This window comes from Sarcophilus harrisii, chromosome 1, assembly GCF_902635505.1.
Source record: "Sarcophilus harrisii chromosome 1, mSarHar1.11, whole genome shotgun sequence".
In the NCBI taxonomy this organism is placed as follows: Eukaryota; Metazoa; Chordata; class Mammalia; order Dasyuromorphia; family Dasyuridae; genus Sarcophilus; species Sarcophilus harrisii.
In genome coordinates this window covers 216113892-216690607 of record NC_045426.1, presented here as the reverse complement: position 1 = coordinate 216690607, position 576716 = coordinate 216113892, and the positions used below count along the sequence as shown (strand labels likewise).

At 35.9% G+C, this 576716-nt stretch overlaps 4 protein-coding genes across 12 annotated transcripts; 2 read left to right on the top strand and 2 right to left on the bottom strand.

The window, feature by feature from the left end:
* The first annotated feature begins 9010 nt into the window (after window positions 1-9010).
* Window positions 9011-54243, top strand: DCAF10 (DDB1 and CUL4 associated factor 10). Of its 2 annotated transcripts, XM_031936925.1 has the most exons (8): window positions 9011-9794; window positions 26814-26927; window positions 28250-28300; window positions 30016-30213; window positions 38124-38326; window positions 47628-47741; window positions 49431-49576; window positions 50481-54243. In XM_031936925.1, exons 1-8 carry the CDS (start codon window positions 9097-9099, stop codon window positions 50847-50849), a joined length of 1893 nt encoding a protein of 630 aa, XP_031792785.1. In that variant the 5' UTR covers window positions 9011-9096; the 3' UTR covers window positions 50850-54243. The 2 variants fall into 2 exon arrangements, with proteins under 2 accessions (XP_031792785.1, XP_023353103.1); XM_023497335.2 differs by lacking the exon at window positions 28250-28300.
* An 8914-nt stretch (window positions 54244-63157) lies between these two features.
* Window positions 63158-80732, bottom strand: SLC25A51 (solute carrier family 25 member 51). Of its 8 annotated transcripts, none has more exons than XM_031936887.1 (3): window positions 80003-80732; window positions 79025-79135; window positions 63158-67237 (listed from the first exon to the last, which is right to left on the bottom strand). In XM_031936887.1, exons 2-3 carry the CDS (start codon window positions 79026-79028, stop codon window positions 66312-66314), a joined length of 930 nt encoding a protein of 309 aa, XP_031792747.1. In that variant the 5' UTR covers window positions 79029-79135; window positions 80003-80732; the 3' UTR covers window positions 63158-66311. The 8 variants fall into 8 exon arrangements, with proteins under 8 accessions (XP_031792747.1, XP_012398145.1, XP_023353105.1 ...); XM_012542691.3 differs by lacking the exon at window positions 80003-80732 and adding an exon at window positions 79713-79798 and having other exon boundaries at window positions 79018-79135; XM_023497337.2 differs by lacking the exon at window positions 80003-80732 and adding an exon at window positions 79713-79798.
* A 55430-nt stretch (window positions 80733-136162) lies between these two features.
* On the bottom strand, window positions 136163-469012 carry SHB (SH2 domain containing adaptor protein B). Its single transcript, XM_003761370.4, has 6 exons — window positions 468221-469012; window positions 361481-361601; window positions 270716-270931; window positions 236923-237094; window positions 215028-215147; window positions 136163-136760 (listed from the first exon to the last, which is right to left on the bottom strand). Exons 1-6 carry the CDS (start codon window positions 468989-468991, stop codon window positions 136577-136579), a joined length of 1584 nt encoding a protein of 527 aa, XP_003761418.4. The 5' UTR covers window positions 468992-469012; the 3' UTR covers window positions 136163-136576.
* On the top strand, window positions 468993-470482 carry LOC116419556 (wiskott-Aldrich syndrome protein homolog 1-like). The gene is made up of 4 exons (XM_031940285.1): window positions 468993-469174; window positions 469267-469504; window positions 469569-470267; window positions 470354-470482. Exons 1-4 carry the CDS (start codon window positions 468993-468995, stop codon window positions 470480-470482), a joined length of 1248 nt encoding a protein of 415 aa, XP_031796145.1.
* The last annotated feature ends 106234 nt before the right edge of the window (window positions 470483-576716 follow it).

Below are 576716 nucleotides of genomic sequence, written 5' to 3'. Positions count from 1 at the left end.
AATTCCTGTCAAAAATAAATTACATGTAATTAAGTCTTTAACCAATTATAAAGGATCATAAGATTTGGAGTCATTTGGATGATAGGTGATGCCGTATAGGAACTACCCTTGTGCCTTGTTGAAGAAAATATGCTCCCCCATGTTTTGTGGGGCTGCATATGAAAATAATATGCTAATTTAAAGCCAATCATTTGAGTGACAATTGAATCCAGTGGGGTAGGATTCTTGAGAAATGAATTGTTCTTGGGGACCCTATTGATTACATGAAAATTTAGTTTTTGAAAGCTTGAAAGAGTTCATTGGCATCAGTAGCAGTATCCATGGAGCACAGTGACTAATGGCACTCTAGACTGGGAGATTCTTTGAGAAACACTGAGGAACAATCTTAGGCACACTGAGGAAGGACAACTTTAAAGGTCATGATTTGTTTGGAGTTTGAGAGATTCAGGTTATGGACTTTACAAAGGGACTGGCTCTTGGAGTTCAGAAGATCCCTACATTTAAGGGGAACCTTATATTTACAGAAGAAAAGACTCACAATAACTAGGGAATGTGAATTATCCCTGTGTGCCACATTTTTCTCTGAATAGTCTGATAATTTAAAAAAAATTAATAATGGCTTTTTAGTTCCAAAATACATGCAAAGATAGTTTTCAACATTCACCCCTGCAAACCTTGTTTTCCAAAATTTTCACTCTTTCCCCTAGACAGCAAGTAATCCAATATATGTTAAACATGTAATTCTTCTAAACGTACTTCCTTCCACATTTGTCATGCTGCACAAGAAAAATCAGATCAAAAAAGAAAAAAAAAAAAGAGAAAGCAACAACAATAAAGGTGAAATACTATGCTTTAATCCAAATTCAGTCCCCACAGTCCCCTCTCTGAATGTAGATGGCTCTCTCCATCACAAGTTATTGGAATTGGCCTGAATCATCTCGTTGAAAAGAGCGAAGTCCATCGGCTGATCGTCATATAATCTTGTGCCTGGGAACAGGTTTTCTCCTGGTTCTGCTTATTTCACTTAGCATCAGTTCCTGTAAGTATCTCTAGGCCTTATCCTGCTGATTGTTTCTTATAGAACAATAATATTCCATTACATTCTTATACTTATTCATCCATTCTCCAACTGATGGGCATCTATCAGTTTCCAGTTCCTGAGGCAACAATTGTCCTTGTTATAGCAGCTAAACTATTTCTAAAAACTAATAAAATCTGGCTGATAATTGGGGGGACCCCCACTGGTGCTTAATAAACAACTAGGGATCTCCCCCCCCCAGCACCCTGAAGGAATTCCTTTCTTCCAAGACCTAATAATCTGTTTGTGTGGGTGGGAATTGGAACTAGTCCTATAACAGGGGTGCTACATTCTAGCAAAGAAAAATATTTAAGCAAAACCAACAGACATAACTTTACCTGGGGGGGAAAAAAAAAAAAACTATTCCAAATGTATGATTCTAAAAGAGTTTCACCATAAATTTCTTCAGTATTGAGATTACCATTCAGTAAGACTTCAGCTGCTTTTTAGTGTTACTCATATATTTGTAATTAGATAAATTTTCTTTTCACCCTATATCACTACAAACAAGCCTTCCCAGGTTATCTTTGAATTTTTCTGGTTTATCATTTGTTACAGTGCAATAATGTTTCATTATGTTCATAGGCAACCATTTATTTAGCCATTTCCCAATTGATGCATACCCATTTTTGCCAAAAGTTTGTGGGTGAATAATTCTTGCAGCCACGAGGTGCAATTGTGAATATTCTGTTATATTAAAGAGCTTTGTTGACTACCTTAGACTTTATACCCATAAATAGGCTTGCTGGGTCAAAAAGCCCTTGACTTTTATGATTCTTGTCTCCAAAGCGGTTGGACCAATATATTGTGATACCAACAGTGCCTCTGTTTCTTTCCACATTGACTGCCCATTTGACTATTTCCATTTTTAATCCTCTTTGCCAATATGATAGGGAGATGAAACCTCCAAGTTGTTTAAATTTCTATTTCTAATTCATTCTTAGTGATTTGGGATATTTTTTTTTCATAGCTTGCTTTTCTTATGCCTATCTTTTGAACAATTATCTCTCAGATTAAAAATAAGTTCTTCCTTCCCCCTAACTTGCAGATAGAGCTTGAATATTTATAACTATGGGGAAAGAAAAAAGAGAGAGACATCTTGCAGGAGTTAATCTTTTTTCCTCCAATTCTAGCTAGCTATCCATTTCTTACGCCATTTTGTCAATATAAACCAGAGCCACATGAGTTGAGTAACTGATCTTCCTCAAGTTTCTGCTCTTTCTGGTCTCTGATTCTTCCTAGTGACCTCATTTGCGTTTTCATTCCACTCTAGTCCAAATCTCAGTTATTTTAACTCCAGACTCCTAAATCATATCCCAATCCCAAAATTGTTTGATCCCAATTTTAATTGATTTAATTGATCAATTAATCCCAATTTTGGGATTAAAATTGTTTGACCTAAAAATTGTTTAAGAGAGAGGTCTGAGCCCCACTGGCACTTTAAGGGTCCAGGGTTCCCACTGATGAAATGGGCCCCAGATTTTCCTCACGATCTAAGATCCTTCCAGAACCTTGTTTTTATGGGGCTTGATACCCAGATATGCAATAGAGGTATGGTATAACGCAAATTCTCATTGACATGTCTTCTTGAGGGCCAAAAAATCACATATTTAGCAGGGGGTGTCGGGTTGGGTGGAGTATAGTGCATCTCCATTGACTAATTCTTCATATAAAAAGGTCACAAGGTGGTCACCTGCTCATATTGGACAAGAGAGAATGGTCTGAAGGTACAAAAATAATTTGGACTTATCAAAGGATTAAGATATCCTTTGATATCTTGGTTTTGAACATGGAATTTGAGCAAAACAGGATGGAGATATCTTTGTCAGCATTTTTGCAGTTGCCCAAGTGCTCAAGGTGCCAAGAGCCTCATAAATTGGTAAAATGAGTAATGAGCATTACATTAAAGTTTGACATACACTATAAGAATCTCTGAGCTATCTAGTAATCCTTGTATGATTTATGTAAAATATCAAACAGGTTAATACTGGTTGGAATTGAGTAGGGGTCCAAATGATTATTTCTCATAAAAGGCATTTTCATACTGTGGCCATAGTAATTTTCCTAAAGCATAGGGCTCATGAAAGTAGCCTGGTTTAATAGTTTAAGAGAGTTGGCCTTGAAGTACGGAAAATAAGAGCTTTGAGTCCTGCTTTTGATTAATAATGGCTATGTGACCTTTGGCAAGACTCTTTACCTTAGTGTTTTAGGCAAATCTCAGACTGCAAACTGCATATCAGGTGCTGATTCACACTACTATATCAGAAATTTGTCTCCTGGGAGTTCCTTAAACCAGTGAAATAATAGATTGGGTCCTTATCCATATAATCAGTAATTCCTCACTACCTAATGAACAAAATTCAAACTCCTTAACTTGCCATTCAAGGCTATCTGTATTGTGACCTTTAAAGCTGTCTCCTACTACCCTTCATATATCCCATTTTTGCATCAAATCACGTTACTTCTCACTCAAAAATAGCTGCATTCCTCCAACTTTATGCCTTTGCCAGTACTGTTTCCTTTGTCTAGAATGCCTTTTTTTTCTAGACCCAGATCAAAAGCCACTATTGCATGAGGCAGATAGGAGCTCTCATTTGTTCCTGCCTTTCTCTTCTCTAATAGCTAATGGACACTGGAAAAACCTTCACAAACTCTAGGGTTTAAACTAGATGAGGAAACTGAAGAAAACAGGTTAAGGGAACATCCCACGCTTTACTATTTAATTGTTCTTGAGTTATCCCCTATTAGTTTTCCCCCCTCAATCCAAGACTAAGTTTCTTGAGGAGAGGGATGATGCCATCTTTATAAGAGGTATATTTCCCTCCCAAATTCTAGTACAGAATTGTCTATATAGTATCTATATCAATTTTACCTGTTAGTTCCTAGGAATGTATATAAAGTTTAAATTAAAGAAAGCAAACTAAAATGCAAAGAAGGGAAATAATAAGAAGCAAATTTGTGGCTTAAATGATTTTCTTCAGATTCCTTTTTGAAGAATGTCCCACACTGCCACACAAAATAATCCTCTTCCCCACTTCCCTATTCTCCCACTTCCTTTTCTCTTCTGGGAACTGAAAGCAACAAATACCTAATCTAATTAAACTTGTTGAATGCCTTTTATACTAATAATGGCTTGTAAGAGAAGTTATTAATTTATTTTTGAATTTAAATATCATGCATCTTTCATTGTATCCCCTGTGCTTACCATAGTACCAGGGAAATAGTAGGCACTTAATACATGGTAGTTAACTGACCAACATTTCCATATAGATGATATAACAGGGAGATTGTACATGAAATTGTGGCTCTTTTATGTACAGCTTTCTTTTTTAAAAATGTGAAAATTCAATATGTGACTTTTAAAGCTATCCTATTTGTCTCTGATTCTTTCTGGCCTTCTATTTTCTACTATACTTTTTTTTTTTTTTTTTTAATTGTAAGGGATGTTTTAATCATAGTGTCCAGAGAACATTCCTTTACTGTCTAACATAATTCTGTGGTGAGAATTTCAAGCCATAGAAGACTGGTAGGATTGATATTCTAGAAGTGGACAGTTCAGCCCATTAGAAGAGTGAAATCATATTGATTTGGTTGTCTCTTATGAACATATTTTCAGATTCAAAAAACTGAGATGTGTTCTGAAAAAGAATATAGCTTTCAGCCTCATTAGTAGACTAAGTTCCATGAAAGCAGAGACTTTTAAGTTTTTTATTTCTCTGATCACTAGCATACAAGAGGCAACTAATAAAGATTGTTGAATTTTAATTTATTTTCTCAACCTGAAATGTTTGGGAAAATTTGGAATGTGGGGCCATAGCACCTACATTTTCTTGACACCTAGAATGGGCCTTGGACTTAAAATGATCTAATAGAATCAATTTTAGAATCCACGACTTTTAGGCTACTTTAATAATAAAAGTATTTGTATAATTTAAATTACAAATATTGTATAATTAAGTACAAGTATAAATAAATAAATGTATAAATTAAATTACAAATTAAATATAAATTTAAATTAGGGGAAAATCTTGATTATAAAAAATGTTTAAAAGGAAATGGTTATGGTATGGGCAAAAATGTAATTTAGGGTCCAGTGAAGCAGTAAGTGAGCCTCCTAACTAATCTCTCCGTTTCCATTATCCATTTTTCCATTATCAGTATTTGGGTTTCTCCAGAAGCCCTCTTCCACTACTGAAATTATATTGTTTCTCTGCTTTAAGTTCAAAACCCTTAGTCTAGTAGTCAATGTTTTCCTTTCCCAGATATCAATCAATAATGCACCCTTGGATCCTAACCCCAACCTAAAAGTACTTTATTTTTCAGAAGGGATTGGCCAAAGGAGAGATACTACTTTGACACATGATCTACAGAAAAGTGAAACTTCTTTGGTAGAATGCAATAACCCTAACTGACATTGTGTACCCAGGAAGGGATCCTTGACCATACTCCAGATTTGGGGCACTAAAATGAATTTTTTTCCTTTCCATGCTATTGGAGGAGCTATATCACTTCCTAAATATGATTCTGAAGAGTAGTCCATGTGGGCTATAAATAATGAGTCTCCTCTCTAGACCAGAGCCAAGTTCAGTAATATTGTAAGTTTAACTTTTGCAAAATGTTTAACTTACAAGTAAGGCTGACTAGGAGTTATTGTTATGCAATTAAAAGCTCATTGACTGCTGAGACTATAATGGAATGTCACTCAGAAGGGACCTTAGTACTCATCAGGTTAAATCCCAAAAGTTCTTTTCAATTTTAAAATGCTGTGATTCTGTGAGATAACACTGAGTGGCTCAGCAGTCACACCCGTTTGTCCTTTGAGTACCCGAGAGTATATAGTTCATTCAGGTGGTTTGAATTCGTTACTTTACTTTATCTCCTCATCTGACTTGGATATCAATTTTCTTTTAGCCTGTCCTTTCCAGTCTAAAATTGTGAATTGGATTGGATAGAAACAAAGACTGTGTCTATTGAAAAGCTGTGCCTTTCTGTTGTCAGTTATTATCCTATCCTCCCCTTGTCCAGCAGCAGTTCTCTTTGATTTTTTTCCTCTTTATTTCCTCTTCAATATTGTTCCAAACCCTTTCCTGCTGTCTTCAGTGTCTTCTTTACCTTCAGTTCATTGATTTCAGCACTACTAATGCTATTCTCACGACTGTTCCAAATTTTTGTATTCATATTTTATGTTACACACTCTTGTTTCTAACTTCTGAACATGTCTTTAAAATTTCTTACTTGGTGAAATTGGCTTCAAACGGTACCTAATACCTATACTTCCCTATTCATTGTCCTCCAAACAAAACTTTCAATTTCCTGTTTTTGAATAGTTTCTGATATTATTCTTTTATTTCCTGGGCCCAGGTTAATTTTTACCACCCATTTGTATCCTTTTCTGAATGTCTTCTGCCTAGAGGATTATCTCCCTGAAATCTTAGAATACTTATTGTTTATGTCAGGATTTGATAGCATCATACATTTACAGATGGATGAGCTCATACAGATCACTAAATCCAATTACTCATTGTAAAGGTATAGAAACTGTAGATCACAGAGAGTAGGATTTAAATCCTGGATCTTTGAATAATTGCTAGCCCTCACTTCTAAATGTCTTTTTCTACAATTTGATTCTATAAACATTTCTGACATACATACTGGTATAAATGGCACTCATGGATAGTAAATATAGATAAAAATGAAAGTCCTTCAAGGAACTCACATTTTACTGGGCACATACAACATGAAATAAAAAAAAGCTAATACTAAACTGTTACCAAAGAGAATTCTTAACTTTGAAAATTGACTTCTTTCTGACTCTTGCTCCTTCCTCCAAGCTCTTCCTGATGCTTCTTGAAATGAGAACCATGGAAAGCCTCATGGAGGCAGTTGTGGTGTGACAGGCTCTATGAGCTAATTATTATATGCATTTAGATAATAATGCTAGGTAATATTTACATGACACTATGTACTCGGCACTGTGCTAAGTACAGTCATTTCATTTTATTCTCACAACAATCCTGGGAAGTAGGTGTTTTTATTGTTCCTATTTTACAGATGAGGAAACTGAGGCAGATAAAAATTGAGTGACTTCCCCAAAATCATACAGCTGATTGATGTCAGATTTTAACTCAGGTCTTCCTGAATTCTAGGCTTGTTACTCCATTCACCCTACCACCTTAAGCTGTTCTTTTAAGGTTTACAAAGCACTACATGTATATTACCTAATTTTATTTAGTGGACTTATAAATTTGGAGTCTGAAGACCTGAGTTCATATCCCAGCTTCTCTACTTACCGTGTGACATTGGTCAGGTCAATCAATTAACCTCTTGGAACTGTTGTTCTGTAACATGAAAGAACTGATGTGATCTTAGATCAGTCAGTAAGCACCTATTGGTCTCTCTAAAGTTCTGGAGAATCAGGCAAAACACAATCCCTGCCCTCAAGCATCTAATAGGGAGAACTACCTAAGCAATTACGCAAAAAAAGATATATTCAGTAAATGGGAGAAAATTGTAAAAGCCAAGCACTAGCATGAAGGAGAATCAGGTTGAGATTGTAGATAAAAGTGAAGGAAGCCTGGAAGCCCCGGGATGTGAGGAGCAGTCTTTACATCTGTGATCCTATCATTTGCTTGGGTTAAGGTTGCCAGACTGGAGCTGTCCATTGTAGAAAATTTAGAGCCCACAGTGATGATGCTCATCACAATAATAGGAAGCCTGGTCCTTATATTGTATTAGTGTTCAAAGGCCTTTCCAGATAGTACCTCATTTGATCTTTAAAAACACTCTGTAAAGCGTGTGTGAGGGGGGACAGAGAGGGTACCTCCTTTTTACAGGTGAGGATTCTGCGCAACATAAATGCCTCAGGGCCACAAAACTAGCAGCAGTTGGAAGTGACGTTTGAACCTCGGACTTCCTGAGCCCAAATCCAAGAGGGGAAACGTTGGTTTCTACGCTAGCTGACATTTATCGAAAACTGTGCTGAGCTCTCATTGGTACGGCTCTCCAAGGAGACTGCCCGAAGGCCGCCACTATTTTGTAGTCCTCTTCGCCGCAGCAGATAGCAAGCGTCCGGCGTATTGTTCAGAAATCCTAAGATTTTAAAACCGCAAAGGACCTCAGTCCAATTCAAGTCGATTTCATTGAGAAGCTTTTGTTTTTTTTTTTTTTTTTAAACAAAGAAGACTTAGTTAAGGCGCCGGGCTAGGTGCTGGTCCCTCCCGCTCAAGAGACGGGCAGGGACTTCTTAGACCCTTGCTGGTGAGAAGCGAAGGGCGAGAGGAGGGAAGGAAGCTGGGAAGGGAAATGGAGGAGAGGAGAAGGGAAAGGAGGGGAGGGAAGGGAGGAAGCTGAGAACTCAGGATGCTAGCTTCATAACGGGAAAAGGCTTTATGGGAGATGCTCATCCTTCCATTTTAACAGAGGAAGACACTGAGGCCCTGGGAGGGGGGAGACTCGGGATTCGAACCCAAATAGCTCTCTCGTCCCTGCATCCCGAGAGCCCAATCACTGTAAAAAGAAGGCAGCAGCATTTGAAGCCGCCCTAGTGCCTGCGGTGACAGAAATCGGGGCCATTGGGGCGGGGGTGGGATCACCTTGTGCGCGCACGCGCGGTCACGCGCACTCGGGGAAGAAGTCGCTCCCAGAGCTGAAGGAGACGTTCGGCGGGCGCTGTCCCTCCGACCTGGGGCTGAACTCCACTCCCACCTTCTCCCTTCCCCCCACCTGGGCGCGGGCAGCCAGCCGCCTCCAGAGCCCGGAGCAGCTGCGGTGGGGGTGGGGAGGGGGAGGCGTCGACCTGCGGCGCGATGGTGTTCACGCTTTCCGGGTCCCCGCCGGCTCCACATTCTCTTCGGCGTCAGTTTCCCCGCCGGCGCGCTTAGGCGGCGGCACGGGCGGAAGTGTCTTGCAGCGGTAGGGTGGCGGTGGTCGGCGGCGGCGGCGGCGGCGGCGGCTGAAGGGGCGGCCCGGGAGCTGGGGCTGGGACTGGCGGGGGTGGCGCGTCGGCGTTGCCGTCGGTCATGTTCCCCTTCGGGCCCAGCAGCCCCGTCGGGGTTGAGGAGGAACTAGCTGGGGATGACCTGGGCTTCGTGAGCCGAAGCGAGGGGCGGTCGCACGAGGGGAGCGGAGCGGCGGCGTCCGGGCCTGCCTCCTCTCCTTCCTCTCCGCAGCCCAGCGACCCCTCCTCTAGCCCTCCCCGAGAACCCCGCGAGCCGCGAGACCCCCGCGATCCTCGCACGCCTTTTCTGACAGTCACCGCCGGCCCGGCGACGGCGGCGACCTCGGCGGCGACTTCGCGCTCTGGGGAGCTCGCGACTGGAGCCAAGGGCGAGCCGAGCCCCGGGTCCCCGCGCGCCCCCCTCGTCCCTTCCTCCCCCCCCGATTCTCCCACGGCCCACTCCACGGCCGCCGCCGTCGCAGCCTGCCCATCCGCCTTCACCTTCTTCTCCAGTCGTGTCGCCGCCGCCGCCTCCGGCTCGGGCTCGGGCTCCCCGGAGCCCAAGCGCGGGGGGGCCGGGCCGACAGGACGCCCCGTGGGCATCCCGCTCTTCCGTTGGCTGAAGAGCCGCAGCCTGGGCCGGGGGCTCTACGTGGACCCAGCCCGAGACAACTTCCGCACGATGACCAGCTTGTACAGCTCCATCCACCCCGCGGATTCGGTGTACCTCAGCACCCGCACTCACGGCGCAGTCTTCAACCTGGAGTACTCCCCCGACGGGTAGGTCGTTGCGGGATTTGGGGGCCGGAGGGGGCTCAGGAGAGGAGGGCGTCCCCTTCCCATCCGGGGACCAGAGGGCTAAGGGGGCGACCAGGCCTCGGCGCATCGCCCGGTGCTCCGATGCCCCTCCTCTTTTATTCGTTTCATATTCCAGAAACCCGTGTCTCCAAATCGGTTCGTGATAGACCCCTAGGGGGTGATTCGCTTTTATTAATCTCGTAACGCCTAAGGCATTTTCGAAATGCCGGGGGATTCGAAGACTTGACTGAAAAATGGGTAGGCTTTCCTCCTGCAGCTCATTCTAACGGGGGAGACGGGAACATACAGCTTGTGTCCACGCCATTTTTGTCAGGCTTGTATTATGTGCCGATTCAGTTCATTCTCTGTTTATTAAGCGCCGACTGAGCGCCAGGCGCTGTGCTAAATATTAGGCCGGGGAGACAGTTAATAAAAAAGATAACAGGCCCATCCCCTCACAAGGAGTTCAGTCTAATGGGGGATATGAAGGTGTAAATAACCATGGACAGAGGAGAGTGTCCCAAAAGTCTTAGTGCCTTCTTTTTTTTTTTTTTAAATCATAAAGCGTCACCGAGACTTTTGGGACACATGTAAATACAATAGGTGGAAGGTAATCTCGGAGGAGAAGGAGATTGTAAGGTGGGCGTCAGGCAAAACGGGGACTGGGAAAACCGCCTGCAAAAAGGCGGGGTCTGAGTGTGTATTGGATCATTGGATCACCGTTGACATTACCTATTGTTAAACTGTTCCTTAGAAGAAGGTACCCTTTAGTTTACAGTTTTTGACTGCCTTGCGAAAAGCTGCTACCATTTTTGAATGTTGGAGGAAGACAGGAAAATTATGTGGCAGGGTTAGGTAGGAGAGCATTTTAGTCAGGGACAGACAGAGGAAAGGAACAGGAGAAGGGAGTACCGAGTAGGCCAAAGCAGGTCTAGAGTGTGTGTGTGCAAAGGAGTCAAGTATAAGACTGCATAAATATTAGGGGCCGAGTGAAAGCAAGGACTGTTTGACCTTAGAGGTAATGGGAGTTATATAAATGAATGTTCATGAGACACGGTCAGGGCTGTGATTTAGAATTATTACTTTGGCATCTGTAGAAGATGGTTTAGAATGGGATGAGATTGGAAACAGAGAGACAAATTAGATGTCATTAGATTTAAGTGCCTACTGTGTGCTAGGTAGGCATCATGCCAAGCTTTTCAAAGAAGTCTTTTTGCAGTAATCAAATGGGCATAAGATGCCAAGCCTAAAGTTAGGGTGTTGGCTTTACTGAATGGAGAGATGGGGCAATAATGATGTCATGACCAAAAGATAGGATGTGATTAACAAAATAGATATATGGGGAGACTGTGAATGAAGAGTAGAGGAAAGAAACCTGGATGACTGGAAGAGTGGTAGTACCGTAGACAATAATGGGAGAGTTGGCAAGAGGGGACACTCTGAAAGGAAAGGTAATGTGTTCTTTCTGTTTGGAGCATGTTGAATCTGAGGTGTCCAAAAGGAAATTGGCAATATAGGACTGAAGGTCAGAAGAAAATTTGAGGTTGGATATTTAAAACTGAAAATTATCTGCATAAAGATAACCTGTTTGTCATTTTTGATATAGTGTAGTAAAAAAGTGCTAAATATCACAGGCAGAGTACCTCTGCAAACAAATAAGATGTAATTAGGAAATTTTAGGAACATATATAAAAATACAAGAAAACATGGATAACATTACATTTTAAAACTATCGATATGTGTAACCTTATGTAGGTTCCCAATATACATATATCCTTAGGGATCCTTATATATCCATTAGTGGTCCTGATTTCTTTTGAGTTTGACATCACTGTTGTAGAAGCAGATGGAAATTGTAAGTATTAATTGCTATACTTTGTCTTGGTATTAATAATTTCAAGAATTTTGGTGCTATGCTACTAGATTCTCTAAAATAGATGTCAAATTGTGAAAAAAGGCATTGACTCTTACTTTTCAGTTCTGCATCTAATGATGTGAAGTAGAGGTATGAGAACAATTAGTACTGGTACCATACCACAAGACATATTTATCTTAGTTCCATACCTGTTGGAGGACTGATTCTGGATCAAGGAAGAAAGGAACTTGAGTTAGATGGTTGACTCTAGACCTGGGATTGTTCTCCCTGGTCTTTAAACTTCTCCTTCTAAAGACACTGAGGCTCTTTTGTTATTGTTATTTGTGTCTTTTTTGGGGGGGGAGGGCTGTTTTTGTGACCATCTTTGTAAGAAGGTGAAAAGTGAAACCTCTTTTGTTTTTGCTAGTAACAGGGTCAGAAAAGTTATGACATCAATAAGTAGACAGAAGCCACAGTACATTCCATTATCCCTCTCTGAGAGAACAAAGTGATTTATCTGTTATTTGGATCAGCCAGTAGGGGCAGGATTAGGAATACAGTTTTAGAAGTTGGAGAAGAAAGGATTATAATCAGGAGGAAAATGCTGAATGAGAAGAAAGAAGGGAAGAGTTGAAAAAGATTGCAAAAGGAAAAGAGAAAAAAAGGTTGGGCCAATTTCTGTCCTGTTTGGCTTGTTAAAGATTTTTGAAGACTAGCTTTAGGATGAACTCTCAAATTTAAGAAGACCAGACATTTATTAAGAACCTATGTGCTTCGAATGTTTGTGGCAGCCCTTTTTGTAGTGGCTAGAAACTGGAAACTGAATGGATGTCCATCAGTTGGAGAATGGCTGAATAAATTGTGGTATATGAAAATTATGGAATATTACTGTTCTGTAAGAAATGACCAACAGGATGATTTCAGAAAGGCCTGGAGAGACTTACACGAACTGATGCTGAGTGAAATGAGCAGGACCAGGAGATCATTATATACTTCAACAACAATACTAGATGATGACTAGTCCTGATGGATCAGGCCATCCTCAGCAACAAGATCAACCAAATCATTTCTAATGGAGCAGTAATGAACTGAACTAACTATACCCAGAAAAAGAACTCTGGGAGATGACTAGAAACCATTACATTGAATTCCCAGTCCCTATATTTGTGCACACCTGCATCTTTGATTTCCTTCACAAGCTAATTGTACAATAATTCAGAGTCTGATTCTTTTTGTACAGCAAAATGATGTTTTGGTCATGTATACTTATTGTGTATCTAGGTTATATTTTGATATATTTAACATCTACTGGTCATCCTGCCATTTGGGGGAGGGGGTGGGGGGGGGTAAGAGGTGAAAAATTGGAACAAGAGGTATGGCAATTGTTAATGCTGTAAAGTTACCCATGTATATATCCTGTAAATTAAAGGCTATTAAATTAAAAAAAAAATAAAAAAAAAAAAATAAGAACCTATGTGCTAGATATTGTGTTAGGTGCTGGAAATAGAAATACAAAGAAAGAAATATTTCCCTACTTTCAGGAGACAAAAAAAAAAAAAGCATTTTTGTAGGGATATGCAGAACAAATATGGAAAGAATATAAATACAAAGTGTTAAAGTCAAGCCTGGTAGAGAGGGAAGGTAGTAGTAATTGGGATCAAGAAAAGATTCCTGTAGATTGATGTTGTAGGGATAAAATGATTATTGAATGAAAAGTGTTTCAGAAAGTTGAGTGGTCTAAGAGTTTTGTAAATTTGTTTTTGTACTTTTGTATAATTTGATCTATTATATCATATTCATGTTCCTGTGTTAGAAATGTTATATATACATAAACTGTTTGCAAAGATGGAGGATAAAGGGATCCTACTAAACTTTTTCCAAGTAGATGTGGTCCCAAACTAGGGAGTATTTTTCCTGTGGATATTTCATAAAATACACTTTTTCTTTTTTTTTTTTTCTTTTTCTTTTTTTATTATTATAGTAGCTTTTTATTGACAGAATCCATGCCAGGGTAATTTTTTTACAACATTATCCCTTGCACTCACTTCTGTTCCGATTTTTCCCTCCCACCCTCCACCCCCTCCCCTAGATGACAAGCAGTCCTATATATGTTGAATATGTCCTAGTATATCCTAGATACAATGTATGTGTGCAGATCCAAACAGTTTTCTTGTTGCACAGGGAGAATTGGATTCAGAAGGTAGAAGTAACCTGGGAAGAAAAACAAAAATGCAAACAGTTTACATTCATTTCCCAGTGTTTTTTCTTTGGGTGTAGCTGCTTCTGTCCATCATTGATCAATTGAAACTGAATTAGGTCTCTTTGTCAAAGAAATCCACTTCCATTAGAGTACATCTTCATACAGTATTGTTGTTGACATATATAATGATCTCTTAGTTCTGCTCATTTCACTTAGCATCAGTTCATGTAAGTCTCTCCAAGCTTCTCTGTATTCATCTTGCTGGTCATTTCTTACAGAACAATAATATTCCATAACATTCATATACCACAATTTACCCAACCATTCTCCAATTGATGGGCATCCTCTCAGTTTCCAGCTTCTAGCCACTACAAACAGGGCTGCCACAAACATTTTGGCACATACAGGTTCCTTTCCCTTCTTTAGTATCTCCTTGGGGTATAAGCCCAGTAGAAACACTGCTGGATCAAAGGGTATGCACAGTTTGATAACTTTTAGGGCATAATTCCAGATTGCTCTCCAGAATGGTTGGATTCGTTCACAGCTCCACCAACAATGTATCAGTGTCCCAGTTTTCCCGCATCCCCTTAGGGAGAGACTTTAATGACAAATTATGACACTAAAGAACTAGGGCATTTTTTTGAGTTGCAGATTTTTTAAATATATGTAGCATGCATGTAGATTATATATATATATATATATGCAAGTGTCTATAACATATGTAAATTAATATAGCATGCATAATTTAGGAATATATACAAGTAAAATTTATGAATATACAAGAAAAAAGGATGTACTCAAATTTGTGTTTGTCTTTTTTTAAACTGATAAGGTTGCATGGTCAAATAAGTTAGGAGATCTTGGATATAGACAGGCAAACTCAAAAAAAGTTAGTACTGGAAGGGACTATAGAGGTCACTTTAACCAGTTTCTTTATTTTACAGATGAGGAAAACTAAAGTACTTAGACAGGTAGTCACTTGTCCAAGGTCACACAGTAAATTAATGGCAACACTAAAACTGGAACCTACATCTTGGTATTTGTATTGGCCATCTTTTCTCTGGAGATCATCAAGATTTGAACTTCTGAAAGTCAGATAAAACTAACATATACATCATCTCTGTCTTTAAATGTTTTATTCTGTACTTTTGTCTATCATTTCATTATCTGGAGTAGAGTTGTATGCTTCATTATTGGTTCTCCAGAATTGACTGATCATTTTATTGATCAGCATTCTGAAGTCTTTTCAATTATTTTTTCCATACATGGTTAGGAATTTTATGAAGTATTTTTATGATTCTGGTCATTTCATTCCATATTACAATTTATACAAGTTTTCCTGAATCCATTTCTTTTGTCCTTTCTCATAATACAATAAATAATATGCTATTTTATATCTTTTTGCCATAATTGATTTGGCCATTCCCCAGTTGATGAGTACCCCTCCTTAATTTCTAAGTCTTTTCTCTAACAAAAAATGTTATATTTATATGAGCCTTGTCTCATTTTAATCTTTTTGGGGACATAGACCTAGAAATCATATTATTTGGCCATAGGGTATACACAATTTATTACTTTTTTGGGTATAGTTCCAAATTGATTTCCAAGTTGGTTTGATTAGTTTATAGCTCCATCAACAGTACATTAGTAGATCCATTCTCCTTTATCTTCTCAAACAATTGCCTTTTTTTTTAGTCATCTTAGCTAATTTGATGGTTATGAGGCTAAATCTGAGCATAGTTTTTAATTTGCATATCTTATATTAATAAGCATTTTTTCATATAGTTGTTTATTGCTTGACTTTATTCCTTTGAGAAATATTCTTTGATCATAATATATTTAAATCTGATATATACACACATATCTTTATATTTGATATCATGCCATTATTACAGGGAATTATTTTCTTTCATAATTTTAAGCGCATCAATTTTATCTAAAATATATTATAATCAGAGTTAGTTGTTCATTAACTCACTTATGAGTCTCAGAATTCCTTATTGGGTTAAAATCTCTTTCCTTATTTGTAGTTGAGAAAGGTATCTTCTTCCCTGTTCTTCACATTTATGATGTGACCTTTTATTTTTTGGTCCCCTTTTCCAAAATGTGCAAATTTTGTCACATGATGAGACTATACCCTAAATCATTTTTTTTCCTTTTGGCTTTTTCAAGGACTATGCTACTATGTTAATTTACTTGTGTTGTGTATTTAATTTGTTATACTGATCAATTTTTCTATTTAAAATTTTAAAATCAGTTTCAATTTATTAGTTATCATTTTTTGATTGTGTGATTTGAGAAAAAGTATTTTTTCCTTCCTTTCCAATTTAAAAAAACATATTTTTTCCTTGAGATCCATGATCTTTTACTGTTCCAGATGGTGATTGAAAATTTAAAACATTGTGCTTGGAGAGGTAGGTGACCTGCCTTCCAGATTATGAGCCCTTGTATGTACAAGGGGGTCCAAATGTAGTCTCCAATCCACCAGTTGGGATCACTGATGACAATCCTTAATTGACATTTGGGAGATAACAAAGACAATTCTGAATGCTTTCTGGTTTCTGCGGCGCCCCAGACAGAATGCCTGTAGAAGAGACAGTCTGAATGTTAGTTCAAGAGCAATAAGTATAGCCAAGTGTGAGAATGGGTTTCTGTTGGGTTATATAACTTCTTGTTTAAAGATGGATATACTAAACTACTAATGGACTAGGACTTTTTGTCACACTGTCTTCTAACCTGTAATAATTTCAGGTTCTGTAATTCCTCATGGTAGGAACTATCACCATAAATGCCTGCATTTCCATTACTAAATCTGTATCACTGAGCAATTTTTTATTCATCATTTCTTTGTTAACTATTGAGTTTATGTGTATGTTGTACATGGAGTTCCTTTTGATTCTACTTGTGATAAACTACTTGATTACATTAAAAAAAAATTAATGGCATATAGCTGTTATTCGCCTTTACTATTGCTTTGTGAAGTCAGTTCTCTTTGTTTAAAAGTATTATTTTTTAAATTTCAGTTTATTCTGTGCATACCCTTTGATCCAGCAGTATTACTATTGAGCTTATATTCCAAAGAGATCTTAAAGAAGGGAAAGGGACCCACATGTGCAAAAATGTGGCAGCCCTTTTTGTAGTGCCTAGAAACTGGAAACTGAATGGATGCCCATCAATTGGAGAATGGTTGAATAAATTATGGTATATGAATGTTATGGAATATTATTATTCTGTAAGAAATGACCAGCATGATGATTTCAGAGAGGCCTGGAGAATCTCACATGAACTGATGCTAAGTGAAATGAGTAGAACCAGGAGATCATTATACACGGAAACAATATGATGATCATTTCTGATGGTCATGACTTTCTTCAACAATGAGATGATTCAAATCAGTTCCAATTGTTCAGTAATGAAGACAATCAGCTACACCCAGGGAGAGAAATATGAGAAATGAGTGTGGACCCCAACACAGCATTTCGACTCTTTCTGTTATTTGCTTGCATTTTTGTTTTCCTTCTCAGGTTTTTTTTTTAACCTTCTTTCTAGATCTGATTTTTCTTGTACAGCAATATAACTGTACTAATATGTGTACATATATTGTATTTGACATATACTTTAACATATTAACATATCTCCCAATAGGGGAGAGAGTGGGGGAAAGGGGAAAAGTTGAAACAGAAGGTTTTGCAAGGGTCAATGTTGAAAAATTACCCATGCATATGTTTTGTAAATAAAAAGATATAATAATAATAATAAAACATTCAGTTAAATTTAATGGTCCAGATTCTTTCTTTTCCTTCTCTCTCCCTCATCCATTGAGAAGGTAAGAAAAACAGAGCCTTTGCAAACATGTATAAAAACAAATTCTTTTATTTCATGTATGAAAGGGAGGAAAGAAGGAAATATTTATAAATATTTCAATAAGTTTTTAAGCTGTTGTATATTTTGAGAATATCCGTCTTTTTCCTCCTTTTTGATGAGGAACTGTTTATCTATGGGAAATGTGTTATATATATTTGTATTTCCTCCTTTGACCAGTTCAGATGATAGTAAACCTCATGTTACCTGTTCCCTTGACCTCTTCTTCCTTGTTTTTATAGAATTCTACTTCTAACCCATGTGGCAAAATGTGTTTTATTTTTATATTACGTTCATTTAAAGATTATTCCCCCTTTTTGCCAAATTGCTTTTCAGAATCATTGGTCCAAGTCACAATTCTAATAGGTCCTCAATGTTCCTCTTTTTCCACATGACTTCAACAGTGGTTATATGCTCCTGTCTTTGCCTGTTTGCTAGTTATAAGGTAACACCTCAAAGTTCTCTTATTTTGCATTTCTCTTATTAGTGATTTAGAAAAGTCTTTAATAATTTGTAGTTCTCTTAAGAACTGTTTCTTCATATTCTTTGACCAACTTATCAATTTCAATTGGGGGAAATGGTATAGGCATATATTTATGTTATCCTTATCAAAGATATTTAATGCAAAGATTTTTTTCAAGCAAACATTTTCCCTTCTTATTTTAGATGCGCTGATTTTATTTTGGCAAAGCTTTTTCATTTCATGTGATATTTTGTTTTTACAACCTACTCTTTCCCTTGTTTATATACTCAGAAATACAAACAAGTATTTAAATAATTCTGGACTAATGATTGGGCCAAATCAATATAATTAATAACTTACATTAATTTACAGATTTACTCTAATAATACTTAAATATATAAATAAATAAATAAATACTTAAACTACCAAAGAGATATTTTGCAGAGCTAGACAATAAAATAAAATTAATTCAGTGGAATAAGTGACCTAGAATCTTAAGATACATGAAAAAAAAGGAGAAATGAAGGGGGACAATGATACTTACAGAGCAAAAGTATATGGTGCCTGCTTAAAAAATAGAAAAGTAAATCAGTGGAACAGATTAATAATGCAGGAGTCAGAAACAATCTCAATACTCCAGTGTTTCATAAACGCACGGATATAAATCATTTTGGGAAAGAACTCCCTATATGACAAGAATTGCTGGAAAAACTAGAAACCAGTTTGGCAGAAATTAGATTTAGACCAAAATCTTTTTCACCAGATATGACACTAAGTTTAAAATGGATATGTGAGTTGAATTTTAAAGTTCATACTGTTTTGAAAAATTGAAATCAGATAAAGTACCTTTTTTTAAATGTTTATTTTTTCCCTCAAGAATATTTTATTTTTCCAAATACAGGTAAAGGTAATTTTCAACTTTAATTTTTGTAAGACTTTGTATTTCAAATTTTTTTCCCTTTCCCCTCCCCAAGACAGCAATCTGATATGGGTTAAATATATGCAATTCTTTTAAACATTTTCCATTTTTGTCGTGTTTAAAAGAGTCAATTCATTAAAATTGATTATAACATAATCTTGTTACTGTGTATCGTGATCTCCTGGGGTCTGCTCACTTCACTCAGCATCGGTTCTTGTCTTTCCATGCTTTTCTGAAATTAGTCTGCTCATCATTTCTTATAGAACAATAATATTCCATATACTATAACTTATTCAGCCATTCCCCAATTGATGGGCATCCACTCAATTTCCAGTTCCTTACTACTACCAAAAAGCTGCTACAAACACGTACATGTGAGTCCTTTTCTTTCTTTTATGGTCTCATTGGAATGCAGATCCAAGTAGTGAGACTGCAGGATCAAAAGATATACACAGATTTATAGCCTTTTGGGCATAGTTCCAAATTGTCCTTCAAAATGGTTGGATCATTTCACAACCCCTACCAATAATGAATTAATGTCCCAGTTTTCCCACATCCTCTCCAACATTTATCATCTTTGCTTGTCATTTTAGCCCATCTAAGAGATGTGTAGTGATACCTCAAAATTACCTTCATTTGCATTTCTCTAATCAGTAGTGATTTGGAGCATTTTTTCACATGACTAAAAATGAGTTTAATTTTTTTATTTGAAAATTGTTCATATCCTTTGACCATTAGATAAAGTACTTTTCATAGGTATAATTAGTAGGAAAATTAATAATAGGAGTAGCAGAACTAATAATATTATTGCTTGTGGCAGAAAAATACATGAAATTTGAAATCCTTTGCTTATATAAAATTAATGCAACTTGTGTAAGAAAGAAAACCATTGATTTGGGGAGAACATCCTCCATTGTACCCTTATTATAACATGCCCAACAAGTGTCATTCAGGCTCTTTTTTGAAGATCTCCAAGGAACAGGAGCCTCTTGCCTCTTGGGGCACTTTTAAACAGTAACTTTTTGCCTTTTTATACCTTCTACCACTTTGTTCCTGTCTTAATGGACCAAACAGAGCAAATTTCAAATAACAGTTCTTAAGAGTATAGTTTTCATGGTTCCTTGAGTCTTTTCTTCAAGGTAAACATTTTTTAATTTCTTCAGTGAATTCTCATATGACATGGACTTAAAGATCTTCGCTGGCCTAGTCATTCTTTTTTTTCATTTTTAATATGTATTTTGTTTTCTGTTTCTAAGTTACATTTCAGTACATTTTTAGCATTCATTTTTTAAAATTTTGAGTTCAGGTTTTCTCCCTACCTTCTGCTCCTACCCTATTTCTTGAGAAGGTAAGTAATATAACAGTTATATATATGAAATCAAACAAAGCATATTTCCATATTAACCATGTTGCAGAAGACAACATACATACACATTTAAAAGAAAAGGAAATAAAAAAGTATGCTTCAATCTGCACTCAAAAGTTCATCAGTTCTCTCTGTAGATGGATAGCATTTTTCATCATGATTTCTTTGGAATTGTTTTGAGCAGAAGTAGCCAAGTCTTTCACAGTTGCTTATTGTTAAAATATTGCAGTTAATGTATATAATTTTCTCCTGATTCTGTTCACTTCACTTTGCATTAATTCATTTAAAACTTAAGTTTTTCTGAAATCATCCTGCTTATCATTTCTTTTTCCCCCCCTCAATAGTATTTTACTTTTCCAATAATATATATGAAGTTTTCAACATTCATTTTCTCTTTTTTTAATAGTATTTTATTTTCCCAAATATATGCAAAGATAGTTTTCAACATTCACCTTTGCAACACCTTGTCTTCCAGTTTTTCTTTTCTCCAAGTCTTTTTCTCCTCCCTAAGAGAGCAAGCAATCCGATATAGACTAAACATATGCAATTCTTCTATTTCTATATTTGTCATGCTTTGCAAGAAAAATCAGATCAAAAAAGAGAAGAAAAAATTTTTAAAAATAGGCAAATGAGCAATAACAAAGAAAAGTGAAAATACTATGCTTTGATCCACATTCAGTCTCTCTAGTTCTCTCTGGATGGCACTTTCTATCACAGATGTATTGGAATTGCCTTGAATCACCTCATTAGCATTCATTTTTTTGTAAGATTTTATCTCTTCCCTCCCCAAGACAGCAAGCAATCTGATATGGGATATACTTGTACAATCATTTTAAACATATTTCCATATTTATCATGTTGTGAAAGAAAAATCAGAAGAAAAAGGAAAAACCATGAGAAAGCAAAAAAGCAAAAAAAAGGTTGAAAATGGTATCCTTCAATTCAAATTTATTCTCAATAGTTCTCCCCTTTGGATGGATTTTCCATCTCAAATCTGTTGGAATTGTCTTGGATCATTATATTACTGAGAAGAACTAAGTCTATCATAGTTGATCACATAATCCTTCTATTACTGTGTACAATGTTCTCCTGGCTTTACTCACTTCACTTAGCATCAGTTCATGTAAGTCTCTCCAAGCTTTTTTGAAATAAACCTGTTCATCATTTCTTATAGAACAGTATTTCATTACATTCACATATCATAACTTATTCAGCCATTCTTCAATTGATGGACATTCATTCAATTTCCAGTTCCTTGCCACTACAAAAAGAACTGCTTATAAATATTTTTGCCCATATGGGTCTCTTTCCCTCTTTTATGATTTCTTTGGGATACAGACCCAAAAATGAGACTACTGAATCAAAGGTTTTAGAGCCCTTTGGGCTTAATTCTAAACTGCTCTCTAAAATGGATAGGTCAGTTCACAACTCTACCAACAATGCATTAGTGTCCCAGTTTTCCCATAACCCCCTCCAGTCATTATCTTTTCCTGTCATCTTTCCCACACTAATAGGTATGAAGTGGTATCTCAGAGTTGTTTTAATTTGTATTTCTCTAATCAGTAGTGATTTAGCATTTTATCATTTCTTATGACATAATAATATTCTATCACAATCATCTACCACAACTTATTCAGCCATCCCCCAATTGATGGATATCTCCCCACTATCCAATTCTTTGTCACCACAAGAGTTTTTAGTACTTTGGGTTTTCAGTGATTTTTCAAATGTCATTGGCAGAGTGCCTCAGCAATCATATTTGCCAATTCTTTCAATGTCAAAAGGTTAAAGGATATGAGCAAAAAATTCTTAGAGAGAAAAGTTGTAAGCTTTTAACAACCATTTGAAAGATTGTTCCCAGTTACTAATATGAGAAATGAAAATCAAAACATCTATAAGGCTTCTCACTCCCAATATATTTGGAGATGGGAAAAAAGGGGGGAAAAAAATAAATGTTTTAGAGACTAAGAAAGAGCCATAATGATGTACTGCTGGTGAGGCTATATATTGAACTGAAAAACTATATGGGATTGTTCTAAGAAAGTGACTAAAATGTCCATTGCCCTTTAACCCAGAAATTCTACTACTAGACATATAATTCAATAAAATCCAAAGATAAAAAGTAAGTCCCAATATATATCAAAACTATTTTTAAAGCAGTACTTTTTGTAGTAGCAAAAAACTAGAAACAAAAGTAGATACCTAATGATTGGGAGATGGCTGGGCAGACTTATGTAAATGCAAGAGAATATTATTTCATCCAAAAAGATGATGAATATGAAAAATACAGGGAAACATGGGAAGACATAAATGAGCTGAATCCGATAAAACAATGAAATAAACAGAATTAGGAAAACAATCCTTTGCCATTTCCTATGCCCCAAACTTTCTCCATCCTTCTTTCAGCCACCTGTCCCATCTTTCTCAGGGAGGACTTCCATTTTGAGATTGCCTTCAATTTATCCTCTATTTTTATGTGTAAATACTTTCTATTGTTTCCTCCAGAATACTCTGAGCTCTTTTCAGGGTAGAGACTGTCTTTTCCTTTCTTTTTATACCCAGAGCTTACTTAGCACTGTGCCTATTACACAATAATAATAAATGGCTTCTTGACCAGACTTTACAATGATTATCACATTAAAAAATGGAAAACAAGTAAGTTAAAAAATAAACATGAACACATTTAAAAAAAAAAAAAAAAAGGAATGCTGTGTAATTATGATGACCAAGATTGCTTCTTTCTTCTTTTTCTTCTTCTTTTTTAAAAATGCTTTTTATTTACAAAACATGTGCATGGGTAAATTTTCAACATTGACCCTTGCAAAACCTTCTATTCCAACTTTTCCCCTCCTTTCTCCCACCCCCTCCCCTAGATGGAAGGTAGTCCAATACATGTTAAATATGTTAAAGTATATCTTAAATCCAATATATATACATATTTATACAGTTACAAGATTGCTTCTTTAGAAGAGATGAGAAAATTCATCTCCCCTACCTTCTTTGTGAAGGTTGGGGAAAAGAGGATCATATATTGCATATATTCTCAGAATTAGTTGTTGCATTGCTTGGTTTTATTGAACCACTTCCTCCCTTCCCATCCCCTTATCCCTGTTTTTTAAATTCTTTCTAACATGATAACTCTCTAGTATGTAAGGAAAGAGGACTGTTTTTGGAAGTGAAGATGATATGAAAATAAAAGACAAATAAAAATTTTAAACCATTTTGTTCTTAATTATAGTTATTATAGTTGTAAAAGTTATAACTGTTATACATTTTCTTCCATGTTTTTTTTTTTTTGTTTGTTTGTTTTTTTTTTGGTATCGATTTTAAAAGCCATCAAGTCAACACTTTGTCCCTGTTATTCATTTTGCATCTGTTAAGTTCTTCTTAGTACATTCCTAAAAATTTCCTTCTTCCCCCTTTTGCTTTAAATACCCTTCTCTTCTCTCTTGTGGGGTGTGGGATCGAGTCATTGTGAATTGGAATGAGACCTAAAATTCAAGCCTATGAAGATTGTTTGCATGGGCACTTGACATTGACTAGGGGTACAGATTCAAGTAGAAAGCTTTAAATATTTCTTTGTGCCTGTGTTATTTCATGATGCTTTTACCTTGTGAGGTGTTTCTATGTTCTTGAGTTGTAGCTTTGACATAGAGCCAGACGTAGAGCCATCTAGCTGCTGTCAGTAACTAATCCTTTCATCCTGTCTCCTTTGTCAAAGAGGTAGGCTAGTCTCTGAGACTGTCTTGATTAGCATATCTTCAGACAAGTCAGACCTGGTCAGTCACTAAACTCCACTTGGCTCCTTGATCCCTCCCCGACCTCTCCCTAGGTCCTCCCCAAATTCTCCCCAACTCTTCCCTTTATGCCCCAGACCCTGCCCTTGCTTCTCTTCTTCACTGAGTCTTTAAAGTTTCCTGAACCTTGGAAGAATATTGCTTAATTATCTATGATTCTGACTGTCTTAATCATATTTGGTTGAGCTTGGGAGCTCAATTCGCGTAATAAATGGCAACTCTTTGTGCTGTGATAAATATGATTTCTTCATGTCTTAAATCATTCTCCTAAAATTACTACTTACTAAACGGCCTTTTGTTCTGTCATTCTCTAATACTCTAAAACTATATACTTCAGGCCACTTCAACTTTAGCTGTGGTCATATTTAGTAAATATTTCTTTTTCTGAGACTGGGGCATTAGAGGATGTGGAAAACAATTATGAGTATTGTCTATATGCAATATACAATACATCTCAGGATTCATTATTTGTGTCCTTGCAGTTATGTTTTATTTTCATTTGAACCCATGATTTCTTAGGAAGAAAATCCTTCTGCCACTGCAGATCAGCAGTTCTGTAATTTGAAATTTTAGATTATTACCTAGGAGTGGAGACAAGTTGTGATTTTTCTCAAATGATATAGCCACTATGTCTTAGAGGTGGAAACCTATGTGCTCTGGATTTAGAGACCAACTCTATCTGATTACCTAATCTTGTGATTGCTAAAGAAATAAAATTTGATATAACACGAGAATATTCACTAGTGAACTATTTGTAAAACTTGTCCTTGTTTTGTCTCTTTAACACTGATGTTTCTTTGTACCTATTCTTGCTCCTTAAGAATTTCTTTGGTCTTTGTCTTGCCGAATATCTAGCTCCACTGTAAGGAAAAATGATTTGAATATTAAAGTAAATTGATAAAGCCCTTCTAAATATTTTTGCAGTGTCTCTGTTCTATAAATACCAAAAATGAGGTAAAGGATATATTATCATACTATTGTATAATTTTGTGAATAAATTATAACATGAATATCAATCCTTGTTATTCTTTATTTTAAGAATTAGCACATTGCAAAGGCATGGAGAAAGGAGTACTGTTTGAGGACCAAAGAGAAAGGCTTGGGGAAATTCCAAATTATGGAGGGGAACAATGAAGTTAGATAGGTTGGAGCCAGACTGTCCATAGCTTTAAAAGCTAAACAGAAGAAAGGCAATAGAAAGTCATTGGAATATATGAGTGGGACGGTGACATGGTCAGACTGACCCTCAAGGAAAATCACTTTGGCTTGATTGTAGATGTTGGACTGAAATTGGAAAGAGACGAGCTTTGGAACTAATTAGGAGGATATTGCAATCATATAAAGGGGCATTGAGGGCCTAAACTCAGGAGGTAGCTGTGTGAAGCAAAATAGGAGTGAGAGATGTTGTGGAGAACCGGTTAAGATTTGGCAACTGATTGGTTATATGAGATGATAGAATATGAGTTGAGGATAATGCCAAAGTTATGGACTTGTAAAAATAGTATTGCTTTCTATAGGAATAGGAACTTTGGAAGAAGGATAGGTTTGAAAGGAAAGCTACTGGATCTGGTTTTTTTATAAGTGAGTATGAAATGCCTGCAGAATATTCAGTTTGAAATATCTAAGAGGAAATTGATGATTTGGGATTGAAGCTCAGGGACAATACTGAGTTTTGGGTATTTAGATTTAGAATCAGTATAGAGATAATACTTAAGCCAGTGGGAGCTGATGAGGTTACCAAAGTGAGTAATGTGAGAAAAATTTGAGGAATTCCCATAGTTAGGGTTTATGATCTGGAGATGAACCAGAAAAAGAGACTAAGACAAAGCATTTAGATATGTTAAGAGGAGAATCAAAAAAAGAATAGTTTCAGAAAGGGCCAGAGAGAAGAAGAGACTTCAAAAAAAGAAGGTGGTTAACAATATCAAATGCAGCATTGGAAGAATAAAGTCTGAGAAAAGACCATCAAATCCTGCAGTTAAGAGATCATTGGTTGGTAACTTTGGAGAGAGCTGAGATGAAAAGTCATATTTTAAACAATTATTGTTTTAAACCTATGTAATTATTCACATAATTATTATTCTTTGAACACTTACATATATAGATGGGCAGCAAGTATATAAACTTTTTGCTCCAATTTAAATAAATAGACTTTGTGGATAGTATTTAAGATCTAGTTTATCAACTTAGCTTATCTAAAATGGTAGAAATATATGTTAAAAAGTGTATTTTTCCTAATATTTTAATGTGCTTAATGTAAAATAAAGCATACCTCTGAAAATACTGCATATTTTATAGTATCACTTATTTTCTTTTTAGCATTCTTCACATTGTAATCATTTGTGATGGAAGACTATAAAATAACTATTAATAAACATTTTTGTAAACTGTGAATATTGATATTTGGGTCTTGGTAAATGTTGAATTTAGGAATTGAATGGAAAATGCATATGAGTAAGCATAGTTTCACTGAAAAGAATAAGACTTTAGTAACTAAATGAAATGCTAGGAAGCTTAAAAAATGTTTATTTTCTTTTTAGGTCAGTGTTGACAGTTGCTTGTGAACAGACTGAAGTTCTTCTTTTTGACCCCATATCTTCGAAGCATATAAAAACACTTTCTGAAGCTCATGAAGACTGTGTAAATAATATCAGGTTAGTAATTTCTTTAATAGAAAATTGTAAAAACTCAGCATGACCTTAAAATGTTATATTTTGCATAGTGTTTAAAACATATACTGTCTCATTTTTGGATATCATTAAAAAATCTTTGAATTTTTCAGATAAACATCCTCTTGGGAATGAAAACTTTTAAATCCACATATCTGTCCACATATCCACATATCTGTCTATCTTAGTTATAACACATATCTGCATAATATATGTGTGTGTTTATAAATATATATATGATATATATTTATATTTATGTGTGTGTGTACCCATGCATCTCTGTCTCTATCTTTTGAGAATGTATTTTGTATTTCCTTACGAATTTAAGTGTTGTTGTTTTTTTGCTGAGGCAATTGGGGTTAAGTGATTTACCCAGGGTCACATAGCTAGGAAGCATTAAGTGTCTGAGGTCAGATTTGGACTCAGGTCCTCCTGACTTCAGGATTGGTGCTCTTATCCATTTTGCCCCCATACTTAAGTGTTTTAATGTGATTTAAAATTGTCTTTTTTTTTTTTTTGCCTCATTATGATTTACAGTTATATTGTTTTACAATATAATGATGATCTTTGGCATTTTCACATATGTATAAGAATGTGTGTGTGTGTGTGTGTGTGTGTGTGTAGCCCTATTCTGTATTTGTTTGGTTCCTTTTATTTGCTTTTAGTAGTTTTCTATCTATCTGATATCTGTGTCAATAAGCCTGTTGTAGCTTCATTTATTGTGCCTTTTCTAAAACTGGAAAAAACAGATAACCAAGTTATCTTTATTTAGCATTGAAAAGGATCTTTCCATTCTTCTTGTACAAATTCTTCATTTACAGATGTGAAAATTGAGCCCCATTGAATTGAAGCTACTTACCCAAAGTCACACAGCTAATTATTGATAGGCTCATATTGTATTGTATTTTTTTTCCTTAATGCTTTCTTGAAGAGTTCATATGAATTTTTACAGATTTCAGCATGTTAGGGATTCATGATTTGTGTTTTGAAGTAAATTATACTCTTGTTAAGGCTAGTATTTCTAGAATTTTAAATGTTTGATGTATTGTTTTTTCTTTTTTATATTTTTCTTTATGATTAAGCTCATGTTTAACTATGCAATATTTTTGTCACGAGTATTGAAACTAATACATCTCAGATATATTTTTTAAAGGATTCAGCTTTGCAGAAAAGATGAATTGAGAAAAAAAGCAAGGTATTTTATCTATTTAAGCTATTGAAGTTGCCAATTAATAGAATGTTCAAGACAATTTAAGATGTTGCCAAAGCTTTATAATATTGTAGGATCTTACATTGTTTGTACCTAGGTGTCTTTTGTGGATTTTTGATGTAATAGAACGGAGCTGGGGTTTCTCCAGGTATGTATGAGTGATTAAGGAGTGTTCAGAACTCTTTTTTTTTTTCCTAGTGAGTTACCTGACTTTAGTGGTTTCCCAATTGTCTTTTAAGATTTATCTTTTTTGGGAGGCGGGGGGGGGGGGGGGGGGGGGGGGGGGGGGGGGGGGGGGGGGGGGGGGGGGGTGTTGAGCTCTTCATTTCAAAGAGAGCTAACTTGGCAGAGAGAGAAGGGCTGATTGTCCGAACTTTTTGTATTTTTGTCTCCTACATTTTGTAGCTCATTAGGACTTCTAGTAGTAAAGAGAAGTTATCTTAGAGTCAGTGAACATGGCTGCTGTATATTTACTTATGGGCAGTTGTCAAAAAAAAAAATTACAGTAGAATAAAAGATAACTAGAGAAATACATTTTTGTAGCTTTTCTCTACCTGTCATCTTTAGTAAAATGGATGGATAAGGGAGAAAGGGAGTCTTATGATTCATCAGTAAGCATGGTTTGTTTGTGTTTTTTGATTTTAGGGTTTTTTTTATCCATATTATCTTTATTTTGCATTACCAGGAAGAATCTAATAATAGTTGGCTACAGAATCGGAGATTACAGTCATTATATACATGAAAAGTTATTTCTCATTCAGAGATTGTATTTTCCCAAAAATGAATTGTTGCAAATACTCAGTATGTATTTTGTAATTACAACTTTTATATCTGATATATGCTTTTTCCTTACATTGATTAATCATGTGAGAGAAGGAAAATTCTCCTGCTAGTATGTTTTATTGTTTTAGGGAAGGATAATGGAAAAGTTTTCATAGTTTGAATCTATATCATTGTTCAGTTCTAACATTTCTTGTTTGTAGGAGTTTTTCTGAAATCCTCTACTCCTCAAAGGTCTTTTGTGATTAAGTAGATATGGGAATGGTAGATTATAACTTTCAAATTCAGAGTTTCAGCTCATTTTAGGGGGAATCCTGATACTTGAATGCCCTTTTTGGGTTGCTCACTTCCTGTTATACTTTTGGAATATATTTTTAGGGAGGGAAAATAATAAACATATTGGTAAACATCAGAATACCTTATTTTAAAAATATTGTTTTGAATTAGATACTTCAATGATAAAATATTGCCAAATAGGAAAGAAGGAGATATATTTGGGATATATTTCCATTCAATAAAGTTTTATTAAAAATTAATTCAGTTTAAAAATCCATTTTATCAAAATTAAAGAAAAAAAATTAAAAATGAGTTATTGTATAGTAGTGGAGATCTTTTGGATTAGGAATCAGTATTGTAATCCAGGTGATGGGAATTGGGCTTTTGTAAATCTTAAAAGATCATTAAATGTGAATTTTTATTGTGATGATTATTATAAAATTCTAATTCTAAAATTCTCTTATTTAGTTGGTCAAAAATTATTTCCTACTATTCTTTGGCAAAATACATTGAATCTGTTGCTTGGTAACTTTTACTACTAGTGCTTATAAATCAATTTACTTCTACAAAAGAAAAGGCTTATTTACCATTGTAAATGTTTTTGTCTCTGGTTTGTTCTATATGTAAACTTGGGCAAATTAATTTCTCTAACATGTGAGAAAATATTTTGTGACATGATTTTTTTTTTTTTTTTTTTTTGCTATTCTTATGTGAGGTTGATGATGAGGTTGTTGTGATAATACTCCTGATTGCATTTTATTTATTAAGAAAGGGACTAAATTGATTTTCCCTTTTTCTTTTTGTTAGGTTTCTGGATAATAGACTGTTTGCAACATGCTCTGATGACACTACAATAGCCCTTTGGGATCTGAGAAAATTAAATTCAAAAGTGTGCACTTTACATGGTCATACTAGTTGGGTGAAGAACATTGAATATGACACTAATACAAGACTCTTAGTTACATCAGGATTCGATGGAAATGTCATCATTTGGGACACTAACAGGTTTGTGAGGAGGGGAACAGAGGAAGCTGTGAATAAATTTATCTCTTTGTTTATAAATTTTTAGAGCAGAGGGTAACTCAATAACAAGGTAAAAAATCTACATGATGAGACTATAATTTGTTTTCTCCTGGTCACTTCTTATATATGAAGAATTTTGAAAAACATAGCAAAACTTAAATAGATTAATAAATGACTACAAAATGAGTGATTAAAAGAAAATTTTAAATAATTCTCTATTTACATTTGAAGTGCATTACAGTAAATAGATTATTTCTCTAGTACTGTACAGGTGCCTTTTATCTGAAATAGACTTCTATGAAGAATGCTTTCTCTTGAGTTTTTCTAGTCTAACTTGGTATTTATAATGCAATTTTTAACTTGAATTTCCTTGCACTAAAATGTTAGTTGTCAATTGAAAATAATTTTTCATTTAAAAAACTTTATTTACAACATGCTGTTATTATAAAGAGAAATAGCATGGCATCGTGGATAGAGAACTGGCTTTTAAGCCAAAAAGATACTGCCTCTGACATATACTGCCAAGTTACTTATTCTCTTTGTTATGGGCAACTCTCTAAGATTCCTATTTGCAAATAAAGTGCCAGCCTGCATTAGTAGAGGGAGTTTTCTCATCAAGAAGGATTTCAAACTAGTGAAATCACAGGTGTACTCCTTAATCCCTATAATACTTGGCATGGCAAGGCCAGAGAACAAATGTTATAGTGAAATTTTGTAAATGTTTCATTGTCTAACCCATTTATAATGTGTGATTTAAAAAAAAAAAAAAATGATACTGCCCCTAGTATAATGATGCACACCAGTGATATCGAACTGATATAGAGATGGGATCCACTAAACTGTACTTAAGGATCCTTGCAGATCATATGTTGACATATGTTCTATTTTATTTCCATTTATTTTGTTAAATATTTCACATTTACATTTTAATCTGTTTTGGGGTATTAAACATTTGGGAGCATTTGAAAACATTTAGTATTGCATACTTTTCATCAGTACTGATCTTCCCCTTTAAGTAGGGGTCCTTAATTAACCTGACGTTTGCAGACCTTTTTAAAAAATATATTTTATAGAATATAATTGGTTTCTGTTTATAACTCAGTGTCTTTTATTTTATGCATCTAAAAAATTTATTCTGAGAGGGACTCATAGACTTCAAAAGGCTGCCAAAGGTGTATCAAATATAAAAAGTTAAGAAACTCTGCTTTCGTATGATGATACGAACCATTTTAACATATTAGATTGGATGTTTTCTGCAAGTCTATGATATATGTATGAATCAGTGTTAGCAGACTAGGAAATTGTCATTTCACTATTCTGATTTCCTAGATGTAGCTACCATATCCACTGGTATAGTTTACAGCCTGCTATCCTTAGTAAATAGTTTCATGAGTAGTTAATGGCTAATTAAAGAGTTGTCACAGTAGTGCACTGCTGTTTATTTTTTTTTATCAAGGCAGTATTCTGTAATGGAAAGAGCATTAAGCTAGTAGTCTAAAGATTTTAGTTTTGTCAAACAGGTAACCATAAGTACAATACCTAATTTTCTTGTAATTAATTTCTTCATTTGTAAATGGTAATGACAATGTAGAGTCACCATCTTCCTAAAAGGATCAAATGATAATATGTCAGTTTGTTGTATTTTCTATATATAAGATAATATCATCATCTTTCTTCTGTGGGTGCATCAAGTATTAAGAGGAAGGAATACAGTTTTATCCATTAACCAAAGAAAGTTATAAGTGCATTTAAAGTTTTTTGAAAAACTTATATTTTTTAAAGCATATGATTTTAGATAGAAATCTGATGTTTTTCGCTTTTGTTTTTAATTTAATAGTTTTGAATTAAAGCAAATCTTTGAGAAATAACCATTTTTAAAATTGTGTAAGGAATTAGCAGAATTTCTCAAGTTAATGAAAAATTAAAATTAAACTGACATTTTAAGAATATTATTATTGTTTTAGTCTCTGGATTGGTAGGAATGGTAACCCTACTCCCTGTATTGGTAGGAATGGTAACAATGTATATATTTCCATAAATCTTTCCTACAGGGTTCACACAGGGAAAGTTATTTCATGAATAGAATTGTTTAGATATTTCATGAATAGAAGATTATTTAGGAGTAGGATAAAGTATAGCAAAATCTTTCTATTCCCACACACTCCCTTTTTCCACACAGATCTAGAAAATTCACTAGATTGAGTCCTGATGAAAAATTCAAGGGAAAAAAAATCACAGTGAGTCATATTTCAGCCCAGATCTGCATAAGGAGACAGTGAGGTCTGCGGATATTTGAAGATAGGGTCTAACAAGGAGAATATCGCTTTGGAGCATTCCATTGTGGGGGAGAAGAAAGAGGCTGTGCACCAAGGCAAGAAGTCTCAGATTTAGGATAGAGGGACCTAAATTTGTGTAGGATGCAGGAACAGGTACCAGCTGACAGCTCAGTCACTCATTACTCAGTTATGGATCGCAGATCCCAGGATGATTAGAAAGGGACCTGTGCCTGGAGATGGCATTCCAAAGTGAGGAACAATTCTGTTATATAGAGAAAGGAACAAGTTTAGAAACAGACAATTGTTGTGTGGCTCTGAGCCAAGCAGTAGAGAAGAGATCTTACTTCCATCTTCCAGTCCAGTCTGATACCTACAATGGAATAACTAAGTCAAGAATCTGGCGCCAGACCAAAGGAAAGCCTGTAGTTTTATCATTCTTAAAACTAGCAGTGCTTTCCAACATGGCTTATGGTGACTAATTCCGGCAGTAGTCTGTAAGAACTCCAGCCAGGGACAAACCGAAATCTGTCCAACTAATGGACATTTACTCAGTTTCCAGTTTCTTGCCCCTGCAAAAAGGGCTGCCACAAATATTTTTGCACATGTGGGTCCGGGTCCTTTTCCCTTTTTTAAGATCTCTTTGGGATACAAGCCCAGTAGAAACACTGCTGGATCAAAGGGTATGCACAGTTTGATAATTTTATATAAAATATTTTTAAATAAAATGAGAGCGTTAGAGAAAAAATAAGAAATAAATGAAAGTTATGGAAGAAGAATTGAAAAATATTTAACAGCCACAAAACCTTCCCCAAGCAATATTTTATGAATACCACTGCAGCATTCAAGCTGTGCATGTATTTTTTTTTTTTTTTTTTTTTGATATTTTGCTCATCCTGGAATTTTCTTTTTTTTTATTTAATAGCCTTTTAATTACAGGATATATACATGGGTAACTTTACAGCATTAACAATTGCCAAACCTCTTGTTCCAATTTTTCACCTCTTACCCCCCCCACCCCCTCCCCTAGATGGCAGGATGACCAGTAGATGTTAAATATATTAAAATATAAATTAGATACACAATAAGTATACCTGACCAAAACGTTATTTTGCTGTAGAAAAAGAATCAGACTCTGAAATATTGTACAATTAGCTTGTGAAGGAAATCAAAAATGCAGGTGTGTATAAATATAGGGATTTGGAATTCAATGTAATGGTTTTTAGTCATCTCCCAGAGTTCTTTTTCTGGGCATAGCTAGTTCATTTCATTACTGCTCCATTAGAAATGATTTGGTTGATCTCGTTGTGGATGGCCTGATCCATCAGTACTGGTCATCATATAGTATTGTTGTTGAAGTATATAATGATCTCCTGGTCCTGCTCATTTCACTCAGCATCAGTTCATGTAAGTCTCTCCAGGCCTTTCTGAAATTATCCTGTTGGTCATTTCTTACAGAACAGTAATATTCCATAATTTTCATATACCACAATTTATTCAACCATTCTCCAACTGATGGAAATCCATTCAGTTTCCAGTTTTTAGCCACTACAAAAAGGGCTGCCACAAACATTCGTTGTGCATGTATTTCTCGTGCTTAATTCCCATCCTCTTTTCTAGTTATATATGATTTTTATTTTATTCCAATTTTATGTTCAAATCATCACTGACTAATAGGATAGTATACTCACTATGATTTTTGTCACTCAGTACCTTTTGGATCACTTGCAATTTTGATTTTACTGAGGTCACTGTGTTCCATGTTTTCATAGCCATAGAGTATTATGTAGAAAATATTGATGTTTAAAAAGATGGGCTTTAGCTACAGGGATAAAAATTGTGATTATTGAAAATGCTGCATAGTTCATCCAGCTTATTCTGTGTCAATTTTACTTTTTATCTACTGTACTTCCTCCCATCCCCACACAGACATGAACTAATAAAACTCAGGCTGTCTATTCTATTACATAAAAAATCCAAAATGTATTCTTAATCTTTTTGAATTTCTCAGTGTTCATTGTTAGATTAGTTTTTTTGAGTTGCAATGAATCTTATTGAAGAGACCCTATGGTGATTTAGGGCCTGATAAAATTATGAAACAAATTACAAATCAAAATTTACAAATAGAAGCATTAGGAGGACCTTATTATTTATATAGGGTTTTTTTCCTTTTGAATTTTATGCTGAATATCCAACATCAGAAGTGTTAAATATAGGGCTCTGCAACACTTTCTAGTGCAGCCTTGAACAAGATTAAAATACAATTTGAAAATATTTGACAAAATAAATAAAAATACGGTAGAACATATATGATGTTTATATTATGACCTGCAGAGGTCATTAGGTATGATGCAGTGGCCTCTGTTTCCATTTGTGTTTGATGCTACTACCTTATATGACATTGTCAATATCTTTGGTAATTCTCTCACTGTTTTATGTTTCACTTGTTTAAAAAAATTATCATGGATTAGAAAATCATTGATAAACATCAGTATTTATATATACCAAAAAAAAAAGTGGGTTATATGAAATTAAATTGGTAACAGAGCTGTTTTTTGAAAATATATGTTAAATGTTATAGGATATAAACAGCATTTCTCTCCTTGTTTTTATCCTCTAATGAACATTTTTCTGTTCTCTTTTGTATATTTCTGAGTTGCTTCATGGTTTTTTTTTTTTTAGCATTTTATTGCCTCACTATGCTATCTTTTCTTTCTCTCTTTTTGTCTTTCTCTTTTCCTCTCCTCCATTTCCCCTCCCCAATCTCTCTTGTATTAAATGAGCTTAAAATTAAGCAAAACAATTTGTGTTGCACTGGACAAATCTAAAAATCTATATCTTATTCATGTTTCATTTTATATCTACGTTCTACTATCCCTCTACCAAGAGGTGGATTGTATCGTCAGTCTTCTGGAGTTGTGATTTTTGTTTGCATTGCTCAAGAGTTCTTAAGTTTTTCCCAATTGTTTTCCTCCTTTTTTTCCCCCCTAAGTTTCTTTGAATCTCTTTTTCTGGGTGCAGTAATATTTTATTAAATTCATGCTATTTTTTTGGTTCAACCATTCCTCAATTTTCCCGTTATTTGTACAACAAAGTGATCCTTTTCCTTTGTCTTTGATTTGTTGGGACATGAACCTAGTTATAGTTAACAAAAAGGGTAGGCACAGCTTAGTTATTTTTTGGATATAGTTCCAAATTGTTTTCTAAGATAACTCGACCACTTCACAGCTCCTCCAATAGTGTATTAGTATGAAGACGTTTTGTTGTCTCCACACCAATCTGATTTGTGTGAGGTAAACTTTAGAATTGTCTGAACTTGTATTTTTCTTATTATTTAGTGATTTGGGGTATTTTTTTTTTTCATATTATTTATAGTTGCTTTTATTTACTTGAGGACTGTCTATTTGTTCCTCTGGACTTTTTTTCTACAGAGAAATGACAGTTTTTAAGTAGATATTTCCATTTTCTTTCCATCTTGCATATCAGACCTTTCTCAGAGAACTTTGTTGCTGACTTTTTTTCTCATTTAAGTCTTCCTCTCAAGATTGTAACTTTTGCATTTGTTATTGCAAAATTTTTTCAGTCATGTATATGTAATCAGAATTATCCATTGAGGAGCCCAGTGTCATTGATTTTATAGAGATGAGAAAGTCAGCTTATGTGTCAGTATTTGCTGCTCTTTTCTTAGTATTTGGTTGTTTTTGTTTTTGAGGGGAATGGAGGATGTTTGCATGTATGATATTTTTCATATTTTTTGGAATTTCTTCCTCTTGAATATTTTGAAAATAGCACCTTTTTCCACATGTACTTATAGCACAGATTTCTTGTGTATGTTATGTGGTTAGTTAGGCCTAGCAATTCCTTAAATTAATGTTTTTAAATGCCATTTCCATTTTCTCACACATTTGGATGCCATATGAATTTTATACTGTCATTGATGATAAAAATAGATGAATATAGAGACACTGACTAATATCTTCTAATTCTTTTCTATTGTTTCTTCCATGTAATTTTGAGATTAAATGTGCTTGGTATGTTTTGCCTATGCTAATCTTTTTTAACAGACTCATTTCCCCCCTTTATTATATTTTACTGTTTTTTTAAAAAATGATATGTCTTCTATTTTCTTCTAGTGTTTGACAAATCAGTTTGTTCTCGATTGCAGGCATTTTTTTTTTTTTTTTGGTAATTTATTTGATTTAACATTAATTTTTTTAAAATTTGAGTTCCTAGTTCTCTCCTCTCTTCAGGTTCTTCCCCATCCTTTGAGAAGGCAAACTATAATATCAATTATATGTGTGAAGTCATATAAAACATAATTATATGTTAGTCATAATTGCCTCTCAAAAAACACCAAGAAAATTTTAAGTGAAAAAAGTATATTTTAGTATGTACTCAGAATCCCTTAATTTTCTCTTTGGATGTAAATAACATTTTTCTTTGTGAGTCCTTTGAAACTATCTAGGATCATTGCATGGTTTAGAGTAGCTAAGAGTTTCACAATTGATCATTATACTACTGCTCTTACTTTCTATAATGTGCTTCTGTTTCTGTTCATTTCATTTTGTAATAGATATTCTTAACCTTTTTGTACCATTGATCTCTGTCAATCTGATGAAGTCTGTGGATCCCTTCTCAGAATAATGTTTTTAAATATATAAAATCTTTCAGTTTAGTCATTTTTCCATTGTGTTCAACTTTTTGTGACCCTCTTTGGAGTTTTCATGACAAAGATAATGGTTTGCCATTTCTTTCACCAATTCAAAGATTTTACAGATGAGGAAACTGAGGTGAGCAGAATTAAGTGATTTGTGCAGGGTCACATAGCTAATAAGTGTCTGAGGCTACATTTGAACTTAGGAAGATAAATCTCCTGATTTATCTCTCTATCCACTGTGCCATCTAACTGCCCCCCAAATAAAATGTATAGGATTACAAAGGAACCCAATTATGTTGAAATAAAGATATAATTTTTTCCTGAGTACAGAGATCTCCTGAATCCATGGTTAAGAACTTACTCTAAAGAGTTGTTGTTTTTTCCTGTCATCTTTCCACTTGTCAAAGAGATTAAGCTTTTGTTAGCTGAAGCAATTTCTAGGCTCTCTTGGTTTCTACTCTCCTTACTGCTTGTGCTATTTGAAGGTTGTTTTTCTTCATTGATGGGTATAGTTTGTATAGTTTATCATATGTCAATATTAGAAAACTGGTGATGTATATAGTGTGTCCTCCACTAAAGTCTTATCCCAGTGCCTCATTCTGGCAAGAAGGTGACCCTGAGTCCTCAAGGTCTGTACTAGTACTTTGGATACAAGTTAGCAACAATTTTTTTTGTCTCATGTGATATAGAGAAGCACATAAGAAAGAATTGGCCACCAGGCAACAGATCAGTTCTGGACACAGCAATTCATAAAACCATCATCTACTGCATGATGGTAGTCATGGATTTGAATGCCACATGTATACTCTGTTCTTCATTCTCCAGCTATTCTGGACAAAAGGAAATGTATTATAATTAGATTAGGTTTTTTTTTTTTTAAACTAAGTTAAGTGTTTTAAATGCAGTGCTTAGTAATTATTTGGAGAAATAATTATTAAATGACTACTGCTTCTTATCTGTAGGTGCACAGAAGATGGATGCCCACATAAGAAATTCTTTCATACACGCTTCCTTATGCGGATGAGGTTAACACCAGACTGTTCCAAAATGCTGATTTCAACCTCTTCTGGTTATCTTCTGATTTTACATGATCTTGACTTAACAAAATCTTTAGAGGTTGGAAGCTATCCAATTTTGAGGGCAAGAAGAACTACATCGAGTACAGGTAAGACTTGTGTTTTTAGTAAAAGGTTTCTTAAAATTTGAAAGACTGTTCTAAGATTATTAATGAGAAAAAGAGGAAAGAAAAAGATTCTAGCAATTCAGAAGATTCTGAATGAATAACATTGAATGAAGAACTTTCAGAACATAATTTTTGTATTATTGACATATGGTGTCCTTCATATATCTGGGTATTTTTTAGTCTATGGTTCTTTACAAAGAGATGTTATTAAATACACAAATGTTCTTTGGAATTTTCAAAGGAAGATTCAATATGTAATCATTATAGTTTTTTATTCCATATGTAGTATTTTATTTCACATGTAGCCTTTATCTTAGAAATACTTGATAAGTATCACATTGATTTCAATGAACAGCTGTTTATCAGTTTATCAGTCAATAAGCATTTATTAAGCACTTATGTGTCAGGCACTGTGCTAAGCTATGGAGATATAAAGCAAGTCAAATATATATTTCTACCTTCAAAGAGCTCATATTTTAATGCGTTTACTCACACATCCATCCACATATGGGCACATATGTTCTAACACTTATATTGCTGTGGAGACCTTTCCTTCTGCTAGCACCAGACTTATTTGTGCCCTCAGAAGGACTCCAGTGTGGTTAGTACTTTGTGGTTCAGTTATAATTCTAGAGATCCATGAATTCATTCATTTTGGATATTTTGCATACTTAAGCAGATTATAGTCTCTCCATATCTCATATGTTAAAAGTGGCCAAAATAATCATATAATAGCAAATTTTCTTATAAATTCCAAAGTTTAAACTAGACCTCAAATGATATATTGAAGTCCCTTTCTCATGGTAGTGAACACTTGCTAGAGTCTATGTAGCTTTTGAGAATCCAGGGGTAATTCCCATGCCACAAATAGGTATTTAGTAGGATTTGAGTGGAGAGTAGAGTTATTTAATGTGTTTAGTAGTGTTTTGTGGGAACCTGTTGTTTATATTATAGTTTCTTTGGGGAGAATGTGCTAAATTCCTATAAACTGAAACATTAATTTTTAAAACACATCATCTTTGGAAGTTGAGACAATCTTAATCTAATTCTTTGAGATTATTAATGTATATATAGACTCTATATAGCAACACTATTCATTAATCTTAACTGATTTAAGTGGAACACTCCTTTTGTCATTGATGATAGATAATTTGAGTTTTTTGTACTTGGACTTGCATAATCTTATCAGTGTGGGTATTCTCTTCTTCATTGTAGACTATAACCCATTTCTACTTGTTCTTGTGATTTTTGTCCATATTCTCCTACAGATCTTCCACAAAGGATTTATTCAGCAAGCTGCCTTCCCCTGGGTCTTTGAACATTTCAAGAGTACTGGTGCAGCTCTTAGGCTGTTTTATACATTTATTAACCATGTTCTTCATACCTGACTTTCCCCACCTTCATTTCCAATCATTCAGTTTTCTCAGTAGTATCTTATTCCACTTCTTAAGCATAACTCATCATAAGGAATGTTATAATCTACTTTTGTCTTCCGTGTGTCTCTGTTGCCCTTTGGATTACACCAACTTTTAGCCTTAAGAGAATTGTAGTATTTCAACATTTATAACTATGTGGCTTTGTCAGAAGAACATTTGTGTTTAAAAAAAAAAAAAAAAGACAGTATTTTTATTTTTATTATTATTATTTATTGTAGCTTTTTACATATAAAACATATGCATGGGTAATTTTTCAACATAGACCCTTGCAAAAACTTCTGTTTCAACTTTTCTCCTCCTTCTCTCCACCCCATCCCCTAGATGGCAGGTAATCCCATATATGTTAAATATGTTAAAGTATATGTTAAATCCAATATATGTAAACTTATTTATACAGTTATCTTGTTGCACAAGAGGCTTTAGAAAGAAGGTTAAAAATAACCTGAGAAGAAAAAACAAAAATGCAAGCAAATAATAACAGAAAGAGTGGAAATGTTATATTGTGGTCCATACTCATTTCCCAGTGTTCTTTCTCTGGATGTAGCTGGTTTTGTTCATTACAGATCAATTAGAACTGATTTGGATCCTCTCATTTTTGAAGAGAGCCATGTCCATCAGAATTGATCGTCATGTATTGTTGTTGAAGTGTATAATGATCTTCTGGTTCTGCTCATTTCACTTAGCATCTGTTCATGTATGTCTCTCCAAGCCTCTCTGTATTCATCCTGCTGGTCATTTCTTATACAATAATAATATTCCATAACAGTCATATACCACAATTTATTCAGCTATTCTCCAATTGGTGGGCATCTCTTCAATTTCCAGTTTCTAGCCACTACCAAAAGGGCTGAGACAAATATTTTTTGCAAATACGGGTCCCTTTCCTCCTTTAATATCTTTTTGGGATATAAGCCCAGTAGTAACACTGCTGGATCAAAGGGTATGCACAGTTTGATAACTTTTTGAGTATAGTTCCAAATTGCTCTCCAGAATGGTTGGATCCATTCACAACTCCATCAACAATGTATCAGTGTCCCAGTTTTCCCACATCCCCTCCAAATTCGTCATTATCTTTTCCTGTCATCTTAGCCAATCTGAGAGGTATGTAATGGTATCTCAGAGTTGTCTTAATTTGCATTTCTCTGATCAATAATGATTTGGAACATTTTTCATATGACTAGAAATAGTTTGAATTTCTTCATTTGAAAATTGTTTATATCCTTTGGCCATTTATCAATTGGAGAATGACTTGATTTCTTGTAAATTTGAGTCAATTCTCTCTATATTTTGGAGATAAAGCCTTTATCAGAACCTTTAGCTGTAAAAATGTTTCCCCAGTTTATTGAAAAGAGTATTTTGGGGTCATTAAAAGCACTATTTAATTTTTTAAATTCAGTCCATTTACCTCTTTTTTTCATGTTCAGTTCTAGAATTGATCCAATGTCCACCAGCAGGATATTTCTTAAGATATAAATATTGTTTTTATATTTAGAAGTTTAATCACTCTCACTAAATTGCCACAAGATAAAAAGAGCCCAGAAAGTACCTCAGTCAGGACCTCATACTGACCATATAGAATATATAGAGGAGATCTTGTTGGAGGTGATACAATTGTAAGAGCACATAAGGATGTAACTGAATAGGTATATAAGTTATCTAAAGGAAAAAAGGATAAAATAGAGGTAGGAAAAAATCTTGTATCCTGTTAATACTGGGGGGGTTGGGGGTGGGGGTGGGAGTGATCAAGAGAATGTAAATCAAGGGCATCTCTGATGAGGATATTAGTAGAGAAGTAAGCTTTCACAAGACATAATCAACCACCGACCACATCTTTTAACTTCTCACAATTAACTGAAAATATAGAAAATTATAAGATCTAATTGTGTTTGTTTGTTAATTATGAGAAAGCTTTTGATTCAGTAGAATCAAATGTCTCCTTACAGATTCTTTTATAGCAGGTTGTCTCTTTTCCATAGAACAAGTTCATTCAAAATTCCTTAGAAGACGTAACAACAGAAATTACCCTGTTCATTAATTCTCCAATAATAAATATCCAGCTACATTGAAAACAAAAACTTAAATTAGCCAAAGGATATTTCCCACCTTGGTGGTGGAGATTCACTGGGATTCCCTGTGAATGGTTAGATCCTCTAGATTAGTGATGTTGAACTCAAATAGAAACTCATGCCACATACAGTCTAAGAGAATCACAGATAAATATTATCTGTTATATTTTTATTTGTTTTGTTAAATATTTCCTAATTACATTTTAATTCATTTTGGAGCAGCAGGCAAGGAGTGAGTTGGTCATCTTTGCTCTAGATGCTTCTGTTTGTGGATGACAATGCCAATTGTGTCATTTTCGTAGCCTTCCAAAAGAGAGCTATAATCCTTTAGAGAAGTTTTGGCCTGTTTATCCAGTTGGTCATTTAACAAATATTTATAAGCACCTCCTTTGAACCTGGCAGTAAGCTAACCATCAGGGATACAAATAACTCCCCCCTCCCCCCCAAAAAAAGACACTCCCTCCCTCAAGGAGCTCACTATCTAATGGGGGAAGACAATATACAAAATGTTACTGAATGGGGTGTAGTCTGAGGGGGAGGAGAGAGAAACTCGTGGTAAATGAAGCTAATGGGGCGGGGGGAGTCTGAGCTCTAAAAAAAGGAGGACTTCGAAGAAGTTAGTTGCTTTGTTTGTTAATCCTCCAGTCAGAAAGAAAAGGCAGCTGGGGTTCTGAGAAGCTATTAAGCATCAAAGGTGAATCAGTTTCTAAGATGATGATATTTCAGGTAATGAGCATTTTTGTGGGAGAAGCATGTACAAGGAGTTGAAACCAAGCAGAATAGCTGAGGCAGAGAGACCAACAACAGGCTATTTTAGTAGTCAGGAAGGAATAAGGCCTAGGCTGAGTTGGTGGTGGTGTCAGAAGAGAGAAAGGAATATTTGCAAGAGATGTTGTGAAAGTACAGGTGACAGGACTTGGCTTACAGATAGAATATGAGATGAGATGGTGTAGAGTCAAGGATGAGTCTGAGTGATTGAGACAATAGTGGTACCCTCCACAGTAATAGGAAAGGTAAGGAGAGAGGAGAACTTGAGGGAAAGTTATCAATTCACTTTTGGACATGTTGAATTTAAGAAGTCTGTGATAACATCTAGTTAGTTCCAAAAAGCAGTTAGAAATAAAAATGGAAGTTTTGGCAAGATAAATAGATTTAAGAATCATCAGCATAGAGATAATAATTGAATCCATTAAAGCTGATGAGATCAGCAAGTACAGTATCACAGTGGGAGAAAACCTTGGAAGGGATGCCCACTGTTAATGGGAGGAACATGGCCAGAGTCACAGAAGTGATTAAAGAAAGGCAGTTACTGAAATTTGAACATGAAGTTGGATGAACATTTCAAAGAGCTTGTCTAATATCTGAAGCAAACATAATGATGAGTTGGTCCCAGAGCTTAAAAGGAGAATTTGGATTGCTTTTAGGAAATTGCAAAGCTTCCCTTGAAAGCAAAGGTCCATCTTTTCAGTGCTAACCTTTTACTATACTATACTCTGTATAGTAATGTAGAGTAGCAGATAGAGAGCTAGCCTTGGGCCCAGGAAGACGTGGCTTTAAGTTCAGGCTCTTACAAATATTAGTTATGTGATCCTGGTCAAGTCACTTAAACTCTCAGTCATCTAGGCACCTCTCTAAAACTTTTAAGGTAGAGAGGATAATTCAACATTAACCCTTGCAAAACCTTGTATTCTAATTTTCCCCTCTTCCCTCATCCCCTCCCCTAGAAGGCACAATGTATGTTAAACATGGTAGAAATATATTTTAAATACAATATTTTGCTGCACAAGAAAAATCAAATCAAGCCAGAAAAAAAAAAGAGAAAATAAAATGCAAGCAAACAACAACAAAAAAAGTGAAAATGCTATGTTATGAATTACACTCAGTTTCCAGTCTTCTCTCTGGGTGTAGATGGCTCTCTTCATCACAAAATCATTGAAACTGATCTGAATCATCTCATTGTTGAAAAGAGCTATATCTATCAGATCAGTTTAATTTTCTTAATAAATTTATTTTGCTATCACTGTTGGTAAGAATGAGTCATTAGAAAAACTGATATCTATGTCATTTTATATGTATTTTTCTTGTCATTTTATCTGTAGATGATTTTTGATAATCTAGCTTTACTTATTCAAAACATTGTTGCCATGTTTGTTAGCTATGGCAGTTTCTGGGCCTTTTGAATCTTGTTGCTGGCAAATGCTTCATTTTGATAAACTTTGGCAAAAAATAGTCAATAACTAATGTCATTATCTCTCTTTTTATTACTTTTCCAGTCTTTGCTATCTGTAATTTAATTGAATTGGCCTGGTTAAAGCTGTTGGAGTTGTATATGGTGTATTCTCGTTTTTATCTTTTCCTCTAATTTAATGTAGATTTTTTACCTTTGCTTGAACCTGTTGATGATTTGACTGCACATCAACATGTGGTTCTAAAGTTCTTTTACATTGGTAATTAGAGGGTGTTTCTTTTTAATTTTTTGGTAAGATTAATCATTTTTCCCTTTTTGGCAGGAAGGAGGATAAATTTTGGTGTTTGTCATATCCAATATCCTTCAACTCTTTTCTGGGAAAAAATAATAATGATAATATGTGAGGTATAAGGTTTCTGAATAGTCTGTAGCCATTTGGATTCTTTCATTTGAAACTTAAGCATGTTTTTCAATATTTTTTTCATCAGTCTTTGAATTCATTAATTCATCATTAAAACTTAACAGCTTTGAATTGAAATCAACTAGGTATCAAAATATATGATAATTTGGTTTGAAGGATGTTTTCAAATTTTTCAGTTTTTATTTAATATTTCGTCTTTTGCAATAATTATTGGCTATGTGCTTTAGTTGTCTTATACTTATGCTAACCATGAATACTGTAAGATATCTAGATGGTACAATAGACAAAGTACCAAGCCTTGAGTCAGGAAGATTCATCTTCCTGAATTCAAATCCGGCCTTGAACACTTACTGGCTATGTGACCTTGGACATTTATTTAACTGTTTGCCTCAGTTTCCTCATTTGTAAAATGACCTGGAGGAATACTCTAGATCAGGAGTCCTCAAAAAAAAAAACTATAGCTCGTGGGCCAGATGCAACAGCTGAGGACGTTTATCCCCCTCACCCAGGGTTGTGAAGTTTATTTAAAGGCCCACAAAACAAAGTTGTTGTTTTTACTGTAGTCCGGCCCTCCAACAGTCTGAGGGACAGTGAACTGGCCCCCTATTTTAAAAGTTTGAGGACTCCTGCTCTAGATGGTGTCCTGAAGAGTTGAATGATTAAATAACAAATGCCCCTCACATACCCAGTTTCTAAATGTAACATAACTCACTAAAATTATATTAATATTGAGAGTTGTTTGTAACTATAATCCTTTTTAGCTTTTTCTCTCTGTCTCTCTCTGTCTCTCTCTGTCTCTCTCTCTCTCTCTCTCTCTCTCTCTCTCTCTCTCTCTCTCTCTTTAGTGTGTGATTGCCAGAATTATTCATGATCAGCTATACTTTAAAGGGAGGTAATGATATGAGAGACCTGCTTGTATTTTCATTTACAATTAAAAAGACAACTTATTTGGGGGCATCCAGAATGGATCACATGATTAGAAGTCTGTGTGAGTGGGCTTTAAGATTTTTTTTTAACAGTTACTGATTATACAATTTACAAGCATCCTAACACCCTTTATAATTCTAACAATCCTTTACAATTAAAAGCATCCTAACGTAATTCTTAGTGGCATTTCCTAGTAAGGTGCTAGCTTCTGTTAAAGTTTTATTGCTAAATATCTCAGGCTTGCCATTCTTTTGGGGTCTGGTAAAGACATGTTGACTACTCAGAATAAAAGATTATAAGAATGGGTCTGATATTAAATGCTAGGCTTAGGATTAATGACAAAGATTATTAATGCAGGTTGATTGGTAGGCTGGAAAATAATGAAAGATGAAGAAAATTGAAGTTTTTAGGTGTTTTTTTGTTTGTTTTGTTGCCAGGAATTGAGTTGATCAGTTTAGGTGAACATTGGAAACTGGTCTCCAGGGAGGAAATGCCTACCAATGCAGATCTCCAACTGCTCTTCAATAATATTGTCTTCTAATTCCTGACTTGCCTAGGATGTGAGCTGTTATAGTTTGGAGGGCAGATTTTCTTGGGAGGCCAATTGTCTATTCACTGTGTCATGGTGCCTCACAATAGACTTTGTAGTTAGGGCTAGATGGGTGGGTGGAATATTTTGTAGAATCCCAGAAATGGAGGAGACCTCAGAGGACATCCTGAAACATAAATCCTCTCTGTGGCATCAGCTAATTTATAAGCAGTTATTAAACACTCACTATGTACCAGATATCCTGGATGTGAATACAAAGACAAAGAGTTTACTAGTTCCTATTCTCAAAGAGTACACACACACACACACACACACACATATATATATATATATATACACACACATATGAATGAATATATGTATATTGCAGACATACATGGATATACATAAACATATACACATGTGTGTCTGTATATGTGTGTGTATTTATGCACATACATACTTCACGAATATAATACATACTACTTGCATCAACTGTGATTGCAAGGAGCTTCTACTGAAGAAGTCTGGAAAAATCCTTTCCTATTAGCAGATAAGATATGGATCATTTTCTAGTAAAAGAAACTGAAAAGAAGCAGTTAGGTAAGAAGAGAACCAAGAGAAAGCTGCCATCACAAAAGCGCAGAGAAGAGACTGTATTCAAGAGGAAAGAGTATTCAATAGTGTCAAATGCTGTAGAAAGTTTTAAGAAGGATGAGGACTGAGAAAAGACCTTAGGATTTTTCATATAAAGTCACTGGTAATTTTGGAGAGGGCAGTTTCAGTTTAATAGTCAGGTTGAATGAAAAATGATATGATATCAGCTGGAGTGCTGATCTTGAAAGGAAGAAGATCTGGGTTCAAGTTCTACTTTTTTCACTCACTACCTTGATTTTGGAGAAGTCATTTTTTTTTTCTTACCCTCAGTTTCCTTGCAATAAATTGAGCAGACTGGATAAACTCTAAATCCATGATCCTATCTATAATTCTTTATAGTTTTTAAAATGGTACAGTGTTCTTGGTTTTAAGATGATTAATAATTTTTAAAAATTTTAATATGCTTTTGAAGTCAGATTTCATTGAATTGGTCCCAACAAGGAAATTCAAGTAATGAATCTATTCCTTTTTTATCATTAGAAAACAGTATGCATAATGCAACAAATTATTTTCATTGAGACATTGAGTATAGCTATGGTGGAAAATGTTCTGGATTTGGAATCAGGAAGACCTGAGTTCAGATTCTCTCTCCTATACTTACTACCATCATTACTATGAACAAGGCACTTAACCTCTTCAAGTTTGTGTTTCCTCATTTGTAAAATGGAGGTAATAATATCGTAAGTACCTAACTCATAGAGTTATGTGGTTCAAATGAAATAATATATATGATAAAGACTTTACATAAGTTTAAGTTGCTTAGACTCACATGTTTAATTTATTCAAATTCAGAAGCAATGATGCTTTAACCAAAAGTTTTTTGTTTTCCTTTTTTATTTCAATTAAATCTTTTAAGTTAAAAGAAGGAGATTTATGTAAGGAGGCCAGTGTTTGGGTTATGTTTGCTATATTTAATCTTAGTTGCAGTGTGACATGTATATTTATTATGATGTACTTTGAATGCTATTTTAAAAGAATGGTTCAGAAGTAGGAAAAAAACTCAATAGGTTACATCATCGATTTGTTACATTTACCTTGATGTTCTTTTGTATTTTCAAGATGCAGCTACTTCTCCAAGTTCATCTGCTCCTAGAACTTCTGGTTCACCTTGTCATCATAGTGATTCTGGTTCATTATCTGACAAAAATGTGTCAAGATCCTCTCAACGAGAAGGTAGGTAAAACAATAGGATTTTAATATCTTGGAAAAGTTGATTTCATTAAATAAACTGGTAGTTTTCTCTTTAGTTTTAATCCATAAAAATTATTAATCTCAGTAAATTCTAAAAAAAGTTTACATTATTATTGTTGAATTCTTTAGGCATAGTCATTTATTGGAATTTGTACTACTGTTTGATTATGAAGAGATTGTGTCATCTAATCTGAAAAAGAATGTTGACCCTGGAAACCAAGAGACTGAATTTAATCCTGGTTTTACTTCTAATTCTCATTTGGTTAGTTTGTGACTAGATGATTATCTGAACATATCATCTGACCTCTTCATGTCTGTTTTCTTATCTATAAAATCTAGTTCATATTTAGTTGCTTTACAAGATGATAGAATAAAATGAAATATAATCTAATCCTATCCTTTCTTTTCAGCTGCTTCTCAAAATGAACACAATATCTTTCCTATGCCACTTCTTCCTGTAATTTAGGTCCTCTCTACCTTTAAATTCTACCGATTTTATAAAACTTCCCAGCCTGCAGCACTGTCTTCTTCTGAACATCCCTAACACTTTGGACTTCAGGGTTGTTGTGAGTGTTGTGAGAGTCAGATGAGTCAACATATGTATAGTGCTTTGCAGACTTTGTCAGTTATAAACTTGGCATTTATTATTAATAAGCCCTTTATGTGCATTAACTTAAAAATGAAATATTTTATTAGAAAAATGATGAAATGTCAATAAAAGAACTATAGTTATTCTTCCCTCTCTCCCAAGTTGGTATTAGAATTCTTTGTCCATTCATTTTCATAAGTTTGTGGTCTTTCTTCTGGTTCTGCCTTTTTTTTTAAATTGTGTTTTGTTCTTGAAAAAAGTCTTTCTAGATTTATTTGCATTCATCTTATTTGTTCAGCAAATTGTTATATAACATTTCATTACACTAATATACCACAGTTTATTTAAGCATTTCCTATTGGATACTTAGGTTGATTTCAGATATTTACCTTCACACATAATAATGCTATGAAAATTTTTTCAACAGATAAGTTTTACAATTGTTAATATTAACAAACTATGTTTTTTGAAATATAGAATTTTTGAAAATAGAATTATTGGGACCAAAGACATGGCAATTTTAATAGCCTTTATTTTCTATTGCCAGATTCCTCCTCTCCAGAAAGATTTTGTGTAGCTCTTTCTCTATCATACTGTTAGCATTTTGATTAATTTATTTAATGCAGTACTGATCAGTTTTAAGAAGCTCTTTTAAGGAATAAAAAATGGTAATGAATTTTATGTGTAAAATATCAAGAACATTAATGAGTACACTGTAAAAAAAAAAAAACTAATTGTAATCTGAAATGGAATTCTAGATTCTAGCTAGATGAGAGACATAACATATAAAAAAAGAAACCGCTAGAAAATAAAATGAAATATTCATCTGAATCATAGGAGGGATGAATTAGTTTCAACTCAGCAAGTAGAATGAATTACTGCTTATTAACTTTTTATATTTAGCTGTCTTATCTTTTAAGTTGAATGTCTGAGAATGGAACCTGTAAAGGTTTATAACAGCAGTTGAACAACTGCAAACCCATGTTTTGATTCCTTCTATAGTATAGGTTCTAATATCAATTGTATTTACTGAATACTCTTGTGTTTACCATTACCAAAAAAGCCAAAAATTTTTTGTTTAGGTGTGTCACCTCGTAATAGTCTTGAAGTTTTAACACCAGAAGTTCCTGGTGAAAGGGATCGTGGTAACTGCATTACATCTTTACAACTACATCCTAAAGGTTGGGCTACTCTTTTACGGTGTTCTAGTAATACAGATGATCAGGAGGTAAGAAACTGAAGATTTCCATCTTATGAATGTTCTTGAAAAAGTGTAAGAAGCCTAAATGTCTGTGTTCAATCAGAAGAACATGGAAACAATAACTGATCAGTACAGGGCCAGTTTTCAGAAAAGGCATACATAACCATGTATCATCTTTTTAGTCTGACTGGATTTCTGATCAACCTAACATAATGGATCCTTAGAAGAGTCTTTAAACAAAGATAAGAGTTGGTTCATCTTTGTAGCTACGTAGGGATTGGTCAAATAATGCAATAAAGTTTTCTCAAAATTCCCTCAAGACAGATATTGAACTAGACCCATAATTGAATAAAGGGAGAACTGAGTTACAAGAATTGAGTCACAAGGTGGAGTCAGTGTGGTTTGCTCAATTCCCACTACCACTTGCTATTACAGTCTCCTCAAAAGGCATAGGGAAATAGGAATCGAGAGGACTGCCTTTTTCTTGATACTTTTTGAAATTAGAGGCTTGGGCAGTCTCTGTCTTCAGTGCTTTAAAGTGCTGTACATAATAAAATTTATTATGGTAGAGAACAGGCTAAAAAAATTCATAGAGAATGCAGTCACATTAGCCATTGTTCTTTAGATGAAAGTCAGGTGGGGATTCTGAGACATATATTGGGAAACTATCATTATGCATATCTGTTTTCTACAGTGATTTTATGAGTTCCATTGGTTAAAAACTTTTCATTTGTTTTATAGGATTCATAGGCTTTAGAGCTGAAAGAGACATAGAGATCATCTTATCCCACTAAGACTAGAAGCCAGGTCCTCTGACTACAAATCCCATGTTTTTTCCTCTACATGATGACGCTGAATGTGTTAAGTGAGTTTGTTATAAAAGAAACATTTGAGAGTCACTAATTTTCATTTCCTTTCTTCTTTTCTTTAGTGGACCTGTGTCTATGAATTCCAAGAAGGGGCTCCAGTACGACCCGTCTCACCTCGTTGTTCTCTAAGATTGACTCATTATATTGAGGAAGCTAATGTAGGCAGGGGATACATCAAAGAACTTTGTTTCAGCCCTGATGGTCGAATGATTTCTTCCCCACATGGCTATGGGATCCGCTTATTGGGATTTGACACTCAGTGCAATGAACTTGTTGACTGCTTACCCCAAGAAGCTAGTCCTTTGCAGGAAATTCGTTCTCTCTACTCTCACAATGATGTGGTTCTGACAACCAAGTTCTCTCCTACACATTGTCAGATTGCCTCAGGGTGCCTTAGTGGACGCGTATCTTTGTATCAGCCAAAGTTTTAGGCACAACTGACATCAAAAAAGGAATTCTTCTGGTGTTGGACTTCTAAATTACTTCAGTTTAGGTGAAGTATTTTCTTTATAGATCTTGTAAGTGTGGTTCAAGATCCTCATTCCTAGGGGTCCATGAACATCCTAACAATGACATAGGAGTACTCAGTCTAGCACTGGATGTTTGATACTACATCTCTAAGTCAGACTCTATGCATTGTCTTTCCTCTTCAGCATTCCTCTGCTCCTGCTGATCCTGTGCCATTGTTCCTCTGGTTATGTTGCACAGTAGCTCTTGTCAGGACTTTTCTTTGGGTGTGACTCTTTGTAGACATTGGGCAGGATTTTTGGTTGGGGTAGAAGAAAACTGGTCCTAGTACCGAATAAAACCTAGAACTTTGATGTTGGCATATTGGTTGTTACAAACGAAATTTTATCTTGTCCATTCATTTGGCCCTTTTAAATTGCCATTATTTCACTATAAAGACTAGATAATGAAAATGTTCTCATACGTATTAGATTAGATTTTATCATAATGACCTTTGGAGTTTATTAAAATTGCTATACTAGTTTTCACAACATGAGGGATTTTGTTTATTGTAAAATACTAGAAAAATGTTGTCATGTCTCTGTAATTTGTTTCCTTTGTGTGAAGTTAAATTGCTAGTTTCCTTACTGTGTATACTTGTTTTTATTGACAGCTCTGAGAAGTGAAGAAAGGGACTTTTTCCAGTGGTGCAAAAAAGGTTCTGCTGGCTTAGCAGAAAGCATTTATTATTGAGATGGGAGAAGCATTTAGACACTTCTGTCATCTTCTTTGCTGCAATCTATATAGTGTAGTAGAAATTGTTATACTACCTGGGGCAAATCAATGAGTAAAGATGCCCTCACTTACTCTGCTTTCTTCCCTTATTCCCATTGGGGAAAATTGTGTGTAAGAATACTGAGTTCTTTGAGAACTCTTAATTTGTTTCATTAGTGTTATATTTGTTAGTTGAGAACTCCAGCTCTATTTCCAAGCTAATTGTCTAGTTATCATAATGATATTATTGATATTGTGACTGTATTGAATGAAATGTAATATAAGAGCACATATTGAATAGGTTTCATATTTAAACAAGGGCTGGAAGTCCTTTCCCCCCTTTTCTTTTCCCTCCTTCCTTCCTTTTCCTCTTTTTTTTTTTTTATCATGGGCCTGAAAATCATTGGCCTATGAGCAACAATCAAGGGCCATCCTCAAGAAATGACAATTATTCACAGGTTGCCATGCCAATGCAAACATCCTCTCACCCACTGTTATTGCTAAGTAACTATCATTGGTACTTGCATGTATTAAAATATTACTTTAGTAGATCTATATTTGTAGAATACTTGTGAAGAGTTAGATTATAAATTAAGTAGTAGCTCAGGCCTAGCTCTTGGACCAGAGAACACATATCCCAGCTTAGGCAGTAAACTTCAGAACTACAAAAATATTGATATAGTTATACCAAATGAAGCCAGTTTCAAAACCTATTGAGCCAATCGGATTCTAAGAATTTCATTCATAAAGAAAAAAGGGTATTTTTTTTGTATCTTAGTATTTCAGTAATCAATATATATGACATTTCTTAATAAGCCCTCATAACCAATCATTCAAATGTACAAATGTGCCTCATTTTAGCCAGTAGATACATTCCTCGTATTTTGGGGAAATTTCTGTCCACTTAATCATTTTCTCACTGATTTGTATTATATAATTGGGAGATGCTTTTCTGTAGAAAAATGTTGCCACAAGAAATAATAAAAACCACTCTTGTGCATGCAGAGAATCTCTTTATGTAATATATTTAGAGAAAAATAATTTGGGGGGGAAGGGGAAGGTCCTTAGACAATGCTACTAGCCAAAATAAATGAAGTCACAAAATGCAGTTTATTACATGGAAACATACCACAAATTGCGTCCCCTTGGGACAAATTCATCTAGGATAAAGCTGTCAAGTCATGTTCCTTGGCATTTTACAATTCATTTATTGGCTCTCTCAGTAAAGATAATTATTGGTTTTTAAGAACTAAAGGTTTTTTGAGATTTGAAAGATTTTTGTCTTAGGGTGGATGGATAGTGACTGTTAGTGACTGTCATGCTATTTAGTATCCTTAGAAGTTCGTTGTGGAAAGTGTTGGCATAATTTTCTGCACAGGTGGGGTATCAGGTACCCACTAAAGACTCTTCTCATGTTTTATTACCTTGAGCATGAATTCCACTTGTGGCAAATTAAATCTTCTTTAATTGGGACACAATTTCCTAACAAATGTCTCAAGGAATAAGTAGATGTTATATAATGAAAGTGGAGATAAGCCCCAAATAAAAAATTAAAATTTTAAGACCTGCTTAGACTTTGTAGATCCTAAATTTTGTTAATAATGTTCTGTAATGACTGCACAGTAACCAGCATGTATTAAGTAGAAAAAGAAAACAGCATCCAAGGAGTGTTGTACTTTACCTAAAGCAATGAATTTTTTTTTTAATTTCTATTTTAAGTTAATTTTTTTCAAATTAGTTACATCTTATAGTAATAAAAATTCAATCTGTTGTTATTTCATGTTAAATCTATTCATTTTTTATTCATAATAGGTTATAAAACTTAAAGGTATATTGAGAGTATTCCACTTTTAAATATTTTCTAGTCCTCATCAGCTTACTTAAAAGTCATGATATATTGTACAGTCTATTAAGAGAACAGAACTTTTGGGCTTTGTTGAGGGTCCTGAGTATAAACAAATGTATACCTAACTGCCTACATTCAGGGATAGAGGAGTGGGTGGCAAATTCAGTTTTAATGTGTGTTTAATATATTTAACCTAAGGTGCTAAAGCATTTTTTTCATTTGTTCTCAAGCTATTCCTTGGAAAGGTATCAATATTACTTGATAACATTATACTATTAGGGGGACAAGTAGAAAAATGTTATTGAATTAGTCATTCATTGGTAGATTTTACTCTGGAAAAAAGATCTTTTTCCTCCCACTTGGTTTTATTTTCTAAAGCAGATAATAAAGGAGGTACAGAAACATTATAATAGTTGATGACAATCAAATATTTGTGAGCTAACAATAAATGATGTGTAAAATTATGTACCTTAATCTATCTGGTATATCTTTCCAAGAATGAATTATACACAAATGAATTTTCCAGGTAAAACTTATGTCTTTCAAACATCACTTTGGATTAAAAACTTCCTTATATTCAGGATCATTATGAATGTCAGTTATTGAACAGTAATGTTCTTAGAAGATGAATAGAACTGTAAGGCACTATGATAAATGACCATGGACTTAAGACTGTGGTTTTTTCAGTTGTCTTTTTCTAGCTGTCAGTGTTTGTCTTGATCATTTAAAAAAAAAAAAAAAAAAGTCCTGCTTCTAAACTACTGTGAGCTGAAAAAAAGACAACTAAGCTTACATTGTTAAAAAAGCAGCTACAGAATTAGACCTGGACTCTGTACATAATCTTTAACGTTAGTACATGCACTATATAAAGCTCTATTTTGACCAGAAGTAGTTACCTCCATATTTTTCATGGTTCTTAGTAATGAAAAGCTAAGTTTTTTGGGAAAGGTCCAGATCTGGCTAGTTTTCTCATGTATAAACCTAAATGTCCACATATGCAAGAATGAAGGCTAAATATATTCCAAAATAAAAATTATAAGACAAAATCAGAAAGAACTGGATTTGGAGTCAGCAACCTGAACTTGAATATCAGCTGTTATTACTATGTCACCTTGGCCAAGTCAATCTCTGGTCTTCAGATTCCTAATCTTTAAATGAGAAAATGAAGGCATTGAACAAGATGGTCCCTTCTAAGTCTAAATCTATGGTAAACTGAGTCTGAGACTGTATAAATGTATTTCATGATTTTATAAATATGGAAAAAAGAACAGAAAATACAAATAGAAATTAAATGTCTGATTAGAATAATATTGAAAACTTTCCACATGTATAATTGCATCCTTAAGACAAAGCTTTTTAAGTCATTATCTTACCACCTGTAGGTAGACTATTATACTAAACTACTGAACATTAGTAGAAGCTACACATTTAAATGCCATTGCAGTGCATCATGCAAATTTGTGACTTCATGTTTTTCCTTACATATAAAAATGTTGTGAATTTGAATGGTTCTTAATGCTTAAGACTTACTTAATGAAAGCATTTGGAAAAAAAATTCATTTTATTTACTTTTGTGCACAGCAGATATAAATATAAACAAAACCTGAAAATTTCATCCAAGAATAAGCGTGTGTGTGTGTGTGTGTGTGTGTGTTAATTTAGTCCCAAAATGCCTTTAGGAAAAGCAGAAAAAAAATGCTATTTCTTCATATTCTATAATTGACTTTCATTTTAAAGACAAAAAATTGTATAAGACTTAAACAGTTCACTTCCTTTGTGTGTTTATGTAATTATTTATCTGTTTATTTATTTATTTATCTATTTATTTGTCCTAACCTGCTTTAGGTAGGCTCCTTCCCTTCACAAAGCCAGACTTAATGTGGCTACCAGATAGCTTAACCCAGTCCAATTTACTTCTACAGATTATATTTACTGGTAATATTCTTATTTACTTTTTGGATCCATAATGATATTTAGTGCTTTAGGATTTTAAAATCAACAAAACCATTATCTGACGTCAGGTTCTCTTATAATTTGCAAAATGTTTACTAGAAAAATTAGTTTTGGTCATTTAAAAATAGTTCTTGAGGTTTTAGTAGATTTTATATGGGATTGATTGTTATTATAACTATGGAAAACATTAGGTATTTATATTAGAAGTTAGGAAGCAGCTGTACTTCCCTGGCATACTTTTTGAGTCTAGCTGGCACGTTCTGAGTTTGAGTTTGTTGTGTTCATATTCTCAGCTTGGAAATAAAAGGCAACTGAATATGTAGTTAAATTCTACCTCATACCAATTATATTCTACCTCTTTCTTAATTGAAAGAATAAAACTATAAAGCATGGTTTTTTAGTTTAAACAACCCAGGGGTACAATTTTAGTTCAGAAGAAACCAGTAGGCATTACGAACTAATAAGAGGCAGTATAGTTTAATTTTAGTGGATTGTTTATGTGGTGTTTCTAGGAAATATTTTATATTAAGATAAGTTATATCTTGATTTTCTGACCACTTACAGATTTACTTGCATAAATCATTCCTTCTATCATGTGATGTACTTGCTTTTTACAATAATTCACATTTCTATAGCACTTCAGGCTTACAAAACACTTCTCACAACACTGTGAGTTGGATTTGATTATAGAGTTCTATCAGCACATTACAAAAGTTTGAAACTCCCATTGTGAAATATGTGAAATAAGGATAAAGCAAGGGTGATTTTGTTTTGTTTTGTTTCGTTAAATAGCTCTAAGGCCTCATTTTTCACGGGATTTTTTTTTTTTTTTAATGGGGTAGTGTTGATTCTGGAGGATTAAAGAATGGTCAATAGAATGGAAGTTCATATGTTCATAACAGTATTATTTATTAGACTCCAAAAGAAAGAAGAATCAAGTGTGTGTATAGTTTTAAGTCTCCTCCCATATCTGTGCCAAGATGTGTGCCTTGCCACATCTCAACAACAAAAGAAATCTAGACACTGGCAATTAAAATATTAATTATTTAGAGAGGAACAACTATAACATTAGATGAGCAAGGCTGAAAATAACAATTCTACAACTGATTTAAACAGTTGGTGCTGGTTTGGGCATATTTAACTTTTAGAGGAAAATTCTTTAATTCCTCCTTATTGCTACTCAAGACAGGATATTAAGCTGCTGAATAGCTAACCAGTTGTTATGACTCTGTCCTTGAACACAAAATAATCTAGGAGACTATCATTTAAAATCCTAAAGCACTGCTAACACAAAAATGATTCTGAACCTAATGCTTTTCTTAAAAATCTTAACAGTGGTTTGAACAATACTAGTTTATTTTACAGAAAAATGGAAAAAGTTAAAATTATATCGGAGCATTAAAGAAAATAAAACATTAGAACTTTTAGTCATACAATTAATAAACACTAAAATTATATTCTATTCAATTAGTGCTTTTATTGGGAAGGAGGTAGACAAGATATCACGTTAAAACATAAATTTGTGCTTCAGGTTATATAGAAGAGTGACAAAATATTGGATTTGTTCTGAATATTTTTTTATCTATTTCTAAGCAATATGAAGTTTGTTCATTTTTTTAAAGCTAAAATTTAATGCTCAAAACAGTGCAATTAATCTGGGTATTTCATTAACACAGTTTTATTGTTTTAGGCATTGCTAGACTGATGGTTTGAGTAGGTATCTCTTCCTAGGCAATTTGGAATCACATCCAAAGCCCCTTTGAACAAAGCAGAAAATTACCTTTCTGTCATGTGACCTACCTTCAAATTTGGCAATCTTAAGGAATGAGGGAGACTTGTAGTCAGCTTTCCTTCTATAATCTGCTTTAATTAGTCATCAGTTTCGAAATGAATGATATTCTTTTGCAAGATTTGTGAAGTTATTAGAACTCATTAACCAATCTGCTAGAGACATTAATTTGGAACTAGGGAATACAACCTCCTTAACTGGGAAACTTTATTTTTACAAAATTTACTAAAATATTTTCTGATGCCAGCAACTACATACTTTATGTTTCAAGGATTCACTGGTATTTTACTAATATCTGTTTTATTGTCTTAAGGTTTGAAAAAAAATGCCAACCTCTGGTAATTAAACTCTTTGAACTTGGACCTTGATCAACACACATCAATGGGCTATGCACAAAATCTTTCTAATTGAATAGGACCTACCAGAGCCTTATGCTTACTTTTGCTCTGACTTTTAACACCATCATTTCCATATCACTATGAAGTATGTACCTATCAGTGGAATATTAATAATGGCTTATTTACTTGTTTTTCTGCAGACTTATGCATTCTTATAGCTAATTTAACTTAAGTCAGGTAGGTAGGTATGAAAAAAGTTAGTTCTTGAATTAAAAATTTCATCTTTTATATATATTACCTAATCAAGGCAGAGTATATTTCCTTTCATCGGTTTGTTGTATTGTTAACATCAGCTATGCTATTTGATCAAATTCTTAATAACTTTCCCTATCAGTGTGACTAAATGTTATATAAAGTCTCTTCAATTATGGTTTTAATTATTTTTCTTGAGCTAAAGTGTTTCTCAGGCACTTTTGCTTGTTTGAGGTCCTTGCCCAAATCAAGCATTTAAGTAGTGTATTTTGACAATACACTCTGTCAGAGTACCAATACAAATGACTTATTCTTGTATTGTTCAGTCAGCATCCATCTTCATTTCTGGTTAGAACTTCATTTCTTGGTTAGAACTACAAGGTAAAAAAAACAAAAACCAACAACCAGAAAGCAAAGGCAGTAACCTTATTGGATATGGATGAAAATATTCAATAAACAGGCTGTTTGTATCTAGACTTTTGTATATAAGACAACCAACTTGTTACTAAGTTTAAAACTACTTACTCAAGGTATCTAAGATCATATTAGAAATCTCATCTGCATCAAATGGTACCCTAAGTTTCAGTTTCTTTTCCACATTGAGTTTAAATCATTACTCATAGGAATCATTTCTTTTAAAATTATTTCACTATGTGGTGTCCTTCATAGTGCTACACCCCTGGCATCTATACTTCCCTGCCACTTAGTCTGCTTTGACCTTTACAGAGGAGAGGTAAAGAAATAGGGATTCAGCAAGGAGGGCTATAAATGAAGCTTGAAAACCTAAGTATATCCATACTTCACTGGTTCTTTGCTTATTTCTTTAAAAAGGGTTAAATACTTTTACTAATTAATTTTCAATAAAATCCTTTATAACAAATCAGTTCATCAATTTATATGTCAACATAAGTTAACTAGTTTATTAGTTTATTTTCTGCAGTTTGTAATAAGCAGAAGGACACAGGAAGGTTACAGAATCATCTTCCTTACAAGAATTGCCGAGTAGTAAATATTTTAAATGGCAGTCGTTTGCCTTTAATCATAGGAAATAAGAACCTAGAGAGGTGCTATGCTTCAAACTGAGTTTAAAATGAATGATCTTCATAGCATTGCTTAGAATACAAATGCTTACTTTAAAGAATATTCTCTCCCTTCACTTGAATTGGAAGAGGCATTGATGACAGCCTAAAAACGAATCTCCTTTTAAAACATCCTAGCTGAGTAGGTATGGGCCTGACTGCAGAACTCCATTATGGAAAATATCCTCTCAGGAGACTTGGGCTTGAATTCATTCTTCAAACTCTTACTTGTTGTTCTTGTACATAGTATTATAGTCTTCTGGGACCAAACAAAAACAAATCTCTTTTCCTTATAGCAGTCCTTTCATATGTTTGAAATTATCAGCTGACCCTCTTCCCCATCTTCTCTTTCCCATTATAATAAACATCTCCAGTAACAATCTCCTGTTTATTATTAACAGTTCTCTATCCTGATGTCTCTCTTTTGGATACATCATATTGTCAGTGTCCTAAAATCCAGTGTATAGACCCAAACACTAATGATCATCGCCCTTACTCTGGGATACCATATTCTTAACTAAATTTGATTGGAGTAGGTTTTTTTGGTTTGGGCTTCTACATGATACCGTCTATTCAAATTAGGTTTGCAGTCAATAACATCTCAAGGTGTTTTTCATATGAACTAACTGGTGCTTAGCTTTATCTTACCCAATTTGTGCAAATGATAAAAAATCCAATGTAGCACTTTACTGGATGGATCTATGATCTCATCTGTGTGGGTACTGCCTTACAGCAATGCAAATCCCAACTTAATCCCTGGCTGCATATTCTATGTGACTGGCCCATCTTTTCCCCTGTGGGCCTTAAACTTGATGTTGGCTTTGCTCTTCCTACATGACAGGCCTGTATTTTTCTTAGCCATGTTATTTGTCCAATGATATTTCTTTACATTCTTCTGCACAATTCACTTGATTTGTTGCTTGTTTATGCTTTGTCCCTTTTCATTACCCTTTCAGTGATCCTCAATTTCCTAATTCTTCAGAAATCAGCCATACAGTATCACCAGGAGAATACTGTCTTTAAAAATGGGCCTTTGTTTCGTCAAGAAGTTTGGCATCAGTGAAAAAAGCATCTTGCATTTCTCAATTCATTCTAGCCTGCTTTGCTCTTGTTCAATTATAGATGGGGTTCATGGTCCATTTGCAGTGTCTGTCCAAGATAAATGGATCAGTTCTATGGCTTGTCTAATCATCTGTACAATCATTCTTGATCCAGTTGTTTTTTTTCTTGCATTTTAAAAAAGTGGCATTTTCCTGTATTGAATCAAATGCATTTTTATAATCAATAAACAGTAAGCACAATGAGCTCAGTGTATTATTTGTACCTTTAAATCCTTTGTCTACAAAGATGTGGTCATTCTTTCTTCTAGAATAGTGTACAAAAGATTTCCGGTTCCTTTCTCAAATCTTAAAAATGTCAATATGGATATAGATTATCCTCATATAATTTTTGTAGTGATGGGAAAGTGGATTATGTGAGTAATTGCTGACATTCCTTTTTTTATCACATTTTTGTGATAACATCTTAGCATTTATAGGTGTTTAACTTTAAGGTCTGCAAAATGCTTCAGAAATATCTTCCCAACAATCTTGAGAGGTAGGTTCTATTATGAGTGAGTCCCATTTTATACAGGAGTAAATTGAGGCAGATTGGTTTGCCCAAATCTTCTTTTAGCTTAGTGTCTAGGGCTAAATTTTAACTCAGTTCTTTCTGAGTTTGGGCCCAGAATGCCACAACACCTAAATGTCTCTGGTCAGGACAGATATTTTTTTCCCCAAGATACTTTGATGTATCTTGAGATTTGAAACACCTTCAAATTGTCCTTAAGCACAGATCCCACTGCAAATTTGATCTAGCCGATCATTCTTGTTTTCTTCAGTGTCATTTTCAGTTTGTTTGCCCTATTAAGTTTCTCACGTTTCTTTCAACTCACTTTTACAGAATATGGTCACCTTTTTAGATCCTTAGTATAATAATTCACAATATTCCTCCCATTTTGAAGACATCTGCAAATTTGGTAAGAGTGCCTTCAGGCAATTGGATGGTGCAGTCTACTCCATCTTTTCTATCCATTTTGGTCAGATAGGAGTCTGAGGGATTAGCCTAGGAATATAAAAGAACCTAAGAAAAATAAAACACCTGTAAATTCTCATATTGGCTTTAGAACACTAAACTAATTTTTCTTTTGAGTCAGTACGTATTTAAGTCAATAGGTATTTTACAGCATAAAGATCAGTGATTCTTACAGAGACTAGAGAGAGAGATCCCATTAGAAGGCCCAAGTTAAACAAATTTCCTAAGGAACTTTGGCTCCTTACCAATAAGAGTCAGATATGAAGTGACTATTACAAGTAATTTTCTCGGGCATCTGTCTTTGTTTTTTACTAAGAGTGATGAAATCCTTTTATGCTATCTCCACTGCAAAATCAGATACATTTATTTGATTTTTTTTTTTTTTTTTTTTTTTTTTTACAATTTATTGATTTAAAATGTTGTACCATGTAATATTGATGGAAATGTATGAAATACCTTTTCAACTGTGGGACCTCTCTTATATCCCAATTATGAACAAAGGAGTCTTCTTCATGCCTAAGAAAATCTAGTTACAGAACTTACTTACTCTAATTACACTAAAGTCTTATAAACCTTGGCTATCCTGTATCTTTGACTAAGCCTTTATGACTGCTAAGATAGCCGAGTTAAAATATCTTTTCAGTAGGTGCTGCCATCTAACATTTTCCTGCCCTTAAAAAAAATGTCAAATTTTAGGTTTTTCATGACATAAAAATTTCCTACTTTATTTCTCTTTAAGTTTAATTAAAACAAGGAATAACTTGTTTTAAAAATTATTTTACTATGTAGAAATTATGTGGTATCTTCAAATATTAGCATTTAACTTAACACTCATAACAGACTTAGTTTGAGATACCTTTCTAGCATGATAAGGTTGGGCTATGTTAATATTACTATTATGATGATGTAATTTTTAAAAGTTGCAGACTTTCATTCTTTATGCAAGGATATTAAAATCTCTGGTTTAACCAATCACTGCATTTAGGAGGATACATATCCTTTAGAGACTTTGTGCAGATGTTAATCCCATCTATTGAGGCCTTAATTTTATGCCTACATTCACATATACTATTAAAATATTTGAATGGCAAGGGCAGGACATTTAGCAGTTCTATATCCATTTCATCATTCCTATAAAGAAGGAGCCAGTATATTTAGAACACAGAAAAAAAAGACTCGGTTAACGTCTGTTGTAGTTTGATCAGGCAATACATTAAAGCTTATGAATTTTGCTTTCTGAGAATTCCTTGGGAACTTGGACCTGACTTCTAATTTATCCAGAATTACAACAAACCTGGTTATATGGTTTCCCACATGCTCAAATTGTAGAATGCTCAAGTGACAGTTGAAAGCAGTGGAACAGTCAAAAACTACCAAAAGAGACAGGAGAACTCAAAAACATTTTGAGGGCTATAATGTAGGCTTGAATAATGGAATACACCTAAATGGGCAATAAGACCTATATAAGCACAGACTATGATGATGACTCAGTGCTCAAAAAAAAAAAAAAAAAAAAAAAATTCCATTTAGTATCTTCTAATTAAACTGGACACCCATATAATAGATTACAATAATTTTGAAAAAAATTTTAGTGCTTATAGTTCTAAGCTCCAGATATGTGGAAATTTAGGAACTAATCTCTAATGCTAACTAAAGAAGTTATTACTATAATTACATATCTTCAAGTAAAAATTTGGCATAGTGTACAAAAAATTGTATATGGATGAAGCAATTTTATCAGTTAACATAAGTGGAAAGTTCTATAAAGAATAGCATGGAAAATAGAAAATGGAAGAAAAGTATTATAGATGAGGCAATGAATAAATATATGATGATAAAAAATTGATTTAGATTGAGACCCAAGTAAAGTGGCAAAGGATCTTCAGCTTCCATGACCTCAAAATAATCTAATGGGTCAAAGAATAATGCACTAATGCACAATAATGTCCAAATAAGGACGACTGACAAATGTATTAACAAAGAAAAATCAGACATTTTAAAAGGATTCATTTATAAATTAATAAAATCACTAAATTGTACGTATCAAATGAAAATTGTTTTAACGCAATGCATAAGAAAACAAACAAGATGCTACTTGCCAGTTTCAGTCTGGAGTATTTTAAATAAAAGGATAAAATTTAAAAACAAGATAATTTTAAAGATTAGAGATTCTAGAGTATACAAAACACTTTTTTCATCAGAAAACAAATGGAGATACCTTTTATTGAAGTTAAAAAGCAAAATTGGATCCAAGTGCTTTCCCCATTCCCTTTTTACTGCAAATTTTACTTCATGACTGAATAACCACCCAGGTACATATAGTATTTCATCCATACTGAAGCAATCTACTTTTTAAACATGATTGGCTTACTATAAGCCCAGTTTTATTAATATGCCCTTTCTCCTTTTTACACTTTTCATCTTTTTTACTATGCTGCACTGTAATACAAGTATCACTACAGTAATTTAAACTTAGGAATTTCAGTTCTCCACAAGATCCCACTTTACAGCACTGTTCATAACATATATTACACAATATATACAACCTTAGCTAAGATGAATGCTGATTATATTTTTTTAAACCCATTTTTCTTGGCACCTTATCATAAATAAGTAGAGATGCAGTAGAAGTTGTTAATGTACAAAGGCTGTTATACTACATTGAGGGCACATAGAAACTTTTAAGACTCCATATACAAAACCATAACTTCTTCTGTAAGTCTTAGAAATTATGTAGCACAAAAAGGCAAAAAACAAAAGCACCCCCATGTTCACAAGTAGACAATGGAGTGATACAAAGAACACTTTTAAAGCTTTTCAGATAAAATCATCCAATCAACATTTACCTTGTCAAAAATTTGAAAGGAAGTCAGTTATGCTGAAGTTGACTAACACTTCTTGCCTAGCCCACTATTACTTCTTTAAAGTCCAGAACAAAGCAGATGGCTAAATGTTCCACACAGATATCATTCAATCTTGTCAAATTTAAGCTGTCTAGTGTGATGCAAAGTCAACTTCAAATATATGTGCATTCTGGCTTTCACATGCTGTAGAAAAGTGATAAAGAAATCCAAAATAGCATCAGAGTTAGGAGCATTAAAAATATTATTTCATGAGCCAAGTTGTTTATTTTTAAAAAAATAACGCAAACTAAACACATTTTTAGAGAAGGAAAACTAAGCATTCTCTCTGAATTCTAATTTCATTTGCAGTCTACAAAAGTGCATAAGAACACAATTTCTACCACCTGGAGTGTAAACACAGGACTAGGCCAAAATAAAGATAATACAGTCCCAATGTACAATGGAGGGGGAAATAATTTATAATGCATGCATACTTAAGTGCAAGTATTTAGTAATATTTCCAAAAGTTTTGTTTGAAAATATGGCCAAAGTCAAGGCCTACCTCAAACATTTTTTTAAAAATTTAAATTCTGAAAAGTTCCACTCCATTTGCTCAAATCATCTTCCATTTATTAAGCTTTAGGTTGCCATAACACGTATTTCGTGGTCTGAAATGGTAACATTTAACCCTTAATAGTGTTGATAATTAATATTGGTTTCATTTCCAGCATAACAAAAATAGATATGCTTTTTAAAGGATGTTAATGCTGTTATATAAAGCAATTTTAAAAAATGATGTTTGCTGGATTCTCATATAGTTGGAGAAATGTCAAATTCTCTAGTTCTGCCAGTCATATAACTGTATTTAGAAATATGTATCTTTTTTGGACCTTTTACTAACTACTCTCCTGCAACATTTAATAATAAACTATCATTTGTCAATGCCTTGATTTTAAGCACAGATTTTCATAGGTTATTAAAACATTTGAATGGCAAGGTCAGGACATTAAGTTGCTTTACAACATCATTCCCATAAAATAAGGAGGCAGCAGTACTCTCTTAAATTGAAAAGTCACTGATTTCAGAAACCAACTTAGTTAAATAACATTTAGTAGCTCTTTTAATAGGTAAGATAATTTTTCCAGGATGTTTTCATTGATAAAATTCTGATTTATGACAATCATTTCAATCAAGTTATTTATCTGGGAAAAAAATGTTTAAATCCCATTTCTACTATAAATGATATTTCCAACTTTTTTAGCTACTAGCTGTCAAGATATCTAGTTAGCCTCAACTGCTACAATTCTAAAGTCTTACCCAGGAGCTTAAGACTTGGTTGAGTTTTATGTTTCATCAAGAAAATCTAAAATTTGAGTCCCAACACAAATTTAATAAGTGAATGTCAAAATTAGCTAGTATTATAGAAAGCAAAAGTTTGGGTTTTTTTGATATATTTTGAAATCAGAAAAAGCATAGGCTACAAAATAATGAACTTTTGCAAAGCCAGGACACAACAAAGGTGGAGATAAAGTAATAACTAAATAAAGCTGCTCCTTAAAGAGGGAAAGAAGAATGGATATAGAGAAGAGTTAGTGGAATTTCAAGGAAACAAAACACCTGTGCTGATGAAGCATTAATTCAATGAAACAGTTCTATGCCACGTGAAAATGGAATGAAAATGTATCAAAGGACAAACTTAAGATTCAAGTCTCATTTTTTGTGATGAAATTTAACTTTAAAAAGGATAAATCAACATGTAAAGTTATTCAAGAAGGATTCAACATAAATTTTGGATCAATAAGAGAAATGTATCTAATGAAGAAAATTGGAGGCTATAATAATTAAATTTTGAATTTTTTAGAACAAAGTTTTGAATAAAAATTGCTCAATTACATCACCACAAATAAAATCCTAGGTTATTTAAAAGCAACACAATTTTGGTAACTATACATTTGGCTTTACAATGAAGGTAGGCAGTTTTTCATGAAAAGCCCATTCCTAATAGAGCTGCTTCTCTTCTTTATTTTGCTTTCCTCTCTGATCCTCTAAGTTCTGAAGCTTCACAAAACTAAAGACCATTTTATATAGCTTCAGAGGGTAAACAAGAAAGTGAAGCACAAAAAAGCCGGAGAAATCTCAGGATATTAGGACTCTTCTCCAGCTGTTCATGGCAGTTCAAGTTTTAATAAAGATAGTTCAAAGAATTTCCATTAAAAAAAAAAAATCACTTCTTGGACTTTGAACCTTTCCATCAACAGTGACGGTAATTAATAACAAAAATCTAAACCTAGCAAGTATTGATAAAAATAATTTAACTTTCCTGCCCATAAATCTTTATTTTCAATTTTTATCCCAAAGAAAATTTTGCTCATATTTCATCTTGCTCAGTTTGATTTATGACACTGTCTAATATTCAGCCAATGTTAATAACCAAGGTATAACTGAAGTCATCTTAGAAGTTCTACTGAACTTATTACTGGGAATTATAGATGACATCTTTCATACAAGCTTTAACAAGAATTCATAAGTTGCATTGATTATGCCCCAAGATAGGAGGGATCGATGGTAATTCAGATGGGCACCTCTGAAAAGATGTGTCAATTTCCCATTACGTTCTAGCCAGATTTTTCCAAAAACCTTGGGGAAAGACTGAAATTCCCCACCAATCTGAGACTGCATTCGAGTTTTGACAACATTCACTGGAAAAAACAAGAATCCCAACATGGCACCCAATAGACCTCCACTGATAAAATCATTAATCAAATGAGCACTCCAAGAATTTGCTTCAGGCAAATGTTCCTTGATGGGTCCTCGAAGACCAAAAAACAGTGCATTGCTGAGTCCATTACGGAAAAGAATAGGTATCAAACCTCGATAATATTCTCCAATTCCATAGGATCTCAGAGCCTTGAAAGCATGATAAGTATTTGTAAATTTATCCTGATGCTTGTTGTCTTGCAGCAATGTCTGTACACGTTCCAGTGGTGTAAGAAGGGCTTCTGTTGCTCCAGCCAGAACAGCTGCCGTACTTCGAGTCACAATTCCAGGAGAACTGATATGCCGGTGGAGAATGGAAGAGAAATCTTCATAGAGACCAAACATGAGTGCTAATGTTGCAGTCTTTTGCATTAATGGAGGCAGAATTCCTCTGTATAAGTTTCGCAATCCCTCTTTCTGTAACTGAATTAGGGCACCTCGGGTTTTAAGTCCATATAGCTGTTGGCGGAAAAGGATCTTCTGAATGGGATATGTGATTGCTACATTATTAAAGGCTGCACAGCAGCCACAAAAGTAATGCTTAAACTCATTAACAGCATGAGGTGATATATCTTGCTGTGAAGGTGACAGGATGTTTCCCCTCTTTTCATGAGCTTCTGAATCCATCATATTGAAGAATGTCTTCTTCATATGGGAGTATTTTTTACCTACAAAAGAGGTGGCATGTGAGAAAGCTTTTCCCAGAATTCAAAATATTTCCTAAAGTTGTGACTACAGTCAGTTTGCTCTCTTAGTCTATCATATGTTCTAATATATCAAATAAATTATCAGTGAAAAATACAATGCTTGGAACTATAGTCTTATCAAACATCAGCCTACTTTGCCCCATGTAGGATTTTTAAAAATTTGGATTAAAATCTCAAAAGATAATTTAGTATAACTGATTTCTGATCACATTCTAAAGACAAGAATATGAGATGCAATTTCGGGAACTAAATCAAACTCATCAAAATTTACTTTTCATTTCACAAACAGTAATTTACTTCAATAGCATTCAAGACGAAGAGGCAACCAAGCAAGCAGTTGGTGGGTAAGAGGGGAAAAGTGGTGGCTTTGTTATCTTCTTTTAAAAAAAATCTGGTATTTTCATTCCTAGATACCATCCCCAACATGATTTCTTTCTGGGTTCCTTGTTTGTCTTCTGTTTATTTTTATCTGTATTCACAGAATAAAAATTTTCACTTGAAGGATGATCAAACAGAATATAGGAAATAGTGAGATTTGTCCTAGGATGGACTGGACAACTAGCACTTATTAAAGATGCTTGTAAATCACTTCCATTTTGGAGCTTAAATACAAGTACATTAACACCAATGCATTAATAATAAAGCCCTTTAAAAATCATTCTATTTACAAAATTCCAAACAAATTTCAATGAGAGAAAAACCTTAGATTAGATGATTTAAAAACTGGATTAAAATCTAAAAAGATACTTCAGAAAAACTGATCAAAGAGATCACAATCTAAAGAAATAACGGGAAAGTTTTGTAACAAAATCAAAATCATCAAAATTTTCTTTCCACTTGACATTTGTTATTTACCTTAGCATTCAGGGCAAAAAGTTACTTTGCTAAAGAATAGCCTGAGCAGCAGAACTAAGTAATCAGGAAATCACAGTCCTAACTCTGTGATTTTGGACAATTAATCAAATAGATCAGTAGACATTAAAAGCCTGCTTTGTACTAGGCACTGTGCTAAAATGTGTGATTAAGTCCCTGCCTTTAAGGAACTTAAAATGCAATGAATAAGACAACATGTAAACAAATAACATACAAAGCAAACTAACGGATAAATGTATTTTGTTGAAATATATGCAACTCTTCATAACTCCATTGTGGTTTTCTTCATAAAGAATGGTTTGCCATTTCCTTCCCCACTTCATTTTGCAGATGAAGAACTAAGAAAATTGGGTTAAGTGACTTGCCTAGGATCACAATGCTACTTGAAATGCTAATTGAAGCCAGGTTTGAACTCATGAAGATGAGGCTTTCTGACTGACAGTTCTGTGCTCTATTCACTGTGTCACTTAGCTGCTACAGAGTAAAAAGTAAATAACAAGAAAGGCACTAGAATTAAAAGAGGTTGGAAAAATCTTCCTTAACAGGTGGATTTTAGCTGGAACTTCAAGGAAGCTAAAGAGATTGGTAATTGGGAACAGAAAATACTCCAGGTTTAGTTTACATTCTCTTTTTTAAAAGGAAAGCATTACATTAGATGTTAATCAAGGTCTCAGATGCTAATACATTCCTCTTCCAAAATGAAGATTTCTCTCCTCCAAAAAATTACTGTAGTTAGAGAAATATAATATTCACATGAAACTCATTTGGAAGACTCAGAAAACATTCTTAAGAATATGCACAAAATAGCATATCAAATATATAGAGAGAAGGTTCACAGTAAAAGTTTAGTTACTATCTCAGGATAAAGGATAGTTTTCTTTTCTGGAAGTGGACAGAAAAGGTGATAAATTAGTACTCAAGGTGAGAACCTATAGGAAATGAATCACATCAATAGTAACAATATACCAGGAAATACAAGGAAGCCACATTTGGACGAAGGATGGCTTACAGGTTCTCATAGGAGAGAAAAATAAAAATTGCTTCCAATAAGAAACATCAGTTAAATAACTTGCATTATCTCATTCGTGAGCACCACAAAAAAAAAAAAAAAAAAAAAAAAAAAAAAACCTGCTATCAAGTTAATTGTAGTTTATACACCAGCATTTATTCTGGAGAATGAAGAGGTAGAAGAATCTTAAGAACCTGATCAGATTCTCCAAAAACAGACACTAACTTTGAAGTGAAGATGGGCACAGAGAAGGGGTGAGCGGGAAGGCAAGGGTCTTAACAACTTAGAATTTTCACTCATTTCACACATTATGTATAATTTTTTTGTTTTGTTTTGGAGACATTCAGGGTTAAGTGATTTGCCCATGATCACAGAGCTGATAAGTGTCCAAGGTTATATTTGAACTCTGGTCCTCTTGATCCCAAGATCAGTGCAAATCCCAAGGTCAATATACTTCATTTACTAAGTCACCTAGCTGAGTCCACATAGTTTCTTTAAAAGAATGGGAAGGTGCTAGATACTGAAAGCATCAAACATCATCACATATAAAACTTACTATCTTACCAGAAAGCAAACAGATCCCTAACTTAGGAATTATGATTCAAATAACGTAAATATTTCAGAATCATTTCAGTATAAAAATGTCAGAACAAAAGTCAAAACAATAAAACAGGCCAATGGCTTTGAGTGGCTTCAGATTTCACTGAGGAGGCCCTAACATTATTATGGAATTCAAAAACTTCTGGCAAATCTCACTATTTATAGGAAATCTCTCTAATTTTACTTTATATGACATTCTCAAATAAGTTGTCTTATTTTATTCCTGGCTTGATAATCAACTACACAAAACTATCTAAAAGATTGTAGATGTAGGAATCTTGTATGACTTTAACAGAAATGGAAAGCATACTTATTTCCTCTAGCAAATATTCTTTTTACTGGGTAATTATGGATATTTTTATTTTGCCTTAAAATAGCTAAATTAATTTTTCTTGAAAATGTCTTAATTTTTTTTGCTAGTTCTCGATTTAGTAAAAAATTAAAATATTTGAACAGTTGAAAGTATTTTCAGATGGAAGATTAGTACAAATTTGAAAAAAGTTTTTTATAGTATACTTTCACATTGCAAAAATTTCTCCCAATATCTCTCCTAGTTCCTTCTCAAAGAGTCATTCCATAGGGGCAGTTAGGTGGTGTAGTTAATAGAGCACCAGCCCTCAAGTTAGGAGGATCTGAGTTCAAATTTGGTCTCAGACATGTAACACTTCCCAGCTGTGTGACCCTGGACAAGTCACTTAATCCCAATTGCCTCAGCAAAAAAAAAAAAAAAAAAAAAAAAAAAAAAAAAAGGTCATTCCATACAACAAGAATATTTAAAAAATAAAATCATCAAAAACTAGAAATATCTCAAAAAATTCTGAAAACGGTGTTACTTTTTTTCCAGTTTCCCTTTTTATATTTTGCAACTTTTATGACATTTTAGTTTTTCAATGTTTAGGTCTTTTTCTTCAGTAAAGTAGATGGTCCCAGATTTTAAACGGTTGAAATTCAAATGGAACTATCTGTGGGCTGTTACTTTAGCTCAGTGAGCTTGTAGCATGGCTATGGCTTCATCAATCTCAGAAGGGAGATCTAAGGTGACTCAAGCATATGAAAAAGCTCAGAATTGTCAGTTTCTAGCAACATCCCTGAGTTTTACTGCTCAGAGTAGGGTGCATGGCCTGAATGAATGAAGGTAGCTATTCACCCACCACCTGCTTTTACTCTTCAGGAGGGATGGATGTCAACACAGAAGCAGTAAAAAGTTCCTGACATTGCACATGAATAAGGGGCTGCTTCATGATTACCTCTGATTGTGCTTTAATATGCTGCTGAGGACTGTGAACACCTGCAGCACACTTATAAACTGTGGAATTGTGCAGACAAAAGGAGTAGCTGTAGCTGCAGCAGCAGCAGCAGCAGCAGCAGAGCAGCAGCCCGTAAAATGTAGTCCCATCATCTGAGCTGATGTTTGCAACCCTTGTGGAAACAGTAAAGAAATTGGGTCCATGATACAAAACAGTAGCTCAGGAGCTGTTGAATTGATAACACTAGGCATATTCTGGAATGCTCAGGGAGGACTTGTCCTGAGTTAAGCAATTTGGCTAGCAGGAAAGGATGCAGCACAGTGCTGAGTCTAAGGAATAGACTCATGAAATAATATGAAGAAGGCCAATGCAGGTTGATTACAGGGTTTGGCACAGCTCAGACAACTTGCCATTTGTGCCTATACAATGGCTTGGTGTTAACAATGCCATCACTTCTGCGACTGCTTTAATGTTGGCTTCCTGATGATACAAGGCCAAATCCTTTGATGTAGCCCCCTTCCACCACCTTTGTACTAGTGTTTCTACCAAATTATGAGTACTCTTTTTGAAGACACTGATCATCAATACCATCAAGATGTTTTCACACAGAGGTTAACATTCTGATATTTGGTAATCCTCTCCTGCTGAATTTGTTCAAATTTGTGCTTGAGTTCTGTGTTTTACTTTGTTTCTGAACTCAACTGGCATAAATCTGTCTTCTATTTAGTTCTTTTCCATTTATTTTGTCTATATCTTCATGTCTTTCAAACCAAAACTTTTGGATTTTTTCACTTTAATTAATCATTAATCATCACTTCTACAATTAAAACAAGTCCAAACTTATTAGAGAGGGAGGTCCTTAACTTTTTAAGTTTTTCATCATGCATGTTCTCACTAAAATTTCTGGTGAACTCTTTTGTTCTAGCTCCAATATGTTTGTTTTTCTTTATGGATTTAAACTGACAAACTTTGTGATAATTAAGAAACATTCTACTCATTTTCACAATAGTTCTCTGAACAGTTTCTTGTCTCTCAAAAGTATATAAATGCACAGCCCTTTGGCCCTTTGTTATCACACACTACCTTATAAGAAAGGATGTTTCCAGGGGCAGCTAGGTGGCACAGTGGATAGAGCACCAGCCTTGAAGTCAGGAGGACCTAAGTTCAAATTTGGCTTCAGACACTTAACACTTCCTGGCTGTGTGACCCTGGGCAAGTCACTAAACACAAATTGCCTCAGCAAAGGAAAAAAAAAAAAAAAAAAAGGATGTTTCCAAAAAGCATGTATCATAGTATCCTTTATTATCAATAGATTTATCAAAACTTTTAATGGCTATTTTGCCCACACAACTTTGTATCATAGTGAGACCACATGATGTGCATTGGCCTGCCCCTAATAATATCAAAATACATTGTACTTAATGAGCATTCAATGTCCATCAACTGCTGGAAGTTGACACAGAGTAGGGAGTGATAAGTAAACATATCCCTGCAGACCCAGATGAAAAAAGGAGGGCTTAGCTGGGCAGAACTTACTGTAAAGCATTGCCTTGGTCACCTTAGAGGGCAAATGCCTCACATAGAGTGAGACCATAGGGTAACTGGAAATGCTGGGATTTATTTTGGCATCTCTGATGAGTGTAGTTTTAAAATTCTTAAAACCATCACATTATTTGATCGTAGATACTTATTAAACTGACAATACTAAGAAATGGTGATGTGCCATAGTGAGAAAAACACTGTTTTCTAGAGTCAAGAGAACTTGAGTTTGAATCTTAGCTCTGCTATTTAATAGCTAGCTGTTTGGGACAGAGTGCTGGACCTAGTCAGGATGACTCATCTTCTTGAAATCAAATATGCCTCAGATACTATGTGAACTGGCCAAATCACGTCACCCTTTTTTGCCTCAGTTCATCTGTAAAAAAAAAAGCTGAAGAAGGAAATTCAAAATACTCTAATACCTTTGCCAAAAAAATCCTGAATGGAGTCATGGAGTCAAACACAACTGAAAATAACTGAACAACTTGTACAAATAATTTCATCTCTGTAGGCCTTAATTTTCTCAACCTGTAAAATGAAGTGGGGTAGAGGGGAGGGAAAACCACAGAATCTCTATGTTCTTTTTCAGTTTTAAACTCCTTTGGTTCTAAAATATTAAGGAAGCACTCTTCTTATAGTCCTTACAAGATGGCAAATTCAGTAGAATGATTTAACTAGATCTGGGATTCTTAAACTGAGGTCCAGTAAAAAAAAAAAAAAAAAAAAAATCTGATAACTGCATTTCAGTATAACTGTTTTTCCTTTGTATTCCTATGAATGCCTTTTTGTACATCTAAAAAACAAAATTTTAAGAAGTCCATACACTTCATTAGACTGGTCATAACACAAAAAGGCTAAGGAATACTTAGACTAGATGTTTTTGGAGATTCCTCTGAACTTAAAAATTATTTTATGAAATGTTCAGGGAAATGAAAAACTCTGACATCACTTAAAATAATCTATAATGGCATGTGTCAAATGTTAGCTGATATTTCTATTGCATTTTAAAGTTTACAAAGTACTTCAATTCACATAAATGATCTCATTTGAATTTCACAACAGTCCTGGGAAGTCAGTACAAAGATATTTCCTCCATTTTAGAATTGAGGAAACTGAGTCTCAGACATCAAGTGATTTATTTATGCTAACAAGAATACTAAGTGCCAGGATTTGAAACCAAGTATTCTTGACTTCTAGCCAAACAATCTCTGCTCTACAGCTTCTCTGAATCTCAAATGTGAAATATGGGCAATCCTATAGAAGAGCATTATATTGCTAACTGCGGACAACAAAAGGGAAAGAAATACAGCAGGTTTTTTACTTATCTAAAACGAACCCATTTCTTTACACATCTCCATTGTATCCAAGTTCTATAAGGACAGTCATTTTGCTTTTTTTCATCTCTCTTGTCCCTAGCACAAAGCCTAGCATATAGTAAGCACTAAGTAAATACTTCCTCATAAATGGAAAAAGGTAAATTACATATAACTGCAACAGGATGTCCATTCATCTTAATTTTGCTTCTTAATGACATGAAGCTAGATATTCTCAGAACTGATCTGTAAAAGAAAAAAAAAAACCAGTTCCTGCTGTCAAGGAACTTAAGACACATAAATAATCAATACAAATATAAAACAGTATAGGATGATCCATTAGATCTGGTTTCAAATTCTGCCTTTGTACTTATTGATACACAGCAAAGGACAGTTAAAAGAGCCCTGGCTTCAATGAATGGGGATTCAAATCACCCCTCTGAACATTTATTACCAAGATAGGGATTGAAAGTAAAGGTTTCTGCTTGGGCAAGTCATTTCCTATACCTTTCTTCTCATAAATTGGGAAATAGGGGACTACTGGACTTGGACACTGTTGCAAAGTTTCCCTAGCTGGCACAAATCAGGGATGATACAGAATTTTAAAAAGAAAATAGGATTTTACAGACCTTGCTTTTAAAAGAAAAACAGAATTTTTAACTTAGTCACGGGGTATATTTGCCTCAAATATAATCAGTCCTCTCCATAGCAGGGAGTATAGCCCTGAGGACAAAAGAAATATTTGCAAAGCATATTGAAAACCTGGAAATATATCAATGCTAGCTAGCTACTGTTATTATAATTGTTGCCACAGGCAAATCCTCTAACTTCCTTAAGCTTCAATTTTCTTATCTGTAAAATAATAATACTTGAAACATCATCTTTAGAGTTTTGGGAAATGCATTTTGCAAATCTTAAAACACTACACAACTGAGTTATTATTAACTGCATAACCCATATCCCAGAGTATATCTGTAAAGACATCAGAAATATTGTTTCCAACTATCATACTATTAGGAATCCAGGGAACACTTTAGGAGGATGCTTGAGTTCCACTAAATTCAACCCTGTGGTGCATTATTAAGAACAATTTCCCTGGGTTATAGAGTATATTTTTTACAATCCCTAATGAAACTAACTTGCTGTAGGTTAGCTTTTTAAGCCCTATCTTAGCACATTCTGACCTAGCACACCCCAAAAATTCGATTCTTTCTCTTTTTGTTATCAGTCCAATCCATATGGACTATAAAATGTTAACAATCTTGACATCCTCCTTTGACCTTTCTGCAACATTGGACACTGCCTACTATCCGATAAATAAAAATCCAAAATGCTAACTCTTTGCTACTTGCATAGAAGACATAGTGAAAGGATTATTTGTTGTGTGAGCAATGGTAAATATATGGGAACCAGAGGACACGAAATAATGGGTAAGAAGACTGAAAGCCTAGAAAAAGACCATATTGTAAAGTTTTATATGCCAAAAGAATATATATTTGACCCTAGAACTAACAGGGAATCACTGTAGTTTGGGCAGAATTCCATCTCCTTCTTTCCACTCTTACTGGCCATCACCATAATTCAGGCTCTCATTATTTCACTGCTTAGATTTCCCACTAAATCTTTACTGAACAATTTTTCCTTCAAGGCCCTGTTTAATAACACCTCCTCCATAAAGTCTTCTCTAAAACCCCTTAAAACTGCCCCCAAAAGCACTACTTGAAAAGATTTTATATAGATTAGTATTTTCCCTCATTTGCTGACATAATTTATAATTAGGAAAAATCAGGTTTAAGTTTCCCATTCCATGTGCTATCATAGATAGTTTAGGGGTGGAGGCAGGGTCAAGAATGAGAAGGGTACCTCTTGTTATTTCATAAAAGTAAGAAAGAACCTCAGAATTATTCTCTACAACTTACAGTAGAACTGGTACACAATAAACCCAGAGTCATAAAGAGCCGAGTTCAAATACAGCATCAGATACTTAAAAAGTTATGACCCTGGGAAAATCACAACATCTACTTGCCTCAGTTTGCTCAAATGTAAAGTAGGGATGATAATAGCACCAACCCCACTTCCCATTCCATGTGCTATCATAGATAGTTTAGGGGTGGAGGCAGGGTCAAGAATGAGAAGGGTACCTCTTGTTATTTCATAAAAGTAAGAAAGAACCTCAGAATTATTCTCTACAACTTACAGTAGAACTGGTACACAATAAACCCAGAGTCATAAAGAGCCGAGTTCAAATACAGCATCAGATACTTAAAAAGTTATGACCCTGGGAAAATCACTCAACATCTACTTGCCTCAGTTTGCTCAAATGTAAAGTAGGGATGATAATAGCACCAACCCCACTGATTTGTTTAAAAAAAAGAAAAAAAGTATTGTTTAGCACAGCACCTGACAGAAATTAGGGTTAATGTTAGAATTATAGCAGGCTCTTTATATTTTTTTCATCTATCCTCACCAACTTATAGTCTTAAAGAGTTGCCTAAACACACAAAGAAGTTAAGCCAGACTAGGCCAGGTCCAGATCATTAATTAATAGTAATGCAAATGCTGAAGTCTGAAATATCTTGTAAAATGACAAAGATGACAAAAGAAAGAAATACTGTGTTTGGAGGTGTGGAAAGATAAGTACATTAATATACTATTCATGAAGCTATGGATTGGTACAAATATATTGGAAAATAATTTGGAATTATGTAAATAAAATACCTAAAATACCTTTTTGGCCCAGAGATCCATTGCCAGGCACATACCCTATTGCTACAAAACATTTATAGCAATAATTCTTTGTGGTAACAGAACTGGAAACAAAATACATTGGATGCCCATCAATTGGGGAATGACAAACTGCAGGGCATAAATGTAATGGAATATTAACTATTATAAGAAACAACAATGAATGTAAATAACAGAATCATGGAAAGAACTTTCAAGAATTTATGCAAAGTGAAGTAAGCAGGAAGAGGAAAACAATACACATAATAATGATAACACTGTGAACAGAAATAATCTAAGATGAATGTTGCAAAATTAAAAGAACAAGCTAGGAGTCAGAAGTGTGAAGTCACTGCAACCCACTATTTTCCAGAGTTGGAGAGTCCACAAGTGTAGAACATTACATATATAGACAGATTTTTACCCCTAATAAATTGATTGGTTTTGCTGGGAGGGGGTTTCTTGTTCTTAAAAAAAAATTCTTTGTTATATGACATGGCTCCCTGAGGAGGTGTGGAAAGTGGAGTACTGGTGGTGGTGGTAGAACAGGGATACAGGAAGAAATTTAGATTATGTGAAAACAAAAGACATTAAGGACATTTTTTTTTTTAAAGAAAACTTTCTCCAGATTTGCATATAAAGTATGTGTTAGAGGAGAGACTTTAACCCCAAGAAGTAAAGATAAGGAGACTTACTACAGATATGTAGAAAAATTTTTTAAAAAAAAGATCTGAATTCTGAGAAAGGGGCTTTATTCAGTTCACCTTCCTAAGATCTCATAATGCTCCTTTCTCTCCTGATTCAGCCACCATTCTAGTACAGGCCCTCATCACTTCACATAGGAACCATTGCAATAGCTTACTGACAGGTCTGCTCGCTTCAAGTTTCTCTCTATTCCAATCCATTCTTCATTCAGCTACCAAAGACATTTTCCTAAGTTGAAGGTTCAACATGTCCCCCTTTACTCAATAAACTTCAGTGGCTCCCATTTACCTCCAGAGTCAAATTTGGTGTTTAAAGCCCTTCACCCAGCCTTCTCCTACCATTCCAGTAGTCTTATATGACTCTTCCAAAAGTGATACTGACCCTCCTTGCTGTTTCACCAACAAGGCATTCTGTTTCTTCATTTGAAACATTTTCTCTAGCTGTCATCTATGTCTGGAATGCTCTTCCTCACCTCTACCTATGGTCTTCCTTTCTTTGTGTCCCAATTAAAATCCCTTTTATTTCTCTCATTTCCCCATATGTAGCTTAATGTGTATGTGTATGTGAATGTGTATATGTTTGCTTGTTCTTTCCCCTGTTAGATTGTAAATTCCCTGAGGAACTTTTTGCCTCTTTTTGGGCCCTCAACTTTTGCCATAGTGTTTTTAATGTTTACTGACTGCCTGGGTTCTGTATGTCACACCCTCTAAATGAGGAAGATACAAAGGAGGGCAAAAGTAAAAAACAAGAAATATATATACTATTAGGAAAAATAATAAGTAACAGGTACATCTAAGATACAGAGTGGGAGATAGGTAAACCTAGAGGGAACCGTTCAAGTGATTATGAGAACAAAACTCCAGGAGGAAACCATATATACAAATAATTTGAGTGTCCTCTGGTGAGGTGAGGAAGTTAAATCACAGCAACTTCAAAATACATGTTTAAGTGGACATTCAAAAAAATGCCAACTTGCCCAGTTCCTCAGTGTGGCTCATTAGAAATAGTCAGCAGATTTAAGTTCTAGTCCTGACACTAACTAGCCGCGAAGCCTTGGAACTGGGTGCTGATCCCAGCCACTTACTACCTTTGTAACCCTGGGCAAAGCAGACCCCACTAAGCATCCATTAGACTAAATGACCTCCGAAGTTCCAGGCGGACTCCATTTTCTACATTTAAAATGAGAATTGAAGGGAATGATCCCTAAATTCCTCTTAGGATATCTAGAATTCTATCATTTCGTTATTCCTTTTGATCAACATCCAACAAATGTTGCTAGGTTAAAGTTAGGAGGATTGTAGAAGTTAAAGAGTGGGTGGGCTGCATCATCACCTGGGAAAACTAACTCACAACAATACTACAATCTTTTTCTGTATCTCACAAAATTTTATTTAAAGCTAAGCATTAGACTCTTTTTGGAAATCTCCTGGTTTTTCTAGGAGAACTTCAATGAGGAGTGCTATCACTGAGGACTGGGGGGGAGGCATCTCAGCAATGTACAGCTTTGGTGACTTGTAGGGAGCACTCGTACTCCACGGCATTAAGGACCGCTCCCCACTCACCCATCAGGTCAGCATGTGTTAGAAAAGAAATGGCGATTACTTTTCTAGGATTCTTTGTAGGGAAGAGGGGGATGTCCCGCCAAACGGGGACAACAGAAATTCTCAGTAAGGATTACATCCACCACCCACCCACCCCCATTCCCACACACACACACAGACACACACATACCACATACACATACAAAGACAGCTTGTCACCCTAAGAAAGGGGACCTAATTGTTGCGACCTTGAGGCAGGCACGTGACTTCAGGGCGATCCCCGCTTCCTGCTCCACAGGGCGAGACACCTGGGTAATAGTAACAATGAAGAGGATGAGGAGGAGAACAATAAGAGGAGGTGTAGTACCGTTAGGAATAACAGCATTTAGCATTTGCACCAAGGTGGTTTGCAACCTCGGCGCTCGGCTAGCCGGCATTGCGGGGTTCTGGGACCCCCACCTGCCGCCGCCGCCGCCGCCGCCCACGGCTGACGGCAACGCGCTCGGCCTTTAAGAGCGCGAACAGACACGCAAACGCACCCATTTTCGCTCGAGGTGGGGAGCGGCCTCCCAGCGGCAACCAGGCAGTACAGCGGAGGCCGCGCCACAAGTGGGGTTTCGGGGCGGCGCTCAGCCGTTCGCTGGTGGTTTACCACAGTCCTCGGGCCCAGGCTCCAGGCAGGGACTCGGCCCCGCCCGCCCAGCTGCCCGGGGGGGGGGGGATGGGGGAGGCGGGAAGAGGCCCACCCCTCCCCCCAGGTTCGCTACGATGCGGGTGGGGCATCCGGAAGGGTCGCTGGCCCGCACTCCCCAGCCTTGCGCCCACCCCCCCGAGGGTGACAGACTGTCCCCTCCAGCAGTCACCCAGCCAGGTCCTGGGACTCACCGGATGGCTAACCCCCATCGCAGCGGACTTCAGGGCCTAGGCTCCCCCCGCAGGAGGGCTGTCAGGCCAGCCACCTCCGAGGTGAGGGAGCAGGCAGGCGAGCCAGCGCGCAGGCGCAGAGCGCAGAAACCGAGCCGCCCAGACCGCCAGCCTCTCCCTACCCCCCCACCGGGGATCACGTGATGGCGCGGGGGCAGGCCCGGCTTCCCGGCCCAGCTAGAAGGAAGTCACGTGAGGCGGGGATCCCTCCTCTCCTCCTTCCCCTCTCCATTTTCCTTTACTATATTAACCTCTTTGCGGAACCGCTCTTCATTCCCCGCCTTTTCTCCCTCCGTTACGGCCTGCTTCTCTCTCCACATACGCTCCCAGGCGCTTTGGGCGAGCTTGTTCCCAGAGTTGAAAACTACATTAGCACGTGCGCTCGCTGCCTTCTGGAACTGCTGCGGAAGTACCCCTGGTTGGTGTGCCCGGGGGATGCCGGGGCAGTTAAAGCGGCTGTGGAAGCGTCCCTGCGGACGGGATCCCCCGGCACTCCTCGCCCTTCGGTGCTGATCAAGGGAAACGGGTCTGCGCCGTGATGTGACGCGGATGTTGGGGAGAGCTTCAGCCCACGGGCCCCAAAACCCTCCCCCCTGCGATCCCTCAGGCTCCAGGCCAGGGAGTCAGCAAACTGGCCGGGAGAGAAGAGTTAGCCCCTAGCAATGAGCCGTTGCCCGGTGGGTGGTGGGAGCCTCCGCAGGAATGTGTGTCTTAGGGCGCTGAGGGAAACTAAGGGACGGGTTCGCAGTCATTTTCCATTGGGACCATCGGAAGCAAGGACAAGTCACGGAGGTTAAGCTGTAAACCAGGGGGTATCTAGCCCTCTGTCTGTCATCCCTACCACACTTCTCCACCTCCCTTAGGGCAACGTCACCGGGAGATGGCGCAACTGTCTCTCTCCGTGCGGGCTCGGAGGGGGAACACAAAAGTCCCTCCCACGGCCTGCCTTTCCAGGGGGCGGAGACGCCAGCCGTCTCCCATCTACCACCACTGCTTGGTTTCTAGTCTATCAGCATCCTTCCGGTGCCCCTGCCTCGAGCACGCTGTGCACCTCCCCCAATTTCCCACTGCTCAGCTTCCTTTGGTGTAACTGGCCTTGCTGATCGATCGATCATGATTGATCCCATAAGAACGGGGACTGTTTCATTTATATCCCTAGCATTTCCCGGCACGAGGTAGGGGCTTAGTAAATGTGGATCATCTGGTACCATCACCTAGAGATTTAAGGAGTTGCCAAAGATCGGGCATCGTTCCTGTAAGATAATGCATTTCTCAGAGATTAGTCTTGTAACATCCTGTGGGGTAGGAAATATGTAAGATAGAGGAGTTCTTCAACTGCAGCTGGTGCCTGCTTGAGAAGGGTCTGTTTATACAATCTGATAGTTATGTTTTTTTGACCTCTCAGGTTACTTTTCCCTAGAGATATTCCTCCCCTAAATTGTATTCCTTTCCTTCAGAATGGATTCTGGAAAATATTAAAGATTTTTGTTCTGTCCTATCCTACTCTGTGATCCTGTGGACTATAATGTCCATGGGGTTTTCTTATCTAAGAGATAAATGTAAGAACTCTATAACTTCTGGGATAAAGATTTATTATTTGACAAAACCAGCTGGGAATATTGAAAAACAATAGCAGAAAGTAAGTTTAGGGCAGTAGCTTATACAGTATAATACAATAAGCTCCAAATGGACACGTAACAGTTAAAAATAAACTAAGATAACAAATTTCTGGGCATGATCAGTTTATTAGTAAAGCATGAATTTACCAATAAATAGAGTCTCCGTTTTTTCAACGAAGATAAGACCCCCAAATGAAAGAGACTTTTATAGGTTTTGGAGAGTATAGAACAAAGACCAGAACTGGGTAGATGACATGGAGTTGAGGATAATGTGACTAGGTATATAACTGAGGTGTAGGAAATAACATGGTTGTTTGTGTTATGCTATAGTCTCCTTGAGGTCCTCCTACCTCAGTTACTCTGTCGGTCCCAAAACCCCAGGCTATAATCATTCCCTCTTAAGGTTTGATGAGATAAAGGTATTATATCTTTTTGTTTGTTTTTATTATAGCTTTTTATTTATAAGTTATATGCATGGGTGATTTTACAGCCACCTTACACCAACACCTTTTCATTAACATCTATGTACCTAATAAGTAAAGTGTATTCTGGGGTCACTATTTAGTCTCTGGGTAATTTAGAACTTGCCAGCCAATGAGAGAAAGGGGGGATGCTTCTGGTTAGGGTCTATATGATCTTGTGTTTTGCAGTTTGCAGTTTGCACTTCTCTACTGAGATCTTGACTCTAGGGAGTTGCCCTTTCTGCATAAATTCCTTTTTGTGGTTCTGCACACATATATTGTATCCAAGATCTACTGTAATCTATTTAACATGTATAGGACTGCTTGCCATCTTTGGGGAGAGGGTGGAGGGAGGGAGGGGAAAAATCGGAACAGAAGTGAGTGCAAGGGATAATGTTGTAAAAAACTACCCCGGCCATGGGTTCTGTCAATAAAAAGTTATTTAATTAAAAACAAAAACAAAAACAAAAAATAAATAAATTCCTTTTTGCTTATTACCTTAAGAGTCTCCGATTTTAATTTTGGGTAAGGGTCTCTGTCCCACACATTTTGTACCAAGTTCTAGGGTTCATACATGATTGTATCTTCTCTCTTTTGTACCACTACTAGAGGTAATACATTCAAGTTGATAGACTCCAAACATTCCTTAATATGTTATCTGACATCTATCACTGATAGAAACAGAGGCAGCATGTAATAGAAAAAGGATAGAGAATTTGGACCTAGGGCCGGAGTGACGTAGATCCCACCCCTAACACATACTGGATTTCTTATCTTCAGCAAGTTGCTTAATCTCTTAGTGCATCTCTATAGGCATCTCTTGTGCCATCTGTAGGTCTTTAAATGCTATAAATTGTAGAAAAGGGGCAATGACTTGGATTGATGAAGATAATTTTCTCACAGAGAAGTCCATTATTATACCAGAATCACAAAGTCCAATCTCTTCTGACAAAGGAATTTTCAAGAGAATTTTTTACGGTTAGGATAGTCAGTAAATTGTATTCTGTAATACTCTACGTGGGCACATCCCAATCCCAGTCACAAAATGATGGTATGCTTCTTCTCTTTCAGAATTTCTCAATCTATTCTTCCATTCTTTTGGTGGTGAACAGTCATTAAATCCAAACTTCTTAAATCTTCTGAGTTTGAAATGCTAGTGCTTATATTGTATTGACTACTATCATTTGTTCTCCACATACTCTATAGTCCGAGCTTTTTGCATGCAACATTCTATTTTTAATAAGCTGGAATTTGTCCTGATACTGACACACCAGTAATAGTTGGTGGATATGAGCTTAGCAGAGTCAGCATTCACTTTTCCTATTAACATTAATAACATTTTTAAGGAAACTTCAAAGATACTTTAATATAACTCAAACATTCTGATCTTTATCACTCAGGACATCAAGTACTAATACTTTCGTAAGTTGTGAAATTATTTGTCTTAAATGTTACTTATAAAAGGATTAAATATTTTGGATCCACTATCTAATTCAGCAGTATATGATGCATTTTCACATTTTACCATTACTAATATAATGGAAATTTAAGAATCCATTCCTACATGTCGAGTGTTTGGTGAGCCTGCTTCCAGCCTGTGTAATAAAGGGCACTAGTAAAAAAAAATAAATGAAATGAATGAATGAATGAATAAAAGGCTCTGCTCTCCACTTTAGACATACACAAGTATTCTAATTTTTTTTTTTTGTCTGCTTACTGTGTGGGGTTTTTTTTTTTTAATTGGCTGATGATCTGGAACTTAATATGCATCCAAACAACTTCTGTGGGGGCAACTTGTGCTTTTTTTCTGATTTGTTGCATGAGTGAATTTGTTCTTCGTATTAGTACACTCTTTTTGATTGTCATATTCTTCTGTTTTGCAAAGATTTCAGGTCTTTATTGATTGATGCAGTTTTCTGTTTTTTTTGTTTTTTGTTTTTTTTGATCTCCTTGTGGTGGTTGATGTACATCTTTTAACTTCTATAGGAAATGGTAGTAATCTGTTTCCCATTCTTTAGTATCAATAGTTCAAATTGAAGTTGTATTAATTGTACAATGTATCTTCTCTTTATTTTTCCTCTAATTTTTGTTGGGGTGTCAGTATTAGGACAAATTCTAGCTTATTAAAGATGGAATATTGCATAAAAAATGATTGATCTTTGCTGTTATGAACCAGTATCAATCATTGCACACAGGTGATTCAGAACTCACTAATTATAGGTAATCTTTCATTTATTATTTCATACTCATTTTCATTTAAATGATCTTATTTGATATTTGCCATAAATAGTTAACACATCAAGATTCACTTCCAAATTCACTGCATAAAGAAATTATTCATGGTATGTAGGTATATGTAGTCTACAAGTCTTTCACATCTTCCCTTTTACACTTGAATCATGGTTTTCAACATGTTTTTCATTATTTTCCCCTATATCCATTTTTGCATTTATGTCACTGAATAAAAAAAGTAATGTGCATTTAATGTGGAGGATATGATTGAGTTTTTGTTCCAACCCTCTATCTCTATCTAGTTGTGCAACCTAGTATAAGTTATTTAAGCTCTAAATCTTGGAGTCCTCATCTATAAAAAGGAGACAATATTTCATTATCATGTCATAAGGCTCTTATGAATGTAAAGAGACCTAGGAGACAACAAGCTATGATACATAGGAGTCCAAGCAGTGATATTAGAGGAAATTGGGACAAAAGTCACCAGCCTTTTCAGCCCTCTTTAGCCAGCACAACTATTGCTGTTTACATAGAACAGAATGACTTGTTGGGGGAAGTCTAAAATAGTTTTATCATCATATCACTGAGCTTCTTTTCACTTTGTAGAAGAACCCTGAGGATATTTCCCTACCTAGGTTCTATGATATTAAGAACCAAAGTAGGGTTTTGACTATAATTAGGTGACAGTTGAACTGAGACTCAGGTGAGACTAGTAAAATATGTCAGTAGAAAAATTCAGAGAAACATAAAACAGAAAAGTCCTAAGAAGACCTCATGGAACAGACCGAATTTTACTCTTATTTTCTATTATCATTCAGTACAATTTGATGGTATTAAAAGAGCTTCACAACCATTGGTGAAATTTGTGAGAATAGGAGAAACCTCCATAGGATTAACTGTGGGAACCAACAAGAGAGAGCTTCATCATCTGAGATGGCCAGGTAAAAAGAACTGCAGGGCTTCCCTGTCTGAGAGAGACTTACAAATTTTAGCACCCCTAGTAGTCGGAACCAGAACTAAATAAATTTTTATTCAAAACTAAATAGTTTTGAATCTAGCACTTCAGTGGAGGGCTACAACTAAGACTTAATAGAGGCTGAAAAGGCTAGTTAACAGAGATGTAGCCCTCCATAAAGGGGGAAAGTGAATCAGAGCTTTCTCAATGGATGTTGGACAAGATATTACATGACCCCGAAGATAACAGCTAAAGAACATCTGGAAAAGAGATGAAATATCTGATAGGAAACAGTGAGGATGACCAATGGCAAGCAACTGAAACACAATCCTTGGTGCAGAGCAGGTTCAGTGGAGAGCTAGCAACTGAACAGTTATGTTATCAGAAGATTTTGGTCAGTTTTGCATTATCAAGGTATGAGTTTTCCTTCCAAACATGTCCGATGTATATATCCTATACATGATTGAATCAGGGCTACCCATTACAATAATTTGAATATGGCTATTTGTGTAAGTTCTAGATGTTATAAATAAGGAGATTTGATTAATTTCTCCAATTGATTTCTATTCCTGCATTTGGTGGCACTCCAAAAGACTAATTAAATCTTAATTCAGTATCTGCATTGGAGAAGGAAAAAGGAAGAAACTCATGTTTTAAAAAAAATTGTTCAAATGACATTTATTAAAACTTATTTTCTTTGGTGCTGGCTGGAATTTAGGTTGGGGGGAAGCAGCTCCAAAAATGGTTTTTAAACTTTCTTTTTGTATATTGTGTATAGGAAAAAAATTCACTTCTGACATGTGTTAGATGACATTCCTTCTAAATTTTTTTGTTGTTATTTCAAAATGGCAGGTGTAGGGAAAGCAAGATGTTACCTATTAACTCTACTTACAGATCTATGCTTTGGTGCCTTTTGAGAAATGTGATGGATTGAGGTGCCAAAGAAAGGTGAAAGAGAAGTGTGAAGAGATTCATTCTAGGGTTGACTCATAGACATAGGTACGGTCTTATAGAGATAGTAGCTTTTTCTTTACAGCCTTGGTTGGACTTTTGAGGAATTCTCCCTAGAACGGATGGTCATGAACTTATACAAAAACCCACAAGTGTCATGGTTTATTCATATCCTAAATTTCTGTTTTAACTCAAGGCACTTCTTCTAGTCTGTAGATTCTAAAATGTGTTATGGGTGCAGTGACTAGTTTAACATTCACTCAGAGTTTTTTGTTCAGCAATTTATATGTTGGGAAATCTTAGCTCTATGAGGAAGCCAACAGGCAGTTGAGCAGGACTGAAATGTTCCCTAACATAATGATTCTTATTGAAGTCTATTTTTGTGAAGACCGGGTATTTTTAAATCAGCAGGAGTCCGGAGTTCAGGTTAGGGGAAAATCGTCAGTCTTTATTCTCAGTGAAGAAGGATCGGAGGTGGAAGAGAATCGGCAATAGCAATGTGTGCAGCTGAGTCAAGAAGCTAGCTCGACCAGCAGCCACACGACCTGCAGCTAGGAGAGAATAGGAACCCAGCCCAATCTCTCCCAGCTTCTCTTCCTGTTCTTCTCTCTGCCTCCACCCACCAAAATCGTCATTTCCTGTACAACACATCAGGACTTGCACAGAGAGTGGGCAGGGACCATTCTTTATCCAAGCATGTATATTAATAGAGTATAGCCCAGTTACTATTTAGCCTCATGTACTTGGGACCTCAGTGCATCAACTCAAACTTCAGCCCATTACATATTTTTTCCGTGTGTGTGTGTGTATTTATGGGAGAGTGAACTCAAAATTAATGGAGAAATGTTTAGTTTTGATACTATCTCATGGCTTATTTTAAGTGCATCTGGAATTAAAAGGGAAAGTGTTGATTGAAAAAATATTTCTGATAAGAGTAGACAAAATCCAAGATATATAGAGGATTAGCAAGAAAATATGGCTAAGATCTATTCCCCATTGACAAAAAAAGTTCTCAAATAATTGCCAACTGTTAGTAACTATATGAAAGATTGCTCCTTATAACAGATGATAGAAATAGTGAATGTTGGAAGAAAAACAGACACTCTAATATACTCCTGGTAGACATGCAAATTGGTCCAATCATTCATTTGCCATGCAATTTGAAATTATGCTATAAAAATCATCCAAGGAACAGACAATTTTCAGATGAAATTAAAACCATTTCTAGTCATATGAAAAGGTGCTCTAAATCACTCTTGATCAGAGAAATACAAATTAAGACAACGCTGAGATACTATTACACACTTCTCAGATTGGCTAAGATAAAAGGAAAAGATAATGACAAATGTTGGAGGGGATGTGGGAGAACTGGGACATTGATACAATGTTGGAGGAACTATGAATGGATCCAGCCATTCTGGAGAGCAATTTAGAACTATTCCCAAGGAGCTGTCAAACTGCATACCCTTTGACCCAGCAGTGTTTCTACTAGGCTTATATCCCAAAAAGATCATAAAGGAAAGAATTGACCCACATGTGCAAAAATGTTTGTGGCAGCCCTTTTGTTGTAGCAAGAAATGGAAATTGAGTGGATGCCCATCAATTGGAGAATGGCTGAGTAACTTATAATATATGAATGATAAGGAATGTTATTGTTCTATAAGAAATAATCAAGAGGATGATTTTAGAGAGGCCTGGGGAGACTTACATGAACTGATGCTGAGCGAAATTAGTAGGACCAAGAGGTCATTGTACATGGCAACAGCAAGATTATATGAAGATCAATTCTCATGAATATGATTCTTTTCAATAATGAAATGATTCAGATCAGTTCTAATAATCTTGTGATGGAGAGAGCCATCTACACCCAGAGACAGGACTGTGGGAACTGAGTGTGGATCACAACATAGTATTTTCACTCTTTTTGCTGTTTGCTTGTATTTTTGTTTGCTTTCTCATTTTTTTTCTTTTTTATCTGATTTTTCTTGTGCAACATGATATTTGTGGAAATATGTATAAAAGAATTGCATATGTTTAACATATATTGGATTACATGCTGCCTAAGGGAGGGGGTCTGGGGAAGAGAGGGAAAAATTTGAAACACAAGGTTTTGCAAGGATGAATGTTGAAAATTATTTATGATATGTTTTGAAAATAAAAAGCTTTAATAAAGAAAAAAATCATTCAAAATTTTGATACTCATAAATCCCACTACTAGGTAGAAATAAGATCAAAGCCAGGCTCTACATATACAAAAATATTTATAGTAATGCCTTTTGCGATAGCAAAGAGCTAGAAACAAAGTAAATGCTCACATGTAGGGAATAACTAAAATTGTGGTAAATCAATATGGTATAGGGAATTATAAGTATAAAAAATTAAGAGAAGCATGGGAAGAACTTATATGAAATGATATAATATAAAGTAAGTAGATTCAGGAAAACAATCTGCAGAATGGTTGTTCAGTTGTGTCCAACTCTTCATGACCCCATCGACTGTACCATCCATGGAGTTTTCTTGTCAGAGATAATGCAGTGGTTTGTCATTTCTTTCTCTACTGGATTAAGGCAAATGGGGTTAAGTGACTTGCCCAGGGTCACATAGCTAGTAAGTATCTGAGGACAGCTTTGCACTCGGGTCTTACTGACCCCAGATTCAGTGTTCTATCTACTGAAATTAAATTATGTGCAATAATTATGGTAATATAAATGAAAAAAATGACAAAAAACATCTTTCAGCTGTGTAATTATAATGACCAAATTTAGTTCAGGAAAAAACTGAGAAAACACATCATTTATTTTTGTTGCACTAATATGTAGAATATGTACTGTCAGACCCAGTTGTATCAGTTGGTTTTGGTGAGCTGAATTTTCTTTTTTAAAAATTTTTCACTTTTTCTTACAAGAGCTGGCTCTAGGGAAGGGAGGATCGATGTATCTAAAATGAAGGTAATTCCAGAAAAAACATGTCAATAAAAATAAGGTTTAAAAGTTTTTGTTGTGAACCTTTTCTCTGGCAGGACAGGTGAAAGTAAACACATTGGCGGGCTCATGAGCAGTATTTTGGAGAGGATACTAAAGTACCTAACCTAAACTCTGTGCAACTAGGGTAGTTAAAGAGGAATCCATGGGTGAGAAGGGCCCCCGCCATTACATGAGGAAAATGTAAACTATCAAGTGCTGCATGAATATCAACTACTATTATTATTAATAGTAGCAGTCAAATTAGAACCATTCAGTAAAGTAGTAAGTCCAACTGCAAGGAGTTAACTTGAAGGGGAAGTAGTTTAATTATCAGGTTACCTTATCTCTTCCACATGGTAATTTTCCCCATCATGGTTCTGATATATCATGGGTCAACATAAGAAATTAAAGGGGGATTTTTAGGAGTTATTCAAAAATTGCAGATGACATGTGAAGGCCAGCAGAAAAAGTTCAGAATCTGAGAAATGTATAAAATACATGTTCAGTATTGTGTATTATAGCTATGACCAAATACTTAAATCAACATTTTACAATAAGATACTGTAAGCATCTTAAAGAAAAAAAATTAAGACTTCTTTGGTACAAATTTTACAGGGACTTCCTTTTTTTATTATTATAACTTTTTATTGACAGAACATATGCATGGGTAATTTTTTACAACATTATCCCTTGCACTCACTTTTGTTCTGACTTTTCCCTTCCCTCCCTCCACCCCCTCCCCAGATGGCAAGCAGTCTTATACATGTTAAATATGTTATAGTATATTCTGGATACAATATATGTGTGTAAAACCGTATGTTCTCTTGTTGCACAGGGAGAACTGGATTCAGAAGGTATAAATAACCTGGGAAGAAAAACAAAAATACAAACAGATCACACTCATTTCCCAGTGTTCCTTCTCTGGGTGTAGCTGATTCTATCATTGATCAATTGGAACTGAATTAGATCTTCTCTTTGTCAAAGAAATCCACTTCCATCAGAATACATCCTCATACAGTGTTGTTGTCGAAGTATATAATGATCTCCTGGTTCTGCTTGTTTCACTCAGCATCAGTTCATGTAAGTCTCTCCAAGCCTTTCTAAAATCATCCTGTTGGTCATTTCTTACAGAACAATAGTATTCCATAACATTCATATACCACAATTTACCCAATTGATGGGCATCCATTCTGCAGAGGGCTGAAACTATTCAATCAATGCACTGAGGTCAAGAATGCTGAGCTCTTGAGACTAACTACTGATTGGACAATATTCTATGGGCATATGCTTGGAAAATGGTCCTTCCCACTATCCTGTCCTGGCTCAATGATTGGTGTACAAAGGATTGTAGGAAGGTTTAGAGGGTGGAATAAAGCTAGCCAGGGACACACTCTTGTCAGTAGATGAGGGAGAAGGTGGTCAGGGAGATTCTGCTTCCATCCTGTTCAATCCTGTGTCTAAGACCAAGAATAAAGACTGAGGACTTTTGCTTATCCTGACTCCAGCTGATTCTGGAGTGTCCTGGGTGCTAGTGCGGTCGTTACACCATTCATTTTCCAGTTTCTAGCCACCACAAAAAAAGGCTGCCACATACATGAGGGACTTTCTAAACATCATAGGCACCATCCCCCTAATTCCCCTTAATGTGAAAGAGATAATAGTATAGCATTATTTCAAGAAATATAATCATGAAGGAGTGAAATGGGATAGTAGCTGGATAGAGTAGAAGAGTTGTAGAGTGCTTTTCTGTATTAGAGAAATCAAGGAATACCTGTAAAGATAGGAGAAGGAGCCTATTGAAAGGAATAGATTAAAGATTCATGAGAGAAAGGGAGTGATGGTTAGAGAAAGCTCCTGTAGAAGACAAGAATAGATGGGATCAAGATCACGGGTGATGAGTTTTAGCAAGATATCTCCTTGATGGGAGGGAAGGACCACTTAATTTGGTTCAGGCTGCATTAGAGAATATTGAGGCTGGTGTCTGACATGTATAGAGTAGATAATGGATGAGAAGTTTTTTTTTAATTAAAAACTTTTTTTTTTCAATTTGCTGAGGCAATTGGAATTAAATGACTTGCCCAGAGTCACACAGCTAGGAAGTGTTAAGTGTCTGAGGCCAGATTTGAACTCTGGTCCTCCTGACTTTAGGGTTGGTACTCTATCCACTGCACTACCTAGCTGCTCCCTAGGTGAGAAGTTTTGAGAGCAATTTAGCTCTGTTGAGGGACAAGTCCTCCACAGAGTGAACACTAGTTTTCTGTATCCAAGTAGCCAACGTTCAAATAGATTGGGTCTGTTGGTCCAACCAGAATGGTGAGAAGTAACTCTTGCTCCAAGAATAAATTGTTCCTTTTTATAGATGGGGAAAATGAGGCCCCAAAATAGAAAATGACCTAGTCAACATTAATTACTCAACTAGCTGTTATTTTTTTCCCATTTGCTCAATTGTTTTTCAGTCATATCTGCCTGTCATTTGGATTTGTTTGTTTGTTTTTAGCAAAGATACTAGAGTGGTTTGCAATTTCTTTTTCCATCTCGTTTTATAGATGAGGAAACTGAGGCAAATAGAGTTAAATGATTTTCCCAGGTTCATATAGCTAGATTTGAGGCCAGATTTGAACTCAGGAAAATGAGCCTTCTTGACTCCATCTATGGCACTGTGTCATACTCAAAATAGTAAATTATATCAAATTTGGGAGTGAAACCAAATTCTCCTAATTCCTAGTTTATTACTTTTCCTATTACACCAAAAGTGACAGATATACCACATTAAACAAATAACAATATGAATTAAAAATTTAAAGGTAGATAACATTACATTTAAAAATTAAGTCAACATGTGGCCAGCAGGCATCCTTATGTACTATTAGTCACCCCATATTTTTATTTGAATGACATTAACAATATCATGCATAAATCCTTTTCTTATGGACATCAAGGGAAAAATTAAATTGGAAGAGAATTGGGGGAGGGGAGTGACATAATGACGTGTTGTTTTAGAAAGATTAATTTGAAAGTGGTAAGAAAGATGAATTTACCAGAAAATTATATTTGCCCTGTTTTGTGCCCTTTTCTATTCTGTCCTATTATTCAAAAAATAAGTGAATCAGTTAAGCATCTAACAGAAGTCTTAAATATCAATAATTAATTTCAGACTAGAATGGAGCAATTATTCTTCTGTGGTAAAACCTGAAAAAGGAACTAATGGATTTAAAATTAAATGCTCAATCTAGGGATAACAAAGACAATAGAATGAGAAGATATCAGGTCATGAATAAAGTAGTCATTTTTGGAGTCAAGCCAGGTCCTTTTAATACTTGAAAACCATATAGCTGACATGTCCAGTTCTGTTAAGATCGTGTATTTTAAGATCATCACGAGACAGGAATTCAGGTTAGGGGAAAATCGTCAGTCTTTATTCTCAGTGAAGAAGGATCGGAGGTGGAAGAGAATCGGCGATAGCAATGTGTGCAGCTGAGTCAAGAAGCTAGCTCGACCAGCAGCCACACAACCAGCAGCTCGGAGTCTCGAACTCAGCCCAATCTCTCCCAGCTTGTCTTCTTCCCTCTCTGCCTCCACCCACCAAAATCGTCATTTCCTATACAACATATCAGGACTTGCAAGGAGAGTGGGCAGGGACCATTCTTAATCCAATCATGTATATTAATAGAGTATAGCCCAATTACTATCTAGCCTCATGTACTTGGGACCTCAGTGCATCAGCTCAAACCTCAGCCCATTACACAGTTCTTCTAGCTTACTTATGTGCAGTAAGCTCTTTGGTTACTTAATAAATATTATTTGTTAGTGATAATACTGATAGATTACAAGATTTTAAAAATTTATATAAAGTACTTCCTATAGGTTTTGGCATCTCTCTATACTGTATTTTATATTATCCCTAGTTCAAATAGATATTCAGCTCTGAGGCACAAGGACCTAAATTATGTATCTTGGAGGCATCTGACTGGGGTAAGGAATGTAAAGAATAAGGAAGGTAATTGTATCATATGGAAAGTCCCACTTTGGCCATGGCAACTAGTTAAGTAGATTATACTAATGATTAAAAGGAAGGGAGTAAGCATTTATTAAGATAATACTGTCCCAAATGCTTTACAATTATTATCTGAATCATCATAATGACCCTGAGATAGGTGCTATTTTAACCCCAATTTACAGTTGAGGAAACTGAGGTAGACAAAGGTTGCTGAGAATCAAGCAACTAGTACATGTTTGAGGATGGATTTGAACTTAAGTCTTTGTGGGTTTAATTAAATGGATTAATTAAAGAAGAGTGAGAAATACATCCCTGGGAAAAGATGTAGAATAATCACTCTGGGAAATTGTAGTTGTAGGAAAAAGGCCTGATAGTGTTTATTGGAAACAGAAGTCTAATCTTTAAGTCCTTGCACTAAGAATTGACTCTTTATGAGAACATATGTCATACACTACTGGGTTTATATCCCAAAAAGATACTAAAGAAGGGAAAGGGACCTGTATGTGCCAAAATGTTTGTGGCAGCCCTGTTTGTAGTGACAAGAAACTGGAAAATGAATGGATGCCCATCAATTGGAGAATGGTTGGGTAAACTGTGGTCTATGAATGTTATGGAATATTATTGTTCTGTAAGAAATGACCAGCAGGATGAATACAGAGAAGCTTGGAGAGAATTACATGAACTGATGCTGAGTGAAATGAGCAGAACCAGGAGATCATATACTTCAACAACAATACTGTATGAAGATGTATTCTGATGGAAGTGGATTTCTTTGACAGAAGATCCAATTCAGTTCCAATTGATCAATGATAGACAGAATCAGCTATACCCAAAGAAGGAACACTAGGAAATGAGTATAAACTGTTTCCATTTTTGTTTTTCTTCCTGGGTTATTTTTACCTTCTGAATCCAATTCTTCCTGTGCAATAAGAGAACTGTTCGGTTCTGCACACATATGTTGTATCTAAGATATACTATAATTTATTTAACATGTATAAGACTGCCTGCCATTTAGGGGAGGGGGTGGAGGGAGGGAAGGGAAAAGTCAGAACAGAAGTGAGTGCAAGGGATAATGTAAAAAATTACCCATGCATATGTTCTGTCAATTAAAAGTTATAATCATAGAAAAATTATACATTTTAACTAGAGACAAGGTCTAAAAAAAAACATATGACAAAACTGGAACTTCAGCTATTGGCAGATAGGCTATTGTAAGGAAGGTTGAAGAATGATATATCGATCAGGTAGCATTTTTAGCAATAAATTTTTTTATTTAAGTTATATATATTGTTTTTTAAACATAATACGATTGCTTACTCAATAGACTACAGCTTTATATATATTAGGAAATAAAAAAATTTATGTGAAGTGATTTATTGCAATATTTGCTTTATTGTAGTGGTATGTATTGATTTTCAGTATCTCTGAATATGGTTAGACTTAGTTGACATGTTCATTAATTTTGCTGCACCTTTTCCCTTTGACTTTCTTTTTATTGGTTTATTATATTGGGAAGGTGTAGAGATATTTTATGAAATGAATATGATATAAACCCAAAATATATCCATAAAAATGAACAGCCTCACCCAAGTCAGATTTCAGTGCATGGGATGAGGGGTTGGGCAGAAGAGAGTAAAACTGGATATGTGATTGCTATTAGCAAAAAGTTCAAACTAAGCCCAAGACCCACTTTAACCAAGTTATTTTTCCAGGCAGGGCTGGGCCAAATATTCGGCAGAGTTTTATGAGCAATCAGTTGTTGGATGTCCAGGTATATGTGTAGTAAGAAGCTGTGGAGGGAATTCAGCTTCAGATATTAGGGACTCTGTTATCAAGAAACTAATTGTTAGGAGAACATGGACAAGTCACCGAGGTAGGTGGGTGTAGTTGGGTTATGATTTAGGGAAGGGAATGTCAGGATCATCTCATTGCTGAGAAGAGTCAGTCACAGCTGATCATCATATATAATCTAGCTGATCCTGTGTTCCGTGTTCACTCAGAATCAATTCACATTAGTCTTTCCAGGCTTTTCTGAAATCATCCTGCGCATCATTAACATTCCATTATATCAATACACAACTTATTCAGCCATTCCCCAGTTGATGGGCATTCTCTCAATTTTCAATTCCTTTAGGCTTAAAAAAGTTAACAATGTAGTTTAAATTTAAGTGTGTGAGTATATCCTCCCCCCCCCCCCCCCCCAGCTTAGTTCTTAAACATTCACCAATACCTTCTGTTTTGCTTATTAAACATTACTGGATTCAGCAGGAGTGCAGGACAAGGCTCAGGGAATGAAGTCATCAGCAGACTAAAGGCATGGTGATTCTAGACTGATAGGGTTTGCAAAGAATTTTATATCCATTATCTCATTGCAGTCTCAAAATACTCTGGGTAATATCCACATTGGTGACATCACAGATTTGTTGGAGTATTTGCATATACAGGTCCACAGTTTAATCCTGTTTCCAAATGCCTCTCTTCCCAGTTCCTACCTATTTTTTTTTTTGGGGGGGGGTTGCCTCAATTTTAACATTTTTACCTTCATCCTATTGTTCAAGACCTGGGAAAGTCTATGTTGCCTCCCAAATTCCCAATGAGGCCTTTATCTATTCCCAAGACTACCTCCTCTGGGTTTCTCAAATACATATTCCAAGCTCTTCTTTATAATGGTGGTTGCTAAATTATGGGTAATCCTGATTATGGATGGCTCCTTGGTAGGTTTTTTGGAGGAGGGGGTGGGGCGTAGGAGGCTTATAGTATTGTTTTCTTTGACCTGGAAGCTCTGCATTTTGTTAATGATATTTTTTTCATTTTGTGATTTCTTTCAAGAGATGACTAGTGGATTCTATGTCCCTTTTGTCTTCTGGTTTCTCAAAACCAAAGCAGTAATCTGGGCATTTTTCTTTCACAGTTTTTTTCCCCTTAGGCAATTGGGGTTAAGTAACTTGCCCAGAGTCACACAGCTAGGAAGTGCTATGGGTTTGAAACTAAATTTGAACTCAGGTCCTCCTGATTTCAGGGCTAGTGCTCTATCCACTGTGCCGTCTAGCTGTCCCCCTTTCACAACTTTTTGAAATATGATATCATAGTTCTTTTTTTGTTCATGATATTCAGGTAGTCCAATAATTCTCAGAGTTTTCTCCTTAATTTTTTTTTCAAGCTCAGTTGTTTTTACCAAGAGATACCTTTCATTTTCTTGTTATTTTTTCAGTCTTTTGAGTAAAAACAACAACACAATTTCTGTTGTATTCTGGAATCATTGGCTTCTATTTGGCCCATTCTAATTTTCAGGGAGTAATTTTCCTAAGCAACAAGTTGTATTCCTTGTATCAAGCGGTTAATTCTTTTTCCAATTCTTTCCTACCACCTCCCTCTCCCCCCATGGTTCTCATTTCTTTTCTATTTTTTTTTTTACTCTAACATTCTTCATTTTATAAAGATTTTTAAATCTTTCAAATACACTTGTTTCATTTCTTCCAGAAATTCCTGTTGAATTCGTGCCTGAGGCATGTTTTTCTTTGATGTTTTGCTTTTAGATGTTTGGGAGTTATTATTTTCTTCTGGGTTTGTGTCTTGAGCATAATAACTTTTTGTGATAGGATTATTTTTGTTTATTTGCCTATTCCAGCCTATTTCCTGATCTTGGACTTGATATTAAAGCTGGGCTGTATGAATTTATGGTCTTGTTGCTATTTTCTTGAAAATATTAACAGCTGGGCAGTAGTGTTCTTTCCTCCCTCCCTCCCTCCCTCTTTCCTTCCTTCTTTCCTTCTCCCCTTCCTTCCTTCCTCTCTCCCACCCTCCTTTCCTGCCTTCCTTCCTTTCTCTTTCCCTCCTTTACTTCCTTCCTTGCTTCTTTCCCTCTCCCCTTCCTTCCTCTCTCCCATCTTCCTTCCTTTCTCCCTCCCTCCTTTCCTTCCGTAAAGATTGTTTCCCAATTTTCTGCTTTCCTTCTAATCTTGGTTGCATTGGTTTTGTTTGTACAAAAGCTTTTAAATTTAATATAATAATAATTATCTATTTTGTATTTTGTAAGACTCTCTTGTTTGGTCATGAATTCTTTCCCTCCCCATAGATAGGACAGGTAAACTATTCCTTGCTCTTCTAATTTGCTTATGTCTAAATCATACATCTACTTTGACTTTATCATGGTATGTAGTGTGAGATATTGATCTATACCTAGTTAGTGAATTATTGTTTTCCAAGTTTCCCAGCAGTCTTTCTCAAATAGTGAATTTTATTCCCCAAACTGGGGTCTTTGGGTTTATTTAACATCAAGTTACTATGGTAATTGATTATTGTGTCTTGTGTACTTAATCTAATAAATTGATTCAATACTAATTTCCCCCCTCAATAGTATTTTATTTTTCCAATTACATGTAAAGATAGTTTTCAATATTCATTTTTGTAAGATTTTGAGTTCCAAATTTTTTCTATTCCTCTTTTTTCTCCCCTCTCCCTAAGACAGCAAGCAGTCTGATATAGGTTATCCACATACAATCATTTTCAATATATTTCCATATTTGTCATGTTGTGAAAATAAAATCATAAAAAAGGGTAAAAAAAACACAAGAAAGAAAAAAGAGAAAAATGGGGTAGAAAGAGTATGCTTTGATCACCATTCAGTCTCCATAGTTCTCTCTCTGGATGCAGGTGGCATTTTCCATTCCATGTCTATTGGAATTATTTTGGATTATCACATAATCTTGCTTCTACTGTGCACTGTTTTTCTCTATTTACTTCATTCAGCATCAGTTCATGAAAATCTTTCCAAGCTTTTCCGAAATCAGTCTGCTGATCATTTCTTATAGAACAGTAACATGCCATTACATTCATATACCATAATTTATTCAGCCATTCCCGATTGAAGGGCATCAACTCATTTTCCAATTTTTTGCCACCACAAAAAGAGCTGCTGTAAACATTTTTGCACATGTGGGTCCTTTTCCCTCTTTTATGATTTCTTTGGTATAAACCCAAAGTGACTGCTGGATCGAAGTGTCCACAGTTTGATAACTCTTTAGACATAGTTCCAAATTGTTCTCTAGAATGGCTTGGATTAGTGCACACGTCCACCAACAATGCATTAGCCAACACTCTATTTCTTCACCAGTAGCACATAGTTTTGATGAATACTGCTTTATAATATTGTTTACTATCTAGTATTGTTAGGTCACCTTCCTTTGCATTTTTTTTTCATTAAGTCCCTTAATGTTCTTGACTTTCTGTTCTTCCAGATGAATTTTGTTACTTTGTCTAGCTCCATCAGATAATTTTTTTGGGTTGTTTGGTTGGTTTGGCATTGAATAAGTAAATTAGTTATGCAGAATTGTAATTTTTATTACATTGTCTTGGTCTACTCATGAACCACTGATATTTTTTCTGGCTGTTTAGATCTGACTTTATTTGTGTAAAAAGTGTTTTGTAATGATGTTCATATAGTTCTTACATTTGTCTTGGCAGATAGACTCATAAGTATTTTATATTATTTACAATTATTTTAAATGGAATTTTTCTTTTTATCTCTTGTGGCCAGGCTTTTTCGGTTTTATAAAAACTGCTAATAATTTATGTGATTTTATCTTATATCCTGTAACTGCTAAAGTTGTTAATTATTTAATAATATTATTTAATTTAATTAATTACACAATTTGTTAATTGTGCAAATAACAAGTTTTGTTTCTACATTGCCTATAACCTTTGATTTCTTTTTCTTCTCTTATTTTTAATATTAAATTAAATAATAGTGATGATAATGGGCATCCTTGCTTCACCCCAATCTTATTGGGAAGGCTTCTTGCCTTATCCCTTTTACAAATAATGCTTGCTGATGGCTTTAAATAGATATTGCTTATCATTTTAAGGAATGCTCCCTTTATTCCTATGCTCTCCAGTGGTTTTAATAGGAATGGGTACTATATTTTATTAAAAGTTTTTTCAACATCTATTGAGATAGTCATATTGTTTCTATTCATTTTATTATTGACATCGTTAGTTATGTTGATAGTTTTCTTAATACTGAACCAACTCTGCATTACTGCTATAAATTCCAATTGCTCATAGTATGTAATCGTTATAATATATTGTATAATTTGCCTTATTAGTATTTTGTCCAATATTTTTTGCATCAATATTTGTCAGGGAAATTGGTCTATGATTTTCTTTCTCTGTTTTAGAATGGCTCATTATCTTCCTGGTTTAGGTTTCAGCATGACTATTTATTTCTCAACTTGTTCTTGCTAGGGCCCAAGACTGTGATTGCTCCTCTCTTCTCTGCAGGTGCACTTACAGTCCTTTACATATATTAAGCATTTAATAAATACTTCATTTATTCACTCATTCAAGTGGTATAAGACAAATTGCTTCCAACTGGGGAATATCATTAACTGGAGGAGGGGATCCAGGACAGCATTCAAGTTGAGCTTGGAAGGAATTCTGTCTGAAGTCAGACAGTGCCTCGTGCTCAATAGTACTTTCCCTTTCTTGTTCTAGAGTCAGTCTCTTGCCCTTTAAGGACTATTCTAAATAGTCAGAAGAGTAAGAGGTTGGTTCTTCTAAGATCCTGCATTTAGAGACTAGGTCCAAGTTTCTTCCACCAAACCCATAACTGCTCCCAACCTGAACGTTGCCCCTTGTCAAGATTACAGGAACATGTCAGCATTTCTATGATAGAAATCACAATGACCAGCATGTTGCTTTCCCCACTAAATTATGAGTAGAGATAGGGATTGTCTTTTTCCTTTCTTTGTATCTCCTTAGAACAGTGCTAGGACACTGGGAACAAGATTAATGAATGTTTATCAACTGACTTAACTCACTCCTTTTCCAATCCAAACACTGCACCCCATGTGCAGGGACTTGGGGTGGCCATCGTCAGACGTATTTAATGTATATTTGTATAAAAAAATAAGTGACCATTCAAAAACAGTCCCCCCATGAGGCAAGGTCAGGCTCTGGATTTATTTTCTCCTCAGGGACTTTGACAGACCCTGGTTGGCTATGTTTGCAGTTTGATGGTACTTGGAATTAATGGGATGCTTGCTGTCCATATCCCTGCTTCTGATTGTAGTGGAGGAAGAAACAGAGGCAGGAGCCTCCCTCTGGTTGATAGCCAGCATCAGTCTCTACCAGTTTATTTGGTTGGCTTTTGGGTAGAACTTTCCTCCTCCTTTGAATTGCCGAGTATGTGCCCAGTGCAACTATGAACGAAAGAGCAGGCTGCCGCCAAAGCTTTTCTGGTGATTAATGAGAGCACAAGAGAGATCCGGGAAGATATTCTGGCTCCCGGGATAGGAGGCACATCCCTGTTCCAGCCCAGCTGGAGGGGAGGGAGAAACAGGAGACACTTCTCTTGTAAGGGTTTTCACACCGTAAAAAGAGATGGGCCTTTAAAAGTTCATAGCCCTGGGCAAGTGAAAGTTTCCATAAACAGAGAGACATCATTCAAACACTCTCCAGCTGCACTGAGATAGGACCTGAGGCACTCACCAGCCAAGCTGGGGAAGGACTATTCAGGCCCAAGTAAGGTGCCTATCAATCTCTTAGAGTGCTTGCTCTCTCCCATTCACACATCCTTTCCTCCAAAGGGGACATTGTCTGTAGCAAATGGAGCTCCATCCTACCTTTTTTATAAGGCAATTTCCCCCTACACATGCTCTACCCAGTTCACCTGGGGCGCTCATTACATGTCCTTTATACTTTTAAAGATAATGTTAACGTATTCTTTTTTATAACAGCAACACTTTCTAATATATCCTGCTTCCTCCTTTCCCAAACCCTTTCTTCTATCAAAGAAAAATAAGAAATTTAAAGGAAACTAAGCAACACAACATGAATAACCTTTTGTACCCACAGTTCTCTCATTACTTCTCTACCAAGAGAATGGAAGTGTATTTCATCATTTGAACTCTGGAATCAAGATTGGTCATTGAATTTAATGAGTTCAGATTGTGCTGAAGAAATGAATGTATGAAAACACAATGGGGCTCAATAGCTGAGGAGCAGGCAGGGTCATAATCCCAGGGTCAGAATCATATAAAATCAGATGAGCTTTAGGCTACTGTTGTTCTTCATTCCCCAAGAAGACCAGTGACATCCGACATCTTGACTTGGTGTGAATTGGATTTAAGGGAGCCCCAGCTGTGAATGTCAGAAGCAGCAGTATCTGTGAAGGGGGTGGGGGAAGTGGGGTGCAGGGTGAGGCTGTACAGTAGTGGGGTGAAGATCCTGCCTTGGGAAACAGCATCGAGGAGTCAAGCTTGCAGCACAGTGATGACCCATTGGATAGTTCTTTCCCCTTTTCCTCCTCTTCCATCAATTACTGCTACATTTTATTTTTGATACACCATGTAGTACCACATTTGAATCTACTCAATGTACAGTTTGTCCCCCCAACCAGTTAAGTAAGACAGCACAAGAGAGTTGTTTTGACTGATGGAACCTTACATTTTAGCAATTTTCTATTTGTTAAAAGATTTATTTAAACCATTTGCTGTCACAATTCCAATTAATATAAAAAGCTGCACCATTAAAAAGTTAGAGAAAAACAAAAAGTTAATATTGCTTATCTCTTTGGATAAGGAATAAATTTGTAACCAGCTACAATACAGAGAATATTAGGGAGAGGGACTTCTTCAATTACTACTCCCAGGTGAGGAAACTCTTTATCAGTGCAGGTTTTGGCATCTTCCCTTCCCTACTTTCTCCCTTATAGTGTTAGAAAATACGCAAGTCACTGAAAGGACAAGAGACTTATCCAACCATTATGTGTCAGAGGCAGGTTATTCTGCTATTGAGACATTATGCCACATTGCCTTCCAAGTTGAAGATTTTTGATCCTTTAAGTAGAACATATTATAAAGAATTATGTGACAACAAAACGTTTTTTTCCCAAATGGAATAAATGTAGGGAAAAAATTAGAAAAGATATGAACTAGAGGGAAAAAATTTGTATGAAATGTCACTGAACAAAAATCTAGAATCTATAAACGATTGACAACTACAGAATTAGAATAATTTCTCAGTAGATAAATATTTTGTTAAAGGATATGAACTTTTTTTTTTCCAAAGAAAAAATAGAAAATATCCCACTGAAATTTCAATGAAAATTAAAGCAGCTGGGAAGTATGATTTTTACCTATTACATTAGCAAAAATTCAATATTGATAGTTATGAAGAAAAAGGAAAACAGATTCACTTCTAGTAATATAAAGATACCCGACCTTTTGTTACCCCATATAAATTTTATTATGTTATCTAATTCTACAAAGTATTTTCTTGGTAATTTGATTTAGAAAGCATTAAATCTATAGACTAATATAGGTATTTTACCATATTAGAGCAGCTCATCCATGAAGACTGAATATCTCTTCAATTATTCCTTTTTAAAAATTGTTTTATAATTTTATTTATTCATATAAGTCCAGTGTTTGCCTTACAAGATTAATTCCCAGATACTTAAGGTATTTTGTTGCTCTTTGAAATGAGATTTCTCTATCTCTTCTTCCTAATTTTTGTAATATATTTATGAAGACTCAATATCTCTTCAATTATTCCTTCTTGGAGATTGTTTTGTAATTTTATTTATTCATTTAAGTTCAGTATTTGCCTTAGAATGTTACTTCCCAGATACTTAAGGTATTTTGTTACTATTTGAAATTAGATTTCTCTATCTCTTCTTCCTAATTTTTGTTAGTAATATACAAGACAGGTAGTGTAATAGAGAGAGTAGCAGGCTTGAAGTCAAGAAGACTGATCTTGATTTTAAATCTGCCCTCAAACATTAACTGTATGACCCTGGGCAAATCACTTCACCTGATTTGCTCAGTTTTCTCAGCTGTAAAATGAGAATCACCCCAGTATCTTTGCCAAAAAAACTCCAAATGGGGTCATAAAGAGTCAGATATGACCGAATGACTAAATAAAACAAATATACAGAAATAATGACAATTTTAATAGGTTTATTTTGTATCTTGCTTTACTGAAGCAATTATTATTATTAAGCAATTAATTATTATTAATTATTGATTCCTCAGGTTTTCAGAGTAAACTATCATGTTATTTCAAAACAGAGAAAACGTTTTTCTACTTTTTCCTTAATTATTTTTCTTATCTTATTGCTATGTTAATTAAAAGTTACAACAGTAGACATCTTTGTTTCACTTTTGATCTTATTAGGAAAATTTAAAATTTTTTTTCCTGTAACAATATTGTATTTTGGTTTTAGGTAAATACTTTTATTGAGAAAAAGTCTTTTTATTCCTAAGCCTTTTTTAAAGTAGTATTAATGTTTTGTTTCTGTATTACACTTAGAGATTTCTCTCATTTCATGAAAGGTCTTTGTTAAAATTAAGTAAAACTAAAAATACAGTGACTTCATCGGAAAGTACACATAACATTTCACATTTGTATCACCCTCTTTCCTCTCATAAAAAAATAACAGAAATCTATCCTCTTTTTCTCACCTCATTGTAATAATTTTTTTTCTTGTAACAAATATGCATGAGATTCTAGGGGTCCTCAAACTTTTTAAATAGGGGGCCAGTTCACTGTCCTTCAGACTGTAGGAGGGACGGACTATAGTAAAAACAAAAACTTTTTTGTGTGTGTGGGCCTTTAAATAAACTTCATAGCCCTGGGTGAGAGGGATAATAATCATCCTGAGCTGCCGCATCTGGCCCGCGGGCCGTAGTTTGAGGACCCCTGAGTAGTCAAAAGAATTTCTTTAATGGCTGCATCCAGCCTCAGACACTTTTTTTTTAGCTATCTTGATCCTTGACCACGTTATTTAACCCTGTTTCCTCATTTGTAAACTGAGCTGGAAAAGGAAATGGCAACCCCTCCAGTGTCTTTTCCAAGAAAATCCCAAATGGGGTCACAAAGAGCTGGACATGTGTGGTTCAGAAATGGTGAGGGGGTCACCATATAATAAAAAAAAAAGCTGGAGAGATCTCTAGAAGCAAAGCACAGTTTATTTTACCTTCTTGGGAGAAGGGTGTCCCACCTGCGCAGCAGACGATTTCCAAAGGAGGAAGCACCTTCTCGGGCAGGATTAACACTTTTAATCCCTAACACAAATACCCCCTCCCACCACTGACCATCATTGGCTGAGGGTCTTACATTCTAAACTCGGAAACTACCCAAGAAATTGAACTTCACCAATAAGTACATAGTTGCCCGTATTTGACTGAAATAGGGAGAAAATGATGTCATGGGAGGATAGTAGGAAGGGGACTGAAGTATGCCCTTGAGTCAATGCTCAGAGTCCCTCAGGCCTACTCCAGCTCTGAAGTAGGTGAAACCTTACTGGATTTTCACAACTGTCTAGAAAGATCTCACCTCATCTCGTTCAGTCCCCCCTCTTATTTGTACACCGAGAGCTCTTCAAATTTTGTAACATAACTTCACATTCCCTATCGAATTCCTCATCCTCCTTTTGACTCCTGTCGGTCTCCTTGGGCCACTGGCTCCCACCCTTGTCCTTTTAACACCATCAATCTAACAGACCCTTCAGGTTTCTCTTCTAACATTCTGGATAATGAGTTTTGGACTGTTCTAGTTATCAGTCGGATCAAACAAGGTATGCAGGTAGGGAGTAATAGCACCACTAAGAGCTGTAAGACCAAACCAAAGAAGCTGCTTCAGGCTGAGGGGGTGAAGAGAAGACTACCCACCCAATGGGGTCCGGACTGAGAAGGGAGAGGAGTGAGTTGTAGGCAGGGGCACTCGCAGCAGCAGCAGGTCCAAGCAGTTGCAATTTCCCGGCTCAGAGCCTGGAAGAAGCAACTCTCACAAGTATATTAAAATGCAAGGACTAAATATGAGTAAAAGAGAAAGAATAAACAGTATATAGAGTAATAGATAGTAGAGATAATATAGTAGTTAATAAAGGTTACTAAGGACAATAACCAGGAACCCCACCCAGACGAAGGCTGGGGGGAGAATGAGGCTATCACAAATGCCTCTCATACAAACAGCTTTCTTAGGATAGATACCAAGCAGTGTTTTCCCCAAAATTCTTCAAATTTTCCTCAAAGGAGTAGGTGCAATAGTTAGAACAGGTGTCCTTCAGTGAGTATGATCTCTCCCACAAAAACGCCAGAGCCTTACAAGGGAAGGTTTTTACCCAATTTTTTTTTACAGGTGTTAACAAAACAAAGCAGTTTGAAGTCCCTTCAAGGGGCACATATGCAGGCCCTTTTCAGAATTTACTTGCTTGGGAGCTATGTGAGGGAATGCAGGAGTCAGGGAATTAAAATTGCCATGGTCAGGGGCAAACAATCAGCAACATGGGCAGCTGATCTGTAAGCTGCTTCCCTTCACTTGGAGTGAATTCCCCTTCATTTCATTTCTCTGCATATTTGATGAGGAATTGTTTCAGTGTCAGAAGTTCTCTTTCCATATAGCCCCCATGATCATACAAAACATGAAAAAACCGCATTTGAAGACAGTATAGATCTTTGATAAGTCAGGGGTCTAGGATTGGGGTTCCAGAAATACCCCGTCTTCCATCAACAGAGTATAAAAGGCTCTAGGCAGATTAGTTTAACTTTTAGGGTCCAAAAAACAAAAAAACAAAAAACCTTACCAGGGCATGATGAAATTCCCACTTTCTCTAAAAGAACAAGAGGCAAAGTGGGAGTGGCCTCTTACTTTTAAGTCGAAGCCTTTAGATAAAGAAACTCCAGCCCCAGGTAGTAAAAGGGTTAAAAGATATAATATCAGCAATCAGAAAGTCCTCCAGGATGGGGCTGCAAATTAAAATATCTACATACTTTCATTTTATATCTCACTGACCAATTGCTCTGATTACATTTGCTGTAAGAGGAAAAATCAGGGACATGATTTATTTAAGCCAGTTTTACTTCATGTAACTGTCCTAATTTTTAATCATTTCACTTTAAACCAGAGTCAGGAATAATCAGGTGGATTCTCATTCAAAAGAAGACTACTGGGAAATCAGGGTCAGGAGTCAGAAGGATCCTATCTCAGTTGAGACCAAGATAGTCCTCCCAATTCATCCCCAAATGCCACTTTCCACCTGTAACAGCTTTTTCTTAGAATACACCTGTGGTGTATTCCTTTCAGATGGTGGAGTTTGATGACCTATGCAGTCATACCTGAATTCAAAACTCCAAATAAATATTAGCTGCAGTCCCAAAAAATTTTATCTCCTACAGCAATTATCATTAATCCAAGCTTCCGATGAATCTAGTTCTCAAGAATCACAGTAAAAGATTCATCCTAGAAAGTTGACAGCTTACACAGCTTATCTTTCATATCTAAGTAAATGATTCTAAGTTTAACATTACACAGATAATTTTGCTTTTAAAATACTCAATACAAAGAAAAATTCTAAATCGCATGTTGTCCATCCTGTTTCCATATAAAAGAAACCTTCAGATCTTTCAGATTTAACATTAATACGCTCTTCATTCTAAAAAAAAAAAAATTAAATTTTTGGAAATACCCTATCAAATTATCAGATCAGATGAAAATCCTGCTCTAGGTTGTTTTTTTTTTTTAAATCACATTCCTTAAACAAGGAGACTATTATGCACTTAAATAAACATTAAATAATTTGCTTTAGACAGATGGGATATCTTAGTAGAAATAAATTACTTTCAGAAAACTTACAGTTCCAACAAACTTCTGAGAGCAGCTATAGACTTAAAAAAAATAAAACATTGTTATTAACATCATGTAAATGTAGACTGTTCCTTTAAACAGTAGAAGCAATTAATATCCGAACCAGCAAGGTGTTACAGTTGTTAAAAAGGCACCATACTTAATGGGGGGAGGAGGATTATCACCTGACAAGATCCCTTTCCACATGGCCACCTTTCCCCCATTCCATCATGCTTCCCGACCCCAACTTATCACAGCTAACTTTTTTAGGGTGCCATTTCCCCCAGGATCCAATCTGCCAATTCAAGACAGGCCCCCAATCTCATGGGGTATCTCCTTACCCCTGGCAAATGGCAAATTCACTAGGGAATTGTGCCCTTTTCTTCCCCATTTCTGGAAAGCTGTTTTCCTCTCTCTTCTTCCTTCTCTCACACCATCTCTTCCTATCCCATCTCTCTCTCTCTTTCTCCTCCCAATGCTTACTTGCTCAAACTTTCTCCGACATACTTTAAACACTCCCAAACCAATACTAGATGCTCCATTTAAACTATTAATTGCTTTTGCAAATCAATCTTTCTTGTCCCTTGTCTTTAAGTTGAAAATTTTTTTTAACTTTAAACTGAACCAAATTTCATACAACTTATACGTGCCCAACAGAGCTGACAAATTTTTAAGGCTTAACTCACAGTTTACAAATTACCCAATACCTCTAGAAAGCAACATACCATCTAAGTAGGGAGATAATACAACCACAACTCTCCCCTTGTAATGCCTAAGAAACTGAGCAAGACAGAGATTAGAGACCAATTCAATAGTTTATTAAATGGAGAGAAATACTGGGACCAATAGATCCATGGTTGATCCCATGGCTAGATGAGACTATCATCTCAAAGAGTCTAGCCCCGAGTATGGGGCAGCTAGCTTTTTATAGAATAACAAGAACAGTGACATAATGGAGGTACCTAGGTGGGGATAACTTAATGGAGGGAGGTACTGATATTCTAATGACATCTAAAATGGGAAAACCTTTATCTCGTCAAACATTAAGAAGGAATATCTATAAAACCTTTAGCTCAAACATTAAGAGGGGACAGTTATAACCTAAGGCAGAATAACAAAATAGGATGATTGGAGAAACTGGGTCGCAACATTAAAAGGGAACTTTGGCATAACATTCCCCACTTTTCTCTTGGAATTATTCAAATTTTTGAATTACCTTCCTCTAGAAGGTCTTAGCACCATCAAAATAAAGCTAGACCAATGCAAGGACTTATCTCAAGGTCAAGTTTCTCCCTGATAACCCGAGTTAATCAGCAATACACAAAGTTCCTTATTTCAATTATTTCTGACAATTAATTGTCAGATCCTCTGCAGTTGGGGAGCATATGGACAGCTGTGGTCATTTGTGCATGACTCAGCCTCTGCTTACAGAGCAGCAGGGTTAAAGGCAGTTGTGCTGCCTATTTAGAGAGGCAACACGCTCCAGGGGAGAAGGGCAAGGCTTGGGGTAGTCCCACCTGTCCTACCCAGAGGAACAAACAGGGCTACTACTATGCACAGTTAGACCAAGGCAGGCAAACCCCAAACTTTTAGAGGCCTAGATATCAACAAGGTCCTCTTAAGTACGCTGAAATACTAATTAAGGACCTGGGGTAACAGGAGTGGAGAAACAGCTCAGAGAGACTGCCAGTTCCAAGACAGGTATCCAATTTCTGGTTGTTTCTAAAAAATAATCTCCCAAAAAGCACAACCAGCAAATCGTAGTCTAGTAAATTTAAGCAAGGAGTAAAGGACTTCCAATTAAATCTGAACTATCAAGATACCAGTTTTCCCAATTTCCTATTTCTTCTCCTCCCTTTTTTCTTTTGGAAAGGAATTATCAAATGACCATCCCACATATAAATCATATACATATGCATATATATAACAGACTAAAAGTCCCTCAAACATAACAGCAATAGTTACACAATTTAACAATTTCCATCCCAAGTCTTAAACACACAGTAATACAGTTAAAATTCTAACAAGTCAACCACTTTCGCACTCCCCCATATCAGTCCAAATTACATCAGGAAAAGTGGGCGATGTTCTCAATTGCTTCTTCCTGCTGAACAGGGACGATGCTCAGTCCGGGAGGGGGATGAGTATGTAGTGTGGCATGCTAACAATCAAAGGTTGATCTAGGTCCCAGAAGCAAGTCAATATATCTGTAATTTGACCAAATTTAGAAATAAAAAACAAATCTAACAAAGAAAAGTTAGAACAGTCTGAGATAGAAAGACTGTCCACAAGGACTGCTACAAGATGTGGCCTCTCATTAGTTATAAACCTTAAAAAAAACTTGAATATCTAGACACAATATCTAGTAACCAATAGATGACCAGACTAAATATTTGCTCAAGTATTTAGGATATAATGATTACCGATAACCAGATTGGAAACAGCAAGGTATGACATAATTGAATTAATTTCTTATTGACCATTGCTCTGATTATAGAAATCAATTACAGGAGGAAAAAATGCAGTGACATATTAACTACAAACCCAAGAAATTTTACCTCTAGTAACAAATCCTAAAAAGATATTTACTATAACCTTATCAGTTTGCTGCTTTTAGCCAAGAACCAGGTAGCTACAACTTGATAAAAAAACGTCTGGAATAGTTTAGAGGGAGGGGGGAGGATAGTATTCCACGTGACTACCCTTCTCCCCACTCCACCTCCAAAGAGACTGGGGGGGAGAGGGAGGGAAGTCAAACTAAACTTCACTCCAGGCTCCTATAGTTGAAGTAGCAGCAGTTGGGGCTGAGTTTAAATCTTTACAAAAGATCCCTATCCCACCCAACATTTAAAGTAGCAGAAATCAGTGGGTGGGCGGGGGAATCCTATAAAATCTACATGTCCAGCAGAGCTGGATTTAAAACATATAATCCATTTCTATCTTATTTCAAATAATAAACCAGCATAGTTTCTTTCTCTCCTTCTGGCCCCATGTGGCCATTATTCCCAATGGACTTCTCCTAAGCCCAGCTTGGCCAAGGATGAAGCTTTCAGAAAAGTCCTTGTTATATACTTTAGGTAAAATTAGAGGGACATGATCTCTTTCAGGCAAGTTCACAGAACTTCTTTAACAAGCTATTTTTCCTTTAAGATCTTATACTTAAGGATAACCAATTCATTTCCCAAATTTAGAATCATCTTTAAATTCCTAATCAAATGTTTTCTCCAGCTGGAGTTCAATATTGAAATAACCCATTCCCAAATTTGATCATTGTTCTTAAATTTAACAGAGCTCTTAAAGAACAAAACAAACAAATTATAAACAATTTAACAGACAAAAATCGCACAGAACACAGAGCACAACTAGAGTGTCTAATAACATACAAGACATACAAAACAGTGATCACACTTAAGACTGCACAATTACAACATTCAGTAGGACATTAACATTAAAGCCAAACCAAATGGCGTTTTAATATCCCCAGTCTTTGTAGATAGCCCCCTGAGCATGCAAAAGCCGGAGGGGCCGTCATTGCTCTAACACAGGATGACCAAAACAGGGAAACTGAGTCCCGTTTTCAAATTTATATACTTCCCACTCGATGGAAGAAGTGGGAGGAGAGGCCAGAGCGAGAGTGAGGGAGGACCTCTCGTAGAAATGCACTGAGATGCAAAGAAAGGGCCTTTGTCTCTGGAAAAGTATTTGGACAGAAAGAGTTTCCTCAAGCAAAGCATCTGCTCCAGGAAAAGATTTTAGAGGCGGCAGAGTGTCTAGATTGTGGACAGGTAAAAACTTAGTTTTCCAAATCTTTGCAGCCTCCCTTGTATCTCTTTTTAGAGACAGAGCCGCAGCAATTCCTAAAAGAATTGTGCCAGAGCTCCCAAGAGCTCCAAACAACGACTGCAGTTTCCACCACAAGATAAGGAAAGAAAAAAGTCTTTTACCTTGCCAGAGTTCTGTATTTCTCAAGGACACCCCAATAGCGACCACCGCATTCAGTTAGCCACTCATAAAGAATCAACGGCATCTCAAGAATACCACAACAGTGACAACCACGTCTGATTATTCACACAATGTGTTTTTAAAAGACATCCAGGTAGGGTCCCCTGTGTCCAGAAGACCCTACTCCCAGAATCTATAATTCTGGGAATCCAGATGCTAACAAGTCTTAAGACATAACCAGATTCTGGTACCCCAAAAGGTACCCAGACAAACTTACTCTCCTGTGGCCCAATGGGGTTGTCTACCATCAGGCTATTGTGGCTAGAAACTGCTCTCTTTCCCGGAGGCTCTGGAAAAAAAATCCAGGGGACCCGACCTCTTCAGGCCAAGAATTCAGATTCGCAGCCACCCTGCCCAAGGCAGAGACCCGAAAGTCTCATCTCTAATCCTGCTCATTTTCTAATTATCTCCCTGGGGCCTCCAAATGTAATGCCAAAGAAACTGAGCAAGACAAAGATTAGAGACCAATTCAATAATTTATTAAATGGAGAGAAATACTGGGACCAATGCATCCATGTTGATCCCAGGGCTAGACGAGACTATCATCTCAAAGAGTCTAGCCCCGACTATCGGGGTGGCAAGCTTTTTATGGAATAACAAGAACAATGACATAATGGGAGTACCTAGGTGGGGATAACCTAATGGAGGGAGGTTACTGATATTCTAAAGACATCTAAAATGGATAAACCTTTATCTCATCAAACATTAAGAAGGAATGTCTATAAAACCTTTAGCTCAAACATTAAGAGGGTAAAGTTATAACCTAAGGCAGAATAACTAAATAGGACAATTGGAGAAACTGGGTCACAACATTAAAAGGGAACTTTGGCATAACACCCTAAGGTAAGCTACCAGCATTTTGTTTTAATAACCTATATTTTAACTTAAAATCCAATCAAATACAGCTTTGAATTCCCAAAAATATAAAGCTACTTTTGCCATCATATTTAAAATAATGAATTTCACTAAATAGCAGTTTCTTTCCCCCTGACCCCATATGGCCCTGCTGCAGTCAGGACACAAGGGAGGGAAAGGAAAGAAGCCATCATCTTCTCTCTCTCGATCCCACATACTTCCCCGATGTACAGGGTTATTGTGATCCCAATTTCTGGTCAACTGAGACTATCCTTGCAGCTGGAGGGTTTCTCCTGTCCTACTCCTTCATTGCTGCACCTCTAATTCGTCCCCTCTCCTCTTGTGAGAAGAGAGAATTCAAAATAAAAAGTTCTCCCCAAGTAAAAAGATTAGGGGCCAGGAATTGATCAAATTTCCCTGCTAGCCCGCTGGGACCTTCTATTAAGGGCCTCATTTCCTTCTTAAACGGCCCTGACTTCTGTGGTGCTTAGGAGAGCATTCGCATATCCCATGCCTCCCTGAGCCAAGGGAACTTCTCTTAAGGGATATGATTTAGGACTTGGGGCTTTGGTTTCTGAAAGAATAATTTTGGATATCCCTTTGAATTTGCTCCAATTCCTTCCTTAGAGAAGCAAATGACCCTTTGCAGGAGTCTGGGTGGGGTTAATTGAATTAAATGCTTTAAAAAAATTTATTTTAAAATTTTTTAGAGAGTATTAATATTTTATTTGAAAGGGAGAGATTTACTGGAACCAAATGGATCCATGGTTTGGCCCCAGGGCTGAATGAGACTATTGTCTCCAAGAATCCAGCCAGCAATGTGAATTTTCAGTGACATATATATACATGTGGCTCAGACACAGGGGCTCAGACAGAGTGCTAAGAGCAGGAATGGGACTTTGACAGGTTGGGGAGAGCCACCAGAGATGGGGGGAGGCATCTTGATAAAACAGTATCTGATATTCTGATAGCTTGGGATGGGAAGAGGCATTCTGATATTCTAAAACATAAGATCTTTTATCCTTTTCAAATATTCTGATGATTAAGAGGGAGGAGTGGCTTTGTAGGATTGAGCAGAACAATTAAAAACCGAGGCAGGGTGATTTAGGGAAACTGAGGCAGGATAATTAGGGAAACTGAGTCAGGATAATAAAAGAGAACTGTGGCAAAATCTTATTTGATTTTTAACCTCTTTTTCATTCTAAGAAATCTTTTTTGGGCTTGGGACTATTTGACATTTCTCACTGAAAAAGGAATTGATTTTTTTTTTTTAAACTCCAGTACCTTCCTCTGAAAATGAACTCTGATCTTCTCTTCCCCCATACTAGCTATCTGTGATTAGGTTCTTTCTCCCTTGCTTGCTCATTTTTATTTTATTTTATTTTTAACAGCTCTTATTGTGATCTAGTTCTAGTTCTGAGGTATGAGAGATAATGCCCCAAGTTTCAGGTCCTTTTTAACCGTTATTTTCTGAGGGCTGTTCTGGGGCTCAACCCTTTTCCACTTGTAAACCGTCCTGCCTGTAATCTTATTCTCTGTAGTCCCTCTAGTGGCTAAAAACTATGACTATCTCTCCACCCCAGCTGCCTCCAGGATTTATTCTTTATTGATTTCACAGAGTTGGTCTGAAAGTGTTTGCACTTGGCTCAAGTCAAACCTCTGCTCCAGGAGGTTGGGTCTTTCCTGGGGTCTCCTGTTGTCTTGGGAAAACAACTGATTTTGCCTGATTTCTTTTATTTTCGCTGCTCAACATTCCCTCTCTGGCAATAGTCTGTCTTTTTTCTGTGCAAAAAATTTGGAGAGCTGAGTTTTCTGGCCTACTCTGCCATCTTCCCAGAATTTTCTCCTGCAACTTTTTCTAAAAAAGGATATTTTTCTTTATTCTCTCCATTAATTCTCTTCCATTTCTGTCTGTTCTAAACTTTTATTCTTTGATTCATGTTCTATGTGCTTATTTATTTCTTTTTGTTAGGGATGTTCCAGAAGAGATTCATGTATTGGATGTGGGGTTGGACTACATGGACTTTGTAGTTCTTTCATACTTTTGATTATATAGGATCACATATTGTAAATGTAAATGAACCTTAGGGAAAACCTGTTCTCAGATGTATAGTAGATAAGTTCCAGAAAGATTAAGATATTTTTCCCAAAATTGTCCAAGAATATATGGCAGAATTGATATTTGAGCTCTGGTCCAAATCTAAACTGACTCTAAATTCAACCTTCTTGATACTGATATACCTTGAACTTCAGATATTTATGAGCATTCTTATTCTGTCTCCTAGTTTCCAAGCTCCTAGATGGTATGTACTATGGCTTGTTTAACTTTAATATCCTCCTCAAAGTGACTAATAAAATGTAAGGTAAGGTAGGTATGGTGGAAAGCTTGGACCCCACTGCCCCAGTTCAAGCTCTCATTATCTCTTGTATATTATATTGCACTAGTCTCCTATCAAGTCTTCCTGCTTTGATTCTCTCTTTTCCCTTCTGTGTAGCTGCCATATTACTATTGCTAAAACATAATTCTTGTCTTTTCACTCTCCTACTCAAAAACCTTTTGGAACTCCTTGTTGCTTCTAGGAGAATGCATAAAATCCTCAGTCTGGCTTTTAAAGACCTGGTTCCCAACTGTCTTTGCATATATTTCTTATTGCTTCCATTCATATAATTTAGTTTTTCAGCCAGGGTATCCTCTGTTCTCCAAATTCAGTATACTTGTATCCATACCTTTGTAGGTTGTTAAGCCATTTTTTCAGTAGTGACCAACTTTTCAGGATCCCATTTAGGATGCTGAAGAATTTTACCATTTCCTTCTTCAGCTTATTTTACAGATGAGGAAACTGAGGCAAATGGAGTTAAATGACTTGCTCAGGATCATACAGCTAGTAAGTGTCCAAGATCTAATTGAACTCAGGTCCTCCTGACTCCAGACTGCATGGTGCACCACCTAATTGCTTTATATAGGTTTTTCTTAATGCCTGTAATACACGTCTTTTACATTTGGTTTAACTTGTACTTATTTTGTGTATTTTTATATATGTGCATGTTGTCCCTTTATAGAATATAAGCTCCTTAAGGGGAAGGGCTGTTTTATTTTTGTTTCTGTTCCATCAGCATGTAGCAAAGTGCGTGACACAGTTTATATTTAATAAAATGCTTGTTGGTGGAATGACTTAAAAAATTTAGATTTACAGAGCCATCTGCATCCAGAGAGAGGACAGTGGGAACTGAGTGTGGATCTCAACATAGCATTCTCTCTTTTTGTTGTTATTTGTTTGCATTTTGTTTTCTTTCTCATTTTTTTCCTTTTTGATTTGATTTTTTTGTGTGTGTGCAGCAAGATAATTGTATAAATATGTATGCCTGTATTTGAATTACATATATTTTTTACCATGTTTAACATATATTGGATTACTTGCCATCCAGGGGAGAGAATGGGGGTAAAGGAGGAAAATTGGAACTCAAGGTTTTGCAAGAGTTCATGTTAAAAAATTATCCATGCATATGTTTTGAAATTTAAAAAGCCTTAATATAAAAAAAAAATCAAGCTTCCTAGTGTAACAGGAGTTTGGTACATGTCCAGACTTTCTAAAATGGAGGTGTTCATATGGGAGAGCCCAAGGAAAACCCCATTACACTAACTTTTTTCGAGATTCAGCCTAGAAGCTACTTTTTTGGATGACCCTTTTCCTGAGGTAGGTTTTGTGTGTGTGTGTGTGTGTGTGTGTGTGTGTGTGTGTACGTACTTGTAAGTGTACAGCGTTCTCTTTCATGAAATCACTTTTGTTTTCTGGTACGTGCACATGGCAGGTTCCTTGAAGCACAGACTGTTTTGTATTTGGTTGTTTCCTCAGCATATAACACAGAAGCTTGAACATTCTGGGGGAGTCTAGAATAGTAATTTCGTTTGGATAGTGAATTTCCTGTGATTAAACTCCTACGATGCAGAGCTGCAACCTGCAAATTATAGTCTTATACGGTTGTAGCTAGAACACTGGCGAGGAAGACCTGTGTTTAAATTCGACTTAAAACTAGCTGAGTGATCCCAAACAAGTCACCGAATCCCTGTTTGCCTCAGTTTCCTCATCTATAAAATGGAGATAGTAATAGAACCTACCTTCCACGATTGTTCTGAGGCTCAAATGAGAAAATAATTGCAAGGCACTTAGCACAATGCCTGCTATATAAGTGCTAGAGCAATGCTGCTCTTATTATTGTTATTGTTGTTTGTTTTCCCTTCCCCATTTCAACTTCTCCCATCACAGTTTTGATTTATCACAGTTCAGCATGAGGATTAAACGGGAATTTTTTGATATTTTTGCAGACGTGACAGACAATACACAAAAACCAGTGCAGAGCCTATGACCAAATGTTTAACTCAAATTTTACAATAAGGTACTAACACTTCATAAGAAAAAAAAGAAAACATTCAGACTTCTTCTCTGGGTAGGAAGAGAGGGCCAAAAATTTTACATGGATTTCCTAGTTTATTATTTCACATCCCAAACCCTTATGACATGGAAGGGATAACATTATTATTGTTGTTATTATTATTATATTATATGATTTGCCTAAGGTCGCATAGCCAGCAAATTTGCAGTTAGAGCTAGACTTCTAGGCTCGTTCTCTATATCCAACTGCCTTGCTTAATTTGATGAAATTAATTGGATTTTACTAGTTCTGATGGTTTTTTTTTCTTGTCTGAATTAGTGAATTTGGACAGTTTCAGGGGAAAAAAAATGTTCTCTTTTCCATGGTGTGTCTCAGAGTTTAGCCAGATGATGGCAGTAAAGTCTCATCTCTGATTTTTCAGGGTAGGAGGATGATTTTTGCTTTTTTACCTCATCTCCAGTTAATTCTGTTGTTTGAAGGGGACAATGCTTCATAGCTATTTCTATCAGGTTATATCCTCTTTTTTTGAATCTTTACTTTGGTGCTTGGAAAATTCTGATTTCCTCTCGGTGGGTACATTCTCTCCACGAATGCAGGTCACAACCCCTTAATCGGCAGCATGACTGAAAAGCTCATCTTGGAGGAGAGCTTCTCTGCACTGAGCCAGGCTGACATTCAGCCCACCACCAGCTGTACTCAAAGCCTTCCTAGGTTTGCAGGACACATTGAAGCTTGCACTCCTTGAGTGTATTTGGGAGCTCAGGACTATCTCCCTGCCAAACTGGATTCTAGAGAGGGGATAAAAAAAAAAAAAACAAAAAAAACAAAAAACCCCGAAGTATTTGTTTTTAAAGTCAGGTTTGGAGAATGGCCTGGGTTCTTAGGTAGAAAAATCAGTATCTCAGCACCTTGGATCATGTGAGGGAGAGCTGGGGGGAAGCTTTTCAAGATATCTAAAAGACTGTTTAGATTGTATGCGAATGGGAATAATTAGGATAACCCCTTTGTCCTAAAAAAAAAAAAAAAAGTTTAAAATGATTTTTTTGTTTTTTTGTTTTTGCTGAGATAATTGGGGTTAAATGATTTGCCCAGGGTCACACAGCTAGAAAGTATTAAGTATTTGAGATCAGATTTGAACTCAGGTCCTCCTGACTTCAGGGCTGGTGTTCTATCCACTGGGCCACCTAATGCCCCCCAGGTGAGAACCTTTGTACATGAATGCTTTTACACAGAAATTTTCATAGTTGGTTAACTTCTTTCTACTTATCATTAGATTAAAGCTTCAAGTGCCATCTCCTAACATGGGGGAATGACTGAACAGGCTGTGGTCTATAGTTGTGATGGAATATTATTATGCTATAAGAAATGACAAACAGGATGATTTCAGAAAAACCTGGGAAAACCTGCATGAACTGATGCAAAGTGAAATGAACAGAACCAAAAAAAAAAAAAAAAAAAAAGAAATGAACAGAACCAGTAGAACAGTTGTACCCAGTAATAGGAATATTGTACCATGAAGAATTGTAAATACTTTGCTCTTTTCAGTAATACAATGATGTAAGATAATTTCAAGCATTCATGATGAAGTAGGCTGTCTGTCTCTAGAAAAAGAACTGATATTGTCTGACCAAAGTATGCTATTTTCACTCCTTCCCTTCCTCTCTTCCTCCCTTCCTTCTTTCTTCCCTTCCTTCCTTCCTCTCTCCCTCCCTCCCTTTCTTCCTTCCTTCCTTCCTTCCTTTCTTCCTTCCTTCCTTTCTTCCTTTCTTTCTTCCCTCCCTCCTTTCCTCCCTCCCTCCCTCCCTTCCTTCCTTCCGTCTTCTTGTACAAAATGACTTATATGGAAATGTTTTACACAGTTTCACGTGTATAACTTAACATTATATTGCTTACCATAGCAATGATGATTTTGGAACTCAAAATTTGGAATTTGGAAGTCAAAACTTAAACAAAAAGTTTAAAAAATTGTTTTAACATGTAATTACAGGGGGTGGTGGTGGATAGTATTTTTTTAAAGGACAAAGTAAAACACATTATATTTTTCCTAATAACAAAACAAAACAAACCCAATCACTCAACAAATATTTTGAGTGACTGCAATGTACTGGGCAATATCGCTGCTTCTTGAGAGGGACTTCGTATCTGCTTTCTTTGTATCCCTAGTATTCATCACAGCATGTGAAACACTGTTCAGTCATGTCCAACTCTTCATGACGCCGTGGGCCATACTGGTCCAATACTTTTCTTGGGAAAGATATTGGAGGAATTTACTACTCCCTTTTCCAGAGATTAAGGCAAACAGAGGTTACGTGACTTGCCCCATTGTCACATAGCTATATCACAGAGCTAGCTGCCTCTTTGGAAGTCCCACCAAAAGTGTAATAGGCAATTAATATGTGTTTATTGACTGAACTAAGACAAGATTTACATAAATAAATAAGTAAATACAAAATATTAAGGCAATAAATACAAGGTAATTTTTTTTAGGGGAAGAAAGGGTATAAGCAGTTGGGAAGATCAGGAAAAGCTTCATATGGAAAGTGTAACTTGAGCTGAGTTTTGAAAGAGATTTAAGAGGTAAAGATGGTAAAGGATTTCATTTCAAAAACGGGAACCAGTCTGTAAAAAAGTATGAAGATGGGACATAGTCTTGTGTGTGAGAATAAAGAAGTCCAGTTTCACTGGTTAGTGAGGGAAGTAGTATATAATAAGGTTGGAAAGGAAGGTTGGGAAAGTTTTGAAGGATTTTTTTTTTTTAATTTAATAGCCTTTTATTTACATGATATATACATGGGTAATTTTACAGCATTAACAATTGCCAAACCTCTTGTTCCAATTTTTCACCTCTTACCCCCCCCCCACCCCCTCCCCTAGATGGCAGGATGACCAGTAGATGTTAAATATATTAAAATATAAATTAGATACACAATAAGTATACCCGACCAAAACGTTATTTTGCTGTAGAAAAAGAATCAGACTCTGAAATATTGTACAATTAGCTTGTGAAGGAAATCAAAAATGCAGGTGTGCATAAATATAAGGATTGGGAATTCAATGTAATGGTTTTTAGTCATCTCCCAGAGTTCTTTCTCTGGGCATAGCTAGTTCAGTTCATTACTGCTCCATTAGAAATGATTTGGTTGATCTCGTTGCTGAGGATGGCCTGATCCATCAGAACTGGTCATCATCTAGTATTGTTGTTGAAGTATATAATGATCTCCTGGTCCTGCTCATTTCACTCAGCATCAGTTCGTGTAAGTCTCTCCAGGCCTTTCTGAAATCATCCTGTTGGTCATTTCTTACAGCACGGTAATATTCCATAATTTTCATATACCACAATTTATTCAACCATTCTCCAACTGATGGACATCCATTCAGTTTCCAGTTTCTAGCCACTACAAAAAGGGCTGCCACAAACATTCGTGCACATACAGGTCCCTTTCCCTTCTTTATGATCTCTTTGGGATATAGTCCCAGTAGTAACACTGCTGGATCAAAGGGTATGCACAGTTTGATAACTTTTTGAGCATAGTTCCAAACTACTCTCCAAAATGGTTGGATTCGTTCACAGCTCCACCAACAATGCATCAATGTCCCAGTTTTCCCGCATCCCCTCCAACAATCATCATTATTTTTTCCTGTCATCTTAGCCAATTGGACAGGTGTGTAGTGGTATCTTAGAGTTGAGTTTTGAAGGATTTTGAAGACTAAACTATGAATTTATTTGATCCTGAGGCAAGAGTGAATCACTGGAACACTTTAGGAAAATCACTTTGGGAGCCTTGTAGAGCATGGATCAGTAGGGAAAGCACTTCAGTCAAGGTTATCATTCAGGAAGCTATCACTGTAGAGCAGATAATTGATAATGGGAACCTGCCCTAGGATGTTGGCCATCTGAGTAAAAAGAACACATATATAAAGGATATAAGGGGTAATAGAATATGAGGTGCGAAGGATGTGCCAAGTTAAAAGAGGTCTGTGCTTTGGGAAAAGGAAAAAAATGGTGGATTTCATTTGGGATGCTGAGTTTGAGAAATAATTATCCCTTTCATATTGCAAGGGTTTGGGCATGGCATCCCTATGGTTTGGAAAATCCACAAAAAATTTTTTGGCTCTTTCTTCTGAAGAAGTCTAAACTGTTATGGGGATTAAAAGATATAATATGTTGATATTGTACAATATTATATTTTATGCACTTCTGAGTTTCTAAGCTTTTTCTGTCATCTATGTTTTGTCTGTGGCTCCCACAAAACTTCCTCCAAATTCCCCTTTAGATTCTCACACACCTGGGATATATTGAAAACCTTCCTGTAGGAGCTGAGATATTAGTTGGGATTGGAAGGTAAGCAAGGAAGCCAGGAGGCAGAGATGAAGAGAGGCAACATTCCTGTGACTATAATGTGTAAGGAACAGCGCAGGACATGAAGCATAAGAAGGGTGGAAAGGCTGGCAAGAGGGTCAGAATGTGAAGGATTTTGAATGTCAGAGGATTTTTCATCTGAACCTGGAGGGGACAAAGACCCATGAGGGTTCACTTTATATGAAGTCCTGGGCTTTCGGATGATTACTTTGACAGCTGAGTGGAAGATGGACTGGAGTGGGAAAAATCTTGTGGCAGGGAGACCAATCACTCTAGTCCAGGCCTAAGGTAATAAAGGCCTGAAAAGCAGAGATTTAAGAGAAGGGGATCTAGACTGAGCGAGAGTACCGGAGAAAGAGAGAAAGACAGAGAGGGAAGGGGGTGTGTGAGAGACAGGTTTCAAAGGTAAAATCAACAGGTCTTTGTTTGATATGGGGTATAAAAGAAAAGGAGAGTGGAGGATAACAACCTAAGTGCCATCAATTGGGAGGATGGTGGTACCCTTAAAAGCAACAGGAATGACTGGAATCAGGGAAAACTCTCAGGACAAAATGAGTTTAATATTGGACATGATGAGTTAAAGATGTCTATGGGATATAGACTTTGAGATGTCCAATAAGTAATCTTAAGTGATAATTGGTAACTGTTGAAAATTATTTCTGTTGAATAAGGTAAACATCTAAATCACAAAGGTTTAAGAATTAATTGAGAGCAACAATCAATTCTGATGGACACAGTTCTCTTCAACAATGAGATGATTCAGGGCAATTCCAATGATCTTGTGATGAAGAGAGTCAGAGAGAGAACTGTGGGAACCGAGGGTGGATCACAACATAGCATTTACACTCTTTATTGTTGCATTTTGTTTCCTTTCTCATTATCTTTCCTTTTTGATTTTTCTTGTGCAGCAAGAGAATTGTCCAAATATGTTTATATACATTGCATACATTGTCAGGAAGACATGACCCTTCTCTTTGCCAAGTATAAAGTAATATTTTAACACATATAACATATATTGGATGGCTTGCCATCTAGGGGAGAGGGTGGAGGGAAGAAGGGAAAATTTAGAACACAAGTCTATGCAAGGGTGATTGTTGAAAAAATATCTGTGCATATGTTTTGAAAATAAAAAGCTTTAATAAGTAAAAAAAAGAATTAATTGAGAAGAAAAGAAATGAAAACAATAGGGGCAGAGAACTTTTTCTAGGATCCTGATTGTAAAAGGGGCAAGTGCTTCAAGGGTCTAGTTAAGATTTTTTTCAGGAAGGAAAAGAATTGAGTTTTATAGACAAGGAAGGAAATAGAATGAAGATTGGAGGAGAGAGAGAAGGAGAGGAAGAAGAAGAGGAGAAGGAGCAGGAAGAGGAGAAAGGAGGAGGAGGAAGAAGAAAAACTGAAAGAAACAGAGGGGGGTGATTGTAAGAGCAATCTGTTGGAAAAGACTAGAGTGGATGAGATCTAGAGTACATATACAGGGATTGACCTTGGCAAAGAGAAGGGTCCTGTCTTCCTTAGACACTGGAAGAAAGACGAGAATGAGGGATATTGTCCTACAGCTTTGCTATGTAGAAAGGGAGAGAATAGAAAACTCCTGGTGAATAGCTTCATTTCCTGTGGCCTTATACAGCTGAACAGGCTTCTTGTATTTGATTCCTCAGCTTTACAAAATCTAATGAAATCTCACAAGACCATAAACCTTGAGTTGAAAAAAATAAACAAGAATAATCTTCTCTTTTGAAATCAAAAGATTTCCAGATGCAAACAGAAGAGTCAAAGAATCCCGAAGGTTGTGAGAAGATTCGGGCAGGCTTTTGTCTTTCCTATGTACAAGATGGAAGAAAAACCCTAAAGTGGACAAACAGATCAAGAGTGGGGATGATGGGGGTGGGGTGGAGGGAGGATCATCAGGAGAAAGGAGGACCATCTCTAGGTATGGTGTCCAGGAAAATTGCAAATCAGTGATTGAGGCAGTGTGGGCAGTGTTCCTGCGGCCAGGTAGAGCTGTGGAAGGGATGCTGAGCAGGAAGAGCTGGGCAGAAATCTATGGAACTGAAAAGCAGAGATTGGAGAGAAGGGGATCTAGACTGAGGGGGAGTGCTGGAGAAAGAGAATGCTTCCTCCAGAGAGGTAGACTGAGACCACAGTGCCCAAGAGAGAGCTTGGCCATGTAATACCAGGATTCCAGGCAAGGAATCTGACTGCATCTCTGGGGAGAGGCAGAAGAAAGCAAACTATTACTATTCCTTTGCTAACTGAGTCATTTTTCTGTTCCTTTTTGTTTTGTCATAAACCCATCCTATATGTTTGAATGCTTATTATTGAACTGATGTTTGCAAGAAAGCTAAAAACCCTACTGGAGAGTTAGATACAAGCTAAATTCAGATAATTCCAACATTCCAGATTCTAATTCCAGATAATTTCCACAGGCAAATGAACCATTTACTGAGAAATCTTTAGGACTGAAACTGGTCAGAGTTGCAGTTCAAAATCATGGTTATACAGAATACCAAGTCTCAGACAAAAAACAAACTCATATTGGACAGAAGTCTCCTTGTCATGAAAGTAGGCACCGAACTTAATCAATGGAGCAAACTGTCTGGTCTTACAGACTTCAAGTTTTTAAGTATCTGTGTACTTCATTGGTGCGGGTATTTCTTCCAGTGATGAGGAGCACAACCCTTCTATGACTTGGTAAAAGGCCCTCAAAAGTTACCAAGACAGAGAAATTCATCATTACCTTGTTGGCCAATCTGGTGATGAGTCTTTTTGAAATTAGGCTGGTTCTTAGATATCAGGTGTATAATCCTTTGCTAACATTCTCCAATTGATAAATGGTCAAAGGATATCAACAATTTTCAGATGAAGACATTAAAACCATTTCTAATCATCATATAATATATATTGGATTACTTGCTGTCTAGCAGAGGAGGTGGAGGAAAGGGAGGGAGAAAAAAATTGGAATACAAGGTTTTGCAAGGGTGAATGTTGAAAACTCTATGCTTATATTTTGAAAATAAAAAGTTTTATATTAAAAAAAAAGAAAACCTCACGAGGAATCAAAAAAAGAAAAGAAACATCATTATGAAATAATGATGAAAGGATAATCTCAGAAAATTCCATAAGAATATTGTGAATTTTTACATAATGAAGTAAACAGAATTAGGAAAAGATGCAATATAATAATGACATTACAAAGAAAACCATCTTTGAGCAATTTAAGAATTCCAATCAATAAAATGACCAATTCTGATTCCAAAGGACTGGCAATGAAATGCTGAAGTATGATTCTTATTTTCTGACAGAGACGTAATGAATCTAAGTTATAACCTGGAATATAACCCCCCGACACACACACAAATTAATCCTTTGCTAGGTCCATCCTTTAAGCCTTTTTAGGTTGTTAAGAGTCTGTCAAGGCTTACTTTCCACTGGGAAAATTTTCAAGAAACTAGAATCAGATAGTATCATGATGAGACACTGAAAGAAGGTTCTTAAATGCAGTATTTCTAAATGGAAGATCCAATTAAAGGTCAATTTTTATTGTTTAAACTATATGTGTATAATAAAGCTTTGGCACATACTCAAGTTACTTAAGTGGGAGATGCAAGGGACCTGCTTCTGGGAGAAGATATTCTGTGTTTTCCTTCCACATGGGTGGGAGCCGAGTCTGAATAGCTGGAACTGCCTGTGTCTTTAAAACTAGCACACTGGAACAATCTCTCTGTCTGCTCCTCTTTCTTTCCTTGTACTAAACTAGGTGGAGAGAGGGCTATATTCCCCTTTCTTTAGGCTCTAGGCTCTTTGACTTTAAGAAACAGATTTGGAATTCTGGTCTTTTTCATTTGTTCTTTACAGCTTTAGGTAGTGGGGAATGGCATCTCAGACCCAGGACCTTGAGCCATGGACACCTTGGAGCAAGGGTTCCAGGGCAGATTTGCCACAGTCCAGCAGGAAGCCCTGAAAAGACAAGGTCCCAGAACGCCAGCTCAGGGAGGACTTTGAAGTTGGAACTTGGTGGGACTATTGCTATATGGGAACAGAGCTATCTTGTAAACCTGATCCCCTCTCCCTTCTCCAGAGATAAGAAGAAAAAGAGAGGATTATGCCTCTGAGAGGTTGGAGGGATATATGTGTAACTTTATTTTTGCTATGCTTTGAAGTAAAAATTCATTTGTAAAACTTAAGCTAACTGTTAAGTGACTAAAGGGAACTGGAGTCCTGGTGGTATTTTTTCGGCGTAGACAATAGTATTTGGGGGGGATCAGGAAAGTCTCATGTAAAAAGTATCATTTGGGCAGATTTTTGAAAGATATTAGAGTTTTTATTAGGTGATGATGATGAAGGAGTATGTTCTAGGCATAGGGAATAGTCTGTGAATAGGTATAGAAGGGGAAGATGGAAGGAATTCTATGAGTGAGGAAGAGCAATTTGACCAAATTGATGGGACTGTGGAACCTATGACCCTGTAAAAGGGATTTCTCTCTCTTCCTCCCTCTCTCTCTGGGTGTGTGTATATATATATATATATATATATATATATATATATATATATATATATATATACATATACATATGTGAATATATATTATATATATATATATATATATATATATATATATATAATATATATTTGTATCTCCTACACAATAATTAAATATCTATATCCTTCATTAAGGAATCATTTTAATTCCTCATTATGGCATAGAATTGACATTCCTGTGATAAATACACTTTGCTTCTGGTTAGCCCTGACCATAAAGCTGAAAAATCAAGGAGAAATTAGAGGTCGATGAAAGAAGATGATGATCAGGGTGGGGAGGCTTTTTTCGCTTGACCTGCCTGTCAGTTCTGTCTTCCTTTAGACTCATAAGTGATAGATTACAAAAAAACAGCAATAGGACACTGAAAGAAAAACCACTAATTGTAGGATCTTGCCTGCTTCAACTAAATCCATGTCCCAACCAAAGAGTTGAGGTTTGAGTACCTGAGACTTAATATAAAGACTGGCCATAATGGAAGAATGAGTTGAACACTGAACAGGGAACTATTCTGTTATCTGTGTTCTCCCTCACAAAAAGAGTGGCCATAATCAAACTAAACTGTACTTTTCTTGAACTGAAAAGTTCACTGCAACTTGTGTACCATCTGTGGGTTGCCTGGGTTTGGAAGAAGTTGTTGGCTTGAAGTCATGCGGTAGAGTGTGGTACAGTGGAAATGACATTGGCTTTCCTCATCTGCAAAATGAAAGGTTTGGGAGAGAGCTTCTGAGGGCTCTTCCAGCTCTCGGTCTAAAATCCTTGTGTTTCATTAGCTACCATTCATTACTTTTATTGTTCCTTTGGTAAGAGACTAGTTATCCAGTATCTCTGAATGCCTGTCTGCTTCTAGTGGGGAAAGACCCTATCTAGCCAGTATCATACGACTAACTGGAGCTCAGAGAAGAATAGAAAAGGAGGAAGAGATAAGATTTATTAGAAACAGGGGTTTGAGACCTGATTCTGAGAGGATAAATCCATAATATGCCTTACCTCCTAGATAACAGATTGGCCTTGCTCTGCAGAGAGAGGCAAAGGTAGGAGACAGGTCACCCCTTCTCTGAGAACCAAAGACACTTCATAGCTTCCTCAGCATTTCTACCCTATTAGCTAGAGCTGGATAATTCCCAGGGTGAGCAAAGCTCCAGCTAGATCCATTTTTTGAACAATATCAGAATAGTGGCCATCAACAGGGCTTAATTATCTATCTATCATCTATCTATCTATCTTTATCTGTTTGGCTCTATCTATATCTATCTATCCATCTCTCTCTGTGTCTCTGTGTCTCTCTTCTCTCCTCTGTCTCTCTGTTTCTGTCTCCATCTCTCTCTCTCTGTCTCTCTTTCTCTTTTTCTCTCTGTCTCTCTCTCTCTGTATCTGTTTCTTTCCTTTCTCTCTCTGTTTCTCTCCTATCTCTGTCTGTCTCTATCTCTGTTCTGTCTCTCCTCTCCCTCTGTCTTTCTGTTTCTTTCCTTTCTCTCTCTCTGTTTCTCTCTCTCCTCTCTGTTTTTTTCTCTCTCCTCTCCCTGTTTCTCTCTGTCTCTCTCTCTTTCTCTATATCTCTATCTACACATTAGAACCGAAGATAAGCTCTGGCAGATTATATGCACTAACAATATATATGCACTATATAATTCTATATAGTACTATATAGAAGGCCTATAGTAACTTTTGGTCACTGTAGAAAGACCAGAAGAGTTAAATTCAGAGAACCAGGTTGGCTGTAAGTTGATGAATTTTAGGGGTACAGCCATATCAATTCTTGAGGTGAAGAGGAGTTTTGATTGATGATGGTGTAGAAATGACTCAATCCAATGAAACTGAAGATCTTTGAAGTATTAGATAAATACTGTATGAGAGCTGGTGCCATATATTGGAAAGATCCATGGATTTAGAATCAAAAGATTTGGATGGGACTAATTCTAATTCCATTTTTCCTCACTTGCGTCGCTTCTTTTAGCCACTTTAGTAATCCTAAACTATTTTTATTCAGAGAGAGCAGTCTCACTTGTCCATATGGAGATTATTTTCTTATGAATTTACCTCTTGAGCTTTCTTGTCCCCTATAGTTTTCATTGTGTTTCTTGTTTTCTTCTATTTACTTATATTTCTAGCTCCAGTCTTGGGCTAGGATTGGGTTCTATTCCCTTTACTGCTTTTGGATAAGTTGAGTAGACCTTATATGTTCTTATCTCTTCCATATTGTGGATGCATATTGCCCCAGTTCTGGGTAGGATGGCTAGTAGTAGGCTCTACCACTACCTTAGTTTCTGGCTTCTGTCTCAGTATCCTTGCCATCTGTTGAAGTTCACCTGTCTCCTTCTGTGTAAGTTGGTTCCATTCCCTGATGCAGCCCTGACATGCTCTGGGGATGCACTGGAGATTACCCTGGTCTGCAGCTTCCTGGAATACCTCTGGGTATGGACACCTGCCTCCTGCTGTGGCTCCCAGCGTCCCACTGCTCCTGCTCTTTGCAGTGACTTAGGAGGGCTGACCCTCCTTTACTTCTGTTTTGATGGGACTGTGTGCTTTCGGGTCCTAACTCCTGAAGCTTGTGCTGGCTCCTGATTTCCCATCTATGTCTTCAGGATCATTTTGTGCTGGAAGAACCCAGTACCAGACTCTGCTCTGCCAGTTTCAGTTCATTTCTGTGAGCAGCTTTGGACTAGATAGAGGAACTTACTTCTGTAGCTCTTCAGCTTTATCACTGTTCTATCCTCTTTCATCTCTGTCTGTCTGTCTTTCTGTCTCTCTTTGTCTCTGTGTGTCTCTCTGTCTGTCTTTAATCAATTTATATGAGAGCTGGACTCCTCTACATCCTTTTACACTGACATCTTAACCAAAACTCTATCCTCCCTTCAATTTGAACATTTTAGACTTAGCAGAGTGATCTTCTGACTGTGATTCAGGATTATCCCCCATAGCTTTGTTCCAGCTACATATTTAATAAGCATGCTGTGTTCCTATTCACAAATGGCTTTTAAATAGTATGAAGCCTTCTATGCTACAATAAATTCAACATTATGAAAGAGATTGGTCTAACCACCTATATCGGAGATTAGATGGAAAAATCATATTGCTCAGCCTTTATGTAACCCCTTAGATTAATCCATGTATAATATATCTTGCACAGGTAGAAAAAACAGACAATAAATCTGGGCCCAGAACTGAGGAAGAACTTGGATTTTCTTAAATCTAGGAAATTGTACAAGGCTTTCCATAGTCTCAGACTTCCAGCTAATGTAAAAATCCATTTCTTCATTACTATTATTTTCTTAATAATAATTACCATTGTAATTATGGTACTATGTAGCCATATGGCTATATGGAACATCTTAATCTAGGAATAATGGAAATTCTTAGTGACCCAAAAAAGAATGGAGAAATATGAGTGAATATAAAAGTAGGCCAGAACAGCTAGATGGTTCAGTGGATGGAGTGCAGGGCTTGGAGCCAGGAAGACTTATCTTACTAGCTGTGTGATGCTAGGAAAGTTCTGGGAAAGTCACTTAATATTTGCCTCAGTTTCCTCATTCATAAAATGATCTGAAGAAGGAAATGGCAAATCATTCCAGTATCTCTTCCAAGAATCCCCCAAATGGGGTCATGAAGACGTAGACACAAACTGAAAAATTACTGAACAACATATAAGTAAGTAGCATGCTGTCAATGGCAACTTTTGCATGAGAAATGGCATAAAAGACATTAACTAGAAGAATGCTTTGAGAAAACTGGATAAAAATGTCATTATAAGGGGAAAAAACAAAGGATGTATAGCCTGTAGAGATCTGAGTTTGAATCCTAGTTCTGACCCTTACCCAGTTATTTTGAGTAAAGCATTTAGCACCACAAGTGAATTTCTTCACCTATAAAATGAAAATAATTAGACTTTCAACTCTTGATTTATAGGGCTGCTATGTGGAAAATGCTTTTTAGACCTTGAAGCATTACATGCATGTGAGTTATTATTATCCTCTATGGAAGGTTTATGGCAATTCATGAACAAACATGGCCAAGGGTGAGAGGCCCTTGTTATTTTGAGACTGTGACCCGGACGGAAAGGGCGCTGGTCTCTCAGCCTCAGTCCCCATCCCCACGCTCGGACTGCAACCTACTCCATGGCTGACCAGGGTTGATTTGCTTCTCCTAAGGTAGCTTGGTTGCCCTCCATTTCAATCGGCTCCCCACACTGGTACTGGATTTGTGCGGTCACTGATCAGCTCAGCCCTAGGAATCCACCGGCTTCTGTCTCATCCAGCAGGGTCGTAGGCTAGGGTAAAAACACCTGGTCTCCAGGTTTTGTAAACGATGGGAAGCACCTGTGTTTGTGTGATCATGGCACATCACATTACCCAGATAAAGCATGAAAGAACCTATTATACAGTGCTTGCCCGATGTCATCCCTAAAGATTGGTTCCTGATCCTACGGCACTCTGGAAAAGTTTTATCAGAAAGCTATTTGGACTAGAGTTCTATAGAGAATAATAGCATTTCAAAGACCTTCTAGTTCAGCCTGGATTTTCAAAACCTAAGTCTTCTCAATAATTTTTCATGAACTTTCATGCCTTCTTCTTATACAGGCCCTAACAAGTTCAGAGTGAGTCAGGGGGACATAGGGCACAAATACTGGACCAGAATCAGGAGACCCTGAGTTCTGTGACTTTCTTATTCTTCTTTATATGTCACAGGAAGAACCAGAGATGATTCTCAGGATCTCTTCTAGTTTTAACATGCTACAGTCTGTGAAATTCTCAATGCATTCTCAGTCGCCATCAGTGTTCTTTTATATAGAGTTAAATTCTTGTTCTGAGATACTGACAAATCAAAATGGAGGAAACTGTGCCCTTGGAGTGGGGTTTTATCTCACTTTCCAAATGGGCCCTTTCCTGTATCCACTAAAAACTTACTCCAATGTCGTATCCTAGCCTGGGATAACTCTGGGGTTCTGATGTCTGTGCTAGGGCAGAGCGAGCTCTGGCTAGAGAAGCTTTGTGATGGGATCTGTGTCTGCCCCTGGAAGACTAACGTAATTAACTTCTGTGGGATTCGGCTGGGGCAGCCGGATGGTGCTGTGGAGACTCCTCTTGCTAAGATCCTATCTGGGCTAACGCTTCCTAGCTGTGTGACCATCACTTAACCATGAGTCTCCAAGTGAGCTGGAGCAGGGAATGGCCAACCCCTCCAGTGTCTGCCAAAAAAAGGGGTTTTTTGAAGAGTCGGACACACTGAACATGATTCAGGTACACTGGCTTGCTGTTCCTCCCACACAATATCCCATCTTTCGGTGCCTTTTCCCTGGCTGGCCCCTCTATCTCTAAATCTCTCTTTCCCTCCATTATTTACTTTTTCTGGTTTCTTTCAAATCCTGCCCACTCATGGAGGCCTTTCATCATCTTCCCAGCTGCTAGGGCCTTTCCCTTTGAAATTACCTCCCATCAACTTCATGCATATCTTATATCTAGTTATTTGCTTATTGTCTCTCCAATCAGAATGCTGACTCCTCAAGGACAGGAACTTTTTTTAATCCTATCTCCAGCTGTCCTGATCTATCTTTGGTCACTGGACCCAGATGATTTCAGAGGAGAAAGTGAGACAGGTGACCTTGCACAGCCCCCCCATGACTTAAATCCAATTCATTTGCATGCCTTCCCTGAAATCATGGCCATCTCCCAGAACAAAGGACAAACAATAACAATATTTACAGGGCCTGGCACAAAGTAACTATTTAATAAATCAGTGCAGTAGGGGCAGCTAGATGGGGCAGCGGAATGAGTTCAGATCCAGCCTCAGACCCTTAACAATTTTTAGCTGCCTGTCCCCGAGAAGTCCCTTCACCCCCAAAGCCTCACACACCAGAATGGTGTTTTATCTCACTTTCCAAATAGGTATTTTCTTGTCTCCACTACAGAGCCATATTCTAGAGTTGGGGTAACTTCGGGTTGAAAAGCTTTGAGCATGGACCTAGTGATTATGTTTCACCCAGGCCATTAACAAACATTTTTGTTTGTTTTGGCCATAGAAACTCATTATATAGTGAGACACAGAAAGGTTGTCATCTGCACAGGTAGGGTGAGTATAAAACTCTTATGTATGAAAAAACAGAAGTAAATTCAGCCTCTATTATTCCTGTGGATCTAAATAACCACCCAGTTTGAAAATTTTAATTTGGCCCTAATATTCCACACTTAGTTTTCTAAAATGAAAGAAATGATTCCCTAATATAAGCTATTTGTGTTATTATCTTTTACCAAGATGTAATCACTATACATTAAAAAAAAAAACATAAATGGGAAGCATGGTCAATAATCTTACACATTCATCCATGGGACCAAAAAACAAAGTACTACTCGTCAGCCCAGAAGCTTAAATTTCAATATTGGGGTAGGATCAACTTGGAAGAGATCCAAGCTGAACTCTTTTCCCTCTCCCCCAATTTTGGAAAATAGTAGTGGTGCCCAAAGCTGTAGTTCCCACCTACAAAGGACCGTAGAGGTGAGACTTCTTTTCAAGACTAAGATTCTTCTTGGAACTATTATGACTTGGCATATAGCTCCAGAGTTAAGTTTTTCGACCCTGTTTTATCTTAATTTTTCTCTGGGCAAAATAGAGATGACATCTGTCCCTTATTGCCTAACACTGGGATTGATGGAACCCCTAAAATCAGTGACATAACAAGCCTTGTTTAAACCAGGGGTACTGGCTGGGTTTCATATGCATCCTATTTTCTCAGGTTCAGAAGAATAATTTTCTTAGTGTTCTATGTTTCTATTTATAAATAAAAACCATAAAGCGTAACATTCTCAAATATCTTTATGGGGCCAAGAGAACAACGTTTGCACTAGGACTGAAGTAAATTTTGGCTACTGTTTAGCTGGATTGTTAGGACTACAGTTTCCCCAAGTGCTTAAAGAATTAATGGATTTGATTGTTTGAGTAATAATATAGATCTATATCTATATACATTTTGGCAGTGGTAAATGAAAGGATCATGGCTGTCAGAATCATAGCATATCCATTTAGAGAACTATTCAGAGTATATTCAATTGACATAAAAGATCATTAAGTTGTCTTTTAAAGAAAGAAATTTCCATGCTCCATTAAATGCATTTAACAAGACACTTTTATATTAAAAGTTTCACATTAAATATACATCTTTATACATTTTATTACACAGAATGAAAACACTCACAATTTGCATTCAAAGTTTCCATGAAACTTTTAAATGGTAGATACCCAATACACAACTTACAGCAGTGACTGATAAGTGACAGGTGACACACACAACAGCCGAGTACAGTTGGCACATATTCCACATGGAAGAATCCTTGGGAGAACAGCATTCATGAGCTACCTTACCTACCTAGGAGATTTCATCAGTGCTGAGGTCTTGAAGGCACCATTATATAGCCACACATGCATAATGGAGCTGGGTCATTTTGGATAAAACCCCCATTTCACCTCCTCTGTGGCCCTCAGGTAAATTAACCTTGAAGGGTGAAAAGGCTCTATTCCAACAATCTGATGCGCTATATCTACCTACCTATCATTGGCTGGATGCCCCAGTGGATAAATATTGCATGAGAAGTAAGACAGAGTTCCCTGATAACTCTTGTAATGTACCTTCTGTGGGTTCTTCTGTGAAGAAGGGGAGAGATTATTGGGGCAACCATTGCCTTGCACATCTACAGGGTGTTCTGCTCCGACTGCCAAGAAAAAATCTAGTGAAATGAGCAGAGAACCAAATGGCAAAGCTGTCCCCTGGGGCCCGAGCAATTCCAGTGCTCTCCGGGCCCTGTTCAAAGCTATAGCAGAACTTAAGTTTCAACTTGTGTCATTCTAGAACTGATGGTGAAATGACTTCACCTGTTCATCCTAAAATAATAACTCTTATTCTCTTGCTTTATCAGGATTTGGTTCTTCAAAGTGTTGATGAGAGAGCATTGTAAGTCTTTTGGAATGAACAAATGCAATGCTTTCCACAATGACAAAAAAATGAGGAAGGATGCTGGTTCCATCAAGATTTGTAGGAGCAGCTCTGGACAATTTAAGAAATGGCCGTCAGGGAAAAAAAAGACAAAGACAAAGTAGTATCTGTCAGTCTTCTGAGTCAAAAAGACTTAGGTCCCATCTGGGTCACATCAGGCCATTTATTCTCAGAAATAAAGTCAAATGACTGAACTTTGGAAAGTTGCAGACTTGCCTAGCAGGTCCCTACATCAGTGAAATCACAGGCCCCTCTCAAAATGAAACAAACCTGGTAAAGGGCAGTTTCATCAAGGATCCCTTTATTAATCAAGGTTTTCCTTTGCATGGTTCATACCCAAGTCCTTGAAGCACCTGGGAAGTTTGGGAACCGGGGATCAGAAGTTTTTCCCCCTAAGCCCTCTTTTTGTTCTCTAGAAAGCAGACAAGTTTTTGGGGCACTTGCTCTGAGGTACTAACTGAAAAAAAAGGCACCCCAAATGGCAGCTTTATGTTTATCAAATGGTTGAATCTGTAGGTGCTCCTGGGACAGTGTCATAATAAGTGTGGTGGCTGGAGATGGCATAAAATCATAGATTTAGATTTGAAAGGGACACTAGTCCCCTCATTTTAAAGAAGAAGAAACTGAAACAGTGACTTTCCACTAAATGACATAGTTAATAAATGTAAAAGGTGGGATTTAAATCTAGGTCTTCTTGACCCCAACACCAGCACTGTTACATATCAATTTTCTGAGTTTTAGATGAAATGCAATTACTTAAAAGGCTTTTTTTCCCCCTTCCCCTAAAGATAAAATACTGAGAAGCACTGAGATGCAATAACCGTTCTTTTTCTCCTTGTATGAAATAGAACTTAATTATGACTTTTAATACTCACTGCTGACATCCTAGGCTTGGAACTAACTAAAAAATCCCAAGTAATCTACATGTGATTAGTTCTGAGAGAGAAAAATAGCTTCAATTGTTAGATGTTCAAGAAAATATGAATAAAGGCTGACAGACAGGAAGCAGTTACAATCAGAGGAAGAGGGAGAGGTTCACCAAAAAAGACACATACAAAAACCGTTAATGGGGAGTGAGTCTGTGATAACACACTGCTTCTTCAACTTGGTCCACTCCTAGGCCCTCACCAAGGGGAATGGATTAGGAGTCTTGGGTAAACTTGATAATGATTCCTGGGGAGCCACTGGGGCTTATGATCACATCAATAAGCAAAGACAAAAGTCAGTGCAAACAAACTCCTGTTTTTATTTCGGCTGCACATAGGGAGTGGAGCATTTCCTTAAGAAACATTTTTGCTTAAAAAAATCCAAACAATCTCCATTATATTAATACTATCCAAAGAGAACATATGACTCTGGATTAGGAAACTAATTTAGTTTGTGGAGATGTAATCAGGTGGACCGCAAAGCTGCTATAGACATTTGTACAATTCCAGACTTGCATATTGAAGGAGAATGGTTAATCGTGCAGGACATAATCCTTTTGAAAAGATGACATCACTAATAGCTTCCCTCGTCATGCTATATCCCTGTGGCATTTCCATGCAAAGTGCAGATTCTACTTACTTGCATGTCACAAAAAAGGGCAGGCAAATGCAAATCACACCAGGTAATCTGGCTTCATGGAATGTATCTGATGCTAAGAAACAGGACCAAGCCTGAGGCTCTTTCCTTTGGAAACCTAGATTGTGGTCAGAGTGTACCAGTTCAGGTAGAAATCCCAGGTTTTTTCAGGGACAGACTCGCTTTAGCAGCTGGAGAAAAGTAATCTTTAGAAATGCTCCCTGTGATGGTGAAGGAGCAAGGAAAGGAAGGCTGCCCTCCTCCACGAGGAAGCACTTCTTTTGGGGAGAAAGTCTGTGGATGGATATTAAGGGACTGCCAGACAATCCTTCCCAGGATATTTCCTTCCTCCACAGCTCTAAGTCAGAACATTTAGGTACAAACTAAGTCACCTAAAGGGGCAATCTGATTTTCGGTCCAAGTATTTCTTGAGGGGCCTTAAAGTTTGTTCCCACTCCTCTTCTGACTGGGATTATCTACCACAAATCCAAATGACTGTGTCAAAGGCTTCGACCCAAGTCAGGAGGCAAAAGATCTCAGCTCAGGGTCTAATGCTGGTCCTATCACCCACCCCCAACCCTTTTTGCTTTCCCATCAAGGAGTTACTGTCTGTTGGAGGCTTTAGAACAAATAATTAATAAATCAAAATCATTTTTTTCCCCCATTCAATGTTGAACCAAAGTCTGGTTGGTGAATGAGTGGGAAATAGTGTGAAAGCAGGGAGAATTAAATAGTAAATATTTTCATAATTTTCTCAGGCATGTTAAATTGCAAGTTACATAATCTTGATTCGGCCTCAATTACAAATGGAGAAATACAGCATTAGACAGGATAGAGGATGGACTGCAGCAGTATCGGTGAGCTCTCTGAACAGGTTTTGCATTCATTTATGGTCATGATTCTGTCATTTATCCCATTCAGTGTATCAGGATTGTTGGGAAGTCAGGGAGGAGGGTTCAGATTGTATTTCTGAAGCAACACAACTTTGCCAATTTTTTTTTCTTCCAATAAACTTGATGTTAACAACCCATACAGGTCTTGATGATACACTTAGCTAGAAAGATGAGCCAGAGTTTTGGCCTTCAGGTGTTTCCAAACCGATGCCCTCTGAAAGGCCAGATTTACTGTTTGCTATCCATTGTCTACTTAAGATTCATTCTGATTTAGAGAAATGGAAACACCATTTCCAGAATGCTTTTCTATCCCTGAGGCAAAAAGGACATTAGGTATCATGAACTGGTGATTTCAGTGGTTTTCATTCATGCACTATTTGTGAAAACCAGATGAGATAAACAGTGACAGCCTTTTGACAGCCTGGAACCCAGTCGCACCCCATCCCCGCTCCCATCCCCACTTTCCATTCTCATTGGACTAACCTAGTCCTGTTAATGAGACATTGGCCACAATGCACTAACTACCATAAGGTGGAAGCCACAGTGTCTGACATGGCTTCTGAATGAAACTTGTGAGTGAACAGATACACCCATAGAGATTTATTGTTGTACCAAAGGAAAAAAAAAGATTAAAAATATATATATATATATAATATATATTAAACCACTATTTTATTTACATTCCCTAGTCATAAATAATTGAATTCTTTCTGCTACTGCAAAATGATTCCATTGAGAAAGGTTTCCTAGTCACATCAAGGGAGAGAAGGAACTTCTTTGTTGGATTAGCCTGACCAGCCATGTGTGGAAGGACACATACACCCAAGCACCCACGTGCAGCAGACACACACACACGCACACACACACGCACAAGAAGCAGAGTTCTGAAGACTCCTGTGGGGAATGAGTTGAATGTGCTGTCATTCTCTAGGTCCTGAAAGGCCCAGCATCTGTCTGCTCTCATTATCAATAGGGGACAGTATAGCACCAGTGGAAAATTATCATTATTATTATTATTGTGGGTTTTTTTTTTTCCATATGCAGGTGTGAGTTCACTACAGGCAGGAGAACAAAGAAATGGAAATCCTTGGAGCTCACTGTTTGCTATAAGCTGCTTTGCTCTGTTTACCCTGGAAGGCATCTCTTTGGATTTGAAAATATTTTAATTCACAGGAAATAAAAGGAGATGTGGGGTGGGGGTAGGGCTGGATTATCTGCTATCACATTTAAATATGGTTCCTCCCCTTAAATAGAAACATGGTTCTAAAGACATGCAGGAGGGCCAAAGTACCACTCTAATGATTAGAACATAGCCAGTCAATCTATGGTGAAAAGCAGTAGCTCTGTTTTCCTCCCTCAGTCCCGCGCTCCGGTCATTGCACTGGGAGGGCTCTTCTTGCTTCTCCATCCATGGGGGGAGGTGGACAGGCCTTCCTTTCATAGGGTTCGGACAGCCACAGGGTAGAGCAGGGACAAGTGTTCTGCCCCTTTGATGGGCAGTTTTTTGGTTGTGTAGTAGTGGATGACTTCAGGGACGCTGTCGAACGGGGGGCTGTTCTGCCCCAGGATATATTTCTCTTTGGCTTTCGTCAGCTTCATGTGCATGAAGCCCTGGTTGCTCCTGTGAAGAAAGCAAGAAGAGGTTAGGTTGGCAGGGTACTCAAGGCAGGTGAGGAGCGGGTGGGAGGCAGAGGTGGGGAGGCAGTGTCCCAGGAACCACCGTAATTAGCTGCTGAGGGAAGGGGAAACCGCAGGGATGCTCATCGATCGGGCAATGGCTGCACAAGCTGTGGTACACGACAGTGATGGAACACTGCTGTCCCGTAAGAAATGATGGACTCAATGACCTTAGAAAAACAAGGAAAGACTTGCACGAAATGAAAAGAGAAAGAAGAACCAAGACAACACTGTATACAGTAATAGCAACAGTGTTTTAAGAACAACTTGGAGTGAATAAGTCATTTTAATTATTATAAATACCCAAATCAATTACAAAAGGTCTGTGAAGAAAGATGCTGTCTACATCCAGAGAAAGAACTGATAGAGAATGAATAGAATGATTTTACACAAACTGTGGCAGTAACCTGGAGTAAGTCATTTAGACTATTATAGATACCCAAATTAACTACAAAGGATCTATGAAAGAAAATGCTATCTATACACAGAAAGAACTGAAAGAGTATGTAAGAATGATTTTACACAAACACACACATGTGTGTTTAATGGCAGTAAACTCTACAGTGGGGAGAGGGAGGGTAGGAAAAAAAAGAAAATTACATGATAACTTTATTATATTTAAAAGGAATAGCAAGGTGTACATAATAGATTTATAATTTCATGTGCAATCATTTTTAAAAATTATACGTTATAGAAATGCTTGTTTAATCCCATAAATTAAAATTTAAAAAAAAGTAGACTCTGAGCCAATCCAAATCTCAACTTTCCTGCTCACTCAAAGCCCAAGGCTCAGCAGTGCCTGCCAAATACCAGAGACAGCCACAGCGATGGATTTACTGTATCTTTTGAGCTCCAAAACTTTTATGTTTGAAATCTTGTCTTTGACTAGGATCAAAGCACAGCACTTGGGTAAACTGAAACAATACATCCTACTTCAAGGTCATGGTGATAAGCCTTGGCCCCAAGGCCGGCACCTCCCTGGATATCAGAGACTTCCTATATCTCCCATCAATTTCTGTTAGTGAGGAGGAAATATGAGAATGTGGATGTAGCAGGAAGTTGGAAAATACGGCTGTGGCCATCTCAGCCAATCAGGAACCTTTTCTCTTTTCTCTGTATCAGTGCTGGGAGGGAATGCTCAAATAGGCATTAGGTTGGGGGGTTGTGGAAAAGGGTGGGGGCAGCCTGGCAGTCAGCATGAGGGCGAGAGAGAAGGAAATTAGTTCATTTCCATGATGTAGTTAGAAGTTTCTAACTGAAAGGAACCTTAGTCCAACGATTTTTAATCCTGTTTTGAAGCATGGAACCGTGGCAGTCTGAAGGAACCTGGAGATCCCTTCTCAGAATAATATGTTCAAGCGCAAAAGAAATTATACAAGACTGCAAAGGAAACCAATTATTTTGAAAAACAATCATCTCTACATAATGTCTATCTCTCTGTCTGTCTAAAAATGAATTCAGGTTCTCCAGGTCAAGAACTTCTGGATCAAGTTCTTGGGGTTTCTTTGAAGAAAAATTCTACCTAGAAAAAGACTATTATTGAGTCATGAAAATTATTGAAATATAATGAAAATTTTAAGGATTTATTTTTGGGGGTAACTTTGTCCATTCCCATCCCTGCAGCCTGCTCCGATTTTCATAGGGCTTTAATCTGTAGTTACTATTGTGAATGCACAGCCTGGAAACAGCCCTCACTGTTAACTTCATCTCTGTTTCATCAGGAAACTAAAGCCGTCGCTGATAAATATTTGGAGGACACAAACACAATAATGGATACTATAAAAAAGAAAAGTCAGTGTCAAACGGTCACAAGATTGCCTTCTTTCAATAACCAAGATCAACCCAATTGGATAATTTACATGGTGTTAAGAAGAGACAACTCTTGGCTTTACCCAAATTTTCATGCCATTCACAGCATGCATTTCCAGCATTAACTGAAGCAGATTATATTGCTTTAGACAGCAGGAACTCTGCAGGGAATACATTCTAAACAGTTTAATTCTTGACACTAACATTTTTTGGATTATGTGTGTAATAAAAAAAAAATTTGTGGCTGTCTAAAAATGTGTGCATGTGTATGTATGTGTATACACCCCCCCAATATATAGATATATGGAGACAGAAAAAGACACACACACACACACATCCAGCAATTAAAAATCTCATTTCAATGTTAGCACAATGCCTGTTAGTCTTCCTTCAGGTGTTATTTAAAAATTTCCACTTTATATCCATGTGTGATTCTCTTTGGAACAATTTAAGTAAGTGCAGGCTCATATTTTTTCAGGTTTGTTGAGTCAATTCTCTGATGAAATGACCCTTCACTGAAGAGTAGAAATCACTGCAGGCACTGTAATTATAACATTGCCAACCTAGAAATCTTGATTTAAATTTCAATTCTTTATAGGAATGACTTGCTTTTGAAACATAATTGCTCTCTAAGTGATTTTCTTTAAGCCAAGGGTGACATCTCTAAATATGTTTGAGCAGCTATATTGTTCTATTTCAACCATTTATCAGGCATTTCTTTGCTAGTAAATGGTTTTAAGGTTCTACCCCCAAATTAATGCGATAAGAGAAATAAATGCAGAGTATTGAGGAACTCACATTCCAACAAATTTAGACAGTCTTTTTAAAGACCTAGGTTTCAAGTAGATCTGAAGATCATGCAGAGAGTGCTTGAGGTTGTTAGAGGAGAAAGGGGAGGACTTGAGTTCTTTTAGGTAGGCATAAAAATTCAACAGAAGCATACCACCGCCACCATCATCTTCATCATGGAGGAGGAGAGAGGAAAAGTTAGTAGGAAACTTTGAAAAACCCAAATCACTCCAGGTGAATAGAATAAAACACAATTCATCATCAGTGAAAACAACCTAAGAGACTGCAAAGTGCCTGGGAAAACCCCTTAGAAAATACAAATGGAACCCGCTGATTGCCATATATACACACCATTTTTTTTAAAACTACTGAAGTGTAACTACTGAAGTGTACCCTAATCCAACCAGCCTATTGTACATTATAATAAACAAGAAGCTCAGTCCACAACACTGGAGTCTCCTTAATCTCATGAAAACACATAGGGGTGTTTATAATCAAGGGAACAACCAAACACATAGGTTTTTGGAGTCTGGTCTTCACTGAATAGCTGGGGTTTATTCTATGCTTTTTTACTGTTTTGCTCCAGTAAACCCCTAGGGAAGTGGGACTCTTTCTAGGGTTAATGGTTTTGAATTCACTAACTCTAGATCTATAATTCTCTGATCCTTTGGGGTCAGTCTCTTACATAAGAAACACAAGAGCCTTTGCTTTTTTTTTTTTTTTTTTAATTTTAAGTGGGAAGACTTTAGATGGAGGAGAGGAAATATGGGGTATAAGTGGAGTAACAGAGGCAGCTAGGAGCCCTGAGTCTGCAGTCTCGAAGGGGCCTGAAGTCAAATCTGGTTTCAGATACTTCCTTAACCTTATTTATCTCAGTTTCCTCATCTGTAAAATGAGCAGGAGAAGATAATGGCAAATCATTCCAGTGCCCCCAATAAGACCACGAAGAATCAGTTGTAACTAAACAATAATGTAAAGACTACTGGACTAGGATGGAAGGAAGCAAACAAACATTTATTAAGCGCCCACTATCTGCCAGATCCCGTATTAGCACTTTCTCTAGTTGATCTTCCCAACAACCCTGGGAAGGAAGTGCTGTTATTATCCCCATTTTATATTTGAGAAACCCCAGGCTGACAGAGATGAAGGGACTTGCCCACAGAGCGATGAAATGAGGCTGAAGTCATATCTTCCTGACTTCGCTCTATCCACTTGGTCATGTTGCTGTCTCACGGAGGGTTGGGAGAGCTGAGACTTTGGCTGGGGTGGCCACTAATGAGCTCTGTGATGGTTGTCCCCTCTCTGCCCCTGCTTTCCTTGGACTCGGGGCATGTTCCGGCCCAGACCCGCTGCAGGAGGGGGTTCTCTGGTCTCCGGCGGTGCCGTCTTGGATGCCCGATCACTGGGGCCTTCTGAGAATTTTATGTGTGGGAAGGAAACTTCAAAGTGATCTAGCCCAGCTGGTACAAAGAGGTGATTACTTATAAGTAGCTCTTTTTGTGATGGCAAGGAACTGGAAACTCTGAGGACGCCCATCCACTGGGGACGGCTGTGCAAATAATGTTGTCTGAAGGTAGCAATAACAAAAGGGATCATTTTAGAGAAATCTGAGAATAACTATTATGAACTGATGCAGAGAGAGGGGAGCAGAATCAGGAGAACAATTTATAGATTTAGGAACTCATTAATGCAGTGACAAAACCATGACTGCAGAGGACTGAGGATGAAGCAGATAACCCCTTTCTGACAGAGGGTGATGCACTGAGGTATAGAGTAAAACAATTTTTTTTGACATGGATAATGTGGGAATTTATTTTGATTAACTATATTTACTACCAGTTTTTTTTCTTCTTTTTCAATTTGGAATTAGGAGAAGTTAGAGGGTGAGAAAATAAACACTGCTTAAGTAGGAAAAAAAAATTAAAGAAGCTGAAAATTAATGGCGCTAAGAAAATTATCTTAGCGCTCCTAACCCCCTCTTTCCCCAGACCAGTGAGAAGAAGGAAAAGTCTCCTAGCTCAGATTACTGGGAGTATTTCACACATATGAAATTATGGAGATATCTGGTCCTTCATTGTGGAAAGACCTTTTGTGTTAAAGTTGAGATTCCCAGCAGGGCATAGTTGGACGCCTTGGCAAAGTGGGTACAAAATTCAGCCAGCTGTACAAATCACTATTTACCTTCTGGGTTATAAAAGGAAACCAAGGGGTGCTCTTGACCCTGGTGATTATTTTTGGTCTGGTGGTAGGAGAACTGGCCCCAAAATATGTTTGTGATGTGGCAGTTAGTGAGTGAAATGAAATGGAGTGAGAAGAGAGGGGAAATGGAAAAAGGGGAAAAAGAGGGAGGGAAAAGAGAAAAATAGGAGAAAGGAAAAGGGAGAGAAAGGAGGAAGAGAAAAAGTGGGGGAAGGGAAGGGAGAGACAGAGGGGGAATAAATAAAAGGGGAAAGCTAGGGAGAGAAGAAAGCAGACAAAGAAAGGAGGATAAGTGGAGGGAGAAAGCACGGAAAGAAATAGGGGAAGAGAAGAAAAGGGAAGGGAGAGATGGAGGATGAGAAAGACAGGATGAGGGAGACAGGTTTGAGGATCAGATGGAGTTAAGAATGGTACTATGGGAATTTGAACATGAAGGTTAATGATAGGAAGGGCAGTTTAGTATGGATCCTAGTAGGGGAATTCCATGTTGGTTGTGAAGTAAAGTGATTGCTGCCCATGTAGTTATAACTTAGTGCCCGTGGAATAAGATGATCAAGTATTGGAAGGTAAAGATCACTGGTCCTGTTCTGAACCAGCAATAGGTTCTACACAAAAAAGGGGACTGCTCAGGAAGAAGTGGAAAGACACTGCATGATTACTCTAGCAGTGAAAATTTACACAGAATGTACTCTTCTTCCTTCCTCGAGTTGCCTGAACTTTATCTGTGTAGTAAATTCTCTTTATCAGTCGAGATCAGAAAAAAATTCTGAGCAGAGACTACTGGGACAGTTATAACCTCACAGGGTCACACAACTGTGTGGGAGGCAGGGGTTTCTGACTCCAACACTGAACTTCTATCCACTACAACAGAGCTTTGGAAACGTTTCCCACTAGCGGACCCCTTTTCACCCAAGAAGTTTTCACATGACCCTGGGTATAGAGGTATGTGAAAAAGGTACACAAAGCAAACTTTTACTGATAATAAATCATAATTTTGCGACGCCACATTCAGTTACAAGTCCTTATGTGGAGTCACGAACCACAGTTTAAGAAGCCTAGCTACCATATTCTATTCATTCTCTTTTCTTTTCTGAATTCTCCTCCGTATATGTGAATGATTGGTGAGTTTCTCATTCCTCCAAATTCTTCCACAAACTTCCTGTCTATTGAAGACTACACCCCATCTATGATCTAGCAGCTAACTTCTAGGGGGTTACCTGAAGCATATGGAACTTAAATGACCTAGTCCAAGTTCATGCAACAGGCGTCACAGGCAGGATTTGAATCCAAGCCCACCTAAAAATGGCTCCACCATCCAAGCCATTTCCCACCTGTTGAAATAGAAGTGATTTAATTCTGTTATTATTTAATATCTGCAGTGAACATGCTCATCTCTTTTTGGAGCAGGCATCTATGTAGTCGTTCCTAATGTTCACTGCCCCCTCATCTATTTTTTTCTCAATTCTTTTCTATGCCCACTTCTGTACAGAGGTCTCTAATATTAAAGTATATGGTGGAAATTTGAAGGTCTTACTGAGTCCTAGGAAAGCAGATACAGTCTGTCACCAGACTTTCCCACATGGTGAGAACCGGCCCAAATTTCTGCTTCTAGACTTCTAGAACCCAGCCTCCCCTCCGTACCAACGGGAGTCACTGGGGCAGGATTCTGACTCTACATCTAGTGTCCTTTCCCCTGGACCAAGATGCCTCCCTAAAGCCCCCCGCTTTATACCCTTTTTTATTATACCCTTTCACCCACCATGTTGATAATCTCCAGGATCTTTCCCTCCTGGAAAGTCTTTCCCTAAGGATCTAGGATTGTTTATTAGATGGGGCTTTAGAGAGATCAATTAGTCCAAACATGCTATAGTGTCCTCCCCAACATTAAGTCATTTTCCCCAAGTCACAAAGGTGCGCCCAAGAAGAGCCAAGATTCAGATATAGTCCCGACTCTAAATCTAGTCCTTTTTTGGCAGAAAGATTCTCTTCACTCGAGCTGAACAAAGTGAGGTCAGACAGGAAAATTTCCTGGGCAGAGTCTGGTTGGGGAACTACTATTTTCTCCCTGAAATGCTTTCCTGGTAGAGACTCCAAATATAAGGACAACTTAAAAATTTTTTAACATGCACCCAACTCCCAGGGACTTAAGTGAGTTGAGGGGAGGGAGAGGGTCCCATGTCCTGTCCCTGCTCCTTGCTGCAACGAGATCTTCTGGTTCCAAGACACCTGGCAATCCAAGGTGACGCCTGGCAAGCCAGGGCTGACAGCTACTTTTCCAGACACAAGACAAGATCCCGTGCCATTTTCTTCTCCTTTGATAGAACATATTGAAGGAGCAAAGTCACAATTACAGGGCTTTCCCTGGTGGGTGACCTGACTAATTAATGCGGTCGTGCTCTCAAATGATACATGATGCAATCCATACCTATGCTCAGATATTTAATTATCATAACAAAAAGTAATTTCTGATCCTGGAGATTATCAAAAGCTCCTTGCTGGATGGAGCCTAATAACAAGGACCGTCCTCTCATAATAATCAAGGTATTTAATAATACATCACACATCCTTACAGCTGCTAGGGCACATCGCCTGCAGCACTGTGCCTGGCCTTTGCCTCTCCCTTTTAGACGTAATTGCTTAATGCATATTTCATGAAGAATACAGCATAATAGTTTTGTTAAATCACCTCTTTTTTATGATGAAATGACTTAAAATACTTGCATATAATATTTATGCAACAGAAAGTAAAGAAATTGTCTTCTGGTGTCAGTGATTATGATCCTGTTAAAAGAATCTACACATAATAATCATTTTTTGTTCACCCTTTGGGGCTAATAGTTATAATGATAGCTACTGTTTGTATACGTTGTACATAATGCTTACAAAGCACTTTACACACATTATCTCGGTTGATTCTTGTAAGGCAGATGCTATTATTAGCCCCATTTTAAAGAGAAGGAAACTGAGGCTGAAAAAGTTTAAGTGACTTACCTAGAATAACAGCTATTAAGTGTCTGAGGTGGAATTCCTATGTCCCTGACTCTGGGTTCAGCGCTAACTGATGAGAGGGGTACAATGCTCATATATCCTTCCTGACAGGGATGGGAGATGAGGGAGCTCAAAGGGCAGATCAGGTGGTCTGTGTCTAAGAAGATAATGTTTCCAGTATCCACCCAGCAAAGGAGGTGGGATAAACATGATTACACAAAACCAGAAGGCAGGAGTACTTGTCTTCTATTTTATTTTTTCCTTCTGTATCAAGGAAAAGGTTCTCTGAACAACAACAGGAAACCACAGAGGGAACACCTGTGCAGGGCCAGTAGAAAATGATTTGCTGCCCTGAGGAGAAATCATAGGTAAGGCTCAAAATTGGATATTTCTTTGGGAGTCAAGGGATGAGAATGAGGAGTCAGACATAGGAAGGAGGCAGAGAGAACTCTGGGCTTGTCTTATTGGTCTGTGAGATTTTAAAAATAGCAAACAAACAAACAAACAAATAAAAAATAACAACAAAAAAAACCCCAAACCACCCCAAATATAGGAAACTTTTATGAATTCCCATTCTAAAGTAATTTATGGTTTTGATTATCTTCCCTGTGCTAGCTTCAACCTTCTCTAGTACTGTCTATGGGGATACAGAAGGCTTTGTAAAGGTCTGGAAGGGAACGAACACTCCATGTACCCACCATTTTATTCCCTGGAGGCTTAATACCACAGTAGTTTGTAAGGATGTCAGCTTTAGTCTCCCCCAGTTCAAGTAAATCTCTGCAGTTCATGTCGGTATCTTCCTGTCTAATTATTCCAATTCTTGAATTAGGAGAGGGTAGGATAATGAACAGAGGAAAAAGGACATTCCTCTCCTTCCGCTCAACCCAACCCAACCCACAGCTTAAGGAAATCGAGATTAAAGCCACAGTTTTCTTTCACCATTTTAAAACCTCTGTTTGGTATTCCTATTTGTCTATAACAACCTCACCTTCAAGAAATAGTATTTATTTATAATCACTTCAAAGAACTGAACTTAACCAACTTAAAACATACAAACAAATCCAAACACACTAAAAACTGGTTACAACTGACTTAGAAATTTATGCTGAAATCTGGCCTCAAGCATTTTACCTGCCTCACTTTTTTAACCTGTAAAATGGGAATAATAATAAGGTACCTCCTGTATAGGGTTGTGGTAAGGATCAAATGAGATAGTCTATGTAAAGCCCAGGCCTTCAAAGCACTATGTTGATGTGAGCTATTATTATTAAAGAGATTTTATGTACTAAAAAGTCATTGCTTCAAAATCAGTCTTTACAACTTGGGTTTTGTTTTTATTTTTGTTTTGGTTGTTGTTCAGTCATTTTTAGTCATGTCTAGCTTTCTGTGACCCTACTTGAGGTTTTCTTGGCAGAGACTCTGGAGTGGTTTGCCATTTCCTTCTCTGGCTCATTTTACAGATGAGGAAACTAAGGCAAACAGGGTAAAGGGACTAGTCCAGCTAGGAAGTGTTTGAGGCCAGATTTGAACTCGGGAACTGAGGCTCCCTGACTGCAGGCCCAGCTCTCTGTGCATTATGGTGCCAGCTAACTGCCCTTACAACCAGGTGGGGAGGGCGGAACAAGGAAGGAGCAAAAAAGAAGGCAGAAGGGGAAAAAAGGCATAGAAGGATTAATTTCAGGCAAGGGACAGTTACTTTAGAAAGAGAGAAGCCCATTTTGAAAGTGGCATATTCCCCTATTATTTCCATTTTGTTTAGACTTGACCATGGGGACCAAAGTTAGCGGGCTGTACTTCAGCAGGCTGTCTGTCTGACAGAAGCTGTGTGACTGTGGACAAGCCCCTTAATCTCTGAGCCTTGTTTTTTCACCTCTAAAACAGGGGAAACAATATGGTAGGAGCAATCTCACAGGGTTGTTGCAAATTACGCATGTAAAGCAATTTGGGGACCTCAGAGCACCTTAGCAAGGTCAGCTTGTAATTATGGTCCCAAGGGAGCACAGCATCAGTTCCTGGTGACAGTAATCAGTATCTTCTGCAAGTCCTCCCCCCTTAATCCTGTAATGACCCCTCCTCCCTTACAGCCAGATCAGAATGAGAGGCTTAACTACCTTAGGGCCAAGATAGGAACAAGACCCTCCCTCTTCCCCACTTCAGATGGTTCTTTTATGGAAAGGAATCCCAAGGAACAGAATATTCTGCATCTGATATTCACTACTTTAGTGGAACAAAGCACTCTTTTTAGGCCATCTCCAAACACATTCCTCCCTTCGGTTCCCTACAACCAAACACACACCCTTACCCACAACTCCCACAAGTGAGATTAACATCGAATTCTCTTGTAATATTACCCAACAGGTAGGAACACAGTGAACACAGTGTGCCTTCCTATGGAAGTCGGAGTGTTCAGGAAGACTTGCCCCCATTTGAGGCGAGGGAGGTAAAACTATTGGCAGAGGGGCTGTAGCAGGCTGATGACGAGCAATGGGCTTGCAGGTGAGTAAGGGGGTGTCTGCCCCAAGCATGGGAGGACTCTGCCAGCAGAGTGGAGAGATGAGAACAGCTTGTTCCAACCGCCATGAGGCAGTTAGAGCAGGCGCAAAGTCAACCGCTGCATTACAGGCCATCCCCATGTCATCCTGGACCTCTCTCTGCCTCTCTCTCAAAGCTTTTTATTTTCAAACTATATGTATGGATAATTTTCAACATCCACCCTGGCAAAACCTTGTGTTCTGACTTTTTTCCCTCCCTTCCTCCCACCCTTCCTTAGAGGGTAAGTAATCCAATATAAGTTAAACATGTGTGATTCTTCTATACATATTTCCACAAATGTTGTGCTACACAAGAAAAATCAGATCAAAAGGGAAAAAATGAGAAAGAAAAAACAAGCAAACAAGAAAGGTGAAAATACTAAGTTGTGATCCATACTCCCACAGTTCTCTCTCTGGGTGCACATGGCTCTCTCCTTCACAAGATCATTGGAACTGGCCTGAATCATCTCATTGCTGACAAGAACTGATCATTGTATAGTCTTGCTATTGCCATGTACAATGATCTCCTGTTTCTACTCATTTCACTGAGCATCAGGCCATGTAAGTCTCTCCAGGCCTCTCTGAAATCATCCTGCTGGTCATTTCTTACATAATAATAATATTCTATAACATTCATATACCATCACTTATTCAGCCATTCTCCAGCTCAGTTTCCAATTCCTTTTCATTACAAAAAGGGCTGCCACAAACATTTTTTGCCACGTGTGGGATATGCTTTGGGATACAGACCTGGTAGAGACCCTGCTGGATCCAAGGATACGCACAGTTTGGCAGCCCTTTGGGCACAGTTCCTGGACTTACATCTGACCACTGGACTTCTGGAAGAGAATGGGCTGGACTTTGTTCCAGTCTGCCTCAATGAAATCCAACCCACACCATGACTAGACACTGCCCTTCTGAGGTCACTGGTTCTCTTTGAGAATAAAGGACAAATAGGTACAACATTTGCAGAGGAGGTAAGTGAGGCATTAAGTAATTCATACAAGTTTGAATCCAGGCCCTCTAATTCCAAATCCAGACTTCTACTGTTACTTGCAAAAAGGGACATTTTATTAGTGAACTAAGAAAAAAGAGAGAATAAAGATAGTTTTTTCCTTTGAAAATAGAGCTATGTTATTGCTTGGACCACAAGGATTCTCATCTCATTCACATAATGTATAGTGAAGGGGGCTGGATACTAGTTTTTCTTAGGTCTATTTTCCAAAAGATAAAATTTTCAAAAGAAAAATGTTAAATCTTAAATACATTGAATATTTGGATTGCTTTAAGAATCCCTGTTGCATATAGTTTACAACACTAGGTTAAATTTGTGTATATGGGACCGTGTCAAAGCAAAAACTTAAATAGCTAAACATGATCAGATTATGGCCTAAATTTGGGTTATTCACTTGAGGTTAGAGAGGAGTAAAAGCAACAAGTTTGATAAAATTGAGCTTATATGAAACAATGATGCAATAAGGAAAATCTTTAATGTTCTTTCTATTAGTAATGGGATAAATCTGTAATTTTATTAATAAACTTCTATTTGACTCCATCTTTGTCAGTCTGTACTTCATATCTGGAATGCACTCGTTTTTCTTAGAATCCCTAATTTTCTTCAAAGCAAGAATTACTTTCTACTTTTTCTTTTGTGATCTTCCCACCTATACTGCCTTCTTGGGGGGAAAGGAATTGTTTCATTTTTATCTTAGTATTCCTGTTGTTTAGCACAGATCTTTGTAACACAACAGACGTTTAATAAATGCTTACTCATCATTATTAGAGTAGAAAATTTGAATAATAGATTTCACCTTATCCAAAGTGCCACCCATGCTGTGAAAATGATAGTATAATAGATGTAAAATGGGAAGTTCTGGGTTCAAATATTGCCTTTGATGGCTATTTCTTTAACTTTGGGCACATAACAACTTCCTTGGCTTTCAGTTTCCTCATCTTTTGAATGGGTTTGGAATAGTTTTTCAGATCCACAGCTCTAATCTATCAATCAATCAATGACCTTAAATCTAGTAGGATCACAAGAGGTCACCGAATCTGTCCCCTTTGTTTCAATAAGTAAAGTTACTTTCCCAAGATCATGTGGCTGGTGATGGTAGGGGCAATAATCAAACCCAGGTCTTCTAACTCAAATCTAGGGCTCTTGCCAATAAGTACACTTTGCCTTGAGGAAAGGGACTGTGTCTCATTTGACTCAGTTCTTTCAGTACCAGACATAATGTATTGCACATGGTAGAATGGATGTCAGAATAAAATACTGATATTAAACCTGTTTCTATTGTTCTCAAACTTTTTGCCTTTGTCTCTATTGTAGCCCAAAAAGCTAAGAGGGAGTACCCGGATCTAGGTAAAGAGGAAGGGATGCTGACGAGACTTTCAGCTACACTAAAATTATCCTCACAGCCCCAGAAATCAGCATGAGGAAAACCTCTCTCTGCTTGTTCCTTGGTCTGGGGCTGGCTGATGGGAGAGGAAGATGGCTTCTGTCAGATAGTCTTTCAAATTAGGGGCGCTTCCAGGGATAAGAGGCTTTGTTTCTCTGGGGAAAATGTTCCATTTGGAAAAAGAATCTGGGCGGGGAGGGAGCAGGTTTGAAAATAGTACATTCCAGAGTATGCGTGTGCACATGGCTACAAATTATTTGCACCTGTTTGATCCTTAGGCTCCCCATTTGTAAAATGAAGAAGCTGGACCATATGACATGATTTCTGAGGTCTCACACAATTATCTCACACAATCAGTAAATAAAACTTATTATTAACTTTGGGAGTGGATAAAATGCTGGACTTCATGTCACGGAGACCCAAGTTCAAAGCTAGCCTCAAACATTCCCTAGCTACGCAAGTTATTTAACCCTGTTTGCTTCTGTTTCATATAAAATGAGCTACTGCAGTGTTTCTGCCAAGAAAACCCCCAAAGGGGGTCACAATTCATCAGATACAACTAAAATGACTAAACAATAATAATAAAAACATGAATGACTTTCCTTAATACCATGCATCATTCCTACTGCTGGTAGAGGGGTATTCTTTTTTTTTCAAATTAAAATTTAATTTGTTTCTTTTATTCTTAACTCTATCTACATTTCCCAATGTATCCTCTTCTTTCCTACCCAGAGAGCCATTCTTTATACTAAATAGTAAAAAAAAAAAAAAAAAAAAAAGTAAAGTAGCAAAACTAACAATGAAAACAACAAACTATTGAATATTATCTGTAATGTTCCATCCTATCCTGCGTCTACTAAAAAGTGAGGCAGGTGCCTTCCCTTCTCCCTTCTTTGGGGCCACTCTTAGTCATTTTAATTTTTCAGCATTCAGTTTTGATTGTCTAGTTGTTCTTTCCATTGATAGTATTGCAGTTATTTTGTGTTTTGTTTTCCTGGTTCTGCTTTCCTTACTTTGCATCACTTTATGTAAATCTGTTTTTCCCTGTGTTTGTGACCTTCCTTGATTCTTACAGTGCAATAATATTCCAAGACATTCACACACAACCACTTGTTTAGCTATTCTCCAACTGACAGGCATTTTACTTCTCAACAAAGTTGTCTTATAGTTACTGTCTGTACCTGTTTATGTTTTTTCATGTATTATATCTCTTTCTCATTTTCTCTACTGGACTGTAACCTCCTTGAAGATAGATACTAAACAGTATATCTATACTTCAACATATATATATATATATATGTATGTATAAATATTATATGTAATATGTTCTCTGTTATATATTCTTAAATTTTTTCTTTTTATTGTTTTTTTCTGGTTATACATATACATTAATTTTTAAAAATATATATTTATGATGTGTTGGGAGAGAAAAATCAGAACAAAAGGGAGGAAACCATGAGAGGAAAAAAACCAATATATAGCCTTTAGCTATGTGTTCTGTTGTTTCAGTTGTACCTGACTCCTTATGATCCTATTTGGGGTTTTCTTGGCAAAGACATTAGGGTGGTTTGCTGTTTCCTTTTCTAGCCCATTTTATAGATGAAGAAATTGAGGCAAGGAGGGCTAAATGACTTGCCTGGAGTTACACAACTAGGAAGTGTCTGAGGCCAGATTTGAACTCAGAAACTCTTTACCACTGCACCACCCAGTGGTCCTGGGCATATAAACACTTGTAACTTGCCTTGACGACAAGGACTCTTTGTTTTATATTATCCCCAGTGACTAGGGTATCCCTTTATGACTAAATATCAACTTCTTTCTCTGACCTTTAAAGCTCTTTATAAAGCCCTTTTCCTACCTTTCCAGCTTTCTTACACTTGACTCTCCCTCAGTGTCTATGTTCTAGGAACACTCTGACATACTTGTAGGAACTCAAACATGATGCTCCTGTCCCACCCCCATGTCACTGCATCCAGTGCCCTACATTCTGTCCCTGTTCTACACCTCCAGTTTTCTTGATTTCCCTCAAGATTCAGTCCAGGAGGCTTTTCCCCTTCTCCCTCCCCCATGTCTCCACAGGTGTTAATACTTTTCATTTTTGGGGTGCCTTCCGCCTACTACAAGAAGATGTGTTGAATGTGCCTAATTTTTTATTTATAAGTTGTTTCTCTTATTAGTAGTTAAGTTTCTTGAGGCCAGGGACTTTCTTTTTTGCTCTTTTTTTATATCTCTCATGCTTAGAACAGTGCCTGGTATACAATAAGTACTAAATACATTAAGTATTAATTTTATTATCATTTTAATTATCAAATTTTATTATCGTATTAAATTTGATAATATAAATCAAATAATTTTATTACCAAATTAAAATTTAATTTGGCTTGACATTTTATTTAGTACATTTTCAATATCCTTGGTAATATATTATATGAACTCTGATCTGCTAATCTTGACATCTCACAGAATAACTCATGTTAAAATCAACCCAGAAATATGAAATTTGGAGGAAGGCCTAACCAAGCTCCAAGGAGCCAGGAAACAGAATTCCAGTAATTTTATTTCTCTTCAATGTAGACTTAAAAATGTTCATTTCGGTGGGTACAAATAGCCTGAATTTCTGTTTCTAGACATCAGAAATACAATTCTATTAGGGGGTCCACACCCAGAATTAATGCCTCCAAAGGGTGTTTGTGAATCACAATAGAAACCTAGCACCCAATCTTCTTTTCTCTCCAGGAACCAGGAGGGATTATGCCCCCCAGATTGTTTTTTTTTTTTTTTTTTTTTTTTTCTTAGGGATGTGGAAATGTTTGTGTTTTTGCTTTAGCTGTATCTTTGAGGTAAATATTCCTTCACAAAATCCTATCTGTCTATTAGGTGATTCAATAGAACTGGGGTATTTGGACCCCTAAAACTGAGGGAATATAACTGGAGGAGGCTTGAGTCAATGGCAGTGATAGGAAATACTCCCCTCCAATTCCCTAGCATTTAGTATTGGATAACTCTGGTGAAGGAGTGAAAAGTAACAGAACAGTCCTTCCCATGTTGGGGCCTGAAGAGTCACTATTACAATACATAATGGGAAATTTTGAAGCCTGAATCAGTTTAGTATTTTGCTTGTTGCCCTTGTGTTGTGGGACCAAATGCTTCCTAGAGTATTGTCCCCATCTTTTATCACCCTACCAGATAATAGGGAAGGGACTCCCATGGACTAATTTTATTTTTGATAGACTTTTAACAGACACAATTTACCACATTTGATATTTTTCCCCCTAAAAGGAGATAGGATCTTAAACAAAGGATACCAGGAATTTGGTAATATAAGGCCCCCTTCTCTTTAAATAACCTATTCAATTTCTTTGAGTTTAATTATCATGATCACTCACCTCTGACACAGCTCTGTGTGATCTTGGGATAGTTTCTCATTTTTAAAATGAGAAAATTAGACTACATGGGCTATTTTATAGTTCCTTGTAGGTCTAAATTTAGGATCCCATGAGCCTATGATTTGGGGCTTATACTTTCTCATGCTCTCTCTCTGTTCCTAAAAAACTGGGAAATGTGCTTTGAAATCTTCTGGTGGGGTGTTTGAGCTCCCTAGCTTGAAGCTTCTTCCACATTCAATCATAAATTCTGACGTAAGATTGATGGCATTTACCTTTTTGTAGTGGTTTAAACTACATAACACCCCCTTCCCCCAGCAATTAAAGTTAATTTAATTTAGGAGCAGCCAGATGGATCAGTGGGGAGAGCACTGAGCCTAGAGTCAGGAAGACCCAAATTAAAATTTAGCTTCAGACACTTACAAGTCACTTATCCCTGTTTGCCTATGACACACATCACTCCAAGCACCTTTGCCAAGACAATATAGTTCAGGGAATTATGAGGAGTTAGATATAACTGAACAACAGTAACAACAAAAAGAAGAAAAATTTAGTTTGAAAGGATAAGTTGAGTATGAGCATTTATTGAGGTGGTTCTACTATAAAAATGTTTCCAAACTGTGTAAATTGCTTAAAATAAAGTGATTCTGGTCACAAAGGAAGTGTGGTAAAAGGAAACAATCTGAAGTCAGAGGACCTTAGCTCTGACATCTGTAATCTGCATAATCCTGAGACCAGTCATTCAACATTTCTGGGTCATAGTTTTTCCAGCTATAAAAAAAGATGGGACTGGACTCAATGATCTCCAGTAGAGATCCTTTCTAGTTCTAAGTCTATTAAACCCATGGCTTCTAGATCTCTATAGCCAGCTCTAGCCTTTCTTTCATACTCCAGTCCCATATAATCTGCCATCTATTGTCTCAAGCCCAGTGTTCCAAAGGCAGCTCATATTCAATATATTCAACCCAATTCATTCTCTTTGCTTTTCCAAATCTACTCATTTCTTCTGAACTTTCTTATATACCCCGTCTTTTGGGCTGGCCCAGAAAGGCATTACACTTGGAACACCTTGGATGGAGGGTTTTGTAAGTCTGGGGTCTTACTTTTACCTTGAGGCTGAAAGGACTTGTGGGAAAGAGGGAGGAAGCCTGAACTGGGAGGAGCCATTGTGATCATCTGCTCATCGATTCATTTGCCAAGGTGAGTTGGGAAAGATTAATGGGGGTAGGGTTGTTGAGTCAATGGAGGAGGAAGTAACATATCATAAACTGATGCAAGAGCAGCGCACGTGCAGAATAAGATAATAAGCTTCTCATCTTCCCTTTCCTTCATTTTCTTTTTTTCCAGGGAGAAGAAAATTCTCCTGATACCAGTATAGATCTTTTAATTTCCTTTTTATTCCCTTATATATGCACCCATACTGGTGTTAGATTCCATAAACTGTGCAAAAGTACTTGAGAGCAAATAATAGGCCCTCTGTTCTTATTTGGTTCCTTTTGGGAAAGTAATGATGAGTTAGAAAAGAAACTCGCTTGGGGGAGGTAAGGAGGTGGGGAGGGGAGAGCTGTGACTGTATCCAGAGAGGGATTTCAAGAGCCTAACTCCCAGAAGGGAGGAGGAGAGCAGGATTACTGTGTCTCACTGGAGGATGATATTGTAGCAAGACAATGATGCTCCTACGGCCTAAGTAAGGGCTCCTCCTGGTGGTTCATTTGAGGATGCTGACTTCCAATCACCAGGCTTGGGACCTCAGGCTACTTGACAGCTCGACCTTCCCTCACTTAGCATGTACATTCAGTTGCTAAGTCTTATTGATTTTGCCTCCCTCACTCACACACCCTAGATTCAGTCCCTTATCACTTCTCACTTACACTGTTCCAAGAGCCCAACAGATCCCTCTCCAATTAAACCTCCATAAAGCTGCTTGAAGTGGTATTACTTAATTAACTTCAGTGGATCCCTATTGCCTCCAGAATGAATGATCAATTCTTTTCTTTGGTCTGTGAAATCCTTCACATCATGTTCTAGGGCAGTTAAATAGAGAACTGGACAGAGCTGGGGCCTGGATTCAGGAACAACTAAATTCAAATCCAGCTTCAGACACTTACTAGCTGTGTGACCCTGGGGAAGTCACTAAACATATTTTCCTCAGTTTCCTTAAATGTAAAATTAGCTGGAAAAGGAAATGGCAAACCATTCCAGTATCTTTGCCAAGAAAACCCCAAATGGGATCACAAAAAGTCAGACATAACTGGAAAATAACCAAAAAATGTGAATAATACCCTCCCAGGGTAGTTGGTGAGGATCAAATGAGATATTTGTAAAACACATAGCATAGTTAGTACTTCTTGCTTAATAATGCTTATCTTTTTACTAGCCCCAGTACCTAGGACTGACTTTGGGATATAGTAAGTGCTTAATAAATGCTCATTGATTACTAGGTAGTTGATAAATGTACAAACCTAGGAAATACTACTTAAACATGCTTCCATGGAACTTCGTTCTTGCAATGGCTTTTCATAAAATCAGTTTCATTTGATTTTCTGTTACTGTTTTTATGAAATGATGAACCTTAGAGGGTACAGACTGTTTCTTCTTTTGCTTTATATTCCCAATGATACTAAGCACAATGTACTTTGCATGTAAAATAACTCCAAGAAATGTTTGTGTAGGATTTTTTTTCCCCTTTTCTTCAGTGAGGGGTGGGGAGTTTGGAGTATAGAAGATTGACTAACAGGGTTGCCAAAAGAAAGAGAAAAAAGCAAAGAGGGTCATTGAAATGCTTTTTAAAAAAGGGCATGGAAGAGAACAGATGAAATAAGACGTGTTGTTTAAGTCAGAAGGAAGCGCAGATAATGATAACAGTTTACAAAATGATACTGCAGCAGATGTAGAATAAAGTGCACAGAACCAAAAGAACAATGAATACAATAGCAACACTGGAAAGCGAAAAAATTTGAAACTCTGACTAATGCACTTTCTACTCATGATTCCAAGAGACTGATGCTGATCTCTTTCCTACCTCCTGACATATAGGATGCTGAAAATACACTTTTTGGATATGCATAATTTGGTAATTTTGTTTATTTTATTATGAACATATGTTATAAGGATTTTTTTCTTCTAAATGGGTGGTGGCAAGAGGCACAGAAAATAATAATAATTGAAAAATTAAAAAGTTGCATGTTGAAATGACCATATACAAATCCCCAATTAAATGCCAAATTTGAAATTCTAAAAATTAAAGGGGAGATTAATAAAATTGAAAGAAACCCGTTGAACTAATAAACAAAACTAAGAATTGATTTTATGATAATGGTTAAATAATAGATATCTAATAATAGATAAACATTTAGTTAATATTTTTAGGTTAGAAAAAGGAAAAAAGAAAATCAAATTATATCAAAAATGAAAAGGGTTAACTTAATGAAGACAAAACTAGAGCAGTAATTAAGAACTATTTTGCCAAACTACATACCAATAAATCTAATAATAAGTGAAGTGGATGAATACTTAATATAGATTGCTCAGATTAATAGAAGAGGAAATAAATTACTTACATAGTTCCATTTTAGAAAAAGAACTTTTAGAACAAGCTATTAATCAACTCCCAAAGAAAAAAATCTCCAGGGCCAGATGGATTTAGATGTAAATTCTACCAAACATTTAATGAACATTTAATTTCAATACTCAAACTATTTGGAAAAAGAGGAAAAGAAGAAGTGCTACCTAACCTAGGTAGGGTCAAAACAGAAAAAAGAAAATTGCAGACTAATTTCTCTATTGAATATTGATGCAAAAATCTTAAAAATATTAACATAAAGATTACAGCAAGTTATCCCCAGGATAATACACCATGACCAAATAGGATTTATGCCAGGAATGCAAAGCTGGTTCAATATTAGGAAAACTATATCAATAAGCAAACTAACAAAATCATATGATTATCTCAATAGATGCAGAAAAAGCATTTGACAAAATCCAACACCCATTCTCATAAAAAACACTAGAGTACAGGAATAAATGGAACTTTCCTTAAAATGATCAGTAGCATCTATTTAAAGCCATCAGCAAGCAACATAAATGGGGATAAACTAGATCCATTCCCAGTAAGATCAGGGTGAAACAAGGTTGCCCACTATCACCATTACTATTCAATATTGTATTAGAAATGTTATCTTTAGCAATAAGAAAAGAAAAAGAAATTAAAGGAATTAGAGTAGATAAGGAGGAAACCAAATTATCACTCTTTGCAGATGATTTGATGGTGTACTTAGAGAATTCTCAAGAACCAACTAAAAAACTACTAGAAACAATTCACAACTTTAGAAAAAATTGCAGGATACAAAACAAACAAACAAATTATCAGCATTTTTATAGTTACCAACAAAGTCCAGCAGCAAGTGATACAAAGAGAAATTTCATTTAAAATAACTATAGATAATATAAAATATTTGGGAGTCTGCCTGAAGTTATAATATACTTAAAAGGAAAAAGTAAGTTGTGTGCAATAGAGACTGTTTCATAAACAATCCTCCTTTTCTGTTCTACTTTGTATATGAAAATACTCGTTTTATCCAAATGAAAGAAAATAAAAGTTTAAAAATGTTCATTGAGTGGAATTGAATTTCCTTGTGGTTTATCAGTTATTATGGGTAAATTGACCTGATTGACCCTTTTCTCTGGGGGTTGTTTCCTCATTTGCAAAATGAGCTGGTTAGATCTCCAAGGGATCTTTAGGTGATAATAGCTGATGATTATATGAATCACTATCACACATATATACAAACACATTCACATGCATCAACTGCTTTTTGTAGGCTAGTTGAGGTTTCCTCCAAAAGACTGGTTTCCACTCTTTACTCATTTTCTAAAAGAGTTGGCTCTAAATTTTCTGTGGGACTTTCTAAGCAGAGAAGAAGTTGGGTGTTTATAGATATATTATTTGCAAGAGTCAAACTTTTGTTATCTATTAAATCTTCTCAGGGTCGTTTTTGTACTGTGGCACCATGACTGCAGCTGCAGCCTATGTTAAAATTATTATAATTTAACATGTACAGAATGCCTCTGGCTTGCATACAGAATAGAAAAAAAAAAACACCATATATGTTCTAGTTAAGGCAAGAATACACTTTAAAAAAAAGGGTTGAGGACATTATCACAGAGGATCAGGCGAATGTTATCTTTGGCAAGCTGCCACTTTCTAAGATGTTAAGAAATAGCAAATACAAAGATTCTTTTGTACTTCCACAAAATCAACAGGCCAGCAAGTTTCTGCTGAATGTCTTCTGTGTATGTGCCTGGTGACACATGCTGGTAGAAATGCCTATGGGATACCAACACACATTTCCCCAGATCACTGGTCTGAAGGGAAGGGATACCTGATTTTTTTTGTTGTTGTTGTTTTTATTTTTCTATTCTTTCTCTCCATGATCAAAGAGGATAAACTTAGAATAGTCGTATTCACATTTGCCTTTTTATCCTTTGGCTCTGAAACATTTTACTTTTAGTTCTGAAAAAATCTTTTGTTATGAGAGGGAGCTATACAGTAGTGGTCAGAGAGCAGACTTTGACTTTATGGGCTGGATTCCAGAGGCTCTGAGTCTGAGCAAATCTTGCTCAGTCTGAGCAAGATACAGAGAACTAATTCTCTAACATTGTAAATTGCAGAGCAGCAACCTGTACTGGCAAAGGGACTTTCTTCATTCAGGAGTTCTTGGAAAAAAAAAAAGTTCAACAACTGTATTTGATGATTTATCTCTTACCCTAAATTTTATTTGGACACAAAGGGTATTTTCTCATAATTACCCAAGTAAGTCCCTTTATAAAAATAATCCTCTCAAAAATCATTTACTAATTGGAGGAAAAAGGATCTATTAAAATATTTTTTTCATACTTTTTATATACTGTGTACTTTGTAATACAAATGTGTGTACAGATGTATAAACAGACATACATGCACACATATATCTATTGTTTGTACATAGTTTTTTCTTATATTCTCTCTTCCCTTAGACAATGGGATGGTCCTTTGAGAACTGAAACTGTCTTTTGCCTTTTTTTCTGAATTCCCCAGAGCTTAGTATAGCACCTGGCACACAGCACCCACTTACATGCTTGCTGAATTGACGACTCATTTTGTATTTCTAGTTTTTCACCTCTTGCTAGGAGATACGCTATGTTATCAATTTTCAAGCCGTGGTCAATTGATGCTTTGGTCAGAATTCTGAGGTCTTTTCAACTTGTTTCTTCTCATAATAGTTGGTCACTGCATAAATTGTTCCCCTAGTTCTGTTCATTTCTACAAATCTTTCCATATTTGTCTGAATTTGTAATGTTATTTATTTCTTTTGGCACGGTAACTTCACTACATTCATATACCAAAATTTATTCAGTCCTTCCCCTCCTGATTGCTTCTAGTATTTTCGCTACCACAAAGAGTCTCCTGCTATAAGTATTTCCAAGTTATTTTTAATAGAAAGGTTAATAAAATAGTTTTAAGTTCAAGAAAGTACCTTTTTGGTATTGTTCTAAGGTTTCAATACCTCCCACTAAATGAAATTTTCAAATATCTAAGCAAAGAGAGCTATGAAAAGAAGTTAGAAAGGTTAGAATATATCTGTCTGTTAAAAAATATGTGTGGTTTATGCAGCACAAATATCTGCATTAAATTTTAATATTCTAAATTATAACTTTAAAGTGATGAGACAAATTGTTGTATATGGCACAAGAAACTGTTCTTACCCTGTAAAAGTTACTGATTACAACACAAACATGAGCTCCTGGGAGTGCATACTTGTTATTTATGTGGGGATAGAAACACTCAAGTCTGGCACTCCACAGTTTGGGTAACTGGTGACTTAAGATCCTATGGGAGAAATCGTAGTCAAGCTTAACAACAGAAGTCAGTCACAAGGGTCTGGATTGGTCAAAAATTACACAGAGGAAGCAGTGTGCCATAGTGAAAGTCTTGAAGTCAGGAAGACTTGGCTTCAAATTCTAGGTACTGGAATGTGACCATGGGCAACATTTTAAAGTTTCTCTCCCACCTAAAGCATTTAAGGAGCTATTCTACGACAGGCTCTGGAAATATAATGGTATCAATGAGCTGATTCTCTTACTAAGATGATCACAGATCTTTAGTGTATTAACCTAAAGACAATATGAAAAAGGATCCAACTGGATGCTCACCGAGCTACACGAAGAGTTAGACCATGTTGTTGTTGCTCAAAACATTATTGGAGCTACTATTGCAGATGCGATTGCTGATTTACCATCAGTGCATGTTGGAAGATTATAAAAAGGAGAGAGCAACCATAAGATTGGAGAGGGGCAAATGTTTCCAAATTTTCTTTAAGCCAATTAAGAGGCTTTCTTTAAGCCAAAAAAAAGGAAAGAATGGAACCTGGAATATGGAGGCCAATGACCTATGACCTTGATTCCAAGGAAAATTTCAGAATGGACTATTAAAGAGATTGATTGACAAATGTATACAAGGGGAAATAGCGATTACCAAGAGCCAGTGTGGTTTCATCTAAGTAATTACAGATTAATTGAATTTCTTTTTTTTTTTTTTTTTTTGGTCTGTGTTACTAAACTAGTGGATGAAAAGTTTACCTAGAGTTTTAGCAAAACTTTCAATTAAATGTCTCACAGTATTCTTTTAAAGATGATGTTGAGAGAAGGATCGGGTAATAATGCAATGAGAGATTCAGAACTGTTTTTGGATGACTGGAATCAAAAAGTAATTGTTAAAGATTCAATGATGACATGGAAAGAAGTCTCCAGTTGAGTATCCAAGGGATATTAAATGGTACAAAGTTTGGCCCTATGTTGCTTAATATTTTTATTGGTGATTTGGATAAAGGCACAGATGGCATGGGGTTCATATTTGTAATGACTCAAAGCTCAAAGGGGTAGCTAATAAAATGGGTGACAGAGTTAAGATTCAGAAAGATTTCTTCAGCAAGAGTACTGACTGAATTTAACAACATTAAATAAAATAAGATTAAGTACAACCTCTTCTGGACCTCACCTGGAAGTATTATATTCAGTATTGGCCACCACAATATAAAGAAGACAGTGATAAGATGGTTAGTGACAGGAGAAGGGCAAACAGCATAGTGAAAGGCCTTGAGTCCATATTATATAAAGATTGGTTAAAAAGACTGGGGATGGATGTTTAGCCAGGACTGTTCAAGGTCTCATTAAACTAAGACAATTCATTTCACGGTATTTATTTTGTGTTTTTTGTGACCTCCCCCTCTTTTAAAAAAAATAATGTGTATAGGAATATTTTTGCTTAGAATTTTAAAACTGCAAATGCCACCATTCCTTGGGGGAATACAACTTAATTGGGTTTTCTCACTAGAAACTATATACATGTTTAGACATGGCTATATTAATACAATCTTTTTCTCCAAGTTAAGATGTGTGTGTATTAGACCTCCATCCCATACGGTGAGGATTCTTATATAGAATGCCCCTGGGAAAAGTTCTCGGCCCTCCTTAGGGGGCCTTCAATCTTCACTTCAAACAACAATCCCAGATCATCTTCCCGGTATGGACCAGGCCATTTAGAGGCAGAATTTCCAGTTCTCTGGGAAGTCTCTTACTCACATTAATTTTCTGCTATCCTATTTGCCTATGTGATTTTAATTGCTTTTTTGTTTTTGTTTTTTGGTTTTTTTTTTTGCTTTTACCCTAAAATTTGCTGAGACCTTTTCTTTATTATAACATCAATATAACATCATAGACAAATATCTACCAAACAGCCCCACAGCACTTGAGATCATAGATAAAGCTACATACAAACTCTGTTAGCCATCCTTGAGTAAATTAGAAAACAATCCAATCTATATTTTCAATCCCCTTAACCAGTTCCTGATACTCAAATATCTCAAAATTGTAAATCTGCAAGTTGAGATAGCAGATAATAAATAGCTTATTCTCCTCCAATGCACCTTCTGAAATTCTTCAAAGGGAGAGAACTACTCAAACATACATTAGAAATGAGTCTTTAGGAAAAGTCTTGCTGGTACAGGCAGGCCAGCCAAGGCACCTGGGAGGTAAAACAGGAAGTAGTATGCTCTAGGATAGTTTGGATACTTTCACCACCTCTTTTTGCACTCTGACAGAGATGATTGATGACTCTAAAGAGTCTAAGAGATTTAGAAGTAGCAGGGCAGTCTTGCTTCCAGCCCGAGTTTCATAATAACTGATGGGCTCAAATATTTGGGAGAAGCAGCACATTTTAGTTGCTGTCACCAGTAGTGGCTAATGATGGACAGGTAAGCCCAAGAGTCTAGGGGGTGACAGTACCCTCAGAATACTGATCCTCTAGCCCAACCCTGGAGCAGTCATCCTTGGAAGCAACCTCCATAGAGATGTAGGTCTTACAGCCCATAGTTACAGAAGACTTAGAAAAGAAACTTGTCACTCAAGTCTTTGACATTATTCAATGGTTTGAAATCAGAAGGTGATATATTTTTTGGTTTCTGATTGAGACATTTTATTTATATTGCCTCCTCTATTAGGATGTGAACTCTTTGAAAGCAGAGACTTTCTTACATTTTTGGTATATTTAAAGTGCTCTGTACATAATAAGAGCATAATAAATGTTTTTTTCATCCATCTATCTATCAAACCAATCAATAAACCTTTATTAAGCACCTGTACTTGCTGGGCACTGTGCTAAGTGGCTTGGGATAGAAAGACAAAAGGCAACCTTGGCTTTTGAAGCTCTTATAATCTAAGAGTGAAGACAGCATGCAAATAACTATGTTCAAACAAGCTATGTGCAGGACAATTGGAAATATTCAGCAGAGGAAGGTGTTAGAATAAGGTCAGGGGAGGGGGGGGGGGGAGGCTTCCTATAAAAGACTGTATCCACCCATCCATCCATTCAATTACACAAAAAGGAAAAGGCAGGAAGACATCTTTTGAGGGAGCTGTCACACTATTCCCCCAGTCCTGATGTGGATTTAGAGGACAGCTGTAGCCCTCTCCAGCTGTCTGTGAAAGATATCCTTTACAAATATAATTTGGATCCTAGGTCTTGTGTCTGAGTTCTCTCATTTTCCTTTTTCTAGAGTGGAAGCTGAGTTAATAACCACATAATCATTCATACGGAGAGGACTTTGCTACCAAATGTAGGAAATGAAGTGGGCAGAAGAAGCTGATCAAGTTTCATTTTTAAATATCCATGAACTCACAGAGAGCCATTATTCAAACTGTTATAGGAAGTGATTCTAATTTAAGAAGAGAAGACTCAAGGGGGGGCATCATAGCTGAAGTGTTTGATGGGCTGTCATTTGGAGAAGGGATTAGACCTGAGCATAAAATCAGGTGGAGTGTATCTAAGTTTCAAAGCAGCCAACTGTCCAGATGTAAAAAACAAAACAAAAACCAAATAACTCGCTAATGATTAGAACTGTCCAAAACTCTAATGGATAGCTGAAAAGTTTCTCCTAGAGGCTGAATGACTGCTTGTTGACTATGCTGGAGTGGGGATTCCTTCTGGGTATGGTTTGGACTAGAGAGTCTCAGAGTTCTTTTCTAACTTGCCTTTTTTTTGTAAAGTTTTTTTTATTTTCAAAACATATGCATGGATAATTTTTCAACATTGACTCTTGCATAGCCTTATGTTCCAAATTTCCCCCCCCTTCTCCCCACCCTCTCCCCTACATGGCAAGCAATCCAATATATGTCATACATGTTAAAATATATGTTAAATCTAATACACGTAAGCATATTTATAAAATTATCTTGCTGCATAAGAAAAATCAGATAAAAAAAGAAAATGAATAAGAAAACAAAAATGCAATCAAGCAACAACAAAAAGAGTGAAAATAATTATGTTGTGATCCACACTCAGTTCCCATAGTCCTCTCTTTAGATGTAAATGTCTCTCTTTGCCACAAGATCATTGGAACTGGCCTCAATCATTTCATTGTTGGAAAGAGTCACGTCCATCAGAATTGATCATTGTGTAATACCTTTCCAACTTGCAAATTCAGTTGGTTCTATGATTTTGGAACTATTTTCTATATCTCACAAGGCAATGAGTCTGACCACTCCACAGTCATACCTATTTAACCTGTTTACCAAGTTTGTCCTGAAATGCCTTTTAAGGATTAAAAAAAAAAATCAAACAAACCTTAAACATAATGATATATTGGAATGGAAGATATTTAAAATAATAAACTATAAGCACTGAAGGCAATTCCAAAGAAATTCAAAAAAGACTTTGAACAAAGGCAATAAAATGGGTATGGAAAAAATAATAACCAACATCTATACAACACTTTTTATATAAATCTCTTTTTTTTAGGTCTAACAAGAATTCTGTGAGGTAGGATTATTTGGTATTGTTATCCCCATCTTAAAGTTGCCTAAGTTGAAGCTCTAAGAGCTTAAAAGACTTGCTCATCATTAAAATTTAATGTCAGAGGAAGGATTTGAATTTATGTTTTATCAATGGATAAAAGGCTATGCCTGGAGTTGGGGAGATTCATCTTCAAGTCAAGTTCAAATCAAGCCTCAGACATTTCCAGCTGTGTGACCCTGAGCTTCCAGCTAGTTGCCTCAGTTTCCTCATCTGTAAAATGAGCTGGAGAAGGAAATGGCAAACCACTCCAGTATCTTTCCCAAGAAAACCTCAAAAAACTGACACTGAACTAAAAAAACCCCATAATTTCTGTCTTCAAATGTAGTACTTTAACTACCATGTTAAGCTACTGTTTAAATAGTAAGTATAAAAAATGGGATAATTTTGAAGGGAAAAGCAAATAGTTGGATGGAACTTTTTCTACTAGTTTTTTTTTTTCTTTTTCTTTATGATCTTTTTCCCAGTTCTCTCTGCTTAAAAAAGAAAAATTGCTTACAATTTTTTTCATTATAGGTTTATTTTATGAACAAAGTGGAATAACTGGCACCAAATAAACACACAATTGGGTAGATTTAGAACTAGTTGGACAATTATACCCAAAGATTCTTGACTAATGTCAATTTGAAGAAAGGTCTCTAGTGGAATGCTTCAAGATTTTTCCTGTGCTTTTTATTCAACATTTTTTATGAATGATTCAGATGAAGGCATGGAAGATATGCTTATCAAAGTTGCTGATGACAAAGAAAGGAAAAATCATTTGCAGCTGGCACAAATGTGGGAAGGAAAACTAATATACTGCATGACAAAACTGGAATCCAAAAAAACCAAATCATCCTACTTCCCAAACCAAACCAAAACTCAACCTAAAAAACCTTCAACAAGTTAGAATGATGGTTCAAATCTAATAAAGTAACATTTAATAGGGATTATTATAAAATCCAGAATTTAGGGTTAAACAGCAAGTGTACAAACATAAAATGGAAGAAATATCACTAGATTTGGGGCTCTCTCCCTCCTCAAATTCTCTTATATTCACACACACACACACATTATATGCATCGCCAGTATGTAAAATCTAAGTTCCTTAGGGATGGGGACTATGTATCTCTCTCTAACCTTAGCTTTTAGCTTTGTGTCTTGAAAGTGGCAGGTCCTTTAATAAAAACTTGCTCAATTGATATGAATTCACTTGAACAAAAGACAACAACCACCTAGGATTTGGGTGGGCTACATGCTGTTTGAAGCCCACAAAATGGGCTGTTTTTAAAGCTTTATGCTGTTTGAAGCTATTAATAAAGCTTTAATTTTAAATAAACAAAGTAATGTGGCAGCCGTAGTTGTAGCTAAGGTGTTTAAGCCTGCTTCCGACCCTTATCTGCCAAGTGGCTACGAGCCGAGTCACTTAATTTCTCTTCTACTTTTTCATCTCTAAAATGAGGAAAACACTTCTGTTAGTGGTCTTACAGAGAAACCTTTTGAGGAAAGTGCTTTATAGACCTTAAAACATTTTATAAAGGTGAGCTTCTGTTTTCAATAAAGAAGCAGAGTGTGTGTATTAATATGAAGAGGAAGAGGATAATACCACTACTCTTATACATGGTCCAACATCATTTTTTTTTTTTTTTTAACCACACCTTACATTTAAGATTTTTGAAGACATCGCCCTTATGATGTCATTGGCTCAGGCCACCACCATGATGACCACGAAAGCCACAACCACCACTATGGCCACAAAGCCATGGCCACAACCACGAATGCCACGAAGCCACAAAACCACGAGCACCAAACCACGTCCGTGTCCACCACCAGGAAACCCGAGAGCCACGGTCACGGCCATGACCACCAACCAACAACATTTCAGTGTCGAACCTGGGGATTCTGTACACACATTAGGAGGCTTGTTGATCAAGTACAACCAGAGGAAGGAATCGGGATAAGGGGACTCAAGACTATGGTATATGAGGAATAAAGAAGCAACTGAGTATTGTCTATTTATTTGGGGAAAAAAAGAAGCTTTTAGGGGTGACATAAACTCTCTTTAGCTATTAGAAGAGTTCACAGGGAGTAGGGGGTTTAGGCTTATTTAACTTGGCCTCAAAGGCAAGAATCCTGTATTAATTGCTTGTTCTTAGCAAGTGATCTTGGGCACGTGACAACTCCTTTTAGCTTCAGTTTCTTTATCAGCAAAAAGAGGGGGTTTGGCCAAAGAAATTTTGAGGTTCCTCCCTTCCAGCTTCAGCTCTTTGATCAACTAAAAATTATAGGGAGACATAGTTCAAGTCAATATAAGGAAAAACAACTTTCTTTCAAAAGTAGGATAGATTACCTCTGGGGAACCTTAAGTGGAAAATGGATAAGCATTTGTTGGTGAAATTAATAGAAAATTGAGGCTTTAGGCAGGAGTTTTGGGGACATGCAAAAGAATAGCAGGATTGATACTAAAAAAGCTGACACCATATTTTCAATATATATATTGACTTCCCATCTGGTTTGCATATTATGTCTCCAATTCTGTCTTTGCTAGAATAATGAGTGTTTTTCTCCTTCTTACCCAGCATTCATTGCTGTAGTAATCTCTGCTGAAGCAATGAAATGGATCAAAACTCTGAACTATAAATTTCTGTTTACATTTCATGAACCAAATCACTTGGGGTTGGGGACGTTTAGAGGGGCAGCCATAATATTTCTGAGGGAAAGATTGTGTGTGTGTGTGTGTGTGTGTGTGTGTATGCAACTAATTCCCAGGCAGTCCTGTTTAGTCCCATCTGATACTAGCTCTAAATCAAAGGCAAAATCCATACAAGGCGTGACTATTTGTTATGATCTTACTGCTGAATGACCTGGGTTCAAGTTTTAAAGTACACGAGCACACACACACACACACACACACACTCACTGAATGTGGCTTAGGCAAGTAAACTAAACCTTCAGAACTTTAGGCAAGTAATTAAAACTATAAGTTTCAGCCAATAAGCTTATTAAGTGCCTACTATGTGCCAGAAAATATATTAAGCTCTGGGGATACAAAGACAAAAAATAATCCCTATTCTCAAGAAGCTCATAATCTAATGAGGGAAAACAACATGCAAACAATTATGAACAAAAAGGTAATACAAGAGAAATAGAGATTAACCTGCAGAGGGAAGGCATTAAAATAAAAAAGGACTGGGAAGAGCAAAGCAGGTGCTTAATGCCCGCTGGAACTGCTAGAAAGGATTTCCTTATACCCATGAAATTACAGAGGAAGGAAGGAAGGAAGAAAGGAATGGAGGGAGGGAGGGAGGGAGGGAAGGAGGGAAGGAAGGAAGAAAGAAAGGAAGGAAGAAAGGAGTGAAACATGAAAGGACCTGTTTATGTTTCGGAATTAACATGTAAATATAATAGAAATACAAATACAATGAAATACGTAATAAAAAAAAAATCTTCCTGTCTTAAACACCTATCGTAGCCAGCTTGTCAGTGACTCAGTTAACTGTCCAGTTAACAGTCCTGGTCCAGACTGGTGTGATTCTGTGGTAAGCGGATGTGGGAGAAATTTGCCCAGAGTCAGGCCTTAGTATTATTCCATCTGTCTTCTACTCCAAGCCCTCCTCATATTTAACTTACCAACTTGACAGCTGGGACAATATTAGCAGTAATAGGAGTTACTTAGGGATAAAAGAGAAGATTAAAAGCTTCTAGTTTTCAGTCTTGGCTAACATGGGGGAAAAGGTCTTTGGACTAACTAGCTGCTGTTTTATTATACTTTACAATACAAACTTTTACTTCTTATCTGCTCTAATGAGGTAATAAATATGTTTTCCCATTAGGCTCAAGTCCTAGTGTTAGCTTCCTTTGTGTGACTTTGGGGAAGACACTTAATGACAATGACTGATTGACTAATAATTTCTCTATAAAGAAAAGAGGATCAATAAAGCACTGTCTAAATAAGCAATGGAATATTATTGTGTCACATGGAAAGACAGATAGGAAGAATTCAGAGAAATGTAGAAAGACTAGTATATAATAGATGCTATTATTAACCCCATTTTACAGTTAAAAAAACTGAGGAAACTAGAGATTAAATAATTTGCTTAAGGTTACCCAGCTACTATCTGTGAATGGATCTGAACTTGGGTTTTCCTGACTCTAGGTCCTCTACTCTATTCACTGAGAAATTATAATACATGAAATGACCAATCTTAGTTCCAAAGAACTAATCATAAAATATACTTATCTTCCCATTTTACATACAGTGGACCCACAGCACAGAGTTGACACACTTTCAATCATAGTTGTTACTTATTGTTTTTCTTTGTTATAAGGGAAAGTTCTATTGGGGAACCCGAGTTATTGGGCTGTGACTATAGTGGAAAAACAAAACATCACTCACATGTTAAAAAAAAAAAAATCTACCAGGGGAAAAATTGGATTTATTGAATAAAGTTAAAAAAAAAAAAAAAGACAAACTCAATCTATGATGTTTTTCGGATTTACTATCCTATTAATTACTGTCAAAAAAAAAAGAAAAAGAAATAAGTTTAGTTTTGTACAACCTGTTTTGAGAGTCTTTCAAATTGAGGCTCTGAGTTGTTATATAAATTATCTATGGTCACAAAACTAATAAGTATCAAAAGATAGGATTTGAACTAGGATTCTAAAACCACACCTCTCTGTACCACAACTATGCTGTGCTTGGTTCTTCACTTCATGGGACTGTGGTGAAGATTATGTGAGATAATATATACAAGATCTTTTGTAAAATGTAAGTTATTAATATCATATTAATGTATATCTCCTGTATTTTTCGCAACCCCCCAATACACACACACACCCACCCACCCACCCACCCACCCACATACACACACGTTAGGGGGTTGTGAAAAATACAGGAGCCATTTAAGCACCTGGCAGCTAAGTGGCACAGTGGATAGTGCTTAGTAAAGAACTTAATTTTTCTGAGTTCAAATCTGTTCTTAGGAACTTCCTAGCTATATGACTCTGGACATGTCACTTTACGCTGTTTGCCTTAGTTTCCTCATCTATAAAATGAACTAGAGAAATAAAATGATTAAATTACTCCAGTATCTTTGTCAAAAAACAGGATTAAAGGATTGGACATAACTGAAAAAAGGACTGAACAACAATATTGGGTACAGGGAATTATTTACTAATATATGTGCATAGAGGAGGCCCCCAAATAGCTATGATATAAAGAAAGTAAAACCAGGAGAATAATATTTTTAAAAATGACTACAGTCAGATTTAAATTTTTTTTTTTTAAAGTGCTCAATATGGATTAACTTGTGGTGACCAATTTTGGTCCCACACAACAGAGACTGAAACATTCCTTTGTCTTCTCTATAGAGGTGAGGGAGCCTTAAGTTGCAAATGTTGCCAACTGAAATCACCTCAATTGTGCCTAATTGTTTTTCCTTTTTTTATGAGTGGGTCCAATGACCAGAAGATATACTGGAAAATGATTATGGCATAGAAGGGCACTAATAAAGTTTAAAAACACAAACAAAATCACTTTTCCAAGGCATAAAAAAATAACTGTCACTGTGTAAATGGAGAGTAGACATAAAGTGGAAGAGAAGGAAGCGCCCATATATTAAGTATTTTCCAAAGAAAATAGGTGCGATCACCTCAAGATGCGATCAGAGTGATGGGAGAATAAAGGCATCTGACATTTCATTAAGCTAATTCAACAGGATATAATAGTTCTACAATTTCTTTGGCTCTTTACTATTACAGACCATGCTGGGAAGTTCCATTGATAAGCCCAGGAAGAGCAAGATGCATCCATTCTGGTGAGACAATGCCTTTCTTTGTTGTCAGGTGTCCAGTGAACCAGAAATGACATTTTTAGCACACACACACATAACAGTACACAAATTGCTCTGTCACTGTCCAAGAGGAATTAATTATCCTGACATACAAATCTCATAATTTATGGAAATCATTTTCCTAATTCATTCATTCAAACATGTATAAATACCCAATAGTACCCAGATAGGTACATAAAAAAACAAAAATCAAAACAATACAACTCTACAGTTTGTAATAGGTAAAAAGTCACTGACTTAAAGCTTTACAAATGCAATTTGGAAAGGTCAATTTCATAGTCTGGTAATTTGGGTTTTGGATAGTGAGCCATCTAAGTCTTTTGTTAGTCTTTAACCATGTATTTATTTATTTTGGGAGCCAGTGGGGAGAGGGAGGAGGAACAGACTACCTATTCCTATTCAATAATGAAATTTCTCTTACTCAAATCTCCATCTTTTCTCCACAAATAAACTTGATTTATAGGCTGACATAAAACAAAGACTTCATTTTCTTATTTGGCCAGGAACCTGATGACATTAATTACAGTTTTGCCAGTATGACTGCAAGCAATAGAGCTCTCCAAACTTACTTATTCTTATTAGAGACTGCTTTGAAAAACAATTCAAATTTCAACAAATATATATATATGAGCAGATGTTCAACATTCCTAAACAGTTTAAAAATGTTTAATTAAAAAGGGATTATTCTAAGACTGAGGAAGAAGAGAATCCTCAAATCACGTGTGCTATACAATGTAAAAAAATCTCCTTTGCTCTAAAATATCTTCAATGGTTCCTAAAGGCCTACTGAGTAAAGTGCAGGCCTTCCAACAATCTGGTAACACCCTCTCTTTAGCTTCTCTTGTATTATTCCCTTCCACATACTCTGTGTTCCAGTCGAATTGGATTGCTCTTTGTGGATCTTGCTCACTGATTGCTATGCCTGGAATGCCTTCACTGACTGAATTCCCAACCATCTTTTTAAAGAACAATGAAAATGGGAAGGAGGAAGGAAGGGAACAAGCATTTATTAAGCACCTACTAGATACCAAGCATTATGCTTGAAGTACTTTTTACAAATATTATTGCATTTGATCATCACGAACACCTGAGAGACAGGTACTATTATTAATACCATTTTACAGGGATGGAAATTGAGGCAGACAGAGGTAAAATGCTCTGTCCAAAGTCACCTGGCTAGAAAATTGTAACTGTTGTGTTATTTCAGTCATGTCTGGCTCATTATGACCTCATTTGGGGTTTTCTTGACAAAAATACTGGGGTGATTTGTTGTTTTTTTTCTCTAGATCATCTGACAGATGAGGAAACTGAGACAAAATAGAGTTAAGTGACTTGCCCAGTGTCACACAGCTATCACATGAATGTCTAAAACCAAAAGTGGGAGCAGCTGGGCGGTGCAGTAGATAGAGCACTAGCCCTGAAGTCAGGAAGACCTGAGTTCAAATCTGGTCTCAGACACTTAACACTTCCTAGCTGTGTGACCCTGAGCAAGTCACTTAACCCCAATTGTCTCAGCAAAAAACAAAACAAAAAACCAAATCTGAACTTAGATTTTCTTGACTCCAGGATTATTGCTGTATCCATGTACTCTTAGTTGTCCTCTGCTGACATCCTACCTCCCCCTAAGCCTTCTTTGATACTCACTATTGGTGAATACTTACTTAATTCACTCTGGTTCTTTCTTTGCATTTCTCTATTACACTTGTGGGGGAGCTAATTGGTGCAGTGGACAAGGTGCTTAAAGAACTCTTTCTGAGTTCAGATCTGGCCTTTAATTTCTTCCTAGCTGGTGAATTTGGCCCAGTCACTTCACCCATTTTGCCTCAGTTTCCTCATCTGTAAAATGAGCTGGAGAAGGAAAGGTTAACTACTTCATTCTCTTTGCCAAGAAAACCCCAAATGAGGTCATGAAAATTCTAACAGGACTGAACAACAACAATAATTTACACTTAAGGCATAATGTGACTGGGTAGCATTATCAATTTTATTTTATAATTAGATTGCAAACTCCCTGAGGACAAAAACCTTTATTTGCCTTACCTAAACATTCTGAATCCTCTCCAGAAGAGTAATACACTTTCATCAGTAGATATTGGATTGAATGGAATCTTGGAAGCTTTGATGGTTCTATTTTCCAACATCAATAACTTATGCTTTCCAGAGTTTTAAATCAGCCATTGGAATAGTATCACCTGCCTAAAACTGTCATCTGCAATAGAATTGATCAATTACTATCATAAAAATAGTAATAAATTACACTTCTATAAGGCTTTAGGATATATAAAACTTCATCTACTGCTGGGGAAAAGGAAAGAAAAAGAAAAAACCAATATGGCTGAATGTTAATGTTTTTTATCTTGAGAGATCAAATTCATACAGTCTTGACTCAGGACACAAATGAAAATAATATGGTGCTTCTCGCCTCTATTCTGTGATCTTACAGGATCTAAGTTTCCTATTTTCATGTCATATCTATTTTAAAAATTCTTTACTGTTTTAAATGACACTTTGTTTAGAAAAATGGGTTAACCAGTGAAATAGATCACTATCTGTTTTTTTTTTTTTTGGGGGGGGGGCAAATATTAAAGGTGGATTCTGCTTGCAAAAGGCTCACAATTTGTTTTGGAAGGCAGAACCCATATGTTTCTCACTCCTTTTAAGCCTAATTTACTTCCAAAGTTTTCACTCTATACAGTGAAAAATCCCTTTTAATCTTACTTAGAAAAGTAAGGTCATCAAATAAATTCATTTAATTTCCTGCTTTTTGACCTTAAAATTTATCTAAATCTATTCTTTTCCTTCTTTATTAGAAGGACAGTCTCATCTTATTCCTGAGGCTTACACCTCCACTTGGGTATTTGATTCCATCCCTTTTGTCTCTTCCAGTTCCTTATTTTATTAAATACTATTCAACAAACACTTAATCTATTATGTGTGAATGAGATGAGGTGAAATCTTTCAAGACAGTTGTGAAAATCAAGTAAGGCTTGATGTACTTCGGAATTTGAGTAGGCCTGAAGGCCTTTGAAGATTGAGTTAAGGGCATATTTAAGTCCCCTTCCTACTATCCTACCATGACATCAGTGTCTCCCCATTTCAGTCAAATACGGGCAACTATGTACTTATTGGTCAAGTTCAATTTCTTGGGTAGTTCCCCAGTTTAGAATGTAAGATCCTCAGCCAATGAGGGTCAGTGGTGGGAGTGGGTATTTGTGTTAGGGAATAAAAGTGTTGACCCTGCCCCCGACGGGGCTTCCTCCTTTGGATTGTCTGCTCAGTGGGTAGGACGCCCTTCTCCCAAGAAGGTAAGATAAACTTTGCTTTGCTTCTAGAGATCTCTCCGGCTTTTTTTATTAAATGGCGACCCCTCACCATTTCTGAACCACACATGTGTAAAGTGCTACGGTAGCAAATGTAGATATAGAGATGAAGTAAGACAATCTATGTAACTCAAGGGTTTACAATTAAATAAAAGGAAGATTTATAGACATAGTACAAACAACTAATATTTAGGAGAATGTAGTTGTATCAGAGTTGAACAAAACAGAAATTCTTTTCTGGTTAAGTTGCACATTGAAGCAAGGGAAGGATGTCAAGATGGGGAGTGACTACATTCTAAACACCCAAATATGAGGAATGTTATCAAGAAAGCTCTTAAGATAAGAGGGCTTAGAATAAGAATGGGCATGGTTTATAATCTAGTCTAGCTGGAGTGCATATAACAAGTACTAATTTAGGCTGGAAAGGTAGGCTGAAATCAGATTATGAAGAGTTCTATCAAGATAAGGAGTTTATATCTTATTTACTAGGCAATGAGCATCTACTTAAGGTTGGTTTTTCTCTCATCCCCCAGAACAGTTAAACAATTTATTCATTCTTTCTTTTATATCCTCCATCCTTTCTTTCTCCTTTCTTACAGGTTCCTTTCCTTCTGATCCATGCCCTTGTTCAAATTTTTTAAAAATTATTTTTTGTTGTTGTTGAACCTAACACTCATTAATAAAGAATCCTTGTTAACAAATACGGATAGCCAAGTTTTAAAGAAATTCAACACATTGGCCATATTTGAAAACTTAGGCTTCCATCTGTATATTTAGACCACTTAACCTCTGCACAAGAAATGGGGAGTATGTGACATCATCAGTCTTTCGATGCTTTGATTAAAGCTCTAAAATCTTTTAAAGTTATTCCCTTCCATATTTTATTGTGACTATTGATCTAAGTTAATCTTTTGGAACCATTCATTTTACCCTGCATTAATTAGCTAAATTTTTACTTATTTCTTGGACTTTCTCATATTCACCATTACTTATGGTGTAACAAAAACAAAATTATATTCATATTCTCTAATTTATGCATCTATTCTCCAACTGATGGGCACCTAGTTTGTTTCTAGTTCTTTGTTATCACAAAAAGTCCTGCTATATATTCTTGTATATGTGTTTCCTTTCTTTCTGTTTTTGATGTCAATGTTTCATTGTAGTATCTATGGATCAAAAAGTATACAGACTCTTTTGGGTATAGTTCTAAATTGCTTTCCAGGATGACTCAACCAATTCACAGATTCACCAGTGGTGTATCAGTATGCCTGTTTTCCTGTAGCCTTTCTGACAACTTTTATTTTCTACTTTGTCATGTTTGGTAAGTTGATGGCTGCAAGTTGGAACCTTAGTGTGATTTAATTTGATTGCCTTATTATTGGCGATATATTTTTTCACATGATTGTTTCACATAGCTTATGTATATTCATTTGAAAAATGTCTATTCATATTCTTTGATGATAATCACTAATAATAATGGCTGACATTCAGAACTTTAAAAATATTATCTTCTTTTATCCTGTCAAAAATCCTGGGAGGTAGCTGCTATTATTATAATATCCTCAGTTTACAGATGGGAAAACTGAGGCATAGAGGCTTAAGTGACTTTATTTTACAAAGAGTCATAAAATTCTGCATTTATACATTTATACATTTATTTCCAACTCTATTCAGCGCATGAGCTAGCCATCTTTGACCAAGTATCTAACATAGAATGATTCTTATATTTTCATGTTTGTTCTTTAGATATTTTGGTTATTGGACAGTTATGAGAGAAAATTTTTGTTCCTATTTATTTTTTATTTGAAGAAACGTAGTCGACTTTGTCCATTTTATCTTTTATGATCATTTCTGTGTTCTGTTTTATTTGGTAATTTCCCCTTTATTCTATGTGTTCAAGGTCCTGCCTTCCTTTGTTCTCTAATTTATGTTTTTTTTAATGATATGACCTTTATTTTTGGGCCTTTTATTCACTGGGAATTTACTGTGGTTATACAATAGCATTAAGATGTTGTCAAACAAATCTTAAGAGAGGATGTGGAAAAACTGGGACACTGATACATTATTGGTGGAACTGTGAATGGAGCCAGCCATTCTGCAGAGCAATTTGGAACTGTGCTCAAAAAGTTATCAAACTGTGCATACCCTTTGATCCAGCAGTGCTACTCCTGGGCTTATATCCCAAAAAGATCTTAAAGAAGGGAAAGGGACCTGTATGTGCAAGAATGTTTGTGGCAGCCCTCTTTGTAGTGGCCAGAAACTGGAAATTGAATGGATGCCCATCAAGTGGAGAATGGCTGAATAAGTTATGCTATGTTATGGAATATTACTGTTCTGTAATTTCTGATTCTCTAGGACTCTCTCTTGGTTTTGCTCATTATGACTTTAGGGAGCTCATCTCCCCTGTGATATTTCTAGTCCTTCTCTGCTCTCTCATCCCACGTGTGATATTTAAGCACTAGAGAAATTTCAGAATGTTCACTCTAGAGAAGGACATTATCTAGTCTCCCTTATCTTACAGATAAAGAAACAGAAAGGGAAATTAAATGACTCAGCAAATTAGGACTAGAGATTAGTCTAGTGCTCTTTCTACTCCCTGTTATCTCTTTTATGACTTTATTAGTACTGTTCTGGTTTCCTCTTTGAAAGTATAATCTCTTTATGAGATGCTGTCCATTTGTAGCCTCTTCCAGGGCCCTAGTGAGGCCACCTTATATTTCTTTTTTCTCTTTTCATGGATCATTATTAGGTTCATATGATTTAGGGTTGGCAAGCGTCTTAGAGATCATATTGTTCACCCCTCTTTTTTTGGGGGGGTTACAGATTGGGAAATTGGGGCTCCGGTAAAATTACATTTCATTTTGTTAATGGATAAACATGCTTTCAGATGAAATTTTTTTTTTAAAGTATTGTTGTTATTCAGTCATGTCTGAAGCTGTGTGATCCCATTGTATAACAAGCCCTTCTGTTGTCCACTATCCCTTGAAGTTTGTCCAAGTCCATGTTTTTGTTTTCCTGATATTATCTATCCGTCTCATCCTCCCCCCTCCATTTTTCCTTTTGTCCTCAGTCTTTCCCAATATCAGGGTCTTTTCCAATGAGTCCCATTTTCTATTAAGTGCAGTGTATGTTGACACAAATGCAAACACATTCATTCATGTTCTTTGTTTTAATCCAGTACTTTTCTCCCTCAACTCTTCTGACTACAGAGAGGTAGTTAACAAACTGACTTCAAACACTTCCTCTTTCCTTATAAAACAGAACAATTTAGCCTGTCTTATCTAAGAGGAAATACGTTACTGGAAAATATATTGGACTTAAGAGTCCAAAGATATAAGTTAGAATACCTGCTCTATCTACTGGGTGTGCGGTCTTGGTAATTTACTCCAAGTCCCTCCACCTCCACTGTACCTCAGTTTAATAAACCTCAGTTTCCTCACCTGGAAAAAATGGAAATCCTACATACCCTATTTATTTCAGAAGGTTTATGTAAGACTCAAATAACACTATGTATATAAAGTGAAGCATGAATGGGAGTTAAATTACTAGTGATCAAGTTTGTATTTCCAGTTCCTAGCTTCCTCTTTCTGCTTCTTTTCCCAGGCTAGGACCTGTTCTCATTCTTTGCATCTCCCTACAAAGCAAGATGCTTGGTATGTGGGCTCCCTGGATCACATATTTAGAGCTGAAAGAGATCTTAGAAGTCATTTGGTCCAATCTCTTCATTTGACTGATAAGAAAGCTAAAGACCAGAGAAAAACTCTGGAGATAAGCATGGTTGAAGAGAAGTAACTATCTCTTCATAATTATAGGGCCCTGATAATTTTAGTCAAAAGAGGAAGAGATCTGATGTCATTGCACTTAGTTTGCTGATTAATTATACTTTCTATGAATGAATTTCAGACAAAGAACTTTCAATTCATGCATTCTATCTTCAAGAGTAGAATAAAACTTTAGACACCAGGAAACAGTTAGGGGTATGTTTTGAGGAGGCAGAGTACCCTTTCCACTGACCACAAAATTATTCCATAGCCTCTTGGGCCACTTTGAAAATACAATTTGATTTAATCTTCTTTGGAACTAAATCAGACTTTTTAGGATTATAAAGTTAAAAAGGGAAGATACTCAACTGATAATGGGATCAGAGATCTCTAGAGTCTCAGGGATGTGATCACAAAGGCAGAAAGTAGCAGAGCCAAGAATTTAAAACCTAAGTTTTTTAGCTACAAGTTCAGTGTTTTCCATTAGATACAAGTATTGTCAACAAAACAACCAAATGTTTCATTATTTAGAGTTTAAACTTAAGTGCAGTCGATGTAAATGAAGAACATTGATAAATGTTCTTTGAAGAACATTAATAATGTTGAATAATTATTGAATAATTTAATATATTGAATAATTAATAATAATGAACATTAGTATATGTTTGAGAGACAGCTACAGGGCACAATCAATAATTTGGATTTGGACAGCTGTTTTTCAGTCATGTCTTTATGACCCTCTTTTTGTGTTTTTTACTTATTTATTTTTTTGTCAAAGATACTGGAGAGTTTTGCCATTTCCTTCTCTAACTTGCTTTAAAGATGAGGAAACTGAAACAAACAGGGTAAAGTAATTTTCCCAGGGCCACTGCTAGTAAATGTTTGAGGCTGGATTTGAATTCAAATTGAATCTGACTGACTTCAGACCCAGTGCTCTATCCAATGTGGCTTCACCCAGCTGACCTTGTTTGATTCTTCCTGACTCCATTTGGAGTTTGACTTGCCGAGAGTCATCCTACAGCCAGATTTGAACTCAGAAGATGGGTCTCCCCGACTCCAGGCTTAATGTTCTATGTGCTAAGTCACCTAGCTGCCCAGAGTGAGGAAGACTTAAGTTCAAATGCATCCCAATTAATAGCTGTTTGACCATAAGCAAGTGACTTAACCTCTTTCAGATTCAGTTTTTTCATTTGCAAAATCGGGATTATAATAGCACTTACCTCATAATTATGAAGAACTAATGAGAAAACATGTACTCTGCAAACCCTTAAAGTGCTGTCTAATTTCAATCCTAGTCCTATTCCTTGCTAACTGTGAGATAGAAGACAAATCTCATAGCTCAGCTTCCTCATCTGTAAAGGGAGGACATGGGTACAGATGACTTCACAATCCTAAGTCTACAATCAATCTTAAACAGCAGATGCCACAACATGGAAATTCAGTATGGACAGGGTGTCACAAATTGTGGCAGAGAGAGAGCCTATGCACATGTATCACTCTATTATGATGGACCAGTCAAACAGTTCTGAGGTGTGGGGAACATGCTAACAGTTTTCTTTTTTAAGGAAAGTTAACATTTTCAGTGAAATTACTCCCTATCACAACAGCCTATGTCAATTTTCATTTGTTTCTAATATTCTAATCTTATGAAGAAGATATATATATATATATATATATATATATGTCACACATACATATATATATATATACATATGTATGCCTTAAAAGTAGTAGGCACATATCATGGCAATTGATTTATGATAGTATACAAAAGTTGGACCCATAGCAGTTCACTGGGGAGACTTTTCTAATGAACTGTGAATGTAAGTATGGCTTTCACCACCCAGCTTTTTAAATTTCAGCTTCAGAAGCATCATTCTCATTCTAACAGGGTTAGAATGTATAAGAGCTGTTTTATAACCTTAATAATTGACCAACTAACAGAGGTAAGAATGAAAATGCACATTAGAGAGGCATAAGGGCACGGGAAAAGAAAATGTGATCCTAGAAGTCATATACATTAAGAAAAAACAAAGCAGAATTTGACTGTGAAACCAGTCATTTCAGACAACAGAAGAGAACACATATATAACTGTCATAATAAGGGAACACACAATATTTCCTAATGGGTTTTCAGAGCTATTTATCCAGATTTCTTTTTTTTAATTGATTTGAGAGAAAAGACGATCACAAAAATAGAAGTCTGATTTTTCTATGCTCACAAATATTTTGGACCCTAAGGTAAACATTTGATAAATCTTGACAAATTTCAATAGCTCTCCGGCCCTTTTGCAATGAAGAGGTTATTTAGGGGATGGAGAAAATAAAGAGAAAGAAGGAGAGGGAGGAAAAAGGAGGAAGAGGAGAGACAGAGAAAGAGATGAGAAAAAGGAAGGAAGGAGAAAGAAGGAAAGAGAAGAGAGGGAGAAAGAGGAGAAAGAAGGAAGGAGAAAGAAAGAGAAAAAGAAGAAAGCGAAAAAAGAGGGGGAGGAAGGGACAGAAAGAAAACACACTGGGTAAGAGTTTTCTACCTTTTCTTACGTCTAGCTTCCTCAGGATTGTTTTTTTGTACTTTCCCCATGTGGATCAGAGCCAAAGGAATAATTAGACCTTAATCTCAAGCTCAGTAATTGACCTTTCATCCAATTCAACAAATACGTATTGAGTATTTACTTTGTGCTAGACTCTTAGTATTGTTTTAGGGACTAGGGGGGATACACAAACAATTAGAAAATTTGGTCTTCCCTTCCAAGGGATATAAGAAATGTATTTGAAACAATATAATATGTAATGTAATATAAGTTAATATTCATTCATCTAACAAATAGATATTAGCTGCCTTCTGTGCTTAGAGCACTCAGCTAAGCTGGGAGAGATACAAAATTGAGATAAATTTTGATCCCTTTCGAAGTGGAATGTTAAGTCTTATAGGAAGAGAAGCTATAAAGACAGATAATTATGAGAGACAGGAAAAGTGTATAACTAGAAAAGCATAAAGCAAAGAGCTTTGTGAAGTCCGAGAGTGAAGCAATCAGGGAAGGATTCATGGACAATGTGTCATATAAGTTGAGCTTTATAGGCTGGGTAGGCATATACCACAGTACAGAAATATATTATAAAAATAATAATTCAGTCAATAAACATTTATTAAGGATCTATTTTGTGTCAGGCACTGTGTTAAGTACTAAGGATACAAAAAAAGAGGCAAAAATCTAATGGGGGAAACAAATATGTACAAATGAGCTATACACAGGATAAAGAGAGAACAATTAACAGAGGGAAAGCAGTAGAATTAAGAGAAAGGTCTCCTGTAGAAGGCAGGATTTTAATTGGGACTTGAAGGAAGCTAAGGGGTAGAAATGAGGAGTGCTTTAGGCATGGGAGACAGCCAGAGAAAATGCCTGGAGTCAAGACATAGACAAAAAGTACTTGGAGCAAGGAGGTTGTAGGATTCTAGATTATGAAGAGGTCAATGTAAAAGGTAGAGCAGCCACAGGAGAAAACTGGCAGAAAGAGGAGCTCCAGCTGGGCACTGAGGAAAGTGTTGGATTGGGATGCCTAAAAAGTTCATTCACTGTGCAAACAAAGGGGCCCAGAATGTTCATATCTTTGAAGAGAACAATCTAGGATAAAATAAAGGGTGCTGGACTTGAATTTGGAATGTCTATGTTGAAGTTTCATCTTGGCCACTTGGTTAGATGCATTATTTTGGGTAAGTCATTTTCCTTTTGAACCTATTTCCTTAGAATCTCTACCATGATTCATTGAAAAGACTAGTCTGGAAGGAGTTGAAAGTGGTTGAAATTGGAGCCAGTTTGAAAAAGGCATTGAATGTGAGGCTTACAAATTTAGATTTTTTTCAACAAGTAGATACTGGGAAGTTTGGAGGTTCTAGATCAAGTCAGTATTTTACGCAAATGAAGTGCTTTAGGATGCTTTTTAGTGTGTTAGAACTCCCTAAAAAATTCCTTATAGGTAAAGTTAGCACAATTTTATACTAGTAATCCTGGGCTATAGTTGTCTCTAACCTTAAATCCTAGGATGTAGAGGTGGAAAGGATTATTGCCAAGTGCCTCATTTTATAGATGAGAAAACCATGGCTGAGGTGACTCACCCAAAGTCATAGAGGTGGTGGAGCTGTGGACTTCTAGTTCTCATGAAAGCTGCTTGGATAAAGCTATATTTGTTGTCCTCCCCTTTTCCCTCTAAAAATCTCTTTTCTTTTAAAACACTAGAAGGGATTTTGAGGCAACACGGAGGAGTGGATTGAGTGTTGAACACAGAAGATCTATGTTCAAATCCCACCTTTGCCATCCACTAGACTTTAAGTCATTTAATCTCTATCTCAGGTAACATTGATTAATAAAGCAATCAAAGAATGTGTGTTTATTAAGTGCCTGCTATGTGCCAGGTAGTGGCAAAGTACACTAAGGATACAAAGTATAGTACAAAGAGCAAAACAATCACTACTCACAAGAATTTATATTTTAATGGGGGGAACAACAAGGACATATGTGAATATACACAATATAGATATAAAATGAATATAAACACATACAAAGTAGTTAATTATAAGGGAGGGTGTTGGTATTTGAGAAAGATCAGGGACGAAAATGGGGTAAGGGGTGCATCTTTTTTTTTTTTTATCTTTTGCCTCTTTTCATTAAAAAATTTTTTTCTTTTTTGAAACTCCAAAGGAAGCATTTTATTTTCTATTCTGAAACATAAGTATCTCCCCTGATTCCCCATTAATTGGATGCTACAGAAATGACAAGATATCTTCACCCCTTCTCACATAGCCAAACCCTACTCCAAAGGAGTTTACATTCTAGAAGGGGAAGGCAACTGTGGAGGGCTAAGGACAAAGAACAAAAGATTCAAATCTCAGGCTACCATTCCTGATTACAAAAGTGAGTCCATGATCTCAAGGAGCTTACATTCTTTTTGGGGAAAAGAACTTGCACCTTGGATTATTCTTTGATGTCCTTGTGGGTTTGAGTTTTCTAAGTTTCATTTCTCCAATTTAATTTTCATAACTGTGTAAACTAAATAAATATCCATCCATTTCACATACTTTTCCCTTAATCATTTCTCCTTATCTCCTTATAACTTCCATTTTCTTTACAAATTTATTTCAGGGGTGCATCTTAAAGGAAATGGGGGCTCTGTGAGGTAGAAATAAGGAGAAAGTATTTTCAGAATGTAAGGTCATGGCCAATGCAAAAACATGGTGATGGGATATGAAGCATTGTATAAGGAGTAGAAAGAAAGCTCATTTGGCTGGATTGCTGAATATGAGAGGGGAAAGGTATGGTGCAACAAGGAAAGACAGACTAGGGCCAGACTGAAAGCTAAGTGGAGGAATATGTATTTTATGCTGGAGGCAACAGGAAGCTGCTGGAGCTGACTGAGCAGGGGAGTGACATGGTCAGGTCTATGATTGAGGAAATTACTTTGGCACTAGTGTGTGGGGTAGACTGGAGTGGTGAGAAATGAAGCAGAGAACTCAAAGCGGAGCCAGTGCAATAATCTAGGTGGGAGGTGATGAAGCTTTGAACGTAAATGGTAACTGTGAGTGAAAGACCATGGGATAGGAAGTAAGCCTTCATTGGCAGAGAGTTTCCATACTCAGAGTCGCCTTCCTCAGTGAAATCTCAGATATTTATGTATACTACTAAGGAAATTTCTTCTGAAGTCCTCTAAAATACCAATTACAAATAAGAGATAGAAAGAACAGAGCTAAATTAGACAATTTAAAACACATTTTCAGTAAGTTCAATAGGTGTGAGCTCTCTGATAATTATTTGTGCTACTCTTAGTACTGAAGTCATGGAGGTATTAACTGTAGAACCAATTTGAGTACCATGAATCCATATGAAAAAAGGTAAATAGATCAGAAATTTAGTGAGTCACAATAAAAGGAAACTGAACTAAAGGAGCTGTTTGTTTAAGTAAACCACAGATACTTATAATGGTTGCTGGACCAGTTATAATGCTGAGGGGTTTTTTTGTTTTTTGTTTTTGTGGAACAAAAATCTATTGCTTAGATAAAATGAACAAGGTCTTATCTTGCTTTTCTTCATGATGATACAGAGGACACAAGTGAAATTTATGGTAATTTTCCAGTTTTACCAGGAATTTATTTTGGGGGTAAGAGTAATATATCTCCATGATAATAGTTAATAAATATCTTAACATCTATGGCCAAAATTTAATCTGAAGACTGATTCAGCAAATTTTTTCTAGAAATTAGAAAAAGCTGTCCTTAATCTTCTCAACAGCTCCTTTGTGGAACTATTTTTTCCTTTTTCTTGATTAGTCAGAAGTTGCCATTTTCACCAAAGGGCAGGCTTTTTTGTGATTGAGTAGAAAGAGCCATGGGTTGGGACTCTTGCTTATGACTTGTATGACCACAGTTAAATTATTACCTGACCTCTCTGGTTGCCTCATCTATGAAATGAAAAGATTAGATGACCTGAAAAGTCCCTGAGGTTTAGGAATAAGCTCACAGGAAGAGAGGGCAGGTTCCCCTACTGCTGGCTGGTGCTGCCTCCCTCTTTGTATCCTGTTCTCATTAGTCAAACAACCCAGTCCCAGATAGATGACTTTTGCAGAAATATGTGCTTAAAAACATCTTGTTAACAAGATGTTACAATTGCAATTGAAGTATTTTTTCTCCTCCTTTTTCAAGAAGCCAAGCAACTCAAAGCAAAGCTGCTAGAGTATGTATTTCTTGGCTCCAGGGTATGCTGTTGAATTTTTTCCCTTTACAACCTAAACAGATTTAAGACTTCTTGGAAGATTTACATGGAGTAATACGAGATAATGGAAAACCCACTATGGATGAGATCGGCAAGGCTCTAAAACCAAACATAATTGAAAAGTTCACTGCACTGCTCAGCGAACTGATATTAATACTCTGACTTTTGAAGTAACACAACTGAGGCTGCAAAAATAAACTGAGCTACATAAAAGGATATGTTTGGTATACATACATTTGTACTGTTCAAAATAGGTTTTAGGGTGTGCCATGATCCCAGAACAGTAGAGAACATTCCTTCCTGAAATTCCAAAACTTGTTTTAGTGTTTACCCATTCTTAGCTGGGACTTAAAAAGGAAGCCAGGGATGTCAATCCTGTCCAATTATGATTTTAGATACCATCTCCTCCAGGTCCACTCAGCTTCTGCCCACCGTTTCTGCGGGCTGGACCTCCTCACTATTGGGGGATGTTATAGCACACACAAATGAGCAGGCCAGTGGACAGAAAGAAGGCAACAGATGCTCCATGGTGATGTGGGATATACTTTAAAATGTCTCTCAAGGAACTCACTATCTAGTGAAGAAGACAATATGCAAATAAATGTGCATCAACCACCTGTATGCAGGATAGATTGGAAATAATTAACAGAGGGAAGGCCCTAGAATTAGAGATATTGAGAAAGACTTCCTATAGTGCACTGGTGGGGAATGTGTGGCCCACAGGCCACATATTGTCCGTGAAATTGTTTGCCAAGGAAACCATTTAGTTTTTGATGAGCTGAAAGGGAGGTACAACAACCTCCCACTAAATGAATTTTTAAGTTGATAATTTTGTCTGGCACTTGAATGATGTTATAAATATCCAAATGGCCTTTGGCAGAAAAAAGGTCCCTGCTGTAAAAGGTAAGACTTTAGTTGGGACTTAAAAGAAAGCCAGAAATTTGGATGGAAAAAAAATGGTTCTCTCTGTAGTGAGAACCCAAGAATTTGAACAATCCACGTGCCCCCCCCCGCCCCCCACAACCCCCTCAATCATTCACTTCTTTCTTCTTGAGTCATATTTTTCTTCTTACTAATTGTCCTAATAGTTGGACCTGCTCTGTACCCTTCTTTGGCCCTTTAAGCCCTGAGGTATCTTGCTAGGCTACCAGTCCTTGGCTGGGCTAACCCTAGTCTCAGCCAAATACTATAGTGAAGATATATTATGAATGTTGAACTTCAAATTTCATCAAAATCTTTTTAGTTATATGAAATAAATGAAACAATAATAAAATTTTCCATAGAATAAATATTAAAGTAAGCATAATGCAGTATTTTAGGGATCCCATTTAATGCCAAATTTAATAATAATAATAAAAAACCCTTCTGCTTTTAATCTATTTCAAGCTGACGTAGTAAGCAGTGCATGTCTGCCACTGGATTCACAAGGCCTTGACTATATAGCTTCCATTTAGTTAATAAGTTTGGGGAAATGTGCCTGAAGGCTATTTTTCTATATTAAATCAACTCTCCTAAAGGCGTATTGTTGGTAATAAATTCGCTGATAATGAAAGTGTGGTCTTGTGCTCTTACACACCACAGGCCATGTAAGGAAATCAATACATTATGTAAGGGAAGGTTTGTGATTTAGTAGGTATTGGCAGTAAATTACCCAGGGGCCTTTCTTTCACAGTTTGTCATTGGGTTGGGCAGGAAAAAATATTTACGCTTTTATATTTATAGGAAATCAGCAAGTACCAAACATAGTAGCTTTGGTACAATGTAAGCATTTGCTGCATCTTCTGTTTTTTTTTTTTAAATTATGATTTAGTGCTTTATCAAAACCTGTGGTTTACTTTGTAGCAATCTGTCCACAAGTAGATGCTCATAACAAGTTTGCTGTTTCTTTTTACACAAAATACCTACTATGAGATTTAGCCAACAAGGATTTAATAAATACCACTATATGCCAGGTACTATACTAGGTACTGGGTTTTTTGGGAAAATTTCTTCCATTTAGAATTAGTTGATGAAAGCAATTATTATTATTTTAACAAATACAATTTTCTAATTAAATTTAACACTGAGTATACAATGATAATTCAGGAAAGAAACCAGATGTTCCTATCCAGTTTTAATCTTTGAATGAATATTCAAAAACTTACTCTTCCTTAATGTATATGTGCTATGATAAAAAAAGCTAATTCTATCTAAATTTAGGTAAAAACTAAAAGTAGATGCATACATATCACTCAAAAAATAAACAATGAAAGAATTTCCTCTTCCAGGGATAGTTCAATGGCCAAGAAACCTTCCCTCCATGTTTATACCTCACCTGTAATAAAAACAGCTTTTTGGATAGTGACTGAAAAAGAACTGGTTTGTCAGAGTTCCTGATATTTATAATGAGAAGATAAAGAGAATGTGAATATAATCCTCAAGCAATGAGGGCTGGTGATTGGGTGGTGAATATCATAAATGACTTAGAAGATGGAACTGGAGATGGAGTGGCTATGAGATGTGAAATGGGACCTGGGAGGGAAAAATGAAGTGAACAAATAATATATGTAAAGAGAAATCTTTGCAATGATCTTTCTAATGCTCAAATAGAAAAAACGGAATAAAGTACAGAGAAATTTGACATAGTCTTCAGCTATATACTAGGAAAGAGAAAACTCATTTTAAGAATTTTTCCAATGGAAGATCAGGGGATTATTTCCTTTTAAGATGTCAAGAGGCAGCTTGCTTATCTTTCACTATTTCCCAACATGGACCTTCTGGTCAGGAGCTTTGATCTCTTGTGAACAATGCCAAATGGAAGCTCAGAGCTGTGCACAGAATTTTCCCTTAATGTCTATAGCGTGGCAAAGCCTTTTTACAAATCACTTGACTTCTCTGGACATCAAAAACCCTTATCTCAAAAATGGAATCAACATCTACACAACTTACCTTATAGGATGATTCATTTATGGAACATTTCTTCAACATGTTAAAGAAAGTGTGCAAGGTACTGGGGATATGAAGTTTACAAAATCTTTCCCACTAAGTAATGAACATTCTTTTGAGGACAGAGGGTGATACAACATGTATGGAGATTAGCACTGTACAAACTAGGAAGTAAAGGGAACAAAGGAGAAATCTTGATGATATATGTTTGGAAAACTGAAAAAAGGGGGAAGGAAGGAAGGAAGGAAGGGAAGGAAGGCTAAGAGAAGAGGTTTTGTGACACTAAAGTTGAGTATTCAGGGACAAGATAAGGGAGGGAGTGTATTCTAGTAGAGGACTTACTAAATCATAATCCTTTCCTTATATAAAGTATTGATTCCTTATATGGCCCGTGGTGTCACATCACAGTTTCATTATCAATGAATTTATCTGGAAGGGGAAGATGACACAAAGCTCAAATAACTTGGTAGTTCAATTTTTCTGGACCATATGTTAAGTAACTTGAGGTCAGAAACTCTTGTTTTTGTCTTTGTAGCACAGAACTTCTCAAAGAGTAGGTGCTTTGATAGATGCTGATGAAGTAATATTAAATTAAATTTGGAGGTAGGTGGGAGTTATCATAGAGAGTTTAAGTTAGAGGATAATGAATTTGTATTTATTTTAAAAATGAGCCACTGAAAGATTATTTTTGATCAGGGGAGTTACTTGGACATATATGTGTTTTATTTTTTTAAATATTATTTTGGCCACTAGGCAATATAGGTTTTGAAAATGAGGTAGATCCATTTAAGAGGCTAATAAAATAGCAAAGGGAGAGATGATGCGCACAGGTAAAAAAAAAAAAAAAAAAAAAAAAAAAAAAAAAAAAAAAAAAAAAAAAAAAAAAAAACATTTGGCTCACAACACTCCCAAGTATATCTTGAAATAAAATAAAATGTAATTGGGAAACATTTAACACAATAAATTTACATACAATAAAACATAATACTGCATTTAAAAGTGGAGTCAATATGCAGCTCACAGAGATACAGAGATCTTTATGTACAGTCTAATAGCCTCTACTTCAGTTTGATAGCATTGATGATAAGGGCCTGAACTAGCAAGTCAACAATTCAGGAACTATTTTTTAAGTGCTCACTATGTGTCAGAAACTGAGGCCATTTTTACTGTAAAGGACATGGGAAAGATATTGTTGAAGCAGAATTGACAAGACTTGACCAATGACTGGATTTTGGGGGTGAGGGAGATGGAAGAATCAAGGATAATTCAGAGATGATGAAGCTGGATGACCAAGTTTGAAGGATGGTTTAAGGATGAACATAACATTATGTGTGGGGTGTGTTGAGTTGAGATGCCAATGGAATGTTTAAGTGGAAATGTCTAGCAGGCAGTTGGTAATGTGAGCCTATAGTTTAGAAGAGATGTATAGATTTGGAAATCTCCATAGAGATTAGATAATAATTGAACCCATTGGAATAAATGAACTCACCAAAAGGAGAGCATGTATAGAGAAAGAAAAGAAGAGGGGCTAGGGACCAAGAACCTTGGAAGATACAACAATGCTTTGGAAGAACACAGACAATGCCAAAGGAGGCAGAGAAGTGAACAGAGATAACAGAAGAATCAGAGTAATGTCAGAAAAGGCCAAGGGGGAAAGAGAAGGAGAAATTCCTGGTCTAGGAGAGATGGAGGGAAGGGAATGAGGGAAGAGGAGGATTATAAGCAAAAGCTACAAAGAGCTCAGAGAGGGTAAGGAAGAGGAAAAAGATCATTAAAATTTAGTATTCAGAGATCATTATTTGTGGGAACACCTTGAAGAGGGCAGTTTCAGGAATTATGAGATTAGAAACTTGAGGAAGGTAAAGAGAGCTAGTGAGTCTAGGTGACTAGGAGTTTGCTGCCATCTTGTATGCCTGATACAAGGGAAGGCAGAATTAAGGAAAGATCATTTTTTTAAGTATGAGGGAAACTTGGTTTAGTTATTTATAGGTATGTGTACATATGGACATGTTTGTAAGTAACCCATATATATATGTGTGTGCAGATACACTTACACACATATATGTATATATATGGCAGGGCGGATTGAAGGTAGGAGCCTGGAGAGAATGATGGAAGATGTTAAACTCCTGGTCAGAGCAATAGGGAAATGGTTCAAGGAGACAAGGGATAAGGAGAAAAAATGATGCTAAAGCTTTGTTCCAAAGCCTTGAAAATAAAGCAAAGATGATGGGGATGGGGTGGGGGGTGTCCAGCAATTTTGAAGTGTGGAAGAGGGGAGATAGGAGAATGCAAGCTAGATGGTTTGGATTATAGCTCTGCCTCAGACCATGAAAAATACTGGTGAACAAGAACGTTTATTTTGAGGCAGTGAGGTGGAGTGATGAAGTTGGAGTCGGGAAGGTCTGAGGTCAAATCCTGCCTCAGATTTTTGGTTGTGTGATCCTGAGCAAGTTACTTAATGTCTCTCAGCTTTAGTTTCGTCATCTTTAAAATGAAGAGGATAATAATAATGACATTACAAAAATGGTGAGGAGCATGAGGTAATCACTTTATAAACCTTAAAATGCTATATAAATGCTATTATTATTTAAGATTAGCCTGAAAAATTTTGGTTAATTTATAGTTTAAAAAAGAGTAAACAAAAAAGAGGGGGAGAAAAAAGTATGGTATAGTGAGAAAAGCATTGAACTCAGAGTCAAACCCAGAAGACAGGTTTGGATTCTGACTTTGCCATTTCAGTTTCCTGTTATTGGGAGAATGAGGCAGCTGGATGAGATGGTCTTTGAAGTTGCCCCTTTCTATTTCTGACATACTGTGATAGGATAGTGGTAGTTGGTGGATTGACTTAAACAGAAAGCATAAATTATTTTCAGCTACATTGTGAGCTAAAGTGACTTCTGTGGGCTGTGTTGGAAACCTAACCATAAATTATAAGACTGTCTCTTATAGAGATAATGTGTTTTTTAAATTCCAAAAGGAGGAAATGTGTCCTAAATTCCAAACAAATGATTTATATAATACAACCGCTTTGCAAGCTAGAAAACTGTCAAATTATAGCAAACATAAAAAGGCGGACTGTTTATTAAAAATCATTTTATCGAATGGGTTTATAATGATTTCCATTCAGTGACTAATTGTGTAGAACAAGAGTCTTTGATACAAGGCACTTAACCTCTCAGTGCTCCAGGCAATTCTCTAAGTTGCAAAGATGGTGATGATTGGCATTGGTGGAGGGAGTTTCCCCATCTGAGGTTTTCTTATATCAATGAAATCAAGGTCTAGACCCTATCCTTAAGTATTAATTTTAACTTCTGGTTTTCTTAATTGCAGCTAATTAGAAAGAAGGAAGGCGTGCAGGTTCTTCTGGGAAAAATCAATAAAGGGGTTGGTGAAGTGGCTTTCATCTTATATCCAAAAGTAACCAGAAATATCATTTCATCAAACACTTGTTTACTTCTCTTTTCAGTGTTTGCAAATAAGAACATGCAGACTAACCATTACGAAAATAATTAGTTTCTCATATGCCAACTTTGGTTTCAGAGCATGAAGAAATAAAGAAATTTCATGAAAAACTTGACAAAAACATTTAAAATCAAGTCAACCATTCCTTTGATAATTGATGCAACACAGACAGCAAAAACGATGCTGGAGCACGTGGTTTGGGACCAAACCTCATGACTAGGCATTCTGAGTACTTTATTTAAGAGGACTGGAAGAGTCTGGACTTGGTGAATAAACATATTCTTTAAAAAAAAAAAAAAGAAACTGATTTCATTTCAATGGGTACAAAATGAACGGTTAAAGATGTAGCAGTCATTTTCAGATACAGCTGCTGGTCAGAGCACTAACTAGCAAAAGTGAAGATGAATACAAAATTAGAGCAGAGGAAAAAGTTGAGAAGATACTGCCTATGGCTATGGGACAGCCAAGCCAACCTGTTTAAATTAGCTATTGCAGGAGCAGTTCAGAAAGCATCCCCAACTAGCAGAGGCCACAACTTCCTGACTTCTCTGCATTGGATAAGAATAAAATAGCCAAAGCAGAGCAGCCCTCTGTGATTCAGTCAGATACCAACCTCCTCAGGGGAATGGACGATGGTTAACAAGGGGAAAAAAAGTGTTTTAAGAGCAGGCATATTTACCCCTCCTGGATCATTACCTTGTGAGGCAGAGGGCCTTACCCATGAGCTATGCTATGCAGGGTGGACAGTTCCGACAAAAGGTGATTCACTGGAGAAGGAAATGGCTAACCATTCCAGTATTCTTGCCAAGAAAACCCCATGGACAGCATTTCCTGGCATGCCATGGTTCATGGGGTCAGGAAAAGTTGGACATGAATGAATGACTCAACAACTTCAACAACAACAACTCTTTGGGCTGTTGGGAGCTTAATAAGGCATTTATTCAAAATGAAGTTAATTAAGCAAAGATGAGGAAAAGACTACATGTTGCTTACTGATACAGCAAGACTGAGTTTGCATTTTCTATGTATTTTTCTCTCCTCCAACTTCTGTCCACTTAATATTCTTTTACTAACTCTTCCTTGTATTCTTTTACTAACTACATATTTTATTGTCAATTCCCAATAATCTTCCTAGTTTCTTGCTTGTGGCTGTCAGCAGCTACAAATCCAGATTAATTACACAACCAAACTCCAACCTGTCTACTGCTTGACAACCATCTCTTTTGCTCTATAAATCAATGAGGGACCAAAATACCACATACATATCCATGCTGGAATGCAGACTATCAACTCTTTCCATTCCTCTTTTCATCTGTGAGCAGGGGAAAAAATATACAACAAATTCGTCAATTGAGCAAAAAGTGCTGGAAGCAAACTCCACACAAACTCATTACTGCTCTGAAACTGCATTTAAATAACAGGATGTTATTAAATTATTAGTATAACACTGTATTTGAATAACAGTAACTCTATTTAAATGAAACTATATCTAAATGTATTTAAATATAATTATTTAAATGTATTTAAATAACGGTAACTGTATTTAAATGAAACTATTTAAATAACAGGATGTTATTAAATTATTAGTACAACATGCCGCTGTGCATGCTCTACAAATTGGCCTGCCGTGACAGTCATCCCCTTCTCAAGTTCTTTCCTTAAGGAGCCAAGACTTTCTACCACCCTTAGGGCATAAATGACAAGATTCACCTGCCATTAAGTCTGGAACTGGGGAAGAGCCTCTATCAGAATACTTTCCAAAGGACAAGGGAAAAGGGGGGCCTGGCAGAGCATAGCTGTTCACTTGTCTCTCCTGTGATGTCTGCTCCACCCTAAATACCTTCTGGGACTTTTCACAACAGATGAAATAAAATCCTCTTGGAACCCTCTTCCTCTTTGACAGCTGCATATGTCGGGGAGGGGGGGAGAAGTGGGGAAGGGTATGAGTTCTGTAAACTCGATTTGATTCCCTGAATAAAGGGGGTGGGTGAGAGGAAGGAAATAGGAAGGGGTCAGAGAAATTCCTGTCATCTTCCCGTTCTACCTTACAACTGATTAAGGCTGGGAAAGGGGAAAACATGACTGATTTAATTTTTAAAAAGCTGCTATTGTGTCTGCACAATGTGAAAGGGAAAAAAAGTCTTGTCAAGAGGACCAATGGATGTATGTTCTGCTAGGAAAACAAAATATATCAAAAGCATTGAACAATTAATGGAGGGAATTTTAACAGGCCATCACAGTCTTGAAAGAGAAGGTCTCAGTGTTTAAAGATCAGTAATTGACTGAACAGGGTGATATTTCTGCTGAAACCCAAGAATTCTCCTCTAGCTGCCATTCTCCAAAAGGACCAAGGGCCATTACTGCAGTTCTGAGAAAGGCTTATTTTAATAATCATAGGGAACAGGGATGCTCACTTTGGAGAAGGAGGAGAGACTCCAGAAGATAGACCAAGTGGCAAAAGGCTAAAATTATTATAAAACTAACAAGATAAAACTGGGCAGGGGACTCTTTTGTCCATGCTGAATAACCTTCATGATAACCCCATAGCATATGTAGAGACAGAGATAGTGAGATAGTGATGGGGCAAAAGGGAGCAACTCTTCACTCACTAAAGAAAGACAGAGAGAACAGGCTTAATATGCAGCACATAGGGATGAGAACAGTTCTTTTCAAAATATTTCCTGACTTAGGGTATGAGACCCAGAGACACATGTTACCAAGAAATACTGTAGAATGCCTTCCTCCAGAAATTTTAAAGAAGCCTAAATGGCAAAACAATCTTATTCATTCATTCGTTTATTTGCTTATTCATTCATTTACTTATTTATCTATTTATTTATTCATTCATTCATTATCTAGATTTCCCTCCTATATCCCTTTCTCCCAGAGATCCAGTCCTTAAAGAATTTCTTTAGTAGCATTTAATTTTTTTCTCTCACATGTAAAGACAATTTTAAGCATTCCTTTAAAAAACCTTTGAGTTTTAAATTTTCTCCCTCTTTTCTTTCTCCCTGAGATGATAAGCAATTTGATATACATTATACTTATGGATGGGGCAGCTAGGTGGTACAGTGAATGGAGCACTAGCCCTGAAGTTAGGAGGACCTGAGTTCAAATTTGGCCTCAGACACTTCCTAGCTGTGTGACCCTGGGCAAGTCATTTAACCCAAATTGCCTCAATAACAACAAAAATTATACGCATGTGATCATGAAAAACATATGAAAGAATTTTTTGAAAAGAAAAATGATAGAACAACAGAAATAAAAATCAGCCAAACTGAGCAATACATTGAAAAAAATTTGTTATTTTTTGCAATGATACCTGAGCACCTGCCACTCAGCTCCACAAGAAACGAGAGGGGTGAGAAGGGGGAGGGGTGGAGAAATGGTGGAAAACAGAATTTTTGACACAATTTAATTGTGTGGGACAAAGAACACTGAATCTGGAGTGGAGAGAACTAGATTTAGGTCATTATTAATTAGCCGTCTGATCTTGGACAAATTACTTAACTTCTAAGAACAGCAATAAAAATGATCTGTAAAAATCATTGTAATTATGAAAAAAAAATCCAAAAAACAGAGGGTTGGGCTACATGATTTTTAAGGGGCTACCTGTCCCTGACAGTCTACGATTCTCTTGTGGTCAGAATTTTTCACTGCTCTTCTATAAAAAAAGGGAATGATTCCTCTCCAAGGAAGGGAGCTCACACTGTGACTTTCTAGGGAAGATGTCCTTCAAGTAAAATAAAACCAAGAGTGTAAGTGAAGGCTGATGTAGAATCTTGCCCAAGTAACTCTCTTCAGGCAGAGACGAACCAAATAAGAGGTAGAATGAAATTAGAAAGCAATAGGGAGTCTCCCAAAGTTCATTTTGCCAGTCCTTTCTCCTCTTCATGTTAAATCCCAGTCTTTGAAGTGTGATTTAATTCATATGTTCCTTATTTCTTTGCAGAAAAACTCATCAAAATCATACTTGCTAAAAGCTATTCAATATCCCAAAGTGCCTGAAAAGCTTTTTTAAAAGAATTTTCAATCCCCCTTCTCTCACTATATTTTCCCTTAAAGACAGGAAACCAAGTCTTTTGTTTCTTTGGCCAAAGGTAAATGAGCTGCAAATCCTATGGGTTCCAAATTTGCTCAAATCCCACTTTTCTGAAGTGAGAATAAATTACACTTTGGTGATTTCCAGCGATCGCATGAATGATACCAAATTCACTTTGGTTCCCTGGAGTAGAAACATGCAAAGAAACACACAATTTTATGTTATTTCTTCCAAAAGAATATAAGCTTTCTGAAGACAGAGGCACTTTAGTTTTTTGTTTCTGTATCCCCAGTACTTAACTAGCTTGTTAATGTAGCAAATGCCTAATAATAAATGATTGCAGGATTGAAGTGAATAGAAACTGGCTTTAGTCCTTCTCAAAATACTAGCAAGAAGTGGATCAACAGAAGGGGTTAAGATTTTAAAATATGTAGACAGGTTCAAGTAAAAAAAAAAGAATTAACTGCTGTAATGCCTTTTATAATGTCTGGTCTTTGTACTTCTATATTCTTTTCTTATGTATATAATGATATGGTTTTACTTCTTAAAATTTTGTAACTGCCACATTCAGAGGATTAGAAATGAATCAATACTACTTACTACAGACTATATACAATTGTACGTAGCTACTTTAATAAGTAACCTTTATTTTCATAGTGGGCAGCACCTGGAATTTTATTCTACTTCTCATATAGGATGAGTCAGTATGTCATATTTTCCAAAGGAAAAGTTTAGAGAGCTATCCAACGCTAGCTTCTTGGCACTAATTGCCACACAAGTGCAAGTACATTTTCTAATTGTTAACTGTCTCTTGGTTTCCATCCAGCTGACAAGACCTTCTCTTTTCCAATAACTTCAGAGATAGCTTCTGCCAGGACTCAGACTCCCCCAATATCTGGCACCGTGATCCACTACTCTCTTGTTAGCTACCTCTGGGGAAAATCAGATAACATTTTACTCTCATATTTGCAATTCCATTCAGTAATCATGCTGAGATCCCAACACATAGACCTGGAAGCTGAGATTACAGATCTTTAACAATGCGTTTTCTTATCAATCACTATTCTAGAGTTCACAGAAAGGAAGGAACATCCCTTCATCAGAGATGAGACTTTTCCTCAAGGGAAAATGGAAGACAAAAGGAAGAGCTGGCTAGGTATCTTTGGGGTTCTCACCAAATTGTTGCAATCTGGAAACAAACTTAGAGACCCAAAGCATTTCAATCCTATCTACAAATTTTCAACAAATCTCCTTTAGATGTACTAGGCTTGTGGATTTCCTTTCCTCTCCCCTAATATGGACATTTGGGTCACCACATAAACCAGGGGTTCTTAACCTGTCATCTGGATCTCCAAAGTCCACAAATATCTGAGGACAGATTTCAAGAAGTCTATAAACTTGGATGGGTAAAAAATACCTCTTTATTTTCCCTAACTTCTAACTGAAATTTAGTGATTCTTTTAGTTATTAAAAACTGTACCTCCCTTCTTCCAGGGGAACAGCATTTGGCTTTGGGAAGAAGTGATGCGAGGTTTGGACTAATCCTTTAATAACTGAAGAGAAGAGGAAGAGGTGTTTGGAACACTGGTGGCTGGTGGGTTAGAATGAGAGGTTTTGTGAGTGTGTCTGTGTATGGGATCAGTGAAGGAGGACTGAATGTGGAATTCTGGATCTGAACTGGTTGTGAACTGGTGAAAGTTTTGGGGACTGAGTGTAAAAAGTGGTTATTCCCTCCCTGTTCCGTATGCCCCAGAAACATTATTCCATTTACCTGCCCCAACAGTAACCCCACCAACTACAGAGCTGACTGATTCCTCAGCAGGAATCCTTTTTCAGCCTAAGCCTCTTCATTAAAATGGCAAGAGAGCAGAGAAAATTGTTTGAATTCCAGTGTCAAAAAACTTAAATGGTACTTGCAGGATGGGAAAAAACCACCACCCTTTTCAATAAGGCTGGAAGTATCTGATAACACACCCTAGTTTCTGGAGGGCTAAGGAAGAAAACTCAAGTACATGGTTAATTCAGTGGCCATTAATGGCCTCTAGTGGTTAATTGCAGGATATTACTCACACATCCAATTCACTGCCTTTTTCTCTTTAGGACACTCATTATCAAGCCCATGACAAAACTCAGAAGAACTGGAAATTAGATCCGACTGAGGTGGAACCCTTTCTACTGCCTTAAAAGAGAGAACCACATATTATTTTAAAAACAGAACGGCTTGCTGAAATATTCAGCATTTTTGCTTCTTTATAAATTTTGATCTATCATTCAGTTAATTAGGACCCAACAACAAAGTTTTTTTTTTTTAAATGAATAATTTGACCAATTCTGAAGCTTTAAAAAAAAATTCCTGTTGGGGAAAATATAATCTGTGACTGTTTTAGGAGATAATGCTTTGTCATTTGCACTGGAATCCATATCAGACTTGATTCATCCTGCCATCAAACTTTTTTTTTAATCAATTTAATCATTTTCTGTTACTTTTCAACAACCAAATGCAGAAAGCAAGCAAAATCACCTAAGACATTTCCTAATCTGCATTTCAACATAGTAATAGTGAATGGGAACTTGGTGTCTCTTCTGATTTTTGTCCGTCTCTGGCCGTAAAAATAGCTTTATCCACAATGCTAGATCATTCCTTTATAAAGAAGTTGGCACCTTGGTCCTCACTGTTGTAATCTGTTGGAAGGCTTTAGGATTTAGAGTGTACAATCTCTCTATTGACCTGAAATCTTTTTTTTATTGTTTATTGATTTAATTGGCAAACTTAAAAGTATATATGCACATTATTATTTTTCTGGTGAGCTGGTCGTTAAACACTCCTTCAGGTGTGTTTACCTGATAGCACTTCAGGATAAAGCTATTTATAGACTCTAAGATATGATCACCTGAATCCAAATCCTTGAAGGTTAAGAACTTAACAGGAGGTGAAATTAATTTTTGCCAGGACTTTGGGTTTATTCTAGGAAATTCAATTAAAGGCTAGATCCTGTAATTGTAACAAAATAATTTAGAGCAAAGTGTAAGTAGTGTTGCAAACTATGGAAGTTTTTTAAATGAATGATAAAATGCAGATGACTTTCCCTCTAGATGAGTAAAGCATTGCTCACTGAAAGCTTTGTGCTTTTGCTATAATAAAATCAATCAATCAACAACCATTTATTAAGTGCTAGGTGGCACAGTGGATAGAATGAGACTGAAATCAAGAAGAGTAACTAGCTGTGTGATCCTGGGCAAGTTACTTAATTCTGTTTGCCTCAGTTTCTTCATTCATAAAATGAACTAGAAAAGGAAATGGCAAACTACTCCTGTATCTGTCAAGAAAAGTCCATATGGGATCACAAACTCAGACATGATTAAAGAATTAAACAACAATACTATGTGCCAGGGACTAGGAACAAATATTGTTTGGATTGGAAATAACTCCTCCTGACAAAGAATTTACATTTTAACGGGGAGACAAGTATGAACAAGTAAATGTTGTTCAATCATGTCTGGTTCTTTGTAACGCTGCATGGGCTTTCTCAGGAAGGATACTGGAGTGATTTGCCATTTACGGTTCCAGTGGATTCCTGCCAACAGAAGTTAACTGACTGGCCCAGGGCCACAAAGTCTGTAAGTGTCTGAGGACAAATTTAAACTCAGGACTTACAGACTTCAGGCTCAGTGCTCTATCCACTAGCAGCCTCATATATATATATAAAGAGAATTAATTCAAAGCAGTTAAATACACAGCAGTTTGAAGAGGAAGGGCAGTAGCAACAGTGGTTGGGGGGGATCAGGAAGGAGGAGGTGACTTATGAGGTAGGGGTGGAAAAGAGTGCATTTTAAGGATGGAAGGACAGCGCAAAGGCAGAATAAAGACATGGCCAGTTTGACCTGACTGTGTATGGGACGAATATGAAATAAGGCTGAAAAGATAAATTGGAGCCCAAGTTATGAAGGGCTTTAAAAACTAAACTCAGAAGGCTTGTTACTAAATAAATGTCCGGGTACCACAGAGAGCACCATTTTCTGGAATTCAAAATATGTGTATTCCCAAAATGCAAAATTAAAGCATTCCTCATGGTACCCTCCGAATATTACAGGGCTGCCTTCCCTTGCCCACCCCCTGGTGCCAGTTCTGAGTTTGCGTTACCAAGACAGACAGAAAGGCAAGCTATTCTCACTATTCTGCAGAGTGACAAATTGGTTAAATTGTGGCTCAGTTATTTTTTTCTGTTGTATCTAACTCTTCATGACCCCATTTGGGGCTTTCTTGGCAGAGATGCTGGAGTGGTTTGCCATTTCCTTCTCCAGAACCTTTTATAGAGAAGGAAACTGAGGCAACATGGTTAAGTGACTTGTCCAAGGTCACACAACTAGTAAATGTCTGAAGCCAGATTTGAACTTGGGAAGAAGAGTCATCCTTATTTCAAGCTCAATGCTCTATCCAATGTGTCACCTAGTTATCCAAAATCAAGAATGGGAAGAAAAACTTCTATTAAACTGAAAGATGCCAGGATATTTCAACTTTCTCGTGACCAACATTCTATTGCCTACTTCTGGCCTGGAATGGTTTCTTTCTTCAATTCTGTGCTATTTTACAGCTTAAGTCAAGTGCTAGCTCTTACCTGAAACCTTTGCTGATTGTCTCCACCCCCACTCCTATCCCACCACTCCCAAAGCCTCCCCATTTTGTAGATACTTTAAGTTCCTAGATTTATTTTGGAAATCAGCATATTTGTAGCAAATTCTTAATTACATACATGTTTTTTTCATGTCTTTTTTATTATAGTTTTTTAAATTTATAAAACATATGCATGGGTAATTTTTCAACACTGACCCTTGCAAAACCTTCTGTTCCAAATTTTCCTCTCCTTCCCCCTACCTTCTCCCTTAGATGGCAGGTAATCCAATGCATGTTAAATATGTTAAAGTACATGCATGTTTTAGGAAGATAAAGTACAGTGGTGGCTCTTGGAGCCTTTCCTCCCCTTTCCTTCTCATTCTTTGATTCTAGAGTATTTGCTTATTGTTTAGTTGTTTTTATTTATGTCCAACTCTTCATGATCCCATTTAGGATTTCCTTGGCAAAGACACTGGAGTGGTTTGTCATTTTTTTCTCCAACTCATTTTATGTATGAGGAAACTGAGGCAAACAGCATGAAGTAGCTTGTCCAGGGTCACAAGACTAGTAAATATCTGAGGCTGAATTTGAACTCATGAAAATGAGTTTTCCTGGTCCTAGGACCAGCACTATTTCCAGTGGGCCACCTACCTGCCCGGAATGATATTTACTCATCATCTTTTCTTCATTACATGATTCCAAAGAGAAAATTAAAAAAAATAATCAATTTGCTACATTTCTTTGTTGGTTCTTTAAAAGCCTTTGGACACCAGCCATATAAGTTCTGCTTATTCAGATTAACTTAAATTATCTAAGTATTCTTTTTCATGTCATTTATTAAGTTCGCTTCCTATTATTTGTAGATGTTTATTAACATTTATCACACATCCTCCAGTTTCCTCCATCTTTTGTTCTACAGAACACAAAGTTTCTAGTGAGTGCTATTATTTAAACCCCTGAATAGGAAATAAGGGCCTTCTTTTTTTCTTCTGGGTCTCTACAGACACCTCTCTTTTCCCTTTGATTTACTCATTCCATACAGATAACAGAATCAAAGAATTTCAGAACTGGAATAAATCTCTAAGGTTTATTGTTATTCCTTCCCCCGGATCTTGAGTGCCATAACATATGATTACATAACAATTCTTGTTGATCTATAGCTCTAGAAACTGAAGAAAGTTATTAAAAGAATCAATAAATGTATTACAAAGTTATTTACTGCAAGATAAAAACTGACAGACAAAAAGAATGAAAAACAATGCACAAATTTTCCTGAAAAAAAGGAACTGAAGGAACTTGAAATGCCTAGTTGGTCCAGTGACATCATAATAATCTCTTATGTATAGTGCTTAGTATTTCTAAAATCATTAACTCATGAAACTATTATTAAGCCTGTTTTACAGAAAAGGAAACTGAAATTCTGGGAAATTAAAATACTTGCCCCAAAGTCAACCGATTAGTAGGCTGAAATTTGAACCCCTTTAATAAATGGTAAAATTAAATGTTAATGATAAATAGTAAAAATTATATGCTAATGAATTTATTATCAGTAAATGTTTCATTTGTATACCTATTTTATATACCTAGATGCCTGGGATTGTTTTAAATTTTCTTAAGCAAAAAAGGGTTGTGAGCAGAAAAAGTTATCAGATATGAGTAAGGTTGTTCAATGGGCAATGTGGTGCCTGGGATCAGGAAGATCTGAGTTCAGATACAGCTTAGGATACAGATTAGCTGTGTGACCCAGCCTGCCTCCATTTCCTCAAGTGTAAAATGACGATAATGATAGTACCTGTTATTCAGTTATTTCAATCATGTCTGACTCTTTGTGACCCCACTTGGAGGTTTCTTGGCAGAGATATGAAGTGATTTGCCATTTCCTTCTCCAGCTCATTTTACAGAGGAGAAAACTGAGGCAGATAGGGTTAAGTGACTTGCCCAGAATCACTTAGCTAGAAACAGTCTGAAGCCAGATTTGAACTTGGGTCCTACTGACTCTAGGCTAGAATCTTTGTCCAGTGTCACCTACTTGCCCTATATGATCTGAGACCCATCTCTAAATCTATGATCCCATGGGAGCAGTTGTTGCCATGAATACTAGCAACTCACATTTATAGAGAGCTTCACAATTTACAGAGGGCTTTATAAACACTGATGTTGGGAGGCAAGTAGCTTTGAAAGTAGTGATGGGAAATTAGCAAGAAGAAAAAGGTGTACTTGGAAACTCTTATTTTCTTTAACTTTCAGGATCCAACATAGTTTCTCTCATACTCTTGGGTATTTTGGTAAAATCACAGCTCTAGGGTTGGAAGGAACTTCAGAGATCATCCTATCTAGTTCCAGACTCATTTTACAGATGAGGAAACTGAGGTTAGGAATTAAAATGGCTTGCCCAAAGTCACACAGACAATAGGCATGAGAGTCAGGATTTGATTTCAGGTTTTCTGACTCAAACCTAGCCATTTTCTCAATGCATCACTTTGTGATTGATAAAAATGACAACTCAGTAAACAAATTCATTGAGAGATTAAACAGTAGTCAATAAAGTTGCATGGAAAAGTGAAAGAACCAACTAAGATGTAGGCAAATTAGGGATATAAGTGAAGATCAATACAAGACTAATCAAGACACATGCAAGTGAGGTCCTGGAGTGTAGTTAGGGAAATTTAACAGAAAATACTTAATTGATTTGCTGCCATCCTCAAAGACAGCTCAAATGCTTTCTTAAGCAGCAGAGTAAAGCAATACACCTTCGTACTGAAACAGGATATGGAATACTTACAGCACTTCATGACTTACCGAAGACTATTACTTAGTGTTTTTTGCATCTATCATGTTTTGCCAAAAAGTCTAAATTTTCATTCTCTTGGGATTTTTGTTTCTTGAAAATAACACTGAGAAACCTCTTCCCAATTACTCTCCAAAAAGTTTTGTTTTAACTTTCTAAGGAAAAAAGATTAATTCTGGAAGGCTAAAATGATATATCCCAAAACAAGCATTTTATAAAGCTCCAGATGTGGCCAACTTGCTCAATCAATTGTGCAACTAAAGAGTTTGAACCTCATAAAGGAATAAGGACATGGACAAGTTAAAATGTCATCCTGTGGGACTCCATTCTGAAAATATATATGATGAAATGTATACTGACACTGGGGGAGGAGTCCCATCCTTTAGACATCTCTTATGACCAGAAACTCTAATGGATGTCAGCTACCAAAAGAACTCCTGTGCAAGTGACAAAAGGGAAGAGAGGTATTAGGATAACAAGGTTTCACCTTCATGAACTGTCTGCTATTCAGGCAGATGCAATTTTAAGGACTTCAAAAAATTGTTATTTTTAACTTATGAACTAAAACAAGCATTTCTATGATATAGTACAGTTAAAAAAAAGATTGCATATGAAACTGCAAATCTACTATGTATAACTTGCTATTTCTTTCAAATGTGTAACAAAACTATCATGTAAATTTCTTTTTTCCCCTTCCCAACTCTCTCATCTCAGCCCTAGAAATGGCTATCATCAGACACAAAAAGGCAAATGGGCACACAAACTTCTATTTATCAATTATTTTTCTGGGTGCAGATGCATCTTTTTTCATGGGTCCTTTATAGTTAATTTAGGTATTTATAATAGACAAAATAACTTATTTACTCAATGCCTTTCTTAAAACAATATTATTAAAGAACAATGTTCTATTGGTTCTGCTCATTTTGCTCTTCATTATTTCATACAAGTCTTTCCATGTTTTTCTAAGATCACTGAACTCAATATTTCTTACATTACAATAATATTCCATCATAATCATATATCACAATTTGTTCAGCCATTTCCCAATGGATGGGCATCCCTGCAATTTCCAGTTCTTTGCCACCACAAGAGAGCTGCTATAAACATTTTAGAACACATAAGTTCTTTTCTGTTTTCCCTATTTATCTTCAGAAGTAGACCAATTATGTAATTATGAACTGATCCAATCATTTTGGAGAGTGATCTGGAATTATGCCCAAGGAGTTACTAAAATATCTATGTAATTGGACCTTGGGCCAGTAACATTAATACTTGGTCTATTTCTCAAGGGGTTTTTGAGCTTCCAAAGGAAAAACCCGGGGACTCCAACAGAATGGTGGCTTAATAAATGAATTATGTGGGATATTCGAGGCAAAATTAAATTTTTTTTCCCTTTTTAGTTGAAGCATGACCTTCTTACCTTGAGGGCATTCACCGGCTGAGTGTGAAGAACTTCCAAGTTTCATGTGGAGAAGCTTGGGAATACAACTATCACCCAGAGGCGTGCAGAGCTACACAAATATGGTCTCAAAAAATAATGTAAGAAAAGAAGAGGTAGCTAGCTACTAATGCTAGGAATAATCCTTTCTACCTTGTAGTTGATGCTTTTCTTTCTGAGAACAAAAAGTTACTGTAATCAAGCTTCCATTACTGGTGCAGTGATAAGTCCCACTGATTAGAAATTAAGAGACTTAGTCCCTTTCTCTGTCACCAATTAGCTTTTTCAGTTTCCCTCTCTGATGAGAGCAGATGATCCCTAAGGTCATTAAAAAAACAACAACAAATGTTTCATTATTGCTGTTTCTTTATTAAGTCAATCTCCCCCCCCCCCCCAAGATTCTTCTTCTCTTCTAGAAGAACCTTCTCCAGGAGCAAAGTACAGCAAAGTAAAATAAAATTTGTAATGATAAAGGCTTTATTTCAAACTTTCTTTTATCATCTCTTTGCCAAAAAGAGGTAAGCATATTTATTTTCCAATTTATTTTCTGAAATCAATTGTTCAGAGCTCTGAAGTCTTTCAGTGTTTTCCTTACATTATATGGTCATTATGTAAAAAACTGTCCTGATTCTACCTACTTTACTCTCTTCAGTTCATAAAATCTTCCTAAAATTCTTTAAATTCTTCACATTCACAGTTTCTTGCAGTACAACCATATTCCATTATATTCCCACATCACAATTTGTTCAACCATTCCCCAAACAACAGGCAGCTATTCTGTTTCTTGTTTTTCCCTTCCACAAAAAATGTTGCCAAGAATATTACTGCATATCTTGGATATTTTCCTTTGTCTTTGTCTTCCCTTGGGATACATGCCCAGCACTGGTATTGCTTATTTAGAAGCATGTACAACTGTGTGACTTTCTTGTATAATTCCATATCATTTCCCAGAATAATCAGAACAATTCACAAGCCTACCAACAGTACTTTAGAGTAGAGGCCCCAACCAGATTAAAATATAATTGGGAAATAGTTAACCAAATAAATAAGAATACAGTAGAACACAGACGATATTAATAGTATTTTTCTAAATCAACAAGCTTTATATATCTTTTTATATAGGGCCCTTATATTTCTAAGGTCTTAAAAAACTTTATATTACAAGAACTTAGGAATCTCTTTTGTGCCACATAAATTATTGGATACCTATGTTCTGATTGTGCACTGAGCAGATCAGGGGTGTCCAAAGGGAATGCTTTTTGGTTAAGAAGCCTCCAGCCAAGATCCGCTAAGCCAAGGGTGCCAGCCATAGTTACACAGAGAGACTATACTATATCAATGTGTGCTTTGAGAAGAATTTCAGGCTTAATTCTGGGCGTACATGGGCAGGCCAGCCCCGAGAGCATAGGGATGATTTAGATTGATGACGTGAGTCTTGTGCATTTGGGGCTGGGAGGACTAAGAATTAGGTGAGCCAGATTTTAGTCTTTGCCATTTGGGGGTAAATTCCTTTCCCTTTCTGGACTTCATTCTCCTCACCTATAATCTGGGATAACTCCTTTGCTTGCCTTACAGACCTGTGGTAAGGATTAAAAGAATAAAACAGACATGCAAACATCTCAATTGAACTTGAAGAAGAGCTATGCAGATGCAAGGAGTCATTATTCTGGGGAGGAAAGGTCTGTCTGGTGATAGGGGCACACAGATCACCCAACCAGATGTTCCCTCACAGGACCCAGCTGGTCAGGAATAGGGAATAGTGCAGATTCCTGCCTAGATGTCCGAGGGGAACAAAAACTCTAAAAGGAACTCAAGCCTATCCACCATGCTAGCTTGTGGTGGACAAATTTCCCCCAATCTAGGGTAAGCTTATTTTCTATTTCTATCTAGGTATCCTCTTTTGTTTCCCTCTATGGTTAATACAATTTTATTCTTTTTCCATGTGAGGGCTGCCGGCTGGATTTCATCCATAATCCGACAGGCTAAACAGAAGGCATGTGGATTTCAGGGAGATTGGGTTGTTAAAATTTGTGAAGCAAAAGATGTACTGCTGATACAATAGGATGGTTTCCTGTGGAGTCTCCCAGCCTGGGATTTCCAAGGCAGGAGCTGCCACTGGCAAACAAGGAGCAGGTGACATGTTAATGACTGACTGTGCTAGACTACAGAATTTAGGCCTAGAAAGTACCTCTCCCCACTAACCCATCTCATGTAGGTGATTACACTTTTTAAAATGTAATTGAGTGAAAATGAGATTATCATTCTATAGCTTATTTTCATGTTTAACAACCCTTATTAGAAAATTTGTCCTAATGCCTAACTTCTCTCCGTTAAGCTGTTGTTTTAAGCTTAGTTTCTCTCATTTTGAGCTTTATGACAGCTGAGAATAGCTGAGCACCCTAAGGGAGGATGGGGCATTGACATGGTCTCTTGAAGGGGAAGGACAGATGCATCTATAGACACAATGCTCATATCGAGTAGGTCTTGAAGTCATCAATGCATTCCTTCCTCCCTTCTCCCTCCTGTCTCTTCCTTCTTCCTCTCTCCCTTACTTCTTTCTTTCATCCTTCCTTCCTTCCTCTCTCTCTTACATTTAGATTTCTGTGCATTATAATGATCAAGAAATTTGGGACTGGAGAAGAGGTGAGGAAAGATGCAACTCTTTTTTGCCGAGGTGGAGGACAATAGATATAGAGTATTGTACTACTTATTAGATTTTGATAAAAATATTAGTTGGCTCTGTTGAACTCTTTCCCCTCTGCCTCCTGGTTAGGAATTATTCCAAGAAATGGTTCCCTACTTAGGGAATAGGGAGAGTTACATATGGAAACGAAGGAGATAAGAAGTAATGACTGGACCTGTGATTTCACTGTGTATAGCACTTTGAGATCAGGAAATTCCTGATACCAATGAAGGCTTATACATTTTCTGAAATGTATAATCTTTAGGTGCAAAGGTGTCAGGCATGGCCCCTAGCAGCCCATAAAACTTCTGAACTAGATTAAAATACAAATATTGTAAAACTACAATAAAATGTAGATAATATTAACATGCAGCTTTCTAAGTCAATTTGAGGCCCTCTGGGATCCTTTCAAACACTGAGTAGTTCTGGTTTCCATTTGAATTTGATAACACTATTAGAGCACTGAAATATTGTTAGGCAGGTAAGTGGTGTGGTGATGGACTTAGACTTGGAGTCAGGAAAACCTGAGTTCAAATTCAGTCTTAGATCCTTATTAGCTGTGACCCTGGGTAAATAATTTAAATCCTCTGTGACTTAATTTCCTCATCTGTAAAATGAGATCATAATCACAATACCTAACATAGCAACTATAAGGATGAAATGAGATATTTGTAAGGTATTTTGCAAAGCTAGCTTAAAGCACTATATAACTGCTGTCATTACCTTTGCTATCACCATCACCATCACCATCGATTATAATTGTCACTGAGGGCACTAACGGAAGCTAAGTGGTACAATGGATAGAGTGCTGGCCCTGGAGCCAGGGGGAACTGAATTAAAATCCATTCTCAGGAACTTATTAACTGTGTGACTGGGCCTATTACCTAACTGTTGCCTCAGTTTCCTCATCTGTCAAAAGAGCTGTAGAAGAAAATGGCAAACCACTCCAGTATCTTTGCCAAGAAAACCTCCAAATGGGGCTCACAGAGAGTTGAAGACAACCAAAATGACTCAACAACAAGAGGGACACAGAGTCAGTATGTGGCAGAGGCAGGACATGTCCCTCAAAAAAAAGTCTTTCTGTCTCCTATTTCTCCTCAACTCTAAACCATCCTGCAGACTCCTGCTAGTCTGGTCTTCCTGGGGGTACAGGTATTATTACCACATCACATCTTTAATCAAAAACCTTCAATGATTTCCCCACTGCTTATGGAATTGGGACCAGACCCCTTGGTTTAACACTGAGATCTCTTTACAGTCTGGTCCAAATGAGCTTTCCAGTTTTGTCACATGTTACTCTGTCAAACATCTTACCTTCCAATCCAATCCATCCAACATTGATTAGGCACCTACTAGTTAGAAGGGTTTGTCTAGGCACAGAAGAGACAAGATGTCAGGTGCTAAGCTAAGGAATTACATTTTATCCTAGAGGCAAGAGAGAGATATTGAAGGTTCTTGAGCAGAGGGGGGAATGTGGTAATCACTTTGCCAGAACATCTTTTTTCATATTATTACCTATAATTTGATTACCCTCTTCTGTCACAGGCCTCTGTTGCCATTCTATCCCTCGTAAGTGTCAAATATATTTAAGTGATCTCATAGCACTCCATACTATTTTAGTGAATTAGCTTCATTTTTCTGGTTGTTGTTTTACTCTATGTCTCACACATAAGCTCTCTGAGTTTATCTTTATCTGACTATGTTATCTCCTGATTCGATCTGATTCTCCAGAATCAAATATAAATCTTTTTTGGTGTCCAAAGCCCTTTATAAACTGGTCCCCTCCTTCCTTTCTAGCCTTCTAATCCTTATTCACTCCATTCTATAGCCCCTATGACACTGGCTTCTTTGTGGTACTTTACACAAGACCCTCCATTGCCTAATTCTGGGTATTTTCACTGGCTGTCCCCAAAACATGAGGGATCCTCTCCCTTCTCATTTTCATAACCTGGATTTTCTGTATTTCTTCAAGTTCCAGATAAAATCCCATTTTCCAAAACCCTTTTTCAATCTCTCTTCATGCCAGTGCCCTCCCTTTGTTGATTATCTTGAATTTATCCTGTCTATAGCTTGTTTGTACACAGCTGTTTCAGGTTGTCTTCTCCATGAGACTCTTGAACTCTTGGAGGTCACAGTTCAGTTTTTGCCTTTCTTTGCAGCTTAGTGCCTGGCACAAAGAAGATGCTTAATAAATGCTTGTTCTTTGAGTCATGAAACGTTGCCTTATGTAGGTGCTTAATATATGTTTCTTAAAGGGTGAGTAAAGATAAGATCAGTGTCTCAGTTGAAAGGTTCAGAATCCTCTAGGAGTGATTCAGAGGATGCAAAGAGGAGTAGATATGATAATATTATCAAATATACAGAGTCACTGTGATGGTTATCTATTTTTGAGTTGTAAATGCTTTAGGCAAGTAATATTAACAACTGAGGGAAAGTGGGAGAGTTCATTTATTATAGCTTTCTGAAAGAGCACTCAACTTGAATTTAGTGGTTATGGTTTCCAGGCTCAGCCTTGCCACTTTCTAGCTGTGACCTCAGGTAAGCTATTTTTTACCTTTCGCTAAGGTTCAATTTCCTCACTATAAAGTAGGACTAAAAATACTTTCATTACCAACCTAATAGAGTTATTAAAAATGAGATAGTGAATGAAAAGTCCTTTACAAATCTTAAACATGACATAAACATTAGTATTCTATATAATCAGGTATTTCAATAAGATTCCCTCCCTATTTTCCCTTCCTTTCTTTCTAAATTTATCTAGTTACTTAATGTAAATACTGCAGTTTTTGGCCTGTACACAAATCAACCACAGCCTACTTTCTGCAGTTTTTATTTTTCCATTCTTTGTTACTCGCTTGAGGCTGCTTTTATAGTTGGAACTAGTGTGGGAAAATGTAGTGCTTCTCCTCACCTTGATTTCTGTTAATGCTAGTTTCAGTCAAAGAGCTTCAAACTAATGCTGTTCTTTTATCCATCTCTATCTGACTCCAACCCAATCCCAAGAATTAAAAAAAAAAAATCAGTAATTCTTCTTCATATCATCAATCTCTAAAGGAGATGTTTGCTAAAAAAAAGTAGAAATCTAGTAGATAGATTTTCACATGGGTCACAACGTGATTATATTTTTAAAGAAAATAGTATTATGATAATAGTATAATGGGAAGGATCAATGTGGAGTTAAAGATACTAATGTTTGCTTTCCATACTCAGTATAGACAACACTTGTGTTCACTTGTGTGAACACTTAGCTGTACTCTTCTCAGAGAGCTGGTTTTCTATACCTAAATTAGGACATTTTTGGTTCTTATAAAACCAAATTCCACATCCTAGTTGATTTGGAGTTTAATACACTGAATTTTTTTTTAAATGTGATAATGGGATTAATTATTAATTGGACTGATTAAATGTGAAAATTAATATTCAGGTGTTTAAGGCCCCAAGAGTTCCTTGAAGGGAACAAACTAACAATGTTCTTTTTTTTTTTTTTTAAAGCTAGAATTTAGCAGATTAAAAGGTGGTGTTTGTAATCAGTCTTCAGTAGAGAGAAACATGTAATTTGGCTCATTAAGAATTGTTAAGGGGAAAGATTAGGGAAAGAACCCATCTCTGACATTGCCTTTACTGATCATTTTCTTTTTCCTGATAAGATTATAAGTTCTTTGAAAGTAGAAATTATATATTTTTTGTTCTTTGTAGCCACAATGTCCAGGTAGCCTTCTATCTTAGCAGGTGCTTAATGAATGTTTTAAAAATTGAACCCGACTCCATAATTAAAATACTCTGTAGGCCTGCTCTTCCAGTGCTAGAGCTTCTGCTTTCTTTAAGGTATTCAATTTTTTTATAGATAGATTTTAGAGGGCCTGTGAACTTGAATGAGAAAAAAGTTACATATTTTCACTGACTTTTAATTAAAATTTAGCATTTCCTTTAATAATGAATGCAGGTAATAGCCCACAGTATGGTTAAACTTCATCAGAAGGCTGAAGGACCCAGTCCATGACACAAGGGGAGTTAAAAGTTCCCACTGGAAATTCTGTACTGAAAATCCCATGAACCTTTATACTAGTATGTGTATGAAATGACAGAACTTGACAATTGGGAGTTTTTGGAGTTGGCTCCCTCATTCCCTTCTCAATATGAAATTTCATGGGTTCCAGAGGGTTGTTAATCTGGGGATGATGAGTTTAAGAAGAAAACCAAAACAGGGTGTCCCAAAAGTCTTGGGTCATTTTAAGCTTCTTTAGTTGTTTTCAGTTGTGTCTGACTCTATATCCCCATTTGAGGTTTTCTTGGCAAAGATGCAGTGATTTTCCAGTTGTTCCTCCAGTTCATTTTACAGATGAGGAAACTGAGGCAAAAAGTTATATGATTTGCCCAATGGCTAGTAAGTGACAGAGGCCATATTTGAATTCAGGTCTTCCTGACTCTAAAACCACATGTTCTATCCACTGTGTTTCTTAGATGCTCTTAAAATGGCATTAAGACTTTTGGAATACCCTGTATTTAGATAATTTTCTCAATATAATTGGGTTTCCTTTGTTATCATATGTATTTTATTTCATGTTTTTAAGAGCATGATTTTGAGAAGGGGATCAAAGGCCCCCGCAGACTGTCAAGGAGGTCCACTGATACCCTAACGCTTAAAACTTTCAATGCAATCCACTGTCTGCATTTTATAGAGGAGAAAACTCAAGTTCTTAAGGGAAGATTGTATTCCCAGAGCTACATAATGGGTTGGTGATGGAGCTGGGACTGGAACCCAAGTCTGAGTCTTTGAGTGTAATGATTTTTCCTCTTCAGTCTTATATTTGAGGGAGATGGCAATAAGTTCTTTCTGTGTGTAAATTGATTTTGGAAATCTGTCCTAAAGGAGATTCTCAAAGTAGAATGGTAAACTGGTTACAAAAAAAATAAAATAAAAAATGGAAAGCCAGAATAGACAAGAAGTCAAGAAGTTTGAGGAAACATACAAAGAGGTATATCTATTATGTCTTATTTCCTGGGACAATGACCTATCCACATTGTACTACAAACAATCAGATCTTCAATAATATTATTATTAGCCAGATATACATGATATGTGAATCCTGGGAAGATGGCAGGGAATGAAAGACTTCCAGGTGCAACTTTTGCCTGCCATACTCCCCCACCCTTTCCCCCTATATCATAGCAATTGTGAAAAGATTGGAAATATGTGATATAGGATCACTAGACGAACCTGGGTCTCTTTAGCCAGAGAAGAGAAGACCTACGAGGGGACCTGATAATTGCTTTGTAGTACTCTGGAGGTATAGAAAATAGATTACTAGGTCTTCTCCTCTTCTGGAAAAAGGAACCCCTTTGAACTCTTTCCCCTTCTCCCCAAATAAAAAGGTGAACTTCAAAGGCAAGAACCCAAAATCATAGCAGTAGTGACTGGTTTAGGTGGAGTGGTACTGGGATGGCCAGGTCAGGAATCATTGGAGAAAATGGGAATTGGCAGGTTAGTGAATTAATATCCAACTATTTTTTTCTTTAAGAAATATCTTGTGCAGAGTTCTCTCACTTATTTTGTTGGTGGCTTTTTAATGAATTTGGAGACTTTTTACTTGTATTTTTTTGGGGGGGAGGGAGATCTATGTTTTTTTTTATAACATGACTTTTATGGGAATGTTTTTCATAATTTCACACATGTGCCTTTCTCAATGGGGGGTGAGGTGGGGAAGAAGGGAGAGATATAATATGGAATTCAGAGTTTTAAAGACAAATGTAAAAATTATTTACATGTAACTGGATAAAATAAAAACATTAAACAAAGAAAAAAAAGAATTAGTATTCCTGGGAACAAAGACTAGAGAATCGTAAAAGCTGGGAGGAATAAAAAAGGACCTGGAGAGAAAACAATACTTTTTGGAGAGTGGCATTAATTATTAACATTACTGAGATAGAATAATGGATGATAAGGGACACTTAGGCACCTGAATATTTATCTGAGTAGGGAAGGAAAATGAGAGACACAAAGACAAATATATGAGCGTGTGCACGTACACATACATAGGGAAAGAAAGAGAGAGGAATGAAGGGAAGGAGGGAGGGAGGGGGAGAGGGAGGAGAAAGAGAGAGAGAAAGAGAGAGAGAGAGAATGAGAGAATAGGGGTATAAAACTGTACAAGTAAACTTAAGGAGTTTGGGGGTTTGGGCAGGATGATGGGAAGGAGAAGGGGAGGAAGGGGAGGAGACTGGTATTAGATTTGTAGAAACAAATGGCAGAGCCTAAATGCTGACATATAAGAAGAGGTAAATTGATATTACAAATCTATAGTCACATAAATAGCTGCTGGAAGTAAATACAAAAAAATTTATAACCCTAAATGTGAGCAGAAATTACATGTCAGCACAACTGAGAATTCAAAGGAAATTGATGAGGATCAACAAAAAACCAAAAGACCCAAATTAAGAAAACAAGAAAGAGATCTTAACTTAATCTCAGAAAGAAAACAAAAACCTACAACTTGCCAAACCACAAATGAATGGCCAAAAGGGGAAAATAATCCCAGGTCAGGTAAATTTACAAGTGAATTCTATTAAACATTTTAAAAGTAACTAATGCATATGCCACAAAAATTATTCTCAAAAGAGAAAGAAAGCACATTGCCAAATACCTTTCATTGGACAATTATAATTCTTATGTCCAAACAGGAGAGAAACAAAGCAAAGAAAGAGAAGTATAAACCGATCTTATCAGTGCATATTGATGCAAAAAAATCCTCCCAAGACTACCTAAGAAATATACCCAGAAAATAATTCACTATGACCAAGTTGGATTTAAATAGGTTTGTTAAGAACAGTGAAACAGTAGGGAAATAATGACAATTTAATCATACAAACAACAACAATAACATAAACCACCTGCTTATTTCAATAGGTATAGAATATCTTTGACAAAAAAATCAGCAGTTATTTATGTAAAAAATCCTAAAAAGTACAGGCACATAAAGGCTCTTCTTTCACGTGATTAAAAACATGTATCCAAGCCCTAAAATTGGATTTGGCAAGATCATGTAGCATATCAAAAGCAAAAATCAATAAAACCAAGTACTAGAATTTTTAGAATTATATAATTAAAAAACAAGTGTTGGAACTGTAATGGAGAAAGACTAGATTCTTTACTAATATGTAGTATTATTTGATATAGTTATAGAACTGCCATTATAGTAATAAGGCAAAGAGAATAAAATAAAAAAAAATTGAACAAGGAGGGTACAGACTTATGTCTATTTCCAGTCAACATAGTGGTATAACTAGAAAAGCCCAGAAAGCCAGGGAAGAAACTGAAATGATTACTAGCAAGAGAGCAGAATTCAAAAGTAAACTAGCATTTTTATATATTACAAAAATCAGGAAGCAATCATAAGAGCATTCGACTCAAATAATTTTGAGATGTACAAAATATTTGAGTTAACTTACTATCACCCACATCCAAGATTTATATAAATACAACTATAAAACACTCTTGATAAAAATATGAGATTTAAATAATTACAGAGATCTTCAGTGTTCATGCTTGGGCCATGTCAATATAATAAAAATGGTAGTGTGCTGCCCAAACTCATTTACAGGTTTGGTGCTATATCAATTAAATTACCAGGGCTATACTTTTTAAAATCTAAATACAAATAAAAAATTAACTTATAAGAACAGACAGTTTATAATCTCAAGAAGAATAAAAAATTATGAATGAAATGGGTATAACATTACCAAATGGTCTTTTTATATTACGAAGTAGTGATTATTAAACTGACTTAGTACCAGTTAAAAAACAGAAAAGTAGATTAGTGGAACAGACTAAATAAACAAGAAATAAAGGCAATAAAAATTAGTAGTCCAGTATTTGACTGGACATAAATTACTGGAAGGAAGACATCCCTTTTGACAATAACTGCTGGGAAAACTGGAAAGCAACTTAGCAGAAATTAGGATTAAACCAACATTTTATATACCCCAATACATTAAAACTGAGTATACAACTTAAATATAAATAATCACAACATTAAAAAATAAAAGAGAGAATGAGAACAGGTACCTTTTGCCCCTATAGGTAGGGGAAGAATTCTTAATTAAAAAGGGATAAAAGAGATTATAAAAATAGAGCAGATAACTTCAATTATGTAAAACATTCAACATACTATTAAAGTCATGGAAAAATGGAGAGAAAGACTAAATATAACCCCTAGTCTCTACTTTAATTAGCTTCATCCATAAAATTAGGGAGTTGGATTAGAAAATCACTAAGGTCTTTTCCAGCTATAAGATTCTGATTTTCTTTAAAATACAATAACCAATCAAATAATGCCAAGGCCATACTACAAAATATAGAGGATTTTGTGTGCATACGTAAAACCCACCCCCTTCTAAAAATTATTAATCACTCATTTATCGACCTCCCTGCACCATCTAACATTTCTGTCTGATGGAACTTTGGGTCTCTATTAGGAGTGTGCCTAATCATCCAAATCCTTACAGGCCTATTCCTAGCTACAAAATGTAGAGGATTTTGTGTGTGTGTGTGTGTGTGTGTGTGTGTGTGTGTGTGTGTGTGCTGAGGCAATTGGGGTTAAGTGATTTGCCCAGGATCACACAACTAGGAAGTGTTAAGTATCTGAGACCAGATTTGAACTCAGATCCTCTTGACTTTAGAACTGATGCTCTATCCACTGTACCACCTAGCTGCCCCTAGAGGATTTTTTATTATATTCTGAAGAGTTTTTCCCCAAAATATCAAAAACTCTACTGGGAATAAAATTAAAACACAGTAATCTAAATGTAATGCTATGACCCACCAAAAGATAAAAAGAAAAATAATCATTTAATAAAAGACTGGGAGAAAAGGCAAGTACATTTTCTTCTTTTAGAAAAACAAAGGTGAACAATAAAAATTTCTTCATGATCCAAGAACACAAGATCAAATCTAAGACTTGCTAGTGGGAATAGTACATTATTGATGAAGGTAATGCTAAAATTCCTTGGAGTATCTTTAAAAAGTCTTCTCCCTATACCTATCATGACTCGGCTAAGTGATTAGAAAACTGAATGCCAGAAAAGTATGATTAAGTTATACTTACTTCAGTGACAGAGAATAGTCGTGCTTGCTTGTTTGGCTATTTCTTACAAGGTAGCTACACTCTTTACACAACCGGAGGAGATTTTCTGCATCTGTTCTGCTGATTGCTCCATGATACCATCTGAAAAAAAGACAAAAAGGTATATTTAATTAAGCAGATAACAGAAACACATTTGGAAAAATAAACAAATTTATTTTCAAAATTGGATAATCTCACAAAGATGGACATTAAAAGATTCTCTTTTGTTCTGGGGTGACAGCTGTGATGCCATTACTTGGGGCTCATTACACAGAGCATTAATCAGTTGGAATGGGATTATAGCAAACTGTTAATGTGTTGTTGCCAAACAAATTTGGTATTAATTGGATATCTGGGAATAGCACTATCATTCATTTTTGTGGGATCAATAACACAAAAAGTGTTATAGATAATGTAGGAGGGAAAATGATGTCAGTTACAGCGGAGCTGGGGAAATATGTTTCCATTGGAACAGAGGAGTATGATAAAAGCAGGTTGGATTTGGAGTCAGAGGGCATGGATTTGAATCCCAGTCATGATGATTACTACCAGTGGAAAATAAAGCACTCCATATATCTCTGGATCTCAGTTTCCTCCTCCATAAAGCAGAGGTTTGAACTGGAGGACCTACAAAGTCTCTTCCATCTCTAAATCCTAGAACAACCACAAAAAAATTCAAAGGAAGGTGACATCCATTTTTTCTTTTAAAGAGAAAATATAAAATGTGTCAGTCATTTACTTTTAGAATGTCTGTTTTCCTCTAACATTTTATTTTTTAATGATAGACAATTATTCATTTTCCTTGGCCAATCTCTCCCTTTGAAAAATAAATATATTCACAATTAAGAATAAAGAAACAAAAAATGAATTTTAAACAATAAACACCTGGGGTAGCTAGATGGTGTAGTGGATAGTCTGTGGGATGTAAATTCAACTCTGGCCTCAGATACTTAACACTTACTAGCTGTGTGACTCTGTGCAAATCACATAACCCCAACTGCCTCACCAAAAAAAAAAAATAATAATTATCTAAGTACTAATACCTAGTTAAGGACAAGGGACAAGAAGACAGAGCAGTAGAGGGATAGCTATAACTAAAACAAAGATGCAAAGGCAGAACAGGAACCATGGACAAATAGATCAGCAGCTTTTAATTTTCTAAAACAAAGATGCAAAGGGAGAACAGGAACCATGGACAAATAGATTAGCAGCTCTTAATTTTCCTTTATACCTTCCCTCAGGTCAAGCACAATAACTGACATCTCATCACCATTCTGAATGATTCAGCTTTTTTTACATTAATTCTTTTGAGAATTATCTATTTATATCCTTTGAGCATCAACTTACTAGGGAATGTTTTTTTTTTCCTTCTCTATGAGTGAATACAATATCTTGGCTACATTTTGTTTGTGCCCATACTTTTCAATTTTATGTAATGAAGATTATCCATTTCATTTATTCAAGAACTGTCTCCCATTCAAAGTTGTAAAAAGTATCTTATTCCTTACTTCTGTATGACCTTTTAATCTAGTTCAATTATTTAAAGCCACCTGTTGCACATGGCATTTCTAAAAGACGGCTTTCCTGTTTTTTCCAGATGTTTTATTGAATAGTTAGTATAAGCTTATTCTAATAGTTGGGGTCCTCCTTATATCTGTAGAACAGTAGGCTATTATATTCATTTACTTCTGAATCTTGTACACCTGATTTATCTCAATGATCAATTTTTCTATGAAGTTTTTCAATAAGTATCAAATAGTTTTGACTACTACTATTTTTTTTTTTTTTATTTAATAGCCTTTAATTTACAGGATATATACATGGGTAACTTTACAGCATTAACAATTGCCAAACCTCTTGTTCCAATTTTTCACCTCTTACCCCCCCCCCACCCCCTCCCCTAAATGGCAGGATGACCAGTAGATGTTAAATATATTAAAATATAACTTAGATACACAATAAGTATACATGACCAAAACATTATTTTGCTGTACAAAAAGAATCAGACTCTGAATTATTGTACAATTAGCTTGTGAAGGAAATCAAAGATGCAGGTGTGCATAAATATAGGGATTGGGAATTCAATGTAATGGTTTTTAGTCATCTCCCAGAGTTCTTTTTCTGGGTATAGCTAGTTCAGTTCATTACTGCTCCATTAGAAATGATTTGGTTGATCTTGTTGCTGAGGATGGCCTGATCCATCAGGACTAGTCATCATCTAGTATTGTTGTTGAAGTATATAATGATCTCCTGGTCCTGCTCATTTCACTTAGCATCAGTTCGTGTAAGTCTCTCCAGGCCTTTCTGAAATCATCCTGTTGGTCATTTCTTACAGAACGACTACTACTATTTTGGAGTATGCTTTGAGATGTGAAACAACTAGCCCTCCATTCCCATTTTTTCTCCATTATTTCCCTTCAGATTTATGGTCATTTGTTTCTTGACTTTGTCATTTTTTCTAGTTCTGTAAAGTAATGCTTTGGTAGTTTGATGAGTATAGCACTGATTCTGTAAATTAGGTGGAATCATTTTTATTATATTGGCATGATCCAACCATGATTGATGAATATCTATCCAATTATTTAAATAAGAATTTATTTTTGTAGAATGTTTTTTAGTTATATTCATAGAATTATGTGTATGTCTTGGTAGGTACACCCCCCCCCAAATATTTTAAACATGCAGTAGTTATTTTGAGTGGAATTTCTCTTTCTGTTCTCCTCTTCCCTCCATGTGAACATAAATTGTCTTTGAAGGAAAAAAAAAAAAGAGTGAAATAATGGCTAGAAGACTGGGCCTAGAATCAGGAAGAACTGAGTCCAAACCTAACAATATATACTAAATAACTAACTGTCTGATTCTGTTCAATGTCTATTTGACCTCTCTATTCTTCAGTTTCTTCATCTGTACAATGAGATGGTTGAATCTGATCACTTCTAAGGTCTAAACCTATGATCCTGGGTTAAGTAGTCTAAAAAAAATCCCAGAATCTCAGAGTTGAAGGGACTTCAGAAAGCCAAACTATACAAGAATTCCCTGAACTCTGGATTCCCTTTTACAATATACCAGAAAAGTGGTCACTTGGATTTTACCCAAAGACTTTCAAAAAAGGGTATTCATTGAATGAAGAAACATTTATTACTTTTATGCTAGTAATTTTGCTAGTCAATAGGGACATTAAGAAAAGAAAAAAAAATCCAAACAATCCCTGCCCTCTAGAAGCTTACATTCCACTAGGAAACAAACAGCACGCACACAAGAATAAATCAACACCAAATATTTATAGGAAAGAGTGAAATGGTAACATTGAGAAGTGGCTGAAGATCAAAGAGATGCACTGTCCAAGGTACCAGAGGAATTGTGCTGAAAGCTCAAGTTAGAGAATAATTGGGAATTGGAGACAGAATACTTTTCAGGTGGTAATTAGAAATAAGAGATTAAGAATACAGAATTTCCAGAGTCAAATATGAAGACTTTGGATAAATAAAAAGCTAGATCAGCAATGACTAGTCAACTATATGCAGAAATAGAGAAAATAGACCCAAAAAATATCAGCGAAGCTGTATAAAATTGGACTCTCTTTGCCTATCATTACTTATTTGTACATTTAAATATCTTCATAACACATTCATGATTATTTCTGTTGTTTGTCCTTCATTTTCTTTTCTTTGTATTTAATGGAATAGAAAATATTTATTAAAAAGCTAACATTTTTATATAATAGCTTTTATTTTTCAAAATATATGCAAAGATAGTTTTCAATATTTATCCTTGCAAAATCTTGTGTTCCAAATTTATTCCCTCTCTCTTCTTCCCCTTTCCTCTAGATAGTAAGTATCAATATAGGTTAAATGTGTAATTCTTCTAAACATATTTCCACATTTATCATGCTGCACAAGAAAAATAAGATCAGAAAGGGAAAAAAATGGGAAAGAAAACAAAAAGCAAGCAAACAACAACAAAAAAATAATGAAAATACTATGTTGTGATCCACCCTCAGTTCCCACAGTCCTCTCTCTGGATGAAAATGGCTCTCTCCATCACAAGTCTTTTGAAATTGGCCTGAATCACCTCATTGTTGAAAAGAGCCATGTTTGTCACAGTTGATCATCACATAACCTTGCTGTTGCTATGTACAATAGTTCTGCTCACTACACTCAGCATCAGTTCAAGTAAGTCTCTCCAGGACTCTCTGAAATCATCCTGCTGATCATTTCTTATAGAACAATAATATTCCACAACATTCACATAACTTATTCAGCCATTCCCCAAATGATAGGGAAACTCGGTTTCCAGTTTTCTTGCTATTACAAAAAGAGCTGTTACAAATATTTTTAAATGATCTCTTTGGGATATGAACCCTGGAGAGACACTGATGGACCTAAGGGTATGCATAGTTTGATAGCCCTTTGAGCATAGTTCCAAATTACTCTCTAGATTGGTTAGATCAGGTCACAATCAACCATGTATTAGTGTCCCAGCTTTCCTACACCTCCAACATTAAGCATTATCTTTTCCTGTCATCTTAGACAGTTTGAGAGGGATGAAGTGGTACCTCAGAGTTGTCTTAATTTGCATTTCTCATTGTTGCAGGTCAATTCTCCAAGAGCCTCCACTGCTCTGAATCATAACACTTAAAGGAGTTGCAAAGCAGTTTTTATAGTTGTGCTTGTGGATTGGGAATGAAATAAATTGGAGGCAAGAGGGAAGAGGAAAGAGGTCAGAGAACAGCAACTGCCTCTCAGTCTCCTTGTATTATCATCTTCCTCTCACATGAAGAGATCCATTCTACAGGGCTGAGTTAGACCTCCAGCAGCCACTGGCAGGTGGCTCCCGTTTTACAACAATTAATAATTTAGGCAATTCCGAAATTCCAAGAAATTTTTACAAAGTTTTAGCCCTAGCTCTGCTTCTAGCTAGCTGTGTGACCTTAGACAGAACATTAAGCATTTATGAATTAAAATGTTTGCAAGAGCAGCTAGATGGCACAGTGGAAGGACTAGGCCTGAAATCAGTTGTTTGATTCATTTTCCTAAATTCAGATCTGGATTCAGATGATTACAAGCTATGTGACTCTGGACAAGTCTTTTTCTTACTTTTCCTCACTTCCTCATCAATAAAATGAGCTGGAGAAGGAACTCCATCAGTATCTTTGCTTAGAAAACTCCAAATAGAGTCATGAAAAGTTGGATGTGCCTGAAAATGGCTAAACAATAAAAGTTGTAAAGTGCTTTATAACTATTACCTCATTTTATCCTCACAACAATACTCTAAGGAACTATCATTATCCTCATGGCAAATAAAAGCTAAGTGACTAGCCCAAATTTCACAAATAATAAGCAGCTAAGGCAAGATTTGAACTTAAATCTAATCCTGACTCCATGAACAGTGCCTTGTCTAACTGTGCTACCTGGCTGGATGATTTATAACGTCATAGGCTCATAGATCCACAGTTGGAAAGGATTTCAGAAGCCATTTAATCGAATCCTTTCATTTTACAGATGAGGAAACTGATTTGCCTACGGCATACAGTAGGAATCAGAAATGAGCTCTGAACTCATGTTTTCTAGCTAGAGTGCTCTTTCACCCATACTATGCAATTCTATGTTTTTAAAAGCACAAAATTACTCAACCTGAGATATAAAGGTAGAAAGAACACATAAAAAGTGGATACAATTGTGATTGGAGAGAAGGTGCCTATCTGTTCATCTGTATATTTCATTGGATTGTGATTCTAAATTGTGACTCCAAAGAGTACCATAAACTATGCACATTTTCTCTTTTAGCACACTCATCCAGAAATTGTCAAAGAACCTAATTGTACACATGTATTTACAGTAGCTCTTTTATGGTATTGAAGAATTGGAGGAGATGCTCATCAATTAGGTAACGGCTAAACAGCTGTGGCATATGATGGCAACAGAATACAATTCTGCTTTAAGCAATGATGAGCAGGATGCTTACAAAAAACCTGGATTTACACGAACTGATGTAGAGTGAACTGAGTAGAACCAGTAATCCATAGTCTTTATACTTTTCAGACAATTGTGTGGTTGTAAAGATGTAGTTTGCAATAGAATATAATATTCTTGTTCATAAAGATTTTGTAATGGTGGGACAGGCACTTGGATTGGTAATGTAATGATGGATAAATTTTGGGGATCATAATAATGTCTGATTTGTTTTCAAGTACTTTGTACCATCCCCTCTTTTTAAAAAAAACATTTATTATTTATGTATTTTAACACATACACTGCTATATGAATCATGTTGGGAGAGAAAAATCAGCAAAAGGGGAAAAAAGCAATGGGAGAGATGAAAAAAAAAAAACAGAAAAAAGAAATGAACATAGCACATGGTGATTTACATTAAATTTCCTTAGTTCTTTTTCTGGATGCAGCTGGCATTTTCTGTCCAAAGTCTAGTGGGGTTGCTTTGAAATCATTGAACCACAAGAAGAACCAAGTCTTTCATAGTTGACATCACACAGTCTTGCTCTTATTATGTACAATGTATTCCTGGTTCTGCTTGTTATCGCTCACCATCATGTTCATGTAAATCTTTCCAGGCCTTTTAAAAATCAGCTTGTTCATCATTTTTTATAGAATAACAATATTCCATTACCTTCATATACCACAACTTGTTTAGCTATTCCCCAACTGATGGGAATCTACTCATTTTCCAGTTCTTTTTTACTACAAGAAGAGTTGCTACAAACATTTTTTCATATGTGGGTCCTTTTACATTTTTAAGATTTCTTTGGGATACAGACCCAGTAATGGCCATCAAACCCTCTTTAAAGGATGCTGAGAATCCATCCTCCCACACTTTCACATGTGGATTATCTCTAGAATGGAACTCTTGTTATGTATATACTTGGTTTAATCTAGTTGATCTTCCCAACTTTATTTCCATTAGAACTATTTCTATTTCCTCATGGAGCACAATGGAGAGCTTAATATTAAGAATTCTAATCTGGCAGTTTCATTGCCAACGAAAAAGCAAGATGCTTATTACAGAATCTTTACAGTTATTTTCCATTTTCTGTCTGTTCGCTGTTTCCCAATTTCATTCTTAAATCTGCTTCAGAAGATTTGGCTTAATTGGATATCTTGCCAAGTTTTCTGTAAACTTGTTTCTCTTCACTGCTTTTCAGTTTTACGAGGTGATGTAAGATTTTACAAACAAGTTTATATTCTAGAATGGTGCTGCCCTTGGCTGCCATATCTTCTTGGCAAGTAACTAAAGTGTTTATTGGCATAAGAGACTGATTTTTCAGAAATCTTGTTCCAAATCAGTATTACTAATATTCAAATATGGGTAATTACTAATGACAGTGGCAATCAAAGATCTGGAGCTGGAGGGATCTCAGAGGTTATCTAGTCTAAGCTTGTTATTTTGCATTTGAGGATCCAAGGCCCAGGGAGATAAAGTGAATAGTTTAAAGTCACAAAGTTAGTAGGCATCAAAGGCAACACTTGAATCCAAGACCCCTAAAAACTTCTGAGGGTCCCTTGGACAGCAAGAAGATCAAATCAGTCAATATTTAAAGAAATTAATTCAGTGTACATGTTTAATATATATATATATTGGATTACTTGCTGTCTAGGGGAGGTGATGGGGGGAAGGGAGGGAGAAAAAATTTGGAATACAAAGTTTTGCAAGGGTGAATATTGAAAACTATCTTTACATGTATTTGGAAAATAAAAAGCTATTATTTTGAAAAAAAAAAGAAATTAATTCAGGTTACTCATTGGAAAGACAAATACCGAAGATTAAATATTTTAGCCACATAATGTGTATAAAAGACTCAATGGAAAAGATCCTGCTATTGGGAAAGACTGAAGACAAAGGAAGAGGTATGAATTGGATAGATGGTGTTATGAAAGCAATTAACATGAGTTTGGTCAGATTTTGGAAGACAGTGTAGGACAGAAGGGCCTGGTGAGACATGATCTATTGGGTCATGAAGAGTCAGATATCACCGAATTTACAAATAATGTCCTGACTCCACAGGCAGTGTTTTTTGTACTGTACTGTGAAGCTTTATATTTTAAAAATGATTGTTTCAATAACTATATTTCCAATTATAGGCAGAGCCTACAAAAAACAAACTGATATCTAGGGAGCACACTTTATAGATTAAATTCTATTAAATATGTGCTATAGCAGAAAGCCCACTAGGGTTAAAATGAAAGGAACTGGATTCACTTATATCCTTATATCCTATGTAACTTGAGCCTCTTGGCTTTAGAAAAAAGTCTATTTGGCTATATTGTGGGCATTAATTCCTCTCTAGTTATCTATACCTGGGAAATAATCTATCTTTTGAATTTATATTATCCTAATATATAAAACCACTCCTAGTTGAAAGCAGTCTAGGAGGAATTAACCAGCTTCTGGGGAGCATGCTTTATATATGAGATACTATTAAACATGTAACATAGTAGAGAAAAAACTCACTGGAATCAATGCTTTAATAGATTAAATTCTACTAAATATATGGTATTTAGCAGAAAGTTCACTAGGATTGAAATTAAGAGAGCTGGATTCAAATTCTGGTTCAGTCATTTTCTAATCTCTGTGACTTGAGTCTCTTGGCTTTGATTTTATCCCTTTAAAAGGGAAGGGGTTAGAGAAGATGATCTTTGAGGTCTTTCCTTCCCCAAACCTCATGATCTTAAGTGCTGGCAAATGCCAAAGGATATCTATAGATCCCAGTTAGTAGCAAACAGTACTTGGCTAGGCAAGGAGGAGGAATTAAAGGTCTGGACTATGCAAATTGAAGATGAATAACCAGCCTCCATCAGTTGTTAAGGAAGGCTCATTTGGTTGTTCTACTGTCAGAGGAAATAAACAGTGGAGAATACCTTGAGGACAACAATAATGAGGAGTTTGGATGAGACATTCTCAAGGTCTAAACTGACATAATTCACCAGTTTTAAAATTTAACAAAGGAACTACTGTTTGCTGCACATTTTCAAAACCCTTTCTTCCTTCTCTCTGCCTAGTGGTCTCCTAGCATCCTACCAGGATGAAGTAATTTCATTCATTTAATGGATATATTAGGAATTAGGGATGAGACCCAGCAAAAGCTGCTTCCTTTATTTGAAGCCTTCTCCAACTACATTTCACTGGAGAGATAATAGATGCTCACAATAAAATATGAAAAATAAGGTTATAGAGAAGGGGTATCCCCAAAAGGCCTCACAACTGATGGCATTTGAGCTAAGTTTTGAAGGCAACTAGGTATTCCAAGAGGCAGAGACAGGGAGCTGGTGCCTTCCTAGAGCTGGGGCTATGAAACTCAGGAAAGAGGTAGCCTAAAGAAGGGATAGGGAGACAGAAGATGCAGCGTCACATGTGGAAAGCAATAAAGAGGGCAGTTTGTTTGGACCAAAAAAATGCAAGAAGGGGAATAATGTGTAATGACTCTGAAAAGGCCAAGAAAGAGTTTATGTGGCAAACATATTGTCTGAGCCTAGATGTCATGGGGAGACACTAACACTTAGGAAAGACATGATCAAACCTGAGATTTAGGAATCTCACGTCATGCATTTGTAATGTTTATCTCACAAGATTGTTGGGAATCTTAAGTGAGATAATATATACAAAAACCCTTTGCAAATTTGAAGTATTATAGAAATGTGAGTTGTCTGCACACACAAACATATGAAGAGGGAGGGAGAGACAGACAGAGACAGAGGGGCTGGGTGTGCTTGTGTGTCCATGTGATTTTATCTTTCTTTTCTATATCCTGGGCACACAGGAAATATTCAGGAAGGATCTACTGATTAATTACTGGCCTTTTCTGGGTTGTATCTGATTCATATTGCAGTATTACTTCAACAACATTTTAATTGAATACAGAGACACAGAGTTGTGCTCATTTTATTTTATTTGACAAAAGAGGGATTATCTTTAGGGAGGAAATTCAAGTCACAGTTTTCTGCTCTCACCTGTTTACAATTTTCTAAAGATGCTTTTATTTCTACACACAAGCCAAAATTGGATTTATTTAAAAATTTTTTAAAAAGCACAACATAAAACCTGTGCAGCATCTGATTGTTTTTAGTCAATAATGATTGGAGAAGAAGAAAATGATGGTGAAAAGATAACTGTAATAGTCATCTCAAAATTCATCTTAATGTCATCATTCTATAAGAAAAGGAGCTATACCTGCTCTGAAATTAGGTGGTTGATAAGCTTGTCCTTCATGTTATTGTTCAGTCATTTCTCAGTCACTTCTGACTTTTTTTTGTGATCCCTTTTGGGGTTTTCTTGTCAAAAATATTAGAGCAGTTTGTAATGTTTTTCTCCAGCTCATTTTACAGATGAGGAAACTAAGGCAAAAGGGGTCAAGTGACTTGCCCATGAGTCAAAAAAACTTAGTAAATGTCTGAGGCCATATTTGAACTTAGGTTTTACCTGAGTTCAATAGTTATAGATAACTTAAAAGTTAGATTTTAGAAAAGAGTCATTTTCAAGTCAGCAAAATATGTTATTAGAATGTTAAGATTTCAAATATTAATATCCCAACCTAACAAATCAAACAACAAATAAGCATTCATTAAGTGCTTTCCATATGCAAGACACTGTGGTAAAAGAGGGGGATCCAAAGAAAGTTTAAGAAAATTAGGTTCATCCAAATCAATTCCAATTGATCAGTAATGAACAGAACCAGCTACACTCAGCAAAAAAAACACTGGGAAATGAGTGTGAACCAAAACATAGCATTTACACTCTTTCTGTTATTGTTTGCTTGCATTTTTGTTTTTCTTCCCAGGTTATTTTTACCTTCTTTCTAAATATGATTTTTCTTGTGCAGCAAGATAACTGTATAAATATGTATACATATATTGTATTTAACATATACTTTAACATATTTAACATGTATGGGACTACTTGCCATCTAGGGGAGGGGATGGAGGGAAAGAGGGGAAAAGTTGGAACAGAAGTTTTTTCCAAGGGTCAATGTTGAAAAATTACCCATGCCTATGTTTTGTCAATAAAAAGCTATAATAAAAAAATAAAAATAAAATAAAAAATTAGGTTCAAAGAGCTTAGTTAAACAGTGGTTCACACATGATGAGGGTAGCTAGGTAGAGCAGCAAGCAGGTAAAGTGTTGACAAATCATTCTAATATCTTTGCCAAGAAAAAAACAAACCCAAATGGGGCCATGAAGAGTTGGACATGACAGAAACAACTGACATGTTCAGCAGAACATTATACGATCACAGAAGGTTAGAGTTGGAAGTTACCTTAGAGATTATCTAGTCCAACTCTTTAATTTACAAATGAAAAAATTTAAATGTCTTGTCCAAGGTGGAAATGATTTAAGAGCTAGAACCCAGGTTTCTTTGGTGCCATTCTAAGGTGGTAGTGGTTGTGGGTTTTTTTTTAATGAGTTGATTTCTTTTATTTTTACATCAGAGATTCTAGAAAATATACCTCTTGTCCCCATACACAATAAGTCCTCTTGTATAACATGAGGAAAAACAGTTAAGCATTTGATTAATACTTATTTATTAAATACCCACATGTGCCAAATACGGTGCAAAATCAATCCAGCGTCTGTGCTTGGTGACAAACCAATCATTCTGTATATCTATGATCCTCTACCTCTCTTACTATTGATTTTTCTACTACCCCAGGCTGCAGCAGTTTCTAGATGTTATAGGAATTGTCTGGATTCAGCTTTACTAGTGGGGGAGAGGGTAAGCCTATTTAGGACTGAAGTAGCCTATAAGAATTAGAATTCAGTATTTTTGCTAACGCCTTTTTTTCCCCCTGGAAATAAGGATCTAGTTAGTGTTTCAGCCCATTACAATTCAATTTCATTTAATTAAAAAAATTAACAAAGCACTTATTGCATGTAAGCTACTGTGTAAGGCAGCAGCACATAGGATTATTAACTAGTTACTGTAATGCATTTATGCTATTCCATTTGAATAAAATAATGCAAAGAACTGGCATCTAGATAAATGTAAATATATTTTTAAAAATTCTCTTCTGGACTGTATAGAAAGAAATCCAGAAATAATACCAACAAATAAGTTAGTCATCATCTTTGGAGGCCAAATGGATCACAGTGCAATAGCTTAGAAGTTAGGAGGTCTAAGGTTTTAGTCCTGACTCTACATGAGTCACTTTACCTTCTGGGCTCAATAACTTCATCTGTAAACTGAGGAAGTTGATGGATAAAAAAATTCTAGCCCTTTTCAATTCTGCTAGTCTGAGTCTATGAATGAAAGCATTTAAAAGGGGAAAAAACACATAACCATATTTTCATAAAAGGAGATAGTAAACATTGCAATACATTTTTACTTCACTAACACTGACATTTCTATCTTTAAAATGGCATTTTAATTTGGCTTCCCTGACATTATCTGCAGGAGGTTGGGATTCTATAATCTGGAATCCCTAAAATCTAAGAATTGCTAATGGAAACAGTGCTCCATATCAGAAATTATTTCCCTGAAAATGGGTAAGATGTTTAAGAAGCAACATTAACTGTTTTATGTAGAGATTATTTTTACTGGTCTTAAGAAGTAATGATCAAAGGTTAGAAGTAATACACCAGAAGAATTAATGCCCTAATTAGATGCTTTATTTATAGGTAGAGAATTACTTGGGTGCTGGGCAAAATAGAGCCTGACAGACTGGATGTTTACATAGGAACAGATTAATTTAAAACAATACTAAAGATACTATTTAAAAAGTAAAGTGAAGTGTGATATCTTTGGATCTTGTTTTGTTTGTTGATTAGAAAGTGAACAGTTTTTGTGCATGGTGCACAAAAACTAGAAAAACCTGCTACCCAGTCTGTGTGGTTGTGATAAATGATTAACACAACACCTGCTGAGCAATCATCTCTGCTGTCTTAATGCATAGCTAAAGCTAAGCTGTTAAATTGGCATGAGAAAGCATATTTCTGTTACTATATATTCTAAAAACAAAATTTAAGGGGCAAAGGTACATTATAAGGTCTGGGAAAACCTGCAATCTGTTCTAATATGAATTTAGAGGGGCATGTCCCATTTGCCGCTACCATGTTCTAATGATAAAAATGTCAAATAACTTAGGCAAATGAGCTGGCCAATGACTTCATTCACAAAATAGTGATTTATGCCAATCACTCCTTCAATGAAAAAGCATTTATTGAATGTCTATTATGTGTTTGGCCCAATGCTAAGTACCATAAGGAATTCTTTGATGAATACATGACTTATCAACAGTGCAGTAAGTATATCTGATGCAATCTTAAGACTGAAATAACAGAATATTTTGTTTCTACCTTCTTTTCTAGCCCTTTTCTTCTCATAATGGAAGTAGAATTTCCATTAAAAAGAAAAGAGAATGAAGAAGAATGGCACATATTATATATGTAACCCCATATTCACTGCTTTCCTCTGACATCACTCTCCAGGAAGTAATTTATACTTCAAATTGTAGATGGTTAACCCTGAGACACAGTAATTGAGACTGATTCTTAATCATGTTAACACTGAAATACCATTCAGAAAAGATGCCTTGGAATGATGAAGAGTGGAATAGATCCAAGAATAACATTAGCTTACATTTAAATTCTTTTAAAATTTTTCTGCTACTTACTCTTTTCCAGCTGACTCCTGTCACTTTGGCAAGCCAAATCCTTGGACTTCTCTCTTTCTTCTATTTCTGCTGCAGCCTTCCAAACCCTATCATTCCCAGGCTATCTGAATCTTTATCATTTTTCAAGGTAAAGTTCAAGTCCTACCTTTTCTGGGAAGTCCTCACCTGGACCCTTTCGTGTGTAGCATTCTCTGAATACTGCGGACTTTTTGGCTTCACTCATATGTCTGCTGATGTTTAATGTCTTGTGTAGGTGGAAAGTTATCCTTTTACCGTGTCTGTGACTTTTCTTTCTTATTAGATTACGAGCTCCACAGGATCCAAATCTAATTCATCTTTGAATGCCCTCAAACACCTGACAGAAGGCCTTGTACATGATGAGTAATCAATAAATATTAACTGAACCAGAGTATGATTTTATGAACAAGATAACTAACACCTACTTGGGAGAACCTATTTTATTTAATAAATGAAATTTTGCAACATAAAAAACAGGGCATCATAACAAGTTAAAAGAAATTCAGAGAAGTTGGGAAATTGATGGGAATTTGCCTTTTCAAGGGAGAAGAGGAGGGAAATATAAATGGATCTCTTTTTTCTTGCTTTCCTACCCTTCTCTTTTGTGACAAAGCAAGGAAACAATTTCATGGACCCTACACTCCTGGTCTTGCTTTCTAGATAAGTATGCATTTGCATTATTTGCAGTCCTGAGAAGATGAAGGGCAATGTCAGAATTATAAGACAAAAAGTATAAACCCCATGGGAAGGAGAACTCCTAGGATCCTGCCTTACCACAACTCTCCAGTAATCTTTTCCAGCCTTGGGAATGTAGGTAGGTAGATGGGACGGGGAAGAAAGCATAGTTGTTAGGTCTTTGCAAGGGAGACCCTTATCTTAAGGAGACAACTGAAATTAGTGAGAAAATGCATACAGGAAGGATCTGCTTCCCTTGTCAATTCCTAGCACTACTAGTTAGTAGGAGCATCAGGCACAGGCCCTTTCAACAACAGTGTTAGCCAGTGAAGATGCTATTGATCCTGTAGCTGCTGCTAGGAGGCTATCACTTTTGTCTTTGGTATTAAGAGTACACTGACAAACCACACTCAGGTTTTACACATGTCATTTTTTTTTGGGGGGAAGGGAAGTGTGGCTTATGTATTTGAATAAATATATTAGTTAGTTGATAAGGGTCTTGAATCTCCAGATGGTTATAATAATAACTACCACATTAACTTGGTAGTTTGTTTAATATACATTTTCCTCAAAATAATCTTTTTAAGCAGATATACCATGTAGTATTACCTTCATTTTTTTTATTAGAGAAAAAATGGATGAAGAGAACTAATAAATAGCAGATAAATGCCAATGAAATGTGAACTGGGTTGGGGGGTGGTGGTACAAAACACAGAGTTGACTAAATAAATGAAATTCTGCCAGGGAACTGAATTAGACAATTCTAGCATTTGTCTGCTCAAGAGATTTCTTCTTATTTACAAATCTGTTTTGTGTAATATTATTCATTAATTTCACAGTAGATGTCATAACTTCTTGTTCAAGTTTTTAGAAATAAGAAATTTTTATTCCTAAACAAACATTTGTCAGAATTTTGATAATAGCATCTCTGTTCGGTAATACTTCTCTGAATAATTGCTCACAGTTATAGACTGACTTAAATTTTGCTAAATAGTTTACATTTCTTTTCATCAAATTTGTAAGGTAAATATTATCATCTTTTACAGATGAAGAAACTGAAGTCAAGTTATTTGACTATGATTACATAGTAAGTTTCTGAGGTAGGCAAATCTTCCCATTTCCAAGGGTAGAATGCTATCTCCTAGAATATGGAGGCCAATTACTAAATCAATGTTATAAAAATTTGACCCCACCTCTCACTGGATGAATGAGGTAGATATGAAATCAACAAGGTGCCTAGAATGAAGTAATAATATAGGATAAATTATAAAACTTTCCAATGGATCTGTCTCAAACTTCAAAGTCTCTACTAAGTGGCAGTGAATTACTGGGGGATATTTCAAATATGTGAAAAGTTGTTTAATTGGAAATGAATTGCAGTTACTTTGCTTAGTATTAGGAATGGAACTAGAATCTGATGGGTGGAAGTTATACGGAAGTTGACTTCAGTTGAATAACACTTCTGCCTCTCTGACTGGAAGGTTGGAGGATAGAATAAAAAACTGTTCCCAAATCTTCCCTTTGAAGAGGACCCAGAACAAGCACATTCTTCATTTCCTACTAGCTGACTGCTTCTTTTCAACTGTGCCATCATCATGCTTCATATCTAATATCCCCTCCCCCATTTTGCTTCTTTTTGGGTCTTCCTTCATTAAACAGAAAAACTCTCTGAGGTCAGGGCCTGTCTTTCTTTTCTTATTTTTATCTTTAGTGCTTAGCACATAGTAAGTGCTTCATAAATATTTACTGTACTGAGGTTTTGTGTTTCCTATCACTTGAGAAATTTAAGTGGAAGCTATTTTCCAGAAATGTTATAAAAATATTTTATATTATGAAGAGTTGGACTAGATGATTACTCTCCCAGTTCCATAATTCTGTGATATTATACTATCCTTGGGAGTGAGAATAATTCAGAAACCAGTTTGTTTGTTTGTTTGTTTTTTATTATCAATATGCTGTTTTAGACACAGCCACTGTGGGAAATCTATTTTTGCTTGATTTGTTGCAAGGGTTTGACTTTTCATTCTTGCTTTCTTTCTTTCACCTTTCTTCCTTTCTCCATCCTTATTTCTTTTTCTATTTGAGAGGGGAAATTAAAACTAGAGTTAGGGTTGTCAAAAAAGAAAAAAGAAAGAAAAAAAGTGCCATTGAAGCATTTTAAGAAATTAAGAATAGAAGGAAGGTCAAAAGGAAACCCCCAGACAAGCAGGATATTCTTGAAAGTTTATGTTAAATTTATTATATGCTTAAAAGGGAGTTGTATGTCACAAACATTTGAGATATCATGTTCAATTCTTTTTTTTCTATTCTACTTTGCATATGGAAATACTAATTTTGCTGGGTGTTTACATCCAGAATAAAAATAAAATTTAAAAAAAAGAATGCAGAAAAAATTCAATTTGTTGAGAGGCCCTGACCCTCTGATTCTCTTTTCTTTTGTAGTTTCTGCAAATAACCATTACAACAAAAAGAATGTCATTCTTGCTGCATCAGCCATTTGTGTCTTCCGGCAACTTGGTTAGGATGTGAATAGCAAAGAACAAATTTGGTAATGCTCTTAGAAGAATTCAATTAATGTGAGTCTTCTGGGACCACAATCTTTATTACTTTACTATAAACTCTAATTCTGTTCTAGTGAATTTCTGTAGGGAATATTGCTGTGGCTGTGTACAAGAAAAGCTGCCATCTTCCAGATCTCAGCATGGGACCTAATGCATATTAGAAGGGCATCTCACAAACTACAAAGACACCTTCTTTTATTTAACCAATAAGGATTTATTGACCACTTATTATATATGGTGTATTGGGAAGATACCAAAGGCATAGAAGCCACTGTCTCTGTTAACAAAAAGCTTAAAATTATTTGGGTGAGATAAGACATAGACTGGGGGAAACCCCCCCCCCCCCAACAAATTAGCTTGCTACAAAAGATAGTATTGGATGAGTACATTATTGAGGATGAAAAAAAAGCATTTTAGGAGTTCTCTAATGGAAGAGGTTACTGGAATAAACATTCCAGAGAAGTCTTTCCAAAAGAGGCAATTAATAAGTCCTAGTACAAAGGCTACAAAAGAGAAAGGAGATGGATTCTTCTATACTTGAAGTATCTAATATTTCATTGACACTAGCACTTTCTTTGTTGATTGAGACTCCTCTATGACTTAGTAAATGGCATTTATATGTTTCTGTGACTGAAAAAAAATTATCTTTTGCCCAAGCTTTTGGTAACTGAACCCTTCAAACTTGGCTAAGTTGGTTCAAGAATTACAATGCATTATCTGGTCTGTCTAGTTTGTTAGGACTCGGCAAAGTTTGCCCATGAGTGGGGCAGCTTTTCAAAACGTGAATTCTTTTCATTTCACAATGAATTATTGGAAGGGAAAAAAGTGGAGGGATTAGTTAGTAAGGGTGTCATCCCTCCCAGGGTTCGGCCACAATTTGTACTTGTACTCCAGTGTTGGATCTCCAAATGCCTGCCGTCTCATCTTCAGGACTGACCTAGTTTCCAGGTCCCCAGTAGTGTATTTCCCACAACAAGCAGGAAGCTGACATATAGCTAGAAAACATTCCCCCTCATAAATCTGGGATCTCCCAGTTAATATACACAGCATTTGGGAGAAAAGTAGGCATAAACTTAGAATACAACAGCTAGGCACATGTTTAGGAAATGTATGTTTTCTTTCTTTTTTGGCTGAGGTGATTAGGGTTAAGTGACTTGCCCAGGGTCACACAGCTAGGACGTGTTAAGTGTCTGAGGTCAAATTTGAACTCAGGTCCTCCTGACTTCAGGGCTGGTGCTCTATCCACTGCGCCACCTGGCTACTCCAAAATGTATACTTTCAATGCAACTCAAAATTCTGGTGTTTACAAGACTGCTTCTCTTTTCATAGAGTTATGATGTAGTTCCATCCTGGGTGGGTTACTCAGTTGGGTTGTAAAGTTCTCCTATTCTCTCTCAATCTACAGGGCTAGCTCTCCCATAACCAATTCTCTTTTTTTCTCCAAGAAATCCCACTACAAGAAGCTGTTTCCCCTCTCTACTGATGGACTAACTCCCATCTCCAGGTTGGCCTGGAGTATGTGTCTTTGCTGGATGATCTGTCTCTCATTGGTTGAGTGGCTGTGCCTAGAAGCAACACGGTCACTGGGCATGGGAGGGAATGAGAAATTCTTCCTCTCCCCTTCCTTGGGGGGCTTCCTTACAGGTCTATACTCACATTAAATTGAATTGCTTTTTAATTTCAAAACATATGCATAGATGATTTTCAACATTCCCCTTGCACTAGTGTTCCACAGTTTTTTCCCTCCCTTCCCCCCACCCTATCCCCTAGACAGCAAGTAATCCAATGCATGTTAAACATGTGCAATTCTCTACATATTTCCACAATTATCTTGTTGCACAAGAAAAATCAGATCAAAACGGAAAAAAATAAGAAAGAAAACAAAAGTAAGCAAACGACTATAAAAAAGTGAAAATACTATGTTATGACCCACACTCAGTCTCCACCACAGCCCTCTCTCTGGGTATAGATGGCTCTCTCCATTGCAAGACCATTGGAACTAGTTTGAATCACTTCATTGTTGAAGAGAGCCACATCCAGCAGAATTGATAACCGTATAGTCTTGTTGCCGTATACAATGAGCTCCTGGTTCTGCTCATCTCACTCAGCATCTGTTCATGTAAGTCACCTCAGATCTCTCTGAAACCATCCTGCTGCTCATTTCTTACAGAATAATAATATTCCATCACATTCATATACCGTAACTTATTCAGCCATTCCCCAACTTATGGGCATCCGCTCAGTTTCCTAAACTGATAAATTTTAAAAGATAATCAGGAAGTGTCCCTCTTCTCCCTGACAATGGGGACGTGGCAGTTCTTCTGATTCAACTCAGCAAGACTGCTCACTTCCCAAAGGATTAGCATTGTGCTAGCATAACCCAATCTCCTCACCTTTTGATTACATACTGAAGTACGGACACTTTCATTCTGTGATTAGATCCAGGTTTTCAATGTTTTATTTTATGCATTTAAGAACATTATTCTGAGGGGTAGGGTCCACAGTTCACAGCTAGGCGGTGCAGTAAGGCTGATTCATCTTCCCAAGTTCAAGTCTGACCTCAGACATTTCCTAGCTGTGTGACTAGGGGCAAGCCATTTAATCCTGTTTGTCTCAGTTTCCTCATCCGTAAAATGAGCTGAAGAAGGAAATGGCAAACCATTTCGCCAAGAAAACCCCAAATAGGATCACAAAGAGTCAGAGGTAACTGAAAAACAACTTATCACCAAGCCCAAGGAATCCACGAGACAAAAACATTAGGAACTCTTCTAACAGGTGAATCGGGTATTTAGTGCTGATTTCAGACAAAGGACTAGCCCGGGAGGTGGGGGTGATGGTGTAGATGGAGCCCAAGAAGAGTAATGTCACAGGGCTGGGTGAGGGACCCAGGTAGGGATCTGGAGGCCCTTGCTAGCGGGTAAATCATGACATGATGTCCACATGGATACAGCAGGGTCACTTCTGGTTGTAAGGAAGCACCACATGTGTTCCTCTGTGCCCTGGGCATATACAGGTAGCCACAGACTGAAACCAGTGAAGATCACAGGCACTGGGCTGCTGTGGGTCCTGGGACCTCCCAAGGAGAATGTCCACAATGGGAGTGGAAGCCTCTCTTGGTGAGAAGCCTGGGGCCAGGAGCAGCAGGGAAGGGTGAGGCTCGTGTGACCAGGATGGGAGCTGCTGTTCCCACAATGGTTATCAAGTGACGAAAGCTCTGGTAGTATGTTATTCAAGAAAGAATCTGTGATCATATGGAAAACTTGCTAAGAGCAAAACAAAAAAGTACTGATTTTAATTTGCCTGGAATTTTCTGAAGTGTGAAGGTTTACTTTGCTTTAAGAAAATTCTATTCATGAAAATTCAGATTCATAGAATTAATACATGGAGGAAGGACTCAGGCAAATGAAATATTCTGGTGAATTTAACTGATTGTTTTTGAATGGTTAATTATAAGAAAATATGTGTATGAGAGATAATGAGTAAATGGGACAGAGGTATTAGTTGGGGGTAGTTATTGGGGTTAAGAGGTAGTGCTGGGCCTACAGTCAGGAAGATGAGAGTGCAAACCTGGTCTCACACAATTGCTGGCTATGTGACTCAGTATGCCTCAGCTTTCTCATCTGTAAAATGGGGTGATAACAATAGCAGCTGCATCCCTGAGTCGTTGTAAGGATCTAATGGGATAATATTTGTAATGAGCTTCAGCACAATGTCAGGCATGGAGTAAGCACTGTCAAAATGTTAGCTATTATTATTATTAATCTTACTGTTGCCCTAGAGGAAGATACTTTTGGGAGAACAGACATGTAATTTCATGTCGTTCATGTATTTGTTGAAAGGAAAACTTCTAATCAGGAAATTCACTCTACAATGGAGATCAGCCCTTGGTCTGAAATTGGAACCCAGGCCCTATTCTCATGTCTTTTTGTATAGTAGGCCAGAAGTTCGTTCAAATCCTATCTCCTCTACTAGCTGTGTGATCCTGGATAAGTCAATGAATCCCTTTATTTCAGTTTCTTCAGTTGTACAATTTACTTGATATCCACTAAAGTCCTAAATCTATTATGACCCTTATAAACTTTTTTGACTGGCACTAAATGAAATCTGCACTTTCTTTTTTAAAGGACAGGCAGTAATTTGAACAGTTTGAAGGCTCATCATTTCTTCTTATTCCTCACTGATGATAAAGAGGATTAAAAATGTACTATATTTAAAAGATATCTAAGATATAAAAGATTTGTTTTGGTGAGCCAGACTAATGATCTCATTTACATAGGGGACTCCCAATGAGCAAACTCCCTCTTCCAACAAAGAACAGCATCTGCTCTATAATTTATGGGTGGTCTTAGAGAGGTGCATGCCCACATGACATAACTCAGGTCCTCCTAACTTGGACGTCACTTCTTTGAATTCAATATATCCAGATGCCTCTCTTAAAGTTAAAGAAAAAGAAATGTCTCCTTCTTAAGGACAAGGTGAAGGGGATGATGATCAAGGAGGTACATGTGCAGTAACTGATAACATCTCAAAGCAGATTCCTGAAAAATTACAACTATCTAAAAGGAAAAATGAGCCAGGTTAGATACAGTGCTAAGCCTGAGGTCAGGAAGACTCATCTTCTCCAATTCAAATATAGCCTCAGACACTTACTAACTGGATGACACTGGGGAGGTCCCTTAACTTTGTCTCACTTTCCTCATCTATAAAATGAGCTGAGGAATATGGCAAACTACTCCAGTGTCAGTGCCAAGAAAACCCCACATGGGATCATGAAGAACTGGGACTGAGCACAAGTGCAAGAACAAAAGTACAAATGAGCTCAGTTGGTTGTGGTCTTCAAACCAAGGCTGGATGGGTCACCAGTGAGTCTGGTGTTGATAGTGTATGAGCTGATGGCATCAAAATTCCAGGTAAGCCTGCAAACCCCAAGTATCACTATATGACTTAGCAGTTAAATTAACAAAGTTACCACAACTCCAGGATAAAGCTAATTCCTCTTTGAACTTACATTTGCTTTTCCAATGGGACAGTAGGATCGACTCTTTCTCCCAATATCCCACAGAACTCTGGGCTTCCATGTTTGATGGGTTTGAAGCCTCCACCTGGGGCTCGGAGTTGTCGACGTCTGTCTCTGGAAGGTGATGGGGAAGACTGCCTTTTCTCATTACCATTAAACTGAGCTGTAAGAGATTAAGATAAATGAGTTATCAGAGAGTGTAAGAGTCAGGATAACATGTTTCATAAAAGTGTAAGTATCTGAAGATGGGTCCAATTTGTTACAAGGCCTCCTTCACAAGATAAGGATGCTATTTACTCTTTCCAAACCAGTATTTAATGTTTTAAGCAAAGAAAAATTTTCTCAGTAAGGTGCCTTACTAAAGTAATTTTTCCTACAGTGAAAACTGCAAGGCTAAAAATATATTTGGCTTTTTAGAACATGATAATCCAGATGCTCTGAAATCACATATGAGGCAACTGTTGGTGTTCTTTGTTTAAAATATTTAAAGTGAATGTAACTGGAATGAGGATCTCTCAGGATGACTCAGTTACTATTTCTTCCACACTTTGTTGTGACTGATGAGTGTTCAGATTGGGTGGGTACATTTTGTTCTTCTACACTCAATTATAAACAGGTGAAATCCACTTTTTTTTTAACAGATTGGCATGGATGGGGCTTACACTTGAGATTGGATAAGAATAGCCTCAGAATACTTACTTTCTCTCTGATATATAAAAAAAGATATTAATGATCCATGTACTGATAATCACAAGTATGATATGAGGTATGTATTGGGATCTTATGCATGATTCAGGATGCAAGAATAATATATTATTAAAGCCATACCAATGAGCCACACATGGCACAGCAGAATTGTTATGAATTTAGGAAAGAATGATATGGGGCGCTTCAGTTATAAGACATCCAGGCCACTGTTGAGGAGACATGTCTGAAAATGACTAAACAAACATGGATATTTATTTTTACTTAACTGTATTTTATTTTTTTCCAATTACATGTAAAAGTAATTTTCAACTTTTTTGTAAGATTTTGAGTTACATTTTTTTCTTCCTTCCTTCCTTACCTCCCCCTCTCTAAGAAAGCAAGCAATCTGATATAGGTTAGTACACATATACAATCATTTAAAACATATTTCCATATTAGTCGTGTTGTGAAAGAAAGAAAATTCAGAACAAAAGGGAAAAATTGCTAGAAAGAAATTTTTTTTTAAAAGTGAAAATAGTATTCTTTGATCCTCATTCAGTTTCCATATTCTTTCTCTAGATAAGGGTAGCATTTTCTATCCCAAGTCTATTGGAACTGTCTTAGATTACTGTATTGCTGAGAAGAGCTAAGTCTATCAGTTGTTCATACAATCTTGCTGTTACTATGTACAATGTTCTCTTGGTTCCGTTTACTTCATTCAACATCAGTTTGTATAAGTCTTTCCAGGTTTTTCTGAAATGTGCCTACTTATCATTTCTTACACAACACTAATATTCCATCATATATATATACTCTCTCTCTCTCTCTCTCTCTCTCTCTCTCTCTCTCTCTCTCTCTCTCTCCCTCCATTCTACTCTATCATCCCTAATTGATGAGCATGGATTTTGATTTTTAAGTAAGCTTATGTTTTGGGCATGTAAAAGTAAGTTTACAAAGAATACTTTTGTTTAGTGGAATAAAATCAGTTACTTTCATCCCTGACTGGGGTAGGGCTAATTAGATACTTCATCCCTCTTTTTATTCTTAGAGACCTGTGTCCTTTATTTTGAAATTAGTCCTGAATGAAAAGTAAAGAATACTATGGGGAAATATTAATATATTCCCCTTGGAAAGAAACATCTTAAGAAAGTATATCAGGGCATGTCAGAACTCACATTTCTATGATTTTAATGAGACATGGTAAATTCATAGATTTCTAAATTCATGTGACAGGTACATTTTAGGGTTGAAGATGACTAACTAAGGTGGCAAGAAACTGAAACCACATGAATGTCTCTTCAATTGTGGGATGAAGAGGACACCAGGGGTCTCTGTGTGCTAAATACCGCATGTCAGGGACAAATGTTTACCAGGATGGTAGCCCTAATCTTAAGGGTACAAACAGTTAGGGTGATGTGTCCCCTACTTATTCCCCTGACAGAATTAGTGTAGCGAATCTGAGAACACTGGCTTTTACAAACTCTCTGCCTTCAGTAACTGAAAGACTGTTAAGTAAATACTTCAACTACTGTGTTAAAATAAGAAAAAAAAAAGCAAAAAAAAATTATATATAGCTAGCACTTTACATGATTCTCTAAGATTTGCAAAGTAATTCACATATGTTATCACATTTGTATTTTGCAACAACATGGGATTATTATCCTCATTTTGCAAGTGAGGTAAATGAAGTTCAGAAAGGGTAAGTGATTTATTTGCCCGTGGTTACACAGCTGGTGTCATTCCTTCCTTAAATACTAACTAACTAATTTACACGCCATGCAATTCCACTCCATGGTCAATGATTAAAAGATATGAGTCAGAGTTCACAGGCTCATATATTTAGAGCCAAAGGGGACTTAAAGTTCTTTTAGTCTGACTCCCTCATTATAGAGACGAGGTAACTGAGGGCTGGGGAGATGCAATGATTTGCCTAGTGACACAGGTAACAGGTGCCTGAGGTGGAACTCATCCAGGTCCTCTCAAGTCCAGCACTCTTTTCAGGCTGTTATTGTGTGAGTGAAGGTTGTCAGGTTTTCCATTCCTTATGTACTGCAATCAAAATGCGAACTTACGTTTGCAAAAATATCTTTACAAATCATTTTCCATTTTGTTTAATATTTTTATGTCAACTATATTTCTTCTCCAAAATATACTTAGAGAAGTAAAAGAAAACATTTCCTTTCCTAATTTCAGCATATTGCACAAATACTTCCTTTAAAAATCCAACATCCTAAACAAGGAGTAATTCTGTGAATGAACCAGGGCTAAAGGCAGTTGCACAGGCCTATAATACAACTTGCAATCAGCTATTATTTTCAATAGGAATAAAATTGGAAACAGCCACTCTAATATGGAAATATTCTGTCTGTTGGGGATAGATGAATGCTAATGTACTAGCTTTGTGCCTGGAGCCCCTGAACAATATACTTAATTAGATACTGAAAACCATTTAACTTAACCCAGCAAAAATAAGCCCTCTAACACATTTTCCTGGATGTAACCATCATAGTAATATTGTGATGGTAATGTTGTATTTAAAAATCAGTACCCACAAGAAATCCTTTGACAAAGAAGTGTGTAGTTTAAATTTGAAGGCTCCTACAGATTAATGTCTCAGCCAGGATGACATAAACATCTGGCTTGGGGATCTTGATTCATTAAAAAAAAAAAAAGAAAAAGAATTTCAAGTGACTCTAGAGTGAGAAAAGTGTGTGACAAATAATCTTAGCTGCTGAAATGAAGCATTCAATGAGGCATTCAGGCAACAGTATGGTGAAGTATACTGGGGTTCTAGAATGGAAGATTATACTCTAATCACTGGGAGAGAGAGAGAGAGAGAGAGAGAGAGAGAGAGAGAGAGAATTTCTTCTTTTCCAAGAAAATTGAGCAGCCTAAAGGGAGAAACTCAGAATGGGAATGGTACAATGGAAAAAGCAATTAGTTCTCTGGGTTAGGAAACCTGGACTTGGCCAAGTCTCTTACTGGGTCCTAGGCCTCCTCATTAAAAAAATAAATAGAGGAGGAGGTTGAATTTTTACATTTTTTCTCTTTCTATGACTAGGAGGTAAATAACATATTTTTGATTATACTATAAACATACACTTTTGAAATCATAAATTTTAAAGACTCTGCAATGCTCCTAACATTCCATATAATGTAAAGTTAATTTTTGTTCTCAAGGTAGCTAATGAACAAAAGAGATTGAAAATACTTATAAGTATTGAGTACTATTCTATTGCTTAAATATATATACATTTATATTAAATAATCATTCATTTTATTTCTTCCTTTTACATTTAGTATATTGGGGTTTTCTTTATTTTTTTAAAATAATCATAATCTAGGGGCAGCTAGGTGATTCAGTAGCTAGAGCACCAGCCTTGGAAGACATGAATTCAACTTTGATTTCAGACACTTACTAGCTGTGTAACCCTGGCCAAGTTACTTAACTCTGATTACCTTTAAATATATATATATATATATATATATATATATATATATATATATATATATATATCTGAGAATATTTCTCTTCTTTAAAAATTACTACTGATATCTTTTATTATAAAATTATCTATAATTTCCAATAGACAGCTATGCTTATTGACTGACTCAGATTCAGTTACCTCATCTGTAAAATGGGGGTATTAATTATGCCTGAGTTGTTGTGAGGATGAGATAACATATGTAAAACGTTTTGCAAACCTAAAAAAAATTATTATTATTAACATAGCGCTTCCTTTCAGAGAGCTATATAAGAAATAAACAAGAGGAAAAAAAAGATTCCGCAAATTAAATCAATACTGAAGAAATCTGATGTTTATATGGCATGTTCCATACCATAATCTACCACTTCTGAAGAGAAGAAGGTAGAGCAGTGCCTTCTCTTCTCTCTTCTCTCTTCTTTGGAGTCAAGCTTAATTATTATAATTTTGCAGGATGCAGCTTTGATTGTTGAGATGCTGTTATTCCTGCTTATATTATTGTAGTTATCATGTATTTGTCTCTCCTGGTTGTTTACTTCATTTTGTATCAATTCACATAATTCTTCCCACAGGTCTCTGTATACATTAACTTTTTAAAAGAAAAACTGTGCAGTAATATTGTTATATTCATGGAACCAAAGTATTCACTAGTATGTGTGTATTGTTCACATTTTCACAAAAGGGTCCTGTATTTTAACTAATTTCAACTTTCTGGGTCCTAACCTTTCTTACTTATAAAATTAGGGATTTGAACTAGATATCTTTTAAGGTATCTTCTAGTTTTAAATCTCTAGTGCTATGACTTAATTCCTTTGAGTCTCGATTTCCTCATTAATAAAAAGAAAAGAAATGATTGCTAAGGTTTACTTCAGTTCCAAAATTGTGGGATTTGCTAACTGTCCAAAGACCTTTTGGAGCACTGACTAAATAACAGAAATGAGATAATCCCTCAAAATGAGGCTACGTAGTCGCCTTCCCAGGGGATACTTCTACTTATTTACTAGGAAGTCAGAAGTCTGATGAAGGTTAAGTCTCCAGTAGAGTCTAGGCCCTAGGGGAAGCATAACATGGTTTCTAATTTACTTGAAAAATAGACAACAGGCAAAAGTGCTAAACAATACAGCAAAGAACCTCAGGAATCTCTGGTAATCTCAGGAAAATGAACTGAAAAAAGTTAACTACCTTGCTCACAGTAGAGGAAGCTGGTGTGTCAGTAGAGAGAACATTGGGACTGGAGACAGGAAGACCTGAACTCAGATCTGTCCTTGGATACTAACTGTAACACCCTAGGCAAGTCACTTATCTACTTCTTGTTTCAGTTTCCTCAACTGTAAAATGGGGAAAATGATTGCATCTACCTTCCAGATAAATGAAATAATTTGTAAAGTGATTATTAGAACAGTGCCTGGCACATAGTAAGTACTTTCTAAATGCTTATTTCTTCCCCATCCCTAGTCACTAAGCTAAAATTTTGTTATAATAATTTTTTATTTTCAAAATATATGCAAAGATAGTTTTCAACATTCACCAATGCAAACCTTGGGTTACAATTTTTTTTCCCCTCCTTTTTCTCACCCCTCTGCTAGAGAGCAAGTAATTCAATATATGTTAAACATGTGCAATTCTTCTAAACATATTTCCACATTTATCATACTATGTAAGAAAAATCAGATCAAAAAGGAAAAAAAGAAAAAAGAAAAAAAAGCAAACAATAACAAAAAGGTTGAAAATATTGTTATGATCCACATTCAGTCCCCATAAACCCTCTCTCTGATGCAGATGACTCTCTCCATCACAAGTCTATTGAAATTGGCCTGAATCACCTCTTTGTTGAAAAGAAGCAAATCCATCAGAGCTGATCATCACATAATCTTTTGTGTACCATGTTGCATTGGTTCTATTCATTTCACTCAGCATCAGTTCTTATAAGTCTCTCCAAGCCTCTCTGATATCTTCCTGCTGATCGTTTCTTACAGAACAATAATATTCCATAGCATTCATATACCATAACTTATTCAGCCATTCTCTAATTGATGGGCATCCACACAGTTTCCAATTTCTTGCCACTACAAAAAGGGCTGCCACAAATATTGCACATGTGGTTCCTTTTCCTTTTGTAATAATCTCTTTGGGATACAGGCCCAGTAGAGAGCTGGATCAAAGGGTATGAACTAATAAATTTTGGAGGCAAGGGCACAAATCGTGGTTTCATTTGACTCCAGATTCAGTACCTTTTCCACTGTACCATATTAAAAATTAATATTCTTCATGTAGAATTTATTAAGTAGATTTCTACATTCTACTTAGTGTAGAATTTTGTTTATAGGATTCTACATGTAGAGCTGGAAGAGAAATTGGAAGTTCTGTTGTCCAATCCCTTTAATGTACAGATGAGTAACCTGAGTTAAGTAATTTGCCTTAAAATCACCCAATTAGGAGTATGCAAAAGAAGTGGGATTTGAACCCAGGATGTTTCTTTTCACAGCCAGTGCTTTTCTTACCATACCAAACTAGGGGAGAAGTTTAGAGCGTAAAGATTAAGAGACAGAAGATTGCACAGATGTCCCTTCCACATAGCGACTTTCTGCATGGTGGTTTAGATTTATCTATGGGGTTGGGTGTAAGAAATTAAATGGAAATTTTTTAGGAGTTTTGCAGAAGTCACAGATGACATTGGAAGGCCAGCAGCTTACATAGAAAAAGTTTAAAAACTCAGAAATGCATAAAATGTGTGTATAGTATTATATAATATCAACCCACATTTTACAATAAGGTTTTATAAGCACCTTATAAAGAAAAAGAAAGAATCCAGACTTTTTCTCTGGTATGAAGAAAGGGCCAAAACTTTTATGTGGGATTTTCCAAATCTCAGAGGTTCTGCACCTTAACTCCTTGAAACAGAAAAGATAAACTCTACTAGCAAGCTGACCAATTTGATTGAAATGCAAAGCACATAGCTGGCTTGTAAAGTATGGCAGACAGATTGCAAAGAATTCTAAAAGTTAAAAAAAAAGAAATTTAGTCTCTCCTAGAGGAAAAAGGGAATCACAGTAGTTTCTTGAGCAAGGTTGTGACATAGTCAGATCTGACTTTAGCAAATTAGCTTTGCAGTTATGTGTTAACTTCATTCAAAGCAAATTTGCTCAGGGCAACTTTGTGCAGTTTGTGCTTTTATTTTATGTACAGCATGTCTATGTGGGCAGTGCCATGAAAGGTTATATGGGGCATTCTAAGAAAGCTTAAGATTTGGTCTCCTTCCTGGAGGAGCTCATTTTTAAAAGACAAAAATTGTGGTATATATAAATGATATGTAAAGGTTCTAAAGCAGATGGTGCTGGGAAGCAATATAATATACTGAAAAGTGAGTGGGGTCACATTTCTCTTCTCCTTTCCTTTCTTTACATGCCTAAATGGTTAGCCCAGCACCTCACATATATACTTTATTGACTGATTGTTTCTATTTTTGATTTTCCCATCATTTGAACAGAGGAAGAATAAGGACGAGAAACTCAAATCAGTTAATTTTGATCCCATAAGGGTATAAAGTAGGCTGGGGAGAGAAGAACTATCTAAAGTCAGAAGTTTACACTACTTATAGACTTAAAATTTCAAAATTAAATCGACTGCCACAGTGTAGATAAGAGAAAATGTATATGCAATGCTCTGTAATCTTTAAAGGCTATATGTTAGTTATTATTATTATTATTAGCATAGAAAACTGTGTTATGACTATACACAGATATAAGGGTTCATTAATGGAAGAAACTTGACGCCTGCTGTTTTTCTTCTTCATAGAATAGTATCAATTTTCAAATCAGCTAAATTGGATAAAATCTAATAATGTCCTAGACAATACTCTGATTCCCCACTGAATTAATTTATATATTCATTTGCAACCCTAATATTTAGAAAATATATTGCAACCCATATATTTTAGAGAGAACAGGTGGAACTGAATGGCAAGCTTAATTAGGCAAATCATTTTCCCTTAAAATAAAAATATTCAAGCTCCAATCGTAGTAATTCAGGAGTGAAAAAAAGAAATCACAGAAGCTCTAAACACATAACAGTTTCTTTCCTTCTAATTAAATTTCTCTTTAGTCTGCAGTTTAAAATGGCAATATTTTTAATTTAGTGATTTTTCTGCAGAAGATAAAAATGTGAAATAATTGTATTTAGGGAAAAACATACCACCCTCACAAGTCATTAAAATGGTGGAAATGAATTAATTTAACATGTAGGTGATTAAAAATTTAATCTGAATCCAACAAATTGTAAGTTAAACCCAAATGATGGCAGCACACTAGGATAACAATGCTTTTCTTGGCTCAGACAACTCTGACCACCAAATATGAGATGTAATTTGGTGGAGAACATTATTGATTCTTTCCAGGTTGTGGACATTTCATCTGCTGGGCTGCCTTCTCTCTTCTGGATACTGCAAACACTCTATAGACCCTTATCACCTAAATCTTTTAGGATTTAGGACAGATTTTGTAAGTAAAACCTTTTGTATACATTGTCTTCTTCTTTAAAATGGGTCCTTGAGGTCCCTTGAGAACAGGGACCTATTACTATTCTTAGCACTTAACACAATGCTTTGTATATAGTAAGTGCATAATAAATAGTTTTTTCATCCATTCACATCTAGACTAATGCAAAAGACATTTGGTTGATCTCGCTGCCTCAAGGTTCTTCCCAGTCCAGTCCATCCTTCAACTAACTATCAAAGTGATATGGCCATATCGTTACCACCCCCACCCTCTTCAATAAACTGCATTGTCTCTTTATCACCTCCAAGATAAATTACAAAACCCTCTATTTGGAGTTTAAAACCTTTAGACCCTTCCTATTTTTCCAGTCTTCTTACAACTTACTCCCTTCCATGTATCTATGATCCAGTAACGAGGGCCTCTTTGCTGTTCCTCAATAAGCCATTCCATTTCTCAATTGGGAATTTTTACTGGGCAATTAATTCCCTATACCTAGAATTTTCTCCCTCTCCATTCCTTTATGGGTTCCTCAGCTTTCTCAAATTTTGAGACCAGAAATGCCTGATCCTCTTGAATGTTAAGGCTTCCCTTTGAGATTCCAACTCCAGTTCAGATTGGGAGACTTATCCCAAAATATGGTGCTCCTATTATTTACTCTGATTGGTCCAAGGCGGGCTCCTACTGTCTAAAGACTTCTCCTAATCTAGAGCAGTGAGGGTGGTCTGGAGGATGACTGACAAAGTAGTTTCTTTAGAGTTTTGCTATATGATAGCTTGTCACTCATTTTGTTTATAGAATTCATGTGGCCACTAAAAAGTTCATTGTCTAAGTTGAGTAAGAGAATTCCCAAATGGGGGCTATGGATTTTAAAAATTTGACATCTATAATATTCATATTTTACACTTCCTTGTTTCCATACTACTGTACTGACTAAATCCATCCGGCGCTGGTCAACAAGTTAGGGAAATGGAAGAAGGAATAGTCTAAGATATCAATTCTCTTAATTTTTTGTTCTTAAGACCCCTTTACACTCTTAGTAGGACTCCAAAGACTCTCCATTTATATGGGTAGTATCTTCAACATTTACCATATTATAATAAACACATTACATGTTAACATAAACAACATATTTTTTATGAGAAACATATTTTCCAAAATAAAAAAATTTAGAAAGAAGAGTGGCCTTGTTTGATATATTTTTGCAAAATAGGTTTAGCTTAATAAAAGACAGCTGGATTCTCATCTGCTTCTGCATTCAATTTGTTGTGTTAGGTTGTTTTGGCTTGAAGTGTTTGAAGAAAATCTGGCCTCCCATAGATTAATAATAAAAGCTGACATTTATATAGTGATTGTTATGTATCAGGCACTGTGCTAAGTGCTGGACAACTATTATTTCATTTGATCTTCACAACAACCCTGGGAGGGAGGTGCTAATATTATCCTCATTTAATAGATAAAAACAGAGGTGAAATGACTTATCCAAGATTACACAGCTAGGAAGTGTCTGAAGATGGATCTCAACTCTTGTCTCCCTGATCTAGGCCTGATGCATTAATCACTATGCACTCTATCTTGGAAAAGGGAGAAGTGTTTTTGTTTTTTTTTTCCTGAAGCACTTGGGGTTATGTGACTTGTCCAGGATCACACAGCCAGGAAGTGTTAAGTGTCTGAGACCCTCCTGACTTCAGGGTGGTGCTCTGTCATTGCACCAACTAGCTGCCCCAAGAAGTATTTTCATAGGCAACTAATGCTGCAGGATTATTACCAAAAGTTTTGATTTTATGCATTTCTTAAAAAAAAAAAAAGGTCTTGGGGAAGTCTAGGAGTCCTTGGACCACACTTTGAGAACTTATGGGATGAGTAAAGAGTGACCTTTGACAGAGGCAGCACATGCACACAAACCAGTGGAGAAAGCCAATGAGCTGGTGACAGGGGAGGTAATGCCATACTGTGGCCAAATTGTGCACTACGTGCCGGAGCTGCAGCAGTGCTTCACTGACAGTCTGTCTTACATTGCACACCAGAAAAGCAGGGAATTCAGTCTCTCAGGTTAAAGCTACTCCTAGCACCAGGGAAACCCACCAAGTGGGTACCTCGCTCATACCGACTGTCACCTATTTTGTGATAAGTCATGGTGAAAGCTCAAAGCTTTGGGTACTGAGCCATATGTACTGGAGGGCATGTAATTTTCAGGCACAGAAAGGTAGTTATGATTTTCAAACCTTGTCAATGGCACAAAAATGGCTTTTTCTGTGTATGACAGGAATCACTGCCTCAGGAGGCAGCCTCCTTGTTGATGGAGAACGTGTGTGTGTGTGTGTGTGTGTGTGTGTGTGTGTGTGTGTGAGAGAGAGAGAGAGAGAGAGAGAGACAGAGAGAGAGAGAGAGAGAGAGAGAAATGCCCTATATTTTCATTCTATAAAAAAGGGCAACATGTTATTTCTATTGGCATTTCAGCACGAGGACAGTGAAGAACTCATATCACAGCATAATTTAATAACAAGAATTCAGAACTAAAAGCCAGGATCTTGAGTTCAAGTTTTCTATCTGTTCAATCTTCTCTATTTCAGTTTCTTCAGCAATAAAACAGGGAAAATATTCAAATTCCTTAAGAAATTTAGTTTAATACTATGACATAGGAAAAACCAAGTGGCTGAAGAATAACTATTATCTAGACCAATGCTTCCCACTTAGTGCTTCCTGAATCCCTTGGGAATTTGTGTCATTGGTCAAATGAGTTCACATGAAAAATTCTTTAATGTTGCCTTAAACAGCAAATAATTGCAGAATATTATGAGTAATGTGCTAAATTACCATGAGGTTTCATAACATATTTTTATTGTTATTGTTATTGAAAGGGGAGGAAAAAGAGGGGAAGAACAAAAATGACTGAAAACCACTGAAAAAGAATATGAAACATAGCTGAATGGGAATTGGATTGTTCTATTTGCACATCTATCTTGGACAGGCATTGCAGATGGACAGTGACCAGGCCCAGAAATGAAAGGAAAACAGACCAGGATGCTTTTCAGAAAAACTATACACTTCCAACATTTCAGTTTCTAAAGAATCAAAATTGCAGGTGACAAAACAAAGAAACGAGATGTTTGGTTGGCACAAGTAGGTTGTAACACAACACTAACAATGACTACACACAAGCAGTGCTTGTAAGGGGGGATAAAAGGAAATGCACCAGTCCCATAGTAAAAGTGAGAATTGATGATAGACAAGTTGAGCATTGTCCTGGTACTAATATAATGTTAAAAGACTAGCTTGTGATCTATATACTGTTGGAGGGATATAGGTTCTGATGAGATCCATTGAAATGCTGATGAATAATTACTCCTGGGGACATAGTAAAGAAAGCTATTTGTAAATTTTAAAATCTTATAAAACTTCTTAATCACAGATACAATTATCTTACTTTAAAAATTATCACAGATATCTGGGCCTGTTGACAAGAAACATTTTTATATATGTAAGGGTAGAAATACCACACGAGGGTAAAAGTGTGAATCTTATACCTGTAATAGTTCTGCTCAAAAGTAAGAAATTAATTACACCTAAAGCAGACAGGTCATAAGAAGGGAGTAGGGGGCATAAAGCTAATTCACTGAGAAGAATGTACTAGGATAAAAGGAAAGGAAGAAGTGGGATGGTGTAAATTATCTGGCATAAAAATGGAGGCAAGAAAAAGCTTTTCCAATGGAGAAGAGAAGGAGGAGAGAGTGAGAGAGTTAACTTTACTCATCCTCAGTGAGGAAATGACATATACACCCAATAGGAATATAGAAATCTATGTTATCCTACAGGGAAAAAGGAGGGGAAAGGGATATGGGAAGGGGGGAGGGTGATCATATTGAGGGAGAGTGGTAAGTAGCAAAATACTTTTGAGGAAGGACAGGGTAAAAAGGAGAGAGAGAATAAATGGAGGAAAATACAGTTAGCAGTAATAAATGTAAAAAGAATTTTGAAGCTAGTTTCTCTGATTGATTTCTCAAACATAGAGGGAACTCAATCAAATTTATAAAAAAAATAAGAGCCATGTTCCAATTGATAAATGATCAACTGATCTATTCCCCAAAGGCTATAAATTCATGCATATCCTTTGACCTAATAACATCATTACTAGGCATGAATACCCAAAGAGGTTTTTTTGTGGCATATAAATATAGATATATTATGGAATATTATTATTCTATGGAAAATGATGTGTAGGATACTCTCAGAAAAAAAAAAAAAAAACCTGGAAAGTCCTCCATGAACATAAGCAAAATGAAATGTACTATATACAAAGTAATAGCAATGTTCTGGGATGGCCAGCTGTAAATGACTTTGCTATTCTCAGTGGTACAATGATTCACAACTATTCTGAAGGATTTATGTTGAAAAATCCTATCTACATCCAAAGAAGGAACTAATTATGTCTGAATACAAATTGAAGTATAATCTCTCTCTCTTTTTTAAACTTTATTTTTCTTGAGGATTTTTTTCCCATTAGGATGAGAGATCTGTTTCTTTTATAACATGACTTTTGTGGAAAGGTTTTGCATAACTTCACATGTGATTTCTTAATTGAGGGAACTCAAAAGTTTTTAAAAACAAATATTAAAAATTATTTTAAATGTAACTAGAGAAAAATATTAAATAAAAAAGATAGGGGAAAAAAGGAATTTATAAAGCTAATTCACCAAACCTGTCTCTTTAAAAAAAAAGTTCACACTCTTCTTTGCCTCACTTGAGAATTGTCTATAGAAGGCATTCATTATGATGGAATCAAATAAGCAGAAAGCCCTATTTCATCCACATCACCGAATGCAATCCTCCCATTTGGAGTTCCAATTGATTTGACTAACTTGCCAAGAGCAAGTCATCTATAATCTCTACAGGATGGAACCCTTCAACTGACAAATATTCTGAATTATTCAATTAGATTATATTTTTTTTGGGGGGGTGGATAATTTTCTTTTATTTTAAAATGTATCATTTATCTGACCATTTATCAATTGGAGAACAGCTAATATTCTAATATATTTGACTCAGTACTCTATATATTTGAGAAATGAGACCTTTATCAAAGACAATGCTATACAGATTTGTTTCCCAGATTTCTGCTTTCCTATCTTGATTGCATTGGTTTTATACATGCAAACATTTTTAAATTTAATATAATCAAAATTATTTATTTTACATTTTGTACTACTTTATTTCTATATCTATTTTTTTCTACATGAATTCTTCCCTTCATAGATCTGACAAGTAAACTATTCTTTGCTCTTCTAATGTGCTTATGGTGTTACCCTTTATGTCTGAATCATGTACCCATTTTGACCTTATCTTAGTATGTGAAGTGAGATGTTAATCTATACCTAGTTTGTGCCCTATTTTTTTCCAGTTTTCTCAGCAGTTTTTATCAAATAGTGATTTCTTATCCCAAAGACTAACTTCTAATGTTATATAGGCTTAGTATTAAAACTTTCTTTTAATCACCCAGATTCCTTGGTAGTAAAAACCCAACAATTTTATTCCTTTCCTATAAAGGATGCCATTTTACAGAAAATAACATCCTAAAACAAGGGATAGGGATGAGAGAAATATTGGGATAAATCATAGGCTCTCACCTCCAGTGCTAATTCCCACTCATGATTATCCCTGCTACTATTTTCCTCTTTTATAGCTTTAATTTTGCCAGGTTTTAAGACACTCTCCAGAGAAACCTCTAAGTCACAGATCATACCTTCCACCTGTACTCTATTAATCTCTACTTCCATTAACATTGGCCTTTTCCCATGTATAATTACAAGATCCATTAATCTTTCTTTAGCCTGGGCTCAGTCTTTCAAGATCAAAAGCTCATTCACCTGGGTCTCTAATTGCCTAATAAGCACGGACAATTTATTTTCATTCTCCCTTTCTTAGCAATACAGCTTTTCCAAAGGTGTCAATAAGAGCCAAGGAATATTTTTATTTTTTTCTCATCAAATTCTTCAGGCATTCATCGTGCCAATCCCACAGGGTGAATGGGAAGGCACTTTAAATGCTCCATGCTGAGTCTTCCCAAATGTTCCCTATCTGGAGGCATGTTTTTCAATGCATAACACAGGAATCTTCATGTTTGAAGGGGGAAAAAAAGGAAAAAAGCAGGACCATCCCTTTTAGTTTTCTCTCACATTAAAAACATGAACTGACAAGCATGTTGGAATGGGAAGGACACTAAATGGAGTTGGGTTTGAGTCTTAGCTCTGTCACTGATGTGCTGTAGAATATGGGGCAAGTTGTTGCCACTCTCTAGGCTTAGGTCTTCCTCATGCTATATGGGCTTAATATTAAAATTGAGGGGTTTGGATTAGAGGATCCTAACTTATCCAACATTTTTGTGATTTTTTTGCTTTACAGACAAGGAAGGCTATTAAAAAGTAACATGCTCAAGCTGTATATGATAAATGAGTGTAAATACAGATAAATTCTAATAAATTCTACATGTGCTTCTAAGGTGAATTCTAGGAATTCATGTGTTTATAAATCAAATCATTTGCAAATAAAACAAAAAAGCCTACCTGTTTCAGTTACATGCCTTGCTACATATATTTGTACTTGACAATTATCTCCTTGAATAGAGAGAGACACATAACATACCCTGCAGATGCCTAATACAGGAAATGACAAAGCTGCTTAATTTTTCATCTGCACATCATCAAGCATCCAAATTTAGCAGGCTGACTGTTTTGACAGAGAAGTTGAATTACATCATTCAAGGAATTGGATGTATTTAGATAAATGTGTATATGTTAGCCTGAAACCTTTGTTCATTAGGAAGTGATGGGACAGAGAATATAAGCACCAAAACTCCATTTCTCCTTTATTTTGACAAAAGTGCAATTCATTAATGGGCTGCCTAGCCCATTTAGTTTGTGGATGGCTTTTATGATATTTTAGTCCATTATCTCTGCCAATCGTAATTCATTACAATTTCTTGCCTTCATCCTTAGACCATCCACTGGTATTTAAACCAAATAAATCTTTTTCATGAGCCAGTTAGCATAAAAATTGAAAAAAAAACTAATATTGTTTTTATTATTTGGCATGTGGAATGGTAAACAATGACAACAAAGATGATATGACTAAAACAAATTCATGAGAGGAAATCATTTAATAAGCCTAACCTTTTATTGTATAGCTGTAAGCCACAAAATGCAACAGTCTCTGATGAACTGAAAATGAATGTACCCAGAGGGCAATGGGGAGGCACACAGAGGGTGGTAACAGGCAGCCACACATCACTAACCAGGAAATATAAAGAACTACAGTAAATGATATCATTGAGGAAACACAGGGAAAAAAAGATGAGTTAGCCATGTGGCAAGTGGATGATGCTTGGGTACCACTGGTACATTCTTGAGATAACCAGAGATAATGAGGAAGAGCCCTGGCAGAAGGGCTACCAATCAATGTCCTCAATATGGAGATGGGCAGATAAAGGTTGCAGAGGATGGGATGTATTGTGATTGATATTCCTGTTTAGAATTGCTACTTTGATGAGTTCACTGATACATATAAACTGAATATTAAAATATGAGGGAGGTATGTGGCTCAATATATAGAGTATTGGGCCTTGAGTCAGCAATACTTGAGTTCAAATCCAGCCTAAAATACTTATTTGTGTGACCCTGGAAAGTCCCATCACTTCTCTTTATCTCAGTTTAAAACTGGGGATTAAAATAAAAAACTTACCTCCTGTTTTTTGTGGAAATCAACTGAGATAGAATTGTTTGTGAACCTTAAAGTGCCATACAAATGTCAGCTATTAGTAATAATAGCTAACATTCATATGCTGCTACTATGTGCCAAGTACTGTGTTATTATTCAATAGTACACACTGTTCTTCTTGATGCACCCCAGCATGCTAATGTAACCCTATGCATTCTGGGGGCACTAGCTAATGGATGGCTTTTATAATATTTTAGTCCATTGTCTCTGCCTACTCATAATTCCTTACAATTTCTTGCACCCATCCTTAGACTCTCCATTGAATAAATCTCTTTCATGAGCTAGTTAGCATAAAAACTGAAAAAACTCAGTAAATAAAGTGCCAGGTCTGGAGTCAGGAAGACTTTCCTTTCTTAGTTCAAATCTGACCTCAAATCACTTACTAGTTGTGTAACCATGGATGAATCACTTAAACCTGTTTGCTTCAGTTTTCTTATCTGTAAAAATGAGCTGGAAAAGGAAATGGCAAGCCATTTTAGAATTTTGCTAAGAAAACCCCAAATGGGACACGTTATGTTTACTTTTTTTTTCCCCTTCTGTTATGATTTTCTCCTTTTCTTCCGAGAATAAAAAAGAGAATAAAACAGTTTAATAAATATAATTAATTAAACAAAATAAAAATAAAACAATTAAATTTAAAAAAGAAAACCCCCAAATATCCTTACATGCTTAGAAACAAGTGAACAACAGCAAAATCACATATTTTTCCTTCCTAAAATGTCATCAGATGAAATCATTCTTGCCCAAATCTTTGTAGGAGAAAAAGTTACTGATCTGTCAAGTAAAAAGTAAAGAAAATAATATATTGAGTCTGGATCCCTTTCAAACAACATACAAAAGTAATCTTAGGGAAAATTCAAATTTACTAATTATCACATGCAGATGAACGAATGCTATTAACATTGACTTTTGAGAAGTCACTAAATGAATACTTTCATTTTTCAACTAGGAAAACTAGCTACCAAAACCTTGCTACCAACCTCTTATTATCCAAAGTCAATGTTACTAGTTGACTTATTTAAATCCCTTTACTCTCTCACACATGTTAAACATTAATTATAATGCTTTTCTATTGCATGTCCAATATTCATGGTACAAATAAAATAGCTTCCTTACTGACTGATACAAGAAAATGAGGGAAACTGAAAGAGACAGAAAAACCCACTGGATCTCCCTTTCCCTTTTCTTTTACCCCCCATAAACTCAAGCTCTTAGAAGAAACAAATAGCAAAATAAAAAAGCATGTAAAATCACAAGAGCTTGGTGTTGAGACAAACTGCAAAAAGAAAATATTAAAAATAAAAACAAAACAAAAACCCAACCATCACAAATGGTGTGGACAAAATCTATTAATTTTATAGGCCCAATGGCCCATTCATTGTCAACATGGCTGCCACTATAGTTCAGGTCTTCATCACCTCTTGCCTGAGCAACTGCAACACTTAAAAATTATTTCACTACTCTGAAAAATTGATAATTTTCAGCAAAAGTCTATGTCATTCCCCTGCTAGATATTAAAATATCAACTCCCCACCCTGGAATTTAAAGGTCTTTATCACTGGGTTCCGGTATGCCTTTGTAGGCTTAATTCATATTATTCCCTGTCATTCATTCCCCTTCATTCAAATGGTCTATTTGATGTGCTAACAGATTCTTTCATACATGAATTTAGGTATATTCTCCAATGGGATATTTTCCCCTTTCCTTTTCTTTTTCTACACTCTCCTACTCCTCCCTCCCCCGCTCCACACTCTTACCTTCCATCTAAGAAATAGCCAGTACAAAGAGGAAAAGTTGGCTAAGAAGAGAAATTTGAGGAATAATTAGTGCTTAAAGGACAATGGATAAGGTGCCAGAAGGAAACCAGATGAAGAGATGAGGAATGATTAATTGAACAGTCACAGAAGGGGATGGGGTTAGGGTATAGGAAGAATGGTTTCTTTGTGCAAGAACGATGGCCATAATGTAACTCTAAAAATGGGAAGAACAAGGAGGAGAAACTCCGAGGGCATTCCTGACGTTTTCATAAAAATGTTTTGGGATTACTTCTGGATTTCATTTATCCGTATCTAGTTTACATCTTGCTGGCTACATCAGTAGATCACCATAGTGTAATTCTCATAGAGAACAGAAATATTTATTTAGAGAATGAAGAATTAAATATTATTTTTGGAAAACCAATTAACTGTGAAAACATTTTTTTTTCTTCAACAATTCTTTCTTTATATGCCGTGAAAGTCATATTCATAGTTTATGGATATCTCTAGGCAGACTCACCTGAGAGGTTATTTGAATGAAAAAAAACTAAACCACTCTTGCTTTCTGATATTTGCTCTGATGATAGTTATAAGGAAATGGTTCATTTGCCAAAACTGTTGACAAATGTGCCCTTTGCAAATATGATTTTCATTTGGAGCAAGTACCTTGTTTATTTCTACTTTAGATGGATACAAAAGCTCTTCTTTATGCTGTGATTATTAGTTCCACACTTGCATTAAAAAAATTAAAATTACCAATCTATTCACCCTGGAATCTAAGAACATTTGTAATGCCAAGTGTGGTGGAAAGTATTAAAATCTTTATATACTGCTGAGATATTTCAAGCTCAGAGAAATCAAGAGAGTAGTTTTAGTGTCACATTATGAACAAGTAGTGACAAAGAATTGACAACTAATTAAAAAAACTAAAGTCATTATGATGTGAGTGTGTAAATGATGACTGATTTGTTTTTCCTTTTAAAGAATGGGATTGTGTGGTATGGGACATAAGAGTCCTGATCTTGGAATTTAAAAGAACTAGGCTCAGAATTAGAATCTGAGTCTCCAGGGTTGGGGGAGGAAGATAATTTTACTCAGCACGGGAATGAATCATGGGCCAAGAATCTCAGACATGCTACACTACTCTATAACCAGCCCAGCAGGCTGGACTCTCAAACCCCTTCTTGTCCATCAGGCTGGGGCAGGACAATTGCCCTGCTGAATGCCGTAGCCTGCCCCCACTTCCTTTTCACCTCTTTCTCAGGGGTTGATAATCAAACCAACATGATTCTTGTTCCTGAGAAAGGTTTAGCAACTTGTTTCCTCTGGTTTCCCTTAGAATCTCTGTGATTGATTTGTATGTAAGCTACTGAGGCTGAAGTTTCTTTTCCAGAGCCTCCATTGCACTCTTTCTAACCTTCTGATTTGCTTTGTGGAATCCTGATTCTAATGTTAAAAAACTACTGCTGATTGTACCTTATCCATGGAAATGATTTTGTTTATGTTTTGTCTTTACTATGTTGTGTCTTTACTTGTGTATATACATATATTTACTTATATATGTGTGTATGGTAGCTAAATAGCACAGTGGATAGAGGGCTGGGCCCGAAGTCAGGAAGTCATATTCCTGAATTCAAATCCAGTCCCAGACATTTACTAGCTGTGTGACCCTGAGCTAGGTACTTTACCTTGTTGCCTCAGTTTCCTCATCTGTAACACGAGGTGGAGAAGGAAAGGACATACTACTTCAGTATCTTTGCCAAGGAAATCCCAAATGGGCTCACAAAGAGTTGGGCACAACTGAAAAAAATGACTTTAACTAAATAATGATTGTACATTGTTTTTTCTCAATATATGCTCTTTGAAGAAAGTGGTTGTTTTATTACAGTGTCTGGTACATAAGCAGCTACTAATAAAATGCTTTGCAAACCTCATAATACTACATAAATATCAACTATTATTATTCATTTGAAAACTGTTAGAGTGGTAGAAACATGACCTAAAGAGCATTTAGTCATTTTGGAATTAGCTGTCTGTGTGCATTTAGACCACTGACAATCAGAGCAAAGGTCAAAATCAACACAAATTAGGATAAATATGAGAAGACACTGTTTGCAATTATCACATCTCCAAAATGAACTATTCAAGCTGGCTATTGACCCTGAAAAATGAGAAAAGGATAAATGTAAAAATACATTGACTCTGATTATCACCATTTCTTACAGCATTTTAATTGATATAACATATTTTGCCACAACCAAAGAAGCACAGAAATTGTTTCTGCTCACATATGCTATCTTCTTGTCAAACAGACACATGGCAACCAAGGACAATTACCAGTTTCTGGTATATTTAATTGCAAGATATTACAGCAGACCATTATTAGAAGCCATAACTACGCAGAAAAAAAAAACAATGGAAGCAAAAATGAGTCTGCAGAAGGTGTGGTGGAAAGTCCAACTAAGCTAGATTATTTTCAGGTAAATTTTAAAAAAGAAAAAAAAAAGACTAACAAATCGACAGAAACTGGAATGGATAAGCCAAGGCTTTGGTGGCATTATTTTCTTATAATTGTCAATGGAACTACTACTGCATTTGGCATGTAACACATCCCAGTATTTTATGTCTTACAAGTAAAAGTAGAAATGGCACTAAGAAGATGATGTCATCTTTTGTTTGGACCAGACCAAGTATATCCAAAAGAAATCTTTTGCGGGATGAGTCAACTCAATTTTGAGAGCACCAAGAAATCAATTTTCAAGGAATCTCAAATTGGGATAGATCCTAAACTATTATGAAGAAGCCAGATAAAATTATTTTAAAGATAAAAAATGATTAAAAACCCATCACGGACACATGCATACTTTATGGTCTTTATTAAATATGTTTTTGATTTTTTTCTTTCTGCATCATAGTTCTTTCCACATTACTCTCCAACTAAGCTTTTCTTGCAACAAAAAACAACTAAGCAAAAATATTGGCTACAGAACTCTTTTTTGACAATATTTTCTCCTAGCAGTTTTCTCAACTTTTAGCCAGGAGGCAGAAAATCAGATCTTTATCACATCTTCCATTCTTGCAAAGGCAGTCCACAAGTGATTCCTCCATTTCCTTTTCCTCCCTCATTCTTCTTAATTTGCTACACTTTGATTTCTTACTTTATTCAACTGAAACTGCTCTCTCCAAAGCTTCCAATGATCTCTTAATTGCAAAGTTAATGTGCTTTTTCTCAACCTCATCCCTCTTGCTCTCGGCAGCCTATGACAAGTTCAATCACCCTCTTCTCCTGGACAGTTTTCTTTGCAAGTTTCTGTTGATGTACTGTGAAATGCAGTGGCACTGGCTTCCTTTATGGATCCTCAAAGAACATACTCTTGCTCAATGTATTTTCACTGGTTTTCCCTCATGCCTGGAATTCTCTCATTCCTTCTCTCCTTTCTGGGTTCCCTGGCTAACTTAAAGTCTCAGCCAAAATTCTGCTTTCTGCAAGAATCCCTTAAAGGTAGTACCTTCCCTCTGTTTACTGTCTCCAATTCATTCTTTTTATGGTTGTTTGCACACTGACTTCCCAATTGACTGTTGTACTCTTGGAGAGCAGGCAATGTGTTTTGTCTTTTTTCACATCATGAGTACTTAATGCAGTTCTTGACATACAGTAGGTATTGAATAGATGTTTGCTGACTTGGCTTCCATGAACCTTCCTTGAGTTTTTTATTTTCTATTTCCTTTTAGGGATTTTGTTTTATCATTTACATCATTGCGGTCATAATATTCATTGTTTTCTAGGCTCTGTTTATTTTGATCTGCATCATTTTATATAAATTTCCTCATGTTTCTTCAAATTACATATATTTGTCACTTCATACTGCATATAAGTATTCCATTATATTAATCTGATGTCATAATTTTTTCAGTTTCCATATATGAACTTAATGGATACAAAACTATGTAATAAACTCTATCATGGATTGAGCAAAGCACTGAAAATGTCAGAGAGTTCCTGACTTTGAGGAGTTCATATTTTGAAAAGGTGAGATAAGGGGGAGAGAATGATGCTCAGGGAAGAATGGTTGGGAAATCATTATAATTGTGAGTTGATCCATAGGTCAGTTAATGGATGCCATCATTGTAAAAAAGATTGCTTTTTGATTTGATAATTGTGCCCAGAACAAGAGTTTCTACACAGAGTAGTGATTTGCTCAGCGTGATATGGCTAGTAAATGTCTCAGGCTAGATTTGAATCCATGTCTTCTTGGCTCCCAGACCAGGGCTGTGATACTTAGCTGCTTTTGGTCAGATGGTCATAAAGGTAATGTGTGTTGGGATTAGAATTCAGTCTATCACATTGAACTTATGTTCTCTGCTATAAGATCTTTTTATGGGAATGAGCTCTACAAGTTGACCAGAAAGATAAGTAATAGTTGCTTTCTATAATTATCTTTAACCTCAAAAAAAATTATGCCAGAGATAGAGTAATTACAACAAAATCTTTAAGCAAGAAGATAAGACTTTCTTCTCTTACCACCATAAAACTCTTATGAATCATCACCAGAGAGATTTAATCTCTATAGACCTCACTTCACTCTTATCTCCCATTCTCCTCCTCCAGACAATGAGAATAAGCAAACTTAAAGAAAGGCTTGTGCCTGGAGGCCAGACCAAGGTAGAGATTCCTCTTTATTTCAATGATTTCCCAAACCCTTTCTACCATGCACGAAAATGGAAGACATTTTTTTCTGGATAGTCATAGGAAGGAAAGGAGGGTAAAGCATAAAAAGAGCAGGTTAAAAATATGCTGGCATGAGTAGCTTCCTGATGGAAAGGGGACTGGAAAATCACCTGCTCCTATTCCCGTGCTCCACCACAAGGAGTCTTGAGTCCAGCTTTGGGTGGTCTATGCATTAGGAAGAAAAAAAGTAGCTAAGGAGTTAAGTAATGGAAGAATACAAGAAAAAGAGTAGTATGCCAAAGATATGAAGAGAAAATACCTTAATAAAAGCCCACCACCTAAGCAGAAAAATAAGCAGAGAGGATTCCAAAAACGGAAAGGAGAACGAGTAAAACTGAGAACTCAAACTTAAGAAATACTGTGAATATAAAGGACAGTGGATCCACAGTGCTTCATTAAAGTGAGAATTCTGTGAACCTCAGAGATCAATGAAACAAGAAACTCCAGAATTATTCAAGAGAAAAATAGAAATTAGTAATAAATATAGATGATCAGTTGGTTGTTTTCCTTTATTCTTGGAGGATCAGAATGACATCATTATGTTAGTCATGGATGGAAGATGAGAGCTAAGTGAGGTCTTTAGAGATTAAATCTCTCTGGTTTTATGTATATAAATGCTGAGGGTGTTAATTAGGATATGAGCTCCTTTAGAGGAGACTCTGGATTTTTTTTTTTGGGGGGGAGGACTTGCATGGCTTCTCCAGCATTTAGTGCAGTGCCTGGGTACATAATAACACTTAATAAATGCTTGCTGGTTGATAAATATATGAAAAATCAATGGATAGAATTTTATAGACTATTTTTAATGGAAGACTGCGTTTTATAGTTACTCAGTTGATGGAAAGATGCAAATAATTTAAGACTCTGCTGTGTCAACTGTTTGTTGATTACCAAAAAAAAAAGTAAATCAATACATAAAATCTTACCCAGTAGAGCATAATATAGCATATTAAAGGCTCTCCTCCAACAAGGTGATTTCCATATATCTGTTTGGATCACATGAATTTTTTGAGAGATGCATCCACAAACATAACACTGTTAAAGGATACTCTGATAATCAAAATTAAGTGAGGCATAAAACAAGAAACATATGTTCTTCAAAAATGTTTGCTATAGTCACTACGGCTATATTGTACAGAGTTTAAAGGAAGAAAACTTCCCCATAGGATATTTTAGTTATTCCTGCCTATGGGTGGCATTATTCTGATTGCACCAAGCCCTTTGTTGTGAAACCCCTCTGTTGAGGATCAGCTCCACAATTCATTCAGGAAAAACCAAATGCATATAGAATAATACTTCCTGAAGAAACTCATATATATTTGGATGGCAATCTATTGAATTATTTCATCACAATATCTATTTTTGATGGACACTGAAGATAGACAATAAAAGGCCTATGATTGAACAGGAGGGAGAGAGTGGGATTGAATCTGGGAAGCAGTGAAATGTTTTCAACAATTCCCGGATTTTCCCTGACACTTATTTAGGCATATCATACTTTGGGGGCACTATGATGATTGCATAGCTTTATAACATGTTAACAAGAATACTGGCTTTAAAAAATATTCAGTTCTGTATCAGGGAGCATCCTAATCTATAGGTAGTAGGAAGTCAGTGGAGATCACTGAGAAGTAATGTGAGAATATCTGGGTTTGAATCCTACCTCCTAACTATTCTGGAAACTAGGTTGGAATTAGAACTAAAAAATTAGCTTTGACCTCACTTCTATGCCCAACCTCTATTTAAAATAATACTAAGACTTGTGGGATGCCCTGTATAGATATGTGGGGGTAACGAGTTAGAGGGAGAGAGAGAGGAAGAGGGAGAGGAGAAGAGATGTATGTATGTATGTTCTTCTTCTATATACATATATATGTCTATCTCAACACCTGTAGTAGAAAAAAGAACAGGCTGGAATGTGGGTGCTCACTGATAGGAAATGGCTGAACACACTGCGGTTAATGATTTATATGGAACCTGAAGATAAATCAGAAATCATCTAGTCCAATTCCCACATTTGCTTAGGTAGTTTGCAACAAAGACTACAGGCATACTTCAGATATTGATTCCAGACCACTGCAATAAAGTGAATACTGCAATAAAGCGAGTCACATGAATTTTTTGGTTTTCTAGTGCATATAAAAGTTATATTCATACTATACTGTAATCTAGTAAGTGCTCATTAATATTATGTCTAAAAAACAATACATGTGTATGTTTGTCTTAATTTAGGGAAAAAACCAACTGCAAAAAAAATTGCTAACTATTATCTGAACCTTCAGTGAGTTGTGATCTTTTTGCTGTTGGAGGGTCTTACTTTGATATTGATGGTGCCTGACTGATCCAGCATGGTGGTGGCTGAAGGATGGGCGGCTGTAGCAATTTTTAAAAAATAAGACAACAGTGGAGTTTGCCACATCAACTGATTCTTTACTATGAAAGATTTCTCTGTAGCATACGATGTTGTTTGATAGTATTTTATCCATAGTAGAGCTTCTTTCAAAATGGGAGTCAATATTCTCAATCCCTGCTGCTGCTTTATCAACTAAGTTTGTGTAATAGTCTTCAATATTGTTGTATCTCAGGGAATATGGAGGCCTGAGGAGAGGGAGAAGATGGGAGAAGCTGCCTGCCAGTGAGTGGAACAGTCAGAATACACACAGCATTTATTGATTAAGTCTGCTGTCTTATATGGGAGGGGTTCACGGTAACCAAAACAGTTCCAATAATAACATCAAAGATCATTAATCACAGAACACCAAACATACAATAATAATGAAAAAGTCTGAAATATTGCAATAATTACCAAAATATGACATAAAGACACAATGGGAGCACAGGTTGTGGAAAAATGGTGAGAGAACTTGCTCTACACAGGAACCTTTAATTTGTAAAAGAAACATTATATCTGTGAAGCATTTGTGAAGAAACCAGGTACACCTCTATACTTGAAGCTAAGATCTTTGAGGATCGAGTTATGGTTCTCTTCTCTGAACCATGCTACTTCTCATGAATATAATATGGCTATAACAAGATACTGCGGTCATAAGAAATGATAAATATGAAGAATTCAGAGAAATTTGCTATCAGTTATAGGAACTGATGCAGACCACAATGTAAAAAGAAAACAATAATGAAAAGACTTTAGAACTTCAGTCGTGATGCCAAAAGATTGATAGCTGAACACATTTGTCACGTAACAACAAAGATATAGTGTACTACAGAATCTGAAAGAAGCATGTTATCTACAGTTATGGACAAAGCATTGATTTGTTTGTCTGACTTTTTTCTACTTATTACAAGGGAAGATGTCTTTAGGAAGTGACTATGAATGATGTGTGTATACACATACACACACATATATAAATAACAAAACTTTTCTCTTCCTGAATTTTAATCCTCAATGTCAAAACAAAGGAACTTGGGGCAAATGCTTTCCAAATAAAACCTGCAGATACGTTTTAGGTTTAAAATGCAGAATGCTTTATTCTAAGCAAGGCAGTTTTTAAGACTTCTCCAGACTGAAAAGGGATATTCCCTCTGTGGGTTATATTCAGAAATGAAACACCATTATTAAGATATTATGCACATACAATGTATTTAAGGGTTAAAAAATGTACCTCAGGTTCTTCACCTGTAAAATGATGGGAGTTGAACTGAATGGTCCCTTCTAGCTCTAAATCTCTGATGCTATGATCAGAAACCCTACACAAGCTGGATAAAACCAGCTCAGAACTGACAAAAGAAAGCAGAAAATTTAGGGATATCATGAGGCTCACTTTAATTAAGGTACTTGGCCTGGAGCTCAGTCTGGGATGTGAGTAGCTTTTTGAAGAGTTTTTTGGTTTTTTTTGAGTGGCTTGCCCACAGCTGTAATGCATCCCTTCCTTTTTTCAGGGAGACTGATGGGCTAATAGAGAAAGCCAAGTTTCATGCCTGGACTACCCCTTCTAAGTGAATGGGAAGTGATTTTTAAGAACCCACCTGGTAATGGGGTCTGGGGCTGTGACCATGCAATTTGTTCCTACAAAAGCTTCAATGGGAATTTCAAAATTGGATAGAAACAGATGCTCTCCTGTCTAAAATTCAGAAGTCCTGCTGGTGGAAGGGTAGGTGGCGTGCAAGGCTGATTAAACTTACAATATCCTTCTGTTCCCATTGAGATCCTATATTGTTTCCCTCTGTAAGCTATGTGGGTTGCTGGGCTGTGAAATCAGATCCTCAGGATCTGCCCTCTGCTGCTGGGACTCATCAAAAGCCAAATGTTCCTAATGTTTTCTGGCATTGGGGGAATTTTAGCCAATGGCTGCAGACTCATGCTGCTGAATAGGGGAAACACGCTACTGGTCAAGATTCTTTTGCGAGTTTAAAATGTTTCTCACCTGCCTCCTATTGAAAGTCTCAAATAATGCTAGCAAAATTCCAAGAGAAAGACTGAGTCATGGACACTTTATATGTGTGACTTGGAAGAGGGCTGGCACACAATTTTACTTAGGTTGTGACACTGCACTGATCTCATGGAATGTGGGTTCTAGTTTTCCTGGAGATGTTTGTGCACACACAGAACTCAGAGACCACTAATGTGAAATGGATGCTTCCACTGGAAAATTCAAAACATTTCTTTTTTTCGCTAACAAACCTTCCTTTCCATAATGCCAAAGAAGTTTGCAAAAGGACAAAGTGTTGTAGAAATTCAAAGCAATAATTCAGATTTATTCTCTTCTTTGCAACAAGTCTCCCCCCCCCCCCTTATAATATCCTGGAGGTTTCATAAATGGAAGAGATATAGGACAATTTAAAGCAAACGGTTAAAAGAAAGGGTGGAAAGATATTTATTTCCTTATGCCTGGCTGACTTTTTTTTTTTTTTTTTAAAGAAAGCAAGCAAATAACAGTAACGAAAATCCCAACCAAAACTAACATAACTCATCATCCTTTAGATTAGTATAAGCTTTACATTTCTTTATAGAAGAGTAACATTTCTAAGATGTCTGCAATGCTTGGGTTTACAAGTAGGTGGTTATAGTTGTTGAGAAAGGCAATCATATTACATCAATTAGTCCTTCTACCATTTTCTTCTCCAAAGGCCTTTAAAGAAACACAAACTAATGAAAACTTTTCTCAACTGTCAATTTAATTCAACAAGCATTTATTAAGCAATTACTATGTGAAGACAGAGAGAAAAAGAATAAGAGAAGCAGAAAGAAAGAGAGTAAAAATCAGAGAGACAGAAGACAGAAAGGGATGGGAGAAAGAAATAAGAGATAGAGATGGAAGAGGCACAGAAGTAGAGACATAGACAAAGTTGTTCAGAGAGATGGAAAAGAGTAGTAGAAGAAAAATGTAAGTGAGACACAGACAAAGACAGAGAGATAGGCAGAGAAAGAGAGGTTGAAGAAAGCTGGGAAAGAGTTAGCAAGAGAAATAGGGGAGAAAAATGTGAGAGAGAAAGACAGAGAGAAAGAAAGAAAGAAATAGTTAAATAGAGACAGGAGAGACAGAGACAAACAGAGATAAACATAAAGACAGGGAAAGAAAGAAAGAGAAAAGATAGGAGAAATATGGGGAAAAGCTAATAAAAACAAGAATAAAGAGATGAGAGACACAGAAAATGATAGAGACAGAAAGACATAGAGAGAGGAGGGAAGAAATGAAGACACACACACACACAGAAAAAGAGAGAAAGATGTAAAAAAGACAGACAGGAGACAGGAGAGATGGAAGAGAGGAATGAGAGAGAGAAGGGGGATAAGATAAGGAGAGGGGAAGAGAGAAAGGCAATCTGGTGTATAGGATAGCTTAGCTGGACTTAGAAAGACTAAGTTCAATCCCACATCTGATACAGACTGCCTGTGTCACTCTGGACAAGTCACATAAACTCTCCCCAGCACTTCAGGAAACTAATCATAAATCACAAAGAAGATACTATTGTGGTAGAAGAAATTCTTCATAGGAATCTCCTTGCTTCTTACTCCCAATTGAAATCACAGGTCCAACACTTAAGTATTACTCATTGTGCTTGTTGCTAGATATATAAAGTCAACAGCAAAACAATATGCCCTCTGGGACCTTATGTTCTCTTTTGGGGAGGGGGAATAACATGTGCATGGAAAATTAAATATAAAAATGGACAAAGTGAGTGTTAAGGGCATTAGAAACTGGAAGCATGGGGAGGAATGGGACGGACTTCCTATAAAAAGTGATGAGGAGAGAGTACTCAGAAGGTCAGCAGATCATGGCTCTAGTTTTGGAAGGGACCAAAGATACCATCTAGTCTAGTTCCCTCATTTTACAGATAAGGAAATAAAGGTTAATAGATTAAGCTTGCTCAAGGTCACTCAGGGGGTAAGGATCAAAGATGGGATTTGACTGAAAAGCAAGTATATTTTCTGTTGTCCCACAGAGGCTCATGTAGAAGCAACACCAACCTAGTCAGTTTGGCTGGATCACAGCTAGATTTTGGAAGCCAAACAGGAATTTGCATTTTACGCAACAGGAGAGAATCTTCTCAACAGGAAGATTCTAGAGCAAAAGAGAGACATGGTCAGATCTTTGTGTTAGGAATATTAATTCTGAAGCTATATGGAAAAGGGATTGGAGAAGAAAGGCTAGAGGCAGAGGGAACAATTTGAAGCTACTGTAATTGTTCAGGGGAAAGGTAATAAGATTTTGAAATAGGATGGGGCTGTGTGACTGAAAAAGGGGGAAAATCTGAGATATATAATGGAAATAGGACTTGAAATGAAGGGAGTTCCAGCATCCCTGACTTCTTGGCAATGAGCAGCTGATAAGACTTTGCAAAGTGATATATCTTTTGGAGTTACAATAGTAGTACCTTGGAAATCGCATTGAAAACCTAATGGGTGAATAATGCAAACATTATTATCACTGATAAGAAAAGGGATCTAGCTTAGTAAACTTGGTAGATATCGTGCTCCTCCTCGCCCCCTTTTTACTATTTATTGGCAAACCTATAACAATAGTTTATTATCTAACAGCTGCAGAAAGAGATGACAAGCAAGAGCTGACCAGATTCCAGCTTCTTTAACTGTGGGTCAGGATTCCATGTGGGGTCTCATAACTGAATATGGGTTGTCACAAAATTATGATTTATGTAAATGTTTGGTTTGTATACTTATTGCACATAGCTGGGGTCACATAAAATTTTGGGGGGGTAAAAAGTGGAAAAAGTTTGAGAAGCTCTGGACAAGATCATGGGATATCAAGGATCCGCCTTGGCATCTGCAGGAATTCAGGGCTGATTTTTAAGCTTTTGGATACCATCCAAACTATCTGAATAGATATTCTAATCTCAGAACGTTTTGATAACTTTTTACCCTGGCAGTTGATCCAGATATAAGTCAGACTCCCTTTAATAAGAGTCCATATTTATTGGCTAATTATCAAATATTTTTTAAAACCCTGAAATATTCTCCTGGGAACTAGTTATCAAAATTGTAATGTACCCAGGTATAGAATTCTAAGACCTGGATCTATAACTCTCATTGGTGGAGTTATTTTTTATTTTTTTTAGCAGATTCACAGGCCATTCATTTCTCAATGTGGTAGCAATCTCCATGACTATGGGGCAGTTAGGTGGCACAGTGGATGGAGTCTCTAACCTGGAGTCCCAAAGACTTCTTCCTGTGTTCAAATTTGGCCTCAGACAGTTACTAACTTTAAATCACTAACTGAACCATCTGTAAATTGAGCTGGAGAAGGAAATGACAAATGACTCTAGTACTTTTGCCAAGAAACCCCAGATGGGGTCGTGAAGAGTTGGACATGACTGAGGCAACTGAACTCCCCTCACTAAAATTTTTTAAAAATCCTTTGCCTGAGAGTCTGTCATGTAAGCTCTCCATCTAATTTCCAGGTGACATAAATTAATAAAATAACCATCATGCATCAATTTATTTGTTACATGTGGTCCTTCTTCAAGTCGGGCATGCTCTATGCTACTTAGGTTCCAAAGTATTTCAGTGGCCACAAATGGTGGCAAAGATAACCACTGCATTTCTATTGCCCAGACAGACTATTCTGTCTATGTACCTAAAACCATTCGAAAAGTTTCTTAAAGGATTTAAAAATTTGAATCAATTGAAGAAAAATTATTGAAAATGTTCATAGTCAATGTTGCAAAATTATGAAGAACAAACTTGGTCCAGAGGAAGAGAAATAAGAAAGATACCTCTTCGTGCTTCTTTGCAGAGGTTGGGGTCCATGGTGGGGAACACTGAGAGATCAGTGGTTTTTTGGTGAGTTGAAAGATATCAAATATCTACTTTTTAAAAAAAGCTAAATTCTTAATTGCTCAACACAGAAATACCTAAGAACTTATTTCTTCTGTCTTTTGCATTACAGACCTGAAATATCAGAGATAAAATTATTTCAGATATTACAATCCCTTTTACACAATAGTAGTCTGTGATTTCTAGAAGAACAAGTCTAAAATTTTATATATTTATGTATTCAGAAACTTAAGTCTCTTTTGTCTGAACCTTAGTCTTTTTAACTGTAATACATACTTAGCTTTAAACAAAAAACCTCACCAAATTAACAAACATTTATAACTACGTTAAAAAAATTTCTACATACAAAGCATACATGAAAATTTTTTAATTACTTCCTTGTCATCCTATTCTGTTCATGTTTGTTCACTTATCCATGTATCTGCAACACATTTTCCTTTTAATGTAGTCATACTAAGTATATAAATTTATGCTTTCTTCACTTTGTATTACCTTAAATAGGGTGTTCTAAAAGTTCTCTAAACTATATTTTCCTTATTTTAATGAAAGTGTAGAATTCTATTACTTTGCTATAGCATATTTAATTATTCATATTTGTTAGGGATTGAAGTTGTCTATAGCACTTTACAATTACAAATAATTTTATATATGCATATATGTATATTCCTCTCTCAGTTTTCTCATCTCTCTCTTTTTTTCTTTAGGATAATATCAAGGGTATAATCCTAATGAGAATGAATCAGAGAACAATTATTTTTCTGATGATTGTGTATTGCCAGATAATTTCTGAAAAGGCTTTATTACTATTACTGTAGTTCAGTGCTTAGGACAGTGCCTTGTACTGAGTTGTTACTTAATAAATATTTATGTAATTGAATTCCACTAGTGATGTATGCATGAGTGAGACTATTTCTTTAGGATTCACAAACATTGAGTTTTGACACGCAAGTTATTTTTGCCAATTTGATGGTTGTAAAGTTCTATCTTAGTTTAAATTAATATTTACTCATTATAAATGAGAATAGGCTTTTAAATGAAATGGACATAACTGAAATCCCACTTCCCTGTTACTCTCTCCTATGTATGGACTAGATTAGAACAATATAAGAAGAAAAAAGCTTCATTCTACATTAAAAAAATATTTTCCCTCAAATCCCTTTGAGAGAAAAAGCTCCTCCTTTTCTTTTGGTTTCTCTATCATTCAATATATGTTTAAGGGATTTTTGATACCATAAAATTGTAATGACAGAGTTTTAGAAAAACATTCTCCTTGGGAGTACCTGCTTGATGAGAACCTGGAAAGTGGCCAGGCCAGAATCTGAGAAGAGAAAGGTTGAATATTGATTGAGGGCTATTAATCATTCTCTCTGCTTTGCAAATAAGTTGAGACCTGGAGGCAGCCCACTTTCAGATAGGAAACAGGATTTGGTGGGAAGCCCAAAATGTCATGCAGGCTTTGAAAGAGGAAGAGATAGGAAGGAAGGCTGCTCCTGGTCGCCTGAGCCACTCAGTTCACTGGAGTTCAGTTTTCCCAACTATTAAATTTTAAAGTTGAACTAGCTGTAAAATGGTGCTATTCTGATTCAAAAGGGCCGATGTTAATGTGGAGTCAAAGGTGACGGGTTTTTAGAGGCCACACGAGACTGGGAACTACTTGAGAAGAGCTGTGACATTTCTTTCACCTTTCTTTGTATACCTAGCACTTAGCACAGTGTTTGGCAAATACAATAGAAGAGAAGAATACCTCACAGAATACACAGTGCTTAACACGTGCCAGGCACTGTGCCAAGTGCTTTAGAATTGTCTCATTGGATCTACTCTGTTAGAAAGATGCTATTATTGTCCCCATCTTATAGTGGAGGAAAACTCAGGCAATGACTTGCCTGGGCTCGATACAGCTAGTCAGGGTCAAAGCCCCGAATTGAACCCAATTCTTCCTGATTTCAGGCCTGGCACTCCAGCTGCTGCACCACCTTCTTGCCTAGAAATAGCAGGTGCTTAATAAATGCTCCCTGACAGACTGACTACAGAGTATGGGTCTAAAGGCTACCTTAACACAACAAGTTTCACAGAAGGAATAGCTGAGCTAAGCATCCAATTGGTGAAGATGATTCAGGCAAACCACAGTAATCAAATGGCAAGGGCTGGATTTTCAGGGGCCAAGATACTTCTAGGAGAAAGGCTAAGGAAACTTCTGTAAGGTCAGTGCAGGGGAAGCCAGGATGGAAGGCTCAGATTTGGACACAGCAGTGGACTCTACCATGGCTTGAGTCCCCTCATATTTTTCCCTTTTCTTGGGACACTGATTTACCTAACTCAAGGAGGTAGTGGCAGTTTGGGCAATAATCTACAGAAACATTGCTGAATTTTCAAATAAAAGGTGTATAAATTTGTATACTTCAGTGGACATGTATTTTCTAAGCTACTTTCTCCAATGATATCAATGGCCACCAATACATACATACAAAATGGTTTTTATTGAAACACTTGCAAGAAGTAAATAGCTGAAAAATGCTCTTGCTTATTTTGGAGAACTCTTTGCATGTTTTATAGTAGTGAATATACATCCAGAATAGATAATTTTAAAAATGTGAGCATTAACTCCTTTCTTTTACCTGCTAAGGCTGGAATCGTGACTTTGTTCCACTCCCAAGGCTGATCATACTCATCTGCAGGCCTGTCATCATCCTGTGGCAATTTGCTTTCTCTTAAACGCTGGCTGACCAAGCTTTCAGAATCTGAATCCACACCATTGCCTTCTGGCTCATAAGGTGTGTCATACAACTGGACACCTTTATTCTGGGATTTCACACTTTCTTGCCTTTGAAATTCTGCAGAGGAAAAAAAAAACCATGGCATTAATGTGATTTGATGGGAATCTGTTATGCAAACTTTATTCAACAAGCATTTTTTAAACGTCTATTTATATGTAATGCACTGTTCTTGGTACATGGTATTAAAAAGAGATAGGATAGGGATTGGTCCTTCATTTAAAGTTCTGGCCATTTCCTATCTTTCTAGCCTTTTAAGGCATTACTGCATCTTATGCTATACTAACCTGTTGCTCACAATGTACGGGACAGTGTTTCCTCTCCCTTGTGCCTTTCTATAGGTTGTCACTTATGCCTGAAAGGCTTTCAGCACTCATTCTGGATTCTTGGGGTTCTTGGCTTTCCTTTTAAACACAAGTCAAGCACCACTTCCTCGAGGGCCTCACAAGTGACAGTGCCATCCTCTCTAATATTACTTACTACATATAGATGAATCTATTGATTTACTCACATTCATATCTATAGGTTGTTGTTGTTTTTTTCTTTTTTTGTAGGTGATATGTGTAATGATTTATAGATGTTTCCTCCACTAAAACATAAGTTTCTTGAGAGCAGGAATTATTTTTGCTTTCCCTTTACAACTCTAGTCTTTGGCACAATGCCTGGAAGATAGTAAACATTTAATAAGTTCTTGATTGATAATTGATTGCTCTGGAGGTATTTACAATATACAGATGGAGAAACAACTACATAAATAATTAATAAAAAAGAAACATGCAAATGAAACACTTAAAAAAAATCCTAAGTAGCTGGAGAAAAGAGTATTGTAGTTATTTGAAGGTTCTGGTAACCAAACAATAGTTGTTGTCTGTCCTCATTTTCAAGAAAACCAATGAAAATTGATTGTGAATTGGATTTAAGTGAGGCAGAGTTGTTTGAAGTCTTTAGCCTTCCTCTCTCTCCCAAAGTCATCAAAGGCCAGTGTCAAGATAAGAGGCAGCTGATGGCCTGGGATGCAGTGGATGTCCTTGTGTATTTGATGCCTCATCAAACTCTAAGCTTTCCATAACTTCAGCTGCCTTACAGCTGTTGGGACAAAGTGTGCCCATTCTTCTGCTAGGGAAAGTCTTCACATGCTTAGGGCAGACATCACCCTAATTCATCAACGGGTTGAAGGCTTGTTGGTTGCCTTCACCCTGGGTTAGCCTATGTGCTGAGACAATTTTATCAGGGTATGACTACAGCACATGCTATATAGTCACAGGTGAGAGCTCCTTGGACACCAAAAGTGGAGAGGTATTGCTGAAAAGGGCTTGGAAAGGCACCACTCAAGAGCTGCTAATTCTCCTCGAACACCCCATAAATCCCTACCAAACAACTGGGCATACACATTAAGAGATGGTATGAGGTAGTGTACATCAAGCTGGCCTTCTGTCAGGAAGAACAAGTTCAAATACCACCTGGTTGGTGAACATGAGTAAGTCACTTTTAACCTCCTACTGTTGCTGTTTAGTCATTTTCAGTTGTGTCTCACCCTTCAGGAAGCCATTTGGGATTTTCTTGACAAAGACACTGGAGTACTTTGCCATTTCCTTCTTCAGTTCATGTTACAGATGGAGAAACTGAGGCAAACAGGATTGAGTGACTTGCCCAGGGTCACATAGCTAGTAAGTATCTGAGCCCACATCTGAAGTCCAATCTTCCTGATTTCAAATCCCGTGTACTAACCATTGCATCACCTCTCAATACCCCAGCCACAAATTCTCTATTTTTTAAGATAAAGGGAGATCTTATGAAAAGCTCTCTACTTTGATGAGATCAGAGGTTCAGTTTAAAAAAAAGTCCACAGTGTTACCAATTTTCAAAAAACAAAAGGACAATAAAATAAGTATGCTACAGAAATAATATAACTAAGACTGGAAAATCCTTGCCACAAAAGTCGATATTTTTCAAATGAAAACGGGAAGGGATGAAGGGAGAAAGGGAGGAAGGAAGGGAAGGAAGGAGGTTGAGATGAGAGACTTAATTAGATTGGAAGGGGGAGGGAGAACTAAAGCTTCAAATTGCTAGGACACAAAACTGTGGCTATAGGTTAACACATCCTTCAGATCTGACAATTCAATATGGCAAATTCAAAGGTAAGTTTCACTGAATCAATGCTTTTCTTTCCTGAACATCCTTTCTATGCTATTAAGTAAACTTTTTTTGTTATATGTTACATAGTTTCAACCCTGAGCTTAAACAACCACATTGGTCTGAGTTGATCCTGGTCATAAAATAGTAAAACTATACAGAATATAATTATCCCTTAATAATTCATTGGTTTTATAGGACCTTAGCTGCATCATTAAAATTACTAATTATCTTTGTATATTACTGAAAAAAATCTTATCATTCAGATTCTGTATGAAATATTTATTGTTAAACGTTCAAGAATGAAAAAAGTTAGTTTGGTCTTTTAAAAACTATATTTTCACTACTCCCAGAGATCATAGTAAAATTCATTTACAAACATTTATCAAGCATGACTAAGTGGCAAGCACATAAGTATTGCAAATATCTATGCTGGTTACTGGAAAAAGATGTAAATTCACAAAGCATGTGGCCCTTGTCCTCAAAGGGAATGCAATTTATTAGGCGAGTTAAACATATATACATAAATAATTAGAATACATTCTATATGCACCTATCATATTTTCTTCATCTATTACATTCTTATCCTAAAGTTTAACTCAAATGCAATACCTTCCAGGAAGCTTCTGCTTATCCCTTCTAGTCTGTAATAAATTATCCCCTTGGACTTCATGTAGAATTTTGTTTTATAATTCTCAAATGTACTTATATCATTTAATATTGAACATTTGAGCTATTAGCAATGGTGTCTTATCTTCATACTATAACAAAAAATCTCTTGAAAGTAGATAGTGTTGGGGATAGCTAATTGGTGCGGTGGATAGAGCACCAGCCCTGAAGTCAGGAGGACCTGAGTTCAAATTTAGCCTCAGACTTCCTAGCTGTGTGCCCCTGAACAAGTCACTTAACTCCAGTTGCCTCAGGGAAAAAAAAGTAGACAGTATCTTACCTGAATTTTTCTTTCCACCCAAGGGCCTAGCAAAATACTAGATCATTAGAATTAGAAAAAGAAAAACCAAAAATAAAAATAAAAAAACTCAAAATCTTATCCAAGAAATAATTTGAAAATAATCTCTTGCCTAAAACTTCAACCACAGCCTCTGGTATGGTGATACCAAAAACATAGGAGACTGCCCTAAAAGGAGGAAGAATCATCTACTGAGTGAAGCAAAGCTTCAATTGTTCATGTTAATTGTAAATAGGCCTGTCTGACTTAGTAAAACTATGAGTAATAGGATATCCACAAGCAATTTTGTGATTTTTAAGTACATGTTTAAGAGACTGATGAAAAAAGAAATTCCCAAACAAAGGTTCATGGATGTACATACACCCACAAGCTTGACAGATGTGGCTGAGTCACATGAAGATGTGAGGATGGCGTTTCCATCCTCTGAGTGCTTTAAGTTGGGGGTGGGAGGCAGCTGCCATAGCTCAGTGAATACTGGTTTTTATTTCTTGGAGGGTCTGGCACTTTTAGTTTTGGGGAGACTGTTCAAGTAAGACAAATAGCAATTTCCTTGCTGTTCTCTGCATTCTCCGATCAAGAATTGACCCCCCAGTCCAAATCTCAGTACCAGATACCCCCTCCTTCCCACTCATACTTCCCACAACCCTTTGTATTGTGGTGCTTTGCAGACAGCCTTGTTACCCAACTAACCTGGTTTGGCTTGCTTAGCTCCTGATTTGAACTATATTCCCAGCCCTAACCCAACCCAAACAGAGGTGGAGAAAAAGAAGCCTTTCTCCACCCAGTTATTTGCCTAATTCACTAGCACTAATTTAATGTCTTAGACAGGATGTTACAATCTAGGGATCTGATGTAAATAAGAATCATCTGTGAATGAAAGTTAGAAAAATACACAAAAATAATTCAGATATAAACATATAATGATGAATCCTAGAGACCTAGAGATTATTTCCTCCAAATCCTTGCTCAAAAGACCAATAATGTCTAGAATCATTAATTTATTCATTCACCTAACAATTATTGAATGCTTTTTAAATACCACACACAGAATCCTTAATATAGTGGAACTTTTTACACAGATAATTTCTATAAAAGCAAGGTAAATAAACTATACTAGAATTCCTGACCAAATTTCAAAAAAAAAAAAAATCAAATTAATTTAAAAACAAAAGCCCTGAAATTCAATAGTAAGATAGAGTAATGGACTGAGCCGATGATACATGCTATACCCTAAATTGAACAATCCAAGGTTGTTTATTCTTTTGAGCAACAAAGAGCCAGTGTGAGTACTCTGGCCAAGCTCCATTAGTAACTAAGGACTCATATAAGTGTCTAAGACTGCTATAAATCTTTGCTCACATATGTATAATAGGATTTTATGGCTTATAAAGTGCTTTAAAAAGTGTTGTGTTTTTTTTTTTTTAAACAAAAACCTTATGTACTGGACAATGCAAGATGTGGAAACTAAGGCCAAGAAAGGTTAACTGACTTGCCTGATCACACAGGTAAGTGGAAGAGCTGCTGAGAATCAAATTCAGATCTCTCATTTGACATCAAGTTTTCTTTATACTACAGCAGGTTGGCTATTTAACTATGGCCTACTATCTATCTATCTATGTATCTATATATCCCCTGGAGCAGGGCTTCTTGGCAGGGGTGAGGAGTGGAGGTGGGGAGTTGGATGGATGGGAGCGAGGCAGAAGAGAAAGAAGTGTCTGTGAACTTGGATGGAGGAAAAAAGTGACATCTTTATTTCAATATAGTTAAGTTTCCTTTGTAATCTTATATATTTTGTGCATTTAAAAACAACCCTTTTGAGAGGGGTTTTATCATACACATGAAAGTTAAGATTAATAATGGTCTTTTAGACACTAATATAAGTCCCAGTTGATAATGATGGAGCTTGTTTGATGTAGGTACATTGGCTCTTTGTTACCCCAAAGAATATTATGCCCTTGGGCTGTTCAGTTCAGGATGAAGTTTCCATCACCTACTGTGTTACTCTCTCCTAATACTGAATTTCAAGGCTTTTATTTCTCAACTAATTTGATTTTACAAATCGTCAAGGACTCTGGTAAAGTTTACCATGCCTTTGCAGTGATTATTTTTGCAAACATATAGTTTATTATATTATGGATGATGTGTCTTGTATATCAAAAGTGTTCAATAACTGATGAATGAATGAATAGGTCTTACTAGATTGCCAAAGAGTTCCATAACACGAAAAAACATTAAGAATTCCTGCTTTAATGATTGGTATTTTATAATCAACATGAGTTATGTGATATAGATCTCATCTCTCAGGATGATATGTAGTCAAACATTAAGATAGGTCACAGGGAAAAAACTAAATATTGAAAAACAGATTATTAGATATTAAATATTAGTTTTTCCTTTAGGTGAATTGCTGTCTGGTTATAGAACCTTGATTAATTTCAGTTGTTAAATTCTATTAATTCTGATAGTCCGACAATACCCTATATGTTATATGTCATATAGTTTTTAATAGTCCTTCCGAAATATTATGTATGTCTAAATCTAAGAAAGATAAGCTGCAGAAATGCATTGATAGCAAGTATGAAAATGTTCCCTGTCTCATCTTAATGAATATGATGCAGTGGGACAGAATCTGTCTCTTGTACCTTGCTTGTGAAGATCCAGGAGTCCTCTTTAAGTTAGAATGCTAGAATGCTGATATGGTGAAATTCAAAATCAAATATGAAAAAGAGTAAATTTGATGATGGGGATATCATCTTAGTGGTAAATATTTCAATGTGATGCAAAAAACAGAACATTTAGACTCAGTTCTCCTACTAAATTCTTAAAAGCCCTAAGATGCTTCTTCATTGTAGCATTCCAAATGGGCAGAAATGAAAAGTATCACAAGCAAAAAATGTAGCTGAAAAGTTTCTCAGGACAATCCTACCTATGGGAAATGGACTACACTTCAGCTCAGAGCCTGCTGTCCAACTCTGGTTAAGATAGAGTAACCATACTAACACTGCAGACAAATCACTAAGGAAATGTTACACAGGGACTCAGTCTAACTATTAAGAAAGAAGGTTCTTGTCTTAGTTCTGTTAACTGTGCAGCTTTGTCCTCATCTACAAAATGAGGGGGTAGGAGTAGGGGGTTCTTGACTTGGGGTTGGCCCATAGATTTGTTTTTAAACAAGTGTTTTGATAACTATATTTTAATATAATTGGTTTCCTTTGGAATTCCTACATAATTTATTTTATAATCTTACTTTATTCTGAGAAAATAAACTGCCAAAGGGATCTGAGACGTGACACAAAAAAAGGTCAAAACCCCATGATCTAGATGGTTCTTAAAGTCTCTTGTGGTCCTAATACTTGCTTTCTTGTCTATGATTAGAGCACATCAGAAAAGCCCGATTAGAACTGGCACTCTACCAGAAAAGAGCAGTATCATTATACGGAATGGCATCACTAAATGAAAGCTATTCATGAAAATGGGATTCTATTTGTACTAAATGCGAAAATCAAATTTCTATTAAGATATGAAAACTTGAAGCAAAAATAATGAAAACTCAAAATTTTAAACAAATTTGACTTACATTATTTAAAGCAGTTTAGAAAACACTAATTTTTCTCTTCTTTATTTCTATTCCTTAAGCAAGACTTTAGAGAAATATGATACAGTAGCAAGAAAGGAAGAAAGGAAATAAACATTTATTCAGGTTATGAGCTAAGTATTTTACAGATATTATCTCAGTTGATTCTCACAACAACCCTGGGAGGTAGATATTATTAGTATCCCCATTTTATAGTTGAGGAAATTGAGGCAATCAGAGGTTACATACATGACTCAAGCAGAGTCACACAATTAATATCTGAAGCAAGACTGCAACTCAGGTATTCCTGACTCTAAACCCAATACTCTATCCACTGGGACACTTACCTTTCTCACAATGATCTTTGTCTTTGAATTTAGTAGGCTAGGTGACCATGGAAAAGTCCTTAACCTCCCTAAAACCTCTGATTTTCCTCTGTAAAAAAGGATATTTCCCATACAGACTTCAATGAATATCAAAAGAGATAAGGTTTGTATAAATAAGTATGTAAAGAGCTTTGAAAAATTTAAGGCTCCTTATAAATTTCAGTTACAATTATTAATTATTATTATTTGGTTTCCAAGGTAACACTCCATTTTTTATATACAGAAAGGGAGCAATTATTTCATGCCAAATAGTCAAATATAGCCTTTATTCTTGGCTAAAAATTTTGTGTGGGCTTTCTTTATTGCAGATTCCAACATTCAGGAGTCCAGGAATCTATCTAATACAGTAGTCAGTGGTCATATGTTTTAAATCATGTTATTTTTACAGCCTATCTATAAATTCATAGAAAATGACCTTTAATACCGAGGTGGCAGGTGGCTATTTCATGCCTCTTAGTCAGAGTACATGAGCATTAAATTGACAGGGTGGATTTTTCTTTCTTTTTTCCCCCCCCCCAGCCACCTCAGGAGAAGAAAGATTGTCACAGGGAAACTAGACACAAAGACAAGAAATGTAATGAGTGTCTTTAGTTTGCTTGAATTTTGATTAAACCTTTATTCCAAATATTTCCATAAAGACGTTAAAAAAAATCTGCATTCCATTCAAGCAGGCAGTCTTGGCCAAGGTACCAGGAGCGTTTTTTTTCATATTGTGTGCTGAGAAAATCACAAAAGCACCTGGCCTTGATAGCTAGGTTTTTGTTTTTGGTGAGTCCACGAACAGCATTATTTATAGGGGTTTATAAGCACAGTCACTGAAACACCCTACAGCTTCCAAAGAGAGATGTACCTCAATTATTTAACATGGTTGGAACGTAATAGTTACTTAAGGATAGCCTACCCCACCCCTTTAAAGTTGAGAGTTTAGAGATTATCTTGCTTAACCCCACATTTTACAGGGGGAAATTGAGACCTAGGTAAGTGAACAAAACTACATAATCCACTAAGTCAGTTATTTTGAACCCACAGAGCCCACAGTGCACAGTTATAATTTAGAGAATTCAGAATATGTTTAATCCATGTATTTCTTCCAGCACTGTAGATTGTAATTCTTCCACACTGTCTCATCTGGTTCACAGGAAGTGTTCTTACATATGTTTATTTAATTGTCTCAGTTCCATGGATGCTGTTACTTCAGAGAAACCCAGGTTCCTGATTCAGCCTTCCTTCAGAGAAGACTCTCCTATATTGTTTTTACATATTGTTTGTTGTTTTCAAGCTCTTTGAGGGAAGAGCCCTAGTTTTTGTATGTCTTTTTATTCTCTTTATAAATATTTAGCATAGGGCCTAGAACACAGAAAACCCTTAAAAAGTACTTGTTAATTGATTTGCCCTTGTTTGGATCTCCTGATAGACCCCACCCTTCTTTTTCCAGGAGAAGATTTCTAACCCCTATCTCACCCTTGCAGCTGCCCCTAATCATCAGCTGTGACAGTATCTGGCTGACTCCCTAAACAGACTACCTTTCAGCTGACAATAGGAGAGATCATAGGCCATACAAGCTATTAGAACACTAGTAGAGAATATGGGAGATGGAAGACTGAAAGAGATAGTTGGCCCAAATTACTGAGAAATTGCATGGGCTGCAAGGGGAATGTGTTAACTGATGATGAAAACCCTGGTTCAAGCAGAAGCTATTGTCAGACATCCTGGAGCAACCAGGGGTGGGTATTATTTTCCTATGGCCCTAGAGCTGAGTGGTTTAAAATTTTGATAAAACTTTATTTAAAAATGTAAAAAAAAAAACCAAAACCATATTCCTAGCTTTCAGGCTTTATAAAAATGACCCTAGTGCTGTTGTTTGAACTGTAGTCTGATTACTTCCACTCTGGATCTGAACCACACTTGAAGTCGCCTGGGCTCCCCAAGCTCTATTCCAAGGAGGAGGTCAAGGAAGCCTTTGTAACATTCTCCTTAGGAGGGTGGCTGCCAAGCAGGGCCACAGAAAATAATCCCCTGCTTTAGAAGCTCAAGCAAATATGTGTTTACAGTAAAGGTTGTTAACCAGCAGGTGTTCTGGTTCCATTAGGGTCATAGGATATACCAGATTTTCGGTTACCCTAAGTAAGGATTTGGAATTTCCTATCTCTGCCTCAGTAGATCAGTTTTCCAAGAGTTTGGCCCCATCCATCTGTCAATAATTAATTACCCTGAGAAGACCCAGAGACCAACTTGCCCAACTTGTTTCTCTAGAAACATTTGTATCCTCCTTTGGTTGCATCTGAAGCTGTGGTAGAAACTTTATCATTCTTCCAGCCCACTCACTTGGAACATGGATATGTGCTTGTGTGTGTCCATCCCATGCTGAGTATCCTGTACAAACAGCCGTGAACATCTCAAACATTTCTAGGGACACATGTACCAACTTATATTTGTACATCTGTATAATCCTAGTAAAATTTTCTGATTCCCCACAACCTTCCTTTAAGACTCTACTAAAGCTACCTCTACTCCAGGAAACCCTTTCTGATCCCCACATTTCTAGTGTCTTCCTCTCTGAAGTTACCTTCTGGTTATTCTGAATTTATCTTGTATGTTCTGATTTATAAATATTCCTCCCCCCCCTTATAATATAACCTCCTTCTTTTTGTGCTTTTTCTTTGTACCCTCAGGGTTTGGCACATAGTAAGTACTTAATAAATGCTTGTTGATAATTGTATAAAAATGTATGCATATACTGGATATTTTTACCATGTTTAATATATATATTGGATTATTTGCTATCTAGGGGAGGGAGGGAAAAGGGAGGGAAATTGGAACACAAGGTTTTGCAAGGGTTAATGTTGAAAAATTATCCATGCATATCATTTGAAAATTAAAAAGCTTTCATAAAATAAAAAAAATAAATAAAATAAATGCTTGTTGTCTATCGATTGTTTGGGACCAGAGCTCTAACAATAGCCTACCAGACATTAACTAGTGAGAGTTCCTACCCCTGTTCTTCACATCTCACCCCACCTATGTTTGATCCTTGAGACTGAACTGCCAGAGCTCTAGTTTTTGCTGGTCAAAGCCATGATGAATTCAGGTACTTGGGTGAATTTTATGGCCTTCATCATTCTGACTTAATAAGAAGGAACACTCTAGAGGATCCAGTGTTATTACAGAGTTAGTAGAAATAACTGATAGGCAAACAGCGATCTAGACCAGGATTTCTTAAACAATTTTCCACTCGCGATCCTTTTTTTGCCTGAGAAACATTTGTTGATAATGAATCATACCTTCTACCCTCACGTTCACTTAGGAGACCCCATATGGGATTGTGAATCACAGTTTAAGAAGCTGGGGTCTAGACCAGTGACTCAACAGATCAAGCCCCTGCAGGTCCAAGGAAAGAAATACTGTGCTTTGCCTCCTCCCATCAGGACAATGGAGCACCATGGAATTTTGTTATGATTTGCTTTACATTGTCTATCACATAAAGTACAGCTTCTATTTGTATTTTCCTCCTGATTCCTTGCCTGCTCAATGCCACCTTTAGAAACCTCCACCTGAGGCACTGTCTCCCAAGGCCCCTTATTTTGGGAAGGTCCACAAGCATCTTTCCACATGCTGCCACAAACCTCTTCTTCCCCTGTTGCATCTTTCCTTTCTTCCTTCCCTTTTCAGTTCTCCTTTACCTGTTGTCTTCTCCCATTAGACTGTAAGAACTTTAAGAAGAGGGACTATTTTGCTTGCCTGTATTTGGATCTCCAATACTTAGAAGAGTGACTGGTACATAGTAAATGTTTCTTCCTACTCCCCAACTAATCTCATTATGATTTCCTCATTCAATAATTACTGGAGGAGCTGGAGGTAACCTAGTCTGGGAGAATAGCTGGTATACACCATGGTGCTGCAAGCTGCCCATAATACTCCCCCCAATGTGGGCCTGAACCAAATTAAAATGCAACTGGGAAATGTTTAACAAAATAAAAATATAACACAGCATATGTAATATTAATTTATGTTTTTATTTAATCAATATACAGACTACATAGTCTTTCTATTTAAATTTGTCACCAAAGTATATAAGGGGGAAATGGAGTAGGGGAGAGAATTATCATCATATAGTTTTGAGAGCCCAGAAAGATAGGGAATCATATCTGTTTATAATCTTCAATCCTTTAGGATGCACTAGGATACTTTCCCAGACGCTAGAAGAAATTGGTTTCAAAACCTTCCCTATAAGTATCCTGACTCACTGGGTAGGATTGCCCTAATCACTTCAAATCTACACCCTACAATAAATACAATGGTATTTATTATAATTGGACAATTTTATCCTAAACTAAGGCCCTGTCCACCACCACTAATAGTGAAATGGACAAGAAAAATTTGTTTAGTATAAACTTGAAGACAAGTGCTATTTAATTTTTGTCTTTTTAAACTCAAATTTAGTATAGTGTACTCTGCACATAATAGGAACTTCTTTGATGAAATGAATTCAATTGAACATGTCTAGTTTGGGAAGTGACAGAATTGTCTCCAAGAACTGTGAACTAGCTGTAACAAGGACCTATGAAGAGGTCATGAATGGGCATAGCTTACCCCTCCCCTTCATTTTATAGATGAAGAAACTGGGGTCTAGAGAAGTTAAATGACCTGCTTAAATTCAACAGAGGGAAGACATCGGACACCAGAGCTGGGATCCAATGTAATCACATTGCTTGACACATTAGGTGATGATCTGCCAATGTTCACACAGGGAGGGAGGCTGAGGGATAGGAAAGAATGACTTGTAGAGACATGGAAGGAATCTCAGATAGAATCAACTCTTAAATCCCAACAACTATCCTCTTAACTCCCAGCAGATGACTTTGAATGAATGGATGAAAAAGCATTTAAGTGCCTATTGTGTTGTAAAGCTCTGAGCTAGAGAGGTTGGGACAGAAACAAAGTGAAAAAGGAAAAATCAAGACCAACAGTGAATTTACCTGATTTTTTTCCTTTAAAAAGGTAACTATATAGAAACACATCAATATCAATTCATCTATTCGTTCTATGTGGCCTTTTTTATTGGATGTTTATGACTGTATAGGTCATGGGTGAAACTATGCTAAAGTTCTCTATGGATTTCAAAATATTTATAAAAAATGAAAAGTACTTTAAAGTTCTCTTCAATCTGAGCACATTACTATAGAAAACAAGCACTTCAGGCTCCCTTTTTCTTTCCCAATAACAAATGGCACCCTATTAAATCTAGGATCAAACTACTACTAGTTAAAAAGACTATTCTGATTTGGCATCTAAAGATCTTCACAACTGGCTCTAATCTGTTTTGTTCCCCTATCTTCCTCCTCTTACACAATAATTTCTATACTCCAACCTCAGCTCATGTATTCTATGTTTTGGCAAACTGGCCTTCTTGCTGTTCTTCCTCTAAAGCCTTCAATAGCTGACTGATACTTGGTATGAACGAAGTCCTTACTCACTCTTGTCTCTTAGAATCCCTAGTTTCCTTCAAAGTTCATCCTACACAAAGCTCCTTCTGATCCTCCTAATTAGTAGTTTTCTACCTTGACTTCTCAAATACAAAACAAAAAAGTCTCTGCAACCTTCCCCTCCCCAAAACAAAAAACTTTCCTTTTTTGTTTCAGTTTCTCCATCTGTAAAGTGGGGATAATAATGGCACCTACCTCCCAGGGTTGTTGTGAGGATCAAATGAGATAAAATGGTAAAGCCCTTATACAGTGTCTGGCACAGAATGTTTTATAAATGTTAGCCAATATCATTATTATAAGTGTTTTTGCATTTAAGTGTAATCTGATGAGGTCCTGAATGGTATGTTCTACAGAGAAAAACTAAAGAATTGATCCCTGAGGCAAGCTGGAAAAAAGGCACTGATAGAGAACAGTTTAGCTTCATGATCCCACCCTCTAGGGAGGTCATCCAGTCTCAAATTCAAATTATATAAAACCCCTAAGACCTACCTTCTGTAGGGCTCTCCAGCACTCTCACCTTTCCATGTCCTGTCAAAAATTCCAGTCTATGTTCCCTGAGGTTAAATTTTCCTGATAAAAGCAACCCCACTTCTTCTTACAGCTAACTGACTCTTAGGGTGCTAAGTCCCTTTCAGGATTTAACATGTCAGCTAAGGACATGCCCCAATCTCATGGGATGCTCCCTTTCTACTGGGTTATTGTGAGTTCCACAAAAGAACTTGTCTTGCATATGCTCTTCCACTCTACTTCATATTTACCATTCCTGGTATCTATGTATCCCTTCATTTTGTCTGTGGCCTATTCCCCTAAATAAATCTATCTTTTGCCAAAGAGAATGGCCATTGTACATTCTTCATGTGACTGACTGAAGCCCAACTTTTGGTGCCTACCATTATCTGGTGTTTATATCACCCCCATCATAATCTAAAGACCATCTAGCTGTGCTTAGACATAAAACTGAATAATAACAATGCAACTAATTTTATAACCTCCATCAGGGAGATAAAATATTATCTCCTGCCCTTGGTTGGAGGACAATAAGAAATATGTCCATAAGTCTTGTAATAAATCACATGGGAGGAAATGAGTAATTATTGTACTATACATTTAATTTTTATTCCAAGAATTAAGAACCATGTTTCTACTAAGGAAGACTTTAGTGCATAATCATACACAAATGTATTATCTTTCACATTTTGATTCAACTAAGAACATAGGTCTCTTAACCAATGACTTCATACAGCAAAACTCTTTTCCACACTCATTCTATAAAAGCTCCAAACACTCAATTCTTTTATAAAATTGAGAAAACAAGGAGACAGTCCCTACATTACTAGTGTAGTAAAACAATGGGTGGAATTTAAGGCTTTAGATAAATATTATAATTAATGAGAAATAAACCACCAGCTCAGTAACATATGAACTCAGCTCTCAAATAAACTAGTAAAAGTCCAATTCTAGTGACTCATACATGTGGAGGTGACCTCTGGATTCTCAAAGGCTATCCAGGCAGATTACAAGTTCTGGCAGGTCTTTGTAAGACATAAGGGTTTTGTATACAGACTCTGGGAGAGGCATGATGATTTGCTTAGTCAAGTTTTAAAAAGCTCATCATCAAAATGTTGGCCACCAAGGGAGAGAAGTACCTGGCACCTCAGGAAGCTATTTACCACAGTGTGAAGGATTTGAATCTGCATTCATAGAGGAGGTACTAATGAAAGCAAAGATCCCTGAGAGACGAAAATAAGAAAAGGCTGTCAGTCAAGTGATGAGTGACCCTTATAACCCTGCTTTTTTTAAGTGGTCACATCTGATGTAATTGCAGAGGGATCAAAATTTCCATTGCATTACCGCATGCCCCCAGAAGTCTTTTTTTTCTTTATCTCCATAGTTAAATGCCTCATTAGTTTTGCAGCTCTATGATCTCCCTCCAATAGTGCCATTCACTTTCTCCCCTGTGCAACTCTTGTCCATATTTTCACAACCATCCTCTGAAAGGGGTCTGCCTAGTATAAGCTTCTTTTAAAGTCTTTGATCGTTGGACTTATACACCATGCTGTCTCATTCTGGAATTTTTCTCAGTGACATGAGCCCCTTAGCCTTGGGACATCCAACTAGCCCTTCAATCTTCTCAACCCACACCATATTAATATAAAACCCACACCCTCTTCTCCCACCGGTGAGCAATTCCTAAGATTCTCCATTTTGTAAAGGGGTCCATATCAGTCAGGCTTCATTTTATCCTTCCAAGTGTACTGTCTACTCTAAGGACATTTCCACCTTCTCTTCCTCCCCCACTTCTGTCTCCCTTTCAGCTTCCCTTTACATGGACTTTCCCTTCTCCCCACGAGAATATAAGTACTTGGAGGTCAGGGACAGTCTGTCATTTTGCTTATATTTATACCCTCATCCCACTTCTTAGCACAGAGACTGATACAAAATAAACTCTTAATAAATGCTGGTTCCCGACCACCTGCCTTTATCATTTCAGAATTACCAGTACAGGCCTTAGGCTGTCCAGCTGTTATCCCTTGTTCTCACATATTTAGCTTCCTTTTTATAGTTATATATTTTCTGAGATATCTTTTTTACTTAAGGCATTGTCAGCAATATGCCACAGCTAACTCAGGCCTACCATAGTTAAGCTATAAAAAAATCACAGTTATAACTATCACAAAATGATATTCCTTCTTTCCAGTCAGCTTTTTCACCAATACAATAATATCCTTTTTCTCAGGTTTCTCCTTGATTCTTTCATCCCCTTCTAATGTCAAAAAAATAATTGTCCAAAATTTGCTCTCCCTTTCTCAGGTCTAGAATTCAAGGCTTTCCAGCAACTATTCCTCACTTTTTCTATTATTTTTATGTCCTGCTATTCATCAATTAACATATACTGATTCTCTTTAAAGTAAATGGATAGAAAAGTCATTTATTTCTGAGCTCTTTCTATATGCCAGGTATCATGCTAAGCTTTAGATATGTAAAGATAAGTAAGAAAGACAGTATCTGCCCTCAAAGAGTTTACATCCTAATGAGGGGAAAGCAACATACAGAGAAGTGCTAGAAAAACCTGGAAATGGGAACACCATACTATAGAGATGGTTATAGAGGCCTGGTTCCAGGAAAAGGGAGAAAGCACACCCCTGGTGTCCTGGGGAGTGGAAGTCCAAGGTTCCAAAAAAGGGAGATGAGAAGGCTAGCTGGAGTAGAGGTCATTATGGATCAAACATTTAATATTTATTAGGGAATGAATCCTGCAGAGATCTAAGTCTCTTCGAGCCCTAGTGCATCTGGAATATAATTAGCCAGCTTTGCCAATCTGTAGAAAAAACTCTTATTTTCCTGAGTTTTGGTCACAACATCAATTGATCAAAAACAGAAAGCTGAAAATACAGGTCAGATCCCATCATACAACAAACTTCAAAGGTGACGATAATTTTATTTATAGCTATGCTTATCTACATCCTCCAATTTTCTAGGAATCTCTGTGATGCAGTGAAAAAAGGCACTATATTGGGAGTGGGAAGAACACTCAAATGCCAGCTTTACAAGATCTTACCTACTTGATGTTAGGCAAGTCCAATTTCTCTAGACCTTAGTTATCTCATCTGTAACAATAGTTCTCAAATTTTTGTTTTCACTTTCTTTATACTATTAAAAATTATTGAGGATCTGCCCCCAAAGTTTTTGTTTGTGAGTTATTATATAAATATTTATTATATTAGAAATAAAAAATAATTTTGAATTTGTAGACCCTCTGAAAGGGCTTCAGAGACCTTCAGGAATCCTGGATCACACTTTGAGAACCACTGATAAATACAATGAAATGGTTGGGTCTCTAAGCACTAGCTTCCAGTTTTCACCCGTGGATTCTATAATTTTAACAAGAGGAGACAATTACCTCCCAGAAATTGCCCACAAAATTCTCCTTCCACACCTTGTGGCCCTGGCTGGGAATCTCATGCTATTTCCAATTCTCTGGAATAGAAGGAGATTAAATTGGCTGACTGGTAATGGAAGAATGGAGTAATGAGTTTTGGTGCTGGTGTTGTTGAGTAGTTTCAGATCTTTGTGATCCCATTTTAGAGTTTTCTTGGCAAAGACACTGAAGAAGTTTGCCACTTCCCTCTCCCATTCACTTTATAGATGAAGAAACTGAGGCAAATAAGGTGAGGTGACTTGCCCAGGGTTATACACCTAGTAAGTATCTGTGGATGGATTTGAATTCAGAAAGATGAATCTTCCTAATTTCAATCCCAGTACTCCATCTACTACACCACTTAGCTGCCCTGGAATACTGAGCAGTAGTAAATAGTATAAGATATAATTCTTAATCAGCACAGAACAGAGCTCTGAGAGATATCTGAGATATACCTTCAAGAAGCTTTTTCTCTATATTTTTCAACTGGTTTGAAATTTTAGGTCAAGGTTTGAGAAATATGAAATAAGAAGTATAAGTCGAGGATGTGGGTAGTGCTGGTAATCAGGGAAGCTGAGTAGTTAAAAACTGAGTAGTTAATTAATGCATAAAAAGTTGAGAAGAGTTAAGTGACTGCTTAGTTTTACATCTCTCTAAGTCCATCACTCTCTATACTCCTCTAAGACACAAAACAACAACACAATAATTCTTATATAGTTAGTTTACAAAGTGCTTTGTTTATATGATGCTTTGTTTGTGTTTTAAAGTTTGTGAAGTGTTTTAATTCACATATACTGACAGGGATGGTCATACACAGGGATGTCTGTGTGACATACAAACCAAAAATTTGTTTAAACCAAAAAAGTATTGTTACTACAAGCCACTTATCCAAGAAATTATTTTATAAAGATTTTTGGTATAATAAATTTTACCCATAAACTCTCACACATGACTCAGAAACATTGCCACTGGAAAAAGTAGAAAGCTTTATTGGAGCTTAGTGAGTCAGTCACTATAAACATACACAGCCCAGCTAAGGTCAAGGCTTTGTCCAGTTCTTTCTGCTGACCCCATCAGTTTTTGCATGGCCAAGACCCTAAATACCTCTGTGCATACTTTCTGCTCACTGGGTCTAGTTAATCCTGAACTTTCAAAGCTTTCCCTCTAGCTCCTGTTCACTAAACCATAGAGTCAGCCAGTTCATAAGGTAGGATGACTGGGAAGGAGGGTGAGGTTTCTTTAGAATTACCCACTAGAAAGCTGGAGTGTAATGAGAAAGAAAGAAAAAAAATCAAGCATTTAATAAGAATACTACGTATCAGGCGCTATTCAAAGTACTTTACAAATATTATCTCACTTCAAACAACAATTGGGAGGGAGGTGCCATTATTATTCCCAATTTTACAACTGAGGATACTAAGGAAGACAAGTTAATTGCCTTGCTCAGGGTAAGTATTTGAGACCTGATTTTAAGTCTTAACATCTTCCTGACTCCATGTCCAGTGCTTTATTCAGTACAACTGAGCTGCCTTCGATTCTTCATTCTATTGATCGGGTTTCCATGTCACTTCTCTAAGGTTCCCTTATTGAAAAGCAAGTTGATATCTCAGAGAAGCTGGCTTTTACCCACATTTCTCAATTTACTCTGTCCTGACAGGTGCTCTGGCAAACAAGGATAGCTTTTCTCCTGGGCCCAGATTTCCAAAGGGAAAGGCCATTTTCCATCTGTTCTCTAAGAGGCAGGGACAAGATTAAGACCAGCCTTAGACAAATATTTGAAGTAGAAGAAATCTGTCTTTGGTGTCCTGCCATATTTTTCTTTATCTTGCTGTAACTTCTTGCTGCATCTTTTTCTTGCCTTTCCTTTTCTTTCCTCTGATATAGCCTGAAGTCCCTTACCTAAATCTATTTTCCTTCTTACTACATCCCATTCTGTTAAGATCACCTCTTTCTAGCTCTTCATCAAAGCTTCCATTCTTCCACAGCAGTCAAAATCAGCTAGATATTCCAGGAAAAGCAATGTGATTAAGCTAATTTATACTAACCTGTCTTGACCTCGTCTTATGGCTGGCTTATAATGCTAAAAGAGAAGCTTACTAATTAATCTCTATTTTGTAGAATCTGACATTTCAGGAAGTGTATGGAAGATATTTTGGATAAAGGGGCTTTCCTGATATAGGGAAGGAGAATAAGGAGTGCCTAACCGGGTAAGCCCCTTTGGTTACAGGATTTTATGAGTCTTCAGGGAAATCTCAGGGAAGCTCCTGCTACTTTAAGCACTACAGATAAACATAAAAATGTCCTAATGGCAAAAGTTCCTATAAACTAAATCTCTTAGCAGTCAGACCTTTTTCCCTGACCTCTTTCCATGTGCTCCTACAGGATGGACTACAATTCATTAGGCAACCTTAACTACAGGATTCTTCTCCTCAAGGTCACTGTTCACATTCACTTTGGAATGTCACCTAAGAAAAATCAATCTGAGTCGGTCCCACCTAACCAAAAGGCCTTGTCTCTTGGAAGCTTAATGATCTTTCCAATCATTTCAGTCATTAAAACTCAATCAGATGTTATTTATTTGTAATTCAAGTAACACTACTGACTGCTCTTTTGCCTTTCTTTATATTCTCAAGGCTCAGTATAGTGTCTGGCACATAGTGGATGCTTAATAAATGCTAGTTGACTGACTCCAAAATGTGAAAAGACCAGTCAAAAGAGGCTAAGTAATGTAATATATTTGTAAATTTGTAATTAATTTGTAAATCTGTAAAATATTTGTTAATATTGTAAATAATGGTAAATAAATACCATCTATATACCACCAGTTTCTCCATCCCCTAGATACTCGGAGTCTAGCTGAACGGGTCTCAACTACACTAATGCACTGTTGGTGAAATTATAAATAGGTCCAACCATTCTGGAATTAGGTCCAAAGGCTATATGTATATGTATAGTGTTTATATAGTCTTTGTATGTATAATATTTGATTTAGCATTACCATGTTTGTATCCTAAAGAGATCAAAGAAAAAAAAAAGGATCTAATTATATAAAAATATAGCAGCTCTTTGTGCAGTGGCAAAGAATTGGAAATTTACCATCTACTTCCAGAGAGAGAGAACTGACAAATTTTTAATGTCGATTGAAGCATACTGTTTTCTTTACTTTTTTTGTGGGCGTTTTCTTTTGCTATATATATTAAATCAACATCATATTGCTTGCCTTCTCAAAGGATGGGGAGAAGAGTGGACAGAAGAGAATATGGAACTCAAATTTGTAAAAAAAAAAAAAAATGAAGTCTTTCAATTGTTCTCTCAAGTGCAGCACAAGTGTATCACCATTCTTCTACTCACCTAGTCTCATAACTTTGACACTTTATTCACACTCAGCCAATGTATCCAATTTGTTGTCACATCTTTTCATTTGTACCTTCATAACTCACATATATGTTCATCACCTTTCACCTGTAATAGTAATCTATTTGGCTCTCCAGGCCTTGAGTCTCTCCACTCTAAGCTATTCTCCACTTGGTTGTCTTCCCAAAATTCAGGGCTGACCATATTACCTCTATCCTCCATCCCACTACCACCTCAGTGAACTCCAATGGATCTTTACTGTGTCTCAGACCAAATATGCAATCTTCTGTTTAGCATTTAAAGCCTTTTGTGATAGGGCTCCTTTCTCCCCCTTTCAATTCATTTATCTTCCATCCCTTTATGTGGTCCATGTACACAGGCTTAATTGTCCCTCACACAACACTCCATCTCTCAACTTCGGCTATTTCTCATACTTGGACTATTCTTTCTTAGCTCTAATTCCTGACTTGTTCCAGTTTCAGTTCAAATCCTATCTTCTCTAAGAAACCTTTGCTAAATCTCTTCCTTTTAAGATTCCCTTCTATTTATACTGTCTTGATTTTATATGTAACAAGCCATGGGCAAATTGTTTCTCTCTTAAGCTCCTTGAAGGGAAAAATCATATTTATACATTTTAAAAATACACACATATATACACATATACCCAAACACACACACACACACACACACACAATACTTCCATTTCTTTGTATCCTTGTTGCTTAGCCCAGTGTCTGTGACTTGGTAAAAAAACCAAAACCAAAACAAAACAAAACAAAAAACACTTAAGAAATGATTGTTAATTGACTAATTTATCAGACAAGGAAAATGAGGGATGAGAAGACCTAGGTGGAAACATGATAGCTATCTCAGTGCATACAATCCTGCCTTGTCATAATATAAATTACTTGAAAGTAAGGGTTCTTTTATCCTCAGCATCTAGCAAAGTACCTGAAACATAGAAGAAACTTAATATATGCTTGTTGATTGATCTCAATTTTAGTTTTAATATCTATTATGATTTCTACCTCATCTTAAGATAATAGTTCTTGGTATCATTTGCACAATCTTGTGTTGCATTCTCATATGACCTTGTATCTATTCTCCTGTGCCCCAGTTATATGAGGATTGATCAAGACGGGTCCTTGGAGATGGTCACCTTTGGAGGCAATAGCTACCAGCAGGACTTCTAACAACTGTTCTTTGATCTCCCTTTTTTACTACTTGGGGGTGAATATAGGAGCATAGAGAAACAGACATACAGAATGATTATGAATGAAATTTGGGAACTCAGGATCAATTAACATATTGAAAAAACAAAGGTGAACTACACGTCTGTGATTTGTATACTAGAGTATTTTGTTTTGTTTTATAGGTGGGAATAGAAGAGAGGAAAAGAGAGAGAAGGTTAAGTGAATAGTTTAAAGATAGAAAACAGGAGCAGAGACAGTTGCAAAAATTGATAGTCTGGTGATCCACAATGGTTGCTCTATAACTGAAGCAATTCAGAGAATTTGAACAGGGTTGGCTAGCCATTTTCTGTGCTTGCATCCCTGGAGGTAGATCTGTAGGAATACCAGAGGGGAGCAGACAAGCAGGAATCTAATTTGAAATGACGGAGGCTGAAAAATGTAAAATAGGCCCTTCATTTCTAATTTACCTTGCTGGGCTTGTTTGTCAGTTTTAAAGCTCAATTCCCGAATCACTGGTGTGATAGGGTGAGTTGGGGACATGGAATCTGCTTCAGTTAAATGTTCCCAGGCTTTTGCCACTACCTTGGTGTGAAAGAAACATATATTTAGCCTGTAGATATGAATGCCAGACTAGAATCACATGAAGAGCTCTGATTTTAACACAGAAGGGTGTTATGATGCTCGCTTCCAAAGTCGACAATTTTATTTATAATCAACAATATGGTTAACCACAACTAACACATGCAAGAAAGGTTCTGAACCTCTTAAACAACAGAAAAGAGAAACAAGTTACACTAATTAGTGCACAGGAGAAATAAAGGATAAAAGGTGATTACATCAGATACATAGGACAATACCCAAAATTATAGGCAAAAAAACATAATTTTCCTTTGACTCAATCCCATGCTATCAGAAAGGGCTGACCAAAGTGAACTCACTTGTAAATAAGACAAATAAATGCTATCCAGATGTCCCCACAAATACTGGGGATTTAGTTGAAAGCCTACTAATCACCCCTTCTTCATTTCACTTTTCCCAAAGTCATTATCATTGGATATTTGTTTAATACCAATCCACTGCACCAAGGACAGAAAATCAAAATGGCCCTCTGCTATTGCTTCTGAATATAAACTCCTTGAAACTGAATTCCAGGACTCTTGTTATTATGAATGAAAAATTTCAAAAAGCAAGTATTGGGAACAATGTGAAGCCTATAAAGCTACAGAATACTCAGAGAAATCATCTAATCCATCTCCATTCATCCTTCATTTACAGGAAAATGAGATCTGAAGAATAAGCTCCCCTATGTTTAAATTAGAGTAGCTAGATATACAGTGGAGAGAGAAGTAGGCCTAGAGTCAGAAAGACTCATTTTCTAAAGTTCAAATCTGGTACCAGACTTTTACTAGCTGGATAAATCCGGGCATGTCACTTTACCCTGTTTGCCTCAGTTTCCTTATATGTCAAATGAGTTAGAAAAGAAAGTGGAAAAACCACTGTTAAATTTTCCAAGAAAAGCCCAAATGGGGTCATGAGAAGTTGGATATACTGAACAACATACACATGATCAAATTAAAATAGCATGGAATGAATGCCTGTAACATGTGAACTAAGTTAGGTGTGGGGATATAGAAATAAGACCCAAAAGTCCTGGATCTCAAGGAGTTTAAATTTGACTTGGGGAAATAATATGTATACAGCTAGAGTGTGTGTGTGTGTGTGTGTGTGTGTGTGTGTAACATTCCAAGTATAGGAGACAGAGTTGAAAGATGGTATATCACTTATGAGGAACAGCAAATAAGCCAGTTTGACTGAAACACAAAATACATGGTGGGAAGTAATTTTGAGTCTGGAGACTAAGGGGAATTAGATGACAGAGTGTAAATGTCAACATTGTATTTTATTGTGGAGGAAAGAGGGAGCCATTGAAGTTCATTGAGCAGGGGAGTGATATGGCAAGGAATATTAAAACAAAAGCTGTATAGACAGACAGATTGCAGAGAGGACAAGTGGGAGGTGGAATTCATGAAGAGGTTTTGAGGTCTTTGCTTGAAAACTTCTGGGAGAATAAAGTCACCACTACCTTATAAAACTGACTATTCTATTTTGGATTGTTCTTTTAGGCATTTCTTTAATCTTTTTAAGCCTCACATCACAACAGATGGTTAGTAGCAGACTTAGTAGTAGAATGAAAGTCTTCTAACTCCCAGGGTACTGAAGGTTATTTTCATTGCAACATTCTGGGAACCTACTTTTCTCTGATATTTTTATGGAGAAGAAAGGTAATCTGTTTTAATTAGACTTTTGAGGTGTAACAAAAACATCCAACAACACAAACTAAAACCTGAGGCAGTGATGTATTCTGCCCTAGTTAAAGTGTTGACTAATTAGGTATGCATACTTAAAACATTCAAGCTTCACGACTCAGCATTAAAGAAAAACTTGGGTAACTTTTCTCATCTTAAACTTGACAAAGTCTGTTAGTGTAGAAAGGTCTTATTACCAGAAAGCATTCATCAAAGTTTTAATTAAATTGTACTGCTAAGCTTAAAAACAAAAAACCAGACTGGGATGAGAAGAAACTTTTTTTTTGGGGGGGGGGGGTAAGGGAAGACTACTGGCTGTGGGAATTATACATCATTAAAACCAGTCTTAAAATTGTCAGACAAGGCTGGCTCTTGATTTTCCATGATGACAGGGGACAGAGCTGGTATGGATAAGTGAAGCTCAGGGATATACCAAGTATCTCATTTTACTTCCTTTAAATCTTATTTGCAGGACTCCACACAAGTAGTGAAATTAAGTGTCCTGATTTTCTTTTTCCTTTCATTGTCTCTACCAACACAAACACACAGACACACACAGACACACACACACACACACACACACACACTCCTCAAAGCAGAATAGCACATAAGTTAGGTAAGATAAACAAGATCAGGAGGAACTTGGTAGAAAAAAAGTAATTGCAACTATCTCCTATCTCGAGATACTTCTTTGTCCCTGTGTGAATTTCCCAGCTTGCATATTGGACAGCCAACATAGACTCAGTGATCCTATTTAAACTTATTTTTTCTTAAAACAAAACAAAACAAAAGAACCCCCCCCCCCAACCAAAATAGCTACATTTAGGGTTTCATTTTATCTTAGTAGGAAACTCTCTACCAAGGAGAATGAGCACCTGCTATCTAATTTATGGTCTTAGAGAATTGTTTGGGGGCACTGAGGAGTTAAGTTGTCTTGCGCAGGGTGATATGGTCACATATGTCAGCATAGATCTTGAAATAGGTCTTTTTGACATCAAGTCCAGAAAGGATAGCAAACCCTAACTTTGAAGCTAGCTTTCTATTCAGCATGCCATCCTACTTTATTTGTGAGGGAAAAAGAACCCATTCATTTTTGGAAATAATTTTAAGAGCTCTGCACCCCCAACACTTTGCCATGCTTTCATCAATGTTTTGAAAATATATGAGCAGAATTTGTTACTATAGCTAAAGTTTTCATATATCATTTAAATGGCTGTACTTCCAAAATCTTAGTTTATGTATGTATATATGTATGTGGATATATACATACATGTATATATGTACTAAAACATCACAGAAATGTGGCATGGAAATAAATAATACTAAAAGATATGAAATATTGGTCCTATGACTGTCTTTATGGACTGGGATAATCACTTACTTGCATTATGGCAAGATTTCAATAAAGTTCCTTTACAGTGCTAAATGAGAGATAATTCATATGGCACAAAGCCAAGTTTCTAATCAGAATTTCTGGCTTGCTTTCAAAATCACATCTTTATTCTCACTCTATTAGTTCACATAATTTAACTAAAAATGTAAATTGATGTTAATAAAAGAAATTTGGTATTAAAAAGAAGATAAAATATGTGAGTAGAATGTAAAATAAAAAACTGAATTATAAAATTATTAAATAAAATAATCATCATCATCACCATCATCATCATCATCACAGTAATTCCTAACTAGTTGTACAACTTCAGCTTCTCATCCTATTTAAAGCAAGACAACATTAATCTTATTGTATACTTTAAAACAGAACACAAGAGATTTTGAAAATATCTTAACAAAAAATAATACTAAAATATTAACAAAACCCATGGCCTATCACCCTGAGATAGCTATGGAAAAAATTAACATTTCCTTACCAAAAAGAAGGAGGCCATTAATATATATTCTCAAAGCACATGACCAACAGAATAAAAAAAGTGACAAATACTTTTGGAACAAACAAATTATCATCACTTCACTGAGATAAAATGGATAAAAAGAAAAGTAGATAAAAGGTATATTCACCCTATTTGGATTTGTCAAAAGTAACAAGGTGGTTTGCCTCTGAATGAAGATGAAGATTCAAAAAAGAAATCAAAAGATCTTCCATGGAAGATAAGTACATGAACTCAGTCAACTATAAATGTCAACAAAGACCAACAAACAAAGGCTGAGTCATTTAGGTTTCTTTATTGAAGCCATTATTGTCCATTGTCACTCAGACATAATATTTATTTACAAAAACTTAAGAACAACTTTTAAAAATAGATGATGTTACACAAAATATTCAATCTCTAAACTATTGTAACAAAAAGCTTTCAAAATATAGAGACCTAGTTCAGAAGTGGGGAATAGGATGAGATGAATATCATTCTATCTGCTATTGGAGTGATACCAAAGATGCTGTCAAATAAACCTGCAGGGAATCAGTTTGTATCTTAATAGTTTATTCAGCTACAAAAAGGTGTTTGATTTTTTAATCAATCTGTGAGAATTTCTAGAATATTAAATATATAAAAAATAATAGCAATATAGGAAACCTGGTCCTGACACAAGATGTATGTGAACCCCATCAAAAAAGATAAGAACATAATGAAAACAATAATGATGATGATAATATTTTCGTGGCTCTTTGATCTCATCAGCATGAGTATTCCATCCTACTGCTCAACAGTCATCTTCGAAGCCTTGTTTGATTTTCCTGTTATTAGTGCTCCTTCTCCAAAAATGTACTTTGTATTTACTTTATATAAGCTTTCTTATGATTGTTTAGTCTCTTTCTATAGAATATCAGATCACTGAGAGCAGGGGTTATTTCACCTTTGTCTCTTATAATTATAGATTAATTGACAAAATGCTTTCTCAAAAGCATATGTGCAACTTTTTCCTATGTCATAGTGAACCAATTCATAAAGAGCTTATACCAGGTGTCCCAAAATCCAAGTGTAGTTGTCAAACTATTAACATTAAAAAAAAATGATTCAAGAGTCTTAGTTTTAGTGTAGTTAACTGCTCCATGACTCTTGGGAACCCCTGTGTTCAAATGCATATGTAAGAACATACCAAATAAATTTCTACAGCTCTAAACAAAGCCAGCTTAATGCTGGCCAATAGAACTTAACCTTCTCCTCATAAAAACCTTGGGCTTTCCCTGGGCTCTGGTGGGTACCTTTTTTACACTGTCTTGAGCAAATACAAACCTCTATTTTACTAAAGGGCACTTTTTTAAAAGTGCAGAAAAAGCAACTGAAGTAGGTGAAGTCTGTATGGAGGAGGAATGATGCCATTTTGAGAGTGTTGAAGGAATCTTATTCTCAAGACATCTGAAAGAGGGGAGAATTTCCAAACACTTCAGGAGGAGGGAAGAAAAACAAATCTAAGACCAATTTTTAAAAAAAGGCAATTGAGAAAATACCAATAACTAACAACCCATATGTCTATTTTCCCATCTCTTCAAAATTTTTTTGAGAATGCTCTACATAAACATTGAAGAGTTCTTCATGAAGATATGAGGAAGTGAGAGTTGGCAGGCTTTCACAAATGATATTTTATAGTAGACCATGTCTTTACAGTTACATGATTGACTGAAAGATGCAGAGAATAAGGGATCTCACCATTGTTTATTGTTTGCTGATCATAAGATAAATATTAGGTCCATTTGGGCAAAATGCCCTCCTTAAAAATCCACATCCAACAACAATAATGATATTTGTATAGCATTTCAAGATTTAGAAAATGCTTTGTTTATATGATCTCATTTCATTCTAAGAACAACCCTTTGTAGTGGGTACTACAGTGTTATTATTATCTTTCTACTTACAGGTAAATGGAGACTCTGAAAAAATAAATTACTTGTCCAGTGTTGTACAGCTAGTAACTGCTAGAAATGGGATTTGAACCTCAGTCTTTCCAGAAAACAAGTTCAAATAGTTTCCCCTACATTTATCTATTATGTCAGCAGGTAACAGGCCAAAGTTTGGGTTGAAAGTAGTATAATCTGGACTACTAATTCCATGATAGAGCCTTGCCTTCTTTGTTTCTTCCGCAAGACATGGCAAGAATGGTTACTGGATATTTTTTAAATGAATGAATAGTTTGAAGAAATGGAACCTAGGTCAAGAGCAAATACAGCAGAAAGGCCAAATAGGAGAGGAAAAACATATATTGCTTAATCAACGAACATTTATTAAATGCCTATTATATGCCAGATACTGTGCTAAGGCTGGGAATACAAATAGAGGCAAAAGTTAGTGATAAACAAAGATAGTCCCAACCCTCAAGGAGTTCACAAACTAATGGGTAGATAAAATGTGGTAAGTCATATGGGTTACTTAAGATGCGTAAGAGAGAACTCTCAATTAATCTTTGTATCTGACTGGGTTTCTGGTCCTTAGTTAAGAGTCTTTAAGCAGCAAGTGGAGGTGTCCAGCTTCCCCATACAGGTCTAGGTTCAAACTATGCAATAAAGTTTTCTTCCAATTTCCACACTTGAATAAAGTTTTCTCACAAGACTGAAATTGTACTAGATCCATAACTGACTAGAAAGAAAACTGAGATGGAGTCAGAGTGGTTTGCTCAATTCTTATCACCACTTACTTTCCTCACATGCAAACACATCTGTAAAACAAATGATAGAGAGGATAAATAGGAAATAATTAACAAAGGGAAAGTTTGGAAAACCTCCCTGGAAAAGACAGGATTTTAGTGGGTTTAAAGGAATACAGGAGAACCAATAGGCAGAGATGAAGAGTGAAAAGTATTCTAGACTCGGGGGAATAGCCAGAAAAAATTCCTGGAGCCCATAGATGAAGGATAGTGTCATGGGACTGAAGAGTGACTGGTGGGGAGTATAGTAACCACAGAAGAGTAATTTAAATTTACTAGAATTATTTTATTAACTACTCACAATTTTATTAAAATGTGCAAAAGGGTCAAAAAATAAAAACAGAACAAAACAGATCTTCCTTATAAGGAAGCAAACAATGATATACTTCCTGTTAATACAGAGGATATATATAAAATTTTTAAAAATCACAAGGTAATTTGGGGAAGGAAAGGCTCTGGGGTAGGAGGCTCAGGAAATCAAGTTTTATGCACACATATTGCCTATGTGAGACTGAACTGGACAAGTCATTTAACTTCTTAGATTTGAAATTACAAAGCAAGTATTGATCCACTACATTAGAAGAACGAGTTTTCCAGAAAAATGAGCAAAATGAAAAATATATTTTGGACGTTTTAATTACTTGCTGATAATTTGTACTGATCCTCAGAATCATTTAGATCCCATCTCAGAAGATGAAAAGTCTAAGAACAGAAGACTTCAGAATTGGAAAACTGCTTTTTAAAATGAACACTGATAGTAACTACAATGAAAAAAGCAGTATGAATTATTACTGTACTGAAAACAATGGGAACAAAAGAAGATAACAAGTCACATAAGAGGAATCAACAGCATTTATCAGAAATGCTGAGTATCTTGAAATAAAGGAAATTAGGATTATACATATTTACATGATATTTTTACTTTGAGAAGCTCTCTAGATGCTTCATTAGTCCTTACAAACATCTGTGAGAGAGTGGATGGGTAGAAAATAACACTTTCCTTCTTTTAGTTAAGAAAACAGGAAGATCAAGTGATTTTCCCCAGGATCACATAAGAAATAAGTATTAGAGGCAGAGGTACAAGTCAGATGTACAGGTCCTGATTTCCAACCTCATACTGGACTAAGGTTTCAAAGGCTTTCAATGGGACATTATAATAAAAATATCTGTCTTGTCTTCTGAGGTCGGCTGTTTACAAATAATGATGCAGACAGAGCAGATCAGAAAGGCCTCTCTGCCCATGCTTTTCAATGTCAACATTATGATTTCCAACTTGAGCAGAAAATTAAGAAATGTGCTAATCAAAATGCAAAGGGAATGACAGCAGAAAAATCACACTACTCCTTACATCTAAGCACTAAGGAATGGGTTGATGATATCCTTCTTTCCATTATCCACTGCTGAGAATTAATCTTCTTATGGAGCTAACTATTTGCTTTTCAGGGAAAGCTCTTGCTTTGGAAAGAAATACTGATGTCTTATGTCCTTGGTTCCTTACTTTCCCATACTATTTAGTGTATAATTCTGGGTCAAATCATACACTCCTATTTTGTAGGAGAAAAGAAATGCATAGATATTCCGAACATATCTCTGAAGAGTAAAATGGATTAGAATGAACAAAAACCAGATACAGCTATAAAAACATTAAACAAAGACAAAAAGAAAGTCACTCTTGGCTTCAATGAAGTTATGATTAATTCAACACTTTGGAACTCTCCAAAGTCAGAAAGAACATACATTTTAATCAACATATTCTCAAACCAAACCTTTTTAAGTATAGCGATCTTGTTGATAACAAACACAGTTCAGAGAACTTTTGGCTTCTCTACAGTCTTTTTACACAGTGACACTATTGAAATGACACAAAAACTATTCCTCTGGAAGGACTATGTTTAACAGTGGATGGCAAGCTAACTTTATGAACTAAACAACAACAATAATAAATCCAAGATATCGGAAGTCTCTCTGACTAAAGTTATATAGGTTCCCCTAAGGCCAAGATAAAAAAATATGTTTAGGTTCTGAAAGCACTGGTTCCTTTAGATTTAGAGTCAAGAAATTCATCCTGTTAGTATTGGGCTTTTCCTTGGGGCCCAATCGTTTTGACAAAATTTGCTATTACCTATAAAGTATATATGTCGACTGAACAAACAATGTCTCCAAGAGAGAAGGCAGAGGCCAATAAGAACAGTCAGGTAATGGGGGTTGTGATAATCATTGAGAAATCTTAATTGTTCACTTCTGATGAGAAGGTAAGCTTCATGGGGATGGGGTTAGTGGAGATAAGGCTACTGCTGCTGCTTTTCCCCTATAATTGAAGCCTTAGACTCATGACTTCTGGCCAAGAGACATTAAACTAAGAAAATGTGCATGTGGGTTTCCCCTTTCCCCATCAGCAAACTTCACAAATAGCATAGCTTCTTGGGCACTCAGGAGTGGCCATTATAGATGATAATGAGAAATTTAGTCTGGGTAGAAAGGGCGTTTATTTGCTGAGGTTCATGAAATGGGAACAGCACTAGGATTATACTTTAGTGTGACTAGTACATTAGGTTTCAGAGTTCATTTACGTGATCACAAGCAGAAAGATTTTTTTTAAAATTTTCCCTTTAGTATGGTCTAGACTGGTTGGTAATGGGGAAGCAGGGGAAAATGTACTAGAATTATTTGCTTTCTTCCCTCAAACAATCATAGCAGCAGCAGCAATTTACTGCCAACCCCATTTACCCTGACAAACTTGCCCAAAGTCACACAGGCAATGGCCATCCGGAGGTAGAATTCAAACCCAGATCCTCTGGCTACAAAGCCACTGCTCTTTTCACAATCTCTCTTTGGTATCAATAACAAGTTAGCATTTATATGGTACCTACTACAAGCCAGGCACTGTGCTGAGCAAAGAGCGCATTTGATCCTCACAACAACCCTGGGAGGAGGGTGCTACTGTGGTCCTCATTGTTCGGCTCAGGAAACTGACAAGCGGCTTGCTAGCAAGAGCTGGAGGCGGATCTGATTCCCTGAGGTCTCAGCAGCTCAGTATGGTTCCTCTCACCTTGAGCACTGGGTGACTTGGGAAGAGCTTATAACTCATTCTGAAACCTCAAAGCCAGAGACAAGAGTAGCCAATGGCTCTGCGACCACTTCTGCCCCCTTTCCTAACCTGACACTTGGCAGATGGGGCAGCCTGCAGGGGGCCAGGCTCATAAGGAGAGACGCATGGACATTTTCAAAATGTGATATGTGCACTGAGCATTTTCTTTGGGCAGCACTCTCACCACCAGCCAGCACCTAACTTTGTTCTCCAAATGATATTGACCAGAGAGCTCAGAATGCAATTCAGAAAGATGATTAAGGTCACTTTCTCTGGTAAACACTAGCATGCAAATCAAGCAAAGGAGTGCTGTGAAATTCCCTTCAAGTGCATTTACTCTTGGCCAGATGACGTGGAAAATACATCTGGTGGGGGTTGGCAGTACACTAGCTGCCTCCTCGGTCATTTCTTCCCTCCTGCTGGGAGCGAGTTTCTGGAACTCTGCACCAGTGCCCACCCCAGCTGTCTGACAGGAAGTGCCTCTTTGTGGTCTGGCAAGTTTCTGGCCTCAATCTTCTTTTCTCAGGAACTGCTTTAAGAGATGAATAGGCTCCAAGTATAAATTAATCTCCCTGGCATTTATAAAATTCATCAATCCCGCTGCAGCCTTCCATGATGAGGATGTCCAGACTGACAATGACAATGTGGAAGCGTGGGCCTGCAGCCGTGCTCACTGAATCGAGGCTTAGATGGAGCCACAATCTAATCTAAGCAGGTCTTTCCCCCATTGGTTCAGACTATAACTTCCCATGGCTTCCTATGAGATTCTTGTTCATGCTTTTCCACAGAGAACTGTTTCTGTGAAGGACTCACTCAAGCTATGACAGACCTTCCTCAAGGTTTTTGTGCTTTTTTTTTTTAATAATTATAAATGCAGAATTCAAGTTGTTATTCCCATAAATTGAAATGGTATACTTCATAAGCAAGTTATTAGAGTCTATACATAACATAATTTTTGAGTTAATCTGGTCTAAAGTTTATTAATTTGTACACTATTCAAAGTCCAATTCTTTTTGTACAGTAAAATAACTATGGACATGTATACATATATTGTATTTAACTTACACTTTAACATATTTAACAAGTATTGGTCAACCTGCCATCTGGGGAAGAGGGTGGGGGGAAGGAGGGGAAAAATTGGAACAAAAGGTTTTACAATTGTCAATGCTGAAAAATTACTCATGCATGTGTCTTGTAAATTAAAAGCTATAATAAAAAATAAAGTTTATTAATGACTTTCTCACATGCCCCAAAGAAATAATATATTATATTTACTTTCACTACCCATTTTGTGATAAGGTCATTTATATTTAGGAGGGATGTATATTCAGTTTTGTTTCTGTATCCCCAGTGCTGAATATAGTATCTGGTACATACTGTAGATTGATATGCTCCCTTTTGCATGTTCATTCATTCAATAACAAACATTTATTGAGTACCTATTTCATGCAAGAGTACTAGGTTTCATTCTAGGTACTGAGGGAGCAATAAAATCAAGACACGGTTTCTGTATTTTTGAGTTCATAGTTAAGAGTCAAAATTAATTAGTAGGGTAATCAATAAATACTTATTAAACACATACCAGGAATTGTGCTTAATGCTAGGGATGCAAGGACAAATTTGGCTGTTTTTTGTCTCTTGGCTAGAACTCACATTCTAGGGGGGAAATTGTATTACATGTTCATTGCAGAGTTGTAACTGTATTCAATACTTTCCCAACTCCCTCAGCCTCCTTTACCCTTTAAGGGACTGGAGGATGGAATACTCGACACTATCCAAAACCTTCCTTTATAGAGGACAGAAACTGGATTTCCAGCTTACTCTCCCACTTCTACCAGCAGCACTGGTTGGTTTCAACTCCAAGTAACTAGATGTCCCCATGCCAGATAACTCTTGCTGGTTTTTTCCCCAATTCCCTTCCACTTTCCAATTTCCTTTTATATATTATTTTCTTTCATTAAAGTGTAAGTTTCTTGAGGGCAGGAACTGTTTTTTTTTTTTTTTTAAATTTAATAGCCTTTTATTTACAGGATATATACATGGGTAACTTTACAGCATTAACAATTGCCAAACCTCTTGTTCCAATTTTTCACCTCTTACCCCCCCCACCCCCTCCCCTAGATGGCAGGATGACCAGTAGATGTTAAATATATTAAAATATAACTTAGATACACAATAAGTATACATGACCAAAACATTATTTTGCTGTACCAAAAAGAATCAGACTCTGAATTATTGTACAATTAGCTTGTGAAGGAAATCAAAAATGCATGTGTGCATAAATATAGGGATTGGGAATTTAATGTAATGGTTTTTAGTCATCTCCCAGAGTTCTTTTTCTGGGCATAGCTAGTTCAGTTCATTACTGCTCCATTAGAAATGATTTGGTTGATCTCGTTGCTGAGGATGGCCTGATCCATCAGAACTGGTCATCATCTAGTATTGTTGTTGAAGTATATAATGATCTCCTGGTCCTGCTCATTTCACTCCGCATCAGTTCATGTAAGTCTCTCCAGGCCTTTCTGAAATTATCCTGTTGGTCATTTCTTACAGAACAGTAATATTCCATAATTTTCATATACCACAATTTATTCAACCATTCTCCAACTGATGGACATCCATTCAGTAGGAACTGTCTTTCTTATTTGTATCCCCAATACCTAATTCAATGTCCAGCATATAGTAAGTACTTAATAACTATTGAACTGCACTTGTAAAAAATGTAGTTGATTATGATTATAAGTTACATACTATCACTTATAGTCCATGTTGTCAGATAGTTTACTTAAATCTTTTTTAAAAAATAAAGGCATTTAGGAAGAAAAGAAATGCACCAATAAGATATTCTCAATTAGTGAAGTACAACTCAAAATGTTTTATGATAGGATGTTCCATTTTGAATTGGGCTTTAAACAGTGGACAGGAATTTAACAGAGAAGATGGAAATAGATAACATGAAAGGAATAGGGAATAATACTGAGGAAAGGCCAGAAAGGCAGGAGAACAGAAGGCATGTTGGAGAGAAGGCGGAATAGAAAGCCAGTCCAATTTCGCTAGGGGGAAGAGAATGTGAAGAAGAAAAACATGAGATAAGGCTGGAAAATGAGGGTACCATCAGATTGTGGAAAGCCCTTGAATGTTAGGCAAAGGCCTTTTAACTTGATTCCACAGGCAAGGGAGAAACAGATGGTTTTTGAGCAGACCAGATCTATGCATCAGAACCATGTGCTCATATTACTGAAAATAAATTAGTGGGAATGTAAAAGACTTTAAAGCAGACTTTACCAAATTCTGGGGGCATGCTCCTAATGGGGAGACGTGTGAAACAATAGAAAAAATGACTATGTTTTAAAATTTAACTCCCATATAAATATATCTATTTTAAAGAGGATAGATTTGAAATCAAACTTGAGACAAACAAGACTTATATGAGAAATTCAATTATACTGAATGACTGAGTGACTGAAATAAAGCACTTATTTATTATATGTAAAAACGGGAAAAACTTTCTGAGAAAATCAGATGTTTTTAAAAAGTAGTTCAATTTTTTAAAAAGTCTGTGTAACAAAAGATTTGCATGGCAAAAGGTAGCTTATAGAATTGCTAAATGAAAACAAAAACATCATATAATATAAACAATCATGTTAACTGCAGCTATTGATAGACACTGACACCTCCAGTAGAGAGACTGTCTTTTGTTTTTCTTTATGCTTCTAATCTTTAGCATAAGACCTGACTCCAAGTAGGCATTAAATAAATACTTACTGACTGATTGGTGGAAATGATGCTTAGTGAATCATATACAAAGTAGCTTCGAATATAATTTCGCTTAGGGAAGAATTGCCCAAAGTCTAAAGGCCTTTGTGATCAAATTACTAAGAAATTAAAATAAATGATTTTAATTATTAATTTAATTATTTAATTTAACTTATCATTTCAAGTGGGATGAAGCAACAGACAGAATTAAATATACTTATTTTACTTCTCTGATTAGATTTGTAAGATACATAGTTGAAAGTGATATTAGGGGAAGATTTGCTACTTTATAAACACATTAATGGAGACGCCACATAAAAAGAAATTTCCAATATAGTGATAAACTTGATGGATCACAACATTGTATTTTCACCATTTTTGTTCTTGTTTGCTTGGTTTTATTTTTTTCCCCTTTCTTACTTTTTTCCTTTTTGATTTTTGTTTTTCTTGTACAGTCAATGTGGAAATATATTGACTTGCACTTTTAATCTATATTGGATTATTTGCTATCTAAGGGAAGCAGATGGGAGAAAAGAAAGAAGAAAAGTTTGGGACACAAGATTTTGCAAGGATGAATGTTGACAACTATCTTTGCATGTATTTTGAAAATAAAAAGCTATTAAAATTTATATTTGGTAGGTGTTTTTGAAAAAATACATATTAAATAAATCAATTAAAATTTTCAAACATATTTTGTTCTAGAAAGAGAAAACGAGTGCTTTTAAAGAAAAGAATTATAAATAATAGATTTACAAACATTTTGACATATTTTCCCATCTGAAAACTACTTATACTCTGCAAAGTTAAATAGAAGAAAATAAAAACATGCTGATTTGTCACCTGATCAGGTTAAAGAAGTACTTCTCATCTGATCTTAAAAGACCTACATAATTTACAACATCCTTTTGAGCTCTCAGTCTCTGAATTGAGACATTACTAAATATGGGTAGATCAGGAATCCATTTGCTATAAGCAAATATGATACAGTTGGTCTTACTTTTATCTGAAAAGAATGGTTAATTGACCTGACTTGTGACAGTAGTCTGAAACTAATGTTTGTACATCAAAACCTTATGTTTTGCCTATGAATGACTATTGAGTTGTCTGCTTTACCAAAAAAAGTGGTCCACTGATCTTAATAATGAGGATAACTAGCATTATAGTAATGCTTTGGAATATCTTGTTTGTATGAAACAGTTTGCTACTACAATCATTATGAAACTATAAGCATACTTCATTTTATATGCATTTTATTGCATTTTGCTTTAATGCCATTTGGGAGATATTACAGGGGTTATTTTTGTTGTTACTGTTTTAACAAACTGAAGGTTTGTGGCAACTCTGCATTGAGTAAGACCCAGCACCATTTTCCCAATAGTGTGTTCTCACATCATGTCTCTCTGTCACATTTTGATAATTCTTATAATTTCCAACCTTTAATTAGTATTATATATGTTGTGGTGATCTATAATCACTGAACTTCGATGTTACTGTTGTAACTTTCTGCACCCATACAAAATGACAAACTTAATTGATAAATGTTGACTGCTCCACTGACTGGCTTAATTGATAAAGCAGCCTCAAGGTTTGAGAAGGAAGACTACAGTTGGGTAAAATGCTATCAAATAGCCCAGCATGCTATAGAGCAATCTTTTGTGAAAGAAGTCGCTCATTGTGGAAAACTTCACTGTTGTCTTATTTTAAGAAATTGCCACAGTCACCAACCTTCAGCAACCATGCCCTCATTAGTTAGTAGTCATCAACATTGAGACAAAACCCTCCACCAGCAAAAAGACTCACTGAAGTCTCAGATGATGGTTAGCATTTAAAAAAAAAAAGAAATAAAGTATTTTAAAAGTAAGGTATGTGCTTTTTTAGATATAATACTTATGTACACTTAATAAACTATAGGATAACATAACCATAACTTTTATATGTGCTGGGAAACCAAAAAACTCATGTAACTTGCTTTATTGTGGTGGTCTGAAACCAAACCTGCAATATCTTTGAGGTATTATAACAGGGGTCCTCAAACTTTTTAAATAGAGGGCCAGTTCACTGTCCCTCAGACTGTTGGAGGACTGGACTATAGTAAAAAACAAAAACTTTGTTTTGTGGGCCTTTAAATAAAGAAACTTCATAGCCCTGGGTGAGGGGGATAATTGTCCTCAGCTGCCGCATCTGGCCCGTGCCCGTAGTTTGAAGACCCCTGTATTATAATATTATCATAGCTCTCCTATATTAGAGCATTATAATCTTAGATCTGTAAATAACCTTAGAAGCCATTTGGTACCACTGTACTGTCACCTCATCCTCCAATTTTACATGTGAAGAAACTTGAAACTCAGATTAAGTAGTTGTTAATGACATGATTAGGAATGTCATAAATGATAAACATATGAAAAACTTTGCATTAAAAGGCCACAAGTCCATCAGTCCCATTAATACTATTGGAACCCTAAAACATAAAGTTTGGGAGTCATCAGTCTTTGCTTTAAAGAAGGAATTGAATTCTTCTGTGTCCTGGATCCACTTAAGCAGTCTGGAGAAGCCTATGGATCCATACTCAGAATGGTATTTTAATATGAATAAAATAAAAAAGATTCCATAAGATTACAAAGGAAAAAAATTCTACTTAAATATAGTTATCAGGACAGATACACACATACATCTTAAATTAAAAACTACTGTAAAGCAAACATTGAATACTAGAGGAAAGCACTAAAATGGCAGATATGTACATGTATATATACACACACGTATATACTTAAAACCTTCTGTAAATACAAACCAATAGTTTCTACTTAAAAGGATTTTATTTTTTATTTCAAATCCTATTTATTGGTTAACATTTTACTCAGAAATTTGTCACTATTGCTAGACAGACTCCAGAGTGTTAGCCATGCAGCTACCCATATGGAGATTATGGGCTAAGTTTTATCAAAGTATCATAGGACAAATGAGCAACTATTATCTTTTATCAAAATCTAGGACAAACCTACTCCCATTCCAGAAATCCTGGAATAAGTTATTAATTCAATGGCACCTCACTGATATTATGGTCCTCTTTGAGAACAAAGGACAAACCCCAATGATAATATACTAAGTAATACTGTAATTCAGTCTTCCAGATGCTGAAAATAATGAGGAAAGCATCATTTGAACACAAATATGTTGGGATCTAAATGACATTCCCTGTTTGAAATGATCTAATGGTGAACAATCATCATATGACTAACTAATAACTACTATACAAATTTAATAACTAGTCAGATTGCTGGTCATCCTATAATTTATTACATCATAGCCTAATGAGTAAATATATAATTCAAGAGAGTGTATAAACAAGACTTGTTCAGCACAAAAGTGAAATTATTTGAAATGATTTCCAAGTGAATTTTCTTGTAAACACTATAATTTACTCAACCATGCAAATAATTTCTAAAGTCCAAAAAATAATTTCTAAAATGCAAAAGGAGCATTTAGAAAGAAACATCTGGCTAATGAATGTTTTTGCAATGCTACCATGGATAAGTCTTCCATAGGGCTCTAAAACAACCCACTATATGCAGGAGATAATTTATTAAAGACATATGCTGCAAGATTTTATACTCCTTTTCTATTGCTAATCTATTAATTTAATGTTTAAGATTTGTTTGAATTACAAAATGTGCTTAGATTGTTTTATGAAAAGTAGGAGGTTTAAGTTCTTGTTCCTTTGTCATTTGTGGATATGACCAAAAGATCTATTATAGACACAGATATATGTGTACATGTATCTATCTGTGTATATAATGTATATTCATATAAACAAGACATTCTGGTCTTGATACTACAGCCTGAATTCAAATCTCAAGTTTGACCTGTTCTCTCTCCCCCTACCTTAAGAAAAAGGTTTATGAATAGAAAATATAATAAATCAGGGATCTGAATATGATCTAACCAGGAAGAAGAGACAGGGTAAGGAGATATGCAAGTAGGAAGCTTCTGAGAGTTTGGGTCTAGAAGGATACAGTGATACAACTGTAGCACAGCAAGGAGAGGGAGGTAAGGCAAAGGACCAATTCATTGATTCTTCTATAGACTTGGAAAGATGTTTGTCCTCCTTCCTAGGGAAGATAAAATGTTTGTTCTGAACTAAACAAGAGGGAGAGGAGCCTTAGCGTATAATTCATAATAACTGGGCAAGAGAGCCATACTGGCATTAGATAGAATAAATTCAGAATACAGATACCTCTAAAAATAAAATTGAGTTAATAATACCAGCAGGATAGAAGTGAATAACAACAGGAATTTTCCTTTCATTTTTAAATTTCTTGTCAGTCATATTAATTTTTTTTTTCATAATTATAACTTTTTATTGACAGAACCCATGCCAAGGTAATTTTTTACAACATTATCCCTTGCACTCACTTCTGTTCCTATTTTTCCCCTCCCTCCCTTCACCCCTCCCCCAGATGGCAAGCAGTCTTATTCATGTTAAATATGTCACAGTATATCCTAGATACAATATATGTGTGCAGAACTGAACAGTTCTCTTGTTGCACAGGAAGAATTGATTCAGAAGGTAAAAATAACCCGGGAAGAAAAACAAAAATACAAACAGTTTACATTCATTTCCCAGTGTTCTTTCTTTGGGTGTAGTTGCTTCTGTCCATCATTGATCAATAGAAACTGAGTTAGATCTTCTCTTTGTCAAAGAAATCCACTTCCATCAGAATACATCCTCATACAGTATCGTTGTTGAGGTATATAATGATCTCCTGGTTCTGCTTATTTCACTTAGCATCAGTTGTCATACTAAATTTTGAAAAGACACAGTATTGAAGGAATGGTGAGGTTTTGAAGACATTATACCCACAGAAAGTATGTGCTCAAATGTAGGTGTGGAACAGATTGGTGTGAGCATACTCAATGATGACCATAATACCTGTCAACTTCTCTAGACCTCAATATTCTGAGCTGTAAGATGTAATGCTCGTGGTGATTTCTTTGCTTATGTTTATCAGAAACCTTACAAAGTAATCAAGCCTTCTTGTTGCCTCTGGATGCACAATATACAATCAAACTCTGTTAATTACCTCTTAAAGGAGAATATGTCGTTTTTTTCTTTTGTTTATGATTTGCTTGTTTTCTCTTTTCCTTTACATCGAGAATGTCAATTTTGATAGTATTCATTTCCTTTAGTATTAACTCATCAATCATTGGCCAATGCTCCTTAGCTTAAAGTACCAATAGCTAAATTTGGATGATTAAAGGTAAATTAATCTTAACCATCCCCCTTCCCAAAGCAATCCTCCCCATGCTTTTTTACTTTATAAGATTAGGGGCCAATTTTTCTTCTTTCCTTTGTTTTTATTAGTGTCATGGCTAAACAGGTGACTTGATCATAGATCAAGGGTCATTGATCATAAGATCACAGATCTAGGAAGTGTCTGAGGTCAGATTTGAGTCAGATTTCTTGACTTCAGGCTTGACCCTCTCTTCACTGCACCAGCAACTGCTCATATATAGCTCACTGTCTGAACATTATTTAAAGTTTTTCCAGCAGGAAAGAAAATTCCATGGTTTGGAGGTCTACTGGCAGTATTTGAGAACCCATTATGAACAATTACAGTAGGAACCTGGAAGAAGAGGGCAATTTTAACATGACATTTAATTTTCCATAGGATTTCCTAAGACCACAAATAAAGAATAATTTTAATATTAGTATTAAGCAGCACTTTTTAAAAATAAAGAAGAAAGTATCAACCAAGTAATTACTTTCAGAGACTGACATCTTGGTGAGATAAGGCAGTTTCTTATACTGGCTCAGGAGGGTTGATAATTGAATTTTCAGTGTGGTCATTTACACCTTGGGAATTGGCAAATGCTACAAATAAGATCTTGATTTAATATTTTGATGATTGTTTAGATTTTTAAAAAAGTGATAGAGAAAATGTTAATAATGAAGATTAAACTTAGAAGTGTGTCATGTGTATATCTCTTACCCCTAACCCCATTCCCAGCTCTCCCATCCTATTCCTTTCCTTATTTCTCCTAAAAACCTACTACTACTAGAAAACTAGTTGTCCAATATTTACCAGTACATACCTACATTAATTTGAAAAAAAATTTGAGGAAAAAAATTATCATTGAGGTGATACCAGAGAAAAAGATCAAGACTCCAGATCAGCATCAGAAAATAGGACATTTTACTAACATTTGCAAATGAAATTAAACTGGAAGGGACTGAAAGCAATGTGGTCCTTGGGCAAACTCTTTAAAGTCTATGAACCTCTATTTCCTCATCTCAGAAAAGACAGGCTTATTATCAGCCTAATCTAACTCATAAAAATATCGAGTAAGTGCTTTATGCTTCTATGTGAATGTTTTTTTTAATTATCAAAGACATCTCATTTTATTATTGTTATTAATAAGACTATTAATGACATAACAAACTATATGTTCACATTATTTAAAAAGAAAAACTGGGTCAGGATGACCAAAAAAACAATCTGGTTTTAGAAAATGGAAATTTAGTTTTTGGTGGAAAACCAGAAGAATCTGACTCTGGAATGCAACTGAACCCCAATATACTTTTGCGATCTAATATTCCCTAACCTCAACACTATTACTACATGTTGAGGAAAATACAAGGTTTGAAGAAGATAAAGCCTTTTCCTTTGTGGAGTAAAATAGGCACACAAGACACCAATACTAATACCAAGCTAATCCAATGGATCTGTGATATCAATCATGTCAGTCATTCCTTCCAGTGATAGAGGTTGCAATCTATCTCCAACTTTTATTCATATATTTTCCCATAAGTTCACCATATGGCGCCCACCCAAAATTTTGCGGACCTTCCTCTTTTTCTTAACATCACAAGAATATTGGAGGAACATAAGAGCTATCCCCTAAATATCCCTTGCTTGTTGGCAAGTGAGTGGCCCATTTTTTTTCCATTTACATTTCCTTTGGTGATATCCTTTATACCATTTATTCTTCATGATTCCTTGTTTATAAAATGTTGCAGATAAGCATAATGCACAATTTGACATGACAAATGAAATTCAGACACGTAAAAAAAAGTGCTGAGTGAAAGGCAAGAAAGAACTTTGTAGAGGTAGCAGTAAATAGCTAGCATTTTTATAGTGCTTCAAATTCTGTAAAATATTTTACAAATATTCTCTCATTTAATCCTCCTAAGAACCTCTGAAGGGGGTATTATTATTATTATTTACAGAAGAGAAAACCAAGGCTGAGAAAGTATCCATGACTTGCTCAACTATAAGTTAGGAGGCAACCACTATAGGTATTGAAAGCAGATCTTCTGTACTGCAAGACCACTCTGTCCAAGGCAGTAGAATGTGCAGTTGGGCTTTAAAGAAAGAACAGGAAACAAGAAGAGGATGAGGATGGGAAAAAAAAGCACTTATTAAGCACCTACTGTGTGTCAGGGTCTATGCAATGTGCTTTACAAATATTATGTCATTTGATCCTTGAGACAACCTTGTAAGGAAATTGGCAACAGCCTTAATACATCATAGACTGCCAATATGATGACACATACATACTCACATTCCCAATTTTACATCACACTTTATATCTACTTGAAGGAGTTATACCAGGGAAACTGGACATTACTGGATTCTTTTGTTATGTGTATCATATGAATCTCCTCCCTTTGGCTACTATGTGGACATAGTGTTGAAAGCCCAGATTATTTCTACTAAAAACCTCTCGGTACTCTTGGCTAGTTTACAGCAGCTGAATGACAAGATGGCAAAGTCGACAGTGAAATTTGAGGAAAAATATTTGAAGGTCAGCCCAGTTAATCCCTCTCCTGTTCTTTGCTGGAGAACTAAAAACTATTTTTACAAATAAGATTTTCTGGTATTTGCTTGGCAAGGAATCCTATTATTAGAAAATAGGTAATAATTTCAAAAGGGGTTAAGGAGCGGGTTTAATGCACAGAATGAGCTGATGCTATGACAATAGTCAATCTTCCAGCAATTACAAAAGAGACTCACTCATATGCATAGGGGCAGTCATGGGACTTGGGAGCACCTGCTCCAAGCAGGGGTTATAACCTACATTTGCAGCTAAACCTCAAGGAAGCAGTTCCTCCTGTCCAGAAACAGTCCCTCCTGTATAGAAACAGCAGTGTGTTGACAGCTATAAAACTTAATATAAAATGCCTTTCCTAGTTATTCTCTAGTCTGTCCGCAGCTTGGAGAGTGATTTGCACAGAAATGCCTCTGAGACAAAAAGTACTAAGGTAGCCAGCGATGGTTCTTTTCTGCCAAGAATATTGCTTCACCTTTGTCTCCTGGAAAGAGTTCTGGACTTAAAAGAATCCAAAAAGACCCAAATTCAAGTCTCACCTTATACCTTACTAGTTGTATATTCCTATGTAAGTTACTTAATGTTTCTGAACCTCATTAAGCACGATAATAGTAGCAACCCACTTCACTGAACTATGAGGATTAAAAGGAATAATATACAAACCACTTTACCAACTTTAGAATATTATATAAATCGAAGCTATCCTACATTTCATTTTCTCCTATTGAGAGAGTACAGTTTCTCTGTAGAGAGCTAATTCTCAGCATGTACTTACTCAGTATGGCTGGAGGCATTTTCAATGTAGGAAGCTGAAATAGATATGTTATAGGTATTTTGATTTTCAGTGATCTTAATCAATTTTAAAAATCTGGAAAACCCAAATATAGTATTTCCTCAGAAGAAAGGAAAAGGATTAATATTAATTTAAAAACCACACCATATCAGTGGTGAAAGGGTCCTCAAGTAGCCAAAGAGTCTCCTATCTGAACAAATTCCCCTTTAGTATATCTAACATGTGGTCATCTAGGATCTGCTTGAAGACAGTTTTCCTTTGCATCAAGCCTCAATGTTCATGTCTATAATTTATGCCCATTGCTTTGAGGTCAAGTAGTAATTTAGGGTTGGTATGAATCATGACCTATGATGCCCAAAGTATTGTGCCATGTGCACTAGAGCATAAAATATTATTTGAAAAGGAGAGTTGAAAGGATGATGATAGGGGAAGGCTTTTTTGGAGGGAACATGGTACAATCCTCTACAATTCCAAAAACAACACAGGCAAGAGCTGTTTTTAAAATTTTTTTTATTATATTATTTTTTTTAAAGATATAATGCCTTCCCAGAAACCAAATCACTATGGGGTGAACTTGGAACTGCAAATGCAATGTATCCTGACTGACTGTATCTATCTGGAGTCAATTCAAGCTGCCAAATAAGATAGAAAAGGTGGCCCCCCCAAAAATAAATAAATAAAGCATGCAAACAGGTCTTTAATAGGTAGCATTATGTAAGAAAAACAGTAGAGTAAGGACCATTTTTATGAGAATACTTTAAAAAAAATTGAACCAGGTACCCATTCTTTAGATGCCCAAGTGAGAAACAAACACAACAACATTTCCAATACTATAACTTTCTTTTATGGACTTCTGACAAAAAAGGTTAAGACATCCTTGTAGGCCAGGTTAGCTTGATGCTATCTATACTGATATAATATCAAGATTGAAATACTTTTCATCATCTATATGTTTTAATATGGAAGATAAGAGAGTATCAAATAATAACAAGTTGCCAGTGAGTGACAGATAAGGAAATTTTAATTAAGTAATTAAAAACATATACATAAGTGTATTCTAAATATTTGGTTAAGGATTTGTTTCTCAATTTTTGTGAAACTGAATAGAAGTGTATCTCAATGCTCAATACTTTTGCAAAATTTTCAATGGATTTTTATAATTGTTTTAATCCATTGTTTCCTTATTCTAGAATTCTTTGCCAAAAACATCATAAAAAGAAAAAAGGGGGAGAGGGGACTATTTGTGCAAAGCCATTTAATAGTTCTATTTGTGATAAAAATTAAATTAAAAAACAATGTGTTTATCATTTAACTTTTCTGTGCCTAAGTTTAATCATTTGTAATATAAAGCTAGACTCAATGGCTTCAAGGCCCCTTCAAGCTCTAAAACTGTGATCCTATATTCTCCAAATAGGGAATGGCTAGCCGAATAATAGGATTTACAGAATAGAATACTGTGGTATCATAAAAAATAGTGGATATGAAGCATACAAGCAACTTTGGAAAAGTCACACCAGAAGACCCAAAACATATTTAGTCACTTCATGACTCTATTTGGGGTTTTCTTGGCAAAGATAATGAAGTGCACAGATATTTCCTACTTCAGCTCAATTTGCAGATGAGGAAACCGAGACAAACCGAAGGTTAAGTGAGTTTCCCAGGGTCACAGAAAAATCTGAACCTAGAATTGAACTCAGGTCTTCCTGGCTCCCAAACTGCTGCTTTATCCATTATGCCATCTAAGTGCCAAATTATATATATACTGGTTATATTAAAAAGGAAGAAAACCAAGAAAGTAAAGACCAGTAGAACTTCAGAACAACGTAGAAGGAACACAGAATGAAAGTGTTTTTTGCTGGTTATTTTTGAATTCAGATAGTTTTGTCTTGTTAAATATTAAAAGTCTTATATAAGATTCTAATCCTTGTATTGCTTGCTGATTGATTGTATGCTTACTGCATTTTATTGTTGAATACTCTTGAGTTCTAGAAAGTAATGATTGTTTCATTCTTTGACCAGTCATTATCTTGCTAGTGTCTAACATAGACGAGGCAGATAGAAGGCATTTAATGAATGCTGGTTGACTGATTCCCTAGTAGAATGTAGAGAGGACTTCAGCAGAGAGGACTATTTTTATTTTTGTCTATATATTTCCAAAGTCTAGAATAGTGCCTGGCCCATATTTGGTGTTTAATAAATGCTTGTTGAATGAAGTTTCCTGCTTTCTAGAACTCTAGTCAAGAATAAATAAATCCATTTGAACGAATTCTATTTTTTCTCTACAACATGTCATCAAATTCTAAATCTCCAAATAAGGAAATGACTAAGATACTGAAACAAAACAAAAACATGGTAATTTAAATGGTGGCCATAGCTTGATTAGTCTTGCAAAATTCATCTCAATTTCTAATTATAACTTCTTGGTTGCACTGGAACTGCACATTTATTCTTTAGCCTCCAAACTTGGCTCCGCGTTGTATCTTTGACAGAAATGGGCAGTTTTTGTGAAAAACTGATAACTAAAGAAAACATATTTTGAGGGCACCAAAAAGGGATTCCAAAGTATCTCAGTACAAATTCATTGCATGCATAGCATCAAACAGCTTCAAAATACCAGGTCTAACCCTAAGGAAGGACTTACACAGGAAAGGCACAGCCTTCTTTTTCAGTGCTTAGTTAAGTATATCATCTGCTTTGGTTTGGCACTTTTCCAACAACTAAGAACTATAAAAAACAATGCCACTTGACAGCTTAAGCTGTATCTCCAGGCAAGCTTGCTGGTTTAAAGGGGCAGGGGAAAAAAGAGGAGGGGCCTAGCAGCTGGCTCATCATAGCTGCTATCTGAGTGGAAAAATCCCCCAACAAGCCTACTTTAGATTTTATTCACCTTTTCCAGTTTGTTCAAGGACAATCAGAGTTTAAATAAAAACCACAGGCAGTTACTATATACACATCATACAGTATAAACTACACATTCATTTTCATTTGGGCATGACAAAGAATGCTCAACACACCACTCTGATTTTTTTTCAATCCAAAAGGAATTTTTGTTAATCTCTTCTAGTGTATGTCTTCTTCTAATATTCAATCCTGTTTGTCTTTTGATCTATTTTTAAAACTCTCCACCCTCCATTAATATCTAAAGAGTCTTATATAGCTTTGTGGATTAATGCCAATAGAAAATCTAATGATGGATTTAAAAAAAAATTAGTGTGGGGTCAAAGAATGAATTTTGTTGAAACTTTTCCTCCCCTTAGTTATTTAAGAGATTTATGATCACATGGAGTTCTAGTTCAGAATAGTGGCAAAAAGGAAAACAGAATCAAAAAATCATAGGGCATTTTAAAGAAAGTAATATTTATATGGCACTTAAAAATTTGTAAAAATATTTTATCATGTTATGTAATTTGATGAAACCATTCCAGGTGGTAGGTTAAAGGTTAAAGTGACTTGCCACAGTCATATAGCTAGTGTCTGAGGCAGAACTGGTATTCACTTCAAACTCTATGTCCAATGCTATAGCTAATGTGCTACCTAGCTGCCCTAATCAAATAATCTCTTTTTACAAGAGAAGAAAATTATGTTTACTTAATCAATGTTTTATGCTATTAAAAACGAATGAAAGTTCACTTACTGAGGTTCTATTTGAGTGAATTTTACCTTAAAAAAAAATCAAACTTTTTTCCACAGTGCAAAACAAACAAAATAGAGCAAAAATACTATAGTATATTTAAAATAATTTAGAGAAAAAATTTTCATTTTAAAAATCAAGTTCCATGGTTATGCAGCTTACTCAGAAAACTTTTTCAATCTAGTTTGAACTACTAGATGGTGCAATGGCCTGGAGCAAGAAGACCCAAATTCAAATTTGGCCTCAGACTTTTCCTATACTTAGACAAGTCCCTTAACTGTTTCCTCATCTGTAAAATGAGCTGGAGAAGGAAATGGCAAATCACTGCAGTGTCTTTGCCAAAAAAACAAATAAAAACCAAAAATCTAAAAAAGGTCACAAAAAGTTGGACTCAATTGAAAAATACCTGAACAACAAAATACTCAAGAATAATAAAGCTACTTTAATGCTTCATGTCATTACTTTCCATTGTTAATTTTATAATTGAAGCTATACTTCTTAAAATATTCTACAATTCAGTAGGTTAGTTTGAATTAGTTATTCCTCAGGCTGTCAGCCAGCATTTCCCTAACCCTCCCAACACATTCCCCTTTCTTTCTGCTATTCCTGGAATGCTTACCTCCCTCCTCTCAGATTGTCTAAATCCTTCTCACACCTGTGCCTAAATCTCTACCTCCTCCACAGTACTTTCCTGACACTTCAAGTTAAAGAGATATTTCTTTTCTGTGCAATTATATTAGTTATTGCATGAATAATTTCTTTGGTAATTAATCAGTCTCACATTGGGAACACCTCTTCAATTGTCTTGAAATATTTACATTTTGCATTTTTGTTTACATTTTCAAGTGTATCCCTAAGGAGATAACAATAAGCTTTCCCAAAGGAAGGAATCATGTCTTCCACATTCTTATATCCCTTTTAAGCCTGGCACAGGGTACAACATTCAACAACAGTTAGAGATATGATTTGTGGAGGGGGGGGTAGACATTGATTAGGGAATTTTAAAAATTTATTTAATGTAAATAATTGAATTCATTGTTTATGTCAGCATCAATGTTTCTGGATTCTGAGAGGCTCTGAGACCTACCTGAATGAACTCTGAGAAATTTCATCTAAGTAGAAAGTTTCCTTCCTTTCAAGTGAGATATTATTGAGAGAGATGAACACAGAGAAAGAGATGTATGAGAAGAGACATGTTGTTTCGAATAAGTCAAGAGCTAGGACAGAGGTCTGAATAGAGAAGGTTTAAAATTGGGAACCAGAATTTGAAGAAGTTATCAGTGAGTGCCCATGGCTAGTGCAATAGGGTATGTTTGATTCCTCAAACAAAGCTGTGTTCAATCATGCTCAAAAAGTTACCAAACTGTGCATGGCCCTTTGACCCAGCAGCATTTCTATTGAGCTTATATCCCAAAGAAATCTTAAAGAAGGGAAAGGGACCCACATGTGCAAAAATGTGGCAGCCCTTTTTGTAGTGGTAAGAAACTGGAAACTGAGATTCTTCATCAGTTGGAGAATGGCTGACTAACTGATGGTATATGAATATTATGGAATATTATTGTTCTGTAAGAAATGAATAGCAGAATGATTTCAGAAAGGCCTGGAGAGACTTACACGAACTGATGCTGAGTGAAATGAGCACAACAAGGAGATCATTATACACAGCAACAAGAAGATTATGCGATGGCCAATTCTAATGGACGTGGCTCTTTCTAACAATAAGATGATTAAGGCATTTTCAATGATGTTGTGAGAGAGCCATCTACACCCAGAGAGAGGGCTGAGGGAACTGAATGTGGTTCACAACATAGCATTTTCACTTTTTGTTCTTGTTTTCTTACATTTTGTTTTCTTTCTCAATTTTTTTTCCTTTTTGATCTGACTTTTCTTGTGCAGCAAAATTACTGTATAAATATGTATACATATGTTGGATTTAACATAACATATTTTAACATGTTTAACATATGTTAGATCACTTGGCATCTAGGAGAGGAATGGGGAAAAGGAGGGGAAAACTTGGAACACAAAGTTTTGTAAGGGTCAATGTTGAAAAATTACAACAAAGTTATATTCAATCAACTGAACATTCTCCTGCAAGAGTACTGATGGCTTATCTTTCCTTCATTTTCTCTCAAAAGAAAGAGCATATGTTGAACTTAAAATTTAGCTATTCTTTTATATCTTATTTACATTTTCAAGCCAACTTTGAGAAAAGTAAAATTATTTGAGAAATAATTTCTTAGTTTGTTTGGGGGTGAGCAGGTCATAAGAGAAACAAAGACAGTTGTTGAGATTGGTACAGAGAGAGGGAGACTTCTAAAATTTACTCCCATTAATCTATTTTTAAAACTCTCCACCCTCCAATGAACTTCCAGAGTATTGTATATCTGCTACTTAATACTAATCAAAAATCTGATGATGGATTTTTATTTACAAGTATAGGATCACTGAATGAATCCTGTTGAAATTCTTTTTCAAAGTTATTTTGAAGGTCAGATCTGTCTATCTAAAAATCTAGGATTAAAAAAAAATCAATGATGGTTGTTCCAAGACAGAGGACATCTTATAGTTTTGATTACTAAATTATCCATATGTTTAACATATTATTCAAAGATTTTTTTCTTTAGAAATCATTGGGTTCCAACCTTTTTTTTTTTTTAAACAGAGGATGGAAATTAAAAACTAGAGAGGTGGGCCACAAAGGTATCAAACCCAGGCTCTAAATCCAGAATTCTTTCCACTGATTTCTAAGTCATCTGGAATGTGGGGTTCTATGTAAAGCACTGAGGCCATCTGAAGTTCTGATTCAGTAGAAATTTTAATAACTCATTCAACATATTAAACACTTACAATGGTGCCACATACTAAGCTAGTTCAAAGACACAAACCTCAGCTGTTCCTGACCTCAAGGAGCTTGCATTCCATCAAAAATTATACTTTAAATATGTACAAAGCAAATACAAAATAATTTGGGGGTAAGGGGTGATACCAGCAGATAGGGGAATGAGGAAAGACCTCCTATAGAAAGAAGCACTTAAATCTCAAAACATGTCAGAAGGAATGCATTTCAAGCTTGAGGGATGTATGGTCTGTGCAAAGGCATGGAGACAGGATATGGAATGTTGTGGATGAGAAAGAGTAAGTAGGTAGTTTGCCTGGAATGTGGAGAGTGTGGAGAGCACAAGTGTATAATAAGCATGGAAAAATAGACTGAAGCCAGCTCATTAATGGCTCAATGCAAAAATAAAGTTTTATTTTAGCTTAGCATCAATAGGGGAACTTTTTGAGACTCAGTGCAGATATGCTTTAGGAATATCACTTTGGCAGCTGTTTGGAGGATGGGATGCTAAGGAGAGTAACAACTCTTAGAGACCCATTTAGAGGTCACTTGATCACTTATCATTGTGTATTAGAGCTGGGAGGTCCCCAGAGATCATCTAAATCCAACCTCTAGATGTCAGAAAGTCAGGTCTGGGGAAGTTAAGTGACTTACTTGACCTAGGTTACATTCCCTCTTAGGGCTTATTTCTGGGTCACTTAAATGCAAAAGTGGCTGTTATATTAACCCAGGCAAGTGGGAAATTCCCTAGAGAATATGGCTCCAGCTCAGCAAAAATAATTTTATCATAATAAAAGCGGCTAACTATAAGGTAAAGGAAACAAAAGGATGGTGAGTCAGTTCATTTGCAGTATGATAGTGACACACGCTGAGGATGTAATTAAGAAAATTCTGATCGTGACAGAGAGATGACAGCTTAACATGCAGAAGAAGACGAACATGAATCATCAGGGAATTTGGTTTGCTTGAGTATACATATTTGTTAAAGGCATTTCTTTTTTTATTTTATGTTTTTGTTTTTTCAATTGAGGACAGCAGTGAAAAAGAGCAAAAATAATTGTCAATTGAAAAATAGAACTTTTTTTTTTTAAAAGGAAAAATAAAATTGTGCTATATTATATATTTGTTTCTAGGTCACTCAAATTATTAGTTTTAAAGGTGAAAATAAACTTTCATATAAGAAATTAATCACTGAAGTCTACCATAAAAATGCTCTCTATTCATAAAATAATGTCTAGCTAGCTCAAACACTCCTATAAATGTAAATACCAAATCATTTTATATAGTTCCTATCAAAAGGTCTCAGAGTACCAGATTATAAACTCTGACCAACTAGTTAGGAAAGTATTGAGACTAAATGAACTCATGTTTCTTGACTTTGAATATGTCCAAGTGCTACATTCAGGTATGCCAACAATTAATTTTACAGGATGACTTCTCCCTTCCTATAAAACCCTCCCCTCCCCCATTGCAATAATATTAATGAGGCAAACTTCCCCAGAACCTTAGCACCCTTAGTTACTCATTTATATTCAACCTTAGACTTTCACCTTTAAGGCCAGGCCAAATATTTAGATAATTAGTTAAGTAATTCATACTTTCAAAAGAAGAAGAATAGTTTAGCAGCCTGATGGTTACTCATTTTGTATCCCAGTTATGAAAGAGAAATTTCAACAATCCATATTTTTACTACAATAATTATAATGAAACTAACTTAAAACTAAAGTAAAAGGCTGCAATAAATGGGGGCATTTCAGAAAAACAAATAAGCTTGGCTACATAATAGTTCTGGACACATTATAGATAACATTGGTTGATTGGTTAAGTAACTTATAACCCAAGAAATGAGAACAGGGCTGGGAAAATAGTAGATAAAGTACAATACAAGAGCTATTCACACAGCACTGTGGAATTTAGACGGGTAGAGATGATTCCTAAGGGGAGAAGGTAAGCCTCAGAGAAACAAATCCTTTCATCCTGACCTCCTGTCTCAGAAGATAAAATCACTCTCCCCCCTTCCAAAGCTAACCCTTCTGATTATGTCATTTAATCTAAAGCTTATTCTTTCCAACACTGTCATCGTTAAATGGACTAAACGAGCCTTCTATGACATCATCCAAGTCACTGATAGAAATGTTGAAAAGAACAGGGCCAAGGATAGACTCCTTTGGCACCTCTATCAGGAACCTCCCCTCGGATTGAACATAAATAGTCATTGGGATCCAGTTCATCCCATCAGTTCCAAACGCAACACTAAATAGTGATCTTCTGGGTTCTACTCTCTGTCCCCCAGTCACTAGCTCAGGAGAGGGCTTTGCATTCAGAAGGTCCCCAGCAGATCTGTATTCCTTATAATGATAATGATCTCATCTAGGACCACAATACAAAGTCCTGGAAAGAGGAAAAGTCCAAATCTGTTGGGCAGGGAGAAGATCCCAAAGCTGCCAAGCTGTGGAAATTCACACTGATTTCTCTAGAACTGCTCACCTTATTTTAAGGCACAATGGGGATCTAAAATCAGTAGACAGGACACATCTTTCAATAAAGTTTAAACAAAGACAAACTTTTTTGAATGAGTGTTACAGTAATTAGTTAGGAGTACTGAAATACAGCTCACTTGCATAAATGTCTCTAGAAAATAGGTCATCTCTGATTTAATTTTCTATTTTCAGTTGGCCTTTTCTATCTACCTTTTCTCACCTATATACTCCAAGACAGGACAAAATTTAAATATTCCTATGACAAATCTCTCAAAGCTACAATGTAAAAGAGGTGTAGGGAAGGGTAAGTAAGCAAGGACGGTTGTTAACATTTACAATAAAAAAATAAGAAAAAGATGCAAAGGAAAACAAATAAGAAATCTTTTTAATAATTAATTTTCCACTTGAAGAAATATAAAATAATTGAGCACATATTAGAATACTAGGCAATATAATCTAATTGGCTGTAAGGTAGTACAGTACATAGAGTTATGAACTTTGTCAGAAAAGTCTGAGTTAAATTCTGCCTCAGATACTTATTAGCTGTGTGACTATGGACAAGTGATTTAATCTTTATGTGTCTGTTTCCTCATCTCAAAAATGCAAATAATATTACCAGATCATTGTGAGGATTACACAAGATATTTGCAAAGGTTGCATTTAGCAAACCTTAACATGCAGTGATATACTGGTGGTACCATCACATCATCTCATGCAAAGTTTAGGGCCAATTTTGCCACCTGATACAAAGAATTTGCAGTCCTCTAGCTCCTCTGTATCTCAGGTGACTTATCTGTCAACTGAGAATATATGAGGAGACAGGTCAAACAGTATAGTATAATGGAAGGATTTGCCTTCAAGATCCTTTGCTGTTATTTTCTGGTTAGATGAAACTGGAACTCACCTCAGTTTCTCCATTCATTACATGGGAATACTAAAATTTGTCCTACCTACTTTACAAGATTGCTTCGAGGATCAAACAATATGATGTACACAAATCTGTAAATTTTAAAACACCATATCAGTTATTATTACTGAGGAATAATTAGACATGATAATCATATTAGTACTAATTTTCTGTCTACTGAAGGGAAAAAAATCCATTAATGACAACATAAAATATGCATTTTATCCTGTGATGAAAGAGGGTACAACATTCTTCTTGCTGCTAGATAAGATTCAGATGCCATCTTCGCTGCCAACACCCAAGGTAATAAATAGCAAAGGATTTCTCTGTCTGAGACAGTGACCTTGAATCCCTGTTCTCTTCTTCTGCCAAACTTTTTCTGACATCCTGTCAAGTGCAGTCCCATGAACAGTTTGCCTCAAGTGCACAATTAAAACTTGCAATCGTGTAGGGACACACTGGGATAATACATGAAATAAAACTGAAGCAAGTCACATATATAAGCTCATGTTATTCAACTTGTTTGGTACAGTTGTATATAATTAAAACAAGGACAACAACCAAAGCTGATTTATGGCTTAGCTAGACCCTCTCCCTTCTTTATTTTTTTCTTACAAATGCTTCTGACCCCTCAAATTGTGGCTTCTGCATAATCACCAACCACATGCATGACACAAATGCTTTTTCCCCATAAGCATGACCCCATTCTTAGTTTGTTAGTGTCCATTAATTCTTTCCTACCAACTCTTTCAGTCAGGGGAAGTCAGATGGCACAATGGATAGAGCACCAAGCCTAGAACAGAACATTCCTCTTCCCGAATTCAAACTTGGTCCCAGATGCTTACTAGCTGTGTGACCCTGGACAAGTCATGTAACCATTTACCTAATTTCCTCCTCTGTAAAATGAGCTGGAGAAGGAAATAGCAAACTATTCCAGTACCTGCCAAAGAAACCTTAAATGGGATCCCAAAGAACAATAACAATAACAACTAGGACCTTCTAAAAATTCACCTTATTATATAATAGATATTACCACTTTTCAGTTTTGTCACAATAGTTATTCTCCAGGGTATAATCCTAGACTTATTTCTCTTAATTTCTTATACTATCTCATGGTCTTAAGTATCATATCCATGAAGATGATTCACAGCTTTCTCTCTAACTACCCCTAGTCCCCAGTCTATGTGAGTTTTGGTCCTTTACTACTAATCACATATTAGACATTTTAAATCGATATCCTAGAAACATCTCAAATTAAACTGATCCAAACCAGAATTCTAACCTTTCTATTGTGGTCAAAGATATCACTCTCTTTTTAGTTTCCCAAGTTCATAAGCTAGTTGTTATACTTGACTCATGAATCTCCCTAAAATGACATATCCAATCAATTGTCCAATCTTGACATTTTTACCACCATAGCATCTCTCAAATCTGACCCCTTCTTGATATTCATGAAACTATCTCCTTACCTGAGGCCCTTTCATCAACCTTAGATCCAGATTATTTACACAGTCTATTAATTGCTTACTATAGCCTATTTTAGACAGTTTTACCAAAAGAGTTTTCCTCAAGAAAATCACATTATGCTTATTCCACCACCCAAACTCTAATGACTTCCTATTGCATCATCTCCTCAGGAGAAAACTATTACTCACATCATAAACCCCAAGGGTTTCCTATTGCCTCTAGAATAAAATACAAAGTCTCGTTTAACTTTTAAAACTCTACAAAGCCTAGTGCTATTTTTCCTATTTTCCAGTGCCTTCTCTGCTCTTTGCAGGCAATACTTTAGTCTCTTTGCACTGTCCATCAACTCAGACCTAGAATACAATCCTCCCGTGCACTTCATAGAATTCCTCTCATTCTTCCAAATATGGCTCATTGTATTAGAGGAGATAAGCTGAATTTTTTCCTTCATGATCTCTAATCTCCTACCCCACTGCAACTGTTAGACCATTCCCTCAAAAACTATCTGGTAATTACTTTGCATTTTTGGCATTTATTCTCTTTATATTTATTCTGAATATATCTATGTACTTTTATCCTCTAATACAATGCAAATTTCTTTCTTTGTTTCATTCAGTATATTTATACCCTTAGTGTCTATCCTCCATTTTTATATGTCCCTCGTCCTATGTTCTTTCTCATTAGAATGTAAAGTCCTTGTGTGTAAATTTTATTTCAATCTTTCTTTTGGATCATTAGTACCCAGTACTGTGCCCAACACAAAACAGACATTTAACAAATGTTTGCAGATTAATGGTAAATGCCCTGACTTCAGTTTTGCTGTTGTTATTGGCATCTAGATATGCAGTGGGAAAGAGTTTCAAGTCTAGAAACAGGAAGACCTGAGTTCAAATTCTGTCTCAGACTCTCACTAGCTGTGTGACCCTGAGCACTTCACCCCATTTGCCTCAGTTGTCCAAGTGTAAAATGAGCTTGAGAAGGAAATGGCAAACTTCTCCTCTACACTGGTCAACAAAATCCCAAATTGGGTTATGAAGAATCAGAAGAACTGAAAAAGACTTAACCAAGAAAAAAAAATATTCTTTGTTCATAGACCTAGAAAATAGTGCCAAGCTCCCTTAACAAGAAAGATTTCTGTTTGGGGCCCTCAAATCACTTCTGACCTTGTTTCCTTCATCTTTCCCCTGAAAGCTCAAAGATCTAGATCCATAAATTCTCCTTTCTCTCTTTGCTTAGATAGCAAATATTAATGTACAAAATATTCTCATCAATATGGGAGGGAAATTAGCATAATACTCTCTTTGTTTCATAAGAGTTAAGAGTTAGAAACCAGCACAGGTTCCATACATCACTTTTCCCTGTTTGTCAGAGTATCTGTGATGGAAGAGGGGAGACAGAATGATGAAGTCCCTATAATCAGAGGCACAGCTGAGAAGCCAGCCTGACTCTTCTCCAAAATAGAGGTCATGAGAGAAATCCACCAATGGGATAAGGGGCTAGAATGAAGATGGATGTTCCAGGATTAAGAGGTACCCCTGGTACTGGGAGAAGTATGGGGATGAGGTCCAGAAAGTAAGAAACACATCTGGAAGAGTAATAAGCAGGAATACCCCTCTATAATGTACACACACACACACACACACACGCGCGCGCGCACGCAAATTGTTAGCCAATATTTGCTTAAAGATTTCCATTGATGAAGAACTCACTATCTATTAAATTTATGATTTCTCAATCTTTATCCTTATGAGCCCTATCTGTAGAAGAAAGTGACTTGCCCAGGATCACTTAGATAATAAATGTCTGAGAACTCCTCTTTCTGACTGTAAGACCACATTTTATCCACTGAGCCACATGGCTGACTCCACTGCCTTCCCCTGTCACATGTTAGATTGTAGAATTCTTTTTTAAAAAAATTTTGGCTGAGGCAGTTGAGGTTAAATGACTTGCCCAGGATCACACAGGAGTACCACCTAGCTGCCCCGATTGTAAACTTTTTCTTCTATTTACCTCAGTTTCCTCACCTGTAAAATAGGGATTACCTACTTCCTAAGATTATGATGACCAAATGAAATAATACTTGTAAAGTATTTAAAACAGTGCTTGGCACATAGTAAGCACCAAATATATTACTAAGTATTATCATTTTTTATCATTACAAAATGTTCATAGATCAATATGATAAAAGATAAGACTATGACAAAAACATAGCACTGTCAACTTTTACAGCAAGAACAGATGCCTTAAAATATTTCTTTCCTCTTCACATATGATGTTTGTAACAAAGAACATAATGAGAGTACTTTAAATGTTTTTAAGACACGTTTAAAAGTAGGTAAAAGTACCATAAGCCAGTCTGAAATGGGTTTCTGCAGAAAGGCCTTTTCTCCAGACACTGTAGCAAATTTACTTTTTAAGCAGTTTCTGATGGGCTAAGTGGAACTTGATGACAGTACCAAAATGACCGTTTACAAATCTGATTGTAACTTGTGATAAAATGAACCTATTTAGCAATAACAGGACTGCCAAAAAATGCCCTAGGTTTGTGTGACATTGGAAGGTTCCCTTACAATGGATAGCTTGTGTTCAAGAGAACTTTTTTTTATGGGTCATGACCCTGAATGAATTGCACATCTCTATCTAAGGGTTCCCACCAACTTAAGTAGAGGAGATGAATCTTCTTTGAGGAGGGGTTTTTGGTTGGTGATGGGACCAATTTATATTGGCATCTTGCAAAACATTATGCCCATTATTGTATAGTCTTGGAGGTGAAGAAAAATATAGAATCACAGTGAGGGAATAATAGATCAGAAAAGAGCTTAGAGAAAAATCTATTTCTTCCCTCTGTCTCCCACGCAGCCAATACTGAAATAACCCAAGGATAAGCTATTTATTTTCTCAAAAATCTCTAATAGGTTTCCAAAAATTTCACCTGAATATGCAACCTGGTAAATCATAACCATAATGTTCTACTCTTTTCTAAATGGTTAGCTATTCCCATAATAATAAAAAATCATTTTTGATTGCAAAGTTTTCTCTAGAAAAACATTTCAAAGACAATTCAGATTGTTGAAATGACAATACTAAAGTTGACAGCCAAACTGATGAGGGAAGAAAAGAAAAGGGTGCACAGTCCACTGTGCATAGACAGTGAAAAAAACAAACATTTCACAAAAAACCATTTAAAAAGAATAATCAACCACATGAGAAATCTTAATTTTCAAACAAAAATGAAGCTTTGAGCTTCATGGAATTACAGAGATTTGTCTAGGGCTAAGTGAGACATTATGGGAATTCTAAAGAGTTACTTTCAGAAGCTGTCCATGAAGGGACAGAAGGAAGGCAGTGAAAATTATTATGAAGACATTTTAGTGATAAAATTCTCTTGCTAATCCTGAAACTGAAGGCACTTGGGGCTTAAATATTAAAAGAAAAATCACTGACATACTAAGAAAATAGTCACTTGGGGAGAGTTCAAAGATTTTGCGGATCTTACTTAGTTATCTATAGACAATCATGGTCTCTGCTCAAATAGATCAAATTTTTCCCGTTATTTTGGCTTGAAGTTACCCTCCATCACCTATCTCCAGAAGAATTTTTGAACTTTCATGCTCACTAGAACCTACAGGTCAACTCTCTTGGGCTGATCTTGACCTTTCTGTATGTATTCTAGGGTAATTCATTAACCACTGTTGATTCAGTCAACCAATCAGCCTTATACTGCTTCTAGATGAGTATCCCTTACCAGATCATTATAATGATCTTTACACTTTGAACCTTGGTCACTGCAGAATATTCACAAAGAGAAAAAGACAGCCAGGAAGAAAATCACAGAAAGAAAAAACAATCATTCGAAACCACTTCTTATATATGAAAGATCCACTCTTTGAAAGTTTTTGGTCACTCTTTCACTCAGCTCTTTCTAATACAGAGAAAAACTGCTTTTTGTTTATTTACAGTTCTTAAATAGGACACCTCATTTTAAACAGTTTCCTCTAAACCTTGCTTTTGGATTTTTATCTTCAAGGAAAAAAAATGTGTGTGTGTTTATATCTAATGTCTGCAGGGATAGGGAAGGACTTTTGGCAAGTAAATAGAGATAATTGTGGGTTTATGCTCAGTTAGGCTATGGCAGTAACATGAAATTAAAGATGACAACGCCGAGCATAGTTTCAAAGCTCCATTCAGATACTATTAATCTTCTCTTGACCCCTTTGTGCAGGAATTGTACAATTTTTCAAGGTTAAAATGTCATTGAGATTTTTTTTTCTTTTTCACTCTTCCCTATCAAATTGATGCTCACTTAGAGCAGGCATGTCTTCAAGGATTTGAGGAACAAGAGATAACAACAGATTGTTTAATTTTGCTTTTAAAAACTTTATCTTCTGAAATTTTTTCAGTCCCCTACAATACATCTGGGATTAGGGATGCAGTGGTGATTAAACATTTTGAGACTCTCACAGAAGAAAACTTTTATATAAATTCAAAGTATTCTCATTTAATAGTTCTGCCTCCCCTCAAAGACCAAAATATCCATGAGAGATAGCCCAGAATATTCCTCTCCTTAATAAACTGCCTCAACTTTCTAGGGCTCACTTATGAGCTGAAGTACAAAGCATTTCATGAATTAATAATTTTTGCTACTGCTTAGGGGGAGACAACTAATGAATTAATTAGAAATGCCCTTTAAGAAGTTGGGAAAATATGACATATTCTGACAGGATTAAATAGAAATTGCCATAAGGCTGAAGACACCAAGAAACAAAAAAGTTTTTCTTACTGACCCCTATTTTAGACTTAACACATTGAGAACCAGTGATACCATTTACAACCACAAGGAAGAGAAGCACAGATAGGTGATTTTTATTTCTACAAGACAAGGAAAATTTATTTTAAAAGTAGTTTTAAATTCAAGGTTCTCTTCCTTTCTTCAAAGACAATGAAAATTAATAATATTTCTAAGGAAATACTTAAAGTACTTAAAGATAAACTTTCATAACTTCAGGAAAAGCACAATTTTAATCTGGAGAAGTTTGATTACAGAAATCATTGGCTATTTATAGGGTTGTCACTATGCAGAAAAAATAATAATAGCTGTCTTATATGTAGTACTTGAAGGGTTGCAAAGCATTTTTGCATATAATCTCTTCTTAGACTCATGATTACCCTGGAAGTTAGGTGCAATTATTATCCCTATTTGACAAAATTTAAGGTGAAAGATATTAGGTGATTTCCCCAGATAGTATCTTTGGCATGATTCCTACTCAGGTCCTTTTTATTTCAATTTGTTTCTTTATCTATTGCCTCTTTATTATAAATATAATATAAAGGTATTATAAGTATACAAAAATATAATATTTTAAATGTTACCTAGATATAAAGTACTGTGTTAGATACTGTGGGATACAGAAAAGAAAACTAAGACATGCTTTCTGCCTTTCACATGAAATGTAACTGGGAAGAAAAGATCAATCAAAAAGCAATTATTGAGTGCCTACTAGAAGCTAAGTGCTTAGGGATATTATGACTCACATTCTATGAGGGGACACAGGTCTTTAGAGACATACATATGTATATGTATACTCATACAAATGCTTATAAAATGATGTATAGAAAATGAACATAAATGTAATTTTGGGGATGGAAGAAACTATGAATGAAAGAATGGATGGAAAAAATCCTTACTTTGTGCAAAGTAGTGTGCTAAGCACAGAGAATACACATTCTGATGGGGAAGAACACTGTATGAAAGGCTTGCAAGCCAGATATAAAAGTATTTAGTGGCAAAACAGATGATACTGTTTTTACTTTAATGGTATTTCCACTTATAAAATCATCAGATTTTTTTTGAAAAAAGTTATCATTTGACAGTTCCAAGGACTTTGCTGGTTAAAAAACCCCCAACGCTTTCTTTTCTGGATTTTCAGCAGCTGTGACTGTAGCACCTGCAGAAGCAGTTGCCAGGCTGCATCTCCACATGAGGCACTTCTCAGGATGATGACTAAGGGTGCTGGGATGAAACCCAAGAGTTCAGGGTTCTTAGTGGGGTCAAAAAATGTTGTCTGTGGTTTTTTAAAGGATATGCAACATCTGGCACATTTGAAGGCAATAGGGAAAAGAGCAAGTGGATAAGGAGAAGCTGAAAATTATTAAAATTGAAGAGATGATCAAAGGGGCAAGTTGCTAGAGGAAACAGGATTAAAGAACACAAATATATGGGCCAGCCACTTCATTCTCTGAGACATCAGCAAAAAAGAAAAAGATGTGACAACTGTAGACAAATGTCAGGTACTATGTAATTCATTTCTAAGTGGGGCTGGTAAAACTATAGAAGTGTTAACAGAATTTGGGGAGAAGGACTACAGAAGTCAAAGAAGTCTTCAAGGAGGACGACTTTGAGCTAAGCCTTGAAAATGGAGAAGGATTTAGAGAGGTTGGTGAGATAAGAGATGAAAGGTTCAAATGGAAAAAACCAGAAAGAATAAAAGCATGGAGGTGAGAGGGAAATATCTTGGTATATGTAGGAAAAAGGATTGATTAGATTTGAGCATAAGGAAGGGAAGAAGGAGGGAAAGAGAGACAGAGACCTTGTCTTCTTCAGGCATGAGTAACCATCAAAGAAACTAGCTTTCTTTTTCACTTAAAGTGAAAAGTCACACTTCTTCTAAATCCCTGATTTTCCAAACCAGTCCTACTCTTGTCCTTACTATGTGGCTGAAAAAAAAACAGGAAGTCTTTGTTGTAAACAAGACAATCATAATAATGAGGTAACTAAGTGGTGCAGTAGACAGAGCCTGGGCTGGAGTCAGGAAAAGCTGAGTTCAAATTCCAACTCAGATACATAATAGTTGTCTGATTCTGGGCAAGTCATTTAACTGCTGAATGCCTCAATCCACTGGAGAAGGAAATGGCAAACCATCCCATTACTTCTGCCAAAAAAACAGTATTGGTGGACCATAAAGGATTGCTATAGCTACAAAAGCAAACACCAAGCTCTGCATCTAAGCTAAAACACCACAAGCTCACCTGAAAGGCTAATGCAAAATGGAGCCTGCTATTTTTCTTAAGGCATAAAAGAACCCTTTAAGCACTAAACTATCTCCCCATGGCTCTGTGTTTTCCATGTTATTGCTTCAAACTTTCATTGACCTCTTACATGTGTGAACTGGTTTTGTTTTTTGCTATGACAATGTTATAGACTAAGAAATGGCTGGAAATAAATTTCATTAAACAGAGTGGGAAAAAATAAAGGAAAATCTTGAAAGGAGTTCAGATTTGGATATGGCACACAACAAGGAACCAGTGAAGCTTCTTCTTCTTCTTCTTTTTTTTTTTTTCTTTGCTAAGGCAACTGGGGGTAAGTGACTTGCCCTGAGTCACACAGCTAGGCTCAGGTCCTCCTGATTTCAGGCTGGTGCTCCATCTACTTCACCCAGTAAAGCTTCTTAAGTCCGTAAGGATTAGTGTTCTAATGACTTAGTCTGGTGGCAACAGGTAGACTAGGTTATTGGAATGAGAAGAAACTAAGGTCAGAAAGTCCAGGTTGGTTAGGAAGTATTGTAAAGTAACACATTATAGAAAGTCTAAGATGTTAAGTGATTAGAATTTACTAGGAGTAAAGAGCTGATTCAGTGAGGGTGAGAAAAGTTAAAAAAAATACAAAGAGGGATGTTCAAAGAGAAGGGAGCATCAAATCTGAATTCTCAACACTGAAGTGAAGTGGAGTGATGAGTTCTGGTGAGTAGCCATGAAGATGCACAGCTAATGGAGAGTGGAGATGAATATTTTTAAATTTTAGAAGGTAGGGAACTAATGAAGTCAAGAATTTTTCATGTAGACATCAAAATCCCTGAGGAGGATGGTGGGAGACAAGGTAGGTGGACAACATCTGAGGCAGAATCTAAAGTTATTTTAAAAGGGAAAACTAAACTATGGAAAGATAACCATGGAAATTATTTGAGGTAGGAATTTTAGAAAAACAACATGACTTAAATCATGAGAAACAATTTAATTTGTGAGAAACAATTTAAATTGCTGGAAAGGGTATTCATTCAATGGTTGAGAATATTCTCTAAATAATGGTTAATAAAATTCATTCGTCTCACTAAATCTGGGGAAACAAGAGGTGCATCTTACATGGGAAGTGACAACAGAAAGTCTTTCAGGTAGAGCCAAAAATTTCTATTATTACCAGAGTAAAATGGGGCTGCTTACTTATAATTAGGCCTTTATTTTTAACAAATTGACCAATAGGGAACTGTATACTACGTCTGAAAGTCAAACTTCTTATAATTAAGCAAGTTAAAAAAAAAAGAAAAAATATGAGAAGAAACTTTATTGGAAACAGGAAATGAAAAATGTGTTGTAAAATGAACCTGACCGTATTACCATAGATTTAAAGTAATAAAGTATTATTTTGTGTCATTTTATTAAAAACCTCTCCTGTGAGAAGAAGCCAAACACAGAGCACACTGGTTTCTCAAAGCTTTTCATTAGCATTTGGAGCCTTAGCTTATTTTCAACAAATCTTAGTCCAAATGAAAATTAGCTGTAAGTCTCTAGTGTAAACTGGCTTAATGCACTGAAACTACTAATTTCTGGTCCTTTGAGCTGGCTGAATAAATATAAATTATTAAAAATATTAAAATATGGCACTGACGAGATTGTTTTCAAAACCAAAAATATAAGGCAGGGTTTTGTCTTGACCAACGATGTAGTACATAAAAAGATATTTTGAGGGGAAAAAATGGAAACTATTCAAATTAAGTTCTCAAAAATCTGAAATGCTTCTCAAGCTTCAGCTAAAAGGCTATCATAAATAAAAGTGAATATGATAAAATATATATTAGGTATCTATAGGACAGAAAAAAGCATTCTCCCTATTCTCACCTTTTTTTGAATGAATTTAAGTTTTATATAGTTTAATATAGTTCTAAAATTGTTCCCCAGCCCTTTTATCTAAAACCTTCTATTCCATACAACATCCCTCCAAAGAAGAAAAAAAAAACCAGTTAATTTTGCAATCACTCTCTTCTTTAACAATAACTTTGAGAAGAGAGCTTTTCAAACAGTTCATTATTAGGTCTTTTCTTTTTGAGGACTATTTCCATCAGAAGCCATAAATGAGAGGATCCTAAGAGTGACAGCCAGGAACAAAAATGCAGGAGAAAGAACACAGTCCTGAAAAGAATGCCATTCAGTTTACAATCCTCATCTCAATATACTTATTGCTGGAAGGAAATTTTGCCTATTGAATGATATATACATAATTACACAACACACAAACACACACTATATACATATATATTTATATAACAAAATGTTATATAGAGAATATACAAATATATATTCCACATATACAAAAATATAAATACAACATATACATTTATTTATCAAGAAAATTTTTTCAGGTCTACACTTATACTCAGATATGGTCCTTTTCCCCTATCCAAATGGTAAATCATTTAAAGTGTATGTCACAGATTAGCTATCAAAATTCAGGTTTCAGGGTTGGTGCTCAGTCAAGTTGAGCAATGGAGCCATTAGAAATTATAAATTTGCACTGATCAATTTGATCAGAAGAAGGTTTCAGGTAGCACTACAGTGAACTACGGTTGTAGTTGAACATCATAAACCTAACCCTAATTCTTTCCCTTTTTAGATATTGGAACAGTATTGGAATGAGATGGATACATGGTTTGCATTATGTTTGCCTTCTTCCTGGGAAGTATGCCTTCTTTGAGTATGTGCATATTAAATGTAAGTTGGTATGTCTATTAGATAAGGGGAATGAGTTCAAAAACATCTTCATTCTCTAGCTCCTTAAAAATGACCAAAAATTCCAAGATAAGTTGGAAACTTTCTAAGAAAATATTCTTAGAAATTTAAAAGGGGAAAAAATTCAGTTTCAAGAAGTTGGCAGAAGCAGAAATATGTAATAAAGATAAGAAAGAAAAAGAGAAGAATAGAATTAGAAACTATAATAAAGCTTCCTATGGAGAATAGATCAAGCCCTTCTAAAGAAAAAGTATCAACTCATTACATGGAAGGATAAAAGGTATTCATTTGGCTCCAGTATATATAAGAACACTTGTTATAATCAAAGGAGGAAAAGTTGATTTGTGGTGTTGGATTTTCCATGTTTAAGCAACTTTACTACCAAAGTAACACGAACATAAAACTTGACTTCTATCAATGAATAAATAGTTCATGCACTGACTACAGCATGGCAAGAAATAGGCAACAGGGAGGTAAAAGTAGATGAATCATATATATGGCTGACTACAATATATCAATGTGAAGCTTAAAAGTTTCTTCACCACTAAGGGTTACTACACTTAACACTTTGGGAGAAATGTTAACATGGGGAGCAGAGATTAAAAAGAACTGAATTCTACCCCACCACTGATTTATCAAATAGTCACAAATATTCCAGATCTCTGATCTATTTTTCTCATGTAGAGAAGGAAATAATATTTGCTGACTTCCAGGGGTTTGGTGAGATTAATGAGATAATATATAAAGTGCTTTGAGATCACTAGATGAAAGGAATCAGTTAAGTAGAAAATAACTATTATTATTATAACCAATCTTCCTGAAATACATACTGGGACCCAACTAGTTGAGTGGTACCAATTAGTCAAATAATAGGGTAGGAAACAGAAGTGTCTAATTTCACCATTTTTCTAGTACGTCAATAAAAAGCCAGGCAGTTGGTTAGTTCTCATTATCTGCAGATCAGAAGTGGTAGTCAACAGAACATATATTTCAAGTACAAATTAGCTATTTCAGAAAAAGGTAGGATTTTCCTTTTATCCAGTGGATTTTTACTAGACATTTTCGTTATTATTATAACCATCATTATCATTATGAGACAACTGAGTCCAAATGACATTTAGGCATGGTTGAAGAAGGACTCCATGAGATGATAAATTGTAATTTGGGTGAAGCCATATAATTTGATATTATGCAAATACATATACATCTTGTTATTTAAGATACTTTGGTCCTACTTATTTTTAACTTGGAAGCCACATGTAATTTTATTTAGAAAAGATGCTAATGAATTTAAAGATAGGCAATTAATAGTCTCAAACCATCTTTCTGAAAAATGACATGCTTTATCTTTTATTAATATCACAGTCTTGGTAGTATATTTTAGAAAAAGGACAATTTCCATATGAACACCAAATACTTAGTTGTTCTCATACTTGGATCTGTTATATATTTTTGCAGCTTGTGAATGAACCAATGGTATAAAAATGAGTCAAAGACTTTGGAATAATCAACAAAGTTGATATAACTTACAATGTTTTCAGGAGGCTTGTTCAATAATACCAAATTTTTAAGATGTTATTCTTTATAACTCTGGGATTTTTGGCACCTGCTTGTTTGCTCCTTAGGCAATAGTGTATATATGTATATGCATTCCTCTGCCCCTACCACACTCATGTATGGATGTAGAAATACAAATAAAGTACACAAATATCTATTTGTTCTATACTTTGCAAGGATCACTGGTGTTCTCATTTTGGGAAGGGAAGGGTAATAAATATAATGTCTCCTTTTTTAAAAGGTGGCATTAAGTGTACATTTGAGTTTGTGGCAGCCCTTTTTGTAGTGGCTAAAAACTGGAAACTGAATGGATGTCCATCAGTTGGAGAATGGTTGAATAAATTGTGGTATATGAAAATTATGGAATATTACTGTTCTGTAAGAAATGACCAACAGGATAATTTCAGAAAGGCCTGGAGAGACTTACATGAACTGATGCTGAGTGAAATGAGCAGGACCAGGAGATCATTATATACTTCAACAACAATACTATATGATGACCAGTTCTGATGGATCAGGCCATCCTCAGCAACGAGATCAACCAAATCATTTCTAATGGAGCAGTAATGAACTGAACTAGCTATGCCGAAAAAGAACTCTGGGAGATGACTAAAAACCATTACATTGAATTCCCAATCCCTATATTTATGCACACCTGCATTTTTGATTTCCTTCACAAGCTAATTGTACAATATTTCAGAGTCTGATTCTTTTTCTACAGCAAAATAACGTTTTGGTCGGGTATACTTATTGTGTATCTAATTTATATTTTAATATATTTAACATCTACTGGTCATCCTGCCATCTAGGGAAGGGGGTGGGGGGGGGTAAGAGGTGAAAAATTGGAACAAGAGGTTTGGCAATTGTTAATGCTGTAAAATTACCCATGTATATATCATGTAAATAAAAGGCTATTAAATAAAAAATTAAAAAAAAAGAAATTAAAAAAAAAAGTGTACATTTGAGAGGAAGTTGATAAAATTCAGGCACCAGTGTGAAATACCTGAACCAATAATTTTGAATATTTTGGTGGTCTACCTTTTCAGGTTTTACAGAGAAGCAACAGTTTTAAGTCACTTCCATTAATGTAATGGCTCTGTAGGGTTATATTAATGATGTTCAAGCAGTTTCTCATTTGATTCAATTGTACTTTTGATGTTGGACTTTTTTGTGGTCATATGTCTGGCTACAAATTTTCCATATCTTCTTTCTTTGTCGTTTCTTTTGGCATTTGATTTCTTTAATTCTCAAATGCTGGGAGCAAAGCTTTTGAATGATAATGAATTGCTTATCTTTATAGTGCTTTGATTCATTATAGACTCTAAACTTCTGACTTTTACTTTCAATTGTTGGTTAAAGGAATACAGAATTTCTTAAAAAACATGTTATATGGATACTTTTCTGCACATCTTTTTTGTTGTTAATTGGACAATGTAATGGTCAAAACTTTTCTACTACACCTATTAGCTACATATTGATGTAATTTTCCTATTTTATATCTTACATAATGATGTTAACTTCCAGTACTTTTCCATATACCTTTGATCTCTCTCTCAATTTGCTTCTGCCGTATTACTGTTTGATGTCTCTCCTTAGGAATATTCCTTGATTATTTTATTTTCTTTCTATATTTCTACTGTGACAATGATCATCATATGTAATTATGTGTGGAGTCCAGAAATATCTGTACACCTTTTTTTTGGTTAAATACTATGGGAGAATGTCAATGTATGCATTCACAATGGCTGAACGATTTACTAACTTTTAAATCTTGAAACTGGTCAACTAATTAATTAAGATATAAAACTAAAAAGGGGGTTTGTAATTCTAGTCAAAGCATGACCATCTCTTTTGCAAAATTATTTGATTTGCTATCTTTCATCTGTTTTGTGTGACAACCACACTAGCACCCCAGACACCTCAGAATCAGCCGGAGTCAAGATAAGCAAAAGTCCTTAGTCTTTATTCTTGGTCTTTAGACGCAGGATTGAACAGGATGGAAGCAGAATCTCTTCCACCACCTTCTCCCTCTTCTACTGCCAAAGAGTGACTCTGGCTAGTCTTACTCTACCTCCTAGTTCTTCCTAGAGTTCTCTGTATACACTAATCATTGAGCCAGCACAGGATAGTGAGAAGGATCATTTTCCAAGCATATGCTCATAGAGTATTGTCCAATTGGTAGTTAGCCTCAAGTGCTTGGCAGTCCTGACCTCAGTGCATTGATTCAATAGCTTCAGCCCTCTACAGTTTTGCTATCAGATAGAATTTGGAGATTGCATTTAATGATGTTTTCCCCAAGGACTTCTTGTTCTTTAATTTTTTCTTCTTCAGACTGTTAAGACTTCCTCAAATTCATTTCTTACTCTGTCCAATCTAATCTTAAGAATGGAATTATCACTTATGATTTTGAACACTGGTAGGCAATATTTTATTGTATGATTTGGAGCAGAAGGTATCATTCACAAAAAAGTGACACGAAACTTTTGCCTATTACTGGTGAGATATTTCAAATTTTGTTATGAAACAGTATAGTTAGTGTACTGTGAAAGTATTCCTTTCTCTAAATCCAATTTATGGGCACTTGTGGTTTGACTTCACTTGAGGGCAGTACCATTTTTCTAGAAGCATTTGAAGCTGATGGAATATTATCATTTCTGACCTGTTCTGTTCTATTTTCACTTTCTGGGCTATCAGGACACAACGAAATTGCCCCCCTTGCTTTGATAATACTGGTGTCAAAGTGATCAATTCACTGCTCATTCAAGTTAATCAGCCTGTAATTCTACACTGTCCCATCTATTTATTCTGATTCTTAATAGCAGTTAGGATGCTAAACTAATCAGTAATTTCCATACAGCTCAATTTTGCTACTGTTTCAGGGATACTGAAATTATGATTTCTTTGGCACAACTCTTTATTATTATTATGATCAAGTAATATAGATAGAAATACTGGGTGTGAGGAAGGGCAGTAATATTCTTCATATAAATATGTAATAATCATTTTGGTGATTTAAGAATATTAACCATGTTCTTAATTTGGCTCATTTATATAATTATCCTGAGTGACCAAATTAAAAGTTATAATGTACTCAGATAATAATAAAGCTGGTGCACTAGTAAATAGAGCCTTTGACTTGGAGTCAGAAAGATGAATTAAAATCTTACTTCAGACATTTAAGTTGTGTGAACTTGGGCAGGTGATTTAAACTTTGTCTTAGTTTTCTCATCTGTTAGATAAGGATAATATAAGCAACTACCTCCTAGAGTTGTTGAGAAGATAAAATGAGATGTTTGTGAAATGCTCTGCAAATCATAAGAGCTAAAAATTAGTTATGTGCTATTATTATTATTGTTGAGTTGATCTTTAAATGTTTTTTGAGAGGAGGTATAAGACATTGATATCTTTCCTAAATGACTTGTAGAACTTGCTTCTGAATTGTTAAATTTGATCATTGTATGTCTTGTAGTTTTCAGCCTTAGTTTTAGGTTTTTGTTTGTTTGTTTGTTTTCTGGAGGTGATCTGTGAATTCTTTCAATTGGAATTTCATTTTCTGTATTCAAAAGGTCTGGGCAGTTCTTCTCTTATTATTTCCTTCACTACAATTTTAAGGGTTTTTTATTCTGTCAGTTTTTTCTAGGAGATCTACTATCTGTAGGCTGTTTCCACACATCTTTTCTCTGAGACCTATGTTTTGTTTTCATGTTTTGATTTAATGTTTTGGTTTTTGCTTCTTTTCCTCTAGGTCATCTTTCACTTCTTGTGTTTACATTCCTAATTTATTGTTCTCTATTTTGTTTTTTTTTTGACAAAGCTTGGCACTGCAGATTCATGTTTTTCTATTCTGCTTATAGCTATTTTTGCTATGCAGGATCTAAACTTCACTTTCATGATTCCCATTTCTTTTTTAAACTATTCAGGAATAGTATATTGCAGTTCCATGTTCTCCTCAATGTTGGATCATTTTCTTTAATTTTGCAGTATTTATTCATAGATTTCTGAACTTGTTTACTAAATCTGGAGGCCATATTGCCTTCTGTTGTCACTGTTTTTCCTACTGATTTATCTGTTTATGTCTAAGGTCTTTGAGATTTCTTCTTTCTAGAATCTTCAGTACTTTCTGTGCCTTCTTCCAACTTATTTTCCTTATACTGCTTTCTGACTCCCACCTCTCTAGTTGTGGTTTCCTTAAGGGGTGGACATTAAAGTGTCTCAGCCTCCTCCCATACCAGATAATTCATGGTTCACCCTTAGGTTTCTGCCCCAGCTAACTTTGAGGTAGTCAGAATTGGCCCTGGCTGGATACTGTGCTCTTTCCTCTGGTTTGGTAGAATGCTGCACAGTTTTCTACATGCCCAGTATCCTGTCCTTATTGCCTATCTCACTCTCTTTTCCTTAATTTTCTGGCCCAGAACCAGTAATTCAAAGCCTGCTTCTCCTGACACTAGTAGAACATGATTTACCCAGCGCTAAGCAGTTCAGAGCTTTGCAGCATTAGTGCCTCTGGATTGCAGCCCTTGACAGTCTTTTGCTTCTGAAGGGCTGTGGCCAAGTTTATTGTTGAGGCCAGAAGAGAATTCCACAGTTTAGAGCCAGTTCATAGTCTTTACAGCACTGGAAAGAGGGAGGAGAGCTCAGAGCATAGGAGTGGATTATGATGTAAGTTTTTGTTATCTCTTTGCTTTACTTGTGGATAGCAAGGGAGAAAGAAGAGGGGATACAGTAAATTCAGTTAGTGAGTATTAGTTCCTGGTTTTTTTAGGGTTTGTTTTTTAATCTTCTTTTGGATTCTGGGGATCCTAAGCAATGGAAATAGCCAAGATTCATTTATCTTTGGCATATAATTTCTGTTTTAGAGAGGTCTGAGAGGTCATGGGGATTGAAGAAAATGTCTACTCTGCCATACTTTAGTTCATGTTATTCGGAAGTCTTTAAGTAATTTAGCATCTCTTAATTTTTGTTAGCTTGTGAAAAGCAGGTAAAAAACTAGAATGAAAGAAATGATTGATATTACTGAATCTTCTGAACTTCCTTATCCATCCACTTCAAGCTGTTACAGAAAAGAGCCACTCCTGAGATGTGCAGGATGGGAATTCCATCCCAGGATGGGAAACCTCCCTCTTCTCTCTTTTTGCTTCTTCAAAACTTTGACTTCCCCATCCCATAGGAGTCTGTAATCTGTGTGGGTGATTAAACAAACAAAAACTCTTACTATAATTCTTAGGTGGCATATGGTATAGAGATTAAATTCAAAGGCGTGTACTAGGGCTCTGAAGAACTTTCATTGGTTTCCTATAGCTGGTACTAAGTTAGAATGAAAAATGGCAAAAATTCACATACTAACCTATTATAAGAACACTTCATTTTACTTATGAAAAAAACAGAGGTCCAGGGAGATACATAATTTCCCCACAGTCATATAAGTAGCATCACAGGGAGGATCTGAAGCCAGAGAGGTCCTCTAGCTCTAGGATGGCACACCTTTTCACAATGTATCCTATTCAAAACACATTTATGCTTTCTTACTTCCTCATACACATTGCATAAAAGTCATTCTATGAGCCACATTGCTATTTGGGAAAGAGCATTGCCACAAGCGCATTTACTTTCTCAGTCTATTATAAACTCCATGCCAGGGTGGGTAGAGAATTCCATAACTTTATTGCCAGCTGTATTTGGCAGTCCTTACTTGAGGCTGTTAGTGATCTCTTCTTCTTTATATTACTTCCTACTTACTTTCCAGAGTATATAAGATCACAGTTTTAGAGCCCAAAGGTACCTTAAGTAACCTCGGTCCACCTGACTTTATTATATAGATGAGAAAGATGAAGCTCTAGAAAGATTATTTGGCCCCAAATGATAAAAGATATTAAGTATCAACATGTGCTGTATTTCTCAAGTAAAATGCAAGCCCATTTGGTGGCAGGATTAGTTCTATTTTTGTTGTTTCCCTGGCACCTGATCCAGTGCTTTGCATATTAGGAAGTGCTAAAGAAATAGGTATTGAATTGAACTGGATGTATACCAAATCTACATTATTTTCTAGCTAGAATAAAGGTATTCTTTATTTCTCTTATTTTGAAACTGGGTGAAATGGTTTTAAATTTTATAACAGCCAATCTCCCTTGTCATTTGTTCAAAATGAAGAATTTTATTTAAAACCATGCCTCATACAGTTTTTTCTATCCTCCTTCACATTTAGTTGTACAACCTCCCCTCCCCCACCCTTCACTTCTGTTTAAAACATTCTTAAAAATCTGAGTAATTCAATCAATAGAGACTTTCTTTAACATTCTCCCTCCTCCCCTCCCCTCACACTCAGTCATTTATCATATAGTCTTAACTAACCCTATTCACTCCAGGGTGTGCTATACTATTTCCTAAGTGCAGGAAAGTCATCAAGTGACTCATACAAAATCTATTTACCTTTGATAATCTATTTCCTGTCTAGTAGGCAAATCATTCTGGGAAATGACAGACTAGTCAGAGAAGCTAAAGCTAAGAGATGCCAGAGACCAAATCTTTTATTTGCCAGTGTCGAGGGCGTGACCACGAGGAACCTGGTAAGGCTCTGTGATCTCTCTCTGGTTCTCCCTCTTTTAAAAACCAAGTCTAAAGGTGTATGAAATGACAAGGTACAAATTAATCTTAATGAATTAAAGGGATAAAGAGGGAGAAGGAGAGGTGGTGATGGAATGAGTAACCAGGGTTGGACTAGCTCATACCTTACCTCAAAGAATTAATACCTTGTTAAGGAGATAAAGGTACCCTGAGGAGGAACTCACCAGGCTGGCCCTATATGGCCAAGTTTAGACAGATCTTTGTAAGAACTAAGGTAACCATGAACCTAGATGAGTACCATACAATATTTGTGGAGAGGTCAGGGTACTTAATAGTTCCGGGAGGTACAGACTTAAACATGAGGGCCTCTGAGCTGTTCCGAGGATACTGCTAACATGACTTTGTCCTGTATTCCTTGGATGTGTATGATTCCTCAGAGGAATAGAAGATATTAATCAAAAAGAAAGAGTAAGGGACTGCTGCACCATGCAGTGAAAACTTTCCAGGTCCCCAGAGAAATATCACAAAATGTGGATATAGACATGTTCGTGTTCAGGCACCAGTGCTCACTCTCTCACTCCCTCCCTCCCATCTCTCTCCCTCTCTCTTTCTCTCCATCAATCCTCCTCCTTCCCTCCCTTCCTCTCTCTCTTTTCCATTAATTATCCTTCCTTCCTCTCTTTCAATCCCTCCCTCCCTCTCTCCATCAATCCATCCCTCCTTACTTCCCTTCTTCACTCCCTCTCTACTTATTCTTCCCCTTCTTACCCCCCTTCTCTCCGTATTCCCTCTCCCACCCCCCCCCTAGAATTTGTAAGGGTTGTGCATGCTTTAGCTGGGGGTGGGATAGAGGAGAGGAGAATGTAGTGGGTCCAATGAACCCTATAAAAACCCTTTGGAATCTCTCTGGAATCTCCTCAAGGAAGCACTTATCTCTAAATGTTGGCTCTTTGATATGGTGTGAACTCATTCCCCTGACCTCCCACAGCCCAATTTAATATCAGGAGAAGACTAAAAGGCAGTATATAACAGAGGAGAGAAAATGGATTTAGAGTTAGAGGAACTATATTGAAATCTTGACTTTGCTTCCTATATTACCTCAGCAATCAACCAATCAAGGGACATTTATTAGGTGCCCATTGTGTATAAGATACTGAGCCAGAAAAAAAAATGAAACCATCCACAAGGACCTGATAGGAGGAGGCAGAATACAATTCCATAAATAAATGCAAAATGAGTACCTGCAAAGTACATAGAAAGTAAATATAAGGCACTCTGGGAGGGAGTAATGCACCAGCAACTGAGGAGGATCAAGGAAAGCATTATTTATGAGACAATATCTGAGCTAAGTTTTAAAGGAAATTAGGCATTCTAGGAGGTGGACATAGAAGGAGTGTACTCTTGGCAAGAGGGACAGCCTATAAAAATGCATAGAGACAGGTGATGGGATTCTGATTTGAGGAAAACAAAGAGAGCCAATTTGTGGCTTTCACAAGAGTCTGTAAAGAAGTAACGTATAATAAGACTGGAAAGCAGAATGTAGACAAGCTATGAAGGCTTTTGAGGCCAAATAGGGATTAATATTTGCCCCTAGAAATAAGAGGGAGCCACAATAGTTGACTGAGCAGGGGAATGGCATGATCAGAATGTTGGGGACGTTTTAGAAACATCACTTTGATAGCTTTGTAAAGAAAAGTTTGACTTTTTAAAGAAGCAGAAAGAACAATTAAGAAATTATTGCAAAAGTCCAGGTGACAAGGTGGCTGCCCCATGAGTAGGGAGAAAGGGACAAGTGTGACAGATATCACGGTAGATCAATAAGATCTGGCAAATCAATTTAATTTTTCTTGGTCTCTATTTCATCATCTGTAAAATGAGAGGAGTGGACTAAGTTCGTAAACATAAGAGTTGGATGCAGGTTCAAAGGTCATCAAGATCAAGTCCTCATTGTGCCGAAGAATATAAAACCTTGAGCTATTAAGTGACTTGCTCATGATGAGTCAACTAGCAGAGGAGGGATAATATGTTTTTTGTTTTCTTCTAGATCCCAAGCTACAGAACCTGTAATCAAGCTCATACACCCTAGATTTGGGCTTCATAACGAAAAGAATCAGAGAGACACAGAGAAAAGAGAGGGCTATAAAAAACTATCAAACTGTGCATACCCTTTGACCCAGCAGTATTTCTACTGGGCTTATATCCCAAAGAGATCTTAAAGGAGGGGAAAGTTCCCACATGTGCAATATTGTATGTGGCAGCCCTCTTTGTAGTGGCCAGAAACTGGAAACTGAATGGATGCCCACCAATTGGAGAATGGCTGAATTAACTGGTATATGAATGTTATGGAATATTATTGTTCTGTAAGAAATGACCAGCAGGATGATTTCAGAGATGCCTGGAGAGACTTGGATGAACTGATGCTGAGTGAAATGAGCAGGACCAGATCATTGTACATGGCACCAACAAGATTATGCAATGATCAATTCTAATGAATGTGGTTCTCTTCAACAATGAGATGATTGATGCCAGTTCCAATGATGTTGTGATGAAGAGAGCCATCTACACACAGAGAGGACTGTGGCAACAGAGTGTGGTTTACAACATAATACCTTTACTCTTTTTATTGTTATTTATTTGCATTTTATTTTCTTTTTCATTTTTTCCTGTTTGATCTGATTTTTCTTGTGCAGCAAGATAATTGTATAAATATATATGCATATATTAGATTTAACATATATTTTTACCATGTTTAACATATATTGGATTACTTGCCATCTAGGGGAAGGGGTGGGGGGAAGAGAAGGGGAAATTGGAACACAAGATTTTGCAAGGGTTAATAATGAAAAATTACCCATGCATATGTTTTGAAAATAAAAAGGTTTAATAAAAAAAAAGTTAAATGAATTACAGGAGAAAATAAACTGTAAAACTATATGAGTAGGAGACCTCAACTTTCCCTTCTCAGAGTTAAATAAATCAAACTATGAAATAAATTTTAAAAAGCCTAGGAGATAAATAGAATTTTTAAATTTTTAATTGATTTTATTTTTAATTTATGAAATAAAACAAGGATTTCCATTTAAAAAAAGAAGAAAAGAGAAGGCAACCTATAAAAAATATAAATTCCTGAAGAGGCATCCATCCATCCATCCATCCATCCATTCTTCTATCTAGAACTACTTGCCAACACCATGTCCACTCCTACCATGCCAAATTCCTTTAACCTTAGCACTTTGGAAATACAAGAAGATGGGGAAGGGGTTTATGGCAATAGTCATGGCTCTTGTTTAACCTACTGATTGTGAAAGCCCCATTTAAAGCTCTTTAATGACTCTGACTTTCACTTTTTTCTCTTTCCCTTGGGCATTCCCAGATCAGGAATATACACTAACTCACAAACCACATTAGAAGGCAAAGGATAGAAATAAGAACATTTAAGGGCACTGGAGCCAACGAAGAGATTTATCCATTGTCTCCTTGAAATTCATGCCTCAATAACACAGAGAGACATAGGAAGCTGGCTCATAGGAAGGAAGGAACTAGTGATGGGGGTTTCCATTCATGCTGTATTCCTTGAGTTTGGGCTGAAAATGCCAGTAAGCTTTGGTAAAGGCTTTGTAGAGGATATGAGAGTATAGTATTTTATTATAATATGATATAATTAAAAGACTGTTCTCATTAAGAAAAACAGCCCTTTCCTTAACCTCCCTAAGCCAGGATAGAAATAACTAAGATGGGGAGGGTCAAGAGGCCAGAAATCTTCAATCTCAATCTCTGTTGTTCATATTTAATGAATGTCACAATTCCTTCTAGTGACCTGTCAGATCTTTTCTGTACATAAAGGGGTAGTCCACAGAGGATAAGAACTGGTAGGAAACGAGACACTTTAATATATTTTAAAGGCAATTAAAAATTCATTGTTTTTATGCTGAAAATTATGGAGGTATTTTAAAATGATGGTAGCATAAAAGATGACATCAAAAATATATAAAAGGGCATTCTAGAAAAACAAAGAAATCTCACCTAATGTTGGAGACTGAATATTGAGGACTAATTAGTGATTCATTCCTCAGCTATATCTTCACACTTTTTCTGGAAGTATATTGCAGGAAGCAAATCATGAACTAGGTTTTCCTCAGTGTTGATGGTCTTAGATTAATAAGATTCTGTTAATAATAGCAATTACACCCAATATCACAGATGTTAAGAGTGGGAAAGGACTTTTAGAAGTCCTTGAGTCCAATTACCTCATTTTGCAGATGACTAAACTGAGATCCTTGATCACTTATTCAAGGTCACACAGTAGGAAATATTCAGCCCAGGATCAAACCGGGTCTTTCTGACCCAGGTACAGGATTATTATACACACCATGATGAATGGTAAGCTTCCCAGTTGAGCTGAGAGTTAGATGAAGTAAAGAAGACTATTTAGGAGGCACTGCCATCTCAGAATATTTAATTAGGGGTCTCTAGGTCCCTTTGTGAGGCAGCCATTAATATTTTGTTAGTATCCACAGGATGTATGATTGAGGAGCAGGAGGCACAGGGAGAGAATGTCTATCAAACCCATGGACAATGGTAGCAAGGAGCCTACAGTTTACTTGAGGCAAATTCCCATCTGAAAGGTCATACAAATAAAATGAACTATGATCTGTCTTTTCTTTCAATTTAATTTTCTGCTCGGCTGAAGTGTTGGGGTTCCTCATGGGCCTGATCCCATTCTAATCAGCAGGAAACTCTGACTTGCTTGGTATATGACCTGAGACAGTTTGCCTCTTCTTAGATAACTTGGTTTTCTCCAACCCCCACTGCCACCCTGACAATGGCTCACCCATATTAATGCTAAACTTAATGTGGACAGTACACTGGTTTAGCCAGAACGCCTGAGCTCCAGGGATCTATGAGCCTCTGCCATTCCATTAGCAGAGATTACAAACATGCACCATCATGCCTGGCCATCATCTGTCTTAATGAGTAAGAAATACAGAAAGAGAAAATGAGATGGGACAAGACGATGATAAAGGGAAGCAAAAGAGGAAAAGAAAAAAAAAGAAAATCAATTCTTCGTTTAGGAAAATAATGTTAGCACCTTTAAGAAGCTTCCAACCCAATACTTTCTCATTCAAAGTGAGTTTCAAAATGACACTAGGGCCTTAGTGCAGTGGGGCTGGGCTTGTGACTAATCCCCATAATTGTGTTACAGTGTATTATGGACCAGTTCCACTCTGTTAATCCTTCCCTGTGGAAATGAATCTTGGATGTAAATAAAGGAAGTGTGTGATGAGTTTGGTGATGATGAGGACCAATGAATTAAGGACAGCGCAGTCCATACCATGTTCTTTCCGTTGGAAACTGTGTTTTTACACTCAGCATTTTTATCAGCTGTCTCTGCACCCTGCACCACTTCTTCAGTTTGTGTGAATGCATCGTAAGAGAAATGCACAGCCAACAAACAGTTCAATTCAATAAGCATTTACTGAACACTTACCATAATCAAGATTATGCGCTGAATGCTGAGACTAGAAAGAAAAAATAAATACAGTCCCTGACCTGAAGAAACTTGCAATTTTATTGGGGAATGAGAGAACTGAATTCAGGATAACTTGAAGAGGGAAAAAACATTAAGCATTAGGGTTCTGAGAAAAGGTTTTGTTGTTCTTCAAACAATTTTTTCAATCATGTGAGTGGTTTGCCATTTCCTTCTCCAGCTCATTTTACAGATGAGGAAACTGAGGGAAATAGGGTTAAATGACTTGCCTAGAGATACACAGGTAGCGTCTAAGGGTAGATTTGATCTCAATAACATTAGTCTTTCCTGACTTGAGGCCCCACACTCTATCTACTGTACCACCTAGCTGCCTGGAAAAGGTTTTCTGGGACTAAATACCAAAACCAATAAGGTGACTAAAATTGTCATTTTCCTGGAGCAAAACTGGGTTGCCAACTATTAACCTGGATGCCCTTTTGTGAGAAATCTGTTTTTCACACAAACTATATATCCCATTTTCCCCTCTAATATTTAACAAAGAAAGGTGTTAAAGGAAAAACAAAAAATTTTTAATCCAAATATTTCTACAGATTTATAGAATTCCAGAAGCCCCTAATTTAAAGATGAAGAAATTGAAGCCCAAAGAGAAGAGATCAACTTCTCAAGGTTTCAGAACTTAAAAATGAGGAGAACTAGCTTTAAAGATGAGAAGAGAACTCAGATTTCCTATTCCTGTGTTCTATTATACCAACATGGTTGTTGCCACTCAGGACCACCTCATGAAAGTCCAGGTTTGATTATTGGGGAAAAAAATCAAAAACTTTGTCAAAAATTAAGTTTCTGGCAAAAACTCAGACTTCTCTGTCTGAGCCAACAGATAAATCCATATTTGTACTTTGCAGTTTCCCAGATACCTTACTCACAACATTCTTGTGATGGAGACAACTCGAGTATTAATGTGCGCACTTTAAAGATGAAGAATCTCAACCTAGGAGAAATTCAGTGCTTTATCTGGTCTGAAGCAATCTCCTTATTCCCAAACCAGGACTCCTTCTGAGGCACCCTGCCAAAATTCTCGTATAGGCCCGAGATAGAAACAGAATGAGCTTCTAATACAAACAGTGTTTCTGCAACTTAGAAAAAATAAATCATATGAAGTTCTGATCTCAGCTGATGACAACTGTTTTTTGTTTTGTTTTGGTTTTTTTTTTTTTAGGATTTACTTAAAACATATTTTGTCTAAGTGAAAGGACAATTAAAAATGAAAGAAAAGCTGTGGGCTTGGTGACAAATTCAGGAGGTTTACAGCACAATCCATGCTGTAGCCAATGGGGAACTTTCAAAGGAAGAAACAAGTCAGGGCATATGACATTAGCTGCAACCTATAATCATAACTACTAACCAGGAATGCATTCATTACCTGTTCAGTGTTGAGAAGCTGATCATGACCTATCCCCTTTTCGCAACCTGGAAAGACCAGTAAGGCAAAATAAGCATTTGTTTTATCCTGTGCTTTGAAACACTTTTGACACAATCGGGGCCTAAGCATTTGGGAGTTTACACTTAGACCGGATAATTAAACCTGGTGGCTCAACTCCTTATGTGTGAGAGCAAAAGGTATTCAGGTAGGCTCATTTGCATATTGTCCAAAGTAATTGTAAAAGAAGCTGACTCCTGCCTATGTTTTGTGCAACCAAGCCTTCAGCAAATGAGGGCCTGCATTTTTATGAATGAGCTCCTATCCTATGGAAGGGCAAATAAAAACTCACTATAACATGTAGCATCAAGCTCATGAATTAAAATGGTAATAGCTAGTTTATTAATCATAGAACTAATTTGACCACATTGGGCACACTCTCTATTTTAAGATTAATTTTTCCTATTTAATAGACTAACCAAAAGTTTTAAAAGCAAATCTCTATTAAGGAGGTATTAATAGGACTAAGGGTTATAATTTGGGTCTTTTGTACAAATTAACAACTCATCTCAGTGAAACTCTCTATATAGCATTTAATGACATTCATTTGTACATTTGTTCATTTAACACATATTTACTGACTGCCTACTATGTACAAGGATAAAACTGTTTAATGAAGAGATTTCTAGAGTTCTGTTGTCTGCAGAGGCTAAGTTAACTTATTCAACATTTACTTCCCATATAAGAGATTTTGGATTCTTTCCTGAAATTTCATGGAAGGGGATCTGATTTGTTGTACTTTTTTTCTTTATTTAATTCCTTCCTTCCTTCAAGGAAAGTGTATTTAAAAATTTTTTATGCTACAATGAAGGTTCTTCCATAAGAAAATAGGTGACACTGACAAAATGTCATCAAATATATGACTATTCCCAGAACTTACTCTTTGCTATATATATATATATATATATATATATATATATGTTGAATCACTCAGTCAATAAGCAGTTTAGTAAGCACCTATTATGGGCTAAGCTGTGCTTAACTCCAAGGTAGATTCTGCCCTGTTCTATTCTGGCTCTAAGATCATGAGTGAGTCCCTTAACCTCTTTATGCTCTAGGCAATTCTCTAGGACAAACAAGCGCAGAAATTGTGTTAAACTACTCTTGAGATCATTATGCCACTGAAATCACAAGTCAGTTCATCAACAAACCATTTATTAAGTGCCATACATTGTGTTAGTGCTGGAGATACCAAAAGAGCCAAAAAGACAGTCCCTGCCCCTAACTGTGTTGGATAACATGATTCAAAGAAGAACCCAGTGAATTAAGAACTAAGAGACTTTGGTGACTCTAGTATGACTTTGAGCACAACTCACAAACTTTCTGGACTTCATTTTCTTAATCTGTAAAACGGGGACAATAGTATTTGACCTATCTTATAAGGTGCTTGTGAGGATCCACATATGAAGGTGCTTTGCAAAGCATAAAGTGCTACAGACACTAGGAAGAACTGTTATATATAGTGAGCATCACAGTAATTACTGATTGCTCAGTAAATTCCAATGGCTACTGAATATTTCTAGGATCAACTACAAACTTCTCTGTTTGGCATTTGAAACACTTCATATCCTAATTCCTATCTGTCTTTCTAGAGTTATTATGTCTGTTCTCTTTGTGTACCATGGGAGTACAATACACTGGATTTCTTTCTGTTCCTTAGACATGACATTCCATCTTCTTTGTACTTTTGCATCATCTGACATATTATGTCTGGGATATACTCTCTCCAAACTCTGAGAATACTAATTATTTTGAAGCTCAGCTCAAAAGTCATTTTATACATGGAGCTTTTCCTGATCCATCAAGCTAACATTGCCTCCCATAACCATATCACCTGGAACTAATTATCTCCATTTGGAAAACACATTTATGCATTTACATTAGCTGCCTCTATAGAATGCAAGTTTCTTAAGGGCACAGACTGTCTTATTGTCTTTGTATCCTCAGAATGTAGGATAGGGCCTGATATGTTGTTGTACCATCAGTTTTTTTTTTTTTTTAACTTGTGTCTGACTTTTTGTGGCTCTTTTTGGGGTTTTCTTGGAATGCACTAAAGTGGTTTATCATTTTTTTCCTCCTCCAGCTCATTTTTCATCCTGAGGAACCGGAAGCAAATAGGAGTAAATGACTTGCCTAGGGCCACATAGTGTCTGATGTAAGATTTGAACCTGAGACAAATAAGTCTTCCTGATGAGGCTGGGCATTCTACCCTGTGAGCCACTGAGTTCCCCATGTTTTAAGTAGGAGCTAAAGTTTTGGAGCCTTCAGAGATGTGTGTACAGTATCTATCTTGCATAATATGTATTCATCAATAAAACTAGGCTCCTTCAGAACAGATCATCTATCTATAATCTCTAGTGGCAAAGATCTGGTCTTGAGTTGCCACCATAAAATGTTCTGTTTCTATAAGCAAATCCAAACTTGTTTGACACTCCTTTGTCAACATATTGTGGGTTGATTTCTGGTGGAAGTTGTTTACAGAGGAACTTTTGATTACATAGTTGGATCTTGGCCATCTCCTAGCCTCTAACTGGAAGTAAACAACTTTTGGTTACATTTGGCAAATCCAAAGGCAGAAAAGAAAGTTCACTGAGTTTATAATGTAAAGCTATCTCTATTTTAGCAGAAACAAAAAATATCAAAGGCCTGCCATTGTTACTCACAATCGAACACATGCTACAGTCATGGAAATTTCAGGAAAAAAACACCCAAATTTATAGGTCATCACTGTTTCCCTCCCTTTACCCTACCTGCTGACCTTACTGTCAGTCAATTTCTTTAATCACTACTCCTCTCTCTACATTTCTCACAACCATAGACACTTATTTCAGGTCAGATTGCTGATTCTCATACGTTCATTTTAATTTTTCAAATACAACCCTCTGAGGATCTATTGATATCAAGTACCTCTATTTATGCAACCACTTATAATATTAAACACAAAGAATTTTGATTTTTGTAAAGAAACTTACAACAAGAAAAATCCAAACAAAAGGGTCTGATTTTGGTCTCATTATTTCAAATAACTTAAAAAAAAGAAGAAAAGATGGCATTTGGATAAACATCCTTTGTCCTAATAATGAATATAGTCACTGACTTTAAAAAGAAATTTGGAAATAACAGTGAGAAAAAAGAATTTAATCAATAAATTTTCTCATATAATGATACATCTAAATGAAAAAAAAATTCAGTTAATTCTACATGCTTAGCAATCTTCTTAAATCCAAAGTATACAGTAAGAAATGTTATCTCTAAAAGGATCATCAGCAGTGGTAAAATTGCCATAAAATATTAGTATCTCTTTAAGATATTCCTCTAGTCCAAGAGTCAGCAAACCACATTTTAAAAATACAATAAAACTATTTAGAAATTTAAAAACCATCTTTTACTCAAGGGCCACACAAATAGAGAGCAGCAGTCTAGAGTTCTGACCTTTAGGAGCCCCTTCAAGCTTCCTGATGTTAAATTATCCCCCACAGTTTTTAAACCTAGCCTTCAGATTCTCTTGTACACCTTATAGTTGTAACATGGATTATAAAATACTGTCATTGGAATAGAATAGAAATTTCCTCTGCTCTACACTCATGTAATCTAGGAACATAGCTCACAGAAATGGAACAAAAAAGGAGAAAGATACATAATAATCTACTCCAGTTTACTTTTATTATTTGAAATAGTTGAGGTATACCCCTAAAGCAGCTTTGGGTAATATAGGAGTTGGGGCTTTGCTAAAAATGTGATTAAAAACAATAAGGGAAGTAAGTAACTTATAAACAAGATGTGTCAGAATGAGATTCAGATCTCTGGACAATTTAAAATAAGATAATATGGCCAGACATGGAGTGACCCTAACAAGAATTAACCAAAAAAAAATTTTTTTTGGAATTTTCTATATAACATATTTTATAACCTATGTATATAACATAAGATATAACAAACAAAGGGCTTTAAACTGAAAAAGTAATGGTAGGCAGAAACTATGTATATTTAATAACTACATATGATATACAATAGCAACAATACAAGAAGGACAAAAAAGGAGATATTTAGGAATTTATAGGAGACAAGAGACAAGAACAGAGTCAGCGATAAAATCCCTGGTTTCCAATGTTAATATGTAAATGCATAAAGTATGGATGTCAAATACCTTTTAGATACCATAAAAATTTAGTGGGAAGGGGCAATATGTCTCTAGAAGGATGGACCTTATGTCAAAGGAAAAGTATGGATAATGAGGTTATTGGAGTAGGATTACAATATACATTAACAAGATAAACAAAGGTAAGCAAATTAACGAATCAGATGGAGAAAGCATGAGGGAATGTTTGAAGATGAATGAATGCAGGAACAGAAGTGATATAGATTGCCATAAATATATGCTACAGAGAATGAAGGCAAAAGGAAATAGTTTAAGAGTATAGGAAGAAAATCATAAGCATGGCATGGAGACATGATATAGTACTGACATAGAGTTTTATAAATATCTGCTGGAGCTCAATCTTTGCCTGAAGGAGAATTGATTTCCTGGTATTCTTTAATGATAACTTCATCATTCAAACAGTGAAAAAACTGTGATGCTGGTCTTTATTCTCAATAATGAATAGGGACTTGTTTTGGAGGTAGAGATGATATGACATTAGAAGAAAGTAGATCATTTCATCCTGGAATTTGTGAGAGGGAAGATAAGCATAAGTCTGACATACACAGATTTTAGTACAGATTTAAAAGGAATGAGGGAAGTATTAAGATGGCCAGAAACATCAGTCCCATAAAGTAAAATTTCATAGTGAGAGATCATGCCTCAGCAGTGTGATTTTTTTAGTTATCATACCCCCAAAAAAGTAGGAACAAATTATATCCAAGACGACTAAAGAGAAGTCTGTGTGAATCTACTATTAAGATTCTAGTTTTTCTAAAGTTTTCTGCAGACCAGTGGTTCTCAAATTGTGGTCTGAGAATTCAGAGAGATCCCAAGAGCCTTTCAAGTTGTTGCTAATATCAAAACTAGGGTAGGAAGGGAGGAAGGGAGGAAGGGAGAGAGGGAAGAAGGAAGGGAAGGAAGGAAAGGAAGGAAGGAAAGAAGAAAGGAAGGAAGGAAGGAAGGAAGGAAGGAAGGAAGGAAGGAAGGAAGGAAGGGAGAGAAGAAGGAAGGAAGGAAGAAAGGGAGAGAAAAAGGAAGGAAGGGAGGGAGGGAGGGAGAGAAAAAGGGAGAGAGAGAGAGGAAGGAAGGGAGGGAGGGAGAAAAAAAAAAAGAGAGGAAGGGAGGGAAGGAGAGAAAAAGGGAGAGAGGGAGGGAGGGAGGGACAGAAAAAGGGAGAGAGGGAGGAAGGGAGGGAGGGGGGAGAAGAAAGGGAAGGAGAGAGGGAGGGAGGGAAGGAAGGAAAAGAAAAAAAGTTATTAATTTTTTTCTCTGTCACGAGTCTATGGACTCATTATCATAAGGTGCTTTTTAAATAATCAAATGAAAGAAAAGAAAGCATTTGTTTGTGTGTATGTGTGTATTAGGCACTGTGCTAAGTACTTTTTACAACTATTTTCTTATTTGAGAAAATGCTAAGGTTTCAGTTAAAAAAGGGAGAAAACCAAGATATCATTTCCCCTCCCCCCATTCAAGTTAAGAGACTCCTCAATCTACCCAAAGAGCCTTTCTGAGGATTCCATGTAAAGAATCCTGGATCTAATGGTGACAGGTTCTCCTTTCCTTAAGGTCTTCAAGCAAATATTGGAGCTCTGTTTGTCTAGTATCTTATAGATTGGTGGTCTCAACCATTTCTGGTCTTATGACACTTTTAAAAATTAAAATTAGAGGAACCAGAAGATTTTTATAATATATTAATATTAATCATATTAGAAGTGAAAACTGCTAAAATTTTAAAACAATTATTAAGGCATTAAAATAACAGTAATGAAATTTTTATGTTAACATAAATAACATTCTAATAAAAATAATTATATTTTCTAAAATTAAAAAAAACCATGAGAAGAGTGACATGTTTTACATAGTTTTGAAAATCTTCTTAATGTCTAGCATAACAAAAGACAGCTGTATTCTCACATCTGCTTTTGAATTCAGTATGATGGATATACTGTTTTGCTTAAAGTATAACAAGAAAATCTAGCCTCACATAGACATGTAGTTGGAAAAGGGAGTATCTCAGGCAAATAATATATTAGTATTACAAAAAGAGTTTTGACTTTGTGGATTCTTTGAAATGGTTTTGAGGACCTCCAGGGGTTCATGGACCACATTTTGAGAACTGTTGCAAGGTATATATTTGCCAAAAAGATTGCTTTTCATATATGGATTAGACTAGGAGGCCTTTGAGGTCTCTTACAATTCAGAAATTCTGTGATTGCCCTTACAGATCTCTCTTAACTTTAGAATTGACTATATGACAAGAGTAGAACTGGCATAGTTCCAACAGGACATGCCCTCATCAGAGAAGGTGCTGTGCTCTATGAGCAAAGCAGAATTGAATTAGCTGAGAAGAAATGTGAGATGCACAAAATTAGAGAATCCATCCCAAATGTTCATATGGACTATTTGTGCCTGATCTGTGGCAAAGCATTTTGAATTCATATTGGTCTGATCAGCACACTGGTCTGATCAAATACACTAACTTGACTCTAACATAGTGATGCCATTTTGGTCCTCTTTGAGAATGAAGGATAACAACCAACCAATCCTTGTATACAAAAATCTTTTCTACACATTTTGCTTTAATTAATCCTCAATTTGGAATGTGACTCCCATTGTTACCTTATCTATCAATTAAAATCATATATATATGTTTCCTCCATGAAGCCTTCCCTGATGTGTTTCCCTTTTCTGAATTCCTGCCACAATTAGATTTTTTTTTTGAACACATCATTTGGCATTGCTTATATGTTATGCTATCTTATCTTATCTCCCTGGCTAGTTCATTAAGTTCCTCCTTGTGATTGTTATGTCTACTTTTCCTGTAGCACTGACACTTAGAATAATATTAGGTGGTTAGCAAATACTTAATAATTAGTAAATATTTGATTCTGATCTTTTAAATGTATGAGGAAAGTGCAACATCTGGACTTGTTGGGTCAGCACAAAAGTATCCAGAATCTTCATCCCACAGGTTGCTGTTCACATAAAAGTTAATATCTCATTCTATTTTTTTTTTGTTTGTTTGTTTTCTTTGGGCCTTCTTCTGGAAAAAGGCCTAAGAATAAACATGTAGGGTTTTTGCCCCCAAGTTTTATAATAATGCAAGAAAGCTTTTTGTTCCTTTTTTGTCATCATGTTATTCATCAAAAATGAGACTCTTTAATTAACTTAAATCCTATGAATAAAACATATATAGTAGTTTTGTATAGTTCAGAGAGAGACTGGAATAAATGATGTGAGCACAGAATTTCTCCTAGTCACTCTTATTGATGTCCTTGCTTATTAATCCAGGATTTGAACTATAAGTAACAGGGGGTAACATAAAAGATCCAGCAAAATCATTTTACTCTAATCTGATAGTCACCATCATATTTCTGAATTAAGCATTATTTTTAAAAATTGCATTATTGTGAACTGCAATAAACAAAATGGAAACAATAAAAGATCATTCTGAATCAGAAAAGTCATGGTTTTCCTTATGTTTTCTCTGGTTTATTTTTGATGGCACTGTTCTAAACAGATTTCAAGATAGGAGGAACAAGAAAATTCCTGTACCTGCCCATGGTTTTCATAACAAATAAATGTGACAAAAGCACAATGATAAAAAGCATCACCAGCCTACTTTCCTTTTAATTCATTTACTCTATAGAAAAAGGGTACGTTACAAAGATAATTTAAGGAGGACAGAAGTTGTTGTCCTATATGGGTCAGGTAAAGAAATACCTGCAATATTTTAGAAAGAAAACTCAGTGAGGTAACTGACTGCCATAATTAACAAAGCAGAACAGTCAATTGGATATACTTTACTACTAAGTAAAGTCTCACTACTAAGAAGCCTCCCTCCTATATTTTGGCTCATCTTGGCTCTTCTGCCAAGCAGATCTGTTTTAGACAGGCAGGAACAAGCTAAAAATAGCCAGTGTACTACAGCTGGAACAGAAATCACAGCTTCTCTCAGTTGCAAATGCAGGATAGAAAAGTTAAAAGTTTGAGTGTATGATACAGAAAATGTGTATGCATATATGAGAGAATGAGAAGAGAAACAGAGAAGAAAAATCTAGAAATCATATACATTAAGATGATGCCCATGGGAGCTGAGGTTATATAGAAGGGGGAAAAAAGAAGGCCTGGAACAAAGCCTTGAGGAAAACTCATGGAAGAGGAATCATCCAAGATGACTGAGGAGAAGTGGTCAGATGAGGGAAGAGGAAAATGAGGGGGAGAACCAGGAAAGAGAAGAGAGCAAGCAGAATGAGATGATCTACAACATCAAGATACTTCAGAGAGAGCAAGAAAAAAGGAGGTAGAAGATATCAGGCTATGTCTTGTTCCCCTCATCTTTACAGAATCTTTTACTCCCAATCCCAAGACTGGGGACCCCAGCCAGTGGCCATCTTGTCATCATTGGTCCTGTATCTATAGACATCATAAATGTTCTCTTCCCTCCATTGGGAAGGAGCAGTTCACAAGGGACAGGAAAGGACAGACTTGGGCATTTCAGCACGACTAACTTACCACTAGGTGTAGTGCTGGGTCTCTAAACCACAAACCCAAGTTTCCGATCCTTCCTTTCAAATTCCCAGCCAGCACTCACTTTGACATCCCAAGTTTTTAACCAATTTCACTTGGCAAACTGTGCTGAGAAACTGGAACTACAATGGGGGCAGATTGTATAAGTCTCAATAGCCTAAATTCTGATTTGCTCAGGAAATAACATGGCTACTAAGGCCCTGACACTAAATCTCAATTGTTATTTAGTCATTTCAAGTTTTTTGTGACCCCATTTGAGGTTTTATTGACAGAGATACTAGAGTGATTTGCTATTTTCTTCTCTAGATCATTTTACAAATGAGGAAAAACTGAAGCAAAAAGTGTTTAAGTGACAGACAAATGAATTTTCCTCACTTCAGGTCTGGCACTCTTCACTGCACTACCCAGATGCTCCCAATAAGGCTTTCTAAAAGTCCTCTCACCAAATAAAAGGATCCGGAAACTAGGGCTTCTCCACTTTACAAAAGAAAGAATGGATCCTGAGATGAGGAACTAGGAGAGAGAGAGAGAGAGAGAGAGAGAGAGAGAGAGAGAGAGAGAATTAGCTTCTGTATTTTACTCAGCATTTCCAGGATTTGGTACAGATACTCTCTCCACGGATACACGGAAACAAATTACAAATTACAAATCGTCACTGACGTAGTCAATAGTTTCAAGAGTTGCTTCTATAGCCAAAAACAACTCCTCACCTGTTGGCCAACCCTCCAGTGATGGAGCTTCCCTTAACTTAGCTAGCTAGGCTGGTTCTCAGACATACAATTCATCACTGGGCACATATTCAAAGTCTTTTCAGTCTGGGAGGACCTGTCAGAGCTTGCACCCCACTGGCAAAGCCTTTGAGAGCTTAGAATCAGCTTCCTCACTGGGATAAGCCTTCAGTTTTGGACTTTAGGGAGGATTTGAGAGTCTCTATCTAGGACAGAATAAAGGTATCTAAAACCACTGAAAGGTAGGGGCAATGGTGGTATCACATATAGACAGGCAGTCCTAGAGTAAGGAAAGTCACAGAATCTTAGATTTAGAGCTGAAAGAGACCTCCGAAGTCAAGTCCAATCCCCTTCTGTTATCAATGAGAAAACTGAGGATTGGACAAATAAGTGAGTTGCTCAGAGTAAAACACTGTGGTTAAGTATACAAAAATAGAATTAGGACTTGGGTCTTCCTGGCTCAGCATTCAATCTACTATACCTCACTCCCAGATGGATTCGAGGCCCAGGTTCAAATCCTTCCTCTTGACATATGCTAACTGTGTGATTCTACACAAATTTGGTTATTTGCACTCCCAGTGACCAAGGCAACTTTCTAAGGTTTTAAGTTAACAGATAAATAACCAATTTATATCCACAGAGATTTACATCAGGAATTCCCTCACACCAATAGAGGTCCAAACAAACAAACAAAAAAGCATCTAAAGCAAATTTTTTACATTCATCTGAAAAGTGTCAATAGCTTTCAATTATTTGTTGAGAAACAAAAGCAAACTTTTCTTAAATATTAAAAGACTATTTGAGAGGCTCCTAACTATTGCTCAGTTCTAAGCCCAGGCTTCTCAATACATATTCACCTTTACTTAATTACTCCTCAAAGAAGATGGTTTTCAAAGGGCAAAATTAAAATCAGGAGAATGAAGATCAGTATTCTCAAAGTATGTCTGAATAAAAATCAGATTTTTGTGAGTCGACCTGTCCCTTGAGTAGCATTTTATGATAAAAAAAGTTCAACTCTTTGTTATGACATTGCAATTAGTCCATATAAGTTAGTATAAAATTAGCTTCTATAAAAATACTATATTATCAGTACTTTGGATAGAATTTCATGATAAGTTAAAAAAAAAAGCATCCCAGAAGAGTGTTCCAAGAAGCAGAGTATCCAATGGAAGCCTCCTCCAAAGTCATAAGGGAAAAAAAAAAAAAAAAAGACATAACGAGAAACATAGAACATACAACAAGAAAAATCAAGGAACAAAAAAAATTTTTTTGATGCCTTAGAAACATATCATCACTTCTTAAAGCTTTACCAAATTTCTTCAATGTGTTAATGTCAGCATTTAAATTTTTTTCCCCCATACTGGGAAAAAAAAATCACTGGGAAAACCTTCTGAGTTGCTTTTTACCACCTTTCCTTTCCCCTCTTTTCTCTGATCCAAATCCTTCTCTGGAAACTGTTTTACCCCTCCCAAAATACACTCACAATTTAAGATGGGCCTTCACTAACTTTCCTCAGGAGAATTAAATAATCTTTTTTGAAATGATCCTCAATCCAAAACCTTATACAAGCTCACATACACACTCACAAACTTATCTACTACTTCTACCTTGAAGTTTGCTGTCTGATTTCTTTATCTGCCCTTCTTACCTGTCATGATTCTCTGAGCTTCGTAGGGCTCCATGTAGCCAGCACTTTCTCCCTTTCCTGCTTTATTCTTCAGCTCACTCTTGGCATCAAAAGGATCTGAATAATCATCTGCAATGATAACCTGAAATGAGAAAAATTTCATTTGTGTTATTTTTACTATTAAGTCTTAACTATTTGAAAACCAAAGGTTAGGCTTGAAAGCAATGGTTAGTAGAGCACCCAAAAAAATTAAATAAATAAAGCAAGCAAGTTTTCAGAAGTATATTTCACAGCCCTTTTAAAACATGATTTTCCTATTGGACCACAGAGAGGCCCCCCATACACAAATTCTTCCCTAAAGATAAATATTTTACAATCTCCTTTAATCTCCCCCCCCAATCTAGAATACAATTATTACCCTTGGGTTGGCAGAAAGCAATTAAGTAAGATCACTGTACTTTGAAATGATTCTTATAGGAGGCATATACTTGAAGGTGTTGTTAGCAAAGAACTAGAAATATAGTGATTGCTCACTAAAAATTGGAGGATGACTCTAGTATATTAGTATAGGAGAAATTATTATGCCATAAAAATGACAAAGGTAAGGACTTCAGAGAAACATGGGAAGATAGTATGAATTGATACATAATCAGATAAGAGAAATCCAAAGAACCCCAAGAAATGACTTTAATGAAAAATTCTGCAACTATCATTCACACTCCTCCTCCCAACTACTTTCATTTCCCAACAGATGGTGAAAACAAGGACCAGTGGCCTGTTGACCAACTTTCATGAAAGGAATTTAAATCTTGACTTTCCCATTTGCTTCCTGTGTGACCTCAGGCAAATTACTTAACATGCCTGGACTTAAATTTTCCTCCTCTTTAATATTAGGGAGTTGGTCCAAATGACTTTTGGGGTGTCCCCAGCCCTAAAGTTATGATCCTAAGATGTAGCCAGTGAGAAAACAGGAATGAATCAGATGACAGATAATGAAACATCTCCCTATTCTCATCAGACAGGAAGATGATTACTAGGGCAGAAAGTTTTATACATAGTTATTCTTTGTATTTCTATCTTCAGTGACTAAAATATAGATGTTTGTTGATTCTTTAAAAAAATATTGTTGATTGATCCAATCATTGTCAGGCTTGGTCACTGTATGAAGTGTTTGCTTAACTTTTTTCTTTGTTCAAAATGAAAGGGGAAGAGCGTATATTTCCACAAATGACAGATTTTAAAGCAAAAGTGATTGATAAAATTTATTTGAAAATAATAGTAAAATGAAATTTTCAAATTTTTCAAGGTCACACACTGTCCTGCTTTTCCATATTCTCATGAGCATATTTGAACACACACTCATCTATACAATACATATAAAAAGACTTAAAATCACTAAAGATAAATTCCTGTAACATTTTTGGAATAAGACCACTGTAGACTCCTCCCACCCAACATATAGCATTAAGTACCACATATCAGGAAGCCAATAGCATCGATAGGAAAAGAAACAAACCTTTCTGTTTCACCTACCTCAGAACCCTTTCTATTTTTGAAAGAAAATGACAAGAGCCAAATTATAAAGCAATGGGAAAACAACAGTTACTTGAGGTCCTGAGAACTGATGCCACATCAAAAAGGCCTGCCAAGGATTGCACTTGAAAAGGAAGAGCTCATGCAGACAGAAACTTTACGGTCAGTGTCCCCTCTTGCTATTTAAAGAGCAGTCTTTTCTGTGGGGATTAGAGAATGCACACTAGGCTAGGTTTTTATCTCATCCTCCTTGTAATATAACTCCAGTTACACAGGATAGAAAACTAGAATTCTCACCCTTATCCCTTGTAACACACATGAATTCACATCCGGAGCTTAAATCTTAGCTTAAGATTTTAAAAAGTTCATTTTTCTATCACATTAGGACAAAATGGCTTTTTTTTCTTTTTCCCTGAGTTGTAAGAGAAATTGTTTAACCTTTCAGTTATAAGGTCATCTGACTGTTACTGAAAAAGAGGGTTTAAAAGCTGACATCCCCTTGACCTATATTCAATTCAGTAAGCATTTTTCAAGTGCTTATATTGTACAACAAAAGAGGTATAGTGGAGAAAGGGAAGGTCTTAGAGACCGGAAGAATGAATTTTTGAGTTTTGCCTCTTTGACAGATACTGGCTACGACCCTGGAACAAGCCATTTACTGACTCAGGATCCCAGACAATTCTCCAATGAATGAATAAAATACATGAAAAAATTGTTTATTAAGTGGTTATTAAGTGGTACAATTGTTGTACTATGTATAAATTACAGAGAAGTTGCCAATCTGTACTAATGGAAGAAATTTCCATGGTGGAAGTTTTTAAGACCAATTTGGGTCAGAGAGAGAAAAATGTAGAAATCACTTTATATACAAAGGAAAACATTTCAGTCCTTGTGAAGTTAATCTATTTGGGGGAGAGGAAAAGGGAATTTAACACAAAACAGTTAATATAATTTAAGGATAGAGGGAAAGAGAAAAAGAAGGGAAATAAGAAGAGGGAACAGAGAGAGAGAGAAGGTAAAAGAGAAAGGGATCGAGAGAAGGAGGGAGAGAAAAAGAGAAAGAGAAGAGAGAGAAAAAAGGGAGGAAGAGAGGAAAGGAAGAAGGGAAGGAGGGAGAGAGAGATGAGAAAGAGACCTAAGTAACAACTGGGGGGATAAGTAAAGGCTCCCCATAGGAGGTGGCACCTATGCTAAGCCCTGAAAGTAGAAGCAAGGGATTTGCAAATGGACAAGGGTGAAGGGGGGGGGGACCCTTTGTTTTACTTAACCACTGAAATGAATGGCTTGTTATTGCAGCTTTACTAGTGAACTCAATGACAAAGACCACAGGTTGTCTGTCAGTAATGTATGCAGGAGCTGTAATCAGCAGTCCTGTCAGAGGGTGTCAGCGCTGGGTGCACTTCACACAAAGACAACAATGTGCATCAGGCAGCAGTAATTTCTCCTCAGAACGAGAGCAGGTTTCTGTGTAAAAGCCCCAGAGCTAAAACACCATCCATTTACTTTCCTGATGCTGCCTTGTCAAGAACTGATGGATAGCATCTCGGGCTCCCTGCTATGCTCCGATTCCAGATGCTGACATTGTAATAGTCTCCTTTCTTTAAAATAACAGCACTAAAATGACATGAAACAGCAAAGGAGCCTAATGTGGATAATGTCTTTTATTTGATATTTCTACTTTGCCATTTGCAGAAAACATTAAGGGGAAAATTATACACATGAACTGCTGTCAAACAGGATAATATCAGATGCTGATTTGGTTTAAATACAATGGTAACATCTTTCAGAGTTCAAGAGACAGAAGGGATAAAATAATGAACTTTCTCCCTGAGATTTGATCTCATTTCTCCTGTTTCGATCTTCCTTTCTGTCTGTTTCATAATGCAACAATATCTTCAAGTTAAGTCAGTATGCATTTACTAAGCACTACTAGCAGGCACTGTGCTGAGTGCTGAGGACACACAGAAAGAAAAAAAAAGTCCCTGCCCTTACCCTGTTTAAAGTCTAATGGAGGAGATAATGTTCAAATAACTGAGTACAAACTAGAAATATATGGGATAAATTGGAAATGTCAGGAAGAAGGCACTAAAGTTAATAAAGAGGATGGTAAATGCTTCTTGTTAAAAGGAAGGACTTTAGCTGAGTCTTAAAGGAAGTCAGGGAAGCAGGAAATAGAGATGTAGAGGGAGAATGTAGAAAGAGGGTAAGAATTTTTTTTTTTAAGGGGGAAAAATGTCATTGATCAGGACAGTATTGGGAAGCCCCCAATTTCCCGAGAGGAAAATTTTGAGTATTCACTCAAAACCAATATATCTACTAAAATATGAGGCACTGCATAATTTTAAAATACTGAGGCTTGCAGAATATAAATTTAAGCCTTTGTTCATTTTTCCCCCTAATAAGAGACCCAGAGAACTGGGCTATATAGTGTGTTCTACCTGTTATCTCCTAATTAGAATTCGATCCACAGATCAGAACTGTCATAGAGCCTCCAGCTGCCTGCAGTCCTTATTTCACTTTAAATAAGAATTTACAAATTCTTAAGCTTCATAAAGCAGCTGGACTTCATTGACACATGGTTTCACTTACACCTGCTGACATTTGCAAATCCATTCATTAAAAAAGTGGATTTAAAAAAAATAGTTAAAGAGCTCCTATTATTAATTGTTCTATCCAAGTTATCTATAAGATTTAAAACAAAGCATAGTGGAAACCAAAGCTGACATCATGAGACTGTAATATGATTTTCTATGATTTGGAAGAAAAGGCTACATAGCCACTTACCAGCCTCACATAAATAAACAATTAAGCAATTGTCTGACGAATAGAAAGGCAGGAATTTTCTTTTCTCCATTTTTTTTTAAACAAATGAAAAGTATAAGGAAAATGCAGGTAAAATCCCCGTTACCAATGCTGAGGTGGTGCATTGCCTGAACTCAAGTTTTGAACTGCATTGGCCAAAAGCCCATTGGGTGTCGGAAATAGGTTTGGCACCAATATGGTGTTCCCTGGAGTGGAGGTCACATGATTGCCTAAGGAGGGACAAGAAAAATGGAGCAAGTCAAAGTTTCTGTGCCTAATGCTAGCAGAACTGGGCTGGTGAGTAGGCTGCATTTCCAATCTGGATGAGACAGTTTCAAAAAACAAACAATTCTCTGCTCAAAAGTCTAAACTAAAAACACAAGATCAAGGCACATGAAGTTCCTTTCCAAAGAATATATATATATATATATATATATATATATATACACACACACACACACACACACAGGACTAACTTTGCTAACTCTCTTACAAGCAAAATATTTCCTTCTGAGAAGATAGGATAGTCTAATCAAATGCCACTTCTGTTTTTAAGGGCACAGATTCTTTAAGCTTATCTTTTTACAATCTGATTTAGATTAAGAACATCTGCCTGTTTTCCTAAAAATTTCCTTAAAAAATTTTTTTTGTACCTCTGAATAGTATTGATAATTTCCACTTTGAAAACATACAAACAAGTATATTGAGGATTAATTCAATTTAATTTTTTTTAAGGAACAACTCCTTTTAAGGTGTGGAGTAATCAGTCAGCAAAATGATGTAATATGAGGAGTACAAGGAAGGTCCACCAACACAATTACATACTCTACCTAACCTACACAGTGTTTTCAATCCAAGCAACAGGAATTTATTTCTCCAGATTAAGATTTGCCCAATTCCTCACCACTAATAATACCCTAGTGTAAAAAAAAAAGTTATTCGATTTGTTTTTCTAATCCCCAACTTCTTAAACTATGAATCGTGACTTCCATATAGGGTGTCATAATTGAATGCGGGAGTTGCAAATTTATGATTACTAGTAAATATTTGATTTGTACATCTCTTTTATATACCGTTATACCCTGGGCAACATAAAAGTCTCTCCAGCAAAAAGGGGTCATGGGTGTTAAAAGTTTAAGAAACCTGTTCAAGTAAAAAGAAAAGCACTGATGGTGATCCAAGCCAATTTCAATAGACTTGGGATGGAAAATGCCATCCTCATCCAGAGGGAAAACTATGGAGATTGGATGCAGATCAAAGCATACTATTTTCATCTTTTTTTTTTTTTTTGGTTTGCTTTTTCTTTCTTGTAGTTTTTTCCCCTTTTGTTCTGATTTTTCTTTCACAACATGATTAATATGGAAATATGTTTAAAATGATTGTACATATACAACCTGTATCAGATTGCTTGCTGTCTTGAGGAGAGTATAGATAAGGAAAGTGGGAGAAAAATTTGGAACTCAAAAATTAAATTTTTTTTTTTTTAAATTAACACCTCGAATAAGGGCTTGATAGGAATGGAGGGAGAAATAATTTTTAGTATAAGTGAGACTGCAACTTCAGATTGACCTATGAGGGATGATGTAAGGCAAAGGTATATTTATAACCTTTTTTGTGTCATGGATCCTCTGGGCACATGAAGAGTTGCCCTCTGAATTATCCTCTGAATAATGTTTTTAAATGCAAACTTATATACAAAGGAAACTATGGTGAAATAGTTATTAAAATTTTTTAAGTACACAAACCCAAGAATTAAGACCCCTATTATAATGGAATATTCTGAGCTGCCAAGAGGGCACAACAGAAACCAGTGGGTGTCTTAATGGAAAGGAGACCAAGAAAAGGCTCATGGCATGGGTAAAAGAAATAGGAGAATGTCTCTAACAAGTAGCTTTATATGCTTATTTATAGCTTATTGAAAATAATGAATTGACTTTAATATCTTATACACAATCACAGACTGAAGGAATGAAAAAAAGCATTTATTAAGCCCTTACTATGTCTCAGTCATTACAAGATCCTATGTGACATAGTGGATAGAGTACAGGGCCTAGAGTCAGAAGACTCATCTTCCTAAATTCAAATCTGGTTTCAGACATTTATTAGCTGTGTGATCCTAGGCAAGTTATTTAACCCTAATTGCCTCAGCTTCCTCATCTGTTTTTAAAAAAAAAAAAGAAAAGAAAAAAAAAAAAGAAAAAAATGAGTTGAAGAAGGAAATGGCAAATCACTCCAATATCTTTGCCAAATAAACTCCAATGGGGTGGTGAAGACTTGGACATGACTAAAAAAACAACTGAACAACATCAATGAAAACCTACAAATACAATTAAGTTCCCTCAAACATCTTCTAATTCCTTTATATAAATTTCACTTGGTAATTTTGCTTCTTACTCATATCAAAAACTCATATTCTGACTATATTCATTTATTTAACATAAAATTACTAGCAACTCAAGAGTTTGTGGGAATTTCAGATGCTATCATCCATATTACTACTTAAACATGAATTCTTTCTTAAGCAAAGCTTATGTGTCACAGTTTCATATGGGGTCTCATAATTCATAACTCAGCACAAGGGTTGAAAACTATAATTTATTATCAGTGAATTTTTTATTTTTATACCTATTTTATATAACTTTAAATCTGGGGTCGGATAAAAATATTTCAGGCAAAAAGGAGTCATAAGTAGAAAAATTAAAAAAAACTATGTTGTAGAGCATCCTTGACAAGTAATTTTCCACTCTCTACAAAGATATCTCCTCTGATGGAGATCTCCTAGTTCAAAGACTGTACCGGATGATGAATTGTAAGGCATATATATCACATATCTTTCAGAATAATTTCAAATCTAGAAAGGTCCTCAAGAGTTCATTAAATGCTTATTGTTTTTACTGTTTTTGTTTATTATTCATCATAAATATAGAGCATTAAGTTCATTCACACAAGAACTTATTGAATGAGCATATACTAACATCAAATAATCTCAAAGTTGGAACAAACCTTAGAGGTCACCTTGTGGCTGTTAGAGGCATCATAACTAAATGTTACAAGACATTTTAATATATTTTTTAGTCACTGAACTGGATCAATAAGATGAGATATCCAGAAATTAAACAAATTTGTAAGTTAAAAAGAAAGTTTCTTCAATAACTTCTTTTGACTCCAAAATCTATGATATTATCTCCCCAAACAAAATTCATTACTTTCATACAGTAATACTAATTTTCCATTACTCTGCTTTGTTCTCGAGTGATTTTTCAGCCCTGGTGCTCACTTCTGAGTATGAAGCAAGACAGTCATATTACTTCATTCTCCTTTATGTCATTCTGCATTCTTCTCATCTTCCCAGCTCAGGAAGCCTGAATGACCCAATAGGTTTTTTTTTTTTTCATCTCTAAAATCTAAGACACTAATGTAATGGTATCATCCTGTGTAACCCTCCGAACCAGATCCAAGATTGTGCAATATGAGGATCATGGAGATGTATGTAAGTCATACTAGTGAACTAGTAGTGGGTGTTGTCCATTTAAAAGACAGAAGTGGCTTCCTGGGAGAATAAAGGGTTTGGAAGTTGGATTTTTCCAGTTCTCTGCTATATTCTTTGTGGGGATATCTATCACAGCCCCACAGTGCACTCATCAAATTTCCAAATATATCTTAGCACCGGTTTCACAGAAAAACTTTCCTTTTTGCAATCATCCTACATTGTCAAGAGTTAATTGGGCTATGAGGTGGAGACTTCACCCACAAAGCATTGTAGATGCAGAATGAAGGGGACTTCTGCAGAAATTATGATCTGTTGATAGGCAGTGATGAGTAGATAAGGATTCCACAGCTTATAAAAAAGCAACCTTGCAGGTTTACACATGCTTAACTGACTGTACCTACACAACCGAAGCTGAAATGTCCAGAAGAAATAATTGCTTTCTGGAGTGCCAAGTCTTGTGCAGTTGCTGCTGCTATCACAAGATACAATGAATGTAGTAAAAATCTAAGGAGTTTATTTCAATGCTAAGTCAAACCATTTGCTACTCAGTTTATCTACTGGCTTAAAAAACCAAACAAAAAAACAACCAGAAATGGAGAATTAATATATCTTTGTCTTTTGATTTAATTGGTACAATGCCACATTAAACTGTTTATAAGGTCATTTGTGTATATATATATATATATATATATATATATATTCCATGCTAAAAATACAGTATATGCCTGACTAGACATAAAGCTTTTTGTCTGGATATCAATTAAATTGTTTTTGCTTTGCAAATTCTAAATCTTAAAATTTCAAAGCAAAAGAAGGTCTTTAATTTTTAAAAATCCTTTTTAAATTAAAAATAATCTATATTCTCTTTTTTCTCATTGGAAAAAAAGAAAAAGAAAACTCTTTTAACACATACACATAGTCATATTCTCATGACCACATCCTATTGGCCATGTCCAAACAATATATATCTTATTCTATACCTTGAGACTACCACCTTTCTCCCAGTAGGTATGTAACATGTTTTACTCTAGAATCATGGTATGTTAACCATCGATCAAAGTTCTTAAATATTTCAAAGCTTTTTATATTTAACATTGTTGTTACTGTATAAATTATTATTCTGGTTTGTTCGCTTCTGTCTCTATCTGTTAATATAAAATTTCCCAGGTTTTTCTAAAATCATTTATTTCACCATTTCTTAATGGGTACAATAGCATTGTTAGATCAACATACCCGTAATTTTTTTAGTCATTGCCCAACTGATGGGCATTCCTAGAGTTTCCTTTTGTATGCAACTACAAAAAAAGCTGCAATGTTTTTGTTTGTATAGGCCTTGTCCCTCTTTCTTTAATTCTTTAAGGTACTGGCTTGATAGCAGTATTGATGGGACAAAGAGTACAAAACAAGAATCTTCACAGATTTGTTGCCATCTTGCTTCACTTGCCATCTCACCCTGGAAAATCCCTCTGCTGTTGGTGTGTTCCACCCCAAGCAGCTGTTCCCTTTCATGAATTGCTTTACCCTATTAGAATGTTTCAGATGCTTATAAATAGGGACTGTCTTTATTTTTTGCTTATATTTATATATAAGCAGAATCAGCTCAATATATAGCACATAAAAAGTGTTTAATAAAATGCTTGCTGTCTGCTGGTCTTTAAAGATAAAGCATATAATGGCACAGCAGGCAGAATGCTGGACCAGAGGGACAGGAACCCTTCCTGTAGACCTTTACTAAATGAGTGACAATGGGGGTAGGCTTTTAGTCTCTTAAAGAGTCAGTTTCCTTGGCAGTTTAAAAAAAAAAAAGGCAAATAGCAACACCTGTAGCACACAGCTCACAGGGTTTCGTGAGATTCAAATTTGTGTCTATATGGTGATTTGGTAAACTTTAAAATATTATATAAATGTTAGTAATTATTTAAAAGAGAGGCAGCTCCCCAAATGCAGTAAGCTCATTAAAAAGAAATATTCTCCTATTTATGAGATAAAATATTCTATCAGGGCATGTGAACTTTTAGGATTCTCTTCCCAAAACTCAGGAGAGCCAGAATAGACTTCATGTGGGCTAAAATGGGATCCAATTCTGCAGGTTTTGTAGGATGCTGGTCCTTGTTTCTTTACATAGTTACAATGTTTTAATTATCTATCATTTTTCAATTGGGGTACCATAAGCATAGATAGCAGTCCTTCTATAACTTACTACATGGTCTTCAGGAGTTGCTATGATCAAAAATTTCACCACCCTGTAATAAATCTAGTGATAAGCCTCTCTGAACTTAGCCAGGCTGGTGCACTAAAAACAGACATACAATCTACCACATTATTATGCTTTATGGATCCTACATTTCAGGCAACTGGCTTATTTGCTGTTCTTTGCATAAGATTTTTAATCTCCTGCCTCTGCCTTTGCCTAGGGTGTCCTCTAGAACTGGAATGCTCTCATAGCTCATTTCAGCCTCTTTAAATCTCAAGTTTCCTACAAGATTCAATTAAAGCACTACTCCTAGAAAAAAGATCTTTCCTGAAGATGACTATTATTAGTAGTGCCTTCTCTGCTCTAACTCAATATTTTGTCTTTATTTATTTATTTATTTATTTTGCTGGGGACAATTAAGGTTAAGTGACATGCCCAGGGTCACAAAGCTAGGAAGTGTTACATGTCTGAGGTCAAATTTGAACTCAGGTTCTCCTGACTTTAGGACTAATACTCCTAGCTGCCCCCTTTTGTCTTTATTTTTAATGTATGTTGTATTGACTTATCTTGTACAAGTTGTTTCCTCCAGGAGAATTTAAGATAGTTGAGGGCAGGGACTGTTTCATTTTTATCTTGTCTCTATCATTTTATTTTGTCTCCATAGTGCCTAGCATAATTTCTTGAACGTAGTAGTTGTTGAATAAATGCTTGTTGAATTGAACTGAACATAAGGCTCGTGTTCTAAGGCTTCCCAGCTTATGATCTGCTGGCATTCCCTTCCAGAGTTTAGGTCATCACAATGCTACAATGAGGACTACATCTATTTACTGACCATCTATTAAGTATGATCATGAAAACAGATGAAAAGGATTTCACAGGTTCCTAAAGACACTAATTAAAAATATTGGACTGAGAAGATAGAAGAAAGCTAGTGTCCCATCCTGACAGCAAAAAGAAAATGGAACCCCCAAATAAAAATTTTTGTAGCAATTTTTCAGTCATATTCCTGCATTGACTATGTACAAACAATATATGCCTCATTCTGCACCACAAGTCTATCTCCTTTCTCTTAGGAAGTGGGTAGCATGTCTTATTGGAGGTCCCTTAGAATTCTAATATTAAGAAATCAACCAAAATTTAAAATGACAAAACAAAGAAATATTGATAAAAATTATTGTTACACAACTGAATCACATGTCTTTGGATGTGTTATTTACACATAGAAATACACAAAGAAATAAAATGAAGATATGTCATGCTAAGATAAAACACAATACAATGGAAGAACAAGAAGAAGGTAAAAAATAAAAGGAGAAATTAAGCAAAAAATAAGAGAACTAGTAAAGAAAATGATCAAATGGAGAATACAATAGAAAACTCCAAAAACAAAATGCACAGAAACAGCAAACAGTAGACTTAGTACAGTGGAAAATTAATTTCACACAATGTAGACCAGCTGGAAATACAGGCTCAAAAAAAATAATTCAATTATCCATGCTACTGGAAAATACTGAGACTTAACTAATAGATCTGAAGCATAGATCATGATACAACTTCAGGGACAGACATCCCAGGGAATTGAGAAGGAAAAAAAAGGCTGGACATTATATTATGTCCAAGAAAATTTCTCAGAATTAGGGAAAATGGTGAAATACAAACAGTAAAAATCTCTCTTTCTCTCTAGTCTATCTTGTTATTTCTTTCTCTACCTCCCTCCCTCAGGGAGGTATACACTGTATACACATAGACAAAATGTAAAAGAGATTGACTGACGGAATAACCAACTCCATATAGAAGAATCCCAAAAGTAACTAAGTTATACATTGCATAATTAAATTCCAAAGTCACACATACAAGAGGAAAATCTTACAAACTTCAAGGAAAAAATTATAGATTTTTCTAAGGGAGATAAAAAAGGATTACAGAAATTGGAATAAGAATGAGAAAATCCATTTTATTTTCAGAGAGAATGAATGAAAAAAATTAACTAGATAATAATTTATTATTAATAATATATTATATTATATATGTATTATATAATATAATTATATTATTAAAGAATATATAACCATAATTTGTATAAAATAAAAATATAAAATATAAATAGCCAAAGAGCTATGACAATCAATGACCATGGATAAAAATTATGGCTTAAATTGTTTAGCATGTAGTAAGTGCTCACTAGTTACCTTTGTACAAAAAATAAGAGATGCAAAGGCAAAAAGAGGCATTCTGCTTTTAAGGAGGTTACAACGTTCTTGGGAGGATGGGAGACATATACACAGAGAAAGTAGATATAAGTTATATACACAGTAAATATAAGGTTAACGGGGAAAGGAGGAGGCACTGATCATAGATAAAACTCCCCAATAAAGTATAAAAATTATGGCCTAAGTTGCCTAGCATGTATTAAGTACTCACTAGTCAGCTCAAAGAATAAGAGATGCAAAGACAAAAATAAACCTTCTGCCTTCAAGGAGGTTACAATGTTCTTGGGAGGAGAGATAGGTACACAAGGAAAGTAGGTGCAAGGATATACACAATATATACAAAGAAATTGCAAGGTAATAGAGGAAGGAGGCTGCACTGTAGATAGGGATTAGGAAAGGCCTCAAGTAGGAAAAAGTCCTTAATCTGAGCTTTGATTCCATTAAGTGAGAGAAGGAAGTGCATTTCAGGTGTAAGATATCTGCATAATAGTGTGGAGGTGAATGTAAAGAGCAGAAGTATAGTGAGGGACTGGATTTAGAATATGTAAAAGGAAGCAATGCATAATAAGTTAGTCTGAAGCTTGATTGTGAAGGGTTTTAAATACCAAACAAAGGAGTCAATATCTGGTTCTCAACAGGTAATAACCAGAACTTCTGAAGCAGGAAAAGTATCAAGGAATATCATTTCGGTGGCTTATGTGGAGGATTAACTGAGAAAGAAAGACACTCAAGGAAGGTATTTCGCTGCTGTTCAGGCATTATCTGCCATGTCTATCTAACTTCATGATCCCATTAGGGGGTTTTCTTGGCAAAGATACTAGCATGATTTTTCATTTTCTTTTCCAGCTCATTTTATAGATAAGGAAACTGAGTCAAAGAGGGTTAAGTTATTTAGGATCCCATAGCTGGTATGTCTGAAGCCAAATTTGAAAAGACTGAATTCAAACAAGCATGAACTTCGAAGAGCTATTTGTAAACAGCAATTAAAAGGAAGAAAAAAAGGAAGTCTAAGACCCACTGCTTAGGGTTTAGGCAAAGTAAAGAAAAAAGAGAAAAGCAATTTGGAACTACATATACCCAAAGAGTTACTACCATGAGTAGCCTTCGACTCAGCAAAAACACCATTAGGCAAATAATCAATTAATTAATAAACACTTATTAAATGCCTACTATCTACCAGGCACTACAAAGAAAATAGGGAAATGTGGGAAAAGACCCTTATGTGTAACACAATAGCACTTTTTTTATAGCAAAAAACTAGAAACTAAGTGGATGACCATTATCTGAGGAGCTGCAGAACAATTTCTAGTATATGAAAGTAATGGAATATTATTGTGCCATGAAAAATGATGAAAAGGGTAGCATACTCTGCTGGCCTCACATACAGAACTCCTTCTTCATCTCCAAGCCTTTACACGGGCTGTCCTCCATGCCCAGAATGTTCTTCCCTATTATCAGCTTCTTAGAATTCCTCATTTCCTTCAAAGCTCAACTCATCCAACATATAATACATGAAATTCAATTACTGGTACCCTTTCCATCCATATTCACTCCAATTTGCTTGTAATTTTTTGTATATATTTTAATATGCATATAGATATGTATGTATATATATATATACATGTTATATTTTATATACACATTATATATAACAATGCATATATTATATATATACACATTACATGTGTGTGTGTGTATACTGAAACCTAATAGAATAGAAGATCCTCAAAGGAAGCTTTAACTTTTGTCTCTATAACCTCCAGTGCCGAGTACTTATGGCTGTTACTTAGTAGATGCTTACTAGTTACTTATTGAACAACTTAGTTCATCTGCCTTCTTCCTACTATGCACCCAGATGGACAAGCCCTTTCAAATGCGATATAGTCGAAGAAGACTCATTTGTAACTAACTCATTAATGCTTTATAGAAGAAACCCATTTTCTAAGCATATACAGCAAAATGAAAGAGAACCATGGCAACATCTTCAGAAGTGACACCAGAAATGTGTTGAGCCCTGGGTTAAACTATTGAGAGAAAGGATGTTTAGAATGAGCTGTGTGGTTTGTTCCTGGTTATTCACTTGCAGCTCTGTGTGTGTCTTGGTTACCATGATCCCTTGACTTCAATTAGGGAACGCCCATTCAATACTCATACATCCACCCCCTAAGGATCTGCACCACTGGACAAAAGGTATGGGAGTTCACCAACTCTTCTTTTCTACTCTTCCATATTGCTGATGGGATTCTGACATTCAAACTAGAGAAATAAGGGCTTAGGGCAGCTATAATTCATGTAAAAAGCAAACTCATTAAACATCACAGGCCAACTTTTAAAATTTAAATTAGTTCCATGCCTGCGCCTTCTGTATGATGGCATTAGTTTTGTTTAAAAAAAAAATACAAAGAACTGACATAAACTTAAAACTTAAACTGACATTTAAGTTTTAGTATTCTGATTACTACAGACATCACTAGTGAGGTAAGAGATAAGTAATTTTTTTTAAAATACACTTTTCCATAAACCTAAAATGTGTTCCCTTCTTCTTTTCTTTCTTTTTTAAAATAGCTTACAATGCTTGAGTTGATATGCTGATTCATTTATCCTGGCATTTTGCTCATCCTACTGACTCTTGTGAGAGCTTGTGGTTAAGCCATATCAGTGGAATAAGCATATTCAACTCTATAGGTGACATGCTTACTTACCTAGCCAACAGGGCCAATACATCAGGATGGAAGAAATGTTTAAAGTGGTCACTGTTGGGCTTTCAAGGACCCACCCTTTCTGTGGCCACATCCACCCAACTGAAAACAATGTTAGACTCTTAACATGTCCAAACTTGCCAGGAAAAATGCAGAGCAAATTATAGCCCATGTCAGCTCCATTCAGAGTTCAACTTGGAAGAATTTTTCTCTAATCTTTCCACTCAAATACTTTTAAACTGACTTTCTAAGAGTAACTGACATGAAACAAAAGAACAAGCCCACTAAAGTCACTTTAGCGATAGGCCATATTCAAAGTAAAATAGTTTTCATGATATCACATTTTCAACTTTAACATTTTACAGATTTTCAGTACTCTGGGAAGAATTATTACGGTTTGAATTTAGAACATGGTTCCAGAATTCCTTCCAGCCAGGGAAACAGGAAAGATCATTCTCACCTCCTAAAGAACTACACATTCTTTAAAGCCTGACTCAAAATCCCCCTCCCTCCATAAAACCTTTCTTGATTCCTCACTTATTAATGCTGTCTACTTCTACTTTGTACATAACCCTTTCCAGGTTCTACACCTATAATTGTTTCCCACTTCTTGAAATTACTTTGTTATTAGTTCTGCAGAGGACTGGATTTGGGAATGCTGAACTTGGAATTAAGAAAGACATGAATTAGAGCCCTGCCTCAGATATTTATCTAGCTTGAGAGACCCCTCAGCCTCTTCTGTAAATAGTTATAACAATAATTACTTCCTAGAGCAATTAGGAGGGTTCAAAGATATAACAAAGCTAAAGTGCTTTGCAAACTTTAAAGTGTTCTATAAATTGAAACTATTGTTGTTGTTATTTGTTGTTACTCGTCTATGTTAATATAGATTCTCTCTACCCCTAAACCCATTGAGGGCAGGTACTCTTTTTTTTTTTTTTTTTTTTTTTTTTTAATATTTAGAACAATAGGCAGACAGAGAAAGCATTTAATATTTGTTGGATAGAATATCTATCCCTTCTTCCAAAAATAACTACTTACCTCACACATAACATTTTATTCGGTAATTCTCTGGGTTCTAGACAGGAGATCATATTGTGGATCTGAGTTGATGGGTGGTTTCTTATGGGACTACAAGTCTGCAGATTACCTGAGATCAGGGTCCAAGTCATAGCTAAAACTTTGTATTTCTCCTTGCACCTAATACAACATTCAGCATACAATCAGCATTTAAGTAATGTATGTTGTATTATTTTGAATTCTCTTTAATAGGAGAAACTTTGTAGAGTTTACTAAGGCACTCTCAGTCACCTTACAATTTTCTTCTGAAACCACACCCCTGAAATTCATTACTTGTGTTTTTCTCTCATATAAACACTCTGAAAAGCCTTTAAGCCATTCTTTCATGATTCACAATCATACCTTAGTCTTGCCTGGCAACTCTGAGTATGGCATTGGGTAATCGTCTCTACTTTCAACGTCAAAGGCAGTCTTGTCTTTAATATTATTTGATCTTCTTGTCCTTCATATTTTTTGACCTTGAGAGACTACAAAGTTACAAGTCAATTCTTACAAAGCTCATACTTCCTTTTAGGTATCTGTAGTCTGTATTTCAGGATAATTTTTCTTCCAAAAGCATATGGATCCTACCTCCCACAACATCTAATCTCAGAAGCTGTTAATGGCAAATCATGTAAAGGAAATTTCAACTCTTTCAGGTGAGCTTACATTGTAAGTAGTTTATAATGTTAAAAAAGGAAGAATTTGTATTGATTTTCTCTATTTTTTGGAGCTGATTTACTGCTTTTTAATGTTAATCATTTTGTATATTGTACTTTTGGTTCTTTCTTCACTTTGCCCCACTTAATATATATTCCCCATATTTCTTTCAATCTTTTATTTACATCATTTTCCACTAAGCCATAAAATTCCACTACATTTATATTCCATAATTTATTCAGATGTTTCCCCAAATGTTGGGGGAAATTTTCAACTTTTTGCTACTACAAATAGTACTTCTAAAAGGTTGCTTTTTCTTTCTCTGTCTCAAAAATACTTTTTTGGGAAATACTTAGTATTCTATTCACTATTATACTTCAGTAAGTATAATGAAAAACATATAAAAAAAGGAATATAATGGGAGGACATTAAGAGCAGAGGCAATCAAGAAAGGCTGAATGTACAAGGTGACTCTAGATAAGTGTGAAAGGAAACCTGCAATTCTAAGAGGCAGAAGTGAGGAAGGAAAGGAAACAGCAAACGTTTATTTTCTCCTTCCAAAATAGTCCAGTTAGTTGAGGCCTATCTCTCTGCTTGGTTCCAAGAGCTGCCTCCGAATGTCTCCAAATCCAAAGGTTTGTCCTTCAGACTCCAGCCAGCACCAAGGTGGAAGATGCAATGAATCTCTCTTGCCTCGAAGAGAGGCTTGTGGGCTTCCTCCCAGAGTGCTCCTCTCTGCCCCCAGTTAATGTTCCAGAGAAATTCTCTTAAGCTCTAAGAGCTTCCTCCATATATATGATCTCCCAAAGGTTAACTCCTCCTTCTGGAGGCAGGGCTTAAGGGAGGTGTAAATTCAGATATCTCTTACTAAACTTGTTCTCTTACTAAACTCCAATGAGTACTTAAGTATTTCTTGCTTCTATGAGCTCTCTAAAGGTATGAACACAAGCATCATTTCTATCAGTTGTACTTAGTACCTTGTTTCAAGTTCTGGCCCATAACATCTCCTCATAGGATCAGATTAATCATACTGAACCATGCTAAATTAGATTATTGTCTATCAACTCTAATGACTTAACAGTTTGTAAAGGTTCCAACAGTGGAGAAGGAAAGAGGGGTTAACTGGCTACTCTGGAATTATTTTTCTTTTGTAAGTCTAGCACATCATAGTAAAAAACAAAATAAAACATAATATTAATCATTTGCTAAGTGTCTACTATGTGCCAGGCACTGTGCTAAGCAATGAATACAAAAAGAAAAGGCAGTAGATAGTCCCTGCCCTAAAAAAGAACATTGGACTAGGAGATAAAAGACCTAGATTCCGGTTCAGCCATTTACTAGCTTTGGGGCTAAGCGAGCCATTTCACTACTTTGAGACTCAGTTTTCCCATTTGTAAAATGAAACAAAGGCCACCAGATTAGGGATCACTAAGATCCCATTTAGCTCTGAAGTTCTGTGATTCTAAAGTTCCATGATTTTAAATTCTTTTTAGATAAAATCATATTAATATGTATCTATAGACAGGCATAGAACTACAGATGAAAACACTTTCATCCATTATTTCATTTGAGCCTCCTAACAATAGGGGGAAGTAGGCATATTTGCAAAACTATTCTCAGTAATTAAATTGTCCTTTGTTCATTCTAAGATTTTACTTAATTTCCACAAGGAAGTTACAGTTTAATAATGATCAATAAAACACAACTCTGAAGACAAAAAAAAATAAGTTTCCTAAACTTTTGTTCCTCACTACTTGATATCTTAGTTAAGTCATGTTTCCTCATGTTTAATGTGAAAGAGTTCTTGGGCTCACAGACCTAGAGCTGGAAGGGACTAGTGATTATCTAGTTCATCCCCCATGTTTTACAGATGAGGAAACTGAAGGGGTGAAGTCAAGATTTGGGCTTGGGTCTTGTGGCTCCTATGACCCTCAGTGCTCTTTCTACTATGTGATTTCTTCCAGCTCTGGTGTTCTGTGATTCCTCTATAACATTACCCATACCACTCACTGCTACATGCTGCCTAGCCATGACGGGGCTGTCAAGCCTGTGGAAATAGGAAACTGTGTCAGTGGTTTCTTTGTCTCACACTGCAAAATTAAAGCTAAAGTGGGGCTTTCATTAGATGTCTCCTCCCTCCACTTCCAGCCCATATCTCTTGTGATGTTTTCCTGACAAAGGACAGGAGAAATAGTTCTTGTCTTCCATCAGAAACAACTAGATTTCAAAAAACATGTGAGGTCCCAGAGAGAGGAAAAGAACTGGAATAAACAGTGCAAAAGCTGATTTAATTTGGCAGGATTCATCTCACTAAAGCCATTTTAAATGGAAGAGTTGCAGAGTCTCTGTAAATTTTAATAATCTCAACTGTTCCTAAACAGAAATAATTTTAACCAGAAGATATTTTCATTTTGGTTTTACTAGTCAGGATAAGCCATTCTCCCAACAAGTGTCTCAGGCATTTTTAATCATTTCTCTGAACAACACAAAGACCCTTATAAAAAGAACACTTACTCATCCAGGCCTCCCCCCACTACATCCACTTTGAATGAGTGTTTTTCACTGTGCCCATAGGAAAATTAATGTTTAAAGCAAAGTAGCATAATTTAAAAGACAAATGCCTCATCTCAGCAGCACAAAGTACTGTAAAAATCAAGCAATTAGAGCAAGAAACATCACATGTATACTTGATATATATCATATCAGTGCTGTTGATGTTCCTCATCAGATAAAAATCACAGTCCCTCTTTACCATGTGGTTTTGTTATACTGACATATTATCATGATTATATATAAGCACACATATATACACATGCACAGTGCATTTATACACACGTGTATATATACATACACAATACATGTATGTGTATATTTACAAGCACATATATAGGCTTGATCTAGAGCTATAATTCCATATGGAATATCACATGCATACTTTGGTAGATAGGTGATAGCAGTACTATGCGTGTTCTGCTCTGGATGAAAATAAGAGCCTCTCTTTACTTTCCTATCCCATGTAGTTTATATGTCTACACACACACACACACACACACAATATGTGTGTACATATAAACACCTCTATGTCTATATGCAAATAGTATATATGCATAGTTATAATATATATACATACACACACAAACATACATACATATATACATAGGTTTGACCTAAACTTGTGAATTCAAATTTTAAGGAAGGAGCTCTTCACTTTATAACCCTAGAGTGTTTGCTGGGGATATACAGGAGTTAGATTTCCTGATTCTGAGGTGGGCTTTCTATCTATATACTGCATTATACTGCTTCTTATTTTGCTAATTCACAGATCTCCCCATCACCAATACAGCTGTCCCATTAAAAAAAAAAAAAAGATCATAGTTCTTTAGGACTAAAGAAATTCTTTCCAGCATGAAGGATACCTTGAAAGTAGGAATTAACCAAATGGAAAGAAGAAAGGGGTGGGACATAATCACAGCGAATCAAGATTAAGAAATCATTTTAATAATAAAAGCTTCATTATACATAAAAATGAATTTGATACTAAATGAGAAACAATTTATTTTCATAATAGTATAAATTATTGATTATATATGCATTTTTCCAATAAGAGAAGATGCTGCAAAATCTTTAAGTGGCCAATGGAAGAAAAACTATAATTCTCTGAACTCATAATCATAGTATAACAAAATTATAAAATTTTAGCAATTTTAGTAATTTCAGAAGTCATTAAGTCTAAGAATTTCAATGTATACCCTACACACCTGATCAAGGTGAAATTCCTAAAGCACACGTCTGACCATGTCACTGCCCTGCTTCACAAGCCCCAGTGACTCCCTATTCCCTCTAGGATGAAATACAAGCTCCTCTGTTTAGCTGTTAAAGCCCAGCATGACCCAACTCCACCCTCTCTTTTGAGCTTTATTATACTTTAGTCTCTTTAATTCACTCTTTGATCCAGCCTAACTAGTTATCTTGCTGTGTGTTCACATGAGACATTCTCTCTCCCATCACTGCTTTACATGCTGTCTCCCATGTCTGGAGTTCCAGGGAATCATCACATCTTAGAATCCCCAACTCAAACATAATTTTTTCAGGAAACCCTTCCTGATGCCTACTAGTTGTTCCCCACTTACCCCCCATAATCCTTGCATTTATTTTGTATACATATTATTTAGAATGTATGTGTATATACATATACAAGTTTCTCCCACAATAGACTATAAACTTTCTGAAGCTGGAATAATTTCATTATTATCTTTGTATTTTCACAGTGTCAGAAATAGCTTTTGGTCAAAACCATAAATACTGTCTACATCTCCAAAAAGTGGTTATCTAACATCTGTTGGGATGCACAGAAGGAGGGAGGGAGGAAATGAATGAGGGAAGAAGAGACTGAATGAAGAGGAAAAAAGAGGGAAAAAAGAAGGAAGGGAAAGAAAAGAAAAGGAAGGAAGGAAGGAGGAAGAATTTATTAAGTGCTTACCCTGTGCTAAGCCCTATATTAAGTACTGTACAAATATTATCCCATATGATCCTCACAACAACCCTGGGAGGTGGATGTTATTATTATTCTCTCCATTTTAAAATGGAGAAAACTATGGTAAACAGAGGTTACATGACTTGATCATATAGCTAGAAAGTGTCTAAGACTAGATATGACACCATGTTTTCCTCATCTCAGGCCTAACCCTCTATCTATTGTGTCACCTTCCTGCCTCCTCATTAAATCCTAAGGTAGCCAATGCTACTTTTAGACAGCTCTAATAATTAGAGCTGTCCTCTGATCCCTGCTATTTCTGCTCTGTGAGACCAAGTAACATGTCTAATCCCTCTTCTATGTGACATCTCAAATATTTAAAAGATAGTTACCAAGTTCCTAAAGTCTTTTCTTCTCCTATTTATTTGAATTTCTAAGAGAGCCTGCAAATACCACCATGTTTCAGAACTCCAAACTAGTTCCTAGTTAAATACAATTATGTAATTTATTTTATACAGCATGTAGCATTATTTTTAAATTATTTAATGTTTGACATAAATCTTCATTACCCCCCCTCCAAAAAAAATAATACCAGCTCTTTGCAGGCAGGGAACACTTGTCATGTTTCTTTCCAGGCTGATTGAGCATTATTCCTCTCCATATGATGCCAAGTAATGGAAGAGAGCTGTAGTAATGACAACCACAAACTGAAGGTTGCAGCTAACTTCAGCTTTCTTTGTTTTTCTTTCAAGACTATTGAGGCCGTTAGTGAAAGGCAGTTCCAGTGTCTGTGAACCTTGATACTTATTTCCCATTTTGATATTTTCTAAAGAAAGAATCCTGGAATTGGAAGTTAGAAAATTGAGGGTAATGATATTATCACTTATGGAGGATTCTTTTTTTTAATTAAAGCTTTTTATTTTCAAAACATATGCATAGAGGAGGATTCTTTAATAATAATGGCCATTCTAGGAGCTAGAGGCTAAAAGCTCAGCTAGGGGAACTGGAGTGAAGTTGGCATTATGAGTGACACAGAATATTCTTTTTTCCCTTTATGTTTCCCCACAACCCTAATTATTTTCCATATACTCTGTGGACATTTCAATGTGCCAGTTTAGTTATATGCCATTTCTTACCTTAGACTAAGCTCCTAGAAGACAAGGATGGAGTTTACCTTCTACTATGTCTTAAGCATGTGGTATAGGAAGCACTTGGTGAATATTGGTGGATTTTTGCTGGAACATGAGACATTTTATCTGAACTTAGAAAACCGAGTAGATTTTAAACAAGCAGAAATGTTGACTAAGACTAATGAGTGAAAATTATAAGAGGTATTGCTCAGTAGAAGAAAACACTTCTAAAATTAGAGTTGTTAGAAAATAAAATGATATGCTTCAGGAGGTAATGAAGTCCGAGGAACTACACTGTTTTCAAGCAAAGGCTGAATTATTGCTAACATGTCAAATGAAGCATTTCCTAAGAACAGCAGGATGTAATGGGATAAATCTCACTCTGCTATGATCTGTTCAGACCAAAGACAGGTTATTAATTCCAACCTTCAGATTTTAGAAAAGACTAAGAAGCTGCTAAAATGACCAGAGGATATTTCATCATGCCCTATCTCTTTGCCTGAGCTCTAACCTCCCTCCAAAGATGCTACAAAACCTGCTGGCTGATCTTCCTGCTTCAAGTCTCTCCTCTCTTCAGTCTATTTTGTTTTGCTGTCAGTCACGTTCCTAAATTGTAGGTTTGACTATGTTTCTCTACTCCTCTTTCATAAACTCCAGTGACTCTGTCACCTACAGGATCATAAACTCCCCTCCCATGTAAACTTAGATCCAGGTACATTGGACTCCTTGTTATACTCCATCTCCCACTTCCAGGCATTTTCACTGGCTAGCTCCTGTGCATGGAACTTTTTTTCCTCATTTCTGCCTTCTAGTTTCCTTCAAATGCTAGTCAAAATCCCACCATCTGTAAGATGACTCTGCTAAACTTTCTTAATTCTAGTGTCTTCCCAAGATTAGAAGGGAAGCAATAAACTGGGAAAATATTTTTACAGTCAAAGGTTCTGATAAAGGCCTCATTTCCAAAATATACTGAGAATTGACTCTAATTTATAAAAAATCAAGCCATTCTCCAATTGATAAATGGCCAAAGGATATGAACAGACAATTCTCAGATGAAGAAATTGAAACTATTTCTAGCCATATGAAAAGATGCTCCAAGTCATTATTAACCAGAGAAATGCAAATTAAGACAACTCTGAGATACCACTACATGTACCTGTCAGATTGGCTAGAATGACAGGGAAAGATAATGCGGAATGTTGGAAGGGATGTGGGAAAACAGGGACACTCATACATTGTTGGTGGAATTGTGAATACATCCAGCCATTCTGGAGAGCAATTTGGAACTATGCTCAAAAAGTTATCAAACTGTGCATACCCTTTGATCCAGCAGTGTTACTACTGGGCTTATATCCCAAAGAGATCATAAAGAAGGGAAAGGGACCTGTATGTACCAAAATGTTTGTGGCAGCCCTTTTTGTAGTGGCTAGAAACTGGAAACTGAGTGGATGCCAATCAGCTGGAGAATGGCTGAATAAATTGTGGTATATGAATATTATGGAATATTATTGTTCTGTAAGAAATGACCAACAGGATGATTTCAGAAAGGCCTGGAGAGACTTACACGAATTGATGCTGAGTGAAACAAGCAGGACCAGGAGATCATTATATACTTCAACAACAACACTATATGATGACCAATTCTGATGGACCTGGCCATCCTCAGCAATGAGATGAACCAAATCAGTTCCAATGGAACAGAATGAACTGAACCAGCTACGCCCAGTAAAAGAATTCTGGGAGATGACTAAAAACCATTACATTGAATTCCCAATCCCTATATTTTTGCCCACCTGCATTTTGGATTTCCTTCACAGGCTAATTGTACAATATTTCAGAGTCTGATTCTTTTTGTACAGCAAAATAACGGTTTGGTCATGTATACTTATTGTGTATCTAATTTATATTTTAATATATTTAACATCTACTGGTCATCCTGCCATTTGGGGGAGGGGGTGGGAGGAAAGAGGGGAAAAATTGGAACAAGAGGTTTGGCAATTGTTAATGCTGTAAAGTTACCCATACATATAACCTGTAAATAAAAGGCTATTAAATAAAAAAAAAATTCTAGTGTCTTCCCTTAGTTGCCAATTTGTTCTCTATATAGCTTGGGTTTGTACATGGTTATTTATTTGTTGTCTCCCCAATTAGGTTGTGAGTTCATGTGAATTCTTTATAGCCCTAGTTGAGACCTGTTAAAAGATCTTAGTTTAAAAAGACCAAGTTCTCCTCCTGCATCTGGGGCCATCTCCAGTTATCTTGATCTGGCCACTGGCTCCAGATGATTCTGAGAAGAGAAAGTGAAGCTGGCGACTTTGCACAGCCCTCCCAATACACTTTTATGTCAAGGAATTATTTCCCTGATGTCATAGTACTACTTGAGAAGGAAGGATCAACAACAACAACAACATTTACTAGTTGTGTCCATATGCAATATTCCTTTGTATAGGTAGTTTTCTCATATCTAGAATTCACTCCCTCATTTCCACTTCTCAGAATCTCTAATATCCCATAAGACTCAATTCAAGGGCTACCAGCTATATATGGGGCCTTTTTGTGTCTCCCTGTTGTTAATCCCCACCCCATCCCCCCATCATTACTCTGCATTTGCTTTGGGTAAATGTACTTATCTGTGTGCATGTTGTTTCCTCTCAATAAAACACAAATTCCTCTGGGAAAGTGACTCTTTTTTTCTGCCTCTATAATAATGCCTGGTGTCTGACACACAGTAGGTCCTTAATAAATATTTGAATAAATACCTTTACATTCAAAACTAATGAGCACACTACTGGATGTAGCAAGGGCTAAATAAACCCTTGTTCAAGTGAATGTAATTCTGAGTGAGACATATTCAGCTGAAGATGAAGAAAAAGGGAAAAAACCCAGCCTAAGATCCTTAGGCTTTCATTAGCAGTGATGAGATTTTTCAAATAAGTACATGGCAATACATTCATCCTTTTCCCAAAGAGAATTTGGATGGCTTCCAGCTAGTCTCAGTGTATTGCTACATGCTTCTTTCTTCAAAGTGAGCAGAAAAGCCCATCAATGTCAAATTCTTGGAGGAGCTTACTAGGTCATTTTTTTTGAGCATGTGGTTATGCAAATATAAGCATATGGCAGATGCAAACACAAGCAACTTCTATTGGGGAGGGGAGGAAATGAATCCTAGAAAGAAAATCTTGGAAACAGAGGCCAGAAAGTACATTGCTGATCATTGCACTGAGTGTGTTGAAAGTGCCAACATGGGGTAATAGAAAGAGTCTGGTTCTAAGATTTAGGAGATCTGGATTGAAATTCCAGCTCAGCCACTGATTAAGCTATGGGCAAGTCATTCTGCTTGCCTGACCCTCAGCTTACTCACTTGTACAATGAATAGGGTAGACAAAGAAGATCTCTAATGCTCCTTTATGCTTTAATTATCTATAAATTATTATGATTTATGCTTTAATTATCTATAGATTATTATAAATTCTCTCAAAGGTGACTTCCAATTCTTGAGTTCTTTGTCCCACTTAGCTAGCTTTGTCCCATTTTATCTAATAAAAGCCTGAGAATTTTAGGAGACAGGTGAACATGAACTATTAGGTTCCAGTCATCTTTTTTCTTTTTTTTTTTGGGGGGGGGTGGGAAAACAAATGGGAAGGAAGGTTGGGAGTCTAGGTCTTCCTAGCTCATCAGGCTAGATGGGCAGTGACCACTTTTGCACCAAAATCAACACAGAAGTTTCCATCTACTCCATTTCTGGTCTGGGCTACTTTGCCCCTTGTTGGAAAGCCTGGTGGCCCTCTTGTTCCCAAGGATTTGCCATATTGGTGCTAGACAGTGCAAACACATCATCTTTAGTTTATGGAGTTCAAGGGATCCATCAGTCTCAGCCTCTCTAGCAGAAAGGATTACAGGCCTGAACCACCATGCAGACCTCCATTTTAAAAAATATCCATTTTAACAAGGAATGTTTAGAGCATCCTACATCTAACAGTATACTAGGGACTATTGAGTGTAAAGAAAGTTACTGTTTAACCATGTGGACAATTCATTATAGAGCTAAATAACAAGTATTTATTAAGTGCCTACTATGCAGCAATCACTGTGTTAACCTCTGGGAATATAAATATAAGCTATATACTACACCATTACACACACACACACACACACACACACACACACACACACACACACAGTAGTTCCTCCCCTCAAAGGGCTTACATTCTAATGGGGAAGCTAACAGCTTCCAAAAGGGAGGTAAAGGCAGGGATGGGATAAGGTACCAATAAGTGATATGATGTTGAAGGCTTGCAGTAGGACAGTTAGGTATGAAGGCTGGTTGGTCTGAAACCTTCATCAAAATGGAGGTACCTGAGAGGTATTTAACTACTGAAAAAAAAATGTTCTGATGTAAGACAGCCACAGGAGTACATGGATGTCTCAAGGTGAATAATTAGTTTTTTTTTTCCTGTGACAGGAAATTTTATCCTGTGATAAAACTATCTATCCTTTCATTCTCAAAACATCAAGTAAGATTATAGGACAGAAATATGTATTAGAGTTGCCACCAAAAAAAAAAAAAAATCAACAACTATCTTTTCCCTGATGCTGTAATCACAGAAGTTAATTTAACCACCTAAATCCTTTAAATAGCAGGTAGTTCTATAGTTATTCCATCAGATGCAGATTTCATCTAATCCTATAATCATTAGTTACTATATATCAGGTAGATTATTAAGAATTTGTTTATTTTATTCACTCTCTGGACTGATACTAGAATCAGGTTTTTACATGCAAACAATATAGAAAGAGAAGCAAATGTCCTCTTTATTTACTACTTTTTCTATGTAATTCATGAAAATTAATTTTCTCTTCCTTTAAAAAATAAACAAACTAAATTTGGCTTTCAACAGCCTATAAAGGCAAACAGTAAACATGACCAATGCCCAAAGCACATAGAAGCACAGAATCCTTACATCAAGATAAGAAATATTAAGGTGAAGACATATAAAACAAGCTACAGAATTTGATGTTCATTCATAGGATGATTTAAAAGTGATGCTTTTATATCATTGCTATATATTTAATTTCCATTTAAATTAATTAAATTTCTTAATTTCTTCAGATTTTTAGGAATTTGGGAGTTGTCAGAATCCATAAAGGAAAAGACAAGTAGGCAAAGAACACCTATTGTTTGGAATCTATAATGAATGCATGCATCTTGGATGGGCGCTACAAATGGACAATGGATTGGGCTCAGAATTCAATGAAATAACAAATATGACTGTCTCATAGAAATTAGACTTAAGTAACAAACCTGTATGCAGCTTAATGGCATAGTGGATAGAACACTAGACTTAGACTCAGGAAGATTTGAGTTCAGATGCAGCTTCAGACACTAGTGTTAAGACTCAGAGAAATTCACTTACCTTTTCTGTGCTACAGTATTCTTATATAAAAAATGGGAATATTAAGGGTACCTATTCACATTTTTTAAAGATCAAATGATATAATGTTCATAAAGCACTTTACAAACTTTAAAGTACTAACTAAAAGCTATTATCATCATTATTATCATTACCACTACTTCTATCACAACCACCACTATCACCATTATCACAACCTATGATTTCATTAGGATAGAACAGATGAGGAAACTTTCAGTGCAGGTCAGTACTTTTTTCACAACTTATAAGTAACAGAGTTGAGACATTAAGAGATTTCCTGAGGGTCACACAACTAGTAAGTGTCAGAGGCAGGACTTAAGGCGATGTCTTCCAGGTCTCAAGGCCAGCTCTCTACCCAACGTACCAAAATGCTTCTCTGTGGAAATTATAAAGCTCTTTTAATGGCTCTCTACCTCTGCCTAGAGAAATGGTCATTAAAAAAAAAAACTAATATCCCCTTAATGGTATTATATTCTGTGCACACGAGACACCATAGTTTCTAGAGAATTAAAAATGAGTATCACACCTGGAATGGTGGCACTTATCTGTAATTCTTGCTGTGGAGAGGTGGAGGCTGGTGGGTCAGTTGACAAAAGTTCTGAATTGAACACTTTTTAGAGTTTACACTAACTCTGGCACAAATATTATACCAAATCCTCAGGATTAGGAGACTTCTGTTGCCTGAGTAAGGGTCAAACAATCCAGGTTGGAAATGGAATAGGCTAAAGCTTTTCTTCAAAGGAGTACTATGAATCAGGCCCCATAAGTGGGTCCTGTACTTCCAGTCTAGGATAGACAGAGGGACAAAGAAGAGAAGGAGAAGGAAAGAAGGAAGGAAGGAAGAAGTATCACTCAATTAAAAAAAATGATAGCAAGAGTAAAGACTTATACTACAAAAATAAGGAACTGTGAAAAAACTAGAGTAAAGATCATAAGAAATGTATGACTGAAAAAGATGACTGGTTACATGGTGAGAACAAGATACAAGACATGTGCTGATCATGTGTTTCATTTGCAATAGCTGGAGAAAATGATAAAGGTCCTATTATACTGGGACAGGAATGGGGCACACGAAAGGGGTAGGAGATACTTAGTGATTTAACTTATGGGAAGACATGGAAAGAATTACACACCAGATTGAGTAAGTATGGATGAATTACAATCTGCATTGTTAAAAGGAATAAGAATTAGCATTTCTGTAGTCAAAGCAATTAAGTATTACTGTATGGTACAGCAATAAAATCTCTTCAGATTGTTTTTCTACATTGTCTGGCATTGGAAATCTTAAAGTATGGGGTGTTAAAGAATCATAGGATTATAGACAAAGCTATAAGACTTCAAAAGCCTTCAATAAGAAATTATTATTACTACTAATAAAAATCACTAAAATTTATTATCATTTGTCTTAAAATTTGCAAAGTGCTTTAGAAATATTATCTTATTTGAACACTTACAAAAATCAGATGAAGCAAGTACTGTTGTTATCCCCATGAGATGAGAAAACTAATAGAGAGAGAAGTGACTTGTCCATGGTCATACACATAGTAAATGCCAGTGTAAGATTCAAGTTCAAGTCTTTCAGACTCCAAATCTGGCACAATATTCACTATGCCCAGCTAGATTTAACACTGTCATTTTATATAAGGAAAAAAGCTAAATATGAATTAGATTTCTATTGTTTTTCTTAAATTTTCTTTAAAAAAACAATATAGATATTACAAACATAAAATGTCAACATGCAAAAAGGGAAAAGAGAATTATATATGAAACTATGAATTTCTGATGTTTATTTTTTCCAAAAATGTATACTGAATTTAATACAATACTGCACCTGCTTGTTAGTATCCTTTTCTATATTTTTAAAAAAATATTTTGAGACTGTTAATCTTTTGCATTACTGTCATAACTTAACAACTCCTTACTCTACTCTACAGAGCTTTCCCTTGTAGTAAATGTTTACCTAAGCAAAGCAAATCAACACATTAGAAGGAAATATGTCTTATTCTGTACCTTTAATCTATCACCTTTATGCCAAGAAATGGGAAACATGCCTTCTCATCATAGTCATGAATGGTCACTACATGAACAAGTTGAATAATCTTCATCCAATTTTCCTCAGGAACTCTAATTTCACTTTTAAAAAAATATATTGCTTTATTTCTTTCATCCACTTTTGTGAATCTTTGTAGTCAACTTATTCTCACCCTCCTGCTCTCCCTCTTCACTCCTCCACCATTGGCTTGAATGTATTCATTGTGAAGACACTCTTTTTCTGGGTTTTCTTAACCTAAATCATCTATTTTCCTTTACATTACTGGGATTACTATGTAAATTGTTCTCCCAGTTCTGCTCATGTCTCTTTACATTAATTCCTACAAATCTTCATGAATTTCTCTGAATCTAACCTCTTTGTTATTTCCTAAGATATAATATTATACCATAATACACTAATATCATAGTTTGTATAGTGTTTCCCCAATTGATGGACACTCATTTTTTTTCCCCCACAGCTTGGCTACAACAACAACAAAAAAGTGATTCTAATAAAGATCTTTGAACATAAGGGCCCTTTCCTTCTGCCTTTGACCTTTTTTGGGGGGTATATGCCTACTAGTAATATTCCTAAGGGACAGTTCAATGAATTTTTGGTTATAGTTTCAAAGTACCATCAGGAATGGTATTATTCATAACTATACTGTTGGAAAATGGCCATTGTTCCTTTCTTTATATCCAAATATATCTAGTTCTTATGTTTTTTCTTCATTTCCTTTTAAATTCTTATCATGCCATGTTACCCTGTGAGCAACTGGAATTTATTTAAACATTCACTAACATTACTCTCCTCTCCTTGTCCCAGAGTATTTCCCTGTTGGATTTAATGCACTTCTATACCAGTCTCCTTTGTATATGTATATGCGTATCTTTATACATTCAGTACTCTTTGATCAATTCAGATAAGGCAGGTAAAATTCATGAAGTACCTGCTCCTCACAACCTCAACTTCCATGTTTGTATAATCTTCTATAGTATACCCCAATTATGAGAAATAGTTAAATTCTTCCCTTTTCCACTTTATTTCTACCCTATAGTATTTTTTCTTTCTCCCTCCAAAATCAGAAAACAGAACAAAACCACATATAGACTCTGATTTTTTAACCTTAATGTAATCCCTTAATGACCATTGAAGGCTTAATTCTGAAGGCACATTTGTCCCTTCTCCCCCTTTAGGATTAAACACTTAATCACTTAGCTGTTCATATTGTTCAACTTTACCTTTCTGTGCTCCTCTTGTCTGTCATATTTAAATTTCAGAGATTTTTGTCTAGTTTGGATCTTTTCATCAGGAATTCTTGAAATTCTTTTATTCAACTAAAATTCTATTCCTGCCAGTTTCCTTGTCTTATAGGATTATATTTACTTTTTCAAGGTAAGGTATTCTTGGTTATATCTTATTCTTTCTCCTTTTTAGGGAGCGGGGAGGGTAGCTATATATATATATTCCAAGATTCCTTCCTTTACTGTAATTGCAACATAACTTTGCATAAACCTGTAAGTCCTTGATATTTGAATTCTTCCTTCTGAATGCTTTCCAACATCTTTTTTTTTTTGATCTTCAACCACTGAATTTTTTTAGTTATTATTTTTATGTAAGTGTTCAGTTTGAGATTTTTTTCCAGAAGATTACTAGCAGATTCTATTTTTACTTTTACTTTGGGGTCTAATAGTTCTTCTGGGTGTTCTTAAAAATTTCTTGAAATATGATATCCTGGGGTTTTTTATTATGTTTTTCAGGAAGTCTAATGGTACTTTATGCTTCCTTTGTTCTATAAAATTGTCAATTTTTTTCTCTTTCCTTTTTCTAATATTTCTTGTCTCCTGAAGTCACTGACTTCTATTTGCTTCATACTCTTTTTGGAGGGAGTACACTATTTGAGGTAGGGTTTTCTCCTTTTTGTTTGAAGCTATTTATCCTACTTCCAATTTTCTTCAAGAACTTTAATTTTGCTTTTTAAAAAAACACCCCTTTTGAAATTAAAAAGTTACAAAAAATTTTTTCTTGCTTCATTTCTTCCATCCACTTTTTAGGAGTCTTTATGGTCAACTCATTCTCACCCTCCATCCCCCCTCTCTCTCCTAGATTGGTTTGGTTATCTATTCACTATGAAGATACTCTCTTCTTCAGAGTATACCTCTTTGGGTTTTCTTAACCTAAAACATTTCTTAATTCTCTTGGTAATTTTTTTTTTCTGTTTGCTCATGTTTCTAGTCTCAATTCCTATTGAGACTTTGTATTACGGCCAGGCTCTACTCCCTTGATGAAGTGGTTTGTCCCAGTTACAATCCCAACTACAGTTTGGATGACATTGCTGTGGCTCGGTAATAGTTCTGGATTGGGAAGTTCAGTTCTGGTCATCGCTCCCTGTATTAACTTCAGCCCTGGGGCAGGAGGTAGGGTGCAGCGAGCTGGGACCAGGGCCTGACTTCTGTTTCAATTCCTGGCTCCTCCTTTTGTCTCCTAGTCATCCAGAATGTGTTCTGACCTCTCTCATCTGTGTCTCATTATGCAGTCACTTATTGGGAGCTGGCTCGGTCCTTTGGTATTTTCCTAACCTGACATCGGAAGTCAGCTCCTGGAAGACACATGCCAGGAGTCTCTGCCTATCTGTCTCCTTGTGGAGCACATCCTAAGAATTGGCTGTCCCCACTTCTACAGCAAGCACAGGCCAGGACCTGACATCACCCTAGCTAGAGGTCCCTGGTCACAGAGTCAACAGGCTTGCTGCCATCTTCTTGGGCAGTCCTGGACGGGATGAAGGAGCTTGCTTACTGTTCGCTGTTGTTGATAGTGTTTATCTTTGATTGTACTGGATCTTTGTTCATCTAGTGTTTTTTCATCTTTGCTGGGGTGTTTCTCTGGAGAGCTGGACTCAGCAGGAACCTTTCACTTTGCTATCTTTGCCTAAAGTCTCCTTTTCTTTTCATGGGACTATGAATCAAAAAAATCATACACAAAAAGTTGGAAGGGGCCTTTCTGGTTGTTAGTCATTTCAGTTATATCCAACTCTTTATGACCCCATTTAGGTTTTCTTGGCAAGAGTAATTTGCCATTTTCTTCTCTAGCACGAATTTACAGATGAAGAAACTGAGGCAAACAGGGTAAAGTGATTTGCCCAAGGTCACACAGCTAGTAAGTGTCAGGGGTCAGATCTGAACTCAAGAAAGTCTTCCTGACTCCAGACTCTGGGCCCTGCACTTTGTAGCTGCCCTTTGTAAGGACCCTAGAAGCTATCTATTGCAACTCTTCTCATTTCACCATTGATGAAAATGAGCACAGAAAAATTAAATAAGACTTGTCCAATGTTATACAGGTAGGTTCTTATACTTCTTGGGGTCAGTTTTTTGCTCTATTTGATTTTCTCCTCCTGTAATGCTGTGAAACTTTAGAACAGTGACCTAAGTAGTGGAATTGGAGTGAGAGGACCTGAGTTCAAGTTCTAGCTCTACCAGTGAGGGACCTTTGGCAAGTCACAATCTCTCTGGAAATCTCTTTTACAGTTTTCTCAACTGTAAAATAAAGAAATTGTTGTATTAATCATTCTCCTAGTTCTACCCACTTCATTTCCTAGAAGCCTCCCCAGTCCATTCTGAAAAAAAAATTTTTTAAAGATATTTTGGAGGACAAGTAGGTGGTGCAGTGGATACAACACCAAGCCTAAAGTCAGGAGGATCTGAGTTCAAATCCAGCCTCAGACACTTTATCCCAATTGCCTCTTCCTTCACTCACTCCATTCCCCTCTGCAGAGAGAAAGAGAGAGAGACAGACTTTTTACTGATGTCTCCCCTCTAGCTCTCACTTCTAAGATGATCCTTTTGTCTTTACATCACAGGTATTTCCCACTCTCCTCTAGTTTGCATCTTCAGAAACGGTGTCTGAAAATGACTTATGATATTCTGCCCTAGTAGTCCTCTAACTGTCTGTCATAAGGAGAATCTGTGTTTCACTTTTGTCCCTTCTTTTTAACCTTCAATTGTTTTTTCCGTTACTCAGAATCTGAGTGAACTTTTCCATGCATGTTATTGCAGTTACTATGTACATTGTTCTCTTGGTTTGCTTATTTTGCTCTGTCAGTTTGCACAATTTGTTACTAAAATTAAGAAATGAAAATTAAAATTACTGGAAGTCTGTATGAATTCCCTCCAAACAAGGATAGAATCTTAGAGATTCTAAAATAACAGCAGATGCAGAGTTTGAGGATTTTTCTATGTCTCTCTTGGTCACTTTTTCCTTTGGCAAAATTCCATCCCCTCTCTGGATCTGTTTCATCATTTGGAAAATAAAAGCATTGGACTAATGACTGCTAAGGTCCTGGTCAGATCCAAATTCTATGGCCCTGACTAAGTAACAGCCAGCTAATCTTAATAAAACCAGTGGGATGCCAAGGGGCATGGTGAAATTTCATTTCATTAAGGTTTCACTAAATTTTTGTGGTCAATATTAACAACAAATGGCCTGTATAATAATTCAGTAGAACAACATCTGGTTGGACAACTGGACAAATGCAGTGATTACTAGATCCATGTTAACTTAAACAGAGGTCTACAGAAATCTATCACAAAGTTCTGCCTTTGGTCTGGATATATTTCATTTGATCTTATTTTCTACAATGTGCACTGCAAGAAGGCATGGTTATTTCATGAAACCTCAGCAGTCAGTTAGTCTACAAAGCATTTATTAAGTGCTTACTATATGTCAGCTGCTGCATTAGGTTCTGAGGACAGAAGGATTGGCAAATGAATGCTCTTTGCCCTCAAGAAGCTGGCCTTCTAATGGAGTAGACACAATGTAAATAATTATGTACATATAAGATATATGTAGGAAAGATGGCATGAAATCTCAAAGGGAAAGCATTACCAGCAAGACAGACCAAAAAATGTCTTTTCTGGAAAATATAATTGAAGCTAAATCTTATCCAGGAAGAATAAGAGGCAGAAGTTTAGAAAAATAATAATAAAGCATGTGAGACAGTCATTGCAAAGGCATAGGAATAGATGGGAGTGTGAGAAATAGCAAAGACAGCAGTGGATCATAAAGTGCATGGAGGAAAGACTTAAAAGGTAGGAAAGGTACAGATGTCAAGGACATTGAATATCAAACAAAAGATATTTTATTTCATTCTGAAGTTCATAGGGAGTCATTACAATTTATTTCATGGGGAAGGAGTCAACAAGAGCAGATCTAAACTTTAGGAAACTCATGAGGATAATTTGGAATGAGGAAAGACATACCAGACCAAAAAGGAAGCTTTGTCCGTAGCTTATGTAAAAGGCCTCTTAAACAAGGTATCACTTAAACAAGATCTCAAAGGCAACTAAGGGTTCCAAGTGGGAGATGGAGAGTCATATGAAAGGAAGAGCAAGTAGGTACATGGCTCATTGAGCACATGGAGGGGAGTAATACATAAGAAGGTGGAAAGGTAGGAAGGGACAAGGTAACAAAGTGCTTTGAAAGCCAAGTTATCCTAGAGGAAACAGCCACAAATGAGAGGGAGAAGTGACATGGTCACCCTATGCTTTAGAAAAATCACTTTGATTGCTTAAGGGGAGGATGGATTGAAGCAGAGACCTAAGGCAGGAAGACTAAGAAGGTGGTGACTGCAATAGCCACATAAAAGATGATGATGATTTGTAGTAGATCAATATTTTGAAAAATAATTAAGTTAACATAATTTTGCTTTTAATAAACAAATAGAGCTTATAAATAGTTCCACTGCACTCAGTGGCAAAGAATCATATATAGAATTTGGAGAATCATGTTACATTCTGTGTGCCAAAATTTAATAGAGCAACTGGGTAAATAGGATGGTAAATTGACAAATAGAATGGTGAATAAAGTCCTTTTATGTAGGAGGAGCCAAATTATCCAGTCCCTTCAGAACTAGGACCAATTTAATTCAACAAATATTTACTGAGGAACAATTAACAATAGCTAGCATTTACATAGTGCTTTAAGATTCCGCAAAATCCCTTAAAATATTAACTCATTTGAATCCTCACCACAGCCCAGGGAGGTAGGTGCTATTATGATCTCCATATTACAGATGAAGAAACTGAAAGAAACATACCTTAAATAGTTTAGCCAGGAAGTGTCTAAAATAGAATTTGAACTCAGATGTCCTGACTCCAGATCCAGTACAACAGGTATGCCTCCTAGCTCTAACTTGAGGCATTTTGTTCCCATTCATAATGCTCTATCCATTCTACCACTAACTACTTTTAGGCTAAGTAGAAAGAAGATAGGATGGCTAGACCACTGACAGAAGCACAGAGTTCAAATCCAGCCTCAGATATTTAGTAGCTGTGTGATCTCAGGCAAGTCACTTAATCCTGTTCACCTCAGGTTCCTCATCTATAAAATGAGCTGAAGATGGAAATGGAAAACCACTCCAGTATCTTTGCCAAGAAAACCCCAAATTAGTCAATAAGACTACAACTTGACTGAAATGATTCAAAACCACAAAAACCAAACACTATGATAAGAAGGGAATATAAATATGAATAATATACAGTACATACCCTCAAGAAGCTTTTAGTCTACTAAGATTAAAACACACACACACACACACAAGTATACAAATGACTATAGATCAAAAGATAATGTAAACTGTATATAACACACACAAATATATATAAAGTATAATATAAAAGATAGTAATTGCTATGTATGATAGTAATATGCTATGCTATGCTTCTCTTTTTATTTATTTATTTTAGATGGATCATTTTTATTAAACACTTAAAGCACATTCAAATTAAATATTTTAAACTAGTCTAAAACTAAAGGATTGGAACAATACCTTATAAAGTGACTTGCATACCACTGGCATGTAATAATTCTGTTTGAAAGGAATGGAAAGAAATACTATCTTTATAATGAGATGTGGTAATTTCTTCTTAATTCTAGTGCCTTCCACTCTGTTGTTTCTTTCATTTTATCCTGTACATAACTTGTTTATGTTCATTTAACAACTTGTGTTTATTAGCATGCTGCCTCACCCATTAGAGAGACTTGAGAGAAGGGATTCCTTTTGTACCTTTCTTTGCATTCTTGGTCCTTAATACAGAGTTTGGCATATTGAAAAAGTCTGATAATTAACTGGTGGACACACAATGGAGATTGTGACTGGGATGGCATCTGAGATAGGCCCAAAAAGATGGGAGATATCTCGAGGAAAGAGCAAGAGAGGTCAGTTAGAATGGAGGGAACAACATGAGCCAAGTTATGGAAGTGGGAAAGTAATCAATTGGTATAATTTATGGAGAATAATATTTTAATTCAACATAAGGAAGCATTTCCTCATATCATCTCAATCCCACAAAGATAAAGGCAAGCTCCCAAACGTAGTGATTTTGTTCTCCATGAGTAGGATGTGACTTATATTGAATGGGAAATTGAAATAGCTAACTTCTTAGGTTCTTTTCAACCTTGATGTTCTATGTTAAAATCTCTCTTCTTAGGAGCTCAAGGTACTTTCACGTACTTATGTGAAACAGAAAAACCTTATAAAATAGTATTACTGAGAATATTGAGGGGCTGGTAGTCTCTCATTCACATAAAACCAACTTCTACATGAAATATTAATATTTTTCCAATATCCTCAACAAATTGACCATTTAATGTTTAGAAGAATTGCACATGTTTAACCTGTATTGGATTGCTTGCTGTCCTGGGGAGGGGTAGGAGAAAAAAGTGAGAAAAATTTGGAACACAAGGTTTACAAAGGTGAATAATGAAAACTCTGTGTGTATACTTGGAAAAGTAAGATATTAAAAACAAAAAACAAATTAGTATTTTGTCTCCACTTAAAGCCTCCCAGTGATGGAGAATTCATTATATATCAAGACAGCATATTCCATTTGGAGAGAGTTTTAAGGGTTAGAAGTTGTTTCCAATCTCACATTTAGCTGATAACTGTCTATTAGTCTAGTAGGGCTAAACTGAGATAAAGTATTCAGTTAATACTTAAGAAAATTAATTCAGGCTCTATACTAGAAGGTCAAATATTGAAGCTGAAGCTTAAATTCTGTGGCCACATAATGAGAAGATTGGACTTACAGGGAAAAAATCTGGGATGTCAGGAAAGATTGAAGTCTAAAGGAAAAAGGGACAGCAGAGGATTACATGGAAAGATAGTAGCATGAACTTGGACTCAGACAGACCTTGAGAGATAGTAGAGGACAGAAGACCTGATATGGTATGTTCTGGTCCATGGGGTCTTGAAAAGTCGGACATGACTGAATGATACAACATCAGGTAAAACTGATCTTCCTACGCGATAACCCTTCAGTTGCTTGAAAAGCACAAACATTTTACTACTGGGCTTATAGCCCAAAGAGATCATAAAGAAGGGAAAGGGACCTGTATGTGCACGAATGTTTGTGGCAGCCCTCTTTGTAGTGTCCAGAAACTGGAAACTGAGTGGATGCCCATCAGTTGGAGAATGGCTGAATAAATTGTGGTATATGAATATTATGGAATATTATTGTTCTATAAGAAATGACCAACAGGATGATTTCAGAAAGGCCTGGAGAGACTTACATGAACTGATGGTGAGTGAAATGAGCAGGACCAGGAGATCATTATATACTTCAACAACAATACTATATGATGACCAGTTCTGATGGCCCTGGCCATCCTCAGCAATGAGATCAACCAAATCATTTCCAATGGAGCAGTAATGAACTGAACCAGCGATGCCCTGAGAAAGAACTCTGGGAGATGACTAAAAACCATTACATTGAATTCCCAAATCCCTATATTTTTGCCCACCTGCATTTTTTATTTCCTTCACAAGCTAATTGTACAATATTTCAGAGTCTGATTCTTTTTGTACAGCAAAATAACAGTTTGGTCATGTATAAAAATAAATAAATAAATCTTGAGACAATTAAAAAAAAAAAGAAAAGCATAAATACTTTTCTCTAAATTTATCCTTCTAGCTAAGAGTCCCTAATTTTGGGAACCCAGTGCTCATAGGGTATAGTTTCTGGTTCCCTCATAATACCGGTTGTCCCTCTCTGGATCCACTATAACTTGTCAATGTTCTTCCTGAAATTGTAGAGCCCAAACCATACCAAAAACTGCATCTGTGTTCTGACCAGGGCCGAGTACATCAGGAAGTTGAGAGACCTCCTTCAATTTGCTGGTTGCCACATTACCCCACTGATTCACATTGTATTTTCAGATTAATTACCCCCTCCCCCCCCAATCCTTTTGTATGGAAACTGCTGTCCAAACACATCTTCAAGACCTGAACCTGCACACTATCAGAGACCACAGCAATAATTAATACATGTTTGTGGAATGAACAATTGGTTAAATGAAATGTATGGATTGATCCTACCAGTACTGCTCCAAAGTTGAGAGATAAAATTGACTTGACAACCAAAAATCATAATCATCCGATAAAAGCCTGTGTTGCTAACAAATAGTAATTTCATTGCTTGAACACAGTAAATGTGCTATAGCATCAGTCATTGTCGCAATCCCTGCATGAGTTTATATGCCAAATATCTGGTTTAAGGAATTGACTAGGAAAGGACATGCCCTTTCTTTGTCAATTCAAGCTCAAAGTGAACAGGATTTTGTTCTTATCACTTTTAATTTAAATTAACTTATGTTGCCACTTTCACCCAGGGGCTGTGCCTGTATCCCTAGCAGGCTCCATCAAGCATTTTGTCATCAGCTGCTTTATTGATGCAATGATGGATGTGGATTTTCCTTCCTAGCCACTCACCTTCAAGCAGGCATGAACTGCCCTCAAGCTCCTTTTCAAAAAGCAAACCAACTTGCGTCCCACCACCGAGCCCCGCTGGGTAGGTACTAGCAAATCCAACACATCGTATTCATAAATTACTATCCCTGTCTCATTTGCCTAGTCTTAGAGAGGCCCTTCCACAACAGTAACCCTGCCATTTGGCCACTTGCCAAGACTGGAGAGCTGATGACTACTTTGCATAGCTATTTACATAAATTTAAATTTATTGCTCGAACCCCTCAGCTAAAGGAAGCAATTTCCTTCCTAAACAAAGTGGCCCCAACTCTAAATCAAAGAAAGGAAGCCGAGACGAACATGGCAAATTGGGTCAGTACAGCTGCCCTCCATGCACACAGCTGGTTACTGGCAGCAGCCTGTTGTGAGGTTTTGCCACTGAGCTCTGAGGACTAAGACAGGCACCCTGGGATTCTATTTCAAGGACTGGGTAGCTGCTGCTTCCAGGTGCCGGCACATTATTCAGTCTTTGTACCACGGGGACTCTCAAGAGGAAAATGGAACAATGATATCAGCCGGCTTACTGCACTTCCAAGGGAGGCTAGAGGGTAACTGGAAACCTCTAGGATGTTCCGATTAGCAGCATTATCTACGTGTGCAGTGGGACCATCGTTGTTAAAAATAATGATAACAGGAATCTGCACAACATTTCCACTTTCAGTGATCTATAGTTCTCTTAAAGGGCCTTGATTCTCTGGTGATTCAACAGATGCCTCCCAACTGTTTTCTTACTTCCCCATCACAGCTATTTCAAGGGAATGGAACAGGGGTCACCAATCTTTGTCGGACCCCGACTTTAGCTTTCAGCAAATCTTTTTGTACCTCTACTCAATAGGAAAGGAAATTAATTCCAAAGTTTTCCACACAAGTCAAATATGTACACACACACACACACACACGTGTATATATACATATATAAATAATAATGGGATAGGGATGGGACCTATGACTGCACTGTCCAGGTAACTCCCACATGAGCAAAACTTCTTTACCAAAACAGATCAGCAGCTACTTTGCAACTTATCATTAAAAAACAAAAAAACTGTCTAGAACATTGAGAGGTTAGGGATTTAAACCCAGTTCTCTATTCACTAATCTATGGCTACTTCTTTTAAAGTAAAACAGATTAATTTTTCACAAAGAAAACTACAATTATTACACAACATCTTATAACCCATACCACTACTTTTGGATATTTTAATAAGATAACGTAATTATTGGCCTTATACCCCTTTGACAAGCTTCTCTTTCCTAACGGAAATCCTCTGCACTCCTAGGTCTCAAACCCCCAGTGGAGAGGCATTAGGGCAAGATGAAATCTGCTGTTGTTGACAGCTCTACTTTAGTGAGAATTTCACTTGTTAATACCCATCACACTTTTCATCTTATGTGGAAAAAATGGCCAACTTCTAAAATATTTTGTTCTATGACAGAACAATTCCTTTAACAAAAAAACCAAAATGTTTGTGGAAATTAGAATCCATGCAAAAGAATTATGCTAAACTCCTCAGTTTTAGAATCACAAAATTGTTTTTTAGAAACTTGAAATTATTCAAAGGAATTATGATAAATTCCTTAGTTTTAGAATCACAACAAAAGGGAAGTGGTAAAAAAGGAGTATCGTTAAATTCAAATCGTTATTCAAAATAACTTTTGAATTATAGTCGGTGGTCAGCATTTTAGAAAATCATGTGGTTCCCAAATCTTATTTTATAGTTCATTACATCACAAGTTCTTAGATGTAATTCTGGAAGGATCTTCAGAGGCCACTGAGCCTAACCTACTCATCCTTAGACATAAGGAAACCGGTGCCCACAGTGGCACCATTAACCTGTGTCAGAAGCAAGATTTGAACCTAAATTCTCTGACTCCAGAGCTACTCCTCTCTTCCACTGTATGAAACAATTGGGCACTCAGAGAGTTTAAGTAACCTTCATATTAATCCAAGATTCTTTCAGTGACACTACATTGATCTCATTGAATCTTATATCCATACCTACATTTATAGCACTACAGGCTGATCACTAATTTTCAGAAGAACAATTAACATTGCAAGATTTAAGGTTAACACTAAATATTGCTAAAAATATCTCGCATTTAAATAGCACTCTAAGTTATGCAGAACACTTTACCCATTTAATTCATTCGATCCTTACAATGATTCTAAGAATGTTTTTTTTAGTAACGTCTGATGCTTCATCCCGCCATTTGGGGTTTTTTTGGGAGGGAGGGAGGTAAATTTCCTGGAGTAGTTTGCCATTTTCTTCTCTACCTCATTTTACAGATGAGGAAACTGAGGCAAACAGGGCTAAGTGACTTCGTGGGATGACACAGTTAGTAAGTGTCTGAGGTCAGATCCTCCTGACTCCAGGGCCAGAGCTCTATTTACTGGGCTACCTAGCTACTCTCCCTGTAAAATGAACACTATTACTATCCAGGCCCAGTATTCTATCCACTGCAATGCCTAGCTAATCATATTTACTAATAATATAGTTAATATTTGTATATCACTTTAAGGTTTGAAAATTGCTTTATATATGTTAATTCATTTGAGCCTAACAACAACTGGATTGTTTATTATGAGCCCTCATTTGTCCCTCAGTTTCTAAAGCAGTGTTTGAAATTAGGACTTTGTAACTCCAATTCTGGAATTTGGTCTACCCTGCCCTTAAGCTGTTAAGAAGCAGTGTGGATACTGAGCCAGCTTTGAAGTCACAAAGACCTCAGAGTTTGATTCTCACTTCTGTCCTAAGTCAGCTGAGAGATCCAGAGCAGATCATTTAAATTGCACAACAGGCAGCTATCTCCATGGGTAGAGGAAGTTTCCTCCCCTAGACTGATGAAATGACAGGCACAGTGAAAAAAACAAAACTTGTGGCAATTACAGATCTCCCTTCATTAAGGCGTTGTAATGTATGCCTCCCCAGAAACCCTTCCATTAAATTAGAATGGAGAAAAAGATAAGGACTAAGAAGCTAAGTTATGATTTAAAAGAAAAATAAAATACCCATATCCTTTGGTCCAGAGATCTTTAATTAGGCATTTGATCAATGAGATCAAAGATATATACAACAAAAAATTCACTGTAGCAGGGTTTTGTTTTATTTTTTTTCTTCTTTTTTTTTGGCAGGAAAGAATTAGACACAAAGTAGATGACCAAGGGGAAGAATTAAACAAATTGTCATGCTTGATTATATAATGAAACATTATTACATCTTGAGAAATGAAAAACAATTCAAAAAATCATTGAAACTTTTATGACAGAATACAGACATTACTAGAAATAGGAAGGAAAATGAAAAGTACAACAAAAAATGAAACTGAAGTCTCTGTAATTATAATGATTAAGTTTGGCTCTGCAGAAGAGATAAGAATATTTACCTCCCTTCCATCTTTTGGTAGGTGTGGGACACTCACTGTATTTATAACAAGTGGCTGGTAAATTGTTTAGGTCTGGGGAACTTCCCCTTCTCTTCCCTTTGTGTGGGTGAAGGGACTTAACTTTTGTTTTTAATAGTACCTTCATTTTAGAATATACCACTTTAGTTGCGGCAGCCCTTTTGTGGCAAGAAATTGGAAACTGAGTGGATGCCCATCAGTTGGAGAATGGCTTAATAAGTTATGGTATATGAATGTTATGGAATATTATTTTTCTATAAGAAACAATCAGCAGGATGATTTTAGAAAGGCCTGGAGAGACTTGCATGAACTGATTGATGCTAAATGAAATGAGCAGAACCAGGAAATCATTGTACATGGAAACAAGAAGATTATATGATGATCAATTCTGATGGACCTTACTCTTTCCAACAGTGAAATGATTGAGGCCAGTTTCAAGTGATCCTGGGATTTAGAAAGTCAACTACACCCAAAGAGAGGACTGTGGGAACTAAGTGTGGGATCACAATATAGCATTTTCACTCTTTTTATTGTTGTTTGCTTGCATTTTGTTTTCTTTCTCATTTTTCCCTTTTTGATCTAATTTTTCTTGTGCAGCAAGATAATTATATAAGTATGTATACATATATTAAATTTAACATATATTTTAACATGTTTAACATATATTGGATTGATTTCTATCTCTAGGAGAAGAAGTGGGGAGGAGGAGAAAATTAGGAACACAAAGTTTTGCAAGGGTCACTGTTGAAAAATTATCCATGCATATGTTTTGAAAATAAAAAAAAACTTTAAAATTTTTAAAAAACAAATTCTTTTGATAATCAGCTATAAAAGATTAATTACTCTAATCAGGACAAACAATCTAAGACAATTCCAAAGGGCCCTTGAGGAAACAATATATCCTTCTTCTGCAGAGAGAGAATTGACAAAACTCTAAATACAAATTGAACCACAGTTTATTAAAAAAAAAACAACAACACTTTCTTCATTTTAATTGTTTTATTTTATTTGTTTTCTTTTGCAACAGGGTTGATAGGGAAAAAATGTGGCATGACCTCAGATGTATAATAGAAATCAAAGTGTTTGCTGGGAAATATTTAATGAAATAAAAATAATTTTTAAAAAATCATCCCATGACCTTTCAACTATATCTATCACATCAAATTTAAAATGGTTGACTTTATCTGCCTTGTTTTCCATCACTCTGTCCCAAATTTCATCTCTTCTCTTCTTTATTCCTAGGTTCACCTTCATCAAACACCTCTCCTTCATTTCTTTTTTCCTAGTCCATTGCACTCTGTCCTTCCTGTCATCATAAATATCTTAGACAATCTTTCATAGCCTACTTTCATCCCATAAATCTTTGCTTTTTTCCTTACAAAAATTTACCCAGGAAATGCACATCTTTCCTAACTGAGATTATCATAGGCTCTACAATGAAACTAATACATGTACAGAAGCTATGCTGTTGTAGAAAGGGCATTGGATTTTAGGATAATAATAATTTAGTTTGAATCCTAGCTCTGCTATTATTAGCTGTGGGATCTTGGGCAAGTCTCTGTACCTGTCTCATCCTCAATCTCCTCATCTGTCAATCGTAGATAATAAATAACTGTACGATCAGATTCAAAGGGTTGCTATGAGGATTCAAAGATATTATGTATGGAAAACATTTTGTAAAGTGCTATAGAAATGTTGGAATTTCATTATTCTCAAGGCTGTGATTTTAATCCTCATGGATATGCTTTTTTTAAGTTTATAGAGGTCAGCTGAAATGCCCTTCAAAGGCATTCATTAACTATTAAAAGATAAGCTGTTTCCCATAGCTCTCCACTGCTGCTATGGGTGCTGGGTATAAAACGATGCACTTGTTTATTATCCTTCCAAGCACACTCATAAACTAAGAGGGAGCCTGGCATGGTATAGTGAAGAAAGTACTGGACCTGGAATTATGATTTCAATGCCCGCCTCTGTCCATGGATACATTACCTAATCATCTATGCCCCAGTTTTGTTTTTTAATCAATCTAACAACAAACATCTTTAAAATACCTACTGTGTAATAGGCACACACAAGGGTAAAACTCTCTTCAGGGATCTTATATAATAATAATGATAAAAGCTTAACTTTTATATAAAAGTACTTACTATGTGCCAGAACCTGTTTTACAATCATTATCTCACTTGATACTCACAATAACCCTGAGATGTAGGTGCCATTATTAACCCTAATTTTACAGATGAGGAAACAGAAATTAAATGATTTGATCAGGGTCCCACAGCTAAGAAGTATCTAAGAAGTATCAGAAAGTGTTTGAATTCTGTTCTTCCTCCCAGGAGGCCCACTTCTAGATGTACTTCTCCACCTACCTCTAGCCAGCGTGGACAAAGAAGCATATACAAAACAATGCCTTCCTTTCAGGGCAGTGGTAGTAAGGCTAGAGGATGGTATAAATGAAGTGTTTTTTGAACACTAAGCTGCATAAATGTCAGTTGCTATTATCATCTGTCAGACAGAATATTACTATCTTAAAATGAAATTCACAAGTAGATTCGGAATGAATCTACTAGGATCTACTTCAGAAAGTAGACTTTTGTCAAGAGCTTGCTTGGCTGGAAGGGAAGGAGATTCACAGACAATAGTATTTAAGTATCATCGTGTTATTTTTATCATCAAAGTATATATAACCTTCTCCCCACTCTCCTACAGCCAGCATGAGTCCACTGGAAATCACTCTGGATTTCTAGTCGGGGGACACAGGCTCAAGGCCAGACTGCCATGAAACACTTGTGTGATCGTCAACGAATCACTTAAATACTCTGGGGGTCAGTTTCTTCATCTGCAACAGGAGAGGACTAGATGTTTTTGAGGACCCTAAAATTCTATTCTATTTCTTTTCCTCCTTGAAGAAATTGAGCTGTCCCAGGCCTACTAGGCAAACAGATTTCTGTATTCCCTCCCTTCTCCCTCTAGGATGAAATTGCCAAGGGGACTGTGCAATAATAACTTGCCTCAATGAGGGAGGAGGAAGGGAAACCATCATTAATTTGGCTTTGTTGTGCATTTTCATTACCAGCTTAGGGCAAGGTGGGGTAGTGGGCAGAGAGGAACCAATCAGTCTCCGAGGAGAAGCCCAGAGAATTACACAACCTGTCACAGAGGATGCAGCTGAGAGCTTGCTCTCCACCTTCTTTCTGTCAATGATTCAGCTGTCTGTGGTATGCCTCCTCACCCTGTTGGAAGTCCTGTCTTCCTCTTCCTAAATGCATGTCACAACACAACATAAATCTGTACCTCGAAAACAAAGCAGCAGCCTGAGCCCTAATGCACCTGGACAGCATTCAGCCTGCAGCTCACTCTCTCCCTGCCCCTTCTCTCCCCATATTAACCACCTAATTAAGGAAGTTCCAAATGCACATAGTAGGTTTGACTTCAAGTCCTCTCCCACTCATCTCCCACCAAAATAAAAGCATACCAGATGGCCTATATGCATTTTAGTTTTTGTGTTTTAAACAGTCACTTGATTAATTTTGAATGATAATGCATTAGGCCTTGTTGTCCCGTTGTTCAGTGGTTTTACTTGAGTCCTTCTCTCTGTGACCCCATTGGAGGTTTTCTTGGCAAAATACTGCAGTGGCTTGCCATTTCCCTCTTCAGATTTTACAGATGAGAAAATTGAGGCAAACAAGGTGAAATGACTTGCCCAGGGTCACACATCTAGAAAGCGAATAAGACTATGAATATGACTTTATTTTTTATTATGTTTATATAATATTATGTATAATTATATTATTTTAGTTGCAATAAATGAATTTCAGCATGGAAAATGTTAATTATAACCCTCTGGGTCTGTTTAATTATCTTATTGTTTATTCATTCCTATATAATAATGTTGCTTTCTCTTAGTTCTTCTTCAAGTTATCTAGCTATAAGTCAGTCCTCCTTACTTTAGAGCCCAAAGACTCTAACCAGGGACCTTTTCTATTTTCTCTTTATATATAGTTTTTTGGTGATCTTTATCAAGCTTACATGGGTTCAATTGTCTCTCTATAAATGTCTCCCACCAGTAGGTAGGTGGCTCAATGGATAGAGCTTTGGAGTCAGAAGGACCCAAGTTCAAATCTAATCTCCGACATATATTAGCTGTTTGATTATGGTCAAGTCACTTAACTTTACTCCCTAAAAATATATATATATTTCCTAGCTCTAAATATCCAGTCCCAAGTTCCCTCCTAAACTGTAGTCCTGTACTACAAACTGCCCCTGGCGATCTCCACCTGGATATGCCACAGGCATCACAAATTCAACATGTATAAACAGACCTCTTTCTCTATAAACCCTCTCTTCCAAATTTCCTGTATCTACTAAAAGTAAGCTCCAATTTTCTAATTATCTACTCTCTCTCTTCTCCCTCTTCCTTTTCTCTCTCATTATCACAATAGGAAAAGAAGATGAGTTGAGCATTCCCTACCATATTTAAAGGATTCTGAGATGAAGAGAAAGAAAAAAGAGGCTGCTTAAAGTAAAGGGCCTCAATTTTCTCACTAAAGAAAGAAGGGAATCAAATAAGCCATCTTGGTCTCAGCTTCTAGCTCTAAAATCCAATTAGTCTATCTTTCTTCATAAAATTCTCAGGGCTTGTACAAACCAATTCAGATTCCTTTGCTCAGAGCTTCTAAGACTAAACTTTGTACAAGGAAGGTGTTCAAAAAATAACTACTGTCTGATAAGGTCACAAGGTATGCATTTTCTCTGTTCCATAATATGAGAACACATGGATTTCATTTGTCACAGCACATTTATTTTCTCAGGGGAAAATAACACAGTCATTACAAGCATGGGATGCAAGGTCAAGGGGAGAAGAGGAGGAATACCCTAAAACTACCACAGATCACTCCAAATAAACAAAAGTCTGAATGGTGGAAAGACTGCAGTTTAGAAGAAATTTAAATTCTGCTACTAGAAATCACACTGAAGGATTTGCTTGGCTATAGTTGATCTATGCTTGGTTTGAACCAACATTCCCACCAGCCACATCCTTTTCTTGCCGGTTCAAGAAACAACTTTACAAAATGATAATATATGTTATCAAATTCCTCTTATATTCTTTACTAATAATGCTTTGATTTTTTTTATCAAGAAAAAAAGACAAGCTTTTGTTTACTTGGAAACAAACTGGGCTGCCCTTTACTTTATTTGCTGAAGTTGAGTCCTGAACAGTGTCTGAGGAATAAGGAGGGGAAAGGAAGAAGGGAAGAAGTAAACATTTGTTAAGCACCTACTATGTACGAGGTACTATGGTAAATATTTTGAAAATATTATTTCCTTTTATCCTTACAACAACCTTGAGAGGCTATTATTCATTTCTGAATATGTTACCCCTTCACCTCTTCTACCTTGTGAGCCTTCTCTTGTAAAAATCATTTTATAATATAGGGCTGGGATAGGTGTAGGGGGAAACTTCAGCAAACCAGGGAATGCATCATCTCACAGGATATGCAATATTTAAAAATGACAAATGACTCCGTTGGAAGGAAGGCCTGATTAATATAACAGGACTTTTGTAGCATTCGAAGATTTGCAAGGTAAATATTTAGGTTAGCTAAATCTGCATTTTAGATTAATTCAATTGATCCTAAGAACAACCCAGTAAGGGAGGTGTTATTATCCACATAATACAGATGAATAAATTGAGGCAGAGAGAAATTAAATGATTTGCCCAGAGTCATATAGTCTAAATTCAGATCTTCCTGACTCTAAATTCTAAGCACATAATTTGTGCATAAGCATTAATTGTTCTTCATATGTTGCATAGAATTCACTTATAATGTATTTGGATGATTCTTATATTGACAGTTCCTCCTAGTTTGTTCTACTGTGTTATCTGAGTTTGGATCAAGCCTTCCATTTCATGTTCTGTTAATATGAGTATTTTATATTTTTGTAAGTAGGCATTCTATTTCATTAGCATATAACAGGGTAAGGTTGGTTCTGGCAGTTTCTGCTGTATATTATAATTCCACTTCATGTTTTAAAATTTGATTTTCATCTATTTAAGAAGTAAAGGTTTACCAATTTTGTTAATTTTTCTAAGAATAACTTTTAGTTTACATAAGGGGCAATGTGGTATAATGGATAGATTAAAAACCTTAGCCTCACAGTCAGAAAAACTCTAATATGATATGCATGTCCTTAGTAAATCATGTCTCCCCCATAAGAGCTTAACTGCAACCTTCTAGAAAACTAAGTATAACTAGAAGTTGTAGAGAAGGTCTTCTTTGGCTTACATCGGCAAAAGGAATCTTTTCTTCTGGGAGTTCCCTATAATTAAATCATAAACCTAATTCCCCTCTCTCTCAATATATACATATATATATATATATATAATCTTCTCTTTTAAGTACTATTTTCAGATCTTTTATCTGAAGACTACTTTCGCTACATCTCAGAAATTATGGTATATTGTCTCAATGCTATAATAATAATGATTTACAATTTATTATTTCTATGAGTTGTTCTTTGAGCCACTCATTATTCAAAATATCAATAATCAATTCTGTCATAACTTGTGTTTTGAAAATGTAAACATGTTCTAATACAAGTAGTATATTAGCAAATATTTAACTCGAATTTCGATTATACTTCCGTGAAATTTTGAGAGAACTTAAACAACTGTGGTACTATACAATAACTCAAGTTACAATCCTCCGGATATTCGTTTTTTACAAGCCAACACTAATAGGATCAATTTTACCACTCTTAAAGCCAGATTAACCAATCTCTGGTTCTATACTCTCCTAAAGTGGGATATATCCCTTTCTCATTCTCCTAGTATACAAACTTTGGCCCCAACAAAACCTGTTATTCCCTTCTCTTCCCATAGACATACCTTCCCATCTTCCACAACCCTTTGAGGAATGATCTTCAGAGTCATCTTTCATTTTCCTCTTCTGGGCTGAGATTTCTTTTCTGTATTATCCTACATTGCTTTTAGGTTATTCTCCACACAGCCCAACCTCTGGTTATGATTAAAGAAACTACAATCCCTCTTCTGCTCTACTACAAACTTGGTATGACACATTTTTAGCTTTTAAATTCAGTACTTTGTTTTTGTCATTTTAAATTCTACATTATAACCTCTGATTTCTGATTGAAGTCTACTTCTAATATCTTTTCTTTTTTGAATCACTCGAGTTTGTAATTGTTACTACATGATAGCTGAAGAATCTAATAAATACTGTTTTTGGTCAAGTAAGTTTTGTTTCTTCTTTGTCAGACTCTAATACTTGGTTAGAGTTCTGGTTTCTCACTATTTTAAATCATTCTTCCTACTGACTCTCTCTCCGTTATCTGCTTATATGCTAAGTTTGTTCTCAGACTTTCTCTATCAAATTTTTAGTGTCTTTCTGCCTTTCTCTTATCCTCTCAATCATTCCTCTCCTCCCCACCCCCTGCCTCCATTTGCCTCTAAAGCCACTGGACCTTCTCCCTTCCACTGGTAGAGAATCCATAATAAGCTAATGTTAGGAATCCAGTCTAGGTCTCTATCCAGAGTAAACTCTGAGGGGAGAGGACTAGCCTCAACTGAGTTTCTAGTCTCTTTTATCTTAGGATGTGTTCTTTTCTCTGTAAGCAGCTCTGCTATAGCAGTGTCTGTCTTCTGCTTTTTCTCCTAATTAGTCTCCCTTTAAATTTGTGAAACTGGCAGAACCAATGTTAGCTGCCCTTGCAAGGTGAAGAGTGGTCCCACTGTCAGTGATACAGGGATGGAGAAGAGAAACACCTGTAGGGAACTGCTACAGCCAAGGTCTGAAGCACAAGCCTATGAGATTGCTTGTTTGATAAAATAAAGACCAGAGAACTAAGCACCCACTTAGTTCAAGGAGAGTATAGCCCATCAGCTTCAATAATAAAATGAAATAGATCATGTTTGGTCTATGCTGCATTCATTCAGAGTACGGGATTTGCCTTTGCTTTCATTCTCAAGTTAAATAGAGCCCATTTCTTTCTTTTGAGACGCAAGGAAGAGGTAAAAAAGCTAGTGCAGAGAGAGCTGGCCTGAACAAGAGAGGATTACAAGTATCTGGGTCCCCTCTGAGTCATTTAAGAGTGGATGAATTCATAGTGGGTGGGCAGAATAGAGCATTAGTGTTGCTTAGGTACAAGGTTCAACTACATCCATTCCCTGGTTTAAAATTAAAAAAAAAATAGCAAAAAAAAAAAAAGTCAGAATCTAAGGAACAGGTAAAAGGGAAAAGAAATGACATCACTGAGAGATGTAATCAATACTGGAATCTCCATACTTAATAGCTCCAGAAGTTCCACAGACTGCCTTTAAAACATTGCTAACTATTAAAAATAGTTCCTTGAAAACATATGTATTTCTTTCATGCACTTAAAAACATTATTCTACATCTTTTTTTTTTTTTTTCAAATCTGTCCTGAGCCTATAGTGTTTTGCTTTGTGATCTTTTGTGATTCTATACTACTATATAGTAATACTGTACTGAAATACTAGCTTGTTTGATATAAGGAGAGTTATATATTGAGTACTTTTTTTGCTAGCCTGATTATTTAATCTTTTAAAAAGTTTTAAAATAGAAAAAGAAAAAAATTCTCCAAACTGGTCCTTATTGAGGTAAAAAATTGAGGTGCAAATAAGGTAAAGAAACACTAGTTTTGAATGTCTTTGGATAGAAACATGAGATGGATTTTTTAATTAAAATATATTATTAAAGTTTTATGGAGTAAAAAAACAAAACAAAACAATTACCAAAAAAATTATTCTGAGAGGGGATCTAGAAGTTTCAACAGACTATGAAAAGGAGTCCAGATCCACTGATACAGAAAAGGTTAAGAAACCCTAGTCTAGATTTATATATTTCTTTTTTTTTCTTTCATTCCATGCTTGTTTCCAATAAACACATAGTACCCCTAGGAGTTGGGAGAGATGAAAAAAATTTTTAAAAAGAAGCCAAACCTAAAAGCATTCAAGCATAAAACTGTCTTGTTCTAATGCCAACTCTGCCTGACTCAAAAGAATACTGAAAGGAATTTCAATAACAGTCATCTTTTAATGGAATATTATTGTTCTATAAAAAATGATGAATAAATTGATTTTTGAAAAGCCTGGAAAGATTTAATGAACTGATGCTAAGTGAAACAAGCAATACCAGGAATATATTGTACAAAAAACCCAGCAAGAATGTGCAATGATCAACTATGAAAGACTTGGTTCTCCTCAGCAGTTCAGTGATCCAAAACAATCCCAAAAGATTTTGGACAGAAAATGCCATCTGCATCCAGAAAAAGAATTAAGGAGACTGAATGTAAGGCAACACATACATTTTCACTTCTTTTTCTGTTTTTTTTTTCCCTCCCATGATTTTCCCCTTTTGCTCTGATTTTTCTTTACCAACGTGATTCATAAAGCAATGTATATTAAAAAATAAATTTACTAGGAAAAAATAATAGCCATCTTTGTTTTAAGAATGAGCATGAAATTTTTCAGAAAATGTAAAATGTTTATTAGTACTGAGAGAAAAGGGGTTACCAAGTGCTTGCCAAAATGTGCTCGTTCTTAGGAAGATTTTGCCTATACAGACCTGCAGCATCTGTAATCCTGTAATCCATCAATATGTTGCAAAACTGCCTGGCAAGGCAAGCAATTATCTTCAATAACTTCTAGGTCTAGGGAGTGAATATGTTCAAGTGGACTTAGGCAAAATGAATAAATCCCTTTGTCTCTATCCCTAGTAGTACTGCCGCTTATTTTATTATTCTTTAGCTCTTAATTTATTATGTAAGTCTTCAGAAAGACTCAACAAGCAATCCTAGAAAATGTTCCTGGTTTACTGCATAAACTCTTTCAAAATGAAACATCACATGCCATAGATTTTTTTCATTCTCCTATCACACTCCTATGAAACTAGCTGGATGGTGAACCTGGGAAGACTATTCCTTAAACACACTGGTAAGAAGGCCAATATTAGAAGGTCAATATGCAAAATGAGGTGGGGTCTTAAGACCATAAACCCCGTAATTCAAGCAAGAATGAATTGTTTGTCTGAATGCATCAAGAAACAGATCACAAGGACTGAGGAAGACCTGGGCTCAAGTCATGACTTAGGCCCTTCAGACTTGTGTGACCCAACCTCTCAGCCTCAGTATTCTCAAATGTAAAATAGAGATAATACATATCTTACAGGATTACTGTGAGAACCAAATAATATATACAAAATGATATGGATCTGGATCATTCCATCCCTCTTCTCCATCTCACCCCTCATTTAATAAACTTTAGCAACTCTCTATTACATCAAGGACCAAATAGAAAATCCTCCAATTGACTTTCCAAGCATTTTACTACCTGGCAGTATCTTTCTGTACTTTGGATTCCTTGCTGTTCTTCACACAAGATGCCCTATCTCCTAATTTAAGCCCTTTCACTGGTTCTTTCTCCTATTGCCTGAAATTCTCTTCCCCTGATCTCCAACTCCTGGCTTCCTTTAAATCCCAGGTAAAAATCTCACTTCTATCTCGTCCTTTTTAATATGGATCCCTTCCTTCTGATGATGATCTCCAATTGATCCAGTCTACATCCTGTTTGAATGTGATTGTTTTCAAGGAGTCTCTACATCAAACTGTGAGCTTTTCTTAGTATCCTCAGGTCTTAGAACAGTGCGTGGCATATGGTAAGAGCTTAATACATGTTTACTTATTGATTGATCTCGGAGTGCTACATATTATGTTTGGGCTATGATATTGTTACTGGACAGGAAATACTTCACTTTTTTTTTTTCTTTGTATCCCTCGAGAGCAAAGTGACTTAAATATAATAGGCACATGAAATAAATTTTACTGAATTCATATTCTTTACCATATTCAAAATATTTTAGCATACTATTTTATTTACCCAAAAGATATTTAATTTCTTAGCACTCTGACCAAGTTAGGGGGCACTGTTCCAAGAATATCCCCTCCCTTTTAAATTACATACTAAACAATATAAATACCTGTAAAGCATTTAGCAACAGTATCTGACACATAGCAGATTCTTAACAAATGCTTGTTGTTTTCCCTTCCCTGACACTAATTTAAGGGCACTAGTCTTTGTACTATATGTAAATCATGGTGGGAAGTCATGGTGGTAGTGGATAATGAGTCTCCAGAGATTATAACTTCTCCTAAATATAAAAAAAGACTAAGTTTAACCTGCGGTTAAGTATTAATAAGATGGCAACCTGGACATTCCTCAGCCTTTGTTACCTGAAGCCTCATTTGGTGCCACATTATTATAATTGTAAGATTACTTTTGAAGACTACACTCAAAAGCATTGGATGTGCTTGAAACAGCACATCTTGGTTCCTGAGTCAGCACAAATTTATTGAATAATAAAAGCTTACATTTATATGGTGTTTTACTATTATGAGGCATTATGAAACAAATTGGTCCTCTCTAACATGCACATGAGGTCATCTAGATCATAAACCTAAAGGGTCTATTCCTTAAGCACTCCAGTGGATGCTCCATATTAGTCCCTATAAATATACAAACTGAAGTGGAGATTTAAGGCCATAAAACAGATCATTTGAGCCAGAAAGAGATACTTTTGCCCGAAGGAATTCAGAAGGAAACCTAGGAAGAGAAAGCATTTGCAAATGAAAGATGAGAAAAAGATTCCCTTGATATACAAAGGCTTATATAACCAAGGACAAGTCACTTAAGCTTCCGGTCCCCTAAGCAACTCTGAACAGCAGAGCAGATACTGATTGGCACTGATAGGTGTTTCTTCCCTAAAAATTTCCTAAACCAATGAAATCACAGAGCAAGTCCAAAACAAGAGGCATGGACGCGATGACATCTAAGATAATGTCTAATTTTAATGATCTATAATTGCACATAAAAACATTTTGTAATTGCAAAATATCAAATAAACATAAGTAGCTATAAAAAAAATGGTAAAAGAAGAGATTTCAGAAATATTTGAATATCACTACGTGCAAGAGGATAACATATATGCTGGGCTACAGTATTGGAAAAGTACTATGCTTCAGTATATCTGAAATGTTTTCCAATACTTTGGCAAGAGTCTATCAAGTTTAAAGTGCTTCCCATATACATGATAATTTATTATTACTATCATTAGACCAACATTGCTAAAAGCAAAGAAACAACATTTCCATTTACTTTTTGCCAAGGAACTTATGCTCTGAGAAAATATGCAGTTATTCTTTTTTATTCATTATGGTAGGAGTAATTCACACTGTTTATAACAGTGTGGACCAGAGTTAAGGTTTTATAGCTAGCTAGAGAGCCTATTAATAATTTAACTCCAAAATTTTTTATCTACAAGTGACACTAATGTAAAAAGGTAATTATCATCATCCAAGGCATTAAGGCTCTCCAAAAGTAGAAGGAGCTGGCTGGGGATGAAGCAAGTCTCTCCTCTGCTGAGATAGTCCAACAGAGGACTGTTCATCAGTGATGTCACAGAGGAGATTCCTGATCAAGGTGCAAGTGGCTCCAAGATAGTATCTAAGGTACCTTCAAACCCTAAAACTTGAAACTCCTGAATGATGACTATCTGCTCTCTTAATATCCTCAGAAGTGGTTATCTATTGATCTCTAAGGTCTCTCTCAATTCTGACTATATTCAAAACAAGTTAAACGAGTAGCCTGAAGTCCCCTTTGAAGTAATTAAAAGCTATTTCATATTCATTCTCTCAAATTTTATTTCAGTTTTCTTAGTTTAGCAGTCTTAACACAAAATGAAATATCTGCAATTATTTCTAGCATTTATATAAGAATATGAAAGGCCAAACTACATATGCATAACTCCAAGTTAATTTCTTAGTATCAAAGTACACTTTCCAAATTTCTATCCTTCCTCCTTCTTTCTGTAACTTGGGTTCAATTCATCTGTCCCTTGCCTATCCTTAGCCTCAACACAAACATATATCCTTACTTTGTCTCCAAGCTAAGTGCTAAGGGAAAAACCCCATATGGGGTTATGTAACTGAACATGGGGGTCATGAAAAATTTGGCAACACTAAGAGGTATTGAATATTCCACCAAGATTTAATTCTTTATATAAAAACAAACAAGCAATCCATTTAATTTGTATATAAATTTGCTTTCATCTTTAATAAATGGTAAAATTATATATGTATATATATATATATATATATATATATATATCAAAGAAATGCTTCAAAACAAATTTCTTTATTAATCATCAACAAATGTTAGATTTGTATACCTATTTTATATCCTTATATACCTGGGGTTGGATAAAAATTTCGCAAGTGAAAAGGGGTCATGAGTGGATATAGTTTAAGAAACCCCACATTAAGGAATGTTAATGGGTCCCCTGAACTTGTCTTTTTGATTTGCCTAATTTTCTAAAAACACTAGATCCAGAGCATGCAGGAGACTTTGAATATGTCAAGGACAAAGCCCCACCTGGAGCTGACACAATCTGATGTTTGCATCCCAAACTGTACTCCTTGTGTGTCTTTGGGAGTCAAGACAGGCATCAGTCAGTGTTTGTGCAGTTGGGACCCTTGTATATAAACAGATCATCTTATATCTTCATCATCTAGTGGTTTTCAAAGAGAAAAGAATGAGACCTTTGGCTTTGACACTGCCTGAGCCCCTTCCCTTCAGGAGGAGTTTTATCCTTTTCCCACCTTTACTCTACCTTTCCCCTTCCTATGCCATACCCATTTAGGCGGAAATTTGTGTTTCCCCTCCTCTCTTTGTCCTACTGTCATAAAGAGGCAACCTTCTATATAGATTGTGAACTCTTTGGGCTCCATATTCATGTTCATTTTTCTTGTAATAAACCCAGTTTTCACATGAAGTTGTGAACAGCAGACAATCATTAGACCAGGATTCAGGAAGACTGATTGAATTCAAATCCAGCTTCAGACACTTATTAACTCTGTGTCTCTGAATAAGTCACTTAACCTATGTCTTTCAGTTTTCTCATCTGTAAAATGGAGATTATAACATTTCCAATCTAGTTTTTAATGAGGATAAAATGAAATAATTTTTGTAAAACTCTTTGTAAAGCCTAAAATATTATATAAATGGTAGCTATCATGCTAACTATCAAAATGTGCTTTCACAAAACACTTTTAGAACTCATGAAACATCTTCATCTTTGCCTCAAAAAGAAAATGAGATTTCTTAGATGAGAGGAGGCCAAGGGCACAGCTGGTATAGTATGTTGTTCTTTAAGTGAATGGAGATTAGAAGCCAGAGTGTATATATGAAATTGGTTATATATAATGAGAAATTCAGTGTTTGAGTACTCCAGAGATTGTGTGTTGTAAAGGGAATGACAAGAAGACACATGGAACAGTGAGGTATGACACATGAAAGAAAGAAGAAAAATAGGGAAGGCGCTTTTACTGGAGGGAGAACAAAAGCACAAATATGAAAAAGGCTACCTATTTGACCACGGGAAAGGAGAATATTAATATTTAATAAGGCAGCACAGTTTCAGCAATAAAAGACATCATTTCATGCTTCCAAACCTCTGAAACTTATTGGAAAAAGTTTTCAGTAAATAACATTAAGGTTCAAGTAAAAATTTGAAAAGTTAGTTATATTTCCATGGGACTTTGTTGGGTTTTGTTTTGTTTTTTTGGGGGGAAAAAAGGAAAAAATTTACGACTGCGGTAACTTTTTTTTTCCTGGAAATAGAAATGAAAGATATTATAGTACAAAAAAAAAGTACAGTGGATAGATGCCTACCCTTAAAATTAGGAAGATGTGGATTCAAGGCTTGTCTCTGACCTGTGTAATCATAGGCAATGATTCAAAATATCCCAGGCAATTCTATAAACAACATTTTAGAAAAACCGTGGATCTACACTGGCAGAAGTTTCCACATAGACAGTAGACATTTTTAGAATTATAAACAAAATCCTAAGAATGATACTAATAAGGCTTATATATTGCCCTAACTCTCCTTGAAGAGCTTCTAAAAACAAAACAAAACAACAAAAAAAAACTTGTAAGATTAGTGTTTATCTATATAGCAATCAGTGCATCACAATTGATGAACTAAAGGACTCAAAAATCAGTTTCTCTAAGCAGTTTCAATTTGAGGGGGGTGGGACAGAGCTAGACTTGTGAATTACTCCATGTGTGAAGCATCCTGTGTGAAAACTCACTCAATGCAAAAGGTTACTCTTCTAGACCTTCTAATCTTCATAAAAGAATTGTCTGGGGGTAATTTGTCTATGTGATTGGCCTATGGTTATTTAAATGTTTGTGTCTGTCCAACATGTATCTGACCAAAAAATCCCCTTCACATATAGAGATCCCTAAGGCAAATAAATAGTCATCCAACCTCTGCCTAAAGATTTCAATAAGAGGGTACTCTCATCACCTCCTGAGGTAACACATTCTACTTTGGGACAACTTTAAGGTTTTTTTAAAAATGATTATAAGAAGCAGCATGGCATAACAAATAATGAATCTCAAAGCCCTAAAATTTGGTTTCAGGTTCTACTGATATACTGGCTGCATGATGCTGGGTAATTCACTTAAACTAAAAAAAAACACTCTCTCAACAGTTCTACTTTGAAGAATAGTTGCTGATCACAGGTGTACACACACAGGGAACCCTCCTGTACTGATGTCACTTGCTGTTACTAAATCTTGAAGTTGAAAGTATACATATACAGTCAAGTCTAGTCATCTAAATCCTACTGTGGCATTCTCTAATCAGTAGTGATTTAGAATATTTTTCAGATTACTGCTGATTTTATGTAATCAAAATCTTATATATTTTTTAAAATCTATGATCATTCTTTATCATTTGTTTAATTAAGAATTCTTCCCTTGCCACAATTACAAAAGATACTCCCTTCCATTCTCTTCTAATTTTTAAATGATGTGATGTTTAACATTTAAGTTAAGTATCCAAGCAACTTTCTCTATGAATGCCTTTCCACATCCTAGCCCTGACAGAGTATTGTTGTTCCAGAATACTTTTCACACTTCTTTCATGGAATTAATCAGATACTATCTTTTTAAAAAGTTGGTTGTGCTCCCTGTCTTATCTACTAGATTGGATCTCCTTAACAATGTTTTTTTGTCTCCCCCTTCTAAATGATCCAAAGTGCCCAGCTTATAGTATGAAGCCAATAAATGTTGGTTTCTAAATGTACTTTTTTTTTTTTTTTTTTTAGCAATGTCACCAGTTCCTATACCTTCAGAAAGAGAACCTGGGTTCAACTCCTGACCTCACTAAGTATATCTTGTTGTTGGTTTTTGATTTCTAAAGAGGGCCAATGACATCCTGAGACAAGGTTAAGACATGGTGATGTCTTAACTAGTGAATGAATTAGATTTAAATGAGGCAGAGCTGCACAAAGTCACCAACTTCACTTTTTTCTAGTCATCCAAGTCTAGTGGCAAGATAAATCTCAAGATGACTGCTGATGGCTCAGGAGGCTGTGGATGACCTTGAAAGTCTCTGAAGACTGACCAGGCTCTAAGTGCTCCATGACACCTGCTTCAGTTGCCTTCATGGTTGCTAGAATAAATTGTTCTCTTCTACCCATTCCACTGGAGGAATCCACTCTTCACATGCTTGGAGGAGATATCCCTCCTACTCACTGTTGGTCTATTTTAGCCAATCTGCCAAAACAGTTTTACCAGGATGTGGCCACTGCTCACGCTACAGCTTCTTGGAGCCACAGATGAGAGTTGGGTGACAGGTGGGGTCATGAAAGGAGGTGGAGCAATCCTCATACCAGAAGTGCCAGTCCTCTCTAACATCTATATGATGTGTAGAACCCAGGAAAAATCTCTTCTCTCTGCACCTCAGCTTCCTCATCTAAAGTAGGGGAGGGAGTAGATGCCTCTAAGTTCCTTTCTACCTCTAAGCCTATGAACCTATGAGTCAATGACCCTAATGTCAGCGTGAAGTTATGTTTTACATATATTTTTATTCCCTGTATTAAAAAAAAACAACCATGTAATTCCAATTGCAGTATTCTTTTATAGGGAACTGACAATGCTTGTTCTTTTTGCTCAACAGTGACATCCGAGTTGACATCACTGTGTATAAACAAATGACACTTGTTTAAATTTTTCCAATTTATAGGATCATAAATTCAGAGCCAGAAGGGACATCAGAGATCATCTAGTATGACTCTCTCATTTTATAGAAAAATAACTTCAAACCCAGAGATGTGAAGTTACTTTACTCAAGTTAATAAAAACAGCCAGCAAAACAACACAGGATGATAAGCTCACGACATCTGGCTTCAAAATCCATGGCTCTTTCTTGTATAAGAGGCAGGTAAGTAACACAGTGGATGAAGAAAAGGAGTTGGAGGAAACCAAGTTCAAATCCAGCCTCAGACAATTTACTAGCTGTGATATTGCAAGTCATTTAACCTCTACATTGCCTCAGTTTCCTCAACTGTAAATTGGGGAAAATACTAACACCTATCTTCTAAGTTGGTCTAAGGATCAAATGAGATTCTATTTGTAAAGTGCTTAGCACAGTACATGCCATATAGTAAGCACTTAAGACATGACTATTTCCTTCCTTCAAAAAGATATGTTACTTGCATTGATGGTGAAGTAATGTACAGATCCACTATTAAAAAGAAATTTGTTACCTGTCTTCCTAAATCATTCACATATGACCTCTAAGATTTATTGCCTTGCTCTTTTCAAATAACTTGGGTCTGTTTTTTTTTTTTTTTTAATTCTTTGAACACTGCATTTTTATTTCAGAATGATTTGATGCAACTGAACTTTTACTCTCAACACTGATGAGAAAAGCAGATCAAAGGTTCATAGAATGAGATAGAAGGGACCTTGGCACTCCCTAGCCTAACCCTTTCATATTACAGAAGAGGAAACTCAGACCCTGAGTGATTTGTGCATATCCATGCATTGTCACAGAGATAGAGAGGAAGATACAGGGCTCTAATTCCCAATGGAGTTCTCTTCCCATCCCATCCCATGGCTAACCAGCAACACATGGATACCCACTTCTTACAGCACTGGTTTCTCTGAAAGATAAGCAGGTAAATAGTTCTAGCAGAAAGGGCGCCCACATTGGAAGCATCCAGTCAAAAAGCAAGCTGTCAAACACTGATATGCTCTCCTTCTGGCATGATTTAGTTTCCCTTGGCTTAAGGTTCAAGCTTGCTCTCAGCTTGGCTTCTCTTCCTGTCTACTAATTTCAGTCTACTAAGACTTAGCCTGCAAATCTTCACAGGCACAGTGATTATACTCTCTGACTTCTCAACCCTGCTGTGATATGGCTATAATTTTTCCTTGAAAAATCCTAAAGATTGAAAACCACACATTAGGAGATCTAAGAGAAGACTTCAGGTTTGCCTGAGGTCATGTATTCAAGTGATAACCATGATCTTACATCCTCTACAATACTGTAATAGAATCTGAACTGCAAGCTTCTTTTAACCTCATTTTTAAGTGAATTATTTCAACCTCCCTTTAATCTATCTTGTTAATCTAATGGAATCTAAAAATAGGCTTAAATGCATCCTTTTTTTAATTAGTAAATTTAAATTAATGCTTAGAAAATTCTGACAAGTAGCCTTTTTATATAATTATTATATTATACTATTATTCTATATTATATAATAATAGCTAACATTCATATGCCAGGCACTGAACTAAGCATTTTACAATTATCTCATGTGATCCTCACAACAACCTTGGGAAGTAATTGCTATTATCAGCCCCATTTTACAGAGGCAAACAGAGGTAAAGTAGACTCATTTAATGGAACAAGTTAGTGTCTAAGGCCAAATTAGGATTCAGATCTTCCTGACTATATACCCGGCACTCTATCCACTGTGCCATCTAACTTTTGATGCATTTTTTCCAGTTAATTAAATCAACCAAAATTATTTACTGGACATCTAGTAAAAGTAAAAGACTCTGTTATTGGTGTTGGCGGATGTCTAGGTGGTGCAACAGGTAGAGTCCCAGGTTGGAGTTAGAAAAATTCATTATTTTGAATCACATCTGGCCTCAGACACTTACTAATTATGTGATGTTGGGCAAGTCATTTCAATGCCTTTGCCTCAAGTTTCCTCAACTGTGAAATGGACTGGAGAAGGAAATGGCAAATGTACTATCTCTTCCAAGAAAACCCCAAATGGGATCAGACATGATTCAAAAATGACTGAACAACAACAAGGTACTGGTAAGGAATACACAGAAGAATAATGACATAGTTGCTGCCCTTGAGGACCCTACAATCTAGTTGAGAGATAAACTGGTTAAATCACAGCAAAAGTTCACAATACAAAGGACTAGATTAATCATGTCAAATCAAACATAGGAAATTTGGTTCTGCCACATTATAGGTTAAAAAGACTTTTGTTTTGTTTGAACATTGCTTTGTCAGAAAATTAGATTCAAGTTCCCACAGCCAACCCACAAGTGTTTGAAACAGAACTCATTATATTGGGTGCTTTCTTCTTACCTAACTGGGAAACTCAAATGTTCACAAACGTAGTGGGTTTAGCTATAGATCAGCAAGATTTCTGGATCACAGTTACTCTAATGCCAACAACAAAAGAATTATCTGAGTTCAACATACTTTTTTTCCCTTTTAAAACTCATTCTTCTTAACATTGAAAAAAATCAAAATCAGAAATGAGGAGGATGTTAAAGAGTTTCTAAGAATATGTTACAGGAAAACATTATAATGCCAGGTAGAGAAATTTTTTGTACTATTTTGATACAACTCTGGATAAGTCTTTCAAACAGTGTGATAAGAGAGAGAATCATTGCTTGCTACTGGGTTCTATTTTTATGTAACAGGAAAAGGCATTTGGCATTTAGAGCCACTCTCAAATCAAGATTATTTTATCTTCACCTGGTAAGCTGTAAGTGTTTCAAATGGCCCTTTCTGTCTTCATTAAACTATAACTTAAATCTTTTTCTGGGAATTACATTCTTTATGTATCAAAAGTTCAGGATCTTCCTTATTATTTTTAGGTCCATTTTGTTCACTTTAATATTTTTTTGACCCTTTCCATTTTAAAAAGTTGACAACTAAAAACACAACATTTTTTCTAATCTGACCCAAAGTTGAACAGGGATACTCTTCTATAACAGTGCTAAACAAATATTCATCTAGTTTGTAAGTTAAAGACCTCTAGTAAAAGGGAACTCACTAATTAATGAAGCAATCCATTCCACTTCAGGATAGATACAAGTACTAACTGTGGCCAAGTAAAATAAGGTTTAATCCCTCCTTCCATATGACATAGCCCTTCAACTACCTGAACACAACTATAAAAAAGTTTTACACATCAAAAACTTAAAACTCACTGCCAACCAGAGAAATATGGTAGTCAAGAACACTACTAGTCTGGAATACAAATTAATTTATAGAAAAGGATGTAAAGTCTATGAATAATATCATCATCTCACATCAGATCAAGAAACAACTGAGAAGAAAACAAGCCCAAAAAAGAAAATTTGACATAAAATCTTGTTAATAAGTCAAATCTTACCAAGAACATTTGTTTATTGATGAAACTAGGATAACAAAAAGATATGAAATTGAACAGATCTCTCAACATGTTTCCAGTAAGAGATTTTGATAACAAAACAAACTTAAAATAAATAGTGCATCAGAGAGGTATAAACAAAATGCAATGTGAAGTCTTACTGCTGTTATCAACTGGAAGATTCTGAGAAGGTAAAAACCTGAGAAGGTTTAACTATGGGTTCTGGAGTGAAAGTTGAATATGCTAGGGATGGAGACCAAAAAGAGCAATGCAAATAAGAACATAAAATGTGGAATGTATATGAGATCCAGTTTGACTTGGTCTACTTCTAAAGCAGACACTTTTTGATTAGTTGAATGGAAATCCTGAAAAAATATATCATAAAAGAAAATAATCATATTTCTAGTCACTATTCTGAAGTAAAAGTTAAAAAAAGAAATAGAAAATAGCCAGAAAATAAATGATAAATGGAACCAATTAGATGAATGAAAGAATTGAGATCTAAGAATAGCTCAACACTGGACTATTTTAAAATGTCCTCTAAATATTACTTAAGACCTTGTGAAAAATACTTGATACCATGTACATTCCCCTTTCTTCTACTTCAATTTTCTTCCAAGTTTCTGAACATTAATCTTTTGAGGAAGCTATTAGCCTAGTCTTCCATGCTGTTATAATTAAATAATCTAAAATTTTTCAAGGAAGAGTGGAAATGTACATCTATCTTTTGGAGCTATAGTATTAGTCTGGAAACATGAAGCAAAAAGTTTGATTTTATTTTTATTGTTGTCACAGTTTTATTAAGGAAGATGATTAACTATAATTATAAAGTTATCCCTTCATATTGCCAGTGCCCCCCACAATCTGGATAATCCAAATACAATTTTTTGTTCCTTCGTACTATAAAAGTCTGACTTTTCAATTTTTCTTTTTTATGATGTTTATAGTGTCTTATTTTGGGTTGATATTATACAATACATATATTTTATGTATTTTTGAGTTATAAACTTTTTCTGTCATCTTCTGGGCTTCATGTGCCTATGGCCTGTGGCTTCCACAAAACTTCCCCCAAATTCCCATTTAATTTCCTATCAGATTCCTAATATAGTGAAACTATGATGGGGGACGTTGAGATATGGAAGGGATAACTGCATTAGCTCACATTCCTATAGTTTACAGAATACTTTTCTCTCCATTACCCTGTGAGGTAGGCTTCTTTGATTGTTTGAGGACATGACCCTGTGTAGTAGCTATTTACAACCTGTCACAAATGTGGTATAGCTAAACATGCTACAAAAACAAAGATCAGATATACTCTCCTGTGATGGGAAACATTTATCATTCACAAAAAGGGGAATTTTATAGTTATTGATAGTTATGATGATTCAATACATTTTTTCCACATTTAAGACAACTCGGTTAAATTTTGTGTATGATAAACTTGCTACTAATACCACATAAGCGCTTTATAGATATGAATCCTATTCACTAATTATTTCCAAATATGAAAAAAACTCAATCTCATTTGATTCCTCTTGGACTATCCATTTTTTAGGATTAGTTCTTGTACATGACCAGATCACTCACTTCACTCAGCAGCACTTTGCCCTGCTTAGAGTAAGAACTCATTAACTATAGTCAGTTCTATTATAATGCTTGTTTCAAAAACACAAATTTGTTAATATACTGTTGATATATTAGAGAACGTTTTGAGCATAATATAAATTTTGCATATGCTTATGTGTAATATAATTTACCTGAAAAAGAAAACATTAAACAGTACCACTTTACAATAACTGAAATTCTTCCAATGTCCACTTCTACAAACAAGTTTTCCCACAAGAAAACTTCTTTTTCAAGGTAAAGTATCATATTTCTTATATATTTTCTAGTATAAATGTGCTTTGGATAAAGGATTATTGGTCTGCATGACTCCTCTGTCCATTGTGACCTCCTGTCTTAGGCCAAAGTTGCAGCCTTTAAGACTACAAGACTAAGAGTAGACTTTAAGGAGGCCGAAGGCTCAGATACTGACACCATTTATTATAGTACTTTTTCTGAACCACTTAACATATAAAATTGTACTATCATTTTTACTAGGTTTAAATTCCCTTATGTATCAATGATGAAGCTTTTGAGCACTGTGTACTTTCCCCTAAGTCCTGTGATATTTTTATTGTATATTTTGCGTACTGTAGTACTTTTGGGGAACACAAGTCTTATCATAGCAGAACTTACTGAATTGTTTGAATGAACAAATGAAGTATAAATTTTTTTCACTCAAGTTTTTCATTGGTATCTCACACAATTTCTTACCCTCCTATGTAAAGTTAATAATATTTTACATTTATATAGTGCTTCATACTTTTCAAAATGCTTTCTTATGCAATACAGTTTAGATTGAAATATTTCAAATTGAAAGAGGCCTTAGATGGCAGCTAGCCCAACCCTGCAATTTTACAAATCTTGAGTTCAAAAGAGAATTTAAATGAATTGTCCAAGGACACAAGGGTAGTATCACAGTCAGGATCTGAACCCCAGGTTTCCTAATTCCAAATTAGTATATATATGCACTAAATATGTTATTTTACCATCATTTGAAAAAAAGTAATACAGGTACTATCATCTTTTTACAGATGAGAAAACTGAGGCACAGAATGGTTAGTTAAGAAAATTACCCAGTGTAAAACATCTGCCTTGCGCCAAAACTGAAAATATAACAAAGTCATCAAACTATCAAATGTTTGTGCATGAAGGGCTCTTATTGGAAGTTACTTAATCTACAAATGTAGAAAAGAAAAAAAAAGAGGCTCTAAAGATTAAATGAATCATCCTAATACATACTGATAATTGGTTTGAAATCAGAATAAGGTCCTAATCCCTACACCACTGTCCTTTCCAATACATCATTGTCCATATTAAATCGACAGGGACGAGTTTCTTAAGTGGAAGAAGTAAGGGAAGGATAAGCTTTTTGCCTACCTTAATTTTTCACTACTATCTCAAGTGATCATTTCACCCATTACTTGTTTGGATTAGAACTTTAATTTTCTAATTGACACCAAAAAGTTGGCCCAGTTGTCCAAGGACATCTGAGTCTCAAATCAGATGCATTTAAAAGGTTATTATGTGGAGTCTGAAAACCAAACCTAATATTTACTACCTTGAACAAATCCCAAGGATTCCTATCTTTAAAATGAAGGGGGCTAAGCTCAATATTCATTAAGGTTCCCTCTCAGATCCTAAATGCAAATTTCAATAAGGTCACCTGCTTGAATTTTCTGTCAAGTAAAGAAAGATTCCTAAAAATAACTGAATTTACAATTTGTCATCAATTTGTTTCTTTTGTAAAATATTTCTCCTTTCCTCTATTTTTATTACATTTATTAACCAGAATGGGTTGGTTTGGTAAAACTGCTTGAAAAACCACAATTTGTCTTGTTGCTTTTGAAGTGTTCCTCTGCAGAATTAAAACAAACAAGGAAACAGACAAAAAAACATACCCCAGAAACAGGAATTTCATTCCACCCAAATATTGCTCTTCTGTACCTTTCTATTCCCCAGTTGGTACCTGTACTTTAACAGCAAAATGGGGTGGGATAGAAGGGCAAAGAAAGAAAGAAGTGAAATAGAATCTGCAATAGGGAAAAATGTCATTAAACTTGAGGCTACTTCTCTTTCCTATTTCCTACAAGGGCAAATATCTAAAATGGCCCTCATATCCACCTCATAAAATTACAGAATTTTAGAACTTAAAGGTTATATAATTTGGTTCCTGGATTTTAATAAATGACAAAATTAAATAACTTACTTTAGGTCATCAAGAAAAACAGTGTGGCATAATGCACTGAGAATTAGCCTCAGGGTCTAGAAGACTAGGATCATATAAGTGAAGTTAACTAGCTAGTTGTCCAGTGAAGAGAACAGAGCATAAGACCTAAAGACAGCATCACCTGAATTCAAAACTACTCACACATTCACTAGTTGTGTGATGGGCAACTGGGCAAGACTTAGCTGGTCTCTTTCAGTTTCCTCATCTGTAAAATGGTACTGTAGATAAACATCTACTTGTGAAAATAAAATGAGATAATATTTGGAAAGTGTTTTGTAAATCTTAAAGTCTAATATAACTGCTAGCTATTATTTGTGATTACTAAGTATGTCTTGCCTCTGACATATTGTGACCTTAGGCAAATCGCTTAGTTCATCAGTGTCCTGAAGCAACTAAGATTATAAATTGCAAACTGAGCAAGTGATGATATGAATTGACAAGAGGAAATTTCCTCACCAAGAATTCCCTATATTAATGAAATCACAGAATCATTTAGAAGCAAAACAAAAACAAAAGTCTATAGCTAATTAAGTGACAAAATTAGGACTAGTCATCTGAAATGGAATCTGACTACATTGACCATGCCTCCTCATGTTTCTGCCCCAAGGTAGTTTTTTTTTTTTTTTTAAGTTTTGTTGTTGCCTTTGGATTTTACTTCATTCTCCCCTGAACACCTTCTTTCTCCCAACTCTCATCTAATCTTTTCTTGTAACAAGAAAAATATTTAATATGTTTTAAAATATCCAGCAGTCATGTAGATACCATCTGTACTGATGCTGTACTGATGAGCTGTACCTAGCTATACAGGGAGAAAAGAGATATGCTTTATCTACATTTTTCCAGAACTAAGATTGATTATAATAATATATCAGGATTTACTTTATTGAAATCATTGTGCATATTGTTCTTCCCAACTTACTTTTCCTTCCATTCTGAAGCTATTCTTCATAAAGAAATAACTCCAAGGATTTTCTAGAACTCATAGTTGGTTACTTTTCAGAAAAAAAAAATATCTACTTTATCCTTCCAAGGAAAGCAGAGACTCCAGATTAACAACAATATTCATGAACTTGTTACTGACTAGGAAAGAAATCAGCATGGAAAATTTACCTTCCAAAGTTCAAAGCAATCTTCCTTTCTATTCCACTCAATAAAGCTTGTAGAAGTGTGGAGACACTGGCTAATAAATGTTAACCTGTCTGAGTGAACTATGAAAAATGCCCTCCTCCCCACCCCCACTCACCCCCTCCAATTTGGTAATTGATATTTCAGCCTGGCTACAAGCAGCTAAGATATTATAATCTTTAGGAATAATCTTATTCTCTCCCCTTTTCCTTTGTATTCTCCCCCCCCCCCAATTAAAAAAAATTTAAAGTTTTGAATTCCAAATTCTATCCCTCTATCCTTTCCTCCGATCCCCAAGCAATCAGATCTACATTATACATGTGTAAAACATTTCCATTTTAGTCATTTTGCAAAAGAAGACTCAAATAAAAGAAAAAAAGGAAGGAAGGAAGGAAGGAAGGAAGGAAGGAAGGAAGGAAGGAGGAGGGAGGGAGGGAGATATGCTTCAATCTGTATTCAGTCAATGTCAGTTCAACCACCTCTGGAAGCAGACAGTATGACATGATCACTAGTCCTTTGGGATTATCTTAGGTCACAGATCTAAGTCTCAATGTTGTTAAATCAGTGCTGTTACAATGTTGCAACCTTCTCCTGGTTCTGTTCACTTCACTCTGCATCAGTCTTTCCAGGTTTTTTCTGAAATCATTCTGCTTGTTATTCCACGACAACCATATCCCTTTGATTTCTAATTAGCCACCACAAAAATGAGCTGCTATAAATAGTTGAGTACCAAGAAGCCCTTTCCCCATTTTCTGACTGCCTTTGGGATACAGACCTAGCAGTGAGGGGTGAATCTGGATCAAAGGATAGGCAGTTTTATAGCCCTTTGGACATAGTTCCTAATTGCTCTCCAGAATAGTTGGATCACAATTTCACCAAGATGTATCCCAATTTCCCCACATCTTAACTGTAATACCTGAGCAACTGTATCATTCTTGGTCTTTGGAAAATTGGTCTTTGACTATCAGATGTGGGTGGAAACATGAAACTGACAGAAGTCCCTTTAAATGTGTGTGGGAGTGTCTCAAGGTTACAGAGCTTTGGAATGTGGGGGATGGGGAAGCAAATAGGGAAAAAGGCCAAGGGTCAAGTGGCAATACACCACAGATGTAAAACCTAAGTCTGGAATGCCTGAATCTTTATAAATTTCTCTTTCCCTCCCCCTCTCCCTTCCAAAAGAAAAAAACCCCGCTCTTTTTAAGAGGCGCATTTCCAAATAATAGGAACAACTAACATTCAGATGTTAATGTGAGGAAATCCTGGCACTTCATGAAACTCCTAAATAAAATCTGTGTATATAAAGTACACATAGAGCACTGTGAAACAATTTTGCCCCTTTAATATTCCTTCTTCCCTCTGAGATAACCTCCAATTTATCCTGTGTATGTATATTATGTGCATGTATGTGTATGTGTGTCTCGTTTGCTTCCACACTGAAATGTGAGCTCCCTGAAGGCAGAGACTGTTTTTGCCTTTCTGTGTATCTCCAGCACTTCAGCAGTTTCTGACATATAGCAGGTATTTTATCCAAAAAACCTCAAATAACTAGATTCTGGTGAGGACTGTATGTCACATCCTGCACTCTGCTTTTATGACAAAGCAACAACTGGAAAATAAATTGAATGGAATTATTTAAAAAAGCAATTTCCTAGGAACAACCTGGAGTCAATACAGAAATTACACAATTTCCTATACTTTCTACTCCCCTTCATTCCTGGACAATGAATTACAATGTTCTCTCCAAAGTGCTCTACGGTATCCTGAGATGCCTTCCAAATAAATCATCAAAGAATAAATCCTGGTCTGTATGTAAGTAGAAGCAAAGGGTCTAGGGGGGTGGGGGAGAAAGGACAGGGGGCCAGCACTATTCCCTCCCTCTTTGGTAGAAGCATGGCTTTCTTTCTCTTCCTTTCCTCACTCCCCATGGCCAAAGGGAAAGTCTTTCCTTTCAAATCCAGCCCCCCCCCGCAAAGTGTAGCAGGCTGTGTGAAAGAGAAAAATAAACCTATCCAGGCTTCTGGAACTCTCTGAATCCCAAATTCACTTTAAGCTTGAATAGTCTCTGAGACCATTCTCTCACTTTGGCTTACTAGCTCGAACCTACCCCATCTATAGTTCCCTCCCATTGATCAGGCCTTTTGTCTCTCTAAAAAGGAGGTTGAAAATAAAATTTAAAAGGAAGGAGGTTGGTTAGTCTTTTATATGTCATAGACCCTTTTGATGACCTTAATAATCAAAACATTTTCTTTTAAAATCATGGACACCAAGTTAACAGCTTTGAATAAGTAATAATCTCTCAACCTCTTTCTCTACTGGTAAACCTTTTAAATACAATGTTCACACAAGTTTAGTGTTAGAAGGCCAACAGAACATGAGAATAGGTAAATGAGATTTAAATGAAGGGCAACAGTAGTTAGTCAAGAAGTATTTATTAAGCACCTGACAAAGAATGGACCAGCTTATATACCTGGCTACCAAGGAGAGAGATGTCTTTACAGAGAAGGGAATTCTGATCCCAAGCATCTCCTGGGCTGGCACTTAGCACCCTCAGATGGCTTATCTCTCAGCAACAGCTGGCTTCCATACTTGGATCCAAAATCCCTTCTTTCTGTTTGGTTGGCCTTGGTATCTTCCACTCAAAATTCATTTTTCCAAAGGTGGGGATGATACAATTTTAAAAGTCAAAGACAGTCCATCTGGAAGTCAGTCCCTCTTCTAAGTCTCTCTATTCCAAAGATTGGTCACATAATGAGATAATATGTAAAGTGCTTAACATAATATTTATTTCAAAGTGCACATAGTAGGAGTTATATACATGTTAGTTATTACATTATTATTTGCATAGACTACATTTTATATGTAATCTACAAATAGTAACCAAAAAGTGGTTATAAAGTAATGTGGTTTTTATTTTTTTAAACAATCATTCAGATGAATTGTTCTTTTCAAAACTATCACTTTTTGAGGCCATACATTTATTCCAACAATTAAGACAACTGCTTAAATTATTTTTGTTTCAGAGGCAGTTTGATATACTAGATTTGAGGTCAGGAAAATCTGGGTTCAAATCCTCCCTCCTGAAAGATACTAATTATATGATCATGGGAAAGAAAATTTCACCTCTCTGGAAATCAGTTTTTTCATGTGGAAATTAAAGAGGTCAGATTCAGTGATTTCTAAGAAACTTTCCAAATCTAATTTTATGATTCTATAAGCTTATTTTGAAACTGTCAGTGAATAAGCATCTACTATTTGCCAAGCACTGTGCTACATGATAAGGATGCAAAGACAAAAAGACAATCCCTGACCTTGAGTAGCTCACAATCCAAGGGGAAAAAACATGAAAACATATATGAAACAAAGGTGCTATAATCAGGGTAAATAGGAAGCAATCAACAGAGGGAAGGCACTAGAATTAAGAGAGACTGGGGAAGGAAGGCTTTCTATAGAAGTTGGTATTTTAGCTAGGACCAAGTCAACGACTCAGTAGACTTGAAGAGGGAGAACAGCCAGTAAACCTGTCTCAAGCCGACAAACAGGAGTGTCTGTTCAAGGTGGAACAAGAAGACCAATGTCACTGAATTCAAAAATGTAAGGTGTAAGAAGACCAGAAAGCTGGGATGAAGCCTTAGGTTGTGAAAGCTTTTGAATCCCAAAAGGAAAATTTTAAGTAACCCTGAGGGTTATGGGGAGTTACTGGAGTTCACTGGGTTTGGGAGTGTGTGGAGAATGACAGGGTTCACTTTGGCAGCTAAGTAGAGGATAGATTGGAATAGGGAAAGATTGGTGGCAAGCAGAACCAACAGCTGACTTTTGTAATAGTCCAGGCATAAGGAATTTGAGTCTGTACTAAAGTAATGGCAATATCAGAACTGCCCTCAAAATCTGAAGCAGAGCATTTGGTTATCACCACTGAAAATATATGAGTGATAAACTTTTTATTCTTGGATGATGAAGATTTAATTCTAAAAACAGTAATTCACTTATGGTGAATAAGGCAGGTGAACAAACTTAATAAACAATATGGGCCATACTACTTTTGGCCATAAACAAGGTATTACTGATGCTAAAGACTGATTTTCCTGAAAACAGTTCCAGCACAGCTAATTTTTAGAGAACAAAGTGTCACAATCTTCCCTTTTAACAGTCAATATTACATAATAGGATCATAGATGTCTCAAGTCTATTTCCCCTCACTCCCTTTTACAAACAATCCTATTAATCATTATAAAATGACAAACAAATTCAAATCAAGCTAAATATTTAGCATATTTATCAGAGGGAGGATAAAGAACTTTTACTGTTTTAAATTTCCAGATACAGGCACTAATAAATGCAAAATTACTAATCCTTATATTGTCTTTAAAATTGTAAATATTTGCAAGAGAAAGGTAAAATTATTCCCCCACCACCACCCCAGAAAGATTATACTCCAGTGGGAGGGTGAGGGTGGAGAAGGGCAAAAGTCTAAAGCACACGAAAGAATTAGAAAATAATATCAGAAGTGTACCATTAATTAAGCTTCTTATAGGGAGATGAACTTTAAATGTTGTTTTTAGAGAGTTTTTTGATAGACTGATCAGTTTTATTACTTTTTTCCTCCTCTTTCTTTTTTTCCACTTTTCCTTAAAAAAAAAAAATGTTATATGAGATGACCCCATGGGAGGAGGTAAAGAGAGGGAAATTAGTTGAAATTTTGGCATGAAAACTAAATATTTCAATAAGAACTTATTTTTAAACATGTAAATGCTCCCTTTAAAGAAGGCATGGTTCAAAGGAAAAAGTCCCAAGTAGTCAGCTGTGTTTTCCTAAAGGGGGTAAAATTGAACACAGTTTCTGATAGCACTAGTTCAAAGTTCTTACTTCTTTCCTTTTGAGATAATATGCTAAAAAAAATCTTCATGAGTAAGCACTCCTCTGCAACATAATATGGCACAGTTGAGGAAAGCAATATATGGAAATCAAAGAAACTGGCTTCAAATCCTATTAGTAGCTCAATGACTGTGGACAAGTTAACACTGGATTAGCCAACTTCTAAGGTCCCTTCTAGCTCCAAATGAACAATTTCAGTTGCAAAGTGTATTTTCTGATTAGATGAACAGCAGTAGACTAATAACTACAGGAGAATCACATAATAAAGAGACTTTGCAAATGACTATGTTGAAATAAAAATTTGTACTAGAACTCCAAATAGAGTAGGGCCCTAGAAACTCTTTTTTGATAAATAGCATTTTCTTTGTAATGTTATCATTTTTAGTAAAAGATTTAAGAACTAGAGTCGAAGTCTGGTCATTTCCCTTATACTTTTGGACCAACCCAACCTAATTTCTTTTTTTTTGCTCTATTTATATTGATGGTAATTTGTATGAAATAATAGAATAGTAGACTTTGTTATGCTAGAACAGTGATTCACATCCCTTGTTACACAACATACCAGCAGGCAGACAGTGATCCAGGACATAAAGTTACAGGAATTCTCAAGATGGAATAGATATCATGACATTTAAAAACAAAATTAATTTTGATTTTAAAGTAAAATTAATATGGTAAGTGCTATTTTTCCAGAGGGCAGCAATAAGTAAATATTATGCTGAAACCAAGACTTAACTCCGCAAAGGTTGGGATCTCTTTAGAAAAGGTACAAAATAAAGGCTGTCTACCTTTGAAGTGAGGGATAGCTTTGCATGAGGAAGGAAATAAGAGTCTCAGGGAAGTCATATTGTAGCCTGACAAACTCAGGTATTTCAAAAAAAGAAAGCAAGAAAGAAACAACCTGTTCTTAAGAAGGGAGGGGCCTGCTATGTACTTTATGCCAGAGATCTACAAAACACAGGCAGGTAAGAAAGGAGATACCATAACCCACTCAACCTGTTTTAGTTAACTTCCACATCAGATGACTCAACATAACTAATTCAATGAGAACTTTTTTCCATGTATTATTTCTAAGAGTGCTTGTTTTTTAAGGACCCTTTTGTTTGATTTCTTTTGGTAGCTTCAGAGTATCTGGAAAGAGAAGGAAAATGTAACATTTCTCCATTTTGAATATGGGCACAAGGTTTAATATTCTAAATGTCATTCTACAGCTTCCTTATGAAAAAAAATTCACATTAACATGAAAAATTCTCATGTACTACTAATGGAAAATGGCTAAACTTTGGTGTACTCATTCTCCTTCTGATTGCCTAACCAATGTAAAATGTAAAGAAATATATAGTACCCCCTTCTTCAATACAATGAACTCGGGCATTATTTTTTTTTAAAAAGAATTCTGTTAACTACAACATCCTATTTCCCAATGATTTTAGATAAAAAGATAAAAATTAACCACATGTAATCTAACATTCAAAGTTTTCATTATAGGAGCCTTTTTAAAATATTTGAAAATAAATTTTTCAACATTAGCAAAACAATATATCCTTTTATTCTGTTCTAGTAATTATCTAGCTTCATCAATAAGAACATATCAGTAAGAACACAGCCTGGTAAAATATTAACTTTTTTAGAGTTAAGAGATCTGGTTTCAAATCCTGACTCTGGTGCAAAGTTCTTCTTTGATCTTGGGTGAGACATGTATCTTCCCTTGCACTAAATTACTTCTAAGGTCCCTTTTCCAGCTCTAATGCTATGACCAGAACTGCAGAACCAAGTATGGGATTATGAGAAAGTTTTCTTTAGTTTTTGATTTTTTCACGTTCAGAATAGGTAGGTAACAAATGTTCAACATGTATTTTAGTTTGGTCATTCATGATGTCCAAGGTGAAATGGAGGGGCAAGAGCTTTCAGGAAGGAAAGCAAAAACTAGGAGGCTAGTGGAATAAACCAAAACTGCAGTGCTAAGATTGGACCACAAGGGAAACAATAGGAACAGACAGAGTAAACAAATAAAAGGTTTTTGCCAAAAGAAGTAAAGGTCTTGGTGAAGTGAAAAATTCACCATTTTTGCATTTATGTTAGAATCAATGCAGATGTAAAGCAATTAAAGGAGGAAGGTTTTCATTCAATTCACTTATTACCTATTTTGGTAAAGGATCTGGACTTGCTTATTTTTTATTTTTTGAAAATTTAAAAGATACAATGATACAATCATAATGCAATTAAAGGTTGCAGATTTTCATTCAATTCACTAAAGGCTTTATCTCTTTTGATAAAGAGGCTTCTGTGTTGACTTTGAAAGCATTGTTCTTTAAAATATACACATTTGTCAGACTTCAGAAAATACATTCATCATGGGGTATTATTACAGTAGGCACACACATATACACACACACACACACACATCCACTCCATGTGTATTCAAATCACAGTTTCTTATCCTCTTTTCTTCCTGCAGTGAAGTTAATTGAGACAACAAACTGGATTACAACCTTAATAAGGCCATAGTTACACTAGATTAGAGCAATTATCTTTAATTGATAACTGTTCTAATGTGACCAGAGCCTTAAAAATTCTGGCAAAAGTAAAATGGGAAAGGGATATGATTCAAAAACAAATTGCTATAATTAAGCAAACACGTGATTATACTGACTTGGTGGATTTATTTCAAGAAGGGAAAAATAATCCCATACATTTATGCAGAGAGTGGCATTCTCACACGGGATATGCTTGATATATTTATCATGGCTTTCTACTTTGCACCCTATTGCAAAACAACAGAATCGGAGCCAACTGAGAGTAATGCAAGTTCCCGTATCTGCCTCTATGTTTTTTATACTAGATCTCTGCTATGCCAAACAACCACTCAAAATAAAAGTGTGCCTTGGGCACCTAGAGATGATGCAACCAACACATTAGTTGAATGAATGGACTGATATGGATGAGTGTGTCACGTTATAGAATTGAACAGTGTTTGTCATCACTTCCTGTTATCCTCATTTGTCACATTCCAATATGATGAGCGGTCCTCTATCAGATCTGCCTTTGAGGCTCCACAAATCACTCTAATAAGGGCAGGCATAAAACTAATTAAGGCACAGAACAAATATTTCTTCACTCTCTATTAACATTATCTGTGAACTAAGAGGATAGAATTTTTTCTTAATGCTTTAACTATTTAAAGTTTGACATTGAAAAAAAAGATTATACACAATGGCCTCTTACTGAATCTATGCTCTTACAATCTCTCAGAGTTAAACTTCAAATACAGCACCAGATTTTTATACCTCTCATATGATTGGGAGCATAAGATGGGATAGATTGACAAATGTGTATATTTTAAAGAACAATGCTTTCAAAGTCAACACAGAAGCCTCTTTATCAAAAGAGATAAAGCCTTTAGTGAATTGAATGAAAATCTGCAACCTTTAATTGCATTATGATTGTATCATTGTATCTTTTAAATTTTCAAAAAATAAAAAATAACGTATTGACACACGTTAGTTTTAATTACGTTGATACAGTGAAAAAACCACTGGATTTGGAATCAAGGCATCCTGGGTTCAAATTTAAGTTCAACCATTGTAAAATGAGAAGATTGGAGCAGTTCATCTCTAAAATAACTTGCAGCTCTATGTAACATCAGTCCATAGAGTAAGCAAGTGTTAACTTAGTTCAAGGGATGATGCCACGTGTTAGGGATAAAACGATGAAAAATTAAATAGGATCTTCTCTCAAGGAACTTACAGTCCAGTACTTGGGATGACTTACATGTAGAAATAATTACAGGTTACAAAACAACTATATTAGGAAGAGGGCTATCCATCCAGCAAGTAGGTAGAAATTCAAACCTGATGCTCAGGAGAGATATCAGAACTGGAGATGTAAATTTAGGAGTCATCCAGAGAAGAGATGAGCTCACCAATGTAGAGAACACAAAGCAATGAGAACAAGGCTAAGGAGACCTGGGAGTTGCCAATAAAGAAGATAGAAACGGAAAGAAGACATGAAAGAGCAATAAGAGATAAGAGAACCAGAAGAGCTGTGTACAAAGTCGAAGAAAAGGACGAGTACCAAGAAAGGATGGTCCCAACACAGGATGGCTGTTCAAGAGCAGAGATATAAATTCAAATAGAAACAGCAGCCACTAAACCCTATATAAGGATCCCTGCAACTGTATACTACTCTAGAAAATCACATATTAACATTATTGTATTTTTATTTGTTTTGTTAAGTATTTTCAATTACATTTTAGTCTCATTTGGCCAAATGCAGGAGTGTTATGGATAGTGTTATCTGAAACCTCTGGTCAAAACTGCCAAATGCTGCAGAAAAGTCAAGGAGAAAAAGAATAAGACCATAAAAACATATTATATATAATGTGGATTGCTCAAAAACGTATTATGTTTGGCTTGCTCCATTTAAAAGTTTAGGGGATTATTCCTGGTGTGTATATGTATGGAGAAAGAAGTGGGATAGACTGGCAAGCAGGTCTGAGCAAGTGGAGAAAGGAGGAGGCTAGGTTTAAGAGTGGGTGATGAAAGTTAAAGATAAAAACTTATGGGGAACAATCTCTTGAGTTCTAGCCAGGTTGACCCAAGCAGCAAGAAAAAGGAGAAGCTAGGATGAAATATTCTTATAATGTAATGAAACAAGGCAAATATGATAATAAACAAAAATGATTAAATGAAGGGAAGTGAACTGGGGAGTGACTAAATGCTAGTTAGACCAAAGTTGTTAATTATCATAGGCTAGTTAGAAAAGGTAAATTAGAAGCCAAAAGTATCAAATAAGGGTGATCAGAATAATAGTTTAACCAATTAGTCTGATGTATCTTATAATAATGGAAAAATCAGAAGGATAATCATTTCTTATCTAATCAAATGGTGTGTGTGATTAGTAATAGGATAGTGTTAATGTTAATCCTATGTTTAGGAGTTTAGAAATAGAAGGCAACACTGAGAGGGGAATGGCTATCCCAATTGTGGTACATGAATGTAAGGGATATTACTATTATGTAAGAAACGAATGAATGAAATAGATCAGACGTATATAAAAGCTTCTGTGAACTGATACTGAGTAAAGTAAGAAGAGTCAGGAAAACAATACATGAAATAAATGATTTCCGATAAAGTTGATGGACAAAACAATTTTGAAAATGAATGTTGTGAAGTTATAATCATGAAGTTTGGCCCTAAAGAAGAGAGGTAAGATGTCACTTTTCTTACTACCTCTGGCACTTTGCAGAAATGGGGGATGATGGATACTAGCAGTTCAGAGGCAGCTAAGTAGCACAGTGAACAGAGTGGTCGGCTATAATTAGGAAGAGCCAAGTTCTAATTCTGCCTCTCACACTAATTAGTTGTATAGTTAGAAGCAGTCAATTGTGGTAGGCCATAAAAGTCTAATAAAAAGCAAAGTTTACTCAAAAAATTACCAAATTTCTAATTATTGTCAAAGTTTTAACAGGGAACTTAAAATTCTTATTGAGTAGAAGTGTTACAAATGGAGCTATAAGCTGTAAAACTTCAAGGAACTTAGTATCTTAGGGCAGGGGGTTAATTTATTTTTCCTTGGTACAGAAGGAAACAGAAGAAATACTCATTGTTACTGTAATTCAATTAATTAAATTGAAGAGGCAGAATTATATTATCAACTTATTGTGATATGTTAAACCAGATACAAAAAGAACTCATTTTCAGAAAAAGAGCTGCTAAATAAAAAAGAGAACAGTTCCAAAGCTAATTAGCTAAAACTTTTTTCCCCCCCTCTATGAAAGTATATAATTAATCTCATGTTTACAATTGCCTCTATCTAGTAGTTTCTGTGACTTTCTATCTTCATGAACCTTTTTCCTAGATTGGGCTATTTATCTTTTCATATTAGTTTATTTCCTAATTTATTCTGTTTCCAATATAGTCCTGCCCCACTCCTCATTGCAAAAGAAGGATCTAAAGCATTAATAAGGAAAAAGAGACAAGAGCTACAAATCAAAAGGATTTGTTTGGTAGAAATCTGGATGACAATCCTGGGCCTAATATCGGAAGATGCTTTTCATTCTGCAAAGTTAGAAAATCCCTTCCCAACATTAAGAACTAAATGTGCTGATTGTTTTGTAATCTTTTAAAACATAGTAGCCTGATTACCATTATATATGCATTCTGACTATAAAGTAACAAGATTCATATTTGTTAGCTGCACTCAGAAAACTTATCTTATTACTCGAGCATCTCACTATGTATGTTTTTGCCTTTATGTCTAAGATCTTATAGAGGTACATTAGCAGCTGGTGACTGTCTCCAAAATGCTACCATTTCTTAGTCTATCACCTTTATTTTCCTTGAGAAATCACAAAAGAGATATGCGAATACTCTCAGAAACAACTGATTTTATCTGGGTCATTCAACAAGACATCTCTAACACAGGTGTACTGTCTTATTTACATGCAGCTTTGCTAAAGAAATTGGGTTTAAAATATTCAAGGAGTATGGCAATTTCACAAAAAGGACATTCTCATTATATACTGTGTCAACAAGCATTTATTAAGTGTTTACTATGTGCCAGGCACTGTGTTAAACCCTGAAGATACAAATAAAAGTAAAGAGGCTTAAAGACAATTGGGTTTCTGCACTGAGACCTGCACCAATATGGTGTACCCTGGGAGAGGGGAAAGAGGAGGTGGAGGGAAGATGAAGGGAAAAGCAAAGAACAGAAGAGAAAAGAGGAGCAGAAAGAAACAGCTATCACTTATCTATGGAGGGGTGACCAGATACAGGTAAGAGTGAGATCAAAGCTTTCTTGTCAATCAGCAGTAGGATCTGGTGATATACAATACTTCCAATATAAGGAGAAAGAAATGGAGGAAGGAAAAGATAAAAGGAGGAGGGGAAGGAAGACAAGAAAAAGAGAGGCAGAGAGGCAGGAAGAAAGTTGTAGAGAAAGGAAGGGAAGGAAGGAGGAAGAGAAGGAAGGAGAAAAGGAGGAAGGAGAGAAAGAAAAGAGAAAGAAAGGAGGAGAGAAAGAAAGAAACCATAAAGGAAAATGATCAATTTGCATTATAGAATAAAATAAAAATAGAAAGCATCCACTGGTTACCACTTAAAAGAAACCCCAAATGGAAAATACCCAAAAATACAAAGTCAAAATCCAGAGTTTATGTCTCCAAGAGTCAGGGGGAGGAGAAAGGGATATGGAGAGGAATTGAGTGGGTAGTGATAATGAAACCAATAAAAAAGGGAAAGAAAGAAATGAATATCAGTGGAAAATAAGAAAGGAACATGAAGTGGAAAGAACAAAATTCACAGATAAGCAGAACAATGTTGCTACTATGGTATTAAGTTTAATACACAATTTTCTTCTGGTCTAAATGTTTATGTTCATTAATTTTTTAGTGCATAATAAAAAACAAAACAAAAAATGCCCATGGTCATTTGACATATGTTAACAAATCACCTCTTCCCCCTCTTCAAAAAACCTGCAGCAAGGAAATACTTCCAAGACTTATAAGTTGTTTTGATATAACTTTGGGTTAGGGGACAACAGCATAACCAATGGTAACAGTCCATGCAGCGTGTAGTTTAGAGACTACTAATATCACTTGAATACCACATCTAAACATGGAGTACTGGTAGCTCCTCAGAAATGCCTATAAACACTTTCTAGGATTCCTGGAGCCCCCACTACTCTCTCTACTTTATTGGTAAGTTTATGTACAAAGTTTTGCACACAACTCCCCAGACTGGTAATAGCTTAACATTGAGTGATATGAGTTATGAAAATATGCCAAGAAAGCTACATACTACTTAATAGTCTGGATTCAGATCAAGTTAAATTCCCATCTTCTGATAAAGAAGTCTACTTTCTTTCATCTCCTTTTGTGGCTCTCAAAGGCAAAGGCCAAGAGTTCTTGGTCTCTTCTTCTCTGAGTTATTTGGGAAGACAGGTCAAAAGCTCCTTACTTTTATTTTTCTATGGAAAAAAAAGTGAGTGCTATTCTAAAGATCCATTTTACTCAGTTTTTTATGACTCGGCAGATGGTCATATCTACCAACAGCTAGACAAAGAGTCAGTAAGCAGAAGACTAAAGGCTAAGAGGAAACCAAAAACTTCCTTCTTTTGTGAAACTGGCAGAAAGGCATTGATTGTACTCTTCCATCTGAGAGCAGGCATAATGGTGAATCTCAAAATTCTGACACTGTAGGTGAGTTTTTCTGTAAAATGATTTCCAGCATTATTTTTTTCAGTCTTATATGGAACTAAAGATGTGGTACCAACACAAAAACATTTTACTTTAATCATAAAATCTGAAATAATCTCCCCCTCTTTGGATCTTTGATTTGGGGGAAATAGGGACAGAATAAGAAGGTCTACAAATTTAAGTCTTTGATGAAGAAGAAAATATTTTGGGTGCTGGCCAGTTGTACCTCTCTTCCCACCAGATTTTCCATAGATTACAAATTTCAAGCTGCAATGAACTTTATAAGACAATCTTGTCTAACCTTCTCATTTTACAGATAAAAATAAATGAATCCAGTAAACTTAAGTAACCTGCCAAATCCCTGTGCAATCTAGTTCCAACCTACCTTTATAGTTTCAGAACATTACTATCCTCTCTGTATGCTACAGTACAGCTAACCTGACTTTGTTATTACACAGTCTCCTGTTTCTTCTGCTTTTGTACTTAGTATCCTTGCTATCCTAGAGATACTAGGTATCTATCTCCTACAATGAGACCTTTTCTGATCCCCACTGCTGCTAATGCCTTCTCCCCATAATCATCTCACATTTATTTTGTATACTATACATACATGCATATGTATTGTCTTGAAGAAAAGGAATCAATTCATTTTTTTTGTGTCTGGATTTGATACAGTGTCTGGTAGACAGCAAGAGCCTAATAAATATTTCAACAATGATTCAAGGTTACATGGGTAAATGACAAAAGTCAGATTTTAATCCAGGTCCTCTCACTGACAGCTCCTTATGGAGCTGTGTGAGTGGCGTCCCATGCATGGGCAAGATACAGAAAATGGGGCATGGAGATTGATTCCCCTCTGCAGACAAAAACTATTGTCCTGCTTGACATCAGCATGCATCAGGACATAAAAGAAAATGCTGTTGGAATTCCTAAAATAGATAAAAAGTTGAAGCCTGCATTAAATATTTCTTTCAGGTAGTCCTATGGGTATTATCATCTTGTTCTTTTTCAGGTGTAATGCTTATAAAAGAAAGTAAATTTCAAATGCTTAGAAAAAGAACAGAAGCACCAACAGTGTGATGAAGGTAAAAAGCTGGTTAAAAAAAAAAAGGATCAAGATTCAAAAACATCCATTTCCACAAGGCCATCATCAGAAGCAGCAAACTCTTTATCCAGAGAGGCAAATACATTACCCAGATCAAGCATATGTTAGATTTATTTAGTCTATAAGTAGCTAGGTAGTAGGGCATTTAATGAGGACAACTGAGGCTCAAATCTGAATCATTAGTTGTGTGACCCTAGGCAAGTCCCTTACCCATGTTTGCTTCAATTTCCTCATCTGTAAAATGAATCAGAGAAGGAAATGGAAACCACTTTGCCAAGAAAAACCAAATGAGGTCACAAAAAAGTCAGACAAGACTGAAACAAATGAACAATAAAAAAATCTAGTCCATACCAGATACTGTGACATCTCCTTTCCTTATAAGGATATTGACTCTGAAAATAGGAAATTTGGACTAAAATTCTACCTTATGTGCTTACTACTTGTGTTTGCCCTTTATCAGATCAACTAACTAATCTCCCTCAGCCACAAGTTTTTAAAATGACATTTTAAATTTTATTTCATAAATTTTTAATTTTTTAAGTCTTTTATTTTCAAAATGTATGCAAAGATAATTTTTAGCATTCACCTTTTCAAGACCTCATGTTCCAAATTATTCTCCCTCTCACCTTCTTCCCTTAATAGCAAGCAATCCAATATAGATTAAACATGTGCAATTCTTCTATACAAATTTCCACAATTATAATGCTACAGAAGAAAAATTAGATCAAAAAGGGAAAAAATGAGAAAGAAAACAAAAAGCAAGCAAACAACAATAAAAAAGTGAAAATATTATTTTGTGATCCACACTTAGTCCCCCACAGTCCTTTCTCTGGGTGCAGATGGCTCTCATCATCACAAGTCTATTGCAATTGACTTGAATCAACTCATGGTTGAAAAGAGCCATGTTCATCAAAATTAATCATTGCATATTCTTTTTGTTGATCTGGTTCTACTTATTTCACTTAGCATCAGTTCATGTAAGTCTCCCCAGCCCTCTCTAAAATCATCCTGCTGGTCATTTTTTATAGAATAATATCCCATAACAACTTATTAAGCCATTCCCCAACTGATAGTCGTCCACTCAGTTTCCAATTCCTTGTCACTACAAAAAGGGCTGCTACAAACATGTGGATCCTTTTCCCTTTTTGATGATCTCTTTGGAATACCGGCTCAGTAGAGATACTGCTAGATCAAATGATATGCATAGTTTGGGACACAGTTCCATATTGCTCTCCAGAATGGTTGGATCAATTCACGACTCCACCAACTATTGTATTAATGTCCTAGTTTTCTCACATCTCCTCCAACATTTATCATTTTCTTTTCCTATCAGATTAGCTAATCTGAGAAATATGTAGTGATATCTTAGAGTTGTCTTAATTTGTATTTCTCTGATCAATAGGGATTTAGGGTATTTTTTCATATAACTAGAAATGGTTTTAATTTTTTCATCTGAAAATTGTCTGTTCAATATCCTTCGACCATTTATCAACTGGAGAATGGTTTGTATTCCTGTAATTTTTAAAAAATTTAATAGCCTTTTATTTACAGATTATATGTATGGGTAACTTTATAGCATTAACAACTGCCAAACCTCTTGTTCCAATTTTTCACCTCTTACCCCCCACCCCCTCCCCCAGATGGCAGGATGACCAGTAGATGTTAAATATATTAAAATATAAATTAGATACACAATAAGTATACATGACAAACTGTATTTTGCTGTACAAAAAGAATCAGACTCTGAAATATTGTACAATTAGCTTGTGAAGGAAATCAAAAATGCAGGTGGGCATAAATATAGGGATTGGGAATGCAATGTAATGGTTTTTAGTCATCACCCAGAGCTCTTTCTCTGGGCGTAGCTGGTTCAGTTCATTACTGCTCCATTAGAAATGATTTGGTTGATCTCATTGCTGAGGATGGCCAGGGCCATCAGAACTGGTCATCATATAGTATTGTTGTTGAAGTATATAATGATCTCCTGGTCCTGCTCATTTCACTCAGCATCAGTTTGTGTAAGTCTCTCCAGGCCTTTCTGAAATCATCCTGTTGGTCATTTCTTACAGAACAATAATATTCCATAATATTCATATACCACAATTTATTCAGCCATTCTCCAACTGATGGGCATCCACTCAGTTTCCAGTTTCTGGCCACTACAAAGAGACCTGCCACAAACATTCATGCATATACAGGTCCCTTTCCCTTCTTTAGTATCTCTTTGGGATATAAGCCCAGTAGTAACACTGCTGGATTAAAGGGTATGCACAGTTTGATAACTTTTTGAGCATAGTTCCAAACTACTCTCCAGAATAGTTGGATTCATTCACAACTCCATCAACAATGCATCAATGTCCCAGTTTTCCCGCATCCCCTCCAACAATCATCATTATTTTTTCCTGTCATCTTAGCCAATCTGACAGGTGTGTAGTGGTATCTTAGAGTTGTCTTAATTTGCATTTCTCTGATTAATAATGACTTGGAGCATCTTTACATATGACTAGAAATAGTTTCAATTTCTTCATCTGAGAATTGTCTGTTCATATCCTTTGACCATTTTTCAATTGGAAAATGGCTTGTATTCCTGTAATTTTGAGTCAAATCTCTATATATTTTAGAAATGAGGCCTTTATCAGAACACTTGGATATAAAAATTCTTTCCAAGTTTTCTGCTTCCCTTCTAATCTTGTCTACATTGGTTTTGTTTGTACAAGAACTTTTTTTAGCTTAATATAAACAAAATTATCCATTTTGCATATCATAACATACTTTCCTTCTTGTTTGGCCATAAATTTCTTTCTTCTCCACAGATCTGAGAGGTACACTATCCTTTGTTCTTCTAATTTGCTTATAGTATCATTCTTTATATCCAAATCATGAACTCATTTTGACCTTATTTTGGTACAGGATATTAGGTGTGGGTCAATCCCTAGTTTCTACCATACTAATTTCCAATTTTCCCAGCAATTTTTGTCAAATAGTGAGTTCTTATCCCAGAAGCTAGGGTTTTGGGGTTTATCGAACACTAGATTACTATAATCATTGATTATTTTGTCCTGTGAACCTAACCTGTTTCACTGATCCACTACTTTATTTCTTAGCCAATACCAAATGGTTTTGATGACTACTGCTTTATAATATAATTTTAGGTGTGGTATAGCTAGGGCACCTTCATTTGCATTTTGTTTCATTAATTCTCTTGAAATTCTTGACCTTTTGTTCTTCCATATGAATTTTGTTATTATTTTTTCTAGCTCTGTGAAATAATTTCTTGAGAGTTTGATTACGCACTGAATAAATAGATTAGTTTAAGTAGAATTGTCATTTTTATTATATTAGCTCAGCCTACCCATGCACACTTGATATTCTTCCAATTGTTTAGATCTGACTTTATTTGTGTGGAAAGTCTTTTGTAACTGTATTCATATAGTTTCTGACTTTGTCTTGACAGGTAGATTCCCAAATATTTTATATTATCTATCTCTTGCTGCTGGACTTTGTTGATAACATAGAGAAGTACTGATGATTTATGTGGATCTATTTTGTATTCTGTAACTTGGCTAAAGTTATTAACTGTGTTGATTTTCTAGGATTCTCTAAGTACACCATAATATCTTCAAAAAGTGATAATTTTGTTTTCTCATTACCTACTCCAATTCCTTTTTTCTTTTTTTATTGCTAAAGTTAACATTTCTAATACAATATTGAATAGTAATAGTGATAAAGGGCAACCTTGTTTCACCCCAATCTTATGGGAATGCTTCTAGTTATAAATTTTAATTCTTAAATTTTCTTTAATTTTCTCTCTAGAACTGCAAAATGAAATGTTTGACCTAGACAGCCTGGGAGACCCCTTCCCACTCTCTCTCTATATCTTGTGCTCCTATGAAAATGTCAACTGCTCATGTCTTTACAAAACAAAGAAAAAAGAATAAGGAAAATTAAGACTTTTTCCACATTATTTTGCAGAGCATCTTTCTTTCCAAAATTAGTTTTTCAAATGCACAGTCTATTCTGTAGTAAGAAAAACATCTTGGGATTATACTTAAGATTTTTCAAAGACCATTGATTTAAGAGAGTAGAATGAGCATTGAGCTGGGAATCAAGAGTTAATACTGGCTAGTTGTTTGATCCTGAGCAAGTCACTTAAACTTAGGAAACCTTAGTTTCCTCATCTGTAAAATATGAGAGCTGAATGAGATCAGTGTGTCAGGGGGAAAAAAGTTGTAATGGCATACAAAGCAATCTTGTTAGTAACATTAAAGTGTATGATCACCTGAGGAGAAAGATGAGGGAAATTGTTTGAAATTCACCCTACAACTAAATAGTTATCTTCTTATGGGTCTAGAATCAATCATTACACACATCCAATAATGAATGAAATCTAATCAATTCACTGTCAGTTTGACTATAGAGAATAAATGCAAAATAATTGATTTGACTATAGAGAGTAAGTGCAAAATAATTGGTATCTACTTACATTTTTAGTTATTTGTTTTAAAATAATAATTCATTTTGGTATTAACATCTGTAATATAAATGAATAAAGTTGGAGATTTTTGCAAAGACCAAAGAGACAAAACAAAACAAAGAGCAACCCACAAGCATTAAAAAAATCAAAAGCTGAAGATGAAACAAATATCCACAAACTGGAATAACAAAATTCAAATTAGTAAAAGTCACACATGTAATCTCCAAAATGATTTAGGTGGTATTTATGGATAGAGAAGAAGGCACAGTAGCTAGAACATTGCATCTGGAGTCTGAAAGACCTGAATTCAAATCTAGCCTCTGACTCTTACTAGCTGGGTATCTGAGGACAAGTCACTTAACCTGTTTCGGTCTTCTACTTAACCTGTTTATTTCTTCTTAACCTGTAAAATGGGGGATAATAATAGTCCCTACCTCCCAAAGTTGTTTCGAAGATCAACAGAGATATCTCATAAAACATTTTGCAAACTTGAAAACACTATAAAATATTAACTCTTAACTGCTGAAGTTCATTATGAATTGTTAACTTTTTAAAGTTGCAAGTGATAAACTGAAACAACTTTCCAAAATACCAATTTCTATAAGTAAAAAGGTAAATAGACATTATTGTAAAGTGCCTCATAAGGAAAAATGTATTTATTATTAAAATCATTTCTCGTTATTTTAAAAAGTTATTTATAACAATTAAAGAGGCAGCTAGCTGGCTTGGTGGGTAGAGCACTGGCCCTAGAATAAGTAAAACCCAAATCTAAATATGGCTTTAGTTATTCACTACCTATGTGAATCCTGGGCAAGTCATTTAATATCTTTGTCTACCTTAATCTATTGGAGAAGAAAATGACAAACCTCTAGTATACTTGACCCCCCAAAAAATCCAAAAAAACACCCAAGGACAGTATGGTTGGAAGATACCTGAACAACAATAACAATTAAGTTGTACCATTTTAATGATAGGAACTATTCACACTATTATAGGATTCTAAATAAAAATCATCTGGAAATGCTTTGGAGTTTTCTCTGTGATAAGTTTGTTTTGTTTTGTATTAAATCAATCTTATCCTTGGCACCATCAGTTGCAATGCATTTCAACTGTTCTTAAAATTATTTATTGCAAGGGTTCTAACAAAATCTGATTTGTTTCCTCCCAAATCTTTGAAGGAATGATGTTTAATTTTTAGGTGCTATTCTGAAAATCAAACTCCTCTCCAGCAACTCCTAGAGAGTCTATTTGTCACACCCACACAAAGTACAAACACTCCCCCCTCCATCCCCAAGGCTACACAGAGCAATCTTTAGTAGGGTCTAATATACCCAGTGCTACCAGGGAACGAACTTTTGAATACAATGAACTTTTCCCCTTAAAGTGTCAAAGTCTTTTTAAAAAAATATGTAGCCACATTTTATGTAAAACAAAATGTACTGCCGGGCTTCCAACAAATAGTTTACAAAATACAATTGGATATTTTCTTGATCCTTGTGCTATACAATACAGTGACCACATCAGGGGCTATTTATCTCTATGCTAAGTATTCCCAATTTTTTTATTAGTTTTTATGACTACTATATTAAATAACCCAAAATACTATTTTTAAAAAATTTACATTTTGTAAATCTGATTTAAGGCTCAGCCCCATGTGCCAGCTTCTCAGTCCTCAGCTAAAAGTGTTTTCTCCCTCCTCGAATCATCTTAAAATACTTTGAGAGCTCCTCTCTGCCCTCTTCATAGCCTTCTTTATCTACATATTTAGAGTTCTCCCCACAAGATAATAGAATTTTAAGAATTAAATGATGAAAACTAGGGATTACTAGTTCAATCCACATAGTTTCACTGATGAGAAATTTAATTGTGCTAACCACATCCCCAATACCTGAGCGACAGTGTAGCCCAATGGATAGAGCTAGCCTTGGGAAGTCCTGTCTCTGAGTTACTAACTGGATGTAGAACCTGGGCAGATCATTTAACATCTTGGACCTGCCTGAATCAACTCTCTAAGGGAAGGGAGGAGGAAAAAGAAAGAAAGGAAATAAACATTTATATATTGCCTAATATGTGCCAGCCAGGCACTGCACTTTGTAAACATTATCTTTCTTGAGCCTCACAATACTTAAAGGTAGGTGCTATTATAATCCTCATTTTACAGAGAAGGAAACTGAGGTAGCCAGATGTTAAATGACTTCATTTAAGTCATATAGTTAGTAAATGTCTGAGATCATTTAGTTAGTAAACATCTGAGACTAGATTTGAATTCAGGTCTTTCTGATTCTAGGTCCAGAATTCTCTCTGCTGTGCCACACAGCTCCCTCCTAAGACTATAAAGTTGTAGAGAAGGCTCTATTTGTTATTCCATCCTCAATTTCCTAACAACAATGAAATCATTGATCTAGTCCTTAATTATGCTGCCTTAAAGTTCTCATTAAAAAGCTGGACAATTCTCAATCTCATTAATATCAAAACCTGTACTTCTAGAATCAGGAGGCCTTTTATGAGACACCTAGGTAGCATAGTGCACAGAGCATTGGGTCTGTGAAGCCAGAAAGATCTGAGTTCAATTATGGCCTCAGACACTAGTTGTGTGACTCTGAGCAAGTCACTTAGTCTCTGTTTCCCTTAATTTCCTCACCTGTAAAATGAGGATAATAATAGCCACTACCTCTTAGGGTTGTTGTGAGGATCAAAGGGGATAATAATTGCAAAGTGCTTAGCACAGTGCCTGGCTCATAGTAAGCTCTATATAAACATTAACTATTATTATGAAATATAGGGCTGGGCTCAATTATGTCCCTTCAATTTACTAGCACCTTACTTACAGAAAAAAGCTACAGGTACCACTGAAAGTTTACACTAATAGTATTTTAAGGAATGAATCTGGTTGTTTTCATTCACACTACTAACATTTCAAGAAGATGGGAAGAGCCAAAGAACCTCTTCACTAGCAGAGGCATCAAATCCCCAGGGAAGCACAAAGAACCAGGGAAGGCTCCTAATTCCAAGTATTATCAGAAACCAGGCCCCAGCAAGTAACCAAAGAAAAGAAAAGCAACTAAAACATGTATCAATGACACTCTTTAGAGCAGAGTACTACACATTTTTATTCTTTGTTTGTGAAGAAGTTTTTATATGGGCAGTTTTCAACTGTCCCCAAATGAAATAAAAATAAATCCCAGAGGCTCAGAGACCGAAAGTCCCAGGAGGATAATTTCAGTGGCTCCCTCTCTGATATCTCTTCTAGAAAAATATCTTTTCTTTTAAAAAAAATTATAATAACCTAGAAAAGATGTAGTTGTGATCTTGGAGCCCATCTGAAGCATTAGTCCTCTCGAGTTATATGGGTTGCCCCTTTTCTGCACACCAAACAGACATGGTACATAAAACCAGGAAAGCCTCTGCTGTGAGATCAGTTGTCTCAATTCCATTGGGTTTCTTATGGTCTGAGGTCTGTGTTCTGGTCTCAAGGATGCTACTCCCAGTTTGTCTTACTTGCCCCCCCCAATATCTGCTCTGGGACAGATGTTCAAACTGCTCCACTTATTTTATTTTCTTCCTATCTTTTTCCTTAAAGGTCAGACAATGAAACTCCAGTTGTCTGTTTGGAATCTAGTATCTTTGTCCCCTCCCCTCCTCCCTGCATATAATCCCCAGCTTTAGACCTGGCCCTAATATAGTGGCCGCTCACAGCCCGGGGCAAGTCCATAAAGAACATTATCAAAACTTCTCCTGTCTAGCTCAACACCAGGTCCAGGCCTCTTAAAAAAACAGCTGGCATTTTATATGGGTTTGCAAAGCACTTTAAAATATTATCCCATTTGATCCTCACAACCACCAGGGGAAGTAGATGCTATTGTTATTCCCATTTATGATAATGAAACTGAGGAATGGGGGAGGAAATTGAATTACCCAGCAGGGTCACAAACCTAGACTGAGGCCACACTTGAATTCAAGTCTTCCCGACTTCAGTCATCTACTCGCTGCACCACCTGGCTCTGGCCAAAGAGCCACCACTGTGCCACCCACAATCTAGCACGATGTTCATTCGTACGCACAGATCAGAAGGGCAGAAAGAGGCACAAATAACAAGCTTTGAAAACTACAGGTCAACCTTATTAAATACTCAGAAGAAAAGCAAGCTGTATGGAATTGAGATCAGTCATTTCATGAGCAGTACTGTTTTGCTATTCTGTTAAGCATATGGAAATATCTGTTTTATTTGGTGCTAAGTTTAGCAACAAAAATAATTTTTTTAAAAAAATGATAGGCATTTTAAGTTAAGCCCAAACAGATTTTCTTGGCCAAAGAGAAAAAGTGACATTTACATGGCACTTTAGGTGTGGATCTCATTTGATCCTCTCAAAAATATACTTGAGTTAAGGGCTACAGATATTTATCCCAATTTTTCTGATGAGGAAACAGGTTGGGGAAAAAATGTGACAAGATTTTCCTGTGATCACGGAGCTAGTTACATATTTGAGGCAGGGTTCCAAATAGGTCTTTCTGGTTCCAAGTTCAGAACTTTATCCATGATACCAATGGTATAAAACTTAAAATGAAACAGAGGGCCATTAAACCACATTTAAATATCCCCGGAGGCTGCATATAGATTCAGTCCTTATTTTTTTTTTACTTTGTTAAATATTCCCCAATTACATTTTATTTTGGTTCTAGTTGCACTCAAGTGTTACACTCAGGCAGTGCATGGGCTATCTGCATTATCTCTGCATTATACCATGCTGGGACACAAGATTGCAAAGGGCCTCTCTCTGTTAGGTGGATAGGCAGACTCAGTCTATGCTGGGACCACACTCAAAGCCTTTCCAAAGAACGCTCCAATAGTATTATTGTGAACTTAAGGTTACCTCTTAGATAAACCAGGCATGTGATAAGATTAGTTCAGAATTTCTCCAAAATTCTAAAAATGTTCCTCTAAAAAACCCTGAAGCTGGATTTGAGTCCTGCCACATTGCCACTCTGACTATCTCTTCTACTTAAATCCATTCAAACAACAGACACTTAGCAGGTGCCTGATTTCTTATTCAGAGTCCTCCTGTGGCATTGTTTGTCTTGTCATTTATCTGAGCAAGGCGGGGAGGTGTGGGAGAAGGAGCAAATGGTAACTGTTTGGCAGCTGCAACCCAGCATATAGAAAAAGAAACAGTTTCCCACTGTCTGAAGAGAGCAGAAATCTCCTCAGAGATGAGAATAATTTCATGGAAGAAAGAAAAAAAGGGAAAACTGGACTGCCTCATTTTTGTAGAACTCTAGAGGGGAAAAAATATGTTTAAAATCCAAGTCACCTGACACTGGGTCATGTAAACCAAAGAAATTCCTTCTGCAAATGAAGTCATTAGTTTTGAGCCTTGGAAAGAACCTCAAGGAAACAAAATACAAATGAGAGATCATCGTGGGGAGTCACTGCCATCACAGAGGCAGTCCAGCCAACTCTGTTCAAGAAAAGCCAAAGGCAATCTTTGGCAAAGAAGAGGACATCATACCTCCCCCCCAGCTCTATCACAACATATCACCAAGGTGGCCAAGTATCTGGCCTTGAGCATGTTTTTCTATTTTAGTTTCCTCATTTATTACAAGAAGATAATGAACTTGTCAACTACGCTACTGGGAAGGAGAATGCTTAAGGAAGGCCTGGCTAGCTATAGATTCAAGGTGTTAATTTCAAAAGGCAAAGCATCATTACTATCATAAAAACAAGTATTAATCCCTAGAATAAAACAGTAACACATTTTTGTAGCACTTTGCCTATACACCCTATGAGATTGTTAGTATTTCTATTACTGTTCTCATTTTACAGAGATTTTGGTGTTTACATTTTACAGAGACTTCTTAGAAGTTGGTCACCTCAGTGTACTTAAACTTAAAATATATAAATTGGCAACGAAACTTTTTCCTCCCAATCTAACTCAAAACTCCAGATTATAATAAATTCTTAATGACTTTTATCAATGGAGGCAATTTGAGACTGCATAATCTGCCCCCCCCTTCCCTATGCCTAATCATCCATTTGCCTTTCAAGAATATTTCTTACTTATATTTTACATGTAATGGGTATGTATGATATTCTAAAATTCATTATAATCAAAATAATAAAACCACACAGTGAAGAGAAGTCTCCTAGAAAAGAGTTTTTTTTAAAAAAGGGTATGATCATGAACTCTTAACTGAGTTTATTCTTAAATGAAGCCCATTCCAACACAGGGAGAAATTTTAATTCATATAAGTCATAACCCTAATCCAAGCAATTGGATTTTTTCCCTAGGCAAAAAGAGAACAGAGTATTCTTGAAGCAAATAATCAAGTCATAAACATTACCATATTTTAAATATTTTTTCAGTTGTTAAAAATACACCTTCCTCCACTTAGCAGAGAAGTGGGGGACTATGAGGGCAGACCATTCCATACACATTTTTTCAGACAGCCATAAGAATGATGATGTTTTTGCTTTAAATGTATTTGTTATAAGAGAAAACTCAGAGATTGGGGGAGGGGGATACATTAAGAAATTACTTATGTAAAAATAAAAAGCATCCACTAATTGGAAAATGCCTAAGAAAACTGCAGTACATGAATGAATGGCCTATTTATTCCTACAGTATAGAAAGTGAGAAATAAAAATTCAGAGGAGCATGATATGGCTTATATAACAACTCATGCAGAATGGAGTAACTAGAAGCAATATACACCAAGATTACAATAACATAAGCTGAAAGAACAAACCCAAGAAAGACTCAAAGCTGAATGCTATGCAATGATAATGACTATGAATCTTGGAATGGAGAAGACTTGGAGAAGTGCTTCTCTCTCTGTCCCTTCCTAGAAGAGGTGGGTGAAGGTCTGGACTCAGCTAACATGTTACTTTTGTGAAATGTCTTTTTCTTTTTGCTATCTTTGTTGGAAAAGGATGGCTCAGTGTATATGGAAAGGGGAAGGAATTTATTCAGAAATAAAGACCTCATGAAAATTAAAGATATCAATAAAATGCAAACAAAAGACTTTTTAAATCACTGAAGAAAACAATGGAATTCAGGTTGTGGCCCTTGCTTATTCTGTTCTGCTGCCAGCCCACCTCCTAATACTGAGACACTATCAGATCTTGGTTTAAGGAATAAGAAACATTCTACCAAAGGTTGTTGAAAAAAAAAGTTTACAAATGTGACTTAGGATTTGGAATCAGAAAACAGATCGGAATTCAAACAATCATTTATAACTATGTCACTCTGGCTAAGTCACTTCCCCCTTTGACTCTCACTTTAAAAAAAAAAATTCTATGTGTGACAGGACCTTTGGAGCCTGTCAAGTTCAACCAACTTGGCACTATGGGGCTTGTCTGGGTATGCACAGATCTCCTAATGTGCAGGCAGACCCCACCACCTAGAACAGAGTTCGCCTACTTTGATTGGCTAAGTGGGAAAAGGCTGTGACCTTAAAACTGGCAAGACTGTGAGATAGTCCCCTTTTCTTGCTCAAGGTCTTTCCTTCAGGATTTTCCTATTATGTCTGGAGAGGTAAGAAAATGGAGAGAGAGTGCTGCCATCTTAGGAAATCTGGACATAGTCAGACAAGCTCCCATAGAGAGGGCTCTCCTTAAAGCCCCATTACATATGGAAAGTGAAATGAGCAAAGTCAGGAGAACAATCTGTACAATAAAAAAGGACATTTAAAAAAAACAGCTTTGAGAGACTTAAGAAGTCATATCAATGCAAGGATAAACCATGACTCCAGAGGACCAATAATGAAGCATGATTCTCCAACACCTAACTCCAGCAGCATTAAGAGACAGATTTTGGAACATATCCAATATAAGAATTTGTATTGTTTGACTTTACATATTTGTTACAAGGATTTTTCCTCCCACGGGGGTGGGGAGGAAGAGAAAAAAATTATTTTTGTTCAATGAAAAATAGTTTAATTAAAAAAATAAAATAATAGCAATCATTGCACTTCATGATTTTCTTGTTAGAAACCCCCCCCCCCCCCCCACTGAGGTTCACAAAATGGAGAAATGCCAACTATTATTAAAAAGCATCACTGGCAGTGCATGATTGGGCTCAAACTTTCCTGACAGATCACACAAATACCTGGAAAAACCTGTAGTTCTGTGATTACTGGAGATATTCATAAAAATGATCTAGTCATTTTTCTTCCCACTCTCCTTCATATTAAGTTACATGATGGAAAAAAAAAATGAGTCACCCATAAAAGTATTCACTTTTCCTATCTAAGTCTTTTGGACCCACCTCTGAGATCCTTCCTCTACAGCTTAATGAGAAATCCAGAAAGAGCACTTGTTATTAAAATGGTAGGGAAACTGAATGACTTGGAGGAAAAGCTAATTCTTTTTTGTTCACCAGTTGAGAAAACTAAAAAAACTCAGGAAGTTAACTCCTACTGAAAGTGAAACATTAATAGAAATATTACTGGAAAATACCAAACAGGAAGAGAAGGAAAATTCCATTGTTGCGCCCAAGTCTTCCATCTACAGTTAACATCCTCAAGACTGAAGAATCAGAAAATAATTAAAAAATTAAAGCATGGAACAAAATGGAAATTAATCAGGCTATCACCCTTCTGCTTACTAAGTAAATCAAGTCTACCCTAAAATCCGCTAAAACCAATTGCATGAAATACTAGGGGCAATTCTATAGAAGATCAAAAGACTTTAGTCATGCTTTACTGCTAAAAATGTAGGTTGTTTAATACAAGCAAAGATCTTAAATGTTGCTGAATTGGCAACAATACAATTTAATATAAATTAAAGCACAAAGAAAGAGGGTTTAACAAAGCAAAGGTGGCAAAAAATTAATATTTAGTAATTAATATTTTACTGATTTATTATTTAGTAATTAAATATTTAGCAATATCTTTTTTCTATCAGCAAAACCTAAGAGGCCAAAATGGTGATTAAAAACTCAAAGGTCAGATTAGTAAATTCTTCCTTATAGTAAATCCAATCTGTCCCCATAGTCTCTCCCAAATGATCCATATTCTCTTCTCTGAACCTATAGAGAACAAGTCTAATTCTTTGATAGAACCAATCAATGGTGTAATGGAAAAATCATTGTACTGGGAGTCAAGATCCCTATGTTCCAAATCTCAGTTCTGCAAATTGCTTAAACTTCACCTTCACTTGCAACAAAGGGACTGCATTAGCTAATCTCCAAAAGTCCATTTTAACACTAGCTTTCTATAATTCTATGATTTAAGTGCACCTTCAAGTATTCAAAGATGAAACTATGTTGCTTGGAAGTCTTCCATGTTCTAGGCCTGCAAAATAGCTCCATAACTTCAAAGCTATGATTCTAGGATTTGTTATTATCATTTTATAATGAGCCCATAGCTCAAGCTATAAAAATTTGCTCCAGGTTGAACTTGCTTGTCCAGGTCTCTGACCATCAGTAAATTCAGCCAGCCAGTTTTTACTGAATGGCCAGAGGAAATCACACCTGTTTCATATTGGCTTTTTAAAGCTATTTTTATGGATAAGGAAAAATTTGGAGAAGGGGTTAAGTCTCCTAAGTAAATCAAGTGATAATCAATCATTCAGGTTGTCAAAATCTAGAAGACATCATTCAATCAATTCTTAAGAGAGCAAGCAATGAGGTGTGTGATTTTAAATTCTTAAAACACTAAACCTAAATTTCATATCTAAGATGTGTAAATATACTAACTTCCTAAACCATACATTTTATTGCAAGCTACATGTTTTGTTAATGTGTAAATGCTTCTGTGTATGCAGTGATTTCTTTATAAAACTTACATGATGCATTCAATTCTTCTTTTATGAAATTTTAAGACTAAAGTCAGTCAAAAGGAACTCAGAACTTGACAATTTATTTGCATCATATTATCAATTCTTACCTCCTTTCTCATCTCAGGGGAAGAGGTGTATCTATCTCACCTTAAAAATATCTACGTTACGTATGCTCTTGATTACAGCCTGCCAGCCTTGTTTTATCAATCATCCTAGTCTTATATTCAACTTCATCCTTTCCACCAAGCTCTTCATGTTTGGGAAAAGGAAAGAGGGAGGGAGGGAAGGAGGGAGAGAAAAAGGAAGGGGGGAGAGAGAGAAAAAAAAAGAGAAAGAGAAAGAGAGAGAGAGAGACAAGGAAGGAAGGAAGGAAGGAAGGAAGGAAGGAACTAAGGAAGGAAGGAAGGAAGGAAGGAAGGGACTGAAGTAAAAAGGGAGGGAAGAAGGAAAGAAAAGGGAAGAAGGGAAGGGCTTTGTTTCAACCTTCGGACCTCATCCAGCTGAAGTCTCATCTCTCTCCTCTCCTTCAAAGTCAAACTTCTTGAAAAAGTTGTCTATGATTGATGCTTCCATTGGTTCACATCTACTCTTTCCTTAGTCTCCAGTATTCTGATTTTCCTCAGGGTTCTATAGAAAAGGTTCTCCTCTAAGTCATACGTAAGTATGCCTTATTATCAAATAAAATGATCTTTTATAAATCCTCATCCTCTTTGAAGCCAGGTCATAGGTATAATTTTGACCATTCTCATCTTTCATGTCTTCAGAAAAACAACATTCTTGGTTTTTTCCCCTGTATTAATTGATCCTTTTCTCTCCTTCAATGTTTCTTTACCCATAGTCGACATCTTAAAGTGGGTTGATCATGGCTATGGCTTAGCCCTCTTCCCCTCAAAACACTTCTGACAATGGCATTTGCTCCCATGGCTTCAATGGCCATTCATACAAAGGTAATTCCCAAATCAATTATCTCCAGAATTGAATTCTCTTCCAAGCTTCAGATTCATACCTCCAACTGATTACAGCAATGGTATCACACTCAGAAAGGGGAGTCACTAAACCCTACATAAGGATCTCTTGTAGGGTGCATATATTAGAAAGCCATTTGCTAACATTATGTACATTTTACTCTATTTTTATTAAATATTTTTCAATTACGTTTTAATCTGGTTCAGGCCCAACTCAGAGGGTGGGCTACATGTGACCTCTAGGGCTTGTGTTTGATACTTATGATTTATATAGCACATTCCCAACTTGAATTGCTAACACCTCAAATTAAACATAACCAAAATAGGTTTATTGTCTTTCACCCATATATGTCAAATATGGCCCTCTTCCTGAAACTATTAATTCTGTAGGTGACATCAATATTCACTCAGTCTCCCATGTTCAGAAACCTTGGAGATGCTTTTGACTCACCTCACCACTCATATCCAATCAATTATCAAGTCCTGTTAATTTTAACTCCATAGTTGTCATTTCTCTTTTTCCACTGCTGCCAGCCTAGTACTCATCTTATATGCTACCCAGTGGTTTTCAAATCATTTTCAGTGTGCACCTTATCACCAAAAAAAAAAAAAAATTGTTTCAGCATGCACCTCCAATATATGTATATTTATCTAATCATAAATTAGATATATACATGGTTATACAAATAATTATTTATATTATAAAATGTACACAAAACAGAATTTAAAAAACAACACTATGAAGAAGAAATAATATTTGATCCTAGATTAATGGAGAATTTAGAGAAGAGAAGTAGTACAGTGAGACCAGTACTTTAGAAAAATCCTTTTGCAGCTTAGGTAGAGGATAAATTGGAAAGAAAAGAAACTTGAGGCTTAAAAAAACCAATTAGGAGGCCGTTCCAATAATCTATTAAAGAAGTAATGAATAAGTACATTGTAGAAATGACTATGTGAGCACAAAGGGACAAATGTGAGATACTGAGGCAGACCCAGATCTGACAACTGAATGGATATGAAGAAGCAGTCAAAGAGGTGGAAGAACTAAAAGAAAGATCAATGTCATGAAAACCCAGAAAGGAGAAAATATCTTTGTAAAAAGGATGGTGAACAGGGTCAGATGTTGCAGGCAGCTCCAAAGGATGAGACTTGAAAAAACACATCCAATGTGACAATTAAGAGATCACCTGTAACTTTAAAGAGAGCAGTTTGAGGGAAGATTGAAGGATAATAAAGAGGTTGGAAACCTGGATAGCTGTAAGGATAATGGTGACCTCAAAGAAATTAGGGAAGTTTGGAAGAGGAGTAGGTTTGGAGGGAAAAAAGTAATGCAATTGAGATCCATCCTTTTCTGCTCATTTTGTGCTTCTTATTCATTGAAAAATGGATGGATGAAAGACAGATGGAAAGATGGGGATGGAGCCATTCACCACTGCCTCACTAGGGCATCCAAAAGGATCCAAGGAATAGAGATGCTGGGAATTTTGCTTGCATAAGTGCTATGGATGCCTCCATCATTTTAGGTTACTCTGAGGAACCATCAGAATAAGTTAAATGAGGGAGTGTTAAAAGGGTTAATGTAGCTATATTGGAGACAAGCCTATGACTGGCTACAAGTAAAGGAAGGTGCGCTGTAATTCATCTTTCTATATCCAACAAGGAGATCACAGTTCTACCTGGATTAAGTCACAGCCCCTTTAGCATCATTCTACATCCCTTACTTGGTACCTATTACAGGTCACCCAGACTCCCCTTTATCCTCTCTTCAAATCACCTCTCCCTTAATTGGCAAACTTTGCATAGAATTAGTTGGCTTGTCAAGGCAAGTTAAATGGCCTGGCATTCAGTACCATCCCCAAACTAGTGACACATTACTTTTACCTATAATGTCTTACTATTCACTTTCATATACTCAACACTACAACCAGTCTGGTCATCTTCCCCCTGTCCTTCACACACATCCTTCTATAGGTCTTTGTTCATATTGCTCCCCCATGCTATCCATCCTTTAAAAGCCAACCCAAATATCACAAGGTCCATAAAGGTTTTTGAATAGAGGTATGTGTCAAATATTCCTAAATTCAAAGGGGAAAAATCCAATTTGCAGATGTGTTTCTATTCTGTTTATAAATTCTGTATATAATGGCTGAAAAAGGGTAGAGATGAAGAAACCACGAGGAAAACAATATTTAGAGAGAAAGGGAATATTACAAATTCCTCATTTTTACCTCATTTACACCCTAAGAGGTGATGCCATTTGCTCAAAGTTATACAGGAGTAAACAGCAAAGCAGAAATTCAAACTCAGATCTTCTGATTTCAAATTCATTGCTCCTTCCATTATACCATACTGCATCTCAGAGGAATGCAAAAGAAGGTAAGAGTAAGTGCCCTATCCAAGATGTCCCTTTCTCATGTTGCTGTCGTTGTTGTTCAGTTGTTTCAGTTATGTACAAATCTTTATGATATCTTTTGGACCTTTCTTGGTAAAGATACAGGAGAGGTTTGCCATTTTCTTCTGCCCCTCGTTTTACAGATGAGGAAACTGAGGCAAACAAGTTAAGTGTCTTGTCCAGGACCATACAGGCTGGCGTTTAGGGCCAACATTCTATCTACTGTGTCACCTAGCTGTCCTTTTTTTGCCTCATACATCAATGAATATCAAGAGTCTTACTCTTTTACTCTTAAATACTTTGAATCTCAGCTGAACAGAGTGCAATTGAGAAAAACTTCATTCAAATATGACTTTTGATATTAGCCACATTATCACAGACAAGTCATTTAAACTCTCTCAGCTTCATCTGTAAAATGAAGATAATATATCAACCTTGTCACAGGCTATTTAATTTTCAGACTTGAATATAGTAAGCACTTAGTAAAACTTTAAAGTGCTATAACTTCACCAATTACTATATACCTGGGTTAAAATGTAGCTCTGCTACTACTGCATGTGGGCCCCTGTTCAGGTCACTTAACCACTTTGTGCCTCATTTTCCTCATACAGAAAAAAAAAGTAGGAAAAGATGACCTCCAATGTCCCTACGTACTCCTAAATCTATAATCAGTAAATTAATTTGTGAATTCACAAACAAATCTAATTCCTTCTTAATATGAGGCTTTTCTTCTTTATAGAAATTAACAGGAAAATGGGACCTAGTGTACTGAGTTTTGATCATGGATAACTTTTCAAATATATATCAGCTCCGTAAATCAAGAGATACCTGTAATTCATACTGCCAGCTCTAAAACTATATGAAGAGACCATCTTATGGCCTGGAATATAAATGATGGGCCCCAAAGCTCAGAACTACCAAATCTGCTTTTTCATTTTAATCACGTCACTTTTAAGAATTATTAATGGAGCTATATAGAAATGTCTCTGACAGTGCAACCTTTTAGCTAAAGCCTATCAGCTGGCTTTAATCTAATTCTTTTCCAAGAGATTTTTAATCAAAAGACAACATGGTAGAGTGAATAGAGGACCTGCTTTGGATTTAGAAGACCTAGGTTCAAGAGCTGCTTCCAATACATACTGGCCATATAACCTTGGGCAAGTCACAATCTCTCAGCATTACTCTCCCTCAGCTCATTATACAATAAGTTATAGATGACTTGCCAATCTTAGCAGTGGAGGGAGTTTCTAGCCTGGAATTCTGCTGTACAGATGAAATTATAGGTCTGGACCAAAAGGGAAAGGCAAACTATTATTTGTTACTTAAGTACAGGGTATGTGTTATTATTCAATTCAACTATGTAGATTCAGTTTACTCTACCTTAAACTCCAGGAGACCATCGACCATACCTAATTTATATATGAATGCCTCCCATCCCAGCTACTATACTGCTTATAGTAGTTAATGTTTGCTGAGTGAAAAATAAAATAGAGAGTACTAGCACTATATATTCAGAGTTCATAGGGTGGCTGATTTTTGAAGGGGAAGGGGCTTCCAAGTTATCTGACCCAATTCCTTTATTTGACATTTGTAGAAATTGAGGGCCAGTCACATAGGGCATTAAGTGTTTAAAGCTAGGATTTGAATCCTGACCCTTAAGACTCCAAATCCGATGGACTTTACTAAACTGACAATACATATTTTCATTTGGTCAGCTGTCGTAGAACTGACATTTAGCTAATTATAAAACAAAACAAAACAAAACAAAACAAAAACAAAGACTTCAGCAAAAATAGAACTGGATGGTACAGATTTTATCATATAGAACATTAGCACAGCATTCTTTTTTTGAAAACAGCATTTTCCCCCAACTGTTATACAACATTAGATTCTACATTAAGCATTTCTTTGTCAAGATTTCAAAATGATGGCTAATTGAACCACTTCTTTTTTTTTTTTAAATCAATTACTCTGTGCCTGAGGATGCCATGGATATCTTCCCCTCTCTATCTGTGGCTGTCTAGGGGCATAAGTGAAGTCATTCTTTCTGCTTCTGAGGTGAATCCTTGCTCTGTCCCCCACAATGACCAAACGGTACCCAACCCTCTTTCTTTGCAACTCTGGTCATAACCCTGTACTATTCCCAATGGTTCAGAACTTCTTTTATACGCTCTGGATACAGATAGGTGCATTGAATAGTCTATGCTACCTGCAAAGAGAGCAGAGGAGGAGAAGTGATTGGAAAAAAGAGGCTGCATATTATGTGCCATATTATGCAGATATATGAGATTCAATGTAACAGGTATGCAAGGAAGAGAGACCATATGAAAAAAAGAGGGTGAGTGTTTAAGACCTTAGAAAAGGGGAAAAGGTTGAATGAAGGAGACCAACACCAAACTGAATGATTAACACAAATCCTAAATATATGCAACCAAAAGTAGCATGGTGTGAGGAAAGGACTAGGAATCATCACTCAACTAGGAGAACAATCACTTTCCTCACTACATCTTCACATTCTCTTCCAGCTCTAAAAATTAAGACACCAGATTGTCAGCCCAAGGATGATTTTATAAATGAGATGCAAATGTTCTAGCTCTAGCAAAGATACAGTAATTAAACCTGAGTTTCAGCTTCTCATCTGTAAATTGGGGATAATAATACCTGAGTATTTGTGTCTTGGGGTTATTGTAAGGATGGAGAGACAGAGAGGCAGAGACTAGAGAGAAAAATTGAGACAGAGAGAGACAGACAAATGTCTAGCAGAGAGAAGACTCTGACTAGATGATAGGAATCAGTGGGGGAAGTCATCAGGTTGTAGGCCTGGGGGATGGGAATGCAAGGTTAAATCAAAAGATGTTAATCTATTTTTTTCTTCCTATCTCCCCTTGAGAGCTCTTTCCTGTTCTCAGAGATATTTGTTCCCTGTCCCCTCTCATCTTTTCTACTTAAATGATTAAATATAAATACAATTTATTAAACATGGTTATTGAATAAAATTTTATATTCCCTAATTCTCACCTTTAAAAGTGATTCAAAACTTTACTTTTCTCACTAAAAATGAAAAAAAATCATTTTCTTTATATGATCTTCAAAGGATATTTTAAGTTCTATAATAGATTCCTTTTGTTTTTCATTTTCAAACACATTCCTCCTTCTCTTCTACCATTAATTCATTACTTATAATAAAGAGAAAAAGGCAATTCAGCAAAATCATATCTATCTATTCTATATCTTTAGCTTCCATCCACCCCCATCTCTGCAATGAAGAGAGGGAGGTGCAGTTTTTTCAACCTTTCTTCATGTCCAAGCTCTGTTTCATGAGATAACAGATTTAGAGCTAGAAGAAGGGATCTTGGAGGTAGGTCATCCAATCTAATCTCCTCCTTTTAGGAATGAAGTTAAGCAGCTCAAGGTCTCTCTCACACACAGGTGGTAAGTGGCAGACAAGGCTGAGATTTAAATCCAGGTCCCCTAATTCTAGGGCCAGGATTCTTTCCAATTCACTCTCACTACCTTCCTTTTATTCCATTGTTCCTTTCAATCACACTGTTGTAGTTTTTGTAGAGATTGTTTTCCTGGCTTACTTCACTCTGCATCAGTTCATGTGTCTTCATGTCCCTCTGGATTCTTCGTATTGTTTTTTTTCCCATGGCAAGGTAATACCACATTGTATTTGTATACCACAAATTGCTTAGCCATTCTCCAAACAATGGTCATCTATTTGATTACCAATTCTCTGAGACCACAAAAATGACAACAAAATTTTGCTATGAATATTCTGACACACCTAAGGCCTTTTTCTTTGACATGAAACCAGAAAATTAGGATGAAAGAGTATAGAGTGCTTAAATATTTTTTAAATCAATAGCTCAACTCAATCAACTCAATGCCACAATCCATCCAACATATTATTTATCTAATGTCATCTTTCATTTTTTTGAAAAAGCTCCATGGGGGGTAGGGAGGGGAAGAAAGGGAGCCATTTTTCACTTTCTGTGGGAAATGATGTTAGACAAGGTAACAACAAAATTAAGCTTCACCTTTGGTTACTTTTCCTCTTTATTTGCCCCAACAGATGTTGGCCAAGACTCCTAAATACTATGTCATGTTACCTCTAGGTAGTAGCAATATCTCTCTGTCCCCTACACCTTTGCTAGCCAAGTTAACTCCACAAAAGTCTTAAGTCCTTGTTGATGAACAGTTTTGGTCCTAGAAATAGAAATTCCCAGCTTATAAATCAGAATGGAGTACCTTGAGAACATGAGGGGGAAAAAAATCACTGATAGTGGCTTCGTTCATACCTAAACTAGTACCACCTAGTCTTAACTAGTTGACAGTAGTACCAATGAACCGTATGATCTTCTCATGAGAGGTTCTATTAACGATTCAGTCAGTCTCTTATAACAGTAAAGGAGCCAAAGTACAGACCAGTATACTATTGGTGACCAGAAAGGTATTGCCTGACTCCAGGGCAGAAGCCTATCAATTTACAGAATAAGACATACTAGAATTTTATAGGGGGAAGGTGGGTGGGTTAATTTCAAGAAGACCACTTTTGGAAGCCCCATTAGGAAAAAGTCAGCCTTTGGATGACAGGTGACAAGAGGTCAATAGCACCAGAAATGTGAAGGAAAAAAACCAGAACTGCTAGTGTCTTCCTCTTACATATCTCTCACTGATTTATGCATCTGATAGACACTGCTTTCTTGTTAAATATGATTCAAAGTTTTTCTTTCTTTCTTTTTTTGGGGGGGCGGGGGGATGGAGGAGGTGAAGATTGGTTGGGAAGGAATAAGCCTAACATAAAAGTTGCTTTTCCCATATTCCTCAAATAGATTGTTAGTTTCACCTATGTCCACTCCATCACTCCTTCCCAAGAGATACCAAAAGAAGAACAAACCTTAAAACTAAAATTGGCAAAAGGATTTGGGCTTTCTTCTCTATACAGATAAAATAATAATCACCAAGTGAAAAAAATTATTCCACACACTAACAATGCTCCCCTATCTTCCCCTTAAAGGGGTTGGGGAGAAAAAGCAAAAGGTGTGTTCATGTTTTTTTTTTTAATTCTTTAGGTAATGCAGTCATTTCTCTCCATAACCTTTGTCCCAATGAATCTGAGCAAGGTTACAGTCTTCTCTTCTTCCCTGTGTAAAACTGAAGTTATGGAACCTAGGAAGAATCTGTGTGTTAAGTATGTAAGCAGCACTGTTTCAACCTGACAGTTATATGCCTTCCATAAAACACAAGGAGTATGTATATAATCTATGCAGCTGTGTGAGAACAAGCTGACTGCCTGTCTCCTTGGATTGTGAGCCCCCAAAAGGAGGAGAGTAGTAAAAAAGATATTGAACAGAGTAAGGAAGAGGAGTTGCAGCCACCCATTAGTGATGCGACCTTGTAAAAATTATTTCACTTTTGAGCCTTAGCATACTCTGTAAAATGTAAGGTTTGGTCTAAATCAAAGGTTCTCAATTGAGAAAATTTTGTGAATTGTACTTAAACACACCCACATTTCAGGATATAAATACATACACATATGTACATATATACATACACATATGTTTACATATGCATATACACATATGATTATGCATATAAACATAAATGAATTTATTTGTATATAGACAGCTTTATAATAAGACATCTATATGTAAATATAGATATATATGGATAACTATTTCAATATAACCAGCTTCATATATATTTGTGTGTGTGTGTGTATATATATATATATATATATATACATACATACACACACATATATATATAGTATATGTTACACACACACAAACACACTCACAATTCAGGACATTCTTTCAGCTGAGAATCCTGGAACCTGACCAAACCTCACATTTTGCAAGAGTATGCAGAGGCTGTGAAGTAAAATGATTTATACAAGGTCATACCACTAGTAAGTGCTGCAGCACCTTCTCTCCATTGTTTATACATACACACATATACACACACATTATTCCAATATAACTTTTCATATGTATCACATTATGAAAGCAATAATATTGAATACTTATTAAAAAATACAAACAAACATTATATATAAGAAACTAGTTACAGTGAAATAAATTTATCGTTACATATATAACAGTATACGTGTATCTGTATATTAATTTTGATTCAATACAACTGATTTCTTTTTGTAATCCTATGTATTTTATTTTATGCATTTTAGAGAAGAGGGTCCCTAGGCTTCACCAAACTGCTTAAAGGGGCCATCACACACACGTTAAGACACCCGGATCTGAATCTTTAAGATTCTACATGTCAAGAACTCTTCCCTGAGGGCCAGTGTGTCACCAAGAATCTCCTTCCCCACTCTACATATTTGCCCACTGACGCACCTACCCCGGGCAGCTTCTAAAGCTTCGTATCCGCTTCCCTCACCCCTTCCCCAAATTCTTAAGCAACAAGAGGGTCGCACATAGGCAGGAGCAGTTCCTGCAGGGGAGGAAGGAGCTATGCTAAGGGTACAAGAAAGGGAAGTGCCGAGGGCAGGAGAGCCAAGGGGAGGACGGGGAAGCTGGGGGTAGGTTTGGGGGGGGCAGGGTCTCCCACCTTGTCTTTCTTGCCTCCAGTGGCGCCGCTCTCTTCCGGGCACCTGTTGAGCAGTTTCTTGCTGCTGCCGCTGCCGCTGCCGCAGGCGGACGGACTCCAGGTACGGACGCTGCTGCTGCCGCTGCCGCTACTGCTACTACTCTTGCTGCCGCCTCCCCCGGGGTCTGCCCCGCCGCCCCCTCCACAGCCACTGTCGATCTTGATGAGCCGGTGCTTGGGGGAGATGTATTTGACCTCCGGCGGCGTGGCCGGTCGCCGCTCGCTGTTGCTGCGGAAGAGATGCGGGGAAGAGGAAGACGAAGAGGACGCAGCGGCTCCCCCTCCGCCTCCAGAGGTGCAGCAGCAGCCGGCGGACGAGGAGGCGGAGGAGAAGGTCCTGTCCCCGCTGCCGTCCTGGCCCCCGCAGTAGTCCAGGCGGCACATGGCCCGCAGCTTGCGCAGCGACGAGCCGGGGCCGTTGTAGGGATCCTCGAAGTCGCGTTCCTTCTGGGCTCGGTAGGCGCGTATCAGGTCGCTGGTGCTGCCGCTGTCCTCCCGGAATGAGGCTGAGAAGCAGGAGGACGAGGAGGACGAACAGGAGGCCGCCGGGGGCTGTGGCTGCGGCCGCCTCTCGCCGCCTCCGCCTGCCCCCGCCGCCGCCCCCCGGCTGCTGCTGCCGCCGCCGCCGCTACCCCCGCGCCCGCGCTCGCGGTAGTCCGGCCGGGGAGGTTGCGGGGGGCTCTTAGTTTTGTTATTCCCTAAGCTGAAGTACTTGTTCAACCACTTAGCCATGATGCCACCGCCTGGACTGCCCCGGAGCCGACCCCCTACGGCCCGAGGAGCAGCAGCAGGGGAGCCCGCGCCGGACCGGCCGCTGCCATCCGCAGGCTGCAGGGGACGTAGGCAGCCACCACGAACCCCTCTTCCCCGCGAGACAGGCAGGCAGCTTGGCCCCGGGCTCCGTTCCTCGCAAAGGCGGCGTCAGCGGCGAAGGACGGAGAGAAAGGCAGCAGATGCAACCGAACCCCCTTCCACCTAACTCGTCAAGGGTCCCCGAGACCCCTTAGAAAAAGGCTCAGCGTCAAGTTCAAGTTCTTGCCGCAGCCGCCCGTGGAGCGCTCAGCAGCGACGCCGCCTCCTCCCGGGCTCGGGCTCCGCACGTCCGACTGGCTCCGTTCACCCCGAAGCCCCAGGCGAGGGGGCCGGGCAGCCGCTGTCCCCCTCGGGGGGGTAGGGATGGGGAGCCAGCGCACGGGCACCTGGACGGGCGCTCGCTCGCTCGCTCCTCGGCTCTCGCTTGCTCCGGTATCCGTCCTGCGGCAGGGCCGGCTCCTCCTCCTTCTCCTCTTCCTCTCGGCTGCTTCCCCAGGTCGCCGCCGCCGCCGCCGCCGCCGCCTGGATCCTGCCGCTTCGGCTTGAACTTCTCCCCAGTCCCCCTTTCCCTGCTCCCGGCGAGGGGTCGGGGAGGGAGCCTTCTCGGCTCCCCGTATCAACTCTCCTGACAGCGAGGAGGGTTGTGCGATCCTCTCCCCGCCTCCCCACCTCACTCCCCCTTTCCTACCCCTCCTGGAGCCCGGAGAAAGAGCGAGAGAAAGGGAGTAAGCAACAGCCTGTGCCCGTCCCGGCGGCGCCTCCTGCCGCCTCCGGAACCGCCGCGTGTGTGACACTACCACAGCCAGAGCCCGCCTCCCGCCGGAGCTCCGCCTCCGCGGGCGGGGAGGTTGGCCACGCGCCCTCCTCTCCCTTCCCCCACCTCCCACCTTCCCTTAGGCCACGCCCCCCCCGATTCAAGTGCCACCTCATTCACTCCCTGACCTCCCGACGCACGGTGGCGGGACCGGACACCGACACAAAACTCCGCCCCTTGTGCAAATTAAGCCGTCCGGGTCGCTCCGCCTACCTGACACATTCTTCTACCCCTCTCCTTATTCCTCGCGTACGCACTCTCCCTCGCAAAATCCGTGCAAAATGTCTTGCACTTTCGGACCTGCTGCGGTTAGGAGTGAGAGGAACAGAATTAAAGACCTGGAAACGTGAACTCCCAATAGCAGCAGCAGCAGCAACAACTGTAAGAACTGAAAGCAAACGTTACTGCTAATTCCAAGGCCCCGTGGTAGTCATGAACTCTCCAGACCTGTAACTCTGAAATCGCAGAGGCAGAGCCTGCTCAGAGGGCACCTCGCCCATCCCCCGCCTACGCCAGCTGTTACTGAGTCTCCTGCCGCCAGCATCTTGCACCCTGCTGTTGGACAGGGAGAGAACTCTTCCTTGCGGGCAGATTAAAACCCCGGACGTTTGCGAGTTTGTACTTCTGTAAACAGGAGGCAGTTAAATGTTGTCTTTGCGTATATACAAGTCCCACTTGTTCTTTAAGGGGAGAGGTAATCTTTTAGTGTCTGTGGTCTTTGAAATGAATTAATTAGCATCTTAGTTGACGGATAAACCCGGGAAATGCGCCATATAAGAAAAAGGAGCACCAATCAAAGCACAGCATCTTACCTGTTCAATTCAGATTGAAGTGCAATTCTTTATAATGTTGCACGGAATAAACTGTGGTTTGGATGGTATAAGGATAAAATGGCATTCAAAATCCTTAAAGGTCCCTACTGCAACCTTCCCATTCTACATAACGGAGCCCAGAGTTAGTAATTTGCTTGATATCATTGAGGGATTAAGTAGCAAAGCTAGGGACGGAACCCAAGTCTCACGATTTTCTAATGTTGTGCGTGCTTTATAAATGCTTTAAAAAAATTGATCTCACTTCCCCAAAAAACACACTTTCCTCTCCAACAGAACCTTGTAATATAATGCAATCCAAAGTTTTTTGTACCTTTTCCAAATTGATCTTTTCCAGCTACTTGAAATTTAGGTACCAGGATTCTCCCTTTCATCTTTTTTTTTTAAGTGGATAGGGAAAGCCGTAAAAATGATCAACAATTAACCCTACTTCAACATCCCCTCACCTGAATTTTCAAATCTATCATAGCTCCAACTGGAGGGTTGTTCCTGCAATTGAACCCGCTATTATATTACCATTGCAATTACACCACCTGTCCACTGGGAGCACTCTGATCACTCTAACGCTTTGGGGATTAACAATCAACAGATTCCTTTTCTTTTTTGTTTAGCCAACGCAGAGTTGAGTTTTTTTTTCCCCTCTAAGAAATGTATAACCAACAACATCGACAAATTTAAAAGCCTAGAAACAGGCAAATGTATAGAACACATATATTTTATTCTGTACAATTTCAATCCTGACTGGCACAATCCGAGTTTAGCTAGTACAGTTCATGGGGTACCCCAACTCTATTCCTTTTCTTTACTCAATGAGCACCAGTCCACTCTAACAAGCATTCATTTAGCATCTTGTAGGAACAGCATAGACTAAATTTTCTGCCTTGTGAATTGGGTTAGATTTTTTTTTCCTTTCCTAAAAAGCAATTATTTTAAAGACATCAATTTTGTAATGAGATCTTGAAGGATGGAGATCCTGACAAGTCCAGCAAAGGAGTTGAATGCAAATCACATGGCTCATGTGTGACATAGAGATAGATGAGATTTTTATTTATACTGATTTCTGGGCAGTGGCCAAGCATATCGCCAAAATGATCTGGGTCCCAAAAAGAAGTTCTAGACAATCAAAGACTCTCCCCTTTGAGGTCAGGACCAGCAGAAAAATTTCTATATTATGTGCCTACTTCTGCCCAAAGGAATTCCTTGAACCAATTGTAGTATCTATCTATCCTAACATTTCAGTCTAACCCACCAATGGTAAGTTGGACTTCTTCCCCTATGTCTTGGCAAGAAAATTGCCCTGCTACACAACAGCTTTATTATAGTGCCTCTGACTTATCAGAGTTCAGTGTTTGAAGAGGTTAGAGACAGGGAGAGGAAAACACTGGCTCCCTGGAGGTTGAAAGATGACAATTAATATCTGGACAGGTTGGTGTGAAAGGTTGTGGCTGAATGATGAAGAGGTCTAAATATGGCAGTGAAGAATAAGAAGTATTCCTACTCCCTCTATCAGCCCAATGAATCTTAGTCTTTCAACTGAAGCTATCCTCTCTAAAGTTACCAATGTTCTCTTAAATGCCAAATCTAATTGGTTTTTTCCAATCCTGAGCCTTCTTGACTTTTCTATAGTCTTTAGTGTACTAATTGCTAAGATTTATGTATGCTTACTATATACCAGACACCTTACAAACTTTTTCAAGGGGGAGAATAGCCCTTAGCTTAAAAATGCCATTTTAGCCCTATCCCGCCAAATCTACTTCCACAAAGAACATTGTGAATAATTAGTAAACCCATTTAAAAAAAAAAAAAAGCAAAACAACAAAGAAAATTTGTGATATCTCATTTGATCCTCAAAACAACCTTTGGAAATAGGTCCTATTAATCCTCACTTTATTGATGAGGAAAGGCATAGCTCAGTACAATGGATAGAGGGCTAAATCTGAAGTCAGGAAGACCTGAATTCAAATCCAGAGGCAGATATTTACTAGCTGTGTAATAGTGGCAAATCACTTACCTCTGTTTGCCTCAATTTCCTCATCTGTAAAATAAATTGGAGAAGGAAATGGCAAACAACTCCAGTATTTTTACCAAAAAATCCCAACATGACTCAAACGACTGAATAACAATAATATGGATGAGGAAAGAGTCTTGCCTAGGACCTGACAGTTAAGTATCTAAGTTGGGATTTGAATTAAGCATTTTTAACTCCAAGCTTTTTCCTCTGCTCCCTCTACATTCTTCATGAAGAAGGTTCAAAAAGGGAGGGAAGGATATTGAATGTAGTATTGGAACAAATATATTTACAATGAGGATAGGAAGAAGGTAGGTTCAGCCATAGTTGTATGACATAGATCCTCTATTCAGGCATCTCATTATGGTATGAAGAGAGAATGTTTACCCCCAGTGGGAATGCATCCTAGAGATTGACATGAAGACCATAGTACCCTTGGGGGTGGCAACCTAGGACTATTGAGAGGAGATGTAGAAGTACCCTTCCCAACATGTTAGCACATCTGGTTGCCCCATGTCTATTCTTTCTCTGCTAAATATAATGGTTAAAAAAAAGGAAAAGAAAGAAAATAAAAGGGAAAGGATTGGAAATTAATATCATAATTTTTTTATAGCCTCAATGATCTCTAGACTTAACTCTTTACTCTCCTCGATCTTTTTCTACAAAGCACAGAAATCTTTTTGTTGTCAGAAGCTCACTTCATCTCTGTACTTTTTATTTGCTCCTACAGCCTCTCTTCCTCTGATTAGATCCTCCTTGAACCTCCATTATAAAGAAGGTCCACATCAACCTCTCCACTCTACCTTTTCAGCTTCCTTTTATGTGTTGTTCTTCCATTAGAAAGTTCCTTGAGGACAGGAACTATCCTTCTTTCTGCTTATATTCCCAGCAATTAGTACAATGCCTAACACATGCTAAACACTTGACAAATGTTTATTGACTTGACTATACTGCTTCTACTCTTAGCCCATCACCTTTTCTGATCAAACATTTCCTGGATGACATTTTATTCCAATTTTTTTGGTGCATGTGTTATTGATGGTTTCAACCTCTTTAAGTATACCATAAGTCTCTCCATTGCTCTTTGGTTGTTGTTCAGTTGTTTCATTGTGTCCAATTCTTTTTGACCCTGTGGACCATAGCATAACTACATTGTCCATGGATTTTTCTTGGCAAAGGTACTGGAGCATTTTGCCATTTCCTTTTCCTGTGGATTATGGCAAATAGAGGTGAAGTCCTTGTCCAGGGTCACCCAGCTAGTAAGTGTCTTAGGCTGGATTTTCAGGTCTTCCTGACTCCAAGTTACCTAGCTTTGGTATTATGTAATTCTTATTCACTGGAAATTGTGATATCTTATAATATACAGGCATATATATGCATTTATATGCACATATATGTATATATATATATATATACATACACAGACATAGATATATAACATGACTAGAAATTGGTGGGCTTTTGTTTTAAGAAACAAATTGTGATCCTGAAAAGTATTATACAATTTCCCCTAATTCTGAGCTTGGTTTGTTATCCACCTGAAGAGTTTGTCTAAGTTTATATTGATGAATTGATTCAATCCAATTTTATGTCCATCCAACTCCATATTATAATGTACATTTGTTCACAACTTTTTATTTTCTTCCTGGGGTTGGGGGTGGGGGGATTTGTGATTTTTAATGATATGCAGTTTCTTTGTAAAGACACTTCCTCTACCAACCCAGATTTTCAATAACTATCCAATTTACATAGTTTTAGAAAATTATCTGTGGATAGTGAGAGATTATAATGGCTAGCCTGGGCCTATAACACATAGAATTTGTTTCAAAGGTAATAGTTGAACCATGTCTTCCTGATTCTGAAATAGCTCACTATATCATGTAGCTTTTTTTAAACTTGGTTTCTCCTGTGTGCATGCTTGTCCAAATTCTTTCTAATGTTTACTAATCCCATTAAAAAGACTATGCCATCAGTATAGTGCATCCAAAAACAGGAGCATCTGGCAGACTTCTATTCCCCTGCTCACAATATATAGAGAAAATCCTCCTATTTAAATCTTTGACAAGTATATCCTCCTTGTTTTCTGCCTTGCTTTAAATTGGTAATTAGGGGATTATCAACAAATTTTAATTGACAAATTTGTTTTGTATGAAAAATATGTGTGTATATTTGTATGTGAATATAAATGTAAAAATGTAAGTTGTCTAAATATATAGAGTAATTGTGTTTTTCAGGTGAGAGAAATACATTAGCTTAGCTCACACTAGAAGAAAGAAGTTTCTCATTTTGGGAAAGTCCATACTCAATAGTATCTAGAGATACAAACCCTGAGAGTCCCTCCAGAACCATAATGAGGGCTGGCTTTCCATACATGTACATAACTCTGGCAGTTCACTGTAGCCATTCAAAAGTTCTTGCATAGCTTCTTTTTTTTTTCAGTCTTTCCCTTCCCTCATGTTCTTTTTAAAAATGCCTTTGCAACTGATATAGGTAGCAAGTACATGTACCATCAACAAATAGGAACAGATACAGAGAGTTATTTAAGGCTAGAAGTATCTTTGAGAAACAAGATCTCTAGCAGCAGAAAATAAAGCTGATTATGGACTAAAAAAAAAGTGCCCCTGGAAATTGAAACTGAGTTTTAGAGAATAGACACATAATAAAGTGCCCAGCAGAGATGCTACATGCAAAGAGAAACTTTTATGTAAGGATTCTATATAGAAAGGATATCTAGGGTCTGCAGTTGAGATTGCCTTGACTGCATATCAGCCCTATTTGGATGCTTCACTACTACTGTACACCTACATTTGTGACTACTCTTCCCACATTTGCTGTGTATATTTGGGGAAGAGTTTACACTAGATATGCTTTTTTGGGGGAACTGTTTTGTAACTACTCGTTCCTACTATGCCATCTTAGTAAATGCCTTTACAAAGAACTCATATCTACTGACTATTAATGCAAAACACACAAGTTAGGACTAATGACCTATAATTTTAGGAGTGGAAGATGCCTATTTACCTATAGGTAGATAGAATTCATCAACTGGTACCTCTATAACAAAAGATAGTAGCAGTGACCTTCTAAATATATTATGAATAAGAACAAGTACAAGTGGGTCATAAGGAGTGCTACAACTTATCAAAGGAATTCTTGAAAGATTTTAACTGTTATTCTCAGAAAGTTAAATAATGGCACTAAATTTCCAGAACTGAGAAGTCGTTATTAGTGATAGTTAAGATTACTTGTGATCTTTCTCACAGCTGATACACTGAACATTGTTATTTTTATTATGTGTTATACTTTTAATAAATTATATGGCCAGTAAACTTGATGTTTATTTAATCCTAGCAGATGTGGTAGTTTGATTGACTGGTCATATCTGTATTTCCAGAGAGAAATGAACAAATACTTATAGGAAAATAAAGTTTTTAAAACTGAGATGGGGACTCATAGTTAATTGTTTGATAAAATATATATAGACATTTTAGCACTTAATATTAACCTGTAAAAACATACTTTTTTATTTTCTTAGATTATACTATCTCAACTCACAGGAGAAGAGATCACAGGATGAGAATAAATTAAGAAATATGAGCTAGTAACATGTAGAAAAAAAAGATGATTACTTCACCTAGGTTATATTGCAATAATTAATCTTAGTTTATATTCTATGTGGAGTAGTCAGTCCTATTATATGGACTACATATTCTGACAACATTTTCAAAGCCCCCCCTCCCAGCTTAATTTTTAAATTGAATTAAATTAATTTTTAAAATGTCTTGCTAATAGTGATTGACTTTGTAGTATCTTTAGTTAATATCTCAAGAAATAATATACATTTAATGTTCATCATTAACACTAGATTTAATCATTCTCCCTCTCTTCCATTTTCCAGAGTACCAGCCCATATAACAATATTTTCTTTTAGAGAGAAAAATACCAACCAGCACAATTGATCAATATACTGAAAAAGTCTGAAAATGTGTCACATATAATACCTGTGTGTCACCTACCTCCATAGGTTAGGGGGTATTCTCTCACATCCCTTCATTCAAATTCCACAACGTATTTTTATATGTAAAAAGTACATTTTATCATACATACATGTACATTTACTACATATATTTATATTTGTTTTATATGTATGTTTATTATACATATATTTATTGTACACATGTATATACTTATGCATAAAATGTAATTTTATTACATTTGCTTTTTTGGTCAGTAATTGTTTTATGTTTTTGTCATTATTGTGTATATTTTTTCTTGGCTCTGTTTCCTCCTTTCTGTGTCAAGGACTAGAGCACTTCTGGTGTAAGGGTTTATCTAACACTTTTCATGCCTGCTCATCCACCTTTAGCACCCCCTTGATTCACTCAACTCTCATCTGTGACTTCAAAAACCTATAGTATTAAAAGTGGCTCCCTTCCAGTAAAACCATCTTAATAGATTGAAGATAATTAACCGGTCTCACACCCATCAACAACAGAAGAGTCAGGTTCACATTTCAAATAACCTAGATAATTTCTAATTTGAGAGAGCAAATTTTTGCCAGATCTGATTGTTATTTTTTATTTTATTTATTTTTACTTTATAATGTGACTGGGAACTTCTTAAGATTAGGAACTTTTACTTTTCTTTGTAAACCTAACACTTAGCCTGGTGGTTGAAATATAGAAGGCATTTAATAAGATTTTATTAAATGATTGATTGACTGATGAAGAGCTAAAGGGTCAGCTCTGTCTTTCTCTCGTTTTGCTTGTGTTTTCATTATTATCTTTTGTCTGCTTTCTTTTCAGGAATCTTTTAAAACTACTGGTCTATATTGTGAGGATTGGTTTAGTTAAAATCAAATATCATAATCCATAAATCTATTTAACTGAGCATATATAAACTATAATACCGCCTAATATATTGAAAGCAAAGTAATGATTAAAAGCTTAGTGATAGGGTTATTGTCAACTTCTCTTTATTACTGTATGTGACACACGACTCTTATATTCAGACCGAGTCAGAGAACCATTGTCAATTAATATATTATATATTAGTGTAACAAGGCATGGGAAGAGCTACCTTGACTGCTTTATATGTACTGTTGTTTTCTCCTTTATTCTCTCTCTTTTAAAAATTTTTTTTCTGGTTATACATGTATATTAACTTTGTAAATACATATTTCTTTATGAACCATGTTGGGAGAGAAAAATCAGAACAAAAGGAAAAAACCTTTGTCTGATATTCTTGAAAAGGACCATGACATCAGGGAGGTAATGCCATGACATGCAAGTGAATTGGATTTGAGGGAGGGAGTGCTGGGCAAGGTCACCTGCCTCATTTTCCCCTCCAGAACCATCTGGGTCCAGTGTCCAGATATAGATCATGAGGACCTGAGATGGTCCTAGAGGCAGTGGAAGATCTTAGCCTTTTAAACTCAAGATCTTTTACAGATCTTGTTACATTGAAGACACATCCATTTAATGATTAAAGCCAAGTAGCAATTGAGGCAAAGAATGAACTTTTTTCACTTAGTCAAAACAATAAAAATAAATAAATATGCTTTGAGGAATCAGGAAACCCCTAACTGCTTCTGGGTAGTCATGAGGCATTTGGGTGCTTTGAGATTTATACACTAATCTATTTATTGGTTGTTGAATAATCACTCAATAGATCTTTAAAAGATAGTGATCATCAGTTAAGTCCCCCTTCTCTCTTTCCAGCTATTTATTAATCTATTATTTGAGCCTCTTTTCCCCCACATCCTTACTACTTCTCTATGTTAGCTAGAGTAGGACCTTAGCTGAGCCTGAGCCTTCCTCGAGGCACCTAATTGCCTTTTTCACTTTTTATTTTCTTTCCTGAGCATATACTACTGGGCAATGATCTTGGATTATGTTTGTTGTTGTTCAATCATTTCAAAAGTGGTGTGTGAAAACACCATTTGGGGTTTTCTTGGCAAAGATGCTGGAATGGTTTGCTATTTCCTTCTCCAGGTCATTTTACAGATGAGGAAACTGAGGCAAACAGGGTTAAGTGATTTGGCCAAGATTATACAGTATTTGAAGCTACATTTGAACTCAGTAATATTAGTCTTCCTGACTCCAGGCCTAAGTACTCTAGCCATTGCACCACCTAACTATTCAAGACTTATTTCCAGAAAGAGCTTTTAGAGCTTTTCAATCCAACACCTTCCTTCATTTTAGAGTTGAGGAACTGAGGCTCAGAGAAATTAAATGATTTTCTCATGAAATTCAAGAGGTTTGGAGATCTTGAGTCCTCTGTTGCCTGCTGGTTTCATTTTAGAAATCCCAACAACTATTCTCTTTGTTGTTGTTCAGTCCTATCTGCCTATGTTAGTATTATTCATGAGGTTTCTTGACAAAGGTACTGGAGTGATTTGCCATTTTCTTCTCCACTGGATCAAAGTAAACAGAGTTTAAGTATCTTGTCCATTATCACACAGCTAATAAGTGTCTAAAGCTAGATTTGAACTCATCCCTTTCTGACTCCAGGCCTTAATGCTGTATCCACTGAGGTACCTAGCTACCTCCAATTACTCTCTCTGATGCTCATGGAAAAGAAAACAAACTATCAGCCAGAAGATGATTCCAATTACTGACCTCACTGGCCATAAGACATGGATTTTGAGAGAGATAGTGTAAAATGCCTATTTCAAAGTCCAAACAAGCTGTCATGTTCTAAAATTTAAAAATCATACCCTCCTGGGAGTGTATAACAATAATTAATACTGCTTAGTGTTTCATTTTATTTCAATGTAAACTTATGAAAGTCTTTTGTATAAGCATTTCTTTTGTATACAGGAAACAAATACCTGTCCCATACTTGATTTACATTGTATACGAAGTATCTTTCTAGTGACCGCTTTGGGGAAGTTCTAGACATAAACCAAATTTAAGATTTAAACAAATCTTGCTCAGGACATCAAGGTAGGTGTATAAATAACAAATATGATCAGGCTTCCCCAGGACTTGAGTGAATTTAATGCTGAGACAAACTCATTAGTGGAGAGGAAAAAGAAGCAGTAATCTAAATCAGAGTCCAGCTCAAATAGATGAATAAAACTTAATATTCTTTTTTGCTCTTTTGTATAAAACAAAATAGCAGTTCTAATATTTTCTTTCTGTAACAAACATGCAAGAGACAGAATTTTCAGGGGACTTTGTTATATATAGACAAGTGGAATAAATTGTCTCCTTTGGTTTTATATAAGTAGTGACTGTTCTATTAAGTGGAATTGTCATTCCATTGTCTAATACCCTAAGTAACCTAACTATTCTTAGACAAAGAGCTCAGATTCACATAAGTGGTTTTATCTTAGACTGGCTCAATGAAATCTCCACCTAGATCAAACTCATGGTACTAAGAACAACTCCTCTAGTAAGTTTCTCCCTGATGATAGAAGCATAAGCTCTTTCCATTTATCTTTTTCTTTCACTTTAATAAAGTTATTTTTGCTACTATATATTAGTTATTGTTTTCTCAATGTTTCCATAATCCTCAAATCTAGAACCCCTTCAGACATGAAGGTGGTAGCTGTGTGAGAAGATGGAGTTGCTGTCTCTCCTTTATTTTTGAAGAGAACCAACGACATCATGATGTTGGGGTAAAACATAAGGTGATGTCTTGACTTGGGTATTATAATGCCAGAGAAACTGAGTGAGGCAAGACAGAGACTGGTTTTTAATCTTTTATTTGTGAAGAGTTTAGTCTTGCCGACCCAATTGAACTTGTGTTCAAAAAGTATTCAGCCCCCAGCGCCTGAAGCTGGGAAGCTTTATAGCTAACTAGGGTTTGCAAATAGTTTATAGGGGAAAAAAAGGCAGATAAGGGGAAGGATGAGTAGATAAGTCATAATTCCAGAAAGGATCATAACTTAGTCTTTACAGGATGGGGGGGTCAAGATAAGAAGGTCAAGGGTAGGAGACAGTGAGGTGAGGGACATCTCTCAAAAGGAGGGGCAATTATCCCAGCAAGGATTGAGAGAAGGCATCTGGAGTTTTATGAGTCAATGGTATCTCAAAGTTTCTTTTTTGACTCAATTCTCCCCAGTTCTAATGGCAAGGAAGGGGGGAGTATTATAATTTTATTCAGGGCGTAATAATTCAGGGTATAACATTATGAATTGAATTTAAGTGATACAGAGTTTCACAAATACACACACTCTCTCTCTCTCTCTCTCTCTCTCTCTCTCTCTCTCTCTCTCTCTCTCTCTCTCTCTCTCTCCCTCTTTCTTTCAGAGTTATCTTCCAGAATGGGAAGACAAAACTCAGCATGGCTGCTGATGGCTCAGGATGCAATGATTGACCTTAGCTTCTTCGATGTCTCTAAGCTCTAAGAGGTCCATACCACCTACTTCAGTCACTTTCATGGTCATTGGAACAAATTATTTTCACCTGCCTGTTCCAGTGGAAGAAGTCTTCCTATCTTTGGGTAGATAGCCCTCTAACTCATCAAGCAGATTTGAATTACATCAGTTACCCTCAACCTTAGAGTGGCCAGTCTGCAGAGACAGTTTACTGGAGTATGGCTACAGCTTCTGGGAGCCACAGGTAATAGTTGAATGCCAAGGTACTCAAATAGAGAAATAGATGGCACAGGAAAATAATTACAAGATTTGTTTAGATATATTAAATGAGATACAATGAGGAGTCAAGGATGAAACCAAGGTTTCTGAACCAGGGTGAATGGGTCAATGATGATGCTATGGACAATAAGAAAGAGGTAAGTTAACATTTTTATAGTATCTACTATATTTCAGACATTGTACCAAGTGCTTTATAAATATTACCTGATTTGATTCTCATAATAACACTGAAAGGTGCTATTTTATCCCCATTTTAGATAAGGAATCAGATGAAGACAACGATAAAGTGACATACTTAGTATTCACACAACTTCTAAGTATCTGAGTGCAAATTTGATCTTAGATCTTCTTGACTGCAGACCCAGTTCTCTATCCATTGCACCATCTAGCTGAGTTTTGTTTTGGGCATGATTTCTTTTGGACCATTTGAATTTGAGGTTTACAATGTCTAATAGCCCACTGATGATAATAGAAATAAAACTTTGGAAAGAGATTAGGGCTAGATAAAAAAACAAAAAACAATTTGAGATCATTTGCATAGAGATCATTGAACTAACTTATGGAAGCTGATATTACCAACTGAAATAATATAGAGAGAAAAGAAAAGAGGGTCCAGAACTGATCTTTGGTGGGGAACCCATGGTTAGCGAATGTGACATAGATGAAATTCTAACAAAGGACATGGAGGAGCAGAAAAGAATAGAGCAAAAAATGAATCTTTCTGAAATTTTTATTGGGGATTTTAAGGGCTCAAATTTGACCTATGAGCTATGATGTTTATCACAGGGTTGCTCAGAAAAGTTTATATTTTAAATTACTCTTCTATAATATTAAATCTCAAAAAAAAGTAAGAACAAAACTGAAAGGAAAGAAAATGCTAAATGTAAGTACTGTATTTCAGTCTCTTCAAATTATTTTCCTCTTCTCTATCTTTCCTTTCTTAGCTTTCTATAGGAGCCAGAACCAATTTCTGAGAGAGGCTGGGCAATTGGCCACCTGGGATGAGAAGATAGAAATTGACTCCAATCAGAAGGTCTGACCACCTTTTGTGATTGGTCAGTCAGTCTCCTTTTGTAAATTTCACATAGAAAATGGTGATTTCTCATTTTCCAAAGTTCATGAGAGTTATTTCTATTTCAATATCTTTTCTTTCCCTTCCTTTTCCATTGTAGCAGACTTTTCCCATGTGCAGGCTCAGTTGGGGATATAATTTGCAGGCTAAAATTGTGATAATTCTATAGCATTATGCTAAGAAGTTCCATAGCACTTTGTGTCTGTACTCAACATTTAAAAGTACCATATATAATTAACCCTCATAGGATCCCTGTAATATTGATATTGTTCTCAAGTTTCTGATAGGATAATTGTAGCAAGATAGCATTTTTCTCTAATATGCCCTAAAATCCATATTTTTTTTCTTTAGGAAATAGTAAATTCTCATGTTACAAGATTGTCTTTAAGAAATAATTGTAAAAAGAAATATAGTCATAAATAATAAAGCTGGGGAGCCTACCTAGTCAGGATCCCTGAGGTTCACTCTCTACAATGAAACTAAATCACTTAGCCTTCTTGTACCTCAGCTCCCCCACTGGTAAATATGTTTCCCTTCTGTCTACAACATATTACATTACATTAAATTGCCATGTATCCAGTATTAACTCAGACAGACCAGTGCAGCAACATATATAACCCAGGCTTGCCACATCTCCAGCATTATTTGCATGGAAACATGGAGGACTAGAAATCTTTCTGAGTTCCCTAGGTTCATGTGGTTGCGATCTTGACCTTAAGTGGACTTTCAAGAAGAAACTGGAGCTGTATATGCCAGGAGTAGTCTCATTCCTTCCCTGGAAGACAGTGTACAAAACACTGGCAGCAATGTTGGAGAATATGAGGAAAGGGGAAAAGGGAAAGGGGAATGTTAGTCAGGAACCTCAACCAGACTGCATCTTGGACTGTCTGAGCGGGGAGTTAAATGCTCTCCCATCTCCCAAGCTTTGAGTGGAGTTTCTTGAGTGCAAGTTGCAGAGCTGGAGGCACAGAGCAGAGCAGAGCAGAAGAGAGAAAAGTGCAGACCAAAAATTTCAAGTCTAGTGGGATAAAGATGGTGATGTGATACAGGTAAATATTTAACAAAAGACTCAAAAAAAATCTATTTACAACATACTTTTAAGTTTAATGTAAATTATTAACATTTCTCTATCATTTTCTTGTCTAGAAATCCACAACCAGAGCTCTGATTTGTAGCATTTGCTGGTTTCTGACATGTAAACACTCACTCTTAAAAATTTAACAATCAACTTCTCGGTTTGAGGGGGCTTCCGAGACCTGCAGATCCTGAGGCATTCCAATCCAGTTAAAGTGCTTCTTCCTTCCCAAGGTTTGGATGAGGAGCTATTTTCTCATTTGCCAATGACTCCTTTTGTTTTTTCCCTTTCAGATTCACAGGAATAATCCTGAAGAGAGAGAAGAGGGAGAAGATAGAATTTTGTACCTTCACTTTAGGAAAGTAATTCCAAGCTTACATTTAGTTTCAAAGCAGTTGAACCTGTTATTATAAAAACTTAATGGCAATTGACCTGAGCTATTTACATATTAAATACCCGGAATGGGAGTGTGGAGGGGGGAGGGAACCAAGAGCCTTAAAGGAACAGGAGACATTTTCTCCTCAACCTAAGATGAATACTGGCTGGAGCCAATTGGAGAATCTATCCGATTTATAAAGATTCTTTGAACTTGGAAGTGGTGGTTTGTTTGTTTATTTGTTTTTGTCAAATGTAAAGACTGGGACAGTTGAGAAAAAGAAGAGACCAGAAGCTAAAGGAGCCTCAGGATATGAAACAGCCACCCTCCTCACCCCGCAACTTGGCAGGTTTTTTGTTTATTTGTTTGACTAGATAAAGGAGGCCTTTTTTTTTTTTCCCCAACTCTTACCTAACTTCAAACACTGAATGGGTTGCCTCAGTCAAATTGAGGCTTGTTAAAGACCTTAGCTTAAAAAGGTCAAGGTCTCCCATTGCATGCAGGTCCATTATCTATATATATCTGGTCACTGGATCCAGATGGTTCTGGAGGGAAAAGTGAGACTGGTAACTTTGCACAGCTCTTCCTCACTTAAATCCAATTCACTTGCATGTCATGGCATCCCCTCCCTAATTTCATGGTCCTCTTCCAGAATGAAAGACAAAGCAATCATAGCTAATAACCTGGCCAGGGGAGGTGGAATTATTTACTGCAGCACCTGTGAATTAGTAAGGCCAGGGCTGGCTAATTGTCCTATTGGAGCTAGAAGGCTCCAAACCTGTGAATTCTGGTAAAATCACAATTGGCCCAGTGCCTTTGTTTTAACACTAAACCAATCCTGCTGTCACCGACAACCCACTTTTCCTAATTATCACACAAACATATATGTTGTTTGAAGTGATTGAGGAATGGATGAATGGAGGAACAATTGTGATATATAATGACAATGATAATCAACATTTAAAAAAATATTTTAAGATTTGCAAAACACTTCATATATTGAATTATTTTATCCTTTTTATTTTTTAATTGAAGCATTTATTTTCAAAACATATGCAAGGATAATTTTTCACCATTGATCCTTGCAAAACCTTGTGTTGTAATTTCCACCCTTCCTCATACTCCCTCCCCTAGATAGCAAGTAATCCAGTATATGTTAAACATGGTAAACATATAGGTAAATCCAATATAGGCATATGTATTTATACAATTATCATACTGCACAAGAAGAATCAGATCACAAAGGTAAAAAATGAGAAAGAAAATAAAATTCAAGCAAACAACAACAAGAGAACTGAAAATGCTATGTTGTGCTTCACACTCGGTTCCCACAGCCCTCTCTTTGGATGTAAATGTCCTCATCCTGGAAATGGCCTGAATCATCTCATTGTAGAAAAGAGTCCAACAGAATTGGTCATCATAAAATATTGCTGTTGTTGTGTACAATGAAATCCTGGTTCTGCTCATTTTACTCAGCATCAGTTCATCTCTCCAGACCTCTATGAAACCATCCTGCTGGTCATTTCTTATAGAACAACAATATTCCATAACATTCATACACTATAACGTATTCAGCCATTCTCTAACTAATGGACATCCTCTAGTTTCTAGTTTCTTGTCACTATAAAAAGGGTTGCCACAAACATTTTTATACATACAGGTCCCTTTCCCTCCTTTAAGATTTCTTTGGGATATAAGCCCAGTAGTGACACTGCTGGATCAAAGGGTATGCACAGTTTGATAACCTTTTGAGCATAGTTCCAAATTGCTCTCCAGAATGGTTGGATCCATTCACAACTCCACCAACAATGTATTAGTGTTCCAGTTTTCCTATATCCAACATTTGGAATGTTTTTATCCCTATAACCACCATGGGAGGAAGGGAAAACACTATTGTTATTCTCATTTTAAAAATGAAGAAACTGAGACAGAGAGTAAGTGATTTGCCTATTGTCACATAGCTAGTGTCTGAGGCAGGATTTGAACTCAAGAAGACCTTGAAGTTGGGAAGATTCTAAGTCCAGCATATAATGGAATGTTGTTATATATAAGAAATAACGTGAAAAATACGAAGAAATGTGGAGAAACTTTTCTGAAATACTGAAGAAAGCAGAATCAGAGGAAAAAAGTATATTCATTCTTTATGAACAGGTATACCCTGCTTTGTTGATACAATCCTCATGTAGAATTCAGAGCATGTGTAGATATTTTTCTAATCTGCTTATTTCATTAAAAAGAGAACATTTTGATGGGCTGCTGAGCCAGAGCTGAGGATCCTTATAAAAGGCACTGACTAGTCCCTCCTTTTCCTGGCAGCAGCAGCTGGGGAATATTCTATCAGCCTTTATTTGGGTAGTATTAAAAATGAAACTGAAAGTCAGGTATCAAGGAAAATTTATTGAGAAAGAAAGTCTAGAAGAATTGGACTTTTCTGACCAGAAGCAGGCTCTGTCCTTCTAATGGGAAGAGGAAGCACTAGGTACAGAAGTAGCCAAGCTTTATGCTGTCACAGTTCCCTCTCTCTCTAGAGAATGGATTGGTCACTTTCCTTTGGGGTTACCCGTCATTTCTTACATTCTATTCCTAACCATGCTCTCTTTCCTCCATCATATATCCCAGTTCTATTAATGAGATTCTAATAATATGTAGGGTGTGTCAGCTTATGTGCATGAGGCTTATTAAGCAAGAGCAATAAAGAAAAGCCTTTTCCAGGTCATTAACCTTGGTCAGTTTAAACTAGTTTCTAACCTAGTCACTTAATTAAAAATTTGGAGCCAAGTGAGTTTCTTCTTCTGAATGCTCATGGTCAGTGATATTTGTTATCTTTCATTACTTTGATTACATTACATTCTGTGGAAACTTAACTTTTCAATATTCTCATTGTCTGCCCAAGATTTCCGAGGAATCAAACTTAACTGTTCTGGGGAAACAACTTTATATTGTCTCTCTCAATGAAAAAGGTTCATATTTCCTAGAACATTGTTGTTTTTGTTGAGCTACCTCAATCATGGTTGACTTTTCTTGACTGCATTTGGAGTTTTCTTGATAAGGACACTGGAGTGGCTTGCCATTTCCTTTTCCAGCTCATTTTATGGATAAGGAAATTGAGGCAAACAGGATTAATTGACTTGTTCAGGCTCTCATAAATACTAAATATTTGAGGTTGGATTCTAATTCAGGAAGATAAGTCTAGTAGCCCACAATAGGTGTTTAATAAATATTAGTTGACTGAATATTCTGGTCCTGGGGAGAAAAACTGAATGGAGCTTGAAATGATAGAAAGCATTAGTAAAAATTCCATTGGCCCTCAGGGATACCTCTGGATCTCTGAGCTGAGTAAACTAGCCTTCTTTTAGGGGTCTTGACTAGTCAATAAGAATGGGAATTGTGATAAGAATCTCCAAAATTTATATGAACTATATGTATACATTGATTCTAAGGATCTAAAAATAATACTATCAATGAAATAAAATTACACAGAAATAAAAGAAGAGGTTAAAAGGGGACATGAAAACAAACAGGACATTTTTGTTGTATTTTAAAATAAATTATAAATATTGGATTTAATGTTTATATATATATCAACTTTCTTTAATTTATTTGGTTATATATTTGATCTGCAATTACTAAGTTTATAATTTTTTTTGAAACTATATGACTATATGAAACTTCCAGGTTTTTTTTTTTTTTTATTTAATAGCCTTTTATTTACAGGATATATACATGGGTAACTTTACAGCATTAACAATTGCCAAACCTCTTGTTCCAATTTTTCACCTCTTACCCCCCCCACCCCCTCCCCTAAATGGCAGGATGACCAGTAGATGTTAAATATATTAAAATATAACTTAGATACACAATAACTTCCAGGTTTTTTAAAGGTATTTAGAGTCCCCTAGATGGGGTTACCACAAGTCCAGGATATGATTCTGGAACCTTAGTGGTTATTACACTTATTTGGAGGAGATTAAGCCCTAGAAAAATAGGTTTTATTACCAAATCTATATAATACTCGATCTGCTCCAGAATGTTAATTAAAAATGTGAATTATAACAGGCAAGTTAAAACAACTTTACTAGTACAAGATAGGAGAAGCATGGCAAAAATATCAGTTCATTTAAAAAGATATGATTTTAGTGAATAACAAACTCCATCTAGATGATACAGTGGGTAGAGTGCCAAGCCTGGAGTCAGAAAGACTTACTAGCTGTATGATCCTGGGCAAGTCATTTAACTGTTTGCCTCAGTTTCTTCATCTGTAAAAAGAGCTGGGAGAAAAAAGAGCTGGGGTTAGCTGGGCTAACCACTTCAGTAACTTTTGCCAGAAAAAAAACCAAACAAACCAAAAATCTAAATGGGGTAATGGAGAATTAGACATGACTGAAAATGCCTGAACAATAATAAAACTTCACCATTAGCAGTGTGCTGTGGTAACTAAAATGTTTTTCTCACTTTGGGCTTAGAAAGAAGTAATTTTCAAAATGAAAGGGGTGAGAGCCCCATTTATTGTGCTTTTGTCACATCACATTTGGAGTATTTTGCTCATTTGGGGTCATTATATTTTAGAACGGATCCTGAAAAACTAGAGCATGCTCATGGGAAGATGATGAGATTGATAAGGGGACTGAGGCAATTTCATATTAGGAGAAGTTGAAAGAAGTATAATTATCCCTTCCATTACATTACTTAGAGGTTAGAGGCATCCCCCTGGGATCTGGGAAATCCTATAAAATGTACTAGCCCTCCCTTCATATCAGAAAAGAAATTTGAGTTATAGTATTAAAAGATAATAAAATGTGTTTGATATTATACAATATTATACATAAATTTTATGCAGTTGTGAGTTTTTAAACTTTTTTGTGTCATCTGCTGGCCTTTGCATGTCAACTATGGTTTCTGTAAAATTCCTTCAAAATTCCCATTTAATTTCTTATGCTGACCCACAATATATCAAAAATACAATGAGGAAAGTCATGATGTGAAAAGATTAACTGTAAATGGATTTAACAGAGAAGACTTGGCAGGATAATTATATTCAGGTTTTTAAAGAACTATGGTACTGTAGTAAAATTAGATTTGTGCTGCTTGGACCAAAATTAGAACAAAGAACAATGGGCAGAAGCTGCAAAAAAGCAAATGTGGGCCTGATATAAAGAAAAAAACCTGCTAACAACTAGAGTTAACCTCCAGGTGTAATGGGTTATCTTGAAAAGTACTGAGTTACCAAGTTCCGTATAAGGGACTTCAAGGAAGCTGGATGGAGACTAATGTAGAAGAAATTCCTATCAAGGTGTTAAATAAAAAAAAATATTTATAAAAAGGATATAACTCAGTGCCTGGTACATAGTAGGACTACATACATGTTTATTCCCTTCCCAGATATGGGTTGGGTTACATGGGCTTTGAGGACCTTTTTGATTCTGAGACCCTGTGATTCTGCTACAGATTCCACAGTAAGCACCCTCTTTCTCTTTACACTGGCAAACACCACTTCTGCATTTCATATGTTCACAGCTAAACCCTTTCCTGATGACATCCAGAGAAACACTTCCAATTCTTTGTGACCACTAGGGGAACAACCAGGTAGTATAGTTGTTAGATTGTTGGCCCTGGAGTCAGAAGACTCAAATTTAATCCAAAACATCGACTAGCTATGTGACCCTAGTCAAATCACTTAACTACCATCTGCCTCAGTTTCCCTACTTGTAAAATAAGAATAATAATAGCACCTTCCTCCCAGGAAGAATCAGGAGATAATAATTGCAAAATGATCTTGAAACCTTAAAGTACTATGTATATGTTAGTTATTATTATTATTTCTAGCTATTATTCCTAGGAGACAAAATGGGCTCACTAAGGAGCTATGCCAAAGCAGTATTAGTTCCTTTCTTAAATGTACAGTTACTATATTGGTAAATCAAGAGAATTGTAGAGTTTATGCATTTCTGGATTCCAGGAAAGCACTTCAAAAAATATTTCACGCTATCCCTGTGGTGGTCAGGGCAGCTAGGAGGAATAGTAGTGGATAGAGTATCAAGCCTGGAGTCAGGAAAATTTATTTTACTGAATTCAAATCTGGCCTCGGACACCTACTAGCTGTATGACCATGTGCAAATCCTGTTTGCCTCAGTTTCCTCATCTGTAACATTCATTGCAAAAGGAAATGACATTCCAGAATCTTTGCCAAGAAAACCCTAAAAGAGATCATAAGAAGTAGGACAGAACTGAAACAATAATAATAATACCCTGTGGATAAGAGGAAAAAACATAGCTAGATATGGATGATGAGACATGAAAAGATCATATGGATGAATGACAATCAATCTTTCTTCCTCAATATTTGCTTCTGCAAAACTGTATTTTCCTGGTTCTTCTATCTTTATGATTGCTCCTTTCTCTCCTTCATTAACTCCTTTATCTTCTTTCCAATCCCTCAATGTAGGTGTTCTCCAAGTTTTTCCCCCCATAGAAAAAAGAAAATTTTCTATTAATACTGCTTCCTTTGATAATCACATCCACTGTCAAGGTTCTAGCATTTATTTCTATGTAGATGACTACCAAAATTATACTATTAGCCTTGTCCTTTTTAACCTGATCCCCATATAGACTGCCTACATCTCTAATTGGTTGTCTTATCAATACAAACTTAATGTGGAACAATGGAAAGAGCCCTGCATTTGGAGTAAGAAGAACTGTGTTCAAATCTTATCTCTAATACCTGCTGTGCTGATGATCATCCACTATTCTGTGAAGCCTTTCCTGCATTTATCATCTTCATTTGTATTATGATTTATAATATTAGCTTGTGAGCTTCATTTAATCAGGGACCATATCTTATTTATCTCTGTAGCTCCCTTAACACTGGGAGTTATAAGTGCACATTGTTGTGACCTCATTTTAGAGACTCTAAGATAAGAATTGCATAAAAATGAGATATAAATGTTTATTCTCCCTAGAAGTTTGAGAGTTCTTTTTTTTTATTATTAAAGCTTTTTATTTTTACAACATATGCATGGATAATTTTTCAACATTGACCCTTGCATAGACTTGTGTTCCAAATTTTCCCCTCCTTCCCTCCACCTCCTCCCTTAGAGGACCCATCTCTAATCCAATATATGTTAAATATGTTAAAATATATGTTAAATCCACAATATTTATATATACTTATACAATTATCTTGTTGCATAAGAAACATCAGATCAAAAAGGAAAGAAAATGAGTAAGAAAACAAAATGCAAGTGAACAACAACAAAAAGAGTAAGAATGTCACCTTGTGAAGTTTGAGACTTCTTAAAGGAAATTCAGGTGAAAGTCAAAAGATGATTATTTATTTTGTTGGGAGTGACAAAAAGTATTTTATTTACTGATGTTCCAAATATTAGAATTTGACTTAGTCCTGGAAGGGGAGCACAAATCCACTTTGCAGTTAGTCCTGGTTTTATAACCACTAATTGCCTGAGTCCCATAATCTCTTACACAGGTAAGCTGGAAAGAAGAAGAAAGGGCTCAGGAAAAAACTGTCAAGGATGTAGATATTGTTGTTTATCTAGTGATTCAGAGCCCTTTGGTGTATGTCTTGCCTAAGACCTCAAGCAGTTTATAGCACAGCCCAATGCATAAGACTTTTTCAGGAATGCAGACATATAGAAAAAAACGTCTTTGACTCCCCAGAGGGAAATTCCTTTGATACCATGAGGTCTCATATAACTATCATTTCTCTCTCCTGCTAACACATTTGTTCCACAACTATAGAATAAGCATCAATTTAGGAAACACTAGACCTAAACTATCTGCTTTTACAAATGGTCTAGAGGTATATTGTAAGTAAGACAAAAAGCCGGCTTCCTCATTAGTGCTATTGGATTAATTGCTGCCTAATTGCTTCCACAACTTAGTTATCCTCATTGTCTGACTGCAGCCACAGATTAGGTTATGTTTATAATTTCAAATTCTGTTCTTATCCTGGATAAACTCTAAGGGCTTACTTCCACGTACAAGTTCAAATAGTAAGACACATCCAAATTTAAAGGGAAAAACTATAATTTGTAGCATATATCTACTCTCATCTCCTATTTGTTTATGATCAGAAGGTAATATGGTGTTGGAATAGGATTTCATACTCTTTCAATGCTATAAAATCTAGATCAGGTTGGTGAGAATTATTTTATGATATAAAATGTGGGAAGAACTGACTTTTAATGTACTCTTCACACTACTACTTGGATTGTACTAAACTGGGATTCTGGTGGAGCATAAACAAAGCTCTGTGACTTAATTCCCCTCTTTCTATGAAGCAGTAAAATTATTGTCACCTTTCCTTATGCATTGACAATTGCACTTTTGTGCAGATTTTCCTGAATGAGAGCAGGCACAATATTACTCTGGTTACTATGTCCTTTAGATTACCTGTGAGATTATTTTTGGCAATGAAATATTTTAGGTTTTGAAACTAGTTTTTGTCTCCTGATGATTTCCTTTGAGAATTTACTGGTTTTGGTGTTCTACATTGGTGCTATGTGAAAATTTGCATTGGGTAACAAGCCTGCTGAAAAATTTCAAGATGGTAGGCATTTAAGTCTAAGCCAGGTGTTCTTAAGGTATATTTGTGTGTCTCATGGACCCTTTTATTAGTCTGGTGAAGCCTGCGAACCTTTCACAGAATTATATTTTTAAATGTATAAAATAAAATAAATTGGATTACAAAGGAAACTAATTATATTGAAGAACAGTTATTAATATTAAAAAAAATCATGGACCTTAGATAAAGAACAACTGAATTCTAAGTCATTATTAGACTGTAACAAAATTGGAGATTAACCATCATGACCTGAAGGATTTAAGAAATTCCCTGTAGTCTTGCTATAATCCAGTCCAAGAGTCTCAAATTCTATTTTGCATATTTCTTTTAAGCCTCTAGCCCTAATTTATTTGTACTACTACCATCTAAATCCTTATTTTATTCACAAAATGTTGGTAATCTGATTAGTTATTCATCTGAACCAAGAGCGGCATAATATGACTTGGAAAGGCCTAAAGCCAGCCCGTTTGTTGGGGGTAGGAGGCTGGCATATGTTCACTAGAAGGGCTGGCTTGTGGGAATATAATAACAAGGGATTTTGGTGGATAGCAAAATCAGTGGGTGTCAGCTAGGTGAGGTTAGTAGACAAAAAAGCTAACGGAATCTTGGAAGATGAGAAGAGCTACAGAGCTTTAGGAATAAGGAAGTAAAAGCTCCTCTATTCTGCCTTGGTCAGACCACAGGCTGAGTGTTGAGTTTGGTTCTGTATTCCGTAATTTAGAAAGAACATTGACAAGCTAAAAAGCCTTAATATGAAGGTAACAAGGAGGATGAAGGGTCCTGGGTCCAACTCAAATGAGGATCCACTGAAGGAAGTAGGGATGTTTAATGTAGAAAAGAAAAATCACAGAAAGGACACGAGATTGTAGATTTTTGAAGGGATATTATATGGATGACAGATTAGATGTGTTCTGTTTGGTCTCAGAGGGCAGAACATCAGCAATGAATAAAAGTGATAAAGAAACAGGTTTGGGTTTGAAATCAAGACAAAGGCAGCATTACATGGTAGATAGAGAGCTGGTATTGGATCCAGGAAGACCTGAAACCCTGGCTGTGTGACCTTGGGCAAGTGACTTGACTTGAATGTTGTAGAGAAGATCCTGGTCAGAACTGTTAAAAGGAATTTCATCATCCTGAAGTTCCTAATGCCAGTGAAGTCACAGGTCAAGTTCCTATCTCTGTCTTGATCAGGAAAAACTTCCTACTGATTAGTTCTGTCCAAGATTGGAATGGGTGATTTTTAAAGTTGATCAGTTGTCCTTTCTTAGAGGTCTTCAGGCAAAAAACCACTTGTCAGATAAGACATTCTGTCATTTAAAAACAAACTTCCTCATGCTATGTTATGTTGCCTTCTTAGAGATAGCTGTTTTTTTTTGGTCTGGAATCTAAGATAAATGCCAAAAACCCATCTGTAGTATAGCCCTGGTCTGTTCTGATAATGGCAGAATGCCCAATGATTCCTCTGATTCTAAGCTGCAGCCTTAGTTTCCCAGAAAACGAGCAGACCAGACATTAAGAAATGTCATAATCTATCCTAGCCCCGTACTTCACTGAGGACTGAAGAACTTGGGGTGAAGCTCTAGATGGTGAAAGGGAAGGGATGGGAGTTTGAAGTTCTGACTTGTATCCTTACTCTCACAGGAAGATGGGGATCAACCAAAGGACTCTAGAAACTGGGTCTGAAGCTCTTCCCTTCTTTGCAAAAATGTTGAGCTATAGGTGTGGAACATTGTTTGATATACTATCAGGAAAAGATGATGCATAGGTTAGTTATGTTAAAATTGCTTTTATCTCCCATCTTTTTTAAAAATAAAATCTAGTCAACAAGCATTTGTTGTTGTTCAGTCCTTTAAGTCATGTTCTACTCCAGTGGTAGAAGCATCAGAGGAGAGAAGGATTAAGACCATTTTTGTCTTAATATGGCAACATGCAATTTCCTGCATGTTCACTAATGTGTCAACACCACCTTGCCTCCTCCCTGAGCTTTCATGTTCCTGTATTTGGTTTTCTCCTGGCCTCTAGCATGCTCGTGCCCATCTCCCATACTTTGTCTCTTGTTCTTCCTCCTTCAGGACTGGAAAGGGCTACATTTTCTGGAGGCTCAGTAGATAAACACTGAGGAATTCCTGTCCACTTGTGGAGGTCTACCAATCTCTGGTTTTTTACAGTAATGGTTCTCAAACATTTGTTCTCAGTATCTCTTTATATTATTAAAAATTACTGAGACTCTGTACAAAGAGTTTTGGTTTATGTGGGTTATATTTATAAATATTTACTGTATTAGAAATAAAAACTAATTTTGAATTTGTAGACCATTTTAAAGGGTTTCAGAGACCCTCCAGAATTTTCTGGACCACACTCTGAGAAGAATAATTTGATATAGCAAATAAGACACTGTGCACAACTTTGTAGAGAACAATTTCTGTAGAGTGTTGTAGGAAGCCAGACTCTAAAGGGTTGGGAAGTAAATGGTATGGAGGAGACCATAAATGTGGATGACCCTTCCTTTCTTCGAGTTTGTCTATGAAAGAGAGAAGAGATAAAAGATAATAGTTTGATGATTTCAAGTAAAAAGTGATTTTTTTTAAGAATGAGGAAGATATTTTGGTATGTTTGCATATAGGTGGTAGGGAAGAGTTAGTGGTGAGAGACAGAGAGAGAGAGACAGAGAAAGAAACAGAGAGAGAGAGAAGGAGAGAGAAAGAGAGAGAGACAGACAGACAGACAGACAGAGAAGGAGAGAAGGAGAAAGAGACAGACAGACAGACAGAAAGAAACAGAGAGAAAGAGAGAGAGAGAGAGAGAGAGAAAGAGAGAGCAGCTCAGTAGGAGACTGAATCAAAGAAGGCTAGAATTAGGGGTAGGATGCAGAAAGATTTTGATTAGTAGGATGAGGAGAAGAAAGAGATACTGATGAAGGGCTTCTACAATAAAACAATTTTGCCACTTTGGGCAACCAGGCTCTTTGGTGTCCTTGTTGAACATGTTATTATGAAATTGTATTTGTAGCTAGGATGCCAGTCCCATTAGTGAAACCAGCTATTTCCACATACCAGCTGGCTCCAATTAAGTAGATACCATCTCACCAATTGTATGGAGGACATGCTTATATGCCTGGGTCCAGCTGTCCAATATTTCCAAAAAATCTGTTTGCTAATGGTCTGTTTCTAGTACTCATAGACCAACAGAAATAATATCCATCCATTCATCTGTTCATCCATCTCCTCATTCATCCAACAGAACAGGCTCTGGTCAAAATAAGGGGGTGTTCAAAACAAGATGGAGAGTAGTACCATACAGATGATAAAGATACAGTCCCTGGCTTCAAGGAGCTTAAATAGTGAGTCAAATAATTACTGTCACTTCAGTCACTCCATTGCTCAGGTCATTATGCAAATCTATGGTTTCATCTGGAATCCAGGTATACCTAATTTTGAAAATTTCATTAATGTACTCAAGGCAATTTTCTATCCCTAGATTAAAGGCTCTGTTTTGACCATTATTACACATTGAACAGACAACTTAATTGAGCTGTTTATGCTGATACCTTGATCTGTTCCCTGAGAATTTTATAACCAATTCCAAATGTCTCTGTGAGTTAAGTGGTCCTTTCTAATGTGCACTGCCTTGCATATATCTGTACTGAATTTCATTTGTCTTCCTGCTGCCCAATTATCGAGCTTTGCTAGGTCCCTCTACAACTTTCCTTAGCTTCTAATGTCTTAGACAATCTTGTACTATCAGCATATCTTCCTTATCCAAAGACTCTTAATAAATATATACTACTGAAAAAAGGTCATATATCACAAGAACTGCTTTAGTATATAGTGGCTTAAAAATAGTTGTCTTCAATGAACATCTTGTTGAACAATTTATTACTGCCATGCTAAGCATCGAGCATGGTCACACAATGATCTTTCCTTACTGTTGGGGGAGCTGTCTGTTATTATTATTACTACATATATTATTTTTATAATCTGATAATAGAGAGACATTGTGCCTGAGAAGAACCAGTTTCAAATTCACATTTACCAGCTGTGTAACTACAGTCATGTCACAACCTCACTTAGCTTCAGACAATTTTCTAAAACTATAATTTAAAGAGAGATTGTGATCTGCATTGAATGAAGGAGTTTGCACAGAATTCTCATACCAAGGAAATCATAGGTGCTTGACATGTTGATATAAACCTGTAATAACAAAATTCTGCAAATACCACTCGTGGGGTATATCATATGATAGATGAATCAACAGAGATAACCTGGAAAGGTGAGCAATGCTGATAAGTGGAGCCGTAGTTGTTTATTCTTCCTTCTCAAAGAGTTACAATGACATTCAGAATGGTAATATCTTGACTTGAAAGTGAACTGCATTTAAGTGACACAGAGCTGTGCAAAATCATCAGCCCCACTCTCTCTCTTCCTGAGTCTTTGGAGGCCATTGACATAGAGAAGGGTTGACTGCTTAACTTAAGCCCCATCTTAGCTTTGCAGACTAGCTGAGATAAAGATATGTCCCTCAAATCAGAAATAGAAACATAATGGAATATTTTATTTTATTTTATTTTTTCAGCATTCTTCAAATTGGAATGTCAAAAAGGACTCTTGGTCCTTGAAACAAGAAGTTGTCAATCTGCTTTCTGGTCTTACTGGGACTAGCTAGAAGGGAAACAGTTGTTAAAGAATAATGGCATTTTGTCATACAGTCAGTTTGCCACCAATACAAATGACTTTCAGAGAGAAATTAAGGCTAGAAAAAAAAAGTGAAGAATTCAAGTCCCATCTAAAGGATCAATACCAAAATTATATTTTATTAGTGAATCTAGTTCAGGCAAACCAACCAGAACAGAGAAACAAGTCAAGCTAGAGCTTCTAAGGTACTGGGACTATCAGTCTCCAAGGTAGGTTCAAAGGTTATACAATAGCCTGAAGCCTAAGGAGGAATTTTTGAAACTCAAATAAGAACAGGTTTATGGAATCCAGGTAAGCAAAGGTGAATGGATTCCAAAGAATGGAATCATTATAACATTCAAGAAAGATGAAGGAGGCAACTGCAAGGTTCTTATAAGAATACCTGAAAGTCATGGGAAAAATTTAGGGAGATCAGGGAAAAGAACATTCTACAAATTGAAATGATTGGTGAATAAACATTTATTAAGGGCCTGTTATATGCCTGGCCCTTGTTAATAGTTGAAAATACAAAAATGAGACAAAAAACAAGACAGTCCCTGAACTTAAGGAGATCACAATCTAATTGGGGAAGACAAGACATAATAAGAAACTGAAAAGTTCAACCTGCATGAGGCCATGATGAAGTCCAAATATGTGCAGGCAGCTAGGAAATAATGACATGGTTATTCTGGGTGTCCTCCTTAAATGGAGGAATCCTTAAAATAATTGGAGCTGATGCATTATTCCTTCAGTCTTCTCCACTTCTCAGAATTCTTGTAGTCCTTTCAGACTTAGCTTAGGTGTCAACTGTTTTATGAAGCACTTCCTGAATTTTGTAATTCTAGTGTGCAAATAAAAAATCACAGGCAGCTGCAAAAGAACACTGTGAGTAATCACTTAGTTGTTGTGAATTCCCCAGTTGTTTATATCCTCTTCACCCTCAGATTTATATTTTCTTATTTGTATACATGTTGTGTTGCATTTGAAAATACGACCCTTGGAGTAATGGACTTTAATTTTTCATCTTTGTGAAATGTGGTAGTGCCAAACACATCACCTTAAACACTATAGTTACTTAGTCAGTGTTCATGGAATTGAATTAAATTGAATCAGACAGATTAAAGGAAAAGATTTAAAATTTGTCTTTGGGCCCTTCTACCTAGCTAGCATTTATGCCTAATTACCTAAAGTATAGGACAAAAACTACTAGGTATGTCATTCAATGTCATATTAACTTTGAAGTAAGTTTTATTTGAATTGCAATACAAAACTCTGTTCATATCTATATGCCATCTTCATTCTTTTCTGTTCCTGGAGCCTGGAATATTGCTCACACTCCATGGTGATTGTATGTACTTAATAGACTCAAGAATATTATAATATATTGGGCCTGACTCAGGCTAGTCTCCTGCTATTTTAAGTCTCAAATCAGAATGAAATGACACTCATAATTCAGCTAACAAAAGCAGATTTACTTGGCCATAAGAAGGGAAGGATGTTCAGAGTAAATAAGGTATGCATATTCAGAATAAAACATTATGTTAGCTTAACACAGTTACCCAGTCTTGTTTATACTACTACAATATAGTAGTATAAGGACAATAATAAGTTAATAATAATTAGCATTAATTATTATTATATTATATATTATATTATTATTAATAATAATCAATAAAGTATAAGGACAGTAATAAATTACAACAGTACTAAGGATAATATAAATACTTTGATTTTTTTTAATATCAATACTTTTTAAAGAAAAATTAGACAAATTTGCATGAGGAAAGGATTAGTTGCTACCATGAATGGACAAAAATTTCATGAACAAGAACATTGCCCAAGAATGACTGAATAACTTATGGTATATGAAACTAATGGAATATTATTGTTCCATAAGAAAGGATGAACAGGCTGATTTCAGAAAAAACCTGAAAAGACCTACATGAACTGATACTAAGTGAAATGAGCAGAATCAGGACAACATTGTACACAGAAATGGCAGCATTGTGTGATGACCAAATATGATAAATTTAGCTCTTCTCAGTAATTCAATGATCTAAGGCAATTCCAATAAACTTTGGATAGAAAATACCATCCACAACTAGAGAGAATTATGGAGACTGAATGCAGATCAAAATATACTGTTTTCATATTTTTTCTTTTTTTAAAATTTCTTGTGTGCTTTCCTTTTTGTTTTGATTTTTGTCTCCCAATATGACTCATATAGAAGCATATGAAAATGAATGTACATGTATAACCTAAAAAAAAAAAAAATTGCTCAAGAAAACTGGGAGGGGCTACATGAAAAGACTTCCTCATTAAGTATGTAGAATAGATGACTCATTGCTAGAAATTAAGTTGGTCTGATATCAAATCCTGTTACTGATAGAAAAATGTGTTATATATCTTGATTATATGAGGACTTTTCTGGTTATGTCTTCATATCTTGCTCTTTCTACTCTCCCAAACAATTTAATGTGTCAGAAAGTAGCCTTGGTTTCTATTGTCTGAATTGCAGTCTATCCTTGAGTGTTTGAGCATTGCAGGAATGAGCATGTACTTAGAGTTCCTTGTGCGATGTCTATGGAAAAATTAAATGCTCTCAGGTTGAATAAATGATTCCCTATTCTTACTGTTGGAAGGGAGTCATTCTAGACTAAAGTTTTTTAAACTACGGGTCATGACCCCATATGGGGTTATGTAACTGAATGTAGGAGTCATGAAATTATGATTTATTATCAGTAAATGTTTGATTTGTATTTCTATTTCATATACCTGTATACCCGCAGTTGTGAAAAATTTCTTAAGTGAAAAGAGATTGAGAGTGGAAAAAGTTTAAGAAGCACTGAAAAAGGCCAATCAGTATGGCCTATTACTTTTATATGCCATGACTTTTCCCATTCCCTTGACTTTACACAGGCAGCCCCCATACCAGGGATGCTCTTCCCTTTAAATTCCATCTCTCAGAGTTCCCAGCTCCCTTCAAAGATCAACTCAAGCACTACCTCCTATAAAAAGTCTTTCCTGTTTTCTTCATCACCCACTCTACCAGTTGCTAGGGCTCTTCCTTCATTTAAACTATTTGTTTTTATGGTACTTCCTTCCACTTCTCACTTTCTCTGGTTCTCCTGTACAATGTGAGCTTCTTGAGATGAGAAATTGTATTATGTTGTTGTATCCCAGCACCTAGAACAATGTCTGGGATGGGAATAGTCACTAATTGTTTGTTTTTGATAGAATAGGAAATTCCATGTGGGCATATAAAATATATATTGCTATAAAATTTACATTGATTTGGCATGGGGACGGAAGCTATGAAGCATCTATTGGTTTATGGATATGGGTAGACTTTTTCTTATTTGTCAGAATCATAACATCCCAAAACAATGTCCTGGGAACTTGGTGGGAGAACTCGGGAGTGACAAAAGATTTAATAGGGAAAAGAAAGCGATATTGTATTTTTTGCCTGTATTGTTTAGTCTTCATAACATCTTTCTAATATTCCCTCTCTTCTCCTCCAAACTGCCATTATTCTGGTCCCTGACTTCATCACTTCATACTTGGACTCTTGTAATTGCCAACTAATGAATCTCTTGCAAATCTCTTCCATTGCAATCTATTTCCTACTCAGCTGTCAAATTGATCTTCCTAAAACTCAGATCTACCCATTCAATCAACTCCTATTCAATCAATTCCAGTGGCTCTGATCACCTCTAAAATAAAATTTAAAAATTGTTTGTTTGGCATTCAAAGCCCCTTCATAACCTAGTCCCTTCCTACCTTTCCTGTTTTGAACCTTAATCACTACCCCGGTGACAATAGCCTTGTTGTTCCTTGAACAAGGAGTGACTCTGGGTATTTTTTTTTTTTTTTTTTTTTTACTGTCTCCATATTTGGAATTCTCTCTTTCCTTATGCAATAGATAGAACATCAGATATGGAATCAGGAAGATAGGAATTCAAATCTAGCCCCAGAATCTTGCTAGCTCTGTGACCCAGGGCAAGACATTTAATCTTTGTCTCTCTCAATTTCCTCCTGTGTGAAATAGGAAGAACAATAATCTCCCAGGGTTGTTGTGAGCATCAAATGAGATGTCTGATGCCCAGTAGGCATTTACCAAATACTTCCTTTCTTCCTGGCCTCTTCAGCTTCCTTCAAGTCCCAGCTAAATTCCCACTTTCTGTTGGAAGCTTTTCCTAATCCTTAATTTAAATGCCTTCTTCTCTTGTTTACCTCCAATTTATTTTATATTCATCTTGTTTATACACTATTTGCATTTTGTCTTCCTCAATAAACTGTGAGCTCCTCTGACAGCAGACTCTTTTTTGCCTTTTTTGTATCCCCAGCATTTAGCACAGTGCTAGGCATATGAGCACGGGTACTTAATAAATGTACTGACTGATTTAACATTTGCCATGTATCCACTATATACAACTTCTTTTGTTAAGTACCATGGAGGATATAATAATAAAACATGGACCCTGCCACTGAATGGTTTACAGACAAAATTCTAATCTCTTCCAAACCACAGCCTTATTACTTGACATTTATTAAACAAATAAGCCTTATTAGAGCAAGACTGTCTAAGTTTCTTTAGCTGAAGGTAAATAATTTATCTGTGTCTTATTTCATTTATTTATTTATAGAAATCCCTGAGAAAAAAATTGAAAAATTTTGAATTTGTTTATAGAGATCATAATATAAAACAAAACCAGAATTGTAGCACACTTTTTACAGAAGCAAAAATCTTGGTTGTCCATTAATTATAAAAGGGTTAGACAAATTGAGGTAAAGGAATGTAATGGAATATTATTTGCTCCATAAGAAATTACCAACAGGATAAATTCAGAGAAGCATGGAATAAACATACAAACAGATGCAAATTGAAAACGGGGAAAAATATATACATGATCTAATGATATACATAAAATACCACTAAAATACAGATGACCTTTGATTAATTGCCATGAACAACCTTGGTTCTGGAGGACATAGAAGAAAACAAACTTCTCTCTTCTTGATAGAGAACTTTGAGTATAAAACATTGCACATTGAACCAGAAGCAGTTGTAACATCAATTGATTTTGTCTAAATATTTTTCCTTTGTTACAAGGACAGGTTCATGGGGAAGCACATCAAGAAATGATTGATGTATAAACAGAAAGCATCAATAAAACCTAAAAAATTTTTTTAAACCCCCATTGAAGCTCTTTTCTGCCCTATGAAATTCACTAACAATATGACTGGAAGGCATTAATACCCTTCATAGCTGCAAAGGGAACTGAATTATCTGAAGTCTGTAGCATTGCAATGAAATGCATGGACAGTATTGATGCCATCAGAAAAGGACCCAGAGCTATGATCTTCCTTTGAGCTAGTAGTTTGAATTTGCTTCTGATGCATAGAATAGGCCTTTAGAAAGTTATCAACAGTGACTGAAAAGTCATTCACCTGCAAAAGATGAGCTTGGATGACCTGTTTTAGTATTACAAGAAGGAAAAAGAATAAAAGAACTTGCTTTTGGCCCCCTTCATATCAATGAAACATTCATTCACCTTTTTTAATCATTTCATGCCTCAGCATCTTCCCGAGTTATAAGGAAAGTGATTTATTTATCTCTTTCAAAAATGTTTATTTAGAGAAATTATGTATATGAGGAAACAAATTCTACTATTATATATCATCTTTTGTGAAATATAATTTCTATTAGATTCATGACAATGATAACAACCTCCTCTTACTCTGATGGGACTTATAACCTTGGTTGAGATACTCCATACAGAGATTGCCATCATAGAAATTAGACACAAGTGTGAAAAAGCAATGAAGAGGGGAAATGCTTGTACAAAAAAGAGTGGGGCATTATAGAATATTTTACTAGAAGGTAGGTTTTAAAATGAAGCTTCAGAGTTGAAAGAAAATATTTAAATGGCTTCTTATCTCATTGGTATAATTATGACATGGCTTACACTTGAATGAGCTGCTTAGCTTTGTTTCTCCTGAGGTATTCAGTCAGAAGTTAAGGCCAGAAGCTTTGGAACCTTTATGACAATACTAGCGGCTTTAATCAAATATTTTTTCTCCCCACACCACCTTTCTCTGTCTCTACTTTTGCCTTCTTGGATGACTCAGACCAGACCAATATTCTTTCTGTTTATTCACTCTCCCATTCAGTCACAGAGTTGCACAATCTAAGAGTTACAAAGGATTTAAGAAGTTATTAAGTTCAAAACCCTTCCTTTATAGCAATGACACGTCCTGATAAGTGCTCACCCAGCCTTTTCTTAAAGACCTCTTGTGAAAGGGAATCCACTAACTCCCAAAGTAGCCCATGATATTGTTTGGGGTAGCTCTAATTGTTAGGGAATTTTTGCTTACATCAAGCCTAAATCTATATCTCTATAATTCCCACCCACTGCTACCAGTTCTGCCCTTGGGGGAATCAAGCAAAAAAAAATGTCTAATCTCCAAGTTTTCTCTTTTCTAAACAAAATTCTCTAATTCTTCAATTAATTCTTACATGGCAAAGTTTACTCTTATAGTCACGATATTCTAGATATTAATTGGTCAATGTCCTTTCTAAAATGTGACACCCAGCATTGAATATTATGCACCAGATATAGCCTGATCAGACCATCATATAGCAGTATTAACAATCATCTTTTTCACTTTCTCATTGATTAATCACATTCCTTAAAAATCAGGCAATGATTTCCACTTTGGAAACTGCTACCTAAAGAACAGAGAGTTGATTTCAGAATCAAGAAAGCCTGAGACTAAGTCCTGCTTTTGATAAATTATAGCTAAAGAGAATGAGAGGAAATTAAATTCAGATACTCCAGGCACCGAGTGTAGATGGGTCTTTAGAGGGGTTTAGTTGAGAAAGGGAGGAGAGATATAGGACAATAACTACCAAGGAGGGTGAGATTTCATGAGAGGTTTTTTTTAAATATAGGCAGCAGGAAAGAAAATGGTAGATGAGGATTGATTGAAGATTAGTTGGGGGGGGGATGGTGGGTGGGTCAATCCTTTGGAGAAGACAGGCAAGAATAGGATCAAAGATCAAAGAAAAAGGTTATCTCTTCATCATAGACTAAAGGAAAATAGGATAGAATAAAAGATAATGTCAAGGTGTTAGGAGATGATGAAAGGAAAGAAAGAGCTCAAAGCAAATGCCCTCAAATTTTTCCATTGAGACCATAAAGGTCCCAGCAAAGTTCTTCAGCTGAGATATTGTATAGAGAAGGTACAGTAGAAGACTTGAGAAGTAATGAGGTTTGCAGTAGTCATTGTGGAAAGTAATATAGAGAATCAATTATTATACTAAAGGAAAAAAAGACATATATAAATAAAGATTTTATAGCAGCTCTTTTTGTGGTGGCGAAGAATTGAAAAGTGACAGAATGCTCATCAATGGGGGAATGGCTAAACAAGTTATAGTACAGAAATGTGATGGAACGCCTCTGTGATGTAAGAAACGAAAGGGGGAGTTTCAGAAAAATGTGAGAAGACATGTGACTGATGCAAAATGAAATGAACGGAATAAAATACACAGTAAAAGCCATATTGCACTTAATATAGTCTTATTAACAATGATCAATGTAATAATCTACCAGAATTTCAAAGAATTCATGATAAAAAAAATGCTATCCACCTTCAGATAGAAAATTAATGGACTCTAAATGCATATCAAATCATTTTTTTTTCTTGTGTTTTCTTGTTCCTTTTTTTGGAATGTGACTAATGTGGAAATATATTTTGTATGACTATATATAATGGATATCATATTTCTCGATACACACACACACACACACACACACACACACATATAATGTATTATATAACTTCATATATATGCATTAGTCACTTCCCTTAGTCCCCAAAAGGGGGCAGCTAGGTTGCAGACCAGATTGAGTGCAGAGCCTGGAGTCAGGAAGACCTGGGTTCAATTCCAACCTGTATGACTCTGGGCAAGTGACTTAACCTCATTTGCCTCAGTTTCCACATATGTAAAATTAGCTGGAGAAGGAAATGCAAACCACTGCACTATCTTTGCCAGTTGAGGAAACTTTCTCTACCACTGTAAGTTGGTACATTCTTTGTGTTCCATAGTCTTAGAAAATTGCCTACAATGTTAGAGCTTAAATGACCAAAAGTCACAAAATCATTATGTATCAGAAGTTGAACTTGAATACTGGTTCCAAGGTCAACTCTATCCATTATGTCACACTGCCTTTCAGATAATCAATTATGAATTCACTAAACAATGGGGAAGGAGTCCAGGCAAAGTAATAGTGAATGAGACAAACTCTGGTGATGAAGGCAAGTAAATAAAATATTCTCCAACTGATGTCCCTTGGAGTTTCCAACAAGGTTTTCAATACGTGTTCTAGTACTGCCCTGATCTTCTATTCCTGCTATTCTGATCTTAGAGGCACACTTGTCCCTTTGAGGCAGGAGAAGGGTCAAACTAATGATAAAACTGAAATGGGAAAGAAAAAGATTCAACAACTAATTTTGATTCTGGCCTGTATTCCTTGGAGCCTTAGGCAAGTTTTACCTACAAGCTTTAAATGAGTCATTTAGTCATTGTCTCAATGTCAGTTAACACCAATGTTAAAAGAGGATAAAATATTTTACCTAAGGCCCCTATAGGCAGTGTGTGACTTAGTGATTATTTCAGAGGAAGTAGAAATTCCTTATATATTTTGGCATATCTTTGGTTCAGGATCACAGGTTCACAGAAGTAGAGGAAATCTCTAGAAGCTATCTAATTCAATTCTCCAATTTGACAAATGAGGAACCTGAGATTCATGTAGGTTAAATGATTTATTCAATGCTTCACAGATAATAAATTGAAGCATTGGGATTTGGACCTAGGACTTCTGATACCATGTATTTCTGTTGAAATTTTTCTGTCCAACCTATGATTGGACAATAGGAAACTTTATATAGACTCTGCCCATAAAACACTATGGCCAACTAGGAGATTGTCAAGATTTTTCATCTATCATTTGGAGTCTTTGGTGAATATACCAACCTCATCTGTTATAACAAATCAATTCAATTCAGAATGATTCAATCTAAATTAATTTAATAATTATTCACTGAAGGAAGGAAACAAGCATTTATTACACACTTAGAAGTGGTTCTAAATCCTGGGATTACATAGAAAAGCAAAAAGAAATATAGCCTCTGCCCTTAACAGTTTACATTCTAATGGAGACAAAACACATAAACAAGATGAAAGGTAGAGAGGAAAGGAATAAAGGCAGGAGAAAGTCAGAAATAGAGCCTAAGGGGAATGAAGACTGGACTTTTGGGACCTCTCCACACGACAGAAGCTCTAAGAGGAACTTACCAATGGGAGGACCTTACAGAGGAATATTTTTTTGATAATGGTCACTTGGTAGAGTAGATCCTCCCAGGGAAATGAGATCTAAAGACTGTGGGAAGTTCTAGCCAGCAGTAGAAGAGGCATAGTTTTGGAGTCCAGTGCAATTCAGGACAGGTTGGAGATGGAATTGAGTGTATTTGCCAACAATTTGTGCCAAAAGCAAAGTCCAGATATAAAAGATAGTTCGAAGAAAGAATGAGCAAGGCCTAGTCACTGAATGAATATAAAACTATAGGGGAGGGATTGGCCAGAGTTGGGTCCAATATTTCAAGCCTAGAAGAGTCAGAGATTGCTATTTCCAAGAATAACAGTAAGGAAGTGGGGCAGGGGTCACTTTTGGGTGAAGAATATGAGATCAATTTTGTATCTTTTTTAAAAATTTGGGGTGATGGTAGGACATAGAAGGGAATTTTTTTTACATAGATGATTGAAAATACAGAGTTAGAACTTTGATGAGAGGTAGAGATAGAAGTACAGATTGGGTAATCATTATTCAGAAATAGTTGAAGCTTGAAAAGAAGGTGAGGGAAGAAAGGATTCAGACACATATACATATACATACATAAATACATATATGTATATATTTACCTATGTCTATTTATATCTATATCTATATATCCATATGAACAGTCTGTTGGATGTTCCTAACAATTCTAACCTGCTTCAGGGATGGAGTGTGAGTTGGGGGGTAGGCACCTTTGAGATGGGGGCAAACCCTTTATAGCCTGATCCTATCATCTTTCTAACTATATCTAACAAGAACCCTTTTCTTTTGAGGGAAAATAATCTCATTGTTTCACTTATATTTTATCTTCATTTGAATACTCTATTTTATTTATGTTATTCCTCTAACTTGGCATGGTACTTCTGTTTTCTCTTCATTTCACCAAATCTTAACCATATTTCAAGATCTAAGTCAAATTTTACTTCTTCCATGAAACCTTCCCAGATTTTTCCAACCCATAATTAATCTTCCTATTTATTATCTCTATCCCTAATTTTGGTACTTCTTCATGCACTACCTGTATTATACTTAACTGCATCATAGATAAAGCTGACAGGAAATATATCTAAACTAATCTCTTTATTATATAAATGAGAAAATTGAAGCCCAAAGAGGTCATCATCGAAGTCACACGAGCATGTGTCTATATTTTGCCTTCACACTTTTTTTAGGAGGTAGCATGGTAGAAAACAGTGATCTTTGGGGGGGGGGGAACGGGGCAAGACTCTATAGCCATGGACTAACCCTTAGGGATGTATATTCATCTAATCAGAGAATAAGAATAAGGGGGTCATTTTATATTTCCTCTGATAGGTAATCATGAAGTTTATCTTCAGTACAATTGCCCCTAATCTCATCCTCAGCTCTCTCCCATTCCTTTCTCTCTCTACTGTACAAACTCCTACCTTTTCCCTGTCTGTACTTGGAGTCTGGACCCAAGGGCAATTATTACCTAACTCATTACCCAGGTACCCAGAAACTCTGAAATTCTTCCACTCCTCCCGAATTGAATCTTTTGTGAAGGCAACATAGATCATCTTTTGTCTCAATTCTTACCTTTAATTACTGAAGGGGTATTGTTTCAGAAAAACTGAAACCTGGGAAAAACCTTAGTTTACAAGGCCAATTCATCTAGATCCATCCACTGGACTCTGATGACCTTGGAGGAGAGAGAGAGGCTGATGACTTTGTAAAGCTTTACCTCGCTTAAATCCAGATCACTTGCAAGTCAAAAACACCTTTTTGAAGTTTAAATCAGACAGGAAAAATCTCTGGCTAGAAGCTCATGAAACAGTAAGAATAGTCAGTGGCTTTGAAATCAGACCCAGGTTCAAATTCTACTCTTTCATTTAAGTACTATGTGACCTTGTACAAATTAATTAATCTCACTAAGGCTTGGTTGCCTAAATTATAAAATAAAGGTGTAGCCTGTGGTCCCTTTCAGTTCCAACTTACTGATATTAATAGGGCAATAGCAGCTAAATATTTTAAGTGCTGGGGATTAAAGTAACTTGCTTTCTCTCACTCCAACATTTAGTCAAACTTATACTTTAAGAAAATATCTTCATCAAACTTTTCCCAACATCTCTTTAAGTGACATAAAATCATACCGGTTGGAGAAAATTCATCCTAATAAATAATACCACTGTAGAACTGGTAAGGAATAATATAAAAAAAAACCCTTCAAAACAATAAAAAAACCTTCTTGCTGATGTCATTGGTTCTCTTCAATACTTAAATTCAAATCACTTGCAAGTCTAGACACTTTCTTGTTGATGTCATTGATGCTCTTCAAGAAGGAAGGATGAGCAACAACAAATGTCCTGACCACAGATAAACAAACAAATCCTGAAATATATTTCTAACTTTAGTGGCTACTTCATCAATTTGGCTATTCAGGGGCTCTATGACTGCTGGCTGTTTAGATCATATCTATAACAGTTACTCTAGCATTAGAAAATGGCTACTGCCAGAAGAATACTATGGATGAAGTATTGAAACAACCCAAGCCATGTTCTTCTGTCTTGCCAGGAAAAATCTGGACATGAATTTCTCTGATAGTGCAAGTCAGAGGGAAAAACAATCTATCTGTTTAGCAGTCTTAGACATCTTTTGAGAGTCTTTACCTCCTGGGAAAATATAATGGGAGTGATGGGTTACTGTTATATATTTTAAGTATTTATCAATGTAAGTTTATGAGCCTTTTGTATATTAAACATTTTATTATAGTGGAGTAAATAAATAGCTTCCCTATACCTGTATTTTGTATTTTGTACATTGTATCTAGTATTTTGTACATTGAATAACTTTCTAGTAGCCATTCTCTTGAAATCCCTTTTGACAGGAAACCCTAAATACACAGTATCCTTAAGTTTTGTTTAAGAGATTATCTCTTGTCATAAATAATGGGGAAGTATTATGATCAAGAAAGATTGAGAAAAGTCTGGTCCCCTTTCTTTGGAATCAGGCTCCTTTTCTTGGAGTTTCTTGAATCTGGAGCAGGAGCCACATGTTGGAAAGTGGTGCTTCTTGGACCTCAGATAACACTTCATTATTCCTGTAACTGGTGGGCAGGCCATCCTCTCTTTTCTGAATTCCAGTTGTACTTATATTCAGTATTACACAGATTATCACTTAATCATTCTCTACTTATTTCATTTTTGAGGCAGACTGGCAAAGCAGTATGAGCACTAATATTGGAGTCAATAGAGATCAACATCAGCTGTGACTTCAGTAAAATGAGGATAGTTATTGTGATAACTTCACAGGGATATTTCAAAGATCAGAGGAGTAACCTTCTCCTCTGTACTGTTATTTTCATATCTTCTCCAACTAGGACAGATTTCCTGCTTAAGGACAGAAATTATTTTTGCCATAATTCTTATAACCAGGACTTAGCACCCTGATGGTAATAATAGGTGCTTACTACATGCTTGTTGACTGATTAATGGATGCAAAGCATTTTGTAAACCCTAAGGATTTACAAATAAATATTAGCTATTATTATTAATTGTCATATTAATTTTGATAATAAATATTTGAAACGGTTTCCCAGCTAGTCTGTAAGAAACTTGAGGGCAGGGACTCTGAGACTTTTGTCTCATAAAAGTTTACTAGATGAAATCCATGTTTCCTTCCAGCTCTGGTATTCTGGGATTCTAAAAGTGTTCAGTACACTTGTTGATAGATTGAGGAAAAAACAAAAAAAGACAGAACCAAGCAAACACAAACCACAAGTACAGACTACCAAGTCTTGATACTTTGGTTTCTTATTGTACTATCATCTGTGATTCCAGAAGAGTGCTCTGGCAGGTGTACATTTTTATATTCCTATATTAAGCCACATTTAATGACATCAGAGATCTCTACAATAGGATTATACATTAGACAATGCACAATTCTGTTGACTGCTACAGTTATCTGTACTTATAGATGAGTTGTTCCTTTCACCACAAATTTTCCTTGTGAAAGACAAATTCCCATTTTATCTTTCTTTTGCTCATGAATACTGTGTGAATGATTCATGAGGGAGCAAAAGCAAATGAGGGGCTTACTTTATCAAGTACTCTATTGTACTCCATAGAATGGAGGCAAATAGAGGAGTTAACAAGGAATATGACCCTCTATAGCCTTTCCTTGGGCCTCCTGATTTATTTAGTTTGACAATATACCACGTGACCTCCTCCTGCCTTTTGACCACTGAGTCTTCTTCTATTTTCTGTAGCTCAGTTTGGGATGCTGAAGTCCGGAATCCTATCTTGAGAAAGACTGGTAGAGACAGCTTTTGTCACTTTCACAATTCTTGCAATTTATAAAATAATTAGGAATTCACTTTTATCTGGATGTAAAGTGTCTCCCTCCTAGTGAGAAAGGAATGTATTATATTCATCTCCCTGTATTACTGAAATTGGTTTTCTTAAGCTCAGAGAGAGATCATGTCTCCTAGGGGTGGATTATCTGAATGTACCTTATAAACTTTATTCAGAGTTTTATCAGAATCCATAAAGCTATTGTGGGGATAAGTATGGAGTTTGCTTCCAACCAGCTGAAGTCCATTGGCCGTTAGAACATTGCAAGTGCCAGCCTGCTATCCAAGTCTGGCTCTGAACACAATAGATTGGCTGCCATCATTGGCACAATGAATTTTTTTGCATCTATTGCCAAAAGGGCTTCAGTTTCAACATGTTAGGAGATTGGTAAAAGTCTGAGAACAAAACTTGGTAGCATACTTTAGTATAGACCAAAGGAAGACACATAAATCTACTACATCAGGAAGTAAGGAAAAATGTCACCAGCACAGAATACTCTTTTTCCTTCAATTTATTGCAACAGACATTAAGTACAGTACAACTTGGCTAGGTATGGTTGATATAAAGATAAATAAAGCAAGGCGTCATCCCCAAAGGAACTTACAGTATAGCAAAGGACATAACTTGTGTTAGTCAGTCAACAAGCATTTATTAAACACTTACCACATACCAGGGAAGGATAACAATAACAAAAAACAATAATCCTGGGAATACAAATAGAAGCAAAAAGAAAGACCATGAATGACACTTCAAGGATTCTAAAGGGGAAGACAACCTATAAAAGGAAGCTGAAAAGGTACCTGTCAAGGGGACATGGTGAAGAAGTCTGAGCCCACTGAGAAATGAAGAAATGCCTTCCCTTGGGTGTTTTTCTAAAATGGATGTTCTGGGAGAAACCATTTGATTTGAGGGAGGGACCAAAAGAGATGAAGGATACTTCTCAGATATGAATTCTAAGTAATCTTCCAGGATGAATATAGTTTGGTAAGAAATGAAGCTTGGGCACAAATAAGCAGAATTTTTAAAAAAAAGATTTTACAAACAAAATCAATATATTTAAAATAAAAAAAGGAAATAACCAGGAAAAAAATCTTTATAACAAGCTTCTATAGTAAAGATCCAAGATTTTTATAGATCTTTATGCATCCAAGATATCTAAGGAACTGATTCAAATGTATAATAAATAGATAAATGGTTAAAGAATGTGAAGAGAAAGCTTTCACAGGAAGAAATCTTAATAACTACATGAAAAATTCTTCAAATCACTATAAAGCAGAGAAATGAAAATTTGAAAAAATTCTCAGATTTCATTTTAAACTTTTCAGCTTGGCAAATTAAAAAAGAAGAAAAAAGGAAACTTAACAACTGTAGGAAGGATTTGTGGAAGACAAGAACCCTGGTATTCTGTTGGTGGAGATGTAAACTGGTTCAACCATTCTGGAAAATCATGGAACCATTCCTCCAAAGTCTGTGCATAACCTTTTATTCTCCAGTAATACCATTACAAGTCCTATACCCCCCAAATTTTTTTAAAACAAGAGAAAATATTTATATTTACATGTACATTTATAGCAATCCTTTTTGTGATGGCAAAGAACTAGAAACTAAGGGGGTACTCCTTAATTATGGAATAGGACATTAGGATATAATATAATAATAATACAATAGGAAATTAGGATATAAGAATGTAATAGAATATTATTACACTATAAGAAATGATGCAAAGGATGGTTTCAGAGAAATCTGAGAAGACTCATGATCTGAAGCAAAGTGAGTAGAACCAGGAGAAAAAAAATTTTTTTTTTACAATAATTACAACATTGTGAAAAAAAAAAAAACCCAAGAAACATAGGATCTTTGAACCTTGGAATGACCAGTCATGATGCCAAAGAATTGATGATAAAAGCATGCTATCCATTTCCTGACAAAGGGGTAATAGACTCACGAGGAGGAATGAGATGTACATTTTTAGTCATGACAAATGTACAGGTTTGTTTTATTTGAGACATTGCTTATTTGTTACAAGAACTGTATTCTTATTTTGTGATGGGGACATTTAGAGAGAAAAGGAAAGCTAGCAATGGGATCAGGAAAAAAAGAAAGATGAAGAAAGAAAAGGAAATCATTGAAGCATTTAAAAAATACCCAGAACAGAACTGAAGGAAGGTTAGGGGAAAACAAATAGAATAGCTTTGAAAATAATTGATTTATTACATACTTTAAAAAAGCAAATTGAAAATTAAGAGATTTATATTTTCATAATTAATTCTCTTTTTCTCTTCTTTGTATGATAAAATGTTCCTTCTTGGTATTAATTAAATGCAGTATAAAATTAAATGAAAAACATAAGCATAATTCAGTTAAATTCTACAAGTATTTATTAAACATCGTGTTACATGCCTGATCCTGTGCTAGCTGTAGGAAATAAAAACTAAAATAATTCTTATCCACAAAGAATTCATGTTCAGCTGTGGGGCATTTAATAAATAAGGACCATAAAAGAGATTAGGGTAATTTATCTACTCAAATTTATATAGTGTTTTAAAGTTTAAGACATCTAAGTGGCAGCATAAATAGAGCATTGGACTTATAACCAAGTAGACATGAGTTCAGTTCTTTCCTCAGATATTTACTAAATCTATGAACTTGGGCAAGTCAGTCTTTTAGCTTTAGTTTCTTCCCATCTATAAAATGAGGATTATAGTAGCAACAAACTTCATATAGTTGTTATGAGGATCAAATGAGATAACATATATAAAGCACGTTACACTTTAAAGTGCTATATAAATACAATTATTACTTACAAAAAGTTTTCCTTAGAGTATTTCTGGTATATAGTTGATACAAATATTGCTAATTCAGAGATGAAACTGAGAATGGTTAAGTAACTTGTTCATGTTCACACAGCTAACAATTGGTAATACTAAGGCCTCAACTTAGATTCGTTTCTCTGTCTGAAATATATTGTCTAGAAGGAGAGTACATGAGATCTCTATCTGAAACCATAGAAGAACTGTATTTTCCAGAGGTGGTAAGACATTTTATATTCTCCTTCAAAAGTCGTAGTTGAGAATTCATAAGGTTTTTCATATGGTTTGTGGGTAATGAATCAATAATGAGAAAGAGATGTTCTAGACCTGCATAAAATACTCCCAAATATTCAAATCCATCTGTGATCTCATTAAGAATTCCCATAAACAATGGAGATCACAACTTATCCATTGCTCTCCATCCTTTATTAATATTCTCCATGTTTGTTTAATAGCTCTCTGATGGGTGTTTGTCCAAATGCAGGAGATCTTCTTTGCTTTCTCTTAATATTGTAAGTGTATTAGTGAAACACTCTGTGCATTCAATTGTCTTCGATCTCTTGTCCACATGACCAATCAACTCCATCTCTATTTGTCATGGACATCTTTTATTTCTGTTCTTCTTTAGAGTACCTTATTGGACCCGCTCACATCTATATTGCCTTCTCACTGTTCACATGATACTCATCTTATTTCTTTGGAGGCCATGATGCTGCACATCTCTCCATCATACTGGAATTGTTAAATCTTTAAACTAAGAACATAGGCTTTTACCACTTTTTTTTCAACTCTGGTCATTGTCCATCTATAGTATTTATTCCAGAGATATGTATTGTTGGACAAACTCTGTAGGATGTCCATTCAGATGTATGTTGAAATCAGGGCAACAAACATCTTTCATCTAGTTGGTATTTCCTGTGTGGATAAATAGACCAAACTCCTTTGAGTGATTATAGATCTCCTCCATGAAGCTCTGCAAAGCCTTGGCACTTAATGCAATTAAAACAGTGTCATCCACAAACAAGAGCATCTGTAGGACTTTACCTCCCACAGGAAATCTTGCTTCAACCTAAACTCTGGCTACAATTCTTCTGCATTCAGTGGACCTAGAGAAAAAAAAGACATGAATAAAAGAAATGAGAAGTTTGCTAAAGCAGCATGACATCTTGAACTTTGAAGGAGAAAGTCAAACCACTGCCATCAAATCGACCACTGTCTTCCTTCACATTCTGATGGAGCTAAACCAGGGTTCATAATCCTAAGATACTGGAAATAGTAGGGTTCTTTTGTTATAAAGCAGGGCTGGAAGCATGGGACCAACCTTGCTTCCAGCCCACTCCTTGAAGCCATCATCCTGGGAAGCCACTTCTCTGGACTTGCCAAAACTGTGGATAACTGCAACCCTCTACTCTTTAGCAACTACAGCAGCTAGAGATCCAGAAAAGAAGTCTTTTAGCCACCAGAGGACCTGGCATTGTCAAATAATTCAACATCAAAAAAATTTTATAAGTGGAAATACCACTGAAGAAGGTACAGTGCTATCTGTTTTTCAGCTGTACCCTAAGCATCAAGAGACTTTTCCATATGACTCAAATTTGAAACCTCTTCTATGTCTTTTTTCCTTCATTAGAATGTAAATTCCTCATTCCCCCCAAATGATAAATAGTCAAAGGATATGAATAGGCAGTTTTCAGAAGAAATAAAATCAATTAGTCATTTGAAAAAAAATGCTCTCCATCACTAATAATTAGAAAAATGGAAATTAAAACAATTCTGAGGTACCTCCTTATGCCTATCAGATTAGCTTACATGATGAGAAAGGAAAATTACAAATGCTCGAGGGGATGTGGGAAAATAGATACACTAATGCATTCTTGGTGGAGCTGTGAACCAGTCCAACCATTCAGGAGAACAATTTAGAGTCATACAAAAAGGGTTAAGTGACTTGCTCAAGAATGCACAGCTTATAAGTGCCTGTGTCCAGTTTTTTTCCCCAATAAACTATTTTATTTTTCCAATAATTTTCAACATTCATTTTTGTAAGACTTTGTGTTTCAATTTTTTCCCCTCTCTCTTTTACCTCTTCCCTTCTCAAGACATCAAGCAATTTGATATAAGTTAAATATGTGCAATCCTTTAAAATACTTTTGCATATTTGTTATGTTATGCAAGAAAAATCAGATCAAAAGGGAAAAACCCATGAGAAAGAAAAAAAGAAACAATAAAAAGGAGAAAATACAATGCTTTGATCTACATTGTCTTCATATTTCTCTTTCTGGATGTGGATGGCATTTTCCATCCCAAACTTATTGGAATTGTTTTGAAACACCACATTGTTAAGAAGAGCCAACTCCATCACAGTTGGTCATAACATAATCTTCCTACAGTTTACAATGTTCTTTTGGATCACTTCATTCAGCATTAGTTCATATAAGTCTTTCAAAGATTTTCTGAAATCAGCTTACTATTCATTTCTAATAGAAGAATAAAATCCCATTACATTCAAATACCATAATTTATTCAGCTGTTCCTCAATCGATGGATATCCACTGAGTCCAGATTTGAACTCAGTTCTTCCTGATTCTAGTATTATCACTCTACTGCAACATCTAGTTACTCTATTTGCACATAGTAAGTGCTTAATAAATGTTTTTTCATCAATTCATTCATGAAGAAAAAAAAAGTAAACTTCTTTCTCAAAATCTTTTAAATCCATCCCTTTCATTCCATTCCTACCATCTTCAACACAGCTCAAGTCTTTACTTGATTTTCACTTGAACTGTGTAGACCAGCCCTAGTCAGATCACATCTGAATATTTTATTCAGGTTAAAGGCATCACATTTTAGGTTAGGATCATAGATTTAAGAATTGTAGGAAAACTTGACAGGTATCTAATCCATCATTTTACAGGTAAGGAAACTGAGTCCTGAAGAGAGGAATGACTTCAAGTTACATATACAGCAAATTGTAAAACTTGAAATTTGATTGCAGGCCAGCTGATTGTAGGGCCTCTCTTTTTCCCTTTGCTCCATTATGTATTAAAGAAGAACATTGATAAATCTTTATCAGGATAGTGAGGAAATGAGATCATGCTGCATGAGGATAGATTGACATAAATTGGAGTGCTTGTTCTAGAAAAAAGAGGAATGAAGAGGAGATATGATAAATGTATTAAAATGTTTAAAGAATTATGTAAAAGGAAGATTATATTTTAGCCCAGAGGGAAAAACTAGGAGTAAGTAACAGAATGCCTTATAGAGGTGGATTTTTAAGTTAATCTATGGCAAGCCTTATGGCTAGAAGGTGCAGTGAATGAGTGCTAGTTAGGAAGTCAGGAGTCGGGAAGATCTGAATTAAAATTTGTCCTTAGACACTTACTAGCTTTGTGACCCTGGGTAGGTTCACTTAATCCTGTTTGCCTTAGTTTTCTCATCTACAAAATAAGATGGACAAGGAAATGGCACATCAGTCCAGTGTCCTTGTCAAGAAAACGCCAAATGGGGATCATAAGGAATTGGACACAATTGAAAAATGACAGAAAAAAAAAAACTAACTAATAATAATTTTTCACCAAAATTAGAACAGTCTCAAAGTAGAATGAATGGTCTTGCAAAGTAGTTAAGTTCCTTATTCTGAAGGTTTTCCAGAAAGCAAGATGACTATTTATAGGGGATTGTGGCAATTCCTGTCAGGTAGAGGTTGAAATAGAAAAATTAGAAGTCCATAATAACTTTGAGACAGTCTAATTCTATTGCAATAACCTTTTGATTACTTTCCCTAGCTCCATGCTAAGTCTGCAATCTATCACAAAAACTTACTCCAGAGTTAGCTTCCTAATATGCATATTAAATAATGTAATTCCATTATTCACAAACTTTCAATGGCTCTGCAAATCAACTCCTTACTCCTTAGCCTGGAACTAAATGTCCTCCATAATTTGGTTCTAACCAACTTTTCCAGCTTTGTCTCAAAGCAATTCCTTTAATATATTCAATGTTTTGGCAAAACAGTACTACTGTCTATGCTTCCCCACTTAATTGCCTTTGCTCACATCATTTTTTAGGAGTAGATCACCTTTCCAGCCCATTTTCTCCAAATGTGGTCCTCTGTCTTTCAAGTCTAAGCTCAGAACCTATCTCCTTTATGAAGTCTTCTTTGATCCCTTAGTTGAAAGTGATCTCTTTGTCACCTGAACTCTCCTGTGGATTTATTTGTATCTCTTTTGTGAATTTGTTGTGGACATAGTTATTTATATTCCCCTACCTGGGGAATATTTAAGTTCCTGGGAGCCAGGGACTATATCTTATTTATCTTTATATATTTCCTCAGCTCCCAGAACAGTATATTGAAAAGACTCTGTTTAAAAAAAGTTTGGTGGAAATACTAATTTTTTTTTGGTCTTTCACAAACTTCTCTTTCTTTTCCATGAAGAAGATACTTCATCTTTTGGCTCTGGGCATTTTCTCGTAAATTCTTTCCCTTCTCTGCTCTGTCTACTGACCTCCCTGGCTTCCTTTACATATCAATTAAAATCTTACCTTCCACAGGAAGCTTTTCCCAATCTATTTTTATTCCAGTGTTTTCCCTCTTTTAATTATTTTCTATTTATCCTATATATAGCTTCATTTGCACATATTTAGTTGTATGTTGTCTCCCCTCCTTAGACTGTAAATCCCTTGAGGATCAAATCTCTTTTTGTATCCCTAGCATTTAGAGGAATGTCTTGAACATTAGGTACTTAATAAATATTTATTGATTTGTTGAATGATCTCAAGTTTTATTAGAAGCCTATGGAAATTCGATGTGGGTAGAGAATGGAGAGAAAAACAAACCAGAATAAGGATTTCTACCAGATCCACAACTACTTTGAACTTAGAAAGATTTAGGAACTAATTGTAGATTTTTTTTTTGGCACTCAAAAAGTAAAATTCAAGTTTGTCAGACCCATCAGCATGTTAAAGACATGATCTTAACTCCTTCATTAAATTTTTAAAGGAGAAAATATACGTAAAGTGCTTTGAAAACCCTAAAGTACTTCATAAATATTAGCCATTACTATTATAATTTTTTCTTAAAATACCCCCTTTTTTGACTTACAGCCTGATTTCTTTTTGGGTAACCTCTGTGTTTTATGACATTGATTTGTATAGATTATTAGACTGTGACATATAAGACCAAAGAAATAGAAGATAGGCCTCTATGACAATATAATTGCCACAAAAAAGACATGACAAACCACTTCAATATCTTTGCTAAGAAAACTCCAAATGGAACATGAAGAATTGAATACAACTAAACAATAACAATATCTTCAAAAAAAAAAAAAGCCTACTGGAGAGATTTACAGGAATTAAGTGAAATGAGAAGAACTAGGAGATCACTGTACATGGCAACAACAAGATTATAAAATGATCAATTCTGATGGACATGGCTCTTTTCAACAATGAGATGATTCAGGGCAGTTCCAATGATCTTGTGATGAACAGAGCCATTTGCACCCAGAGAGAGGACTGTGGGAACTGACTGTGGATCTTACTCTCTTTGTTGTTGTTTGTTTGCATTTTGTTTTCTTTGTCATTTTTTTCCTGGTCTGAATTGATTTTTCTTGTGCATCAAAATAATTGTATAAATTTGTATGCATATATTGGATTTAAAATATATTTCTACCATGTTTAACAGATATTGGACTACTTGTCATCTAGGGGAACGGATGGAGGAAGGGGGGGAAAATTGGAACACAAAGTTTTGCAAGGGTTAATGTCACAGAATTATCCATGCATATGTTTTGAAAAACCACTGAGATTGTGAATAGAAATATAGTATAGTCTCTGTCCTCAAGTTCACATTCTAACATAACCAGGAGGGTTTAGATGTTTGGCTGAATTTCTTCCTTGAAAATGGCTTATTCATATCTTTGACTATTCATTAACTGGGGAATAGTTTTTATTCTTATAAATTTGAATCAATTTCATATATATATATGTATCTTGCAAATAAAATCCTTATTGTAGAAACTTTCTATAAAGATTCCCCCCTCCACTATGGGAACTGAGTGTGGATCACAACATAGTATTTTCACTCTTTCTGTTATTGTTTGCTTGCATTTTTTTGTTTTCCTTCTCAGATTTTTTTGCCTTTCTAGATCCGATTTTTCTTGTGCAGCAAGATAACTGTATAAATATGTATACATCTATTGCATTTAACATATATTTTAACAGATTTAACATGTATTGGACTACTTGCCATCTAGGGGAGGGGGTGAAGAGAAGGAGGGGAAAATTTGGAACAGAAGATTTTTCGAGGGTCAATGTTGAAAAATTACCAATGCATATGTTTTATAAATAAAAAGCTATTAAAAAAGACCCCCTCCCCCATCCTATTATCTATAGGCACATTATGAATAAAAAAGCTGGAAAACATTAAATAAATTTCTGGTACATAGTCAGGTCTGGTCATACATATTACCCTGGCATATTCTGGAAGAAGATATAGGGATTATCTTTACCACAGAGAACAATCAGAAAAACTATGATTGTTATTACTATGATTTTGTCATTGCATTATCAAAGCAAAAATTTGCTGACAATTATTCAGAATGTAGTCTCTTTGTCCTTGGAAAGCTAACATATAATAGTAATATTATTATTAATAGAATAAATAGAGGCTAGAATTGTGATTTCATTGGTATAGGGAATTTCCACATAAGGAAATTCCCTCTATCACTTCAGGTGGATATTTTTTAGTTTATAGTAATAATGTTGCTCTTTAATAGATGTTCTTTAGTTTATTGTCATAGATAGTTGCTTGGGGCTACTGAGAGGTTTAGTGTCTTGTCTGGAATCACACTGTGTGGGTCAGGTATATGGCTTGAACTAAGATCTTCTTGGGTTTAAAGCCAGATTCCTATCCACTTTTCCATACTGTTAATGACGATGATGATGCAGTTATTTTAAGTATTGAAGTCTACCACATACAAATATAAGAGAATACTACTGGGATAATTACTTGTGCTAGGTCCCTTTCTATCTAAATCCTATCAAAATATATGAAGAGAAAGATGACAAGAACAATAATTCTGGGCAAATCTCCTAAACTTTCACTTTCTCAGGCAAATTTCTAAAAAGCCAATTTGCTGAGTAAGTACTAACCTGTACTCAGAGAGGGAATTTCCTTCTTGGAAATCCCCTATACTTGGGAAACCACAAGTCTAGTAAAAATAATAATAGTAATGGCTCCTTTGATATTTTTGTCCATTGTCCATGTTGGGATGGGGAAATACTGGTCAAGTAAAGGGAGGAAAGGTATGTAGTGGATAGTCCAGGATGATATGCAGTTGGATCTTGTGTATCCTTAGGCCATTATGCTAGCTTTGAATCTCTGCCTGGAAGTCTGGAATTCTAGCCATCTGGCTCTGGTGATACTTCCAGTTGGGTGAGCACCCTGGCCAGTGCTGGCACAATTGTTCCTGAGGGAATTGAGAGGATTAGGACAGCAAGTAGTAGTCGAAATTTAGTGAACCACAATGATTCCATATTGCACTCATTTCTGAAGCTAGTTGAGTTCCGTTTCTATAGTCCAATTTTTGTCTTGTGAAAAAATTTTGCATTATCTGCAACTTAACCTTAAATGGCTAGGAAACTGGATCACTTTTGCCTATTGTTTAGAAACCCTTAACTAAGGAACTAGGTTATACTGACCAGAAACTCAATTAGATCTGAAGATATATGCAAGCATTTTTCTCACAATTAAACCTTAGGCAATCCATATGTTTTATCTGAAAACTGGCTCCAAACTGATCAATTATTATTTCTGTGTCCTTTTTGATTGTATACAGACACTTGTGGGGAGTATGGCTTATCTTTTTTTTTTTTCTAACTTCAGGGAATTATACCTGTTTACTTTCTTCCACAATATCTGACACAGCATAAGAGTATTTCAGAATTACCCTGTGAGGTTTGATCTAAATTATATAACTATAATTTAGAAGCTCTCTGTCTTTCATTATCTTGATGATATTCCCATAACATAAATACAATATTTATTTGTAAATATCCTTTGAGATATTTACATAGCTCAAAATATCCTTGAGAATTCATCAAATAAGTTGTTCTGAAATCAAGACATTATTATTGACAGAACTTGTCATCCACAACTATTTGTTGGACATTGCACTCAACCATAAGAATTTAAGAACATAATTTTAATAGATGCTACCATATTGAATATTCATAATCTTCAAATTACATGAAATTAAAAGTTTTCAAAATATAAAGACCAATAGTGGAAAACTTGGGAAACTATGTGGGAAAGGCATAAAGTATATTACACATGATTCTGATTGTCCTAACTGCTATAAGGGATGTTTCAAAGATGTTTTTGGTGATTCTTCAGATGACCTTATATCCCAATACTTTTATTCAATTATAAAAGCAGCCATTTTATCTGACTGTAATAATTGTCTTGGATTGTTGAATATACAAGAATAATAGCAACATAGCAGGCTGTTTTTGGACTATGTCTATCTGAATTCTATATAAAAAAAGAGAAGAATGAAGTAGCAATGATAACAATAATAAAACAATAGGTAACTACTTACTTATGTGTATGTATATTGTTGTTATTCAGTCATTTTGAGTCCCAGGTCATGCCTGATTCTTTGTGACCACATTTAAGGTTTTCTTGTCAAAAATACTAGAGTGATTTGCCATTTTCTTCTTCAAATCATTTTATAGATGAAGAAACTGAGGAATATGCAGGGTAAAGTGACTTGTCTAAGGTCACACAGCTCTTACGTGTCTGAGACCAGATTTGAATTCAGGAAGATGAGTCTTCCATTCTCCAGGTCAACTACTTTATCCACTATACCACCTTGCTACCTCATGTATAATATGTCATAACACATCTGCTTATATTTCAACATTCAAGTGGTTTGGCATTGACCAAAAAATTCATCATTGATGAGTCTACTGGTGAAATGCCTCACTATTTAGCTGGATCTTTGGAAAGCATACTTTCCAGAATGGTAGAACCTGCCAGAGCTTGTATATTAGTGACATATAACTTTGAGAATTTAGGATCATGTCTATACTGTGATATAAGATCATATGTGGCACTTTGCATTTTACAAAATACTTTCTGATGCATTATAAAGTGTTCCAAAAGTTCTACAACAAAGCAAAATTAAGTCATTGCTATATTAGAATTTTTTGTTTTTAGAAATAAAATCTTAATGATATCTTTTATTTTTATATCACTTCCATTTTAAATATACCTTTCAGATGTAATGAGTCATCATTTATAACAAAGAATAAAAAGAGAAAAGGGAAAAAGCAGTTCAGCAAAATTATCAACACATCAGGTGAGTATGATGGCACATGAAATTATTCAAAACCATAGTCCTATCATTTGTAAAGAAGGATTAGAAAAGTGTATTTTTTCATTTCTTCTCCTCAGTTCAATATTAGTCATTATAATTGCACAGTTTTTTTTTCTGGGCCTTATTAGTTTGGTGTTTGATATTGGAACAAAAAAGGAAGTAGTTGTTGATGATTTGACAATTTACAAAAGAAGATTCACTTCACCATAACATATGGATGATATTGAACTAGAATACACATTGGATAACACCCTGTGTTAATTCAGCTGAGCTTTGCCTAAACTGCCCATCTGCCATGTAAGCATCATTTAAGCTACATAAGTGGCTTTTTTTTTTTTTTTTTTTTTTTTTTTTTACTTAAGTGAACAGGAAATAATATCAGTGACCTAGACCTTTGGTCCCTTGGGCCATTCAGGATGATTTTAATACCTTTGGAAGAAAAAAAAAAGCTAGCCTTTATTTAGAATCTTGTTTCTACCACATATATGTAGCATATAGTTTTGTTATTCTATTAGTTATATTTTCAATGTTTTAGTCATTGTTTATACTGTTTCTCCCTGATTCTATTTAGTTGATTTTCTATCACTTCACATAAATTTTCTCTTGATTCTTTGAATTCTTAATACTTTTTCCTCATTGCACATTAATATTCCATTACTTATATTAAATCTTTTTTTCATTACATTTATATACCACACAGTTTGTTTAGCCATTCTTCAATGTATAAAGACATATTTTTTTTCAACTCTTTGCTATCATACACAAAAAAGTCCTTCTATGAAGGTTTTTGTATATAAAGAACCTAATTTATAATAGCTTTCTTCAGGTATTTGCCAGAAGTGGAAGTTCTGAGTCAAAGGTTATAGACCTTTTAGTCCAAATTATTTTTCAGAATCATTGGTCAATTCATAGTTCTACTAACACTATATTAGTATGCTTATTTGTCTATAGCTCTTCTAACATCAATTTGTGTGTGTGTGTGAAACATTCCCAGTTTCTTCAACTAACCCTCATATATCATGATTTTGAGACCTTTTTTCATTTTGATTTTCTTCAACTGGATAGTGTTTGGCTTATAAATGTCCCCATCTCCCCAATGTGGGGCCTAAAATTGTACATAACTTCTAAATTTGTTTTAACCAGAGTAGAATATAGCAAGAGCATCAACTCTTTAGTCACAGACTCTCTTAATTTAGTCTAATATTTAGATTTCTTTGGCTGCCATATCACATTGTTGACTCACACAGAGATTTTTAGTCTACTAAAAATCCCCCAGAGGAATTTCTGTCTAGCCATGCCGGCCAGCCCTGTCTTATTCTCATGAAACTGAGTGAAAGACTTATATTTATTCCATTCTACTTCATCTTATTACATATAGCCTAAGAGCCAGATCTGCCAAGATCTTTTTGGACTATGTTGTTGTAATTCTGCATATTAATTAAAATTCTTAGTTTTGTCTCATTTAAATATTTAATGAGTATACTCTTTATCCAAATTAGTAATTAACATATTAAGAAGCACAGGTCTGAGAACAGAAACTGAAACCCTTTGCTGGTGACCTCCTTCTCAGTTTACATGAGAACATTAGTGATTAATCTTTGGATCCAGTCATTCAGCCAGTTTTGAATCTAGTTAATTTAATAATTTATCATTTTCCCCACATTCTCACTATCTGGGTCAAAGGAATGATATGTTGGATTTTGCATATGCTTTACTATTGTCCAGATAAATCATATCAAAAACATCTCAATTCCATTTATAAAGTTAGTAACCTCATGAAAAAAAAGATCATAAGATCATGGATTTGGAGATAGAAAACCATCTAATTTAACTCCCTAATTTCAAAGAAGAGGAAACAGGTCCAAAAAATGGAAAATATGTGCCCAAGTCCACATAGATAGTAAGTGACAGAATTATAAATTAAAGCCAGGCTATCTGTCTACAATCATTGCAGCATACCTTTAATTAATTCTCATGTGACTTAGTTTCTGGTTCCTTCACTATTTTAGTCTCCCTGCTGTAGACTATTTGGGTTGTTTCTTATAGATAGAAATTATTTCTTGTTCCTCTTAATATATTATTTTATGCCTCCCATTGCAATTTCAATGAGGAGGACAGAACTAAAATCAAAAAATGGAAGCCATAGAGAAGGAAGATTTCTACTGAATATCTAAGAGAACTAGCCAAAAATAGAATGGAATGTGTTCCTCATCACTTGAGGCTGGATGAGCTCTTCACAATGAGGTTAGTTTGCCATAACATGTTTTTGATGAAATCAGGTTGACTCCGTGATTATTGCTTATTTTTTTCCCTTTATGTTCATTAACCATACCTCTAAATTTCTTAGATTTTGCAGATTGTGTATACTCTTTTCCTTTTTGCAAAAATTAGAGCAAAATTTGCCTCCCAGTCAGAGGAGTTCTAGTACTGACTCCACAAAATTTATTTATCTCTTCATTCATTTATTTGAACTTGTACTAAAGAACTCATCCATCCATTCATTCATCCATTTGTTATCATTAGTTATCAACCTGTCTACTGCCTACATGTTCTCAGCAATATAATATCAACTTGCTTCAGAAACTCTTTTTGCATAGCCAGATATTACAAAGGCACAGGAGCCCAGCTTAATTATTACAAATTTAAATTAGTAGAGCAATAATCAATGAGATTTATGCTGTTTTTTTATTTTATTACAACAGGGTGAAACAGCAAAATAGACATCCTTAAATCCAAGTTAACTGAGCCATTTATTTCATTGGGTAATACAGAACTGATTTTCCTTTCTCAAAGTCTCTGCCAATATTAACAAGCCCTTTGATAATTCCATGAAATAATAACAATCACTAGCACCATCATCATTGTTACAGTCGTTATTATTCACGTGTGTGATACATAGTTAGGGACATGGATCTCTAGTGGATAGAGATTCAGGCTGGAATGAAACCCGGCCTCAGTTGTTTACTAGCCAGGGAATTGTGATCACACTCACCAACATCTGTGGCTAAGAGGGAGGAGGAGTACCCATAGTAAATGTGGTTGAAGAGGGATGGAGATCCTATTGATTGTGATCACAAACAGGAGAGCAGAATATCTAGTTTAGGTTCCAAGGCAGAAGGTGAGCTGAGGCTTGCAGTCACCTGAAGGACCGCAGGAAGTGGGAGCAATTGCAGAGGCAATGGTATTGAGGGCCCTGATCAAGGCTTAGGGGTGGAGAGGATCACCTGAGATCACTCATAGACTAAGATTTGAGAAAGATGAGAAGTTACCATACCTAACTTTGGATCATAAAAACATTGCAAGAACCCAAAACTTAAAGGTGCTCAGGGAGAGCTTAGGAAAGAAAAAAGCTGAAGCCTGAGACATTATTCCCCCATGTCTCAGGAGCAGAACCTGATCCTAACATAAAGTTAGTAGCCAAGAAGTAGTCATTAAAAATAAGTTTTCTTTCTTGAACCTGACCACAGATAGCAACTATGGTGATAGAGGAGATCAGGGTTTCAATCTGAAATCAAATGAAGGCAATGAAGTTAAAACTCAATTGAAAGTTTAAAAACTTAAAAAAAAGTAAAATGCTCACAAATCCTAAAAGAGTTCTTGGAAGAGCTTAAAAAGGCCTTTAAAAATCAAATAAGAGAAATTGAGGAAAAATTGGGAAAAGAAATAAAAGTAATGCAAGAAAATTAAAAACAGTATAAAAAAAACCAATTGGAAAAAGATATACAAAAAATTGTCAAAGAAAATAACTATTTAAAAAATTGGAATTGGGCCAAGAGAATGGCTCTTATTCATATAAATCCAAATGAGTTCCCTATATCTCTTGGAAATTAAACTTTTATCACATAAACTTGCCATAAAGACTTTTCCCCAGTTACCACTTTCCCATCAAATTTAGCCATATTGGTTTTGTTTGTACAACAATTTTAAAATTATAAAAATAATTCTTTTTATTATCTGTGATTCTCAAACTCTTCCCTTAGCCATATACCTAACAATTTCTTCTTTTTATTTATAATTTGTTTATGCTATAATCCATTATGTCAATATCATGCACCTAGATGGAGTTTATCTTGGCATGGAGTAAGAGATTTTGGTCTATACCTTGTGGTGTTTAAAAAAGTTTGAGAGTTAATTTCTGGGTAACAATACTTTTATTGATAAGCCCAGCATGTTTATTAATAAAAGGATGGTCATTTGGTCACCTCTATTAGCTCAAAGACAACCATGGTGATAGTCTTATAGTTTATATACCCTTCAAAGACAGGGGTTCCCAATGGCAGGAATCAACCTTTTGATTGATTAACCATTAATGAGAGAACAGAATATTATAAGGAGGGACTGAGAGTAAAGAATCTATCTCTATACCCAAACCATCTCAGCCTTGGGCAATCTATTTAAAGAATTTATGCCCCACCTAAGCTTGAGCTAAACATAATGGCTATTCCACTGGGTGTAGTCTGAGCAAGAAAGTTAGTCCAATCTCATCATCAGCAGTTCCTCAAGAGGTTGAACTTTTAAAAGTCAGGACTTTAGAAAAAGGGGAGAAACTTTGGATCTCCTCAAATCATTGTTATTAATATTCTTTTCTCTCACCAATCTGTTAGATTGCTCTCCAGATTTCATCAGTTTTTGTTAAATAGTGAATTCTTTACATCAGAAACTGGGGTCTTTGGGTTTAACAAACCCAAATCTATCATTATTGGCTTCATTTCACATCTAATTTTTCCACTGATTAACCTTTATATTTATTATACCTGCACAAATTGTTTTGGTGAATACAGCTTTGGGAATAGTTTGAGATCTTATCATGCTAGAGTCCTTTATTTCCATTTTTTTTTATTATTTCCTCTGAGATTTTTGATCTTTTTTTTCCTCTAGATGAATTCGGTTATTTTTCTTACTTTATAAGACTATCCTTCCATAGTTTAATTGGTATGGCACCGAGGAAGTAAATTACCTTAGGTAGTATTGACATTTTATCATATTAGTATGGTCTATCAGTGATGAAATGTTTTTCTAATTATTTAGGTCTGATTTTATTTCTGTAGAGTTCGTCATAGTTATATTCTTTTAATTTCTGTGTGTATTTCAGCAGATAGATTCCTGAGTATTTTATGCATCTTATAGTTATTTTAATTAAATTTCTCTTTCTGCGTCTTCCTGGTGGGTTTTGTTGGCAATATATAGAAAAGTTGATGACTTTTGTGAGTTTATTTCTGTATTTTGTAACTTTGTTGAATTGTTTTAATTAATTTTTTTAGTTGACTCTCTAAGATTCTATGGATAAACCATCATATCATACATGAACAGCTATGATTTCATTTTCTCTGCCTATATTTCTTGTTCCTTCAGTTTTGTTTTCTGGTCTTACTGCTATAACTAGCATTTTTAGCACTATATCAAATAATACTGGTAATAATGGATTTACTGTTTTATCTCATCTTAATGGAAAGGTTTATAATTAATCTTTATTACATACAATACAGGCTCTTTGAGATAGATACTAATTATCTTATTAAACAAAAATCCATTTCTTCCAATGTTTTCTGTTGTTTTTTTTTCTTAGAAAGAAGAAATGATGTATTTGGTCAAATTTTTCTATTTCTAATGGCATAATGATATAATTTATGTTGTTTTTATTAATATGGTTTATAGAGATAATTCTTCTAATATTGAAGCAGAGAAAGTTCACAAACACCTTTAGGCTATCATTTAATTCTGTAGTCATAAACCTTGCAGCTAACTGACTAGATCCTAGCTAAATTAAACTATTTTTGCCTTTGTGTGCCTCATAATTGTTTCTCCTTCCCTTTCTTCAGCCCCTTGTGAATCAGTGGTCTATTTTAGGGGGAAAATATTTCACAATTGATCAAAGTAGTGACCTTTCTACTTATGGATCTTTCTGTCACTTTTTTCTCATTCGTTGTTCTTCACCTAATTTTTCTCTTTTCCACTCTCCTTTTAGAAGGGTTATTCCTTCTAACCCTAGCAATAGATCTGCTCACACAAGAGCAAATACATAATGAAAGATTGAAAGGGATAATGAAAAATTTAGAAAGAATAATCTTAGGAACTGAATTTTTGAGGTAATTTGAACTCAATTAGGTAATCATCTGCTAAGTACATATTACCTGAAAGACTATATGCTATATGCTAAGGATGCAAAGATAAAATGAAAAATAATCCCTGCCTGCAGAAAACTTATATTCTACTAGTAAATTACCTAATATATTTATTATTCACTTGGTTTCTGACTCCTTCAGAGTCAGTAATCACCTGCTAACATATCCTTTTTAAAAAATCTGGTAGCAGATTAACGAGAGTTAAGGGGTTGTACTTTGTTGAGCAGCACAGATTTAGTAGTCTACATTTCTTGGACTACAGTGACTCTGGTCAGAGCAAAATCATATCATGAGATGTTCTTCATATTCAGATGAAAACAAGACAAATGAAGCCTCTATCTTGCTCTGTCCTTCACTTTTGTCTCCTTTTCTCCTTTTACCATGTTATCTGTATAATTAAGGTAAAAGAAAGATGTCTTTTCTTCCACAGAAGAAATGTTGGGATCTCAATAATCTAGACAATTATTTCCTCTTTCCTTTCCCTTAATCTCTGATATGTTGTAAACAGGTCCCTAATTTCTTCTGGATTAACAGTACAAAGTGGCAAGTAGAGAAGAAAAAAAAAAATACTTCTTTGAAGCTGATGGGATGGAGAGGCATCCAATACAATAGGCTCAACCAGTGCCTCCTCAGAGAATTCTTCTTGGTGAGAGCAGTAGGTCTGGACTCAGGAAGACCTGAGTTCAAATATGGTTGCAGATTATTTATAATATATGATCCTGTAAGTCACTTGACCAAGTTTGCCTCAGTTTTCTCATTTGAAAAATGAGTTGGAGAAGGGAATGGCAAATCACTCTATTATATTTGCTAAGAAAACTCCAGATGGGGCCAGGAAGAGTTAGAACAGCAACAACAACAGAACACAGAATGTTTTTTTACTACCTCCAAAATGGTAGGGGAGTTAATGATATCATTTCTTCCAATAAATAACCTGGAAATTAAGCCATCTTCAGTGGTACTGGGGCTAGAGTCAGGAAAACTTGAATTCCAATCTGGTTTCAGATACTTTCTACCTATGTGACATTGGGCAAGTCATTTAACTCATTTGCCTCAGTTTCTTTAATTGTAAAATAGAGATAATAATAACACCTGCCTCATGGTTGCTGTAAGAATCAAATGAAAGACTTTGCAAAAAGTATTTGGGACAGCACATAGTAGGTGTTATAGATGTTCATTTCCTTCCCCTTTGTTCCCTTTAATTCAACTTGACAAACATTTATCACTGCTTTAAGCAGGTAGAAGCAACATGTTAGCCAGCATCACAGTAAGAACATTGGATTTCATGTTAAAAGATCCATATTACAATCCTATTATCATCTGGTTGATTCTGGAAGCTCATTCTCTGCTTCTGAGTCCTGCTCTCTTTACCAGGTTAAGTAAGGAAATTGGATTACATCATCCCTAAATCTCTTTCTGTTCTAAAAAGTTTAAAAAGGCTCTTTACTTATTTGGGCCTAAATTTTCTCTTTAGCAAAATAAGTAGATTAGATTTAGTTGACTTCTTAACTTCATTCTAGTTCTAAATTACATATAATTCCTATGAAGAAAGAAAAAAAATCACTCAATGTCTTTAAACTTCAATTTTCTTACCTGTAAAGTGGAGATATAGTTATGATTAGCCATTTTCCTGCTTGTGGGTTTTGAGCCTGGGTAAATTGAACAGAACATGCCTGGGGTGAGTGAAACACTCCTTTCAAATACTATTGGGGAAGTCACAGAGAAAGGTAAGAAAGAGGAAGAAGAGAACAGCTCATTTGGGGAGTGATTGCCATTTCACAATCTGGGAGTTTCCTATTTCAGCTCATTAATCTTGCTTAAACAGTTGTTTAAACACTGCTGATGTTCTGCAAGTGTTGCTAGTATCCTTTAAATATCATCCTTTTGTTTCATTCCAGTGTCCTTGCAAACTCTAGTTGCTTCGCCTTAGTTATGGCTCTGAAAGGAAATAATAATTTTTATATTACACATCTTCCTAGATTGTTGTAAGGAAAAAAATGGGTGAATGGAAAGTGTTAGATGAACATCAGCTATCTTTATATAATTTTCATTCATAAGCAACATGATGAGCCTGCTGAGTGTCCCTTCAGAGGAGTGAGTAGAAGAAAAAGGTCACAAGGTGAGGGATGAAGAGACAGCCACTTATGTTAAATCCTATAGAACTAAATGAAGGAGGATGAAATTTAGGATTAACATGAATGTTGGAAAGTAACCAACTGAGTAGGCTAGGACAAGAGTGAAGAGAGATTTCTAGCTATATGGTGAGACTTGGGAGAAAGCTTTGGCAGTATTCAACTCCTACCATAATTACAGTTTTCCCAGCAACAAAAATAGGTTTATGATGAATTTACAGAAATTATTTTAGGTGTTAAGTGTACTCTTATTTTGCTATTGCTCTTCCATACTTTTTGAATGATGAATTAGTTTGAATGCTAATTTGAAAAGTGAGCAAAGCTTTAATCATACCTCCATTTTACTACCCTAGTCAGCATCTACATCTTCCTCTCTCTTATTTCCCTTGGAGGCAAAAGAGTGGCAAAGATAAGAGTGGACTAAACAAATTAGATATTTAACCAATGGAATGTATGGATGTGATTTAGAAGACCAGGGAGAAAGGTGATTTTTATTTTGAGTTTCTTTAGGTACCAAGAAAAAATTGATGCATTACCACAGCAAATTAGGTACATGAGGACTTCTGAATCAGGGTTGGAAAATGCTAAATTTGAAGTGTCCCCTGCCTTCTGCTGGATATAGCCCAATTATCTTTCATTGTGTCTATTAATTTGATTTAATTTCAATAGCATTCAACTTGAGGAATTGGATGGAGTTCAATCAAAAGAGAGTCTGAGTAATTTTCTGGGGGAAAGTGTGATATTTTACTAGAAAAGATGAAAAACAAATAAATAAAAAATATCAAATTTTTGGCTTTTGAAATTTCTTCTAAGGGCTGAGGGAAAAGATATTTTAATTATCATAGGAATACTACCCAAGTTTTATGAAATTTAGGCAGGCCTGTGGACCAAGCTGGGCAATTATTTGGGGCAATGGATTGACTACTTGACCTGGAATCAGAAAGAACTGAGTGCTAGTCCAGCCTCAGATACTTACTAGCTTTGTGACCCTAAACAAGTCACTTTGACCTGTCTACCTTGGTTTTTTTATCTGTAAAATCCTGGAGAAGGAAACAGCAAATTACTCTAGTATCTTTGCCAAGAAAACTCCAAATGAGATTATGAGTTCAGTACAACTGAACAACAATACCTACTAAATTGTCCTTTCTCTCAAGCAGAAAGTTACAACTCTCTTTCTCCCTTTATTGTTTAGCCTTATCACCCTGCTCTCCCGCCATTTAGCAGCTTTTCTCATTGCCTTAGCTAATCTAGCCATCTTGACATGTTCATGTTTTTATTCATTTGAAGTAGCCAACTATTACTTCCTTTTTCTTATAATTTTCAGCTAGGATAAAATATAAACTCATTTTACATTGAATACCTTTCTCATTTTGGTTCCAGCCAAACTTTTGAAACTTAAAAAATTGAAAAAAAATATTAACTTTCCCTATTTCACTTAGGCTTGAAGTGGTAGTGCTACTTACTGGTAGATCCTACTCTGATCACCAGGAGAGTTTTAACCTTTCCAAACCCAATATGGGTTGATTCACCCTTCCTGAGGCAACATGGTAATCCCTGTTCCATGAGTATTTACCACATCAACTTTAGATGTTGTGAACTTTAGAATGGATATTCAATTGACTTAAGCAACTGCAGCTCAGAAGTCCTGAGCTCAAGAGATCCTCCAGCCCATCCTCTTTGGTCAGAGGGATTATAGGAATATTCCTATAGGTTATAGGAATATAAATCCTTATATATAAATCCTCATCTAAGGAGATGAGTTTGCTTATATAAACCCAATTTCTTTTATGCTTTTTGCACATTGCTTCCTTTCAAATCTTCTACATTCTAAGCAAACTGGACTACTTTCTATTCTCTGAGTTCAGCATTACATCCTCTGCTCTCAACCTTTCAAAAGCTGTTGCTCAAAGCTTGAAATGCACTCCTTTTTTTGCTTCTGCTTCCTGGAATCCCTGGCTTCCTTTTAGGTTCATATCTCTCATTAGAAACTTTTCTTCATATCCCTAGTTTTAGCTCTCTCTTTTTTCTGAAATTATTCCATACTTACTTCTTAATGTAAATTTATTTCTCTCTCAGTGTTTTGTTGTATTAAGGAATTACAAACAAAATGAATGCTTGTCAATTAGGAAATGACAAATTATGATGAATATGATAGGAATATCATTGTCATAAGACAAATATGAAGGGTTGAGGACAATTTTATATAGACTATCATAACATAAAACATGCTGGATTGAGAGGATGATTTAGACAGAACACAATAACATAAAGGAAAGTGATTTGGGAGGAATTTAGATCTCAGGGCAATTTGGTTAATCAGTCAGTAAGCATTTATTAAGTGCTCACTATGTTCCAGGAACTTTGCTTAGTGCTGAGGATACAAAGAAGAGCAAAAGATGCTACAGGATTTCAAGGACCATACAGTCCAATAGAGGAAATAACAAGAAACTAGCTATGTATAAGCAAGTTAGATACAGAATTAATTGGGGGCTGGCTAGTCTCAGAGGGAAAGCACTAGTAGTAAGGAGGATCAGGAAAGTCATCTTGGAATTTTAGCTAGGATTTGAAGAAAGCCAGGAAATCCAAGAGGTTGATGTGAGGAAGGATAGAATTCCGGGGGGGGGGCAGTCAGTGGAAATGTCTGGGGTTGGGAAAAAGAATGTCTTGTGCAAGGAACAGCAAGGAGGTTAGTGTCCCTGAATGGCGGAGTACTTGTGTGTATGTAAGTGTTAAGTATAAGTGTAAGTGTAAGAAGATTGGAAAGGTAAGGAAAGAACAAGTTATAAAGAGTTTTGAATATCAAACAGAGAATTTTATATTTGATACTAGAAGTGATGGGGAGCCAGTATAATTGATTGGATGGGAGAAAAGAGGTAATATGGTAAGAACTGTACTTTAGGAAGATCACTTTGACAGCTTAGTGGAAGATGACTGGAAAAATAACCATCAGGCTATTTCAATAGTCCTAGAAATGAGGAGTGAAGAGCAATGTCAGAGGAGAGAAGATAATGTATGCAAGAAATATTATGAGAATAAAATAGACAGGACTTGGAAACAGATTGCATATAAAGGTGGGTGAGAGTGAGGAATTGAAAATGACATTTAGTTTTCTGGTCTAGGTGACTGAAGAATGATGGTACTCTTTACCATAATGGAAAGTTCAGAAGCAGGGAGTGTTTGGATAGAAAAATAATGAGTTTAGTTATGGACCTGTTGAGCTGAAGATGCCCACAGGACATCCAATTTGAGATGTCTAATAGGCAGTGAGAGAAGAGAATCTGGAGGTTAGATGATGCATATGATGAAGCATGATTTTAGAAGATTAATGATGAAGTATGTCTCCCATCTCTTTGTCTCTTGGCAGAATTGCAAAATGAGACATACATTTTTAGATAGGGCCAATGTGTTGATATATTTTGTATGACTATAATTATTTGTTATGCTGGAAGCTTTCTATTTGGGGTGGGCAAAACCCTGAAGTAGTAGGTAGAAATATAAGCAAAAAATAAGAAAAAAGAAAAGAAAATATTAAAAACACAAAAAGTAATTCTGAAGGGGGTGCAAATAGGATTGCTGTGGGAATCAAATGAGCTCATTTATGTAATATGCTTGCTTTGTAAACCTTTAAAAATCTATTTAAATCTATTTAAAATCTATTTAAATGTCAGCTATTTTTGTTCTCTTCTGAGTCCCTTTGGCTCATCAGCTTCCTGTGTTCTAAAAAACTTTAATATCTTTAGTACCAAGAAAGATGTCATTGGAATATTATGAATAACATTTGCTATTCTTTAAATTCAGGAAACTCCATATGAAGGTAATTTTAGCTTCCTTAATTCTTTCCATTTATGTATCTTAATCTAGGTTTCTCAAATTATAAAAATGACCAAGTCAGCTTATTCAGAACAAAAATGCCAGTGACAGCAAAGCAATTAGTCTCTGGGAAAGATTAATGGGATTTCTATTGTTCTATTTTGTAAAATGAAAAATGTAAAAGGTTGTGTCCTTGTCTCTCTTCTCTTTTTTCTATATCCTTTCTCCTTCAGAGATCTCAACCATTTCCATGGTATTAACCTTTAATCTCTAGGTACTCCCACATCTGTGTCTGAAGCTCAGGATATCTCCTGAGCTCAAGTCCTGAATTTTCAGTGTTTTATTACCTCACATCCTAGAGAAAACCTTTCTAATTATTTCAGGCACCTCAAATAAACATATCTGCTTTCTGCCTATGTGGAAGTCCATGATTGGGAATGAGGGCAGATCTGGCAGAGTATATCTTGAGCTAAACTTGTTCCCATTCACATCTTGTTCAATGCCCACTGGTTGAGTGGTTGAGTGTTAGAAGGTGTGCTACAAAATTGTCAGTGATTGGAGGTAGGACTCAGGGCACATGTATTGCCAGGTAAGTGTAATTAATTCCTTCATCAGAAAAAGGGAATTTCATGCCAAATTCTAACAGGATCCAGAAAGTTGCAGCATGTTCTGTTGTGGTTTTCCCTTTCTCATGTTGGTAAATCTACTGATTGGAGCTAGAGGAGGAGGACTGCAAGCTGCAGAAAGGAGATGGATATCACAAGTCTCTTGAATAATTCTTTTCACATTGGCTATTAAGGGGCATTTAATAAATGCTTGTTGCGAGTTGATTGATTTATCAAAGTCAACCCTGTCATTTTATATAAGAAGACACTAAAAGCCAAAAAGGTTTTGTGATTTGCTTCTACTTACCCAGGTAATAATAAGAAGAATCAAAATTTGAACTCAGTGGTGGAATAATAGATAGTTTGCTCCACTTGGGGTAACACTGTAGAGGATATAATCCAGACTACTGAAAACTTCTGTTCTTCTTGCCTCGTCTTTCCCCTTTCCAATTCATCCTCCACTCAGCTACCAAAGTGATTTTTTTCCCTCTAAAATATAGAATTGACTATATCATTTTCTTGTTAAAGGGTCTCCAGTAGCTCCCTAATACCAGCAGGATAAAGTAAAATAAAACAGTAATTTTTCCCTTTTCTTCCTTGCTTTCTTTCTTTGGAGGAAGGGGAGGAAGCAGAGTGCCCCTTTGAATACATCAAATTTGCCACTTTCTGTTTCCATCTCCCAGTCAAATTGTTTAAAGGAGAAGATGGGTTTGGGAAATTTTGTCCTTTTCATAAATATTTTCTTTTACTTCTAAGATTTTAAAATGTGATACCACTGTTAACCATTAACGGAAACATCCAGGATCATGAATGTGTTTAACTTAATGCCCTCAATTAGACTGTATGCCCCTTGAAAGCAGGGGTTGTTTCCTTCTTTGTATTTTTAGTCTCAGCACCAAGAACAGAGCCTGGTATATAATGGGTATATAGTAGATGCTTGTTGATTGGTGACGCTCTAAAAAAAAAAAGACTACAGTGATGTCCTATATGACTTTATTTTCCAAAAATCCTCCCTTATAATAAGGAAAAAATATTGAACAAAATTAATTGACATGACTGTAGAAGAAGACAGACTTTAGTTCATTGTCATTTAGATCATTATGATGAAAAACAATGATTAGCGTTGTCTGAAACTGGAATGTGCTACCTACTAAGAATATATTCCTCATTTTTGGAATTGTTAAAAAACAACAACCTGGATACGCACTTATTAGGGAACTTGTGCTGGGGAATTATTTGGGGGGAGTGTTGGTGAGGTGACTTTTAAGATTTCTTCTAACAGTTATTTTCTGATTATTTAGTCATTTATTTCTATGTTATAATAGCTAAAAATCTTTTGAATTAATGTTAATAACAATGTAAAGCCAATCAAAGACATAATTAAAAGATACAATGTAGGCTAGAGCAGGAATAGCTTTTTAAAAAATGTTTTGATTCCTTAGTGCCTAGAATAGTGTCTGACATGGAGCAAGTGCTTTATATTTGTAATTAGTGAGTTAAGAATTTTTATGCATATTACATATCACATTTTATGTTTAGGATGATTCAGATGTGGTTCTTCCTAGGAGCACTGGATTAACTAAATCATTTAGAGGAATTGTAATATAATAGAAGGATGCTAAACTTGCCATTAAAAAAATCTAAGTTCAAATCTCACTGGAAATAGATACATAATTGTGGGACTTAAATTACATTCCACTTTAATGAATCTTACTTTCTTATCTGTATAACAGAAAGGGTTATTTGGGGGATCAAATAAACTAAAAAAGTATCTAGCAAACCTTTAAGTGATACATAAACATGGAATGTTATGGAATGTTTAAAAATGGAATTACCATTACATACTGTATATTTTGAACTGCTTCTCCTATAGGTATCTCACATTCAATCCTCTTCCAAACTTCCCTTTTTCTGTAGAGGATACCATCATTCTTTTTTTTTCTTTTGGTATCACTATTCTAAGTTTCCCTATTAGATTATAAACTTTTTAAGCTCAGGGACTGTTTTTGCCCCTTTTCATATCAACAGTGCTTAGCCAAGAGCTTGGCACATAGAAGGTGCTTTATAAGTGTTTATTAACTGACTCCTCTAGTTACTCAGGTTGACAGTCTTAGAGACATCTTTTAAAAATTTATACTTATTTAGTATTTTATTGTTCTACAGTTACATATAAAACAAAATTTTAATATCCATTTTTAAAAACTCTGAGTTCCAAATTTTCTCCTTTCTTTTTCTCCCTTCCTTCCCTCATCATTGAGAAGGCAAGCAATTTGATACAGGTCATATGTGTGTAGTCTTTGGAGATGTTTCTCACTTCTCACTCTCATTCAGCATAAATATCCAATTAGTTGCCAGGTATTGTTGATTCTATCCAAAGGTAGAATGCAGTAAATGTCTTATAACTGGGGAAAATGTATGCATACACACACTTTTAAATTTAATTTACATTAGCATTAATAGTCAACAAAACAATAAACCAAACCCTGACTTTTAGTACTTGCTGGTTTCTGAGGTGTAAATGGTTACATTTTAATATTTCACAATTTGCAAAACTTTTTAGCACTGGTTTTAGAACATCCTTGATTCTACCTTCATGGTATCTCCATCACATGTCCTTCTTTCTACTCACAGACCATTATTTTAATCCATGCTTTCATTATTTTTCTCTTATATGTCTTCAAAGGCCTCATAACTGGTGTCCCAATTTTCAGCCTCTCCTCTCTCCAATTTATTGTCCACACATATGTCAAGGTGATATTCCTCAAAATTAAGTCTGATCATTTCCTTACTCTGCTTAATAGATTCCAGTGCTTGCCCATTGCCTCTAGGATCACAAATATGCTTTTTGGGACATTTAAAGTTCTTCATAAGCTAGATACAACCTAACTTTTAGACTTCACTATTTTAAAAAATTTACTTTATTTTAAATTTGTGGAATAAAACAAGTATTTCCATAATATAATATAATAAAAAATGCTGATTGCATTTGAAACTTGCTATTCCTTTTAAACATGTAACCAAGTTATCATGTAAATGTCTTTTTCTTTTTTGTTCTTCCCCTTCATCTTTACTGCCATATATTACTTCTTTCATAAACTCTATAGTCCAGTCAGTGTTCTATGGTCTTTTTACAGTTCTTCAAAGATGACATTCTCCATCTCCAGGCCTGAAGACTTTTGCACAGAATGAATCAAATGCAATTTCTCCTCAATCCTACCTCTTATAAGCCCTCATTTTTCTTCAACTCAAGTACCACCTTCTATTTATCCTCTCAACTTCCTTCCAGAAATTACCTTATATTGATTTTATATATATATTCTTTATACACTTATGGGTATAATGTTATTTCTCCCAATAGATTATAAGCTTCTTGAGTGTGGACACAGCCTTCATTATGCCTTTTTAATCCCCACTGCCTAATGAATGTAGTGCCTAGTTTATAGTAGGCATGATTTATAACCCAATATTTCAGCTGTGCACTCAAAGGCTCTTGATTAGAAAAGCTTGCAGGAGGGAAGCTACCTACTAAAAAAGATGATTTACCCAGAATTCCCTATGTTGGGGGGGGGTTCATCATTGAACTTGAACCAGCTTTTGGGAAAAAGAGGATTTTAAGAAACCTCTGTAAGCAACTGAGAGCTCTAGGAGTAGCTGCTGGAACAAAGCCATCCTAGGTGATAGTCATTCAAGTGTCTTGGGGCAAAAAGATGATTAGGAAAAAGAAATGATAAAGGCATTTCTAGGATGAATTGTGGCCTGGACTGAATATGAGTTGCTGATCAAGCATGAGAAAGAGGATGAGATGAGTCACAGATTGATTATTATTATCACCTCTTAAATCCTTCCCAGGAGTTGGAGAATCTTAATCTAGTGAATAGAAAGTAATAATACCTATTTCCATTTTGAGTATAAAAATATATAGGCAGCTGGGTGTGGCAGAACATGGCTATGTTCCTGGCTGCTAGGAATGTTGAGGCTACAGGGGTTCTTGAATTTGGGAATTTTAAACTGCAGTGGGCTTTATCTGATCGGTTGTTTAAGCTGAAGTTTGTCATTGATGTGATGCATTTCTAGGAGCAGGAATAGAGAAGACCAAACGGCAAAAGGAGGGTGAACTAGCCCAAGTCAGAAATTTTATTGGTCAAAGCTACCTATCATATGGCCTAGGCAAGATAGGATGATTCAGTTTTTAAAAGTAAAAGAAGGAGAAGGAAAAGAAGAAGGAGAAAGAGGAGGAGGAACTGGAGAAGGAGAGCAATAATAATAATAAGCAGCAGAAAGAGAAGGAAAAGGGGGAAGAGAAGAAGGAGTAGAAGGAAGAAGAGGAGAAGAAGAAAAGGGGAAAAGTAGAAGGGGAAAAAGAAAGTAAAAAAAAAGAAAAAAAGGAAAGGAAAGGCAAGAAACATATAGGCTCAGAACATTTAAGTAACCCATTGTCATTCTTGTACCTTTCTGTGTATCTGAAACCTTAAATCCATTTTAATCTTAATAGGAGTTTAGGATTAAGCCTTTCCTATTCCCGTATCAACATTCTAAGATTCTGTGATGCTGTGATCCTTCAAACCTCAGTTAAAGCTTAGCTGTGTGTGACCTCTTGTCAACCCACTTAATTGGAATTCTCAGCCATATGGGAAATTCTGGATCCTATTCTAAAAGTCTTTAGTTAGGATTGTTAAGCTTGATATCTTCATTAAATGAGCCACATACAGGGCTTCCAATTACTTTAGCAAGCTTTTTATTCAACAGAGATCAAATGATGCAGAGTGATATAAGGAAAAGAAGCCCGAATTAAAAAATCAGAAGATCCATATTCTACTTGAGACTCTTCTAGTAAGTAGCTATGTGAACTTGGGAAAAAAAACCTGTAATATTTCTCTCTGAGTTATAGTTTTTCAATCTGTAAATTGAGATGTTTGGACCAGAAGTTCCCTAAGTTTCCTCTACAGTTCTGACCTCCTACATTTATGAGACCAGAAGGGACCACCAATCCATTATGGCTCTTTAAGTAGTCCATATATGCTATGTCATTGATGTCACTTGATTTTTCCTCCATTTAATACTGAGGTTTTCATCAACTGGCATTTTCTCCCGGTGAAAGTAAAAAAAAAATGACGCAGAGCCATTCAGAATTATATTTCTGAATCAGATTCCTCAAAATATGCAGAAAAGCTTCTGGCAGATATTAATTCCAGTGATTTTTTTCTTAATTTGGGAGTAAATTATGGTCAGATAATGGAGCAATTTGTCAGAGATAATACATGGTTCCCTGTTCACAACCTTGAAGACATTATCTTTCTTCATCTCTCCTAAGGGAGCCATTATTTATAGAAAAGTTAATAACAATTTTTCCCTCTCCTCAAACAATATAGTTGGTTATGTGTCATTTTTCTAAGCCTGGTTTCTAGCTTCTCCCTCCCAACTCTATTCCTTTTTTCATTTCAAATGAGTGCCCAATTTGGCATTTCCCAAGAACCAATAGTTGGATAGATCACTTGCCCCACACAGTCTGTTTTTTTAAATGAATGAATTATATTTATTTGTTTTAATATTTTATTTTTTCCAAATATATGCAAAGATAGTTTTCAGCATTCATCTTTGAAAAACCTTGTATTCCAAATCTTTCTCCCTCTCTCTCTACCTTCCTCCTTCTCAAGACAGCAAATTCAAAATTCAATTCAAAATAGGTTGAGCCATGTACAATCTTTTAAACATGTTTCCATATTTGTCACATTGTGCAATAAAAATCAGATCAAAAAGGAAAAAAAGTGAGAAAGAAAAAAAAAACAAGCAAGCAAGCAAACAAACAGCAGCAACAACAAAAGATGAAAATAATGTGCTTTGATTCACATTCAGTCTCCATAGTTCTCTTTCTGGATGTGGATGGCATTTTCCATCACAAGTCCATTAGAATTGTCAAAATATATTTTTTGATGAAAAATTTTTACAAGACAAATAAAATATTACCTGAAATATGAGAAGAATAATAGAGAACTTCAAGTGATTTGCTAAAGTTTTATTTGTAGTAAAAATCTGGTATGATCTTTGTCTATCTCCCAAGTCAGATCATGTACTCCCATCCACATGCATCTTAGTTCTATTAGTATATGCTCTTTGTATATACTCCAATTTACATCCTAACTTCCAAGAAGATCAAACTCATCATTTCTTATAGCACAGTAGCATTCCATCACAATCTTCCACCACAACTTGTTGAGCTATTCTCTAAATGAAGGATATTATTGCATTTTCGAGTTCTTTGCCACTACATAGAGAGCCGCTATAAATATTTTATAACATATAGGTTCTTTTCTTTTTTCCCTAGTCATCTTTGGGAATTGACTTGGTAGTATTATCTCTGGGTATTAGCAGTTTAATAACTCTTTGGGCATACTTCCAAATTGCTCTCCAAAAGGGTTGAGTCAGTTCACAATTCCACCAACAATGAACTGGTGACCCAGTTTTTCCATATCCTTTCCAACTTTTGTTGCTTTCTCCTTCAATCATTTTAGCTAACATGATAGGTATAAAATAATATCTCAAGGTTGTTTTAATTTATATTTCCCTAGTTACCACCTACCTGCCCTATTCCAGTATCTTTACCAAGAAAAGCTCAAATGGGGTCATAAAGAGATGGACATGATTGAAGTGATTGAAAAACAACTCTTCAGAGGTTGGGACCTATGGGTGTGCATTTTGAAAGTAGGATTTATTTCATTCTTTCTAGTTGCATCTCCAGAGCATAGCACAGTGCTGGGCATATCAAACATACTTAATAGATGCTTATTAATTGATTGACTATTTAATGGTACTATATGATCGTATCAATTCACAGGCAGCCAAGTATCATAGTGGATAGGATTCTGGACTTGCATTCAGGAAACTTAAGGTACAACCTATCCTCAGATACTTACTAGCCATATGAGACTGGGCAAATCACTTTATTTCTACTTGTCTCAGTTCTCTCATCTGTAAAATGAAGATAATAATAGTATCTACTTTCCAAGAAATTAAATGAGATAATTGTAGAAATCTTTGCAATTCTTAAAGTATTGTATACATATTAACTATTATTTTTATCACACTGGTTTATTGTGACATCGACTTAGTTGAATTGCTTTTCTTTGTTTAAAAAATTCTTTAATAGCAGAAATGTTTTTCTTGATAAAGGAAGGGGAAGAGATATATCTGGAAATTAAAGTGATGTAAAATCAAATGCTATGAATAAAAATAAGATTTATAAAAAAGTTGAATTTAGAGTCAGAGTACTTAGGTTTTAATCCCAACTCTTCTTCTCTTCTTACTATCTGTACAACTTGAGGCAAATATCATCAATCTTTTCAGGCCTCAGTTTGTCTATCTGTAAGTAGATAAGGTTGAAATAAATGATCACTCATCTCTTTTATACCTACCATTCAAGGGAAGTAAATGAGTCTTTGTCAAATCCATGTTTATAAAGACAAAGTGGAGTTTTAGAAATGGGGCAATTAACAATTCCAAACTAACCACTAAACAAAATGAGAATTTTGCCTGAAAACTCTGAATATTTTGGTAATAGAACTTTTCACTGATAACATTTTTTGATTCCTCATTTAATTTTCTCTGTATAGGTAGAAATAGTCTGTGTTCTAATTGAGTTGCCCTAATTTTCAAGAACAGAAACAAAAGACAGACTAAGGTAATTTCCTTGCCTAATGTATCCCTTGAAAGAACTTTCATAATAGAGGCAAATTAAGGAGCTTAATTTTCCTGATTCCTCCTCCACTGTTTTGAACCCTAAAACACATGATCTTCTAAACTAGTCACTTACATATTGGGGTAATGACTGTTGGTCCCTTTTGATCATGTGAGTCTGATCTGAGAGTATGTTAGTAGGCTGGTGTAGTGTGTAATGGAAGTTAGATGTCACTGAATATAAAACAAAGCTTCTTTTTGTGTGTATATAGTACTTTATTTTTCAAATACATGCAAAGATAGTTTTCAACATTTATCTTTGCAAAACCTTGTGTTACAATTTTTTCTCCCTCACTTCTCCTCTCCCTCTTTCCTTTCCTCAAGATACCAAACAATCCAATATAGATTAAATATGTGTAATTCTTCTAAACATTTTTCCAATATTTTTCAGGCTGCACAAAAAAATATGATAGAAGGGAAAAATTGAAAGAAAGGGAAAAATCAAGCAGATAAACAACAATTGCAACAAAAAGGTAAAAATACTATGCTTTGATCCACATTCAATCTTTATAAAGCTCTCTGGTTGCAGATGATACTTTCCATCACAAGTCTACTGGAATTGCCTTGAATCACCTCATTTTTGAAAAAAACTGAATCCATCAGTTGATCATCACATAATTTTGTTGTTACATAATTTTTGTTGTATAATGTTTTCCTGGTTCTGCTCACTTTACTCAGCAGTAGTTCATGTAGATTTTTCCAGGCTTTTCTGAAATCAGCCTGCTCATTATTTCTTATAGAACAATAATGTTCCATTACATTATATACCATAATTTATTCATCCATTCTCTAACTGATAGGTATCCACTCAATTTTTAGTTCTTTGCCACTACAAAAAGGCCTTGTAGAGCCAAACTTCTTAAACTGTGGATCTTGACCCCACATAAGACTATGTAACTGAATATTGAGGTTATGAAAAATTTGGCAATAGCTTTTTAGTATCAAATATTTTACCAAGATTTAATTCTTTATGTAAAAATAAGCAAATATAATGTTGTCTTGTTAATATGAAAATTTGCTTTTGTGTATATGTACATGTGTATGTACATATGTATATGTATATGAAAGAAGTGTTTTAAAATAAATATCTTTAGTAAATGTTTGATTTGTATTCCTATTTTATATCTCTATATACCCCAGGATTGCATAAAAATTTCTCAGGAGAAAAGGGCTCAAGAATGGAAAAAGTTTAAGAAGTCCTGATGTAGAGCACCCAGATTGGAGTCAGGAAGACTCATCTTCCTGAATTTGTATCTGGCCTTTACCACTAGCTTTGTGATCCTGGGCAAGTCATTTAAGCCTGTTTGTTTCGGTCTCCTCAACTGTAAAATGAGCTGGAGAAGGAAATGGCAAACCTCTTGTGTATCTTTGCCAAGAAAACCCCAAATGGGATCACAAAGAGTTGGACACGCAGAAAACAATTGAATAACAAAATATGGTGTATTACACAATGGAGTAAGAGTCAAAAAACTTAAGCTTTAGTCCCAGTTTAATGGGCTATACCTCTGGGAAAATCAGATTTGCATCTTGTGCCTTGGTTTCCCTTGTTGTAGTAAGAGGAAAGTACTAGACTAGGTTATCTTTTTCAAATTCCTTGATCTAACATTCCATGGCACTTCAAAAGCCATGGAAGTTGAAAAGACATTATTTCCAAGCTTACTTCTAATATTTATTATTTAAGATACTCTGGGCAAAAACTTCAGGGCATTTGTTGGCCTACATGATCCCTGAGTTCTCCTTGTCCCATCTTCCATTTAGACTTCAAAAGAAATTGCTGCCTCTTTTTGGAAGGATTTCAATTTCAGCTGTAAACATTCTGATTTATATTCAAATGACTAGAGATAGCTCATTTTATCAGAATGATTTTCCATTGATTTTCTTCGAATTTACCACTCAAAATCAATGGCAATGCTGATGGTACTGGATGGCATGTACAAATGTGTTCTCCTTGACCATTTATTTCAATTTGTCACTAGCTGGAAATCAGACCTCTTGGACTAGTCAAGGATAAACTTTCAACCCTCAAATCTTTGTTATCAGTTCCAAGGAAATATAATTTAGATCTTTGAAATACTTAGAATCATTGGGCTAGAAAAGGTTTCTATTTTGACAAGAATTTTCCTGGTATAGGCATAAATTTGGACATCCTAATTTGAGAGTGCAATTCATCTTGACATCATCAATGAATCAAGAGCCAGGGGCAGCTAGATGGTAGAGACCGTAGAGTTCTAGGTCCATACTCAGGAGGATCAGAGTTCAAACCCAGCCTCAGACAGTTCCTAGCTGTGTGACCCTGGATGAGCTACTTGTGTTTGCCTGTTTCTTAACCTATAAAAAGGGAATAATAATAGCAGCTACCTCCCAAGGTTTTTGTGAGGATCAAATGAAATAATTGTAGAGCGTTTAGCTCAGGGCTTGACACATAATACATACTGTGTAAATGTTGTTGTTGTTGTTACTGTTATTCCAAAGCAAAGGAAGAGGTTAAATTTTGGTTAAATCGAATCTCTGACATGTATTTACCCATGTGACTCTGATTAAGTCACTTAACTATTGACTGCCCTAGGTAATTTTCTAAGAATGAGAGTGGTAGAGCAGGTACCTATCTATACCTGCTGATAGAAAAAGTTTCCTCTTTGGAAACATTCCCCTATACAAATGAAATCATAAACTTGCCACATCCTCATTCCAAAAAGTAATTTCCCTTAATTTCTTTCAAGTCCCAACTAAAATTCCATCTTCCTTTAATTAATTAATGTATTTATTAGGTTATATATGTAGATTCATTTTTAACATATTTTCATATGAATCATGTTGGGAGAGAAAAATCAGAACAGAAGGAAAAAACCATGAGAAAAAAAACAGAAAAAAGGTGAAAATAGTATGTATTGATCCACATTCAGTTACTATAGTTTTCTCTTTGGGTGCAATGGCATTTTCTATCCAAAATGTATTGGAATTGCCTTGGATTGGAATTTTGATTTGAAATGTTGGGATTGCTGAGAAGAACCAAGTCTATCATTACATTATCATGTAATGTTGTTTCTGGGTACAATGTTTTCTGGTTCTGCTTGTTTCACTCAGCATCAGTTCTTATAAATCTTTCCAGGCTTTTCTAATATCAGCTCATTCACCTTTTTTAAAAAACTGAATAATAGTATTCCATTACCTTTATATACCATAACTTATTCAATTCCCCAATTGATGGGCATCCACTTATTTTTCAGTCCTTTTGCACTCCAAAAAGAGCTGCTACAAACATAAAATCACATCTTCTATAGGAAGTCTTTCTTGATTCCTTTTAATGCTGACACCTTCCCTTTGGTGATGTCTCCAAATCAACCTGCATACATTTTGTTGGTAGACAGATGCTTGCATGTTGCACCCTCTGTTGGTCTGGGAGCACTTCTAGGACAAGGTACTATCTTTTACCCTCCTTCCACCCCTTGTAGTTAGCACAGTATCCAGCACAGAGTAGGTGCTTATTACCTTGATTTTACTTGACCTGACATTAGCAGACTGCCAAATCCATAGGATGCTCCTAACTCATGAATAGCTTGCAATCTTCTTTGACAGAAGAAGTTCCCACACTGCCAGCATCGTAGATTCCTGATAAATATGCAAGTCATTTCATTTAATCCAATTCAATTTAGTCCTTGCTGTAGTGTGGTATTGCGCCAATTTTCTGTCAGTTTCCCAACCTGCAAAATGATAAAGTTGGATTAAGTGATCTCCACCTAGCTCTAAATTCTAAGATCTATTTCAATTAAATTCACAGTTATTGAGCAATTATTAGGTGCAAAGGACTATGCCAGGTATGGGGTGGAGGTGATGAGGAATGCAAAAAAGAATAACATTCAGTTCCTCCCCTTAAGGAATTTATTGTCTAAGAGTCATGGATAAATTAGACAACACACATAAAACTATAGCAGAAGACACAATGTAGAATGGCACAAATTAAGATCTATCGAATATCCAAGGATGGAGCTGATCATGATATATGTTTGTGGAATCAAGGTATAACTTGAGAGTTCTATTAAAATGTCCATTTCATCCCAAATATCTACCTGCCTTTCCTACTGCTTTGGATTGAAACATTATATCCCCCAAAGCCCTGATAAAAATAGAAATTATTTATCAAGAAGGATATTATTATGATAACATAATAATAAATATAGTATTATAATGTAAGTAATGTAATAATTAACATAGTTTATTATAAGTAATGTAATGCAATAATCAATATAGTATTGTTATATAAGCAACACTACAATAATATAGATTTATGCATAATATAATAACAAATAAAGCATAATATTGTAAATAATATGATAATAGTTGATAATGACAAGATTGGTAAATAAACTGGCATCTGTGTAGGGTTTAAGGCTTTGTAATCTGCTTCATGTAATCTCATTTGGTCCTCACAACGAGCCTTAGAAGTAATTGCTATATTATTACGATCCTTGTTTCACGGATGAGGAAAAGTGAAACAAAGAGAAATTGCAGGTCTTGCACAGGGTTACCCAGTTAGGAAGCATCCCAATTAGTATTCTAAGCCAACTCTTTTGAATTCCCAGGCCAGGGCTCCATCCACTCTGCTGAGCTGCCTTTTTTAGAGAGAGTTCACAAGTTCCCTGGTAGAGAAGATGGTTCAATCTTGGCAATAATAAAGATTTCTAAAAGCAATTTCTTTTTTTCTTTCTTGTCCTTTTATTTTTATTTACTACTCCATCTGCTCTTTCAACCTGTGGTCAGTGTTCCCAAATGCGAATATAGAGAAGAACCAACCTCTTATATCTCCTTTGTGCTTTGTAAAGCAAAAATAACAACTTGAATTTATCCAGTTCTAAAGGATTACAAAATACTTTCCTCACAACAAATTTCTCTCATCCCTCTCATTCCATCTCTGAATTTTTATGGTTGTGACTAATGAAATTTGTCTGCCTTGTTTGTTCCCATTTTTAAAAAAAATTTTTGTTTTGTTTTGCTGTTGTTCAGTTGTTTTAATCATGTCTGACTCTTTGTAACCCCAATTGGGATTTTCTTGGCAAAGATACTTGAATAGTTTGCCATTTCCTTTTCCAAGTGTGAAATGAATTTACTATATTAATTAACTTGCTAAATCTAAAACACAATATCATTGTTAGGGAGCCATAGGTATGAATATGCTAGTAATTGTTTAATAATGATCTCTCAAAAAAGATGAGCAAAGGATATACATACCTCTAAGTTGAATCTGCATTATTAAAATTTTCTCCATATTATTTTCTTATACATAGACAGTTAATAAAACAATACATCAAGCCCCAATTTGTAGCTTTTAAGGTGTAAATGTTCTTACCGAAAATTTAATATTCATTCAGTTCTAATAAGTCACTTTGATTATCTGCCACATACCCCTAAATAGGGAACTATGGGGTGTGTATGTGTAGGGAGGAAGCAACAATGTGATAGAATTTCTACAAGAAGCTTTCCTGAACCCCTTCATATTAATACCTTCTCTCTGTTGATGATCCCTAATTTATTCGGTAAATAGCTTGTTCATATCTGGTTGTCTCCCCTATGAGACTGTGAGCTCCTTGAAACTAGAGTCTGTTTTTGCTTTTCTCTGAATCTCCATGGCTTAGCACACTTCCTGTTATGTAATAAATTATTAATAAATGTTTGTTGATTTACTGGTAGTGGTAGAAATAAATTTTGGAACTTCTGGAAGGCAGGCTGACTAGTATGGGGCCAAGAACTCTGGTGGAGAACCAGAAAGCATAGACTTCCATTTTGATTGCTTTTCATTTTAGTGTGATACTGGACTTAGCCCTTCTTGGGTCTTTATTTTCTCTATGGTAAAATGACAAGGGATGGATTTGGTCACTGGGGCTCATAGTCAAGGCTGTTGGTTAGATTTTAGGGAATCCATTTACTTGAATGGGAAAACTAATTTATACCTTTATTATTTTTTTTTTTTTACTAATCTGTAACTGAACTTTAGCAATTCTTTTCATTGTAAAAGTTGACAATAAAAATCATTCTGAGAATAGGTCATAAATGTTGCTAGACTTACAAAGGGATCCACGACAGAAAAAATGGTTAGAAACTCTTGGATGAGATCAGTGGTTCTCAAACCTTTTCACAAACCTTTAGTTAACAAACTTTGTCTGAATTCTTGTAGTAAAAATTTCTAAAATTATTATTTTTAATGCCTATAAAGAAAAACATAAGGCATACTTGGCTAATGCAAAAATTTATTTTGCTTGATTTTTAATTTTTCTCTGGGGTGGGGTGAGGGAGGAAGAATGGTGAGGGAGAGAGTTTACAACTATAAAACAAAATAAAATTGAATTTTAAAAAAGAACATATGGTTCATTTAAATAACAGCAAAAAACTTGGACATTTCAATGTTCCTTACAGTACAGTTTGAGAAACACTGGACCAGGTGATCTCTAAGTTCTCTTCTGACATTTTTTCTATGATGTGATGAACAATATGGTCAAAGGTTTTCAGTTTTATTTTCTATGGATATGCTATCTGTTCTTGAATCTGGTATTATGTTGGTCATTATTAATGCTGAAGTGTCTGAGGTTGAATTGCACACAATTTTGTTTGTAGGGCTGTCTACTTTCCTATCCTCTCTCTTCCTCCTTTTCCCTATATTTCACCATTCATACTATAGAGTCCTGAACCCTAATGTATCATGATGTTCTACCAGGCTTCAAGGGTCTAGAGTCCCTAGAATAGAACTTCACTTGTGTTTTTCTTTTGCTTTAAAACAGGATTTGAAGTCAGAGGACCTAAGTTCTACTTTTCATTTTCTTGTTTATCACTTGTGTGATCCTGGCCAAGTCACTTAATCCTGTTTGCCTCAGTTTCCTCATCTGTAAAAAATGGAGGCAATGATAAATCACCTTTTTTTGTATCTTTGCCAAGAAAACCCGAAATGGGGTCACAAGGAGTTATATATGACTGAAAAATGACTGAACAACAACAACAAAAATAAGCATATTTCCTGATTTGGGCTTGATTTTTTTTTAACTGTAAAGTAAGGAAGTTGGACTAGATGATGTAAGATCCCTTCCAGCTCTAAATCTGTGGTCTTTGGATTCTTCTTAAACGATTTATTAAAATACGGAAATATTTCAGAGTTGTTGTTGTTGTTGTTTCTCCTTCTCCTCTTCTTCCTCCTCCTCCACCTCTTCTTCTTTCTTCTATTTCTTCTTCTTCTTCTTCTTCTTCTTCTATTTCTTCTTCTTCTTCTTCTTCTATTTCTTCTTCTTCTTCTTCTTCCTCCTCCTCTTCTTTCCCTTTCTTCTTTTTCTTCTTTTCCTTCTTCTTTGTAATTTTTAAATTTAAAATTTTAAACTTAAACAAAAATGAAGAAAAAAGGAATATTTATATATATACAGTAGAACATAAGAGAGAATTCAATATAAAACAATAAATATTCATTTCAAGAAAGCCTATATAATAAATACTACACACTATTTTCAAAATTATCCAGCTTTTCTTTCCTTCATTTTAGGTTTTCTTTTGTTCTCTGTTGTGCATTTTTAACTTTATTTTTTTCCTCCCCCAAACCCAAAGGCTGATTAAACATGGATAGACATATGCATATATATAGATATCTATAATCAAACACATATATACACATATACACATACACATAAATGTAAGACTGTATTATACCATAATTTCACCTGTCAGCTTCTTTTTTCTGAAGGTAATCAGTATATACTTTCATAAGTCCAAGTCTTTCCATAGTTTTCTAAATCAACAGCAGTATTCCAACTCAATCACATCTTATTTGAAAGATTGTCTATGAAAGTATTTACTCAATTTTCTGCATTTCTTCTACTCTTGGATACATTGATTTTATTTATACAAGAAATTTCTAATGTAAAATTATCAAAATTATTCATTTTACACTTCAACGTTTAGGATACATTACTGAATCTTTTTTTCTTTACATCTTTCCCCCCTAGTCTCTTTGAAATTCCCAAGTTTTTGTTCTTTCAAATGAATTTTGTTATGTTTTATAACTCAATAAAATAATTTTCTAATAATTTAATAATTGAGATGACATTGAATAAATAGATTAGTTGAGTAAAATTGTCATTTTTTTATCATAATGGTTTTACCTGCTCCTGAACAATAAATATTATTCCAATTATTTATATCTGACTTTATATAAAAAGTGTTTGGTGTTTATGTAATTCCCGTGTCTATTTTGGTAGATATACTCTTAGGTATTTTTGTACCACCTAGTTATTTTAAGTAATATAAAACAATATTGTATAATATTGGAGACACAGTGTAGTTTCCCTATTTTTTCTTTTAATTAAATCAATTTTAGCTTTCACTTTGTCTGAGATCATGATTACTATTCCTATTTTTTTTAATGTTGATAAATTTTGCTTCAGTCCTTTATGTTTGTGTGTATTTCTCATTTTTAATTGTCTTTCCTGAAAGCAACACATTGTTGAATTCAGATTTTTAATCTGCTTTTTTCTGTTTTATGCATAAAATCATGCCAATTATATTCTAAACTACAATTACCTATGCATTTCTTTCCTTCCTATTTTTTCTCACTATCCTTCTTCCCTTTTCACCCTAGCCTTCCTTCATTCCTGTTGCTTCTACTTGCTGGCTTACTTTCTTATTCCTTAATCTAACCACCCCTTTAATAATCCCTCCTCCTTATCTCCTATGCCCTGATGCTTTTTCTAAATTTGTAAGATTTTTTATTACCTCCTATATATATATGGTATTTCCTCTTTAACCCAATTCTGAGAGTAAATTTCTAGGACTACATTCCCCCTCCGCCACTTGCTTCTTTTGTTTCAGTACTTTTTTCCCTGCCTCTTTCATATGAGATTATTACTCCTTAAAGACTCACCCCATCATACACAGTTTAGCCCAAGATTTTCTTTTAAATTACCCAAATAATGATGACAGTCACAAGAGTGCTGATACCATTTTCACATATAAGAAATGATCTATCTGAACTTATTGAGTCTCTTAAAATTGGTCTTAATCCTTACCATATATTTCTCCTGGATCTTATATGTTGAATTTCCCGCTAAATTCTGCCATTTTTTGTCACTAATACCTGAAAGTGTTTCACTTCTTATCCATTTCCCTCCTCCTTCCATTCAGGACTATACTTAACTTTGCAAGGTATATTACCTTTAATCCTAACCTCAGACCTTTTGCTCTATGAAATATAATATTCCAAGACCTATAGTCCTTCACTGTTGTAGCTGCTGGTTTTTGAGTTGTCCTTATTGTAGCTCCATGATATTTAAATTGTTTTTGGTCTCATTGCTCACAATGTCTCCTTAACCTGGGAACCTTTGAAACTTGGCTATGATATTCCTGTAAGTTTTCCTCCTTGGATCTCTTTCAGGTGGTGATGGGTAGATTTTTTTTCTGCTTTGCTTTCTTGTTCTAGAATTGCAGGGCAATTTTCCTTGATCATTTCTTATAACGTTGTATCAAGATATCTGAAATGTTAGTTATAACAATAAAAGAAGGAAAAGAAATTAAAGGAATTAGAATAGACAATGTGAAAACAAAATGATCACTCTTTGCAGATATGATGTTATACTTAGAAAATCCTAGAGAATCAACTAAAAAACTAGAAAATATTAACAGCTTTAGTAAAGTTGCAGGATTCAAATTAAACCCACATAAATCATCAGTATTTTTACATATTAGCAACAAAAATCCAGTAGCATATGATAGAAAGAGAAATTCCATTAAAAATAATTATAAGCAACATAAAATAATTGGGATTCTACCAGCCAAAACAAACTCAGGAACTATATGAACACAACTATAAAACATGTTTCATGCAAATAAAGTCAGATCTAAACAACTGGAAAATATTATCCAATATAATAAAAATGATCACTTTTAAAATAAATCTACTTACTGAGTGCCTTACTAAACTATAAAAAAATTATTTTTAGAGCTAGAAAAAAATAACAAAATTCATCTAAAAGCACAAGAGGAATCAATGAAAAAAAATTGAAAGAAGATGTTCTAATAATTCCAGATCTCAAACTGCATTATAAAGTGGTAATTATCAAAACAATTAAGCACTCACTAAGAAATAGAATGGTGAATCAGTGAAATAGGGCACGTGCAAATTCAATTTTAACAAATGATTATAGTAATTTAGTATATGATAAACTCAAAGTCTTTTGGAGCAAAAACTCATTATTTGACAAAAACTGATCAGAAAACTAGAAAAGAATATGAGAGAAACTGGGCATAGGCTAATTTCTCACACTGTGTACCATTATAAGGTCAAAATGGGTACATGATTTACACATAAAGGATTATGACATAAATTAAGAGAACATGAAATAGTTTGTCAGATTTATGGATAAGGGAAGAATTTATGACTAAACAAGAGATAGAGAGTATTACAGAATGTAAAATAGATAATTTTGATTTTGTAAAATTAAAAAAGGTTTTATATAAAAAACCCAATGCAATCAAAATTATAAAAGAAAGCAAAAATTGGGGAATTTTTTTTGGCAATAAGCATCTTTGATAAAGGACTCATTTCTCAAATTTATAGAAAACTGAATCAAATTAAAAAATACATATCATTCTCCAATTAATTAATGGTCATAGGATATGAACAGGCAGTTTTCAGATGAAGAAATCAAAATTCTTTATAGCCATATGAAAAGAATACTCAAAATCACTATTGATCAGAGAAATGTAAATTAAAACAATTCTGAGGTACTATTTCACTCCTATTGGATTGATTAATCTGACTTTTTAAATGGAACATTTTGGATGTAGGAGGTGATATGGGAAAGCAAGGACACTAATGCATTGCTGGTGGGGTTGTGAACTGATCCAACCATTCTGGAGACTATGCCCAAAGATCTATAATTGCGCTTCTTTTTGTTGTGGCTAAGAATTAGAAATCAAAATGATGCTCCATCAATTGAGGAATGGTTAAAGAAACTGTGGTATATGGTTGTAATGAGATATTATTGTGCTATAAGAAATAATAAGCAGGATGATTTAAAAAAACCTAAAAATACTTATATGAGAGGCAGTTAGATGGTGCAATGGAGAGCAGACCAGCCCTGGATTTGGTAGGACCTGAGTTCAAATCTATCTCAGATACTTAATACTTACAAGCTATGTGAGTCTAGGCAAGTCACTTAACCCCAATTGCTTCCCTCCTCAAAAAAAAAAGCTCCAGAAATATTTACATGAATTGATGTATAGTGAAGTTAACAGAACCAGGAGAATGTTGTGAACAGTAATATCAATATTGTTCAATGAAGAACTGTGCATAACTTAGCTTTTTTTCAGTAATATTAAGTATCTGAGGTCATATTTGAACTCAGGTCCTCCTGAATCCACTTTTAATCTCATCTAGGACAATTGTAGTAGTTTCCAACTTGTTTCCTTATTTCCAGTCTGTCTCTTTTAATTAATTAATTCTTGTTATTTTTCCTAAAAGCTCCTTCTATTACACCCCTATTTTGCTCTCAAAACTTCTAATATTCCTCATTATGCAATATGTTAATGTCTGGCAGATTGATATTCAATGTTCTCTACATTTTGGTTCCAATTTGTCCTATTAACCTTATTCCTACTCTTTTCCTATTGAAATCATTTGATTCAAAACATTCAAATGATCCAGTCATTGTTTTCTGTCTTACATATCTTACATGATAGTTATAGTTCTTCCCTCCATACCCTTGTAGACATCATTTCCTGATATGGAATGCAATCTTTACTCCCTTTCTATCTACTCATTGCCTACCAGTTTTTTAAGGTCCAAATCAAATTTTGCTTCCATGTTGTGCCTTTCCTGAGTACCCAATCATGTGAGTAGATAATATTATTTGTGTGACTCATTTAGCACTTGTCATATACGGACTTGTACTTTTGTTAACATACAAATACCTTTTTTCTCTAAGTGGATTGTAAATTCCATATATATAGAGACTATGTTTAAGTCATGTCTACAACCATATACATTGCTGTGCAGAGGATTACTTATAGTGGTTGCTCAGTAAATAACTGCTACATGATAAATGAGCTTTATCATTTTTGGCTAAGGATGCTTTTTTGCCTTAGTTATCTTTTTCTCCACATTTGCAAGAAGCAGCATAGTGCAGTGGATAGAAAATTATCCTCAGAAGTAGGATGAGGATTCCCCTTTTATGAGGGAATTTGGATGCAAAGGGGGAAGAGTATGTAAAGGAAATAAGAATATATTTTTCCTTTTGAGGTGAATGGAGCTAGGATAGGAAATACTTAGGGTGACAAATATTATTAAAATTTAATGTTTTCTATGATTTCATGTCTTAGCAAAATGATTGCTAGGTAGTAATTAATGGCTAGGAATTGGGTGATATTGTTAGGAAAAGCTACACAAAGCAGAGGAAAAGGCAGGGAATAGGGAATAAGCTCCTAAACAGAGATGAGAAACAATGGCCCAAATTGTAAAGCTTCTGCCAAATCCAGAGAGTCAGGGAGAGATCACACCCAAGAGTGTCTAACAAATCAAAATTGGTTCACTATATGAAGTAAATTAAGCAGGAAATAGTATGATAACTAGAGGTGATCAGTATTGGCAAAAGAGCTAGAGAGGTAAGATTAAATCAAGAGTTCAGCAAAAAGAAAACTCATAATATACATATATAGCACTTAAAATATCTTCCTATACATGGGGTCTCCAAAATAGCTATCATAGGGTCGAAGTTTTCTGTAAGTATAAAACCATAATTTATAATCCCCAACCAATGTGTTTACTTTTCTTTTTGAATCAAAAATCAAAATAGAACATTAAAATCTCTTTCTCCAATCACTTAGGGTATTATATGATTAATATACATCTTAACAATTTCATTAGTATGGTTCCCAAATCTAACTTCCATAATACATTGTTCAACATGGCCAAATACAAATAGTTGAAGAATACATAAAGTGTGCAAAGTAAGAAAAGTTCAGTCCGAGTCAACATGCATTTTGCATACATTTGCAGTAATTTTTTTTATACATACAAATTACATGAATCTGTGCTTATCACTACTGAGTACATAACTCAGTTGGATTAGGGGCAAGCAGTGGCAAACCTCCTCACAGAACCAATTCCCCAAGATCAGCCATGACGAACTCAAGCATACTACAGAATTTAGTGCCAACCACACCATTCTGCTCTGATTCAAGTTAAAATGCAATTTCTGACTAACACTTCTGTGAACCACCTGATCCTTGAGAACTCAGGGCTATTATCCAGGTATTTAGATTTCCTGAATAAGGACAGCAGAGGTTTCTGAAACCAGAGTCCCTGCAAGTCAGAAGTGGGAAGAGAGGGCAAAAATAAGGATAATATACGAAGGACATACATGAGAACATGAGTTAAGTTTCCTGAATGGAGGAGCAACAACTTGAGTTATTATGCTTCAGTATCATGGCAGCAAAATCACAGAGTCAGATTCTGTCTCTCTCTGTCTCTGCCTTTTTCTTCTTGATGTGATTATGAAAGAATAGTCTAATCAAGTTAGTGAGATTAAAGAAGGGGTTTTTATTCTGCATTTGAAGATATTTCCTTCTGGAAATGGACAAGTCTTGATTTGATTGAATCATGGATTGGATCATAGCTATTTTAGATTTAAACTATACTTTGGTTTCTAGACTATAAAATGCTCAGCTATGCCAAAGAATAGAGGACTAGACTTGAGAGAATGGCTATACACAGAGAGAAGATGGGTCCTTTTTTGGTAAAACCTAAATAAGTATATAGTTGTCTGCCTCTCATTTCAGGCAGCCTTCAACCTCACAGATGATAGCTTAGGAAAAATAGTAGCTTAGTGTCTCAGTTTCAGAAATTATAGGATATTTTCCCCAAAAAATAAAATTAAAAAAAGAAACGATAGGATAAGGATGGGGAACAGTGATGGAGCTATGAGAATTCTTGGGTCTAGTCTCATGAAGAAAGGAAAGGAGATTTCTTGTACTACAACAAATTCCTAGTCTCAAAATCCTCCAAAGAAGAGGAAAAAACATGTGGTCCAAAAGCTGGGGGATCAGCAAGGGATTGAGTACCAATGTATAGGAACAAATATGGCCATTATCATTCATTTCTTTCTGTAGACCATCTAGGTCTAAAGATAAGACACTTTTAAGCAGATACAAAACCCAAATTCCCATTCAGGAAAGCACAAAACTTTAGGACAGTATTATAAAGATAGTGAACTTTATTAGTCCCTAAAGGAAATCTAGGATTGCAAAAATCTGAGGGCTTGTCTTTCTATTCAGTTATGCATTCTTTCTGTGAATAATTTCAGCCACAATGTTGCCACTCTGAATTTAGGGAACCATACAGGTGCCTTAAGGGAAGGTGAGATTTCCATGAAAGGAAAAGAGTTATTCATTATAATTTGTGAATTACTACTAGATTTACATCTCTGAGTATATATGTATTTTGCATTATTTCTTTGGAGGGAAATAAAAACTGTCCTGTTACTGATATTGTTATTATTAACATGGATGCTTGCATGAAAGTAAAGAGTTCTTTTTACTCATAACTGCAAAAACCCAGATATTTATGTTTCTAAGGGAAATCCTGTGAATGGTAATGATAATCTGAGTTAAAGTCTGATGTTCCAAGTAGAAACATTGGATAGGGTCATTAGTCAAAAAGTTATTTATAGGAAGCTCCAAAGTTTGAACTCAGCACATATAGACATAAAACTTGAAGATCAAGATCCCTGATTATATTATTCTCCATAAACTCACCCAGTGAGTATTAAGACTGATTAATTTATGAAGTATTTTCCTATAAACTATGGAATAGAGCATGTGTCATGGCATAAAAAAATATAGATCACTGAGACTGATCAAGGCAATCGATACAATATGAGTATTTATGCACTGTATATCATCTACAGGATGTTTCACATTTGCAAAAGCACCCTTACTAATAATAAAACATTTTAGTTTACATTTGTTATAGTGACTAATGTTTGCTTTCAGAACTGTTTTGCAGTATTTCAGAAATTACTTCCTTCTGTCTCCTTTATATCATTCCTAAGAGAGGAGCATTGTAAGTTTCTTTGCTCCTACCTAGAGAATGTTTTGATTTGTTTTCAGGTCTCTATCTCCTACATAACTTTGAAGTATTATCTATCACTCTATAGGGTGTCTTAGTGAAGTTTTAAGCTTTAATAATCGTTTAGCAATAAATCATGAAACCAATAATAAATTACCTTTGTATATTGCTTTACAGTTTAAATTCATATACATTATTTTATTTAATTATCACAATAGCCATATGACATGGGTAGTAAAAGTATTATCATCATATCTCATAGATGAAGAATTTTAGGAGCCTCAAAGAAAAATATAGCTTAGACAAAAATTCAACTAGAATTCTGGGAAAATGGAGCAAGTATTAAAAATGGTTTTATAAATGAAATGAAAGTTCTAGGAGAAATCATTGGAAATGAAGTAATCATTTGGAAGAAAGACTTGGAAGGAAAATTAATATTTTAGTATAAGAGATGCAAAACTTCACTTATAAGATAGATTCCCTGAAAATTAGTATGGTTAAAAATAGGTTACTGGTTCGAGGAGGCAAAAATTATTAAAGAAATTAAATTAAAAATGAAGGAGATTAAAGATAAAGAGATTAAATTAGATTAATTATTAAAGAAATTAAAGACTATTAAAACCAAGTCAGGAGTCTGGAAAAATATAATTTATCTCCTATAGAATAGAATAATAAAAGATAATTTATTGTATGATTGTATGTTGTATTTTTATACTTATTGTATAATTATATGTACCCCAAGTAGTATAGCAATAATTACGGTAAAAGCAAAATAAGTTACTGGAAGAAATAAGAAGTAAAATGATAATAAATGAAGAACTCAATGTAACTATTTTCATAGCCACACAAATCTTTTAAAAAATGTCAATAAATAGAATTTTGGAAAAGTTAGATAACATGCTATTATTGAATGAGAATTAGAAAATAGCACACATATTTCTCAGCTATATGTGACACATAAAATTTGATCATGTCTTAAGGAATAAGCAAATGTGGAAAACTAGATATATTAGACAAATTTTAAAAATAGATTACCAAACTGTAAGAAATGATAAAAAGAATAGCTTGCTGAGAAACTCAGGAAGACTTACATGAACAATTTATACAATAACAACCATATTTTAAAGACAAACACTTTTGAAATAATTAAGAGCTTTAATCAATGCAATGAACAACCAAAATTTCAGAGGATTGAAAAAGAACATGCTATCACTTTCTGTCAGAGAAATGATTTACTGGGGTTCAGAATTACATTCTTTGACATTGCTAATGCAGGAATTTATTTTGCAAACCTATTGAAGAAAAACAAAGGTTTACTTTTATTTGGAATGGGGGGAGGGTATTTAAGCACCTACTATGTGCCAGGCACTATCCTAAGCACTTAACAAATATTATCTCATTTGATCTCAAAACAAACCAATGAGGCCTTTCAGGGGAAGTGACAGGGACAGAAAATATATTTTCAATCATTGAACATTTTAAATTAATTAAAAAAAAAAGAAACTAATGAGCATCAAAAAAAAAGTCAGTGACTGCTAGCAATGATCTCCAAAGTGAAGTCAGTGATCTGACCTTAAGGTTGTGATTGCCCAATCAGAGAGTTAGAAGATGGAGCACATCCTATTTTCCTCATGACAGCCAATCACAGTTCAAATACAACTATATCAAATAATGAGCAGCATCTATTTAAAACCATCAGTAAGCATCATATGTAATGGAGACAAATTGCAACCATTCCCAATAAGATCTGGAGTGAAACAAGGTTGCCCACTATCACCGTTACTATTTAATATTGTATTAGAAACGCTAGCTATAGAAATAAGAGCTGAAAAGTTAAAAGGAATAAGAATAGGCAATGAGGAAGCCAAATTATCCTCTTTGCCGATGACATGATGGTATACTTAGAGAACCCAGAGATTCTGCTAAAAAGTTGTTAAATAATCCACAACTTTAGCAAAGTTGCTGGTTATAAAATAAACCCACATAAGTCATCAACATTCTTATTATCCTAACAAAATCCAACAGTCAGAGTTACAAAGAAATTCCATTTAAAGTAACTACTGATAATATAAAATATTTAGGAATCTATCTGCAAGGAAAATCAGAAACTTTATGAGCAAAATTACAGACCACTTTTCACAAAATTAAGTCTGATCTAACCAATTGGAAAAATATTAAATGCTCTTGGATAGGCGAGCAAATATAATAAAAGATCAATATTACCTAAACTAATCTATTTATTTAGCGCTATACCAATCAGAGTCCCAAAACTATTTTAATGACCTAGAAAAAATAACAACAAAGTTCATATGGAAAAACAAAAGGTCAAAATTTCAAGGAATTAATGAAAAAAATCAAATGATGGTAGCTTAGCTGTACCAGATCTAAAATTATATTATAGAGCAGCAGTTACCAAAACTATTTGGTATTGGCTAAGGAATAGATTAGTTGATCAGTGGAATAATTAGGTTCAAGGGATAAAACAGTCCAAAATATGCAACCTAGTCTTTGACAAACCAAAGATCCAACTTTTGGGATAAGAACTTACTGTTTGGTAAAATTGCTGGGAAAATTGAAACTAATATGGCAGAAACTAGAGGCATTGATCCATACTTGCCTACACCAAGATAAGGTCAAAATGGGTTCATGACCTAGTCATAAAGATAAATTATTAATAAATTAGAGGAACATGGATAGTTTACCTCTCAGACCTGTGGAAGGGAAGGTCTTTATGACCAAAGCAGAACTAGAGATCATTACGATCACAAAATGAAAATTTCAATTATACCAAACTGAAAAGTTTTTGTACAAACAAAACTAATGCAGACAAGATTAGAAGGAAGCAATAAACTGGGAAAATGTTTTTACAGTCAAAGGTTCTGATAAAGGCCTCATTTCCAAAATATATGAAATTAACTCTAATTTATAAAAATAAACCATTCTCAATTGAAAAATGGTCAAAGGATATGAACAGACAATTCTCAGATGAAGAAATTGAAACTATTTCTAGTCATTGAAAGATGCTCCAAGTCATTATTAATCAGAGAAATGCAAATTAAAGACAACTCTAAGATACCACTACACACCTGTCAGATTGGCTAAGATGACAGGAAAAATAATATGATTGTTGGAGGGATGTGGGAAAACTGGGACATTGATGCATTGTTGGTGGAGTTGTGAACGAATCAACCATTTTGGAAGTAGTTTGGAACTATGCTCAAAGTTATCAAACTGCATACCTTTGATCCACAGTGTTACTACTGGGATTATATCCCAAAGAGATTATAAAAGAGGAAAGGGACCTGTATGTGCATGAATGTTTGGCAGCCCTTTTTGTAGTGTGAAACTGGAAACTGAATGGATGTCCATCAGTTGGAGAATGGCTGAATAAATTGTGGTATATGAAATTATGGAATATTACTGTTCTGTAGAAATGACCAACAGGATGATTTCAGAAAGGCCTGGAGAGACTTAACGAACTGATGCTGAGTGAAATGAGCAGGACCAGGAGATCATTATATACTTCAACAACAATACTAGATGATGACCAGTTCTGATGGATCAGGATCCTCAGCAACGAGATCAACAAATCATTTCTAATGGAGCAGTAATGAACTAACTAATACCCAGAAAAGAACTCTGGGAGATGACTAAAAACCATTACATTGAATTCCCAATCCCTATATTTATGCCCACCTGCATTTTTGATTTCCTTCACAAGCTAATTGTACAATAATTCAGAGTCTGATTCTTTTTATACAGCAAAATAACGGTTTGGTCATGTATCTTATTGTGTATCTAAGTTATATTTTAATATATTTAACATCTACTGGTCATCCTGCCATTTAGGGGAGGGTGAGTAAAGGTGAAAAATTGGAACAAGAGGTTTGGCAATTGTTAATGCTGTAAAGTTACCCATGTATATATCCTGTAAATAAAAGGCTATTAAATAAAAAAAAAAAAAGAAAAAAAAAAGTAAGAGAGAAAAAAAAAAAAAAAACAAAACAAAACAAAAAAAAAAAACAAATACAACTATATCCAATTTATCCCTTAACGTTTCTTCACTCTATTCCTTCTTCCTCCGTGCAAGTTTGTAATCTCCCTACTTTCTTGTGGAGCATCAGTCCATCAAGGCAGATAAAAAAATGAGAGAAGTTGTGCAGCTGGTATAATGCTAAGGAAAGACTAAGATAACTTCTTTCCCAAAGAATTAACAAAAACCAATTTTCAAAAACAGACTATTCATCCTATCTTTTATAAGAAAGATCACAGCTTACCAACAGCTGTAAGAGCATTCATCAAAAACCTGGATCCCGAAATTTTATTCTCTCAGGTTGACAGGTAAAATCTTTCAGAAATTCTCTTCAGAATGTCTTTTCCACAGAATGTCTTCTCAGAAGAATAAGATTTAAAATTAGCTCTCTCAAAATGTCTCTTCAGATTCTCATAGATGATATTAACCCTCCAAGTGTCTCACAAATTATTTCTGCATGACAGTTACTTCACAGACTCCTTCTGTCATGACAACTAACCAACCCAGTCTCTGCCAGATTCTTTGTTCAAAATAGTTAACACTCTAATTCTTCTCAGGAAAGAAGTTATCTTAGTCATTTCTCAGTGCTCACACAGATTTCTTTCTTTTTTTCTTTTTCTTTCTTTCTTTCTTCCTTCCTTCCTTCCTTCCTTGTTCTTTCTTTCTTTCTTTCTTTCTTTCTTTCTTTCTTTCTTTCTTTCTTTCTTTCTTTCTTTCTTTCTTTCTTTCTTTCTTTCTTTCTTTCTTTCTTCCTTCCTTCCTTCCTTCCTTGTTTGTTCTTTCTTTCTTTCTTTTTTCTTTCTTCCTCCTCTTCTTCCTTCCTTCCTTCCTTTTGTCCTCGTCCTCCTCCTCCTCCTCCTCCTCCTCCTCCTCCTGCTCCTCCCCTCCTCCTCCTCCTCCTCCTCCTCCCTCCTCCTCCTCCTCCTCCTCCTCCTCCTCTTCCTTCTTCTTCTTCTTCTTCTTCTTCTTCTTCTTCTTCTTCTTCTTCTTCTTCTTCTTCTTCTTCTTCTTCTTCTTCTTCTTCTTCTTCTTCTCCTTCTCCTTTTCCTCCTTCTCCTCCTTCTCCTCCTTCTTCTCCTCCTCCTCTTCCTTCTCCTCCTCCTCCTCCTCCTCCTCTTCTCCTAATCCTCCTCCTCCTTTTTCTTCTCCTTCTTCTCCTTTTCTTCCTCCTTCTTTTCCTCCTCCTCTTTCTGCTTCCATAATTTAGTTCCAATTTTCTTTTCCCCAAGTTACATGTGAAAACAATTTTTTAAATTCATTTTTAAAACTTTGAGTTCTAAATTCTTTCTCTTTAATTCTCCCCAATCTCCCTCATAGAAAAGGCAAGCAATATGATATATATTATATATGACACACAAGACTTCATTAGATATAACTGTTAACTTCGCAAGATTCTATTTCCTTTTTCTTTTTTTTATTAATAATGGCTTTTTAATTTCAAAATATATGCAAAGATAGTTTTCAGCATTCACCCTTGCAAAACCTTGTGTTCCAAATTTTTCTCCCTTCCTTCCTTTCACTCCCTCCCTTAGACAGCAAGTAATATAATATATGTTAGATATGTGCAATTCTATATATATTTACACATTTATCATGCTGCACAAAAAAATCAGATCAAAAAGAAAAATAAATCAGTATTTCCTCTTTCTTAAAGGCATAGTAACCAAAATTAGTTTCAGAATAGGTGTTAAAGCTGCAGTTACAAATATATTCTAAAATTTTGCCAGGAATATGAATTAAGCTCACTGACTTATAGTTCCTGGATTTGAAAATCTCCAGGACATTTTCCCTATTGTAGACATATAGGATCTCTCCTGTCCTCTATAATTTTTCAAAATTCCTAACAGCTTCTCATATATCACAATTGCCAATTTTTACATTCTTCTGAATTTGGAGACAAATTCATTGAAGACAGCTGGGGCTCTCTTACTAGTTCCTCATTCATCTTTATTTTCAATAAGTTCTTAACCATTGTTTGCTCTATTCTTGACATGCTAAGGACATTTTCTTTGACTGGAAAAAGATTTATTAAAAAAAAAAGATAAATAGGAATAGAAAACAAGACTTTTTCTCTGTTATTATCATTGTTCTATTTCTTCCTTAATCTTCCTTTTGCCCCCAATAATGTTTAAAAAATCTAGTTTGTTGTGGAAATGTAGTTTGCTTGTCCAAAGACAATCTTTGCTTTCTAGTGGGTAAGGCATTGACCTGGGGTTCTTAGCAATGGAGAATGTTAGGAATGTTCCTAGTGCAGAATCTAACTGAACAAAAATGTGTGGAACTCCATATCTGAATATATTTGATTTTGAGTAGTAGCCAGACTACCTCTCCCCTTTTGCCCTCTTCAAACAAACCAACAAAAGTAATACTACAAAAACACAATGTTCTTCGCAGCTATGTAAGTCCTTTGTCTATTTGAAATTTCTCATTTCAAATATTGCCCTGGGTTAGGGGAGAGAGGGTAATTCTAGACATCTCTGTATTATTAATTATAAGCACCATCCCACCATCCCTAAATAAGTGAAACTTTTCCATTGCCTTAGATAATGCCCTTCATAAGCACATTTATTTTGTCTGATATATACCAGAGGAGTGCCAATTATTTTATAATTCAATAACCCTAGGGCATTATTGGTAACAATAACCACTTTTAAGCACTTTATTGCTTTATCTTTTCCTATTCCTAATCTTTCTCACACCCAAGCTTTCTTACAAACACACTGATAAAAATCCTTTTGTTAAAAGATGGGAAAAAACAAGGAAAAATGCTGTTAACAACTCTTAAAAATATAAGTTCTCATGTATTTCCTCATTAATTATCTCATATCTCAATTAAGCAACTAAGCTCAGAGCTCCTATTACTTAGTCAAAAATTATGTTTAAAAATCTGCAGAAACCTCCTTTTCCAATAGTAGTTTACCTGCATCTTTCTTTTCTTTTTTAAAATAATTAAGTTCCTTAATCTCCTAGGAATAAATGCATATTAGAGTTATAGAAGATATAATTTCTTACCAATTAAAATGATAATAAATACATAGATAATTAATTACGATATTTTAGCTGTGAATAAAAGCACAGCCAGAATGACCTCAAACTGTCTCTAAAAAGACACATGATATCTTCTTACTTCTTCATATACTAAAAGGTAAAACAATTCCATCAAGAAATAAGATTTTTCAACCTCTTTCTCTTTTGCTTCTTTTCTGCCATGATAGGAAAGTAGTATCTTTAGCTCTCTTTAAGCCATCGCTCTTCATATTCTCCACATTTATTGTGTTTTCCAATTTGACTTTCTATGATTTTCTGACTTACAAATTTGTTCAATGATCTCAGCTGGCCTGGTAGTATTTAACTGAAGATCTGACAAGTCCTGTTAAATTAAGATGCTGGAAGGGAGAACTAAGATCAATGGGTAGAAATATAGGGAGGCAAAATTTGGGCCAATATTTCCACAGCTTTTAAAATAAATATTTGATTAACTAGGAGCTCTGAGCTTAGTTACTTTGAGATTTGTGTTTTAATTTGGTTAATTAGTGAGGAAATATACAAACATACTTCTATATTACCCCATAGGTCAGAATGAGATTCAATTTGGGAATTATTCAAGTAGCAGGTTGAGAGATGACATTAAAAATTACAACTATTGAAAAATGGAATAAACTCATAACTGGATATATTCCATGTCACTGGAAATGGTTCAATCTTTTTTCATATGATGGTATAAGATTGAAAAAGCACTAGAAATAGGAACACAGGGCTTGTGTTCATATTCTGGGTCTACTATTAACTTATATGATTTTTTCAAGGATTCGAAGTCATGAAACCTCTCCCCCCCAGTTCAAATCCAACCTCAGGCATTTATCATTTATGTGATCCTGGGGCAAAAGTCACTTTACCTTTGACACAACTTCCTCATCTGTAAATTAAAGATAATAATGATACCTGCTCTGCAGGGTTGTTGTGAGTATCAAATGACATAATATATGTAAAATGCTTTGTAAATGATAATACACTACAAGTAGTATCTAAATTAAGTTCATCTTTTAAAGAAGTCCTGTGATTTCAATATTTTATATATACTGATCAGAATTCATTGACTCTTTTCATGCTATCTGTTTTTTAATTTATTTTTTAAATAAGTAAAATAAGTACACCATGAATAAAGTTTTCTTTCCACTAAGGATTTACAGGATATAATACAGTAGCTACAAAACTTTTTCCTCTATAAACTTGGTTCCTACTCTCCTCAAAATACATATAGTGTCCATAAGAAGAATAAGCTCAGAGTACACTGGCACATGTATAGTTTATGCATGTCAAAGACACCTTAAAAGTTTTGATTCCATAGGACATGGAAGTTTTTTCTCTCTTTGTAGAGTTCTCTCTGTGGCCCAACTCCTTATTTCTAGGGTTAGCGCTCTCTGGAGTCCATAGATGGCTCTCTTCTCTACTGCCAGAGGTAATTTTCTTTGAAGTTGCTTCCTTTATCAGGTTTCCATAGCTGTGTCTATTTGGAGTATGTCTTTGCTCCTTCAATTAATCTTGGAGCTTTCTTGAATTGATTCTAAACTTTTGGATAAGTTATTGCCTTCTGGATGAATAAATCTGGTGCCATTGCTGCTGGGAGAGAAGAAAAAGAAAGAGAAATCCTTTCTTTCCCCAGTTTCTTCCTTGAAGAGGTTTTCTTCCACAACTGCTAACTCTCTTAGGATTTAATTATTTAAATTCCTGAGAAGTTCAGTTATAATTTTTTTTTCAGTCAGATTGTGCTTGTGCTTTGTAAAATATTTGAAGAAAAACTCCTTAATAACTCTTTTACACTCATTTGAACAAAGATTTTAAGTAATCTTAATTTCAATAAAACTGCTATTTTCCATAATCTTATCCTGTAGAAACAGAGTTGGATTATTCTATACGGACAATTCATTCAATAAACATTTATTAAGTGTCTAATGTTTGCAGAAAACTATTCTAGGTCCCGGGGAAAGTATAAAACTTTGAAAATATAGCTTCTATTTTTATGGAACTTGTACTCTAGTATAATTCCAAATCATTTTTAAAGAGATGTTTGAAATGACAATGGCATCTTGCTACAGGTCTCATTCTTTTCTTATTCTACAAGGGAAAGAAAGGTTTCCTAGCTATTTATTATCCCCTGACAGGTAAGGCATAAGGGGCCCTTTAGAAAGGTGCAGGTCACTAGTTGGGAATGAGATTCTTAAATTGCTCCCATTCCTTTACAATCCTCTTCATGTTTTTATATATTTTTTTCATTTTTTAGTTTTAAATATATTGTTTTTTTTCTTTGCATTGTAAAGCTGAATGCTATCACCTTAAAACAAAAATATCAAGCTGGCATCAACATCTCTGATTCTACCTCTGTGATTTCTCTCATCTATCTCCTCTCTACTCCCAAGGCTACTTACCTTGCTTCAGGCCTTCATCATTGTTTATTCTGGACTATTACAATAACTTCCTAATTGATCTCCCTGACTCATCTATTTCCTTTCCAATTCATCTTCCAAACAGTTGCAAAGTAATTTCCTCCCTCCAAACTCCATCTGTGCCCATGTTCAAATGAAAAAGGTGAAAAAAATTATCTATCAGTTAAAATGTCTTAAATAATTTAAGTTAAATTAGAAACTATGTAGGATGTAGGAAAAAATGAGCCTTTTTAAAGGTCATAATGATTAGGTAAACAAAATATAAAAGTAAACCAAGGGAAAACAAGGAAATATTTAAATATAAAAAACAAACAACTATGTGAGGAATTATATGTATATATGCATGAACTAAACATACACAAATACACAATGTGTATCTCTGACTTTTGATTATATCTGTTCACTGGTAAAAGAAGAGTGGTGGTAATTTGGGAGAAGAGAAGGTATTTTTGTTATATGGTTGAAGGAAGGAGAATACATTTTTGAACCAATATTTTTCCTTATTTCTGCTAAGGCTTTAATCTTTTAAGTCTCTTCTAGCTTTGATATTCTAGGATTCTGTTCTTTCATAATGGTATTTAAAATTATATTTAAATGTTGACTTTGGCTCAGCTTTTGGAAATGTAGCTTAAACAGAGTGAAAGACTTAAATTTTTTTCTTACCTGTATTTTACAAAGTATTAAGAAGGCTATTGAGCCTGATTAGTGTGACTGAATGGTACAGGTATAATTTCCTTCATGCACCATTGATTTTTCTTACTGCTAAACCTCCATCTTTTTTAGTGGCCATCTTGCTTTACCACTGAACCACACATAGGTTAACTCACTTGAAACAAGCTCAGTATACAAAAATTCCTGTAGATGGACCTTTTATATAAGGAAGTCCCTCACTCATAGGAAGAGTGGCAGCAGAGTAAGGAGAGATGTTAACAAGTCCATAGACACCTATCTGCTTGGACAAAATGCCAGTGTGACTGAAGTCCCCAGAGAGTTGTTTATATAAGGAGGCTTGCAATTATTACTACATCTGGTGGTCACAGATGGCTAGAGGCTTGCAATCTTTGCATCTGGTTAGTTTATGATGCCTTTTGGGGATTTGTTTGATTATATTCTTAGAAAACATACCCTAACTGTTGCTAAAATTAAATTTGGAAGGGAAGGAAAGTAGAATCTATTACAGTAATTAAAGAACTAAATTGACTATTGTCTTGATACAAATCCTGCCCTCTCTTTATGCAATAGCATGTAGTATGAAACTTTATCTTGGTTTAAATTCTAGAATTTTTCACTTAAAATTGTTTTTTTTAAGTGGCTTTTTCTGTCATTATTGTTTCTGAAAATTTGGACATAAATACTTAACAATTTAAAGGAACTCTTTAAGTGCTATCTTTTAAAGTAAGTCCTTTGTATATGAACATTCATAAACACCAATCTCCCACTTCACATTTATCTGCCTTTTGATTACAGATTTTTGCATATTGGATTTGTTTAAAGTGAAGCACACCTATATATAGTTCATTGGCAAATTGAGGTTGCCTTTGACTAGCATTTTTTATGTGACTCCCAAGGGTACATCAACCAAATTCTCTATTCCATATTATCACCAACCAGGAACATTTTGGTCATATTTAAATGAAATGGGAGTATTTTCTAATTTGAATAGTCATTACCTAGAATTATTACTCCCCTTGAATCCATCAGATGATAATCTTTTGGGAAACACAGTTGTCTATTTAGTTTTGAGATATTCTACTCAGGCAGAAATCCCTTGATGGCGACAGTTTCAGAATATTCTGCCTCTTCCCTCTCTTTAAATGCTACACCTCTCCAACCATCTGCTTTATGAATTTGTATGACTCTGATGGGAGTTTTCTAATATGTAGATTAAGGACTATGGCATTTGATATTCAGATGCTGGCTGCCTAGAGATCTGAAGAGCAGAGCAATCAGCAGAAATGTCACTTCTACCCTTAGTCCAGCTCATTTTCAAGCAGCATCTTTCCTATCCAAATGATACCTTCTCAATTAGAAAGTGTTCTTCCAGGACTCGTTTGACAAGGCTCCCCAGAAAGGACTGGAACTTCAAATGCAAAGTCCCAGGGGGGGGGATAGCAGATGAAGAGGGACAGAGGTCAAATTGGGGGAAAAAATAGATAAAGTTAGAAGGAAGGAACAGAGAGGCACCACAGGTCAAGAGACGTAAATCAAAATCAGCTTGTCTTCTTCCAAGGTTGGGAGAAGAAGGTTGGCATTATTGACATAGGCTCAGCAGGTCAGGCTGCAAGACTCAGGATCCCAGTTTCCTAGGACAAAAAGGAAACTTTCCTTAGGAAAAAAAGGACTAGAGACCCAAAACAAAAATCTGGAGGGAAATAAGTGAGATCAAAGAATCTAGGAGACATGAAGACAGGATCTAGACAAGGTTTCAGGAGAATGTAAATAGTGCCCTTAAAACAAGTATAAATCTTGTTGAGACAAAGTCTTTGTGAGCAGGAGACAACACTTGTCTCAGAGAATAGATTTAAACTTGGTGGGCCAACTTACTTAATACCATGGCTTTGGTGGTTCATAATGTAGTTTATTGAATAAAACGATAATCATTCAATATTTTTAAGAGATGCTTTTTCCTTCACTGACACTCTTCCCAACCTCATTATTTGTAAGAGATTTCATTATTTGTAACAGATAATAGGTTTGTAATAGGAGTTGCTGGAGTAAAAAACATTCATCACTTGGTGGAGAGGTTTAGCCTTTCCAAATTTAGCTGGTTTGGTCCTTGAATAACATAGAGTATAGTTATCCATTTCATATTGCAAATTTCTCCATCATGGTTTTGATACATTGCCGGTTGGCATAAGAAATTAAGTGGGAATTTTTTGGGAGTTTTACGGAAGCCAAAGAGGATATAGGAAGGCCAGCAGATGACACAAAAAGTTTAGAAATTAAAAAATGCATAAAATATATTTAAAGTATTGTATAATATCAACATATTTTATCTTTTAATCCATATTTAAAGTTAAAATAGGTAAAAAGTTAAAGTTTGTGAAAAGAACACAAAAGCCAGCAGATGCCATAAAATATCTTTTCTGATACATGCAGCATGTCCAGTATTATTCTCTTCAAATTTGTTTCATTTTAAAAAATTCATATTTCTTTCATATTTTGTTTCTTTTGACAGTAATTCTCTAAGTATTTCTACAGTACTTTTAGCTAACATTGACCTACATATAACCTCTAATTAAATTCTTAACCCAAATTTTACAATAAATTACTGTAAACACCCCATAAAGGAAAAAGAAAAAATTCAGACTACTTTTCTGGTATGAGGAGAGAGCTAAGAAATTTTATGTGGATTTTCCAGATCATGGGGCTGCCATGCCTCTAACCTCATTGTGATGTAGAAGGAATAACTGTATATTTCTGGTTCCTTTAAGGCTTTTTTAGGTTAGTAGAAGTGACCAGGGATTACATTCCATTGGGATAGATTTTGAGAATTCAGGGTCACTTCAAATCATAATGAGTCAACAAAATAGAGCTTCAGTAAAGGTTAAAAATAATAGTTACATCCATTCTGTAATTCCCCTAGGCAGTAGGTTTAAGATGTGCCTTAAACCCTTATCCAGTGTCCACTCAATTGATATACCACACAGGAACATAAATCAAATAGCAAAACATTAAATTTAGATAGGATAACATAAATAACAATGAAAAGTTAAGCATATTATTCTTACTTACACAAACAAGAAAAATTAGGAAGGAGACCATTGCAAATTGTTCAGACAAGTAAAAATGAAAGCCTGAAATAGAGTTGTAATTATGTGAGAAGAGAAAGGGATGTATATGAGAGATATTGTAGAGAATGAAACAAGAATATTTGCTAAGTGATTGCCTATATAGAGTGAGAGAGAATAAAGAATTGAGAATGACACTGAGGTTGTGAACCTGGGTGACTAGAAGGAATGTGATATTCTCAGAAATTCAATCAGTCCTCAACTTTCATAGGAATAGCATTATTATAAAACAGCACAAAAATAAGAAACTTGAATGTTGATACACTGAACCTGTGAGAAATGTGTGTTAGGTTTCTGCAGCCATGAAAAATGGTAATCTTTCACTAGAGAATTCTGAAAATACACTTTTCTGCATTCAGTTCTTTTATAACAAAATATTAATCTGATAAATGCACTTTTCCTAACACAAAAACCGTGAAACAACTCACAAAAAGGCAGTACACAAAATAAAATTGGCAACATGCAAAATATTGCTTCTCATTTTATTAGAATTTTGTGACCTTTGTCACAATTAAAACAAACAAAAAAGCATTAATTTCAGACAATACTATAGTGTTGTAAACCTCTCTACCTTTGCTGTCTTCTGGAGCCAAGGGAGATGATGTTGATACTTTATTTACTGTTATTGGAAACCTCTGAGATTGTAAAGGTCTCAACATCACCCAGACAATCAAAATGCACAAGGTAAATTTTATTCTATAACGATAGGAAGAACAAGACCAGTGAATTGCCCGTATGATACCAGGTGCTCTACAAATTTGTGCACAGAGCAACACTTCTCATTTTTTTCTCTGTTGTACATAGTTGTAAAATTATGTCCTTGAAGCTTGAATGAAAACAAAACATGAAAATATTGAAGCTTGACTATAATAGGGAGGTTTGGAAGAGGGGTAGGTTTTGGGAAAAAATAATTAGTTCTGTTTTGGAAATTTAGGGTTTGAGCTGCTTGTGGAATGTACAGTTTGAAGTGTCCAATAAAATGTGGGTATACAGGATTGTAGAACAGGAAAAAAATTAGGGATATCTATCTATCTATCTATGAATAATCTGAATAGAGATGAAAATAGAATTCATAGAAACCAATAAGATCACTAAATGAGAGATGTAGGTGAAAGAAAATAATAAGCCCAAGACAAAATCTTGGAACATGTCAAGTTAATGGTAATGACATAAATGAAGGAGATTGAGAAAAAGTGACTGAAAAATGGTTAGAAAAGTAGCAGAAGAACCAAAAGAGAACAATGTTAAAAAGAGAGTAGTTGACAAGGTCAAACTGTAGACAAGTCAAAAAGGATAACAATAGAGGAAAGGATATTAGATTTTGCAGTTAGATGATTATTGGTAGTTTTTAGAGAGAGTTTTAGTTTTAGTTGAGTTTTAGTTTTAGTGGAGTGATAAAGTCAAAATCAGCCTTGAAAAATGGGAAGTAGACATCAGAAACAACATAGACATTGATTTTAATAATTTTATATAAAGTTTTTATATACAATTTAACTGCTGTAAATATGCTCCAATAAGTCCAAAAGAACATATAAAGTACAGAAAAGAGCAGATATTTTATTTTTTTTTTGTCAAGCAGAGAGAGAGGTGTCAAAAATAATAAAGGTTTAAAGCATAAACCTGCTTGAAGAAATGTTTTGAAGAAAGATGATGGACAATTATAAATAGTATCATCTCATAAAGCAAAGAAAAGTAATAAATGGTAAAACTAGTTGAAAAAAGAGTTTGATAAGAGAGTAAAGTAAACAAAGTCATCCTAAGAACATTTAAAGATTAAAAATAGATTGATAGAAGAAAAAATGGAAAAAAATCAATAAACATTACTTTAACATACTATTTTCATTATCATCAACAATGGAAACAGACCAGGATCATGAGCCCCAGGGAACTGGAAAAAAGCAGCACCCTGCACCCCCTCCCTCCACCCTCCTCCAAGCCTTTGCCTCTCCTTACACACCTCAGTCTTCACAGTCATTGTCCAGATAATTAACCTTTGTTCAGATTCAATCAGGTAACTTCTACAGGTACTGCAGTCCCTGACTCAGTCGCAAAGTTCTTATGATTAGAGGCTTTGGCATTGTCAAATGGTTGAACAGATAAGGCTTTATCAATTGAAAAAAACACTAAATAAGAAGCATTACCATCTGCTTTCCTGCTGTACCCTAAATTACATTGCTTCTTTTCATGACTGATAGCTGAAACCTAATATATATAGAACCTTTGCCAGTTAGAATGTGAACACTTTAAGAGCAGAAATTGTCTTGCTTTTCTATATGTAACCCCAGTGCTTTGCACTTAATATATGTCTTTTCATTCTCTCATTCTTTTAAGCAATAGATTTTAAGTTCACATTTTGCTGATTGAATTCTAAATTTTCATATTTCAGTTCAATGAAAAAATTTAAAACTCTAAACAAACTATTTAACCCAATCAATGATTATATAGCTGGGATTTTTGTATTAAACACTTTCAAAAGCCAGGTATATAGTGGTTTCTATTAGTGGTAATTGGGGAAAGGAAGGGAGAAAAGAAAGAAAGAGGAAGAAAAAGAAATGCAGTTCCAAAAAATAGCATAGAAAAATGTTAATTGCAGTGATAGAAACATATTCTTTTGTTTAGGAGCAGTAAGGGTAACATTACTGAGCCACCTACTGAAAACAGAGTTCTCCTTTATCACCACTCTCCACTGTATCTATGTTCCCTTTGAAATTTAAATTCTTTGGGAAAGGGACCCACATGTGCAAAAATATTTGTGGCAGCCCTCTTTGTAGTGGCAAGAAACTGGAAACTGAGTGGATGCCCATCAATTGGAGAATGGCTGAATAAGATATGAATGTTATGGAATATTATTGTTCTGTAAGAAATGATCGGGAGGATGATTTCAGAAAAGCCTGGAATTATTTACATGACCTGATGCTGAATGAAGTGAGTATAATCAGGAAATCATTGTACACAGCAACAGCAAGATTATAGGATGATCAATTCTGATGGATGTGGTTCTTTTCAACAATGAGGCAATTCAAGCCAGTTTCAATGGTTTTATGATGAGAAGAGCCATTTGCACCCAGAGAGAGGGCTGTGGGAACTGAGTGTGGATCACAACATAGTATTTTTACTCTTTTTATTGTTATTTGCTTGCTTTCTGTTTCTTTCTTATTTTTCTTTTCATTTTTGATTTGATGTTTCTTGTTTAGCATGATGATGGTAGAAATACATGTAGAAGAATTACGTGTTTAACATATATTAGATTACTTGCTATCTAGGGGAGGGGTTGGGGGAAGGAAAGGAAAAATTTAGAACACAAGGTTTTGCAGGGGTGAATGTTGAAAATTATCTATACATATGTTTTGAAAGTAAAAAGCTTTAATAAAAAACATGTTAAAAAAAGAAATTTAAACTCCTTAATGTCAGGAACTATGTGTTTAAATTCCTATCCTTAGGAGAGGGCCTGGCACATAGTAAACACCTAAACATACTTTTCCATTTATTGATTATTCTGTTTAATAAGCAAACCCTTCATGATTATATTCTATCTCAGTTCATGTCACAGAGTCTGCTCTCCATATAGAAATTGTTTATAGCCCTGTGACCTATAATATTTGTAAAGTACTTTCTTGGCATATAATAGGTGCTTATTCCCTTCTCCTCTTCATAAATACACAAATCCATTAAAATCTTTAAAATTTAAAACCAGTTAAATCATATATTGAAGGATCAAGAATTCTTATTAAGCATAATAATATTTCTGAATTTTCTTTCAATTTTAATTGATAGTTTTTTCTTTTGATAAATTGTCTTGGAAATTTCTCACAGATAATCTGTATAATTCAAGGTTTATCACAATATAAACATTCTAGAGAAGAATCATTGCTTTGATTGTATAAGGGGCCCAGAAGATCCTTTATTGGCACTGTCTTAAAGACATGATCTAATTAAGGAAACAGCCTCTTAAATAGTAAAGGATTAAATGTAAACAGGTATTTCTCAAATATCTTAAGTGTTGTAAGCACCTGACAGGGTAAAAACATTAATTTTTCAAGCCTGAGAATTTATCTTTTCACCTTTCTGAGATGATTCAAGGGGTTTCTTAACAAGCCAACATTTTAAATTCTATTCTATTGAGTGACAAGAGGATTTCATTTCCAAATAAACTCAGATGGATTTAGCTTTAGGATATGTTTAGCCATGTTTGAATCTTTACAATGTATACACTTGCTGTTATTGTTTGTCCTTCATTCTCAAAGAGAACCATGGTATCAGGGAGGTGATGCCAGGGTCTGCATATAAATTGGATGTAAGTGAGGGAGGGCTATACAAGGTCACTACATACAGTTTCTCTTCCAGAGCCATCTGGGTCTACTGGCCAGATATAAATTAGGACAACTGGAAATGGCCCTAGAGGCAATGGGAAACCTCACTCTCTTTAAGCTAAGGTCTTCAATGAGTTTCAGTTTGACTGAGGCTGTATCCATTTAGTGATTAAAGCTACCTAGAAATTGAGGCAAAAAATGACCTCTTGCACCAACAAAAAAAAAATCTAAATAAATATATTTGGGAGGGGAAGACTCTTAAGGAATAGAGGACCTCAGTGTAGTAAGTCCTATCAGTGGGAAAGATGCTGTCTTTGTGTGTATCTTTTAGTGAGGTAAAATTAACATTTCTAGACTCTTTTCCCACCATTCTCTAAGGAAGACTTTCAATGGGAGTCAGGGTGTGGGGGGAAGGAGGATGGAATTAGGGAAGAGGGTAGCAAGAGAGTTGGGGCCAGAAGCTATACTACTCTCTCCAGAGTGATGGTGTAGTAGTATATATCCTTAATTTTTTTAATCTAGGGGATATAATTGGTTTTCATTTAACTTTTGGTTATTTTGTCATTTTAGGAGGTGATAAGGACTTCAAACTCTTTATCTAAGGTTTGTCCCTTTTCCCACCAAATATTATTTCCACAATGAACACACATAG

Excerpts from the sequence above, each read along its gene's own strand:
- DCAF10 (XM_031936925.1), top strand. The coding sequence starts at position 9,097 with ATGTTCCCCTTCGGGCCCAGCAGCCCCGTCGGGGTTGAGGAGGAACTA. Across the intron at positions 26,928-28,249 it reads GACTGTGTAAATAATATCAG|GTGTCTTTTGTGGATTTTTG; the intron begins GTTAGTAATTTC and ends GTTTGTACCTAG. Across the intron at positions 47,742-49,430 it reads AAGATCCTCTCAACGAGAAG|GTGTGTCACCTCGTAATAGT; the intron begins GTAGGTAAAACA and ends TTTTTTGTTTAG.
- SLC25A51 (XM_031936875.1), bottom strand. The coding sequence starts at position 74,156 with ATGTGTCTTAAGTTCCTTGACAGCAGGAACTGGTTTTTTTTTTTCTTT. Across the intron at positions 67,238-74,026 it reads ACATCCTGTTGCAGTTATAT|GTAAAAAATACTCCCATATG; the intron begins GTAATTTACCTT and ends CCTCTTTTGTAG.
- SHB (XM_003761370.4), bottom strand. The coding sequence starts at position 468,991 with ATGGCTAAGTGGTTGAACAAGTACTTCAGCTTAGGGAATAACAAAACT. Across the intron at positions 215,148-236,922 it reads GTCCCATTGGAAAAGCAAAT|ATGGTATCATGGAGCAATCA; the intron begins GTAAGTTCAAAG and ends TCTTTTTTTCAG. Across the intron at positions 136,761-215,027 it reads GACTATTCTCTGTCACTGAA|GAGCAACCAGGGCTTCATGC; the intron begins GTAAGTATAACT and ends CTTTCTTCACAG.
- LOC116419556 (XM_031940285.1), top strand. The coding sequence starts at position 468,993 with ATGCCACCGCCTGGACTGCCCCGGAGCCGACCCCCTACGGCCCGAGGA. Across the intron at positions 469,175-469,266 it reads GGGCTCCGTTCCTCGCAAAG|AAAAAGGCTCAGCGTCAAGT; the intron begins GCGGCGTCAGCG and ends GAGACCCCTTAG. Across the intron at positions 470,268-470,353 it reads CAGCAGCAGCAGCAACAACT|AGGCAGAGCCTGCTCAGAGG; the intron begins GTAAGAACTGAA and ends CTGAAATCGCAG.